At 52.0% G+C, this 569,545-nt stretch overlaps 9 protein-coding genes, 2 long non-coding RNA genes and 1 other non-coding gene across 50 annotated transcripts; 5 read left to right on the top strand and 7 right to left on the bottom strand.

Moving 5' to 3' along the window:
- Positions 1 to 45,716: 45,716 nt before the first annotated feature.
- LOC138415898 (uncharacterized) lies at positions 45,717 to 56,121 on the bottom strand. Its single transcript, XR_011247439.1, has 5 exons — positions 55,757 to 56,121; positions 53,763 to 53,899; positions 53,256 to 53,442; positions 47,836 to 48,019; positions 45,717 to 47,071 (listed from the first exon to the last, which is right to left on the bottom strand). It is a non-coding gene; the product is annotated as an uncharacterized lncRNA (long non-coding RNA).
- Positions 56,122 to 84,288: 28,167 nt separating this feature from the next.
- On the bottom strand, positions 84,289 to 232,174 carry NPHP4 (nephrocystin 4). Of its 3 annotated transcripts, none has more exons than XM_069544833.1 (31): positions 231,963 to 232,174; positions 230,970 to 231,026; positions 225,574 to 225,746; positions 216,675 to 216,827; positions 206,128 to 206,300; positions 204,983 to 205,047; positions 201,002 to 201,157; positions 190,437 to 190,573; positions 187,255 to 187,436; positions 186,471 to 186,597; positions 174,857 to 175,039; positions 162,384 to 162,522; positions 144,107 to 144,168; positions 142,176 to 142,286; positions 140,776 to 140,924; positions 140,428 to 140,619; positions 139,804 to 139,991; positions 112,549 to 112,709; positions 110,061 to 110,241; positions 104,123 to 104,248; positions 99,399 to 99,610; positions 95,662 to 95,888; positions 95,280 to 95,466; positions 94,364 to 94,447; positions 88,936 to 89,092; positions 88,330 to 88,415; positions 87,720 to 87,805; positions 86,543 to 86,714; positions 85,777 to 85,956; positions 85,377 to 85,520; positions 84,289 to 84,843 (listed from the first exon to the last, which is right to left on the bottom strand). In XM_069544833.1, exons 3-31 carry the CDS (start codon positions 225,706 to 225,708, stop codon positions 84,703 to 84,705), a joined length of 4,296 nt encoding a protein of 1,431 aa, XP_069400934.1. In that variant the 5' UTR covers positions 225,709 to 225,746; positions 230,970 to 231,026; positions 231,963 to 232,174; the 3' UTR covers positions 84,289 to 84,702. The 3 variants fall into 3 exon arrangements, with proteins under 3 accessions (XP_069400934.1, XP_069400936.1, XP_069400935.1); XM_069544835.1 differs by having other exon boundaries at positions 99,399 to 99,607; XM_069544834.1 differs by lacking the exon at positions 231,963 to 232,174 and adding an exon at positions 231,212 to 231,671.
- On the top strand, positions 232,013 to 328,670 carry KCNAB2 (potassium voltage-gated channel subfamily A regulatory beta subunit 2). 19 transcript variants are annotated; one of them, XR_011247530.1, is made up of 17 exons: positions 259,477 to 259,629; positions 269,877 to 270,005; positions 271,268 to 271,309; positions 299,542 to 299,585; positions 300,407 to 300,444; positions 309,968 to 310,047; positions 312,607 to 312,651; positions 314,466 to 314,510; positions 315,297 to 315,340; positions 316,312 to 316,398; positions 320,269 to 320,354; positions 322,021 to 322,141; positions 322,350 to 322,444; positions 323,280 to 323,400; positions 323,722 to 323,810; positions 325,837 to 326,315; positions 328,567 to 328,670. XR_011247530.1 is itself a non-coding variant. In XM_069544838.1 (16 exons), exons 2-16 carry the CDS (start codon positions 269,929 to 269,931, stop codon positions 325,924 to 325,926), a joined length of 1,104 nt encoding a protein of 367 aa, XP_069400939.1. In that variant the 5' UTR covers positions 232,348 to 232,490; positions 269,877 to 269,928; the 3' UTR covers positions 325,927 to 328,670. The 19 variants fall into 19 exon arrangements, 7 of the variants coding, with proteins under 7 accessions (XP_069400943.1, XP_069400939.1, XP_069400944.1 ...); XR_011247529.1 differs by having other exon boundaries at positions 328,544 to 328,670; XR_011247528.1 differs by having other exon boundaries at positions 325,837 to 326,342; positions 328,544 to 328,670.
- A 519-nt stretch (positions 328,671 to 329,189) lies between these two features.
- CHD5 (chromodomain helicase DNA binding protein 5) lies at positions 329,190 to 396,809 on the bottom strand. Its single transcript, XM_069544845.1, has 42 exons — positions 396,373 to 396,809; positions 386,179 to 386,306; positions 378,213 to 378,392; positions 375,453 to 375,571; positions 374,645 to 374,883; positions 372,985 to 373,109; positions 371,671 to 371,794; positions 370,437 to 370,603; positions 370,037 to 370,258; positions 368,832 to 369,038; positions 368,395 to 368,606; positions 365,293 to 365,424; positions 365,099 to 365,207; positions 363,655 to 363,846; positions 363,367 to 363,567; positions 359,842 to 359,979; positions 359,632 to 359,753; positions 358,670 to 358,843; positions 358,150 to 358,291; positions 356,634 to 356,765; positions 353,820 to 353,937; positions 352,368 to 352,492; positions 351,067 to 351,298; positions 350,771 to 350,881; positions 350,322 to 350,494; positions 349,678 to 349,852; positions 349,167 to 349,259; positions 348,870 to 348,958; positions 348,415 to 348,548; positions 347,853 to 347,997; positions 347,333 to 347,492; positions 345,094 to 345,173; positions 344,713 to 344,845; positions 339,250 to 339,339; positions 338,512 to 338,649; positions 338,158 to 338,266; positions 336,237 to 336,369; positions 335,611 to 335,806; positions 333,871 to 334,034; positions 333,637 to 333,751; positions 333,483 to 333,536; positions 329,190 to 332,714 (listed from the first exon to the last, which is right to left on the bottom strand). The coding sequence occupies exons 1-41, from the start codon at positions 396,449 to 396,451 to the stop codon at positions 333,529 to 333,531; spliced, it is 5,865 nt and encodes a 1,954-aa protein (XP_069400946.1). The 5' UTR covers positions 396,452 to 396,809; the 3' UTR covers positions 329,190 to 332,714; positions 333,483 to 333,528.
- A 4,626-nt stretch (positions 396,810 to 401,435) lies between these two features.
- On the bottom strand, positions 401,436 to 408,747 carry RPL22 (ribosomal protein L22). Its single transcript, XM_069544832.1, has 4 exons — positions 408,538 to 408,747; positions 406,700 to 406,804; positions 404,411 to 404,535; positions 401,436 to 401,633 (listed from the first exon to the last, which is right to left on the bottom strand). Exons 1-4 carry the CDS (start codon positions 408,547 to 408,549, stop codon positions 401,489 to 401,491), a joined length of 387 nt encoding a protein of 128 aa, XP_069400933.1. The 5' UTR covers positions 408,550 to 408,747; the 3' UTR covers positions 401,436 to 401,488.
- A 7,632-nt stretch (positions 408,748 to 416,379) lies between these two features.
- Positions 416,380 to 432,546, top strand: RNF207 (ring finger protein 207). 17 transcript variants are annotated; one of them, XM_069544824.1, is made up of 18 exons: positions 416,380 to 417,039; positions 417,149 to 417,339; positions 418,198 to 418,330; positions 419,439 to 419,583; positions 419,672 to 419,753; positions 419,824 to 419,899; positions 419,980 to 420,105; positions 420,501 to 420,547; positions 420,806 to 420,878; positions 420,945 to 421,013; positions 421,537 to 421,605; positions 421,752 to 421,849; positions 422,537 to 422,723; positions 422,881 to 423,066; positions 423,392 to 423,443; positions 423,871 to 423,988; positions 428,599 to 428,679; positions 431,628 to 432,546. In XM_069544824.1, exons 2-18 carry the CDS (start codon positions 417,149 to 417,151, stop codon positions 431,668 to 431,670), a joined length of 1,776 nt encoding a protein of 591 aa, XP_069400925.1. In that variant the 5' UTR covers positions 416,380 to 417,039; the 3' UTR covers positions 431,671 to 432,546. The 17 variants fall into 17 exon arrangements, 13 of the variants coding, with proteins under 13 accessions (XP_069400925.1, XP_069400921.1, XP_069400927.1 ...); XM_069544820.1 differs by lacking the exon at positions 431,628 to 432,546 and adding an exon at positions 429,539 to 430,290; XM_069544826.1 differs by lacking the exon at positions 420,806 to 420,878 and having other exon boundaries at positions 420,977 to 421,013.
- ICMT (isoprenylcysteine carboxyl methyltransferase) lies at positions 430,974 to 440,685 on the bottom strand. Its single transcript, XM_069544831.1, has 5 exons — positions 440,350 to 440,685; positions 439,433 to 439,521; positions 438,395 to 438,564; positions 437,418 to 437,635; positions 430,974 to 434,298 (listed from the first exon to the last, which is right to left on the bottom strand). The coding sequence occupies exons 1-5, from the start codon at positions 440,542 to 440,544 to the stop codon at positions 434,116 to 434,118; spliced, it is 855 nt and encodes a 284-aa protein (XP_069400932.1). The 5' UTR covers positions 440,545 to 440,685; the 3' UTR covers positions 430,974 to 434,115.
- Positions 440,686 to 447,782: 7,097 nt separating this feature from the next.
- HES3 (hes family bHLH transcription factor 3) lies at positions 447,783 to 449,133 on the top strand. The gene is made up of 4 exons (XM_069544379.1): positions 447,783 to 447,842; positions 447,939 to 448,034; positions 448,139 to 448,220; positions 448,649 to 449,133. The coding sequence occupies exons 1-4, from the start codon at positions 447,783 to 447,785 to the stop codon at positions 449,020 to 449,022; spliced, it is 612 nt and encodes a 203-aa protein (XP_069400480.1). The 3' UTR covers positions 449,023 to 449,133.
- Positions 449,134 to 450,930: 1,797 nt separating this feature from the next.
- Positions 450,931 to 462,457, bottom strand: GPR153 (G protein-coupled receptor 153). The gene is made up of 6 exons (XM_069544814.1): positions 462,221 to 462,457; positions 457,665 to 458,131; positions 456,927 to 457,356; positions 454,799 to 454,991; positions 454,031 to 454,218; positions 450,931 to 453,565 (listed from the first exon to the last, which is right to left on the bottom strand). The coding sequence occupies exons 2-6, from the start codon at positions 458,018 to 458,020 to the stop codon at positions 452,900 to 452,902; spliced, it is 1,833 nt and encodes a 610-aa protein (XP_069400915.1). The 5' UTR covers positions 458,021 to 458,131; positions 462,221 to 462,457; the 3' UTR covers positions 450,931 to 452,899.
- A 2,995-nt stretch (positions 462,458 to 465,452) lies between these two features.
- On the bottom strand, positions 465,453 to 568,620 carry ACOT7 (acyl-CoA thioesterase 7). 3 transcript variants are annotated; one of them, XM_069544815.1, is made up of 9 exons: positions 567,323 to 568,620; positions 522,649 to 522,766; positions 514,963 to 515,119; positions 510,382 to 510,473; positions 505,768 to 505,882; positions 499,037 to 499,123; positions 487,681 to 487,797; positions 477,994 to 478,178; positions 465,453 to 465,839 (listed from the first exon to the last, which is right to left on the bottom strand). In XM_069544815.1, the coding sequence occupies exons 1-9, from the start codon at positions 567,661 to 567,663 to the stop codon at positions 465,741 to 465,743; spliced, it is 1,311 nt and encodes a 436-aa protein (XP_069400916.1). In that variant the 5' UTR covers positions 567,664 to 568,620; the 3' UTR covers positions 465,453 to 465,740. The 3 variants fall into 3 exon arrangements, with proteins under 3 accessions (XP_069400916.1, XP_069400917.1, XP_069400918.1); XM_069544816.1 differs by lacking the exon at positions 567,323 to 568,620 and adding an exon at positions 555,238 to 555,859; XM_069544817.1 differs by lacking the exon at positions 567,323 to 568,620 and adding an exon at positions 533,779 to 533,875.
- On the top strand, positions 555,549 to 559,201 carry LOC138416092 (uncharacterized). Its single transcript, XR_011247522.1, has 3 exons — positions 555,549 to 555,885; positions 557,526 to 557,593; positions 557,680 to 559,201. It is a non-coding gene; the product is annotated as an uncharacterized lncRNA (long non-coding RNA).
- TRNAE-UUC (transfer RNA glutamic acid (anticodon UUC)) lies at positions 557,324 to 557,396 on the top strand. Its single transcript has one exon. It is a non-coding gene; the product is annotated as a tRNA-Glu (tRNA).
- Positions 568,621 to 569,545: the final 925 nt, after the last annotated feature.

Below are 569,545 nucleotides of genomic sequence, written 5' to 3'. Positions count from 1 at the left end.
TGCTTTCTTCCATAAGGGTGGTATCATCTGCATATCTGAGGTTATTGCTATCTCTCTCAGCTATCTTGATTCCAGCTTGTGCTTCTTCCAGCCCAGCGTTTCTCATGATGTACTCTGCATAGAAGTTAAATAAGCAGGGTGACAATATACAGCCTTGACATATTCCTTTTCCAATTTGGAACCAATGTGTTGTTCCATGCCCAGTTCTAACTGTTGCTTCTTAACCTGCATACAGATTTCTCAGGAGGCAGGTCAGGTGGTCTGGTATTCCCATCTCTTGAAGAATTTTCCACAGTTTGCTGTGATTCACAGAGTCAAAGGCTTTATTGTAGTCAATAAAGCAGAAGTAGATATTTTTCTGGAACTCTCTTGCTTTTTCTATGATCCAGTGGATGTTGGCAATTTGATCTCTGGTTCCTCTGCCTTTTCTAAATTCAGTTTTTATCACATAAATTGATTGCTGTTGTTGTTCAGTCACTAAGTTGAGTCCAACTCCATGGTTGCAAAGAATGGACTGCAGTACATCAGGCTCCTTTGTCCTCCACTATCTCCTAGAGTTTCCTCAAACATATGTTCAATGAGTCAGTGATGCTATCTAACCAACTCATCCTCTGCTGCCCCATTTATGACATTGTTGGACTGCAAAGAGATCAAACCAGCCAATCTTAAAGGAAATCAACCCTGAAAATTCTTTGGAAGGACTGATGCTGAAGCTGAAGCTCCAATACTTTGTCCACCTGCTGTGAAGAGCCAACTCATTGGAAAAGACCCTGATGCTGGGAAAGATTGAAGGTAATAGAAGAATAGGGTGGCAGAGGATGAGATGGTTAGTATCATCACTGACTCAATGGACATGAGTTTGAGCAAACTTTCGGAGATTGTGGAGGACAAAGGAGCCTGGCATGCTACAGTCCATGGGGTCACAAAGAGTCAGACATGATTTAGCAATTGAACAACAACAAAAACAAATTATTATTATTGCCAAGTGATAGGCAGTAGACTAAACTTTTACCATGAATCATCATCTCCTTTAGTCCTCCCAACCACTCTCTAAGGCTGAAAGCATTTATCCATTGTACAGATGAAGACCAGAGACTCTAAAGGTCAGGTGATTTGACCATGATTCCACCATCAGCAGTCAGCCGACTAGACTCCAAACATAGGCCACTGGACTCAAGGGTGACTTGACTTAATCCCAATCCTACCGTCAAGGGTCGAAAGCTCAAATCCCAGAGTACACCATGTAAAAGACTGACCAAAAATTAGATGGCAGACAGACATGTGGGCTTAGCATTGCAGATGCTATAAGGAGTGGTAGTAACTGTGGCAAACCACGGGTGTGTCCAGGTGAAGGGGCAGCTGCTTCCCAAGTCCAGGAGATCAGGACCATGGGGGAATAGAGGCTAAGTGTGGCCAGACCGTCCTGGTTTTCAAATGAAATATAGACTTCAGTTTGATTTTTAAATGTTGGCAAATTATTTAATATTTTTTAAACACAGGATGACCCAAAATGTATATATTGTTTAAAACTCTCTAAGGGCCAGATTTTACATGCAGTCTCCAGGCCTGGGGTCCCTGCATCTGTAGGGCCCTCATCTCTCCACAGGCTCACACAAGGGGCACTCAGTTCCAGTCCCCTGACCTCCCCTAGCACTCTGTCCTTTCAGCCAGCCCAGTTTGTCCTCGTAAGAAGAAGCAGGCCTGAGCTGCATGTCTGGGTTGGACCACAGGGCACAGCTTGGTTGTGCGCCCCAAATCACCCTCCCCCAAGCTGCCTGCCAAAGTAGCACCAGTTTCTGACTCCCCTTCCCCAAACCTGGCCCACCCTCATGGACCACAGAGCCAACCAGGGCAGGCAGGGTGGCAGCGATCTCTCCAGGGTAGGAGCTTGAGGGAGCAGTTCTTCCACTCCAGAACCTTGGGTCCTGCTCAGTGTCAACTGGATAGATGGCAGCTCGAAGTTCTGGAAATATTCCAGGGACTCATAGAGAAGCGGTCTCTACTGAGGCCCTAAGCTCCTATGTTTTGATTCCTGGCTCATGCCGGGGCTTCCTCTGGTCTCTCACGGGTCCAGCTGTGTCTCATGCATCAAGGTACCTCCTGGCCCCCAGGGCTGGACACTGTGTCTGGTGGAGAAACAAAGGAGCAGGAGGAAACACAGCGAGACAAAAGGAACAGGAGGACCAGAGGCAAAGTGGGGCTGCATGTGCAGGATGGAGGGGTACACGGCCCCAGACCCTCCCTGTGCAGCCTGCAGGCCCCCGCTGGAGCCCTTGGCTCACCAGCCCCGGGCGGGGAACACAATGGCCTCTAGCGAAAGCACAGCCTGGGATGCATCAGGGTCATTTCCCCAGGGCGACTTTGAGTCTAGTCCAGAAAAGATGGCCCTCTCCAAAGACCTAGGACCCGCCATCCCATCTACCAAGCCCACCCTCAGTGGCAAACCACAGTTTTGTGTTCCTAAACCAGCTTGGATTTCCAAACCCACTTCCTGAGTGCATTTATTTAGGTCAATCACAAAATAATCTCCGTGAAGTTAGTGATCTCAGGTGGCCTTGGCCTGCAGCAGCTTGAAGCGGGGCTTCAGTTCCCAGCCAGAGACTGAGGTCAGGCAGTGAGAGCACCAAATCCAAGCCACAGGAGCAGGAGTCAGTGACAAGACCCTGGCTCTTTCACTTAGCAGAAAAGAATTCCCACAGAGACGGGAAGTGGTGAAACAAGTAAAGCATTTATTAGGAGGAAAAAGGGTACCATACATATGGACAGACATACAAATAGGCTCAGAGAGCCCCACCCTCATGGTGGTTTAAACCACTTTTAAGGGGCGTTTCTTCTGGGTTTCCTTTTGCCAGTCATATTCCTTTGCCTGGTTCTGAGTCTGCATTTGGGACTTCCCAGATGGCACTAGTGATAAAGAACCCACCTGCCAGTGCAAAAGATGCAGGATACACTGGTATGATGGCTGGGTCAGGAAGACCCCCCTGGAGAAGGAAATGGCAACCCACTCCAGTATTCTTGCCTGGAGAATCCCATGGACAGAGGAACCTGGTGGGCTACAGTCCATGGGGTCGCAGAGAGTCGGGTATGACTGAGCAACTGAGCGCACACACACACAAGAGTCCATATTTGGTTTATCTTGGGCTCCTTCCGTGTGTGCGCTCTCATCTCTTAGCCAAGATGGATTCTGGCAAGGAGGCCTATGGGTAGTTGTATCTCTAGTAAGAGATGCTCCCTAGTAAGTAAGGTGCTGCTCCCTCTCTTTTGACCTCTAAGGAGTCTTTCTTTGTGTCTGTAGACAGGGAAGTCCTCTTAACTTGGAGAATGAGGAACATTTGGTCTCTTATCTCTCATCTGGGCAGGTCTGCCCTCCTCCATCATCCTGCTCTTAAGCAATTTCTGTCCACAGGGGAGAAACTGTTCAGCCAGGGGCCCATCTATCGCCTGCCTCACTAGGAAGGAAACCACGCCCGAGAGACCGGCTGGTGAACACCAGTTCTCTGTGTCCCAGAACAGAAGCAGAGAGGGGTCAGACCCCCATGTCCTCTCTTTATAGAATTTAATGCTGGAATCGATGACACTCATGTGGAAAAGCCCAGAGGCCTCGTGAAGCCCAGCCCCTCTCCCCCCACAACACACTTTGCAGAGGCACAGGCCCAGGGAGGGAAGGACTCTGCCAAGGTGGCACAGAGGCACACCACAGAGTGCCCCAGGGCCAGTCACCCTGAGTCCTGGGCCACAGAGAAGATGGGCTGGTCTCTGCCTCTGGGGTTGCACAGAAGAAGCCTGCTACTCTCCCAAAGAAAGCAGACTGGACTCCCAGAGATCATCCACAGGGCAGCCTGTCCCCTGCCCATCAGATCCGACAGACACACTGCGTCATATCAAAGCCCATGAGAACACTTTGAACATTTCATACTTTGAATCTCCCTTTGACTCTAAAGCCAGGCCCGCAAAATACCTTTGCAGAAAAATAACCTCGATTTGTCATGGCACATTTTAACACATTTGTATGGTCCCTTGATCCCGCCTGGGCTGACAATAGCTCCCCGGTTTCACTTTAAATAAGAGCATTCACACGCAGACAAGAAGAATGGGGGGTAAAATGGGCAATTACTTTAAAAAAAAATTTCACAAATGCAAAGACAATTCGCTCCGCTGAGAACGGAGCCCGGCCGCCATGTGACAGATTCATAACCAGGCGGCTCTAACAGCAGATGACAGGCCCCCAACCTCCGAGGGAGAGAAGAGAATGAGGGTGAGGCGTCTGTGGAGCGGGAAATGGGATTCGAGGCCCTTAATTTGCAGGTCACTGGTTTTAATTTATCCCCAACGCCCTGTCACTAGGAGTTCCTACGTCTGGCCGCTGGGGAAGAGCAGGCATGCCTGGGTGTTGACGGGCTGTGGGAGTCTGCGGGAGCTGATCCAGGAAGCTGCTGGTGGGAAAGCTTGGCTGCAGGAGTTCAGGCCCCTGGGGCCACTGGTTGGAGCTGGAAGTCTGTCTACAGCTAGGAAGGGGAGGGCAGGTCCCCCTTCACTTCCGTTAGACCTCTACTGCCTCTATTCTAAAATCAGTGAGGTCCAGACTGGCCCAGAATCCCAGGACCCTTCACCACCCCCCAGTTACTTCACAAGGAAAGTAACTGCCTTCAGGCCTCATGTGCAGAATGTGGACTCTCCCAGTGACCCTGGGAGGTGGACCCATCTCTGCTCCCATTTCTCAGAGCTCAGACAGGGCCAAGGTTTGCCCCGAAAAGGGGCAAGAGCCAGCCCTCAAACCCAGGTGAACCCAGCTCCAAAACCAGTGTGGTCACTGGCTCAGGCCACCTCCCACCTTCCCAGCCTGTGCATTCAGGTAAGTGGATGCATTTCAACACACAGTGGGAGGGTGTTCAGCCTTCAGAAGGAAGGAGATTCGGGAACCTTCTACCAGGGTGAACCTTGAGGACATTATGCTAAGTGAACTAAAGTGAAAGTGAAGTCACTTAGCTGGGCCCAACTCTGCGATCCCATGGACTGTAGCCTACCAGGCTCCTCAATCCATAGAATTTTCCAGGCAAGAGTACTGGAATGGGTTGCCATTTCCTTCTCCAGGGAATCTTCCCAACTCTGGGATGCAACCCGGGTCTCCCACATTGCAGGCAGATGCTTTACCATCTGAGCCAGGGAAGCCCCAATGAACTAAACCAGACCCAAAAAGTCAGATAACAGTATGATTCCACCGATGTGAGGTCCCCAGGGGAGTCAAATTCACAGAGACAGAAAGTAGAAGGGACGGTGCCAGGAGGCAGGGAGTAGACGTTTAATGGGGACAGTGTTTCAGTTGGAGAAGATGAAAAAGTCCTGGAGACCAACAGTGGTAATGATTGCATAACAATGTGAATATGCTTAACGCCACAGAACTGCATCTCGAAAATGGTTAAAATGGTAAATTTTACATCACGTCTTTTTTTGATTGGCGTGTAATTGCTTTGCAACGTTGTGTTGCCTTCTGCTATGCAACAAAGTGAATCAGCTATACGTATACATATAACCTCTCTCTCTCGGATCTCTTTCCCACCCCCTCCCCCATCCCACCCCCATCCCTCTAGGTCATCAGAGATCACCAAGCTGAGTTCCCTGTGCTATATGGCACCTTCCCACTAGTTATCTATTTTATATATTTCAGTGCTACACTCCCAGTTTGTCCCACCCTCCCCTTCCCATATTATGTCTACACGTTTGCTCTCTGCATCTTCATCTCTATTACTGCCCTACTGAGAAGTTCATCTGTACGATTTTTCTAGATCACACACATGTATGTGAATACTCACTGGAAGGACTGATGCTGAAGCTGAAGCTCCAATACTTTGGCCTCCTGATGCAAAGAGTCAGCTCACCGGAAAAGACCCTGATGCTGGGAAAGATTGAGGGCAGGAGGCGAAAGGGGCAACAGAGGATGAGATGGTTGGTTGGCATCACCATCTCAATGGACATGAGTTCAGGAAACTCTGGGAGATGGTGAAGCACAGGGAAGCCTGGCGTGCTGCAGTCCATCGAATTGGACACAACTGAGGGACTGAACAACAAAAGCAGCAATATGATGTTTATTTTTCTCTTTCTGATTTATTTCATTCTATATGACAGACTGTATGTCCATCACATCTCTAAAAAGGAGCCAATTTCATTGCCTTTTATGGCTGAGTAATATGCCATTGTATATATGCACCACACCCTCTTTATTCATTCATCTGTCTCTGGACACTTAGACTGCCTCCATGTCCTCGCTACTATAAACAGTGCTGGAATGAACATTGGTTACATGTGCCTTTTTGCATTATGGCTTTCTCGGGGTATATGCCCAGGAGCGGGATTGCTAGGTCAGATGGTAGTTCTATTTTTAGTTTTTAAGGAACCTCCATAGTGTTCTCCAGAGTGCCTGGTTGCATCCATTTTACCACTGACTTGGTCTGTTCCAGCCACTGTAACAAAATACCAAAGACTGGGTCACATGTAAAAAATATGCTTTGATTTCTCAAGGTTCTCAAGGCAGGAAGTCCAAGAGCAGGGCGCCAGCATGGCTAGGTTTTAGTGAAGGCTTGCTTTAGGCTGCAGATGGCCAGCCACTCATGTCCTCACACGTGGGGAGGGTGGAGCAGAGTTCCTTGTGTTAGTCACTCACTGTGTCCAATTCTTTGCGACCCCATGGACAGCAGCCTGCCAGGCTCCTCTGCCCATGGAATTTTCCAGGTAAGAATACTGCAGTGGGTAGCCATTGCCTTTTCCAGGGGATCTTCCCAACCCAGGAATAGAACCCGGGTCTCTTGTATTGCAGGCAGATTTTTTACCATCTGAGCCACGAGGAAGCACCAGGAGAGCTCCTTGGGATCACTTTAACTAGGGCACTAATTCCAGTCTTGAGGGCTCCGTCCTCATGACCTAATCACCTTCCAGGGGCCTCACCTCCCAACACCATCACCCTGGGAGGTTGAGATTTCAGTAGGAGATTTTGGGGACACAAACATGCAGCCCGCAGCAGACACAGAAAGAAGATGCTTTGAGGAGCCTGATGTGTTCCCTGCACTGCTTCCCTTCCACTCAGTCTCACTAAAGAGTCATTTCATAAGCAGGGTGCTCTGCTGGGCATGAGGGCTGGAGATGAAATATGGTTTCTGCTCCAGAGAGACCAGAGGCCCAGTGAGGGGAGAAAGGCTGGAAAACTCACAGCCCCTCACTGTGCCCACAGGTATGAGGCTCCAGGCAGGGACACCAGGCTGGGAGCCTGGCCAGTGTCCAGGAAGAGCCATGAGGGCCATGGGGCAACCTCCACCAGGGAATGGTCCGCTCAGATCTTCCGCTGCGCATAAACAGTGCAGCACTCAAACATGAACGCTTTCTCGCCCTTCATCCCAGAGCCCTCCAAGGCCACGTGCAGAAGCTGAAGGCCTTCTGACACACCCCTGCCCACCAGGTACCCTGTTTCCATTCGGGTCTCCATCGGAGTGAACCTGCGCTCTTAGCATGTGAAGAATGTGATGTTTACTCATCACCTCCCCGGCCATTCTTCATGCTCCATCTACAGGGATGGGTCGGAGAGATGGATGCGGCCAGCGCTTCTCGCTTGCAGCACCAGACAGAGCCGGAACGTCAACCCAAGTCTCGCTTCGAACCTCGCTTCAAACGTCATCCATCTGGAATTTATTCAATCTTGACAATGTCTGTTTGAGGTCTTTTGTCATTTTCCATGCCCAGGCTTATTTTTTACTTTGGCAACTTGTCGAACGAGCTTTCCATGGAACTATCGTTTCATGTAAATAGAAGTCCCTCGGTCTGGCTGTGATGGAGCGCGCCTAATAGAACTGCTCATGGTGTATAAAGATTCCGTATCTGATTGTTGACAGCTTTCATCTTTAAAGAACCCATGCCGGGAGGCCAGCCGCACTGCTCAGCAGTGTCGCCAGATAGGCACCCTGGATCACACGGCTGGTGCTTCTCCAGGCAGTCAGGACGAAGGTAAGGCTGATTCCCGTGCCGAGAACCCGGTGCCCCAGCAAGGAGGTTCTTACCTTTAAGACGCTTTCGCGTGAGTACGCCTTTGATGAACCTGATCCAAGGCGACCCACTGAAGTTGATCCCAGGATGGCCTGGGCCATCAGGGAATCACTGAGCATTACACACAGCTCTGAATATCTCTGTTAACCAGTTGGTGCTGCAGGGCTGCAGACTCTGGAAGTCTTCAGATAGAGGTGGGACACAGCAGCAGGCAGTCCAGACCATAGTAGTTGGTGAGCTGACCGTGACGACTCTTTGATCATCAGCTCAATGTGTTGGACAGTCAGCCATGACTAAGCAATCTCCCAAACACTGTCCTATGGATACGGCTGCCCACAAGGCAGATATCCCCTCTCTGGGAAGTGCCCCTGGTCTATAAGATGGCCCCTGGCAACTCATATATTCCACATGATCCCACCCCTGATGGCAGCTCAGGAGCACACATCTGACCCAACTCGAGCTGGTTGGATGGCCCCTACTAGGATGGTTGGGGTGGAGCTGAGTGAAGAAATCGACTGTCCAAGCAGCTAGGGGGTAACCCACAAGCTCAAGGGCCAGGGCAGCCACAAAGATGGAGGAGAACCCTGGGCCATGTGGTCAGGGAAGAACAAAGAGGAGAAGCAGAAGGGGAAGGAGAGGCAGAAGCTGCCAGTCCTGCCAGGCTGAGGTTGTTCTATGTCCCTCCCTGTGTTCCCAGGGACGTGCCCTGGGCTGGAGCAGTGGTGTTCCTGTCTGAGCTCTGTCATGCAGGCATCATTTCCATGGGGTCAGGAAGGTGAACCATCAAGGCAGGGTTGGTCCAAACAGAGGAAATGGCAGGTGAGCCCAATTCTCAATTTCAGTATGGAAAACATGTGAGTTTCAAACCTGCTTTGTGTAAAAATCAAATTTTTGCTTAATCATGAGTGGTAATAATGTTGATTTATGGAAAAACATCTTATTTGAGGCAATAAGTAGCCAACTTTGCCAGCGCATGAAGAGTCAAAGAGAACCTGAATTCGCGAATTCATGAATGAGTCTCCTGGAATGACATTACTGGGTGTTTGATCTTTGGTTCCCTCTGAACATGTCAAAAGTCTTTGATGATATCGGATCTGTACATGAGAGGAAGAGGGAACGGAACAGCCCAGAAGAACCCAGAGCTAAGACTCAGGACATGGGTTCATCCTTTAAGAATAAAACATAAACTAAAAGAGAAGAAGAAGGCTATGAGGGAAGAGATTAATTGCAACCTAAACTAAGAATCCTACCAAAAATAAACAGATAGATAGACAGATGGATAGATACATAGATATAGATGGATGGATGGAAGGATGGTTAGATAAAGATGTGTGCAAGCTCAGTCAGTCGTGTCTGACTCTTTGCAACCCTATAGACTGTAGCCCACCAGGCTCCTCTGTTCAAAGAATTTTCCAGGCAAGAATACTGGAGTGGGTTTCCGTTTTCATCTCCAGGGGATCTTCCTGACCCAGAGGTCAAACCTGCATCTCCTGAATCTCCTGCATTGGCAGGCAGGTTCTTTCCCACTGAGCCACCTAAGATGCCCAATAGATATAGAGATAAACATAAATGAATGGATGGATAGATAGATCCCAAGCTGGCTTCAACCACTTCTATGTTCTATCTACTGCTGCATGACTAGTTAATACAAACATTACCAGTTTACAGTAATGCACATTTCTTACCTCTCAGTATCCATGCGCTGGGATTCTGAGCACAGAAAAGCCAGATCCTCTACTCAGGGTCTCAGAGGCTAAAATCAAAGTGTTGGCTAGCTGTCTTCTCATCTGGAGCCCAAAGTCCTCTTCTGACCCCATTCAGGGTGTCGGCAGAGCCCAGTTCTAGCACTTGTAGGGCTGAGGTTAGTTCCCTCAGTCTTAGCCCCTGCAGGCCACCCCCAGGTTTGAGCCACCTGGCCTGATCACACATGGCAGCACTCTTCTTCAAGGCCAGAAGGAGACTGACTTCTGGAAGGTCTGGTCTCACTCAAGAACTCATCTGATTAGGCCAGGCCCATGAACTGCATGCTCAACTGCTCAGTCGTGTCCAACTCTTTGTGACCCCATGAACTGTACCCTGCCAGGCTCCTCTGCCCATGGATTTCTCTAGGCGAGAATACTGGAGTGGGTTGCCATTTCTTATTTCAGGGGATCTTCCTGACCCAGGGATCGAATGTGCATCTCCTGCATTGGCAGGTGGATTCTTTACCACTGGGCCACCTGGGAAGCCCTTTGTCATGTTAAGTGACTTAATCACTGACACTTTAGTTCAGTTCAGTTCAGTCACTCAGTAGTGTCCGACTCTGTGCAGCCCCATGAACTGCAGCACACCAGGCTTCCCTGTCCATCACCAACTTCCGGAGCTTGCTCAAACTCATGTCCATCGAGTCAGTGATGCCATCCAACCATCTCAGCCTTTATCATCCCCTTCTCCTCCTGCCTTCAATCTTGCCCAGCATCAGGGTCTTTTCCAATGAGTTCTTCAAATGAGGTGGCCAAAGTATTGGAGATTCAGCTTCAGCATCAGTCCTTCCAATGAATATTCAGGACAGATTTCCTTTAGGATTGATTGTCTGTATCTCCTTGCAGTCCAAGGGACTCTCAAGAGTCTTCTCCAACACCACAGTTCAAAAGCATCAATTCTTCAACCCTCAGTTTTCTTTATGGTCCAACATCCATACATGAATACTATAAAAAACATAACTTTGACTAAACAGACCTTGTTGGCAAAGGAATATCTCTGCTTTTTAATATGCTGTCTAGGTTGGTCATAGCTTTTCTTCCAAGGAGCAAATGTCTTTTAATTTCATGGCTGCAATCACAGTCTGCAGTGATTTTGGAGTCCAGGAAAATAAAAGTCTGTAATAGGTAAATATAATAGGTAGCTAGCTCAATCACTTAGCTATACACCTGAAACTAACATGACATTCTAAATCAAATACATACTTCAATTTTTTAAAATAAAATACTGTATTGTACATTTGAGTCTCACTAAAAGAAAAGATTGTAATGTTCTCACCACAAAAAAGAAATGGTAACTGTGTGACAGGATAGTAGTGTTAGCTAAGGCTATCAGTGGTGACCATTTTGCACCATATGCTGCTGCTGCTAAGTCGCTTCAATCGTGTCCAACTCTGTGCGACCCCATAGACAGCAGCCCACCAGGCTCCCCCGTCCCTGGGATTCTCTAGGCAAGAACACTGGAGTGGGTTGCTATTCCCTTCTCCAATGTATGAAAGTGAAAGTGAAGTCACTCAGTTGTGTCCAACTCTTAGCGACCCCATGTACTGCAGCCTACCAGGCTCCTTCGTCCATGGGATTTTCCAGGCAAGAGTATCGGAGTGGGGTTTTGCAACATATAAGTGTGTCAAATCACCAGATTGTGCACCTTAACCTTGCACAATGTTCTACGTCAACTATGTCTCAATAAACCTGGGAAATAATGGACCTCAGCCACTCTGCCATGTGGATGAACTTGAGAACAGAACTTTTGGCTCAAAGGACAAGAGCTGAGTGTCCTGAGAAGCTCAAATCCTGTCTCTGCCAGAAATGAGGGGGGAGCCTTCTGTGCTGGTTCTCCAAACTACTATCCTGGGGGGGGGGGGTCTTCGTAATGCATTATTATGAACCACAAATTATTGTTTGAAAGAAAATGAGTTGTGTTGAAAGAACCTCAGTCAGTAGGGCTTGGAATGCTTCCTGAGGTCACCTTATAAAATCATTCTGCCGGGAGGCAAAGGAATCACACAGGGTGGTCTACACCCCTGGGGCACTCACATTGCAATGCAGGTGTTGGATTGTCTTTCAACAATCCCCTTAGAGAACAAAAGTCCACGATGACCACTCAGAGATCACACAACAGCACTTACAAGACAAAGTGAAAAGAAATGAATCATCTGTGTTAGAAAAATACGTACATGTGGCCTAGAATACAACTTTCAGCATCGGACACAGGTTCAAGGAGTCCTGTAATCTTCTCTTCCTCATCCCCGACTTAACAGTTCAGTCCAAAAGCCCTTAGTCAGGGCCCAGACAGGCAGCTTCAGGGGATGGGGCACGTAGTGGTGGAGGGTGGGGTGGTAGGGGCCGAGGCCACGTAGCAGAGCATGCCAGCTATGAACAGGAATGAGAGGGGAGGTTGGCCCATGGAACGGGTGCACCTGGGAATTGCCCTGATAACAACCTGCTGTGGGGTGTTGGAGCCCCTGCAGGGTGAGGATAGAATAGGGGTTTGGAGCAGCCAGTGTAGGGTTCTGGCACCCAAGCAAAGCAGGGGAAGGGTGGTAGTACAGGAGCTGAGGAGAGACAGTGGTAATAGAAGGAAGATTGGTTACAAACCAGTTCTAGCCTGCAGGGTTGGCTGAATAAATTATAGTCCCTCCATACCACAGGATATTATGTAGTCATTAAAGCCGACATTGTAGAAAAACATTTAATGACATGAAAAGATGCTCATGAAATATTGAGGGGGATAAAGCAAGTTGAAAAAACTATACGTGATGCTCCTAATGATGTCTATTGCGACTCCCTGCTGCTGTGTAAGAATCCAGCCAAACACGTCGTGTCCTATGGTTCTGCTCCTGGATTCTGTGGGCTCAGCACAGCCAGGGGGCATAGAGGGTGGGCTCCTCTCTACTCCTGGGCACAGCAGACCCTGGCTGAGATGGTGCACACAGCTCAGGAGGAACTGGAGGATACTTCCAACACGGTGTCTTGACTCACATGCCCAGCACCTGGGCTGGGGTGCCTGAAGGACAGGGCAGCCAGGACGGTCAAGCAGAGCGCCTACGGTGGACTTCCCAGCATGGCAGCTCAGGGCTCCTAGGGCCCGTGTTCTGCTGAACTAGGGACACAGAGCATGGCCTTTTATGGCCTAACCCAGAAGTCATAGGGTCACGTCCACCTTACTCTATTGGTGGAGCTGGTCACAAAGACCCTCCAAGATGAGGGCACTGACCCCACTTCTCACTGGGAGGAGAGGCCAAGCATTGGCAGCCATGGTTAAAAACCACCATATCCTTCCTCAAAATAAGCAGAATGGCCCCTGATGTCAACCACTGATTTCTAAGAGTGGTGAGATCCTAGGTGAGGTTTTCCTTCCTTATGCTTCTCTGTGTTTTTTAAATATTCTACAGTGATGATGGACTACTCATTAAATAGGAAAAAAGAGATAAAATGTACCCCAAGGGCATTCCTTCCCACAGGCTACTCACCACCGTTTGCACCTCCTGGATGCACAGGTGTCCTCTTCCTGCGGGTCTGCTGGGCCCCTGCACCCCTGGAGGAGCCCTTGTTGGGGGAGGGAGAAGGCCTCTCTCTCCTGCAGTATTCCAGGGACAGCCTCCATGTCTCCTGAGGATCGTGGATGAAGACACAAACAGAACAGAGTTTAAGTCAGAGAACAAGGTACCTCAGACGAGTGGTAAGAAGCCTCCATAAAGAGGAACAAAATCATGCCATCTGCAGAGATGTGGATGGACTGATGCCTTTGAACTGTGGTGTTGAAGAAGACTGTTGAGAGTCCCTTGGACTACAAGGAGATCAAACCAGTCCATCCTAAAGGAAATCAGTCCTGAATAATCATTGGAAGTACTGATGTTGAAGCTGAAGCTCTAGTACTTTGGCCACCTGATGCGAAGAAGTGACTCACTGGAAAAGACCCTGATGCTGGGAAAGATTGAAGGCAGGAGGAGAAGGGGATGACAGAGGCTGAGGTGGTTGGATGGCATCACTGACTCGAAGGACACGAGTTTGAGCAAGCTCTGGGAGATAGTCAAGGATAGGGAAGCTTGGCGTGCTGCAGTCCATGGGGTCACAAAGAGTTGGACACGACTGAGCGGCTAAACTGAACTGAGATGCTGGCAGGAAAGCCAGGAAGGTTGCTGCTTTCTCCTGTTTCTGCAGACACTGGGTTCGCTTGAGAAAGCTGAAGGTTTGATGGCACAGGCTCATCCTCCTGCAGCCTCCAACAGGTGGCACCTGGCTTACTTGCTCCAGTTCCCTGGGCCCCCAAGGGAATTCCCAGGTGGTGTTAGTGGTTTAAAAAAAAAAAAATCTGCCTGCCAATGCAGGATACAAAAGAGATAAGGCTCCGTTCCTAGGTCAGGAAGATTCCCTAGAGGAGAAAATGGCAATCCACTCCAGTACTCTGGCCTGGAGAATTCCATGGACAGAGGAGCCTGGTGGGTTACAGCCCATGGGGTTGCAAAGGGTCGGACATGACTGAGCACACACACACACACACACACACACACACACACGCTTGGGCCTCTAAAGTGCCATGTAGGCACTCACACCTGGCCGTCACTCAGCCAAGAGATGGGTAAAGACTCCAGAAACAGCGGCTTTGCAATCCCAGACTCTCAGCAATGGAAGGGTCCTCAGAAGGACCCCCACCACTTTTAGGAAAACAGCATGCCTGGCAGGTGCTCATCACATCCCACCTGAATATCTCTGTGAGTGGGGAGCCCACCCCAATGACAGCTGTCATGAGAGCAATTTTCCCATCTAAAGATAAACATACCTCCAGGTGGGTCAGATCAGGCCATTCTTTTGGCTGAGGTCCCCAGAGCATCCTTCTACTCCCAGAACATAGCCTGTGGGACTCTCTGAGATGAACAAGGCTTGGCTCCCACAGGACTGCCTAACTCTCCAGCCTCAGTTTGTTCCATCAGTGTGTGAACACCGTCTCCCAGCTTCTTAGATACACCTCTCTGCCTCTTCCCCAGCTCCCCCTTTCCCAAACACCCTCAACAATGACTCTGTATCCTGCTTCTGGTCACCCTTTCCCTGACCCATAATCAATCCTTCCCATTCTTTATTTTCTTCCATTTCGTAGCCCTTAGCATAATGTGGAATTTCTATACTTGATTACTTTCTGGGGTATCTTTCTTCTCTATTAAGTTGTCAGCTCCTGCAGGGCAGGGGCTGGCTTACTTTGTTTCCTGTTAAAAACGTGGCAGCTGGAAAAGAGGGGGCTGTTCTAATAATCAGTGTAACAGGTGCTTAATAAACAAGTGGAGAATGGATGGATAATGGATGAAAGATGGATGGATGGATGGATGGAAGACAGAGGGATAGATGAATGATGGATGGATGAAAGGAAGGTGGATGGATGTAAAGAAGGAAGATGGACAGATGGAAAATGGATGGAAGGAAGGAAGATGGATGGATGGGCTGTTACTTTTTAATTCACACTCCCATTTAGTGGATACAGACAGACATCACTTTATTGGGCTTTGCTTTATTGCACTTCAAAGATACTGCATTTTTCACAAAGGGAAGATTCGTGGTGATCCTGCATTGATGAAGTCTATCAGCACCATTTTTACAACAGCATTTTCTCACCTCATGTCTCTGTGTCACACTTTGGTGGTACTCATAATAGTTCACAATTTTTCATTATTATTATATTTTTATGATGATCCATGATTAGTGATCTTTGATGTTACTGCTACCAGTCACTGAATGCACAGATGATGGATAGCAGTTTTTAGCGATGGAGTGCTTTTTAATTAAAGCATGTACATTTTGCAGACATAATGCTATTGCACACTTAGTAGACTACAGTGGACTGTGATCATAACTTTTACATGCACTGGGGAAACTGACTGACTCGTTGCATTGTGACACCCGCTTCACTGCCGGGGTCTGGAACTGGGTCTGCAGTATCTCCAAGGTGTGCATGTGTGTCTGTCTTCCAGAGACAAAATTCTAATCCTGTTGATGGGAAAGATGGAAACAGTGACAGATTTTAATTTCTTGGGCTCCAAAATCACTGTGGAAGGGGACTGCCGCTGCTGCTGCTAAGTCGCTTCAGTGATGTCCGACTCTGTGCGACCCCATCGACTCCCCCGTCCCTGGGATTCTCCAGGCAAGAACACTGGAGTGGGTTGCCATTTCCTTCTCCAATGCACGCAAGTGAAAAGTGAAAGTGAAGTTGCTCAGTCGTGTCCGACTCTTAGCAACTACAGCCATGAAATTAAGACGTTTGCTCCTTGGAAGAAAAGTTAAGACAAAAGTAGACAGCATATTAAAAAAGCACAGACATTACTTCACTGACAAAGTCCATACACTCAAAGCTATGGTTTTTCCAGTAGTCACCTATGGATATGAGAGCTGGAGTGGTGAGTGCTGAAGAACTGATGCTTTTGAACTGTAGTATTGAAGAAGACTCTTGACAGTCCCTTGGACAGCAAGGAGATCAAACCAGTCAATCAATCCTAAAGGAAATCAACTCTGAATATTCATTGGAAGAACTGATTCTGAAGCTGAAGCTCCAATACTTTGACCACCTGATGGGAAGAACCAGTCTTGATGCTGGGAAAGACTGAGAGCAAGAGAAAAGGAGTAACCGAGGATGAGATGGTTGGATGCCATCACAGACTCAATGGACATGAGTTTGAGCAAACTCCAGGAGACAGTGAAGGACAGGGAATCCTGATGTACTGCCTGGGGTTGCAAAGAGTCAGGCACGACTCTGACTGAACCACGATACTGATGGGAATTATTAATACATGAATGCGGTTGGCCTTGCTCAGGACCGCATTTCAAGTATTGGAAGATTCCCAGGTACCAAACTATGAGTTCCTACTTAGTTACGGTAACTTTTGCCTCCTCTGATCATCACTGTTGTCCTGTCCCCTCAGTCCCCTCTTCAGGCCACTGTGCCGGGCTGCCGTCTTTCCCTGACTGTTGTCCCTAAAAATAGGAATCTCCTCTAAATCTGGCTTATCCACTATCTATGGAGAAAGATACGGTTTTTTATTTTCAATTTGTCACAAACCTGTACTTTTGTGAAATATGGTAAAAATGAACAAAAAAAATGAAATGAGGGAAAGACACAAAATAAGAGCCCCCAATTTTTTATTAGATTCAACAGACATAAAATTACTCTGAAAATTGCTACACAGACTCTAAACAGTTACTCTGAATGTCTGTGCTTATCTTGTCCAAACCGACAACAAGTGAGGGACTGCCTTGGAGCAGCTGTGTGGATTCTGAGATGAGAGAGCAGGTGTGGGGCCGGCTGTCTGTGGCCCCAGCGTGAGGCAGGGAGTTCAGTTCAGTCGCTCAGTCGTGTCTGACTCTTTGCAACCCCATGAATCTCAGCATGCCAGGCCTCCCTGTCCATCACCATCTCCTGGAGTTCACTCAGACTCACATCCATCGAGTCCGTGATACCATCCAGCCATCTCATCCTCAGTCGTCCCCTTCTGCTCCTGCCTCCAATCCCTCCCAGCATCAGAGTCTTTTCCAATGAGTCAACTCTTCGCATGAGGTGGCCAAAGTACTGGAGCTTCAGCTTCAGCATCATTCCCTCCAAAGAAATCCCACAGGCAATGCCCCATCTGCTTCTCCTGAGCCCAGAGAGCCTGCCTGACCTAGACAGCCCACCTGCCCCTAGGCTGGCCCAGCCTGACCTAGACAGCCCACCTGCCCCTAGGCTGGCCCAGCTCCTTCCTCTCGCCGAGGGCCAGAATCCAGGCAAAATACCTGCCTTCAGCAAGCTGGTATTCAATGTGGGAGAGGGAGAAAAGAGTTAATAACCAGATACAGGGGTGTTGATGCTGAAAGTTGGACTCTGTGCACCGATGCCAGACTGAACCTCAGAGACAAGAGTTTTGGGTGAAGCGGAAAAGAATGGCCTTATTGCTCTGCCAGGCAAAGGGGGCCACAGATGGTTCCTGCCCAGAAAACCTCTGTCCCCACCCAGGGGAGTTTGGCACAGAGTTTTATAGCAACAGTTCAAGGGCAAGGTTGCTGAAAAGGACCAGGGTGCGTGCAGGGCCTGCACTCCTTTAATCTGGCCCCAGGTGGTCTCCTGATGGGCTTCTGTGGTTTTTGAGGTTATCAAACTGTGACTTTCTCTCTGGAATGAAGAGTGCTTCATCAAGTAGTTAACATCTTCCATTTGATGGGAGTTTAGTTCTGCAGAACTCTCAAAGATACTGCTGTGTGCATCCCTTGAGGGGAGCCAGGACCTGCCCCAAGGCTGCACTATTCTTCCTTGACTGCTCCTCCCTTGTCTCTGCATCCTCTCCCTTCCCTGACTGGCAAATGCTTGAATCTGCCCTTTGGAACCCAGGGAAGGTCACGGAGACTGAAGTCTACTTCCTACAAACAAGAAATGGGGGACATAGAAGGGCTTCTGTGCCCAGGAGCCCCACAGGGTCCTGCTTGGTTTCAGAGTCGGGTGGTGTATGTGAGAGGGCAGGACCACAGGAAGGTGATCAGGAAGGGCTGATGGAGATCACAGTGACCTGAATGCAAGCAGGAGGGTGCCATGCCCACTCCAAACAGAGCATCCCAGGCAGTGGGAAGAGCAGATGCAGAGGATTGGGATGAGTGTTCCAGAAACACATCTTCCAGGAAGAGAAAGGAGGATGGGCGGATGGAGGGAGGCCAAGCACTGCCAGTTCACCGTAGCTGAAACCCTTTGGCCTTGAACCTAAGGGTGAGAAGCAACCACACCTTGCCCTTCAGTCCCAGGTGGAGCTGTATGGGGTTAAGGCTGGCAGTCTCTCTCTCTCTCTCTCTCTCTCTCTCTCTCTCTCTCTCTCTCTCTCTCTTTCTCTCTCTCTCTTTCTGATGGCTTCTGCATGTGTTACCTTGAACTTGATGCTGACTACAACAGCCTGTGTGTGGCCAATCAAACATACATCGCACATCTGCTTTAATTATTAAAGAGAAGGGCGCACTTACCAGAAGTAAGGAGTGTCTATGTTAAAAATAAAGATTTAATGCCACTTTCTCAGACAACAATGCTGGTTACTCATTTGATGGTCAGACTCCCTTCCCAGGTGCCAAGGCCACACTGATGACCCGGGTACGTGGGGATCTGGTTTTCTGAAACCAGAAGGAAGGTCTCCCTGACTTGATGTTCTCTGTTCTGACAAGACAGAAATCTATGCTGAAAACTCTGCTTCTCCAGAGCGGATCCTCAGAGTAACCTGAGAGACTGGCTTCTGGGCTATAGTCCTCAGTTTGTCTCAGGTAAACTCAGTCCTATTATTATTGGTTGTTTATTGATGATTTTCATCAATAGCAGGAACAAGTCAGATCTCTATACCCCATAGAGGGCAGCTTCATGTGTCCCCACTTCAGTTTTATTGTTGGCACACCCAACACGAGAGTGTAGAGCAGGTATTAAAGCAAGGAAATATCTTTCTTTTAAGGAGAATATAAGGAGATAAGGAGAGCAACAAGTTGTCTTTCTCGGTGCCAGCCACCAGGAGCAGAGGGAAAGCTTCCAGAAGTTTTACTGGGGTTTATGCTTTGGAAATGGACCACTGAGGGTTTTGAAGGGCTTCCCTGGTGGCTCAGCTATAATGAGGGAGACCTGTAATGCAGGAAACCTGGGTTCCATCCCTGGGTTGGAAAGATCCTCTGGAGAAGGGAACGGCTACCCACTCCAGTATTCTGGCCTGGAGAGTTCCATAGATTGTATAGTCCATGGGATTACAAAGAGTTGGACATGATTGAGCGACTTTCACTTCACACTCACTGAGGCTTTTGTATCACACTCAGGAGGCCAGGGCCCCATGCAGCATCTGAAAGAGAAAGAAATAAGAAAAGAACCGTAATAGCCTCCACTAATAAAAAACAATGCCTCCCAGAGTTACTTCAGAGAAGATGAGGAATTGGAGGGCATTTAGCCCTTACAGAGTGAAGTGTTCTGTTAAATTACTAAAAGGAGAGATTCCGGTTCCTTTGAACCTGAAAGATATAGTAATCACTGAACCAGAACGCTCAGCAGGAGATGTTTTATGGGACCTAATTAAAGTCAAGAGGGAGGAGCAAGTCATGAGAATTCGGTAAGAGGATCCATCACAGGGCTTGGTGAACAGAGCTTGGGGACAGCCACCAAGGTGGTCTCCAGGGATGGATGTGACCTACCTATATAGAAGCCAAAATGGTAAGGACCAGAGCTGGGGCTGCTCCCAGTCCCAGAACGAGGCCAGGCTCTGAAGTGGTGAGTGTGCATGAGTGTCCCCTCCAGAGTTCTGCTTGAGGGCAGGTCATTTGTTCACACACAAGGATCCACAGAGACACGTGCACACACACACATGCACACACAGACACACGCACACAAACACATTCATAATACACACATGTGCAGGAGTATGTGCATGTCCATGACTTCCCTGGTGTCTCAGCTGGTAAAGAACTCACCTGCCAATGCAGGAGATGCAAGAGACACAGGTTCGATTCCTGGGTCAGGAAGATCCCCTGGAGAAGGAAATGGCAACCCACTCCAGTATTCTTGCCTGGAGAACCCCACAATGGGGTTGCAAAGAGTAAGATACATCTTAGCAACTAAATAAGAACAACAAATGTGCATATTCACAAGTGCACACACATATACACATGTACATAAACAGTCAACCAAAGCCCCATGTGAGCCCAGCACTGTGGCTCTCGTCGTCGCAGTCCAGTCTTCCTCACTCACCTAAGTGGTCCACGCCCACCGTGAACCCACCACCTTGTTGGAAAATCAAGACCACACGTGTCCAACTGGGACACACAGAAGAACCCAGAATCCCATTTCGTCCTTCAAGAGAAAAAGTCAGTTTCCTACAGTCAAGAGTATAAATGCCATATGCATAACTGAATCACTCTGCTATGCCCTTGAAACTAACACAACACTGTAAATTGACTATCCTTCGGTAAAAAGTTTAAAGGGAAAAGAAAAGCCTGGGATTTTTCTTTAATGGAGAAATGTGATTTAACAAAGGGAAGGTGTCGGCTTGAAGCACCACCAGAGTCGGGGCCCTTGGCAGGCAGTTGGTGCAGTCGGCTCATCTGATCGACTTCCATCCAACTTAGTGGGAGACAGTGTGAGGTGAAGAGGAGGGGGACATGGGGGACTTGGGGAGCTCTCCTTTGAGCAGAGAGGGGCCAACTCCTGCTCTGTGCTCCTCAGCCAGAGGGAGACCCCCACCCACCACTCCCGGAGAGCTCCCGTTCGGCAGCCCTGACCCCCATCAGAGAGAGTCCCGTGCCTGCCATCTCCAGGGAGATTCCAGAGTTCTGCTCTAAGGTCTCCACCTGCGACTGCTTCAGCCCCCCACCCCCAACCCCCATCCCCACCCCCAGGAAAGGTTCAAAGCTCTACTAGGCAATCAGCAGTCTCCGTCCAAAGCAATCAGGCACGCTGACAGCTCTCTTAGAAAAATGGGAGGAACGTGAGGTGAGCAAGGACATCATTTGGCTGTTTCTCCCCCCGAGGCATTTGTATTCCCATGGCATTTGGGCTGCGATTTCACCCAGCACTTTTGCTCCCATCCGTTTTGTTTCACTGGCAGCTGCCAGCAGGGTGATGGAGTGGAGAGTGCCCAGAGCCAGGTGCCATGGCCAGCCCCCGCCCACCTCTGTGGCCTCTGACAGACCCTTAACCTTATCAGCCTGCAAATAAGCAACATCAGGTTGGAGGCTTTGGACTTGTCATAGGAGATGCTCAGCAACCAGAGGCCTCTCCCAAGGCTGCCGCCAAGACCCCTAGGGGAAGAGGGATTGGGGAAGTGGGGAGCCTGGGTGCCAAGGAAGGGGGTGAACCCCCCAAGAGCACACCTTGAACCTGCTGCTTTCTCCTTGTTCTGAAACCCAGCGTGGACCTCCCTGACCACCACTGCCCTTGCTGAAGCCCTGGGGGCACATCCAGGCTCATGGAGGGGAAAGGACGAGTGGGGAGCCAAAGAGCTATGGCGTTTCCTCTACATGGGTGGGGCAGAGGTCCCAACACTCCGCCAGGGACCCCAGGCCCCATAGGGGCTGACTCAGCACAAGCAAAGGCAGGCTCAGTCCCACAAGTCCTGGAAAGTGATGAGTGGGGAAAAGAGCCTCTAATAGTTCAATAACTCAGACATCGTCCTGGCAGAGCCACCTGGAGACCAGGGCAGGGACCCTGGGGACCATGCTGGTGAGATCTGTGACCCCGCTGCAGGGTCTCAGAGACAACAAGAAGGCAGTGCCTAGAGAGCAGGGATCCAGCTGACTGGAGGGGCATCTCAGGCCAGGAAGGTGCAGGGAGAACCAACTTGGAAGGTCAACTAACAGGGGTCCACTTCCTGATAGCTGCCGCTAATTAGGACCTGACTAGGGGAGGCAGTTGCCCCAGGCTCTGCCCCTGGTCACAGGTTTACCTGCCCACCTGAGCATCAGCCGGGATCTCAGCTCCGACCAGAAAGCTCAGCCTCTCCCAGCAGATGGATGTCTGTGTCATATCAGCAGGATGATGCGGGGGAGGCTGGAAAGGCCTTCCCTGATGACAAGTGAGGAAAACCCAAAAAAAGGCCTTCAGAAAGCTGGGTGGGAGCACCGATGACCAGGGTGAGATGGAAGCCGGGGACAGAAAGGCCCCCCAGGCTTGGCCTTGTCCGGAGAAACACAGTCCTGGGAGAAACTTGAGGAACCAGAGTGGAGTCAGAAGGGACCCCACATCCCTTGCTGAGGGCACAACAGGTAGCTGTGGGTGGACAGGGAGCCAGGGCATCTCAGGGGGCTCTGCCAAGCCCTGCCCCGAGCTCTGTTTCTAACTACCCAGAGCCAGGACTAGGTACAACGCCCTGGTTCCCCAGAGCCTTGGAGACATGGATCTCTCTGCCAACGCCTGGGACCTGCCAAGCCATGTGGTGGGAAAGACCAGCTGTGGCTCTGCGTGACGTGGCCAGCAGCAGCTGGAAGTCCCTGACTGCATCCCTTCAAATCATGGGTGATCCTGATTTCCCAAGTCCTGACCACAGACACCCAACTTCTTGAGGGGTCCTGACAACTCTCAGAGTCATGCCCTTGAGCTCAGGACCTGAAGAACCAGGCAGAGGGCATTGCCCCCGACAGGTGGCTGCAGTCTCTCCGTGTGTCTCACCACTGATGGCAGACACAGGCTACGCTGCCAGTGCACGCCAGGGAAGAGCCCTGCTGTGCTGTTGAGAGGAATCAGACACACTCGACCACAGGTTCATTTATATGAAATACCCAGAATCAGTAAATCCACACAATCAGAAAGCTGCTTAGTAGTTGACACGAGTTGGGGTGAGGTGGGAGAGGGTAAGGGGAGACTGCTAAATGCTACAAGGTTTCCTTTAGGGATGATGAACTGCTTTGGAACTGGCTATGGTCGCATAACATTGTGAATGTATCAAACAGCACATAAGTATTTGCTTTGAAGTGGTTAATTATATGTTATGGCAATTTTACTTCAGTGGGAAAGTGGAGGACAAAGAGAGAAGGAAGGAAGAGAGAGAGAGAAAGAAAAATGAAGGGAGAAAGGAAGAAGAGAGAGAGACAGGGAGAAAAGAGGGATGGAAGATCAAAGTGGGTGTGATAAACGCTCAACAGGAGACACCAGAAAGACAGGTATAAACCCAGACAGCCCCAGAAACAGGATTGCATAGTCACATGCCTAAGGACCTCGTCACCTGAGGACAGGTGGCTCGGGCAGCCAAATTTCCCCAGAGATACAAGCATGTGCTAGTCAAGTCCCGAGCCCCCAGCCAGCAGCCCAGTTGGGAAGGGCACCTGAGGCTGGCTCACAGTGGGCTGGGTGCCATGGGGCACCCCTTCCCAGACCTAGATGAGAACATCCGGTGACTGGCCTGCCTGCGCTCTGACCTCAACTGCAGCCTCTCTGCTGACAGTGTGTTTCACCACAGATTTGACCTCAGTTAGAAATGAACCCTTCTATAATGCTTAGAAACACACCTGCACAGGGCTCAAGGTCCCCTCTGCCGTCTCCGGAGTGCAGTGGAAAGAGATCTGAGCTACGAAAGTGAAGCCCAGCTCCCCGTCCTGACCCCTCTCCAGGCAAGAGCCTGATTTTGGAAAGATCCTCCCAGTCACAAGAAACGACAGTGGCTCTAGGAGTCCCTGGAGTCCTCCCTCGGGCACCCCCTCCCAGAGCATCAACCCAGAAGCAACTCCAAGAGACGCTGGAACAAGGGGCCGCTGGTCCTTCTATACACGCGAGGATGTGCTGATGCTGAAATCAAGTTTCAAGAAACAATTACAGCCTGTGCTGGACAGAAAGCATAACACGATGGAACCCTTTAAAAATGGAAGATGTTGCTGCACCAAGGGAATTACAAACCAGCGGAGACTGATTAGTGAGGGGCGCCAGAGGGACTGTGATTATTCTGGGAACCTGGTGGAGTGTACAGACACCATCAGTGAGGCCCACATGCTAGCTACACCGTTATTTGAAAAGATCCCTCCCCACCCAAGGGAAGAGGAATAAACCCAACTCTGTTCTCCTCGGCGTTTTGGCCACCTCCCTGTACACTAAAACTCTGGAGGAAATATATTCCTGGTATTTAGACCAGGCAAGTCCATGGGAGAGGGTAGTAGGTTCAAAGGTGACCCCTCAAAAGATATGTCCAATTTTGAAGCTCTCAGAACCTGTGAGTGTTAATTTGGGGGGGGGGGGGGGAGGTGGCGGAAAAGGTCTTTGTAAATGTGATCTGAAGTAAGGATCTCCATGTGAGGTCATCCTGGATTCTCCAGGTAGACTCTGAATCTGATGACAAGTGTTCTTATAAGAGACACGAGGAGGAAAGCAGGTCATCTGAATACTGAGGCAAAGATCCACAAGTTGCTCATGGGACTCTGCTCAGTGTTATGCGGCATCCTGGATGGGAGGGGCTTGGGCGAGAATGGATACATGTATATGTATGGCTGAGTTCCTTCGCTGTTCACCTGAAACTATCATATTGTTAATCAGCTATGGTGGTGGTGGTTTAGTTGCTAAGTCATGTCCACCTCTTGTGACCCCATGGACTGTAGCCCGCCAAGCTCCTCTGTCCATGGGATTCTCAAGGCAAGAATACTGGAGTGTTTGCCATTTTCTTCTCCAGGGGATCTTCCCAACCCCAGGATAGAACCCGTGTCTCCGCATTGCAGGCAGATTCTTTACTGACAGAGCCACCAGGGAAGCCCTAATCTGCTATCAGTTCAGTTCAGTTGCTCAGTCGTGTCCGACTTTTTGTGACCCCGTGGACTGCAGCACGCCAGGCTTCCATCTTCATCACCAACTCCTGGAGCTTGCTTAAACTCCTATCCGTCAAGTGGATGATGCCATCCAACCATCTCATCCTCTGTCGTCCCCTTCTCCTCCTGCCTCCAATCTTTCCCAGCATCAGGATCTTTTCCAATGAATCAGTTCTTCACATCAGGGGGCCAAGGTATTGGAGCTTCAGCTTCAGCATCATTTCTTCCAAAGAATATTCAGGACTTTAGGACTTCCTTTAGTATTGACTGGTTTGATCTCCTTGCTGTCCAAGGGACTCTCGACTCTTCTCCAAAAGCACAGTTCAAAAGCATCAATTCTTTGACATTTGCTTTCTTTATAGTCCAACTCTCACATCCATACATGACTACTGGATAAACCATAGCTTTGAGTAGACTGACCTTTGTTGGCAAAGTAATGTCTCTGCTTTTTAATATACTGTCTAGGTTTGTCATAACTTTTCTTCCAAGGAGCAAGCGTCTTTTAATCTCATGGCTGCAGTCACCATCTGCAGTGATTTTAGAGCCAAAAAATAAAAAATAGTCTCTGTTTCCATTGTTCCCCCATCTATTTGCCATGAAGTGATGGCCCTAATAGAAAATGAAAAGTTTAAAACATAAAGGATCCATGTGATGCTGCCATGAGGCTGACAGGCAGTCACCAGAGGCTGGATGAGGCAGGATGGACCCACCTCCACAGAGCCTCCAGAGAGACCACAGCCCTGCTGACACCTTGATACAGGACATCTGCCTCCAGAGCTGTGGCAGAATCAACTTCCTCTTATTTGTGGTCATTTGCTATAATGGCCACAGGAAACTACTGCCTGGAGCCTAACCCCGTGAGCCTGACTCTCCCAAGGTCTGTGCCTGGCCTTCACCTGCTCAGGTACCCCTGTGGCTCTCCGTCAGCCCCACCATAAAGGTCAAATTCCTTCGAGGTGTCCAAGAATGTCTGTGGTCAGTCCCCACATGCCACTGTGGGCGAGTCAGCCCAGCCCAGCTTCAAGCAGCCTCAATGCACCCTGATAAGCTGGGCTGCCAGAAACAGGGCACAGACTAGGTCCTTTATGGGATGTACCTGGATTTTTTTAAAATATTCATTTATTTATTTGGCTGTGCCAGGTCTTAATTGCTACATGGGGAATCTAATTCCATGCCCATGGTTGGAACCTGGGCCCCCCACACTGGGAAAGCAGACTCCCAGCCACTGGACCACCAGGAAGGTCAAGACCCTGAGTCCACAGAGCATGTCTTACTTTAACCAGCCGTGGGTCCAGGTCCTCCACTAGCCTTTCCGGGCACCATGTCTGGATGGTCCAGAGCCAAGGGACAGAGGTGCCAGTTAATGGCAGGCTCACAGCCAGTCTTAGCAGATCTCAGAATCACCCCACTAGGACAAAGCTATCAGGGATGCAGGAACACTGTCCACCTCGGCTACCCATGGGTGGCGCTGCTTGGTCCCACGGAAGCTAGGACCCCGCTGACAGAATCTTGCCTGGGTGAGCAGTGGGTGAGCCCAGCTTCCTGCCAGAGCCTTCTGGCACTCCTCCACAGAATAGCTGAGGCCCCAGCCCATTACTGATGGGTACAAATAGACGACCACTCCTGAGACCCTTTCTTTTCCTGGCTGGGCTTCGAGTCCTAGTGGCCAGAAGACTCAGGACTATTCCCTCAGGTAAGTGAGGCCATGGCTGTGGCCTGTCGCAGGTGGGCTCCCTGATGGACTCTCATTTTACTCAGGGAGTGGTCAGAAAGAAAAGAAAAAGACCTGGGAAGGCAGTGGCTTAGTACTGCTAGTGTTCAGGACACTGAGGAAATGACAGTCCCCAAGCACTCAGCCAGGCCCTTCCACCTGCTCAGTGCAAGAGAGCAGTGCGGCGTGGCCCTGGACAGCTCAGACTTTGCTTTGAATCCTGGTTTAGCCTCCTCCTGGCTGTGTGGCCCTAAGTAAGTTACCTACCCTCTCTATGCCTAGTTTCATCTGTAAGTTGAAAGTGATAATAATAATATCTGTCTCACAGGGTTGTTGTGGAGGTATGTCAGCATTTATAAAATTAGGAAGAAAGAAACTTTATGAGTCATGGCCATCCCACCTATCAACTCATAGAATTGTCCTGAGGAAAAACAAAAAGCTATACGGTGGTTATTTGGCACAATCCCTGGAACACAGCCCACAGTGAAGAGTAGCTACAATCTGTCATCATCGCCACCATCAGCGTTTCCTTCTCACTTTTCCTGTGCTGGGGACTCCCCAGTGTCTCTCCCATGGACTTCCCAGGGCTGGAGGGAAGGCAACAAGTTAAATCATACCTCATAAATGCATTGTTTTTTTTATTGTTTCTGATCCCAAAGGAAGCTGAGTTGCGTTTCTTTTAACCCCCTAACAAGGTTTTCGATATTTACCCTTCGGTCGTCAGCTCCATTACCGAGACGTCTCACACCTTCCTTAGCTCAGGAGTCACTACCTCACGGTCTTTTTGATTTGGGGGCCCGTCTATTCCTCAGAATGCAGGCAGATTCCCCAGAGCCCACCCGGCCTGAACCAAGACTCCCAGAAAAAAAAAAAAAACCCACAGTATGGGTTGAGCCTCTGACCTCTGAGCACTCAGCCATCCTCCATCCCCCAACCACAGCGAACTCACACACACACACACGCCTTCACGCTCTCTCTTGCCTGCCACAACAAAATGCCACCCAAGTCTCTGGCCCTTCCCAGTGAATCACTCTCATCAGTGACAGCATTTGAGCATCAGCTTGCATCACATGATGTATCTGAAAATGTCAAGCCCATTGGGTCAGACAGGAACAGTTTAAGAAAAGCTGAGAGGGTCTCTAGAAGACTCCACTCTCTGCTGGAGCCTCAAGTGAGCAGAGAGAGATGACTTCCCTCCTCAGATGGAGGTCACTGCTTATCAAAATGCTAAACACCTGAGCCTCCCCACCCCAGCAAGCACTGACTCAGAGCAAAATAATAATAATAATAATAATAATAATAATAATAATAATAATAATAATGAGAGGGTCAGGAGTCAGGGACTTCCAGAGTCTTTGCCACAATTCGGGAGTATAGTATAGTTCTATGATCCACAGAAGTCCTCCCTTCTTTCTATCTACCCATCCATTCATTTTCCCCTCTGTCCATCCATCCGTCTGTTTATCCAGCCGTCCTTCCACTCATTCTTCCCTCTGTCCATTCTTTGGTTCTCTCAGACGTGATTCTTGGGACTTTCCTGGTGGTTCAGTGGCTGAGACTCCACTCTCCCAATTCCGGGAGCCCAGTTTCAATTCCTGGTCAGGGAACTAGGTCCCACATGCCACACCTGGGACCCAGAGCAGCCAAATAAATAGATATTAAAAAAAACAAAAGAAGTGATTTTTCCCCCCAAGGGTTTTGCATAGACTAGAACCTTCCACAGTATCCTGGTCCTTGTAGGAGATTCACACAAATGTGTCATCCTGTTCTGTGTATCAACACTTCGGAGCTCCAGCTACAAATTATTCCAGAGGGCATTTTTAAACAGCAGTAAAAATATAAGACTAGACCCTGCAGGGGTTGTTTTGCAGAAAGCACGACTTTTTAAGCACATCTCAGCAATAAAATAATTGTTTGGAATACTCCCACTTTGTTTCTGTTTGACCCAGTTTTTACAAGGTTATCACAGCATTTGGATAAGCCAGATCTCCCTGGGGGAAGAGTATGAGGCAAATGCTATCGTCTGCGCAGAAACCTCATCCTGTTACCAGGAGGGGATGCTGCAGACCTTGGCTCACTGAGACTCCTTGTCCCTCATTGCAGAACCTCCATCACAGCATCTCATTCTTTCAAATGGGACCATTTCACCAGGATCCACATGGCTCCCGCCTACCCTCATCTTGCCAGAGCAGTTGATTGAACAGTTCTAGGTAGTGGAGAGTTTGAATATACCAAGTGAGAATTTCACCCCCACCCCACTTCCAGGAATACAGAAATAATGTTAGCAAATTAGAAAGAGAAGTATCAGATGTTGCTCTATGTATTTTTTTTAATTATAAAACTAGGCAACCAAACTTTTGTATATCTTTTAACAAAAAATCAGCATAGGATCCTCCAGGTTGCCTCTTTAAGTTTTGGCCAGTTGGGACTTTGAAGGAGGAATATCAAAAACACAGACATTGATGCTACCCCATTCCAGAAGTCCCCATGGAGAAAAGAGTGGTCAAAGTTTAGAGACCAGAATTACAGAAACAAGCTCCAAACTACCTTCATTTTCCATGAGCTACACCTTCTCCCAAACTTAACAAAATAAGCTGGGCTAGATATTTTGACTACCTTCATCTCTCTTTCTGCAATTTGGATCAACTTCAAGAGCCTTTCAGAATTGATTTGATGTAGTGCTGCTCTGTTTCATTATTGATTTCAGTTCCAGTGTAAAACAAGAAGTTTATGTCCACATTTAGAACATAAATGCTACCATGCTGTCTAAATATTATACCTCACTGCCAGACTGCATCAATGAAAGCGTAAACATACTTTTAATTGACCTTCAGGCACTTTCTGGAAACATAATTCATAGAGATGCCAGGATGGGAACCTCCTTTCAATACTGAATGGCTACGCAAACACTTGCAAAGCCATTCCTCTTCATTAAAAAGCAAAGACACATGGAATCTTCCTTGACAAGAGCCACCTCCACCTGTTCACTCCACAAAAACTGAAGGGACAATGAGCATGTGATGTATCCTCCAATGTGAAGGACATGGTGGCTGGTCTTCAGCCACCTAAAAAGCATGTTGCTTTTGCTTTTTCTCACCTCTGGTAACAAACAGTGCTTTTAAGGAGTCAAGGGCAAGCATGTCCAGTACCATGGACAGGGCACTGAACTCCCCACCCCCACCCCCACCACCCACCACCCACCCACGGAGTTTCCCAAAGGAAAAGGGTGCTTTGTCTCGCTTTTTAATTTCTCAGATTTTATTATGTTTTGGCCGTGCTGGGTCTTCGTTGCTGCATACAGGCTTTCTCTTGCTGCAGTGAGTGGGCCTACCCCCTAGTTACAGTGCATGGGCTCCTTATTGTAGCGGCTTCTCTTGTGGAGCACAGTGTCTGTGGTACTCAGGCTTCAGTAGCGGTGGCGCAAAAGCTTAGTTGTCCTGTGGCATGTGGGATCTTCCTGGACCAGGGATCAACCCCCTTGTCCCCTGCACTGGCAGAAAGATTCTTAACCACTGTACCACCAGGGAAGTCTGTAAAAACAAAAATTTTAGCCTTCTACATGTTTATTTTCTTCTGAGGAGGAGAGGAAGAAGAGGGGGTGAGTTAACTCTGAATTAGATTTTTTTTCACATTCTATACTTTAAACTGGAAGTCAATAAACATTTTTCTTTTTTCAAATTTATTTTATTAACGTATGGTTGATTTATAATGTTGTGTTTGTTTCTGCTATAAAGAGATTCAGTTATATATATATATTCTTTTTCATATTCGTTTCCATTATGGTTTATCACAGGATATTGAATATAATCCCCCGTGCTATACTGTAGGGTCTTGCTGTTCGTGTATGTTACATAGTTTGTATCTACTACTTGCTAAACCCCCCAGTTGATCCCCCACCACCACCCTCCCCCTTGGCAACCACAAGTCTATTCTCTGCGTCTGTGAGTCTGTTTCTGAAAAAACATTTTCTCAAAGAATCAGCTGCAAATATGTTGGCTTTGCAAACCTTAAGATCTCTGTCAAAAGCACTCAACCCCCAGGGCTTCCCTTGTTGTCCATTGGTTAAGATGCCATGCTTCTACTGCAGGGGCCTAGGTTCAATCCCTGGTTAAGGAACTACAATCCCCACAGGCTATGGGGGGAAAAAAAACCTACTCAACTCCCATGTTGTAATCTGAAAGCAACCAAGGACAATATGCAAATGAATGGCCAAGGCTGTGTTTCAATAAAACTTTATTTTTCTAATTTATTTATTTTTTAATGGAAAGATAATTGCTTTACAGAATTTTGTTGTTTTCTGTCAAACAACACAAATCAGCCATAGGTACGCATATATCCCTTCCCTTTTGAATCTCCCTCCCATCTCCCTCCCCATCCCACCCCTCCAGGTTGATACAGAGACCCTGTTTGAGTTTCCTGAGTTTACTGTTGGCTATCTATTTTGCATATGGTAATGTAAGTTTCCATATTACTCTCTCCATACATCTCACCCTCTCCTCCCCTCTCCCCATGTCCAAAAACCTATTCTCTATGTCTGTTTCTCCATTCAGTTCAGTTCAGTTCAGTTGCACAGTTGTGTCCGACTCTTCCCGACCCCATGGACTGCAGCACACCAGGCTTCCCTCTTCCTCACCAACTCCCAGAGCTTACTCAAACTCATGTCCATTGAGTTGGTGATGCCATCCAAACATCTCATCCTCTGTTGTCCCCTACTCTTCCTGCCTTCAACCTTTCCCAGCACCAGTCTTTTCCAGTGAGTCAGTTCTTCACATCAGGTGGCCAAAGTATCAAAGTTTCAGCTTCAGCATCAGTCCTTCCAATGAATATTCAGGACTGATTTTGACTGGTTGGATCCCCTTGCAGTCCAAGGGACTCTCAAGACTCTTCTTCAAAACCACAGTTCAAAAGCATCAATTCTTCAGTGCTCAGTTTTCTTTATAGTCCAACTCTCACATCCATACATGACTACTGGAAAAACCATAGCTTTGACTAGATGGACCTTTGTCAGCAAAGTAATGTCTCTGCTTTTCAATATGCTGTCTAGGTAGGTCATAGCATGACTACTGGAAAAACCATAGCTTTGACTAGATGGACCTTTGTTGTCAAAGTAACGTCTCTGCTTTTCAGTATGCTCTCTAGGTTGGTCATAGCCTTTCTTCCAAGGAGCAAGCATATTTTAATTTCATGGCTGCAGTCACCATCTGCAGTGATTTTGGAGCTTCAAAAAATAAAGTCTGTCACTGTTTCCATTGTTTCCCCATCTATTTTCCATGAAGTAATGGGACTGGATGCCATGATCTTAGTTTTCTAAATGTTGAGTTTTAAGCCTACTTTTTCACTCTCCTCTTTCACTTTTATCAAGAAACTCTTTAGTTCTCCACTGCTGCCCTGAAAATAAATTCTTCAGTACCATTTTTCTAGATTCCATATATATGTGTTAGTATATGATACTTAGCTTTCTCTGTCTGACTTACTTCACTCTGTATAATAGAATCTAGGTTCATCCACCTCATTAGAACTGACTCAAATGTGTTCCTTTTTATGGCTGAGTAATATTCCATTGTGTATATGGACCACAATTTATCCATTCATCTGTCGATGGACATCTAGGTTGCTTCTATGTTCTAGCTATTGTAACTAGTGCTGCAGTGAGCAATGGGATACATGTGTCTTTTTCAATTTTTGTTTCCTCAAGGTATATGCCTAGGAGTGGGTTTGCTGAGTCATATGGTGATTTTATTCTTAGTTTTTAAGGAACCTCCATACTGTCTTCCATAGTGGCTGTATTGATTTTCATTCCCACCAACAGTGCAAGAGGGTTCCCTTTTCTCCACACCCTCTCCAGCATTTATCATTTGTAGACGTTTTGATGATGGCCATTCTGACTGGTGGGAGGTGATATCTCATTGTAGTTTTGATTTGCATTTCTCTAATAATGAGTGATGTTGAGCATCTATTCATGTGTTTGTTAGCCATCTGTATGTCTTCTTTGGGATGGGAAGTCAAGCGGGCCTTAGGAAGCATCACTATGAGCAAAGCTAGTGGAGGTAAGCTATTTCAAATCCTAAAAGATGATGCTGTGAAAGTGCTGCACTCAATATGCCAGCAAACTTGGAAAACGCAACAGTGGCCACAGGATTGGAAAATGTCAGTTTTCATTCCAATCCCAAAGAAAGGCAATGCCAAAGAATGTTCAAAATACAGCACAATTACACTCATCTCACATGCTAGCAAAGTAATGCTCACAGTTCTCCAAGCGAAGCTTCAACAGTACGTGACCCATGAACTTCCAGATGTACAAGCCGGATTTAGAAAAGACAGAGGAATCAGAGATCAAATTGCCAATATCCACTGGATCATCGAAAAAGCAAGAGAATTCAAAAAAAAATCTACTTCTGCTTCATTGACTACACCAAAGCCTTTGACTGTGTGGATCACAGCAAACTGCGGAAAATTCTTCAAGAGATTGGAATACAGACCACCTGACCTGCCTCCTGAGAAATCTGTATGCAGGTCAAGAAGCAATAGTTAGAACTGTACACAGAACAACAGATTGTTTCCAAATCGGGAAAGGAGTATGTCAATGCTGTATATTGTCACCTTGATTATTTAACTTATAGGCAGAGTACATCATGAAAAATGTTGGGCTGGATGAAGCACAAGCTGGAATCAAGACTGCTGGGAGAAATACCAATAACCTCATACATGCAGATGACACCACCCTTAATGGCAGAAAGTGAAGAAGAACCAAAGAGCCTCTTGATGAAAGTGAGAGAGGAGAGTGAAAAAGTTGGCTTAAAACTCAACATTCAGAAAACTAAGATTATGGCATCCAGTCCCATCACTTCATGAAAAATAGGTGGAGAAACAATGGAAACAGTGACAGACTTTATTTTTTGAGGCTCCAAAATCACTGCAGATGGTGACTACAGCCATGAAATTAAAAGACACTTGCTCCTTAGAAGAAAAGCTATGACCAACCTAGACAGCATATTAAAAAGCAGAGACATTACTTTGCCAACAAAGGTCCATCTAGTCGAAGCTATGGTTTTTCCAGCAGTCATGTATGGCTGTGAAAGTTGGGCTATAAAGAAAGCTGAGCCCCGAAGAATTGATGCTTTTGAACTATGGTGTTGGAGAAGACTCTGAAAAGTTTCTTGGACTGCAAGGGGATCCAATCAGTCGATCCTAAAGGAAATCAGTCCTGAATGTTCATTGGAAGGACTTACAGGGAAGCTGAAAATTCAATATTTTGGCCACCTGATGCGAAGAACTGACTCATTGGAAAAGATCCTGATGCTGGGAAAGGTTGAAAGTGGGAGGAGAAGGAAATGACAGAGGATGAGATGGTTGGATGGCATCACTGACTCGATGGACATGAGTTTGAGCAAGCTCCAGGAGTTGGTGATGGACAGGGAAGCCTGGCGTGCTGCAGTCCATGGCGTCGCAAAGAGTCAGACACAACTGAGTGACTGAACCGAGCAGATGTCTTCTTTGGAGAAATGTCTGTTTACATCTTTTTCCCACCTTTTGATTGGGTTTGTTTTTCTGGTATTGAGTTGTATGAGCTGCTTCTATATTTTAGAAATTAATCCTTTGTCAGTTGTTTCATTAAAACTTTAATTTAAAAACAGGCAGATCTGGTCTGTTGGACTATAGTTCACTAAAGCCTGCTTCAGGTTAGTAGTAAAAGTCCTAAGAAATGGATACGGGCATCAAGCAGATGAGGATGCTAGGGTGTCTCTGATTTTAGAAGAACCATGACTGTGTAGCCAGGTCATGACTGCCCAAGGGATTTTCCGGTAGTTCCGTTTTGTATCCCCTGATACTCAACAAAGACCTAATGGTTTTCATTTTGTTTTGATTCAGTTTATCATGCATTTTGACCTCCTTAAGGTTTTCCTCACAACCTTGAAAGTGAGAAGAAAGAACTGAGGAAGAAAAATCTGAGATGCCAGTGAGCATCTTTCTAAAACTCATTCCTCTACCCCTGACCCAGGTCGTCTTCCTGGAGCCAGAGTGAGACCCCTGGAGAAAGGAGAGTCAATATTTAGGCTGCCGATCTCTCTCTAGCATCCTGGTAACAGCAGCAGTGACAGCCCCCACACACACACAACTTGCCTCTGAAATGCCACAGATCTAAACAGAAGGTTGGTAAGGAAAAAGCTGGTTCTTTGGGGGTTTTGTTTTGTTTTGTTTTGTTTTAAAAAGAAATCTTTTTATTTTGTATTGGAGTATAACCAGTTAACAATGTTGTGACAGATTCAGGTGAAGGGACTCAGCCATACGCATACATGTATCCATTCTCCCACAGACTCCCCTCCCATGCACGCTGCCGCGTAACATCGAGTAGAGCCCCATGTGCTATACAGTAGGTCTTTGTTGGTTATCTGTTTTGAATAGAGTAGTGTGTACATGACCATCCAAAACTCCCTTACTATACCTTCCCCACATCCTTCCTCCCCCACCCCTGGTAACCATAGGTTTATCCTCTTTGTCTGTGAGCAAGTCTCTTCCTGCTTTGTAAGTTCATTTGTATCATTTCCTTTTAGTTTGAGGGATGTCATGTGATATTTCTTCTTCTTTGTCTGACTTAGGGAAACTGGTTCTTTAGAGAACAGGAGTAGGGAGCAAAAAGGGAAAGAACAAGCAGAACTGGGCTGAAAAGCTCCTTCAGGAGGGCTTTATTTGGTTGTTGATCTGAATACTTCTCTCATAATTAAATACTTTAGCAGCTAATTGGCTTCAGCAATTAAAAAAAAAGACTAGATTCAATTTCCACTCCCTTAAAATGCAATTTAGACAATTTATGAAAAGCAACCAAATATACTGCAGAGATGAATAGACTTTTTCTTGCCATAACCTTCCTTAAAAGCACTTGGAGAGGTAAAAATATTCTAAATCAAAAGGAACACCATACTCAATAAAATGGAAATTGCCATAATTAGTTTAGTGGCTCCCTTATTATCATCAGGGACAAATAAAGAGGTCTGCCTCTACCCGTTAGGGTTCTTCCTGGATGAATCCACTTAGCAAGGTCACTTATGAAATAAGGAAGGATAAAGCTGCTAGAGAAATGTTCAGAACCTGCATTGAACTTCCTGCTATTCAGAAAATGCACAGCCTTCGCAAGAAGCACAATCCTTGAGGAGAATGAGGCTGCAAATAACAGTCTCCAGTTGGAGTGAAGAGAAGTGGCGACTGGTGTCTGAGGAATGAAGAGCAAAGCTGAGGCGGAAGATTCTAGAAGAGGGATAAGGATGTAACCGAGCAGGTGCCTACGGGGACCTTCCTAGGACACAAACCCCCACCATGTTCTCCATATGCCTCTTGTTTGTAGAAAAACTTGAGCCTCCTATGCCTTCCCTGAATCCCAAAGAATAAATTACATCAGAGATGTGAGAAAATGTAGAAAGAAAGGAAAGCAGGCAAACAAGACAATAGAATAAGTTTAGACACTAAACAAAGCCAAGGACCTTTAGTCTCTCCCCAAGCACTTTAGATAATATCCTGAACCGTGTCCTTTGATCTGTTTTGCAGATCCTGAAACCTCCACCAAGAGGAAGAAGTTAACCGCATACAGAACACAAACATGAAGACCCCCGACGGGTTGGAACCAGAAGGCTGATGATACTTCACTACCAACCAGTCAGAAGAATGTCCATGAACTGATCACACACCCCACAACACATCTCTCTCACTCTCTCTCACTCTGACTTTAAAAACCCCTTCCCTGGAAGCCACTGGGGAGTTTGGGTCTTTTAAACACTACCTAGATTCCTTGCTTGGTGCCTGCAGCAAATGCTGCGCTTCCCATCACCACAGCCTGTTATCAGTAGATTGGCTTTTTGTGCTCCAGCGAGTGGACCCAAGTTTGGTTGTTAACAAGGAGTACAACTGAAAATCTGTCAATAGGCGAGACAGAGGCATCAGGGGAGCCGGTGAGGGGTGAGGGGCCGTCCCTTAGGAATTCCCATATGTCAGTGAAAATAAACAGGCATGCACAGAGTACATCATGGTATCAAGACACAGACACAAATGTAGACACACATCATACATGCATACAGCCACATACACACGCACTCATGGGCAGAGGCACAATCACATAGGCACAGCAGAGACGAGTGCATGCAAACACACACTGGTGCACAGACGCACATGCACACACAAATATCAGCACACACCTCACACAGTCACAACACATGCGTACACACAGACACATCCACCCACAGACACACAGACACAAAATAGGTCGAAACACACATTCAAATACACACACCTATGTGCACTTACACACCAACACAAAGTACCTATTACACTCCTCTGAAGACGAGTATGAATTTGCTTCCAGGCCAGGTCTGGCCTCAAGATCATCTCTCAAGGTGATTAAGGAACTTAGCATAAAAAAGAAGCAGACAACTTTACCCACATCTTGGTAAGCATTTAGCTCTGAAGATGAGGAATTACTTGGGAATCACCAACACACAGCACATGGCCTGGCACATTGGCGGTGGTCAGCATATGCTGCACAAAGTACAGATTATCTAGAGTTTAATCTGGGGTTTCTGGCTCCTGACTCCCTCCCTGCCCTTCCTGTGCAAATAGTGTGTGGGGGCCCTTCCAAGCTGGCCACCCCTCCCAACACAGAGACTCTGCAGGCAGCGTCAGCATCGCTCCGCTGAGCAGGCATCTGATTTTGCATCTTCATTCTGAAGAAGTAGGCAAAGGGAGTGGCTGAGAGCGTGGTCCCCCTGCCTTTGACTCTCAGCTCCACGCATCCCAGCTCTGCAGCCTCAGGAAGGTTGCTCAGGCTCTCTGTGGCCCCGTCCCCTTGTTAGTGATGTGAGAAATTGGATTTTAGGTGAAATGTCTAAGGGGAAGACTCTCCCTCTTAAGGGAAGATCTTCCCCCAAAACCTGCTCTACCTCAGCCCTCTCTGTCCCAGCCAACGTCAACTTCATCCTTCCATGGGAGTGCTCTTTCTCCTGGACCTAATATTCAATCTGTCTGCCAATCCGGCTGACCCTACTCTGCAAGGCAGCTTCAGAATTCAGGTCTTCCCCCATCTCCACCCAACCCTCCCTCACTTGGACCCCTGTAGCAGCCTCCAACCTGGTCTCCCAGCTTCTGTCCTGGCCTCTCTGTGGTGAATTCCTGACTCATCCACCAGAGGGATAATTTACAACACCAGTCCAGTGGTTATGAATCCAAGGTTCCACTACAGGGTCACTAGTTTGGCCCCTGGTTGGAGAACTAAGATCCCATATGTTGTGCAGGGTGGCCAATTTTTTTTTTAATTTTTAATTAAAAAATAAAAATAAGAAAGAACAAGCCAAAGGTCCAACATCTCCCCCACAAGAACCTCTTTCTCTATTCTCAAGAAGCTTAGTTCTTGTTGTTGGAGTTTTTTCCCCATTTCAGGGACTTGCCTAAGGCACTCAATAAAGAGCAGAACAAGAAGTCAAATCCAGACCGTGTGCTCCATCATTGAAGCTGCTGGAAGAAGTTCAAGGAGTTGTTTGTGGGCATGCTCTGTAAGTTCCCCAGGGCCACAGTGCGGGGAGGGGGCAGGTTGTTAAAAGTACACCTTATTTTGAATCTCAACAAGGTTGACTTGATAAGTAAGTACGGTTCCAAATGGGAGCAAAATCAAAGGCGAGGATCCAAAATCAGTTAAAAGCATTGGTAGGAACACTTAAATAAATCATTCACCCATTCGTTTCCCTCCATTTTTCATACCTGCCAGAGCCACAAGATGCATCGTTTAAAAATTCATTCTAAGGTCAAAGAAGAAGAAAAATCTAAATTCAGGGAATATGAGAGCCCTTTGTTTTACTATATGTATGAATTTTTTCTGCATGGATTTTTTTTTTTAATGAAAATGAGCTGTGTGACCCAGGGGGTGGGTGCTGTGGGAGGGGAGTCCTGGACTCCAAAGGGTAATCAGAGACGAGGGGGATACCTCTGCCCTGAAGCCAGTATTGGGTGGGGGAGGTAGGCTAGGGGCTCACTCACCCTCTAGGAAGGACCACCTCTCTCATGATACATGACAACAGTGCTCAGGACGAAGCCTCTTCACGGCAAGGCGCCCCTCCTCACTGCGTCTCTCCCGCCTTGATTTAAAATGATATTTTTATTACCCTAGACCCACAGAGAGTCTGTCAAGTCTCCATCATAAACTCTCTTCTAATCGACACCCTCCATTTAAAGGTCCTGTGACCTTCTGCCAGTCACTTAACCTCTCTGGGCGCCATTTATCTCCCTGGCTCACTGTCAAGGCTGCCTGCAGAATCCAGTGGGAACAGGAAGAGGGATCCTCGCCCCCCACCTCAGTCATCTTCAACCTTCCTCGCAGGCTGGCTAACCCCCTTTCCTCCACCATCTCCTTCTAGAAACCAGTTTCAGCCTTTCATCTGCTTTCCTGTGATGGCTCTTCTCTGCAGTTTTCCCAGGCTTCACACACACACACACACACACGCCCATGCTCACATCTATACATGGTCCACCCTCACTCTGTCACACACCCACTTTCATACACATGCTCACTGTTGCTGTTCCCTCGCTCAGTACTGTCTAACTCTTTGTGACCCCTTGGATGGCAGCACACCAGGCTTCCCTGTCCTTCACCATCTCCTGGAGTTTGCTCCAACTCATGTCCATTGAGTCAGTGATGCCATCCAACCATCTCATCCTCTGTTGTCCCCTTCTCCTCCTGCCTTCAATCTTACCAGCATCAGGGTCTTTTCCAGTGAGTTGGCTCTTCGCATCAGCTGGCTAAAGTATTGGAGCTTCAGCATCAATCCTTCCAATGACTATTCAGGGTTGATTTCCTTTAGGATTGACTGGTTTAATCTCCTTGCTGTCCAAGGGACTCTCAAGAGTCTTCTCCAGCACCACAGTTTGAAGGAATCAATTCCTTGGCACTCAGCCTTTTTTATTGTCCAGCTCTCACATCCATACATGATATGGGGGAAAACCATAGCTTTGACTATATGGACTTTTGTAGGCAAAGTAATGTCTCTGCTTTTTAACACACTATCTAGGTTTGTCAAGGCTTTTCTTCCAAGGAGCAAGCGACTTTTAATTTCATGGCTGCACTGTCCACAGTGATTTTGAAGCCCAAGAAAATAAAGGCTCATATAATTCCTATATGCTCACACATACTCCATATACACACTCACGATTATCATGTGCCATACTCACACACCATATGAACTCACTCCTGTACTCAGTCACTCCCATACTCACTCACGTACTCACATACACTCACACTCATACACACCATGTACTGGCACACACTCACAACATGTTCACCTTACCCATTCATACATATTCACACACACAGACACTCTCACACCTCTACACACTGCCACACGCATCCACTCACACACTCTTAAGGTGCAGAGGTTTGTGCAGAACCTTGCCCCTTTCCCTCCAAGACTTGAAGCACTTGCCAGCACCAGCCAAACAGAAAGATTCACCCCCACCAACATGTCCACCAGATGCTTCTACCGGAAAAGAATCTGAAGAGTTGACGCCCCCTTTCTGATTGCACCATGTTTGCAAAGAACTCCCTCTCTCTTGTTAGTAGACTGATCAGAAGATAAAGAAGGTGGGCTCTTGCCCATCATGGTTGAGGGCAGTTAGGAATCTAGAGAATTGTAGCCTCAGCATGTCCATCCTGGTAAAAAAGAAAGAAAGAAAGAATCCATCTCCCTCCCAGCCACTGACCCCATAAATCCTCATTAGAGTGTCTGGGACCAGGTGGTCAGCCTCTGCTAATGGCCTCCAACACGGTCAATGGACAACTGCACAGCTAGCCTGAGGGCTCAGTAACTGCCCTTGGCCATTTCAGAACCATTACCACTCTCCCCAAAGCAAGTCTGCCTTCTCGGGCTGCAGGTGCACTCTGGAATCCTCCCAAGTTGGAAATCTCTCATAAGCGGAGCAGAAGGAAGGCGTCTGTCAGAGCTCTGACACACTGAGGCAATTTCTAGATGCGTTTGTCCTCTCCCAGCTTTGCAAAGTTCAATGCCCATTCCAATAAGGAAGGAGCCTCACGAGAACCCTTTGACACCAGGGAATTCTAACTCTATTTGGCTCCACTGGATCAAAGGGAATAAGGAGCCAGTTTGGAGATTTAAGTTTGGGAAGTAAAATATTTTAAGTCAAGGCAACTTGAAAAGAGAAATCAATTGTGCACAACTATGAGAAGATACCTTACCCAATATAAGATACCCCCGAGGGATCTGAACAGACAAACCACATGTCTAAAAATGAGGTCACTCAACTGGAAATGCCCTCAGAAACCACTTTTAGATTGAGATGGTATTGTGTATCGATCAGATACTGAAGACCTGAAATTCTGCTTCATTGACTCCAAATGTGAAATAAGATGAAAAGGGGTCCAGGAAATAGAGGCTTTTAAAACAAGTTACAGTCATCACCGGGGAAAAATTAAATGTAAAACTGGCTGAGTGAGGGCTCAGATTTCAGAGTGAGCTTGCCACAAGGGGGCTTGTATGTTTTTCATCAATTGAGCTAATACGGGAACACTTTGGATCACCAAAACCAATACCATTACAACCGGCATTTTTCAGAACAATGTAGTCAAATGCCTCATCTTTTCTCTTGCCTCTGCGTGGACACCTGGTGGGTTGACCAATGGAACACACTATTCGCCCCTCCAAAATCCCTTTATGACCTGTTCAGATTGAACAGATAAATACACCTAGCATGATGGTAGGAAGATGAGCCTGGAATCAGACAGACCTACATTCAGGCTCCGTTCTCACTGCCTGAGTAAACCTTGCTGAGTCCTTGTTTTCTCAGCTGTAAAATGGAGATACTAATGCTGACTTTTCCTCAGACTGTCATGAAGATTAAATAAAATGATGTAAGGAAGCATTGACCCCAGCGCCTTACCTAGTAAGTGCTAAATAAATATTAATATTTGACTAAGACAGCACAGCTCACTGCATCTCAATCTTTATTAGCAATGATTATCAGAGATGGGTGTTTCCAGGTTACTAGGATTCTCTGGCTAAGTGGACATACAAGACAATTAACACCCAAAATCTTAGCATTCACATAATACTGGTTTACATCCCTCATCACATTGTCTAGAGTAGGCCAGATGGCCCCTTTGGGGCCTCCAAGTGGTGACTCAGAACCACAGGCTCCTTCTATCTTGTAAGAATGTCCTCTTGATACCTGGCCTCTGGGGCTGCCAAGAAGGAGAAGGGCAAGCAGGGACCACCATGGCCAGAATTGAAAGGATGCACACCATGGATACTCTCATCCCATTGGCAGGAACTGAGTCACATGACCCTGATCGAATGCAATGGAAGTTGGGAGATGCAGACTTCCTGTATGCACAGGAAATGGCATCCATGGTCCTCTAGGCAGGTCAGCCAGGGAGGATTAGCTGGAAAATTCTTTTTGTTCAACACTGTCATTTTACAGTTTTCTTTTTCTTGTTTTCTCTTCTTTTTCTTTTTAGTGTATTTAACTCTTCCTTTGGCTTTAGTAAGCAAAGTCTTCTGAATATAGTACAGACGTTTTTTGGTGAAGATAGGGTTATCATTCAAAAATCAATGGAAATAAACTTGTTATCAGCAAAAACTAGACATGATAGATAGGTATTAATAGATAGACATATCTATCTAAATATACATTTATATGTATATGAGAGAGACTAATGGATTTTGGAAACAAACTTTCTAAATATCAATGGAGATATACAAAATTTGTGAGTTTTGGGTCTATGAGTATTGACAACAATATAGTCTATGGAAAAAATTTTTATCAAAACTTTGGTAGAAACAGCTTATTTTCTAGACATACATTGATTCATTCAAATGATATTCTGCTTCAATCTAAATTTGACTTAGAGATTTCATTTAGAAATCAGTCTTATCAGGAATTCATTTCAGTTTTCAGAAAGCCAACCAGGAGATCAGGTGGCCACAGAGAAGTAGCCTTTTTAATGTATTTAACTCTTCCTTTGGCTTTAGTAAGCAAAGTCTTACTAAAGGCTTATTTACAGGCTAGCACACCTGGTCAGGTACCAAAACATATGTGCAACTGGTTAGAACACAACTTTCTGAATCCCATCCCTAGTGACTGGATTTGGAGCCAAGACAGCTGAATATTTTTTCAGTATTTTGCGAGTTTTTTTGTACATTTATTATTTTTATTGAAGTTAATTGATTAATAATATTATATAAGTTATTGTGTACAACATAGGGATTCACAGTTTTTATAGATTATACTCCATTTAAACTGATTGTAAAATATTGGTTATATTCCTTGTCCAATGTATTCTTGTAGCTTATTTCTTTTATATATAATAGTTAACCTCTGTATCCCCTACCTTTATCTTGCTGTTCCCTCTCCCCACTGGTAACCATTAGTTTATATCTGTGAGTCTGCAAGATAACAGAACATTAATACATTCTACCAGTGTTGATAGGGCTCAACAATGCTTGAGAATCCACCAGTGTTGTAGGAAGAAATAAGCGTTTGGGAATGAGAAAGTCCTGGGTTTTGATCTAGGCTCTAAATCTGACAAAATGTGCTCCTTTGATGGAGGTACTTAAATGTCCCAAACCTCAGTTTCTCCGTCCCTAAAATAGAGGTGACACCTCCCTATGGGTTATTGAATTAACCAGACAGCAAAAGCAAAGCCCTAAGATCAGAGTCTGGCACAGCAGGAGAGTGATCACTAGTGACTTCTTGAGAATGATCTCCCCACATTGCAAATGTCTTCTGTGGATCAACTTTCTAGCCTGGAAAACAAGAACTGTAAGGATGAAAAAGTTCCCAAATGTGCATGGTGAACAGGAAAGGGAGAGAGAGACATGGAAGGCTGCAACTTCATCTCTAAATGCCTGGGGAGAATCTGCATGAACCATTCCCAAGAAAGCCAATGAGGTGGAGCTGAGAAAGGAGTGTCTTCAAAGACACGCCTCTCCCTAGACAGCCCGATGGATAGAAAAAAGCAGCTCCCAGACAAGCTAAAACTAAGCCACTCCAAGTGGTGCAGGGGGTCCGAGGACAGTGGGTGGGGAGGAGAAGAGGGAGAAAACAGAAGTTTAGGAGATGCTCTCCTCCTTGCTATTTGTTGGTTCTGGGGAAAGTTCGCCTATGTGTGGGCATCAAAGGCCCGGGGTGTGGGGAGGGGAGCCCTGCCTCAGCTTGGTAGAATCTATCTTTTAACATCTCTCTCTAACCCATCTACTCTTCCTTCTTAAGGAGAGAGTGGGGAGAGAAGAGGATGGGGACAAGGAGGAGGAGGCTGCAAAGGAAAGAAAAACCAAGCCAAAGCAAAAGCTTCTCTTGGGTAAAAGCCAGTATTTGCTACAATTAAAAGCATTGTTTTATCTTCTCTCTTTACAGTCACCTGTTATTTTGGAGACGTGAATTCTGGTCTTTAATGTTGGATAATGATACACATGCTAAATACAATACATGTATTTAGCTCAAAAAATCAAATCCATTTAAAGAATAGTCATGGTAATTTGGTATAAGCAGTAAGAGACAAAGCCAAAACTATGGACAAGGTAAGAAATGACTGGGGTCCTGGCTGGGCTGCCCCACCCCACCACCACCTCCATCACCACCCCCATCACCCTGGGGATGAGGAGAGCAGGTCTGATTAGAAAAGTGAAAGTGAAAGTCGCTCAGTTGTGTCTGACTCTTTGTGACCCCATGGACTATACAGTCCATGGAATTCTCCAGGCCAGAATGCTGGAATGGGTAGCCTTTCCCTTCTGCAGGGGATCTTCCCAACCCAGGGGTTGAACCCAGGTCTCCCACATTGCAGGTGGATTCTTTACCAGCTGAACCACAAGGGAAGCCCAAGAATACTGGAGTGGGTAGCTTATCCCTTCTCCAGCAGATCTTCCCAGCTCAGGAATCGAACCGGGGTCTCCTGCATTGCAGGTGGATTCTTGACCAACTGAGCTATGGTCTGATTAGTCCAAAGCCCAATCACCTGTAGCACTTCCTTTGCCTAAATGCCTTGTACCTCCAGATATAAATATTTCTCTAAGCATGAACCTCAGCTTTCTCTTCCATGTGCTACATGTGTGCTAAGTCGCTTCAGCTGTGTCCAACTCTTTGTGATCCCATGGACTGTAACCCACCAGGCTCCTCTGTCCAAGGAACTCTCCAGACAAGAATACTAGAATGGGTTGCCATTTCCTCCTCCAGGGGATCTTTCCAAACCAGGGATCTAACCTGCGTCTCTTAAGTCTCCTGCATTGGCAGGCAGGTTATTTGCCACTAGCATCAGATGTGGCCTTTCATCCCACCCAGGTGAGAAGGTCTGGGACAAAGGTTTAGGGAGTGGGGGAGAAGATGGACCTGTGTGCACTGTCAGACCAGCTGGCCACAGACCTGCCAGGAAACTGTCCCAGAGCTGCGGTTGGTAATAAAGCATCACTCTGCTTCCCCTGTCCTCCCCCAAGCATCTCCCTTAGGGCTTTACAGGGAGGAGAAGGCCAGACTGAAGCAGAAGGAGGGGATCTGGACTCCCTAAACAACATATTAATCCTAACAGCTGCTGCTCCCCATCACTGACACAGGGCAGTCATCCCTGAGTTAGATACATGTGTGTGTCTCAGTTAAAGGGTGTCCAAATTCTCCAAAACATGTTCAGGCAGCCTTGGGGTGCCATAAACAGTTGTGCTTGGTTAGGAAATTGACCAAGAAAGAAGAGATTTGAACACACCTTCATCATCTGCCAAGATTTTCTTTCACCAGCAGAGTGATCAGAACCAGCAGTTCTGACATCCTTTTCCCCTCTCCATTATGACTAGGGATTCATCAGAACCAGAGGGTACTCACTCTGCCCAGGGGTGACCTTCACAAGACACACACCCACACAGAAGTATTCTTCCCAATAGCTTCTCCCTTTTCTCCCAGGTGAGAGCAGACTCAGAAACCCCAAGGCAGGGGCTCCTTTGAAAGGCAGCAAAATCACCCAGTCATTTTCTATTTTTTTTTTCCTCTATGTCTTTATGATGGGTAGGAACTTCACATATGCACATTAGTAATAAAAATGTCAATCCTAAAGGAAATCAACCCTGAATATTCACTGGAAGGACTGATACTGAAGCTGAAGCTGAATCTTCAATACTTTAGCCACCTAATGTAAAGAGCCGACTCATTGTAAAAGACACTGATGCTGGGAAAGACTGGAGACAAAAGGAGAAGGGGAGGGGAGGGGATGGGCTGGTTGAATGGCAACACTGACTCAATGGACATGAGTTTTGAGCAAAATAGTGAAGGACAGGGAAACCTGGCTTGCTGCAGTCCATGGGGCTGAAAAAATCAGACATGACTGAGTAACTGAACAATAACCACAACAATAAAAATGTATCCCAAACTTGGGGAAAGGAAAGAGGATGGCCTCTGGCTCTGCCGGTATCCAGCTAGAGAATTTTCTAAGTCTGCCTGAGCATCAGACTCTCTGGGGAATGTAGCTTTGTTTCCCAAAGGATGTGCAATGACTTGAGAGCCCAGATGTTCTGCAGCCATGGAAGGTTAAGGGTTTTAACCTGTAGAAACTGGCAAGGAGTAACGGTTTTATGGCCCAGTAGAGAAGATGACCCAAAAGGTTATGCTTTTACTTCCCTCCCAGTCTATTAACTGATTTTGCATCTAACTTAGCAAATTTGTTTCAGCTTGCCTCTCCCAGCTGACTTATAAACCCCTGCTCTGGCTATACTCCTCAAATCAGCTGCTTTTAACTTCCTGCTGGTTCATTAATTTATTCATTACTGAATTAAATTAAGCTTTAACATGGTCTCACCATCTATTTGTAAAAGAATTCTGTTTCAAACAGCAAACAATTGATATGGACCATTACTTGTAGGACAGGTAGAATAATAATAATCAAAATTCAACATTTATTAAATGCATATTCTTTACCAGGCAATGTGCTAGAGGCTTTAAAAGTATTATCTACTTTAGTCCTCATAAAAGCCCTACACTGTGTGCCATGCTATTGTTGTTGTTGTTGTTGTTTAGGGGCTAAGTCATCTTACACTCTTGCAATTCCATGAACTGTAGCCAGCCAGGCTCCTCTCTCCGTGAGATCTCCTAGGCAAGAATACTTACATGGGTTTCCATTTCCTTCTCCAGAGGATCTTCCTGACCCAAGGATCAAACCTGTGTCTTCTGCATTGGCAGGCGGGTTCTTTACCACTAAGCCGCCGGAGAAGTCTTTGTGTCATATGATTTTGCCAATTTAATAGATGATACACAGAAAGGAAGTAATTTGCCCAAAGTCACACCTCCAAGGAGACAGACTGGGATTCAAAACCAGGCAGTGTGGGTTTCTCTGCAAAAAAGTAAATAAATGAAAAGACACTTATCATAACACAAGTAATGCAATCCCTATCCCATGAGCTTTTTGCAAACTTAAACACAGAAGTTTGCCATGTGCCAGAGGGACTCTAAGTGGCCAAGAATGAGCAGCCACTGAGATGCTTGAGCCCGTCTCAACCTGACTGATGTCTCAGATCCATTCCAGAGGCCAGCCTTCCCCCGACTCTGTAATCCATGCCACCTTAGTAAAGTGCAATATCCAGGGCTTTCCCGGGTGCGTGGGTTTGGGGTACTGGTTCTTTCCATCTGTTTCTGCCATCTTCCTGGAACTGGAAGGGCTAAAACTGCATTTCCCAGAAGGCCTTGTAGCTTGAGTTCAGTGTCAGGTGCAGATTCCCCCAGTCAGGTGCACTTCTGTGAAGCTCACCTTCAGAACTGAGCTGTGTGTTGGGTGGGCTGGCCTGCTTCTAAGGGCAGCTTCCTGACCTTCACCTGCTGGCTGGTCCAATTCTGTGATGTCGCTTTAAAAGTTTTTCCTGGAAACCCAGACTTGATCCCATAAGCCACTTAATACCCTTTAATGAATCAGTTTCCACTACACTAACTGGAATAGATCTTTTTTCTTCCACTGAGACCTAAGCCTCACAGAGATCGGTACTGGGAGTAAAATCTGGGATTGGTTATCTGATCTGACTACATACAGCTAAAGAACATACCAGCATTCAATGATAAAATGGTGGGGAGAGGGCTCCAGGGTGGACAGAGAGAAGCAATTACCCTGGGATCTCAGAGTAGCAGCACCGATGTCCCAGAGGCCAGGAGCCACAGGGACCCCCATGGGCAGCACAGTCAGAATGCTTATCAGAATGACTCAGCTCATAAGATTCTTTGATAGAGGTCAGTTGATCATGGGGCCCCTTCGGCTGAAATAGGTGGGCAGCCTGTTATGGTCCTTCTTGACCTGTGTAACCAAAAAAATAAAATTCTCTGGGCCTGGTGAACAAAGACTGATAAGGGACCACAATAGACAACCCCCTCATCTAGTTCCCAGAGTTGGCTTGCAAACCCTGAGCCCTTTGAATGAAGAGGAGGCCAGGTTCTGCTGGGGATTGGTGCTGGGCCACCACCTGTAATTCTGAGTAATGCTCAAAATTCTCCAAGGCAGGCTTCAACAGTACATGAACTGAGAACTTCCAGATGTTCAAGCTGGATTTAGAAAAGGCAGTGGAACCAGAGATCAAATTTCCTATATCCATTGGATCGTTGCAAAAGCAGGAGAGTTCCAGAAAAACATTTACTTCTGCTTCATTGACTATGTCAAAGCCTTTGTGTGGATCACAACAAACTGTGGAAAATTCTTCAAGCAATTGGAATACCAGACCACCTGACCTGCTTCCTGAGAAACCTGAATGCAGGTCAAGAAGCAACAGTTAGAACTGGACATGGAACAGACTGGTTCCAAATCTGGAAAGGAGTACATCAAGATTATATACTGTCACCCTGCTTATTTAACTTATATGCACAGTACATCATGAGAGATGCCAGGTTGGGTAAAGCACAAGCTGAAATCAAGATTCCTGGGAGAAATATCAATAACTTCAGATATGCAGATGACACCACCCTTATCAGTTTAGTTCAGTTCAGTCGCTCAGTCATGTCTGACTCTTTGTGACCCCATGAATTGCAGCATGCCATGCCTCCCTATCCATCACCAACTCCCGGAGTTCACTCAGACTCACGTCCATCGAGTCAGTGATGCCATCCAGCCATCTCATCCTCTGTCATCCCCTTCTCTTCCTGCCCCCAATCCCTCCTAGCATCAAAGTCTTTTCCAATGAGTCAACTCTTCGCATGAGGTGGCCAAAGTACTGGAGTTTCAGCTTTAGCATCATTCCTTCCAAAGAAATCCCAGGGCTGATCTCCTTTAGAATGGGCTGGTTGGATCTCCTTGCAGTCCAAGGGACTCTCAAGAGTCTTCTCCAACACCACAGTTCAAAAGCATCAATTCTTTGGCGCTCAGCCTTCTTCACAGTCCAGCTCTCACATCCATCCATGACTACTGGAAAAACCATAGCCTTGACTAGACGGACCTTAGTCGGCAAAGTAATGTCTCTGCTTTTGAAAATGTTATCTAGGTTGGTCATAACTTTCCTTCCAAGGAGTGTCTTTTAATTTCATGGCTGCAGTCACCATCTGCAGTGATTTTGGAGCCCAAAAAAATAAAGTCTGACACTATTTCCACTGTTTCCCCATCCATTTCCCATGAAGTGATGGGACCAGATGCCATGATCTTCGTTTTCTGAATGTTGAGCTTTAAGCCAACTTTTTCACTCTCCTCTTTCACTTTCATCAAGAGGCTTTTTAGCTCCTCTTCACTTTCTGCCATAAGGGTGGTGTCATCTGCATATCTGAGGTTATTGACATTTCTCCCAGCAATCTTGATTCCAGCTTGTGTTTCTTCCAGTCCAGCGTTTCTCATGATGTACTCTGCATATAAGGTAAATAAGCAGGGTGACAATATACAGCCTTGACGTACTCCTTTTCCTCTTTGGAACCAGTCGGTTGTTCCATGTCCAGTTCCAACTGTTGCTTCCTGACCTGCATACAGATTTCTCAAGAGGCAGGTCAGGTGGTCTGGTATTCACCACCCTTATGGCAGACAGCAAAGAACTGAAGAGCCTCTTGATGAAAGTGAAAGAGGAGAGTGAAAAAGTTGCCTTAAAACTCAACATTCAGAAAACTAAGATCATGGCATCTGGTCCCATCACTTCATGGAAAATAGATGGGGAAACAGTGGAAACAGTGACAGACTTTATTTGGGACTCCAAAATCACTGCAGATGATGACTGTAGCCATGAAATTAAAAGACTCTTGCTCCTTGGAAGAAAAGTTATGACCAACCTAGACAGCTTATTAAAAAGCAGAGACATTACTTTGCCAACAAAGGTCTATCTAGTCAAGGCTATGGTTTTTCCAGTAGTCATGTATGGATGTGAGAGTTAGACTATAAAGAAAGTTGAGCACCAAAGAATTGGTGCTTTTGAACTGTGTTGTTGGAGAAGACCTTTGAGAGTCCCTTGGACTGCAAGGAGATCCAACCAGTCCATCCTAAAGGAAATCAGTCCTGAATATTCATTGGAAGGACTGGTGCTGAAGCTGAAACTCCAATACTTTGGCCACCTGATGCGAAGAACTGACTCATTTGAAAAAGACCCTGCTGCTGGGAAAGATTAAAGGCAGGAGGAGAAGGGGATAACAGAGGGTGAGATGGTTGGATGTCATCACCAACTCAATGGACATGAGTTTGAGTAAACTCCAGGAGCTGGTGATGGACAGGGAGGCCTGGTGTGCCACGGTCCATGGGGTTGCAAAGAGTTGGACACGACTGAGCAACTGAACTGAAACTAAAACTACCTGTATCAGCTAGCCCTTGCTGTGTAACAAACTGCTCCAAAACCTAGTGACTTGAACATTCATTGTCACTCATGGGTCTTCACATCAACTGGGAAGTTCTGCTTGACTAATCAGGCTCCACTCAGCCTGGCTGGCCTCTCCCATGGTCTGGAGCCTCAGAGGGGCTGGCTCATCTCTGCCCCACGTGGTTTCACATCCTCCATTGAGCTAGCATGGGTTTGCCCATATTGAGAGAGTCAATTCCTAGGTAGGTTGATAAGAAGTCCAGGGTTCCCGAGGAGGAGGAGGAGGAGGAGGAGGAGGAGAAGGAGGAGGAGAAGGAGGAGGAGGAGGAGGAGAAAGGGATCTAGGGCTCTCAAGAAGAAAAGGACAAATGTTCTTTTCTACATTGCTTTGTCTTAGCCAATATAACAATGTATCTTGCTCGAGGACAAAGTGAAGTAAAGTAAGGTCGCTCAGTCGTGCCCGACTCTTTGAGACCCCATGGACAGTAGCCTGCACCACGCTTCTCCGTCCATGGGATTTTCAAGGCAAGAGTACTGGAGTGGGTTGCTGTTTCCTTCTCCAGGAAATCTTCCCGACCCAGGGATCGAACCCAGGTCTCCTACATTGTAGACAAACTCTTTACCATCTGAGCTAAATAAGAAGCTTCTGACTAATCCTATCATCTTAAAATGTATATTATGAGAGTGGGTCTGGTGAGATCTTTCTATTGTTCATCCTAATCTTGTTAACTTCAGATGTATGTTGTGGAAGTGGGTCTGAAAAAAAGTATATAAGGCCTTGATAAGACTAGATAGGGGGGCATTCTCTATCCTTCTTCTGATGTCTTATCAGAAGCTTTCTCTGTCCCTTTTCTTAGTTCAGTTCAGTTCAGTTCAGTCGCTCAGTCATGTCTGACTCTTTGCGACCCCATGAATCGCAGCACGCCAGGCCTCCCTATCCATCACCAACTCCCGGAGTTCACTCAGACTCATGTCCATTGAGTCAGTGATGCCATCCAGCCATCTCATCCTTGGTCGTCCCCTTCTTCTACTGCCCCTAATCCCTCCCAGCATCAGAGTCTTTTCCAATGAGTCAACTCTTCGTATGAGGTGGCCAAAGTACTGGAGTTTCAGCTTTAGCATCATTCCTTCCAAAGAAATCCCAGGGCTGATCTCCTTCAGAATGGGCTGGTTGGATCTCCTTGCAGTCCTAGGGACTCTCAAGAGTCTTCTCCAACACCACAGTTCAAAAGCATCAAACTCTGCTACACAAAACCTCTTGAGTGATCAAGCCTTGTCCCTGGTCCTGAAGCTAAATCTTTGGAGATCATGAATCTGACATCGTTCACCATAGCTATCAGTATGGAGGAGCAGAGTCCCAAGAGAAAGAATGGAGGCAAGCAAAACCTTCAGAAGCCTTGGTTTGGAACTAATAAATGTCATCTAAACACTTCATTCTTTTCATCAAAGCAAGTCACAAGGACATCCAGATTCAGGGGAAAATATACTCCATCTCTTGGTGGGAGGAGCTGCAGCCACATAACAAAGGGGTGTGGACACAAGAATTAATATCCAGTTTTGCCAACAACCTGCCTCAACACTTGGGCTTCCCTGATGGCTCAGTGAGTAAAAAATCTGCCTGCAATGCAGTAGACACAGAAGACACTGGTTCTATCCTGGGGTCCAGAAGATCCCCTGGAGGAGGAAATGGCAACCCACTCCCAGTATTCTTGCCTGGAAAATCCTGTGGATAGAGGAGCCTGGCTGGCTACAGCCCATGGGGCCACAAAAAGTTGGACACAGTTGAGCAACTAAACAACCTCCCAAAACACCGAATGTGTTGCTGTCAGCCTTCCTCCCAGCCTTCCCCAAAGGGACTGCAGACACTGCCCAGTGTACTGCCCACAGGGGGACAGAACACCCAAACCTCTGAGGGTTGTTGGACTTTGTCTTTGAGCTGATGCTAATCCCTGAAATCTTCCATCCACTGTGGCCTCAGTCAGAGGTCAGATCAGGCTGCAGTGTGAGCCTGGATCTTCACACAGTGAAGCCAGTAGGTTATTTCTGTACTTCCCAAATATATGGTTGGAAGACACAAGCTTTTACCTGGCACAATCCTGCGCTAGCCCCAGCCTGTGAGTTAGAGTTATTATGGTGGGAGGGGCAAGGAGAAATCTCCACCCTTTCCTATCAAAATAGGAAATGAAAGCACCCATGCCTCCCTGGGAGAGATTCAGCTGTTGGGTCCCATCAAAACTCAAGAGTCTTCCTACATCCCCTACTGGACCTGCTGGACCCACACAGAAGATGTGCAAGTCCTGGCTTGTGACTAGGCATCTTCACAGAGCTCCTCAGCTGGTGACTTTATCAGAGTCGCTGCCCCAGATGTGGTTTCCTGGCTGGAACACCTGACACTCGGCTATTGATGTGTCTGGTGCTTTCCTCCTCTGAACCTTGACAAAGGCGGCCATGCCATCCCACTGTCGTACACAGAGCAACGTCAGCTCTCTGTTTTAGAATCCTAATTTCATGGCTGGATGCCTTCATCTCCCCGACATCCCACAGGACACCATGCTGGTCCACTACACTGATGACCCTGAGGGGAGAGGATCTTGGAGGAAAAACTCTTGGGCAGACACTCTGAAACCTTGCTAACACTCAGGTGAGCCAGAAGGGAGGAGACCAACCTCTGGAGAATTCAGGTTGTGTTAGGTTATCCCCTCCAAAGGTAGGGGGAGAGGGGAAAGATTGCCACACCTTCCAATTCATCAGTGAAAAAAGAGCACAAGGTGCCCATACCTTGAGCAAAGAGACTTCCATTCCCCCCTCTCTGAGTGGGGCCCAGAGCAGCAGGAGGCTGGTTGGCTGGTCTTGGCTGAAGCACAAGCAGCTTTGCCTCTTGGCACTTACGGTCCTTAAGATCCAGCAGGGCTCCAAGTGTGGGCGACAGATGGGAGACTGTGTGGAGAATCAGAGCGCCCGGTTCCTAGGGTTTGAATCAAAGTCACAGCCTCTGCATCGAGCAGCCATTCCCTTTGGAGACACAGTTCATCAGTTGCTCTCAGACCTAATGAACACTGTACTTCTAGTCCCGGATCCATAAGGAACACCAAGGGACCCTACATGACTGGAGGGGACCCGGTCCTCCAGGCCACATCCTGGGCCAAGCCAAGTGGCAGCCCTCACCTAAGGCACATACAAGAGAGCAGGGCAAGCAGGCCCTGGAAACACATGAAATTGTACCAGGGAGTGACTCACGCTCCATTCACCTCCTTCAGTATCTCCACCACCTCTCCCTCCACTCACCTCCATTGTTCCAGGGGTCTCCCTGTAACTGGCTGACTGAGGAACAAAGAACTCAAGCATGGCTTGCAGGCTCTGTGTGAATCTCCCCAGCATCATCCATGAGCAGATGCCACCACACCACAGCTCCACCCTGAGGTCTAGTGGAAAAGAGAAAACCTTCCCAGAGGTGGGAACCCCAGCAACACAGCGATTTTCCAGTGGGTCCTGGTAGGAGTGATGAGAGGAGGTCTGCCCAGTGAACATGAGGACTGCCGGTAGGTTTGGCCATGTGGTCAAGGCCCGTGAAGAACTAGGTTGGAGGAGTTGTGGGTAGGGGGGCAGCCTCTCAAAATGACTCAGAGTGATAGGCTGTCTGGTCACCATAGCAGAGGAGGCCCTCGTAGCAGATGGGCAAGCTGATCCACTGTGAACCTCTTTCCCCAGTCATCCTGTACCTGCTCAGTGGGCTCATGGAGGCAGGGTTGGAGATTCCAGCAGGAGCTAAGTGCCCTGCTCTCCCCTCCCCAAGGTAGCTCCACCCTCCCAGGAGCAGCAGACATAGCAACCTAGCCTCACAGGAGCACACACCCCAGGAGAGTCAGGTCCTTTGTATCAATGGTGGATAGACCAGTTGGCCCCATTGGAACAGGCATTTACCCAAAATACAAGTTTGCTTTCTCTGCCACTCTATGGATTGGTGACTGCCTTCCACCACATCTCACACAGGATTGTTCCTGGCAATCCCAGGAACAGACGGAGAAGGAAGCCAGTGGTGTGACACATGGAATCCACTGCTCCTTCCCTGCATCCATCACCCAGAAGCACTTGGCACTCAAGAAGAGTGGAGCGTGGTAGAAGATCCTAGAAAGACTTAGTTATAGGTGGAAGCCAATGATGTGTGAGGCTGCCGGCTGTCTTAGCCAATGCAGAGCATACTCTGAACGAGCAAACCTCACATGATGCCCTTCCTCCCATAGGCAGGACATCTGGGTTAGCCAGACAAAGGAGGTGTGCACTCAGTGACTCATTGCAAATAGGTTACATTCTAGCTTCCCTTTTCCAAATCCTTCGACTCTGCTGTTTTAGGGATCTAGTGCCCAAAAGAAGACATACCCAGAGGACCCATCAGTGGAGATAACAAAGTGAAAGTACCACCTGGCATGTGGGGCTAATTGTGCCACTGGATCCACAGAGAACAATTTGGCTGCATTAATTAATCCTGAATATCAGGGGCAAATAGGGCAGCTTCCCTCAACAGGGGCAGAGTGACTATTCTGGTTCCCACATGATTTCAGGGACTGCTTCCTGTTATTGCAGCACCTTGGGATGGAGGTGATGGAGTTTACAGTAACCCTATACAAGTAGGACCACAAAGAGCCCAGACCCCGTGTGAATCCTTCAGGTTAAGAACCCAACTCCTCTGAGATGCTGAGGACAAAGAACATGGAATAAGCATTAGGAAAAAGTTATGAACATCATCGATGTGGCCCCTGGGCTGGTTGCATAAACAAGGCATGTGTCCTGGATTTCCTTTTTCCCCTGCCTTTGCCCTACTCCTGTGAACCAGTGTGTCGTAGGTAGCTGATTTTAGCTTTGGGTGATGGCTGGGGTCTGGTCTCTCCTTTCCCGACTGAGGACAGTTGCAGTTTTATGAGGGATGTTTAGGGGTAGAAGCTTGGGAAGCAGTAGCGATCAGGGATAGTGACTTCAAAGGGTGGTCTGCAAGGGCCTGTGCACTGGCCTGCTGGTGTCTGCTCCCACCTCCTTCTAAAGACCACCCGGTTCTGCAGAGGCTGAAAGGTAAAACTACAGCTCTCAGGAGCCCTTGCAGCCCAGTCTCCAGGCGCAGTATCTACCATCAGTGGGAAGCAACCCTGCAAGGAGGGACCAACTTCCTGATGAGAACTAAAATACTGCTGCCGTATCAGTAAACCAAGGATGCTGCAGCCATCAAGCCCTCACGTTGCAGCCACCCAGATGGTGGGCCCTGTGGGGACTCGATATGGAAACAATACCTGCCATCTAGCAGTCAACCGCTGTAGCCCCACTCCCACCAGGGGTGCAGCCAGAGGAGACTTGAGCAAGCACAAGACGTAGGCCCCGTGCAGCTGAGATGCACACGAAGGGAAGGGCTTCAATAAGCCCAGACTCTTGCACCTTCCTGTACATGTGCTGTGCTTAGTCGCTCAGTCGTGTCCAACTCTTGTGACCTCACGGACTGTAGCCCACCAGGCTCCTCTGTCCATTGGGATTCTCCAGGCAAGAAAACTAGAGTGTGTTGCCATGCCCTTCTCCAGGGGGATCTTCCCAACGCAGGGATCGAACCCAGGTCCCCTTCATTGCAGGCAGGTTCTTTACCATCTGAGCCACCAGGAAAGCCCTGTACATAGAGAAGTGCAGAATTCCTTAACTTGAGATACCTAGTTTTCTTTTTTTTAATATTTATTTATTTTGGCTGCACTAGGTCTCGGTTACAGCATGTGAACTCTGAGTTGCGGCCTATGGAATCTAGTTCCTTTATCATGGATTGAACCCCCTCCACGGGGAACGCAGAGTCTTAGCCACTGGACCAACAGGGAAGTCCCTGGTTTTCTTTTATGAATGGTAATCTTTTGATGTTCCACTACCTAGTCTTTGTTGTAAAAATTCCTATATATCCTGGCTCCCTACCTCTCTTGCCCCTTCAGAACAGTTTTCTCAGCATTATCTAAGGAAACAGGCTTGAAGTCCTCAGAAGGTCCTCGGAAAGCCCACCAAATAAAACGTACAAAGCAAATCGAGGGATCTGCCCCCACTCTCACCCCTGCCCCACCCAGTCCTCATTGTACAGAGTCATTGTCACCTCCTCTGGCCCTGACTAGAGAGTCAACAAGGCTGGGCAGGAGCCCAGGTCCCAGGGAACGGATGGAAGGAATATACTAGCGCTCATGGTCCATGACAGAAGCTATTCTGACATCCTTGGGAACACAGAGAGCCTAGGGGCCCTTCTTCAGATGAGATTTTCTTCAGACCAGGGATCTTGGCTACATTAAGGACTTTCTCAGTTAGGTGGAAACACAATCCAGACTTTTTCAACCAACCCAGGGGACATTCTTGGCTCGAGTTAGTGACAGTCACAGGATATGCTAAGATGACTCCAACAGGATCATCAGGACTCAGTTTCTCTCTGCGTCCTTTGGCTCTGCTCTCCTCCTGCTGGCTTCATTCCCAGCAGGCTGACTCCTAGAGACTGTCCTTGATGCTGTGAGCCTATGCTCCCCCAGCTTCAAGATCAGAACAGCGTTTTCTCTTTTCAAACAATTCTAGCAAAAGTCCCAGGGCTGAAGCTTCTCGAATCAGCTTGCTTGAGTCAGCCTGGGTTGAGCATCCAGTTCCTTTGGGGAAACTGAAGGAAAACCCTCAGTGGCTAGATCTGGGTGCCGTTCTTACTCCCAGAACAAGGTCATGAGGCAGGCAGGAGGTGTCCAGACCATGTGACCCAGAAGTGCTAAATAGCTTCAGTTGTGTCCAACTCTTTGTGATCCTATGGACTATAACCTGCCAGGCTCCTCTGTCCCAGGGATTCTCCAAGCAAGGATACTGGAGTGGGTTGCTGTGTCCTCCTCCAGGGGATTCCCGACCCAGGGATCGAAACTGCATCTCTTACATCTCCTGCACTGGCAGGCAGGTTCTTTACCACTACTGCCACCTGGGAAGCCCCAGATGAAGGCATAATCCCCAGTTAAAGGAAAACAGAAGAAGGAGAATAGATGCCAGACCAGCACAAAGACAGCCATGCCCCTCACTAGCTGCGTTGGACCAGCGCTCCTTCAGTTGCTGGAAACCAGATCATCAGGTTCTAGGAAACAGGGGCAGAGCAATGAGGGCAGGACAGGAACCCCAAAGAACAAGCCAGGCTGGAGGCCAACTGAAGTGGGACTGGCGCTCTGTGGCATATACAGCCAAGCTCGACTCCATGCCAAGTCCCAGCCCTTTGATCAGCTGTATGGAAAACACTCCATTTTTTTTTACAAAACCTGAAAACTCTACAGTGTTCAGCTGCTTGAAATGAACACTGCAGAGCCCACTCAGCTGTTAAAATGGCATTAAATAAAAGCTGCAGATGGGCTCCTGGTTCCCCAGCAGGAAGAAGAAAGCACCTTATCCTTCCAGGACAAGATGCCTGTCCTGACCTGCTAGGAGGTGGGCCTCCATCTCTCCCTCTCTTCCAAGAGTGGGTGTGGGTGAGCATGTAGCCACACCCTCGCTCTCATCCAACCCATCCTCTTCAATAGACTCCCTTCATCATAAAAGCTGGGCTTCCCTGGTGGCTCAGACAGTATAGAATCTGCCTGCAGTGCAGGAGAATGGAGTTCGATTCCGGAGTCAGGAAGATCCCCTAGAGAGAGGGATCTACTCCAGTATTCTTGCCTGGAGAATTTCAGGGACAGAGGAGCCTGGCGGGCTACAGTCCACGGGGCACTAATAGTCAGACGTGACTGAGCCACCATCTCCAAGTTACATCACCTTTTGTTAATCACAGAGAACTTTTGTGCCATGCGAAGCTCAGAGAAATCCTATAGAGAGTGGCAGTGGCAGTGGTGGTGGCATGGCGTGGTTAGGGGTAGGTGCCAGGGGTGGGGTGGGTGTCAGAGTGCTGGTGATGGCACTGATGACGGTAATGGGGTGGCAGTGATACAGCGGCCATGGTGGGCAATGATGGTGGTGATGTTGGTGGTGGAGGTATCAGCTGGGAGGACACGTGATCATGCTGATCCCGGTGTTATGCCCACCCTGCTGACTGTGACTTGAGACACTTCAAGCTCAAAATGTCTTATTCGGGAGAGATGAAAAGATTTTTAGAGACTGCCCTAGCAATCCAATGGTTAAGACTTCACCTTCCAGTGCAGGGGGTATGGGTTTAATCCCTGGTCGGGGACCTAGGGATCCTGGGTACCTCACAGTCAGAAAAAAAAAAAAAAGACATGAACAGAGGCAATGCTGTGGCAGTTCAATAAAGACTTTGAAAGGATGGTCCACATCAAAAAATAAATACTGTAAAAAAAGAACAGATTTTTATTATCCCTACTTCAGCTCAGCCAGCAAATACCCAGGTGGGACTACTTCAGGGGTGTTTAAACCACTTAGGAGCAAGTGTTATTCTGGCCATGCACTTTACAGGCTTCCTGAATGACTGACACATGCAGAACCAGTTGTTTTTGTCCTTCTGGGAACTTACCCTGGGAACCAAGCCACCATGCCGTGAGGAAACCCTAGGCCTCTGTTTCTGTTTCCACGACTGGAGGAGACATAAACAGAGCAGAGTTTTAACCTGATCTTCCTGTATATCAGGAGCTCCTTGAATGTCTGGAAGTGTTTGGAAAAATGGGTCTAAGTATGTTTCTGGGACAGGAGTCCATGTGCATTGGCTATCTGCTGTTTTTGTTGTTGAGTCTCTAAGTCGTGTCTGACTTTTTTGCAACTTCATAGACTGTAGCCCATCAGGCTCCTCTGTCCATGGGATTTCCTAGGTAAGTATACTGGAATGGGTTACCATTTCCTTCTCCAGGGGATCTTCCCAACTCTGGGGTCAAACCACATCTCCTACATTGGCCAGCAGATTCTTTACCACTGAGCCACCAGAGAAGCTTGTATTAGTTATCTATTGCATCGTCTCAGCTTAACAGCCAAAAACATTCATTCTCTCACAGTTTCTGTGGGTCGAGAATCAGAGGGTGGCTTACCTGGGTGGTTCTGGCTCAGAATCTCTCATGAGGTCAAGTGGTCAGCTGGAGAGGCAGACTCTGAAGGCTTTCCCGGGGCTGAGGACACTTCCAAGGTGGTTCGCTTACCTGGCTGTTAGCAGGAGGCCTCCAGTCCTAACTGACTTTTGGCCAGTGAGACATAGTTTTGCACCACAGGGACTTCTCCATAGGACTGCTTGAGCATCTTCCCAGCATGGCAGCTGGCCTCTCCCAGAGCAAGGGATCCAAGAGAGAACAGGGCAGGGCCTTCTCTGGTGGTCCAAGGCTAACACCCTGGGCTCCCACTGCAAGGGGCCCAGGTTCAATCTCCAGTCAGGGAACTAGGTCTCATACAGTTGCTGCAACTAAAGATCTCACATGCCACAATGAAAGAGCAAAGATCCTTCCTGCCTCACCCAAGACCTGGTACAGCCAAATAAATCAATAAATTTTAAAAAGGGAGAGAGAGCAGGGCAGAAGTCAGAATGACTTTTGTGACCTAACCTCAGAAACCACACTCTCACTTCGACAATATCCCATTATCTACACAAGATGGCTCTAGTCGGTGTGAGAGGAGAACACACAGGGCAAGAATATTGGGAGGTCCACATGGAGGCTGGCTACCAGAGCTTTCATCATTCTCAAAGACGTCCTGACCCCCAAAAAGGTTAAGCATCTCTGAGTTCTTCAAATCTTCAGTGCAGGCATCTGTTACTACTACTGACTGCTCCCTCTGCTTTCCTGGAAACCAACAGGGAAAATGATACGGCCAGAAATAGAAGAGTCCATCTCCTCCTGATCTGTCCTGTCTCTGGTAGGTGAATGAAAACAGAGTGGAAGAGGGATAGGAAAATGTTGCCCCTTGTTTTCCACCTCTCCTACCAGCCCCATCACTGCCCCCGGAACAAGCCATCCACACACTTTCCACTGAGCCAGCTTGTCCCAGAGGAACTTCATGGTCCTCTGTCCCATCAGAACATCTCTGCTTTTTCAGAACATGAAGTTTCAAAGCACAGATATGCAGGTGTCTGTCTGAAACACTCGGAGCAGCAGTCCCTGAGAGGAAAGGGACAGGCTCCATGGTGACAAGCATAATTTGGAGGCTGATATGTCTGAATTCTGACATCGGCTCCAGAATGTGATGGCTGTGCCTGGGGTCAGTGCCTCAGCCTCCATGAGCCACCATGCCTGTCCTCACAGGACTGTTGAGGATCGTTTTAATAAGAACAATGAACTGTCGCTATGTGTCCAGGCCTGTAATAAGTACTTGACACTTACCTCCTCTGGTCCATGGCATCAGCCCCAATTTATAAGAGGGTAAAGTGAAGAGAGTTGGGTTCTGCTTTAGGTCAAGTTTCCAAATAGCAGAGCCAGAAATGAAACCAGGGAAGGCTGATTCCAGAACCTGAGTCTTTAACCACCAAATGAGTCCTTAGGCTGGAATGAAGATAGTGGTGGTGGTGGTGACGATGGTGGTGGTGGTGATGCTGATGCTGATAATATGTTGATTATGATGGCGATGATACTGATGGTGGTGATGGTGATAATGACGGTGAGGGTGATGATGCCGTTTATGATGATGGTGATGATGCTAGTGATGATGGTAGTGGTGAAGATGGTAATGATAATAACCACGGTGATGATGCTGTTACTGCTGTTGCTGATATTTGCGATCATGATCACGGTGATGGTGATGACAATGCCAGTGAGGGTGATGATGCCGATGATGGTGAGGATGTTAATCATGGTGATGAGACAGGGAAAGAGACAAGGTCCCAGGGACAGGGAGGGGCTCTTAGGCCAAAGTGACAAGGAAGAGTTAGGGGACACAGAAAGCAGAAGGCCTACAAGGGCAACTCAACAAGGAGAACAAAAGCCTGAACCCAGGGCTGAAAGGAATCTCTCCCGACACCAGAATGGAAAGGAACGGAATCTCGTCCAATTCTTCCATTTTCCAGATGATCAGACCGAGGCCTAGAAAGAAAACTCATTGGTCCGAGGTCACTGTCCTGCATCCATACACAGCCCCAAGCCCCACCTCCCACCTCCTAGTGAGGAGTCAAGCAACTCAGTCTCAGAGCCCTGGGCAGGAAGGAGACCCTCTCCACAATAAGCTGAGTGCCAAGATGGTACTGGGCTCCTGGAGGACTTCCATTTGTATCAGCTGAATTCCTTCAACTTAGGAAAAGTTCCCATGTAGGTCAGAGGTCTGGAAGAATGTCAGGCATGTGGCCAACAGAGCACCCAGTCCTGCTTCTAAGAAAGGCTGACAGGTCCCTGGGGTTCCGGGAAGGCCCAGGCAGGAGGCAGGCCAGGACAGGGTTTTTCCTGCCAACTGCAGGTACTGTCTCAGGGAGGGGCAAGTTGTGGGGCCAGCCCAACAGTCAGACCCCAGCCACTGAGCCTGGCTGCTCTCCCAACCATAAGCAAATCCCTTGTAGAAGACCTCCCCAATTACAAAGGCTGCCAGGAAGCCAGCAGAAGCAGGGCCCCAAGTCTGAAGAGAAAATGCTCTGGCCCTGTGAGCCTGGAGGCTGGGGGTGGACAGAGCAGAAGCTGTGGGTTCCCTCAGCCAGACCTGCTCCATCCCACTGCTCACTGTCCAGGCACCATCCTCGCTGCCACTGAGGAAGGCTGGGGACCTCGACAAGACTCAGCAGTGGACTCAGGCCAGGAAACCCTCTGGGGGAAAAGGGAGAGGGCTGGCTGCCCGCAGGGCTCCCCTCCCTCCATCCCTTCCTCCCTGGCCCCCTCAGGCTAGCAGAGCTGAGTGCTGCAGTGCCTGACGTGAACCAACAGCACCACCATCAGCTGCCAGCTGGGAAATCCGCCCTCTGGCTCCACGGAGCCCCGCACTTTGTAACAGGGGCTCAGTGGCAACCCACTCCAGTACTCTTGCCTAGAAAATCCCATGGACAGAGGAGCCTGGTAGGCTACAGTCCATGGGGTCACAAAGAGTTGGACATGACTGAGCGACTTCACTTCAGCAGCTACAAGTCAGCTCTGCCTCGGGAAGCACAGACCTGAGAGAGAGAGAGCCTTCCAGACTGGCTCTCAAGGCCAAGAGGAAGCCTAACAACCATGCCCGTCCTTCCCAGCTTAGGTGGGAGCAGCGATGGTGAGGCTGAGGGCAACAAGGTCAACGTGGGCCCAGCAGAGAATCTGGGTGGACAGACCCAGCCTGAGCAATAACAGTGAAAAGAATTAGGAACTCTGCCTGTCGGCTCCGGGGCCAGCCTGGGTCCACACGCAGAGGGCAGGCTTCACTGGGGCATCTGGGTATCTCCTCATGGTGACTTTTGTCCACCCCTCTCCTTGGTTATAAATCCCCACTTGTTCATGCTGTATTGAGTTGTTTAGTCACTCAGTCATGCCTGACTCTGCAACCCCATGGATTGTAGCCCTCCAGACTCCTGTGTCCATGGGATTTCCCAGGCAAGAATACTGGAGTGAGTTTCTATTTCCTTCTCCAATCTCTCTCCTACTGCCAAACACACTGCAGGTCCATACACCTATCCCACGCCCCGCCGCTCTTGAATGAAGTCTGTCTTACCATTCTTGAACAAAAATCATCAGATAACTGTTTTTAACAAAATCTTTAGGAAGAAAGAATGTGTGAAGGCATGCCAAACCAAAAGTTTGCTTGGAAAGTCCTGAGTTCAGAAACAACTGTCTGCCCCTCCTACCCACCCCCTCAGAAGTTCACTTTCTCCCAATCAGCCCGGCCCTGAGTACCTCTCCGCATGGGCATCAGACAGCAGCAGCTTGGCAGGGCTGGGGCTGAGGGTGCAGAGGAAGGGGTAGGGCTGTGCCAACGCTGGGAGCGTACGGTAGCCACTGGCTCTGTGGGGAGAGGCTCTCTGGTCAGCCATGTCCTCTATGACAGGGGACGCCTTCAGACCTCACTCAGTGGACAAAGGGAGCAGACAGCCGCTCTGACAGCACGGCTTCCAAAAGGAGCAGAGCACTCCTGGAAAGGACGGGTCCCAGAGCTGGCAAACGCACAGTGGACCCCTGCTACAGCAGCCAACACCTGGCCACCTGCAGGTACAAAGGCCTCAGAATGGCCCAACTGTGATCCCCACCGGGGCACAGAGACCCTTTGCTCCATGTCTTCTCGGAAACCCAGTGGGCCCACCGCCTGGAGTCTGCAGTGGAACGGCTGGCTGGTGTGATGCAGGAGAGTGCAGAGAAGGACAGCGGGGGACGTCAGCCCTCCAGGAATCACCTGATGTCTGGAAGATGCCACTCAAAGAGACAGAAGCGGAAGTCCTGACAAAGAGGAGCCAGGAGGGTTTCCACGGTGACAGAGCTCCCCAGAGAGGAAAACAGATGCACAGCCACAGAAAGGCAGCCTGCAGGTCGCGCTGCTCTGGGTCCCCTGACTGTGTCCCAGACACTCGGCTCCCTCTCTAGCCAGGGCTGCCTCCAGGCTGCGGGAGCCCCTGAGGCTGTCTGTCCTCCTTCAAAGATGCTGGCAAACCCTCGCCCCCTTGGTGCCCTGAGCCCAACCACCGCTCAGGCTCCCAGGCCACCGCTGGGAGAGTCAAGTGGCCTGAGTCTCAGGGAACTGGGAGCCCCAGGTCTGAACCCAACAGGGTCTGGTCCTCCTCTTTTCCTGCAGTGCTCTCTTTTTCTCCTGGCTTGTAGTGGCCTTCTTCTCCCCCTCCACTTTGAAGACAGTGTTGAGTCAGGCTATGGCCATAATAAGGAAATGAGAAGCAGGACCAAGAAAAGAAAGGGCCAGGCATTACTGAGAAATGCAAATAAAATATATAATGAGATAGCACCTCACACCTTTCATAATGGCCATGATTTAAAAAATCTACAAACAAATGCTGGAAACGGTATGGAGAAAAGGGAACCCTTTTGCACTGTTAGTGGGAATGTAAATTGATACAGCCACTATGGAGAACCGTGTGTGTGTGTGTGTGTGTGTGTGTGTGTGTGTGTGTGTTAGGAGATTCCTTTACAAACTGGGAATAAAACTACCATATGATCCAATAATCCCACTACTGGGCATATACCCTGAGAAAAAAATAATTGAAAAAGACACATGTATCCCAATATTCACTGCAGCAGTATTGACAATAGGTAGGACAAGGAAGCAATGTTGATATCCATCGACAGATGAATGGATAAAAAAGCTGTGGTACATATATACAATGAAATATTACTCAGCCATAAAAAGGGGCACATTTGAGTCAGTTCTAATGAGGTGGGTGAACCTAGAGTCTATTATACAGAGTGAAGTAAGTCAGAAAGAGAAAAACATTTATCATATATGAACGCATATATTTGAAATCTAGAGATATGGCACTGATGAATCTGTTTGCAGTGCAGCATTGGAGACGCAGACGTAGAGAATGGACTTCCGGACACAGGGCCCGGGGGAAGGAGAGGGTGGGATGAATGGAGAGAGTAGCTGGGAACATATGCGCTACTGTATGTAAAACAGACAGCCAGTGAGAGTTAGCTCTATGACCCAGGGAACTCAAACCGGGACTCTGTGACAACCTAGAGGGGTGGGATGGGGTGGGAAGTGGGAGGGAGGTACAAGAGGGAGGGACTATATATATACCTATGGCTGATTCATGTTGATGGATGGCAGAAACTAACACAATATTGTAAAGCAATTATCCTCCAATTAAAAATAAATAAACTAAGGGGGGAAAAAAGCCGTGGGGCTGGTAATTGCCCTGACCCTTAGGTCCCTGAGTCTCACCCAGCGTGGGGCTCCTCCCTGCTCTGAATAGTCATCCCCACTGACACCTGGGCTCCTCCAATCAGCTCCAACACCCACTTCCTGGAGCTTATTCCAGCCTCAGCATGCCCTGTGCTTTCTGCTCTCCAGTTCTTCCCAAAACTGCAAAAACAAAAAGCAAAGCCTGGTCCTGCTGTGGGGTCCAGAGCTCGCCCTCTGGTTTGCACAAACCCTCTGAGGCTCTGGAGGCCCCAGTGTGTCATGAGGCCCCACTGGTTAAGCCCCATTTCCTGAAGGGCCTGCCCCACCCACTCTTCCACTGCTCAGTAGGGAACCTCCGCCCACCTACCTCCCCTTCCTCGGGGCAGCGGCGAGGACAGTCCTGAAGTCCTGACGGTGCAGTATTACCCAGCCCGTCACTACTGTGACTTCCTCAGGTACCGCTTTTGCAATCAGGTTTCAAGCTCACACCCCCACTGAGAGCTTGGCATGGGGAAAGCGAGGCTGCTCCTTGGGCTTTGTTTGATGTCTCATTTCCGGCCCCCCCAGACTGCGTCTGTTTGGGGCCCAGGAAGCTGAGTCTGGCTCATACCTGCCCAGCACCAGGGCTAAAGCACACAGAACATCAACCTATTTCCTGAATTTGGGGTGGGCTGCTCTGTTCACACACACATACATACACACACACACTCCTCCCCACCAGCATCAGAAGACCCTCCCTCAGGCTTTATCTACATTGGTACCAACTGGACACAGTATGGGGAAGGAGTAAAAACTGTGCTGGGGCAGCATAGCCAGGAAGCATCTCTGCTACAGTGCAGCCTGCCACGCTGGAGCAGGATGCCCTGACCCCTGGCCCAGCCTCACCTCAGACTCCACCTCCCTCCTCCCTGCCAGCATCTCCCAGGAGCTGCTGCCAAAACCACTGGGCACAGCTTAGGTCAGGGCGCCCCCCCTATCATGGGTGGAGGTACCCACCAGCCCTCCAAGAAGTGAGGATGCTATATTCTTGGAAAGTGTATTAGTAGCTCAGCCGTTTCCGACTCTTTGCAATCCCATGGACAGTAGACACCAGGTCTCTCTGTTCTTCACTATCTCCCAGAATTTGCTCAAACTCATGTCCATTGAGTCGAGGCTCATCCTCTATCATGCCCTTCTCCTCCTGCCCTCAACCTTTCCCAGCATCAAGCTCTTTTCCAATGAGTTGGCTCTTCGCATCAGGTGACCAAAGTATTGGAACTTCAGCATCAGTCCTTCCAATGAATACTCAGGGTTAACTTCCTTTTGGATTGACTGGTTTGATCTCACTGCTGTCCAAGGGACTCTCAAGAGTCTTCTCCAGCACCACAGTTTGAAATCATCAATTCTTCAGTGCTTAGCCATCTTTATGGTCCAATTCTCACATCCATACATGGCTACTGGAGAAACACACAAAATCCAAAGATTACCAGTTCAGGAGGTAGAAATTCTCCCCCAAGAATGAACCACAGGGAGCCCATCAGCGGCCAACCCTTGGCATTTGCCTTATTTCTGAGCTTAATCATCAGCTTCCAAAAAGCAAAGTAGTAGAGCAGAGATCAGGAAGGAGACGTCACTCCATCCTAAGTGGTCTCACAAGAAGGGGGCTGGGGAGCAGAGGAGGAGGCAAAAGGGGTTTATAATTTCCATGGGCTGAGCTTGTCTTAGAGCAATGAAAATATTATAAAAACTCTCTTCAGAGGCAAGCACAGTACTTTATTAAGTCTGAGCTGCTAATGTGCTTCAGTGCACCATCCAGCCCTTTGTGGCCAGTTTGGGCACAGCTAGGAGGACCTAAATCAGGGATTCCAAGTGCTGGGCAGAGACCCTGGGGATGGACAGCCCTCGGGCACTCTAGCTTGAGGCACCAGCCAACTCTCCTCTCCCGCCCACTCTGGGTAAAAGGGAGGGGGAATATTCTAGCTGTGAATTCATTTGATCGTCACCAGAATCCAATTTTCCTCCTGATGTGGAGGAAATCGTAGGAGAATAATAAGATAGACAAGCAGCAAGCAGGGAGTGATATGAGCACATTATTGGGGACAACTTCATCAGGCAGCTTAAGCAGAATGTAGATCACACTGCCTCCTGCCAAGCCGGCAACAATGGGAGACCCCACCTTCCCCCATCAAGCTGCCTGGGCCCCAGATCCCGCAGGTGCTGTGGGTCCCTGGGTCCAGTCTGGGCCCAGGGAGGCGGGGACGCTCTAGGACTCCACGATCACTTCCTGACAACCTCTTCTCTGAATTTCACTCTGGTGCCATGGCCAGAGGGAGCCCAACCAGGACCCTTTTGGACAGTTCAGAGCCCAAAGCTCTAAGGGCAAGTGTTTGATGCATTTTGCTGCAGAGGTAGTGAGGACAGATTAATGGACTTGCGAGGGTCCTGAGAGCAGGGCAGGATGGCCCCTTGCAGGAACAGGGGAGCCTCCTGTGCAGAGGGGCAACACTAGACATCGGGGTCACAGGATGACCCCTCTGGCAGGAAGTGGGGGCTGAGATGCTTGAGCGCAGAGTGGGGCTTCCTGCCCAGACAGCACCCTGCTTGGTGACCAGGCCAGGGAGGAGGCGGGAGGTGACCAACCACAGGCAGCAACTACTAGGGCAAAGCTGGTCCTCCCAACACATTAATTCATTCCTTCTCTCCCTACAGGTCACAGCATGTGGGGACCCAGGAGGAGCCCCTGCCTTGGGTGGGATTCAGGGCCGGGAGCTGGACCAATGCTCGGCACCTTGGGGCAGAAGCAGGCCGCCGGGAATGCTCTGTCTGACCAGCTGTTCGGATTCTGCCGAGAGCTCCTGGGTGCCAGGATCCACTGGGAGGTGGGACTGTGAGGGGAAGATGTCCTTCGTGAGGGAGTTGCCTGTCTTCCATCCCGTACACAAAGATTCATGGCTGGCAGTGGCGTAAATCCAGCCCCCATGCCATTGCTCATTAACTGGCATATGTATTTATGGAAAAAAGGCCCCTCTAATTAAAACTGTCACATTAGGGCTTTATGTATCTCACCCAGGCTGAATGCTGAGAGGGCCTTCACTGCCTGTGGAGCTGGCCTTGTTGTTCATAGGAAGCAGAAGGGTGCGGGGACTGGCAATCCTCCTGTCCCAACGGGTAACAAGTCCCCAGTGCCTGGACTCCAGGGGCAGCCCAGTACCGAGAGAAGCTGCTTTCTCCCACTGCACCCTTGAGCCCCTCCCTGCTTTCTGCAGCAAGGGGCACGCTGCCCCATGGCCCCTAGGCCTCCAGCTCCCTGGGTGCCACCCCTCCTGGCCCAGGACATGCCAGCTTCCCACCACATGGCCAAGCTAAATGGCGAGCCCTCAGGGGTGGGAAGGACCCCAAGGTTTCCTCCCCATGGGGTCCCTAGGGCCTCACCCATTTGTCCCCACAACTCTTGGGTGGAAATGTTAGCTCACCCTGGCCCTGCCTGGGTCACCCTCTCCTGCCCACCACCACACATTCTCAGCATAAGCTTCCTCCTCCAGGGATACTCCAGTCTACTCCAGCCCTGCTCAGATTCCCATTGCCCCGTGCTCACTGCGAGCATCTCAGCTCCACATCAGGAGCGAATTTCACCCACTGCTACTGAGCAGCATGGAACAGGGGCGTGTTTGCCTCCCTTTCCTCAGCCCTAGTCAGAGAGCACTCTCAGGATCACTGGAAGCTTCCCTGGAGCAACGCCAGCAGAAACCAACATTGCAGACCACATCGTCCCCACCAAAGTCTCCCCCTGTGGCAAGAGTTCACAAAGCCCAGCTCCATCAGCAGCCCCATACAGCTGCATCTTCCAAGAGTTCCTTCCCTACTTACCTGGCAGTTGCTTGACAGAGCATGAAGCAGAGCCACGAGTGTGACTTCAGAATCATGAGCAAAAAAGAAATGTTGCTGTTGTAAGCCACTGAGTTTGGGGGATGTTTGTTTTGCAGCATTGTTTTAGCATGAAGCTGCCTAATACACCCCTCTTCTTCCCACCATCTCTGAACCAGCTGAGACAAAGGAGTCATCAGGCTGATGGAAACAAATGTCAGGTTTCTACTGAGGAAGGTGAGTTCAAGGCAATGGCTTAGGTGAGGGCAACGCCAGCTTCCTGACACTCCCCAGACATGAGAAGAATCATCAGCCTGTCCCAGGTAGAGACATGCCAACCAAAGCACAAGCTCACAGCAGGCTGGCAAGTCCCCGAGACAGAGGGCGATGGGGACAAGCTGAGCTGCCCAGACCCAGGGCTCCTCCCAAAGTCTCCAGTCAAGGGTTCTCAACACTCTCCTGGGGAGCCCCCTCCCCAGAAGAGAAGGAAACAGGGCCAACTGCATTGTTTGCAGGGCCCCCAGCAAAAAGTCCTAGAGGAGAAAATGACAACCCACTCCAGTATTATTGCCTGGAACATCCCACGGACAGAGGAGTCTGACAGGTTACAGTCTATGGGGTCGCAAAGATTCAGGCGCAACTGAGCACGCACTCCTGCCTGCAGCAAAATGAAAACATGGGGCCCCTTTTAGAAAAGTGTTAAGAATTTCAAGACAGCAATGGCAGGGCATTAACCAAGTATGGAGCCCTCCTGAGCACAGGCCCCCAGGTGACTGCCTGTCACACTACCATGAGACCTTCCCAAGTGAAGGTGTCTCCACCACCGCCACCACCATCACGCACCCAGCCTGGGCTGGATGGCGGCTGGTTGACTTTCTCCCTGCATAGAGGGGCTTCAGAACCATAGGCACTCAGAGGCCAAGATCTGGGTGATAGTTCAGTCTTTCCAACCTGGGTTTCAATCCCTGGACTTGAAAAAGATGGGCCTGTTCCTGTCTCCTTGGGCCGGGGACATATCCTCAAAGGATGGGGCCTGGAAGTCACCCAACTCCCAGACAGTTAACGTTTCCTGCAGATGTTGGGGACCTTGTTCAGCACCTCCCCCTATCTGAAAAGAGTCACAGGGCAGTGCTCAGAGGGCAGCACTCCACTCCCCAGGCACCTTCTCCCAACTCCAGCCCCACACACTGGAGAAAGTTAATCAGAATCCCATTCAGTACACCCGGAAGTCTCCTGCGGGCTGATCCCTGAACAAAGCCAGCCTCCCTCATCCAAGGTGAAAAACCCAAAGACCCAGGGGGACAAATCTTTGCCAGGTTCCCAGCATCACGGTTCTGGGCATGTTCCACTTCCTCCACTGTTCTGCATGGAATATCTTAGTTACACTGTGAGTGAGCACCTGGAAATCACAGTTCCCAATCACATATCATCTGCACGTGACTCCAGAGCTGTCCATCTAACTCTGATCCATATGTCTCATGCAAACCTAATTGTCTCTGCAGCTTTAGACAGTGACGCGTATCCACCCTCAGACACGTCTGGCTCATGGTAGCTGAGGAAAGTCCAGGCCTCATCCATAATCCTTAAGAAATATTATTATCCTAGGAAAATTATTCAGTTAATCTACTTTAATAACCCTGTGTAGGGCCCTTGATATACTGTAGTCTTTACAGGATTCATTTCAAAATATTACCTGTCACTTTCCAACCAACTGAAGCAACAGGGAGGTGCCCAGCGTGGTCTCTGAGAGGGGTGCCCATTCGTCAGCTTAATATGCCATAAAGAGCAGTGACATTGCTCCCCTCAGGGCATAAATCTCCCTGAGTCTCGGCAGGGCTTTAAGGAAGCAGAAAGGAAGAGCAGTGAGAGGCTCCTGCCAACATCCAAGGCCCTTCCTTGCCCAAGGAGGGCACTGATGAGTGTCTGTGCCTGAGGCCCACCTCACCTCTCCCAGAAGACCAGGGCCAGCTCTGCCCAACACCCAGAGAAGCCGGGGCCAGCCTCCATCAGCCTGCTGGCCTCGGGTTCTGTAATTAAGGAGTGGTGACCTGGCTGTGGGCTTCCCAGGTGGCTCAGTGCCAAAGAATCCACCTGCTAAGCAGAAGATGCAAGTTCAATCCCTGGTTGGGAAGATCCTCTGGAGAAGGAAACAGCAACCCACCCTAGTGTTCTTGCCTGGAGAAGCCCGTGGACAGAGGAGCCTGGTGGGCTACAGTTCTTGGCTCGCAGAGTTGGACATGACTGAGCAATTGAGCACAAATGCTGGACCTGGCTGCATAGACAAAGAGATGTATCTGGGGTGGAAGGACAGCAGCTGGCCCATCAGCAGTCTCTGGGACACAGCTGTTAAATGAAGGAAGGAACCAACCAGCCATCTGACACAGCCTCCATGAAGGGCCACAGGTACGCACTTGCTGGCCTTCAGGGTCGGGTGCCCAGGGAGACTGGCAGGTGCTGAGACCATGTTCCATTATCTACACATCCCATCATGCTTACACTCACCTCCGTCTCTCCCCGGAGGCCCCAGCCTATAGCACCTACAGCCTGCAGCACCGAGGACCAGCTGTCACAGCTGCAGCCTAAGCCCGTGGGGTCTGGGAGAGGTCCTGGGGGCAGCTTCTAACTGCCGTCTAGCCCTGTGCTCCCTCAGGGCGCCAATCTCAGATCTCTTCCAGGCCGTGCTGCTTCCAGAAATAAATCGTTTCCAGCAGTGTCTGTTTCCAAATCCTCATTGATTTTTGTCTCTGTTTTCCCAGCTTCCTGTCACAACGGGGTATTCCGGGTGATGGATCAGAACTCACCCTGCACTAAGAGCCTCTTCAAAGTCATTCGAAGCAGTACCCGGGCCCGGGGCTCCCGACAGCTTTGGGGAGGGTTTAGGAGAGGGGGTAGGGTGGAGGCCTCTCCCCTTACTCCCCCAGGCAAAGGCACCATACGTGGGTCCCGTGAGATGGGCTGCAGGGTCCACCTGACTCAGATCCAAGTACCCCCTCTCGCATGACCTTGGACAAGCCACCCAACCTCAGGGCCTCAGAAGCCTCACCTGCCAGTCCCAGGGGCCCAGGACCAAACACGACACAGCAGGCTGTGGTCCAGGGTGGCCTGGCCACTCATGGCATCAAGGACCACACTCTCCACTCTTCTGTTCAGGCTGTGGCCTCTGCATCCCCAGCCCCCAGGAGGGAAGAGGAGTCGGCATCCTGTCCTAGGGGTACATGTCCCCCTCTTCCTGCTTGGAACAGCCCTGCCCACCCAGGCTCTCTCTCCTGCCGGGCAGGACTCCAAACACCTGACATGGGATCTCAATCCTACAGCACCCACAAGGCTGCAGTGCTGTTTTCCCATCTTACAGGGAAGGAAGTCGAGGCTCAGAGAGGTGAAGAGCTTGCTGACGTCACCCAGCTGGTGAGTGACAGGCAGTGAGGGGCAGAGATCAGCTTAGAAGAAGGCCATGCCACTTACATCATGAAGTGCTCATCCAGGCTGGTGGACAAGAAGGCTGAGGCTTGGAATGTTTGGCCAGTTGCCTGGGTGGGAGGTGAGAGGAGCAGGGGCCAGGGTCTCCCTCCTGGCTCCATCCTGGACCTTCCAAGCTGCTTCTCTGATGCCAGGAAGCCTGCTGTGCACGCTAGCCATGGGGATAGAAGGGGCAGTGGAGAGCAGGTGCCGCCCAGACTCGAGCAAGCGGGCCTGAGCAGCTTCCCTGAGACCTGACTCACAATTCTGTCCTGACTCTAGAGAGAGAGGGCAGTCAGGACCCCCACAGACCCTGTCTGGGTACCCCAGACACAAGTCCAGAGAGTGGCAATTACAGAGGCTTGGAGCTACTGGGAGGGAGTAAGGGGCTTCGAGCTGGCACCACCTGTCCCTAAGACCTCTAGTGAGTGTTGAAGAAGACAGTGGAGGCCCAGCATCTCCTCCTGTTCAGGAAATGACCAAGAAGAGCAGACAGCACAAGAGGAGGTGCCCAGCAAGGCGTGCAGGGTGCAAGTTGTGGGGAGACTGGCCCGTCAGCTCCCTTCTGGGCCCCAGAGCCCAGCTCTGCAGAGACGCAGTGACCAGAGTTGTCCCCAGAGGATGGGGCAGCGGCCAGGCCGATTGGAGCCCTGAGGCCAGGTGGACAGAGCCTCTAGGCCCCAGTTTTCCACTTCTGATTCCCAAGGCATCTTGTCTTGTAGCTAAGAGCTCAGCCACCAGTCCAGCACCTCACAGCCTGCCTCAAACCAGAAAGAGACTCCAACATGGCAGGTTGTGGGGGTGAGGGTGAGGGTACTGTGGCTTGGGGGTGCCAAGACAGAGACAGACTAGGGGAGAGACATCACGCTAGGGAGGGAGAGAGAGACACACAGCATGCGAGGCCCTTGCAGAGAGGAGCAGAGTGGTGGGGCAGATGAGGGAGCATAAGAGAGGAGACAGGTGCCCAGGAGGATGGGGTGGGCTGGGCACCTTTGACAAGGATGCCCCTGCAAGTCCAGGCCTCTCAGTTCATGACCAATTGGGACAGTGAGTGGAGAGGCCAGGGCTGGGGTGGTGCTCAGGTTGAGTTTGAGTTAAACGCAAGACCCTGGTTAGAAGCGTCAAGCCCCCCCCTTAGCGCAGCAGCCTCAAGGAAAGTTGTGAGATGGTGTTTGAGTCCCTCAGTTCTGCTCTTTGAGGATCATTTGGTACATGAACGCCAAAGATGGGGGTGGGAGGAAGCGCTACAAAGGAAATCAAACAGAAGCAGCTTCCCAAGTGAGCACGTTCGTCACAAGAGATGACAGCCAGAAACTGAGAGGCTTTGTCCCAACTCGCTTCGGAGAAACACCAGCTGAGTGTCTGCTACCAGCCTGGCCCTGGGGGCCAGCCAGCAGCACCTTGAAGATGGACCAGAGCCTCCTCACTACCTGGAGTTGAGATTCACCTGCCCTCTCAAGCTCCATCTCCAGTCTAATTGTTCAGTGTACTTAAAAAGGAGTTGAGCCGTGGAAACAGCCAGGTGTGGAGTCCAGCCCCAAGGCCACAGAAGCGGAGCACAGAACCGAGGTCACCTCTGAGGCTGACTGTGCCCCTCGGCAGTGGTTGCCAAAAGCCCCCTGATTATCGCCCTATAGTGCCCTAACCAATCACCTAATGCCAACCTTCCAGCAGGAATATTCTTTGTCTCAAGGCTATAAAAGTTGGCTACTAACCCACTAAAAGCCTCAGGTCTCCCTTGAGCCAGCCCACTGTTCTAACAGTGTCTGGTTGATTCTCCCTGGCCTGTTAGGAGGTCGGCCCACTGCACTCTCAGTGCCCTGATTATCTCTGCTCCTTGTTCTTAATAAACTCACTCCCTTCTGAAATGCTCTGTGTCTGGAAGATCTTTTCCAACTCACATTCAGACTGCCACAACACCAGGCTCCATGACCAGCTGGCCCCGACTCGCCCAGCAAGCCATCCGGGCAGCAGCACGCGCACTCCACACCCAGCTCCAGGCTGTTGGCACCTTCCAGCCCCTTGGCAGTCTGGAGGGACGTCCCTGCTGTTATCCGGCGGGAGGAAGGGGTTTAGCCCCAGCTCTGCCTCTGGAGCATCGGGTCTGGCACCACTGGTGCCGGGACCTGCAGGCTGAGCTCTGGGATCTTCCCGCACCCTTGACCGGTCAGTCTCCTGACCCTCCTGCATCCCAGCTGTAAGTTCAGAAGGAAACATGGAGATGCTGGCAGGCCTGGCGGACCCTCTGTCCATCCCCGTTCAGTCACTGCTGGCAGCCTGCTGCAGACACCCTCAGGTCACCATCCAGTCTGCTCAAGGCTGATCAGACCTTCAGGAGCAGCTGGGTGTGGATGAAGTTGGAAGGGGAGTGACCCGGCCTTGTCATTCTCGATGGCCCATCACTGGACATTTTCTCCTGCAGCCCAGGTGAGCCCGCTGACCACAGTGGAAGCACCCTGATGTCTCTCCCTCCGAGGACCCCTTCCCTTCCTCTGCTGGACACACCAGCTCCCTCCAGTCTGAGAGCTGCGAGGCCCCACTGCACAGGAATGAGTCCCAGGAGCACTGGAGGGCTCGAGTTGTTGTTCAGTCACTAAGTCATGTCCAGCTCTTTGCAACCCCATGAACTGCAGCATGTCAGGCTTCCCCTTCACTGTCTCCCAGAGTTTGCTCAAACTCACGTCCGTTGAGTTGATGATGCCATCCAACCATTTCATGCTCCGTTGTCCCCTTCTCCTGTCCTTACTCTTTTCCAGCATCAGGGTCTTTTCCAATGAGTTCCACCAGGTGGCCAAAGTATTGGAGCTTCAGCTTCAGCATCAGTCCTTCCAGTGAATATTCAGGGTTGATTTCCTTTAGGATTGACTGGTTTGATCACATTGCTGTTCAGGGGACTCTCAAGAGTCTTCTGTAACATCACAGTTCAAAAGTACCACTTCTTAGGCACTCAACCTTCTTTATGGTCCAACTCTCACATCTGTACATAAGTACTGGAGGCTTGAGACCAGCCTGCAAAACAGTTTTGATGCAAATACACAGCCATTGGGATTCAGGAACCCAGAACTTCTCTTCACAGATTTATCAATACTTTGTATTTCCTTCCTGAAAAGGCCCCAAGGTCTGGGCTACAAGACTCAGGAACCCTATTTCTCAGAACCCATCTTGGCTTGTTGAGTGGGGCCATCAGATTCCCCTGAGACCAGTGCCCCTTGAGATATTAGAGACCTTCGTTTTGTTCATGGCGTGAGCGGCAAACTGAGCGCAGCTAGTGCTTCAGGAGGATTAACCCCACTGGCGACACACAGCTGGACCAGTAGATCCAGCAACATTCCTGAGGAGCCAGGGTTAAAAATATAAGGGTGCTTCCTGGTGAAGTTAGTCATAGTGGGGCTGTGCCTGGGGCCATGAGCCCCATTACTGTGAGAAATGGTCAAACAGGATTCATAAAGATACATGTGAACTTTAACAGAGCAATCTTGTGGAAAAGTACAACCTCCCCTCACCCCACCCATCATCACTAAAGGACAAAATCCAGACTCTTTGATTCCAAAACCCTGCCGAGAAGCAGTTTCCAGAGAGACTTCCCTGGAACCCAGGTTCTGCAGGGTGTTCCTCAGACAGGGCACTGTGGTTGCATAAGTTCATGTGGTGATAACACATTGACAGCATCTTCTTTAAAAACAAGGCCAAAACAAAGATAGTCCTATGGAGCATTTTACTAGAAAGCCTGGCCCAGTACATTAGAACGAGCAAGAAAAATAAAGAAGAGATAAGAACTGGACTATAAGGAAAGCTGAGCACCAAAGATTTGATGCTTTTGAACTGTGGTGTTGGAAGAGACTCTTGAGAGTCCCTTGGACTGCAAGGAGATCAAACCAGTCGATCCTAAAGGCAATCAGTCCTGAATATTCTTTGGAAGGACTGATGCTGAAACTGAAACTCCAATACTTTGGCCACCTGATTGCAAACAACTGACTCCTTGGGAAAGACCCTGATGTTGGGAAAGATTGAAGGCAAGAGGGGAAGGGGACAACAGAGGATGAGATGGTTGGATGGCATCACTGACTCGGACATGAGTTTGAGTAAGCTCCAGGTGTTGGTGACAGACAGGGAATCTTGGCATGCTGCAGTTCGTGGGGTCACAAAGAGTCAGACATGACTGAGTGACTGAACTGAACTGAAGGACTAGACAAGGAAGAAGAAGGCTGTCGGGATCACGGATGATGTGAGTATTCACACGGCCATCCTAATACACCCCTACAGCCAAAGAATTACAATTAATAAGCTAGTTTAGCCATGTTGCCAGTTATAGAACAAACACAAATGGCAACTGTGTTCTTGAGACCAGCCTAGAGTTTTAAAAGGAAAATTTTTTTAAAGATACCATTTCATTATATAGTGGTTTCAAAAGTATTCACTGTAGTAGTATTCTTTAAACCATATTTAAGTTGGAAATACTCTTCTGAATGTGTATTTTAAAACAAGAACTTTAAATGTGTATGGTAAGACATTAGCAAGAAGTATTAATAAATATGTAAGACTCAGCAAGATCTGTATGCTATATTTTGAAAAGATTGCTAGGAGACAGAATTAAATGAGCAAATAGAATGTTATCCCATGTGGATGTAAAACTACATATATTTATGCACAAAATGCATAAAAATTTCCCAGAAGGATCCAAAAGAAATGGTAGTTTCCTCTGGGAAGTGTTACTGGAAGCTGTGGTTGGAGGAGAGAATATTCAAATTTTTATTTTATACTCTTCAGTATTGTTTGAATATTTTTACAAAGTGCATGTATAACTTTAAAAATAAAAAGATGTTTTCACAGTGTGAGGTCTTAGAATCTCATGCTTGGACTTATTTCTTTACTAGGGTCCTACAATTGATTCTAATTAAGGAAAACATTAAGTAACATTTTCCAATTAGCTCACAAACCATTTTCAGCCTGTGGTAGAATGCACGTTTGTTCTTCACTGGGGACATTGCTATTATTAAAAGCTTATAAAAAGAACAAAATAAATAAAAAGATGTTTCAATTTTTAGGGGACCTAGTAAATTCAATAGTAGGATCAGCCGTACAGAGCATTCACGGGAGAGCATAAAAGTACAAGAAAATGTTTTTGATTACAGCATTTTATTGGAGGAAAATTGGGAACATCTCAAGTCCCATCACAGGGGAATAGCTTGAAAGACGGACCTCTGTGTGAGCAGAAGATCTGGCAGCAAACAGGAGCCACCTCAAACAAGCAGGGTTTGGGAACCATCTACAGAGAAGCAGCAGGCTTGCAAACTGCCCATACAGCAGCCAGAGGCAGTGTTGAAAGAGGTTGGGCCAGGATATGGGTGTGGGGGTGACAGGCATGGTCATGCTGTTTAGAATCATGGAACAAGAGGCAGCCACCAGGACAGATACCACGAGGACAGGCAGCAGCCAAAGGCTGGGCTGAGGAGGGGGCAGAGGCTGGCGGAACATGCCTCCTTGACTTCAGGAAACCAGATGGGGGAACCCTGGTGTGGCCAAGCAGTCAGAGAAAAGAGGACAGAGTGGCTGTGGACACGGCTTCTTAGGGGCCACAGGTAAGCTTGAAAGTGAGGTGTCTGTGGAACAGAAGAGAGAATAGTGGAGTGGGTTGGGGAAGGGAGAGAGGCTTTAGACACTGGCTGTAGGCAACACTGGCAAGATTTTCTGTGCAGAGGAACAGAGAAGGTGGTAGCCAGAGAGGAGAACAGGCAAAGAAATGGCTTTTCTTGTCAAGATGGGTGATGGAGAATGACTGTGTGCAGAATGTTCCAGAAGAGACAGAAGGACAGGAGTGAGGCCCTCTGGAGTTAGAGGGGTGGGATTCGGGCCCCCATGGGGGCCAAGACACCTGGCCCTTGGTTGGGGAAGGGGAGGCACAGGCCAGGTCACAGATCATAGTGGGACCACAGGAAGGTTCTGGTTTGCTGGCTTCTCTTTTTCTCCATGAAGAACAAGGCCAGGTTAGCAGCTGACTCTGAGGGTGGGAGCTGGGAGGTTTGAGAAGAAAGGAGCAGGGGTGGGCCGCTCACTCAGGATCCTGGAGAAAGGATGGACCAGGAAGGCACGGTAGGCCCATGTGCCTGTGGCCCATTTGAGAGTTGGGGCCACACATACAAGGAGAAACCCAGCACGTGGCCGAGCCTGCCTCCCTGTTCTGCTGCCAGGGGCAGACAGAGGGGCACTCTGCCCAGCGGTTGTAATGACCAGTGATCTCAGGGCTTCAGGGTGTGGTGGCAATGATGGGAAAAGGCAGTGAAAACAAGAGGCAAGAGAAGGGGCTGAGATGCAGAGGCAGGGGTGGAATGAGCATGAGGGCGGCAGCCAGAGGTCAGTGTCATGAGCTGAACTGTGTCTTCCAAGTTCATCTGCTGAGGTCCTAACCCCCAGGACCTCAGAGTGCGACTGTACTTGGAGACGGGGTCTTAAAGGTGGTTAACTAAAATGAGGCCCTAAGAGTGAGTCCTAATCAAATAGGATTCCTGTCTTTATAAGGAGAGATAATCACACTATAGATAAATACAAAACAGACCATAGGAAGACCTAGGGAGAAGACAGCCAGGCACAAGACAAGGAGAGACCTCAGGAGAAACCAGGCAGCCAGCGCCTTGATCTTGGTCTTCCAGCCTCCAGGACTAATAGAGAACTGATTTTATGTGGTATGTGTTAGGACAGGTGACTAACCAGATGGGAGGAAGCAGTGACTGGGGCCACGCAGGCTAGTGAATTGTGAGGTCAAGGTGTGAGATGGTCATCCCCTGCCCTCACGACCTCCTAGAAAAACCACAAGCCCTGTCGAGCACTGTGCACCTCAGAGAGATATGGATGATGACATCTACACACACAAATCCACATTCACTTTCTTTGGCCTGGATGTGTGCAAGGCCTGCAATCAGTGTGAAGGACACAGCTCCCAGGGTGGGTACTGCACTCCGTGCTCTCTGGTGGGATGGCAGTGGTGTTTGGGACAGTCCCGAGGCTACCACACTGGACCTGTATGGCCCTGAGCTCCTCCTCTGCATGAACTCCAGATCCTCACAAGATCCGAACTGATAGGAGCTCCTAGACCCTTCCCAGGGCCCCACCTCGCAAAGGAGACCAAGTGGCCTCCAGCCTGCCTGGCCACAGCCCAGGCAGGATTCAGGCCCACCTGGATCCAAGTCCTGCCCACACCCACTGCACAGTCAAGGTCAACGGAGAGGGTGGACAGAGCCAAGAGAGAGTTCTGGGCCTGCAGCTTCCGCAGGATTTCCACCCGTCTCCTGCACTGAAGGATGGAAGCAGGGAGGCCAGGGAGCAGGTGTGCTGGTGTCACTCCTGCCAGCTATGGGGCCTTGGGCTGGAGGCTGTGAGAAGCAGAAGGGCAGCGGGAGGAGGCGTGCCCTGACGGAGGATCTGGAAGGACAGTCTTGCCTGCAGCCCGGGGCCCTTGCCCAGCCTTGGTGACCCCAGCGCTTCCCCCTGACCTGGCGTCCCAGCTGAGCCTCAGACCAACCTTCTGCACACTCAACTTTTGGACTCAGGGAGGCTGTTCTGACTGTTCTCTTCCCTGCAATGTCCTTAGAGCCCCCGTTTTAGTGACTTTGTCTCCTGGAGAAGAGCTCATCACTTTGGTGTGAGGTTATTTCAAGGTTGAATTCTTGCAATGAAATTTATCCTTAGACCTTGATTCACAGATCAGTTCAGGATGCTGACAACAGAGATGACAGACACGCAAGGCTGACGCTGCTTCTCCGAGCAGCCCCACTGCTGCAGGAAGCCACCTGCCAGGGGGTCGGGATGGGGGTGGTCACCCTGTCAGTGAGTCACTCCTTAGATTTACACTGGGCCCTCCCTCCCAGGGACTAGAAATCCATGATTCACTGGTCACATGGACACTTAAGACCCCTGGGGCTGCCATCACAAATGGCCACAAACTTGGCGGCTTCATACAACACAAGTGTATCTTCCCACAGCTCTGGAGGCAGAAGTCCAAATTCCAGGTGCGGACGGACTGGTTGCTTCTGGCGGCTCTGAGGAAGAAGGACAGCTCCTGTCCTATGTCCTGGTGACCCCAGGAATCCTTTGTGGTCCTGGGCCACCATCACTCTGATCTCTGCCTCCACCATCTCATGACCTTCTCTGTGTGTCCTTTTCTGTTTCTTAGAAGGACACTTACTGGATTTAGGGACCACCCAAACCCAGCATGGGCTCCCCTGGTGGCTCAGACGGTAAAGAACCAACCTGCAATGCAGGAAACACTGGATCAGGAAGATCCTCTGGAGAAGGAAATGGCAACCCACTCCAGTATTCTTGCCCGGAGGACCCCATGGATAGAGGAGCCTGGCAGGCTACAGTCCATGGGGTCGCAAGAGTCAGACATGACTGAGAGACTACACACACAAATCCAATATGACTCCATCTCAGTCCTTACTTTAAAGGCATCTGTAAAGACCCTGTTCCCAAATAAGGTCACCTTTTGAGGTTTCTGGGTGGACATGAATTTTGTAGGGACACTATTCACCTCACTGCAGGTGGGGTGACTTCCTCACATCACTCTGTGACTTGCACTTGACTCTCAGGTCCCCCCTAACAGCCTTGGAGGGGCGAGGAGTGGTGTGGTGACACTGGTGGCGTGCGGCTGGCTGTCCCCAGGCGGGCACCCCTGACACAGAGAGCAGGCGCCTTTGTCCCTGCTCCCGTGACAGCTCAGACCTGGCTCTGCTGTGGGAGCAGGGGAGCCACAAAAGACCATGTGTCATTGCCAGCAGACGTGTCCTCATGACAAGGTTTCTGCTACATGTGGCATCCCACCCCCTCCACCAGCAGGAAGGGCCTCCGAACTCTCTCTCCCCCAGACTCAACAGCCACATCCCACACAGGTCCAGGGAGACCCCACAGTGCTCAGGTCACACCAGACAGGCCCACTTGAATGCTTCTTCTTGAATGCTCCTCTCCTGCTTATTCTTTGCAAAGGTCTCAGCACACATCTCTGAAAATAAAACTAAAACTGCTGCAACCCAGATCAGGGGTCAGAGTTGCACGCACCCCAACCCTCTCCAACCAGGAGGAGAAAAGGCTGATGAGGAAACAGAATGGCTGTTTTCCCCAACCTCATCGTACCTGAGGCAACAATTTTAAAAGGCACCTTAATTTATTTCTAAAAAGAGACAAACATAGCATTAAATCATTATCAGATGTGAGCACAGCAAAGCCGCTAATCTGGCTTTTATTTGACTCCATTTAGTTAAAAGTAGCTTTCTGCCGGGGTAGGAGGAGGACAGGCAGGAAAGAAGAAATAAAATAATACTACTAAAAAATGCCCTTGATGGAAATGATAAGGTTCCCTTTGAAAGATGGTGCGTCTCTGTGCGTGGGGAGAAGGCAGCAGCTCCCAGCCCTTCAGAGATCCGGGAGGCGGCTGGGCCCGGCTTTCTTATGTAAATCACCCACCACCACGCTGCCAGCAGTGCCAGCTGGCCCTGGGACTGACTACTAGGAAGACAGAAGCCAGACGGATACACTAGTCCACATCTCGGGAGCCGGTGCAGAACACCTGGAGATCATAGAGGAAGGAAGAAGTCCCGTCTTTCGCAACCCAGCGTGCACAGTGTACCTGACTCGGGGTTTGGGACCCAGCAGAAGAGCCCCAAGATGGCGGATCACAGCCATGGGTTTTATTTGAAGTTGAAAATTTATCACAAAACAAATCTCGGTTCTTTGTGAGAAAAAGGAAAGAGAAAGAAAGAACCAGAAAAAGAAAATGCGCAGAATGGCATAAAGTTTCCTTTTTAAATTTTTTTAAATTTTGACTCTGCTGGGTCTTTGTTGCTGTGCGTGGGCTTTCTCTAGTTTTGGCGAGCGGCTCTCTTGTTGAGGAGCATGAGCTCTAGAGGACACAAGCTCAGTGGCTGTGGTACACCGGCTTAGTCGCCCTGAAGCATCTGGGATCTTCCTGGACCAGGGATTGAATCTGTGTCCCCTGCATTGGCAGACGAATTCTTAACCACTGGATCACCAGGGAAGTCCCAGCATAAATTCTTGACAAGCTCAAGCCCCACCCTGTGCTCTATCCTCACTCCCCGGAGGGGCTTCAAATCCTCATCTGTGCCCAAGAGAGGGCTCTGTGTGCCAGAGTGACTGAAGACCACAGTCCCCAGGGGAGGAGGTTTGGCATGAGAAGAAAGGCAGAGGAAAGCTCCTCAGCGTGTAGAGAACCTGCTTTTCAGACTTAAAAAAGCATGGACCACCTTCCCACCCCAGCTGAGCCCAGCTTCACCAGCCCCAGCCTTCATGGCACCGAGGCCATGGTCACTGGAAGAAGGCAGGCCACTAATTCAGCCCCCAGTCCTGGTCCTGAGGCAGAGTGGCTGTCCTCCCCAGCCCCGTCACCCGTATTCAGCCAAGCACCAGCTCGCCCCATGAGCCTGAGACCCTCCCAGCCCCGGCACCTCTGCTGGCTTCCTTCTCACCCACCCTCCTCTGAAGCAACTACTTTCTTTCTACCCCCTCCCTGCCCTACTCCTGCTTTTCCTCTGATGGACTCTATCACTGCCCGATCATCGATGCTATAGCCTAGTGGTGTCTAAGCACCACCAGGAGGTCAACTCCTGACCTGCGGCAGGGATGGGGGGGTCATCTCAGGGCACCACAATGTCCTAACTCATGCACGAGCTGGCCAGGAGTGCCCACAATCCAGGTCAGATGGATGAATGAATGAAGTAACGAGGGAGTGACGATAGACAGCCAGCACCCCTGGCTGATGGTCTCTCTCCTGCCAAGGCCCCTCGCTGCTTCCTCGAGTGCTCAACCTCCCCTGGCTCCTGCAAACCTGCAGCCTGAGGGCCCCCCAGGCACACCAAGGAGGAGCACCCTCCCCCCTACTTCCAGTCAGGGCAGGACTGCCACCAGTCTCTCCACACGGCTTGCTGGGACAGTGGCCTGAGCTACACAAGGGCCTGTAGGGCTCCCTTCCCAGTCTCTGTTTAATAGACTAGACGTGAGGTAGGGAAGCAGCTGGGCCACCATTTTGCATGGATGGAACGAGCTCCTGGAGGCTCTGCTTCTAGGAAAAGAGCAGCCCCTTGACTTTCCAGTTCTTAGAAGCATCTGGAAATGGGAGGAGATGAAAGCGAAGGATCCTATGCCCCCCGACCCCCTGCAAAGGTGCACCCCCTCCCCACTTCCTCCTCCTCCACCTCTTTGGCCCCCAGGATAGAAAGCAACTAGGCTCCAGACCACCTTCCTTCCTGAAATGCACTCCTCGCCAGGGCCTGGTCCCTGGTGACGAGGCCTGGGCCTGGACTGGCCTGTGTGGACGAGCAGAGATCCTGCCATGCGTGCAACGGGCATGCAAAACACAGGGGCTTCCCGTGAAAGGACATCTTGGAGAATCTAAGCAACAGACAGGGACGCCCTTTGTTGGGTTTTCACACTGTAAACTCAGTTCTTTTGTTTACACAAGCACTGGGATGGAGGTGGGCAGAATAATGTCCACCAACCCAGGCTGACCTGATCCCTGGAAGGTGATCTCGTGAGGTCAAAAGGATGGAGTTAAGGATCTTGAGATAGAATGGTTGTCCTGGACTCTCCAGGTTAAGTCCAGGGTCATCACAAGGCCCCATGAGGAAACAGGCAGACGAGAATCAGAGCAGAGGCAGAGGTCAGCGCTGCCCTCCCTTCAGGTCAGGGCCAAGCAGACTCTCCCAGAGGCCATAAGCCATGGGCCACCTGACTGCCCTTGGCCACATCAACCTACAGGGAAAACCAAGCTTACTCTGTGGACAGAAAACCTCTGACGAAGGTGAAAACAGCAGAAAACACAAAAACTGCCAAAAGAGAAAATGTGTAAAAGTTTCATATTTTTGTAGTTTTTTTAAAAGATATGAAATAATACCAGTATAAAAAAATATTACATACCAAACAATACAGTGTTTGTATAAAACTCAGTAAAAAAAAGCATAATTTTATCATTTAAAATAATTCATAAAATACATTTTGCTGAGAGCAAACCCTAACGTCATAGACACTGACGACGCCCGTGTGCCACAGAGAGAAACTGGCCTGGGTTCACTGGGGCGCTCGCATCTGCCATGGGACTGCTATGCAGTCGGTACTGGCAGCAGCCTGACGGGACGGGACAGGACCATCATGCACGGTCAGGGCGCGGGGACCCCGCGATCCTTGGCTGAGTTCACGGAGCAGAGTCCGGGGACAGGAGCAGCCCCTGAGAATGGCGGGACAGCCCCTTCCTCTACTGGTAGATGACCTTCACGCAAAAGGTCTCCTCGTTTTTGTCTTCATGGTCGTTGATGTAAATCAGGATCTCCTCCTCCCCAGCTCTCTGACGGGACGCAAACCGCAGGCCGATGGTATAGGTCTCGCCTCCCCCGACCTGGAAAGAAATGTTGCCATACTCGTGTCCACCCAGCCAGCTCCACAGGCAAACACACACACACACCCCAGGCTAGCAGCTTCCACCCAGGCAAACACACACACACACACACACACACACACCCCACCCCACCCCCAGGCTGGCAGGCTTCAGAAAACACATGTACGTTTGGAACCCAATCTCCCATGTTACTGTCAAGCCCTCTCCCCCACAGCCGCTCTTCCCAAGTCCCCGGGAGACACGTCACTAAGCCCCCTCCCCTGACTGACAGACTCTGATCCACTCTGAGCTGCTGCTCACTTTCCCTAAAATAGCCACAGTAGATCAAGGCCTCACTTGCCAGAGAATCTGGATGAAACTGCTGTGAAACTGCCGGGGAGGTGGGGGCCTAGGTGTGGGGTCAGAGGCCCAGGCAGTGTTCAGCGGGGGTGCCCCTGGGGACTGCAGGCATCTCACTGGAGCACAGACTGTTTTCCCCAGGACTTCCTGGAGCCCCCCAACCCTGCAGGGTCCCACCCCTGAGCAGCCCGCACCTGGAAGGCATCCTCCTTGAACTGCAGCAGGTGGGGGTGGTCACTGTGCAGGCGGTAGGCCCTCCGCGAGGGGTAGGGGTTGGTGTAGGTGATGCGCTTGTTGGCGCCCCTCCCGCCCCCCGCGGGCAGCTTGATCTCGAAGGCCTGCGGGGAGGGCAGGAGTTGGCACCCGGCTGCTTCTCCGGCAGCTTCCCAAGCCTGCCCTGCGCTCGGGGCCCTAGACGCTGGATGGCTCCATAAATACAGCAGACAAGCCCCCCAAGGTCCTGGCCTAGGAGGCTCACAGTTCAGAAACCAACACCCCCCAGACCCCCAGCCACTGGGCAGGCCGGGTTAGGGGACCAGGTGACAATCAGGGGACATCCCACCCAGCCACGTGGCCCCGCATCCCACATCAGACCTTGGAGATGAGAGGCGGCCGGCAGGAGAGACACAGGAGCCATGAGGCCACTAGCTGGTGAGCGTCCACGTCGACCAGGTGGAGGTGCGTGAAGCGGCTGCCCGGCCTGCGGGCCCTGACGCTCACATGCAAGTCCTGAACCCCATGAGGGGGCAGCACAAACACACCTCTGGGGTCCGTCTTCCAGGGGACAGAGAAGGGGGTCAGGAGGTGAGGGCTTCATCCCAGGGAGCCCAACGGTTCAGGGGTGACCACCTGTGCTGGGCGGGAAGCCCTCCAGTCTGCATGAAGTCAACCTTGCCACTGGCACCAGTACCAGCAGGGCACAGTCCATGTCCCCATCTTTGGGGTTGAGTCCCCTCCCCCACAGCAGGAACCCCTAAGTGCTGGAGCAGCCTCGGCAGAGAAGAGCTGAACCAGCCCAGCCTCGGGCAAGGCATCCACATCATCCCATCACCGAGATGTACAATCACGGCCACACTGACTCCAGAGTCACAGTTAATTCTTCCCATGATATACAATATATACTCCCATAAATATCGTAGTATATACTCCCAGAAATTCTACAAGTTGCTGGTGGGGTCTGTAAATAAGTCAGTCATCCCACGAAGGCACATCTGGCAAAGGCAATGTGAACTAAGGCTCTGTTGACCTTCAGGAATCCCCTGAGCTGCAGCACCATTCCCACCCCCTCCCTGGGTGGGCAAGGAAGGGAGGGCGCAGGGGACCTCCTTGAGACCCCACAGCCCCCACCCAAAGGCCATACCGTCAGCTCCTGGGGGTGTGAGCTGAAAGCCTGCACCCTCCTCACTGTCTGCGTCCCCCGGAGGACGAGAGCCAGGCGGGTCCTCTGGCCGGCGATACAGGAGACATCCACTCGCTGCAGCGAGTGCAGGTGGACCTGCCAGGTCTGGACAGGCGTTGCCAACCAGCGGTCTCTGTGGGCAGAAGCCATTCATGGTCCGCGAGGACACTACACTGACTGCGGGAGGGGAGCCCCAGGAGGCTGAGAAGGCGGCCAAGAGGGCAGGCGGGGCCCAGGGGCTGTCACCCCCACTGCCCCCTTCCCTCCGAGGCCGAGGCGCTCAGGCAGGGCTGTGGCCTCTACGTGGCCTTGACCCTGAACAGAGACCTCAAATGTGTGGCAACGTGGACTTTGGCACACTTGCACCTGGGTCAGCAGAACCCCAAACCAGGCCTAGTGCAAACCCCATGGACAGCACGGCACGGACCAGGATGTGGACTCGGAGGTCACATGGGCTTGAGCCCGGGCTCTGCAACAGCCGCCTGGTGCCAGGGACACTGACTCTTGGTGGTAAACGGGCCTCAGGGACGCCTGCCCACAAGCCATCACGAGGACAACATTCTTTAGCCACCACATGGCACCTGCAAACCAGGCACTGACCCTCGGCTGGGGTGGGCACTCAGTGCAAGTGACATCCCCCAGCCCTCCCCATTCCCAGACAGGCTGCAGCAAACCCTCCAGCTTGCCTGTACTGGTTTTAAAGGCTCTCAAGGCCTGGGAGATATGACTCACAGGGAGAGGGAAAGGGACTGAGGTCATTTCACCAGGTCCTTGGGCATCACAGGAAACGACACCACCTTCCATCTCCCTGGGGGGCGGGGTAGGCAGGGCCGCAGCCTGCACCCCTCAGACTTGGCAGTGGCCACGGGAACAAGGCTGTCTGGCCATGCTGGCACGTGCTGCGGCAGAAGTGGCCTCCTGCCTGGGTCTGAAGCATCCCACCAGCTGGTAATGCCAGCTGAGCAGAAGCTCCTTGCAAGACCTCAGCCAGTCTCAGCCCACGTGGCCAAACACCTGACAGCCTCCTCACCACAAGTGTAGAAGCCAGAGCACTGGCGACTTCCAGGGCCACCAGCGGTCCCCAGCCTGCCTCCTCACCAACCCCCACCCTCCACACCACCACGGCCCACACGCTCACACGTAGATGGTGACAAAGAAGTCCTTGACCTCTGGGCTAGGGCCACTGGCCACCTTCAGGAACACGTCACGGGGCTCCCCGGGGCCCTGTCGACAGGGGGGCACATCATAGCAACACTGGGCTCCAACCCTAGCCCCCCAAGGCAGGTGTGAATCAGGCCGCCTCCCCCAACACGTTTTTAATTTTCTGTACTCGTCAGAATTCATTATTTTTGTCACTGCAAAAGAGAAAAATCCTTAACTTCTTGATTTCATATTGAGTTTAATAATTATATTCTGCAGGAGATTTTATCCCATTTCCTAACCAGTCATAACATAATTATGGCCGTTATCCTTGCACAATGGCAATTAATAAGTGCCTTAATTACCACTCACTTTATTCTGTTTGCCTCATGCATTTTTTTTTAATTTAAATTCAGATAATCAAGGAACTGATCTGCTAGCAGGAAAAATGAAAACTCATTCATATAACTCTCATGAGGATGTCAAAATAGCCCTTTAGCAGCTTAGAAACAAGCCACTTCAGTGAAAACCTAAAATGAAGAAGCTGCAAGACATCCGGGATGCAAATGGTAGGCAAGGCCTGGAGAGGGCAGGGCCACAGAACTTACCACATTCTGTGTCTCACAAATGATGTTCGGGTCACTACATCGAACGTGGAGAGGAGGGTCCTCACTGGTCGTCCCTACAGGGGCACCTGGAGGGGGGAATATGAAAGCAAATGTGTTTTCCCAAAAGCCAAGGGCCCCATAGGTGCTTAACGAAACCCACTAGGGGACATAGCTGTCTGCGTGAACACCAGCGCTTTTTTCTCACCCAAGGGAGTAACCACAGGAAGTGGGGCAGGCGGGGCGGGTGGGTACCATGGAGCCAGGAGCCAGATACAAAGGCTCAGTTCTGTTCTGAAGGCACCAGGGAGAAGTGAATCAGCAGGTGAATCCCCAGGCCCAACACAGAGGACAGCACAGAGCCTGACACCCGAGGCTGGAGAACTTCCCCGGGCTGTGGATTTCAGGATGGAATCCGAGGGCCACAGGCGCCCTGCCACTGAAGAGGACGTGAGAAGGTCACCGTGTCAAACGGTCAGGCAGGAGGCTGCGCTGGGTTGTTTAAGAGCATCCCGGGTTGATGGAAGAAGAATACTTGTCACCCTCGGGAGATGCCTTTTCCACCTGCTGAACCTGCCCCAGGCCGGCTGTGGGGAGAGCGGGACCTGCCTGGAAGCATGTGCCAGGGCGGCAGGCGGATGGCCTTCTTCAGGAAGGTGAGCTCTGGGTGATAAAAGCGGAAGACCTGGTCCACCACGTGGGGCTGCAGCTCCGCCGTCAGGCAGAGCACCGCCAGGGGCTTGCCGCTGCCCGCACGGAACAGGACCTGCCAGAGAGCAGAGGGCGGGCGGCGCAGGGTCAGGACCTGCACACAGGGTCTCGGGCAGCTGCTTGCACGGCACCTCTCTGGACAGACAGGGTGGGGGTCCCCGTAGTGTCTGCTTACCCCTAGGAGGTGGGAAGGGCAGGCAGAGTCAGACACACAGGGTCTGCAGTCATGGGTGCCCACCCGAGGGGACCGGCCCAGCACAGGGACCACACACGGCTGCCACTCCTGCCACTTCCTGGAGGGAAGGGAAGTGCTCAGAAGGCCAGTGAGATAGGTCTGCAGCCCGGAGTCCCCCTCCAATGCTCCCACTGCCTCCATGTGCTGGGAAGTCATTCTAGAAGATCTAGACACAAACCCCACCAGGCCCTCACGGGCAGGAGCACAGCATGTCCCCCAGAAGGTAAAAGGGGGCTGTGCCTAAACCCAAATGGCTACAGATACAAACTTTCTGTGTTTAAAAAAATCATTATTCACTGAAAAAAAAAAAAGTGTCCAAGAGAGGTTCTAACTGGGGAGATGATGGAGCCAGTGTCTTTATTCCAGGACTCGGCCAGCCCAGCAAGCTCTCAGGAGCCAGGATGGAGAGCACCACACGGTCAATCCCGAAGCTGGACAACCTTCCCACATCGGCGCAAAGCTCAGGCCCCCAGACAGACCTTCCACGTGGAAAGGTTGCTCTTCCACTTTGGGTATTATTATGAAATCTTTTAGACGTGTAACTGGACACATGATAACTGGACAGCCGCCCATGAGGCCACGTGGGTGTGAGACAGGCACAAGCTGCACACTGCCCGCCCTCTGGGCCCCCAGCACACGGCCGCCCTCTCCAGGGAGCCCCTCCTGAACGCATGGTCACTACCCCTTGTTTGTCTTCACCGTTCCCTCCGGGTCTTTAAGTGACTCCATGTTGGCTCTACCTTTTCGGAGGGTCACCTGAAAGCCACTGCCCCCTGCATCTGTCTCCAGGTCTGTCTCCATGCCTTGTGTGTGCTCACCGGCTTCATGATCCACTGGGAGGGGAGCCCCACCACTGTACCCACATTCCTGGCAGCTGCGCCCTGACACTCCTGCTGGAATTTCACTGCTATTCTGGGACTTTTAGCTCTACAGTGACCAACTGTTTATTTAGAGCAAGGAAATGCTCAGAGGGATCAGCAGCAAGGGCACCCCAGTCATAATGAGCACACCCAGCACCAGACCTTAGTTTCTAAACACCATTCTCCACTAACAGGAACCTTAGATAAATGGCTGATCCAGACACGGAGCAGAAAGTCTAAGATGACTCAGGACGGAACAGCTCATGTGCCGGGCACTAAGGAAGAGATCCAGCAATGGCAGGGACCTGTCAAAAGGACACAGGGGCCAGCTCAAAGCAGAAGCCCCTGGTGGCTGAGCAGTATAATAGAGAAAGACAGTGACAAATGACCACCTGCTGAACGAACCAAGAATTCATGCTCCAAAATGGTGACAAAGAAACTACAGGAATGAGTGGAGGGAGGCAAAGCTCTGCCTAGTCACTTAGAATGTAGAAGGGATGATCGAATCTGAAAGTCACCGATAGCCAACCATCACGCAAGAAGCATCAGTGAAGAATTATCTTACAAAGAATGTCTATATGTGTAAAACTGAGGCACTTGCTATACAGCAGAGATTGACACAACACTGTAAGTCGACTATACTTCAATTAAAAAAAAAAAGAATCATCCGTGGATATGAAAACCAGCAGCCAAGCTGCATGAGGAGCAAGATATTGACATAGTCTGAGTCTCTCCTGACAAAACACTATAGTTCTAATTATCATCTATAAAATACTTGTGAATTAATTTTACATTGAAGGAGCCTGGCAGACACCATCTTAACCAAGTAAGAGAGTTAAATCAACATCACTGGAAATAGAACAAATCACCATTGTGTCCCTCCTGATCAGAGGCTCTGAGAAGAACACAGCATACCATCTGCGCTCGTCCAGCCTGGATGCACAGCCTGAACCCACTGACTCGCGAACACCAGACAAACCAGACTGAGGGCAGGTGGAAGAACTGGCCTTTGTGCATCCAAAGTAATGAGGTTGTGGAAGGCGAGGAAAACTGGCTGGGACCACCTGATGCACCATGGGACCCAGGGGGAGTGAGGGGTCCCGGGTTGGGATATTTAGTAAAATGCAATCCAGGTCTACAATGAAATTGTATCAGTGTCAATTTTCTGATTTTCCAAGGCTGAGCACCGAAGAATTGATGCTTTTGAATTGTGGAGAAGACTCTTGAGAATTCCTTGGACAACAAGGAGATCAAACCAGTCAATCCAAAGGAAATCAACCCCGAATATTCACTGGAAGGACTGACACTGAAGCTAAAGCTCCAATATTTTGGCCACCTGATGCAAAAAGCCAATTCACTGAAAAAGACTGTGATACTGGGAAAGACTGAAGGCAAAAGGAGAAGGGGGCAGCGGAGGATAAGATGATTAGACAGCATCACCCGCTCAGTGGACACGAGTTTGAGCAAACTCCAGGAGACAATCAAGGACAAGAGAGACTCGCATGCTGCAGTCCACAGGGTTGCGAAGCGCTGGACAGGGCTTAGTGACTGAACAACAACTGGCTGTGGAGTAGAGTATCCTCATTTTCAGGACCTGTGAGTTCTACGTTTCAAGGAGCAGCCGGGCATTTGCCCATAACTTATTCTCAAAGTGCTCAGGAAAAAACATATGTATATGGATAAACAGCTAGCAATCTGAGTAAATAATACATGGCAATTCTTTGCACTATTCTTATAACTGTTCTCTAAGTTTGAGATTATTTCAAAATTTTAAAAAGGCACAAAAAAAAAAATAAATTTTTTTTAAAAAGGCACAGGAGCTAACTTGAAAGGGATGGCCATGGCCAGAAAGAGGACAGTTTAGTGGCCACTGCCTGCTGCACAGCAGAGATAAAACCACGAGTTCATAAGGAGACTCCCCCAAAACGGACCATCTTTGAAGGTTGCTAGGGCACAACTCGGAGAAGGCAATGGCACCCCACTCCAGTACTCTTGCCTGGAAAATCCCATGGATGGAGGAGCCTGGTAGGCTGCAGTCTATGGGGTTGCAAAGAGTTGGACACGACTGAGCGACTTCACTTTCACTTTTCACATTCATGCATTGGAGAAGGAAATGGCAACCCACTCCAGTGTTCTTGCCTGGAGAATCCCAGGGACGGGGGAGCCTGGTGGGCTGCTGTCTATGGGGTCGCACAGAGTCAGTCAGACATGACTGAAGCGACTTAGCAGCAACAGGGCACAACTCATTATTTTAAAAATTGATAAGCAAAGGGAAAGAATCCAACATTTACCCCGACCTTCTGGTATAAGATATATTTTAGGGTAACCAAACTGCTGACGGGGGAAGCTCTTATTTATAGAAGAATCACAAGCAGTAAGGACAGGAACAATGAGAGAAGTGGAGTCTCACCATTTTCCACCTGATGGAATAATGGGTGTGGACAGTGGGCCTGTAGTGGACACATTAGCCCCAGGAACAGCCAGCCGCCTCGGCCTCTGCACATGAGGCCACAGTCAGCCCAGCGAGGCTGGCCCATGGCGGCCGGCCCACGCCCAGTGACTCCAGGGACAGAGCGCCGAGGACAGTGGGCCCCGGCTTCCACAGACCAACCGCAAAAGGATGAGCGAGCACGGACGGGACAACGGGCCATCCTGAGGATCTGCTGCTAATTTGGGGGCAGTGATGATGGCACAAAGTCAGCTTAAAAAATTAGTCCTTATCAGTTTAGAGATACATACAGAAGTAATTATGAGTAAACTCGTAAGGTGTCTGGGATTTGTTTTAAAACTCCAAATTCACTAAGGAAAAATTAGCCTCTCAGATTTCATTTATAGCCCTAACTAAGAAGTTGACACATTCCTTAGACAAAGGCAAAGCTGTGGCTCCGTGTTTAAATAAAATACAGCAAACTTTCCCAGGTCACAGGTCATGGGCACAGGACTGCCCTCCAACAGGGAGACTCAGGGATACAAGGCTGCCAGGTTCTCAGTCTTGGAAATCTGTTCTCGGGGTAAGGGGTGGGGCAAAAGTGTTCTTGTTTTTACTTTCATTTACTTTCAAAAGGCATCTTTTTTTGGAAAGCCACTCAGTCATGTCCAACTCTTTGTGACCCCATGGAATTTTCCAGGCCAGAATACTGGAAAGCATAGTCTTTCCCTTCTCCAGGGGATCCCCTCAACCCAGGGATTGAACCCAGGTCTCCAACATTGCAGGTGGATTCTTTACCAGCTGAGCCACAAGGGAAGCCCAAGAAGCCTATCCCTTCTCCGGGGGATCTTCCCGACCCAGGAATCAAATTGGGCTCTCCTGCATTGCAGGTGGATTCTTTACCAACTGAGCTATCAGGGAAGCCCTTCAAAAGGGCCTGGAGAAATCCATGGACTATACAGTCCCTGGGCTCGCAAAGAGTCGTACACAACTGAGTGACTTTCAAAAGGCATTAGTCTACCAAAAAAAGAAAACAAAAACAAATTTCTATCAAACAACAGTTTCCCAGATAACTAATAAGGACCTATTGTATAGCACAGGGAACTCAATACTCTATAATGACCTATATGGGAAAAGAATCTGAAAAGAGTGGATATATGTAGATGTCTAACTGATCACTTTGCTGTCCATCTGAAACTAACACAACATTGTAAATCAACTATACTCCAATAAAATTAAAAAAGAACACAACAGGGACCCAGGCTCCCCTAAGGACATCCTATATCAGCAGGTAGGTGATTGAGAAGTGTACCCTGCAAAAAGCCGTCCCCAGAGATGACAACAGGCGAGTCCTACTTCCCAGAAGTAACACACGGATACACACACAGCACTTTGATTCTACACAATACAGGATGCTCTGTCAGGGTCAGAAGGCCCGTCTGACCCTGAGCATGGGGGCTACGCGCTGCCAGCTACAGCAGACACTGGGGCTGGGTGCTGGCTTCCCACTAAGCAATTCTCCAGGGAGGTGTTTCCATCCTAGACCCCTGCCCAGAGGCCACACCAGCATCCGGCTGAAGCTCCCACTGCCCTGTTAGGACACGTAATGTCCACCTCCATGGGCCCTGCTCCACCCCGACCCTAGACCTCTCCCCTCTAGGAGGTGCAGAGAAGGGCACGGGGGCCTGAGAAACAAACCACAGAACCCATGACACCTTTCACCCTCCACTCAGAGGACCCCTGGCCGGCACCACCAGACCTCAGACCATCCAGACGGGAGGCCTACTGTCCTCTGCCCCTTACCTTGGCATGTTTGGTGGGCATCGTGCTGGACTTACAGGGTGATCCAGCATCCATGTCCTTCTCTGATCTCAGCTCAGCAGAGGCCTGCAAGAGGAACCGTGAGCCCCCAGGGTCATGAGACAGAGGCCCAGGGTGACAGGTACTTCTTCCCACCTGTAGGACCTTCTACTTGTAGGAACGGTTGCCACCCTGAGTCCATGGCCTCAGAGGCCCCTTTACTCTCACAGTGACCTCACCCTTGGCAGCTGCTGTTATTAACCAACCCCCATGCCCCAAAGAGGAAGCAGGGCATGCTGAGAGCTGTAAGGGGGATCAGAGCCCATAACCCAGCTCTGCTCAAAGCCAGAGGCCTGACACCTTCACTACAGTCCGGACAACCTCTTGCCCCAAAAGTGCATCCAAAGAGCCTGCACTGAAAACTGTGAGCCCCTCACGCCTGTCTCAGTGGTGAGCACTCCCTTGCAGAGCCGACCTCACGGGGTCAGGATGGAACACGCCCACTGTACCCAGCCCATCACAGTATGCACTCTGCTCCCACCCTGACAAGAAACCCCCAGGTGTCTGCAGTTCGTGTCAAGGAGCAAGCAGCAGTGAGCAGAGAGCAGAAAACCCTAGGAAGTTTCAACCCGTTGGCTCCTCTGAGATTTAAGAAAGGCTCTTCTATCAAATTAGTAAAGAGGATGAAGAGGAGGCGGTCCAGCTTTCCTGAGTGCTGAGTGCCCTGTCAGGGCCGCTGGAATCACAGCGCAGGTGCTGGGTATGGGTGGGTGGGGGTGGGCGCAGGTGAGACAGCGACAGCCAAGGGCTAACCGTCTCACCACATGGGACGAGGCCCCCACCTCCCACACGACTTGGCAAGTAGGCTTTCCCAGGTGCCCGGCCAGCCCCTTTGCACAAGAAGACTGGCCTTCCTCACCTGTGCCGAGGCCCATGGGCCCACAGAGAAAGTCTGGAACTTGAAGGGGATGTGGGCAGTCTCCCGAGGTCTCAGGAAGAGTTGGGGGGGCAGGCTGCCCCGCAGGTGGAACATGTCCTCCTCCAGCGGCGTGTGCAAGTCAGCCACGTCCTTGAAGTACCGCCACTCCTGACCATCCAGGATGAGACTGGAGGGAGGGGAGACAGCGCTGGGCACAATGTCCTTCCGGTCAGTCCCAGTGGTGGGGGGATGGGTTGGTAGGGGTAGATGCCCCCGCCCACTCAGACCCGGCAGCCAGGACCCTCAAGGGCAACACCAGCTCAGCTTTCAGTTTGAGCTGAGCGTAAAGGCTGGGAGCCTCACAGGGCACCGGCAATCCCACCTGAGCTCGGGGTTGTCTATCTCGATGGTCACCGTGTGCTGCGCGTTGTGGGGGTTCCTCAGGGCGAATTCGAAGAACTCGGCAGCGCCCAGCGTGGCGTGGATGGTGTGCTGCGTGGTTATGGCCGTGCTCAGCGCGCTGGCAATGCTCTCTGCCTTCGTGCGCTCACGGTAGGCAGCAATGACCTGCAGGTCTCGGGCGTGCTGGGCATGGAGGCTCTGCTGGGCCTGCAGACACAGGGGCCAAGGGGGCCATGGTCCCAAGGCTCAACGCGGCTCGAGGGCTGTTTTCTGGCCACCTCCCCTTCTCCACCCCAAATGCCAGACTCCTTTGGAATCGACACCGCCCCCTTCTTGGACTCGGGGGTCAGGTGGGACTGGCCACCTCCAGCCCCAGGGGACAGAGAATGGGGCTGCCTGCCTGCAGCAGCCCTGGTTCCCTCTGCCCACAGGTGATGTACCCACGGGAGGTGAGGTCTGCCCACACGCCCCCTGAGACCACCACCACCCACCTGGGCGCAGTGAGAAACTAAAAGCAGAAGTCGCCAATGAAAGAGGAGAGAATCGCCCCGAAACTAAGACATGAGACCGGCTCCCCGGCCAGGTCTGCAGCAGTGGCAGCAGGGGCCCTGTCGGCAAGCGGAGTCGCCAGGGGGGGCTGCGGCCAGGCCTGACTGACCGCCAGCTGGGTCACGGTCCAGACCCAGGCACGCTGCCTTCGTCCACCTCCTTCTTCAAATGCTTCATATTTCCATGGGTTTGGCCACCCCAGGTGTGTTAGAGGCTGGAGGTGGGCTTATTTTTCTTGGGCACCTTGTAGTGAAGAGTAAGGCCCATCAGACCTCAAGGCCAGGACCTGGGGAAACACCATGTGCTGGGGAGGCCGCGAGGGGCTCCAAACACCGAGAAGCCCGGACAGCTGAATGCCTTCAGACTCTGACGCAGAAGGCAAGGACCAAATTTGACTTCTGACTTAAATTAGTTTGGATATCGACTTCCCCATAGCCAACACTCTGGCCTTTCCCCAGAAGGAGATTGAAGCTGAGCCTTGTTTCTCCCAGGGGATTTGAAAAGAGGAAGGGTAGTAGTGTTGATACTTGAGACCTCCCTACATGGGCATTTTATGACCAGAGCTTCTCTATGCAATGGAACTTCTGCCAGGCTGGGCTGGATACCACAGCCAGACCTAATTCAGGGTGAGAAACAAACAGAGCTGGGCTTTTCAACCTGGACTTGAGATAGAGTGGAGGGGACACAGCCTGTACTGCCCACCAGTTAGAGGCCCCAGGATGAGGGCTCTGGGGGACAGGCCCTGTGAAGATGGGCACAGGGCTGCCCCATCTTCAGACTGACCACCCAGATGAGCACAGCGACAGCCACTCCTCAGTTCACTGCAGGCCAGGTGGGTAAAGCCACAGACAGAGGCAGTTTGGCCCAGGGCATAACGTGCCCACACTGCACCAGGCCAGGGGGAAAGGCTGGAAAGGATGGACCCGCCTGAAGGGTCTGGCCCCACCTGCAGCTGCCTGGCACCACCCAGACTGTTAACCCAGCTCAGTCTTGTAACACACACGAGCCAGTCCTCTAGTATCACCTTTATAACCGGAGAAGTGAAGAGTGAAAGTGTTAGTCACTCAGTCGTGTCCAAATTTTTGCGACCCCATGGACTGTAGCCCACGGGCTCCTCTGTCCACGGAATTCTCCAGGCAAGAATATTGGAGTAGATCCCTCTCTCTAGGGTGCCATTTCCTTCTCCAGGGGATATTCCTGATCCAGGGATTGAGCCTGGGTCTCCTATGCTGCAGGCAGATTGTTTACCATCTGAGTCATCAGGTATGCCGAGAGCCATCAGTAAAACAGAGGTGATGTCTTGGTCTTTTTCTGCCATAGTTCTGTCTTATTTCTTAATTCAGAACCCACGCAGGCAAAGGTGATGACATATATCGGACCCCTCTGACTCCCAGAGGCAGCAGTTGGTACTGCAGCCCCAAGACTGGTCCAGGGGTGGGCACATCACCCACCAGCGCAGGGACACTCATGGACCAAGTGCTGGCATTTCTGGAAAGTAAAGCCCTCTCTTCCGTGGCACTTGGAGTGGTCTGACAACACAGAACATGGGACTAGTGCCACCAATTTGCTAGTGTGAGGGGCAATCCTGAGGCGCCAGGGGAGGCGGTGACCAACAGCAGTCACTAGGGCAGCCGCTGACCTGGGCACTGGGCACAGGGTAAGCCGAGTGCCCCTCACATGGAAGCTGTGGCTGCCCCAGGGCCCACAGAGGTTCTGACTCTGCACTCCTGGCCCCAGGCCAACCACCTCCCCCCAGAAGCCAGAGACCCTCAGCCTTGAGTCTGATCATCAGGGAAAGAAAGCTGCACCCCTAGCTGTCTCCTGACTGTCCTCACATGACCCCCAGCTCCTGGGGTCCATGGAACCACACAGTTCCATGAGCTACACATGTGCAGGGTCAGCCAGGACACGGTGCCTGCTGACTCTTCCCAAGGACCCAGTGACTTCACAGAACTTCCATCTCTGCTTCAAAGATGGGAATCTTTCCAGAAAGCTCTGGAAGGGAGAGAGACTACCGTATATTTGATAAATCAGGTTACTTTCACCTCAAAATTCTCCAGGGCTATGAACCCAGGAAATCATCACAATTTAGAGGAAAATTTTCTTGTATTTGGAAATCCAGTTACTTCTAAATGTACTGCTGTATTCAAAACAAAGGTTCTGAGCTGTTGATTTTCTCTATCAGAACATATCAAATAAGAGGAAACCAGCCAAATCAATCGTAATAGTGATGTTGGTAACAACAGCACTGGCAGTTGTTGGGCAGAGGACCTGCTGTGCGTGTGGCCAGCCACCCAGAGGTCGGGACCCCTGGCATCCCCAGGGAGCAGCTGATCGGCCCTCAGAGGCCACACAGGAGGCAATGGATGGAGTGGCCTGTGGCCCGGAAGGAGGCCTGTCCCCAGCCCAGCCCTGGGACAGCCTCCCCTCGAGGCATCCTCACAGCCATAGCTCTGCTTCACGGCAGCAAGACGCTACCGCGCTCAGCTCCCATGGTCTACTGGCTGTCTGGGCCCCACCCGGCCATGTCCCCTCTCACATCCCCTCCTGCTGCGCTCCACGCCCTTTCTCCCCCCACCAACTCAGGCCGGTTCCTTGCCCACCTGTGGGCACCAAGTGAGGGCCAAGCACGGAAACTCTGTGTCCAACAGGCCATGGGCACAGGCCTGGTTGGAGAAGGTTGCCATCCGTTCAGACACCCATCTGCCTTGATGTAGAGGCCCCTAGGACTTCTGTGGGCTCCTCATCCCATAAACTCATAAAGTACAACCATCTTCTGTTTCTTAGCTGCAAAATACTACAAGGTCTTACTTAGATTTTTGTCCAAAGTGGGAATTCTGATCATCACAGTTGCTCTGATACCTGTGATATAAAGTCCTCATGACTTTGCTCCCCAAACCTGGGGAACCCTCAGAATACCTCTTGGAGCTGTTTTAAAAGTTTAGGCTCCAAGGATCCTACCCCGCACCAGCAATTTACTGGAATGGAGCCCAGGAATTGGTTTTTATTCAAAGCACCGCCATAATTCTGGCTTGAAAACCTCCCCTGATGGCTGAGAAGTCGAGTCTCTCATGTTCTGTAACGAGGACACAGAAGGGACAGGGTGGCTCCTGCAATGTTCCAGTGAACCCTCCCACTCCTGCTCGGGGACCCAGGACCCAGCCTCACCAGCGCACCCCGCCCGTGGCGGCCCGGCTCCGATCCACACTCCTGCAGTCGCACAGCCCTCATGCGCTCCAGCTTGCGCCTGCGGACAGCATCCCCCTCTTGACCGATGCCCTGGGGCCCCCGGGCCCCCGGTCTCGGGGGTGTGAAGAGCAGGGCGGCCAGTTCGCTGTCCACATCGGCCAGCTTCTGGGCTTGGACCACATTTTTCACTGCTGGAAGGTTCAAAGAGAGGCTCAGAGGTTAAAGGGCAGAGTTTACGCTCTCTAAACAGCCAGGGCTCCATGCCTACCAGAGCACATCACCCAGCGAGGGAGCCCAGAAAGCCCCCAGCTTCTCATGAACCCTGGGGTACTGACACAGGTAGAAATGGTGCATCCTGCCCTGCTCAGCATCCTTCCCTTCTCCAGCCTCTCACATAGAGGGGATTTGGTCTCGGTCCCAGGACGCAAACGTATGAATCCCCCGCTAGGTGATCGTCTAGGGAAAAGCTCAGTGTTGCAGAGGCTCACGCCCTCAGGATGCCCCAGGGCCTGAGACACCCCTCACCCAGGCCCGTGACCCTGCTCACCCCCAGCCCCTCCAGCGAGCAACCTCAACACACAGCACCACTCTGAACTCAGGCACACAGTCCCGGCAGGTCCTCAAACTCACCTGGGTGGGGGTGTCACAAGCCCTAAGTTCAGATCAGGAATCGGGAGCTCTGATGAGTCCTGTCCCTCAGCCTGAGGCCCCTGGATGGCCAGGGTGGGTGAAGACTGGACCACCCTGGCTTGCATCCCAAGCCCACTGCTCTGCACCTACTTCCTCTGACTGGTGGGGCCCCCCAAGCACCGTCTCCCCTGGGGGTTCTACTGGAACCCTGGACCCAAAGGAAAGTGGTGCAGCTGACAAACAGAAGCTGCACAGGCAGGCCAGGCCCCAGCAGGCAGGAGCACTGCACTGCCTTCCTCCCATCCGTGGTGCTCCTGTGACATGTGCACGAGCCACGTCACAAGCTGACACAGACTCCTGAGCAATCACGAAACCAGGCACAGGTGAGCGGGTGGGAGGGAGCCCCCGACCTGGAGCTGGGTACTTCCTCCAGGCACCCCCAGAACCACAGGATGTAACCCCAAGCCTGAACTCCGCTGGCCGGGCACCCACTCCCCGTCCTCGTGTGTCTCCACCTCCTGCTGCAGTGCTCCACATCCCCCCTCAACAGAGACAAGCGCTGTTTCCAGGTTCTGGGTGCCATGAGATGGTGCAGATGTCTCACACTGTCACTCCAAAAGAGCACGTGACCGTGTCTGGGGTCCAGCTCCACGGCGATGGGAGCTTCCATCTGGATCAGGCTCAAGAAGCCCAAGGCCCGCAGTCCCACAAGGAGGGGCAAGAGTGGAAGACAAGCAAGGCTGGGGGTGATCGACCAGCTAGTGTGTTCAGACTGCATCATCTTGACAAATGACTTTCCCGGTTCCAATGAAACCAGAAATGAAATTCCAGCGTGACCATGCGGGACCACACTGCTGTGCTGAAGTCAGGAAGCGCCTTGTAGAGCTCGGCACAACTTCCTGCCTCCAGAACTTTGCTGGAGGGTGGAGACACAGCTTCTGGTGGAGCATCCCTACCCTCTGGTTTTGATCAAAATAGGGATCGGAAGACGAATGACCCTAGAGGCTCTCAGTCCCTCAACAAATCCTCACTGTTGTAACTCCCCGCACTGCCCTGAGGAACCCCTGACCTGCCAGGCCCTTGCCATGGGTTTTACAAACCCACTCCCACCTTTTTTGGCTTCATACTGCTCATGCAAAAAGGCAAAATGGTTGTCTGAGGAGGCCTTACAAATAGCTGAGAAAAGAAGAGAAGAGAAAGGCAAAGGAGAAAAGGAGAGATATACCCATCTGAATACAGAGTCCCAAACAACAGCAAGGAGAGATAAGAAAGCCTTCCTCAGTGATCAATGCAAAGAACTAGAGGAAAACAGTAGAATGGGAAAGACTAGGGATCTCCTCAAGAAAATTAAAGATACCAAGGGAACATTTCATGCAAAAATGGGCTCAATAAAGGACAGAAACAGGATGCACCTAACAGAAACTGAAGATATTAAGAAAGGTGGCAAGAATACACAGAACTATACAAAAAAGGTCTTCATGACCCAGATAACCAGGATGGTGTGATCACTCGCCTAGAGCCAGACATCATGGAATGCGAAGTCAAGTGGACCTTAGAAAGCATCACTATGAACAAAGCTAGTGGAGGTGATAGAATTCCAATTGAGCTATTTAAAATCCTAAAAGATGATGCTGTGAAAGTGATGCACTCAATATGCAAGCAAATTTGGGAAACTCAGCAGTGGCCACAAGACTGGAAAAGGTCGGTTTTCATCCCAATCCCAAAGAAAGGCAATGCCAAAGAATGTTCAAACTACCGCACAATTGCACTCATCTCACAGGCTAGCAAACTAATGCTCAAAATTCTCCAAGCGAGGCTTCAACAGTTTGTGAACTGTGAACTTCCTGATGTTCAAGCTGGATTTAGAAAAGGCAGAGGAACCAGAGATCAAACTGCCAGCATCTGCTGGATCAGCGAAAAAGCAAGAGAATTCCAGAAAAACATCTACTTCTGCTTTATTGACTACACCAAAGCCTTTGACTGCGTGGATCACAACGAACTGCAGAAAACTTTTAAAGAGATGAGAATACCAGACCACCTGATCCACCTCCTGAAATGTGTATGCAGGTCAAGAAGCAACAGTTAGAACCAGACATGGAACAACAGACTGGTTCCAAAGTACGAAAGGAGTACATCAAGGCTGTATATTGTCACCCTGCTTATTTAACTTCTATGTAGAGTACATCATGTGAAATGCCAGGCTGGATAAAGCACAAGCTGGAATAAAAACTGCCAAGAGAAATATCAATAACCTCAGATATGCAAATACCACCACCCTTATGGCAGAAAGTGAAGAGGAACTGAAAAGCCTCTTGATGAAAGTGAAAGAGGAGAGTGAAAAAAATTGCCTTAATACTCAACATTCAGAAAACTAAGATCATGGCATCTGGTCCCACCACTTCATGACAAATAGATGGGGAGACAATGGAAACAGTGAGAGACTATTTTCTTGGGCTCCAAAATCACTGCATATGGTGACTGCAGCCATGAAATTAAAAGACGCTTGCTCCTTGGAAGAATAGCTATGACCAACCTAGACAGCATATTAAAAAGCAGAGACATTACTTTGCCAACAAAGGTCCATCTAGTCAAAGCTATGATTTTTCCAGTAGTCATATACCGATGTGAGAGTTGGGCCATAAAGAAGGCTGAGGGCCAAAGAATTGATGCTTTTGAACTATGGTGTTGGAGAAGACTCTTGAGAGTCCCTTGGACTTCAAGGACATCCAACCAGCCAATCCTAAAGGAAATCAGTCCTGAATATTCACTGAAAGAGCTGATGCTGAAGCTAAAACTCCAATACTTCGGCCACCTGATGCAAAGAACTGACTCAATGGAAAATACTCTGATGCTGGGAAAGATTGAAGGCAGGACAAGGGGACAACAGAGGATGAGATGGTAGGATGGCATAACCGACTCGATGGACTTGAGTTTGTGCAAGCTCCGGGAGCTGATGATAGACAGGGAGGCCTGACCTGCTGGAATCCATGGGGTCCTGAAGAGTTGGACTTGACTGAGTGACTGAACTGAACTGAACTCCCACTGGTTCCCAGAGATGGGGACTTCCTGCTCCATCAGCCAGCTCTCCATCCATCCTCTGGGTGGGCAGAGAGACCAACTAGGGGTAGAGAAGCACTAGACCCAAAGCAAGGAATCCAGACTCTTGTCCCAGTTCACAACCCTAACCACGTCACTGGCCAAATCACCTGACCTCTCTGCCTCAGCTTCTCTGACATTGAAATGAGTTGCCTGATTCATGCAGTGTGGACCCCCTAGAGCAACTGAATGTACACAGGCCCCTCTCCTGGGAAGAACGAGGAGGACCCACAAAGTTTGGGCTGAAGTTCCAGGAGACTTGTGGGATTCTGGAGGCCTCCTTCTCCTGAGCCCCTCAGCTCTGACTTCCCACCTGGGGCACAGATTCAAGGCCAGCAACATCAAGGGCCATCAACACAAGAAGCTCATGGTGGTTTTGGATTCACATGAGATGACCCACAACATTTGGGGGGTGCTTTTCTAAGGACACCTTGCACTTTTCATTCCAAGGACAGTATTTGACATTTAGGTCTGTGGGCCATTTGACAGAAAATCTTCCCAGTTATGCAAGATTTTCAGTAAGCCCAGGTCTTTATCGCCCAAGTTTTCCTAACTGGTTTGTTCTTCTCCTTCTGACATGAGGAGTTTCTAACTAGTTTTAAAAATCAGTCTCTGTTTATCCTGACCTTTCTCCCTTTCCTCTTCCCCAACAAAGCAGCAGCTGCCTAAAAACAAACATCACTCACAGGACTATGAACTCCGAAGAATAACAGTGGCTTCCACCATCTGGAAAGGGCAGGGTGGATGGGCATGGTGACTCAACATGGCCTGCAGGTCACTGAGCCAGACACTGAGCCACAAGTCCACCCCCAAATTCAGGACAGCGGGCACCACACAGCCTCACACGTGTTTACCTGCACACGCATTCACACACACACACACAGAGCCTCCCTTCCCTCACTCCATCCCACCCCCTGGCCCATCACACAAAGCACAACCCTCCCCTCCCACCCACGTTCCTTGCCCTCTCCACTCACATCTGGGGCCCCCAGGTGTCAGGAGGCTGCCTCCCATGAAGTTGCTGACTCCATCATTTGAGATGACCCTCGACCTGGAAGGTGGCAGGGAACTGGGACTCCTCACTCTCTGTTCACACAAGTGACCTGTATGAAAACACCCCCAACACACACCACCCCGCACAGGACATTAATATCAGAAAAGAGTCTGATAACACACATACACCCCTGATAAGGAGATCTGGCTTCAAATACCCACTGACCCACCAACATCCCCACATTCCACTCTTGGCCTGAATTTGTTTTGCAACAGCGATGGTGGGTGGCCAGCAGAGGCCTGTTTTCCCTGCTCTCCAGGTCCACGCCTCCTCTCCTTCCCTGAGCAGCCATCTGCTCTCCAGAGAGGAGCTGGGGCTCAGGACCCTCGAGGCAGGTCCCCGAAAGCCCAGCCTCGTGCTCTGGGATGGTCACAGACTCTGTCGTCAGCCCTCGAGTGTCACGCTGCTGCAGGAAGGCCTTTGCACCCTTCTGCAAACATCTGTGCCCAAAAACTCCTGGCGGGGAGGAGTCTCCATGTGGTACCCCGCCCCCGGGGAGAGAGGAGACCCACACAGGGCCCCTGGGGGAGGGGTGAAGGAGCCTCAATAGACGGCCCTTGGATGAGAGAGAAGCCTCCATGCAGGGCCACCAGAGTAGAGAGGAGCCCCCACACAGGGCCCCTGGGGGTAGAGGAGAGGAGACTCCATGCGGGGTCTCCATGCGGGGCCTGGGGGCTGTTTGCTGACAGAGCTCTGGAGGGGACAAAGTGGCTTCAAGGGACAGCGTGTCCCAAGGCCCAGCCCTACTTCCCTCCAGCTGAACCGGGGCAGGCTTCACTATTTCCAGTGTCGTCTGGTCCCAGGGATGACAAGTGTTTGCCACAGACATGCTTCGCCTGGGTAGATGGGCCCTGTCCTTGGGACCACCACCTCTCTGCGTGGACCTGACACCCCTCGGGGTGAGGCAGACAGAGCTCAGCTGTCAGATCTGGAAACAACCACCAAACACAAGACACGCTACTCATCTCTCTGATTCCAGCTGGGAGCTGAACACCGGCAGTCTGGGGTGTCCGGCGGTCTTTCTGGGAGGGGTTAGAAGGGGACTGGATGGGACCCAGGGGAGGGGGTGATGCTCTTGCTCAGCTCAGCAGCCCCCTTCAGCCCCACCTCTGCAAGTCTACATGCTGCCAGGAGGCTGCTGTTCACGGCAAGCCCAGGGCCCGAGCATCAGCACGCCCACCCACCTGCAGGTGTCAGCTCATCCTCTCAGGGACAAAGGTGGGGTGTATGTCTCCAGCAACCTGACGGGAACTCTCTCTGGGCTGTTCTCAGCCAAGGCTGGAAAGAGGGTAGCCATCCTTCCAAGGGAGGTCAAGGTCCCTGCACTGCTCCAGAGGGGGGCCGCCACCCTCAACCCCAAGGAACAGCAGCAGACCCTGGAACTATAGCTGGAGACCCCAAACACGTCAGTGCGACAGCAGACCATCCCCCCAAAAGATGAATGAGGACAAAGGCCTGCTGTGGGCACGGGAAAGGCCAGATTCAGAAATGAAAAACCAAGGGACCTCCCTGGTGGCTAAGGCGCCAAGCTCCATGACGGAGGGCACAGCATCCAATTCCTGTCTCCTGCATTGGCAGATGGGTTCTTTACCACTAGCGCCACCTGAAAAGCCCTTGTTTAGAAAGGGATAGTAATCTTGAGAAACTGGATTTACATTTGCACACCTGCTCCAGGACCACATGGGGTGAAGGTGCCACGTCTCATCAGGGCACAACCAGTGCCCTGGAATGATCAGTGGGCTTCCTGATCACCTTCATGCCATGTGGCAGGGCCAAAAATTAAAATGACAAACAGAAATCACCTCTGGTCAATCAAGGAGCAATTCACGCGACAAGGTTTAAAGGCTGGTGATGCAGTGAGAGAGCCCTGCTCTCGGCGAGCTTTCATTCTGGTCCTCTTGAGCATTTTCTGGGAATCTCGGCTCCCCGAGGCCTTCCTGCCTCCCCTCTTGTGACGGGAGCTGCCTCCATCACCTACCCAGCCACCACACACTCAGATGCAGTCCTGGCAAACGGGAGGTTCTGCTTCTTCCACATCCTCCCGGGGAATCGGCCGCACGGGCAGGTGTGGGAGCCCATGGTCCAGAGCCCCTGGGGGCAGCGGCAGCCCCACAGCGTCCGCGGTCAGAACTGTTCTGTTGTTGCTCCGGAAACCACCAGGAAGCCGCCCTATGTTCACTCTCATCCCCTGCAGCTGCCCCCACACCCTTCCCAGGGGTCTTCCATCTTCCGCTGCAAACTGAAGCCGCTGAGCATTGTTCTCGTCTCCATGGGACCTATTTTTGACCTGACAGCAGCTACCATCCTAGGATCATGAACCTCCTCCCTGAGAAAGAAACCTGGTATCGACCCCTCCTAACTCAGAGGAGCTCTCACACCTGAGGTCGGCTTCATCCCCTGACGTCCAAGATGACAGAATTCTGAGGCCAGACAAGCTCTCAGACTGGCCAGTGTAGCAATTACTTCCTGAGTCCTCCCACGGCTGTGCTGGGTCAAGGGCAAACATTATAAGGGAGAACCAGCAGTGTCCTTGAGGGCGCACTGCCGTGGCTTTCTCCACCACCTTAATCCTGCAGCAAGTGGGTCCCTGGGTCGTGGGCACGGAAGCCTGTGGTCCACCCGGATCCAGCTGAAAGGAGGCAGGCATGTTGTGAGCCTGATAATAGCTCCACTGAGACCCACAGAAACCCAGGGAACTGCAGCAAAGCCCAAATCTGCTCCACTAGCTCGTGGGGGCAGGGGACAGTGTCCTTGGAGCTCCGGCTCTCAGGAGGACCGACCATCACCACAGCGTGAGACCCAACAGCACAGTGGTTACCTACCCCACAGACGAGGGCCGTCCTGGGCTTCCTGATCACTTCCTCCCACTGTATTTCTATTTGGAGCGTCGGTTTGTTTAGAAACATGCTCTCGTGCTGGTGCTAAGTCACTTCCGTTGTATCCAGCTCTTTGCGACCCTATGGACTGCAACTCTCCAGGCTCCTCTGTTCACGGGCTCTCCAGGCAGGAATACTGGAGAGGATGGCCATGCCTCTCTGCAGGGGATCTTCCCAACCCAGGGACTGAACCTGTCTCTTATGTCTCCTGCATTGGCAGATGGGTTCTTTACCACTAGCACCACCTGAAAAGCCCTTGTTTAGAAAGGGATAGTAATCTTGAGAAACTGGATTTACATTTGCACACCTGCTCCAGGACCACATGGGGTGAAGGTGCCACGTCTCATCAGGGCACAATCTGCGACCTGAAATTGCTGAGGTTTTTGTCCCCTTCCATGAGACAGGAAGTTACAGCTGGCGACCAACACATGGCTATGGAGCAGTGTGTGCTAGTCTCTCAGTCGAGTCTGACTCTGCAACCCCATGGACTGTAGCCCGCCAGGCTGCTCTGTCCATGGGATTTCCCAGGCAAGAATACTGGAGTGGGTAGCATTTTCTGGGAATCTCGGCTCCCGGAGGCCTTCCTGCCTCCCCTCTTGTGACAGGAGCTGCCTCCATCACCTACCCAGCCACCACACACTCAGATGCAGTCCTGGCAAACTACATCTGATGCCAAGACACCCTCAAATCTGCAGGGCTCCCAAAGCAGCTGGGCAGCCGCCCTGCCTTCCCCTATGCAGAGTGATCACACTGTTTGACCCCAAACCCAGGTCATCCATCAAAGTCCACAGCAGCCGGTGCTCCCATAACCCTGAGTGATGTCAGGAGCTGCGTTAGGCATTACTGACACCCGAGAGCACCAGTACTTGACTGTGCAGCCAGGGGTCAGGGCAGCCCCTGGTCCCTCAGGAGGCCTTAGATACAGTGGTCACACGCACAAGCAGGATCCCAGGATAAAAAATTCTGAGATCTCTAAATGATGAAAAGGAAGTGTTGGTCTGCTCAGTGTGTCCTTTTATGGCCCCATGGATGTAGCCCGCCAGGCTCCTCTGTCCATGGCATTCTCCAGGCAAGCATAAGGGAGTGTGCAGCCATTCCCTTCTCCACGGGATCTTCCCAACCCAGGGATCAAACCCAGGTCTCCTGCATTGGCAGGCAGATTCTTTACTGTCTGAGCCACAAGGGTAAAGCAGCAGAAGCTCCTGGCATGAAAGGAGTGTCAAAAAGCTCGTCTGCGCCGAGAAGCCACAGAGCACAAGGACGACCCTCTGCCACAGAAAGATTCCCAGGGAACCCGGGCGTCATGCCTCGATCCGCAGCCTCACACTTGAACCCGGCTGTGAACACAAGAGGCCCGGGTGCCGTCTAGGTGGCTGCTGGTCCCACCTCTGTCCCCTCGAAAGGCCCACACTGCCATTACCGCCTCTGCCGGCCCGTGCCTGCTGCTCGGCTCAGAACAACCAGTTTTATAAAGAAATAAAAGCCATGACACTTTTATTTTTCTTTTTTCAAAAAACCACAGACTGTACAGAGGAAAGCACGGTGAGGCTGCTTCGTACAAGTGGGCTGCGTGCAGCTTCAGCGCTTTGTTATCCATCCCTGCTCGGCGACAGTGCAGCCTCCCAGGCTGGCTGTCTCAGGCTCCTTCCCACCGCCTTATCTCTGTCTTGCAGGCAAAGTATGAAAATGACAATTTAAGATAACATATAATGGAGCTAATCTTTCTTCCAAAGATAAGATTTTAAAACCTGGAGTCACTGCATATTTGTGGGCTGGTGAATTAAATATAAAAATAGCCAACACAATCTCAGAGGCAGAAGGAGGCTTCTAGCAACTCCCCTATGTCGTGGGCGCTTTTGAATAATGTCTGCTCCTCACACGCGGCTCATTTATTTCTCTAGGACCTAATTGAGTTTTGCTGTTTCCATATTGTCTGTTTTCCAGGCTGCCTTGGATCCGACAGCTGTAAACAAGCAAGCAGAGCCTCAGACCTGGCTTAATGAGCTCTGCGCTGGCTCCGGCTGCTCGGCTCCGGCTCTCTGCACGTGTCGGTGAGGCCCATGGGGCTGCAGGCTCTGAGATCAGGCTGGGCTGTGAGGAATGGAAAATTCCACAAGAAAGCGACCGAGAGGTTGCAGTCCAGAAGCCTCAATGGCTTGGCGGTGTCCTGCTTTCAGTCCTCCCACGGTCCCCTGGAGGGAATGGAGTGGGCTGGTCACTAGCCCCATGGGGCTCATGCTGCCCTCTGCTCTGAGGCGGGCACAGGCAGGCCTGCCAGGCCTAACGTCCCCTGTCCCATCAGGGGCTTAGTGGAGACCTGAGAATGTCCAGGCAGGACCATGCCAGGGCCAGAGAGGGCTTTCCTCGGTGCCTCTGCCAAGCAGCTATTGGGATACCATCTGACATGAGGTCAAGGTGCTCGACTCTGAAGGAGAGCATCCCTGTGCTCCTCTGTCCCTCTGTCTCTGCTCCTCTGTCCTTCTGCTCCTCTCCCCAAGCTGTGCGTGTGGAGCTTAGGAACAGTTCTCTTGTCTCTCCCCGACGATGAGGCAGTGCTATGAGCTGACCGAGCTCTCTCCTGAAGCCGGGCATCTTATGTGAAGATCATCATGGAGATGCCCCATGCACAGTACCAGAAACAGAACCTGGGCAAGACCAAGACAGCAAACAATCCCAAACCCCAACCAGATATCTGGAACGCCAAACAAACAGTGCCAGGGAAGGCTCAGTGGTAGAGGACAGAGGCTCTGGGATCGTGGCAGGCACTCAGTGGACAAGGCTAGACTCATTGGTCAAGGACAGACATTCAGTGACCGATGACAGACATTCGGTGGTCAAGGACAGACTCAGTGGTCAAGCTAATGAGAGCTGAATTCCTACCAAGAGCTGCTGCCCATGTGACCACTATCCTGAGGGGGCTCACGCCCCAAATGGGAAGCAGAGTGGCTACCCGGGAACAACAGTCAAGCTGCTAGGGACTCTTACCCACGTTGGCCAAGGTCAAGTGCAGCTGGCCCTTCACCACTGTGTGGATGTTGATGGGTTTGACGCAGCCAAATCTGGTCATGTCTCCACTCACCACCATGGCGTCCTGCTCGTATTCAGTTGCCACAACCTCCAGCTCGTGAGAGACCTGCACGGCCGGCCGCCCCTGGCGGAGGAGGTGCTGCAGAGGAGAAGGCATGGGTCAGAGGGCAGCTGAGGCAGAGGCCATCTGCTCTGAAAACCCGAGTCCTCGATGTTAAAGACTGATGTCAGGTCTTTAACAAAGTACATCCCGGTCCACCCACTGAGTAAACGTGAGCAGGCCTGGCAGCCCCTCATACAGCCCTCTCTGCAGGGGAAGTCGGGAAGTGCATGACAAGGGGAGCCCCGAGGAGTCTCCACTGGGCCTTCACTCAGGGAAGGCAGGAGGCATGCCAGGCCTGGGCCGGGAGCGCTCTAGAGTGGCTGAAAGATGAGCAGCGGGTCTAAGAAGGGACCACAAGGCAGACAGAGCCAGGTCAGGAAGGTCTCCAGGCCAGACCCAGGCTCACAGCCAGGCCAGGCAGACCCAGGAAGTACCGGGATGTTCTGGAGCCCACTCTTCTCTGCTAATCAACTTTAACCCCTCAGTCCTCAGCCTGAGCCCAAGGGCAGTGGGACCAGTAGGGAGGGAGGGCTGGGCCCTTCCTCCTGCAAGGCCTGGAAAAGGTGACCAGGCCTCTAGACTTCACATAGCAACAGAAGCGTGGGTCCACGTTAAGTTCCCGCTTCTGGAATTCTGGCCCTGTCCCCCCAGCATCCATCCTCTGTCCGTCTCTGGGGTGGACACACTCAGACAAGATCCCTCCTTAGCAGGTCTGGGGGCTTCCAGCTGTGTAGATCCTGCTTGCTCAGCAGTGCTTGTCCACCTGATGCCAACCAACACAGGCATGGTTCAGGAGTCTCGGTGGCTGGATGGGGTGAAGACCCCTCCAGAGGGACACTGGTCAAGGCAAGAGGTGACACTCAGCTGCCCAGGGAGCAAGGATGGCAATAAAAACAGGGTATTGCTTCTCACCTCAGAAACTGCAGATACTTTTTAAAAAGCTAATAACCATAAAGGGTAGGACGGTAGTAGCTCAGTCCTCTCCAGCCGTGGACCCCACCCAGTGCTCTGCACACACTGCCCCCAGCTCCTTCTACTGCCCTAGGGGTGTCACCCACTCAGGGATGGGCCCTGAGACCCGCGGGTGGGGGCAGTTGCAGCCGGGCCAGCTGAAAGAGGGAAGAAGGGAGGGAGGAGCAGATGGCTCCCTGAGGATGGAGAGCACAGGGTCAGAGCCACTGCAAGGGGACATGCAATGCAAGTAGCAGAGCCAGGAGCTCCTCGGGGGGCAGGGCACTGAGGAGCGAGGCGGCGATGGGAGCGGCCCTGCAGGTCTCAGCGACCAGCCATGCAAGGCTCAGGCAGGGTAACCTAGGGGGCTGCAGCTGGAATCCAGAAGGCAAACAGCTGTGGGGCTTCCCTGGTGTCCAGCAGTTAAGAATCCACCTTGCAAGGCAGGACCCATGGGTTCAATCCCTGGTCCAGGAACTAAGATCCCATATGCGGCGGGGCAACTAAGTCTGAGCACCACAACAAGTGATCCGAGCACCACAACCACTGAGCACAGATGACACAACTACTGAGCCTGAGCAGCACAACCAGAGGGACCCCACGCCAAAGCGAAAGATCCCGCATGCCGGAACTCAGACCCGAGCCAGGCGAATAAATAGATAAACAATTTTAAACAAACAGGGGATGAAGGAAAGGTGGATGAAGGACAGAGAGATTCCAGAGCTGTAGGGATGGCCCTGTATCCTCTTCCGCTCCACCCCAGGGTGGAGGGTTGGGGGGCAAGCTCTCAGGACAGCACGTGGGCCAGTGGATGTGACCCAGGGCCTGGTCTAGAGGCTGCTGTGTGACCCCATGCTGACCCTCTGGGGTCCTGGTCACATGACAGGGAAGGTTCGGGGAGAAGCCCCAGGGAAGAAAATTGAATTAATGCGTAGATTTCAGTTTTAGCCTATGAGGAGAATAGAAAGCACAGTTAGAAAAAGGATGAGATTCTGATTCTCGTGATTCATGGAACTGAGAATAGGCATCAGGAAATACTTCCCCAGCCCATCACTCACTCATCGCGCCCATCGTCCTGAGGGCGCCCCCCGACGCGCGGGCCCAGCCCCTGGAGAAGAAGGCCGACCCCTCGCTGCTCTCAGGGAACTGCTGTGCTCACCGTCAAGGGAGCAGAGCCAACATTACCTGCTCGACTGAGGATCTGATGACTGGGCGGATGTAAGCTAGCATGATCGAGTTTAGGTTCTGTAAACATCGCTTCCTTGGGAGAAGGCAAGGACTCGGCAGTGTTTGAATTTGTGAACCAAGAAGCCAGGCCAATGCCCAGCACTGGACAATGACCAACACCGCCAGGTGAAAGACCTTGCAGGAGAAACTGTGGGAAAAACCTACCTTCAACTGAACGGCAGCAGATCCAACAAGAAGCAGGGAGTCCCCATCCCAGACATCGATCTGCAGGGTCTGCATGGCCAGGTAGCGGGTGAACCAGCGCTGCTCCCCGGGTCTCAGGAACCCGGGGTCCACCAGGTACTTCCGCTGAAAGCCCGGAGAGCCTGTGCAAAGAGGCCCCAAACAGGCCCAACAGTAACTGAAATCATTTATCATCTTTATATACTTTGAGGACTTTCTGCTCTGGGCATGATGAAAAATTTTCACTTCTAGCAGAGTCATAGCTTAATAAATATATTAATCAAAACATTATAAAATGCTCAAATTAATGACAGGAAGAGTGGTGTTCAGAAGACTATATTTCTTTCCAATATATGCAATAAGTTATTCCTCAAATAAGACAGATGTGTTTCACCAAGTCCTGGTGAAACAGTCAATGCTGAACAAGGACAGATGCCCTGATGGGGCCAGGCAGGGAGTATGAAACCTGACACATAGGATTTAGGGAGAAATGCCATCTACTTCTATTCAAACTGGGACATTCAGGGACTTCCCTGGCGGTCCAGTGCCTAAGACATCACCTTCCAAAACAGGCAGATTTGATCCCTGGTCGGAAGCTAAGACCCCATATGCCTCAGGGCCAAAAAGCCAAAACATAAAACAGAAGCAATACTGTAACAAACTCAAAATTTTAAAACATGGTCCACATCAAAATATCTTTAAAAAAAAAAAACTAGGATATTCACCAGAGACAGAAGATGTCATATACAGGTAGAGAGATGGATAGATATACAATGGAATATTCAGTTCAGTTCACCTCAGTCATGTCCAACTCTTTGCGACCCCATGAATCACAGCATGCCAGGCTGCCCTGTCCATCACCAACTCCGGGAGTTCACTCAGACTCACGTCCATCAAGTAGGTGATGCCATCCAGGCATCTCATCCTCTGTCGTCCCCTTCTCCTCCTGCCCCCAATCCCTCCCAGCATCAGAGTCTTTTCCAATGAGTCAACTCTTCGCATGAGGTGGCCAGAGTACTGGAGTTTCAGCTTTAGCATCATTCCTTCCAAAGAACACCCAGGACTGATCTCCTTTAGGATGGACTGGTTGGATCTCCTTGCAGTCCAAGGGACTCTCAAGAGTCTTCTCCAACACCACAGTTCAAAAGCATCAATTCTTCGGCGCTCAGCTTTCTTCACAGTCCAACTCTCACATCCATACATGACCACTGGAAAAACCATAGCCTTGACTAGACGGACCTTTGTTGGCAAGGAGGGGCGGTGGTGAGGATACCCCTCGTCCAAGGTAAGAAGCAGTGGCTGCGCTTTGCTAGAGCAGCCATGAAGAAATACCCCACGTCCAAGGTAAGAGAAACCCAAGTAAGACGGTAGGTGTTGCGAGAGGGCATCAGAGGGCAGACACGCTGAAACCATAATCACAGAAAACTAGTCAGTCTAATCACATGAACCACAGCCTGGTCTAACTCAATGAAACTAGGCCATGCTGTGTGGGGCCACCCAAGATAGGCGGGTCATGGTGGAGAGGTCTGACAGAATGTGGTCCACTGGAGAAGGGAATGGCAAACCACTTCAGTATTCTTGCCTTGAGAACCCCATGAAGAGTATGAAAAGGCAAAATGATAGGATACTGAAAGAGGAACTCCCCAAGTTGTTAGGTGCCCAATATGCTACTGGAGATCAGTGGAGAAATAACTCCAGAAAGAATGAAGGGATGGAGCCAAAGCAAAAACAATACCCAGTTGTGGGTATGACTGGTAATAGAAGCAAGGTCCGATACTGTAAAGAGCAATATTGCATAGGAACCTGGACTGTTAGGTCCATGAATCAAGGCAAATGGGAAGTGGTCAAACAGGAGATGGCAAGAGTGAGCATCAACATTCTAGGAATCAGCGAACTAAAATGGACTGGAATGGGTGAATTTAACTCATATGACCATTATATCTACTACTGCGGGGAGGAATCCCTTAGAACAAGTGGAGTAGCCATCATCGTCAAAAAAAGAGTCCGAAATGCAGTATTTGGATGCAATCTCAAAAACGACAGAATGATCTCTGTCCGTTTCCAAGGCAAACCATTCAGTACCACAGTAATCCAAGTCTATGCCCCAACCAGTAACACTGAAGAAGCTGAAGTTGAACGGTTCTATGAAGAGCTACAAGACCTTTTAGAACTAACACCCAAAAGAGATGTCCTTTTCATTATGCTGCTGCTGCTGCTGCTCAGTCGCTTCAGTCGTGACTGGAATGCAAAAGTAGAAGTCAAGAAACACCTGGAGTAACAGGCCAATTTGGCCTTGGAATGCGGAATGAAGCAGGGCAAAGGCTAATGGAGTTTTGCCAAGAGAACGCACTGGTCATAGTAAACACCCTCTTCCAACAACACAAGAGAAGTCTCTACACATGGACATCACCAGATGGTCAACACCGAAATCAGATTGATTACATTCTTTGCAGCCAAAGATGGAGAAGCTCTATACAGTCAGCAAAAATAAGACCGGGAGCTGACTGTGGCTCAGATCATGAACTCCTTAGTGCCAAATTCAGACAATGGAATATTAATTGATTATTAAAAGGAATCAAAGAATGCCATTTGCAGCAACATGGATGGACCCAGAGATGATCACATTAAGCAAAGTAAGTCAGAAAGACAAATACCATATAATATTCATACGCAGAATCTAAAACAGGACACAAGTGAACCCAGCTACAAGACAGAAATAGACGCACAGACATAGAGAACAGACTCATGATTGCCCAGGGGCAGAGGAGGCAGAGGAGGGAAGGACCGGGAGGGGGGGACCAGCAGATGCAAACTATTACATATAGGGTGGTAACTAACAAGGTCCTACTGTATAACACAGGGAGCTATATCCAATATCCTGTGATAAACTGTAGTGGAAAAGACTATGAAAAACTATATATATATATATAACTGAATAACTATGCTATACAGCAGAAACTAGCATCGCACTGTAAACCAACTATACTTCAATAAGATTTTTTAAAAACTGGGATATTCACACACAGGCATGTGCAGAGCTTAAACTGAAACAGAGCTTAGCACACGGTGCTGAGCCCACCCCAAGTCAGCACCCAACCCAACACACTCAGTCCTCCAGGAGCCCAGGCCTCTCTGGGGTCCCGCTGGTGTCAGGCTTATCAATATGAGACAGGAACTGGACTGCGGCTCCTGCCTTCACCTTTTCAAAGTGGCGCCATCACTAATCCTCGATTAACAAAAACGTCATCGAAATCACCATTAGTTAAAGAGCAGGAAGAGCAAAATGGGGGTGAGAGAGTCAATTCCCAGGCAGGTTGATAAGATGCCCAGGATCCCCAAGGAGGAGAGAGGGGTCTGTGGCTGCTGAGAAGGAGATAGGGGTCTGGAATTCTCAAGGAGGAGGAAAGGACAAACGTCTTTTTTCTCTACCTTTCTTAGTCACATAAAGTGTTTTTTTCTTTAAGCCCAGAGCTGATGATTACACAACAAACAACTCAGCTTAAACTCTGTACTAAGGGCTTTCCTCACAGTCGGTAAATCATCTGCCTGCAATGCAGGAGACCTGGGTTCGATTCCTGGGTCGGGAAGATCCCCAGAGAAGGAAATGGCAACCCATTCCAGTATTCTTGCCTGGAGAATCCCATGGACAGAGAAGCCTGGCGGGCTACAGTCCACGGGGACCCAAGAGTTGGCCACAACTTAGCAACTAAACCACCACCACCAAGGATTATATAACAACAATGAATCCTGCTTGAGGACAGTTTCTCCTTCTTGAAAACCTTCTGACTAATCCTGTTCTCTTAAAATGTTATTATGAGAGTGGGCCTGGTAAGATCTTTTTATTGTTAGTTCTGATCCTGTCAGCTTAAAATGTAAATTGTGAGAGTGGGTCTATTAAGAGCTTTACAACCTTGAGACATTCTTTTGATTTACTGTAATAGCCAATTTAAAAAGTATATAGCTCCCTTCCTAAGACTAGTGAGGGGGGCATCCTCCATCCCTCTTCTGATGTCTATGTCAGACACTTTCTCTGTCCCTTTTTCACTTTAATAAAACTCTACTACACAAAAGCTCTTGGGTGATCATGCCTGGTCCCTGGTCCCAAAGCTAAATCTTCTTTTTCGGAGATCACAAATCTGACATTGTTCACTCGTAAGCTATCAGGGGAAACATACTGAATACAGCAGTTCTTCCCTTTCCATTAACCATATAGCAGCATTTTAAAAGCAGTCCATATAATCAAAGCTATGGTTTTTCCAGTAGTCATGCATAACGTGAGGAATCGGACCATAAAGAAGGCTGAGCACCAAAGAATTGATGCTTTCAAATTATGGTGTTGGAGAAGACTCTTGAGAGTCCCTTGGACAGCAATGAGATTAAACCAATTCAAAAGGAAATCAAATCTTAATATTCATTGGAAGGACTGTTACTGAAGCTGAAGTTCCAATACTTTGGGCACCTGATGCAAAAAGCCGACTCATTGGAAAAGACCTTGATGCCGAGAAAGATTGAGGGCAAGAAAAGAAGGGGGAGGCAGAGGATGAGATGGTTAGATATCACCAACTCAATGGACATGAATTTGAGCAAACTCTAGGAGATAGTGAAGGACTGGGGAGGCTTGGTGGGCTGCAGTCCCGCCAAGGGGTCACAAAGAGTCAGACATGACTCAGTGACTGCACAACAACAAAACCTGGGGAGGAAGGCAGATGTTCACTCAGCAGCCTGAGCTTCCCGGGCAGGCTTAGACCCTCACCCCCTGCAGCTGCCTCGGCCCGTGGGCACCCACATAGCGCCCCCTCCACTCTCCTCAAGGCCAGGGCAGTGGGAACAGTGAAGCAGGTCAGGACAGCACCCACCGGGGGCGGAGGGGGAACAGGGCTGGTCCTGATGGGCCCGGGGACACAAAGAAAGGTCCAGACATGTGGTCCTGGCTCCAGCTAGAAGCACTGCCCACCCCCCCCCCCACCCCCCAGCCCGGGTAGTGCTGAGCAGGACAGTGCATCGAGCAGCAGGACAGAGGCCAAGGGAGAGGTTGGGAATGATGTCATACATGGCAGGCCAGGCCCCAGTGTCCCATCTCCAGTGACCGGAGCAACTCACAAGGCCAGTGGAGGTCAAGGACCCTGCTGCCCTGCCCCAGCCCCACCAGCCAGCTCCAAGAGCTAAGCAGCCTGAGCATCGGGTCAGTCTCATGACACCCACCCTGAGGCTGCTCATCCAGGTGCCCTGGGGACTAGAAAGAGGACCAGGCAATGTGGAAGGTCAAGTTCACAGCACCGGGTAGCACCCACCTGCTGGGCCCCCTGGGCTGCAGAGAAGTAGTATAAGAAGCACTGACCCCTATACTGGTCAGACTGCTAGCTCCAGGACACAAACTGTGTGGGCTGACCTCCCAAATGACACCAGACACCCTTCCCCGGGGGCCTTCCACACTCACCTCCAACACCCCCAGCCCCACTGACCCTTCACCTAGACTTGCACTTGTGCCTGAATGCAGCCCATCCCAGATGGACCCTGCATCCTCTTCCTCAGCCAGATCCTCCTTGCATCAACCCAAGCTGCCACCAGGCACCATATCCTCCCAACACCCCAGCTGGGCTCCATCATCACCACATCCCTTCGGCAGGCAAGTCTTCTCAACACAACCATGAATTCACATGCAGTACATGCCCAGGGCCCTGTGTGGGGTCATGTGGGGGGACAGGATGGACAGGCCCCTGCCTTGATGGGGCTCATGGTCTCAGGTGACACACCAAGCCCAGAGCTGACAGTGTGCTGAGTGTCACACATAGAAGGCATCCTTATCTGGGGGCAGCCCAAGGCCCCCTTGTGCTGGACATTCCCAACTCCTCCTCACGGTAGGCTTGGACCCCTTCACTCCTGTTCAGTTCAGACAACTGGCTCCTTGGTGGCCTTTCCTGAGTCCCAAGCTCCCTGTAGTACATCCCATGGCAGTGCCAAAGCACCCATTAAAGAGCCCTGCATCATCTCCATCCCACTCAAAAGTCTGCAGAGAAACTGACCACTGACTCCCAGGGGCAGTGGCACTTCAGGCTCCCAGGCTTAGCTCCCTCACCCTGTCACAAACACCACGCCCCAGCCCAGGTAGGATCCTTGCTGCACCTTCAAGACTTTATATCCCAAGAACCAAAGAATTATAGTAAATGAATTAAGCAACAAATAACAATAGAGAACACCTCCAAAACAGTAGAAAGAAGGTAATATAAAGATAAATGCAAACTTTAATTGATTAGGAAATAAGAAAAATAGAAAAACCTGTTTGAGGTACACTTACGTGTCTTCAGAAGACAGGGAAGCCAAAATAAGTGGATGGAAAGACATCCCCGTTCCTGGGGAAGGTCAGCTCCCATCCTGTGAGGGCAGATATCCCCACCATTCATCTGTGAATGCTCCAGAACTCCAGTGAGGAGTCCAACAAGTTTACCTGGGAAACCAAACCAGCAAGAATGTCCAGGAGAACCACACAAGGAATAACAACGTAACGCCTCTGATAAACAGTGTGACCTTCATACCTAGACATTCTAACAGTCTGGTAAATTACGGCTCACAGGCCAATCCCCCATGAGCTAAGAATGGCTTTTACAGGACTTTACTGATGGTCCAATAGTAAAGACTCCGCCTGCCAATGCAGGGGACACGGATTCAATCCCTGGTCCACAAAGATTTCACATGCTAAAGGGCAATGAAGCTCAGGAGCCACAACTACTGCAGCCCAAGCACCCTAGAGCCTGTGCTCCTCAACAAGAGAAGCCACCGCAGTGAGAAGCCTGCATACCACAGCAAAGAGGAGTGCCTGCTCACTGCAACTAGAGAAAGCCCACGTGCAGCTACAAAGACCCAACACAGCCAACAGTAAATAAGAAATAAAGAAGAATGGCTTTTTTTTAAGTGTTGAGGGAAACAAAGAAGAAAATGATTACACAGAGATCATATGTAAAGCCAGAAAGTCTAAAATATTTTGTTCTGGCCCTTAAAATAGTTTGCCAACCTCTGGGCTAACGGAACAAGCAAGAAAATCCCAAATGACACTGAATCATTTTTTAAAAAAAGGTATATGATAAGTGTGGCTCTCAAGTTACTGGGGGAAAAGACAAACCTTTTAATAAATAGTGCCGGGTCAATCGGAAAGACATTTGGGAAGAGATAAAGCCGATCCAAATCTGCCATCACACAGCAGGATAAACTGCACAGAGATCAGAAATCTACATGTGAGAAATGAAACCTACACGTCCCAAAAGAAAGCATGCACAAATCTCTTACAAAGGAGAGAAAGCCCTTGCATCTATGACTCAGGACTCTAGAAGCAACAAAATACTGACGCATTAGACTACAAGAAAGAAACACCTTTACATGGCAAAACCCACCCTAAGCAAAGCAAAAAGACGAACAACAAAGTAGAAATCATACTGGCGATTTACATCACAGGCAACAGGCTAGACCTCCTAACAGAGTTCCCGAAATAGGACAAAAGAAATGAAAAATCTGATAGAAAAATGTAATGGAAATGTGCTGCTATTGACAAAAGACATTCAACTCCATTCATCTCACATCAATGAGATTATAAAAATCCTGAAGTGTAGCAACCTGGGACTTCCCTGGGGGGTCCATGGCTAAGACTCTGGGCTCCTAATGCAGGGGGCCCGGGTTCGGTCACTGGCAGGGGAACCAGATTCCACAGGCTACAACTAAGAGTCCACACGACACAGCTAAAGATCCCGCTGGCTGAGACAAAGACTAGCAATCCTGGGTGCTGCAGCTGAGACCTGATGCAGACGAAGAAACAAATACTCACATTTAAAAGTGTAGCAACCCATTCTGTGGGGGAGGCTAACAGAGGAGAGGTTCAATCCTACCCACTGCCAGCAATCTGCCCCAAAACACACCTTCAAACACAGAAAACCCCAGAAACACAGAGCTGCTCATTGCCTCGTTGTCTCTCTGGAAAGACCCAAACCTCCATCAGTGGGATGATGGTTGAATAAACCACAGGATGTGCACCCAACACAGGACAATGTAGCTGTAAAAACAACGCAGGTGGTTTCACAGGGAGTAGAACTCGGGAGAATGGAAAGTTAACTTTCCATGCTGAACGCATGTATTTCATCTGCTACTTTTTGAAGACGAAAAAAGGAAAAATAAAAATATAAATACTTGCTTAAGCCATAAACTAGAAGCCAGGTTGCCTCCAGGAGGCTGAGCAGGTGGGGACCATCTAAGGGGATGATGATGGGAGGGAGCTTTGACTGTATATTCAACTATGGTTTTATGTTTTGAGCCATGTAAATATTCCAACAGATTAAAACAAAAAAGAAAGAAAGCTGGGAACTCCTCAGCCATCTCGTTGTCAGGACACGGTGCTTTCACAGCCATGGCATGGGTTCAATCCCTGATCAGGGAACTAAGAGCCTCAAATCACATGCCACAGCCAAAAACCAAAGAAAGGAAGGAAAGAAAGCAAACACAAAACTGAAAACAAACCGAAACAGGCAAATCTGCTTGAACATCGAATTGGGAACAGCACGCGCTTTTGGCTGCACTAACTCACTCTGCACCCTGTGGGACACAGCCCAGGACCACAGAACTTTCATCAGCCATATATTGTTTGTAGTCACATTAAGAGGAAAGAGATACAAATAAAATATTTTAAGGAAAAACCTCTAAATTTGAATTAGAAATGTCAAAGTGAAGTCATGTTTTAATATATGCCTCAACTCTGCCCAAGGAAAGGCCTAGAAGCAGTTGAGATCCAGACCAAAACATCTGGGTCATGGCCTCTATCTAGCAAGCATTTACAGTGTGGGTGCCAGGCTCCCAGGAGAAACAGGAGACCCAGGGAACAGGAGACTTTTGCTCCAAAAAGCGAGGACCCAGCCAAGTCCAACCAGTGTGTGTCAACAGACCCAGGCCAACCAGAAGGGCTACCACTGGCCAAATGGGGAGAAATTAGGGCATCAAAAACTAGCAATAAGGAATAAACAAACACCTGAGAGATCTGAGTGCTACCCCAAAGACAAAACAAAGGGCCAGACATATAAAACCTCAGCTGTTACTACTGGAGTAACTGTTTCAGTAAGTTGTAACTCTGAAAATTAGAAATTAAAGGGAAAGTATTAAACATTTGTTCTGTCGTTTTTGGAGGATATAGATGTAGTTCACCATTGGTTGGCGAAAGAAAGTCTCTCTTTATAGAAGAATGTTAGCTAATATAGGGAAACCAAATGCTAGCATTAGAAGAATTACCATTTCAAAAGTGAAAGTGTTAGTCGCTTGGTCTCGTCCAACACTTTGCAACCCCATGGACTGCAGCCCACCAGGCTCCTCTGTCCATAGGATTCTCCAGGCAAGAATACTGGAGTGGGTAGCCATTCCTTTCTCCAGGGGATCTTCCTGACCCAGGGATCAAACCCAGGTCTCCTGCATTGCAGGCAGATTCTTTACCATCTGAGCCACCAGGTAAGCCCTTTGGAAAGTTTCATTAAATAGCTGATTCAGGCAAAGCACAGCCAAGGATGTTAGTACAGTCAGAAAAGAGGCTGTAGGGATCAAATATTCACAAGGAACCAAAGAACAGCCCCCAAGAATCTTCTAAGCGCAAATGAAAGCGCCTCCCTCTTCCTACTGGAGACATCTGGGAGGGTGCCCCAAGGAAGTGCTCACATGAGCACCCCCACAATGAGACAGACTGAGCTTGGTGCCTTCGATGGGATGCACGTGCAGCACGAGCCGTCAACCATGACGTGTTCACACCAAATCCAAAGAGGGACGGAGCCTTCAGCCCTCGCCCAGCCAGCGGACAAGACCTGCTGGGGACAAAGCAGGTCGACAGCTAGGTGCGGAAACAAGCAGACACACACAGAACACGGAACAGTCTACAAATCGCTTGGTCTCTTCAAAAAGGCACCGTCATCAAAGAATGCAGGGGACAAGCCTCGACGCAGAGACTAAAGAGATGATTGCAAATAATACCTGGACCTGGACTGGATGTTGGGCTTCCCTGGTGGCTCAGCTGGTAAAGAATCCGCCTGCCATGCGGGAGACCTGGGTTCAATCCCTGAGTTGGGAAGATCTCTTGGAGAAGGGAAAGGCTACACACTCCAGTATTCCAGTCTGGAGAATTCCATGGACTGTATAGCCACGGGGTCACAAAGAATCAGACACGACTAAGTGACTTTCACTTTACTTCGCTGAACTGGATGTCAGAACAAAAAATAGCTATAATGGACTTAAGTGGGGAAATGGGAAATTTTGATTATGAAATTCTTATCATCTTAAGATAGAACTGTGTGCACAGAAAAGGGCATCCTTACTTTTAAGTAATGCAGATCACTGTATTTATTTAAAGGTAGTGTCATCATGCCTGTACTTTACTTTCAACTGATTTGGTGTGGCGAGGGAGAGGGAATGAACACATAGATAAAGCAGGCATTCCCAATCACACGAATGCAACTTCTGTAAGTGGGGACACAAGATTAGGACTCTCGAAGGAAACACAGAAAAGAATGCAGGAAATGGTGGAAAGGGGTCAAAGGGTTCTCACTTTCAGCAATGAAGAGGAGAGCAAGGTGGTGCTAGAGGGTCCAGTCCCGGACACTGGTCTGGTGGGAGATGCCCTTGGCCATGACAACCCAGGGATAGGAAGATGAACTTGAGTTCTTTAGGACAGAGGATGCTCTTGGCTGACCCGGACTCCAGCCCTCACACTAAGGAAAATCCCACTGGATGCAAATCCCACCGAGAGAAGCAGGTTAGAGAGACAACAGCCTGGACAAGGAAGCAAGGGGAGTAACAAGGAAAGACAGTCCCATGCATGTGGTGCAGAAGGACGAGGGCCAACACAGGCAGACAAAATGGCCAAGGACTCAGGGGAAGCTTCCTGAAAGGGGAGGGGATGGTAGTAAGAGAGGAAACTCCAGAGGCACACCCCACTCGTGAAGAAAAAGAAGAAACAAAAAGAAATTCTTCTCACAATGTAGAACAATGGATAGTTTGGCAGAGGCAGCCACCAGGCCCACGGGCCCCAGGTTCAACAAGCTGTGATTCCTACTCTAGGACCTCATGAGCCTGCTGAGAGCTGCCCACTAAAGACCATGTCATGGACTCTAGAGACCAGGACACAGACCTTGAGAGGAAGCGGTGCCCTCCATGAGAACCAGCGGTTGGGGCTGCCAAGACTGAAAACATCCAGTCTTTGCCCAGAGACAACATCTCGAATGCTGCTTTCCATAAGTGGGTCCAGCCACCAAGAAATAGCAGTTGTGTGGCGAAGCTGAGACCAAGGCTTTGTCCCTCTGCCCTCATTCACCCCTGAGTCTCTGCTTTCGTCTTTGGCAAAACCAAACTTTGGATCCTGGGAACATCATTTTGCTTAAGACAGCTATTCAAAGTTGAGGAATAACTCACTTTTCAAGCTTGGTGGGTACGGATTCCCTGCTTTTTAAAACCTTTTATGTCCTATTAACTCTCTGGAATCTTTATGAAGGTCACAAACCTCCACCCCCACCTCACGGGATACACAAAATCAATTCCAGATGGATTCTAGATGTGAATATATAAAAAGGTTTCAAGAAGACAACACAGAGTGTATCTTCAAAACTTTGTGTAGACAGACTCATTTTGGAGTGCAGCTTAGGTGTGCTGTCTGCTCAGTCATGTCCCCATGGACTTATGACTCTTATGACCCCGTGGACTGTAGCATGCCAGGCTTCTCTGTCCATGGACTTTTCCAGGCAAGAATATTGACGTGGGTTGCCATTTTCTTCTCCAGAGGATCTTTCCGGCCCAGGGATTGAACCGATAACTCTTGTGTTTCCTGCATTGACAGGTAAGATTCTTTGCCACTACCACCACCTGGGAAGCCCGCAACTTAAGAAATCTATACATTAAGAAAAAGACTGATAAACTGAACTTAATGGAAAACTACTGTTAACCAAAAGACACCATTAACAGAATCAAAGGCAAGGCACAGAGAGGGAGGAGCTATTTGTAACATCTCAAGAAGGACTGGTACCAGGATATACACATAACACCTACAAACTGAAAAACAGACAGCACAATGAAAAGTGGGCAAAGCACTTCAAAAGACGATCAGCCTAAGGCGATGGTGTGTGGAAGGTCATCGGTCATCCGGGAGGCTGTACACAGGGAGATGCCGGCACCCACCAGGACCGTGAAAGAGACAAACAGAACCTCACACACTCCACAACTGGAAGGACACAGATGGTTCAGACATGGCATCTACTCCAGTGGGTGTGTAAGCTGCTTGGGGAATCCACCAAAGCTAGACCTGTGCTGCCAGAGACCCAATGACTTCAGTCCCAGGCACAGAACAACGCGGATGCACCAAAAGAATGATCTCCAGTACTGGCCAGTACTGGAGAGGGCGTGGAGAAAGGGGGACCCTCATCTACTATTGCTGGGAAGGTAACTTGGTACAGCTACTATGAAAGCTCTGTGGAGGTTCCTCAAAAAACTTAAAAATAGAATTACCATATGAACCAGCAGTCCCACTCTTGGGTATTTAACCAAAGAAAATAAAAAAAGAACACTAACTCAAAAATATTCCGCAGCCTCATGTTCACTGTAGCATTATTTACAATAGCCAAGATGTGGAAGAAACCTGAGTGTCCATCTGTGGATGAACAGATAAAGAAAATGTGGTGCGGGGACTTCCCTGGTGGTGCAGTGGCTGAGAATCCACCTTCCAGTGCAGGGGCCGTGGATTCGAGCCCTGGTCAGGGAGCTGAGATCTCACATGCCGCAGGGCCCTAAGCCCGTGCGACACAACTACTGAGCTGATGGGCCCTGCAGCCCACATCACGACTGGGGAGCACCCTGTGCATCGCAATGAAGACCCTGTGTGTCGTAACTAAGACCCAGAGCAGCCAAATAAAAAAATAAATGCCTCAAAAGAAAGAAAACATGTTATGTATACCTGTGAAATATTATTCAGCCATTAAAAAAGAAGGCAATCTTGTCATTTGCAACAATGTGGATGGATCAGGGGGTTCCCAGGTGGTGCTAGTGGTAAAGAATCCCCCTGCCAACGCAGGAGATGCAAGAGATGTGGGTTTGAGACATATGCCATATGATCTCACTTATATGTGAAATCTTAAAAAAAAAATCAGGCTTGTTAAATACAGAGAACAGACTGGTAGTTGTAAGAGGTCGGGGGCGGGGGGGTGGGCAGGGAGGAGTGGGTAGGTGAAATGGGTAAAGGGGTTAAAAGGTACAAACTTCCAGGTATAAAATAAGTAACTCATGGGGATGCAATGGACATCATGGCGACTATAGTTAATAACACCATATTGTGCATTTGAAAGTTGCTGAGAGAGTATATCGTAAAAGTTCTCACACAAGGATTAAAAGAATTTTAAGATTCATATGTTTGATGATGGATGTTACCTAGACTTGTGCTGGTCACTTCACAATTTTTACAAATGTTCACTGTAGTAGTATTCAAAAGAGCCAAAACCTGGAAATGATTCAACAGACTGTGAACAACAGAATGGGTAAGCCCTGTGGAATATTCCAATGATGTGTTTCTATACAGCCAAGACCACAGATAAGCTACCACTATATACAGCAACATGCATGAATCTCAGACATGAGGCTGAGTGAAAGAAGTTAGATTCCAAGGGTACATACAATATGCTCCTCTTTAAGTTCAAACAACTGATAAAACTGATCTAGAATGATAGAACAGCAGCTACCCTTGTTGTTGTTCAGTTGCTAAGTCATGTCTGGCTCTCTGCGACCCCATGGACTGCAGCATGCCAGGCTCTTCTGTCCTGCACTGTCTCCTGGAGGTTGCTCAGATTCATGTCCATTGAGTCAGTATTGCCATTCAACCATCTCATCCTCTGCCAACCCCTTCTCCTTTGGCCTTCCATCTTTCCTACTATTAGAGTCTTTTCCAATGAATCGGCTCTTCACATCAGGTGACCAAAGTATTGGAACTTCAGCGTTAAGTCCTTCCAATGACTATTCAAGGTTGATTTCCTTTAGGATTGACTGGTTTGATCTCCTTGCAGTCCAAGGGACTCTCAAGAGTCTCCTCCAGCATCACAATTCAAAAGCATCAATTATTCAGTGCTTCAGCTACAGTTCAGTTCAGTTCAGTCACCCAGTTGTGCCCGGCTCTTCGCGACCCCATTAAGTGCAACATGCCAGGCTTCCCTGTCCATCACCAACTCCTGGAGCTTACTCAAACTCATGTCCATCAAGTTGGTGATGCCATACAACCATCTCGTCCTCTATCATCCCCTTCTCCTCCCACCTTCAATCTTTCCCAGCATCAGGGACTTTTCCAATGAGTCACTTCTTCGCATCACGTAGCCAAAGTATTGGAGTTTCAGCTTCAGCATCAGTCCTTCCAATGAATATTCAGGACTGATTTCCTTTAGGATGGACTGGTTTGATCTCCTTGCAGACAAAGGGACTCTCAAGAGTCTTCTCCAACAACCCAGTTCAAAAGCATCAATTCTTCAGCATTCAGCCTTCTTGATGGTACAACTCTCACATCCATACATGATTACTGGAAAAATCATAGCTTTAACTAGATGGAACTTTCTTGGCAAGATAATGTCTCTGCTTTATAATATGCTGTCTAGGTTGGTCATAGCTTTTCTTCCAAGGAGCAAGTGTCTTTTAATTTCATGGCTGCAGTCACCATCTGCAGTGATTTTGGAGCCCAAAAAAATAATGTCTGTCACTGTTCCCACTGTTTCCCCATCTATTTCCCATGAAGTGATGGGACCAGATGCCATGATCTTCGTTTTCTGAATGTTGAGTTTTAAGCCAGTTTTTTCACTCTCCTCTTTCACCTTCATCAAGAAGCTCTTCAGTTCCTCTTCACTTTCTGCCATAAGGGTGGTGTCATCTGCATATCTGAGGCTATTTCTCCCAGCAATCTTGATTCCAGCTTGTGCTTCATCGAGCCCTGCATTTCGCATGATGTGCTCTGCATATAAGTTAAATAAGCAGGGTGACAATATACCACCTTGATGTACTCCTTTCCCAATTTGGAACCAGTCTATTGTTCTGTGGCTGGTCCTAGCTGTTGCTTCTTGACCTGCATACAGATTTCTCAGAAGGGAGGTAAGGTGGTCTGGTATTCCTGTCTCTTGAAGAATTTTCCACAGTTTGTTGTGATACACACAGTCAAAGGCTTTGGCGTAGTTAATAAAGCAGATGTTTTTTCTGAAATTCTCTTGCTTTTTCACTGATCCAACAGATACTGGCAGTTTGATCTCTGGTTCCTCTGCCTTTTCTAAACTCAGCTTGAACATCTGGAAGTTCACAGTTCACGAACTGTTGAAGCCCCACTTGGAGAATTTTGAGCATACTTTACTAGCGTGTGAGATGAGTGTTAATTGTGCCATACTTTGAACATTCTTTAGCATTGCCTTTCTTTGGGATTGGAATGAAAACTGACCTTTTCCAGTCCTGTGGCCACTGCTGAGTTATAAAAATTTGCTGGCATATTGAGTGCAGCACTTTCACACCATCATGTTTTAGGATATGAAATAGCTCAACTGAAAATCCATCACCTCTACTAGCTTTGTTCGTACTGATGCTTCCTAAGACCCACTTGACTTTGCATTCCAAAATGTCTGGCTCTAGGTGAGTGCTCACACCATCATGGTTATCTGGGTCATGAAGATCTTTTTTGTATAGTTCTTCTGTGTATTCTTGCCACCTCTTCCTAATATCTTCTGCTTCTGTTAGGTCCATCCCATTTCTGTCCTTTATGTGCCCATCTTTGCATGATGTTCCCTTGGTATCTCTAATTCTCTTGAAGAGAGCTCTAGTCTTTCCCATTCTGTTGTTTTCCTCTATTTCTTTGCATTGATCACTGAGGAAGGCTTTCTTATCTCTCCTTGCTGTTCTTTGGAACTCTGCATTCAAATGGGTATATCTTTCCTTTTCTCCTTTGTCTTTCTCTTCTCATCTTTTCTCAGCTATTTGTAAGGCCTCCTCAGACAACCATATTGCCTTTTTGCATTTCTTTTTCTTAGGAATGGTCTTGATCACTGCCTCTTGTACAATGTAAAGAACTTCTGTCCATAGTTCTTCAGGCACTCAGTCTATCAGATCTACTCCCTTAAGTCTATTTCTCACTTCCACTGTATAATCATAAGGGATTTTATTTAGGTCATATCTGAAGGGTCTAGTGGTTTTCCCTACTTTCTTCAATTTAAGTCTTAATTTGGCAATAAGCAGTTCATGTTCTGGTTCACAGTCAGCTCCCAGTCTTGTTTTTTGCTGATTGTATAGAGTTTCTCCATCTTTGGCTGCAAAGAATATGATCAATCTGATTTCGTTATTGACCATCTGGTGATGTCCATGTGTAAAGTTGTCTCTTGTGTTGTTGGAACAGGGTGTTTACTATGACCAGTGCATTCTCTTGGCAAAACTGTTAGCCTTTGACCTGCTTCGTTTTGTACTCCAAGGCCAAATTTCCCTGTTACTTCAGGTATCTCTTGACTTCCTACCTGGAGAAGGAAATGGCAAACCACTTCAGTATTCTAGCCTTGAGAACCCCATGAACAGTGTGAAAAGACAAAAACATAGGACACTGAAAGATGAACTTCCCAGGTTGGTAGGTGCCCAATATGCTACTGGAGATTAGTGGAGAAATAACTCCAGAAAGAATGAGGAGACGGAGAAAAAGCAAAAACAACATCCACCTGTGGATGTGACTGGTGATGGAAGTAAAGTCTGATGCTGTAAAGAGCAATACTGCATATGAACCTGGAATGTTAGATTCATGAATCAAGGCAAATTGGAAGTGGTCAAACAAAAGATGGCAAGAGTGAACATCGACATTTTAGGAATCAGTGAACTAAAATAGACAGGAATGGGTGAATTTAACTCAGATGACCATTATATCTACTACTGTGGGCAAGAATTCCTTAGAAGAAATGGAATAGCCATCATAGTCAACAAGAGTCCAAAATGCAATACTCAGATGCAATCTCAAAAACGACCAAATGATCTCTGTTTGTTTCCAAGGCAAACCATGCAATATCACAGTAATTCAAGTCTATGCCCCAACCAGTAATGCTGAAGAAGCTGAAGTTAAATGGTTTTATGAAGACCTACAAGACCTTCTGGAGCTAACACCCAAAAAAGATGCCCTTTTCATTATAGGGGACTGGAATGCAAAAGTAGGAAAGAACTCTTAAGACACGACAAATAAGAAAATAAACAACCCAAAATAAAAATGGGCTAAAGATCTAAACAGATATCTCACCAAAGAAGATATACAGATAGCAAGTAAGTAGATGGAAAGACACATTACAACAGCCATCATGCGGGAATCATAATTAAAATAATGAGCTACCCTACGTGGGCTTCCCGGGTGGCTCAGTGGTAAAGAATCCACATGTCGATGCAGGAGACCAGGGTTCAATCCCTGGGTCGGGAAGATCCCCTGGAGGAGGAAATAGCAACCCACTCCAGTACTCTTGTCCGGAGAATTCCACAGAAAGAAGAGTCTGGTGAGGTCACAAAGAGTGGGACACAACTGAGCAACTAAACAACAACCACAACCATGACAGACCTGCTTGGACAGCCCAAACACAGGATACCAATGACGTCAAATGTCGGCAAGGATGTGAAGCACCAGGAGCTCTCACTCACTGCTGATGAGAATGCAACAAGGTGCAGCTACATGGAAGACAGCTGAGCAGTTTCTCTCAAAACTTAACCTACTTTTAATATGTGCGTGTGTTACTTGCTCAGTTGTGTCCAACTCTTTGTGACCCCACAGATCATAGCCCATCAGGCTCCTCTGTCCATGGAACTTCCCAGGCAAGAATACTGGAAAGGGTAGCCATTCCCTTCTCCAGGGTTATCTTCCCAACCCAGGGATCAAACCCAGGTCTCCCACATTGCAGGCAGATTCTTTAATGTCTGAGCCACAAGGGAAGCCCATATGATGCATCAGTTGGGCTCCAAGGTATTTACCCAAATGAGATGAAAATGGTTGTCCACACAAAATCCTGAACAAAAATGTTTACTGCCAGGAGCCAGCGTGAGGAACGCCGCCTGTGGCAAAGGTCATGAGGGAGGAGGCTCAGCATACGCAAAGGCGGGATCGAGCCTCAGAAGACCCCCTGTTCCCAAGCATCTACCCCCAAGAACCAGAGTCTGCCTGCTTTACTGTGTTATGCTTTCCACCTACTCTTCTGACATTAACAGGGAGCTGTCCCCCAACCACCTTTTTCTGGAAAAAGTTAATTTAGAGCTTTTAGATAATAAGTCTCCTGGACATAATAAGAGTGTTTCAATCAAAAAACCCCTCTGATGGCTTTCTAGCCTGCCTGTAGGACTCTTAACAGCTGTGCATGTGATTGTTTGCGGCCTCCCGACCGACCGCAAGACGCACAGGAAGCTTAAAACTTCCTAGGAATGTAGGGGCTTCCGAGGAGTCAAAATCGTTAGAATAGGACTGATTAAGGGTTTCATTTGTTGAGCCAATACTTGCTGCCAAGTTTTCATATCTTTTATTTGTAGATATAGTTGGTATATAGAAAAAACAGGCAGTAGCCCTGGTATTAGCAACATTAGATCTTTAAGTACTTTCTTTGTTATAACCCACTGCACCTTTGTTCTACAGGAATGTAACTGTATTTAGTACTTTGAGGGTGATGCAGATTAAAGAAAAAACACTTCAATAGAAAAAGAGTTTCCTGGTTGATAAACATTTATCTAGGAAGAGAGCCATAAAAATGTTAACACGCCTCTTGGCCAGAAGATAATGTAAACCACCTGAGACCTTTTGTATATGGGAAGGTATGCAAGAGGAAAGCCTGGTCTCAACAGGGGGTCAGGACTGCTGCCCCTGCATAACTCTGCATATTCCATTATTTCTTTATGTACAACTTGGGGTATATAAGCTGCTTTCAAAAATAAAGTTGTGAGTCTGGCACTGATGCTTGGCTCCCCCATGTTGTTCTTTTCTCCCTTTTCTGGCTGAATTCCTATCTGAAGTGTGGAGGCTCACCGTGTCTACTTATTTGCCCTGGCTTCTAAGACCCACACGAGAGAGAGTCCAAGGCGGGGCACCCTCCACTATTCAAGTGGGCGCCGGTGGCCTATGTATATGGTGCAAGTTCCTTGTCTTGGAACTTTATTGGTTTTCCACATAAACCAAGTTATTCAGCCTCTTTTCTCCACTAATTTTCCTACTACACTATTCTTTCCTAATATCTCTTTATATTTCTAAATAAACAAGTTTTTCCTTGCTGATGCCGTCTCTGCTTCAAATTCCCTGGATCCACCAGGGCTGGACCCCGGCAGTTTACAGTAAGTCACCCACATATGAACCTTCAAGTTGCAAACTTTCAAAGATGCGGCTGTGCTTCCATCTGTTTCAGGCATGAGTGAGAGCACAGCTTGCCCTCTGTCTCCTACTGCTGATGCTCCCTCAGCTCTGCTGTCTCCCGCCTCCCCGCCTCCACCAGTCAGTAACTCTTCTTGACTGCTCACTCGATCCCAGCCCGTGTACCAGCTGTTGTGCGGTACTATTGTACTGTATTGTAGATTTTAAATGTCTTCTTGATTTTTTATGTTTGTTGTTTCTGTATTGTGTGAAAAGTATTATAAACCTGTTATGGTAGAGTAGTGTACAGCTGATTGTATTGGTTGGGTATCTAGGATAATTCTGTTGGACTTAAAAGGTGGTCTCAGAATGGAACTTGTTTGTATTTTGTATGTAGGGGATTTGCTGTATAGCAATTTTGTCATAATTGCTAAAAATTGGAAGCAACCAAGACATCTTTCAGTAGATGAATGGATAAGTAAACTGAGGTACATCCAGACCACAGAGTATTATTCAGTGCTGAAAATAAATGAGCTATCAAGCCACAAAAAGACATGGAAGAATCTTAAATGTGTATTACTTAGCAAAAGAAGCCATCTGAAAAAGTATATGCTATATAGTTTCATCTGTATGATATCCTAGAAAAGGCACAACTATGGAGACAGTAAAGGGATCAGGAGCAGACAGGGTGGAGCACCCGGGACGTTTCAGGCAGTGAAATTACCCTGGTTGATATGGTAACAGCAGATACATACATTTGTCAAAATCCATAGAAGGTACAACACCAACAGTAAACCTTAAGGTAAACTATGAGCTTTGGCTAGCAACAGTGTATCAATATTAGTTCATCAACTATAACAAAGGGGTACCACATAAATGTAAGATGTTACTAATGGGGGAGCCTCTCGGGCAGGCTCAGGATCATTTCATGGCAATAGATAGGGAAACAATGGAAACTGTGACAGACTTATTTTGGTCTGTCAAAATCACTGCAGATGGTGACTGCAGCCATGAAATTAAAAGACGCTTGCTCCTTGGAAGAAAAACTATGACCAACCTAGACAGTGTGTTAAAAAGCAGAGACACTACAAAAGCTGACAAAGGTCCATCTAGTCAAAGCCATGGGTTTTCCAGTAGTCATATATAGATGTGAGAGATGGACCATAAAGAAAGCTGAGCGCCGAAAAAACAATGCTCTGAACCGTGGTGTTGGAGAAGACTGATGAGAGTCCCTCGGACTGCAAGGAGATGAAACCAGTCAGTCCTAAAGGAAATCAGTCCTGAATATTCATTGGAAGGACTGATGCTGAAGCTGAAATTTCAATACTTTGGCCACCTGAAGTGAAGAACTGACTCATTGGAAAAGACCTCGATACTGGGAAAGATTGAAGCCAAGAGAAGGGGAAGACAGGATGATATGGTTCGATGGCATCATCAACTCGATGGACATGAGTTAGAGCAAGCTTTGGAGTTAGCCTGGCATGGTTGCAGTCCATGGGGTTGCAAAGAGTCAGACACAACTGAGCAACTGAACTAAACTGAACTGACGGGGACAGGAAGTATATGGGGACTCCTGACTATCTGCTCACTTTCTCTATAAATCTAAAACTGCTCTGACAAATAAAATCTATCAATTTTATAAAATCCATAGAACAGTGTACTTTGTTGCAGGCATGCTATATTAGGTTGGCCAAAAAGCGTCATAGCTTTTTTCCATAACATCTGGTGGAAAAAGTCTGAACAAACTCTTGGACCAACCCAATATTTCAACAACAAAAGAAAACAAGTCTTAAGTGAGGGCCATGAAAGTGCCAGTGCTCAACCAGCACAACTTCTGGAGCCTTGAGGGGCATCCACAGAGGACCCCTGAGTTCAAGCTGCTGAAGGAAGAAGCCCAGACCTGCCCAGTCAGAGGCATCTTTCGCCGAGACTCAGCTGTATAAGAAATTGTAAAGCCTTTCTGGACTTTAAGATTAATTTTAGACTTTGAATTTTAATTCACCCTGACAAGAAAAATTTGATTTTGGAGTTTAATTTCTTTGGACTTCCACTTGCAGGGAAATTTAATTTGGGGACTAATTTCTCTCTGGGCAATTCCTAATGGAAAGGGGTTTATAGTCAAATCAGGAGCACCTCTAAGTGACTGGCTTTTTTTTATTGAATTATCTTCAGGCTATCGTTTAACCTCACAGCAGAATCTCTGATGAGCTAAACTGGATCAAGGGACTGGATAGAACTTAGAATGGGAAATAGGGAATGAATTCTCAGCAACGGGTGCAGAGGAGCCTTGAAATCTATGCATTATTCTGGTCCAATTCAAAGCCTTCTGAGGACATAAGCTATATAACCTATCCACCACTGGTCCTGAAGGACAGGCAAAGGAAAGATGGTTGGTTTGGGAGAAGTGGTCCCAGGGAGGCTGGGAAACCTCCCCCATGATGACTAGTCCCACAAGGAAGGCCACACCCCCACTGACCATACCCTCAACCGTTAAGCTCAAGGGGTAGAGAGAATGAAACGCAAGAAGGTTGCAGGAGCCCATCCTCTCCCAGCCCCACCTCTCCACAAAGGGGCCTCCTGTGCCCACCCTCTGCCCAGCACACACCCCTCCCCAGAGAAAAATTAGCTCACAGGCTAATGGGTTTGGCAGAAAGAACAGGGCCTGAGCTGCTCACCCTTTCCCCTGACTACTCTTTTCAGATTTATCCACAGGAAGAGAGGATGCTGTGGTCTACAGGCAACGGGGGCAGCAGCTCTGCCCCAAGGATCAAGGCTGACAGCGGCTGCCAGCCTGACCTCTCCCTGCCACTCACCTGATGGGGGGTCAGCAAGCCTGGCTTTCAGACTAGTGCCACCCCACACCTGCTCTGACACTCCCCACTGATGCTGACCTTGGAGAAGGGAGCAGAGCACCACCTGTGTACCCATGAGCCCTAGCGCCTAACAATCTGGCCGACCCTTCGCACTACTTCTTTGTTTTCCAACCATTTATACTCATTTTTAAATTTCTTTCCTTCTTTTATTTAGTTTATTCTATTTTTCTTTTTTTTTTTTTCACCAAACTTCCTGAGCTGAACAATTCAGTTCAGTCCACTCAGTCTTGTCTGACTCTTTGCACCCATGGACTACAGCACGCCAGGCTTCCCTGTCCATCACCAACTTCTGGAGCTTGCTTAGACTCATGGCATCGAGTCAGTGATGCCATCCAACCATCTCATCCTCTGTCATCCCCTTCTCCTCCCACCTTCAATCTTTCCCAGCATCAGAATCTTTTCAAATGTGTCACTTCTTCAAATCAGGTGGCCAAAGTATTCGAGTTTCAGCTTCAGCATCAGTCCTTCCAAAAATATTCAGGACTGATTTCCTTTAGGACTGACTGGTTTGGACTCCTTTCAGTCCAAGGAACTCCAAACATCGATTCTTTGGTGCTCAGCTTTCTTTATGGTCCAACTGTCACATCCATACATGACTACTGGAAAAACCATAGCCTTGACTATACAGATCTTGTTGGCAAAATAATGTCTCTGCTTTGTAATATGCTGTCTAGGTTGGTCATAGCTTTTCTTCCAAGGAGCAAGCATCTTTTAATTTCATGGCTGCAGTCACCATCTGCAGTGATTTTGGAGCTCAAGAAAATAAAGTTTCTGACTGTTTCCATTGTTTCCCCATCTATTTGCATGAAGTGATGGGACCAGATGACATGATCTTAGTCTTTTGAATGTTAAGTTTTAAGCCAGCTTTTTCACTGTCCTCTTTCACTTTCATCAAGAGACGTTTTCGTTCTTCTTCACCTTCTGCCATAAGGGTGGTGTCATCTGTGTATCTGAGGTTATTGATATTTCTCCCAGCAATCTTAATTCCAGTTTGTGCTTCATCGAGCTCTGCATTTCGCATGATGTACTCTGCATAGAAGTTAAATAAGCAGGGTGACAATATACTGCCTTGATGTACTCCTTTCCCAATTTAGAACCAGTCTGTTGTTCCATGTCCAGTTCTAACTGTTGCTTCTTGACCTGCATACAGATTACTCAAGAGGCAAGTCAGGTGGTCTGGTATTCCCATCTCTTGAAGAATTTTCCACAGTTCGTTGTGATCCACACAGTCAAAGGCTTTGGTATAATCAATAAAGCAGAAATAGATGTTTTTCTGGAATTCTCTTGCTTTTTCAATGATCCAGCAGATGTTGGCAATTTGATCTCTGGTTCCTCTGCCTTTTCTAAATCCAGTTTGAACATCTGAAAGTTTACAATTCATGTACTACTGAAGTCTCTCACTTGGAGAATTTTCAGCATTACTTTACTAGCGTGTGAGATGAGTGCAATTGTGCGGTAGTTTGAACACTCTCTGGCATTGCCTTTCTTTGGGATTGGGATGAAAACGGACCTTTTCCAGTCCTGCAGCCACTGCTGAGTTTTCCAAATTTGCTGGCATATTGAGTGCAGTACTTTCACAGCACCATCCTTTAGGATTTTAAATAGCTCAACTGGAATTCCATCACCTCCACTAGCTTTGTTCATAGTGATGCTTCCTAAGGACCAGTTGACTTCGCATTCCAGGATGTCTGGCTCTAGGTGAGTGATCACACCATCGTGATTATCTGGGTCATGAAGATCTTTTTTGTACAGTTCTTCTGTGTATTCTTGCCACCTCTTCTTAATATCTTCTGCTTCTGTTAGGTCCATCCCATTTCTGTCCTTTATGTGCCCATCTTTGCATAAAATGTTCCCTTGGTATCTTTAATTTTCTTGAAGAGATCTCTAGTCTTTCCCATTCTATTGCTTTCCTCTATTTCTTTGCACTGATCATTGAGGAAGGCTTTCTTATCTCTCCTTGCTGTTCTTTGGAACTCTGCATTCAGATGGGTTATCTTTCCTTTTCTCCTTTTCCTTTCTCTTCTCTTCTTTTCTCAGCTATTTGTAAGGTCTCTTCAGACAACCATTTTGCCCTTCTGCATTTCTTTTTCTTGGGGATGATCTTGATCACTGCCTCCTGTACAATGTCACAAACCTCAGTCCATAGTTCATCAGGCACTCTATCAGATCTAATCCCTTGAATCTATTTCTCACTTCCACTGTATAATTGTAAGGGATTTGATTTAGGTCATACCCAAATGGTCTAGTGATTTTCCCTACTTTCTTCAATTTAAGTCTGAATTTGGCAATAAGATCTTTCTTTATTTAGAAAGATGGTCTTATATGAAAACTGATTATTCACTGATATGTGTATACATCTTAGGTCACCAAGCAGGTATTGCCATACACCTAATCTCATTTTACAGCATTCTTTGACTGTCATACCTCAAGGTCAGAAATCATTCATGGCCTTTCCCCCAGAAGGTTCAGTGCTCTGTGGTGACCTAAGTGGGAAGGAAATCCAAAAAGAGGAGATATGTGTATATGTATGGCTGATTCACTTTGCTGTACTGTAGAAACTAACAACATTGCAAAGCAACGCTGCTGCTGCTGCTGCTGCTGCTAAGTCGCTTCAGTCGTGTCTGACTCTGTGCGACCCCATAGACGGCAGCCCCCCTGGCTCCACCGTCCCTGGGATTCTCCAGGCAAGAACACTGGAGTGGGTTGCCATTTCCTTCTCCAATGCATGAAAGTGAAAAGTGAAAGTGAAGTCGCTCAGTCATGTCCGACTCTTTGCGACCCCATGGACTGCAGCCTACCAGGCTCCTCCGTCCATGGGATTCTCCAGGCAAGAGTACTGGAGTGGGGTGCCATCACCTTTTCTGAAAGCAATGCTACTCCATTAAAAATTAATTTTTAAGAAAGATACTTTCTTCATTCCCAATATAAGCATTTAAAGCTGCAAATTTCCCTGTAACTACCATTTTACTTATTAGTTTTGATGTACAATATCATTTTTCCATTCAGTTTTAAACAGTCATCTCTATATTGATTTCTTTATTGACCTATGGGAACATTAGAAGTATATTTTAAAATTCAACAATCCAGCAGTTTGGAGCCTTCTGGGGGAAAGGTAATGAATGATGATTTCTGACCTTGAGGTATGACAGTCAAAGAGTGCTGTAAAATTAGATTACGTATATGACAATACCTGCTTGGTGACCTAAGATACATACATATATCTATGAATAATCAGTTTGTACAAGTTTTAAAGTATACCTGAAAATAATGTATGTTCTCTAAATTGGTTGTACAGGTTTTATAATACCACCTTTCTAAACTGTATAATATCATCATTAATTTTTTCTGCTTTATCTATCAATTCACTGAGAGAAATGTATCAAAATCTATGATTATAGGTCTGTCAGCTTCTCCCTATAAAGTCCATTAACTAGTCCTTCATATTTGGAGGTTGTGTCTGTTGGAAGTTCACAGACTGAGAGTCATTTTTCCTAGTGAATTACTCTCGATTATTATTTAATAGGTTTCTTGATTCCCAGCAATGCATTTGCCTTGTCACTTTTGTCTGATGTTAATATTGTTAAGCTACTTTCATTTAACATTTTAACACACCTTTCTCTACCTGTTACTTTCTACTCAAGAGGCAGTGGTTGTTCAGACCTCAGCTCTGTCCCTTATGAGCCATGTGACTGGCCAAAGACAACAACATATTTGGTATATTCCAATCCACTGCAGTGTAAATCCATTAGTTTATAATGATATGAGAAAAAAAAAAAAGCCATTGGAGCCATCTTTGAAGGATACTGGTAACTGTCTGGTTACTTTGAAAATCAGCAAATACAGGGGGAAACATGCACTATTTTGGCTTCCTTATATGAATTGCACCTCTAGATAACCAAATAGTTGATGAGGAGAAGTTTCTTTTTAAGGAAGCATTCTGGCTGATAAATGAAGAAGTATTCCAGAAGTAGTATAAGAAGTAACCAGGTGTCAGCAGAGATGGGGACACACCACCAGTGACAAAGACTCTTTGCCCCATACGAAGAGAATGCATCTGCCCTTGCAGCTAGATCTCATTCCAATTTACAGGAGAAACAGGGACGAGAGGAACACTGCAGAAGCCACCACTGAGCCTTGAAACCAAAGTGCAGGCTCTGGGAGGCTCTAGGGGGCCAGCAACTCTATGACTTCAACCAATAAACTAAAATGAAAAAGCAGGGATGGGAAGGTGATGACAACTACAGGTAGAAAGAGACTCGAGAGGCACACCTTCCCAACATATGGACCTCAGGTCTTGATTTGAACAAACTACTAAAAATTTTTATGAAGTTATTGGGGAAGTCTTAACATTGGCTAGATATTTGCTAATATTAAATCATCATTCTTTTTTTGAGTGGGGTAATATTATTGAGTTTCTGTTTCTCAAAAAACAAAAAGACTCTAGGGACTTCCCAGGTGGTCCAGTGTCTAAGACTCCGTGCTCCCAATGCAGAGGGCCCGGGTTCAATCCCTGGTCAGGGGACTAGGTCCTGCAAGCCACAACTAAGAGTTTGCATTGCTCAACTAAAGATCCCACATGCTGCAGAGGAGCCTGGCAGGCTACAGTCCCTAGGACTGCAAAGAGTTGGACATGACTGAAGAGACTTAGCACGCATGCTGCAATGAAGATCAAAGATCCAGCATGCTTCAACTAAATAATAAAATTTTTTAAATGGTTAAAGCTAAAAGGCTTTTTTTAAAAGACTCTACTTTTTTAGATACACATAAGAGAACATCTAGAGATGAAATTATATGTCTAGGCTATGGTTCAGATAGCCCTGGTTTGGGGAGGGGTCTGGGTGGGATGTCATTGACAATCGTCAGAGCTAATTGGCAGGAGCACTGATTATTCATTATACTAGTCACTCAAATTCTGTACCTGTTTGAAGTTTTTCATTTTTCAGCATGTTTTAAATAATAAAACTCACAGACAGAGCTCAGCACTGAGTTCTCTGTATGCCGGATACCCAGGCTCACCAGCATCAAAGGAGCCATCCTTCTGGATCTGGGCGAGGATGTGCGACAGGGAGGCAGAGCTGGTCCTCCCCGCATCGGCCAGCTCCACGAGCTGCAGCCGTGGTGTGGTCTCGGGCGGGAAGCGGTAGAACTGGAACGTGAAGTACACAGTCTGAGGCCATGGTGCTGCCTGCTCATCCTGAGGCACCCTGGATCCAACAACACCCTGAGTCAACCAGGCATCCCAGCAGAGAACTGGGCTTTCATCACAAGCTTGCGGGGAGACTGCCTCCTCCACCCCCACAGCAGCCACACCGTAATGTCTGGGAACCCTCTGAGAAGTCCCCTTTCAGGCGTGATGGACAGCCCTGCCCTCGGGGCTACACCAGCACCCGAGGACCAGGCAACACGCTGCCCATGTTGTGACTAAGGACCATAGGCGACCGGGTAAAGCAGAGTTTATAGCATTTGGAAATGGCTGGGGGTGGGTCCCAGCCAGACTGAAACAAAGACACAGAGCATTCCGTAATCGCTAAGACTTGATCATAGGTTTCTGCCGGGTCAGAACCACATGGAAGCTTTCCCTCAATGCAAGAAATGCAAAAGCCAGGTAAAGAGTAACAGACAAAATAATCAAGAATTTACCTGCTAAAGGCAAGAAACTGCAGCACTATCTCATTGCCTTGTAGACAGTCCGATTCTTCCTTCTGAGGGCTGAACTTCACGGGGTCTGTAGGGCTCACAGCTTCAGCTGGTTGCTTGTTGGCGTCCAGAATCTCGGGAAAGCCAGCAGACTGCAGCAGTGCCAGAGAGGCCCGTGACAGCTTCCCTCCAGAGCTGGAATGGATGGCCCCCTGAGCCAGCCTCCATGAGAAGGCCAACCGAGGGGCAGGACCCGGACAGTCACCTCTCTGGGAAAGCCTGCTATTCAGGGAGTCACAGGGTCTTGATGCACAATGCTTGCCTGGGGTCCCTCCCAGACCTGCTCCTCACCTCCTGGTCTGGGTTCCTGCAATGATCGGGGCATGCACGGGTGTGAAAGGCAGTTCCTGCAAGTGGTCAGCAGCGGACGTTCCCAGGGCTAAGGCTGTCTGGCTCAGGTCAGCCTCCAGGTGAGAGATCCTGCCCTCCAAGGGGAACTCCTGCCAAATACAGTGGGGCCCCAGGTGAGGCCAACAAGAAGCCCCACCCGTAACCAAGGAAGCTGGACGTGGGGCTCATGGATGAACTGCCCCTGGCACATGGCAAATGAAAACACAGGAGGCTCAGCTGCACTGCAATCTCAGGTAAGTGGTGAATACATTTAGTATAAGCATGTCCTGGGCAATATCTGGGACATACACTAAAAAGTGATTGTTTATGTGAAATTCTAATTCACCTGGGCATCCTGTATTTTATGAGTTGAAAAGCAACAAGGAAGGAACCACTGATTTTATGAACAGGTCAGTAGCCTGGGAGATGCCTGATGCCTGAGAAGGCAAATTAACATTAAAACCATGTCCATGGAACAGGAAGATGAAACTGTCTCCAGCAATGCAAGGGAGCCTGTGGGACAGAGCCCTCACATGTACAGACGCTCCCTGTCCCGTCAGCCAGTGCTCTAGGCACCCACCTGCCACCTCCCACTTCTGTCTAAGTGAAGACCTTATTGGGGTCCAGGATACTCTCTCTAGAGCTGGCTTCCCCAGCTTCTCATTTCATTCAGAAGGAGCCCCAAGTGACTTGGTCGCCAGTAACAGAAGAGATGTAAGATCTTCCTGACTACGTGAGCCCAGGGATATTTTGGAATAAGGCATTTCAGCATGAGGATTTTCAGGTAAGTAATCAACTACAGCCGCTTTTCTTCGACAGACTTCCAGGGCAAGACTGAAGTTAGCAGGTGAACCAGGAAACTCTGTGTGGGTCCCCTAAGGCCAGTGGAAGCAAACAGGCCTATTTGGGCCCATTAGCTCCACTGGAATCCGGGGTGGTGAGCTTCACAGACTCCTCTGGCCTCAGACAGGGAGCCAAGCATCCTGGAGGGGGAGCTGGCAGCTTGGATCAGCCTCTAGTTACATCTCCAAGGAAACTTTTCTTTTTCTCTTGTGTTCAGAGGTCTAAGGGCGCTTTGTCTCCTCAGGTAGAACAAAGCCAGGAATCAAGCCCTGTGGCAGGACCACCTCCCAAACCAAACCCTTGGTCACCAAGACAGATGGTGGAAGATATCTAGAACCTGGAAAGGAGGAAATGTCCAGCCCCCATCCCTACGCCTGCTTCACAGGGACCCCATGAAGGTCTCGGCCACCTCGCCAAGGGCAAGGGCAGCCGGCCAAGACAGAGACTTCAACCGAGTTGGGAGTCTGGAGACATTCTCAGGAAGAAGGCAGGACAGGAGGAAGGGGCGGGCTACTTACCCCTGGGACCAGAGAGGGCACAGGGCTCCCAGGTGGCTGTGATGAGGGTTTGGCCGAGTGGTGGCGCAGAGCCGGGGATGGTGGGGAAGCCGCCAGCTGGGAAAGCGACAGCTGAAGGGAAGAAAGTTTGGGTGAGACAACAAAGGGCACCCCAGTAACTTCACAGAGCCCCTCCCGCCCTCCCAGCACTGACCCTCTGGGGGAAGGAGGACTCTAGTTGTGGCCCCAGGAGGCAGCAAGGTCTGGGATCTCCTGGTCACCAGCTGCTCTGGACCAGGCACTGAGTCTAACTGCTTCTACTCTCATCACCAAGAGCTGCAATTAGGTGATCTCTCCCACACTGCAATATGTGAATAAAAATAGCATTAATAAGGAAAAGCAAGTGGAAGGGAAGCCGGGTTCTCTCCACTCAGGCTGCAGGTCTGGTCTCTGAACTTATTTGGGTTGCACCCCCATTCCCGGGCTGAACTCCTCCATGACCCCTTCTGACTGTAACCACCTATGTTCCTACGACATGAACCTGCCCGTTATGGGATGACCCTGATGGCAACTGATGTGGGCCCTGGAATCCCTGCTCCACTTCACTGCCACATGATGTGGGCAAGTCACCTAACTCACTTGGTTAAGCTAAATCACAGGGCTGCTGTGGGAAAGGACTTGGCATGTACCCGACATGGGGTCAGCCTTCCACAGATGGTACACATATGCAGGGACTGAACGTCAATGTGAAAAGCTGATGTGGGGTGGTGAAGGGCCCTGACCGTACTGAAGACCCATCTCTCAAATCCTGTTTATAATGCAGTACATGTTACAAATGGGACATCTGTCATCAGCAGTGACCATCAGCCCAGGGGTGGTGGTGGCGGTGGCGTGGCGGGTGGTGCTGGTACAGAAAGGACCCAGCACATGAAGAGGTGTTGAGGAAATGGATGGGGAACCCGGGGGACCTGGGCAGCATCTTGGGGTAGAGAGGAATGTAGGGTCAGCTCAGCTCCCCTGGACCCCAGCAGCTATCCTGAGCCTCTCCAGCCTCTGGGGGTGGGCGGTGCTGTTCTGTGGCCCTCCAGCACTCAGAGGCACCATGCCAAACACTGCAGGGGATATGGGGACAGGCCAGCAGGGGCCGGGAGGCTGCCCTGAATGTGTCTTCAGGCAAATGCAACATCCACTCTGATCCAGTTTCCCTGCTGCATGGTGCTCATTAAAGCCCTGTCCTGGGCCAGCCTCAGATACTGAACAATTTGACTTTTCTAGAAAGTCAATGTCCAGGATGGTGCTGGCAGACAAGGTCATCAGGAAGACAAACCAGCTCTGATCTCATTCAAACCACGTGGCCAGAGCCAGCCCAGAGCTATGGGCAGACCCATAGCCAGCTCAGGATCCCTGAAGGGTGGCTGCACACTCCCAGACCAGAGGAGGTCTCTGATGGGCCTGCAGGTCAAGGTCCTGTCCCCACCAGCACCAGCTGCTCAGAGTCCCTGCCCGGTTGCTGCCCAGGGACGCCGCAGCCCAGCCAGCACCCTCTCCTAGTAGAGAGGTCAAGAGGGCGCACCCCAGGGTCTCAAAAGAAAAACCAAGGCTGACCAGTCCTGAAAGATCATTAGCCACCTAACATAATTGCCAGGGAGAACACATTCTGAGTGTGGAAACAGGCCTTCAACGGCAACAGGACGATGGTTAACAACCACCGGAGCCACTGCCCCGACAGCCAGCTCTGGGACCCGCTGCAGAGACAGGCGGGGGTGGTTGAGGACACCCTGGTTGCCATCCCTGCGGGCCCATCCCCTCGGGCTCACCAGGATCCTTCCCACCCACACACGTAAACAGGACATCAAGTGTTCTTAAAGACACCAAGAGGACTTTGCTGCACCCAGAACCTTTAAATACGTGATTTTGGAATTCTGAAGCAGACCTCTCAGGAATGGACTTACCCCTGGTCCCACGGGTGAGTCCTGGGGAGCGGTGAGCCCCTGGGATGGTGATGCTGGTGGGCCTGCGAGGAAGCACAGGGGGACAGGGAAGGGACACCAAGAGCCCAGCTCAGTCAGGCCTGGTGCGCATCTCCCCCGACCCCACCCAAGCAGTAACCAGTGCTACAGCCGGGCAGCGGCCACCACACAGTCTCGCTTGGTGGGCAGACCAGCACGTGCTTCTGGGGTCACTGCCTGCAGGATGGAACCCGAGCTCACTCCCCACTTCCATAGCCTCCTTCTGCTCCTGTGGGCACGCTGCCTGTGCTCAGGGAGATGCGAGGCTCTCGGAAGGCTCACCCTGCCTTTCATCCTCTCACACACCCCTGCTTTCAGGGGGCTGGGCTCTGACGTCTGTCCAGACTGGGACTTCCCCAGCTGGGGCCCACTGGCTGTTTAGTTAAATAAGAAACTTCTACGCAGCCGCACACACACGGCAAATGCCACGGGTGGGGGCTCTGCTCTCGCATCGCTCACGGCCCATCCAAGTCTCACTCACTCTAGGGGTGAGAGTGTGGGCATGTTAGTACCAGGAAGAAGCCAGGCCAGTCCTCCTCAGGGTCCCCAGAGCGAGGGCGACCCTGGGTGATGCCAGGCTGTTCCCCACAGTGCCCAAGACGCCAACCTGTGCAGGGAACAGCCATCCCCACGGCGCCATCTCCACCCGCAGAGCTCGGTCCACACGCGGAGGTCCAGGGCAGGGCCGGGCAGGGTTTGCCTGCGCTGCTTCCACCCCCATCCCGGGCCCCGCACCCCAGCCCAGAAGCCCAGGCATCGCTCGAGTCCCAGAAACCCCCAGCCTCTCGGCACTGAGCTCCTGTGTCTGGGGCCACCATCACCTCGCCATCATCCCGCTCACATCATGTTTCTCCCACCTTCACCTGCCAGCGCCACCACCTCCAGCCCACCTGACCCAGGCCCACACTGACAGGGTCCTTCTCACCCACCCGAAGGCCCAGGTGTGACCGGACACCTGTCTCAAGTGACCTGCCCGGTTCCCCTGAGGACCACACCTGCCTCTCGCACCACAGTCCCCTTCACGGGGACCTGACTCTGGCCACCGCATGGGGACACCACCCCCTCTTGAACTTCAGGACATCCTGAGAAATCACGGCCCTCCCCTAGGTAACTAGCTCTGCTCCAGGCACCCCTACGTGGCCCTGAGGACCCAAGTTTAGCCCTTCCTCCCTCCCCTGTGGTCTCTGCTGCCCACATCCCTGCACAAGAAACCATCAGAATGGCTCACATGCTTCTGAAAATGGAAGCCCTGAAACAAAAGCCGGTCCATCCATGTGTGGAGCCTGGAAGCAATTAAAAAGCAGGAGGTCATCGGGTGCGTTGTGATGTGGGACTTGCCGTGACAACTGCTTTGCCAGGCACACTGGGCAGCTCAGGGCCCCACAGTCTCAGGAAGGGCTGAGTCAGCGATTTCACACCACCCGCACCAGTCACAAATGGGTCGGTCACGCCGTGCAGGAGACAGAGAACCTCAAGCTTGCAGCTGCAGCCACTGTGCCCGTCTGAAGATGAATTTCCTGACAACCGATTACTTCCCAGTCAGCCTCCACTCACTGAAAAGTGCTGTGGACAGAAGCTAAGGTGTCTGGTCCTCTCTCAGTTCAGCTTCTAGAAGCCCAAACGCCCTACACCTGACTAAAAAGGCCACGAAGGGGCTTGCAACCTGCCCCGAACCTGGGCTGTCCACGTCCCATCGGGTCACACCACTGCACTGCGCGCTTCTCTGCACTGGGCCTGGGGGGCAGTGTGTAGACTATGCAGGTCAGAAGCCCACTCATACTCCAGGGCGATGGGGACTACTTTTCAGTTCAGCCCTTCTCGTGAGTCAAGTGAGTGGGCAAGCTTCACAGAGAGACAGAGAGTAAGTGCACAGACACGTGAGTGCTCAGGTACTGGGCCTGGCAACATCCTCCAGGCTAGAGCAGGCAGAGGCCTCACCTCTGTCTTCCTTGGAAAGGCTGGGGTGGGGGAGTCCCCATGCATTACTACCAGCCAGGAGCCAGCCCTGTGTGAGAGGCAGCATTAAAGCCTTTTGCCCCATGTTACAAGCTGCCTTCCAGAGAACACTTGTGCGTGAACACAGATGTGTATTTGGCTGGGGGTGGTGGGGAGGGTGCTGGGGAAAGGAGAATCAGCTGGCAGGGCCTGACGAAGGGGGGTTGTGGAGGAAAACGCTACCCTGCAGACAGACCTACTTGTGCTTAACCTAAGGGAGAGGCGGTTGTTGCATCCGTGGCAGCTGAGGGCCAGGTCCTGGACCAGGAGGGTGGGGGTCTGGGGATGTTCCAGGATGGGGCCAAACAGCTGGCTCCAAGGGTAAGGGGATGGAAGGGGTCATCACAGCCAAAGACACAATCACCATGATTCAAATAAAAATTCTGAAAAATAGCTTTCCCCATCAGACCTTGAAAACAAAGGATTAGTGAGTGTCATGGTACCTAGGACACTAAGAATTTACAAGGCAGACCCATTTGAAAGGCCTTTATTCCTAATTATTTGGCCTTTGAAAGCCATTCTCTTAAGACTTTGATCACAGAAATGGAGGAAGTGAGTAAAGTCTAGGAAGACATAATAGGATGCTGCTTGATGCAGCAGGCATGGGTCTCTGTGCTGAAGGAATCCAGACCTCACGAGGCCGAGAACTGGAAGTGCCCCACCTATTTAATCAGGCCCTAGAGTGGTGAGGAGTGCCAGACGTGCCCAGAGCCCTAGACTAAGCCACCTTCAAGGCCCAGGCTCAGAAGCCTGGGCTCTGAGCTGCTCACTGATGGCCTCCTGCAGAACGCACCCTCAGAGAGCCAGCCCTGACTTCCATCCCCTGGGTGACATCTTTTGCTGTCCCCACCGCTGCCTCATCTTAGGATGACACGTACCAGGGCACAGAGAGGATGCTCCCGAGGTTGTCACCAGCACAAAAGTCAAGAATCTAACTCCTTATTACTCTGGGAAACACCATGATTACATATTATCAATGACCCCTTCTGCTTTTATATCTATTAAGCAAATGCACCAAAATTCCGACACCACCAGAACATTCAAAAGCAAAATGTGGGTTAGAGAGATGCCGAGTTCCAAAAACTGGAGACAGAGGGCCCTCTAGTGGCACCCTCTCGTGCAGGGTGATGAATGGACCTTTGCTCCCTGGTAATTTTGCAGAAAGAATAAAAAGGACAATTCATAACAGGAAGCCAAAGCACCTCACTTAAAGTGACAGCCGCATATCATTAAGATTTCCAGAGGAACCATATAAGTTGGTAAAATATTGAAGCAGGAGAAGTTTCCATCATCAGTTAAACACCAGCAGATATTTGTGTCTCCTGTATTAGGTCTTGGGAGGCAGTGTTTTCAAATGCTTGGAACCTGGGGTGAAGGCGATCACATTAATGTGACATGAATGTGGCAATAAATCCAAATTAAATAAACCAAATGTCCCATCCGTGCAGATCTGCTGGTCCCCGAATGAGAGCTGAAAAGCAGAAGACGCTTCCACAGAGCACCTGCACCAGAGCTCGATTCCTGAGCTCCCAGCAGCACAAGCATCCCCTCCTGTGTGCTGAGAACATGGCAATAAATCTCTGGGGAAAGAACTAAGGGGTGTGCACCCAACACCTCTGAATCCCAGAAAGTCACGCTGCGACTCAGTGAGCCCCACACACGGGAGTAACACACTCGGCCCATCGGCCAGAAAGAGGCTCAGATCATCTTAAGCCCATAGCTAGCTGCCTTGTGGGGAAGCCCTTCCTGGGGGGTGGGGAGGTGTCCGCTGCCGCTTGAACTGCCACAGCGCTCACCATGCCTGCTCTGTGGCCAGCAGACCCTCTGCAGGTCGAGGTGGTGAGTGTCCAAAGGACAGGCCAGTTCCCACGGTCAGGAGCTCTATTCAATTGAAGATGGGGAAATGCAGGAAAACCTGGTTACAGCTGGAAGGCAACCTTGTGGTAGAGGCAGCTGAGCTCAGGGAAAGACACGGGACATGAAACTAGGCCCTCGATCCATCGGGTGGCCACCTGAATTCACCCTCTCTTTGAGAGCAGGACCAAGAGATGGTTTCCCTTTGGGGATCACCCTCCCAGCCCTTAATCCTGGGGTCAGCGGGGCTGGAAGTCTGAGCCATCCCAACAGAATGTGTGACCCAGAACAGATGGCCCCTGCCCACATCCCAGTCATTCAGGGTAAAGACAAGGGATGCAGCCAAGTGGGGGACTCCATCTCCCGACTTTGACCGGACAACTGGACAACAGAAGTTCTTCATGCTGGGATTCCTAAGCCCAGGGATGACAGAGAAGCTCCCAGAGCCACCCTGTAAGGAAACCCTACCAGGAAGGAAGCCAACAGGGATGGGGTGCAGGAGACAGACAGACACACCAAGTCTTCACCACATCACTTAAGTGCCAGGATATAGCCAAGACTCACACGCTCAACAGCCATCTTTTCCTATACTGTATGTATATCCCATTGGTTCTGTTTCTCTAGAGAACCCTGACTAAATGCTCATTTTACCCACCTTGTTGCTGTTGTTCAATCACTAAGTCGTGTCCGACTTTTTATGACCCCATGGTGTGCAACATCCCAGGCTTCCCTATCCTTCACTACTTCCTGGAGTTTGCCCAAATTGGCCCACTGGTCAAATTTGACCCACAATGTGTGCTTATAAATAGTTTTATTAGAACACAAGCATGCTTGTTCATTGACACACCCTCAACGGCTTTCACCAGCAGAGATGAGTAGCCACGACAGAGGTCATCTGGCCTACAAAGCTTAAAATATTTCTTATCTGGCCTTAAAGTCTGCTGACCTCTGCCAGAGATGGAGCTCAAATATGGAAAGAGAAACATAAATCCTGAACATAAGTTAATCAAATCAGGACAGGCCTAACTGTCAAGCTGCCCGCCCACCATTCTCTACCTTATTCTCTAAGAGGAACAGTAGCCCGCCAGGCTCCTCTTCCAAGGAATTCTCCTGCCAAGAATACTGGAGGGGGTAGCCAGCCCGACTCCAGGGTATCTTCCCGACGTAAGGATCAAACCCAGATCTCCAGTATTGCAGGAGGATTCTTTACCATCTGAGTCATCAGGGAAGCCCCTTTATTTTTAGACCAGTTTCATATTCACAGCAACTGTGAGCAGAAGGGACAGAGAATTCCCGCGTATTCCCTGCCCCACAGACACACAGCTTCCTCCACTATCAACACCCCACACCAGAGTGGGACAGCATTCTTTTTGCTGGTCTTTGTTTGTTTATTGTCTCTTTTTATTTTTATTTATTTTTTTAATTTTTATTTTTACTTTATTTTACTTTACAATACTGTATTGGTTTTGCCATACATTGACATGAATCCACCACGGGTGTACATGCGTTCCCAAACATGAACCCCCCTCCCATCTCCCTCCCCATAACATCTCTCTGGGTCATCCCCATGCACCAGCCCCAAGCATGCTGTATCCTACATCGGACATAGACTGGCGATTCAATTCTTACATGATAGTATACATGTTACAATGCCATTCTCCCAAATCATCCCACCCTCTCCCTCTCCCTCAGAGTCCAAAAGTCTGCTATACACATCTGTGTCTTTTTTGCTGTCTTGCATACAGGGTCATCACTGCCATCTTTCTAAATTCCATATATATGTGTTAGTATACTGTATTGGTGTTTTTCTTTCTGGCTTACTTCACTCTGTATAATCGGCTCCAGTTTCATCCATCTCATCAGAACTGATTCAAATGTATTCTTTTTAACAGCTGAGTAATACTCCATTGTGTATATGTACCACAGCTTTCTTATCCATTCATCTGCTGATGGACATCTAGGTTGTTTCCATGTCCTGGCTATTTTAAACAGTACTGCGATGAACATTGGGGTACATGTGTCTCTTTCAATTCTGGTTTCCTCAGTGTGTATGCCCAGCAGTGGGAATAAGGAAGTTCTATTTGCAATTTTTTAAGGAATCTCCACACTGTTCTCCATAGTGGCTGTACTAGTTTGCATTCCCACCAACAGTGTAGGAGGGTTCCCTTTTCTCCACACCCTCTCCAGCATTTATTGCTTACAGATTTTTGGATCGCAGCCATTCTGACTGGTGTGAAGTGGTACCTCACTGTGATTTTGATTCGCATTTCTCTAATAATGAGTGATGTTGAGCATCTTTTCATGTGTTTGTTAGCCATCCGTATGTCTTCTTTGGAGAAATGTCTATTTAGTTCTTTGGCCCATTTTTTGATTGGGTCGTTTATTTTTCTGGAATTGAGCTGCATAAGTTGCTTGTATATTTTTGAGATCAGTTGTTTGTCAGTTGCTTCATTTGCTATTATTTTCTCCCATTCAGAAGGCTGTCTTTTCACCTTGCTTATATTTTCCTTTGTTGTGCAGAAGCTTTTAATTTTAATTAGATCCCATTTGTTTATTTTTGCTTTTATTTCCAGAATTCTGGGGGGTGGATCATAGGGGATCCTGCTGTGATTTATGTCAGAGAGTGTTTTGCCTATGTTCTCCTCTAGGAGTTTTATAGTTTCTGGTCTTACATTTAGATCTTTAATCCATTTTGAGTTTATTTTAAATGTGACCTCTGTGAGGACAGGAGCCTGGAAGTTTACCTGGACATTACGGACTCTCAGTAGGGTTTTCTGAATGGATGGGGTACGGGGGTCAGTGGTGAGCAAACCTATGTGAATGAACACTCCTTCACTTTCTCTCAAAGTGGTTAATAAGAAATGCTGGGAGCAGGGCCAACACCGAGCTCTGCAGCCGGGCAGGAATCCACTTCCCTGGATGGCAGCACAGGCACAGGTGTGCACCCATCAAGGACTCTGGAGTCAACAGTGCAGTTCAGTTCAGTTCAGTTGCTCAGTCATGTCCGACTCTTTGCGACCCCATGAATCACAGCATACCAGGCCTCCCTGTCCATCACCAACTCCTGGAGTTCACTCAGACTCACGTCCATCGAATCCATGATGCCTCCAGCCATCTCATCCTTGGTCGTCCCGTTCTCCTCCTGCCCCCAATCTCTCCCAGCATCAGAGTCTTTTCCAATGAGTCAACTCTTCACATGAGGTGGCCAAATTTACTGGAGCTTCAGCTTTAGCATCATTCCTTTCAATGAACACCCAGGACTGATCTCCTTTAGGATGGACTGGTTGGATCTCCTTGCAGTCCATGGGACTCTCAAGAGTCTTCTCCAACACCACAGTTCAAAAGCATCAATTCTTCGGCGCTCAACTTCCTTCCCAGTCCAACTCTCACATTCATACATGACCACTGGAAAAACCAGAGCTTTGACTAGACGGACCTTTGTTGGCAAAGTAATGTCTCTGCTTTTGAATATGCTATCTCTATCTAGGTTGGTCATAACTTTTCTTCCAAGGAGTAAGCATCTTTTAATTTCATGGCTGCAATCACCATCTGCCGTAATTTTGGAGCCCCCAAAGATAAAGTCTGACACTGTTTCCACTGTTTCCCCATCTATTTCCCATGAAGTGATGGGACCAGATGCCATGATCTTCGTTTTCTGAATGTTGAGCTTTAAGCCAATTTTTTCACTCTCCTCTTTCACTTTCATCGAGAGGCTTTTTAGTTCCTCTTCACTTTCTGCCATAAGGGTGGTGTCATCTGTGTATCTGAGGTTATTGATATTTCTCCCGGCAATCTTGATTCCAGCTTGTGCTTCTTCCAAACCAGCGTTTCTCATGATGTACTCTGCCTATAAGTTAAATAAGCAGGGTGACAATTTACAGCCTTGACATACTCCTTTTCCTCTTTGGAACCAGTCTGTTGTTCCATGTCCAGTTCTAACTGTTGCTTCCTGACCTGCATATAGCTTTCTCAAGAGGCAGGTCAGATGGTCTGGTATTCCCATCCCTTTCAGAATTTTCCACAGTTTATTGTGATCCACACAGTCAAAGGCTTTGGCATAGTCAAGAAAGCAGAAATAGATGTTTTTCTGGAACTCTCTTGCTTTTTCCATGATCCAGCAGATGTTGGCAATTTGATCTCTGGTTCCTCTGCCTTTTCTAAAACCAGCTTGAACATCTGGAAGTTCATGGTTCACGTATTGCTGAAGCCTGGCTTGGAGAATTTTGAGCATTACTTTACTAGCATGTGAGGTGAGTGCAACTGTGTGGTAGTTTAAGCATTCTTTGGCATTGTCTTTCTTTGGGATTGGAATGAAAACTGACCTTTTCCAGTCCTGTGGCCACTGCTGAGTTTTTCAAATTTGCTGGCATATTGAGTGCAGCATTTTCACAGCATCATCCTTCAGGATTTGAAATAGCTCAACTGGAATTCCATCACCTCCACTAGCTTTGTTCATAGTGATGCTTTGTAAGCCCCACTTGACTTCACATTCCATGATGTCTGGCTCTAGGTGAGTGATCACACCATCATGATTATCTGGGTCATGAAGATCTTTTTTGTACAGTTCTTCTGTGTATTCTTGCCACCTCTCCTTAATATCTTCTGCTTCTGTTAGGTCCATACCATTTCTGTCCTTTATCGAGCCCATCTTTGCATGAAATGTTCCCTTGGTATCCCTAATTTTCTTGAAGAGATCTCTAGTCTTTCCCATTCTGTTGTTTTCCTCTATTTCTTTGCATTGATCGCTGATGAAGGCTTTCTTATCTTTCCTTACTCTTCTTTGGAAGTCTGCATTCAGATGTTTATATTTTTCCTTTTCTCCTTTGCTTTTCACTTCTCTTCTTTTCACAGCTATTTGTAAGGCCTCCTTAGACAGCCATTTTGCTTTTTCCATTTCTTTTCCATGGGGATGGTCTTGATCCCTATCTCCTGTACAATGTCACAAACCTCAGTCCATAGTTCATCAGGCACTCTATCAGATCTAGTCCCTTAAATCTATTTCTCACTTCCACTGTATAATCATAAGGAATTTGATTTAGGTCATACCTAAATGGTCTAGTGGTTTTCCCTACTTTCTTCAATTTAAGTCTGAATTTGGCAATAAGCAGTTCATGATCTGAGCCACAGTCAGCTCCTGGTCTTGTTTTTGCTGACTGTATAGAGCTTCTCCACCTTTGGCTGCAAAGAATATAATCAATCTGATTTCGGTGTGGAGTCAACAGTAAGTCTGCACAAATGTTGTGTTTGCTCCCGATCTGGTGGTTGCCTTGTTTCCACTGAGATTTGGGATCTGTATTTACTTGGGCCAGTGGTTGAGAGAGGTTATGAACATGTGGCCACTGCCCACCGATGCTGCCAGCTGGGAGGATGACAAGATCAGTGTGGCTGACAGCCAGTATGAACCATGTGCCCCGTTTCCAGGCAGTCCTAAGCACCTTGACTGATCTTCACTCATCTGACCCTCTCTACAATTCCTGACAGCCTCTTCCCATTTTTCTTTCCAGTTGTTTATCTCCTCCTTGTTGACCTTTCCATCATCGTTCTTCTTTCTAATCTTCTCATTCCTTCAATTAATTTTTAATGGTTTTACTTACTGCAAATATCTTTCAGTCTGAGGAACTGCTTTTTAACTTTGTTTATGGAATCTTCTCTCTTAGAAAATTTTCTTTATATGTTAACATAATCACATTTCTCAATCTTCTCTTTTTGGTTTACACTTTATCTCGTTTAAGGAAGCCTTCCCAACTCCAGGGTCATAAAAACATTCTCCAATTTCTTCCTAAGACTCCTCAAGTGTTCTTTTTCATCGAAATAGTCCTTTCATCCATCTACTTTATAACTCAGGACACTGAGGGACAGACACATGAAGCCACCGGCCTAGCATCATCCAGCTGGCAAGTCTGAATTGTCTTCAAAGCCACTTGCACGCCACTATGTGTCCACTTCCTTGCAGAAACCACCACACTTTCAGAACTCAGAACACCGGTGTGAAGGTTCAGACATAACAATATGCAGAGACCTATCTCAGTATCGTGGCTGCTGTGCAGCACCCACTGTCCAAAGAGACCAGCTCACTCCTTCATCCCCTGACCAGGGCACAGGCGGGTCGTTCCTGCACTGCAGCCATGAGACATGGAGGCCTTTGTGAGCACCCTCATCCAGGCCCCGGGCCACAGGACTAGCTCCTCTCTGCAACAGGCGCCTAGAAATGGCAGTCCTCTGCTGTCAGGCACTAACTGTATGCGTGCACGTGTGTGTGCTCAGTCACTCAGGTGTGTCCGGCTCTTTGCAACCCCATGGACTGTAGCCCACCAGGTTTCTGTCCATGGGATTTCCCAGGCAAATACTGGAGTGGGTTGCCGTTTTATCCTCCAGGGGATCTTCCCAACCCAGGGTACTAACTAAACACTACAAAATTGCTCTTCAAAGTGGTCCAGATACTTCAAAGTGGTCCTTCTCGGTGTGGTGGAAGGTCCTCTTTTCCCAAATTCTCAACCTCATGCTGTCATTCAGCCAGCTCTTTCCAACACAAGGGAAATGAAATGAGTTCTCATTTTCATTTGCATTTCTCTGATTACTAGTGAAATTGAGCATTTTTTCATACATTTTGGTTATTCTGGTTTCTCCTCTGTGAACTCCTTTTTCATATCCTTTGACCATTTTTCTGTCTTGTCTTTTATTATTCCTTATTGATTTGGGACAGCTCTTTTTATCATTTTTGTTCTCTCTAAACTTCTAATTAAAATTTCTAAAGTTCGGTCTTGTAACCCGTCCAGAATTTATGGTTTGTTATTCTTGTTGTTCAGTCGCCAAGTCGTGTCTGACTCTTTGCAACCCCAGAGACTGCAGTATTGCAGCTTTCGCTGTCTTTCACCATCTCCCAGAGTTTATTCAAATTCATGTCCATTGAGCTGGTGATGCTATCCAAACATCTCATCCTCTGCCACCCCCTTCTTCTCCTGCCTTCAATCTTTCCCAGCATCAGGGTCTGACCTACTTGCAGTCTGAGGTATGATTTGTATACAATATGAAATTGGGATCTGATTTTCTACTTTCCACAAGGACAGCCAGTACAATGCTGTTAATTGACTGGTGTGCGCTTACTCCCATGGTGGGCGGCATAATAGCAAGCCCCCAACACAAAGTGTCCACATTCTAATTACCAGAACCATGACTATGTTGTATTAACACTGCCAAGGGAACCAAGGTTGCAGATGAAACTAAGGTTGCTTATCAGCTGACCTTGAGATGCAGAGACTGCCCTGGATGGTAGGGGAGGGGATGGGGGTGCAGTAGGCAATGCAACTATGACAGTCCTGATGACTGAAAGGGAAGCCGGAGGGAGAATCAAAGAGAGATTTAAAACGTAACTCTGGGACTTCCCTGGCATTCCAGTGGCTAAGACTTTGAGCTCCCAGTGCAGGGGGCACCAGTTTGATCCCTGGTCAGGCAACTAGATCTAGCATGCCACATGGCCAAAAATAAATAAACTAAATTAAATGTAACTCTGCTGCCTCTGAAGATGGAAGCAGGGGCCAAAGGTACAGCTAGTCCCTGGGAGCTGGAAAAGGCAGGGAGACAGATTCTCCTCCAGAGTGTACAGCAGGAACACAGCCCCAAGACCTGGATTTCAGACTATGAGACCTCTGGACTTCTGATCTTCAGAAATGTGGGGTAGTAAGTTCATGCTATTTTAAGCAACCAAGCTTATAGTAATTTGTTATAATAATTAAAGGAAAGCAATATGCTCTTTATCTATAATTTGTCATATATCACACTTTTTATCTTGTCCCGTTATCCACTGCTCTGTATCTGTAGCAGTGTCACACTGTTCTAGTTACTATAATTTTACGCTAAGTCTGCAAGTGAAGAAAGGGGAAGCCTCTCTTCTTCACAGTTGCCTTGGCCATTCTTGAATGGACTTCCCTGGTGGCTCAGGGGTAAAGAATCTGCCTGCAATGCAGAGACCCGGGTTCGATCCCTGGGTTGGGAAGATCCCCTGGAGAAGGGAAAGGCTACCCCCTCCAGTATTCTTGCCTGGAGAATCGCCATGGACAGAGGAGCCTGGTGGGCTACAGTCCACAGGGTCGCAAAGAGTTGGACACAACTGAGTGACTAAGCATACATACACACACACGCACACATTCTTGAATATGTAATTCTTTAATTTAAAAAGAAAAGAGTACATCTTAAGAGAAAATAAATGCAGTGCACAGCAGAGATGCTTTCTAGGGAGAGGGTGTGAGCCAAAACTCAAAATCATGAAGCAATGATTAGTGAATCACAAGCAGCACAAAGCAGCAAGGAAAAGCTTCAAAACCGCTGGACTTATCACCCCTGGGGTGGAGGATTTCAACAGCCTGGAAACTGTCAACAGCAGGCAAAAACTTTACTTCTGCCCAAATTCATTCCCCTGACTGAAACAAAAATTATTTAACTAACAAAATACACATGACAACGGTTTTAATGACATTGGAATTCAAGCAAGAAACGGTCCTAAGGAATTGGAAACAAAGAAGTAAGCCCTCCGATGGTCCCAAAATAAACATGTTGAGTGATTTTGCAGATTGCAGTGCAGGAAAGGGGAACGCAGAGCACAGTGGACCCTGATCGGAAGGCCGGGCTAAGAGTTCAAGGAGACCAAAGAAACTGAAGCTTGCAGGGCTGAGCACAAACAGGAGAGGGGTGCAGAGAGGGAGCTCCCGCCTCTTACAGAGGGTCCTTCTAGGATTCAGCAGGTCACTGACTGTGAAACTACCTAAGGATGGGGAAAGAATCACCCCCAAAATTAGAGGGACCAGTATCCTGTGCTCACATGGGGCCAGAAAGAAGCCATTCTCACAGACTGGTGAACTTCATAATTCAAGGACATCAGGCAAAGTACTGAAGGAGGTCTTCTCACTTAGTGAGGAGTAATTAGCTCTAGACTAAATGCCTATGGGGTCCCATCTCACAACTCTTAAAGGCCTAAATGACAACCCTAAATGACAAAATAATTTCCAAAGTTCGGAAGTGTTTACTAGCTACCTGGACTTCCCTGCATGTCCAGTGGTTAAGACTCCAAGTTTCCACTGCAGAGGGAACTAAGAGCCCACATGCCATGGGGTGTGGCAAAAATATATATATATATTTGTCAACTATAAAAATATTTAGCAACCACAAGGAGAAAACTCACAATATCTGGAATCCAATCAAAAGTTATTGACCATAGAGAAGCCGGAAGATACAACCCAAATCAGGACAAAAATCAATCAATCAAAACTAACGCACAACTGACCAAGATTTTAGAATTGGCAAACAAGGATATTAAAGTAGTGACAAACTTTGTAATGTTCTATCCAGATTCTGGTACCTTGAAACTAAACCTAGTTAAAATGAGAATTACTATATGGGTCATTTCACATGATAAAATGCTGGAATTTTAATTTTAATTGTTGCACAGGTCTAAGTTCATCTACCTCTGCTACCTTAGGAGAGGAACAAAAAAGCATAAGTTTGTCAGTAGTTATACCTGTATTTCACTTCTGGAGATGAAAACGACGATATCTGTGAGGAGAATGCACTGGGTGGGATTCGTGGCTGATCAGATGCTGCAGAAGAAAAGACGAGTGAACCTGAAGATGCAGCAATACAAAGTATCTAGGCCTGGAGCACAGAGAGAAAAGACCACAGGTAAAGCCGAGCAGAAGCTCAGCAGGGTGGGACTTCCCACAGCTTTGCCACCTGATAAAGCCATGACCGGGAGCCTCAAGGGAGAAGAGAGAGGAAGACAGAGAAAATAATCGAAGAAGGAATGATCAAAATTGTCCCAACTTTGATTTAAAAAGAAAAGAACAGAGATCAAGAAGTTCCATGAACACCCCCAAAACTAGTTAAAGGACCATTTTGGGAAACAAAGGTAGCAGCACACTAGGAGAGTTGGACTGTGAAGAAGGCTGAGCGCCAAAGAATTGATGCTTTTGAACTGTGGTGTTGGAGAAGACTCTTGAGAGTCCCATGGACTGCAAGGAGATCCAACCAGTCCATTCTGAAGGAGATCAGCCCTGGGATTTCTTTGGAAGGAATGATGCTAAAGCTGAAACTCCAGTACTTTGGCCACCTCATGCGAAGAGTTGACTCATTGGAAAAGACTTTGATGCTGGGAGGGACTGGGGGCAGGAGAAGAAGGGGATGACCGAGGATGAGATGGCTGGATGGCATCACTGACTCGATGGACGCGAGTCTGAGTGAACTCCGGGAGATGGTGATGGACAGGGAGGCCTGGCGTGCTGCGATTCATGGGGTCGCAGAGTCGGACACGACTGAGCGACTGAACTGAACTGAACTGAAGGGACTTCTCTGGAAGTCCATGCTCCCAAGGAAAGGGCCGAGGTTCGATCCCTGGTCAAGGAACTAGATGCTGCATGCTGCAACTAAGGCCCAGTGTTGCCAAATAAATAAATAAAAATAAATATTTTAAATAATAATAAATAAATCTCCTCCAAGCCCCGCATGAAAACAGACAGGGCAGCTGGGAAAGCAAACACAGAGCCCACAGGCCATGCTGACAGCCAGTCAGGCTGGAGAAGGCAACAGGGTCATCCTGTCCTGGCTGACGGTTAATTCAATTAGAAGGCCTTCACACAAGCTGCCTGTTTCCAGTGTCATAACTACACCAAAGTTCAACACGTGGAAATTCCTTTCCAGAAAAAGTACTTATTATTTTTCCGTTAACGATAGCTGTAGAGGTTTCTTCTCTAAGAAAATGATCTCTTCAGGTATTTCTAAGGACCAAAGTAAACTATATTTATCACTTTGAACTGCATTTATTACATTTCACTACTGTCCTTTTGGGCTTCCCAAGTGGCGTTAGTGGTAAAGAACCTTCCTGCCAAAACAGGAGATGTAACAGATTTGTGTTCGATCCTCAGGTCAGGAAAGTCCCCTGGAGGAGGGCATGGAAACCCACTCCAGTATTCTTGCCTGGAGAATCCCATGGACAGAGGAACCTGGTGGACTATAGTCCATAGGGTCACAAAAAGTTGGACACAACTGAAGCGACTTAGCATGCACAGCACGCATTATCCTTTTGAATAGCTTAATTAAAAACCAGAATAATCATGTTTATATCAAATCAGGAAATGCACATATTTTATAATTTAGGATACTATCTTTCTTTCATACTGACATTTCTTAGAGGTTGGCATTTGTTTTATTTTTAAAATGTATTCTGAATATGTCAAAGAAAGGAAGATACTAGAGTTAAAGAAGGGAATGGGTTTGACCTTTTGGTATTTTTTAACTATGTATTCTGTACTTTCAATGCATTTAACTTTATCCAATAAAACTGTAAACTCATTCTAAACTAACTCTGGTAGAAAACACATGCCTGCCACCCACCATTCCAGGGGATTCTGGCAGATATTCCAGCAACTTCTCAAGTACAAGCAGTGCTATACATTTCAGTACCACTTATGTGTGTGTGTGTGTGTGTGTGTGTGTGTGTGTGTGTGTTAGTCGCTCAGTCGTGTCGGACTCTTTGCAACTCCACGGACTATAGCCCACCAGGCTCCTCTGTCCATAGGATTCTCCAGGCAAGAATACTGGAGTGGGTTGTCATTCCCTTCTCCAGAGGATCTTCCTAACCCAAGGATAGAATCCAGGTTTCTGGCACTGCAGGCAGATTATTTACCACTGAGTCACCTGGGAAGCCCATCACTTACATAAGATGTAATTATACCTGAGAACATTCTGATAAGCACAAAAAACTGGAAAGAAAAAACAATTAAAAACAACAAATGCACTGCCTTTTTGAGGAAAAAGGAAAATGCTTAATAATACAGTTTGTCCCGAAGTAATAAACTATCAAGTTTTGGTATCTGAGTATTTTTAAACGTCTCAGAAAATCCTGGAGGACCATGAAGATGAAGGCCAACACACTGAGTCCCAGGACAGAGACACAACTGTGCTGCTGCCACCTACTGTGAGGTTAAAGTCAATGAGACCAGTTGCGAAAAACCAGAATCTCAACTGATAAAAAGTCACTCCCAAACAACAGACTCACTGGCGCCTTTGCACAGCATTCAGGACCTGCTGCCCGAGAGACACTGGCCAGCCCTCCCTAGATACCCAGCAGCATCCATCAGCGGAAAGCCATCTGGATGGAGGACGGATGGACACGCAGCTCCCCTCTAGGGCTTCCACATTTCCTCATCTCCTACCTTTCTGACTTTCTAACAGCCTAGCTGCCCATGATTGAGAATGTTCCTTCAGCCAGGGAGATCCTTAGAAGCCAAGAGCTCAGTGCTCTTTCAACCCTCATGCTAACCTCCCTCTCTTCTCACCACAGGTGGGATTCCCCACCAGGATGCTGGCTTCCTGTCCCTGGGGATAAACTAAGAGGCCCTGAACATAAGGTACCAGCCTCAGCAGAAGGAGCTGGTGCAGCCAACATGAAGCTGACAGTGGCAGTCACACACATGGGGACAGGGATGTTGCCATCCATGGAGGAGCATTACTTCCTCCATCATCGACGGCCCTCCATCCCTTGTTTAAAGCCACATTCTGAAGTTGTAGCCTCCCCACTCCCAGATTGCACACCAAGGAAATAAAAACCACTTTTTAAAACAACAAGGGGCATACACACTGAGGAAACCAGAATTGAAAGAGACACATGTACCCCAATGTTCATCGCAGCACTGTTTATAATAGCCAGGACATGGAAACAACCTAGATGTCCATCAGCAGATGAATGGATAAGAAAGCTGTGGTACATATACACAATGGAGTATTACTCAGCCGTCAAAAAGAATTCATTTGAATCAGTTCTGATGAGATGGATGAAACTGGAGCCGATTATACAGAGTGAAATAAGCCAGAAAGAAAAACACCAATACAGTATACTAACACATATATATGGAATTTAGAAAGATGGCAATGACAACCCTGTATGCAAGACAGCAAAAAAGACACAGATGTGTATAACAGACTTTTGGACTCAGAGGGAGAGGGAGAGGGTGGGATGATTTGGGAGAATGGCATTGTAACATGTATACTATCATGTAAGAATCAAATTGCCAGTCATGTCTGACGCAGGATACAGCATGCTTGGGGCTGGTGCATGGGGATGACCCAGAGAGATGTTATGGGGAGGGAGATGGGAGGGGGGGTTCATGTTTGGGAACGCATGTAAGAATTAAAGATTTTAAAATTAAAAAAATAAATAAATTTTTAAAAAAACTAAAAAAAAAAACCTAACTAAAAAAAAATAAAAAATAAAAACAACAAACTCAAGGCTACATGAACAGTGCAACATAAAGCTGGCAGAAAAGCTATGACAAACCTAGTGAAGGGGAAAGTGTTAGTTGCTCAGTCATGTCCAACTCTTTTCGACCCTGTGGACTATAGCCTGCCAGCTCCTCTGTCCATGGAATTCTCCAGGCAAGAATACTGGAGTGGGTAGCCATTCCCTTCTCTAGGGGGATCTTCCCAACCCAGGGATTGAAGCCGGGTCTCCCACATTGCAGGCAGATTCTTTACCATCTGAGCCATCAGAGAAGCCTAGACACCATATTAAAAAGGAGACATCACTTTGACGACAAAGGTCCATCTAGTCAAAGCTATGGTTTTTCCAGTAGTCATATACAGATGCAACAGCTGTACCACAAAGAAGGCTGAGCACCAAAGAATTGATGCTTTCAAACTGTGGTGCTGGAGAAGACCCTTGAGAGTCCCTTGGACTACAAGGAGATCAAACCAGTCAATCCTAAAGGAAATCAACCCTGAATATTCATTGGAAGGACTGATGCTAAGGCTGAAGCTCCAATCCTTTGGCCACCTGATGTAAAGAGCTGACTCACTGGAAAAGACCCTGATCCTGGGAAAGATTGAAGGCAGGAGGAAAAGGAGGTGGCAGAGGATGAGATGGTTAGATAGCCTCACCAACTCAATGGACATGAATCTGAGCAAACTCTGGAAGACAGTGAAGGACAGAGGAGTCTGGCGTGCTATAGTCCATGGAGCTGCGTACTGTCTTAGTGGCTGATATGACTTAGCAACTGAACGACAGCCATAAAGCTGGCAGTCCGTGGCTGTCTGCCAGCCTTTGATGATTGAGCCCTGAGTCTGCAGGACACCCACAAGAGATGCCCCTTTAAGTGTCACCAACAGACCTTTCAAAGCCTTCAGTCGGGGAGCTAACTCATGGCTAAAGCACCAAGTGTTGGGCCAGGCTTTATCACTGTCCAATTCTATACCTCTGTAGTCAGCAAAAACTCAATCAACTGATTCCAGTTAAAGCAATTTACAGCAAGTATCTGATAAACGTCATTTACCTGGGCACACATGGAGCTGTGCCATGAGCGTGAAGACTCAGCTCTCAGCACACACTTACTTGAAGGGGACGTGGGTGGCTTCCTAAAAGACCGCCGCTCTGCCTTGGGGCCGCTTGCACTCCCTGTGGGTATGTCTGGGTGTTCTTCAGGGCTCAGCAAGTACTGGAACTGGACCGTCCCTGACTCCACCTGCTTCACCTATGATGGACCACAACGAGAGAAGTGATGGCTATGCTCCCTCCATCAGCACTGTGTGGTCAGAATAATCCAACCAGGAACATCCGCCCAGTCTTAAAACAATCCGTGTGGATTACCCTCAGTCAAGCGGAAATCAGCAACACTGCTCCAGGTTGAATGCATTCTTACTTAACCTGTGTTATGCTGACTTTTCCTATTTTGAGTTTAAACACACATAACCACCACCAGCACCAGGTACAGAGCAGCCTCACCACCTAAAACGCTCTCCCATCCTGCGCATACCCACATCCAACAATCACTGAACTGCCCTCCACCCCTATCTTCGGTCCCACAAATGGGGTCTCATGCTACAGAACCCTTGAGACTGGCTTCTTTCACTCCCTGGTAGGAGAATGAGACTCATCTGTGCAGCAGTGTGTAAGCACAGCCATTCTTTTTCATTACCAAGCAGTCTTCTATCGTACCATGTGCCTCAGCGTACTTATCCATTCACCCACTTAGAACATATGGGCTGTTTCCAGCTTCAGTGGTTATAAATAGAGCTGCTGGGAACACTGGTGTACATATTTCTGCATGGACATAAGTGTTCATTTCTCCATGTTTCATTTCTCTGAGAGTAGGATTGCTGGGTCATATGGTGCATGTATATTACACGTTATAGGAAACTGCTAATCTGTGACTTACTTCTGAACTCTGTATTCCGTTCCATTAGTCTATGTGCCAATGCTTTTACCAACAGCACTTTATTTTGATTACCATAGCTTTAATGAAAGTGTTGAAATTGTGTAGCATGAATCCTCCAACTTAACTGTTCTTTTCAAAATTGTTTTGACCCTTCTAATTCCTTTGCTTTTCTATATAAAGTTGTGAATCAGGGACTTCCCTGGTGGTCCAGTGGTTAAGAATCCACCTGACGATGCGGAGGACATGGGTTCGATCATCCCTGGTCCAGGAAGATCCCACATGCCAACGGGCACCTAAGTCCACGCACCACAACTGCTGAGCCTGCACCCTGAAGCTATAAAGTAGCTCCTGCTCACCACAACTAGAGAAGGCCCGCGTGCAGCAACAAAGACCCAGTGCAGCCAAAAATTAATTAAAGCTTAGAATCAGCTTGTCTCTATTAAAAAATCATGTAAGGATTTTGATTGAAATTTTATTAGACCTATAGATCAATTTGGGAAGAATTTGTATCTTTATCATGTGAGTCTTCCAATCCATTAAGAAGACCCTCCATTATATTTAGGTCTTCTTTGATTCACCTAAGAGTAATCAATGAGAATAATGACAGGCAGCAAAAGGAATGTTTCGGCACACAGATCCTGTACATATTTTGTTAGATTTATTTCATTGAGGTGGGGGTGCTTTGTAAATAATACTGCTTTTTAGATTTTGCTTCCAAATTGTATATATTTTGTTAGTATAAAGAAATGTGACTGATTTTCCATTTGACCTCCTGCTGTATACTACAATCTCCCTAAACCTACTGTTTATTCTGAGAGTTTCTGATAAATCCTTCAAGATTTCCTACACAGAAAATCATACTGTTTGCACATAAAAAGATTTTTGTTCCTTCCTTTCCAATCTGTATGGTTTTTTTTTGTTGTTGTTGTTTTATCCCTCTATTGTACCGGCTAGAACTTCCCACACAATGTCAAATAAGATGCTGAATACTATGAGTGGGCATTCTTCACTTGTTCCTGACCTAAGTAAGAGGGAAGTGAAGTGAAGTGAATTCGCTCAGTCGTGTCCGACTCTTTGCAACCCCATGGACTGTAGCCCACCAGGCTTCTCCCTCCATGGGATTCTCCAGGCAAGAGTACTGGAGTGGGTTGCCATTTCCTTCTCCAGGGGATCTTCCCGACCCAGGGATTGAACACGGGTCTCCTGCATTCCAGGCAGACGCTTTAAGTAAGAGGGAAAGCATTCAATTTTTCACCATTAAGCATGATACTAGCTAAAGAATTTTTGTAGATACTCTTGATCAAGCTGAGGAAGTTCATCATTATTCCTGTTTGCTCAGTTTTTGTCATAAATGGATGCTGAATTTTGTCAAATGCTTTGCCTGCATCTGTTCTTATTATTCACACGGTTTTCCTTCTTTAGGCTGTTAGAGTGAACTACGTTTTCCAATAGAAATAGCCTTGCATCCCTGGGATAAGCCAGGGTGTATTATTGGTCATGGTGTATTCTTCTATACTGTTGGATGGACTTCCCTGGTGGCTCAGATGGTAAAGCATCTGCCTATGATGTGGGAGACCTGGGTTCAATCCCTGTGTCGGGAAGATCTCCTGGAGAAAGAAATGGCAACCCACTCCAGTATTCTTGCCTGGAAAATCCCATGGATGGAGGAGCCTGGTAGGCTACAGTCCATGGGGTGGCAAAGAGTCAGACACAACTGAGCGACTTCACTGTTGGATTCAATTTACTAATATTTTGTTGAGCATTTTGCATCTGAGTTCATGAGGAATATGCACTCATGATTTTCTTTTCATATACTGTCTTTTTCTGGTTTTGATATCAGGATAATGAAGGTCTTGTTATATAAATTTGGAATTGTTCTCACCTATCTTATTTTCAAGAAGAGAATCTATACAATTGGTATTGTTTTTCCTTTAAATGTTCAGTACAATTTATAGTGAATGAAAGTGAAAGCCACTCAGTAGTGTCCAACTCTTTTCGACCCCATGGACTACGGCTTGCCAGGCTCCTCTGTCCATGGAATTCTCCAAGCAAGAATACTGGAGCGGGTTGCCATGCCCTTTTCCAGATCTTCACAACCCAGGGATTGAACCCAGGTCTCCCACGTTTCAGGTAGATTCCTTACCGTCTGAACCACCAGGAAGCCCTCTATATTATATATTATAGTGCACAGGCTGGGATATTTATCAAAAAAAATTTAATGATGAATTCATTATTTATAAAATTATAGGACTACTCAAGTTATAGACTTCATCCTGGGTAAGTTTTGATGGTTTGTTGTTTAAGACAAACTGGTTTATTTCATCTAAATTTTCAAATTTATAGTATTTCCCCTAACATCCTTCCCATACCTGTGTGGTCTGTAGTGGTTATCCTTTCTTCCGGGCCTATTATTAGTCATTTATGTTCTCTCTTTACTTGTTAGAGGCTTGTCAAAGAGTCAGTTTTTTATTCACTGGCTTTCTCTAGTTTTTCCTCTATTGTTTTCCTGTTTTCGGTTATATTGGTTTCCGCACTTATATTTATTATTGATTTTTCTTTTACTTGCCTTAGGTTTATTTTCTGCTTCTTTTTCTAGTTTCTAAAAGTGGATGATCAGATTATTGATTTGAGACCTTCTTCTGTTCTTATATAAGTACTTAATGCTATAAATTCCCTGTAAATACACTTGAGCTGCAACCTACAAATTTTGATATGTCGTATTTTCACTTTTGTTCAGTTCAAAGTATCTTTTATATTTTCTTAAGGCTTCCTCTCTGACTTATGGATTATTTAGAAATGCATTAATGTTTAAGTGTTTATAGCTTTTTATGCTATCTTTGTTATTGGCTTCTAGTTTAATTCCATTGTGACCACAGAAAATACCTCGTGTAATTTAAATTCTTTTAAAATTACTAAAATTTGTTTTCTGATCCAGGCTATGGTCTTTCTTGGTAAATGTTCCATGTGCACTTGAAGAGAATATATCCTGCCATTGTTGGGTGGACTGTTCTATGAAGGTCATTTAGATCCAGATGCTTCATAATATTGCTCAGTTCTATATACTGGCGATTTTCTATCAGTGTGCTTATAGTTTAATCTAAGAGGAGTGCTGAAATCTCCAAATGCAACTGTGAATTTGTCTATTTCTTCTTTCCATTCTATTAGCTCTTTGCATTTTGAACCTCTGTGTTAGATACATACACTTTTGGGATTATATGTCTTTGTGGTGAATTGACTCTTTTATCACAGGTGACATCCCCCTTAATTCCTGGAAATTTCCTTTGCTCTGAAGTCTACTTTGCCTGGTATTAATATAGCTACTCAAGTTTTCTTTTGATTCATGTTTGCACACAATATTTTTCCATCCTTTTGCTTTTGAAGTGAGTTCTTGACAGACAGCACATAGTTGGACCTTGAGATTTTCACGTCACCTGAAAATTTCTGTCCTGAAGTTGGTGCGTTCAGACTATTTACACTTCATGTAATTATTGGTGGGTCTGGGTTCAGGACTGTCATTTTATTATGATTTGTTCCTTCTGTTTCTCATTCCTGTTTCCCTTTCCTGCCTTATTTTGAATTATTCCATTTTATCTATCTACTGGGTTTCTTACTATCTCTTGGTAGCTTATTTTTAGTGACTGCTCTAGGGTTTACAATGCAAATAATTTTTTTCACAATCTACTCAAAAATCTATATTTTATCACTTCAAGTGGAATGTAGAAACTTTATCACCTTACAGGTCTCTTTATAGTCCCCTTTATAGCTATCTTACCTATTATACCTACATACCTTAAAAACCCTAACAGACACGGTTATGATTTCAGCCATCAAACCCATTTTAAAGAACTCAAAAGAAGGAGAATAGTGTATTCCATCCATCATTTTTGTTGCTCTTTCTTCATTCCTGATGTACCAAGTTTCCATCTGGTATAATTTCTCTTCTGTCTGAAGAAATTCCTTTAGCAGTTCTCTTAGAGCATCTCTACCTGCCAATGAATTCTCTCAGTTTTAGTTCATCTGAGGATGTCTTTATTTCACCTTCATTCCTGCAGGACGGTTGCTGGAATAGAATTCTGAGTTCTGGGGTCTTTCTGTTAGTGCTTTTAACATGTTGTTCCATTTCCTTCTGCCTCCGTGGTTCCTGCAAGGAACCCACAATATTCAAACTGTTGTTTCTCTATAAATGCATCATTTTTCTACTGCTGTCTTCAAGACTTTGTCTTTTTCAGCAGCTTGATTGTGATGTGTCCGAGTGTGGATTTCTTTGCATTTATCTCTGGGTTTTGGACCTCTTCGATCTGTAAGCTTAAGTCTTTTGCCAAATCTGAGGAGTTTTCAGCCATCATTTCTTCAGACATTTTTTTCTGCACTGCACTCTTTCCCTCCTACTGGGACTCCGATGACATGGGTGTTAGCCTTTGTGGTCCTGCCCCACAGGTCCCTGAGGCTTCATCCACTCTCCTCCAATCAACGTTCTGTGGTTCAAGTTGAATAAATTCCAGATTCATCTTCAAATTCATTGATCCTTCTGTCATACTCATTCTGCTATTGAGTTCACCCAGTGAGTACTTTATTTTGGCAATTTTATTTTTCAGTTCTAAACTCTCCATTTGCTTCTTCTTTATCTACCTCTTTGCTGCGACTTTCTATCTTTCCCTTTGCTTCAAAAGTGTTCACTCTATTTATTGGATTTTTTTATAATGCCTGTTTTAAAGGCTTTGTCTGATAATTCCAACATTTGTGTCATCTCAGTATAACTGCTTGTTGAATGTCTTTCCCCTGCAAGTTGAGGTTTTCCTGCTTCTTTGTCATTAAGTATACACTGTATCATGGACATTCTGAATATCACTTTATAAGATTCTCTTTTAAATATCACATCATAAGAATCTCTTTTAAAGTTTATGGAGAATGTTGATATTTTTGCTGGGTCAGAAATCAACCCAGCTGGATTCAAGCCCCAGTTTCCAAGCAGCCTCCTGTGGTTGGTGGTTTCAACATCAGTCACATCCTCAAAGCCTGGGCAGGGCTCCTCAGTCCTCTCCTAGCCATGACGCATACAGGGGCAACTCTGTCCACAGTCCAGTTCTCAAAGTCTGCCATACGTTGTTAGGGTCAGATTCAGGCACATGAAGCTGGGGGTAAACTTAGCATTTCTTAAACAACTTTACAGGGGACTTTCCAAGATCCTCCCTCTCCAGATTCCCCTTGTTGTTGTTGTTGTTCAGTCATTAAGTCATGTTCAACTCTTTGCAACCCCATGGACTGCAGCACACCAGGCTTCCCCCTATTTCACTATCTCCCAGAGTCTGCTCAAATTCCTGTCCATTGAGTTGGTGGTGCTATCTAACCATCTCATCCTATGCCACTCCCTTCTCCTTTTGTCCTCAATGTTTCCCAGCATCAGGGTCTTCTCCAATGAGTTGGCTCTTCACATCAGGTGGCCAAAGTATTAGAGCTTCAGCTTCAGCATCAGTCCTTCCAATGAACATTCAAGTTGATTTCCTTTGGGATTGACTGGTTTGATCTCTTTGCAGTCCAAGGGACTCCAGATCCCACTAGTTCTTTTCAATTCTCAAGGGTTCCCCTTCCAATCCTCTGGTAAGACCCCACTGGGCTGCAAGCCTCTGGCAACAGTACCTGAATGCAAGGTCATGCAGTGCAAGGAAGTGGGAAGAGGGCAGAGTGTGGTTGCATTTTCAGTGCAAGAGTGTATAAAAGAGCTTATGTTCTCATCTATCATTATTATAAGTCAGTATATAATTTCTAAAATTGATAAACTAAGAAGTAGCAGTACAAACATATTATTTATAAAACAAGGTAAATACCAAATGTCACACCTAAGAATTTAAACTGGCTACCTCTGGAGATATTAACTTTTTTAAAGACAACTATTTGCTTGAGGGAAGAATACAGGAGCTGTTTAAGAAGGAAAACATAAACATAATATACTATTTACCTTCACAGTAAATAACACTGAAATAATCTTAATAACATAAACCCCAAAATTTACTTAGTAAAAAAATTATGGGATGTTTATAATATGTATCTTTTTTTTTAATTAATATCTGTCAGTCCTGCTCAACTGTAAATTCCACAGGATTAGAGAGTTTTCCTAGAGTAGATACAGGTGCTCAGTAAAAATTCACTGACTGAATGAATAAGAAACAGAATTGACTGGTGCCCAGGCAGAGACCAGGCTTACCTAGGAGTCCACCCTTCTGATGTGGTAATGCACTGCTACACGAGATGAGAAACAGGAAGACGCAAAACAGCGCCTTTAGAAAGCAGGAGAATGAATAGAGTTTGTGATCAGTGGCAGTTTATTATTTTAGTTAATAATATCTGTTTACAGCAGTGGTCTTCAACTGGGGGCAATTCTGCCAGCAGAAGAACACATTCAGCCATGTCTATGAACATCTGGGCTCTCTACACATGGAGATCACCAGATGGTCAACACCAAAATCAGATTGATTATATTCTTTGCAGCCAAAGGTGGAGAAGCTCTATACAGTCAGCAAAAACAAGACTGGGAGCTGACTTCGGCTCAGATGATGAACTCCTTATTGCCAAATTCAGACTTAAATTGAATAAAGTAGGGAAAACCACTAGACCATTTAGGTATGACCTAAATCAAATCCCTTATGATTATACAGTGGAAGTGAGAAATAGATTTAAGGGCCTAGATCTGATAGATAGAGTGCCTGATGAACTATGAACTGAGGTTCGTGACATTGTACAGGAGACAAGAATCAAAACCATCCCCATGGAAAAGAAATGCAAAAAAGCAAAATGGCTGTCTCAGGAGGCCTTACAAATAGCTGTGAAAAGAAGAGAGGCGAAAAGCAAAGGAGAAAAGGAAAGATATAAGCATCTGAATGCAGAGTTCCAAAGAATAGCAAGAAGAGATAAGAAAGCCTTCTTCAGCAATCAATGCAAAGAAATAGAGGAAAACAACAGAATGGGAAAGACTAGAGATCTCTTCAAGAAAATTAGAGACACCAAGGGAACATTTCATGCAAAGATGGGCTCGATAAAGGACAGAAATGGTATGGACCTCACAGAAGCAGAAGATATTAAGGAGAGGTGGCAAGAATACACAGAAGAACTGTACAAAAAAGATCTTCATGACCCAGATAATCACGATGGTGTGATCACTCACCTAGAGCCAGACATCATGGAACGTGAAGTCAAGTGGGCCTTGCAAAGCATCACTACGAACAAAGCTAGTGGAGGTGATGGAATTCCAGTTGAGCTATTTCAAATCCTGAAGGATGATGCTGTGAAAATGCTGCACTCAATATGCCAGCAAATTTGGAAAACTCAGCAGTGGCCACAGGACTAGAAAAGGTCAGTTTTCATTCCAATCCCAAAGAAAGACAATGCCAAAGAATGCTCAAACGACCACACAATTGCACTCACCTCACACACTAGTAAAGTAATACTCAAAATTCTCCAAGCCAGGCTTCAGCAATATGTGAACCGTGAACTTCCAGATGTTCAAGCTGGTTTTAGAAAAGGCAGAGGAACCAGAGATCAAATTGCCAACATCCGCTGGATCATCAAAAAAGCAAGAGAGTTCCAGAAAAACATCTATTTCTGCTTTCTTGACTATGCCAAAGCCTTTGACTGTGTGGATCACAATAAACTGTGGAAAATTCTGAAAGAGATGGGAATATCACCTGACCTGCCTCTTGAGAAATCTGTATGCAGGTCAGGAAGCAACAGTTAGAACTGGACATGGAACAACAGACTGGTTCCAAATAGGAAAAGGAGTACATCAAGGCTGTATATTGTCACCCTGCTTATTTAACTTATATGCAGAGTACATCATGAGAAACGCTGGGCTGGAAGAAGCACAAGCTGGAATCAAGATTGCCGGGAGAAATATCAATAACCTCAGATATGCAGATGACACCACCCTTATGGCAGAAAGTGAAGAGGAACTAAAAAGCCTCTTGATGAAAGTGAAAGAGGAGAGTGAAAAAGTTGGCTTAAAGCTCAACATTCAGAAAACGAAGATCATGGCATCTGGTCCCATCACTTCATGGGAAATAGATGGGGAAACAGTGGAAACAGTGTCAGACTTTATTTTTTGGGGCTCCAAAATTACAGCAGATGGTGACTGCAGCCATGAAATTAAAAGATGCTTACTCCTTGGAAGAAAAGTTATGACCAACCTAGATAGCATATTCAAAAGCAGAGACATTACTTTGCCAACAAAGTTCTGTCTAGTCAAGGCTATGGTTTTTCCAGTGGTCATGTATGGATGCCAGAGTTGGACTGTGAAGAAAGCTGAGTGCCGAAGAATTGATGCTTTTGAACTGTGGTGTTAAGAAGGCTCTTGAGAGTCCCTTGGACTGCAAGGAGATCCAACCAGTCCATTCTAAAGATCAGTCCTGGGTGTTCATTGGAAGGAATGATGCTAAAGCTGAAACTCCAGTACTTTGGCCACCTCATGCGAAGAGTTGACTCATGGGAAAAGACTCTGAGCTGGGAGAGATTGGGGGCAGGAGGAAAAGCAGATGACAGAGGATGAGATGGCCGGATGGCATCACGGATTCAATGGACATGAGTTTGAGTGATCTCCAGGAGTTGGTGATGGACAGGGAGGCCTGGCGTGCTGCAATTCACCAGGCCGCAAAGAGTTGGACACGACTGAGCATCTGAACTGAACTGAACTGGGGTGGGGGTGCACTACTGCCTCTAGTGGGTGGAGGCCAGCAATGCAGTTGGACATCCTCCAGGGCAGTGCCTGGGACAGATCCACAGCAAAGAACAGTCTGGCCCCAAATGCTGACAGTGCTGAGTGGAGAAACCCTGATTAGAAGTGATATTCCTCATGGAAGGTGATGGTATTTGATACATTTGTGACCTTGAGATAGTCCAACCTTCACAACACTTATGTTCCAATATAGTTTACACACTTAAAAAGCAAAGGAAATGTAGTGGACATGAGAAGGCTAAAAGTAAACAGAATAAGGATTTATTCACATAGGTACATACACAGCAAAAGAGAATGAGAATATGGCAGTAGCTTCAGGATTTCTAATGGCAAGTTTATAATAAGGGCTGAAACCAGACCATGTGGGAATGCAGCAAAATGTAGTCCTATAATGAGGGACATTCCTTATAATAAGAGAAGCTGCATGATCAGCTGCTCGCTGATTCAGGTCCCCAAGGCATAATCCACATCATAAATAATAACAGTGAATATGATGCTTGTCACTGGAGTCAGCACACGAATGACATACCGAAATAACAGGTATGGTCCTTTACCCAGGAAAAATGAGCCAATTGAGTCCTAGAAGGCTCCCATTTGATCTACTGAGACAGGACAGGCGTATTTCAGGAATGTCAGCAGAAGAATAAAACACACACCCAGGCAGAAACCCTGCCATGACCCATTAGTGTCAGAAGGACCCAGACGTCAGCCAGAGCAGGGATGTCACCCAGCATCTGTGTCCCGGGGTCCCTGCTCCCCACCCTGCAGGACTGCCAACAGGCCAGGGGAGCCCACGGGGTGAGACCCACACACAAACATGCTTCCACGGGCCCTGCCCCACTTCTGTTTACTTTCTACAGTGGGGATCAGAGAAAGTTTCATTTCAAAATGGATTTATATAAGTTCTGCTGTGGTCACTCCCCTCTGGACACAGCTAGAGAGAGTCGAGGTTGAGTGAGCATAAGTGATGAGCCACAAAGACCAGCCAGGGGGAAGCCAAGTGCCCAGCTCCCACTCCAGCCTTGTGCACACGAGACTCAGCCTCCAGTGTGCAAACATTTCAAGAGGGCTTGTTTATAAGGGAACCCTCCTCTACTGCTGGTGGGAATGAAAGCTGATGGAGCCACTGTGGAAAATAGTACAGAGGTGCCTCAGACAGCTGAAAACAGAATTACTATATGATCCAGCACTTCCACTCCTGGGCAAACATATGGAGAAAACTGTAATTCAAAAAGATACATGTATCCCTATGTTCATAGCAGCACTATTCACAATAGCCCGGACACAGAAACCTAAATGTCCAGCCACAGAGGTGTGGATAAAGACGACGAGGCACATATACACAGCGGAACAGTACTCAGGCTTGAAAAAGAATGAAATAACGCCATCTGCTACCCCATGGCTGCAACTAGAGATGATCATACTAAGTGAAGGAAGCCAGAAAGAGTAAGACTAATGCCATATGATATCGCTTATACATGGAATCCAAACTATGACACAAATGAGCTTGTCTATGAAACAGAATCACAAAACAGAGAACAGACTTGTGATTGGTGGGGGATGGGCGGAGGAAAGGACTGGGAATTTAGGGTTAGCAGATGCGACTGATACATATAAAATGGATAAACAAGGTCCTACTGAGTAGCACAGGGAACTATATTCAGTGCTGCTGCTGTTGCTAAGTCACTTCAGTCATGTTCGACTCTGTGCCACCCCATAGACGGCAGCCCACCAGGCTCCCTGGGATTCTCCCGGCAAGAACACTGGAGTGGGTTGCCATTTCCTTCTCCAATGCATGAAAGTGAAAAGTGAAAGCGAAGTTGCTCAGCCATGTCTGACTCCTAGCGATCCCATGGACTGCAGCCTACCAGGCTCCTCCAGCCATGGGATTTTCCAGGCAAGAGTACTGGAGTGGGTTGCCATTGCCTTCTCCTACTATATTCAATATTCTGTGATAAACCATAGTGGAAAAGAATGTGCAAAACAATGTATATATATGTGTAACCAAGTCACTTTTCTGTATGGCAGTAATTAATACAACATTGTAATTAAACTATATTTCAATAAAAAATAATTTTTTAAAAAAAGAGGGCATTTTAAAAAGCACAGAAGTGGATCTCGTGGCGCTCTGTGTAAAAATAAGAGGCACAGGCCACCTTGAGAAATGGATACATAAGCAGGGGGACAATAAGACCCCAGAAAAAACACCACCTTCAGGGAGCTCAAAGTGAAAGTGAAGTAGCTCAGTCATGTCCAACTCTTTGCGACCCGTGGACTGTAGCCCACCAGGCTCCTCTGTCCATGGGATTCTCTGGGCAAGAATACTGGAATGGATTGCCATTTCCTTCTCCAGGGGATCTTCCTGACCCAGGGATCGAACCCAGGTCTCCAGCATTGCAGGCAGACGCTTTAACCTCTGAGCCACCAGGGAAGCCCACAAAACTGATTATAATTCAGCAGTCACACTTATATTTTTTCTTTTTTTAATTTTTTTTCTTTATCTTGCCATCATTTTTTAGTCATTTTTTTAAATTTGTTTTTAGTCAAAGATAACTGCTTTACAATACTGTGTTGTTTTCTGCCATACATACAATCAGCTATAGGTATACATATGTCCCCTCTCTCTTGAACCCCTTCTCCCACCTCCCATTCCATCCCACCCCTCTAGGTTGTCACAGAGCACCAGGTTTGAGCTCCCTGTGTCCTACAGCAAATTGCCACTGGCTACCTATTTTGCATATGGTAATATGTGTTTCTGATTATGACTCAGCAATCATACTTATTTTTTTAAGGGCATTTCTGTGACCTGAAAAAATACTGCTCGTGAAACATCGACAAACGTTATTTGTCAGCTCTGCTGTTGAAAATGCATGAACTTGCTAGAAGCATGTAGAAAGCAATCACACTTACGGGGTCTCTAACATTTACCTCTTCGGAGCTCATGCTGGCTGGGGGTACCTTATAGACCAGACAGTGCGAAGGGTTGGACTGGATGCCACCCTGGAGAGGTAACATCACCCGCCCGGAGCCGGCTTCCAGCGAGGGGTTCCAGACAGCCCAGCGAACCATGTGCATACATGCCAGGCTGGACAAGGAGGTGAGTGAAGCTGCCTAGAATGGAAGCAAAGCATATGGGTCATAGGTTGTCACCAAACCCACATGGGTGGGGGAATCAACAGTGCTTTCCCGGGAAAATCTCGCCACAGGGCAGCTCAGCAAGGCAGGGGGTCATCACGAAAAGAAGGCCCACCACAGAGGAGGATGTGGCACCACATCGGGGGCTCAGAGTGGGCAGGGAAGCCAGCCTCTGATTCTGAGACCCTCCCCACCCCCGCCCCAGTGTAACCAGGACCCTCCTGAAGACCGACACTGCCTTTACGATTCCTCCTCTTTCGTAAGATCTTTATACAGGTTTCCTTTTCTTCCTTTTTAGGAATATAGTTTCTTTACAATGTCTTGTTAATTTCTGCTGTACAACAAAGTGAACCAGCCACATGTATACATGTATCCCTTCCCTCTAGAGCCTCCCTCCCCTCGCCCCATCCCACACCTCGAGATCATCACAGAGCTCACACTGGGCTGAGCTCCCTGTGCTCTACAGCAAGTCCCCACCAGCTGTGCATTTCACACATAGTGGCGTCTCTACGTCAATGCCACTCTCCCGGTTTGCCCCAGCCTCCCTCTCCCAGCCCGTGTCCACAGGACCACTCTCTAGTCTGTGTCTCTATTTCTGCTTTGCAAATAGGTTCATCTGAACCCTTTTTCTAGATTCCACATATATGCATTAATATACAATATTTGTTTTTCTTTCTGACTTACTGCACTCTGTATGACAGACTCTAGGTCCATCCACGTCTCTACAAATGACCTAATTTCATTCCTTTTACTGACTGAGTAATATTCCATTGTATACATGTACCACATCTTCTGCAGGTTTTCAAACACTCTGCACTTCAACATCCACCCAGATCCATGAATAAAACACCAGGAATGGCACTTCGTGTTAGTAATGAGACACCTCATAAAATAATGAAGAATATACATGCACGTTCCATTTAGGGTTTTAGCACACACTTTCTCCAGCCAAGTTTCAGCTCTTCATTGTATGTTCTATGTATGTAACTTATATCTAACTAGGAAATTACCCAGGCCAAATGTTTCATGCTGTACCTTCTTTCACTGTCTCTATCACTGGCAAGATGAAAGGGAGGACAATGCTAGGACGCCCCTCCCCAGAATCAGCCTCCACCTTCAGACAAAGCCATTTTCACAAATATGGTTTCAAGGCTTGAGTCAGTGGTATTTTAAAGAAACCACTTTCATCCATTATTCAAAAGGAAACAAGAATAAAGTGGAACTCGGAGTGGGTCCTGGTCAGGTCCTGACCTTCCTGCTCAGCTGGGCAACAAGACTCATGATCTACCCACTTACGGCAGCTCCAGAGACACTGGCTCATTCCCTGGCAGAAGACATATCAGTATCCCCAGGAAGGCCATTTCCCGACCAGAAGCCACTGGGCACATGACAACAGCGGGTAAGATGGGAGCCCGGGAACAGCGCTTTCCACCCCAAGAGCCCAGTAGCATCAACCAAAGTCAGACTGAGAGCCCAGACTCGGGGCAGCAGCCACACCCACCTCCACCCCAGATTCCCAGCCTCCCTGGGGATGTCGGGGAGAAGCCACCTGAAGGCAGCAGGTGTGAAATGGAACATGGTCGTGAGAAGGCTGGGGCCTGGACCTGGGACCTGAGACCCTTGGCTGCAGCGCTTGCATCTGGACACACCTCTCCTCCAGCAACGAAATGCAAAGAAACTACAAGGGACTAAAAAACAGCTAAATGCCTGCGCAGTTGGAGCCAATTATAGACAAGATACAAAAAGACCAAAAACCCAACTGCCACTTGCAAAACGCCAGGAGCAAAAACAGGGTACTACTCACGCCCCTTGCACACACCACCACCAAGGGGTGAGCAAACCACCTAAGCCACTCCTCCAGCCTGACCCCTAGACCTGCTCTGATCCTCACCCCATAAAATGAACCAGCTCACCCAGTCCTTGGGGAACAAGCAAGAGAAATTGTTGCTTGTTCTCACTCCCCTGCAACCAGCCAAAACCACAATAAAGCTTTGCCTGGATTTCCTGTCTGGTCTCTGATCAATTTCTATTGATCAGGGAAGGCCAAGAACCCTGATCAATACCAAACTCAGCGTCTTCCTCCCGAACTCAGCATCTTCCTCACACCCATGGGCACTGGAGACCAAAGGACTGGACGGTTCCTTACCAACAGCCCTCCATCCCTCTTGACCACCAACCACATGAGCTAACCCAGCAGCCCTCCAACTCAGGCCGTGGTCACAGGGAAGCAGACAGCCTGTAAGGAGGGGGTCTCAGACTCTCAAAAGGAGTGGAAGCCAAGACTTGTCTGCAATGGTCCCCAGGAAAGGGGAGGGTCCCCAAGGAAAGGCGATGCCAATGGGAATCCTTTGACCTGAGTTGTGTCTGGGACCACGGAGCCCGGGAAGGCTCTAGCAGTGTGCCCTGGGCTCCCAACAGACCCTGGATGATTGACTGGACACAAGTGAGTCGTGTGTCACTGTCACAGCCAGGACTTGAGTGCACTCAGGTTCAAGGCAGATCGCACATACACACACAAGGACTCTGGCTGGAATCCAACACAGATGAATTGACGGTCAACTGCGTGAGACCTCAGCAGAGGGTATGTGCACACAATACGGAACAGGAAGCGCTGGGACTTCCCTGGCGGTTCAGAGGTTGAAAGTCCACACTTCCACTGCCAGGGGTGTGAGTTCGATCCCTGGTTGGGGAACTAAGCAGTGGGGCGGAGAGAACAGGAAGTTCAAGTTTCATCCAAGTCGGTCTTTCCAGACTGCTCCAGATGACAGCCCATCCCATCACATCCTTTGTATCCATGTGGGGAACATCCAGAATCAGTGTCTGCCTGTGAATTAACCTCTCTTTCCTGAGGCCCCCTTGTAACTGGACCTCAAACCACCCACTTCAGCCTCTTCTGATTCTTTACTGGAGCCAAACTCATTTCAGACCATGGGTTAGGATTCTGCCGTGTTCTGCATAGTCACAGGGCCGAGCAGGGGTTTGGGTCAATTCAATGAGCAAAAACCCACATCCTGGAAACACAAGCCAAGAACCAACCAAGTAAGAATCCTAAGCGTGGGTCTGTGTGCCGAACTTCCAGTGTCAAATATGCACTTCTGGTGTCTGTCAAATATACAGAGGGCCCCTGCCCTTCCTATCCCTCAGCCGGGTGACAGAATAAAACGGCCCTGAGCAACCACAGTGTTATCAGCAAAAAGCTGCTAAAAAAATCCACTGCTTTTTAAAAAATAAACAATACGGGCTTCCCTGGTGGTCTAGTGGCTAAGATGCCACGCTACCAACGTAGGGGGGCCCAGGTTCAATCCCTCGTCAGGGACCTAGATCCCACCTGCCACAACTAACGTCCTGCAGGCTGCAAAGAAAACAGATAACCCCATGTACTGCAACTTAGAACTGGTGCAGCCAAATAGATAAATAAAGGAGAAAAAGTTTAACAGCCGAATTAAGGAATACCATCACAATATATTAAAAATAAAAATATTAAATGTATTCCCGAAACTGGCCAGAGGAAAAATCTATAAGGACTCAGTGATACCTATACTACTTTTGTAAATAGCCATCTCCCCCAAATTCATAAGTTTACTACAGGATCAAAGTTAAAATAAAACTCATGCCCCCGGTTTCATGCTATTTGTGCCAGTCCCTTCTGGCTTAACCTCTCAAAAGCAGCAACCGATCCCCAGCTTCCTAGTTTCATGCTTTCTGTTGATTTTCTTGTCCTTGGTCTATACAGTGTTTCTCTGTGTGAAGCAGATGTCAGATAAACAAATAGCCACTTACCACACTTTGTTTCAACATCTCTAACAAGAAGGGAGAGTCAGTGAGTTATGGCTCACTCTGTCAGTGAGACAACGGCTTGGTGGCAATCCACTGACCCTTTATTAGTCTGTACTCTCTCCCAACAGGCCAAGGTGATGCCTGAAAACGAGACCCTCCCTAAGCCCACACTCCCAACTCCCACCCCCAGCTCAAGGACAAGGCCAGGTGCAGCCAAGCAGGTGGGCAGGGCAAGAGTGGTATTTCATCCGTCAACGTGACAAACCTCCTCCTGTCTGTGAATCTAGTGGGTGAGATCAGATCTGTCACTTTAAAGTATCTCATTCTGTCAAAGTGGGTTTGATTTCATGCAAATTATAAACACACACACACACACACACACATTGAATTGTTCCCATTCACATTTTCAGTTACAGTAGAAGACAACACACAAAAGGCCAAAGGAATACACTTGGATCACCAGTCAGGTTTGCCATGGAACAGAAGTGCATGCTGACATTCACCAGGCATGGGGCACACAGAACACGGACATTTGACCCCTGGAGATGCTGCAACTCAAGGTCCCCAAAACAGACTGAACGGTGGCTCCCAAAAGGCATGTCCGCTCCCCAACCCCTGGACTCTGTGACTGTGACCTTATTCAGAGAAAAGGTCCACGCAGAGGTAACTGAGTACCATGAGATGATGAGACCTAATGATCCAGGGAGGCCCTAAACCCAGTAACAGGTGTTTGTACAAGAGCAGGACAGAGAGAGACCTGAGACAGAAAAACAGAGGGAGACGCACAGATGGAAGGTCATGTGAAGACAGAAGCAGGGGCTGGAGCGATGCAGTCGAAGCCCAGGAATGAAACCTAGGAGAGGCAGGAAGGATGGTCCCTGGAGCCTTTGGAGGGAGCAAGCCCCTCCCGACGCCTCGATTTTGGCCAAATGGAATCAATTCTGGATCCAGGACTGTGAGAGAATAGATGTCTGCTATTTTAAGCCATGTCGTTCGGGGCAGTCTGTTCCGGCCACACCAGGAGACTGAGGGAGGGGCTCCTCTTGGCCTCTGTCCCCAAACCAGGTCAGAACTCCCCTCGAGGCAGGTAAACATTTCTGGATGTTTCACAAGGTTGACTTTTGTCTAGATCTTCAGCGAGAACTTTCTCCTCCTGGCGGGGCCTCGTGTCACCTGCTGAGCCCCCTCCATGCCAGCTCTGGGTACCACAGTCCAAAGCCCAGAAACACATTGCAGAGGTGATGGGGCACCCATGGGTGGGGGTTCCCCTGGCCTAAGGCCACCTCCAGAGACAGAATTGACCCCTCTCAATGCGGGCGGCCACACCAGGGCCCCTGGTGAACACAAACAAGAAAAGCAAACTGCGATGTCAGAAGGTGTCCAAACATCCCCAACAGCAGGCCCATTGCAGGATGGGAGGCGGGGGATAAGAGAGCTGAAAGACAGAGAGAGATTTAGGAACCTTGGGACAGATAGAGGAGCTGGGCAGAAGGCAGCCCAGCCCAGGTGGGCACAGGCCCCTTCTGAGGTGTCCACCACATGCCCACGTGACCCTCCGCACAGCTCACAAATGCCAACCACAGAGGGGTTGCAGCCGCCCACAGAGGGTGGGCCCAGGCCTGACCCCAGCAGCACAGACCAAGATGCTTCCAGCCACATGGAAGCCAGGCTGGCCCACATGGGCAGCTGGCAACTCTGGAGTCTCAGGGCTGGGCCACAGGCAACACCTAAGGTTAAGGTGACTGTTTCCATGTCCTCCTTATGGCACCCTGGGTGCCTGACCACTGAGAACTTCACAAGGCCTGAAAGCCTGAAACCCATCCAAGGGGCAGAGTTAGAAAAGAAACGGGCACTTAGGACCAGGGTCTCTGTCCTCCTTCCTGCCAAGGAGCACAAGGCCCCCAGGACCACCAGGCAAAGAGAAGGCTCACTGACCACATACCATCAGCCCAAAGTCATTCCTTCCAGAAATGGATTGATTATATGCCAAAACCTTTTTCAAACTAGACACATAGTGAACTCAGCAGCTGCTGCAGAATAATTTCCTCCCCACACATCCAGGCTGGAAAAGGAAACCTAAGGACGTGTAATTAGAGTCGTTTAATCTGCTCGTATACGACACAGTATACGCAGAGTCACTTAAAAGCACAGTAATCACTTGGCAGGCAATATTTTCATTTCCTTCTATGGAGTACAGTAATTACTTTTAAACATACACATGTGCAATGAAAAACAATGGGGTATGGTTTTAAGGAAGTTCTACAACCTAGAATTACTCTGCATGCTGGCTAAAGGACTCATAACACTCTGGTCCTCTTTGGAAAAAAGAGTATCAACTCAACAAACCTTGAAAGGAGTAACAGGGAAACCATCATGAGTTGGGCTGGGAGTGGTGAGGTAGACAGGTGGGCAACCTCTTGCCCTTCAGAGTCTGCAGCCCAGAGACCAGCATGTGGCTACCCCAGGGCCTTTGCATTTGCTTCTCCAGAGAACCCGTGCCTGGGTCTGCTTCCCTCCCCATATCTCCCACTGGGTCCTACAGAGCCAGTGACAATGGGGCTCAGGCTTGGCAACCTGGCATCCCTTCCCATGGGCATGGCCCCTCTACTCCACAGAGCTGTGACCTCAGTGCAGGGAACTCCACAGCCTGGGATGTAAGTGTAGCGGCTACCCCTGGGAATGAAAGCCAGTCCTAGTTTTTCTATGAAGGGCTCCTAGGGGTCTCAGGAGAAGGCCTGCACTGGGGGAAGAATTGAAGCTGCCCACAGCCTACAGCACTCCACCCCTAGAGCACCAAGAAATTCTGAGCACAGTGAGAGGGGAATGGACAACACAGAAACACTCAGGGCAGGCGTGGGGGACACAGAGGAGAGGGTTGAGGGGAGCAGCCCCGAGGTCAGCCAGGCAGAGGCTGTGCAGAGCACACAAGACCTGAAAGAAGTGGGCCACCTGGACTTAAGGCCAAAAGACAGCTTTATCACTGGGGCCAACTCGAAAAAGGACATGGGATCACTCTGCTTATTTCTTACAACTGCATGTGAATCTATAATGACGTCAAAATAAAGTGTAATTTAAAACACAGTGACGGGGACTTCCCCCATGGTCCAGTGGCTAAGACTCTGCACTCCCAGCACAAGGAGGCCCAGGTTCCATCCCTGGTCAGGGAACTAGGTCCCACATGTCACAGCTAAAAATCCCACATTTGCAACTAGGACTTGGTATAGTCAAATAAATGAATATTTAAAAAAATAAAAAACAGTACTGTTTAATGACTGTACACAAAAAGAAAACCCGTGGTATTAAGTTAGAATACATGGGAGAGAAAATTCCACTTAAAACAGCAGCACAAAAATTAAACATCTGTGAATAAACTTAGTAAGAGCTATTCAAGCTGTTTAAAATCTACACTGTTAACCCATTTGGGGGCTTCCCAGGCCACACTAATGATAAAGAATCTGCCTGCCAATGCACGAGACACAGGTTTGACCCCTGGGTTGGGAAGATCCCCTAGAGAAGGGAAAGGCTACCCACTCCAGTATTCGTGCCTGGGAAATCCTATGGACAGAGGAGCCTGGCAGGCTATAGTCCATGGGGCTGCAAAGAGTAAGACACAACTGGGCACAAACAATCCTATATTAAAGTCACCCCCAAAAGACACAAAAACAGAAGTGGACAAGCAGAAAGACTTCCCTTCTTCCCAGTTATGACATCACAACTTCCACAACATGTCGATTCTAAAAAATTCCAAAAAACATCAGTAAACTCTCTTTATGGAGCTGGACCTGTTGATACTGAGGTTCTCTGGGGAAAGCAAATGTGGGCAGAGCTACAGGAGCCGTGAAGGGGAGGGGCTGCAGGTTGCCACACCAGCGAGTGACCCAGCAGCCGCAGGGCCCCCACCACCACACTATACTCCCAGCACAGAACAGACAGAGCGGCCCCAGGCAGAGCAGTGGTCTAGGAGCAGGGGAGTGTGTGTGTGCTCAGTCCCTCAGTTGTGCCCGACTCTTTGCGACCCTACGGACTGTAGCCCGCCAGGCTCCTCTGTCCATGAGATTTTCCAGGCAAGAGTAATGGAGTGGGCAGCCATTTCCTCCTCCAAGTGTAAACAGAGATCTCATGTATGACTGAGAGAAGCTAAAATCACTGGGCACAAAGGACTTATAATAAGTAGCATCAACTTACTTGATGCTACAACTGGACAGCCACTGTACAAAGATGAAATTAGACCTATTCCTCACACCACAAAGGCGACCTAAACATAAAAATGGAAACCGCCTCTACTAGGAGAACACATGGATGAATTCTTCTACAGGAGCAGGGAAAGGCTTTTTCATTATGACTCAAAACCCAGATGCAAGAGAAGAAGAGACCAATACATTTAACTACATCAAAACATGTTTTAGCATTTACATGATGTCATGGACTGAATGTCTGTGTTCCCCACAAAATCATACTGATGCTGAAGCTGAAGCTCCAGTACTTTGGCCACCTGATGCAAAGAGCTGACTCATTGGAAAAGACCCTGATGCTGGGAAAGGCTGATAGTGATAGTGAAGTCACTCACCCGTCGTGTCCGACTCTTTGCGACCCCATGAACTGTAGCCTACCAGGTTCTTCCACCCATAGGATTTTCCAGGCAAGAGTACTGGAGTGGGTTGCCATTTCCCTCTCCAAGGGATCTTCCTGACCCAGGGATCAAACCCGGGTCTCCCGCATTATAGGCAGATGCTTTACCGTCTGAGCCACCAGGGAAAGACTGAAGGCAAGAGTAAAAAAGGGCAGCAGAGAGTGGGATGGTTGGATGGCATCACCGATTTAATGGACATGAATCTGAGCAAACTTCGGGAGATAAGTGAAGGACAGAACAGCCTGGCGTGCTGCTGCAGTCCAGGGGGTCACCGAGTCAGACACGACTTATCAACTGAACAACAACACTGCTTTTGTTGACACTTGGAATGTCCACAGAGCTTTTTAAAATGAAAGAAAACGGAAAAAGGGATTTGCAGGCTGAATGCACCCGAAAACACACTCCATTATGGACTCTGAGGAGAAGCAGGAGCAAGCCGGCAGCGACCCGCCCCTCCAAGGCCGAGCCCTGACCTTGCCCAAGCCCCTGTGACCACGTTCCCTCTGGGGACACGCCTGGGGGAGGGAACGAGAGCCCAGGCCAGCAGCAGCAGGGCTGTCTTCTCCGCTACATCTAAGTTTGCTCTAAGTTTGGTCGTGACGGGAATGCCTGAGTCAGCGATCACCACTGGAATGCTAACCCCGTACTCGCTGCTTCACGCAGCAAGTAATTTGTGCAGAAAATCATTTCAGACGCCAGAACATTTCCTCTCCAGATTACACTGAAGAAAGTACACTTGATGACAGTAAAATGGAATCCAATATTCCATGTTAAGATAAACCTCCACATCAAAAAGAATTGATGAGCTATTACAAGCCACGTTCTAAGAGCTCCACGATGCAACAACACGTGGCAGACCCACCTGCCAGCCAGTGAGCATTTCAATGAAGAGTTAAAAAATAATAATAATCAAGTGTCAGGTAAGTCATATCAGTTTCAGCACGTGGACTTTATAATAGCAAGTGGATCATAATTAATATTCTCGAGGGGACACGATCTACATGTAAATGAGTGGCGAGCGACATGGAGCCCCCCAATGGAGGCACCAGGCCTGCTGCTCCTCCAGGGGTTCCGTCTGCATCAGCCCCAGCCCATGCGAAAGACAGCAGGGGTACCCTGCCCCTCCCCAGGGTGGGGAAGTCCCTGAAGCCCCTACCTCCTGCTGTAGTCCCACCCAAAGACCATTCTGCCCACCCCATGCAGACAAGCTTATCTGCACAGAATTGCATTTTGGCTGAAACTTCTGGAAACAAAGAAAGAAAAGCAGAGCTGGAAACAACAGCTTTGTGAGAACAACAGAGATCACTCGTCCGGCTGCCCTCAGAACACCTGCCTCTGGGTCAGCTCACCTGATACACAACAAGGAACAGACATCAGAGGGGACCAGGAACTAATATGGCAGCTGTGCCGACACCCCATTCTCCTTCCAAAGGCCCCCCAGAATCACCCTCTGTCCCCTGTCTTTCCATCAGCTGCGCAGTGACGCAGGCAGACTGACCACCACAGAAGGCATCTTGTGGCCTTTTTTTATTCTTAATTTGCTTGTTAAATGATCTTTTCTTTTTCAGCAGGGCTATCACACATTTCCCTGGTGGCTCACATGGTAAAGAATCTGCCTGCAATGCAGGACAGCCGAGTTCAATCCCTGGGTCAAGGAGATACCCTGGAGAAGGGAACGGCTACCCACTCCAGTATTCTTGCCTGGAGAATCCCAAGGACAGAGGAGCCTTATGGGCTGCAGTCCATGGCGTCGCAAAAAGTTGGACACAACTGAGCGACTAACACTACTACCACTACCATATGACCCTGCAATCCCACTCTTGGGCATATACCCGGAGAAAAACTTAGTCCAAAAGGACATACACACACACCAGTGTTCTTTGAGGGACTATTTACGATAGCCAAGACAAGGAAGCAGCATAAATGTCCACTGACGGAGGAATGGATAAAGAAGATGTGGTGCACATATACAACGGAATACTACTCAGCCATAAAAAGAATGAAATAATACCACTAGTAGCCACATGGATGGACCTAGAGATGGTCACACCAGAGTGAAAAGTAAGTTAGAGAAGGGGAAGATATGACATCCCCTATATGTGGAATCTAAAAAGAAATGATACAAATGAGCTTAATTACAAAACAGTCAGACTCACAGGCTTAGAGGATGAACTTACGGTTGCCAGAGGGGAAGAATGGAGGAAAGAGTTAGGGAGTTTGGGATCGACATGTCCACACTGCTATATTTAAAATGGAAAGCCAACAAGGACCTACTGGATAGCACAGGGAACTTTGCTCAGTGTCACGTGGCAGCCTGGATGGAGGGGAGTTTGGGGGAGAATGGATACATGTATGTGTACGGTTGAGTCCCTTCAATGTCCAACTGGAACTATCACAACATTGTTAATCAACTGTACTCCAATATCAAAGTTTGAAAAAAATTTTTAAATAAATAAATAATGATATTTGCTTCTTCAAACAAAAACCTGAATCTTAAGAATAGCATGGTTTGGATTTTCCCAAAAATCTGTATCAGTGATGTAAATGATGTCTCTTTGTTACCTTTTCTCCAACTGAATCCTATAAATTCTTGCTCTTGGTTCTGAGACAGGCACATACAAGGTCCACTCAAAGGAAATATCCATCTCTTGTGCAGATTCAAGCTTTACTACCCTTCATATCATTTGAAAAATGTACTAAAATGGCCTCATTTTTCAAAATAATTATTGATTTAATAATTAGAATTAATGCTATCGTGAAGCCTGCTGCCTTCTGAACTATTCACACCATCTGCCAGCAGAACATACTGTTTCCATAAAGAAGGAAATGATCAGAACAGAGCTATCACCAGAAAGAAGTGATTTCTAGTCATGTTCCATGCTTGTTATCCACACCGTTAATAATAATTATACTGCTTTTAACCAAAAGAATATTAATGGTGACTATGCTTATCCTCCATGCATGGAGCCCATCGCTAGGTGGGAACCCAGTGGTTCTTACGTTGCCATCCGCCCCCGAGGGGTTGTTAAACACGTACTCCAGCTGGAAGACAATGGCGAACGCAGGGTGACGGACCATCTCAGGGAGTCGGAGCCGGCTTCTCAGGACCAGAGCCTGGTTTCCAGAGCTGGGCGGATCACATAGAGAAGGGGTGAGTCAGGCGGTGGCTCCCGCTGCCCAGCACCCAGCACCCCTCATCAGCTCGGGCCCTGGGGCCCCTGGTGTTGCTGCTGCATGGGTCCCCCTGAGCAGTGTCCCTGTGCTCTTCTGGGCGTTTGGCCAGAAGGTAATGTCCCAAACCAGAGCGTTTTTCAGGTGCCGCAATCAACACTTAGCCAAACTGCCAGCACTGGGGATGGGAGGACAGAGGGTCTCTGCCGGCTTCTACCCAGCCTCACGTGTGGCACCCCTGGGGGATGTCTCTGATGGTGATCTGAGGAGCCCGGGCTGAACCTAGCAGCAGAACTTCCTGCCCTCTGGTTCCCCGTCACGTGAGGGTCACAGGACACTTCTGGAGGGAAGCATGTGAGGGCTCCACAGCTGGAAGCATCTGTAACACTAACCCCAAAACCATCAAGGCAGAAAAACAAGATCTTTCCGACCACAGGATGCTGAGGTCTGCTGTGGACCAGATGATGGAGCAGGAGGAAACAGCAGCACCGGGGAAGAACTCAGGTGGGAGAGTGCATCCCTCATGATGGCCTTTCACTTTGATCCCTGGTTGGGTGCCCACCCCTAATGCCCAACTCCACAGAGGGCTGGACCTGGGGCCCAGGGGAGATACCTGGCCTTGGAAGAGGAGCCAACCTTCCGGCTGAAGCTGGCAGAGCGTGTCAAGGCCACCTCCAGCTCGGGCACCAGCACAAGGACCTGTGGCCGCTGCACAAAGCCCAACCCATTGTGCACGCCCACACACAGACGCCGCTCCAGGATCTCCAGGGTGCCGACATCCAGCGGGCTGCCAGCCTAGGAACAGCAAAGAATGAGGCCGGCGCAGAGCAGGGGCAGGAGCTCACCAGAAAAGCCCCCAGCGGAGAGGTCGACAGGGAGACAAAGCTAGAGGTGTCAGACATTCCAGACCAGATAGAGCTTAGTGAAAATATGATAGAGTGTTAGCCACTCAGTCATGTCCAACTCTTCACAATCCCATGGACTGCAGCCCGGCAGGCTCCTCTGTCCATGGGATTTCCCAGGCAAGAATACTGAAGTGGGTTGCCATTCCTTTCTCCAGGGGATCTTCCCAATCCAGGGATCAAACCTGGGTCACCTGCATTGCAGGTGGATTCTTTGCCATCTGAGCCACCAGGGAAGCCCGCCCAAGGAGCTTAGTTAAGTACCATCCGATCAGGGTGGGTTGGCCTTAGGACACTTTCTTGGTCCTTTGGGGGTTCCTCAAATAGCATCACCTCATAGAGGAATCGCCCCCTAGATTCTCAAATCAGCTAATTCTCACTTTCCAAGGCTGAGCTATGATTCTCAAGATGCAGCAAACTAGCAACAAGGTGACCCGGCTCCTCCAACAGAATCTGGAGCTCTGGGGTGTAGGGGCCCCCAAAGTCAAGGGCAGGCAATGATGCAACGACGGAGGTGCCTAGAGGCTGAACACAGAGAGTGTCAACACCTCTGTCCTCCCCCGACTCAGACACCTGAGACTTGGGGTGGATGGGGGCAGCAGTAATCATAATCCAATAAAAATGGAATCTGCCCCAAAGTGATCTCTGGATATTAAAGTGTTTCATCTTAACAAAAAAATGTACAGGCATGCTAACAAATGGGCAAGGATATTCTTCCAGGCTATTATTGTTTATTAAATTATGTGATTGGTGCAAAATGATCCCTGAATTTTTGAGTTTTCTTCATTGCTCATTAATCTTGCTGAACTGACCCAAATACAGCCCATTAGACTTTGAGTAATGAGAATAAAACAGGGACAGAAACAGTATCTTCTGACTGAATGGGAACAAAAATACAAAGAGAGTAGAAATATGTAATAAAGTGATCTTCATGGAAACATATAAAATTCAACAATGATACCCTTAAACATCTCAGTAGTCATAGACAATCTACTCTGAGCAACAGGAAAACAGCAGGAACTACACCAAGAAAATGTTTGCCGTTGTTTCAACTCTCTGCTTTGCATTTCTGTTTCTTGTGGGACTATGTTACATGGAGCTACAGTTTCAAGAATGGGTTGTTGTTCAGTCGCTAAGTCATGTCTGACTCTTTGTGACCCCGTGGACTACAGCATTCCAGGCTTCCCTGCCCTTCACCATCTCCTGGCATTTGCTTAAACTCATGTCCATTGAGTTGGTGATGCCATCGAACCATCTCATCTTCTGTAGCCCTCTTCTTCTCCTGCCTTCAATCTTTCCCAGCATCAGGGTCTTTTCCAATGAATCGGCTCTTCACATCAGGTGGCCAAAATATTGGAGTAGAATGGGTAGAGAGCAGAAAAAAAAAAAGAGCCCATCTTTTAAAAAATTCCACCTTATTCATGCATGAACACATATTTGTGTGTGCATGCAATTAATCATTTGCAAGCTTCATAATTTGCTAACTTCAGGATGGGTGCCAGGTGACTGAACCATTCATCCTCACAAATAACAACTCAATGGACATGAATCTGAGCAAACTCCAGGAGGTGCTGAGGACAGGGGAGCCTAGCATGCTGCAGTCCATGGGGTCGCAGAGTCAGACACAACTTAGTGACTAAACAACACGCCAACTGTTGGGGCACATCAGGTGCAGTGTTGTGCAGTGTCCTCCTGGTGCAAATACTCCAGACAGGGACTGCGAGTCCCCCAGTTAACAGGCAAGGGTACCAGGTCCTCTCCATGGCCAAGCACCCAGAGAAACAAAGCAGGGTGATGCCCCAGAGAGCTCTCTGGGCAGTGGGATGGGGGCGCTGCCCGCAGCTCTGGCAGGGCGCCTGGGCAGGACAGCAGATCGAAAACTGAAGCCTGAGAGGGATTGTGCCAAGGATCTAGATAAGGAATACATGGGAGAGTGGGCCATGTGTACATGGGCCCATGTAGGGACAAGATGTCACGCAGGCAGGCAGACCTGGGCAGTGCCCAGGGGAAGTGCCCTTCTGGGGAAGTGCCCCTCCCAGAAAACCACTTCAGTGAGCCAAAGTGGTTGCAATTTATAGTCATCTCCTTGGAAATATCCTCATGTACTCTGAAAATGTCCCTTGTAAATGTAGACTAGTTTACAGGTTTCCCTAAGCTCATCTGTTGATTTAACTTACTTTTAAATGAGGACTGATTAAGATACATTAGGTCTTCCCTGGTGGCTCAGACAGTAGAGTCCACCTGCAATGCAGGAGACCCAGGTTCAGCCCCTGAGTTGGGAAGATCCCCTGGAGGAGGGCATGGCAATCGACTCCAATATTCTGGCCTGAAGAATCCCATAGAAAGAGGAGCCTGGCGGGCTACAGTCCATGGGATTGCATGGAGTTGTACAGGACTGAGCAACTAGCACACACATAAGATACATTAATGTGTGTGTGTGTGTGTGTGTGTGTGTGTGTTAGTCGCTCAGTTGCGTCCGACTCTTTGTGACTCTATGGACTGTAGCCTGCCAGGCTCCTCTGTCCATGGGATTTTCCAGGCAAGAATATTAGAGTGGGTTGCCATTTCCTACTCCAGGGGATCTTCCTGACCCAGGGATCAAACTCGTGTCTTCTGCATGGGCAGGTTAATTCTTTACCACTGCACCACGAGGGAAGCCCCTAAGATATGTCAAAGTGAATGTTGATTAATGTCTCAGCTTAATAGCACCCTCTCAGCAGTGAAGTTAAGACAATGGGCTAGTGCCCCTCTTTAGGCACAAAGAGACACGAAGACAGAAACAGGGGCATCACTGCGATCGCCCACAGCGGGGGCTCAGGAGGCCAGCATCTCCCAGTCTGCCTGGTGTTCCCTCCCCACTGTTCAGACTAAATTCCCCAACCCTGGACTGTACCTCCCGGAAGCAATCGCTGATAACGAGTTCCAGAAGCTCTTCCTCAAACTTCTCCAGCGAGGGATACAGCGTGAAGAACAGATCATCCAGGTAGCACGTCACAGGCTTCTGCAGGCGGGGCTTCCGGAGGGCATCTCCTGGACACGAGAGGCTCAGATGGATGACCCGTTGAAACACAACCACCGGAGGGCCCTTTCGCCCACAGGGCTTCAGGCCAAGGGCTGAGCACCAAGAAGAAGGCGTGGGCATCGCTCAGACGGACTCAGAGCCGGAGGCCCTGTCAGCCCAAGCCCAGATGCTAAACAGATCAAATGAGTGCAAATTTTATTTGGTCCAAATTCCTCCCCAAACGTCCTCCAGGAACAAATTTCCTAACTCAGCTATCGAGGGCACACAGGCTGCCAGAGGCAGGGTGACATCTGTTCCCTTCCCCACGGCTTCCTGTCCAGCGAGAGCACAGCCAACTGTGTCATTTCTCATTTCCTTATGCTTACTCTCAACTATGGGCTTCCTCAGTGGCTCAGGAATAAAGAATCCACCTGGAATGCAGGAGAAGCAAGAGACGTGAATTCGATCCCTGGGTAAGAAAGATCCGCTTCAAGGAGGAAATGGCAACCCGCTCCAATATTCTTCCCTGGGAAATCCCATGGACAGAGGAGCCTGGTAGGCTACAGTCCATGAGGTCCCAAGAGTCAGAAACGACTGAGCAACTCAGCGACAGAAACGACACCCAGAAATATGTGGAAACACTCAGACACACGTGTGAGCATGGCGCAGCAATAAGCAGAAACAAAGGCTGGGCTGGGAATATGAGAGGGAAGTCCCATCCCTATCGAGAAGCACCCAGACCGTGAGCTCCATGAGGGTGAGGACAGAAAGGGAGGGAGGCCTGTGGCATCCAGCCCAGCGCCCACGCCGAGAAGGTGAGTGGAAACCCAGCCTCGAGAGGGGAGCATCACCCCTGTTTGGACAGGCTTCTCCACGGGCCCTGGAACAAAGGCCACCACAGTAAGAAGAAGGCAAAGCCAGCCCCCACAAACACACTCCCAGGGGGCGTCTGCCCCTTTACATCCCCCTCTGTGCCATCTCTCTGGTTCTGGTCTTCTCTGTCTCTTCCTAAACTTTTATGACTATTTAAATATTGAGGTACAAAGTCTTAGATTTTAAAAGCCCAATTCCAAAGCTTAAAAAAAACAATTGATGTGAGACGCAGTGCTGATGAAACTATGCCGGAAAGAACACTATCTTACTGGAAGGTTATCAGTCAGTGCAGCTGAGAGGCAGCTGTCTCTGTAACATAGAGTGCATCAAGAGCCTTAAAAATATACCTATGCATAGCCAACAAGGACCTACTGTAGGGCACAGGGAAGTCTGCTCAGTGCCATGTGGCACCCCGAATGGGACGGGGTGTGGGAGAGAACAGATACGTGTATGCATGTGGCTGAGTCCCTTCACTGTTCACTGAAACTGCCACAGCATGGCTAATCGGCTATATCTCAAGACAAATTAAAAAGCTTAACGTTTGAAAAAGAAATCCATATCCACCTTCTGCCCCAGCAATGCCACTTTTGAATCTATTTAGCAAAATAATCAAGAGTTAAGAGTTCAGTCACTCAGTCGTGTCTGACTCTAAATAATCAAAGATGGAAGCAAAGTTTTATTTGCAAGAATACTCATTAGAACATTATTTATAACAGACAAAAGTAAGAAACCACCAGATGTTCAAGAATACAAGAATGTTAATCTCTTGCTCATCCATATAAAATGAGAAAAAAATCATATTGTCAGAGATTATTTAAAAGGAAATTTAAAAAAACAAAAACAAAAAAAGAAAGAAGGAAATAAAAACAAACAGAAAAGAATATTCAATAATCAAAAAATAATCATGACATTGTAGGTGAAAAGAACAATATATAACAACATATAAAACTGCATATTATTAGTCCATTTGATGACAAGATTACTTAAAATATATGCATTTTGAGACATTACTTTGCCGACAAAGGTCCAAAAGCTATGGTTTTTTCAGTAGTCATGTATGGATGTAAGAGTTGGACCATAAAGAAAGCTGAGCGCCACAGAATTGATGCATTTGAACTATGGTATCGGAGAAGACTCTTGAGAGTCCTCTGGACTGCAAGGAGATCAAACCAGGAAATCAGTCCAGAATATTCACTGGAAGGACTGATGCTGAAGCTGAAGCTACAATACTTTGACCACTTGATGCGATGAACTTACTCACTGAAAAAGACCTTGACGCTGGGAAAGACTGAAGACAGAAGGAAAAGGGGATGACAGGATAAGATGGTTGTATGGCATCACCGACAGAAGGGGATGACAGAGGATGAGATGGTTGGCTGGCATCACAGACTCGATGAACATGAGTTTGAGCAAGGTCTGGGAGTTGGTGTCTGACAGGGAAGCCTGACGTGCTATAGTCCATGGGGTCACAAGGAGTCAGATACAACTGAGTGACTGAACTGAACTGATACATTTGCATGTATGCACATATATCTTTTTTCTTGGAGCAGTACTCTGTTCTTGTTTTTTTTTTTAACTGAAGCATAATTGATTTTCAGTGTTTCCAGAGTAATTCACTGTGATTCAACACATATTATCTGAGTCACAGCAAAGTGATTCAGATATATATATATATTTGCAGATTCTTTTCCATTATACATCATCACAAGATATTGAATGGTTTCCTAGGCTGTACAGTAGGTCCTTGTTGTTTATCTATTTTATATATAGTAGTGTATATTTTTTAATCCCAAATTCCCAATTTATCCCTCCCCCAGCTTTCCCCTCTGCTAACCATAAGTCTGTTTTCTATGTCTGTGAGTCTATTTCTGTTTTATAAACAAGTTCATTTGTATCATTTTTTTAGATTTCACATATAAGGAAAGTCATATGACATTTGTCTTTCTCTGTTCTACTTCACTGAGTGTGATCATCTCTAGGTTCATCCATGTTGCTGCCAATGGCATTATTTCATCCTTTTTGTGGCTGAGTAATATCCCATTGTATTTTTTTATACCATATCCTCTTTATCCATTCATCTGTTGATGGACATTTAGGTTGCTTCCATGTCTTGGCTATTGTAAATAGTGCTGCAGTGAACACTGGGGTGATATATCCTTTCCAACTAGAGTTTTCATCTTTTCCAGATATACACCCAGGAGTGGGATTGCCAGATCATGTAGCAACTCTATTTTTAGTTTTCTGAGGAACCTCCATACTGTTTTCCACAGTGGCTGCATTAATTTACATTCTCACCAACAGTATAAGAGGGCTCCCTTTTTCCCGTATCTTCTCCAGCATTTATCATTTGTACTTTTTTGACGGTGGCCTATACATGTATGTCTAAAGACAGTAATCACATATTACTTTATTTCCCTCTTTATGGTTTTTTATACCTTTCCCATCACAAATACACACTAAGGTTTAATACTTCTGAGAAAGTTTATGTACTCCTTTCATCATATTTTTAAGTGTTTAAAGCAGGTCAGTTGATGAATCAGACCCAATTTAAAAGTACAGGTATCCTTATCCACAGTAGACAAAAGGTGGAAACAAGCCAATGCCCATCAAGAAGTGAAAGAAAGACAGACAAACTGTGGTCCATCCACACAGCACAGTATCATTCTTCCCTGGTGGCTCAGAAGTTCAGTCCAAGTTCACCCCAAGTTCAGTCCCTGGGGTGGGAAGATCTCCTGGAGAAGGGAATGACAGCCCACGGCAGTATTCTTGCCTGGGGAATCCCATGGACAGAGGAGGCTGGCGGGCCACAGGCCACAGGGTTCCAGAGAGTTGGACATGACTGAGCGACTCACACTTTCACTTTCACTTTCAAAGAGGAAGGAGATTCTGACACATGTTACAACATGGGTGAAACTTGATGACGTTACGCTGAGTGACATGAGCAGTCACAAAAAGACAAGTACTGCATAATTCCATTTATATGAGGTGCTGAAAGTCATCAAATTCCAAGACAGAATGTAGACTGGGGGCTGCCAGGGGCTGGGCGGGGGTGGGGAGTTACTGTGTCTGCAAAGTCTAGATCTGCAAGATGAGTGTGTTCTGGAGACGCGGGGTTGCTCAACGATGTGAATGTGCTTAACGCTCCTGAACTACGTGCTGAAAAATAGTTAGAAAAGCATATTTTATGACATGTGTATTCAACCATGATGTTAAAAGACATGCAGAAATATACAAAGTGCAGCCTTTCATAAAATGGTCAAGCAAGTCTCTGAAGCACATCCTGAGCTGGGAGCCTCAGTCAGAGACAGAAGGCGAGAGGGAGGGCCCAGAGGGGAGGTGGGCATGGGAGACGGACCCCTCTCCCAGCAACAGGCAGGAACTCAAGGTGCCTCCACCCATAGGAAGCACATGAATCATCCATGCAGGATTTCAGGGAACACAGCAGAAAACCGCCAGGCAGCGGGTCCCTCTGGGAGCTGAGGGGAGGGAGGGGGTGATGCTGGCAAGACCCAGAGCAGCAGGAGGTGAGGGTGCAGAGAGCGAGCAGAGGGAAGGGGGGACACATAAAGGATGCCTGTCACCCCCTTATTTTTGCAGACTGCATATTATTCACATTCTGCAAGTTAATTCATGTGTCTACATCATAGGGCAGGACACATTCCCCTCAGTGATTTCAGCATTTTTAACACACAACCGCTGTCTTCTTCTGTGACCTTGATCCACAGGACCCTGTTGCTGCCACGTGCTCACTGCTTTAGAGCCCAGACAATTCATTTGCTGGTTACCAAACAATCCCTCGGCTCTTGATCACAATTAAACTCTTGCCCAAAAGATGTGTTCAGGGTCAAGTGGCCCAGGGCTCCATGGGCAGTCACAGGAGGGGGAGAGGCTCCAGGTAAGGCGGCCACAACCCCCACCCCAGAGGGAGATGGCAGTGACCGCCGAGCTCCCTGTGCTCCTGTGAGATCCCCCCACCTTCCCCTGACACCACACTTGGAGCCGCCCCACGCTCTCGGCCTTGACACCAGCGAGACCATATTATCCTGCCTCCCACCTGGGCTTCCATCACTCAGTCCAGGGAGCCAGAACCCCCGGACACACCCCAACCTTTGGGGCAGAGAGCATCCTGGGGGCACCCACTGAGTCCACGGAAGGAGGACACACAGACTACAACTGGCACCCTCTCCCTAACAATCCATGCCAAGCAGCAAAATCACCCAACCCCAAAGATACTCCCCAGCATGTTACCAGTTCATGTCCCCCAGTGCCAAGTCTTGTTTCCATGGAAGCATGAATGGGAAACAAGTGCCCTTCCCTGAGGGCTGCTCCCTCAAAGGGTCTGCGCAGCCCCCAAGCCAGAGGTCACTCAAGCACTGGGACAGTGAGAAGAGCCACCAGCCAGCACTCCCCTCCCCGCCATCTTCAGGTGCGATGGAAACAGAAGGAAACCCAGAGCTGACCCATTGCCTTTCCCAGTGCAAGGGGCCCAGTTCTGAGCCTGGCTTGGCCAGAGACCTGTTCTGCAAACTTCCAGAAGCCACGACCAAAGAAAGAACAGCTCTGAGGGGCCCTCTGACATGAGACAGATCAGAGCTCCCAGGCACCCTGTGGCAATCACAGGGAGCTGTGACAAAGGAGCCACCCCAACTCAACTCAAGACAGAACGTTCCAGACCAAGAAGCAGCCACTCACTCTTGCCAGGCACACCCCATGTGGCCGAGGCAGGGCTTTACTGACCCATTTCACTTGATCCCCATACAAACCTCTCCTGGCAGGTCCTCACAATGCCCCCATTTTACAGAGGAGACTGGCCATGGCAGAGGCTCGGAGTGGTCACGTGGGGCCAGAGTGGAGCCTGCCCACCACCTCGGGCCTTGGAGCACTTCCCCAGCATGCCAGCACCACCCATGGGCACAGCTTCACCTCCTGACACTGTCATTCCCTCCTTCAACCAGCGCCAGCAGCCAGCACAGACACAAGGGGCCTCGGCAGAGCTGACCCCCAGCAGGGGGACTGTTGACCCCCGTGCACTATAAATGAGTGAGGTTTTCAGTCATCCATTGCCACATCTTTGGGTGGAGAGGCAACTCCCAACAGCAGCCCTGCTCCTACTTCTCAATGATGCCTTTTCTCCTGAGACTCTCCCGAACACAGGGCAGAGAAAACTGGACGGTGAGAACCCCTGCCTAGAGACATCCTTCAAGGACGCGCTTGGTAACACGCCCCCACCCGAGGACCTCAGGCTCCCAGGGACGTAGCTCCCCTGCAGAGGGTGTTTCATTCACCAGAACACACCTCCCAAGACAGAGAGAATGTGGCAACAACAGCAATAGAATGTAAACGAAATTTAGGAACAATTTAGGCAGGAATGTAAGTGAACTTGAGCTAGCCACAATTGCTCTAGATGGCACGTGTACTCAGCATGTCAGACTCTGCAACCCCGTGGACTGTAGCCCTCCAGGTTCCTCTGTCCATGGGATTTCCCAGGCAAGAATACTGGAGTGGGTTGCCATTTCCTCTTCCAGGGGAATCTTCCCAACCCAGGGACCAAACCTCCATCTCCCACATCTTCCGATTGGCAGGCAGGTTCTTTACCACTGGGCCACCTGAGAAGCCCCAGGTTTGCTCTGAAACACCTTCTATGGCCTGTGAGGACCGCAGTTGGACTTGAGGCTGGCCCTCATCCAGGAAGGATGCACTGACTTTGTACTGTGTGAGCACAGGGCTGCACCCTCAGCCCCAGCACAGGGCCTGCTGCCCACAGGATCTACTCTACAAACACGTGTTGAGTAATCAGTGAATCAATTAGTATATAAAAGGTATACACCAACCTTCTAGCAGCAGTTATCTCTGGGGAGTGAGGTTGGAAGGGAAAACTTTTAGTTTTATGAATTTATTGGATAAAGATTAACTGTCATTTTAACTGTCCTCAGCAAGGGGTCAGAACTGAAGCTGTGGCACACTGGCCCCTGACCCACAGCAGCCTCAGGGAGCATGGCCCTGTCCCTGGCCACTCCCTCACCGCGGGGGATTGAAGTCACTATCCGGGAATTTAGAAGACACATAGCCCGACTCCGGAGGGTGGGCAGTCAACTGGGCCGGGGAAGCCTGGTGGGAGAACCCCATCAGTACACAAGGTGCTCAGGCCTGGGGTGCAGGGCCCCTCCCGGGACCCATATGTTGTTTGTGAAAGTGCAGCATCAGCAGTTTGGGGCTGGGGAAGCACCTCAGTAGGTGGAGGGCCAGCCCGAGGACACACTAGCCAAGAGGGGCCACCACATGGCAAGCCTGCAGGTCAGTTCTCGGGAAAGCTCTGCCTAGCTCAGTTTAATAGATGAGGAAGCAGGGCTGGGTCAGTGAGCTGGCAGGTCAGCCCGGGGACAGCCCCACACCAGCAGAGTTGGCATGCCGATGCTTGAGATACAGGAGGGAGGGAGGATGGGTTCCTGGGGAGCAGAGGGCAGTGAGCAGGCCAAGCAAGAGAGGAGAGATGACTGACAGCACGAGGGCCAGCAGGGCAGCGGGCAGCAGTGAGCCCCTGCACTGACTGCCCAGCACAGCGCCCTGGGCACCACCTCACCACCCCTGCCAGCCAAACCTCCTGCAGCTACCACACTTAAGAAAACCACATGCGACCCTGCAATGACCTCCATCCACATTTCAACTGAAAACAACCCACTCCTAGCACTGACATATATCTGCTACCATGTGTAAAATAAACAGATAGTGGGAAGCTGCTGCGTAACACAGGGAGCCCAGTCTGGTGCTCTGTGGCAACGGAGAGGGGTGGGATGGAGTCGGAGGGAGGCTCAAGAGGCAGGAGATATGCATACACTTATGGCTGACTTACAATGTTATATGGTAGAAACTAATACAACATTGTAAAGCAATTATCCTCCAATTAAAATTGTAAAAAAATAAAACAGAGTAAAAGCAGCTCACTTCTCCACATTGCGGTATTTTACAAATGAACAACCAGCTGAGTCCCATCACGACAGCAAAATAAAACCAAGCCCTCAGCAAGTTAGACAAGTGATTCCTACCACTGAGGCCAGCACCAGCCCCTGCCTGGGCCCTTCAGAGCCGTAAAACACCATCCAGCAAAACAATTCTCTCAAGAGTGAGTCACACAAGCCCATGAGACCCTGGGCGGAATGTGTAACAGAAACAATGACCGCTGTCAGAAAGCGGGCTGGGAGGCTGCGCATGGGGCTGAGCAAGAGGGTCTCTGCTCCCAGGTGGTCTGGGGACTGGAGGGGAGGCTGCCCTGGTCCCCTCTCCCTCAGAGGAGTGAGCACAGCTCCTGACCACTGAAAGCAGCTCCCGCCCACCTGCTAGAGTGCATTCTGGCCATTTGTTTCTAAACAACAACATAAATTGCTCTTCATTTTTGCCATTTTACAGACACCACCTGCATCCCTCAAAGGCCTCAGTGCCCACCACTCCACATCAGAGGCAAACCAGAGGCCAAGGGGGCTCAGCTCGTCCAAAAACGCAGACTCAGGGTCAGGAACTGGACTCGAGCTCCTTGAATCCAGAACTCTTCTCCATGACGCAGCCCTTCACCCTTCCAGCCTGACCTGAGATGCTGAGAACAAACACGGGGCCGGTCTGGACCCCTGAGCTTCTCCTGCACCTCCCAGGAGGGACACAGAAGCACGTCTGCGCTCCACTTCTGTATCTTCACGTTTTAGCTGCAGTTCTACTGACCCCCGCTGGTGATGGATGCACATCAGGCCCCGAGAACATTCTGCTTAAACACCCAGAATTCCAGGTCAGAAAGACTCATCCGCTGACTTCCTGCAGGTCCACACCTGGGCACCTAATACCTGCGCGATCCCGGCGGGGTGGTGACAGCTCCTCCCTGACCAGCAGGCAGGTAGGCAGGGCTGGGGCAGGGCTTAGAGCCAGATGCAGGTGTCACATTCTCCAGCAGCATGACCAGGAGGTGCTCTCTCCAGCCTGTAACTCTTACTACTCCTCCCTCTGGGGTAAACAAGGGCGCATCACAGGGGGCAACATGGCTGCTTATGGGGGGCTGCAGGGAGGGGGTTAGGGCTCGGTGACCCAGGACAGATCCAAACCTGGAGCCCCCCTCCACACACACACACACACACACACACACACACACACACACGAACATGCTCCTGTTCATGGTTAATTGGTCATTTCTCATGTATCAGCGTCTCCTCTCTGAGACGCTGGAGAAACAATGAGCTCAGGATGGACCACTGTGCACCCATCCCAGGAGTTAGTGACCTCAGATGACAAGGTCTGCAGCCCAGCCTAGACCCCAGCACCCAGGCCACATGCATGGACATCGTTGCTGAGACACACACTCCTTCCTGGAGCTGAGCCTCCTCTTTGGGTCCTGGGTGTTTCTGTTCTGGGCCAAACACTCAGCACCTCCCAGCTCTCCTCCCCGCCGCTCACACCCAAAGCCACATCCTAACTCTCCTGGATGGAGCAGGGAGCCAGCTCCCAGAGAACAGAGGCTCCAGGAGCACCAGGTGGGAAAGGCTGCTGTAATCCCTTCTCCTAGATTCTTCCAGAGAGCCAGAAAAAAGAGCCCCCAGAAGTGCCCGGAAGGAGCAGGAGGCCAAGAAGGTGTGGCCCATCAGTAGAACCTAAATGCAGATCAACCCCCAAAGGGATTCATGGTTGTGAAGGGCTGACCTTTATCCACCAGGAGAATCAACTCCTAAATCACACCAAGACACAGCCCTGAGCCTGTCCCATGGATTTCAGCTCCAAAGTAATCAAGCAGCTTCACTCGCAAGTCGAAAGGTGGACCAGCCCAATGTCAGTGGACAGGTAAATGGATAAACAAAAGGTGGCCCTTCCATACGATGGGATACTATTCAGCCTTAATAAGCAGAGAAATCTTGACACACACAACAACACAGATGAACCTGGAAGACATTATGCCAAGTGAAATAAACCAGTCACGGAAGGACCAGTCTTCCTGCAGGATTCCACTTCTGTGAGGTCTCTAAAGGAGTCAGTTCATAGGGACAGAGAGCAGAATGGTGGGGGGCAGAGGCTAGAAGGGCGGGCAGAGGGGGCAGAGAGATGGGGAATTGGTATTTAATGAGACAGTTTCAGTTGGGGAAGATGAAAAGGCTCTGGAGATGGATGGGGAGATGGCTGCACAACGATGCGAGTGGACTTAATGCCACTGAGCTGCACACTTAAAAATGGCTAAAATAGTAAGTTTTACGTTATACCTATTTTACCACAATTAAGAAGTTATAATAACCAAGCCACTGATATGGCGGTCCAGCACGGGTGGGATCCAGCAACAGTGCTTTTCCTGGTCATGGTCCTAAAGACAGTCTTATGAGACCATTTCCCAAGCAGAGAAGGCAGAGAGGACCCAAGGGATGCGAGCTGTGTTCAGGAACGGAATGCCAGTGAGACGACACAGCCACCCTCCTCCTCCCCACTCCCACCTTCTTCTCCCCCACCACCACCAGGCTGTTAGCCAGAGGGACCCAACCAGCGCTCACCCCAGGCAGCCCAGTTCCTGCAAGATCTGACCTAACAGAGACTCATCAAGTGACGAGAATCAGAAGAGTCCTCACCTGATTCTCCGTGAGCTGGAAGGAGGCCAGGTATCTGCTGCAGACCGGACACCAGCAGGTTCTCAGGAAGAAGGTGGAACACGGGTTCCAGGAGCGGGTGTGGCCTCAGTGTGTACTGCAGGCTGCAGTTCTCAATGAGGGTCATGTGCTTGTTCTCTGGGGGAGAAAACACCTCCTGTAACAGCTGAAACCAACACACCTTCAGTCACACCGGCCAATAAGCTGAGCATCTTGGGTAAGAGCCAGACAAACAGGAAAAGTATTTTTCTAGGGAGAGAGGGGAATTTCTGTTTCTTCAGCCAAGAGCAAAAAAAAATCAACCCTTAATACCTCTCTTTGGTAACACTGCAATGAAAGAGACACTTGTTTATGATCTGACATAATAGAATCTCTCGACTCACCTCTTCCCCCAAGCAGTGTAGTCAGGTATGGCTTGCTCCCATGATCAGAGAGACCATGGAGGGCGCTCTGACAAGAATATCTCTTCTTCAGTCTCAGCCTCACATTCATTGAGCCGCACAAAGCAGCAGGACTAGGTGCTGGGCAGCCAGCAACCTCTAAGACAGTCCTGTCCTCAAAGAGGACACAAGCCTGCAGTGACTAAGATACAAGCCCACTGACACCTGTAACACATGGTAGAATGGGATCCGAACCCCAAGGAAGGTTTGGATAACATGCTGGGGAAGTGGGAAGAAGGAGAGCATCCTCAGAAAGGAACTGTTGGGAACAGCTCAGAGTTCTCAGGGAGGTAGAGGGAAGGTGTCAGCAGAAACTGGGCACAGGACCACAGGGCCTGGGGTTAAGGGGGATACAGACATGCCCCCAACACATGGCCACCAAATGGTGCATCTTGCTACTGCTTGACTTCCTCCACTGACAGGGGACTCACCACCTCCTGAGAAGCACTAAGTGTTCTCATAAGAACTAAATGTGCATTCATTACAAATAAAACTGTATTATTGAAAATCGTATTTTTAATATCTGACCACTCCACACATAGGATCTGCTTACTGTAAGAAGTTAAATGCCCTAAAAGGCACTATGCTACATGGCTGGCTGGAGAGCACATTGGTACAACCTCCATGGAGGGCAAACAGGAGAAATAATACAAAACTGCACATGGAAGGGCCCCCAGACCAGCAATCCCACTTCCAGGAATTTACCCTACAGATTCACGTGCACATTCACAAAAGGCCAGATGTTCACTGTACCTTCAACCCTCTGCTCCTACAGAACAGCTCCAAGTGTCTGTTTGGCAGGGGGCAGTTCAATCACAAACAGCAATTCAACTAAATGCCACCCAGTGGTAAAAAGAGTGAGCATGCTTCCTAGTGCTGATATGAAACACCCTCCAAGATACACAGTTAAGGGGAAAAACAAAGGTCTGGAACGACGTGACGGGGGCAAAAACAAGACCACGGGCATGCACATTTGCGTGTGTGTTATCAGAAGACCGGGAAGGACCCACAAGACCCCAGAGAAGAAATCACCTGTGGTGTAGGCGAGGAGCTGAGCACAGGAGTGAGGAGACCTCATCTGAACCTTCTCACACTGTTTCATAGTTTGAATTCTGGATTATGGGAATGCATCACCCAGTCAAGAAAAATACCCCACATTTTCGGAAATGCACCCTGACAGGATAAGCTGTCAGTTTGTGGCTGTCCCTCCTCAGGCCCCTCACACATCCATAGCCCCCATACCCTCCACCAGAACCATGGTCCTAGAATGGACCTGGGTGGGGTGGTGGGGGGAGGGCGGTGCTTGCTGATAACAGTTGCTGAGTCTAAGGATACTTCCAGAGAGAAAATGCTGGCAAATCAATGATTAAATTCAATTGGGAAATAACCTAAAAGGATTTCCCTGGTGGCTCAGACAGTAAAGAATCTGCCTGCAATGTGGGAAACACTGGTTTGATCCCTGGGTCGAGAAGAAACCCTGGAGAAGGGGATGAATATCCATTCCAGTACATCAAGGCTCTATATTGTCACCCTGCTTATTTAACTTATATGCAAAGTATATCATGAGAAATGCACGGCTGGACAAAGGACAAGCTGGAATCAAGATTGCCGAGAGAAATACCAATAACCTCAGATATGCAGATGACACCACCCTTAAGGCAGAAAGCGAAGTAGAACTAAAGAGACTCTTGATGAAAGTTAAACAGGAGAGTGAAAAATCTGGCTTAAAACTCAACATTCAAAAAACTAAGATCATGGCATCTGGTCCCATCACTTCATGGCAAATAGATGGGGAAACAATGGAAACAGTGACAGACTTTATTTTCTAGGGTTCCAAAATCATTGCAGATGGTGAGTGCAGCCATGAAATTAAAAGATGCTTGCTCCTTGGAAGAAAAGCTAAGACCAATCTAGACAGCTTATTAAAAAGCAGAGACATTACTTTACCAACAAAGGTCCATCTAGTCAAAGCTATGGCTTTTCCAGCATTCATGTATGGATGTGAGAGTTGGACTATAAAGAAAGCTAAGCACCGAAGAATTGATGCTTTTGAACTGTGGTGATGGAGAAGACTCTTGAGAGTCCCTTGGACTGCAAGGAGATCAAACCAGTCCATCCTAAAGGAGATCAGTCCTGGGTATTCATTGGAAGGACTGATACTGAAGCTGAAACTCCAATACTTTGGCCACCAGACGCAAAGAACTGACTCATTGCAAAAGACCCTGATGCTGGGAAAGATTGACGGTGGGAGGAGAAGGGGATGACAGAGGAGGAGATAGTTGGATAGCATCACTGACTCAATGGACATGAGTTTGAGCAAGCTCCAGGAGTTAGTGTTGACAGGGAAGTCTGGTGTGCTGCAGTCCATGGGTTGCAAAGAGTCAGACATGACTGAGCAACTGAATTGAACTTAACTGACCCACTCCAGTATTCTAGCCCGGAGAATTCCATGGACAGAGGAGCCTGGCGGGCTACAGTCCATTGGGTCACAAAGTCAGACACGACTGAGCAACGAACACTAAAAGCCAGTCTTTATCATTAAAGCTAAGTTTTTGACTAACTGTTCCTCTATCATGAGATTTTCACCAAATTCAGGGAGCGGAAGTAGGCTCAGGGTTTCACACAGGCTGGAAGGCAGACACCAAGTTCCCACCATGGAATCCAGACAACAATTCGCAGACATAAAGTCACCCCCACACTCGCCCCAAACAGATCCACCTCCACTGTTAGAACTCTGTTCACATCCCCCAGGTCAGAAAAGAGCCCCACACCAGGCCCCCGAAGCGACCTGTCAGCCCATCCCCCTGCTTCACCGGGCACCCCTCCATCCGCCCTCTACTCAGCCAGCAGCCAGGGGGTGCCTCCCATCTCTCCCAGGGGCACTCCGGCTGCTCGGTGGGAGAAGCCACAGAGGCAGGCAAGAAGCCCACTCTGCCCTAAGGTGGCCACTCAGCACTGAGTCCACACAGAGTAGGTGCTCCTGCAGGATGTCCCTGTCATTGGCACCACTGGACACCTTGCTGTGCTGGAGACGACCCATGCACTTTCTAGTCAGAGGCTTCTGGGGACAGCCCGTGACCGTGAAAGATAGCAACTACTCCCGCGGGGGCAAAGCTGCCACCCAGAGGCCGGGGGGCCAGCAGCCCTCCCTCCAGGTGGGCCCCACGGGGTCATCCTCACAAAGCTGTGTGCTCCCTTCAGGCTCATGTGTCTCAGGTCATTAAATTTTCTTTTTTTTTTTTTTTTTACCCTTTGGCTGCACCGCTTGGCATGCAGAATCCCAGTTCCCCAATCAGGGATGGAACCTTCAGCTGCTGCAGTGGGAGCAGAGAGTCCCAACTGCTGGGCCACCAGGGAAGCCCCCGGGTCTTTAAATTATGTCAGACTCCAAGCCCACGTTACACGTTCCCCAGATCTATAGCTAGATCTATAGATCTAGAGCTAAGCTGGTGACGCTCTAATACTCAGGGAAGTGACATGATGAGCAGGTGCTGTGGAGGCCTGGCCAGGCCGCATCTCTTACGTTCTACGGGGTCCTGAAGGAGCGGGTGGAGGAGGGCTCGCGGGCTCCCATGATACAGTCTCAGCCTGCAAAACAAGACGCGTGAGCCGCACATCAGCACCTTGCATTCAGTCACAGGACCCCAGCTATGCTTCTCAAAAGGAAAGGCTGTGGGGACCCCCACTTCACCCTTCTGGGAGCTTCCACTACCCTCCGGAGGGAACAGAGACACCTGAGCACAGCATTGGCTCCGTGAGCCCACAGCGCTGGCGGGCAAGTTCGTCCAGAGTACCCACTGCATGGTCCGAACACAGCCTGAGCAAGGGCACTGGGAACAATGCCTGGGGAGCAGCTTGTGCCTGAAAACGTCCCAAGATTTGAAACAACATTTGAGGGGCTTCTACGGCTGTGTGTCTGGAGTGGTGGTTCCCAACCAGGAAGGATTTTGCCCCGTCAGGACAACTGGTAAAGTTTGGAGATGTTTTCGGCTGTCACAGCTGGGCAGGGAGGAGGCTACTGGCATTTTGTGGGCTATAAGACTGTACATTGTTCAGGATGGCCCCGTAACAAAGGCACACCTAGCCCAAAGTATCCATGGAGCCAGGGTGGATAAGCCCCCATTTACAGTGACAACACAAACCCCACCACAGCTAAAATGACCACACACCGTCTCACCCATCTGGGCACATTCAGGTCCTAACATAACAGAGCCTGGCACATAACGGACCCCCAGCCAGTGTTTGCTGAGTGAGCCCCTACTGCTCCCTGGGCACTTGTCTGGGAAGAACCTACTGCTTACACTCTGGACCCTTAGGAGGTGGACACTGCTGTCCATCAGGCACAGATGATGAATTCAGAGTCAAGAGTTTAAACACATGGCCCCAGACCCCACAGGAGTAAGGATGGAGCAGGACTCAGCCCGTATCCTCCTTACATCAGATCCCACTCCACTAGCCAAAGCCTGTACTGCTCCCACCTGGAGAAGGATGGCTGGGCTTACACAGCAACAGCAAACACGGTTACAAACTGAAGCAAAAATATCCCCAGGAGACTGTGATAAACACACAGAAGCTGACAAATTCAGAGCTTCCTTACTGTGGACAAGCAGTTAATTCACCACAGAAAGATGCTGGGAACCCCAGCAACTGAGAAAACGAGGCAGATACCGTTTGTCCTGCAAAGTGGAAGTTGGAGATTCCGACTTGTGGCTGAAGATCCGAAGAATTCCAAACCCACAGGACAGAGTCTGGAGGGTCCCATCTCGTCTCCTGCCTTCAACGACCACCTCCACCACGGCCACAACATGAGGGTGGTTCAAGGATGTGTGAAAATACAAGGGCTGCCAAAGAGAAGCGGACAGAGTGAATGCTCTTGACCTGCAAGAAGGAAGCTCAGGGACGCAGGCGGGCTCCCTCTTCGCCCTCCACCATTCTCATGTCGATGCTGCAAACACACCGTGTGGGGAACAGCATCCCTTCCAGGCACCAGAGAAGAGAAGTGGCCAGGAAGGGACCCCCTGAGAGACAGACATCGGGGTCACAGCTCCTGCTTCCAGGACACCCAGCATCTGGTTGCAAGACTACTTGCTTCTCCTGTGGGAGTTTTTCATCCACAAAAGATGCCAAAAGACATCAGAGCCTCTGGAGAGGAAAGGGGTTGGGGCAGCCATGCACCCCACCCCTATCACCTGCCAGGACCATGAGCCCAAAGATATAAGTAGCCCGTGGCACCCATGCATCCAGTGAACTGCCCACCACACCCACACGTCCACTGAGCTGCCCACATTGCCCACACATCCGCAGAGCCCTTTCATGCAACGCCCAAACTTCAATCACAGCTCACCAACAGACTCTAATCCCTGCTTCCTGTGGAAATACCATGAGGCTGCATCTGAATGAATTCTGTTTTAACTAAGCAATATCCTGGGATTTCTTCAGGATTTCGTTCTGTCATCCCCAGTCCAGAATGAGATGGTTGGACAGCATCACTGACTCAACGGACATGAGTTTGAGCAAACTCTGAGAGATAGTGAAGGACAGGGGAGCCTGGTGTGCTGCAGTCCACAGGGTTGCAGACAGTCAGACATGATGACTTAGCGACTGAACAACAACAAAATATCTTTGTTTATAACAAATATAGCCTTGACAATATTTAAGACAAGGTTTGGTGAGGCGGGGGTCCAAGCCAAGCAGAGGATACTCAAATTGCCACTAAAAGGTTTCCCACTTGTAGCTTCTCCATGGGATGGGGAGTGAGAAAGACGACATAGATGGGTCAAACCCAGCTCCCGTCGCACAGAAGAGTCAAATCCAGCTCCCGTCGCTGAGATGCATGTGGCCACATGGGAACAGAAACACCTTCCTTCTGCCACTGTTTCCAATCTCCTGAAATCCAATGCAGTCACTTTCATCTAAAACTAACAAATGTCGTAGACACAGATAATAGAAATGGAGGTACTAACTGGGTTTGAGAATCTTCAGGGAACAAGCGACCCAAGAGCCCAGGTCAGTACTGAACTGAGGCTCTGTATTCGCGGGGTCCCTGGAATCCAGTGTCCTTGTTGGGGCAAAGCCCAGGTGGTAGGGTCACCAACTGAGCTCAAAGACCACCCCCCAACACAGGGCCGGGCCAGGCCGGGCTGTGGCAATGTGATTTAAACTTGGAATAATCCCCCATTAACGAGTCATTACCACGGTGTCACCAAGAAAACGTTTACTGTAATCACAGACTGTCAGCCCAGCATAACAGAGAGACACATTAAAACATCAGCCAAGAGATATAAATCGTTATTCTATTATCTTTTATTGCAAAATGATGAAATAATGACCACTTACAGCTGACAGGTGGTTGGACCAAGAGAGAATTATGCTTCCGTTTCCAAGACTTGAATACTGTTTTAAAAAGCCCCACCGCAAAGTCAAGTTTGTCATTATCTCACCTCCCACATTTACACATGTGCATATCAGTTTTATGGACACTACCCACTTTTCTTCTTGGCAGTGAAACAAACATTGTCAGCTGTGATGCAGAGCAGCCATAATCCTTCAGCTCAGAGGTCACCTTGAAATCCTTTGCCCGGAGGCGGTAGGACCAGCTGCTTTGGGCATGTCCCAGGTACCAATCTGGCTTCCCTGGTGGCTCAACTCGTAAAGAATCTGCCTGCAGTGCAGGAGACCTAGGTTTGATCCCTGGGTTGGGAAGATCCTCTGGAGAAGGGAACGGCAACCCCCTCCAGTATTGTGGCCTAGAGAATTCCATGGACTGTACAGTCATCCTTGGGGACTCAAAGAGTTGGACACGACTGAGTGACTTTCACTTTCACTTACCAATTCATGGCTGTTGCCTCTCCCTCTCCTTTACCACTGCAAAAACTTATTCTGAGACCAAACTAACCACAGAGCCCCACTCTGGTCTGTCTCAGAGACTCCACTTTCACCAGCAGGGTCGGCCTTGGAAGCTCAGCGTTTTACAAGGCAACACAAGGGCTGAGTGCCTCATCCCCTCACTACTGATGCTTTTCCAAACATGATTCACTGCCTCTCTAATGAGTGCGCCGCACATACTAAAGAATTTCCAGGCACTTCTCTGGTGATCCAGTGGTTAAGACTTCACTTTCCAATGCAAGGGGCAAGGGTTCGATTCCTGGTCGGAAGGCTGAGATCCCATGTGTCTCTCGGCCAAACAAAACAAAACACAAAACAGTAACTCTGTATTCGAGACAGCAAGAGACAGATGTATAGAACAGTCTTTTGGACTCTGTGGGAGAGGGAGAGGGGGGGATGATTTGGAAGAATGGCATTGAAACATGTGTAATATCATATATGAAACAAATCGCCAGTCCAGATTCAATGCATGATACTGGATGCTTGGGGCTGGTGCATTGGGACGACACAGAGGGATGGTACGAGGAGGGAGGAGGGAGGGGGGTTCAGGATGGGGAACACGTGTATACCTGAGGCAGATTCATGTTGATGTATGGCTAAACCACTACAATATTGTAAAGTAATTAACCTCCAATTAAAATAAATAAATTTATATTTTAAAAAAAGAATCAATATTGGAACAAATCCAATAAAGACTTTTAAAAAAACAGTCCACATCAAAAAAAAAAAAAAAAAAAAGAATTTCTAAGGAACCTAGAAACACAATCTAGCCTCAAGAAGTTCAAAGGTAAAGATTAATTTGTTGCTGTTGTTCAGTCGCTAAATCATGTCCAACTCTTTGTGACCCCATAGACTGTAGCACGCCAGGCTTCCCTGTCCTTCACTATCTCCCAGACTTTGCTCAAACTCATGTCCACTGAGTCCATGATGCCACCCAACCATCTCATCCTCTGTCACCCCTTTCTTCTTCTGCCCTCAGTCTTTCCCAGCATCAGGGGTTTCTCCCATGAGTCGGCTCTTCACATCAGGTGGACAGAGTATTGGAACTTCAGCTTCAGCATCAGTCCTTCCAATGAATATTCAGGGCTGATTTCCCTTAGGATTGACTGGTTTGATCCCCTTGAAGTCCAAGGGACTTCTCAAGAGTCAGCTTAGGCAAGTAGAAAATGCATACCCTGCCCAGGGAAGACCAGCTCGAAAGTTCTATACAAGCAAAAGCCCTGGGGATGAACCACCCAACTCTGTGGCTTCAGCCCTTCAGGCACCCAGCCAGGGATCCCCAGAGGAGCCAAGTCACCTAGAACCCAGGCCCCCTACCCCCACCCCACCCCTGTGCGCTTGGTCAAACATCCCAAGCACAATCAAGCAATTCTGCAAACAAGCCCTCCAGGAACTTCCCTGGTGGTCCAGTGGTAAAGAATCCTCCCTCCAATTCAGGGGACACGCATCCGATCCCTGGTCAGAGGACTGAGAACCCAGTTCCACGTGCCATAGAGCAACTAAGTCCACACACTGCAACTACTGAGCCTATGCACCACATCGAAAGACCCCGCCCGATGCAGGTGAGACCGACGCAGCCAAGTAAATAAATATTTTAAAAAACCAAGCCCTCCAGGGTCAGGACGCCTGGCGGCGGCCATGCAGGATACCTGGAGATGCATCAGCTGCCGCTGCAGGATTAAAAGTTGAAGTCAAGCCCGTCCAATTACCGAGAGAGAAGCCGTGGGACACAGAAGAGTGGGCCTCTGGCCCCTCCATGCCACAGCTCACTCATCCGCCCCTGACAAGGTGCCCCCCTGACAGGATAAACTGGTTAATAAATCATAGAAATGCTCCTGTCTTAATGCCTTCATCTTCAAAAACGCCGACATTTTCCCTTGGGGCTGAGGGTCCATTTTTCACACACGTGACAGAATCGAAATTGGGCTTCAGAGGCTTAGCCCGCGGCTGCACAGCCACTCAACCTGCCCTAAGTGACACACACTCTTCCGTCCCAGGCTGAGGACAAGGTTGGGGAGAGAGGCACAGAAATTAAACTAGTACCTTCCAAACAATTTTGTTTTCCCCTTCTTTGACCTCACCACGCGGCCTGCAGGATTTCAGTTCCCCAACCAGGGATCAAACCTGTGGATACATGGTGTCCTAATCACTGGACCACCAGGGAAGCCCCACCAAACAATTTTCTTTAGTAAACCTTTAGTAGGGTAGCTTCAGGAAGGTAAATACACCACATATCCGTCTGCAGCCTCTATCAGCTCAGCCTTCCACTGGAGGCTCAGAACAGTTTGCTGCACACGACCGACCACAAGACTGACCACTCCAAGCACAGTGAATCCACTGAGCAAAACTCTCCTCCAGGAGATGCCAAATCTCTAATTCCAGTCAGAAGTTTTCACTCATCTGGGGTGGGGCCCAGCATTATTCGCAGGAAAAGAACACAGCCCTGGAGACAGTGTCCCTCACCCAATACCACACCAAGAGAATTATCTGGCTCAAAGTGTCTGTGGAGCCAAGGTTGACAAGCTCCCATCTACAGTGACAACGCAAATCCCACCATGGCTAAAATGACCACACACCGTCTTGCCCATCTGGGCATGTCCAGGTCCTAACATAACCTGGCACAGAGCAGACCCCAAGCCAGTGTTTGCTGAGTGAGCCCCTACTGCTCCCTGGGCACTTGTCTGGGAAGAACCTACTGCTTACACTCCGGACCCTTAAGAGGTGGACACTGCTGTCCATCAGGCACAGATGATGAATTCAGAGTCAAGAGTTTAAACAACTGGGCCCAGACCCCACAGGAGTATGTATGGAGCAGGACTCAGCCCATATCTTCCTTGCGTCAGATCCCACCCCCCTGGCCAAAGCCAGTCCCACTCCCGCCTGGAGAAGGGTGGCTGGGCTTATTCAGAAACAGCACACCCAGTTACAACCTGAAGCAGAAACAGCCCCAGGAGACTGTGATGAACACACAGAAGCTGACAAATTCGAAGCTTTCTACTGTCCCCACATGTATGTCTATGTGCTCAGACGCTCAGTCGTGACCAACTCTCTGCAACCCCATGGACTGTAGCCCACCAGGATCCTCTGTCCATGGGATTCTCCTGGCAAGAATACTGGCGTGGGGTGCCATGCCCTCCTCCAGGGGATCTCCCAGACCCAGGGATCGAACCTTCAGCTCTTAAGTCTCGTGTAATGGCAGGCAGATTCTTTACCACTAGCACCACCTGGGAAGCCCACATGGTAGACAGTTCAATCACCAAACAACTAAATCCCTATCCCTATCTCTCATCATGGAGAGATATCATTTCTCCTTCTATTCATCCACTCACTTCTACACCTGCCCCCATTTCTGGCTCAGGGAGGGTCCCCAGGAGTTGTTTCTGTTGAGCCAGACAGGAAAGAAATCCTCCTAAGTGATACGGACCAGGCGCTCTCGGCAGAGACGGTGCCTGGAGCCATGCTGGATTCCTGCTTTGCAAATGGTTTACATCAGGAGCAGCTCCTGGAACATGAGAGTGGGTAAGGAGGGGGGAGGGCATGTCCAGGAACCTGGCAGTTAACCAAGTCACTGGGCAGAGCCTCCTGGAGTTTCACTTGGATACACTGACATTACAGCATCTATTTGGTTTTTAATTTTATTGAAGTAGAGTTGATTTACAGATGTTGTGTTAATATCTGCTGTATAGCACAGTGATTCAGTTATACACACATTGTTGCTGTTGTTCAGTCACTAAGTCATGTTGGACTCTCTGCGACCCCATGGACTGCAGCAGACCAGGCTCCTCTGTCCTTCACCATCTCTTGGAGTCTGCTCAAACTCATGTCCATTGAGTCAATGATGCCATTCAACCATCTCATCTTCTGTTGCCCTCTTCTCCTGCCCTCAATCTTTCCCAGCATCAGGGTCTTTTCCAATGAGTCGGCTCTTTGCATCAGATGGTATATTCTTTTTTTTATATTCTTTTCCATGATGGTTTATCACATGATAGTGAACATATCAACAGTTTCCTATGCTATAAATATAAACCAGTTTACATCTGCTAACCCCAAACTCCCAATCCTTCCCTCCCCCAGCCCCCCACATCCCTCGGCAACCACAAGTCTGCTCTCTATGTCTGAGTCTGTTTCTGTTTCATAGACACGATCACTTGTGCCATATTTTAGGTGCCACATGTAAGTGATATCATACGGCATTTGTCTTTCTCTTTCTGACTTACTTCATTCAGTATGATCATCTCTACATTCATTCACGTTGTGGCAAATGGCATTGTTCCATTCTTTCTTATGGACAGCCTCCACTTTTAAAGGAGAGTCACCTCCCTCTCTGAGGTTAAGAATTCACCTGCAGTGCAGCGGACATAAGAAGGGATAGGCTACCCACTCCAGTGTTTTGGGGCTTCCCTGGTGGCTCAGCTGGTAAAGAATCCGCCTGCAATGCAGGAGACCTGGGTTTGATCTCTGAGTAGGGTAGATCTCCTGGAGGAGGGCACGGCAACCCACTCCAGTATTCTTGCCTGGAGAATCCCATGGACAGAGGAGCCTGGAGGGCTGCAGTTCATGGGATCACAAAGAGCTGGACACGACTGAGCACGAGCACACACTTCCCTCTCATTACTCTGACAAACAAGAACATTCAGGAGCCCGTTTCTCCCGGCCTTGGCGATGGGAAGAGGGAGCAGACCAGTTCCCTGTGTCCCAGGAGGCCAGGGAGCCACCTGAGGCTCCAGCCACACCTGGGGCTGAGACAGTCCCTGGAGGTATCATCCCCTGATCTGGGTTCTGGCTGCCTGTGAAGAACCACTAGGATTCCTACCCAGTGGCTTGAGTAAAATAAATAAAGGAGGAAAAATGAGCCTGTCACTGCAGGCTGAGCGTGGTTAGTTAAGGAAAGAATTTAAGGGAGAATTATGACCATCTCAGAAAGTAAGTGCAGGAACTGCATGGTGCTTTGGCCTCTCAGATTATTTTTTAAAGATATCTTTTGAGAGGCTGAAAGAATGATCGACCGTCTCAGTGCAAGTGAAGGGTGATTCCTGTCCACCGAGGGCAGCATCGAAGGAGAACACAGAGTTCTGAGCTCAGAGCTGAGAGGCCTGGAGCTGGTGGCCCTGTAGTCCGCCAGGCAGAGCAGGGAGGCTGGGACGAGAGGGGCATAAGGAATTCATCACTCCCGGAAAGAAACACCCGGCTTGGCTCAAGGCAGCACTCCTTTCGTCCGTGGTCTTTCCTACAGGACATTGTTTGCAAAGTAATAAAATAGCATCTTCTTTCAGGGCTGTGTATTACAAGGACAACTCAATCAAAACCCAGAGCCCACGTGGTTGATTCATGAGTCTACACAGAGGCCAGATGACCACATCAATTTCCAGATGGGCCCTTGCTACTGGCCGCTGGTAACCTCCATCACATCACCCCTGAGCCACAACCAATGGGTAGAACCAGAAAAGCCCAGGCAATTAGTAAAATCAGAAAAAGATCTTCACCAACTTTCAGAATCACCTCTAAAAAGGGCAAATTGTGTTTCTCTCTATTCCCATAGGTGTGTACACAGAGCTTTGCTCAGATGACACAACCCCATAACCAGACCCTCCGCGTATCCAGGCCACCCCGGGAACGCTCCACATTTCATGTGCACATGTACATCCATGTATGCACACACACACACGGCAAAGGAGATTCTCTGTAGTTCACTAAATTCTGAACGTCAAGGACGAGAGGACAGTGCTGGTGGGGAGGATGCTGCGAAGCGGCCCATCAGGATGGACCATTCCTGGGGCAGCACTGGCCTCTGCTGCCCACCTGGGGCATAGCACCTGAACACAGCTCTGGCTGAGCAATTCTGGGGCCTTGGCATCCCCTCCCAACCAAAACTGCTCTGTTCCTCAGGACCAGCCTCGCTGAGATCAGTAACTGAAGGGTGCAGATTCTTCTGAAAATGTTAGACTGTGATCCTCCCTAACACATGGCCCTGGTCCCCACGCCCCGCTGAGCAGAGCCCAAATGACTGAGCAGCACTCAGCTCCCACAGATCAGACCAGACAAGAAATGAGCTGAAAGGGCCTCGAGCCACAGCTCCCAGGATGGGGCGACACCTGAGAACCCTCTCGGGCATGGATGCTGAGCCCTTGATAAGCCCAGAAGGTGGAGCAGCAGCTCTGAAGGCCACTTCTTACAACGCACCTTCTACTCTGCAGGGCTCTCAGCCACTGAGCTGGTCGGGGAGACGGCAGGCCCTCCACATGTGGCCTGTCTTGGCAGTGACCGCGGCTACAAGGAAAGCCATGGGGAAGGTCACAGGAGGAGGGTTCATCTTGGGACCCCAGTGGTGGCAGAATGCTCCTCCGCTGATCTCAGGGGATCACCATCCCCTCGACACAGCAGCACTTCCAACAGAGCCTGCAGGGCCCCTCCAACGCCAGGGTTAAAACAAGGCTTGAGGACAATCACTGCGGTCAAGGGGTCTGTCACTCACGGCCTCTGACCTGCCAACTGCTCTTCAAGACAGATACTGGCCTCCAGAGGTAAACGGTGGGTCTGAAACCTCCCCAAGGAGCTGGGAGCCAACCATCCTGCGGTGACTCCCCAGGAGGGGGCACAGTCACCGTAGTGTCTGTCACCACGCCAGGCTCTCCAGGGCATGACTGTCCACTCAAGAAAGAGAATCCAAACAGCCCAGCCCTAGAAGACGGCACCACAGCCAGGCTCCCAGCAACACTGGGGCCACCACACTCCTGCCAGGCCTCGACAACCCCCAACCGCTCGCCCCAAGACAGAGGCGCAAAGGTGACTCAGTACAGGAGCTGGGACAGCACCCTAAACAGCCACCCACAGTCACATGCGGCTTACAACACACAGCCTCTCTCTCGATTCAGACACCAGAATAAGGGGTTCAGCATGGGCCGTCTGATGGCCAGAACACACCAGTCATGGTCCTGGTCCCCAGGACGCACGTCCCCAGGGCCATATCTAATTTTCCTGAACCTTTGGGCGCAGCATCCCCCTCTCCTGCATGTTCAGTAAGGACCAGTAACATCAGTCCACGCTGCACACAGCATCCTGACTGCGGGTGACAGCCAAGTGCAGAGAAGCCTGGCGGCTTCATGACTGGGCAGGACCATCCCCCACAAAGAGGGCGGCTCGCTTGGTTGGGTTACATACGGAGACCTTCCCCAGGATGGCTGTGGCCACCGCCACCACCTCCGTTACTCACTGTACCGTCACCTACTGGGCTTCCCTGACGCTGTGCAGAGAAGGACAAAATCAACGCAACACCGGCCCTCCAATACTGTTCCCTGCAGGACCCACTGCGTTCAGGCGCAGCTTGAAGGAGCATCTGGGAAGAAGACCGCTGGGACACCTCCAGCTCTTGAGGAAAACCCCGTTGTCTCCAGAAGGCTCCTCCCAGCTAGCTACCCACCAGGCCTACCCTTGGCCCCCCTCCCACTCCTCCCTGGGACACAGCTTCTGCCACTCCACTTATCCTGGGCTGGTTGCCTCCATCCCATAGGCTCAGCTCCCAGAGGCCTTCCTTCACCACCTGCTTATGTCTCCCCTTCTTCCCCAGGGCAGTGGCTGTCAGTTTCCTCTGACATACCTACCATACCTACACTCTGACAACTCACCATACCTACACTTGCTGCCACCTGCCTGGGTGTGTCACCCCAGCAGGCTGTAAGTTGTCCAGGGTGAGAACCACACCCATCCCATCCACCCAGCACCATCGCCTGGGCACCCGGCCCCATGGTGGGCAGACAGCAGTCACTGGAAGAGACGCTTGTGGATTTGGTGCAGCTGAACGAGAATGGGACACCCTATCTGCAGGGCAGCCAGACACAGGGGTGCTGCATGGGCAAGACCATGTCACCAACCGATGCCAAGGCAACCACCTAGTTTGCAGACAGAGGCGGGGGCTCCGGGCCCTCCCACCTTCTACTTGGGCAAGGCACCTCACTTCTAAGTCTCAATTTGCTCATCTTAAAAAAAAATTCTAAACTAAAAAGAAAGAAAAAGAAAGGGGAAGTGAACGAGGAGGAAAACTGAGGAAATATGATGAGATCAATAATTTCCTAACTTTGCTGCCAAAGCTGGAAGTTTCCATGAAGGCGACGAGACCCACACATATGCTGCCCCCCCCACACCCACCCCCTGCCACCATCCACTCAGGGCACGTGGCTGCCATACAAGCATCTGTCTGGAAGCAAATGCTGGCTGCCAGGACGAACTTTGTGAGAGCTCGGCCTGCTGCTCGGGGCATTCCTGGAGTCTGGGGTGCACTAGCGGCACCCCCAGGTCTGTGTGGAACCTGCATGCCTGCTAGCCACTGTACTCACCTCATTGAAGGTGATCCTGGCTGGCTGCCCGCTGAGCGGCTCTGCAGGCCTCGACGAGCTCTTCCACGTCCTCCCGAAGAAGTACCGATAGGTGACATCGAAGAGAGACACGCGCAGGTGGCAGCCCACCTCTGACAGCAGCTCCAGCACCCCCTAGGAGACAGAGGGATGGCCCTGAAGGATCCTCAAGGTTGAGAGCCTCCCCACAGATGCTCATGGACCATTTGGGGGAAACTGGGCCACTCAGCATCCATCCCCTGGTTTAGGTATCAGGCCCTTCCTTCCAAGGGACTACCTCTCTCCACCGCCCTCCCTTGGCCAGTCAGAGGCTGGAACCAGCAAGCCGCACAAGAAGCCAACGCTGTGGGGACAGACACCTATGACACCACGTGGAACCAAGGAAAAACAAGCTCAGGTGACACCACATGAGATCCCGGATCAAGCCACACCTGAAGCTTATGCTAACGATAGGTTTGTCTTTAAGTGAGGTTAACAAATTATCTCTCCTTGGGCTATTTCACTTGAGTTTTTTTTTTAGGTGGGGGGAGTGCTTGGGGAGGAGTTATTTGTTTTACCATTGACAGCCAAATCATTCCCAATATAACCACAAACTCTAAATCCTCAGCCTGTCAGAATTATTTGGGTGGGTTGGGGTCACGGTATAAATAAAAGAAAAGCCGATCTTTGAGAACCGCAGATACAGACAAGGCACCAGAGACTACTAGACCTGCCCTGTGCCCAGTGGTACCACCTACAGAGGGTTCTGCCTGGGTCTTCAGTGCTGTTACCACCGGCACACCTGGCAAGGGGGCAGCTCTTACTGTCGACCTGGCACCAGGAATTCTGCTTTCCTTTCATGCAATCATTTAGTAAATGTTATCTAAGCATCTATTTTGTGTGTCCACTCTGTGCCAGACACTGTTCTAGGCACCGGAAACGCAAAAGGGAACAAAACACACAAAACCTGCGTCCCTGGGGCTCATGTGAAGACAATGAAAATGGGAGCAGGGGAAGATAGGTGGGTCAGCTCTTAGAAGAAGACGGCCAGGGAAGGGGCTCTGAAAGATGACATCTAAACTGAGAACTAAGGAGGCAGGGTGGGGTGGACGGGAACCAGGAGTGGACCCTTGGAGAATAAACCAGGCAAAAGGAAGCTCTGGGTGAAGAGAGCGGGTGCTCAGGAAAATCATCCTGACTACATGTATCTTTTTCGTTGTTGTTAGTCGCTAAAGCATATCCGACTCTTTTACGACCCTATGGACCGTAGCCCACCAGGCTCCTCTGTCCACAGGGTTTCCCAGGCAAGAACACTGGAGTGTGCTCGGATTCCCGACCCAGGAATCTTCCCACATCTCCTGTTGGGAAGCCATGTATGTTATTTTTGTTGTTTTTCAGTTGCTAAGTCATGTCCGACTCTTTGTGACCCCAGGGACTGCAGCACGCCAGGCTCCCCTGTCCTTCACTATCCCCCAGAGTTTGCTCAAACTCATGTCCATGTATGTGTATTTACACTAACTAATTGCTCTCACTTTCTGGGTCCTTAATGTTCCTAGTGCTCTGGCATCTGGGGCCTTCCTAATGGGAAGAGACTGTCCTGCCCAGGGCCAGCTATTTCCCAGTGATAGTAAACGACCTGCTTTCCAGTCCACACCCCACTTGCCCTCATCTGGCTCACACTCCAGGAGACAATATCTTCCCACCCCAACAATCCCAGAACCAGACCCAGGCAACCAGTCCCTCCACCCCAGAGGCCAATGAACTAACTCAAACTAGCCAGTCCCAAGTGTGTGCAGCTGCTTACCCGGCCTTGCCCATCCCTTCCCACAAAAACCATGATACAGGCTTTTGCCCCAGGTCTCCTCTCACCCCGCTGCCTCCCCACCAACTCAATTGCTTCCTGGTGGGACCCTTCAGGGATGTGCATCCCCTCCCCTGGGGAGCCCAAAGGAAGAAACAATCTTTTCAGTGGCAATCATCCCCTGCTTTGCTGTCCCCACCACACCTGAATAAAAACAGCCACAGTGTGTTTCAAGAGCACCCAGTGACTTCCCTGGTGGTCCAGTGGTTAAGACTCTGAGCTTCCAAGGCTGAGGGAACTGGATCGATCCCTGGTCAGGGAACTAACAGCACACAGTGGCTGAATTAAAAAAAAAAAAAAATTTAATAAAACAATGGGATTGCGTTTAATCGGAGAAGGGGCAGGAGCCACCCTCGCAGGCCACTTCTACTCCAAACAGGATGATGGGTCAGGGAAACAGCCTGAGAGGCAGTGATACCACCTGATTCGGGATTTCACGGAAATCAGTCCAATGTGAGGTGAAGTGTGTGTTAACTAAATCGGGGGTGGGATCCTTTCGCAGTTTATGTGGATGTCAGATCATCACGCTGGGCACTCCAAGTGTCCTACAGCTTCATCAGTTATACCTCAATAAAGGAGAAAGAAAACCACTCCAGCTCCACGTGGGGATCAGAACCCCGGGGGAGGACGTGAGGAGTTGGGGTGAGGAGAGCGCACATTCAGGGTGTCAGTGAAGGAACTGCTGAGGGCCCTGGAGACAGCAGGGTGTGGAATATGAGGGAAAGAGAAACAGGGGGCACCGGCTGGTGGCCGCCTGCCCGCCCAGCCTCCTGGGTCCGGCAGGTGAGTCCCAGCAGCTGGCAGGGGGTGGTGTCGTGTGTGGAGGTGGGGAGTGTGCCAACAGGTCTGGGGGAATCTTGAGCCCAGACCCTCATCCCTCCCCCCAGCACTGCTCCTCACCCCACTCCCCACCCCCCCAGAGCCCCTTTACTGCACTCGCCCCCTCATTCCCACGAGGCCCTGACCAGGAAGGCATCCCTGACCCCCGCCATCCAGACCCTCATCCTCTGACCCTGTTTTATATCAGTATCTCCCATGTTTCTAAGTCGTCTGTTTATATGGTGGTGGTCGGTCTCAGCTCTAGGGGCGGGGAGGGATGAGAGCCTGGAATATTCTCCTCCTGCTGTATCCTCAGGACTAGGGACCAAATCACGCAAGGGGGTGGGGGTGGGGGGGCTCAGTGTGCACACCTCCCGGGGGCCTGGGCCTCCCCTCGCTGCAGGCACCACCCAGGGCACCACCGTCAGTCCCTCTGGCCCCCTCACCACGCTCTCAGGGAGGTGACCAGCAGCCAGGACCAGGGAACTCCCAGATTACCTGGGAGCTGGGTCTTCTCCCAGCCTCCACACCCCGACCACCCCCTCCACCTCTCTGAGACTTTGTACTCAACTCTACTCGGGTAGGTTTCTAGCTGTCTCCTCATACCGGACAGAGAGCTCTGTGAAGACAGAGTTGGGGGTGGGGGATCACCCTCGTGTCCCCTGCACAGCTCCAAACACACAGTAAATACCAAGTGAAATAGCCATTCCAAAGGAAAGAATTAGGTTAGCCCAAAAGTTTGCTTGGGTTTTTCTGTAATTATCTTATGGGAAAACTTGAATGAACTTTTGGGCCAACCCAGTAATCAACATTTATGGTAAAATGAAACTAAACCACAAAGGTAAATAAAAAGTAAGAAAAACATACCAAAATGACTAAGTGATTTGAGTTCAAAATTAGTACATAATATTTTTAGCCAACACCTTTTACAGAGAAGTTTGCTTTCATCTAAAGCTGAAAGTCCAGTACTTTGGCCACCTCATGTGAAGAGTTGACTCACTGGAAAAGACTGTGATGCTGGGAGGGGTTGGGGGCAGGAGGAGAAGGGGACGACAGAGGATGAGATGGCTGGATGGCATCACCGACTCGATGGACATGAGTTTGAGTGAACTCCGGGAGTTGGTGATGGACAGGGAGGCCTGGCGTGCTGCAATTCATGGGGTCGCAAAGAGTCGGACACGACTGAGCGACTGAACTGAACTGAACTGAAAGCTATCAATTCTCAAAATATCTGAAACTGTACAAATCTGTAAGATCATCTTAACTGAACTTTTGACTTTTTCCCTACTCAATCTTTTAATCTTGGCTGATTTTTGTGTGTAAAACCAACTTTGCATTCCTGTGATAAACCCCACCATGATGTCTGACCTTCTGTATACACTGCTGGATCTGATGTCCTAATATACTAAGGAATTTTGCGTTAACATTCATAAGAGATGGCAATCTGTACTTTTCTTTTCATGTCCTTGTCCAGTTTGGGTATCAAGGTTATGATGGTCTCAAAACAAACACCTGAGAACAATTCCCTCCTACTCTATTTTCTGAGTGTTGGTCTACAATTGGTATTATTTCTTTCTTTAATATTTTATTAAATTCAACAGTGAAGTCATTTAAGTTTGGAAATGTTTTAATTATGAATTGAGTTTCTTTAATAAATATGGGGATATTTAAGTGGGAATCTGCTGTATGACTCAAGGAACTCAAACCCAGAGGGGTGGGATGGGGTGGGAGGTGGGAGGGAGGCTCAAAAGGGAGGGGACATATGTATACTATGGCTGATCTACGCTGATGTATGGCAGAAACCAACACAATATTGTAATTATCCTTCAATTAAAAATAAATTAAGAAAAAAATGAACAAAGAAAAAATATATAGGGCTATCTAGATTTTCTATTTATTCTGGTGTCACTTTTGGTAAATTGTGCTTTTCAAGAACTTATCCAGTTCATCTAAGTTATTTTTATTGGCACAAAAGTTACTCATAATGTCCCTTGATTATCTTTTTAATGTCTGTAGGATATGTGGTGATGCCCCTTCTTCCGCTCCTAATATTGATAATCTGTATCTCTTCTCTCCTCTCATGATCAGTCTTGCCATGAGTTTATCAATATAATTAATCTTTTCAAAGAACCAACTTCTAGCTTTACTGATTTTCTTATTATTTGTCCTTTATTGATTTCTGCCCATATATGTCCTATTTCCTTCTTTTCTTTTCTTTGGTTTTAATTTATTGCTTTTGTCTATATTTTTAAGGAGAATGCAGAGATTGTTGATTTTACACAGGCAGACCTCAGAGACAGAGGGTTCAGTCCCAGACCACTGCAATAAAGCAAATATCTTAATAAAGTGAGTCACATGGATTTTTTGTTTCCCAGTGCATATAAAATTATGTTTATACTATACTGTAATCTCTTAAGTGTACAGTAGCATTATGTCTAAGAAAACAATGTACCTACTTTAATTTTAAAACAATTTATTGCTAAAAAATACCAACTATCATCTGAGCCTTCAGTGAGTCATCAAAGATCATTGATGACAGGTCACCATAACACAGATAATAATAATGAAAAAGCCTGAAATATTGGAAGATTACCAAAATGTGACAGAGAAATAAAATAAGCAAATGCTGAGAAAATGGCACTGATGGACTTTCTCCATGCAGAGTTGTCAAAAACCTTCAATTTGTGGGGGGAAAAAAATACAATATCTACAAAGCACAATAAAACGAGGTATGCCTGCATTTTTCTTCTTTTCTAATGTAGTTATATAAAGTTGTAAGTTTCCCTCAGAGGACTGCATTAACTACATCCCACAAATCTTGATATATTCTTATACCAGTTAGTTCCAATTACTTTCTAATCTCTCTCTGAATTCTTTGACCCAAGGGTTACTAGTGAGCAGAGTGTTGTTTAATTTTCTACTATTTGGGGATTTTCTGGTTATCTTATTGTTATTGATTTTTTAATTTAATAACATATTGGTCAGTGAACATATTCTTCACAATTTCAATCCTTTTAAATTTATTGGGATTTATTTTCATGATACCAAGCATATTATCTATCTCTGTAAATGTTCCACAGGCACTTGAGAAGGTATATTTTATTTGTTGGGTGTAGTGTTTTCACGATGACAGTTCAGTTAAGGTGGTTGGTGGTGTTCAGATCTTTCACACCCTAATGATGTTGGTTTTTGGTTTTTTTCCACAGGGGGGTGGCAGGAGTCTATCTGCTCTATCACTTATTGAGAGAGTCAAAAGCTTCCAACCATAAAGGTGAATCTAAGTGCAGCTCCCTTTGTTTCTACAAACTTCGCTTCACGGATTTGAAAGCTGTGCTACTGGGTGCTGGGCACAAACGAGATCTAATAGCAGGCCAGTCAGTCTTTAAAATGCTGGCTTACAGGTCTGGCCCTTGGCTGGAGTTTGCAGTCTGGGGACACAGACTTCACCACCACCCTAATGGATTGGAATGGCTTATTAGTACTAAACTTATACGAAGTGATTTATGCTGATCACTTGCTTTCCTTCTGGAACTCTGGATTCCTACTACGTGTTAGGCAGAGTGTGTCTACATGACCAGTTCCCAAAAAAGCCCTGAGGTTTTTTTACAACCTGTTGGCACTGAGTCTCTGACAAGCTTCCTTAGTTGGCAGGATGTCACAGGTATTGTCCCAACTCGTTGCTGGAGTATGTCTTGTGGGAATCCCATGGCAGAGGACCCTGAGAATTCATACCCATTGCCTCCCGTATGCCTTTCCCTTGGCTGATCTTACTCTATTTTTTCACCAAACCAAATCTTTCCTTTGAAGATGACTATGTGCTGAGTCACGTCAAGTCCTCCTAGTCAATCACCAAACCCGGGGGTGACTTTGGGGGCTCCCATCACAGGTACATGCACATTTAGGGCTGTCGCATCTTCCTGTCACTGTCAGTATGAGAGGTTCCTTTATTTCTGGTGATATGCTTCACCTTGAACTCTACTTTGTCTGAAATTAGTACAGCCACAAAGCTTTCTAATGTTTCGAGTTTACATGGGTATCTTTTTTTCCATTCTTTTCCTTTCATACATATGGTTTGAAGACATATATTTAATGTCTTCATGTTTAAACCGTGATTTTTTTATAAACAACTTGTAAGTGGGTTTTAAATGTTAGCTTTTAATGTATGACTCTATTCTACAGACAGGCTTCCCTGGTGGCTCAGAGGTTAAAGCATCTGTGTGGAATGTGGGAGACCCGGGTTCGATCCCTGGGTCAGGAAGATCCCCTGGAGAAGGAAATAGCAACCCACTCCAGTACTCTTGCCTGGAGAATCCCATGCAGGGAGGAGCCTGGCAGGCTACATTCCATGGGGTTGCAAAGAGTCGGACACGACTGAGCGACTTCACTTTCATTTTCTATTCTACAGACAGTGTACATTTTTAAAAATTATTTCAATGACATTATTCCATTATCATAATGTCTATAAAAGCAAACACCTGGAGTCAGAACAAGTGGTCATTTTAAGGAAGGACCTAATGAAAGGATGACAGGTCATTCATATAGGAAAAGCTATGCTGTCTTAAGGAAGAATAAGAAATTCTTCATGAAATGACATGAACAGTCTATAACATATATGGGGGGACAGTGTTTTTGTTTATTTTGTTTTTCAAAGAGTCTAATTTTGATCCTTTCTTTCCCAGAAATCCCTGAATGGAAACCCAATTATGTGACTTTCATGAAAGTATTGACTTTATCTTTGGGAAGGAAGTAAAAACGATCCACATTTACCAATGTATAATACATACTGTTAAGAATATTTTTTAAGATATAGAATATAGCAATAAGCTACCATTCATGCCCCCCAAAAAAGAGAAATATACAAGTATACTTATTTGTTGTGGTTGCTTAGAAAGTCTGAAAGGTTGTACAGAAAAGAGGTTAATACCGGCTATATCCAGGATGAGACAGCCATAGGACAACACACTTACCTTGTGTGCCCCCTTGAATTTTGAACTATGGGAATTACCTTTTCAAAAACAAGTTAAAATGCATTAATAAAGTAAAATAGGAAAATAAAAGGAATCTCCTTTGTAAAATTCCTAGGCAAGAGGCAGCTGCTGTCTACTAGCTCGTGAGCCCCTGGAGGCAGAGCTGCTGGAGCTGGTCTCCCTAGCTTGGAGTCCCAGCTGGCCGGCTGAGGCTGTGTTACTCTAGGCATCGACTGCAAGTCACTCGTGTTGCTTCCTCTTCTGTAAAACAGGGGTAACAATGCTACCTCCTTCGTAGGGCTGTTGTGAGGATGAAGTGAACCAATACAAGAAAAGCGCTAAGAAGTAAAGTTGTTGGGGATGTCCCTGGAAGTCCAGTGGTTAAGCCTCTGCGCTTCCAATGCAGGGGGCATGGGTTCGATCCCTGGCTGGGGAATTGGGATCCTACATGGCATGCAGTGTGGCCAAAAAATAAAACAAGTAGAGCTGTAAGAGCAGTAATCACTGCAATATCTACACGGTAGCAAGCACATAGCAGGCGCTCAGTCACAGGGTTTGAAGTGATGATGGAGGATGTGAGCGATTTAACAATAGTAGGTTATTCTCAGACCTAGTGTTCAGACAACTCTGAATGCAAGGAGAATTGCTCTGCCAGCTGCAGAGGAAGAAGATACGGTCTTGCCAAGCCAAACCCCGCAAGCCACATGCTCACAGTGGCAGGACTGGATCCTTCCTGTGCATCCCCCCAGGACCCTGGGCCTCCCCAGGACACTAAAATCACATGGGTGTTCTGTGGAGGCACATAAACACCAGCTTTTCTGGCAGGTTCCCTGGCAGCTGAGGGCAGAGATGGACATAGGGCCCCAGAGTGAGGGCCTGAGTGTGCAAAGGCGGTGGTGCCTCCACCTCACATTTCCCAGGATGCCCAGAGCTCCACCCCTGCAGTTCTAACCCCTAGGCCGTGTTGAGCCCTTGCAAACAACCTGGCCAGGAAATAACTCAGGAAATCGAATTACCCGGGTTTTTGGATTGCTCCACTGTAGGCAGCAAGAAGCCTTGAGTCAGGGTCAAAAGTGCTGACCAAGTCGCTGAATCACATACCCTCTTTGCTGATGGGCCACTTTGCCTCCAAATGCTGCCACCGCCCAGGGTGATGGACGCAGTGAAAGACTCAGATAAACACGTGAAAATCGATACTGTCTCAGCTCAGTGCGGTGAAAGCAAGCATTTGACATTAAAGAGTCAGTTTCTTTACCTGCTTAATTAGCGGGCCATCGAGCCACTTCAGGACACACTGAAACGCTGTCGATTCCTTCAGAGGCTGGCGTGTTCTCTGTGGGTGCGGAGGGACCAGCAGGTTTTGGTCAAAGATCCTGTGCCAGTCGTGCATTCTGCTGGTCTCTGGGTCCCTGGGGCCTCTGGGATTACCTGCACCATTGGTGTTCAAATAAATAAGAGTTGTGAGGGCCCAGGGCTTAGAGAACCTCCACTAATACCAGGGGAACCACCACCCCTGAGACCCACACTCTGTGACCTCCCCAACCCCCACTGCAGCCAAGGACTGGCATCCATGAGCCTTGCCCTGGCCAATCAGAGCATGCCTACCCCAGCCTCAGTGACTGGTTTAGGGACGGCCACGTGCTCTGTCCAGCTGCAGAGGTGGAGCCCTGCACAAGAGCACCAGGCCTTGGGAACTGAGGCTCTTAGAGGGGCCTGGGGGGGGATGACCCACTCAGAGCCAATAAGATGTGAGCTTAGAGCTTCTGTTGGTTCTGTTGTAAGAACACTCTCCTCTGGGGCCTTTGGAGCAGAGAGGCCATCAGCTAGGAGCTGCCAAGGCGGACACCATAGGAGGGGCCGCCTTGAGACACATACTAAAAGGCAGGCAGCATGGGAACAAGGCCAGCGGTCCAGATGTCACCACGAGAGCCCTCGCTCAAGGGGACCCTGGAGTCTGGCACGCAGGACAGCCAAGCCACAGACAGTCCTGCTGGTGGAGCCAGGTGGGGACAGACTGAGTGTTCAGGGTGTCTTGGCAACCTGGCTCAATCAAGATTTTATCTGCCTTCCGGCAGACGAGGATCTGAACCTTCTCGAGACTGTCTTCAGCTGAAACAGAATCTTAAGCCCTTGGCCTTGATAAGAGGCCAAATTCTCCTAAAATGGCCAGCAAGGAGAAAGGGCAATGGGTTTGGTCTTCTAAGACAGCAGGTCTCTAAATGCAGTTCACAAAGCCCCAAGGTTCCCAGAGGTGGTCAAGGCTCCAGAGGCTCAGAGCTATTTTCATAACCTCCAGATGCCACCTGAGTCTTTCACTGGGTTGGCATTGTGCTGATAGTGCCAAGGCAATGGTGGGTGAAGCTACTAGGGCCTCATCACCTCCCAAGACAACGGCAACCAAAGCCCACCAGCCACCCTGCGCTCTTCGCCCTTCACAGCACAGAGTCCAGCAGCTTCACTTAATAAGGTCCCTGGGGAGGCTGTGCAAACTATGGATTTTATTACATCTTGACTTGACCCTTGAGGATGCATGCTTTTAGTATTCTGTGATGAAAGGGGGTAAACCACAAAAAGCATCTCTGCTGCCAAATGAAGGGCCAGGGTCACCCCGAGGTAAGCCAGGTGTGATCGCTGGGCTGTGAGTTAAACTGCCTCCTTCCTGCACTCAGCAACACCATTCTTACTAAAAGAACAGCTCAGAGACAAACAATGGTGATTCAGAACTGGGCACTTCAAACACAGTCTGAACAAAATGAACCTGTCATTTCAAGGTAAACTCATAAAAACTGAGCTTTTGGGCAAAATTCAGAATTGGGAAAATCTGTGCCCTCCACTGTGAGCCTGACAGCTTCATAACCCTTGAAGACTTTCCTGACAAGATAGGTAGCGCTGGTAACAAAAAGTGAGCTTTTGAAATTGTGTGAGTAGATGTGTCAATATTTGGAAGATCTGCCTAACTCAGAAGCAGCTATTGTCCGAGAGAACAGCACAATGATGTAAAATCCTGCATGGGGGAATGATCCACCCAAAGTGGGATGCAAACCAGAGGATTTAATGTAACAGTGTGAAAGTTTTCAGACAGGGTGTCAAACTCTGCTCACAAGAAACCCTTAAGGAACGATCGCTTGTGGGTTTGGGTACAGCACAGAAGCAGAATATCCACAGTCCTCTAAGGACTCCCCCCGCCCATCTACATCTCCTTCAAATCCTTCAAGCAAAATGACTCAACACAACAGACTCAACAGAGAAGCTGTACCAGTGAAGCAGTGCCCACTGGGATTCACAATCATGCAAAACAAAGCAAAAACTCCAAAAAGGGTCTTCCCTGGTAGTCCAGTAGCTAAGACTCTGTGTGCCTAATGCTGGGGGTACAGGTTCGATCCCTGGTAAGGGAACTAGATCCCACATGCTGCAATTAAAGATCCTGCATGCTGCAACTACGACCCAGCACAGCCAAATAAATATATATTTCAAAAACAAACAAACACACAAAACAACCCCACTCTTCTTGCTAATGTTTTTGTTTCAGAAAACATGGCTGGCTTTCATTAAAAATATATATCTTTATATTAACATGTAACAGGTCTGCTGCTACTGCTAAGTCGCTTCAGTCGTGTCCAACTCTGTGCAGCCCCACAGACGGCAGCCCAAAAGGCTCCGCCGTCTCTGGGATTCTCCAGGCAAGAACACTGGAGTGGGTTGCCATTTCCTTCTGCAATGCATGAAAGTGAAAAGTGAAAGTGAAGTCGCTCAGTCATGTCTGACTCCTAGCAACCCCATCGACAGCAGCCCACCAGGCTCCTCCATCCATGGGATTTTCCAGGCAAGAGTACTAGGTCTACTGTTTTTAAATGAATTAATAACACTGTCAACATTTCTCTACAATAAATGTTGGTAGGCATCACTCACATTTTAGGAAGTTATTTGGAGTCCTCAATCATTTTTTAAAGCAGAAAGCAGTGTGACACTAAAAAGCTGGAGAAAGGTTGCTCTAAAGGGACCCGAAATGCAGGGTTTCAGGCAGCCGGCCCACCTTCCACACTCACAGGCTATGCTGAGAATGCAGGGGGGCTCTGGAGGTATGAATGTGACTGGCCCCCCTGAGATGCTCTCCCACACCAGGCGGGCCTCAGCGTGGGGTCCGGCCCCCATTGGAACACCACCCTGACCCTGCATACATCTCCTTGGGCCTCCAGATCCAGACTGTTACTGTATGAACAGTAAGGCACACACGCCGGTTTATGTAGGGTTTTTTCCTCTGTGGGTTATGTTTGTCTGCTCAATACCACTTGTTTTGTGGAACTACCCTCCCCAGTTCTGGCCTGAGGGCTTCGGGGCTGGTCTCAGAGATGACATACACTGTGTGTGTCTTCACTGGGACCCCAGCCATGGTGCCCTCTGGACAGGCTGTCTCCCAGAGCCAGCTTCTGCACCCAGCAGGCTTCTGTGCCTTTGGTCAGAGCACGTATCAGCTGTCCTGTGCTGACCTGCTCCCTGGCCCACTGCTTGCAGAAGGAAACCTACTCTCCTGGGGCCTTGATACCACACTTACCATCAGAGCTCAATCAATTCAGCCCTGAAACTGAAGTTTCAATAAACTTGTCTCTCCAGTTTTTTCTCTTTTTCAGGGAAATGTTTCATCATTGACATTAGTTATAAAATTGAGAGGTTTATTCCTGCAAAGAGAGGGCCTTCACAGACTGGGGGTAACTCTACAGCAAAGCCTTTTCTGCCTCAGAAGCACATGTAGGGAAACACCCTCCGGAAGGAGCCCCCAGTGGCGGTGTTTCCTGGCTCCAGGACAGTGCCCCCTTTGTAGGTGGCTCCCTTGCCCCAGACCCCTAATCTAGTACATCCCACTTCCCTGGGTGATGAGCGGACCCAATACCACATTTGGCAGGACCGGTTGCGATGACAGGATGGCACTGCAGAAGACTCACTGGGAAAAAAGGCAGATCTCCCAAGATCAAAGCTCTGAGCCAGACAGGTGGAGGCAGGTGGTGGAGATGGAGCGACTACTGGAGTGGGTGATGGAGGAAGAGGTGACTCCTGAGACACAGCCTCCTGGGAGTAGGAGCCTGGACAGTCCCAGGGGCTCCATTACACACAGAGCTCTTCCCCTCCCGCCCGCCTCCCCCCGACCCAGTGCCCCAAACTCCTGTACACTCCATCCTGCCCTTGCTTCAGTTCCTCCCATTCAGCACGCCCTCTATCCCCCTTGACAGGCACACGCACCCCTAGATGAGTCTTCCTCTGGTGCCACCTCCCCAGGAAAGCAGCTCCACCCATACACACCCACTCACACGGGACCCTATCACAGAAGAGTCACCCAGCTTCCCCAGGCTACATGGTCACCGTCGTCCTGCAGGATTGGGCTCCATGAGGTCAGGACTAGGTCCTCAGTGTAAACCTTTCTAATGATTAAATAAATCATTCAGTTATGCTGGAGAGCAATGAAGAAAGCTGTGGAGGAAGGCAGAGGGGCCTTTGGGGCCAGATGAACCATAAAGAGAAAACTAGGAGGGTCCCATGCTTTGAGCCCAACAAAAGGGTACAAGGGGCTCTCCAGAGGAAGGGGGAAGAAAAGGCACCAACTTTTACTGAGTCCTTATCATGAGCCAGGCACTCACATTTTCATATTTCCTATTCCAATAACTCGAAGATAAGTACCACTACTGTCCCCTTCTTACAGATGTGAAAAGTGAGATCTGAGGTTAAACAGCCAGCCTGAAACCTTACAGCCAGTTGTACAAACATCAAAGACATTATAACCTATGCCGGCCCCTCTGCCACCAAGGCTAGGAGAAGCTCTCAAGGGCAAAGTAGGAGCAAAGAGGTCGAGGAGCCTGGGCTGATCCTTGCTCTCCTCTCTGACTTCTGCAAAGTCTCTTGCCCTCCCAGCATCTGTCTCCCACCTACAAAAGGAGAGGGCCTCTGAAGCTCCCTGGAAGTCTTTGCTTCTGCAGACCTATGTGATCAACAAATATTCACCAAGCACCTGTTCTGTCCCAGTACAGTGAAGCAGACTGTCAAATACCCTGACTTCAAGACTCTAAATATCCAGTGGGACAAAGACTAGGGGGCAAGCCTGAGCAGCACACAGAAGACAGGCCTAACCCAGTATCCTTTTCTGGCAAGGGGGTGGGGGTGGGATGGAAAAGAGGAGGGACCCAGGCACTGAAGAGATCAGCTGGGCTGAGGTCTCATCAGCAGTGGTTCACCAAGGAAAGAGAGGGACAGGAGCCACAAGGAACTTTCCAGGCACAAGGAAGCTTCCCTCCCAGATGCAAAGAGATCTGGCCTGCCTGAATGCAGAAAGCTCAGGAGCTTTTTTGAGAGTAGACACCAAGTGCATGTGTGTGTGTGTTCAGTAGTGTCCAACTCTTTGTGACCCCACGGACTATAGCCCACCAGGCTCCTCTGCCCATGAGATTTCCCAGGCAAGGATACTGAGTGGGTTGCCATTTCCGACTTCAGGGAATCTACCCAACCCTGGGGTCAAACCCGCATCTCCTGCATTGGCAGGCAGATTCTTTACCAACTGCACCACTTGGGAAGCAACCCCCCATCCTTTATTTTCAAGAGTAAGCAGAAGTCTAATTAAGCCCTGCCTGGAATTCCTCTTTCAAGGAGCATTATTTGAGTACCTACCCTGTGCCAGGCCCTGGAGAACACTGCAGACAACCTCCTTGCCCTCGAGGAATGTATCTGAAGGGAGGCAGAAACACAGGATACAAGTTAGCACACAAAAGAGGTGGTTGTGACCTATGAAAATCACAGAGGAGAGGAGGGTGCAGGGAGCTGTGATGGAGACCCGGCTTGGAACTGGCGGCTACGGCACAATCATCTAAAGTACACCTTTTCCAACTACAGAAGCTTGTAAGACTTCCCACCTGTGCTTCAGTCAAAATGACACAGTGCGACAGTGAAGGCAGGACCAGGGCTGCGAAGGCATCTGTCTTCTATAGAGACAGACATGGAAAGAAACATGCAAAGGTCTGAAGGCAGCAGGAGACCGAGCTCTGAGGGTCTCAAGAGCACAAGGACCCAGGTGGGGAGCTCGGAGGCGGTCAGAAGGTCGGCGTGCTGAACAGCTGAGGGGAAGGCGGGAGCAGCTCCAGGGTAGGCCTTAGGCAGGCAGGCCCATCGGAGCAGGGAATCCCGCGAGGGTCAGGAAGTCTCCAGATCTTCTCTGGGCAGCGGCGCTGGGTCGGGTCGGGAGGCAAAGCAGGGGTCCCCAGCAGGGGTCCGAACGGGAAAAGGGGAAGGCCAGTGCCACGGTCTCAGCAAAGCCCACGCGGTCGCCGGAAGCTGAAGCGCTGCCAGCGGGTGCGGAGTCTAGGGGCAAAGTGCAGAGGTTGAGCCCCAAGAAGCCCCCGATACCCTACAGGACCAGGCGGCCCGGGCCACACCAAAAGTCAAGGAGAGGGGGAGGAAAATGCGACCGAAGCGGGCACAGCCCCGCCCTCGCCGAGTTGCCGCGCCCCTCAGGCCCCGAGCCCCCAGAAGAATAAGACGGAACACCCCACACACACTCCGGGATCAAGGCTTCGGGCCGCTCGGTAGCCCCTGAGCCTCCGGACTGAGTCCAACCTCCCCCGCGGCGCCAGCCAACGTGGTTCCGCCCGTGGCTGGCAGCGTTACCTAGGAGACGGGCCTGCAGTAGCCGCCCCCGCCCCCGGACGTCGAGCCCCAGGCTTCTGAGGAAGTGCCTCTACGACGGATCCAGAGGCCCGGCGCTGGCCGGTGCCCACCAGAGCCGCAGACCCTGCAGGCCGAGGACCGGCCAAGGGGCGCCCGATCCGCTGCCACCAGCCAGAGGAGCCTTGGAAGGGGAAGAACTCGCTCTCAGTCATTCACGTCAGCAGGACGCAGGGACCAATCAGAGCCCAAGTCCAGGGTCTCCGCTCCAGCAGCGCCAGCCAATCGGCGCGGCGGCGGGCCCGTCCTAATTTGCATGGTCGGCGATCCCTCAGCCAATAAGAGTGTGACTGGCGTGAAGAACAACCAATGAGAATCTAGAAGAGGAGTGGCCCCGGGCGTCCCACGAGGTGAAGATGCTGCGGGCGGAACCTGGTGGAGCAAGCGGGATTCGGGGGCGCTAAAGTCGCAGGGGCAGGGCGGGAAGGAAGATCCGGAGCGGGATAGAGGATCCGGAGCTGGAGCCCCCAGGTGAGTGCAGGGGGAGACCCCAGCCGTCCGCGCGGTCCCCTGCAGTGCGCCGGGAGAGCGGCGGCTGGCACCGCGAGGCCCGCGCTGACTCTCCATCTCCTTGTCCCCAGCGCGTCCCCGCACCCGCCTCCATCCTCACCTCCTCTCCAGCCGGCTCACCTCCTTCTCCATCATATCCCTTCCCCCATTCCGCCGTCCTTTGCCTGCCCTGTCTGCCAGCCTGCCCGACCTTTTAGCTCCCATCCAGACCCCTGCCCCAACTTCATCCCTCCCCGACCCCTCCTTTTCCCGCAGCTTCGCCTCCCCCTCCCCCATCCCTCTTTCCATTCCCTCTCCCAGCCTCAGCGCACCCCCCATCGGAGCTCTCCTGGTCCTAGTCCTCCCCATCTCTCTCGCAAAGGCTCATCCTGCCTCTCCTTTCAGGTCCCTAGCCCCATCTTCCAACCCACTCTGCTCCCAATCCCTACGTTTCCCCATGGGCGCCCTCTCTCCACCTTGCCCTGCTCCCCAGGACCTTGACACTCCCCTCCTGCACCAGTTCATCTGGCTACCTACACACCTCAACCCACCGGGGTCCCTCCGCCCCTACCCCATCTTCAGCTGCTCTTCGCTCCCCACCTCCCCTACCTGCTGCTGCTCCCGCAGGACACAGGACACAGAGCCCCAGCTGCTGCACCGCGTCCTGCTGCAGTGGCTGTCCTGTACCTGCCCACCTTTCCACACTGCCACCCAGGCAGCCTACCCTGGCTCTGCTCCCCCTGGCATTTGTCCAGGGGCTTCTTTGGGGTCTACACTTTGTCTAGAGCAGCCTCAGGGGGTCTCCAGGTGAGAAGTCCCTTAGCACCCTGCCTTCCTCCCTGGCCATGATGTCCCTCCCCACCCCACCCCCACTTTCCTGCTCAGCTTACTTTGTGATTCAGCATTTTTGGGGTGGTAACTTTCTTTGCCTCCTGGCATGATAGGGACCTGGTTGTGGGCTGAAGGCAGGGGGTCTTGACCCTGAATTAGAGGAACAGTCCTGAGCTACCTAGTGGGGTCAGGGTTGGGGAATGGGAAACCCACCAGTGGGGGCAGTCCTTTCCTTTTTCACTTGTCTGCCCTGTGTTGAAATGCATCCAAGGGGAGATGACATAAGTAATAGCTCTTGGGGAAATGGGCTATTAGCATTTATGGAAATTAATACATCCATATCCGAGGCACAGGAACACCAAGTTCAGGCCACAGCTGTCCCACTGTCTGTCGTTTCAGGATTTCTTTCTCTGCAGCTTCTCCTCCCCCTCAAAAATGCCATCCGCCTTTCAATGCCAAGAGCAAGCCCCTGCTCTGCAAAACAGAACTGCATTCAGGCCCCACTTTGCAGGGTTCAGGGACTGTGGAGAGTTGTGTCTGCCTTCTTGATTGTTGCTTGGTGTGTGGATTTCCCTGCAGAGCCCAGGCTCGCATGTGGTTCCTGGGCTCCTGCCCCTGAGCTGTCATGACAGGGTGCCCAGAGTGCATTGGCTACCCAGGTTCTGTCCATGGGGCACACTCTCCAAGCCCATGCCCGGCCTCAATGACATTGAGGGTGTTCCAGCTGCAGTGCGTTCCTACCTCAAAAGCAGCCTGCTGGAGGCTCCCCTGCAAACCTGAGGTCCAGTTCCTTGTGCCTCATTCTGCTGCACCAGCTCCCAGACCATGTGGGGGCTGAGCCAGCGCACAGGGAGGAAGGGTCTTGAGCAGTGTGAAACCAGGTCTCATGCTCAGAACCCTTTTGGGTCTGGACAGGGATGAATGAGCATGAAAGCAACTGCACACAGGTATAACAAAGACACCATGTTTCTTGTCTACTGGGGGTCATGGGCATGGCACTGAGGGACACAGGGGTGAGCAAGCTCTGGGGTGGGGCAGATTAAGAAGCTTCACACCTTGGGGCTGGCTTGCTTTCCTTCTTCAGTGATCTTCTAAACCCCAGATGATTCAGGAGGAAGTGACTGGTACAAGTTTTGGTTTGGCACGTTCCAGTAAGGGAGGGGGCCTCCTCTCGACTTTCCTGTTTGTTGGTGCTGGGGCCATAGCAACTGGGCAGCTCCACACGTGGCAAAGGAAGGCCTCCTCCGCTTCTGGAACCCGGGGGAATGTGTGTGGTTTCCCAGGACTCCGGCTGGAAGGAGCATGTGTCTAGTCCTTGACCTCCACTTCTCCATGACCTTCACGTCACCAAAGATCCCAGAGCCGTTTCCTGAAGTCCCTGAATTACAGGCAGAACAGTGGCACTTCTGGCAGCATTTGAGGAAGACTCTCTCTGACTGTCTTCAGGGCCAGGGACGCCCCCCTCCATCCCCTCCCAGCAGCTAGGGGTCCCACCACATAGAGGTGAGCATGCTAGAGCTGCAAGGGGATTGGGCATCTTCCACTTGGGAAGCGTCAGCAGAAGCCCAAAGGCAGAGACTTCTCCAAGGTCACTCAGCGGTGTCAGACCCTGTGCCTCCTGCCAGTCTGAGCCAGGAATTTCTTTCTGCCCACTGGAGGAAACCAACACCCCACGGATGTGCCAACCAGTGGCCCTTCGGGAGGCAGTTGTGAGGTCATGCTGACGCATGTGGGGAAATAGCACCATGGGTGCTTCTGAGTCAGTGGGGCTGTTGGGAGTCAGTGGGGCTGTTGGAAGTCAGAGGTGCCACCAACTGTAGAGAACCCTCAGCCACAGCATCCTGCCTTGCCTGGCAGTGCCCCAGAGCCAGGGCCCTGTCATCCCTAAGATGTCATCAAAGAGATGGCAAGGGACTGGGTCACTGGGTGAGATAAAAGCTAAGAAGGGACACTGTGCTTTGATCTTGCTTCGCTGCGGGTCCTTGTAAATAACCGTAAACCCACTCCCTGTGAGGGAGGCCGATTGGTATGGATGGGAACTAGGCACAGAGAGGTGGCGAGACAGACCCAGCCTCCTGATCATGAGGAACCTGGTTTCTCTTCCCACTACACCAGCCCCCTGCCTGTCCCACCAGGCTCTAGCCCATCCACAAGTGCCAGAAATCCTTACCCCCCATAGATGCGTCTCCTCCAATGTGCAGGAGGGTCAGGTTCAACCCCCACTCCGGTATGTGGAGGCTGCCTTTCTCATGACCAGGAAGCCTAGCACACTTAGCCTCCTAGCCTCTGCATGTCCCCCCTTTCTTTGGGGTGACTCTAAGGGGATGTGGTCCTTGGTTCAGCTAGTGCAGAGGAGAAAAGGGGATAGGGCCTCCCCCAGAGGGCACAAAAGGGGCCAGTTGGGGACATCACTAGACTGGTCATCCCATCACTGCTGGGGTGAACTTAAGCCTTTCCATCCAGCCTGGCCTTGGCAGGAATGTGAGTCTCCTCCCCAGGTGGAGGTGAGCAGCTCCTGGGTCTTCATACCTTTGGCCACATCCCGCGAGCCTAAGACGGAGCCAGCCTTCCTCTCTCTGTACAAGGGATGCACTGCAGGCCCGGCCACCCCCACTCAGAGTGTGCACTGCGCCCACAGGCTTTCTAACTCATCAGCTGGAAAATGGAGTCTCAGGAGGTCCCCCCCTGCTCCACCAAGTGACCAGGTGGTTAGCTCTGGAGACCGGGGGCATCTGGGGTTGTATGTGTCCCTTGCCACAACACCTGTTCACCCGCATCTCTGGCTCCCTTGCAGGCAGCCCATCTTCCCTCTCACTCCAACACACAGGCGCTTGCAGAACTGATTGTCTTGGTGACACATTGGGAAAAGGGGGAAAGCAGAAATGGGCTGGGAATGTCTCCCGTGCTGCAGACCCACTTGGGGGCCTTTTCCCCACCAAGATCTTGAGCCGTATTAGGGGGTTTTCCTGCACCTGACTTGATCATGGATCTTGAGCCCAACTGCTGAGTCGCTGAGATCCATCATCCAACTCAACGGATGAAAGCCAAGTGCATGTTTCTCCTTCTCAGATCCCCACGCCGGTTCAAAGCAAACCAGCAAACTTCATTTTCAGGCTAGTTTCTCCAGTAAGCGAGCAACTTCTGGGGTCCCGTAGATACAGGATCTGGTTCACAAGCACAGCAGTCCTGGCCTGTGGCTCCCGGGGAAGAACTAGCTGTCTGAGTGTTCAGCTCTCTCTCCCAGCTGCTCTACCCTGTGCTTGCATCTCCCTTTTTCGGGCTTGGTGAAATGATACAAGTAGAGGCGTAAGAACAGTCCCTGGCATAGGGCAAGAACCTCCTCAGCTTCCCAGCCTCTGCATCATCACAGTCTGAGCACAAGCCTTCACCCTACCTGGAGCCCAGGTGGCTCCCGGGAAGGCTCAATCTGAGTGACTCAGGTCGCCCTCGGAGTCATTTCAGGAGCCCAAATGGGGCTCCTCAGAGGGGCTGTATGCTCCTGGAGAGGAACCTGGGAGAGCCCAGCTGGTGGCTCTCGTGGAGGGAGGAGGGCTTTACCTATCTGTGCAGATCATAGCCTCCCTGTGAGTGGAGGGACACGCCCCACCCTGTCCTCCCTACCCCAGGCCTCCTGGAGGACACCCGCCTGCCCACCTGTGCAGTGGCCTGTAGGGACCAGGGGACTGCAGGCCCAGCCCCCAGCTCACCCACCCTCCGCACCACAGCATGTTTTCATCTTCCATCTCTCAGCAGCTTTACGATCTCTCAGAGCGAACATCCCTGATGTCCACAAGCTGTCAAATGCAGCCCAGGACAGAAGGAGCTAGAATTCTGGCTGGGAACACTGCATTCCCTAGCTCCCTGTGATGGTAGGGGCTCCCTCAAAACAGTGCCCTTCCTGCCCCTTCTGGACGAAGGCAACTCAGAAATAACTCAAACAAGGAAATTCTGATGAATTCACAAATTAAAAAGTAAATTAGAATTAAACATTGTTTAAAACCTGTAATACCGCCAATGGGGAAAGGCCTTTGTGGCAGACATTTGAAGGGCCAAGAGTGAGCAAGACCCACCTCACCTCCACCTCTAGGGGCCAGGAGCCAGGAAGGGGAGGCAGTAACCGCAAACCAGGAGCCATCAGAGATGCCTCTGCTGAGAGAGGAGAGATGGGGGCAGATGGGGTTGACCCTTGACCCACACCTTGAAAGGCAGGGTTGTGACAGCAAAACTTGGAAAGGACTGTCTGGGAGGGGACCCTGTCTGGGCAAGTGCCTGAAGGGAGGACAGTGGGGGCGGAGTGCGTTGGACAGTGGCCGAGATCCAGGGGAAGCACAGGTGCCTGTGGGAGCTGTTGGCAGGGGGGCGGGGGCAGGAACTGGGGTCTGAGAGAGCAGCCATCAGATGAATGGGGGCTTTGGAGCTGGCAGTGACATGTCCAGGCCAGGATGAAGGAGGCAGATGTGTCTATGATGTGTGGTGAGGACCAGATGTGGTGGTGGGGGAGACCGCGTGTCTTCTTAAGGGGAGACTGTTGTCTGTATTGGGTGCTTCTGTAGACCCAGCATCTCGCACAGAGCGGGACCCCATAGATATGTCTGGAGCCGATGAAAAGAATGAAAAGATAGAAGGGCAGCAGAGCACGGCCTCTGTGGAGCTGGGCGGCAGTGGGATGTGGGAGGTGAGAGGAGCCTGGGACCCCAGGCTTTCATCCCTGGATGTCGTCGGCCTGCACCCTGCTGACCCTGCCTCGCTGGGTCCAAGTTATGTGCCTCGGCCTTCAGTTTGGCTGTGGGCATTGAAATGGGAGCCCTGGGTTCAAATGGGGTTCAAGCCCAACATGATCGCTAGCACCCACCTGTCACAGCCCAGGCAATGGACCAGGTCACCCTGCAGGTGGGGACAAGAGTGAAGGGGGTCAGAATAAAGAGCCCAGAGAGTGGTCCTGAGTGCAGGATTCGAGAGAAAAGATGAAGATCAGGACAGGAGGAGACCCTGGGTTACCCTGGAGCCCAGGAGGAAATGGAGACGGGGCAGGAGAAGGTGTCCATTGCATCAGGGGGGCCCCATGCTGCTGGGGCCAGCCTCTACCAGAAGTGGAGGTGATGGCGCTCCCCACCCCCACAACAGGTACATGTGCCACCCTATTTGCCCTGTTCTATATCGACTCCAGTTTAAGGAGCTGACATTGTCCCTCTTTTACTGGTGCAGAAATAGGCCCTAAAAACTGAGGTGCTTGTCCTCAAGTCACAGAGCGTGAACAGGGAGGAGTCAGGATCTGAATCGGCTGTTGGGGGCCAATTCCCGCCCTCCTGGCCTTTGCACTCTGCTGCCTAACTGCATGCTAAGTCACTTCAATCGTATCCAACTCTTTGCAATCCCATGGACTGTAGCCCGCCAGGCTCCTCTGTCCATGGGATTCTCCAGGCAAGAACACTGGAGTGGGTTGCCATGCCCTCCTCCAGGGGGTCTTCCCAACCCATGGGTGGAACCCACGTCTCTTACATCTCCTGTATTGGCAGGCAGGCTCTTTACCACTAACGCCACCGGGGAAGCCCAGGCTCCTGAGAAATCTGACCATGATAGAAGGAAGGACGGTGAGAGAGGCAAGCAGGTCAGTGGGAAGAAAAGTCACTTTTCTGGTGAACTGGGTCCGTCAGCCACATCCTCAGTCTGTTCATTCATAAAAGATGGTTCTATGGTGGGTGATTCTGTGTCCTGCCCTAGTAGGGACATTTCTGGGGATGCCTGTGAACTGCAGGGCTGGGGCTCATCCTTGCAGTCTCACTGATGCGTGTGACATGACTGCAGAGAAGGGAGCCCCTCTGGTGGCCCCAGAGGGACCAGGAGGTCCTGAGCCCTGAGACACACATTGGGATCACAGGGGGAGAATGAAAACAGCCCCCTCGAGTCCTGGTGGGGTTCAGTGGCCACTGGCCTGGGGTTGAGAGGCAGCACTTTGAGAAACACTCAAAGTTTGCAGCAGACTTTCCCATCTCCACTTTGTAAAGTGGCGCCCAAGGACACATACCTTGACCATTGGAAATTCTGGTGAGCAGGGCTTCCTGGGGCTCCTTCAGTGCTCTGGAACTTGGGAAGCCCTCACTCAACTGGGCCACCTGCTATGCTTTTGTCAGCTTCGAATCCCAAATCCAGCTTTATTCCTGCTGTGGGTGGGGAGTTGCTGATGTCAGCCATGCCCCAGTCCCCCTGGAACAACACTTGGCCAGGAGGCTGACTCTCTCACTTGTCCTGAGTGACAGAAGCAGGCGCTCTACTCAGGAGCGGGCCTGTCCCTCGGGACTGAACCTGTGGCATCCCCTCCCCTTCTCATGAGGCCAGCCCCCCCACACACACCTCTGCTCAGCAGCTCCCTCACCCCCCAGGGAGTGTTGCCTTTGCCTCTCACTGAGGAGAAGGTGTTTTTGTCATCCAGTCCAGGAGGCCTGGAGCCATCTCTGCCCCCTGCTACTGCCAAGGTCACAGAATGCCCAGAATCCCCAGAAAAGGGATCATTGCAAATCCCAACAAAATGCCACCCCCTTCCGCAGGGACACAGAGCTCTGACCCTCCTGTGTCCCGGCCGGAGACACAACAAGGGCTCCCGGGAGGCTGTCATGCTTCCTCCTCAGCCCAAAGGCTGAAGGTTGGGTTAGGAAAGACCACTGGTGGCCCCTGGAGCAGTTCCTGTAGGGTACACGTGGACCACGTCCTAAACAAAGGGCCTGTTCAGATGAGACCCATCCACTACCCTGGGCCTGACGTCACAACATGAGGGACTCTCGTTGCTCGTAGAAGCAACCCTGCTCCTGATCCTCACTTGTGCTCCACCCCTTCCTTCACTGACCCAAGAAACAAGGGCACAGACAGGGCCACTGACCTCAGGAACCACAGTCAGTGGGGGAGGAGGTGTGGGCTCCAACCCATGGAGGTGCCATTCAGGCCACAGCAGAAGTGACTGCAGGCCCAGTGGGCATAACACGACAGGTGCATCCACGTGGTTGGGAAGCGAGGAGGCGAGCCTGGAGCTGCTGTGGTTCTCACTGAAGACAGAGAAAGGACAAGGTGGCTTTCTGGGCAGGGAGAGCCACACACGAAGGTGCAGAGATGGCTGGCGGTTGCAGCGGTGGTGTGGGGGGCTGGGAGGAGTCCTCATGTGAGGGACGCGGGGTTAGTTAAGGAAAGATCTTGGCGGCTGCTCATCTGTTTTGGCAGGGGCCACACCAAGCAGCATGTGGGATCTTAGTTCCCCAACCAGGGATTGAGCCCACACCCTCTGCATTGGAAGCGCAGAGTCTTAACCACTGGACCAGGGAAGTCCTAGGCGCTGCTCATCTTTATTTTTTGTTGTTGTTCAGTCTCTCAGTCGTGTTTCACTCTTTGCGACCCCATGGACTGCAGCACACCAGGCTTCCCAGTCCTTCACTGTCTCCCAGAGTTTGCTCAAACTTGTGTCCATTGAGTCAGTGATACCATCCAAACATCTCATCCTCTGTCGTCCCCTTCTCCTCCCCTCAATCTTTCCCAGCATCAGGGTTTTTCCCAATTAGCCAGCTCTGCATCAGGTGGCCAAAGTGTTGGAGTTTCAGTTTCAGCATCAGTCCTTCCAATGAATATTCAGGGTTGATTTTCTTTCAGATTGACTGGTTTGATCTCCTTGCTCTCCAAGGGACTCTCAAGAGTCTTCTCCAGCACCAAGCATCAGTTCTTCAGCACTCAGCCTTCTTTGTCGTCCAGCTCTCACATCTGTACATAACTACTGGAAAAACTGTAACTTTGACTATATGGACCTTTGTCAGCAAAATGATGTCCCTGCTTTCTGATATTTATTTATTTAGCTGTGGTGGGTCTTAGTTGCAGCATGTGGGACCTTTGATCTTTATTGTGGCATATGCAGAATCCTGACAGCATCCTTTGTTGCATTGCCCAGACTCTCTAGCTGTGGCTCGGGCTGTGCAGTGCATAGCCTTAGTAGTTGTGGTGCTTGGGCTTAGTTGCTCCATGACATGTGGGATCTTAGTTCCCTGACCAGGGATGGAACCCATGTCCCCTGCATTGCATGGTGGAGTCTTAACCATAGGACCACCAGGGAAGTCTAAGAGGCTACTCATCTTTAGAGGAAAAATGGCCCTGGCCAGGACACTGGCGGAGAAGGCAATGGTACCCCACTCCAGTACTCTTGCCTGGAAAATTCCATAGACGGAGGAGCCTGGTGGGCTGCAGTCCATGGGATCGTGAAGATTCGGACATGACTGAGCGACTTCACTTTCACTTTTCACTTTCATGCATTGCAAAAGGAAATGGCAACCCACTCCAGTGTTCTTGCCTAGAGAATCCCAGGGATGGCAGAGCCTGGTGGGCTGCCATCTATGGGGTCGCACAGAGTCGGACACGACTGAAACAACTTAGCAGCAGCAGCAGCAGGACACGGGAGGGTGTAAACAAGGAGGCATCTCTGCGCCTAAGACTCAGAGCACCTGTGTCCCTGCAGAAAGGGGGTGCTGTTTTGTTGGGATTTGCAATGGCTTTTCAGGCATCCCGTGACCTTGGAAAGAGCAAAAGAACATATGAGGCTCCTCTGTGGGTCTGAGCTGGGTCATGAATCCAGAATGGGGGAAAGGGAGCTGACAGGTCCCTGGAGGCCCCCACCCTGTCCCCTGTCCATAGTTCCCTTGGGAGCCCTGAGCTGCTCAGCTAACATGATCGCCACAGCGCTCCCACAAACACACACACACACACACAAAGCCTGTGTATCAGGCTGGGCCCTCATTCCCTTCCTCACCCAGGGCTGGAAGGTTCTGGCAAAGCCCACTGGGGTACTGCTGGGAGGGATATGGAGGAGAGGGTTTCTCCCCACCTTCCTATAGCCTGGTAACCATGGTAACAATGGGGAACTGCTGGAGGCTTCCAGCCACCTGCTGGGCTGTATGGATGCCAAGGGCCAGGCAGGGACCCATGGTACAGGCGTGTGGGCCCCGAGCAGCAGCCTTTGTGAGCAGCAGGAGAGGGGGTGGCAGGTGCAGCCCCAGTCACCCAGGCCTCTGCAAGCAAAGGGCCCTGGGTCAGGGCCTGAGGGCAACAGGGCAGGGGATACTTCCCCAGTCCCTTGAGGGGATGAGATGGCACTTGCTCCCAGGTTCATGCAGAGCCCCTGGTCTCTAAAGCAGCCCTGAGCCAGCAGGCATATAAACTGTTATAGGGTCTATTTAATTTATTATTGAGTGGGTGGGCTGAGCTCAAGTAGCCAGCAGTCCTCAAGAAAGTCCCTTTGGGCTCTTTACTCTTTAACACCATGTGGTCCAGTCACTCGTTTTAGGGAGAGAGGAACTGGGTTTCATGGAGGAATGAGACTTGTTGGTGGCATGGGGCCCCCAAGCAACTCTCTGACCGCCAACTGGTGTCCACTCCCTGAGCCCCCTGCCAGCATCCCATAAGTCTCTCTGAGCTACCAGTGTCCAGTCCCTCCTAGAGCATGTGCCCCCTAAAGATAGGTCATGTCTGTCCAGTCACCTCTGTACCCCCAGCTCAGCCCTGGGGCAGGCGCATGGCAGAAGCAGGTGCTTGGCAATGATCAGAAATGATGGACCCTCCCAGAAGGCAGAACAGGGTAGGCTGGTGGCTGCCACCTCACTCAGGAATATCAGAAATGTGAAACCCCTGGGCAGAAACCAAGTGCCAGAGCATCCCCGGAACCACCTCCATTCATCAGAGCACTTCTGGGGAGCACCTGCATCCCCCAACCCAGTCCCTTCCCTTCTTTCATTAACCAGACAGCCCGTGCCTGGTCCTCCAGGGAGACACTCACTGCTCTGTTCATGTGGGTGAATATGGGCTTCCCAGGTGGCACTCGTGGTGAAGAGCCCACCTGCCAATAAGGAGACATAAGAGACTCAGATTCGATCCCTGGGTCAGGAAGATCCCCTGAAGGAGGAAATAACCACCCACTCCACTGTTCTTGCCTGGAGAATCCCATGGACAGGTGAGCCTAGTGGGCTACAGTCCATGGGGTCGCAGAGTCAGACACAACTGAGTGACTTAGCATCAGCACATGGGTGAATATTGCTGGTGGGGTAGGACCTCCAGGGCCGTCACCCTCCCTGTAAGCCCAGGGAAATCTCGCCTGACCCAGGCTGATTTCCTCGACTTCCACAAGACCTTGGTCCTTCGAGCCACTGCATCGCAAGTGTCCAAGGCCCACCCTCACAACCCATTGCCTCACTGTGTTGACGTCGCCAGGGCTTGGAGCTGCGGAGAGGTGATGCCACAGTCCTGAGCACCCTCCACCCCTCTGTTTCTTGTGAGACTTCACTCCAGGAATGAAGTCCTAGTGCCCTCCCACCTCCCCTTCTGTCCACTCATCCGCCCCAGGAGCCTCCGGAGTCCCTGCTTGGAGGAGCTGACTTGCAATGCACTGGCCACCTGGTGAGCTTTGAGTCCTTGAGCTGAAGCCATAGGACCAGGCCTGGGCTACCTGGAAGCAGGCACAGGCCGTTCCCACTGTGGGTTCCCTTATTCCATCTCCCTCAGGCAGACCGCTCCATTGGTGGATCGTCTGCAAAGTATCATATCCCGGGGCACAAGCCTGCCGCACCTTGAACAACAGGCAGTGCCCCTGGGAAGGCAAAGCAGCCGTGGCCTCTGGGACCTGGCAGCCAGCCAGAGGTGGCAGTCAGCAGGGATACACCCCTGCAGCTGAGGGTGAGACAAAGCCAGGTGTCAGAGTCTGTGTGCTGAGGCAGCTGTGGTCCAGGGATGGGCATCACAGGCTAATGGCCACAGGCTCCCAGCCACCTGGCATCTGGACAGATGAGCCATGTCCTGTAGCCCGGCCGCCTCCGCAAACAGACCACATGCTCAGTGGCCAGCAGCCACATTCATGTGTTTATAGCAGAGCCACTTAATCATGTGGAGATAATTCCTTCAAACTGCAGAAACCATCCCAGGGCATCCAGATTGAGTGGTCCTAGGTGGCAGACAGAGAAGGCTATGTCCCACGGACAGGTTTCCAGGGAAGCTGGTGGTCTCCAGGAGGGAGGCTAGATGACCGAAAGCCTTTGCCCTGCTGCAGAAAGGAGGCAGGCACTTCATATGATGCTGGAAAAGAATGCTGATGGTGGTGGGGATGATGCTGCTGGTGGGGATGATGGTGGAGATGGTGGTGACGAGGATGCCGATCATGTTGCTGATGACAGCAGTGATGATGACCATGGTGATGGTGCTGGTGGGGACGGTCACGATGGGATCGGTGGTGAAGGTAGTGAAGACGGTGGTGGTGATGAGGATGCCGATCATGTTGGTGATGACAGCAGTGATGATGACCATGATGTTGGGGGAGAGGAGAGCTAGGGCGATGACTTTCCTGTCATTATTTGTATCAGCAGCTGCCCTTGGTCCGGGATTTGCTTTGTCAGGCTCTTGCTTAAACCCACAAGCATTTACTCTTAATCCTCCAGCCACTCCAGAAGTTGGTGCTTCATGAGTGAGAGCGAGTTTCATGCTTAATCTCAGGTCTCACAGCCACCAGAGGACTCTGGGCCTCAGATAACCTCCCTCCTGGCCTCGCCCCTGGGCCATAGTGGCTAGGATGCCTGGTAAGGGGAAAGCACAAGAAGGCCCAGCCCAGCTGCCAGCTCGGTGCTGGCAGAGCCCCATGTGGGACTCCCCGTGCTACCCCTAGAGTCTGTCTTCCCCTGCCCCATACACACAAACACCCCACCAGAAGGGGGTCACTGAGTCAGCAGTGATCAGCTGGGAGGTGGGACCCCCTCCCATGTCCTGGATGCTTTCCCCTCCCACCTGCAGAATCGTGGGGCTCTCTACTTCCCTGACTCACATCACTGCCTGAGCACCTTTCCAACAGGGAGTCATCACTGTAAGAAACTGACTCACATCCCATCATTTTTCCATAATTCACTTAAACATGATCTCCTTAGTGGGTTAGTGATTTTTCACCCTTCCCAATAGTGCCATTATGAGCACTGGTGTGCATCTAAGTTTATTTCCTCTTGAATGGTTGTTGTTGTTCATGCCAGTTGTCAGTCATGTCCGACTCTGCAACCCCATGGACTGCAGCACTCCAGGCTTCTCTGTCCTTCACCATCTCCTGGAGTTTGCTCAAATCAATGTCCACTGGGTCAGTGATGCCATCAAAGCATCTCATCCTCTATTGCCCACTTTTCCTCCTGCCCTTGATCTTTCCCAGCATCAGGGTCTTTTCCAGTGAGTTGTCTCCTCTCATCAGGTGGTCGAAGTATTGAAGCTTCAGCTTCAGCATCAGTCCTTCCAATGAATATTCAGGGTTGAGTTTCTTTAGGATTGACTGGTTTGATGTCCTTGCTGCCCAAGAGACTGTCAGGAGTCTTCTCCAGCACGACTATTCGAAGGCATCAATTTTTTGAGGCTCAGCCTTTATGGTCCAACTCTCACATCCATACACGACTATGGAAAAACCATAGCTTTGACTAGACGGACCTTGAATGTTTAGGTTATGTTTATATAAGTAGGATTTCTGGATCCCAAGCTCTGGGCCTCTATTACCTGATTACTTTCCAAGAAAATTGTGCTGCACACCCCCAAAGCAGCAACGCCTCACTGGAGTAGCTTCCTCACAGCTTCACCTGCAATGAGTATTTTTATTTAAAAATGCATTTTTTTTTCCTGTTCATTACCAGATTGCAAAGGCACAGTGCCTGATGGCTTCCTTTTGCATCCCTTTTAATTCAACAGAGCCTTTAATGGATGAGGTGGAGTAAAGCTGGCTTTCAAATTGCTAGTGTAGTGCTGCATGGGCAAGATATTAATCTTTCATGCTTCTGTCATGTGGTCCCAGCAGCGTAATCCTCTTTGAAATCATTTGTTATTTATTCTTACAGTCCCCTGAGAGCGGGGAGAGCCCCAGGAGCCTATTCACTAACGCAGGGAGAGCTGCAGAAATTTGCCTGCAGACAGCCCCTCCCCTCAGGGTGTGGAACTGAACCAGGGCTGGAGACACAGGCCCCCAGAAGAGGGTCACAATCCCCAGAGAGAGCACCCTCTGCCTACAACCTGCTAAGGTTGGGAGTTGCCAAGGGTGGCTGGTGAGTCTGCTTCCCAGGGCTGCTGGAGAAAATGACCACAAGTGGAGGAGTTCAAAATGGCCATGTTTATTCGCTGGCCGCTCTGAAGGCTGGAAGTCTAAAATCAAGGTGTCTGCGGGGCTGGTTCCCTGTGGAGGCTCTGAGTCTGCTCCAGACCTTTCTCGACATCTGGTGTCACTGGCCATCCTTGGCCCTCCTTGCTTTGGTAGATGCATCACCCCAAAGCCTGCCTCCGTCCCATGCCTCCTTTTCTGCATCTGTGTCTTCTCCTCTTGTAAGGAAACCTGTCAGTGGATTTAGGGTCCACCCCAAGTGGTGTTAATGGTAAGAATCTGTCTGCAATGCAGGAGATGCAGGAGACGTGGGTTCGATCCCTCGGTCAGGAAGGTCCCCTGGAGGAAGGCATGGCAACCTAATCCAGTAATCTTGCCTGGGAAATCCCATGGGCAGGGGAGCCTGACAGACTACAGTCCATGGGGTCACAAAGAGTGAGACACAACTGAGTGATAACACACAGGTCAATCCAGGATGTGCCTGCACATGCTCAGTAGCTCAGTCATGTTCGACTCTTTGTGACCCCAAGGACTGTAGCCCACCAGCCTCTTCTGTCCATGGGATTTCCCAGGCAAGACTGCTGAAGTGGGTTGCCATTTCTTCCTCCAGGGATCTTCCTGACTCAGAGATTGAAATCCAAGTCTCCTGGCAGATTCTTTACCACTGAGCCACTTGGGAAGCCCCAGTCCAAGATAACATGCCTTAATTATATGTGCAGTGACCTTTTTGCTGCAGAAGGGCATATTCACCCATACCAGGGATCAGGACTTGACATGTCTTTTGATGGGCAGGTCGGGAAGATCTGCTGGAGAAGGGATAGTCTACCCACTCCAGTATTCTTGGGCTTCCCTGGTGGCTCAGCTGATAAAGAATCCACCTGCAATGCAGGAGGCCTGGGTTCGATCCCTGGGTTGGGAAGATCCCCTGGAGAAGGGAAAGGCTAACCACTCCAGTATTCTGGCCTGGAGAATTCCATGGACTGTATAGTCCATGGGGTCACAAAGAGTCGGACACAACTGAGCAACTTTCACTTCACTTCATTTCTTTGATGGGCAGGGACACGGTTTGAGCCACCACAGCAGGTTTCTGCCACTAATTCCCACCACCGCCCCCAGAACAAACCCCCTCTGTGGCTTTCTTTCTGGTCTTCTGATTCTTCGTCATTGAGAGGGACAGCACATCAGGTGTTACTGTCTACAGGGCAAGAGTGGAAGGGTGGCAGGTGGACCTGGGGTTGAGCTGGGTTGAGTTGGATCACCCTGCTGAAGAGCCAGCAGTTGCATCCAGAGCTGGGGCCCACAGTGAGGAATGGGATCCAGTATGGAGTCACCCTGCCTACCGCTGCCAGTGTACTTAGAGGGCGGAGTCCCCTCCTGGCCTCAGAGCAGTGGGCAAGCAGCCTGGGGAGGCCTCACAGTGCTCACCTGTGGGTGACAGGGTGAGCAGGTGAGACAGGACAGCGTGTTCCATCAAGGGCAGATGGGAGGCGCTCCGAGAGGCCCCCTTCTCAGGATGTGAGCCTGTGCCTCCCCAGGGAGGGGCAAGTTTATGCTACAGCGTTTAGAGGTCCCAGATCCATTAGACACTGGCGAGCAGCCTTTTTCTCAGCCTCTCTATTCCCTCTACAAAAGGCACCAAGGTCTGTCCCCGAGTGTCTCCTAAGGGTCACTGTTAAAATCCACCTGAATTCCAGGGGTCCAGCACCGCCGTGTGTGTGATCATGCGAAGTTCCGGGGATCAGCCACAGATAGTCAGCCTCATGCTGTGCCAGGCACTGTGCCAAGTACAGGGGAGGGGCTAGCTGGACGCAGTGGCCAGAGGTCCCTGAGCAGCACTGGCCAGAAGTAGGCGGCCCCCATCCCCACAGCCCACCACCAGCCCCTCAGTGTTACCACCATGGGTGAGGTGAGAACACCCACCACTCCCCAAGGCCTCCCGGGCCCCAAGTTATCCAGAGCCCTAGAGAGAAAGAGACTCCAGCATGCCTGGGGGAGGGGACTGGGGACTGTGTGTCCAGGGACTGCTTGGTGGCACAAGAGGGCGCCAATGCATCCACTTAGACTGGAGAGACCAGCTTTGAGACTGCCTGTCTGGGGGACACCAGCATGCCAGCCTCTCCATTCTGCTGCCATCCTGGGGGTAAGCAGTTAAAAAACCCACCCCTCTCCTCAGACCAGGGAAGCAGCTTGGAGCTGCTTCATCCATCCCCCTGCCCCCTGCCGAGAGCTGGGACCGCCTCTGCTCTCTCCGGTCTGTCTGCTGAGTCAGGCTTTGAATCACTGCAGGAATCGCAGCCCTGATCACTGGCAGCAGGAGGTGGGGGAGGGGGGGTCCTTCCTCTCTATCCCCAACTCTGTGTTTTCCTCCCACTTTGACTCAGCTGGAAAGACCCCAGTCCACTGTGATAGGAGATGAGACGTTTCTCTGTCCCTTCTATTCAAGATGCCTCTTGAAGAGTGGGGAAAACCAGGTTCACTGTCAGTCTGACCACTTTGGGGGGAGGGGATGCGTGTGCCTGGACCTCCTGCCCCCCCCCCCCCCCCGCCACCGCCGCAGCCCTTGGGCTCATTAATTATCCCTCTCAGAGGTGGATGCAGAGCTTCTGTCTCTGACTCCCCAGCCGGGTACTCGCAGCACTGCAGCCTCAGCCAACCAACTGGAGATGTGCACCGTGCTGGCCACAGGGTGCTCTGGGCTCAGTTCTGCCCTTGGGTGCTGCCTGGAGTGCTCTGAGATTGCACAGCCATCCCCCAGAGAGCTGGTGAGTGGCAGGGGCAGGGGCAGTCCTGCTTCACCCAGATCCTCTCACCAGCACCAGTGGGGAGGGAACCCGGGAGGTAGGCCATTTAGACCCGCAGTTCGTTTTCTCTTTGGGATGAAGGGCAGGACTTGGGTTTCACAAGGAAAGGCCCTCCAGGCAGTCAGCTGAGTCCCTGTTCTGCAGCAGGAAGCCCTATGCCCCTCATGGTGGCCAGCACAGGGGACAGAGCTCTCTTGTCCCACTGTTCTTTATGTTTAAGACCCTCGCCCCCTGAAGCACAACCTTCTGACACCAGAATGGGGGAGAGATGCTCTCATCATGAAAAGAGAGCAAGGGTGGGGGAATGTTGGGGACACAGCTCTGCCCCCCAGCACACCCCCACTCAGATTTCACAATGTGTGGGACCCCCCGACCCCAAGCCTCCTCCAAGGGGCTGCTTCATGTTGGGCTGCCTGGTGGGGAGATGCCTGTTGACTTGATCGTGGCCTGGCTTCCCAGAGGGAGCAGCCTCTCCTCCATCGCTCTGGGAACATCCACTGAGGCAGGAGAGAGGAGAACAAACACACCCCTGGGTGCACTTCATCCCAGGGGAGGTGGGAACGGGCCCAGCCCTTCTGCCTCCCCCCAGAGGTATGGGGCACACTCTCTGAGGCTGTGTTTGCAGTGTTCTCTGGCTGGATGTCTGGGTCACCCAGGTGGCTCCCAGGACCTTGTGGCCATCACCGCCTACCTGGTGGAGACCTGAGTGCTTTGTCTTCACCGGCCCTGTGGAGCATCTGCTTTTCAGAGCAGCAGGAGGCTGCTGGGGCTGGCCTGGGACATTGACCATGAGGTTGCAGGTCCTTCCACATGTGGAGCTCGGTGCCACCTTCCTGGACTGGCCAGGGAGGAGCATGCAGGCAATGGGAGGAAAGGGCTTCCCTGGCATTTCATGGGGTATGTGAACGGACAGCAGACCTTGGGCTGCTGGCTGATAGATAGAGTGGGCCCGGTGTGTGTCTGTGTGTGTATGCACACATGTACTTGTGTCTGTACACACACACACAGCTTCAGAGGCACATCCCCCACCGAGACCTTCATTATAGCACCTCCCCAGGGCTGGCCTGGAGCGCTCCGTCCTGCTGCGGTTCTGGTCTCTCCCTAGACTGTCTGAATAAACTTCCTATAATGGGAGGAACTCTGATACACTTTCACAAAGGGGGATTTTAAATTAGTTCTTAAAAAAAGAGAAAGAACTGCATGCTGGCCCAGAATTCACTTTGCCCTGTGCAGTCCATGCACCTCCTCCTGGGATTTCCGGAGATGAGATTCTGAGGCCACAGGTTCGGAAAGCACTGTCTCTCCTGCACTCTGGTCCCCTGTCTCTCTATCTCTGTCTGTCTGTCTCTGTCTTTGGCAAGTATTTCCACACTCCAGCCACCAGCCTTTCACCTGCTGCTATGAGTCATATGTGCACACAGCCAGATCTGTTTCTGAGTTTGCATTTCTCCTTTAGCTGGTTAAACTTTCTTCTTAAATAAGCTTATTTTGAAATGAAACTCGCTGTTCCTACAATCAAGGGAAAGCCAACATTACTTGTCATAATTTAGAGATCACTAGAAAAATAAGTAGATAAATTTTAGATTCAAGAACTATATGAAGTGTGACCAGAACACACAGACTTTGAAAAACCCCTGTCTTGAGGATCTCATAGGGATTGTTTTCTGGGAACTAGGGGACTGCTGCCTGCCCCTCCCCCTCCAATCATCCCCATTCCCCTGGTCACAGGTGGAATACCTGGTCCAAGGTTATTCATGTTCCAAGGGCAAGTTAACGAGTCCTTCCTCATCCCTGCTCAGGTGAATAAAAGGGGTGGGAAAGCCTGAGGTGAGGGGTGGTGGCAGGTAGTACATTGTATTCCCCAGTTGGATTTAGGCAAGAGAGGGAGATTTTATTGGGGATGAGGGTGCCCAGGGGCTGGGCTGGTATTCAAATGTCAAAGATTTAGACCAGAAAACTGTAGGGAGCATTATTCTCCAGGAATCATTTGAGAGTCTGGAAAAAATGGCAGGAGGTGGCCTTCAGACTGTTGGCTTTGGAGCCGAGTAGATCTGCCTCAGCTCTTTGCTTCTTGGAGCATCAAAGAGGGTCATTTAGAAGCTGTGAATGACAGAGGCGTTAGAGATGAAAAGTGTCAATTCCTCTCCACTGTTGGTTAACCACTGTCGTGTAATAGTGTGGGGTGACCCGTGCAGGCTGGAGAAGCAGCCGTGGCATTGGACCCCAAGGCTGGTGACATTGCCAGCAGGTGATGTTGCTCCCCCAGGGGGAGTGGCAGGAACAAGGGTTGGAGCTGCCATAGGTACAGGAGCATCAGGGAATGGGACTCTGGTGACAGGTGGACAACCCGAGGCTGGCAGTGAAGATGGGCAAGAGAGGGAATGTTCCAGAGGCAGCCATGTGGATGGAGCCCACAGGCAGCCAAGGTCCTAAACCTGGGCCTCGGGTCAGAGGGGTGGGATGAGGTGCAGCTATGGGCTCATGGACATGGAGGTGAGAACTTAAGCTCAGAGCGTTGTTCAGCAGCGGGGATTCCAAAGTAGCAGTGCTTGGAGGAAGTGGAGGCAGCCTGGGGTGAAGGTGGAGGGTGTGATAGAGGTGGAAGTTGTAGAGGTGCTAGAGGTGGTGGAGGTGGAAGTGATGAAGATGAAAGTGGTGGAGGTGATGGACATGAAGGTGGTGGAGGTGATGAAGGTGAAGGTTGTGGAGGTGGTGAGAGGTGATGGACATGAAGGTGGTGGAGGTGATGAAGGTGAAGGTTGTGGAGGTGGTGAGAGGTGATGGACATGAAGGTGGTGGAGGTGATGAAGGTGAAGGTCGTGGAGGTGGTGAGAGGTGATGGACATGAAGGTGGTGGAGGTAGTGGAGATGGAGGTGGTGGAACTGATGGAAGTGAAGATGGTGAAGGTCATGGAATTGGTGGAGATGATGAAGGTGGAGATGGTAGAGATGGTGTGTGAGTGTATATACATGTTCACACATGCATATACATGTGCTCTATGTCCATGCATGCATGCCTGCCTCTGTACGTGCGTCATGAACCAAGGATCACTCTAGACAGGAACTCCAGACCTGATAGAGACTGTAAAGTCCAGTGATGACCTGCAATCCCAACCTGGGCCTGTGTGGGCTGCACTCTCCCACCGTGAAACCCCTTGGAGGAGGTGCTGAGGTTATAGGAAGAAGGATCACATGATCATGCTGAGTGGGCATGACCTGCCTGCACATGTTCAGCACCACCATGTCCCAGGACAAAGGATTCCCCAAGGAATGAGACTGACCCAGTGGCTGCCCTCTGGGCTCACCATCTGGTTGGGGGACAGCCAGGTGGTGTCTCCACAGGTTAGGGTACAAGCTCCTCAGGAAATGCACATGCTGACATGATGGACGGGCCCCTGGAGAGGTGACATCTGAGTGGGGACACACAGTAAGAGTGTCCTGGGCAGAGGGGTGGCACCTGCCAAGGCTCAGTGGCAGAAGAGAGGGGAGGAGGACCCTGCCCCCACATGGGTGTTCCATGCACTCGGACTGGACGCAGCCACCACCAGTCTCCAGAACACCCCCAAGCCGCTGCACCCCACCACATTCCCCCATCTCAGGAGCTGGCGGCTCTTCTGCAGAAACCTGAGGGTCACCCTGCACCCCCACCTTCCTCTAAGGCCCCACATCCACCCAAGAGCTGTCCCTTTGGTCTCCACCTCCCGACTCCACCAGTCACCTGGCCACCGCAGCCTGGGCCTCACCAACTCCCACCTGGATCATCACTGGTCTCCTAATGAGACCTCCCACCTGACCCTGCCCTTTGTCCCCCCGCACCCTGTCCACTCTCACCCTGGAAAGCACGCTGTCTCACCCTTGTAGGGAGGAGGTGTTTGGCTGTTCCTCTCTGCTGGGGGGCAGCTCAAGGCTGTGGTTCAGAGGAGGGACTCCTGGGGCTGTTGGGGGTCCATGGCCAGACTGACTTAACCGCCCTGAGCCTCAGTTTCCCAGCCATCACCAGTGATGGGTAATAAGCCTCACAGGGTGTGGGGTGAAGGCTAAGTGAGTGAGTGCACATGGAAGCCTTTATCCTGGCTCCTCGATTCTCTGCACTCGGTCCCCAGCAGCTTGGACTGATCTTCACCCAGGGATGAAGTCAAGGATGCTGCTCAGGTGCACGTCTGGTACCTTCTCCATCCACACCCCTCAGAGGACACTCAGGTGTCCTGGACCCCAAGCTATCCGAAGCCCAGTGTCAATGCAGGATGCTGAAGGCCCAGCCCTTCCCCAGGACCGGACGGGTTACTGTGTCGAGGACAGAGACACAAGGCTGCAGGCCAGAGCTCGAGGGCAGGCAGCCCCACCTCCGACAGCACCTTCCAGGTGCCATGTTGAGGCATCACAAGCAGGATTTTAGAATTCTACACTTATTTCATCTCAGTGCAGGAGTGGGAATGAGAACATACAGTCTGTGTGAGCAACCCAAATCAAAAATAAATGAGGCAAGAAGAGGAACCAAAAATAGTCAGCATCAGAGGCAGCAGCCTGCAACAGTGGCCAGCTGTCCCCGGCGAGTGGTTGGGAGGGCAGCTTTATGTGTATTACTAGGAACAGATTAATCAGGCCTGCTGTCCAATGATAAATCAAAATTACTAGCAAAGTAAAAGAGGTTAATGAGGACTCAGGGGGCACAGTGCCTCTGTGCCTTCTCCCCTCCTCTCCAGCACCCCACTAGGCAGTGGGGTCACAGGCTTGGCCAGCAGGCAGCATGAAAGTCACCTATAAGTGAGGGGGCCCCCTTCCTGACCAGAATGTCCCCACAAAAGGACAGAGCAGAGCTGCAGTGCCATGGATCTTGTAAGGATCCACACTTCCATCTTTTTTTGGTGGATGTCACCTCTTTTAATAGTTGTTCAGTCGCTCAGTCATGTCCGATTCTTTGTGACCCCATGGACTGCAGCACACCAGGCCTCCCTGTCCATCACCAACTCCTGGAGTTGACTCAAACTCATGTCCATTGAGTTGGTGATGCCATCCAACTATCTCATTGTCTGTCATCCCCTTCTCCTCCTGTCCTCAATCTTTCCCAGCAACAGGGTCTTTTCTAATGAGTCAGCTGTAGGGATCAGGTGGCCACAGTATTGGAGCTTCAGCTTCAGCCTCAGTCCTTAGAGATAAAAGTTCTGCGAACTATGACTGGAGGGCCAGATCCAGCCCACCACCTGTTTTTTGTTTTGTTTTGTTTTTAATTTTTTCTGATGTGGGCCATTTTCAAGGTCTACTGAATTTGATACAATATTGCTTCTGATTTATGTTTTTTGGGAGCATTTTGGCCCAGAGGCATGTGGGATCTTAGCTCCCAAACCAGGGATCAAACCCACATCCCCTCCATTGGAAGGTGAGGTCTTAACTACTGGACCGCCAGGAAAAGTCCCTGTTTTTGTAAGTAAAGGTTTAGTAGTTTTTTGTTTGCTTTTTCCTTTCTTGGCCATGCCTCTTGGCAAACGGGATCTTATTTCCCCAACCAGGGGTTGAATCCATGTCCCCTGCAGTGGAAGCTCAGAGTCTTAACCAATGGCCTGCCGGGGAAATCCCTATAAATAAAGTTTTATTGACATACAGCCACACCCTCCCCTTCACAAACTGTCTCTGGCTGCTTTCACAGGGCAGAGACTCACAAAGCCCAAAATATCGCCCTGGCCCCTCGCTGCACAGGCTTTGGTCCCCACCACAGATGTCTTTCATCAGATGCTCCAGCATCCAGAGAGGTATCCAATCCATCAAAAGACATCTCCCAACAATGGGGGTTTGTTTGGTGGTGTTTCAGTTTGCTGCTGTTGGTTAGGGCTTTGAAAATGTTGTTTAAGTCAAAAAAGATTCTGCAGTAATTTACTTTCTCTCATGCAAGGAACATCTTTGAGGCAGACACGTTTGAGTCACATGATTAACCTCAGACCCTGAAGATTAACAGCCACAGGAAAGCCCTGGGCCCAACCTGCTAGCCACCCTCCCTGCTGTGTTCCCCGAACATCTGGGGGGGGAGCAGGTGGGCCCCCACAGGGCAAGGCAGAGCAGGCCCTCTTGGGGGTCCTCTTTCCTATGATATCCTTGGGGCCCACCCCCTACCCCCGACTCCAGGAGTCACACACAGTCCTTTCAAACCTTGAGCCTTGCAACACGTCCACTACTTGGGAAGGAAAGGACCCTTTAGACAGACTGTAGTGCCCAGTCATCATTCTGAGTAGGCGTTTTCTCATGGCCTGTGTGGAGCACTTGGAGTTTGCATAACACGTCACCAGGAAGGTATCTCCCAGGAAGAGAAGAAAAACCACAAGGAGCTTTTCAACTGTGAAGGTTTGCATTTCTGTGACGCCTCCAAGAGACCCCTCACTCCTGGCATGCCCTCGGTGGGGACTACAGGATGGAGAGTTAGTGTGCACCAGTGATGAATCCCCCGAACCATGACCTGGGGCCCCTCCAGGCACCAGCGTCGACAAATACACCTCCTGCATTTGCCCCTCTCCCCAAGAGAGGTTTTGAACAGAGCTGGGCAAAACACTACACATTACACCGCCTTTGAGATGACTCTGCTTCTGGGTATCAGTTATTAAACTGGATTAGCGTCCAATCCCTGGAGAGGAGGTTGCGATCTCATATGCTAAAAACTCAACAGAATCCCAGAGTTGGCTTGAAAACCACCAAGCCACCCAAGCTCACCTAACCGCACGAGATGAACAGGGACCAAGAGCTCCCATGGGGGCCTGGCTGAGCGCTTTCTGCGGTGACCTCACTCAACTGAAGCACCACATGAAGAGAGGTACTGCCCGAGACGTGGACCCAGGAAACAGGTGTGTGCTTACAGTGATGGGGGTGAAGTCCTGCTGGGGGCGGGGGGGGGGCGGGTCTGTGCCTCCAAAGGGTGTGTGTGAAGGTTGCCCAAAGCCCCTTTGCTCAAGGAGGGAGGTGTGGCCTCGGTAACTCCTAAAACAGGGCTCTTCAAACCTTTTCTACAGAGGACCAGAAAGTAAGCATTTTAGCCTTTCAGTCTGTGCAGCCTCTGTCCCAGCTTCTCAGCTCTGCCACGTGATGTGAGAGCAGTCATAGCTGATACATGAATTAGTGTTCTGGCCTGAATGTCTGTGTCCCCCAAAATTCATATGAAGGAATGAAGTGCTCAGTCGCTCAGTCATATCTGACTTTTTCCGACCCTATGAACTGCAGCTGCCAGGCTCCTCTGTCCATCAGTTCATCCAGGCAAGAATACTAGAGTGGTTGCCATTTCCTCCTCCAGGAGATCTTCCCAACCCAGTGATCGTACCTGTGTCTCCTGCAGTGGCAGTGAATTCTTTACCACTAGCCCCACTTGGGGATGTTAAAGCCCTAATTCCCAATGGGATGCTCTTTGGAGCTGAGATCTTTGGTAGATGGCTCAGTCAGTAAAGAATCTACCAGCAACACAGGAGACCTGAGTTCAATCCCTGGGTTGGGAAGATCCCCTGGAGGAGGGCATGGCTACCCACTCCAGTATTCCATGGACAGAGGAGCCTGGCAGGCTACAGTCCATGGGGTCACAGAATTGGACATAACTGAACAACTGACACTGGGTTTAGATGAGGTCCTGAGGGTGGGGTCCCATGTTTAGTGCCTTTATAAGAAGAGACCGCAGCAAGCTTGTTCTTGGCCTCTGAGGACACAGGGAGAAGGCGGCCATCCTCAAGGTCGGAGGAGAGTCCTCAGCAAACACTGAATATGCCCACACCTGGAACTGGGACTTCCAGGCTCCAGAACTTGGAGGAAGAAATGTCTGCTGTTGACAGCCCCCCCACCACCACATGTGGCATTTGTTATGGCAGCTGAATGTGCATGGCTCTGCACCAATGAAAGTTTATTCATGGACACTGAGATTTGAATTTTATATAATGTTCATGTCCCATGAAATATTCTCCTCTTGTTTTTCTTCCAACCACTTAAAACACGTGAGAACTATTCTTAGCTCAGAAGCTGGAGAGTGGAAGTGGACGTCATGGGTGGAAGTTACAAGGATGGAGATTTCAACTCCTCATTTGAAAAAAAAAAAAAAAAGGACCTTTTTCATCATTTCAGTTGTCCCCAGAGGACTAATCTGCTTAGAGTTCCCCACAGGTGGAGGGATGTGTGGCTCAGCAACATGGGGGGTTTGCAGAGGAACTTGTGTGTCTCCAGAGCCCTGGACTGACTCTGTCCTTCTCAACCTTGGGAGCAAACAGTACACGTGAACCCAGTTCTCCCGCTACACTTGGGGGATATGCCTGCCACCCAGGGTCCTGACCCAAAGAAACCTGAATCTCCATGGACAGATCTATTCAGTGCTTGCTCCTTAAGTTGTGAACACAGCTGGAACCCCTGTGAGGCCTGCCCTTAACAGGAGCATACTTGAGACACTCTCAAGACCCGCCTGGCACGCCACCTTGGTCTGTGGTCAGACTAGGGGCACAGAACAAGATGATTTGCTGCAGGTTACCCCATGCAGGCTGCCTCCTGCCCCCTGCCCCAGCTTGAGACACCCTGCACCCTGCATCACTCCTTGTGCTGAAAATGGAGGCAGAGGACTTCCCTGTGGTCCATGGATAAGACTCCATGTGCTCCTGACGCAGGGGGCACAGGCTAGATCCCAGGGAGCTAAGATCCCACATGCCACAAGGCACGGCCAAAAAGAAAAAACAGAGGCAGAACTCAGGAGGCAGCCTCCTCATGAGGAAGAAAAATTCCAGAAGATTCCCTTGCCACAAGGAAAGCAACATTTCCTGGAACCTCAACCAGGATTCTGCTGATAGACTGTGTCGCAGCCTCACCAGCTGGAAGATGACTCAGGAGGTGAGGCCCGTAGGTGGCCAATGGACCACTCAGCAACTCTGTCATGTTTATTGATCCAGCTCAAATCTATGGCTCAAACACGTCCACAGAGAAGCCCCTGAGACCAAATGAAGTATCCTGAACTTTGAAGCCCAGCGTTGAGCGGTCGCCTGCCCTCCCACTTCCAAAGGAATGTCTTGAAGAAGCGTTGGCAGATGCTTGCAGAAAAATGGTTTACTCTCAGGGGCCGTGAAAGAAGCTGCAGTTTGAGGCCTGACTCACTGTGGCTTCTCTGGTGGCTCAGACGGTAAAGAATCCACCTGCAATGCGGGAGACTTGGGTTTGATTCCTGAGTCGGGAAGATCCCCTGGAGAAGGGAGTAGCTACCCACTCCAGTATTCTTGCCTGGAGAATCCCATGGACAGAGGAGCCTGGCAGGCTATGGTAGCCTTGAGTAGCATTTAATATTCATGGGCCTAGAGTCCTGACTGTAAAGGCATCCCCACCTTTGAGGGTTAAAGGCAGCAAGGGCTGTGTGTGACTGGGGATACTCAGCCAGGGGGCTCTCCTCCCAAACCCCTCCCCAGGGCTTCTCTTTTTTTCTCTTTGCTCTCCCTCCCCACTCCTCTCCCTCCTGTTCTCCCCCCAACCCCCACCCCCACCCCCGCCAGGCTGTTTACTTCTCACTTCTCTTTCCCCTTTGTTTTCCATCACCCCTTGTGTGTCTTCATCCTGCCGGGACTGCAGCAGCCTCAGAGCCATGTGCCCACCCCTGAGGCAGAGGGGGGCCCACCTGGGAGGTGCGGGGGGAGAATCCGTGGTTGGCCGGGTGATGGGCCGTGTCTGGGGCTGCAGGTGCAGCACAGCACAGATGGAACATTCCATCCACACCCTCCCTCTGGCTCTCCCCTCCCCGCCCCCCCAGGAAGGGGCATCCCCCTCACCTGTCCTCCCAGGCTGCCCCACCTTCACATCACCTTCAGGCACCTGCTGTGTCCTGGCACAGTGCTGGGACCAGGACTGGGATGCGAGTGAGAGGCAGATTCCTGCACAGATTCACTGTCCCCCCGGGGGGGTGTCCTAGCAGTACCTGACTCAGAGCGCAACTCTGGAATCAGCCCAGTCCTGGGTTTGTATCCCAGCCATAGGCCTGACCTCTGACCCTCAGGGTCATCATCCATGCAGCAGTAACACCCCCACCCAGGGCTCTGGGGACAATCAAATGAAGAGGCGAGGGTAGAAGGTGTGTAGCCCAGCCCTGGCACAAAGCTGGCGCCAGTAAGCAGGAACTCTTTTTAACAGCCCCAGAGCTAGCTTCGTGGCTGCCTGGCGTATATCTGTCCCCACCCCCTGGCAGAGACGGGCCCCCCGGGCTGTCTGGGGCCCTCCTCAGGACACGCCTGGGACTAGAAGCCACACCCTGTCTCGCCAGGCATCCTCCGCATTGTCGCTCACGCCACCAGCTTCCTGGTTGGCCCATGGTCCCGCCGTGTTCACCTTCCACCTCGTACACACCAAGATGTTCTTGTCTCCGGCCATTCTGACCCGAGAGCAGGTACTCGGGACGTTGTGGGGACTCTGCTTCCCAGGATGGGGTCTGTGCTTGAGGGGACAGCACCCCAGCTCGCTCTGCAGGGTTGGGGTGCTCCCTTGACTGCCAGGGTTCCTCGGCCCAGCTGCTCCCTGGGCCCTGGGCCCCCACAGGACTGGCTGAAGCCAGGGTGGGAGCTGCCCCTGTGGACTCCCTGCTAGACCCAGGCGGAGCCCACGTGGCCAGCTGTCACAGCAGCTGCAGGTGCCCCCCCTACCCACCCTGGAGAGACTGGCAAGCTTCCTCTGACCCAGTGACTGCTGGGCGGCGGGCGGGCTGGCGGGGCGCGGCGTGTGGCTCACAGTGGAGGTGTCTGACACAGCTCTGCCTCCCGGGTGGCTGGCTTCTGCTCTCATCGCCCAGTCAAGTTGCTGCCGGAGATCAAGGGCGCAGCGGGGCCTCCTCCGTGGGGCCTGGGGGGTGAGGGGGCAGCTGCTGAGCAGCCCCAGCAGCTCCTGGAGAGGAGCCTACCGGTCTGCTGTCTCCAGAAACCCCCCTGACCACCACCCCAGACCTGGGTTCCCATCTCTGAGTAGAGAGTAGTTTTACAGTCAGAAGGAGGGGGGTCCTGCCTTAAAAATGATGAAAGGGGCCCCATCCCTCCCCTCTCCTGGTGGGCAGAGTTCAGGGCAAGAGGGGGTGGCAGGAGGATCCCTCGGATCCCTTCCCCACCCTTCAGTTCTGTCCTGGCAGAGCACCCGTGGTCACCACGTGGAGGGAGCACAAGGCAAGCTCCCTGGTGCCTAAGGCGCCTCCTCCAGGCCCGGAAAAGCGCAGTCTCTTGGTACCTCCCTCCCCAACCTCGCTCTTCTCTCCACTCTGGGCCCCAGCAGGATATCGGTGCAGGCTGTGGTCACTGTGGGAGGCCAGGGTGGCAGGTGGGAAGGAGACCCTGAGCTTCCTGGGCTGGGACAGGAAGGCTCTGATGGTCGCTGAATAAATGACCGTGGGGAGGCCTTGGCCTGGGCTCTCGGGCAAGGTTATGGAGATTCCAGAGCATGTGTGGGGTTTTGTTTCCTGCGTCTTGCCCTGACCCACTGCAGCTCACATGGTCTGTAGAGTGCCAAGGCCCCTCTTCCCAGGATCAAGTGACCACACCCTTCCGCCTGTGGTCACCAGGATCTGGATGGTGCTGGGGAAGCCATGGCCAAGAGATGAGCTCCCCTACCCCATGAGCCAAGCCTCCATCCCCTCCCAGGGTGTCCCCAAGACTGGGGGCCTTTGGCTGCTGACCCCCAACCCGCCATCACTACCTGCAGCTGGGACGTACCCAGGAACCACAGTGAGGCTTCACCTCAAGTGGAAAGCACCCAGCCAGCAGGTGCATGAGCAGTGGGTGTGGACCTGGGTGGTCTGCACTAGGGGAAAGGCCTGTCATCGTTGCTTTGGGAGAGGTGGGTTTGGGGACCGTAATCTTTTTTATCATGACGCTAATTATATATGAGCAGGAACTCTCCCTGAAACAGTCCAGCCCTGGCTCTATGCTGACTGACCTGTTTGTAATCAGGGAACAGGCATCTGAAGGTTGCTCTGAAAAGATGAAAACTTTTAGTCTGTGATCTTGATAAGGAATTATTAATGGGGCACTGATCAGACATGTGAGCAGACACCATCAGGCAGTCTTACCCCTGGGCTCCATGACAGGTCCAGATTTCTCCACTGTTGTCTGACCACACGTGGTCCATGCTATAAAGTGTTGGGTTGGTGGGGGGCAGTCACTATGCCACCCGTCCCCCTGGCTCAGGCCTCTGGAGCTGAGAGGAGAGACCGAGGTTCTCATTGGCAAACAGCAGAGCATCCTGGCTGCGACCCCCAGCCCCTAAAAAGATTGCACCGTTCTCCCCACGAACATCTGACTCAGCAAGATCTGGATGGTGCTCTTTGGGAGTGGTGGTGTTGACCTCAGGTCCCTTCTAGCAACCAGGCCCCTCTGCTTGTCCCCCACGATGACTCCATGAGCACAATGGACACCTCAAGTGCACACAGATTCGGTAGTTCTCACCCTTTGCTGCCCATCTTGCTCGTAGGGGAGGAGTTGTCTCCCATCTTGGGGCTCCTAGCTTCTGGGAGAGAGAGGAAGCAGAGTTACACAAGCACCCTTCCGGATCTTTGTGGTTTCAAGCAGTTACACCTCTTCCTGTCTCTTCTTGAGGCGCCCTGTGGCCATCGTGGCTCCCGCAGGCTCTGGGCCTGTAAAGGATGGTGGTTTTGTGCTGTGTCACAGTCGGAGCTATACCTCAGGGCTTTGATAGGAAGGATTTCCAGGGTTCGAGAAGCAGCATGCAAAATGATATCAGTTTGAGAAGCAGGAACTTGAGTCCTAACCCTGAGGCCTGAGCTTCTGGGGAGATCACCCAACGCCCATCACACCCAGGCACCATGAGCTTCTCCTTGGTCCCCCAGTGAGTACTTCACAGAGCATCTTCCATGTACCTGATGCTGCTGGGACAATCAGTGAGCACAGGAAGTGATGCCCCCTACCCTGTTGGAGCCAACATCCCTGTGGTCTCAGGGGAAATGTTGCTGTTGTTCAGTCACTCAGTCATGTTGGACTCTACAGCCCCATGGACTGCAGCATACCAGGCTCCTCTGTCCTTCACCATCTCCCAGAGTTTGCTCAGATTCATGTCCATTGAGTCAGCGATGCCATCCAACCATCTCATCCTCTGTCACTCTCTTCTCTTCCTGCCCTCAATCTTTGCCAGCATCAGGGTCTTTTCCAGTGAGTCAGGTCTTCATATCAGGTGTTCAGAGTATTGGAGCTTCAGCTTCAGCATCAGTCCTTCCAATGAATATTCGGGTTGATTTCCTTTAGGATTGACTGGTTTAATCTCCTTGCTGTCCAAGGGTCTCTCAAGAGTCTTCTCCAGCACCACAATTTGAAAGCATCAATTCTTTAGCGCTCAGCCTTCTTGAGCCTTGGGATCACAGCCTTGTCATGGTGAAGGGACTTGCATAGCTCAATGAAGCTATGAGTCTTGCCGTGCCACCCAAGACAGACAGGTCTTAGTGAGGAATTCCAACAAAACGTGGTCCACTGGAGGAGGGAATGGCAAACCACTCCAGTATTCTTGCCGCAGGAACCCTATGAACAGCATGGAAAGGCACGGAAAATGAGGACTGAGTAAGAGCAAGAAAGAGTCCATCACTGGTGTCTCCATGGTGAACCACCGAGATGGCCTCAAGGGGCCCCACCTTCTGGTCCTCACACCCTCTGTCATATTTGGGTTGGGCTTTATGACCCATAGACACATCTCCTGAGTCTCAGTCAGGTAAGACACAGCAGCTGCTCTCTCTCCATCCCTTGCCCTGGGGGAAGCCACCTGCTTTTGCGTGAGAGATCCAGGGAGTACAAGATTCATCCTGTACACAGCTTCATTCAGGAGATGTCTAAGAAGAGGCGCCTTCAAGGGAATTCCCCAACCGTCCAATGGTTAGGACTCTGACCTCTCACTGCTGAGGGCCAGTGTCCAGTCCCAGACCAGGGAATTAAGATCCCGTAAGCTGCATGGTGAGGCAAGAAAATAGAAGAGGAGCCTTCAGATGAGACTGTGGCCCCAGCTGACATCCTGCATGCAGCCTCAGGAGAAACCCTGAGCCAGAACCACCCAGTCAAGTCAGTCCCAGACTCCTGATTCCAAAGCTGTGTGAGAAACGTTTGTTGTTGTAAGCCACTAATCCTTGTTATGTGGCAATAGGTAACTGATACCATGTTATCATTCTTAAGACCTCAGTGAACTAGGGCCCAGCCTTCTGGACCCTCTGAGCTTCCAGGATGGTCCAGAATGAGGGTGCAGCCCCAGATGGCCCCGCATCATGACACTGAGTCACAGCTGCACATGGTCTCTTCAGTAAGCAATGAGACTTTTTCTGGAAAAGTGAAAAAGATGAGAAGACTTCTGAGAACAAGGGAGAGAGGCAGCAAAGGAGTTGTAGTGAGTCTGAGGACCCTGAAAAGTGATTTTTCTGGAAGGCAGGACCGCTGCGCGGGAGCAGGCTGCCTCTAGGATGGACACACCTGTGGAAGAACCACCTCAGCTGCCATTGGCTCAGAGCGCAAATGTTCAGGCAGGAGCTATGATCTCAGACTTTCCCAGCCCTGGGCAGCACTTTCCCTCAGCCAGGCTGGTCACAGGCAGATCCCAGCCCCCGGGCCCCTCACTGCTTTCCCCACCTGGGAACACATCAGCTCCTCCCCGACTCCTCTTACCATCCCATCTCACAGATGGAGAAACTGACACTTGGGAAGGCCAAGAGATTTGCCCAAGGCCAGATACCAATAACGGAGAAGGCAAAGGCACCCCCCTCCAGCACTCTTGCCTGGAAAATCCCATGGACGGAGGAGTCTGGTAGGCTGCAGTCCATGGCGTCACAAAGAGTTGGACAGACCGAGCGACTTCGCTTTCACTTGTCACTTTCATGCATTGGAGAAGGAAATGGCAACCCACTCCAGTGTTCTTGCCTGGAGAATCCCAGGGACGGGGGAGCCTGGTGGGCTGCCGTCTATGGGGTCGCACAGAGTCGGACACGACTGAAATGACTTAGCAGCAGCAGCAGCAGCAGCAGATACTAATAAAGGGCAGTTACAGCTCAAACCGAGGGGCAGATTTGAACCCCAAGTGGGCCTCGACTCCCTCCCCAACACCTGGAATGGTCTCCCAGAGTCATTCAGAATGGAGCCGGGTCACCCACCCAGCCCTAAAAGAAGGTGGAAGCGTGAATAGGCTCCTGCAGGATTCTTTCTTAATACTAATTTTTATTTATTTACTTATTTGACTGCACCAGGTCTTAGTTACAGCATGTGGAATCTAGTTCCCTGACCAGGGATGGAACCCAGACCACCTGCCTTGGGAACACAATCTTACCCACTAAACCACCACTAAATCCCTCCAGCAAGATTTCGATTTAGAAACAGTTACCCTCTCCAGAAAGGCTTCCCAGGTGGTGCTAGTGGTAAAGAACACACCTGTCAGTGCAGGAGACATAAGAGACGTGGGTTCAGTCCCCGGGTCGGGAAGATCCCCTGGAGGAGGGCATCCCAACCCACTCCAGTATTCTTGCCTGGAGGATCCCATGGACAGAGGAGCCTGGCAGGCTACCATACATGGGATCAGAAAGAGTCAGACACGACTGAAGTGACTTAGCATGCTTGCACCCTCTCCAAAGCTCAAAGGGCTAACTTCACATCACGAAATCTAACTTAAATGAAGGTCCCCATCACCCAAGTTTTGGGCTCCAGAGTCTACAGTAGAGAGAGAGCCTGACCTCCTTTTCCAGTAACTGGAAGTAGCTCCCGGTCACCCAGTGGAGTTATAATTTAGTGTAAAAAGAATGACCCAGAACATGCTGCCAGCAGTGCTAAAGTTAAAAGTCCACTCCTTCTGGATAACAGTCCTCGTGGCAGGTCAGTGTATTCCTGGTTCTGCCAGCTCCACATCACAGGGCAGCTGGCGATGCCCAGCTAAGGTCAGGTGGCTCTTGCATGGGAGCCTGGCCTCTTTGGACCAGAGGTGGTGGGAGTTGTCTTGGGCAGGTTCGTCCATGACAATTGCAGAGGCTCCAGTACAAGTCTCCTATGGCTGAGGCTAGAGATGGCACCTCGTCATTCTGCTCATTCTCCACTGGTCTGAGCGTTTGTGTGTGTGTGTGCGCGCACGCGTGCATGTTTGGGGGAAGTGGCAGAGTCACTCAGCAGAAGACCTGTTTATGGGAGGAGTGAGGCTTGGAGACCGATGACTCAGTCTCCTAGACCCTCATTCCCTCCTATGCAAATCAGATGCCAGCTCATCAACCAGAACATCTGAGAAACCAGAGCAGGTGGTCCACCAAGCAGACTCAATCAGAAAGCATCTCTCGACTCACTGGCTTGGTCTGAACGTTACGGTTTCTTGGCTTCACTGTGAATTATTTTTCTTCTCTCGCATGGATGCACTGAATTCTTCCCTCTCGTGCAAGTAGCTCTTATCAAGTCTGAGAAGTCAGATTCCATCTTCAATGCTGAGGGTGAAGGATCAGAGAAAGAGAGAGAGGAAGCCACTTCCAGCTCTGAATTGGACACCCTCAGGGACATCAGCCCCCAGAATAATATAGTCATTTATTCTGAGCTGCAACAGAGAAATTGAGGGTCTTATAGGCCAGCCACCCATTTTGCAGATGAGAAAACTGAGGCTTGAAGAGAGAGCTCATGTGTCCTAGTTGAGGGTGCCTCACCGTGGTCTGATGTGCCCCTGAACTTTTTGCCCAGTTCATCCCAGTTCATTCTGGGTCTTTCCCTCTGTGGGTGTCAGTGCACGTGTCTGTGTTTAAAATCATGTCATGGGTCCACTTGCCCAGAATACTGTCAGCCCAAGTCTCAGGGCCCATCCCGCCGCTCTGGGGCCCTCAGTCAAGTCCCTGCAAGAGTCTGACCGTCAGGGCCTGCCTGGGTTTGCAGCTTTGATGACAGCCTGAGACCCGCAGGAGTCCGTGTTTGTTTCCTTCCCATTTAAACTCGGCCTCCAGCCCTCTCACGTCTGCGCTTGGAGCCTTAACCGGTTGCATAGCGGCCTTTCTCGGAAAACTGAAGTGGGGAAAACACTTCCAGTGAGAGATTGCAGGGGAACTGGATTGTCACGCAGCCTCAGAGAGGCCTCCTTGTGGTTCCCGGGTAATTATGAAGGAAGGAGTGCACCGCGCCGGGTGGAAGCCGTCTTAACCAAGTGACAGAAGCTGGCTTGCCCGTCATGGGCAAACACACGTGCGTCCTGTTTAGATGTGCCAGAAGGACACACCTCGCCAAAAAGGTTTAGCGAGATCTAATTATCAGGCTGCAGTCACAAATGCAAACCATGGGGCCGTCTGCAGGACTCACGGCCTGAGCTTTGCAAAAACCTCAATACCATGAAAAGCAAAAATGAAAACAGCGATGGGGGTGGGAGTGGTGCTGGATCAGGAGGGAAATAACCGAGGCCATTTGTGAACCTTGAGTGGATTCTGGAATTTTTTAAGCTATAGAAGATATTTTGGAATCATTGGGAAATTTTTAATCTCCATTTTATTTATTTCTTCTTTGATCTTTATTCCTCCCTTCTGCTGACTTCAGATTTTGTTTGTTCTTTTTCTAATTCTTTTATTAGGTGGTAGATTAGGTTGTTTATATGAGATTTTTCTTCTTTTTTGAAGAATGAAGAACATTTTAATATAGGCTATATATCAGATTGTTGTTGTTGCTAAGTCGTGTCCTACTCTTTGCAACCCCATGGATTGCAGCCCACCAAGCTCCACCATCCATGGGATTTTTCCAGCCAAGAATACTGAAGTGGGTTGTCCTTTCCTTCTCCAGGGGATCTTCCCAACCCAAGGATTGAACCCACGTCTCCTGCATTGACAGACGGATTCTTTTCCACTAAGCCACCTATATGGGGTGGTATTGAGTTAATTGCCTTAGCCATGATCCTGGTATTGGGTTATATAAGACTATTCTTATTCTCAGAAGATGCTTGCTGCAGTGCTGAGGGGTGACGTGCATGAGATCACAACTATCAAATGGTGCAGGAAAAAAGTGTGTGTGAGAAGAGGGGAGAAGACGTGAGGAAGGGGGAGGGGAGACAGTGCGCGCACACGGGGCAGATGTGGACCGTGGGTAAGTAGGATGAAGGGCAGTAGGTGTTTGCTGCTGTTCTGAGCTTTTACAATTTTTCTGATGTTTGCAAGTTTTCAAAATAATAAGTTGTAGAGAAGACTGTCCACACTTGGAGTCTCCTGACCCTCTAGGTTCCCTGTCATCACTCAGCTCAGCCTGCAAAGGGTAAGAGCTGGGACTGACTCAGCATCTCTCCTCTTGGGCTCAGAGCATATCTTCTCTTTGCTCCCGTGAGAAAGTATGAACAGGCCTTGTGAGCACTCCATGCTGTGTCTCCAGGTGTAAACCAGCTAGTTTGTTCAAGGTCACACGTAGATCCAGTCGGTGTGCAGGAGACCAGAGGGACCCAGCCTTCAGACTCGCAGCCTGGACCCCAAGCCACACCCTCTCAGCTGCCCCTCCCGACCCTCTTGAGCCTGGTGTGTTGTTCCACAGCTTCTGAATAATCCCGGGGAGTGGGGGCATGCCTGCTTGCCTGCCTCAGAGGTGCGGGAGCCCAGCGGAGCCTGGGAGTCACAGCATCCCCACTAGGACGTCATGTCCTCGGGGATTGGCTGCCTGGCAGATGCAGTGGCTCCTGATTGGATGGTGGCAGCTGCAGAGCAAGGATGTGGGCTCTGGGCACGTTGGCTGTGCCCCTGAACTGTGTCCTGAATGCTAAGCAGGGGCCTTGGGGAAACCTCACCAATCCTTTTCCCTCTCTGGGGCGGCCAAGGTGCTGACCTCCCCAGGAGGAATGAGACAAGCACGGATCATGACTTGTGGTTCTTTTCCTCATAAGTGGGCATCAGAGCATGACCAGGCCCTGGCTGTGGGCTCAGAAGCTCGCTTCTGACCCTGAGGGAGCTGACCTTCCAGAGTCCGGGCTAGGCGCTTAGAGCGCCTCCCTAAGTGACCAATGCCACCTGTAGCTGCCGTGATCACCCCTACTGGACAGAGCGGGCATTGCAACCCCAGAGAAGACTGCCCTGTCGCCTGCTCCTCAGGCCCCAGTCCCTAGCCCTCCCCCTACCCAAGATGTGCCAGGCACAGCTGTAAACCCAGCAGACAAAAACTCCCTGCATCCATGGAGCTGACATATTGGGGTCATAAATGAGACAGCAAGTGAAATATAAGATGTGCTAGAAGGTGACAGGTGCCAAGGAAGGGTTAAGATAGTGTCCAAAGAAGGGGCTTCCCAGGTGGCTCAGTGGTAAAGAATCTGCCTGCCAATGCAGGAGACTCCACAGATGCAGGTTCAATCCCTGGGTTGGGAAGATCCCCTGGAGAAGGAAATGGCAACCCATTCCAGTATTCTTGCCTGGAAAATTCCATAGACGGAGGAGCCTGGTGGGCTACAGTCCATGGGGTTGCAAAGAGTTGGGACAATACTGAGCAACTGAGCATGCATGCACACACATCCAGAGATGACTCCATGACAATGTGACCTCTGTATCAGGAGGTGAAGGTCAGGGTCCCTCAGGTGGGTCTGGGGTCAGAGAGCTTGGGCAGAAGAGAGACCAGGTGTGGACACCCTGAGGTTGGAGTGTCTGTGGGGCTCACAGGACCCTATGGAGCCCATATTATCTGTGGCAGTAAGCAAAGAGGCAGGAGGCGGGGTGGGATGTCAGAGAGGTCATGGCTCAGGCGGAGGCCACTGTTGAGACCGAGGCTTTCACTCTGGATAGAAGGGGAAACCACTGGAAGGACTGAGCAGAGTAGCATGATCGCTCCCCTCCCCCCTCAGTGGGCTGGGGTCAGGGAAAGTGCATGCATGCCATGCAAGCTAAGTCACTTCAGTCATGTCTGACTCTTTGCAACCCCATGGACTGTAACTTGCCAGACTCCTCTGTCCATGGGATTTCCCAGGCAAGAATACTGGAGTGGGTAGCCATTTCCTCCTCCAGGGGATCTTCCCTACCCAGGGATCGAACTCCAATCTCTTGCACCTCCTGCATTGGCAGGCAAATTCTTTACCACTAGTGCCACCTGGTAAGCCCCAGGGAAAGTGAATTACCCAATAGGATCCTGGGTGACCGCAGTGTTACCGCCTGGCCTGAGGAAGACAGCCCAGACCCCAAGTCCACAGATTGGCTCTGGTCCTCCCATCTCTACAGAGTTTGGGCAATGGAGAAGGGCTCCCAGAACCTCAGGAAAGCAGTCAGGGAGGGGTAGGCTGGGAGCATGGAGGGATGGAGTGGAGTCTTCACCAGCACTGAATCGGACCTCAGGCTCATCTGAGCCCCCGTGGGTTTGTCTGTCTGTCTGTCTGATGCGTACATGCGTGCTCAGTCGCTCAATCATGTCTGACCCTTTGCAACCCCATAGACTGTAGCCCGCCAGGCTCCTCAGTGCATGGAAATCTCCAGGCACGAATACTGAAGGGGTAGCCATTGTCTTCTCCAGGGGATCTTCCCAGCCCAGGGATCGAACTTGTGTCTCCTGCATTGGCAGGTGGATTCTTTACTGCTGAGCCAACAGGGAAGCCCTGTCTATCTGACAAAGGACATACAGATGCCCAACGAACCAGGCTTCAGGATCACAGAGCATCTTGACCGTACCTGACTGGTCTTTTTTAACCAGCTCCTCTCTTTCTCTGCTCTCCCTTCAGAACCTCGCCTCCGTGAAGAAGGGAGCACGTCAGGGCAAGTGAGGCCGGCTCCATGTATCCGGAATCAACCACAGGCTCCCCAGCTCGGCTCTCCCTGCGGCAGACGGGCTCCCCCGGCATGATCTACAGGTGACCCCCCTGCATCATCCCCCAAGCCCTCCCAAGATCAGTCCTGCCTCTGAGGAGGGGTCCCCAAGCCAGCCACCTCCCCATGACCTAGAGGGAAGGGACTAAGTGAGCACACAGGGCTGTAAGTTGCACGCAAGCCAACCGTTTCTCCATGGACTATAGCCCACCAGGCTCCTCTGTCCATGGGATTTTCCAGGTAAAAAATACTGGAGTAGGTTGCCATTCCTTCTCCAGAGGATCTTACAGACCCAGGGATCAAACCTGGGTCTCCTGCATTGTAAGCAGATTCTTTACCATCTGAGCCACAGGGAAGCCTTTAAGACCAAAATGGGAAGAAAAAAATGAGAGGTTTGACCAGGTGGGATAGAGCCAGGATTAGACTCCTGCCTTGTCTCTGACTCTTCTGAAATATTCCATGGGAGGTAACAGAGGCCCTTCCTGGATTCTGTTTCTCTTTTACATGTTATGACTCCTGCGGTGCCACCAGCTTCCCCGACACCCTGAATGAGGCTCAAAGCCTTATAGCCAGTGTGGAGCCTGTGGACAGTGGGGGCGTCCAGGTGCTCACTGGGCCCATGAGAACTTCTCCTGGAAAGCCCATTTCCAGATCCAGTTCTGGGTCTTTCCATTTGGAAAATAGCCCAGGCTGAACCACAGGGAGGCTGTGGGGAAGGTGTGGGGTGGAGCAGCTGGCTCTGTGGTCAGAGCACAGACCCTGATGGCATTGCTGTCACGGAAGACTGGGGTGCGAGTGGAACCCTGGGGCTCATCAGTCCTTCAGCCGCTGGATCTTCAGGTCACTGTCAGGGCCTGAGCTAGAATGAGTGTCTGCAAAAACCATGGGGAACAGGGGCATCCCTCCTTCATCGAGATCCTCAAAAGAATCCCATAGTCTCCTGCAGACTTGCCAGCAGGTGGGTGTGGGCATTTCCTGGTTTGAGTGTTTTCAATCGTTGTTATGATTCGTGAAAACCCAACGACTCCCCCAGAGGTTAGCCTCTAGGCTTCACTTCCCCGCCGGGCGTGAGAACCAGACCAGGCAGAGACCCCCGTGTCCAAATAAACGGGCCTCTGCTTCCCTGTGCCACTGGGTGGCGCTGCGGCCGAGCGCTCGGTACCCAAGCAGAGGGGGGCGGGGCCGGGGTTTCGGGGCGTCGGTGATGCTTCCCGGGCTGGCACCTCCCTGTGCGTGGCTGATGACAACTGTGGCTTCTCTCTCTTCTCTCCCTGTCTCCTTCTCTCCCCTCCATTGCTGTCCGCAGTACTCGGTATGGGAGCCCCAAAAGACAGCTCCAGTTTTACAGGTAACGAGCTTCTCCGTTTTCCCTAAAACCGGCAGCAAGCACGGGAGCGGGTGGGAGGATCCCGCCATCCGGGCCGGGGGCACTGGCGATTTCTCCGCATGTGAAAATCCTCCCCCATGAGATTCAGGCTCTGGTCCTCTCTCGGTGTTGCGACGGCATCATGATGAAACCGTGCAGCCGGGCTCGTCGTGTGGGTTCATCTGGAACTTGCTTTGATTTGAGCTGGGCACTCGCCAGATCTCTCTTAAAACGTCGCTCCTCCGGCGGCAGATTGCGTCCTTTCCTGTGATCCCAGCTTGTGCTCTTGGCTGGTCAAAGTGAAAGACATGCCCCCAGCCCCTCATTCTCCCCTTGTCCTTGGATCTGAGCTGATTTGCAGCCTACAGAGCTCCCTGCGGTGTGTGGCTCCGACGGGACCTGGGTCAGGGTGGGGATGGATGTGCTGGCTTCTTTCTGATTATTTCCCTGTTGGAAGTCAGCACACCCGTGTCCCCAGAGGGAGAGGCTGTCAGCAGATGGGACAGGCTTGCAGTCCAGCCTGAGGCACCTGCCATCAGCAGAATCCTCCAGGACGGGTCCCTGCCTCCCTCTGTGCAGCCTCTTCCTGACCTCTAGGGTAGGGCATGCGCCACGAACACACATGCTCTTGAAAATCTCTAGCTCTGGGAATTTACTTCGACATTTTCCTCCATGGCAAACACTTCAGGCTTATGGAACTCACAGGGCAGAGCCGCCAGCTTTGGGACTGGACACTCAGCGGGCAGGGCTCTGTCTGTGGTGCATCGTGGCCTCCAGGCCTGAGAGGTCTCTGTCCAGAGCCAGCTCCCTGGGGTGTGCACCCCAGCGGTGACAGAGCCGTGGCGTCTTATTGCCGATGCTCCAGGGGCCCTGCTCAGGCAGTGGGTGTGGGGGTTGGCGCCAGACTTCCCTGTGATTCTTCCTTCATGCAGTCTTCTTCGTCCTGTGTCTCAACACGACTGTGGGTCTGAGTTCTCAAGTTCATTTTCCCCACTGCTTTGGTGCCTCCCATGAGGTCTTTCCCCTTACAGAGAGCTCTGAAGAGAGGTCCAAATCTGATTCTGCTGGAGGTTTGGCTAGATAAGGTCTTGCTCGAAATAGTTAGGGCTGAACTTATTAGGTTTGCAAATGCTCTTACTGGATACAAGTGTTTATCATCATATACACATGTCTGTGTATGTGTGTTGTATGTGTGTATGTATTTGTATGTGTGTACATGTGTTGTGTGTGTGGGTATGTGGGTATGCATGTGTGTATGTGTGTATATTGTGTGTGTATTTGTATGTGTGTACATGTGTTGTGTGTGAGGATATGTGGGTATGCGTGTGTGTGTGCATTGTGTGTGTATGTGTGTGTTTGTATGTGTGTACATGTGTTGTGTGTGGGTATGTGGGTATGCGTGTGTGTATATGTATATATTGTGTATGTGTGTGTGTGCATGTATGTATGACATAATATGCCAGAATGAATGTGTGCCATCTGTCCAGAAGGATTCAACCAGTGAAACCAGACATGCACTTAAGCTGCATCCTCAGATGCTGTTCTGAGGCCTGCCTCACTCCCGGAAGGAAAGGAGTAAGGTGAGACGAGAGCAGGCCAGGCCGGCAGCTGAAAGGGCCCATAGGAAGTTCCCAGTGAGTCAAATGGAAATGAAAGGGTGCCGCACGCCCCTTGCTAACCCCAGAACCCCCCGGATCCACCCTTTTGTCCACCCTCTGGGAACCCCTCTGGGTGAGCATCCGATCCCTGTGAGGGCTTCTTGCTCCGAGGAGGGCCTCTGTGGGGGAATTGAATCCCCGGATCTGAAGACACCCCCCACCCCACTCCCTGCTCAGCCTCTCCACATTCAATGCCACAGGCTCTGGCCATCCTGCCCTTTGAGGCTCCAGTGTGGTCACTTCACACAGACACTCAGGCATCTCTTGCGGGGCCTCTGGTGATGACCTTAATGGGGTGGGATCATTCAGCGTACTGGGTGCCACTCCCAGTGGGGTATCCTCATCACCCAGCTCTGACATGGCTGGTGGATGGTTATTTAAGTCAGCCAGAAGGGTGGCACCCCTCCTTCAACAGGGCAAAATGTCCCAAGGCCCTGCCCTCCAGCAACTTACAGACAGGTAAAAGAGGGAAGACCGTGTACCTGTCAGCTCGTACACAGGAGGCTGCATAACAAACTACCCCCAAGACTCAGGGGCTTATGTGTCTGTGGGTTGACTGAAGTCAGTTCATCTAGGCTGGGCTCAGCTGGATTGGTCTCTGGGCTTCAGGCTGAAGGCAAGTTTCACCCTCTCTCCATCATGCCTAACCAGGGGCCATCCCAGGTCTCTTCTTGTGGCAGAAGTGCCGGAGGAAAAATGTGTCTGAAGGCCAATGGTTTGAACAGGCACAGTCACTTCTGCTCATTCTCTGGGTCAAAGCAAGCTCATGACCAAGCCCAATGTCAAGGGGAAAGCCCAGGGGAGAACCACATCACATAATACACAGAAGGGGAAAAGGATGGGCCACAGTAGTGCAATCCTGTTGTTCCTGATGTTGTTCCGTCGCTAAGTGGTGTTCGACTCTTTGAGACCCCATGGACTGCAGCATACCAGGCTTTTCTGTCCTCCACTATCTCCCAGAGTTTACTCAAACTCATGCCCATTGACTCAGTGATGCTGTCAAACCATCTCATCCTCTGTGCTGTGCTGTGCTTAGTCGCTCAGTCGTGTCCGACTCTTTGGGACCCCATGGGCTGTAGCCCACCAGGCTCCTCTGTCCGTGGGGACTCTCCAGGCAAGAATACTGCAGTGGGTTGCCATGCCCTCCTCCAGAGGATCTTCCCGACTCAGGGATTGAACCCAGGTCTCCCGCATTACAGGTGGATTATTTACCATCTGAGCCACCAGGGGAGCCCAAGAATACTGGAGTGGGTAGCCCATCCATTCATTCTCCAGGGGATCTTCCTGATCCAGGAATCGAACCGGGGTCTCCTGCACTGCAGGCAGATTCTTTACCAGCTAAGCTACCAGGGAAGCGCTCTCATCCTCTGCTGCCCTTTTTATGACATCGTGGCACTGCAAGGAGATCAAACCAGTCAATCCTAAAGAAAATCAGCCCTGAATATTCATTAGAAGGACTGATGCTGACTACAATCTACCCCAAACCTAAATCACTCTAATAGCATCTAGGAGGTAAACGGGTCTTGAGAGAGTCCAGAGAGCTGTTGGAGTGAGTGGTTAGCTGGCTGAGAATCAGGGAAGGCATCATAGAGCCGGTGAGCTGGACCTTATTCAGGCTAGACAGAACTCAACACAGACACCAGGAAGAGCATTCCAGTAGAGGGGACAGTCAGCACAGCTCAGAGAGGTGCCCAGAGAATAGGAAGTGGCAGTCACATCATCTGGGCCTTCAGGTACAGGACAGGAAAGAGAGTGACCAGAGGCCAGGCTAGGGAGGCAGATGGGGATCTGAGGATGGAGGGCCAAGAATGCCAAGCAGAGGAGCCTGACTGCCTTTGGTGGGCACTGAGGAGACATCGATGGTGTTAGAGCAGGACAGGGAGCAGGGCTCTGCTGCAGGGAGGAAGCCTAGGAGCAGGGAATGAGATGGGGGGAATGGGAAGGCTAGATGTGGGAGCCAGGAGAGGTGAAGGAGGGCTGAACCACTGGGGCCATGGGAGGATGGAGTGGAGGTTAAGAGGAGCCAGGTCCACAGGGCTTGGTGTCCAAGGGGCAGGCGTGGAGAAGGACAGTGTGATGCGAGGGCAGTGGTGCCCAGGGGAAGGAGATGGGGCCTCATTCCAAGCAGGTCAGGCTCATGATCAGCACCCAGTAGCGAGGCCACAGTGGCCACTTCCAGCCTGGGGATGACATGTGACACAGAGGCCATGGAACTGACCGTGGGCTTCGGCCTTTAAGAACCATCCCAGGGGCTTCCCTGGTGATTAAGCCAGCGGTTAAGACTCTGCGCTTCCACTGCAGGGAGTATGGGTTCAGTCCCTGGTCAGGGAACTAAGATCCCATAAGCTGCATGGTACGACCAAACAAACAAAAATCTAAAGAAAAGAGAGAAGGTCCATCACGAAGGCCTTTCCAGGTCATCCCCCACTACCAGTCACCTCCACTTCCATGCCGTCCCCCAGCCTCACGTTTCTTTCCACTCCAGATCTGGGGCTGTGCTCCCCCCACTCCTTGGAGCCACCCTCGTTAGCAGCGTGTTATGAGGCAATCAGCTCAGCCTCTGTCCAGAATCCCATGCCACTGGCACGATCTATCAGCTGGAAGATAGTGTCACGCTGAGTCTCTTGGGGGCAGGGGTCCCAGGATGACATGAAGGGCCCCTGTGGTCAAGAGCCCAGAACAGGGACTCAGCATAGATCACCCCCAGGCTCAGCCACAAAGCGTCTTCCAAACCCCAGCTCAGGACAGTGAGGAAGGGTCTCCATGTGGTGTCTACACAGCGAACTGCAGAAACCTTCTGTCCATATATAGGTCCTGGCAGCATAGGACATACAATCTGGGGTGCATCCCAGCAGAAGGAGGCAGGGCATCCATCTGTGCATGCTGAAGGCGTGTCTCGCCAGGCCCCCACCCATTCTCTGTGGGTGGTGGTCTTATGCTGTGGGCCCCTGGGCTCCCCAGCTTGCAGACATTTAAGAACGTGGTGGGAAGAAAGCCAACCAGCCTGGATCCCTTCCTCAAAGACCAGAAAGCCCAGCCTGCACCTCCTCCCAGCGTCCAGTGTCTCCAGGCAGGGGGGCATGCACCCAAGGGAACAGCAGGACCCCAGCCGGTCCCCCCTCCCAGCCGGGACGCAGGAGGCTGCCTTGCCAGGCTGCACTACGGAACTGCACTTCCCGGGCTTTTAGGGGAAGAGGCGCGCTCGTGAATAATTCAGCCTCTCTCGGTGAGATGCAGACGCCCTAATAGGACTAATGGACTCACTGCCTCCAAACCCGGCCCTTGTGGGACCTCTCATTCACCGACTGCTTCTGACGTCCTGCAGTGACACTCCCTAATGAAAGAGCTGCCGCACCAGCTCCGCAGACGCCTGGTGAGCCCTAGTAAATCAGACTGTGTCCCTTTTAACCAGCAGACGCCAGCGAGGCAGGTGAGTGGTCCCTTCAGCTCAGGAGGCAAGTGGCAGCCGCCTCCTTGGTTGGGGGGGGGAGATGCTGCTGGGGCACAAGCACCCCGGGAGTGGACAGCATTTGGGGGTGCCTTTTTGGCTGATCTGAAATGAGACCCTCTATATATTTTCAAAGTGGGAAACCTCAAAAAGAAAGTTAGTCCTAGGTAACCACAGGAAGAAGGAGGGTGGGCGTTCTGCTGCTTGAGCTTGCTTGCCTCCCGGCCCTGCCTCTCTGCCCATCCGGGGGACCTGAGCTCCAGTTGATACCCCGTCGGGTTCCCCATTAAGACCGAGCATTTTCGAGTTTCCCCAAGAATAACGACAGCAGAAAGCTGGGTGCTGTCTGAAAGGTCTGTTTGGAAGCACAGGCCTGAGAGAGCTGGGGGCTGCTTCTCTGGGCCTTGGCTTACTGATGGTTCTCGAGCAAAACTGGTTTTGTTTTTCCCCTGATGCGATGCCCTGCATTTTCAAGCCGTGCCCCGGAATGATGCCCCTGCCTCCATGCGCGCCCGCTTTGGGAATTCTGGCCAGTTTCTCTGGTGTCCAGACACATGTTGCCGTTTCAAAGAGACTTTCCGGGTTCCTTCTGGATCCCACATCTCAGGCTTTGGTGGCTCCCAGTAAACTGATTTCAGTTCAGGAATCCCAGGTGGAAGGCTGCTCAGCAAAGTTGCAATTCCCATGGCTTAATGAGGTTAATGTCTTCTTTCCATTTTTCTATGTCATGCGGTCCATTCATGAGCATTCCCAGGTCCCTGTCCACAGGAATAGATTTGCAAAAGGCAGGCCCCAGTGCAGGGGGTACCCTGTAGAGTCTGTAATTAGCAATGGTTGTTGTTGCTGCTGCTAAGTCGCTTCAGTCGTGTCCGACTCTGTGCGACCCCATAGACACCAGCCCACTAGGCCCCTCTGTCTCTGGGATTCTCCAGGCAAGAATACTGGAGTGGGTTGCCATTTCCTTCTCCAATGCATGAAAGTGAAAAGCGAAAGTGAAGTCGCTCAGTCGTGCCCTTCTCTTAGCAACCCCATGGACTGCAGCCTACCAGGCTCCTCCGTCCATGGGATTTTCCAGGCAAGAGTACTGGAGTGGGGTGCCATTGCCTTCTCCAGCAGTGGTTGTTAAGGAAAGCTAATTCTTCCTGAGGTGAGTAGGCAGGGTGGCAAAGAGGAGGAGCGAGAGGTTGGGGTCACTGAGCAGTCAGGCAGCCGAAGAAGGAGCTCCAATAAGGGGAGTCTTCCTGGGACCCCTCATCCAAGCACCCAGCCCTGCTCACCTGTGGAGGAGCCAGCTTATTTCCCTGTCCTCTCCCTCTGGGTAGCACTGTTACTGCCAGAGTCCCTCTGTGTCTTGCCTCCCTCAAGGCCCTTAGGGTGAAGAAGGTGTCCCAGCTTCGTACTCGCTGTGCTCTGCCCGCGGGACACCCCCAGGGCACAGGCCCCCTTGTGAGCACTGCGGCCTTGCCCTCCACCCCAGGCCAGGGGCCACCATGCCCACCCACAGCCCGCATCTCCTCCCACGAGTCCCCTGACTCAAGCCCGCCCTGTGCCGTGGGGACCTTTTCACCCAGCGGCAGGCTCTGGGCTCCCTCTGTGTGGTTGGTGGCCCTGCCCCACCCACGGGCCCCTCCCAAGGCCACTATAACACAAGATAGGAAAGATGACCGACAGGGGAGAGCCCAGTCCCCACAGAGATAGTTGTTGTTCAGTCTGTAAGTCATATCTGACTCTGCAACCCCATGAACTGCAGCACGCCAGGTTTCCCTGTCCTTCGCTATCTCCCGGACATGCTTCCCAGGTGGCGCTAGTGGTAAAGAACCCCACTGCTAATACAGGAGACCTGAGAGACGTGGGTTCAATCCCTGGGTCAGGAAGATTCCCTGGAGGAGAGCATGGCAACTCACTCCAGTACTCTTGCCTGGAGAAGCTCATGGACAGAGGAGCCTGGTGGGCTACAGTCCATGGGGCCCCAAAGAGTCAGACATGACTGAGAGCAATTTAGTATGCATGAGAACCCTACAGAGGGGCTCCCTCCAATTCCTGGCGACACCCACTACGTTTGTCTCATTAGGAATGTGTGACTCTGCAAGACCAGGGGCAATGGGTAGAGTTTACATTTCGTCCTGTACGGCCCCTAGAATCACTCAGGCCTGTGGTCAGGCTCCTGCCTGCTGGGCCGTCTCCCCTCCACCCTGTCTTGTGTATTTTTGTGCCCACACCACTTATCATGACTGGTACCATGTTCCACGTCTCATGGTTGGCAGCCACCTCCCACACACAGCACTCTCCCACCTCAAGGCCAGCCCCTGTCCAGTTGTCCAGGATGGTTCCGTTTTACCCACAGCAGCCCACACAATAGGCCTCTGCCCGTCCCATTTCACAGATGTGGAGACTGAGTCTCAGAGTGGTCCAGGTACCTGCCTGGGTCACACCAAGCAGGTGACACACAGGGCTGCCCCTACCCATAACCGGGCCACTCAACCACACAGTTACTGCAACCCTGAGGCTGTGGCTAGATTTCTGGAGCCAGACCAGGATGGCTTGTTGTGGGTAATGTCTTGAAAGCTAATGGCTATTGATCTCAGCCTGGCTGGGCTGGGCTGGGAACGTGTGTGTCTGAGTTTAATCCTGTTTTTTGGGAGGTGCCCCTGCAACTGCTCCCCACCCAGCTGGTCTCTCTGAATACAGACCCCCACAGGAGCCAGGAGTGGTCTGCTTTTGCCCCATGCAGGCCATGAGCCACAGGCTGCACAGCTGCCTCTGAAGCAGCTGCTTGACGGGTTGTGGGCAGTGTGCATATGGAGGGGAGGAGAGAGTTGGTGCTGCCTACTCTAAGGGCTTCCACGGTGCCATTTCCTGGGCCAACCCCCCCACCCCGAGCCTGGGGCCCCTCTGTTGCCAGCAATGTGATTCTCCGGAAAAGTGGGGATTTTTGTGTTGGGGTGTGCCTGCCTGCAGAAGCACCCATCAGAGACTTTAGTCTAAACCCTGTGGGAATCCAGAGGTTCCTTTGCAGCCCCCTCCCCGTGGGTCTGAACCATGGTAATGCAAGTCCTGGCCAGGAGAAGGCAGCCTATAGAGAGCTTGGCCTGATCAGGGGCCAGCCCAGCCCCTCCCTGTCAGCACAGCCAGGGAAATGCCCAGTTATTGCTCCAGGTGCTGAGCGCACAGGCACAGCAGTGAAAGTGGACAGAAGAGTCCCTTTCTTCTTGGACCTGACTCTCAGGAGGATCAGCTCAACAAGCAAGGTGATGGAGATACCTGTGGTCTGTCCAGTAATGACACCTGCCATGGAGAAAGGCATGTGAAGTGTCAGGCAGGGATGGGGAGCTCACACGAGGAAGGACCAGCCCAGGTGGCTCCAGCACCATCTCCACCCTCAGGGACTGTGCAGCTGCCTCAGCCCCCAGGACAGCCCCCAGCCCTTCCCAGGATAACGGAGCTTGTTCTCCCTTGGGGCACAGGTGGGGACAGAGCTGGTCCCTCCACCTCCCAGGCTGGCCCAGCTGACCCAGCTGAAAAGATGAATCTCACCTGACTCAGTGATGGTGACAATACTGGGGCCACCGTGCAGGCATCCAGGCCAGGGTGGAGGTCCATGGTCAGGTGTGGGGGGAGAAGGGAGTCCCTGGACTGTAGCACAGCCCCTGCCCCCTGCGACCGTGTCCGTGTTGCCCAGGCAAAGCCCCTGTAGGATGTTGAGGCACAGCCATGGTGAAGCCCTCCAACTGACCCGTTCACATGTGTGTGTACATTGACACACGGCAGCGTTCTGTGCACACACGTGTTCCCCTCGCCTAGTCTTTCTTGACTCTGCCTCCTGGGGCTCATTGCCTATCAGTTCATGCAGAGACACCTCACTCCTGAACGCTGCACAGAAATGTGATGGACCATCAGGTACATGGCGAGTTTCCCTATTGATGGACACTTACGTTTTTAGTTTCTGAGTATAATCATCCCTTCAGGTGATGATTTAGTAATGGGTTTTAACATTTAAGTTTGCAATTTACCAACTTTTTCCCTCCCCCTGCCCCCGCCTCACTGCCTCCTTAAATGCATCCGCTCAGTGTTTTCTGTTGCAAAAACTAAACTGTGACATAATTCATTTGCGCATGGAGCCCAAAGAACTGCACTGGTGCAATGGCACTTTCTACAAGCAGAGAATGCCGGTGTGGATAGCATTGCCTTCTTCACCAGTCTGTGAACGAGTAGGGCCTTCCCCGGGGGTGCGACACTCCTGGCAAAATCACACGAGAGTTTGCTTCAGCGACAGGTGTGCTTACGCTGCTTCCGGGTCGGCCCTGTAGCTGGTTTTACCCAGGAACAACTCCTGGGGGCGCCGTGAAGTCCTCCGCCCTGGTGGAGGGGCCGGGCTTTCTGCATGCTCCTGCCCTGTTCTCATCCGGAGCGCTCTTTTGACATTGCCCACCTAGAACGCAGCTTCGCCCGGGCTTGTCTCGTGGATGCAGGGGACAAAGGGGGTGGCTCAGCCAGAGTTCCCTGCCAGCGCAGTTTTGAGGACCAAGAACCTCATGTCAGGAGATGCTCATATCCTGGGGCCAGGCCCTGTCCCCCGGCGCCAGGACCCCTGGGTGGCCGCTCTAGCTGGATGATGTGGCTCTGCCACCGTCCCTGCCCCCGGGGCCAGCGTCCAGCCCGGGAAACCCTGGTCAGGGGGAGGCTCTCTAACCCATCACCACTGGGCGTTTACCATCTGGACAGCGGCGGCTCCCGGGCCGGGTGGGACCATGTTGTCCATGACGTACAGCGAGAGCCTGAGGAGCGTGAGCAGCAGGTGTCACTCGGACTGGGCCCTGCACCCCGTCCGCCAGACCGACACGCTGGAGCTGCAGCGGCTGCGGGAGGTGCGGGCGGCCGCCCAGGCCAGGAACATGGAGAGCTTCCTGCGCATGCACGGCCTCTCCCTGGACGGCTGCACCGCCCGGCGCACTGGCATGAAGTACCGGTAAGGGGCGGGGCAGGGCGCTGGGCGGGGGCAGGAGGTCCCCTGGCCGAGGCGAGGGCTGCGGCGAGAGGGGTGCAGCCCAGGAAACGGGGTAACCATTTTGTTGTCAACCGGGGTAAATTCTTGGGGTTTTAAGAACGCTGACCTTAAGACTTCCCTTGGCGGTTCAGTGGTTAGGTCTCTGAGCTTCCACTACAGGGGTCATGGGTTTGATCCCTGGTCAGGGAACTGAAACCCCACATGCTGCGTGGCAGGCCAAAAGCAAAAGCAGAATGCTGACTGCGTAGGAATGTGTAACAGAGGGAAAACGAGGGTCTGTGTGGTCCTCTGCTCCAGAGATAAACACTGCAGTGTTTGGTATCTCCTCCGTGGGGAGATGGTGATTTTTTGAAAAAACTGCAGCAGAGTACACTTACTATGTCATCCCTCCTGCTGTCTCACTGGGATGTACACGAATTGCTCCCCAAGTGGCTCAGTGGTAAAGAATCCGCCAACCCATGCAAGAGTCGCAGGAGATGCAAGTTTGATCCCCAGGTCAGAAAGATCCCCTGGAGGAGGGAATGACACCAACTCCAGTATTCTTGCCTGGAGAATCCCATGGACAGAGGAGCCTGGCGGGCTACAGTGCGTGGGGTCTCAAAGAGCCAGGCACGGCTTAGCAACTGAGCACGAAACACTAATTAGGGGAAAGTCCTCGATTCATCATCTTACCCACAAATCCATGGTGGCATCAGAACATGCGAGGTCCTAGGGACCAAGATGTGCTTGGGTTGGCCTGTCCTTTCCATGGGAAGTGTCTTTCAACAGGTGGCCTCTGAACTGGTTGCTGCGACTATGCTTTAAGCTGTGATTAGCAAAGGCTGTGGTTTAGGTGTCCCTGGTTGTCGGATGATGGGCTTGTAGGGCTCAATTCCATTGGAACCTCAGAAGGACACTCTGTTTAGCTCGCTTGTCATTGGAATCGGTGACAGTGCACTGACCCTCCCCCTTTCTTCTCTGAAAGCCTCGGAAAGTGGCCAGAGAGCCCCAGAGCAGGCAGCTGAGTCTATAAATGACAAATATTCCGCTTTATTCCTGTGCCTTCCAGGGACAAGCCCTGGCCAGAGCCAGTCACCCAGAAGAAGCCCCCTCCCCACTTCTGTTCAGTCTGTGTTCAGTTGCCAGATTTAGCAAATAAAAATACAGAAAGTGAAAGCGAAGTCACTCAGTCGTGTCCGACTCTTCGCAACCCCATGGACTGTAGCCTACCAGGCTCCTCCATCCATGGGATTCTCCAAGCAAGAATACTGGAGTGGGTTGCCATTTCCTTCTCCAGAATACAGAGCACCCAGTTAAATCTGAATTTCAAACAAATAACAAGTTTATGCCATAATCAGGACATACTTATACCAGAAGTTATTTGTTGTTTATCTCAAGTCCAGATTTAAGTGAATGTCCTATATTTGATTTGGTTTCCACCTACCACAGGCCCCAGGGGTTATCTGGCTGTTCTCTGGAGAGTGGAACAGAGACCAGCCCTGTTGCTGAAACGTTTTCTCCTGCGGACAAGTGTTTGGGTCTTCAGGGGTCATTGCATGAGCACATGGTTGTCATTTAAAGATATAAAGCACTTCTGCCCTGAGTCCATTAGGTGGCAGAATTCTTAAGGCTTTGCATTCTAAAAATCCAGATATAACAGGACAAAGGGTCAGCGAGACTGGCCCTAAGGACCTCCTGATTCTGTTGGAGATTTCTCAAGAGGGAGATGAGGGTCTGAATTTTCTTCTTCTTTTTTTTGAGGGGAGGGGCTATCCGTTGATGTTGTTGCTGTTCAGTCACTAAGTCATGTCCGACTCTGCAGCCCTATGGACTGTGTCACACCAGGCTCCTCTGTCCACGGGATTCTCCAGGCAAGAATACTGGAGTGGGTTGCCATTCCCTTCTCCAGGGGATCTTCCCGACCCAGGGGTCAAACCTTCATTTCCTGCATTGTCAGGGGGATTCTTTACCACTGGGCCACCTGGAAAGCCCAAGTCATTGATTGTTGCTGTTCAGCTGTTTCAGTTGTTGTTCAGTTGCTAAGTCATGTCTGACTCTTTGTGACCCCATGGACTGCAGCACGCCAGGCCTCCATATCCCTCACTATCTCCCAGAGTCTGCCCAAGTTCATGTCCATTGAATCAGTGATGCCTTCCAACCATCTCATCCTCTGTCACCCTCTTCTCCTACCCTCAGTCTTTCTTTCCCAGCCTCAGGGTCTTTTCCAGTGAGTCAGATCTTCACATCAGGTGGCCAGATTATTGGAATTTCAGCATCCTTTAATTAATTCAGAAATATTTATTGAGGACCTACTTGACTCCAGGCAACAGACTTGCAGACATTGCATAATCAGGACAGACAGGGTCCCTCCTCACCCTCTTGGATGTTCCATCCTGGTTGGGGGTGGGGGCGGTGACAGAGAAAAAGCAGGTAAATGCCCAAGAGAGTCAGGGAGGCCAGGGACAGCTTAGACCCCAAGCATCTGAAAGGAGGACCACTGGAAGTGGTGGGGAAGAACCTTCCAGTTCAAGGGGATAGGGGAACATTTGAGAAGAGAAGCCCTGGGGCAGAGTGAGGAAGACAAGAGCAGTAGCGGGGAGGCCAAGGGAAGAGGCCAGGGGGTTGTCCTCCTCCTGGGAGACCCCAGCTCCCTCAAGTATAGATACGATTTATAGAAGGGTGCCCTGGGGTGAATTATGTCCCTCCAAATTGCATCCATCCGGATTCCTAGAGGCTACTTGGAAATAGGGTCGTACAGACGTAATTAGATGAGCTTACACTGGAGTTGGGTGGGCCCTAAATCCACTGCCTGGTGTCCTAATAAGAGGCCCAGTGAAGCTGCACAGGGAAGAGGCTTTGTAATGGCGGAGGCAGAAATTAGAGTGATGTGGCCACAAGCCAAGGACTGTGGTCACCAGAAGCTGGCCAAGGCCAGGACAGACCCTCCCCTGGAGCCTACAGAGAGAGTCCTGCCCTGCCCACACCCAGATTTCAGCGTTCTGGCCCCCATTGATGTGATAGAACCACGTTCCGTTGCTCAAAGTCCCCCAGTTCGATGAACTCTCTTGCAACAGCCCTAGGACCCGAACACAGCTTGGGGTTGTAGATACTGGGAAAATGTCCTATTTGCCTGACACTCCAAGGAAAAGGTCTGTGTCGCATCTGAAGCTTGATGGACTAACCGTGGGGCTGAAACACCCTGGGAACCTTGCTTCCCAAGCAAGGGTTGACAAGAAAACTGCTTGAGGCTTTAGCATCTGAGGTGGTCGCACTGTGGGGCCCTTTCTTCATCTGGTGGATTTCATATGGCTGCACCTGGGAATTTCAGTTAACTGGGAAGAGAGCCTCCGGAACCATGGCTACCAGTTATGAAAGATCCCAGATAAATGCCCTTCCAAGGTTAATGCTTCTGGCAGCAGCTGGGCTGGGACTCTGTTAAACCTGGTCTTAAATATTAATATAAAAAAGATAACGCCTCCAGATAAGTGCTGCCTGGTGGAGCAAGGCAAACACCATGCCACCAGCCCAACGCATTATCAGTTGAACTGAGCCTACAGCTGGGAAAAGATTTCTTGTTAACTTCACCCATTTTTTTTTAAACTGTCCTCAACTCTTGCTGTTTAAAAAAAAAAAAAAAAAACAAGGCACTGAATTTTAAAATCTCCACAGTCCCTGTGTCAGCTCCCCCTTCCCACGTCCACCTGGCTGCATGATGGAGGGTCCAGATGTGTGGCCTGAGACAGAGCAGCAGCTGTGGTCACGGGCCCACATGGTGCCAGGTGGACACCGGACCTGGTTCAAGGATGCTCCTCTTCTGCCACACACGGCCCTGGAAAGGAACCCAAACTCCCCACTGGATCCCGCACACGCTGCCTCTGATTTTGGCTTGTACTCCTTTTCCTCCCACTCGGGGTGCGCCTGCCTTTCATCCATATCTCAGAGGAGCTCACTGCATCCCGCAGTCCTTGCACATCCTCAGTGTCCCCCAGAGGGTGCATCCTCCAGGTTTTCACAGGGCTGGCTCCCTCCCATCAGCGCAACTTCGGCCTCAAAGAGACTTTCCCCACCACCTGGTCTAAACAGATGCCCAGTGAGTCGCCCTCAAGCCCACTATCCTCTCACCTTGTTTTTGCGCATCTGCATCCTGCTAACAGCATGACCTTTGTCTGTTCTCAGCTCCTAGAGCAGTCCAAACCTCTATAAGTACTGGCTGGATGGTGTTTCCCAGTCTTGGTCTTAACCCACTTTCCAGAACATTCTCTTTCTGGAAATGTCTCTTTCCTGCTGCTTCCTCGGCAGCAGGACTGGAAGCTGTGTCTGAGACTCTCTGATATGGCCTGGAGGGCAGGGAGCCCTGGGCAACGAGCCTTGGCCATGAGCTTCTGGCAGGGTACAGGGTCCTGCCTGCCTGCAATTTTTGACTCTAGAGTGTGGCCTCTCACCACTGGCCTCTTACAGGAATCACAGACAGTATTTGATTTGTGGTCAAGCTCATCAAATAGACTTGCTCATTTATTCACAGCGGTCACTTCAAGCTGGGCCAGTCAGGAAAGACTTCCTTGAAAAATCTGGGAAGCCAGTGTGTCTTAAAGGATGGGTAGGAAGAAGGAAGAGGGGCAGGAGAAAAGACAGGTGAGGGTTGGTGAGAGGACCAGTCTGGGATGATGGGTGGGGCAGGTCTACCTTGAGCCGGTTCTCTACCAGTGTTCTGGGGTTGCCCTAACACAGCACACACGCAGAAGCTCAGAACAGCAGCTTCTTATTCTCTCATGATCTGGAGCCGAAAAGTCCAAAAGCCAGGGGTCAGCAGGGCCACACTCCCTCTGAAGGCTCTCGGGAAAGATCCAACCTTGGCTTTTCAAGTAATTTTAATTGGAGAATAGTTGCTTCACAATGTTGTGTTAGTTTCAGGTTTACAGCAAAGTACGTCAGTTGTACACACACATATCCAGTCTCTTTTAGATCCTTTCCCCATATAGGTCATTACAGAGTACTGAGTAGCTTCCCTATGCTGTCTAATAGGTCCTTATTAATTACCTATTTTTGTATATAGTCATGTGTATATGTCAATCCCAATCTCCCAGTTGGGAGCGGAAACAGTGGCAGATTTTATTTTCACAAAATCACTGCGAATGGTGACTGCAGCCATGAAATTAAAAGACATTTGCTCTTTGGAAGAAAAGTTGTGACAAACCTAGACAGCATATTAAAAAGCAGAGACATTACTTTGCCAACAAAGGTCCATATAGTCAAAGCTATGGTTTTTCCAGTAGTCATGTCTGGATGTGAGAGTTGGACGATAAAGAAAGCTGAGCGCCAAAGAATTGATGTGATGCTTTCGAATTGTGATGCTGGAGAAGACTCTTGAAAGTCCCCTGGACTGCAAGGAGATCAAACCAGTCAATCCTAAATGAAATCAACCCTGAATATTCATTGGAAGAACTGATGCTGAAGGCAAAGCGCCAATACTTTGGCCACCTGATGAGAAGAGCCAACTCATTGGAAAAGGCCCTGATGCTTGGAAAGATTGAAGTCAGGAGAAGAGGGTGACAAAGGATGAAATGGTTGTGTGATGTCACTGACTCAATGGACATGAGTTTGAGCAAATTCTGGGAGATAGTGAGAAGCCTGGTGTGCTGCAGTCCATGGGGTCACAAAGAGTCAGGCACGACTTAGCAACTGAACAATAGCCCTTCCCCTTTGGCAACCATAAGCTTGCTTTCTGTAATATGTCTGTGCTTCCTTGATTTTGTCTATAGACACATCACTCCAATCTCTGCCTCTGTCTTCACATGACTGTTTTCCCTCTGTGTGTCTCTGTCAGTCTCCAAGTCCTCCTCTCCTTATAAATACAGCAATCATTGAATTTAGGGCTCACCCCAATCACCTCCTCTTTATGTGATGACATCTACAAAGATCCTTTTTCTGAAGATGGTCACATTCATGGGTGCTAGGAGTTAGGACATGGACATGTCCCTTTGGGGGACGTGTTTCAACCCACACTGAGTCACCAGGGCTGACCCAACTCCCAAGCCTGCAGGAATGTCACTGAGTGTCCTGGGGGGAACCCAGCTCTGGACAAGTCATGCGGTCTCCCCCAGTCTCAGTGTCCCCATCTGGAAAGCAGAGACTGTATATAGTCACTTCCTCATAGAATTGTCCTGAGGACTAAATAAGGTAGTGATGGAAACCAAAGCTCCACGCTTGGCCTCCTGGTGAGAGAGAAACTCTCTGGGAATAGATACCATGGGTGCCAACAGAAGCACCTGGAGAAGCAGCTTGTGTTCTGTGTGGCCATCAAGCAGATGGAAAGGTCACTCTGGAAGAGCTGCTGTGCCACGATCCAGGGGTCTCCCCAGCCCCCTGGGGCAGGTTGAGGTTGGATCCCAGGCACCACACCAGAAGCTCCTGTTGCAAGAAGCTCTCTTTGGTAGCATTCTATAGACATGGCAGGGCTTTTACTCAGGGTGGCTTCCCCTCTGATTCATCAAGGCAGGAAACAGCTGCTTTAACAACAGCAGGTACTGGAGAGGCAGAAAAACCCCAAATCTGCTGTGGCTCAAAACCATCCACACTCAATGTTTCTGCGCCAAGCCCTTGTCTGGGACTCACTTCACCAACACACATTTGAAAGGAGAGACCCTTTGGGGTGACATTTAACTGTGGCAAGTTCAGGTTGAGGTCTTACGCTTTTGGTTTTCCACTCTTGTCTTTTCTTGTGATTTTCTAAGTACTTTAAGAGTTTGTGACCTCTGTGTGAAGCACGTGGAAAGTTCCAACTGCGCAAACCCACCTGCCCAACTCCCACTCAGCAGTTCTCTGCTAGACCCGCCACATTTGTCCTGGGTTCCCCAAGCTGGTTCTGAGGTCAGACGCCCATTCCCATCGTCCCCACAATGCATTACAGAGGGATGAGCGGGGACTGGGGGCCCTACACTGGGCCAGGTGTCCCACTGTCCCCACAACATGTTACAGAGGGTTGAGCGGAGACTGGGGACTCTGCACCGGGCCAGGTTCAAGAGTCCTGGGAGAGTGCCTCCTGTGTGGCCCCCAGGCCTCTGGTATCACTGGGGAGGCTGAGGTCTGACACCCAGAGGAAGGAAGGTTTATTGGTGCTTGAGAAGCAGGGGAGACTGCTTCACACAGCATGTACTATCTCAGCTGATGCCAGGGGATGACAGGGAGTTCAAAGGCAGAGAAACAGGAAGGGCACTCCCATAGGGAGCAGCAAGAGTGAAGGCCCAGAGTCTTTTGAAAGCATTGACATTTTTTTTCAGCAACAGTTATATTGAGATATAATTCACATACCATATACACATTTGTTATCCTGTCACTCATTCATGTCCAACTCTTACAATTTAATGGTTTTAGTATATTCATATAATTGTGCAAAAATCATCCATTTTAGAACATTTTTGTCACCCCAATAAGGAAATCCCATACCCACATTAGCTGTGGTTCCCTAATTCTCCACTCCCCTCACCCCCTAGAGTCACTAGTCTGCTTTCTGACCCTATGGATTTGCCTATTCTGAACATTTATTTTATTTATTTGGGCTGCACTGGGTCTTCAGTGCTTTGTGCGGGCTCTCTCTAGTTGTGGCGAGCGGGGGCTGCTCTCTAGTTGTGGAGCGCGGTTTTCTCACTGTGGTGGCTTCTCTCACGGCCGAGCAGAGCTCGGGCTCTAGGCACATGGGACTGACTCAGCAGTTAACTGTGCAGGCTCAGTAGTTGTGGCACACAGGCCTAGCTGCTCCGAGGCAGGTGGGATCTTCCCGGACCAGGGGTCAAACTCGTATGCCCTGCATTGGCAAGCAGATTCCCAACCATGGCACCACCAGGGAAGTCCCCTGAACATTTCATATGAATGGAATCAAATCACACAGTACATGGCCTTAAAGAACCCACCTGCCAATGCAGGAGACCTAAGAGACACAGGTTCGATCCCTGGGTGGGGAAGATTCCCTGGAGGAGGAAATTGCAACCCACTCCAGTATTCCTGTCTGGAGAATGCCATGGACAGGGGAGCCTGGTGGGCTACTGTCCATAGGGTCTCAAAGAGTCAGACACGACTGAAGCGACTTAGCATGCACATGACTCGTTTCCTTCTCTTAGCATGACGGTTTCCAGGATCATCCCTGTTGGGACGTGTGTCATTACTTCATCCTTTGTGTGGCTGAATAACATTCTACTGTGTGGCTATAGACTACATTTTGTTTATTCGTTATTTTATCTGTTGTTAGACATTTGGATTGCTACAACTTTGGGGCTGTGATGAGTAATACTGCTGTGGACATTTGTGTTCAAGTTTCGGTGTGGGCGTTATGTTTTCAGTTCTCTGGGCACGTACCTAGGAGTGGAATTGCTGGATTGGGAGGTGAGATGGGTGACCTTTTACACACTGTAGTGACTAAGTCTTTGTGACTCTCACTTAAAGCTCAGAGCATACCATCTGGTTAAGAGCAACCTGAGGAATTCATAGTGAGATGCCGTCCCTTGTGGGATCCAATGATTTGCCAGTGCACAGAGAACCGAGTGAGGTGGAATGAAGTAGGGGATCTCCATACCCTCCAGGCCAGTGCATAGCACCATTCAAATCTCTTGATAAAAACACAGCTTCCCAGGACTGCCCTGGCGGTCCAGTGGTTAAGACTTCACCTTCCAATGCAGGAGGTGCAGGTTTGATCCCTGGTCAGGGAGCTAAGATCCCACATGCCTCAGGACCAAAAAATCAAAGCATATAATGGAAGCAATATTGTAACAAATTCGATAAAAACTTTAAAAATAGTCCACTTCAGAAAAAGAAATGCATTTTCCCAGGCCCAGCCCCAGAGCTGCTGATTCCGTAGGTGTGGTTGGGGCCCAGGAATCTGCATTTGTAACAAGCTCCTCTAGCATCCTGCTCAGGTGTTGAGCATCCCTGCGGTGGACTATAAGCTCCATGAGCCTGGGGAGGAGCCAGAGGCAGGGTCTTTGACACCTGCAGCCTCTTCAGCAGGGGTGTGAGCTTCCTGAGTGCCAGGGTCTATTGTCTTCAAGTGCAGGGCCCAGTTGGTGGAAAGCCCAGCTGGTAGAGGGGCCAGCACTGCACCTGCCCTTCCTCCTTCCCATCGCCCATCACCAAAGGGGCTCAGGGACCCACACCAGGCAGGTGGAACTTTCACAGGCGGGTGGAAGAGGAAGGCAGCGCTGCCCTGTGGATCCTGAGGGGCCCCTAGTGCCCTCCACAGGTGGCATCTGTGACCTGCCAGGGCCCCTTGGCAAAGGTACCAGCTCTGCCCTCCCTCTCTCCCCAGGACCAGTTCCCCCCCTGGGGAGCGGTTCCTGCTGCCAAGTCAGGCCATGGGGAGGACAAACAGGATGCACTTATCAGTGGGAGTAGGGAGAGTCTCTCACAAGGGCCTCTCCTAACTCCATGGCCAGAAAGCCCTTCCTCTCTGCTGAGGGATAGTGGGAGTGATTCCTGAGGACCGGACCCCAGTGTGAGCACTTTTGTTATCTGAACACCTTGGTGCCCTGCGCTGGACACAAGATCACTGAGGCTTGGAGAGGGAGTTGCTTGCCCCTGGCTGCCCAGCTCAGGAGCAGGGAGGCTGGAACTGGATGGAGCAAGGTTTTATTATTAACTTCTGAAAAAGGCAGGGCCAGATCTGAAAGCAAGTGCAGCCATCCTCTGTAAACATCTTGGGGTGGCTTCTTCTCTGAGTTGTGTCAGAGCACAGGATAGATAGCCAGAAGGCGTGCAAGGTTCCTGCAGAGCCAGGTCCTGAGAGACAGAGCGGTCCTCGGGCCAGCCACCTCATTCTGTCAATGGAAGCTCAGAAGCTCAGAGACAGCAGGACACTCGCCTGGGATCAAACAGCAAATTAGCAGCAGAGCCTGATCACCTGCCTCCCATCTACCCTGTCCTTCTCAGTCACAGGGCAGAAAGGGACCTAAAAGTCAGCTGTGGCAAGGGCCACCCTGCAGGGTGAGAATGGCATGCTTGGGGTCAGCAAGCAAAGCCAGCCCTTCCTGCCAATGGGGGCGTCTCTTTGGGTTTCAGGGAACCCCTTAACCTTGCTCCAGAAGAGCTTGTTCCCATCTTCATCCTGATCCCCTTAATGTGGAAAAGGAGGCTGGGTAAAGCAGAGGATCTTCATTCATCCCTTCACTCATCCATTCATCCATCCATCCTTCCATCCATTCATTCATTCCTTAGCTCATTCAGTCATTCACTCAAAGTGTTTATTGAGCATCAGCTGCAAGCTAAGTACTGTGCAGAGTGCTGGAGCATCTCAGGTCTCTGAGACCGCAGGGTTCTTTCCTCACTTCACCTGGGTCATTACCAGCCAGAAAGAGTGGTGCTCTCTCCTCCAGATCTCTGGTGATTTGACTTCCTGTGCCAAAACCTGATGGCAGCCTTGTTTTCTTGGGTGAGAACCGCCACAGGACAGAGCTGGCCAGGCCGACTGCCTGCACGCTCAGCCGTCCACCCGGCTGCAGTGCCTGCCTCGTCCAGACCCGGCTGAGCGGCTGTCAGACTGGAGCACTGGTGCCGGCCTCCCGGGGATCGACCAGGGCAGTCGGGCGGCTTGTGCATCCGCTTCATTAATAATGAATCGCCAGACGCCTCCCGCACCTCCCGCGCCTCTCGCCAGTCACCTCGTTGACTTGGTGGGAGTCTCAATAGCCACGGTGCGCAGAGCCAGGCTCCCTCTGAGAGACCCGGGGAAGCCTGGAGAAGCAGCTGCTCCCCGAACCCCCAGGCTGCCACCCTGATGGGAGGCACGCTCCCTCCTCCTCCTGCTGTCAGAGGCCGGCAGTGTCGCTCATTGGTCGCGAGTTACTGGCAGCCCAGCCCTGCTGGACACAGCTGGGCTGGGGGCTCAGGCAGGCAGAGCCAGACCAGGGTGGGGCAGAGGATGGACCCGCAGAGAAGGGAGAGAAAATGGCATCGCCCCCCTCCCCTGGATTTCTGAGTTCTATCTGATCAGATCTTTTCTAGCACATTTGTGGAAATTTGACTCCCTTCTGTCTGAGACCACACGGGCTTTTTCTACATCATTGCCTTTGGAAAGCTTCACTCCTGGCAGCTCCTTCGGCTTCTGGGGTAAAGTCTTGTCCCAGGCGGAGCGGGGCTTCCAGGGGCAGATGACCTTGGACCCCAGAAGAAGAGGGGACGTGGTCAGGAGCTGAGTGCCGGCGACATGCAGGTGTCCTTCGTGTGCTCGGAGCACGGCCTCAAGGGCCGGGGCCCCGAGGAGCGGCTGGGCCGGCCGGCAGCCGGCAGCCCCAGCCTGGGCACCCGAGGCCGCTTCCGTGCAGTGGCCGTGGTGGCCCGGAGTCTGGGACAGCTGTCGGTGCAGAGCCTCCCGAGCGCGGGCGATGCCAGCGTGAAGCAGCCCGGGATGAAGTCTAGGTATGCAGGGAGCGGGGCTGTGCGGGGCAGAGGTGCCCGCCCCACGGCATCCGTGGGGGGTTGGGGGGTGGTGCTTGGCAGATGTGGGAGAAAAATAAAATCGAAGTCAGGGTCAGGCCCCAATCTCCTCCCGATCATTGGTGGGGGATGATGATGCCTCTTCTCTCCTTCTGCCTGTTTGTTTCCCTTCCTGGGGGCGGGGGTGGGGTTTGTCACTAGAGCTGAGCCCCCCGTGTCGGATGCTGTGTGATACTTCCTCTTCCTGGCAGCCCCAGGGCAATGACCACAGGTGCCCTGCCCTCCCCCAGGGCACACAGGCCTCAGGAATGCCCCCTGAGTGGTCTGATGTCTTTGCAGCTAAGCCACCTTGACAAACCTCAGTTTAAGAGTCAGCAATATAGGGTGAACCACGTGATAGAGTTAACCTTCCCCTACTCCTTGACCTGACCCGAACCCCAGACCCAGGTTCCTCTACAGCAGGATTCAGGCTCTGCAGGGCACAGGCAGCAGCTAGAGTTCTCTGCTAAGGGCTCAGGCTTGGCTTCTGTGTGTCCCTCTGCTTGGGCCCAGCCCCCCACGTGCTCTGGGTGCACTCGCCCTGACTCTGTACGTAGAGAGCATGCAAAGGGCCAGTGTCGGGGAGGGGAGGCGGCCCTTCCTGACATTCCTTGCATCCCCCCTTGCCCTACCCAGGGTCTTGCTCAGATGCCCAATGGGATGTACCCAGGTGCAAAAGGAGGGCGGGGTCTGAACCCTGGACCCCTGGGTCACCTGGCTAGAGATCTGGCCATCCTTTAATTGTTTTATTAATTTTTATTGAAGGATAGTTGCTTTGCAAAGCTGTCTTAGTTTCTTCTGTTTACAGCAAAGTGAATCAAGTTTATACATACATATGTCCCCTCCTTTTTGGATTTCCTTCCCATTTAGGTCACCGCAGCACCTTAAATAGAGTTCTCTGTGCTATACGTTCGGGTCTCATTAGTTATCTACTTTATACATAGTATCAGTAGTGTATATATGTCAATCCCAATCTCTACCCCCTTTCTCCCTTGATACCCATACGTTTGTTCTCCACATCTGTGTCTCTATTTCTGCTTCGCAAATAACAATGGAATATTATTCGGCTATAAAAACAAATGAAATTGGGTCATTTGTAGAGACGTGGATGGACCTAGAGAGTGTCACACAGAGTGAAGTGAGTCAGGAAGCCCAAAACAATCTTGTATTAGTGCATGTGGAACCTGGCCTTTCTTACTCACGAGTTTTCTGCGCTTAGAGCCTTGAGCACTTTGAGAATGATGTTCCAGGGGAAGGGTAGTTCTTACCACAAACCATCTTCATGAACCAGAAAAGCTAAGTTAGGTCCCTGGTTCCCAACTCTACTCTCTGGGACTCAAATCACACGGGCCACCAACCTGAGAAAAAGCTGCAGAAGAATCTGGTTGTATTTGAGGAGAATGGGTTTCTAGCTGGTATTGGTTGGTACCAACTCGAAACGTATTAAAGAAAGGATCCTAAGAAATGAGCTGTGTGGCTTAAACCTCTAGCTTAAACCTTAGACCGATGCCCAGAAGATGGACCTCATGTGAAGGACCCGTGGCGTAAGTCCCAGGCCTCCTCGAGACGAATTCTGGGATAGCAAGGGCTTTTGCATCTCCATCTGTGACCCTCCTGCCCTGGATCTTTGGGGACATTTGACATGCTTTCATGGGTCTCTGGGGCACAGAGCTTTTGTTCCCGTCCTCTCAATTCAGTAAGGACAATCCAGAGCAGAATTCTTTTCTAGAAACTCTGGTGGTTTATCTCTTGTTAAGTGAGAACCGAAAACTAAGAGTAAACCGAATCTATTTTTTAGTTTAGATACATGTTACCTGCCGAGACTTTAAGTCAACCCTAAGATCAAAAGTGTGAGACCATTTCTAAAAGTATGAAGGACAATGTACCCAGGAAATGTGGCTTTTGACAGGATTTGCCTGCCAAGGTCTTAAGATCCACTGAAGACTGGACATCAAAGAGCCTGAATGCTTAAGATTGCCGTATGCACTTCTGTGTGTACATCCGTGTGTGTGTGTGTGCACCTATGTGTGCATCTGTTTATGTGCATCTGTGTGTGTGGATCTTTGTGTGTGTGCACTTGTGGGTACATCTGTGTAAGTGCATCTGTGTATGTGCACCACTGTGTGTGGATCTGTGTGTACATTGGTGTATGTGCATATATGTGTGCATCTGTGTGTGTGCACCTGTGTGTATCAATCTGTGTGTGTGCATCTGTGTGTGTGGATCTCTGTATATCTGCAGCTGTGTATGCATCTCTGTGTGTGTGCACCAGTGTGTGTGTACCTGTGTGTATGGGTATCTATGTGTGTGCGTGCCTGTGTGTGTGTGTGTGTGTGACATGCTGGAGGCACTGAAGGCGAGACAGGCAGCATAGGAAGGTGCTCGCTGGGCCAGAGGGTTCAGAATCTGAGACCCCAGCCCCAGCTTTCACCCTGGGGGACCCCACCTGTCCTTACAGGTGGCAGGGCCTGGGGAGCTTGCCTTGGCAGTAAGAGGGAGAAGGTGGGCTCATTTCCCTGTAGGTGTGTAGTCTCAGAGCTGAAATGGAAGTCAGAACCCAAACCACCAGACACCTCGGCTAAGTATGGGGTCCCTGCCTGACCAGGATCACAGCCAGGGTACATGCAGGTGAGAGCTACAGGGGGCCTGATCCAGGACCACCCTCTACTGACCACCTCCTTAAGGAGCTGGCCCTTCACAGTGGCACTGAGGGTGATATGGCCTGTACCACCAGGGTGCCACAATCTTGCCAAAGGGCCCTTTTGGCACTGAGCAATAGAGGTGCTTAGTGTGGAGGAGGGGAGATACCAAGACCTGTGAGTAAAAAGAGGGTCCTGCATTGGATCCTGAGGGTCTGGCCCCAAGGTCTGGGCTTCTCAGCCCCACGTTACACCAACAAGCACCCCCAGGACCTGTGGCTGCCAGATGCAATCTGATGGCAAAGGCCTGGTAGCCCAGGTCCTTCGTAGGGAGCTTGGAGTCTGGGGGCGGGCAGAGCTGTAAACAGATAATGCTCCACAGGGTGACAGCCGACAGGAAACCCCAGCATCCCTGTCCATCAAACCATTTCCAAGGCCAAGTTGCTTTCCATCACCTGACCACATTTTTGTCCTCCGCCCAGATGGCTGAAGTGAAAGGCCCTGAACAGCTATTTTTAAAGGATGTGTAATTGCCTAGAAGTGAAATGCAGTGTTTAAGGGTGCGGCCCATCGGGGTGGGGGTCGCGGGTGCTGCATGATAAACATCAGTTTTCCTCCAGCAAAGGTTAAATCCCTGAGTCCTCATTAGCCATTTTTCCAGACCACAGGAGGGACAGGAGACAAATTAATAAAGACTAACGTTATCGGGGTTTAGGGATTTAGCCAACTATTTTATCACTGTGGCAAGTTTTAATTAGGGGAAGGAAACCTGTAGGAAATGATTTCCCCATGTAGAAAGTTTTGAGTGGCAGCGTGTCTCCAGCCCAGGTCCACACGAGGCTATGCTCTGTTAGGCTGCCCCCACCCCCACCAAGCTGCCGTATTTATAAAGCTTCCAGCCCAGAGATACCCTGTCCTTTCTCATTCCTCCTCTGGAGGCCTGGCAGCGGATGGCAGAACTAATACCATCATTTTAACAGGGAAACAACTTGAGCGGGGTAATTGCAGCATGGTGCGGTGTCCTAGTTTTGCTAAATTATTCCTGTGGGCGGTGGGTGGAGCCACAGCTGCATCACCGAGCACCCTACATCTGTCCGAGGAAACTCGGAGCCCCTTCTGATGGGCAAGGGCAGTCGCCTCTCTTCAACCACAGACACAGGTGGGTTCAGCCTGCTGTCCTGTGTCCTCACCTGTCTGCTGCTAAAGCCGCACAGCCCCTGAACAAGCTAGTTGCACACTGATGAAGGGCAGTTGCAGGAGGACAGGCCGAAAACTTCACCTTCTGCAGAGCCTGGCCGGGAAATTGCTCCTCCACCATCATGCCTGGGGGTGGTTTTAGAGAGGCGGGGGGCTCAGTCTCCCTCCCAGCACCTGGATTTATCCAGACCAGGTACCCAAGTCTTCAAACACCCAGGCATCACAAACAAGGTTCTAAAGGTTTTCATGACTGTGCTCATTTCCAGGGGAGGGGCTTCTCAAAGGAGTTTATGACCCAAAATGGTTAAAACCACTGATTAGAACTTTTAGTCCCTGATGCTTTGTTATCAGACCTAAGCCGTGTTCTAATTTCTCACCACAAGTATTTTCTCACTTGTGTGAGATAAACTAGCTAACCTACTAAAAAGAACTGGCCTGATGCAGGGTCTATAAGTGATGTCATTGTGCTTTTCTTTCTTTAATTCCCTTTTAATTCCTATTTCTTTATACATAACAAAACACAACTTCACTTTCTACATCAATTCAAGCATGATTTAAACTATATTAAAAAACGTTTAAAGAATGTGTTCAACTCATCAGCTCTTGAATTTCATACATACTGTATTTCAGATCTCTCCTAAGTCTAAAGCTAAATCAAGAATATTCCAAGGATTTTTTCCCTGTTTTTGGAGATATAATTGACCCATAAGGTTGTATAAGTTTAAGTTACAATGTGATGATCTGATACATTTACCTGTTGTGACGTGATCGCCACCATCGGTTTAATTAATGTCTGTCACCTCAGGGAGTTATGAATCGCGCCTCTTTCTAGGGTCATAAACCAAGTGGCTCTGGGTTGGAATTGCGCAAGCAATGCTGAGGGCATTAGTAGATTATTTCATTGATTTATAGGGGGAAAAAAGGGTATGGGGGAAACTTGAGTTCCCTTTTTAACATAGTAACATTTAAAGCCTATTTGACTTATACATTGTTTCTCGAATAAGGAAAAGGCTGCGTCCACCCCAACCCCCACCCCCTCCCTACCCCAGTTCTGTGCTCTCTTGAAAAAGAGACTCCTGCAGAGTCAGTGTTCTGTGTCCCTTTGCCCAGGCGCACGTTATCCCATTTCATCCTCACAGCAACCCCCTGAGAGAGGCAGCATCGCAAGCCCATTCTGTAGATGAGCTCACTGAGGCTTCAGGTGGTTACATGATACACCCAGGGGCAGGCATACAGCCAGGAAGGTCCAAGCAGGGTTTGACTTACAGCTTCTGAGGCTCTACCTGTAGCCACTGCCGATCCACTCCCCTCTCTGGAAAAGAAAACAGCTGCTATTATGTCCTCATTTAGGAAAACTACCAGCATATCCTGTAGGAACAGTGGGCCAGTGGCTGGGCTGATTTTAATGGAAATGTAACGAGAAAGCTGGGCAATTTAGAACTACTTAAATTTGGTGACAAACTGTTATCAAACTGCTTGTGAGTTTATTCTATCCACCCCTGATCAACAACCAGCTGTGATGTGGGCAGGGTCCAGGGATCTTGTAACCGGGGAAACTGAGGCTGCAGAAGGTCAGAGAGGGGAGGGTCAGGCTAGCCCCATACCTTCTTCCCAGGGGGCCACCCACGTGGGGTAGAAAAACAGGACATAGCACCCACTGAAGTTAGAAATACCCAAGGGCCCTGGGAAAGGAGGCTGGGGTCCACCCTGTGCATCTCTCACAGCTCTCTCACTTCCCACCCTTGGGGTATCACAGCTCGGGCTGGTCCCAGGACTGGGATGTCTCAGGAGGGAGGTGGACTCACACCCTGCCACTTGTCAACCTCACCATCTGGTGACTTCCAAAAAGGGCTCAAGTTGGGGCCACCACTGGGGTGGGGAGCGTGTTCTCAAAGTCTGGGTGGAATCCAACTTTCTCCCCAGGGTGCTCTTCTGTAAAACAGAATATCAGAAAAAGGGGATTTCCTGCCACACTGAGCTTTTGGGGAATCAGTGACAGGGCCACCCTGCCCGCTGCTATCTGGCAGGCTCCAGCGCAGCCAGCCTTGGCAGGAGGGACAGGCCAGGCTGGACAGGAAGCCCAGGCCTCAGCAGGGTGCTGCTGCCCTCCGTGACCCCCTGAGGGCATTAATGACAGCCTGCAGCTGGTCCCCATGGACCTGGGACAGGCCCCACCTGGCAGGTGCTAAGTAGGCCTGTGGTGGGGCCCCGGGCAGTCCACGCAGCTGTGGCCACTAATCCTGACCAGGACATGTGCCGCCAGGGGTCAGTCTAGCTCTCACCCTCCTCTGTGGCTCTGGCTGGGGGTCAGGCCTGCTGTGGGCATGGGCACCCTTCAGTGGAGCTCTCATCTCCCCCCATTCCTCCTGCAGAGAGACAGGGCCGGGGGCCACATGGCCCAAGGGATGTGGGACTAACTTGTCCTGTACTCCACGAAGAGGGGAAGTGAAGATACACAAAACACAGACGTGACACTAAAGAAATGCAAAGAGAAGCTTCTCATGAGAGCGGGGCCACAAGGCCTGAACCAGTCTTATTTCAGCCCATGAAACAACTCTGGGCCCATTCTGTGTTTTCTCCCCACGGTGGCTTCCGGGGCCCTGCAGTGGTCACAGCATGGCCTGGCCCAGCAATATGGCCGTGCCCTGGCATGCAGAGTGGGGGACAGTTGGCCCCTTACCCCAGGGTGGGTGAGCAGCAAGCTTCTCTCCAAAGGACCCCTGGCCTTCAGAGCCTTAAATGACACGCATGGGGGGTTTGGGAGACTGGGCAATGGAAACAATGGGTCCTGCCCTGAGCTGCTGAGAACTCATACCACGTTTGTCTTCCAGGAACCTGGGCAAGTCGGGCCTGCGGGTCTCCTGCCTGGGGCTCGGTGAGTATGGAGGCCTCTTGGTGCCATGGTGCCCACGGAAGCAGGGGTGGTGGGAAGGCTGAAGGGGTCACCTCCAGGGGTGAGGGGAGAGAGCTACATCTGGAGCCAGGATTGGGGAGAAGGAGAGGCTTGATTGCCATGGCAACCAGGAGGCCATGGTACAGGGGCCTGGGACAGGGAGGGGACAGAGATGCAGCCTTTGTGAACACCAGGGCCTCTGCACACACAGCCTCATCCCAGCAGCAGAGAACCAAGAAAGCCCCCTGTCCCTGAAGCCAGCACCTTCTTTCCTTACATAACAGGGTTCCTCATGAAGAGCAGTTGGATTTTGCCTTTTTTCCTTTTGCCAGATATGATCTCTGTTCCGAGAACATGCTGTCTCTCTACCTCACAGTGCACACGTACACCCACACACACACACGCACATATATACACATACACACCACCCAGCAAGCATGAGGACATGGCTGTCAGACCAGTGCATCTTCAAAGAGACAGCCCTGGCCCCACTGCCCACAGGGTGTCCCCAGAATAGGAGTTGCAGTGGCAAGAGCCCCAACAAACCCGTCACAGCCCGCCAGCCAGCTGCCTGCTCTGGGCGCTTACTGTCCCCTTGGTTCCTTGGCCCCAAGAGTCAGAGACTTGCCCCAAAGGCCAGATGTCTACACGTGCCCAGCACACGCTCTCACAGAGCAGCAAGGTGCCCCATGGCTGCCTTCTCCCCCAACTGCTGTGTCCTGCTACCTGAGATCTAAGCACCCTTGGGAGAACTAGCATCCCTGGGGGCATTCTCTGACTTCAGCCTGTGTTTCTCCTTCCAGGAACATGGGTGACCTTCGGAGGCCAGATCACTGATGAGGTGAGATGGGGCTCTCTCGTTCCCCCAGGCCCTGGGGAGGGCCACCAGCGCCCTGAGCACATGGTAAAGTCTTCCAAATGTACCAGGTGGCCTGCGCTCAGGGCGGCCTCCATGGCTCCCTCCTTCTGTTTCTCCAGGGTGCCCTGGGGGACAGCAGAAAGGGTGAGCCAGGCAGTGGTGCCAACACCTAGCAGCTGGGTGCCTTGAGGCTTCAGCAGATCCTTTAAAGTCCCAGAAACTCAGGTTTCTTATCTATGTGACACCCGCCCCACAGTTAGGGGAATTCAAGAGAGCTCACTTTCCGAATCATCAAGCCCTAAGCAATCTCTGCTGCTGCTACAGAGGATGCCCACATGGCCTTGAAACTTCAGTAAATGTCTGTCAAAAGCATTTAGAATGCAGATTGCGGGACTTCCCTGGTGGTCCAATGGCTAAGACTCCCTGTTCCCAATGCAGAGGGCCTGGGTTTGATCCCTGGTCAGAAAACTAGACCCCACACACCACAACTAAAGATCCTGCATGCTGCCACAAAGATCAAAGGTCCTGCCTGCTGTAACTAAGACCCAGCACAGCCAAATTTTAAAAAATTAGAATGTAGATTCACAAATTTGCCGCGAACTGAAGACCAAGCAGATGAATGTTTGACTGAGCTGCTAACTGCGCACGTCCCAGAGCCAGCGTCCGTGGCCCCCACTGCCGCGGGATGGACCTGCTGGGGCTTCTCTCCCCACCCTGGGATGCAGCCTGGCCAGTGCCTGTCCTGAAGAGGATGATGATTCCCAGGCTGGTATGCACTTCTGGGCAAGAAGTGAGTATCTTGGAAGTGAGAACAGCGGTATTTCCTCAGAGAGCTCAGAACCTCTGCATGAGATGCTGTCTGCCTTCACGTCCGCCCTGCTTACTGTTGGGAAGGTTGCGTTTAAAAAATGAATGGGCACTCAGTCATGTCCAACTCTCTGAGACCCCATAGACTGTAGCCCACCACTCTCCTCTGTCCATGGAATTCTCCAGGCAGGAATACTGGAGTGGGTTGCCAGGCCCTCCTCCAGGGGATCTTCCCAACCCAGGGATCGAACCCATGTCTCTGGCGTCTCCTGCATTGTCAGGCGGGTTTTTTACCACTGTGCCACCTGGGAAGCCCTTAAAAATATAAATTAGTTCATTTGAGACCTTCAGCTATGATTGCTCAGTTACTTTTCGAAGGGAAAGCTTGGCTTCTGTCACCATCTAGATCATTTCATTTGCATTCTGGTTCCTTCTGACCGTGGCTATTACAGAACTGTTGATATTCGCCCCTGCTCTGAGGTTCTAGGTCTGAGCTATCTCAGGGTAAAGTTGGCAGTTTTTAAGGTCCAGGCAATTGTTTCACTTCAGCCACCAGATTGGTTCCAAGTACTTAGAAGGTCGGAGCCCTGGAGTCCACATGCTTTGCTCCAAATAAATTGAGTCTGATTCTCCTGCTTCCCTTTCGATGCGGAAGAATTCTGCCAAGGATGTGGCTTCATTTCCGAATGGCATTATTCGCTACACTGTGTGTGATGTCCTTGTGGGAAAGATACAAAGAAGTGGTCGGATGGTAACCATCCAATTAGGTGACTTTTTCAGCAACAGATCCATCGCAGCCAAAGAGTATTGATTAATGATCCGACGACAACCACAGCTGGCTCCGGCCTCCCCCGTGTCCCCATCAGGGACATAGTGACATGTATGAAGACATTGGAAGCCATTTGCAAATGACACAAAGCTGGAAGGACGATGGATACAACAGATGACAGATTCAGGGTTCTAAAAGGCCCTGACAGGTGAAAATGATTGAACAAAAGAGCAAGCAGAATTTTTGTATTAAGTTCTACAGTTAGTGTCCCAAAAAATCAATCCATCAAGACTAAGGGCCCATTTTGCTACGGTTCAGATGAAGAATGCCTGGATTTTGTTCTTTAGCTGACTGCCTGGTCTGAGCCAGCGGGGTCAGTGCCGCAAGGAGGCAAAGCAAAGACCATCTGGGCTGCAGAGAAACACATGTGCGGCCCCAGGCCCACTGAGCACTCCAGCTGGGTGACCCCACCTGGAACACTGTGTCCCTTAGTACGTTCATGTCCAAAGGAAGGCATTCAGCATGCTGTGGAATTCAGAAACAGAGTTCTGTTTTTAGAGTTACTTCCTGTGTACAAGACACTGTGCCCAGATGCCAGGGAGACCCAGAAATGAGAAATCAGTGGATTTACTGTGGCAGAGGGGTGTTTCCTGGCTGAACTTGGAAAATATCAGTAAGTGATGGCCCCAGGGCCAAAGCTGGTCCACAGCCTGTATTCTTTTTATTTTTTTTTCCTTTCTTCTTAAATATATGAAACATAAAATTTGCCATTTTAATCACTTTTCTTGTAGTTAAAATAAGCGTAATGTAAAATGTGCTCTGTTAACCATTTTTGAAGTATACAGTTATCTTGAAGTAAACAGGTATTAAGTACATTAACTTTGCCGCGCAACAATCACCATGTTCTATTTCCAGCATTTTTCATCACCCCAAACAGAAACTCTGTACCCAGTAAGCCAAAAGCCCCCAGTCCCTGGTCACCTCTCATCCACTCTTTACCTCTATGGTTTCCACAGTCATTTTTGTAAATAAAGTTTTTTCAGCAGGCAGCCACGTCAGTTCATTTACATATCATCTGTGTCTGCTTTCAGGCTATGAGGGCAGAGTGGAATAGTTGCCGCAGAGACCATCTGGTCTGAAAAGCCTGAAATATTTACCCTCAGCCTCTTTACAGAAAAGGATTGCTGTCAGCCATCCTTTGGGGTCACAGCAGCATCTGCAAATATCTGTGGGTTGTTGTCCCAGGGAAGAGGACTTCCATGGGTCAGGCAGGGAGGCAGGAAGCACTCGGTGTTAGTAGACCTCACATCACATGGCAAAGTGCCAGAGCTGCCCTGGACAGAATCAGGTTTCCAAACTCTAGTTCAGTGCCCTTTCTGTGATCTCACACAGCTGCTCAGGTAGAAAATGCCCCCTCGGGCCCGTGTCCCAGGCAGCCTGGGCAATAAAAATTTAACACAAATAGTGGCTGAGAACTTCATATTTATTATGGCTCTCAATCCTCCATCAACTCAGAGAGGTGGGTGCTGTTATCCCTGAAGAAGCAGAACCTCCAGACTGAGCAGGTGCCCGAGGTCACACCTGGAGAGCGATGCAAGGGGACCCCACCTGGGCTCCTTGCCTCAGAACCGGCAGCCCCTCCCAGATCTGGGGCAGGACGCTGTCCCCTAGTAGGGGTGACAGGGAGGTGGCCCACGTGTCTTCCAGAGTTCCTTCTGCCTCCAGCCTCTGAGACTCTGACATTGGAAATAACTGAAAAGTCTCAAAACAGAAACTCCATTACACAAAGCAGGATGCACCCACGGAGAGAAAGTCTTTAGAAGCCACACTTTGATGACTGACGTGGAGACAGGACCATGATGGAACAGCACAGAAGACAGCAGAGACAGCTGTCTGTATGCCACAGTTGCAGTGTTGCAGGGAAAAACCATATGATGCTGTTCAGTCGCTAAGTCATGTCTGACTCTTTGCAATCCCATGGACTGCACACACCAGGCTTCCCTGTCGTTCACCATCTGCTAGAGTTTGCTCAAACTCATGTCCATTGAGTCAGTGATGCCATCCAATCATCTCATCCTCTATCGCCCCCTTCTCCTCCTGCCCTCAATCTTTCCCAGCATCGCGGTCTTTTCCAAGAGTTGGCTCTTCCCATCAGGTGGCCAAAGTATCGGAGCTTCAGCTTCAGCATCAGTCCTTCCAGTGAATATTCAGGGTTGATTTCCTTTAAGATTGGCTGGTTTAATCTCCTTGCAATCCAAGGGACTCTGAAGAGTCTTCTCCAATACCACTGGAAAGCATTTACTTAGAAAAATCTGGAAAAGAAATTACAGCAAAATCATAGCAGACCAAAAATCAGCCCTGAAAATTCCCAGATTCCCCCATTCTCTTTCTGTTCACAGTCACCCAAGCACTGTCCTGGGTGTAATTAGGATTATCTTCAGATCTTTCTTTCTTCCTCTGTCAGCTCATGCTGTCTGAGCACCTGCCAAGGGCCAGGTCCCTGCCCTTGGGCTGCTCTCTGTCTGGAGAATGGGACAGATCACAGATCCTAAGCATATCCTTAAAAAAAAAAAAAAAACTGAATAATCAGAGTAATCTGTTTTTTAATTTTATTTATTCATAGATTTGTTTTGGCTGTGCTGGCTCTTTGTTGCTGTGCACGCGGGCTCCTCATGGCGGTGGTTTTTCTTGCTGTGGAGCATGGGCTCTAGAGTGTGCAGACTTCAGTAGTTGCAGCGTGTGGTCTCAGCAGTGGCAGCTCCCAGGCTGTATAGCACAGGCTTAGGTGCTCCGCAGCATGCGGTGTCTTCCCGGATCAGGGATCGAACCCTTGTCAGGGATCGAAGCCGTGTCTCCTGCACTGGCAGTTGGATTCCTTACCACTGAGCCCCCAGGGAAACCTCATGAGCATATCTTAGTCCCGATAAGAATATGTTAAATGAATTTCCTGTGGCTGCTGTAAGAAATTAACCACTAACCGCATGGTTTAGAACAATAGACATTTATTCTCTCATGGTTTTGGAGGCCAAAATCCAAAATTGGTATCACTAGGCTGAAATTAAGGTCAGCAGGGCCACGCTTCCAATGGAGGCTTCAGGGGAAAATCCTTCCTGACTCTTGCAGTCTCCGGGGGCTGCCTGCAGTCCTCGGCTTGTGGCCACACCACCCCAGCCTCTGCCTCTGTGGTCACATCCTCTTCTCCTGTCTGTGTCAAGTCTCCTGCAACCTCCCTTTTATGAAGACACTCGTGGTGGCATTTAGGACTCACATAGCTCATTCCAGTGCCTCCCAGGTAGCGCAGTGGTTAAAATTCACCTGCCAATGCAGGAGATGCAAGAGACTTGAGTTCAATCCCTGGGTCAGGAAGATCCCCTGGAGAAGGAAGGGAATGGCAACACACTCCAGTATTCTTGCCTGGAGAATCCCATGGACAGAGGAGCCTGGTGGTCTACAGTCCATGGGGTCGCAAAGAGTCAGACATGACTGAGTGACAGACACAACTGAGCGACTAAGCACGCATAACTCATTCGGGAGAATCTCCCTTAATTTAATCACACCTGTAAATGTAACACGAATGTTACCTAAGGTGACATTCACAGATTCTGGGACCTGATATCTTTGGGAGCCATTATTTAGCCGACTACAGAGAACAGGAAAACAGAGAAAGGAGGACTGGGAGGCAGACATGAGAGAGTAAGCCACTTGATGACCCAGAGCATTCCAGCCCAGGGGACAGAGAGGAAGAAAGGAGGTGAAACAGGAGGAGGAGGAAGGGAGGGCTCCTGGAGAAGGCAATTGTTTTGGAAATGTTGTTACACTTGAGCCCCAGGAGGGAGGAGAGGAGCCAGGCTACTCTGGTGGGGGGCGGGGATCCAGAAAACTCCCCCACCAAGGAGCCTTCCTACTCTGATGACAGCAGCTGACTGATGGGGGTAGCTTTGACCTGCTCAGCCTCTGAAACCTTTGGGACTTGCTGCCAATATTTGAAACAGATTTTACACCCTCTCCCCAATATCAACACCCTCAGATAGGTAGATGACACCACCTTCCTGGCAGAAAGCAAAGAGGAACCAAAGAGCCGCTAGATGAAGGTGAAAGAGGAAAGTTAAAAAGCTGGCTTAAAACTCAACATTCAGAAAACTAAAATCATGGCATCTGGTCTCATCACTTCATGGCAAATAGATGGAGAAACAATGGAAACAGTGGCAGATTTTCTTCCCTTGGACTCCAAAATCACTGTGGACCATGACTGCAGCCATGAAATTCAAAGACGCTTGCTCCTTGAAAGAAAAGCTATGACAAACCTAGACAGAGTATTAAAAAGCAGAGACATCACTTTGCCGACAAAGGTCCGTATTGTCAAAGCTATGGTTTTTCCAGTAGTCATGTACGGATGTGAAAGTTGGACCATAAAGAGGGCTAAGTGCCGAAGAATCGATACTTTCAAATGCTGGTGTTGGAGAAGACTCTTGAGAGTCTCTTGGACAGCAAAGAGTTCAAACCAGTCAATCCTAAAAGAAATCAACCCTGAATATACATTGGAAGGACTGGGGCTGAAGCTGAACCCCCAGTACTTTGGCTATCTGATACGAAGAACTGACTCATTGGAAATGACCCAGATTCTGGGAAAGATTGAGGGAAGGAGGAGAAGGGGACAACAGAGGATGAGATGGTTGGATGGCATCACCGACTCAATGCACATGAGTTTGAGCAAACTCCAGGAGATAGTGAAAGATTGGGACGACAAAGAGTCTAACATGACTTGGCAACTGAACACAACCCCAATATCCTGGATTTCTGGCTTCTCTTGAAAAATAAAGGGATTTGGTCACACCAGTCACCTGCCCATAGGCAGTGATTGAGCCTCCCTTCACCTCACTGATACCCACTGAGCACCAGCCTCTCTCTCCATACCTTCCTGGCCAGTGGGGCTTCTGCATTTGGTGTTATGAGAAGCTCCTAGAAACCACAACTGGCTGACTTTCTGTCCTACAGTTTTTGAGGGCTAAATGTGATTAGCCAAAAAAATTCATTCAGGTTTTTCCATAGGATCCAGGGACTTCCCTGGTGGTCCAGTGGTTAAGACTCCATGCGGCCAATGCAAGGCGCATGGGTTTGATCCCTGGTCGGGGAACTAAGATCCCATATGCTGTACAGCATGGCCAAGAACAAAATTTATTTTTAAAAGATCTTATGGAAAAACTCAAATGAACTTTTTGGCCCACCCAGTATTACTCACTGTACCCTGGGCTGGCCTGAGAGGGAAGATTGGCGCTCTGAGTTGAGCTTTGAGAAATGGCTAGTGGAGGAGTTTGGATCCATGACCCCCGCTCAGAAGGATGCCTGCTCTGTCCAGAAAGCCAGAGAGTTCTCCACTGCATCTTGGAGGGAGCTATCAATTGCAGGCAGATTTCCTCGGCTCCTTGCCTGGAGAAGCACAAGCCAAGGCCAGAGAGTTAACTGAGGAGGACAGTTTCTCCATCTGCAAACAATCACTTCACCCGCTGCAGTTGCTGGGAAGAATTCGAGGGATTTGACCTCACAGAAACATTCTAGCTGTAGTTTGCTTCCGGTCCCATCACTTCATGGCAAATAGATGGGGAAACAGTGTAAACAGTTAACAGGCTTTATTTTCTTGGGTTCCAAAATCACTGCAGATGATGACTGCAGCCATGAAATTAAAAGACGCTTGCACCTTGAAGTAAAAGCTATGACCAGCCTAGACAGCATATTAAAAATCAGAGACATTAATTTGCTGACAAAGGTCGGTCTCATCAAATGAAAGCCACTCAGTCATGTCCGACTCTTTGCAACCCCATGTTTTGTACAGTCCATGGAATTCTCCAGGCCAGAATATTGGAGTGGATAGCTGTTTCCTTCACCAGGGGATCTTCCCAACCCAGGGATCTAACCCAGGTCTCCTGCATTGCAGGCAGATTCTTTACCAGCTGAGCTGTCAGGGAAATCCAAGAATACTGAAGTGGGTAGCCTATCCCTTCTCCAGTGCATCTTCCTGACCCAGGAATTGAACCAGGGTCTCCCACATTGCAGGAGGATTCTTTACCAGCTGAGCTACCAGGGCTATGATTTTTCCAGTAGTCATGGTCATGTATGGATGTGAGAGTTGGACCATAAAGAAAGCTGAGCACTGGAGAACTGATGCTTTTGAGCTGTGGTGTTGGAGAAGACTCTTGAGAGTCCCTTGGACTACAAAAAGATCAAACCAGTCAATCCTAAAGGAAATCAACCCTGAATATTCATTGGAAGGACTGATGCTGAAGCTGAAGCTCCAGTACTTTGGCCACATGATACAAAGAACTGACTCTTTAGGAAAGACCCTGATGCTGGGAAAGATTGAAGGTGGGAGGAGAAGGGGACAACAGAGGATGAGATGGTTGGATGGCATCACTGACTCAGTGGACATGAGTTCAAGCAAGCTCCGGGAATTGGTGATGCCAGGTAAGCCTGGCATGCTGTAGTCCATGGGGTCATAAAGAGTCAGATATGACTGAGCAACTGAACTGAGTTGATCCTGCCAAGTTTTATCATGCCCCTGTTGTGGTCTGTGTTCATTTCCCAGGACAGTCGGAACAAAGTCCCACAAACTGGGTGGTGTAAAACAACGGAAATTTCTTCACAGTTCTGGAGGCCAGAAGTCCAAAGTCAAGGTGTCCGCAGGGCCACACTGCCTCCAAGGCTATGAAGGAATTCCATTCCTGTCCCCCAGACCTGCTGGAGGTTGCCATTCTTGGCATTCCTTGAACTGTAGACCCTTTACCCTAACCTCTGCCTCCATCTTCACATGGCCTCTTCCCTGTGTGTCTGCATCTATTCATATAAAGACACCACTCATATTGGATGTAGGACTCACCGTAATGCAGTGTGACCTCATCTGAACTGATTACATGTGCAAAAACCCCGCAGGCAAACAAAGTCACATTCTGAGAGTCTATGTGGATTTGAATTTGGGGGACAGGATTCAACTCAGTACAGGTGCTAAGCCCTGTGATGACCCAACAGGCAGGGTCCCTGCGCACTAGAAATTCACAACCCATGGGATTTCCCTGGTGGTCCAGTAGTTAAGACTCCACACTTCCACTGCAAAGAGCACGGGTTCAATTCCTGGTCAAGGAACTGAGATCTCACTTGTCGTGTGCTTGCCAAGTTGTTTCAGGCATGTCCAGCTCTTTGCAACGCTATGGACTGCAGCCCGCCAGGCTCCTCTGTCCATGGGATTCTCCAAGCAAGAATACTGGAGTAGGTTGGCATGCCCTCCTCCAGGGGACCTTCCCTACCCAGGAATCGAACCTGCATCTCTATGTCTCCTGCATAGGCAGATGGTTTCTTTACCGCTAGTGCCACCTGGGAGGCCTGCTGCTGCTGCTGCTAAGTTGCTTCAGTCATGTCCGACTCTGTGCGACCCCACAAACAGCAGCCCACCAGGCTCCCCCGTCCCTGGGATTCTCCAGGCAAGAACATTGGAGTGGGTTGCCATTTCCTTCTCCAATGCATGAAAGTGAAAAGTGAAAGTGAAGTCGCTCAGTCGTGTCCAACTCTCAGTGACCCCATAGACTGCAGCCTACCAGGATCCTCCGCCCATGAGATTTTCCAGGCAAGAGTACTGGAGTGGGTTGCCATTGCCTTCTCTGTGGGAAGCCTACTAGTGCAGCTGAAAAAAAGAAAAAGAAATTCACAGTCCAGAGGCTGTTTCTTCATGCATCCTGGCTTCTGTCTTCTCTATGGGTCTGTGGCTGAGCTGCTTCCACATTCGCCCTGCGGCAGGAGAGGACGTAGTAACACAGGGACAGGGCCTGGGCACTCAGAGGACCTCCCCAGACCCCAGGGTTGAGCTCTGAGCCTCCAGGCCCCACTCCGCCTGGGTTGGCAAGACAGTGCTGCCTGTGAGTAACCCAGAGTTTCTCATTTCAGATGGCAGAGCAGCTAATGACCTTGGCCTACGACAATGGCATCAACCTCTTCGATACCGCAGAAGTCTACGCGGCGGGCAAGTACGTTCCTTTTCTCATGGGAAAAAGTGGTGCAGGCCAACCATGGCTTCCTGGGGAAGAGCTGGAGCTTCTGTTGCTCCCAGGCTCTCGTTCGTTCCCAAGACGGTTTGCACCTCCCACTCCCCGTGTGCTCTTCCAAACTCTAAATGGCTGGAGGAGGTGTGGTTTTAATGGGGTCAGAATCACAGAGCACTCAGTGACTTGCCAAACTCACGTGTGTTCAAGCAGCGATCTGACCGCAGCCCCTCTGGTGCCCAAGATGCCACGCTGGGCGAGAGCATGATTAAGCTGTAGTTCCGGCTCTCCTGCTGCGCCCGCAACCTGCAGCCAGCCCCGCATGCCTGGCACTCTCACATCTTAATGGTGCAATTAGGGCTGCAGGGAACGCAGGGCCCCTCAGGAACCAGGGAGAGCGGGGTCTGCTGAGCCGAGCCCAGCGCTGTAGGAAGCGCTTTCCATCTTGGCAATGAACTTTCCTACTCAATTATGTAAAAGCGCTCTTCAGCCAAGGCCGCTGGCTTCAGTTTTAAAGACTGGCCTGTAATCAAATCATCCACTCTCCTGCGCTGGGTTTCCAAAAGTCAGCTTTTGTTTGTGAAATCATTTGTTGGCTAGCTCTCCGTCCTCCCTCTGGCCCCCTGCTGCCTAGGGTGAGCCAAGTTCCCATCAGCTGAGCCACTCAGCCTGGCCCACCGTGTGCCATGGCCTCGGGGCCAGCACCTGTCTCCTGGGCTCCGGGTTGTTACCTGCAGCCCAGGATAGAGTCCAGAGGACCAAGAATCAGGACCCCAGCTCGGCCTTTGCTCATGTCCTAGCCCAGGGGCCGAGGGTCTCACGTCCCCAAGGGCCTCTGCTGGGACCCCCTTCCTGAGTCTCCTCCAGTCCCTATCAGTGGCCCTCTGTCCCCTGTTGCCGCCACCCCCCAATCTCTCTGCACTGGCAACTGCTTTCGATCAGAGTGAAATGCTTTCCAGACAGATGAGCTAAGCCGAAGGGTCAGAGTGGAAAAGCCAGATGCAGATGCCAAGCCCAGAGGCATCCCCCATCCCAAGCACCCCAGCTTGTTCCCTGGCCCTGCGCCTGCCTTGGCTTTGCTGCCCACGAGAGCGTGCGAGCGACAGCTCCCCACAGCCTCCCCCAGCTCCAGATGGCCCTGTGTCCAAGTCCCGCACACCCCCTTTCATGGCAGCCACACTCCTCGAGGCATTGCCTTCACTCCCCTCAGCCTGACTGGACACCCAGGGTGGCATTGCAGGCCAGCACACTGAGTCCCTCTTCTAACCAGGGTGCCAAGCGCCCATCTTACTGAGTCCCCCTGTTTCTCATGCTCTGGGTACTTCCCAGAGAGCTGCAGGATTTCTGCACCCTCGCTGGACAGAGGCCAGCCTTACCAAATTCACGGCCAGCAGAATTCAAAGCTGAAAGCAACAGGCTTCAGTTGTCACTGCCTACAGCTCCTATAGCCCCAGGACCGCTGCCTGCTCCCCATCTCCTTCCTTCTTTCCTAATCTTTTGTCCCATCAAGGAGAGACCCAGGAATGAAAGGAAAGAGTCTCGGGGCTGAGTGACTTTCTGTGCATCTTGACCATAAATGAAGAGCCTTCAGAATGGATGCTAAACAGCTTGCAAATTAGAGCCCATGATTTCTGAGTGGATGACTCAGGCACTGTTATAATTGGAATGGAGCACTGGGTATAGATCATTCTCCGTCTGTTGTTTTTTGCTCAGAAACATTTTGCCACGAGCAGAAAGTTCTTCAAAGTTAATCCAGTGCTGCAGTGCCAAATATGGCTGGAATGGTCAGCGCATGACCCTGGCTGACACGAATTTGGTGCAGGGCCCGGAGTGACACCAAGCAGACCAGACAGCGGTCAGCATGGCATCCATCTCTCTATTGTTAAAAAAGCAAGAAACAAGAGGGACACACACACCCACACTCAGTGCACACACTCATGGACACACGCCCACACTCAACACACTCACATTCGTGGACACACACACCCACACTTGTGGACACACCCACACTTGTGGATGCACACAAACACACTCGTGGACACGCACACACACTCATGGACACACACAAACATGAACACACTCCGCTGGAAAGTCAGCCCTGAGTACTTGTTGATTGTCTCTGCAAACAGAGAATGTGCTTGGTGAATAATCTATTTAAAAAAAAAAAAAAAAACACACTTGTCTGGAAACCGCCCGTGTAACGTTGCCAAGCGTCTTCCCCGGTGAATTTCTGAGGGGCCAGGGAAGCGGCGCTGCTGGTCTTTCCAAGCAGGACGTCGCTCCTCCCTCCTCTGTGGGAGCTGGAGCCGCTGTGCTGGGACAGTGGCACACAGCCGTGGCCACCTCCACGGGGAGCGGCCCCCGCTGCTCCCAGGTGCTCTCCTCGCTCTGGAATGAGCAGCCTGGGCCAAGGCAGACATTAGCAGCCCTGGGCAGCGTGGTGTTTTCACCCAGGGGACCCTGTGGCTGATGAGCAAGGTGGGGTGCGGCTTGGGGTTTCTGTTGCCCAGTAATGAAGTCCCCACGTCTCGGTCTTTTCTGCAGAGCTGAAGTGGTGTTAGGAAACATCATCAAGAAGAAGGGATGGAGGTAATTAATTCCACTGCTCACATGCTCCAGCTCCAGGGCACATACTTGCACACATGCACAAGGAGAAGGTTGGAGAAGGCTGCAGGAAGGGAAGAGGCCTGCTCTGGGGCCCCGGGATGGGTGGGCAGGCTTGGATCCCATGGCTGTTTCTTCCTGTTTGCTGACAGAGTGCCCACTGTTTGGCCTCATGGCCCTGTGCAGCCAACCTGGCTTTCTAAGACCTGGTAGTCCCAGAATTGTTCTTGCTGGGATGAGGAGAATGTCCCAGAATAGAGGCAGTCCCTGTGCTTCCTGCAAAGGGAGCCAGCGTTCACAGTATGGGTGGCCACCCCCAGGGAGCCAGGGCCTGAGCCCAGGGGTCAGGAGCCTCCATCTGGCTTGACGCAGAGTTTCCCGCCCACCTGGGATCAGGCCAGGCTGAGCACTTGACTGCACTTTGGGGTCGCTTGTGACCTGTGTGTCTTCATTTTCAGCAAAGTCAGAGCAGTTAGAGGCTCCCCTACCTCCACCAAACCCCCCATTCCCTCCCCTGGTGCACACACTCAGTCTCCCCCATCCCCTCCCTTGGTGCACACACTCAGGTGTCCCCCACGCCCTCCCCTGGTGCACACACTCAGAGTCTCCCCCAGCGCCCTTCCCTGGTACACACACTCAAGTGTCCCCTATCCCATCCCCTGGTGCACACACTCAGGTGCCCCCCACGCCCTCCCCTGGTGCGCACACTCAGAGTCTCCACCAGCCCCTGGGGCCTGGATGACTGACACCCTCCTCTTGACCCAACCCAGGTTGTTTCTTCATGGCTCTAACTGATCCCCAAATAAATACCTGCTCACTCTGTAAGTAAAAGAAACTGCAGGTGTGCGTGAGCCCCGATGGTGTCAGGTAAACACACGAGGAGATGCCCACCAGGTCATCCCACCTGCCCGAAGGTGATACTGGCAGCAGCCAGAGCCCCTGGCTTCGAGGAGCTGTTTCCTGAGCAGTAAACCACCCGCCTCCACCCTCATGGGAAGAAAGCACAACCACAGGGGCATTGCCCCCCTATCCCTTGGGAATGGTCAAGGTCAAATGTGGACAGGAGGAGCCATCATCACCCCACCCACCTGTCCCTCCAAGACAAAGTCACAGATGTCAGCATTGCCTCTTGTGGATTTGTGGCGGGAGACATGAATCCATTCCTTTCCCCCAGGCTTTCAGCCACCCAAGTCTGAGCTCCCAGGAGCGTCACCTGCCTGTCTCTCGGATCAGTCCCACCCCAGCCTTTCCCCCAACCTGGTGGCACCCAGGATGCTCCCCAAGGCTGTCCCACACAGCTTTTCTGAAATGCTGCCTCAGCTAGTAGAAAACAGCCATACCGGGTGGTCCCTTATTTCACTCCATCCTCACCAGAGCCCTCCAACCCCCGGCCAGTCCTGACACTTGACCTCCTCCAAGTCCCCACAGAGCGGCAGCCTTCTGTTCCCTGGACCACATCCCCCGCTCCCAAATGTGCCCCCTCCTCTAGGCTCCAGGCTCCAGTCACACTGGACTCCATCTCCACCTGGGCCCTCACTGTCCAGCCCTAGTTCCACGTTAGTTAGTTGTATCCACATAGTTAATTATGTCTGTAGGTTTTCTCCTGGCTCGATCCAGGGCCCTGGGCTAGGAACACCCCAAACATTGAGTGACAGAGAAGCACCCTGTTTCACACCCTGTGCCCCCAGGTGAGAGGGTTTAGGACTCCTGGGTAAGGGCTGAAGACAGTGGGGAGGGTTGGGGAGGGAAGACCCCAAGGGGTCACACCCAGGAACAGCCCTCTTTCTCTTGTTCCACAGACGATCCAGCCTTGTCATCACCACCAAGATCTTCTGGGGAGGAAAGTAGGTACAGCCACAAGCGACCCCCTGGTGGGGGGCCAGGTCTGCAGAGACCCCTGTGGGTGGGCAGGGGGCAGTCATCCTGGACGAATGGAGGCTGCCTGGGGTCCATCCTGGACACGCCAGCCTCAGCACCTGGGCAGCACGCTTTCCTGTCTCCTGGGGCAGGAAGCAGGGGACAGGGTGGTGTGTGTGTGGCCACCTTCCCTGGCTCGTGCCATTCCTGTTGAGGGACCCCAAGTTCCAGAAAAGCAGCTTTGGCTGAGTTGCCTTGTGCTCAATTCTTGCTTCCCTTTTATTTTTACTTTTGTGGTTTTGTTTGTTTGTGATTACCAAGGTAACATCCTAAAAATTCTGATAAAAGCAGAAAATTCCTGAACTGTCCTGTTCGCTCCACTTACCCTGGGCCACAGACCACCCTTGCTGTCTTCCGGGAATCTGGTCCCATAGCTTCTCCGAGACTGGACAAAATGGGCTTCATAGGAATTAGAAATATGATTCATTTTAAGCTTTGAAAAATCCAAGTCAGAGAGAGGGCAAATTGAAAAGCAGACACCCCCAACCCCACTGAGCCCCACCACACCCAGGGCAGCTGGGGTAGAGGGCAGCCTGGCTCTGCCACAGCTTCTCCACACAAGCAGATCCTCATAGCCTTGTGGTTTTATCCCCAAAGTGGAATCAGACTACAAGTGGCACGCACTGACCTACTTTTTTCACCTAACATTGCATCATAAACATTTTCCCCGAAAACCGCTTGAAACATTGCACACACTGTCGCCTGTTTTTCAGAGCCGAGACGGAGAGGGGCCTTTCCAGGAAGCACATAATAGAAGGTGAGGACGGGGCAGGCCTTCGGATGCCCCCAAACCCTTGGCATTCTGCTGTGGATGCAAAAGTGAAGAAACCACTGTGCCCCAGCCCCATCCATGCTACAGGCCTGGAGCTCTAGGGACAGCCCGAACCCTGGTCCCCCCAGGCTCACACGGGGTGGTCCCTCTGGGTCACGAGAGAGGGGCAGGGGTATGAGTGGGTGGGGCTCACGTGACCCTGGGAAGATACAGACAGGCCTGGGTTTCGACCCAGGCTGGGCCCTGTGCCCACTGGGCGACCTTGAGCAAGGGACATTATTTCCCCAGGCATCTGTGGCAGCATCTGTTATACACAGGGGAATAACGCCCACCTCTGGGGTTACAGGAATCTGGAAGGAGGTCCTGCGTGTTGGACTCAGCCTGGGGCTCTGCACATAGGAGTCCTGCATGGGGGTGGGAGTGGGCTGGAATGCCTTGCATGTCCCAGTTGTTATTGTCCCAGTGCCTTTTTGCCCATGTTCATTTTGTCAAAGTAATACAGTCACTCCATTAAAAATACAGTGATTAGGAGGCCTTGCTGCCTGCCCTGCCCTGGCCTGGCGCCCGGCCCTGCACTCCAGCTCTGCAGCTCCGTTCTGAGCTGCTGCCAGTGCTCATCGGGCCCCACTGGCCTTCCACACCGTGGACGATCCACTCCATGTTGGGTGGCCTAGCTCCTCCCAGGTCCCTCCCAGGCTGCTCTGGGGGGGGGTCCCCTCCATTCAGTCACAGGACATGGCCTGTGGACGCCACCCCCTCTTTTTGGGGTGTGCCACCTCTTCTCTCATGGCTGTTTGCAATCTCAATGGCCTGTGCCCACACGTGTGCCCTGCTGTCCGCAGCTCCCGGGGCCAGGTGCCTTGTCCCTTTCATCTCTTGCTCACGGGTGAGGGCCCAGGAATGTCTGTGAAGATTGTAACATACCCCTTCCCACCCCCTACTCCTCCCCCACCCAGGTCTGAAAGCTTCCCTGGAGCGGCTGCAATTGGAGTATGTGGATGTGGTATTTGCCAACCGCCCGGACCCCAACACACCCATGGAAGGTATGTTCTCCTTCGAAGCACTTGGCCAGACATCATGGTTCCAAAAAGGGCAGAAGGTTCTGAACCTGAGGCTCTGATGGCACCATCCCAGGGCCCGCTGGACACCCAAGCCTAGTGGGGTGGCAGGTGGGGCCTACCCAGTGTGGGGAACTCAGCCTTTGATCATTCCCTCAGGTGCCCTCAGCACCTCCGAGCTGAGTCCCATCCTTGCTCCAGGTCCCCGCCCCATCCTGGGCTTGAACGCATGCTGTGTTAGCTAAAGTCATGATCCCATGACTCCTTGCTGCATTCTTTTCAATTCTTTCAGTCACCATCCCCATTCTATTGGGAGGTTTTAGGGGCCTTTTGCTCTGGGAAATAAACCATTACTTAGAGGAGGAAAAGAAACGTGCAGTGCTTTGAAAAGCAGTTTTGGTTTCTCGGACGCTCATTTATTCTTTGACTCCTGTAGTCTCAGCCCCTCCTATCTCCTCCAACTCTCTGCTTTGGGCATCTTCTCATTTGTGCTTCGCTGCTTCAGGGTCTTGGAAAATTCAGTTACATTCAAGTTACTTTTTCTTCATTTGTTTGTATATATACCATGCACCCATGCATGTGTATATATATGTGTGTGTGTGTGTGTATGTGTTATCCAAACCAGTAGTCTGCAAAAAGTGATTTGAGCCTGCGTCCCCATGCCCTTTGTCAGACTGCGCCCCTCAGCATTCCCACAGCTGTGAACTCTGGTCTCTTTCGATCTTTCTTTTATCACCAGGGGATCCATTTAGTTCCTCCAAGTCAAGGACTTTCATCATAGAAGGTACACAGTACCCTCGGCCTGACCACTGACCTCTGTGTCTGAGTTGCATTTTATGAGACAGTGTTTTTATTTACACAACTCTCTTCCCACCCCCATGATAAAACTTCTCCATAAAATGCACAAAGGAGAAATAAGTGCCTTATGGGAACATCTTGCAAGTGAAGAAAAGCAAAGCAGAGCAGACCCCCGCCACCCCCCCATCCCCCCATGCTGTCACCTCTTTCCTCCGTCCTCCCTCCCATGCATGCACGCCCCCTCCTCGCCCCGCCTTGCATCGCCATGATCCATGACCCAAGGGGGCTTCCTCTTGATTTGGGGATGCTGCGATCAGTGCCTGACACCGTGACCCCGGATGGTCTGGGAGAGGGCTGGGGAGACTGGGTTTCCACAGGAGTGAACACATCGGGGACCCCAGAGCATTGGCCCCCAGCAGGCTGTATCTTCTCCATAGTCTACTTTGCTAAGCCCCCACCTCAATCAAAAGCAAAAGGACCAGCCACCAGCTGCCCCATTTCCACCCTGGGCAGGCTGGGCCACCTGTCACTCTCACCCCATGCTATGTGGTCAGAGCTCGCCATTTAAATTCGATCATTTTTCTCTTGAAGAATTCCTACATGAGCTGGGGAAACTCTGAGACCTGGGGCAGCCTCTGGCCAGGTGGTGGTCTCTGCCCTGCCCTAAACTAAAGGACCCTGGGTGCCCCCACACCAAGGGCGGACCTTGGTCTCCCTGGAAGCTGGGCTGCATTCCACGATGGAAGGGCTCCTGCCTGCCAGCTGGCACTGCCACCCGACCCCTCCCATGTATTATTTGTGACACAGCGGGAGATGCCCTAGGTTTTGGCAGCAGCTGGAAGGATTTGGTCCTCCCGCTTTTATTCAACAGCATTAAATATTGAGGTAGACAGTCATCCCTAATTGTCCCTGTTTCTGGTGTCATGACACCCAGCTTAGGCAGAAGCACAAGGGCGATGCTCCTGTGCACGGGCTCCATGCCCAGCGTGCCAAGGCCCTGGACCCTCAAGGTACCCAGCAGCGTTTGCCCAGGACCCCTTCCCTCCCAGGCCAGCCGCAGGCTCACACACCACCCTGGCCCCCAGGCTCCCGCTGGACCCTCCTCTCTGCATGGAAGGGAGAGAGCTGTGCTCGAGGAAGCCAGGCTGGCAAATGGGATATCGTCTGCTTCCCCCACTCCAGCATGTGGGCCTGAGCCTTGGCTGAAGACTCGGGTGGTCACGCTGCATGGTCACAGGTCCCCCCAAGGCTGTTTCTAAAGAATCCGATGAGGATGGCCGGGCTGGCAGCCTGGGTGCAGGGCTCAAATGTGGGCAGGTGCCTTCCTGGGACCCTCAACCTTACAACCAAGTGCTGCTCTTCATGTCGAATAGTGTTGACCATTAAAGTGGTGGCCTGCTCATAGCCCACAGGTATGGGGCTTCCCTGCCAGACTCCCTCCCTGGGATGGGTGGAGAGGAACCCAGTCCCCGACCTTGGAAGGAAGGAGAGGGCAGGACTTGGCGTACAGACCTGGAAGCTGAGGTATAATTTTTCAGGGGTCCTGGCGAGGCCACCAAGACCACCACTCCAGAAGTCCCAGCTACATTAGTTTTCTACTGAAAAAGGGGACCTTGGCAAAAGGCACTCAGGGACTGAGAATGGGCGAAAGAGACACCCCAAAAGAGAGGTACCACTCTGCCAGAGACTGTCCCTGTGGCCTGGGGCCTTCCAAGTTGGAGCTCAGAAAGGACCTGTATCATCCTGTCTTCCTTCCTTCCATCCGTGCCGTCTTGAGGGGCCTCTGCTTCCCGACATCAGTGGCCACTTCAGGAGAGGTGGGATTTTCAAGGAGCAGTGTCTGTTTTGGGAAACATTCATTCTTCAGCTGAACTTCTAGGGCTGCCCTGGGCAGTCTTACATGCAAGCACTGTGTGGGATCTGAGAAAAGCCTGATGGGGTAGCCTGCCACCCTTAGCAAAGCTGAGAGACATCTGAAATTTTAAAATTTGAAGCCAAGTTCAGTTGTAAGGACCACAGTATCCCCCTGAGGTTGAAGCAGCCTAGGGGCGACTGTGGCAGATTTTTATTTCTCAGAAAAACTTCTTTTGAACCGAAGAAAAAATCTGTCACAGTGGAGATGGGGAGAGGGTCCCTTGCTGGATACTGACTGGTTTGAGAATCCGGGGCATGGTCCGGAGGGGGCTTTCCATGTTTACTGCTGGCTCTCTTGGACATGAGAGGAATTCCGCCCTACTGCCCCACCATCTGGGGCCAGCCAGGGCCCGTACCCTGACCTTTGTTGGGACAGACACTGTTATTACCTATACATTCAGTTCTCCAGATCCCAATGACAGTCTGGAGTAGCCCCAATAGGTGGCTCAGACAGTAAAGAATCTGCCTGCAATGCAGGAGACCCAGTTTCAATCCCTGAGCTGGGAAGATCCCCTGGAGAACGGAATGGCAACATACTCCAGTATTCTTGCCTGGAGAATCCCGTGGATGGAGGGGCTTGGCAGGCTACAGTGAATAGAGTCACAAAGCATTGGACGTGACTGAGCGACTAACGCTTTCAGAATACTAGAGAAGGCAAAAGATGAGCTTATTTCCTGTTGCCGCCTGTCAATCTGATCATAACCTTAATCTGTTTATCTGGTTCTTCCTGAGCAATAAGGGTCCCCAAATCTTTCCCAAACTAGAGAATGCCCCCCATTCTAGAGTCTAGAGTCACATTCTTTGACCTCACTTTTCCTTCATCCCTCTAATCTGCCATAGAAACATCTCAATCCATCCATAACCCATATTTTCAAACATTCCATAAGGCCTGTAACTATCTGGGGACACTGTTTTCAAGATCAGCTTCTTGGACAGCAGCTCACTTTTTTCTGTCATCCCAGAAAACCCCGGCCACCCACACCTCTGGAGCCAAGAAGCACACTGCTTACAAGCTGTCCTGGCAGCATCCTCTCCCTGCTCCTGGCCTTTTTTTTTTTTTTTTTTTTTGCAGAATGTCCCCAGGCGGGGCCCTGTGCCCTTGGCCATCCCCCCAACCTGTGGTTTCCCCTTCTCTCGTGACAGAGACTGTGCGTGCCATGACTCACGTCATTAACCAGGGGATGGCCATGTACTGGGGCACATCGCGCTGGAGCTCCATGGAGATCATGGTAATGTGACCTCTTGGTGTGTGTGCGTCCAAGGGCTGGGCTCCCGGCCCCGCTCCATGGGTGACAACCCTGGGGCTCTGGCAGGTTCGGTGCTGTTGGTCCCTAACGCATAGACTGCTGGGTACTAAGGGGAGGGACAGTATGGTGACTTGTGGCAGTAACGTCTGCAGACTTTGCAGACAGGGCTCTGGGCTTGAATCCCAGCACTGTGTGGCCCTGGACCGATGGCTTCGGCTCTCTGAGCCTCATTTTCCCCACCTGTAGAACAAGACTGCTAGGACGACCTACTGTCATGAGGCTATGTGAGGATTATCTGAAAAATCAGAGGTGAAGCTCTTAGCAGCGATCCTGGAGCTCAGCCAGTGCCCAGCAGTGGTAGCTCCCGCAGAGTTCCAGGTGCCATTGGATTTGAGGGCTTCGTGTGGACTGACTCCCATTCATCCTCACAGCCTATGAGGCAAGCGCTGCTGGCACCCTGCTTCTCAGATGTGGCCACTGAGACACAGAGAGCTGAAGTAACACACCCAGGCTCACGCCAAATGATGGCTTCCCCAGGCCGTGCAGCGCAGAGCCTGAGCTTCCATCTTGTAATCCATGAGGTTTCTCCCTCACCTGCACTTTCAGGAGGGCATCCCCTTCCTTGTTTCCCTCCACAGGAGCCATCAGAAGCTGAGGGTGAAAGACGTGTTATAATATTCCTGGGGTATCCCAGGATGGTTGGCAGAACAGCTCCCCAGAGGCAGACAGCTGGTTGGTGGGGGAAGGGCAGAGGCCTGGGGACTGCATCTGCTCAGACTAGCTCTCAGGCTGACTCCCTTACCCTCAGCTCCAGGCCTCCTCCCCATCCCAGCCCTTCCCATGCCCCACCTCCCAGAATTTCCCCCATCTTGGCATGCCTCAGAGGGCGGTTTCTCCTCTAGTGAGTACCAAATTTCTGGTTCATTAAAAAAAAAAAATTAAGCAGGATCTTCAACTTGAATACAACTCGAGAATCCTGTGGTATCAATCAGCCTTTGGCATCTGTGACTTTCATATCATTTGGCATTTTTCTGAAGCTGCCTGGACGCAGCGCAGAACTCACTGAGGTGCCAGGATCTCATCCCCACTTTACAGATGTGAAAGCTGAGTCTCAAGCTAAAGGGGACAGGGCCTCTCAGGCTGACAGACGGGCTTCCCCAGGAGCTCATGCCCATCCAGTCTGCAGAGTCCTAGAAACGCGCTGATGCCAGCCACTCCCCCGTCCTGACCTAGTGTTTCCTGCCCCTGCTGTCATTCCGGGTCCAGGCCCTAGACTGACAGTAATGATAAAATCAGTAACAAGCAGGTACTGTCCTGAGGACGGGCAACGCATGACAGATGGGGAAGCTGAGTCACAGAGGGGTGAGCCCCTTGCCCAAGGGCACCCACCAGTAAGTGCCAGAACCTAAGCCTCACTACAGTCATGCTTTCCCCCCAAATGCCTTTGTCCTTGGGGTTCCACAGCCCACCCCGTGTTAGCTCATGGAGGGGGAGCCTAACAGTCTTCCAAGGAAGCTGAGAGGAGCGGGCAGGGGGCAGTTGGGCCAGCCAGCTTCCTGGAGATGCCTTTGTGCCTTCTCCCTGCTGCTCAAGAGGGCCCCCAGATCGCTGGCCCGCAGGAACCATCGGTGCCTCTTTGCTTCCACAGGAGGCCTACTCCGTGGCCCGGCAGTTCAACCTGATCCCGCCCATCTGCGAGCAGGCGGAGTACCACATGTTCCAGCGGGAGAAGGTAGAGGTGCAGCTGCCGGAGCTCTTCCACAAGATAGGTAGGTTCCCCGCCCCTCCCAGCCCTGTCCCAATCTTATCCCCAGATTCCCCCTCTCCCTCCCCAGCCCCTCCCGCTTCCGCCCCGGCCCCGCCCCTCTCACGCCCTGCTGCTCGGCCTTCACCGCTCTCTTCTGCCACGCCCCTTTCCCGTCTCCCTGCTCCTTCTCCCGGCCCTGGGCTTGACCTCTCCCTGCTCTCCTCTACCAGGAGTGGGCGCCATGACCTGGTCCCCTCTGGCCTGCGGCATCGTTTCCGGAAAGTACGACAGTGGCATCCCGCCCTACTCTAGAGCCTCTTTGAAGGTGAAGCGGCGGCGGGGGCCTGGGGGAGGGGATAGGCAGGGACAGGCATTTTGGAGGGATGGAGCCTTTGGGTGGACACCTTGGTGCTGGACACTTTCCCTGGGCCACTTGGAACCCCCGCTGGCCTGACCCCATGTCTAGAAAGGTTGACCATCTGTGGGACATCCGCCAGCTGAAGAAGCCCCTCACTCCCCCGCCCCCATGCCCTCGCTCCAAGTTCAACACTCACAACCCAGGGAACTACGTGTTTCCGTTTTAGGTGCCTCCTCCCTTATAGACACGCCTACACTCTTTCTGGCCCATCACTGGGTGGAGGGCTGCGTAATTTCTTCAGTATCCCTCAGAGGTGCCCCTGGGACAAGTGAACACCCAACACATACACCTCAGAGGGGGGACTCAGAGGGTCCCAGACTGAAGGGTTTGGGGGACAAGGAGCAGGCAGAGAAAGGCCTGACCAGGCCAGGACAGAGCAAACACTGGAGCCCCCCAGCCCTAGGGATCAGGATGGCCTGCCTCCCCCATTTCTCCCCAAACCACAGAAGCCTCCCAGAGGGTTCCCTGACCTTGCTGTGGGCACACCTCCTGGGCCACCCAGCCTCCCAGAAGAAGGGAAGGTCGGTTTGTCCACCTCCTTGTCCAAGCTCATGGGCCCAGTGTCAGCTTCCCGCAGCCTTCAAATGCAGTGGTTCCCATCCTTCCACCTGCCTGGGTCTGGACCACAGCATCAGGGTCGGGGTGCCGCCCTGGCACAGATCGTCATTTGTGTCATGCATGCAGTGGCCCAGGTGACCTGCCCTCACGCATGGGCTGTGCTCTCCCCACATCCCACAACCAGGGCTACCAGTGGCTGAAGGACAAGATCCTGAGTGAGGAGGGCCGGCGCCAGCAGGCCAAGCTGAAGGAACTGCAGGCCATTGCCGAGCGCCTGGGCTGCACACTCCCCCAGCTGGCCATCGGTAAGAGGGCTGGGGCGCAGGGGGGGACCAGGAGTCCCTGAGTGCCTGGGCCACCCCCTTTCATCAGCCAGCCATGGGTAATAGGCTCCCATATTCATGGGGAGGGGATGAGGGGGTCCCTGAGCACTTGGGCCATCTCTCCACTGGGGGCAGCTGGTGCCAGCACTGCTGAGCCCCTGGCTTGTCAGGGCCCTCCTGGGATACCCTCAGTCCTATGCCCGAGAGGCTGGGTCTCTGGGCCCCATCATGGGTAGGGTAGAACCAGGGAGGGCCCTGGGTGGGGGTGCCTTCCTCACCTCTGCTCTTGCTGCCCACCCCCAGCCTGGTGCCTGAGGAACGAAGGGGTCAGCTCCGTGCTCCTGGGTGCTTCCAGCGCAGACCAGCTGATGGAGAACATTGGAGCAATACAGGTGAGTGGCACCTGCCAGCCTTGCGGGCCCTGGAGTTCAGGGTCTCAGCCAGGCATCTGTCCAGCACGTACTTATTGAGCACCTACTACATACCAGGCACTGTTCAAGGCACCTGGGCTACAGCAGTGAACCAATAAAAGCCTTGCTCTTGAAGGGCTGGCTTTTTATCTGGATTAAAAAAAAAATAGAAAATGCAAGGAGTAAGATTAGGATGTGTGTCGGAGGGTGATAAGCACTCTGGAAAAGGAAACCTAGAGCAAGGTCAGGGATATCCAGTAGGGGCATGGAAGGGGGGAGCCATGGACCCAAGTTAAAGGGGGCTACAGGGTAGCCTTGTTGATAGAGTGACTTGTGAGCAAAGGCTTGAAGGATGAGGAGTGGGCGGTGCAAATACAATCCAGGCTGACGCGAAGGTGCAAGGTAGGCAGAAGCCCAGGACAGCAGTAAGGCCAGAGGCCCAGAGCAGAAGGGCAGGGAAAGGTCCCCCGGGCACCGCATGCCCTCTAAGGACTTCAGCAATGGTTGAGTGAGATGGGCGCAGAGGAGGAGCAGTCTGACTTAGATTTTAAAAGGCTGCCTCTCACTCTCTGGCTGATGAGTGGAGGAAAGAGTTGAGGAACAGAAAGGGGAGCAGGGAGATCGCTGGGAACTGACAACTATCTGGGGGTGAGGGATGGCCTTGGTACAGATGGACAGCTGGTTGGGTCCTGGATTTCTGGAAGGTAGACCGACAGGACTGGCTGAAGACTAGATGTAAGGGTGTGGGACAGTGCGCCAGATCCTGGGGACAAACCATTGGGTTTGTGACCTGGAAGGGGGGTTGTTGCTGTCAGGAGGGCTGGAAAAAGCAGTTTGGGGGTGTGGATTATCAGATGTTATGGTCCTGAAATCTGCATCTTATGCCACCACCGTCCATCCATTCAAGGGACAGAGCTGCCCAAACCTGGAATACAGAAGCAGCAAGGCCCCCTCTGCTCCACAAGCTGCATGCAATGAGGGTGGGACAGGCCAGGGCCAGCGGACAGCTGGAAGAATGTCTCCCTGTTACCGAAGTGAGGTTTGACTGCTCATCATTCAAGAATCCAATACTGAGAGATAAGTGTTGGGTAAAAGGAAAGACATATTTATTGAGGAAGCCAGCAGTCCCGGGGAGAAGGTGGACTCCTGTCCCCAAACAGATTTCCCCTTGTTAATCAGGGAGCAAGAGATTTCAAAGGGGAGTTTCAGGGGTACACAGGTTGAGGAGTGGCTACAAGCAGAACAGCAGTCAGCTCCAACAGTCATCTTGAAATTGATCATACGATCATCTGATCAGGGTCATCTTTTTTTTTAATTGGAGGTTAATTGCTTTTCAATATTGTTAGTTTCTGCCATACATCAACATGAATTGATCAGGGTCATCTTGTTTTAAGCACAATTAATCTTTAGTTCTGTCCATGGGATTCTCCAGGCAAGAATACTGGAGTGGGTAGCCATTTCCTTCTCCAGGGGATCTTCCTGATCCCCTGACCCACAGTCCATGGGATCGCAAAGAGTTGAACATGACTGAGCGACTCACACACACATACACACCATCTTCAGTTCTAGGGTCAGTTTGTTCCCATTTCCCTGAGGCTGGTTCTCAGAATTGTGCATGATGGAGCAGTTCATGTCATGGCTAGAGTCTGGTAATGATGTTGTTAACTTCTTCCACGTGATGGGAGTTTCAGTATCAACAGAATAGCTCAAAATACATGGTTCAAAATACAGTCTACAGCCCTTGAGGAGGAACTAAAAGGTCCCTGACTTTGCTTAATGGCTACACTATTATTATTTTGTCTTGTTTCACTGCTTTTCTTTGTTTTTGCATTTTCTCACTTCTCCAGTTGAATTTATTCTTTGGTTAAAGTCTTTCTACAGACAAGAGGCAGGAATGGAGGACATGGGAGGGGTGGGGTCTGTACCAGGAAGGCCCCATAAGGTCCTGCTCCATTACACATCACCTCGTCTGCAGGTTGATTCTGACTAGCTCCCATCTTTCACACAGGTCCTTCCAAAACTGTCGTCTTCCATCATCCACGAGATCGATAGTATTTTGGGCAACAAACCCTACAGCAAAAAGGACTACAGATCCTAAGAAGCCCCCACCCATTTGCCTGGACAGTTTCATCTCCCTCCTAGCCTCTCTGTTTGCTCGCTTAAGCTATTTTGAAGCCAAGAGTGTGGTTTGCATCAAAAACAAAACAACGTACCAACATGTCATCAGGAGAAGATCTCAAAAGTCGCTGCCACGCAGCACCTGCTGCTTCACAGGACTAACGTCACATTCATGCCAGAGGGTTGGCATCAGTTCAAAGGCATTCGAGCCGTCCCGCCCAAGCCTGCGCCTCTGCTCATCTTCCACCAAGAAACGACATTTCTCCCAGCTACGCCCCATCTCAGAAACTCAAGTCCAGGCCGAGCTGAGACCCACTGGGGCCTGGGAGCAGGCAGAGCTGGCCTCTCCTCTGCCAAGAAGCCCGCCTGGTACTGGGGAGGGGAAGAGGAAGCCAGGTCTGGCTCTTCCTGTGGCCCCTAGGCTGGGCCCTGGTTGGGGTGGGCCTCCTACTGGGGTCTCCCTCATCCCCCCTCTTGCCAAGGGCTCCAGGTACTGTCATTGGGCCTGACATCAGATTCTCCTACACCCCCTTCTCCACACCACCTGCCCCACTGGGTCTCCAAGGGGCCTTCCGAGCTGTCCTCTGACCCCCACCCCTACCCTTGCTGGCAGAGGCAAGGATCCAAGGGGGTTCGATTGCTCCAGGGGGGACCCACAGGAAGTCAGGGGTCTGACTTCAAGCTCATCGCTCCACTGACTTCCTCCTCGTACACAACTGATGAGCCCCAGTGCCCAGACTCCAGCCCAGGTCCCTCCCCACCTGGTGCCCAGTCCATTGCCCCTTTGTCCTTGCCCTGGAAGGCCCCAAGGTCATGCTTGCTTAGCTGGACTGTGGCTGCTGACCACACATGGGGTGGCCAGCCTCTGCTCTGCCCAGGGTGGTGGCCTTGGGGTCTGCAGAGAGGACATTCTGGGACCCTTCAGTGAGGGAAGGTCCCTGGGGTGTTTTGTGCTTCATGCCCAGGGCCTGGGCAGCAACCCCCACAGTCCAGGAGAAGACCCCCGTAGCCTCTCCCTGGAGCAGTGTCCCCAGCAAGGGCTCAGACCAGGTCGGGTGGGGTGGTCAGAGCTTGTTGCCAGGGCAGCTAGGCAGCAGTTCTTCCCCCAGGACACCCTCACACAGCCTCTGAAGAGGGAGGGATGTCTGGGGTTCATCATTCCTTTCCACACCCCACACCCCAGCCTAGAACAGGCTGGGGACAGGGACAGAAGGCAGGACCTTCAGAAGGGTCAGCCCCTTGACAGCCAAGCCTGGGGCTACAGGGATAGAGGAGGGGAGGGGCCCTCAGCCAGAAGGCCCAGCCCCCATGGTCCTGAGCGGCACCCCAGCTTTTTCTGGCTGTGCAGGGGACCCGAGCCAGGCTCTGTGAATGCACTGGCCCTCTGTGTATGGGTCTGGGTGACTCCTACCCTGGGCACCTGCTACATTCTCACACTCACCCCTGGGCAGACATGGACCTCCCTGCCATTATTCCAAAAGGCCTACTGTGCAGTCCTGGCAGAGCTGAGGCCTAGGAAACTGACTTTAGAAAAGCCACAAGGTGGGGAGAGAACAACTTCCTCCACTGCAAACCTTTGTGCTGACCCTGGAGTCTAGAACCTTCTCCCTCCTGTAGACTATGCCCCTGGGGGTCTTCTTCACCAAGTCTCCTACAAGTTTCACCCTAATGAGCTTGAGGAGGGGACAAACCTGTCCCAACAGAGTCGCCACCATCACATGGGTGGGGGGCCTAGCTCTGAGGACAAGATGCTATAGTCCACCAGGTAGAGCCCAAGTGTCCCAACAGCTGGCCATGCTCAGGAGCCAGGTCACCTGCCCCTCCCTGGACAGTGGCTGGGCCCCCTCCACAGTGCTGCCACCCTGCCCACCCATCAGTGGAAGAGGGACCTGGGCTTGCAGTTAGGCCCACGTTTGGGCCTGCCGCCCCCACCCCATGAGCTTTACATCTGGGAAGGACAAGCCCAGTGGGAGACATCGGCTCTCAGGGCCACGCTCTTCCAAGGCCGAGATGCCCAGCACCAAGTCCCAAGCCTGTTCCAGGCCCGGGGGTGCTGTCTGCAGCCTAGTTCTGCATCAGCCCCCTGCAAGTGGGGTGGAAGGATGGGGCTCCACTTCCTGAGGAAGGGTCCCCCGACTTAGTGGGAGGTGGCTGGAGTGAGGAAGGGATGGAGTGGGGCTCAAGGGCAGGGAGAGCCTGGAGACGAAGAACTTGGCCAAGGCAAGCCCTGGAGGGGAAGCCTGGGCTTTGGCATGGGTTTGAGGCCAGCCATCCTCACCCTACCCTGTTGAGGAGAAGCCCCCCATGGTCCCCAGCCACCTGCCAGCCAGCCTCTCACCCTCCCCTGGAAGCAGAGTTTGCCCCCAGGGGTCCACCTTGGGAGTTCCCCACCAGGGAAGAAGGCCCAGTCTGCGTGGGAGCCGGACCAGTCTTCCTTGCTGAGGACACATGCAGCCCCTACCATTTTTCATCCCAAATCTACAGCAAGTTTGAGGTCCCAAGAACGACAGAGGGGTTTACCCTGTCTCCTATTCTCTCTGGCAGTGTAAATAATGTGCTGTTTCTCTCCTTTTTTTTTAATGACTGTGGCTCCTCAGCTAACTGCATCACCCCCCCACAGGCAGACATCGTACGCCTCGCGCTTCCAATGACACTCAGCGGAGACACGGCGCCGTATTTATGGAATGACAAAATAAAACCCAAGCCCATCAGGGTCTGCTCCTCTCCACTCCTCTCCTTTGCAGGATATTCAGGGTCAGGGCTGGGTCGAGGGCAGTGGGAGGAGGTATCTTTAAAGGCCAGCAGCCCAAATCCTGAGCCTGGAGCCAAGGGGAGGTTGGGAGACATGGGCCCTTGGGGGAGAAGACTGGGGACCAAGAACCCAAATCTGTCCCAGGTGATTGGGGGTGGGAATGCCCTGCCTGCCCCCCTCACCAACACCGTCTCTCTTGCCATCACAGGTTGGTGGCAGGCTGCTGGGCCCCCAGGGACAGAGAGGCCAGGGTCCAGGGAGGCCCTCTGGGGGGCTCAGTGTTCCTGAGTAATGCGATTTCAGGGTGCAGGGGGAGGGGCCAGCACCACCCCTGAACACCCCTTCTCGGGTGCCCCCCATCCCAGCAAGCCCCCCAGCTTCATGGGGCCGTGTCTTCTCAGGTGGGAGGTAGCTTCAGGTGACAACCCCTCCCCCCAACAAACTTCCCCACCCCCATCCTAGATCAGTGAGAAGCTAGGAGAACACTCTGATTCAATCCTTTCCCAGAGGATTTATTAAAACACGGAAAACCAAGACATACACACAGAGTACAAAGTGAAGGGGACAGTGTCGGGTACAGTCCTTGTCAAGCCTCCCACACGTCCTCCCGAGGACCGGATAGGTCACCACGCACAGGGGCTCAGCCTCCAGCTCCAGCTCCTGGCTGGGACCCACCCCCTCGACTCACCCCAGCGCCCAGCCCCTTCACCAGCCTGGGCTTATGCTGGGGAAGGGGCAGGCGCTTCTCAGCAGGGCCAGATGCCGGCCTGGGTGGGGTTCTGCTCCCTCATCCCCCCACGCACTGATGCCTGAGGAGGGGGCCAGTGCAGGTGGGACCCTCCCCCTCATGCTCAGGCCCAGAGGAGCATAGGAGGCTCGGACTCCCACCTCGGTATCAGGGGTTCAGGACACACACACACCCAACAGGCCCTTTCTGGGTTATCGCACCTAAAAAAATACTTTGTTTAAAAAAAATCTGAAAACTAAGAAAAAAATCCCAAAACACAAGCCAATGACTTTGGGCTGATGCACCACAACCTGTAAACTTCCAGAAATATAAAATCGGGGGGGGGGGGGGGGGCGGCTTCCTCAACAGAGACGGGTCATCAGCAGAGGACAGCTGCAGGTGCAAAGTGGGGACACTGGGTTGTGGCCAGGCCAAAACCTCAGCCCCCGCCTCCCACCCAAGCTCCTTCCTGCCACCCCACTCTGGAGGTTCCCAAGCCCACCCTCTACACGACCCCCTCAGGCCCTCAACATCCCTGGGACCCAGTAACTGGGAGCAAAGGCTGCAGGTGTCCATAGGGTGAGACTCGGTCAGCCCCCAACCTGGGCAAGGGATCCCCCAGAGGACCCTGGGAAGGGACCCCTAACCAGCAGGAGGGCAGGTGCCTGCACCAGTCATGAATACCAGCAGGATGGGCCCACGGTCATCACTTGCAGAAAACAAAGGAGCTTCTGAAGGCGGCTTGCAGGGAGGGTCTCCAAGCACAGGGGGAGTCTCAGGTTGTGTTTCCGTGGTGGGCGTGTGCGAGGGGACCCCCAGACATAGTCCAACCCAAACTCCCGTGGTCACCAGGGAGCCCAGGAGGCAATGCTCTCCGAGACTCTGCCCAAAGATGGTTCAACAGAAAGCCTACTCAGCACTGGTCTAAATAATAAAGTGGCTGGGGACAAAAATGGGGCTGGCACTTTGGGGCTTCCGCTTGCACAACAACTCCCATTGTGCCAACAGCTAAAACAAAACCAGCCTGAAGATGTCCAAGAGCGCGGATGCCCCGCTCCCCACAATCCACTACAACTCTGGGAGGGAAATAACTGATAAACCAAGAAAAAACATTCTCTAGATCCTTTTTCCTCTCCAAAACCAGAAACCCACTCCCCAGCCGACTGCAGTCGCCCTCCCAGGCCTCCCAGGTGCTGGTCTTGGAGAGCTGAGCCCTTCCTGGACCAGGCAGTGCAGGTGGCTGGGCCGATCCCTGGTGCCTGGTCCAGCTGGTAGCGGAAAAGGGCAGAGGCCTAGGGAAGAGACGGAGGGAGGGCGGGAGGCAAGGGCTGGTGGAGAAAGGACCACCCACTCTTGGAGTTGGGCAGTGGGGACGCAGACCCCTGTCCTCCACCAGGTGCCCCCTGACACTCAGGACCTGTCCACCGTGTTCCCCACAAGCCCAGCCGCAGGACTGACCACCTGCCTGGGAGGACACAGTGACGGGGCCCTGGGTGGGGGGTTTGCGGCGGTCACCCAGCCCATGGCCTGAGCCAGAGCCTTTGCAAGGAACATACAGGCCCACGTGGCACTGGAAAAACCAGTGGGCAGGAGTGACCCAACCCTTCCTGGAGGGCGAGGTCACCTGCTGCCACACATGTCCTGCCACACGTACACCCGTGTACCACTTTTAGGCCACCTCCCATTCCTCCACCAACGCCAGGGTCAGTCAGCCTGGAGATAAACAGGGCCTTCAGGTCCGGTCCTCTAGGGGTTCGGGGAGAGCCATATATAGATGAGGGCTCTGGGAGGGTTAGCCAATGGCCCCATGTCCCCAAGACACCCCCAAATCCTGGCCCTAGTCCTGGCCAGGGAGCTGAACAGAGCCCTCCCATGGTGCCCCCCCACCAGGCCCACCCTGTCTCTCACTTGGACAGGATTCTGCACCAGGGCTCCACTCCAAGAAGGTCAAGGCTCCCTGGTCAAGGCTCAGAAATCCCTTCCAGGCTGAGGCTGGGCCAGAGGGAACATCAGACACGGACAGACCCAGGTCCTGGCCCATCCCTCTGCTCCTCTGAACTGGAGCCGTCAGAGGGCACCACCAGCTGGGTGGAAGGCGATCGGGATTCCAGCAGGCCGCTCCTGGCAGCAAACAGGGCAGGAGGCTGGGGACACTCCAGTTGGGAAGACTGGAGAGGCCAGTGGATCCAGTCCCCTGTCTCCAAGCTCTCCCCAGACCTTTGAAGAACACAGTGAGGGCTGTCACAGGCCTGCCCCAGGGGGCAAGTGCTAGGATCAAGGCCTCTCCAGGGACAGGGGAGGGATAAGTCCAGGCTCCAGGCGGCTGGCCTGGTTTCTCCATGGCAGCCACCAGAAGACAACATGGGGAGTGGGTATGAAGGGCCTCCTAGGGCACAGGGCAGGACCAGGGGCTCCGGGGCCACTCTCAGCACTGCTGGGACAGCATCCACACCCGGGGAGGGAGAGTAAGCCCCTTCCTGCAGCTGCCTGAGACCAAGGCCCCAGCAGCCCCCAGGCTGACACCTGCCGTCTCTTCTCTCTGGAGAGCACATACCATGACCTGCCACACAGGGCAGGGGCCACAGACGCTCCACGGGTGACGACAGAGTCCAGGGGGCCCGTGAGACAGGCTGGGCCAGGGTCAGATACGTGCCGACGGAGCCCTCTCCCCCACGGAGAGAACACATTACCTGTGGTCTCCAGCCTTGCAGGATGCAGCCTGGCCTGGCCTGGATGCCAGCCAGGTCTCTACCTGCAGGCCAGGCGGCTCCCCAGTTCTGACCCACCTGGCACTGGGGGCCCCGCTGGGCCAGGGTCAGAGTACGGGCAGTCACACGGTGCAGACAGGACGGGGGAGAGGGGCACACAGAGCGCATCCAGGGCGGGCACCGCGTCCTCCTCAACCGGGCCAAGTCCAAGGCGGCGGCTGGGCTCCCGGGAGCTTCCCTCGGGTCCAGAGCCCATCCACAGAGAGAGGCCTAAGTGCTGCAGGTCAGACTCCTCCACACGTCACTCAACTTTTATCATGACAAATTTGTTCAAGTCTTCAATAGGAAAGTGCAAAAAGATGTACAAAGAAATGAAATCTCTTCTAGGAAGTCATCCTGGCAGAGCCGGCCAAGGTGGTATGGGGGACACTGGGATTAAGAGCAGATGGCACTTCTGGCTGGGTCTTGTCCCCAGTGATGGCATGACTCAGTTTCCCCTTCTGTCCTCGGGTGGCCTGGCTCTAGAAAGGTGGCAGCTTTTCTCTCCTGTGGGGGTCAGGCAGGGGGCCCGGCAGGTGTGGCTGCAAGAGGTGGGTCATGGGTCACAGAGCTGGGTGCTCACGTCCCCATTGGGGGTTCACCAACACCCTGGAGCCACCACTGCCATCTGTCACAGCCAACTACAACCAGAGGGGCTCCTAGCCCAAACCTCCCACACCTGGAGTATAGGAAGCGGGGACCCCAGGGAGGGCCCGTCTGGAAACCACCCCCACCCCAGGGCCTCTACCCTGAAGCAGTGGTTCTACCAGGACAGACAGCTTAGCAGGGGCTGCCCACCAGGTGGAGGAGGCCAGAGTGGACTGGTGGCTTCTCATAAATAAAACCATCTCCCAGCCAGTGACACTGACTCACACACACCCTGAGCCACCCTCCTGGTCCTGGGCACAAGGTGGGGTGGCCAAGGAATGGGGAGTTATGGTGGCACCCACCAGCCAGCAGGAAAGTGCAGGCAGAAAAGGGTTCCAGGCTGGAGGCAATGGTCCCTGACACTACCACGGACATGCACGCACCCTGCATATGTGCACACAGACACACCCGTGTACACAATGGAGCATCCCCACGTGTACCTGCCCATGTCCCACCTTCCAGCCTCCCAGGGGAGTGTCTGGAAGCCTGGAAAGACACACCGGCCCCAAGATGGTCCCCAGAGGGGAAGGGCAAGACCCCTTAAGCCCCAAGAGGCAGCAGAGGACCCCAGACTCAGGGCTGCGGATAAGCGCAGGGAGCAGACACTGACTGATGCAGCCATGGAGGGGAGAGGGACCACGGAGCCCCTGAAGAGGCCTCACCTCCGCTGGAAAGGAGCGCTGCACCAGAGCGAGGTCTCGGGGCCGGCTAGATATCTGTGCAGAGAGAGGGAAGCTAGGCTCGCTGGGGCGGCGAACGCGGGCGGGGCCCGCGGGCGCCCCTGCACATGCCGCCAGGGAGCAGACGGGCACCTACCGGTCACATAGGGCCCCAGGGGCATCTGGTTGTAGTTGACAATCCCTCCCGGTCCAGGGCCCCGGAAGTTGGGCCCAAAGTTGTTGTTGTACATCTGGGAGGAGCCGAAAGCGCCCTGGAGGCAAGGACTCAGGTTTAAAGGTCCAAGTCCCGCACCGGCCTGAGCCCCGCCCCAGGGCGCCCAGGACGTGCGTGCGTGGGGGGCTGGGGCCCAGGGCGCGCGCAGAGCCTGACCTGCTGGATGGTGGGGTCGCCGGCTCGGTTGGTCAGGCGGCTCAGGATGCTGCGCTCCGACATCTGGAGGCGGGCGGCCACCGGGGGGATGCGGGACAGCATGGAGGGGAGGCGCGTCACGTCCGCCTTCATGTCACTCAGCAGCTCCTCCAGCTGGTTCAGGACTGGGGAGGGAGGCAGGGAGGGCAAGGAGCTGGGACGAGGACGCCCAGGCCGGTGCTTAATAACAAGGCTGTGTTACCGTGTGACTTGCACGCCACGCAGCGGACGCCAGGGGGCGCCCCCAACTCAGCCCTCTCAGCCAACACATTAGAGACCTGCCCTCTGGACGAGTCCGGTTTTCCAAACAGCTTCTCCAGGGGCCCCGAGGGCTGCAGAGATGAGAGCCGGGAGCTCTGACCCAACACTGGGCTTCCCTCCGGGCCCTCGGCCAGCCTCCTGGCGCCCAGGGAGGTCTGCAGCCCTGGCCAAGCCCAGGAGCAGAGCCGCCTGGAGAAACTTCTCCCAAACAGCCAGGGCCACAGAGTCCAGGGCCCTCGCGGTGAGCTTGGCTCACTCTCCCCCTAACCAGCCTGGGCACTTTCTCAGGCTTAGGACGACGAGGGTCAAAGGTCTGAATCCCAGGAGACCTTGGGCAATTACTTCATCTCCCTAAGCATCAATGTCCCCAACTTTAAAATGAGATAAGAAACCTCACCACTTAAAAATATTACAAAGAGTAAAGGGACAATGTGTTTAAAGATACTGACAAAAATTGGGAGACTGGGGTTGACATATATCAGTACTATATATAAAATAAGGATTTCCCTGGTGGTCCAGTGGTTAAGAATCCACCTTGCAAGGCAAGGGATGTGGGTTCAATCCTTGATCAGGTAGCTAAGACCCCACATGCCAAAGAGCAACTAAGCTTTCCCACCACAACTCTGAGGCCACACACCACAACCAGAGTCCATAACAAAGATCCCGCATGCCGCAACTAAGACCTGACACAGCCAAATAAATATTCAAAAAAAAAATAGATAACCAATAAGGACCTCCTATACAGCACAGGGAACTCTGCTCAATACTCTGTAATGACCTTTAAGGAAAAGAATCTAAGAGTTGTTCAGTCGTTCAGTTGTGTCTGACTCTTTGTGACCTCATGGATTACAGCATGCTCAAGCTCCCCTGTCCTTCAATATCTCCCAGAGTTTGCTCAGTCTCATGTTCATTGAGTAGATGATGCCATCTAATTATCTCATCCTCTGTCACCCCCTTCACCTCCTGCCCTCAATCTTTCCCAGCATCAGGATTTTTTCCAATGAGTCGGATCTATATGTATAACTGATTCACTTTGCTGTACAGCAGAAAGTAACAAAACATAATAAATCAATTATATGTCAATAAAAACTAAAAAACTTTAAAGGGTCCTTATCTCTTTCACTAAAATAAGTTAAAAAATAGAAATAAAGCATATTGTCTGGGCTCAATAAACAAGCCTGTACAACTTAATATTCTGCTATATCACCTACCCCCCCACCCAGGGCCTACACAGCGCTGACCTTCAGAAAAAAGCCAGAAAAGCAAGGCCCTCACTTTTCCGGCAGGTAAGAGCAGAGGCTGGGTGACAGTCTGTCCCATCTGGCTTGGAGGCTGTGCCCTTGGGGCTGAGGTCCCAAGCCCCACACCCCCACCTACTGCCAAGGAGCCACTGGGCAGACGCAAGCTGTGGGCCCATCTCCAGGGGACGGGCTCACTCACCCTTGTGCAGAACAGCATTGGCAGGCTTGTTTCCCGCGAGAGACTCCTTGGACAGGTGCTGGTGGCTCTCGGCAAGGCACTCCACCTCGGCCAGGCGGGCGTTGAGGGCCATGGCGGGATGGTTGGGGTCCTGGGTCATGTTGAGGTATGCGGCCCTCCGGAGCTGTTCCTCAATGACCAGCGCCTGCTCCAGCAGCTGGTGGGGGTGCAGTGAGGGGGGGTGAGGGTGAGGGGAGGGACTGAGTGCTGGCCTGGTTGCCTCCCCAACAGCACCCACTCCCACCGGCCAGGGCTCTGAAAGAAAGGAAGGAAGGAAGACAGCCCCTCTCCACCCAGTTGTTGTCCATTCTCTTGGCCACCCCTCAGAGCCCTCCTCAAGCTGGATCCCCTGCACCCATTACCCAGAGCAGGGACGCTCGCCTAGTGGGGTCTGGCTTCAGAGCAAGGAGCCAGCACCCGTTGGTTGACTGACTCAACAATTCCCTTTCATGGATGGTCTGGCCCACACCCGGATATTCGGGCAGGGTATAAGAAATGCTTGCTCATTTCTTTGCCCCAGGCCTTCTCATAACCCATCCTCTTGCGGCCCCCTAACCTTCAACCTCTGGCCCCTGCCAAGGACTGACCTTGAACCTGCGGGCCAGGAACTTGTTCTTCATCTCCAGGTAGTTGCCCTTGTGGATCTCAGACTTGAAGGGCTCATTGAGGATCATGTATCTCGGGTCGTTCTGGATGTCCTGCCAGCGGGCATAGCCATGCCTAGGTGGGGGCCGTTAAGGGCAAACCTGGCCACAGGGTGGAGGGAGGGAATGGCGGGGAACCAGCCCAGGGTTTGGCATCTTGGCTCTCCGCTTTCCAGACAGGCATTAACCTTGGCTGCAAGAGGATCATGTGGGTGACAGTGACCTGACAATCAGCGGACACCGACAGGGGCCCCCAGGGGCCCAGGCAGGGCCTGAGGCTTCACCAGATGAACTTCTTCATCCCCCAAATCCAGAGGGTGGAGACAGCTGAGTCCTAACCCCCAGCACCTGTGCTGTGACCCTAGCTGGAAACATGGCATTTGCAAATTAATCAAATCAATTAATTAAATTAAGAAAGGGTCATCCTGGGCTGGAGTGGGCACCAATCCAGTGACTGAGGTCCTCAAAAGAGGAGGAAATTTGGACACAAAGAGATACCCAGGGAAGAAGCCCTGTGACAACAGAGGCAGAGATGAATGATGCAGCTGTGAGCCAAGGAGCACCAAGGAGCCAGGGGCAGGCAAGGAAGGGGCCTCCCCTGGAGCCAGAGGGAACAAAGAAACACCACGAAGTTTTCTTGCCAAGGGCCCACAGCTAGAGAGGGGCCGAGTCAGGCTCTGAACCCAGGCAAGCTGGCTCCAAGCATCTTTTTTTGTTTTTTAACTCTGTGTGTGTTATTTATTTATTTAGTTGCACTGGGTCTTGGTTGCAGCATGTGGGATCTGGTTCCCTGACCAGGGATTGAACTCCCATCCCCTGAACTGGGAGCACAAAATCTTAAGTCACTGAACCACCAGTAAAGTTCCAGCTCCAAGCAATGTAACCTCAGTAAACTGTGGCCTGCAGGCCAAATCCAGCCCACAGCCTGGTTTTGTAAATAAAGTTTTATTGGAACGTGGCCATGCTTGTTGGTTTACGTATTGTAGTTACTTTTGCTACCCTGGCAGAGTGGAGGAGTCCTCTGTGAAGTTCGAAATGTCCACTCCCGGGTCCCTCCCAGGAAAGATCTGCTGACTCCTGACCTACAACTTTCCACCTCTCATTATAATGCCTAGTCTCACTCGAGACTGTCATCAACGCCAGCTTTGCTGGGGGGCTCTCCCCAGGTAGTTGTGTGTCCCTCTCCTTGTCTCTGGAAGGTCTGCACTCAAATATCACCTTCTCTGACCTCACATTAATCACAACCCCCACCCCCAAAGCTCCCTTTGCTTCATCCCCACCTTTTCATGTTCACTGTGTCCCACACTTTGCTAATTTATATTTTTCACTGTCTACCCCTAGTTGGATATGAGCTCTGGCTAGACAGAGATTTGGGGCTATTTCATTCATGGCTGCATACTCCATGCTTGGCACATGGTAGATCATCAGTAAAGATGGAACTGAAGAATGAACAAATGAATAAAAGCCCTCCTAAATGGTGAAGCACCCTTCAGGTGTCATCACTGAGAGGAGGTAAGGTCTGGATCAGGTAGGAATTAGGAGCATTCATTGTAGAGTCAGATGGAAGGGCTGTGTGTCCCTGAGCAAGTCGCTTGGCCTCTCTGAACACCCACTGCCTCCTCCATATAATGGGGATCAGAGTAGCAACCCTTTGGGAAGGCTGCTGTGAAGATGGAGTGAGTATTGAGTATAAAGGGACAAGCTACCTTTATGATCGCAGTCACTATCATCACCACCACCACCAGGAAGGGGTCCTTGGTATCTGGTCAGGAGCACCAGCCCACCACCACCAGCCCCACACCCCTCCCTGAAACCCACAGAGGGACACACCGGAGCCCTGACCCGCTGGTGTGGCCAAGGATACGTGACGATGCCCGCCAGCAGCCAGTAGTCGTGGCGCCGGTGCCAGATGTCGTAGATTTTCCCCGAGGACACAGCGGCACGCTCCTCATTCTGCCACAGTGTGTGCAGCTCTGGGAAGCCACCCGAGGGAAGCAGGATGAGGTGCCCCCGTCCCGCATAGGGGTGGGCCTGGGTAAGCCTCTCCCTCACCACCCCCATCCCGAGCACTTCAGTGTTCCAGTGCTACTCGGAAAGGTTATACCATGGACTTTGTCAACCATTCACACATTAGTATCAAACAACCATCCGCCCAGACTCCTGGGACCCACGGTCAGGAAGCCTGTAGCTCTCAAGCCCATGGCCTCACCCCCGATACCTGTGAATCCCCCATCTGCAATGTTGAACATAAACTTGAACTTCCCGATCTTGTCCTCCTTCTTCCCCTCTTCATCTTCCTCTTTGTCACCATTTTGCTGGGTCTCAACAGGCTCCTTCTCCTCAGCTTTGGTGTCATCTGGGGGAGGACAGACCCACGCTCACTCGTGTACCCCAAAGACAGTGCCCAGGAAAGGGCTTACTCCACCCAGCACTGGAGACTCCGAGGCAAGCGGGAAACACACCTCCCCACCCGCAAGGGACTCACTGCCCCCAAGGGTTTTAATCAGCAGGGCCCTCTCTCTGTCCTGAGCAGGGAGGGCTGCTCTGGGTCTGGGTGCCCCTCCACCACCAAGTCAGGACCACCTGGGAAAATGGGGCGGGGCGGGGGGGGACTGTGAAAATGTAGCTTATGTTGAAGCACGGCAATGCTGCCTCAGGGCTCTGATCTGGGGGTAACTATTCCAGAACATTCCAACACTTAGAAGGACACAGGCTGCCAGCCGAACCCCAAAGCTCCAGGCCAAACTCTGTAACCAGCTCTCCTTCCTCCTACTGGTGGCCGGGGCCACAGGAGATAGGAGGTAGAGGGTCTGTCCCCTGAGGGCCGGCAAGTCCAGGCCTCGCATGCAGCAGCTCTAATCAGGGCCTGGGGCCAAGGGGAGGCTCAGGAGGCTCCTCGTGGCTCCTTCAAGAGACCAAGGGAACATGGGACAGAGCAAAGTCCAGAGCCCCCGACCTGGCCTGAAGTCGCTGCTGTCGCCCCTGCTGTGAATCAAGCTCAGTTCCAGCTTGTCCAGAACCTTCTCCTTCTCAGGAAGCACTTCTTCTGCAAGATAAAGGGTATTCAGAGAGCGGGGAGGGGTCCAGAGGGCAGCGGGGACTCTGGCCTGGTGGCTTCCCAACAGTGTTGTAGCCACTCACAGAATCCACTCTAGCATCTTACTCAGAAGTCCAACAGGCAGCATCTGGGAGGATCCACTGGGGAGGCAGGTGGGGACAGGGCCTCATTCCACCCACCCATCTCAGCAGCAGTCTCTCCCAAACTTCTCTCAAGGCACAGTCCCCAGATCCTCTCTACTGTAGAGACGACCAGACGACTCAAAGTTCTGGCAACACATCAGGCCTTCATCAACACAAAGCACCTCTTACAGACACCCAGAAATGTCAGGCAAAACCTATCACATTACAAAAAAAACACATAAGTGCACTCACACAACTAAAGGAAATTATCAGGTGCCATAAATGAAGACGGAACTTCCTGGGTGGCTCAGAAGGTAAAGAATCTACCTGCAATGCAGGAGACCCAGGTTCAATCCCTGGGTTGGGAAGATCCCCTGGAGGAGGAAAAGGCAACCCACTCCAGTATTCTTACTAGAGAATTCCATGGACAGAGGAGCCTGGCGGACTACAGTCCATAGGGTTGCAGAGAGTCAGGCACGACTGAGCGACTAACACTTTCACTTTCTATAAATGAAGGGAAACTAAAAGCTCAAGAAGCATGCACTGGGGTCCTGGGTTGGGGGTGAGTGGACACCAGAAAGAGGCCTGCGGGACTCCAGCTGTATCTCAGCACTGAACAGGAAGGGCGAGGCCGCAAACATGCAGAGAACTGGAATTAAATCAAGAAACTGACACTCTTCAACCACTATGCCTCTGCAAAGGAGGAAAAGTGTCATCCACCAGCTTATGGCCAAGCTGTGAAAGAATGGCTCCCATGTGGAGTCCAGGGTCAGAAAGTCTCCAGTGAGGAGCCAAACCCAACACACAGGTGTGCAGGCTGTGGAATCTGAATTGTGCCATAAGACTGGCCCCACACCAGCCAGGCCACTAGTCAGGCCACGAGGCCCCAGAGTTCTGGAAACAGAAAGGGGGACATTCCTGCTACCCAAGTGACATGGGTTCTCAAGGATAAAACAATCCCTGATGAAGACGCACCTGAATGAACTCGGAAAACAATACCCAGACTTCCCTGGTGGTACAGTAGATAAGAATCCACCTGGCAATGCAGGAGACACAGGTTTGATCCCTGGTCTGGGAAGAATCCACACGCTGCAGAGCAACTAAAGCCCATGGGCCACAACTACTGAACCCATGTTCTAGAGCCTGCAAGCCACAACTACTAGAACCTTGGAGCCCTAGAGCCTGTACTCTGCAGCAAGGGAAGCCAGTGCAATGGGAAACCCACACACCACAATGAAGAGAACCCCCCACTTGCTACAAGAAACGCCATGTGCAGCAACAAAGACCCAGTGCAACCATAAAATAAGTAAATAAGAATTGTTTTTTTTTTAAAAAAAAAAAAAAGAAAACAATATCCATCAGCCAGACAGAGAAGGAAGAGAATACATAGGAAAAGACAAGTCAAAAAAAAGGAAGTAGAAAAAGCTAGATTAAAAACTCTAGAAATGAAATACACAATCGCTAGTATGTTAGACGTTTTACTGCATCTTTTTTAAGTGTCCTCCCAGACTTCCTGGCCTTGGAGTACAAGCCTTGTACATAATCCTTAGAACTGTGAACGTGATGGATTCTACTTTCCTGAGCAAGTCATGTGACAAGGTACAGGTGATCTTAAAAGACAGAGATTATCCAGGTGGGCATGACCTCATCACACCAGCCCCTTAAAAGCAGGGTTTTCTCTGAATGGTCACAGAAAAGGACATCAGAGATCTGAAGCATGGTGGGGATTGGTGTACCACTGTTGGCTTGAAGACAGAAAGTGCCCCATGGCAAGAAACACAGGCAGTTTCTAGATGCTGAGAATGGCCCCCCGCTGAGAGCCAGCATGGGAAAAAGGCTTCAGTCCTCCAACCCCAAGGAGCTGAAGTTAGCCAACAAGAATTACCCAGAAGTAGATTTTCCCCCAAGCCTCCAGATGAGAACTCAGTGCAGTCAATGCCTTGACTTCGATCTTGCAAGTCCCTTGGCAGAGAATCCAGTCACACCGCCACAGACTTTTGACCCATGCAACCATGAGCTAACACATGGGTGTTATTTCATGCTGCTAAATTTGTAATAATTCACTGCGCAACCATAGAAAATAGTACAAATAGGTTAAAAACAGCTGTATGAAGAAAGTAAGAACTGAAGCTAGATCTGAGGGTGATTCAAAAAGCCTTGCAGAGAAACAAATCTTGTACCTGCTTCTCCTCTTTGTTGAATTTGGAGCCTGTTGTTAAACAAGAGCTACTTGTGTCAATTGCTGATCACCTGGGTCCCCCAGTAGGATACAAATTCTATGCGAAGGCTTTGGCTTTGGTTCACTGTCTGTATCCCCAGTGCCTGGGACAGCTCCCAACACACAGTGGGTGTTCAAAACATATTTGTTGGATAATGAAAGAATAAATGAGTAAAAGGAATTCCAGAAGAAAATAAACATAATGGGAGGAAAGATAACACTCAAGGAGGGAATGACTGAGAATTTGCCCATAATCAATAGAAGACACAATACTCAACTTTAAGAATCACAGCCAGGATTTATCACAAGCAGGAGAAATAAAATTTTCATTGCAGTGAAACTGTACAAGACCAAAGACTAAGAGAAGGTCTTAAAAATGGTCTTACCATGTTAGGAAAGATAGGAAAGGCAAGTTTCCTACAAAGGAGCAGCAATTACCCTGAGAGCAACCTTCTCAGCACAATGTAAGTCAAAATACAAAAGAAATAACATCTTCAAAGTGCTGAGGGAAAACTCCTAACCCACCTTGAATTTTGCTAACTATTATTCAACAAAAATACAATAAGATATAAGGGAAAAATAACATACAATGAGAGAAATTTGCGTCCACAGAAATTTGTTGAAAGCACCACTGAAGGGTATATTTTGGGAAGAAGGACATTGAACAAAGCAACAATGAACATACTAGAAAACACAAAATTGTTAAGAGGGTGGGAAGATCTAAATAAGGATTATAGTTTAGAAATAAGTAATAGCACATGGGAGATAAGAGGGAGTGGGTCAGAGCTAAAGTTGCCTACAGTCCTTATAATATTCAGGAGGCAACATATTAAAAATTTAAGAGTACAAAATAGAAGTGACTGCAAACTTTCCAAAGGAGTTGAGAAGAAAGGGGGGAATAGAAATTCTGATCAATCCAAAAGATGCTAGGAGAAAAAGAAAAAAGAAAAGGCAAGGGTGATATAAAGCACAAATTAAGAACAGAAATTCATCCAGATACCTAGCTATTACAATAAATCTAAAGAGAGTAAATTGCTGACTAAAACGTAGAGATTCTGTGATTAGATTTAAAACAAGTCCCACTATATATTATTTACAAAAGGTATACCTAAAACTCAATTATACAAATAAAAGTTAAGAAATATAAGAAAATACCTGCAAATCTCGTATCTGATATGGAACATGTATTATAAAGAATGCTTATAACTCAAAACAAAAGATAAATAACCCAGCTGAAAAATGGACAATGGATCTGAAAAGATATATCTCCAACAAAGATAGAAAAATGGCCCATGACATTTGAAAAGATACTCAATATCTTTACACACAAGGGAAATACAAATCAAAACCACTTGAGCTATGACTTTTCACCCACTAGGATGGCTAAAATCCAAAAGAGAGATAATAACAAGTGTTGACAAAGATATGGGGAAATGAACCCTATGCACTATGGGTGGGAATGTAGCGTGGTGGAGTCACTGCAGCAAGCAATCTGGCAGGTCCTCCAAACAGGCGAATTACCAAGCGATCCAGCAATTCCACTCCTAGGTATACACCCAGGAGGACTGAAGCCTATCCACACAAATACCTATACATGGATGTTCACAGCAGCATTATTCATAATAGCCAAAAGGCAGCAATAACCCCAAAACCCATCAACTGATGAATGGAAAAATAAAACGTGGTGTATCCACAGGGTAGAATATATTCAACAAAAAGGAATGAAGTTCCAATACATGCTACAACACAAATGAGCCTTGAAAACATTACGCTCAGTGAAAGAAAACGAGAGCATTAGTTGCTCAATCATGTCCAACTCTTTGCAACCCTGTAGACAGTAGCCCGCCAGGCTCCTCTGTCCATGGGATTCTCCAGGCAAGAACACTGGAGTGGGTAGCCATTCCCTTCTCCAGGGGATCTTTCCCGACCCAGGGACCAAACCTGGGTCTCCTGCATGGCAGACAGATTCTTTACCACCTAAGCCACCAGGAAAGCCCAAAAGTAAGCTCAATCCATTTAAGCCTAAATAAACCTTAAAGCAAAAAGAATCAAGAGGAATAAGAAGGTTATTACATAATAAATAAAACATTTCACCAGAAAACTGGAAAAAACCTGAACCAATATGCACCTAACAACCCAATCCCAAACTAAAACAAAATCTGGCTTTAGGAGAACAGAGACTAACCCGCAATCACAGAGATTTTAACATAAGCCTCTCAGACTTGACTGATCAAAGCAAACCAAAAATGAGTAAGGATATAAAAAATCTGAACAATGCAACGATCTAATGCAGCGGTCCCCAGTCTTTTTGGCACCAGAGACCAGTTTCATGCAAGACAAGTTTTTCCACGGACCTGGGGGATGATTCAAGAGCACTACATTTACTGTTCACTTTATTTCTATTATTATTATATAGGCTCCATCTCAGATCATGAGGCATTAGATCCTGGAGTTTGGGGACCCCTAATCTAGTGCACATATTTAGAACCTTACACCCAGCAATAAAAGAATAGATATTCTTTTCAAGTACACATGAGCATTTACAAAATCTGACCACATGAAGCAAGAAAAGGTTTCAACAATATCATACAGACTCATGTGTTCAGACCACAATGTGATTGATTCAGAACTTACTAACAGGGATTTCCCTGGAGATCCAGTGACTAAGATTCCATGCTCCCAATGCAGGGGCCCTAGGTTCAATCCCTGGTCAGAGAACAGATCCTATATACCACAACTTAGAGCTCGCATGCCTCAACTAAATATCCCACAAGCTGCAACTAAGACCTGGTGTAGCCAAATTAATAATATTTATGTTTTTTTAAAAAAAATTACCAATAAGATATAGCCCAATAACCTCCAAAGTGTACAGTAGGAAAAGTTATAGCCCACATGCAGAGAACTGAGCCCCTGGCTCTCGCCTCATCCTGGGCCCTACGGCACTAGGACACAGCAGTGCATGGCCCCCCATCTAGCCAGGGAGAGACAGGCCTGACACTCCATCAGGGCGGAAGCCCACACCTTTCGGCAGCTGCTCCGGGGAGGGCTGGGCCTTCTCCATCTCCTCCAGTCGCTCCTCTCGGGCCCTCTCCTTGCCATCAGAGCTCTCCTGCTTGTCCTCTCCCTCCACTCTGTCCAGGGCAGTTGGCAGGGCCTAGGGAGGAGAGACTCGGGAGCTACAGGGCCTGGACCTCAATAGGAGCCAGGGAAGGGGCCCTGGGCTTAGAACCCACTCTCTGGTTCCCCGTGCTTGCTCTCAACTATGCTCCAGTCCTAGAGGCTCAAACTTGGAGCCAGGAGGGAGGCCTGGCTTACAGCTGCCAAGGGCAAAACCTGAGAAGGTCCCTGGACCCAGCCCCCACCCAACACCCACAGGGGCCCAGACACTGGCATCTTCTCTACCTGGATTTCTTGGGGCTTCTTTGGCTTCTGCACCCCTACCTCCTTCTCATCCATGTAGCCTAGTGGGGCTTCCATTTTGTCTGAAAGAACAAGGGAGAAGGGTGAGACAGGTGGGCTGGGGTGGGAGGAGGGAGAAGGGCAGGAAACGGGGAGTCAGAGAGGATCCTGGGCCAGGCACCTGCAGAAGGACAGGTGAACCAGGAGAGCCAAAGATCCTGGGACAGGCCTGCAATGTGGGGGACCCTGGGCCCAGTGAGGTCAAAGCCAGGGGCCAGTAGGACAGAAATACAAGCTGCAGGGGCCTCTCGTCTGGAAGCAGTAGGTGAGGTGGGTGGAGGCCCCACTGAGAGCCAGCATAGCCCAGCTGTGGTCCTGGCTTTCAGGCTGGCTGTCTGGCCACCTGCCTCTTCCATGCTGAGTCACTGCAAAAAGCGAGTGACCCACGTGCTCTGAGGAGCCCTGGGAGGTGATCACTACCCAACTTCACATCACAGATGAGAAAACAGAGCTCATGGGCTAAGGGACCGGCCCACGAGCACAGGGCCAGGAAGAAAACTAGGCACCTCCAGAGGGCACCTGTGCCCAGGAGCAGGATGTCCTCAGAGGCACTGAGCCTCTCGGGGACTCGCCTGTCACCTAGGACAGGCAGGATGCCCCAGGCCTTTACCCAGATAAACACACAGATCATCAAAAAGACACTCAGAGACAAAAAACCCATTAAGGAAAGACAAAGGATGTGAAATGACGCTTCTCCAAAGAAGATGCACAAAAAGCTCAGAAGCACATGAAACGATTCTCAACATCTTCAGCCACCAGAGATGGAAATCAAAACCACCAGGCTTCCCCGGTGGCTCAGTGGTAAAGAATCTGCCTGCCAATGCAGGAGACGTGGGTTCGATCCCTGGTCTGGGAAGATGCCACATGCCTCGGAGCAGCTCAGCCTGTGTGCCACAACTACTGAGCCTGTGCTCTAGCGCCCAGGAGCTGCAACTACTGAGTCTATGTGATGCAACTACTGACGCCTGAGAACCCGTGCTCCACAACAAGAGAAGCCACTGCAGTGAGAAGCCTGCACGCTGCAATAGAGAAGAACCCAAGCAGCAACGAAGACCCAGCACAGCCAAAAATAAGTAAGTAAAACAGCACAATGAGACTCCCCCTTCACACTCACTAAGATGGCTATAAGCCAAAAGTTAGATAAGTGCTGGCCGGGAGGTGGAGAAATTGGAACCTCATACACGGCTGGTAGAATGTAAAATGGTGTAGTCACTGTGAAAAAGTCTGGCAGTTCCTCAAAATGTTATACCAGCAATGACCCAGCTGCTAACCCAGCGATTCTATTCCTATCTATACACCCAAGAGAAATGAAAACACCTATTTCCAATTGAACACGAAAGTTCAAAGCAATGTTACTCACCACATTATTCACAATAGCCAAAGGTAGAACCAACCCCAAATCCATCACCTGATGAATAGATACACAAAATGTGGTGGATCCAAACAATGGAATCAAATATTATTCAGCTACAAAAAGGAATGAAGTCCTGACACCCTAAAACCTGGATGAATCTGGAATACACTGCATGCTAGTGAAAGCTGGGCGCAAAAGGCCACACAGTGCATTTCATTTACATGAAATGCCCACAACAGGCAAACCCATAGAGACAGAGAGATCAGTGGTTGCCAGGGAAAGACGTGAGGAGAAGGAATGGGGTGTCACTACTAATGAGTATGTGTTTCTTTGGGGGTTAATGAAAACATCCTGGAATCAGAGGCAATGGTTGCACAATCCCATAGATATGCTAGAAACAACTGGCTAATACACTTTTAAAGGCTTTTGGCTTCCCAGGTGGCATTAGTGGCAAAGAATCTGCCTGCCCATGCAGGAGACACAAGAGACGCAGGTTCAATCCCTGGGTTGGGAAGATCCCCTGAAGAAGGAAATGGCAACCCACTCCAGTATTCTTGCCTAAAGAATCCCATGGACAGAGGAGCCTGGCAGGCTACAGTTCACAGGGTCGCAAACAGACACGACTGAAGTGACTTAGCACACACGCAAAGACTGAATATTGTGGTGTATGAATCACATCTCAAAGCCGTCATTAAAAAGAAAATCTCTTAGGGAAGTGATACTTCTTCAGCTAGAAGCTTTGTGGGGGTGGGATGTGAGGAGGACGTGGGGTCTTCTGGCACTCCTGCCATGACCTGGGTGCCCACACTTCCTCATTGGAGTCCAGACCTGGCAGGCCCAGAGGGCCAGGCAGGAGGTGGGCAGGGCTGGCGGGCACTGGTGTGTTGGGATCCGAGGAGATGACTTCACCCGGCTTCTTGCCCTCGGGCCCCTCGGGGATCAGATCCGGGGTGCTGTACTTCCCGTTGACGTGCTCAAATTCCTGAACCTGGGCAGGTGGGAGCGAGGCAGGAGGGAGGTGGTCACAGCTCAGATGTGAGGGCCTTAGGGTGGCTGGCAGGACTGGGGGTATCCCTGGCTTGGGGTGGCTGCTGACTCCACCCAAGGCTGACCGCAGACCCCCATGCCAGGCCCTACCCCCACCCATCCCCACCTGTCATCCTGGCCTCCAGTCCCCTCCCCACCACCGCCCACTTCCCCACCCAGAGATGCATTCTGGGTCCATCCCTCTAAGCTAACTCAGACCCTGGACAGCCAGGCGCTTGCTCTCTGCCCACTGACCCACCCTGGGGCACACCCAGGCCATGGGCGACCACCAGGAAAAGCCCAGTAAAGGCTACTCACCCACCTTCTTCCTAACTAGTGACATGACCCCGATGCGCGTGAGCACGTGCTGCCTGGAGAGGCCCTCGCGGGGCACGCCGTCCGCAAAGGTCTCCGCGCCGTCAGCCCCCGGCTCACACAGGTGCCGCATGAAGAGGGACACATAGGCTCTGGGGTGGGGGGGACTGGGGCTCAGGGAGTGGGGGGCCGGCAGGACCCCAGGGGACCTCCTGGCTGGAATCATCACCCATCACCTGCCTCCCAACCAGGCCTGCTGGGTCAAGCCCCAGGGAAGAACAGAGGGGGCCCTGGGCAAGGGACCCTCCTGGGACAGCCCTTCCCCTGGAGAACCCAGATCCTCTGTGCTTCTGTTAACACCAGCTGCCCTGGCAGAGGTGACAAGTCACACTCTCTGCACAGGAACCCTGCCCAGGCCTGGACTTCAGCTACCAGACATCAGACAGCAGTGAGTTCTCTGGCCAGCACCAGCCTGGCAGTAACACCGCCCACTGTGCTGGCCCGTCCAGAGGAGCCTGCCCACTACAGGCAGGCGGCCACACCCTGGGCCACCACCTCGGCCCCTTTACCTAAACTCCTTCTCGCTCTTCCCACGAAGGTCCCGCACCAGCCAGTGGGAGTTGAAGGCATCCTGGGGGGGCATGCCCCAGCGCATGATGGCGTTCAAAAAGGCCTTCCGCTGGCGGGCGTTGAAGCCTAGCACCTGGGCAGGGGGGCAGCAGGGTTGGGGAGCAAGGAATTCAGAGTTGAAGAGAAAGACACAGGGAGGGGAGGAGATGGGGGAGCAGGCGGGGAGACGGGGGCGGGGGGGCCTTCACCTGGGGCAGGACCCAAAGGGCACAGCCCAGACCAAGGGTCTGTCCCCGCCCCCAACCTCCACTTGGCATGCGACCCAGTGTAATCCCAGCCCTCCTGTCCCTCCTCCACATCCCGGGGTGGCAGCAGGGGTAAGCTCTCTGCTCTGAAAGATGAGATAAACTCCGGGAAAGAGAAGTGGGAAAGCGGGGGTGCAGGCGGGCCCCACCTCAATGTTGCCGCCGACCCGGGCAAGAAGAGGGGGCAGAGGCTTGTCCCTGTCGCTCTTCAGCTGCCTCCTGGATTGTCGCCGTCCACCTGGGGGAGCAGCCCCGCCACAAGCCCTCAGCGGGGCCCGAGATGTCCTGACCCACCCTATCCCCCAAAATGCCCCAGACAGCATGACCCTTCAGGGCCTACTCCAAAGGACAGATCCTGGTCCCGATACCCCCGGGACCCCCAACCTGATCATCAGCTCCCCGACACACAGCCTGGCCCCAGCCCGGAGTCACCAGCCCTGACTCACTCTGCCCTTCCGGCCTTTCCTCAAAGTCCTCGTCCTCATCCTCAGAGCCAATGGAATATTCAGACTGGTTGTCTGAGAGCTCGTCCTGCCACTCTGTCGGGGGGTCAGGAAGAGGGGCACAGAGTGGGCTGTTCAAGCAGAAGCCCGCCGGAGCCCCTCACACCCAGCCCAGTAACAGTGGTGATGAAAACAGCCACCATGTGCTTCCTATGAGCTCCCTTAACAACCTCACACTACATTCTCAGGCCTTATACCATCAATGGCCCTATTTAATAGGTAGAGAAACTGAGGCTTGACTAAGACCACTAGCAGTGAAGTCACTGAGTCACTACCCATCTCGTTCCCCCCAAAACCCAACACCCCACACCAGCTACCAGCCTCACTTCTCCAAGAAGCCTTCCAACCGTCTCCTGGCTCAGCCACTCCACAGGGCTCCCACTCTCCCGCCCCGGGAATTCCTGCCACAAGGATGTCCTCCCCGCCAGCAGGACCCTGCCCACCAGACACGCACCCTGGTCCTCCTGGGTGGCGTCGTTGTAGTTGACCTGCTTGCGGATGCGCTTGCCCTTGCCCAGGTTGCGGGCCAGGTCCTCCTGCTGCTGCTCGTAGTGGTGCCGCAGCAGCTTCTCCCAGTAGTCGGGGTCCACGTTCTCCTCCTGCTTGATGATCTCCCGTTCCACCTCCTCCTGGGGGCGCGGGACCGCGGAAGCCGTGAGGGCGGGACCAGCGGGCATCTCCGCCCCCGCGGAGGCCTCACTGCCTCTACCACGGCTCAAGGGGAACTGGAAAGCCTGCCTACTCCAGGCAGCCCTCCCTGATCACCCCAGCCCCAGCTGGCCTTCCTCTTCCTGCTCCTGTCTCAGTAATTCACTCATCCATTCATTCATGCCACAAGCATGCCCTGGCCTTGTGCCAGGCACTGAGATACAGAATTGAATAAGCGCCACCCCTGCCCTCCGGGGGCCCCCAGTTTCAAAAGGAAAAGTGGCACTTAGAATAATTAGCACCCACGCTCTGCGCGTAGGGCCGTGGAAGTTGAGAGGTAAGCAGAGCCACTCAGGAGAGACCCAGGAGCCAGAGTTTCTTAAATGGATCAGTCTTAAAGCGGTGAGGGCGGGGCCGCGAGGGGCGGGGCCGCAAAGGGGCGGGGCTTACCACGCCATCCTCCTCGCGCACCACATACTGCGCCACCTTGAAGGAGCTCAGGTATTCATTCATGTTCTGGAGCTCCGTGTCGTCCGTGGCATCCTGGTTCCGGTCCAGCAGCTTGGAGATGGCCGCATCGTCATAGTGGATCACACTGCTATCCTCCACGTCCTTGTTGTCACCTGGAGGCAGCCAGGATGCAGAGTGAGGGGACCCCCCCCCCAACCAGAGCAGGTTCCAAACAATGATGCTTCCCAGTTCCCGCCAGGGGCTGCAGCTGGACAGTAAGTGACCATAGAGAGGAACCTGTATTGTCACAGCCCCTCAGCCCCTCCATATAAGGTCCACAGGCACCCAAGGGGAGCAGGCAAGGGAACCTGACAAAATGGGTTTGGGGGCCCACTTCCTTCCAGGAACAGCTGTCCAGGGTACAGGGGCTGGGCTGGGAGGGCCCCTACCTGGCGGAGTGCTGCCATGCTTTTTCTTGGCGCTGGCGGCCAAGGCTCCCCCTTTGGAGGACTGGACATCAGGGATGGGCGTGGCGGGTCTCTGGCCCTGAGACATCATACCTGTAGGACATGGGGATGGGGAGCTGCAGGGCTGGGGGTAGTACCAGAGATGCCACCCTGGCCCTGCCCATCCTGGCCAGGAGTGGGGAGCAGAAGAAGAAGGGACTGGGCACTGGGGGTGCCCTGGGAGAGGGGTGTCTCAAGCAGGGCCACCCCCCACCATGCCAAGCACCCAGGACACCCACCCTCCACGTCATCCTTGAAGAGCTCCTCTGTGCCAAACTTGAGGATGTCATCCAGCTCCTGCTTGGTCATGGAGCCAGACTTGGAGCCCAGGCCAGGTCGCACCACCAGGTGGGTGAGCATCATCTTGCGCTTGGCCACCTGCGTGATGCGCTCCTCCACCGAGGCCCGCGTCACAAAGCGGTAGATCATCACCTTCTTGTTCTGCCCAATGCGGTGGGCGCGGCTGAAGGCCTGGGGGCAACCTGTAGCTTAGCACCCATGGTTCAACAGAGGACTGGGGCCCCAGGGCCAGGCACCAGGGGGCAGGGTCGGGGGGGGGAGGCATGCGAATGAGCTCATGAGCACCCTCTGCATGGAATGGGCTGTGTGACTGCCCATGGAGATGGATGTGCACCAGGGCACCTGCACTCCCGACCTGACTGTGTGTGGTCTAGTGCGGGCCTGGGTGCCTGTGCAGGGGTAACTCAGTGTGATCGCAAGTGTGCAGGGGTAGGTGTGAGGGGCAGTGTGGCCAATGCACTCTATGTAGTGAAGCCACACAGGGCGCTGATGGCACTCATGCCAAGATGGGGGCTGCACCTCCCTGAGAGTGACCACTAGTGGGGCTGTGAGCCCACCTGTTGGAGAGGTACAGCTACCCTGCAAGGACAGGTGGGACATGAGGACAGGCTTGAGGCTCTGTGCATCAGGCATCCACATGACTTGGCCCAATGTAATAAGGTCTGTGTATGCAACTCACACAGGTGCACAAGCGTGTGCATGAGACATGAGTTTGTATGTGTGCCCTAAAAGTATAATGCGTGTATGTCCTGTCCCAAGAAGGGTGGGCAGGAGACAGCAGTGTGTCTCTGCTCCTGTACCCCCTAACCTTCCCACCCTTCCTCACCAGCTCCAGTGCCCCCTCCTCCACTAATGCCTCTTCCTCCCCCCCACCTCCACAGGCCCTGTCCCCTCTATTTTCCTGTTGTTCCCAAACTGGCCCCCTCTGGGTCCCAGGACCCCTCATCCTGACTCCCTCCATGGCCTTCATCCTAAGAGTGATGGGACAGAACAGGGGTCATGTTCACACAGACTGCTGCATGTTCTTGGACACGTCCCTTGCCCTCCCTGGGCTGTTTCCTCTTCTGTATAATGGTGGGGGGCTCACCTTCCAGGTAGCCCTTGGGGCTGGGACTCTACAAGGTGGATCCAGGCGGAGGTAAAGCCCTGAGACAGTCTGGGGGTGGGGGAGAGGGAATGCCCACAAAGCCAGGGGCAGCAAGGGACCCTCTGAGAGGGTTCTGGTGTTGGGGCCACACACCTGGATGTCATTGTGCGGGTTCCAGTCTGAGTCGTAGATGATGACCGTGTCTGCTGTGGCCAGGTTGATCCCCAGGCCACCTGCCCGGGTCGAAAGGAGGAAGCAGAACTGCTGGGCTCCAGGGGCTGAGGAAGAGAGGCAGGTGCCCAGAAGGGTGAGTAAGGGGCATACTCAGAGGGGTGAGATGGGAGACAAGGGTGTGGCAGACAGGAGGGCACAGGGGAGACCACAGGGAGGGGGCAGGAACTGTGACCCCATCTCAGGCCACAACGGCTTCAGCTGTGCTTGGGGGGAAGCCAGAAGAGGCCTGGGGCCCCTGGGCATGGAGCAGAGACAGGGCAGCCCACCTGAGCCCCACATAGCCCACAGCTGTGCTCTGAGCCCTGACCCAACAGGAAGAAGATAAAACAAGAATAAACTGATTTTCAAAGCCCAGAGGGGCAAAGGAGAAACTACAAAAAGCCAGCAAAGACCAGCAGAGCCCCTGAAGGTCAGGCCCCTGGGAGGTCAGCAGAGCTCATCCTTCATGCCCTCCCAGCTACCACCACATGGGATGCCATCAGAGTGACCACTGAACACTCAGGGTCACAGCTCCAGGGCACGGGCCAGCCCTCTGGTCAGTCCCCACTGCCCCAAGACAGCTGGGTCTCAGGCCCATCCGGGCCCTTCATTAAGTGACCTGGGACTGACCATGGCACCTGCTTGAGCTGCACACAGGTCCCCGATCCACCTGATGCTTCCCACTGCCATGTGCAATGGGACCACATGTACATCCTGAAACCATACTTGCCTTACCTCTGACATGAGTGGGCAATAGGAATCGCTGCTTTGGGTTTGGGGGCCACAGGGCCCCAGACCTGCTCTGAGGGTGGAAGGCAGGAAGCAGCCACAAAATCACTTCATCTCTTCCTGAAAACCTCCCACTAACGAGGTGCTGGACCATGTCTCCAGATATTCCCTTCACTCCAGAGCCAGCTCCCAGCCTCCCAGATCACCAGGGAGACAGTTTGAGCTGGGGTGGCCCTGCCCTTTCCTCTGTCCTTCCCCTAGGGCAGTGCTGCTCAGCTCTGTCCCTCCTTGCAGCAGCCTGTGTTGCAGGGACAGGCCCCGTCCAGCCCTGCTCATAACTGCAGTTTTAGCTGGTGTCAGTATCAGAAGCCCAGGGGTGCTGGCCAGACCCTCCGCACCAGCTTCATTTAGTAACAGAGGAATTTTCCTCCCCTTCTGCCCTCCTCCTAATTTCTCAGTTCTAAACACCCAAGCAGGCCCCTGGAAAGTTCCATGGGATGAATTCTTTTTACCAGCTACTAGGACCTAAGGACAGGTCTGCTTTCTCCAGCTGTTTGAGGAGTAGCTAACCTGACCATAAATTGGCTGGTCTGGCTAAGATCCTAGTCTGGGAGGAGAGACAGATAGGGGTCCCCATCAAGAGCCCTGGGTAAGGTTGGGTACCATTGAATCTGTCAATTGCTTCTTGCCGAAGGCCCCCCGTGATGCCACCGTCAATCCGCTCATACTTGTAGCCCTCATACTCCAGGAAGTCCTCCAGGAGGTCCAGCATCTTGGTCATCTGCAGGGGACATGGTATTCCTGAGGGGCTGCCACAGAAGAGGGACCCCCATAGGGGCCATGGGCAGAGACCTCATTGACAGTTGAGGAGAGACAGAGCAACCTACTGAGTGGGAGACAGGTGGGACCCAGGCAGGCCTGACTTGGGACCATCCTCTGAAGAAAAATGCAGTTTCCAAGCTCAACCCCCAGAGCCACCGCATCCCCCACACCAGCCCCACAGCCTTCTGCCTAAGACACAGCTCAGAGCATGTGCCACCCTGCTGTCACCCTTCAGGATAGAGTCCCAAATCCTCATCTTGGCATTCTAGGCTTGCCAAATTGGTGCCAGTCCATTGGGCCTTCATATCCCAATGCTTCCTCTGTATCCCACAACCATCCCAGATTACCTGGACTTTCTTCCCACCCTCTTACTGCCTAGGGGACTCAAAGAGCACCTCCTCTGTGATATCTTCCCTGATTTCACTCCTCCCTATGAGAAGAAAAAGGCAGGCCCTTCTCAGCTCCCATAATCCTCCATAATCAATCCTGAGAGACAGTTTAGCTAGACATTAAATTATCAGTTGCAATTTTCCCATAATGTAATGAAAATATTGCCATTTTCTTTTGCCACTTCTATTGCTGATATAAAATCTGAGGACAGTCTAATTGTCATTCCTCTGTAGGTACAAGATCTGAAAAGTGCAGCATTTTTCCTACAATGTGCCTAGGGCTTCCTTTCATATTTATATTTTTATTTTTACTTCTTGGTACTCCAGAGTGTGCTTCAGACCTGAGCCCCCATGTCTTTCTCTAGGTCTACAGACTCTCATTAAATCTGACTTCTTTACCATTTTCTCTAGCTCTTTTTCTTCAACTCCTATTATAGATACATATGAATAGTTAGTTACTAGAGCCTCTCAAGGTGTTTTCCGTGCAATGTCTCATATTTATCTTTGTCTTTATGTGCTGCATTCTGGGAAAATTCCTCAACGCCAGGTTCCCATTCATCAGTGTTCTCTTCAACAGTGTTGAGAGTTTATCTAATCTATTGAAATGTTCTGTTTCCATTTTAAGCAGATCCTTTCCCTGATTAGGGGCTTTCCTGGTGGCTCAGTGGTAAAGAACCTGCCTGCCAATGCAGGAGAAGCAGGCTTCATCCCTGGGTAAGGAAGATCCCCTGGAGAAGGGAATGGCTACCCACTCCAGTATTCTTGCCCGGAGAATTCCATGGATAGAGGAGCCTAGTAGACTATAGTCCATGGGGTCGCAAAACGTTGGACAAAACTGAGCAGCTAACACTTTTTCTAGCTAGTTGTTCTTATTTCATTTCTTGCTGCTCGTGCTTATTTATTTTATTGGAGTTGCTTTTGTTTTGGTGGGAGTTTTTGCCCATGCCACGCTGTTTGTGGTATCTTAGTACTCCGACCAGGGACTGAACCCAGGAACTCGGCACTGAAGGTGAGGAGTTATAACCACTAGACCGCCAGGGAATTCCCCCTGCAGGCTCATTCTGGATGTCAGGGCCCCGTCTCTGTCACTTTCTCTCTGTGCACACTTCTAGAAGTTGTGCAGTTTTCTCTACTTGGTCCCTCAAGACCTCAGTTCAGAATCATGTCTTATGTTAGCAGGGGGCTGGAGGATTCTGGGGGCTTCCCTGGTAGCTCAGCTGGTAAAGAATCCACCTGCAATGCAGGAGACCTGGGTTCGATCCCTGGGTTGGGAAGATCCTCTGGAGGAGGGCATGGCAACTCACTCCAGTACTCTTACCTGGAAAATCCCATGGACAGAGGAGCCTGGAAGGCTACAGTCCATGGGGTCGCAAAGAGCTGGACATGACTGAGTGACTAAACAGAACACCGGAGATTCTGGATCCAGTGTCCAGGCCAGCCTACAGTCACAGGCTTGATCTGCTTTTCCCAGATCCCTCGGCCTGCTGCAGGCCCCTGGTGGGATCAGGGGCTACAGGCAAGAGCAGCTGTCACCAGCAGACTTTTACCCAGAGTACACAGAGGAGCCACATCTTAGTCTCTGGTTTGAGCAATGGACCTGGCTCAGTCCCACCATCAGGCAGCATTTTTCACACCAGGCTTGAGGAGCATCAATGACTCCTGTTACAGACATGTGTCTACCTCCATCTCGCACTCTGGACTGTAAGTGTTTTGAGAACAAGAGCTGGACCCCTGTTCACAGAGCCTGACACACGACAAGTGCAAAAGGACAAAGGAACAAGTGCACTGATGAACAAATCTCTGAGGCTAGACAGCCCTGCCTCTGACCACCTCAAACATGATGCTGCAAGGACAACTTCAGGATCAAGCTTTAGAGAGGACTTCCCCCAGCTAACCCAACACAGGGCTCCTTGTGAACCAACCCAAGGGGCCCCACCTTGGGTTGGTTCATGAGAAGTGGGGCTGCAGGGATGAAGGGTGAGGGCTGTTGTCCCAGCCTGGACAGAAGCTCCAGCAGGAGCAGGCCAGAGGGTCAAGTAGTGGGGAGGACACTGGTCCCTATGGCCAATGTGCCCTAAGTGCCTTGAACTTGGAACCCAGCCAGCTCTCCTTGGTTGCATCATGCCAAGGCCTGGAGGAGTGACTTTTGACACACAACCCACATGGAGATAGCATCAGGCCCTGAGGGCTGCAGGCAGCGTGCGCCCTCAGCTAGCGTGGGCTACGAGAGGTGGAGAAGGCAGTCAGCCACCTGCAGGCGGCTCACCTGGGAGAAGATGAGCACACGGTGCCCTTCATCCCGCAGTTTCTTGAGCATCTTCTGTAGCAGCATGAGCTTCCCTGAAGACTTGACCAGAGAGCTGCCATCATAGGAGCCATTGGGCAGGACGGGGGCCTCCTGCAGACACAGCACAAGGTGGGATCTTGTGAGGGCCCCCCTCTTCTCTCTGGCTCTCCACCAAAGAAGTCTGGGAGGCAGCAGGAGCCAGGAGAGATGAGGGTCCAGCAATGAACTGAGCACCAAGCCCAAGCCCAGGTCAGGCCAGCCTCTGCAGGAACATACGAGCAGGCCACACAGATGCTCCCTGCACTGTGTCCCCAGGCAGGGCTCAAACTCGCCAGCCCTGGCCTCTGTCTCCCGCTGCTGGCACTCCACCAAGACCACAGACATAGGTGGACGGATGGATGACAGTCTTGAGGCAAGCTGGCCTTCCCGACAAGGTTCTGGCCTGGCCTCTGCAGTCCTGCAAGGCACATCCAGGGAAGGCCAACCCAGCCTCCCAGCTGGAAAGACCCTCAGCTCAAAGGCTCTGCTGGGCCAGAGTGGTGAGAGCAGCCTGGGGTTGCCTGAGTCTGCATCACCCACAGCAGAGCCGCCATGCTTAACTCAGCATTGCTCTTCCTGTTTGGGGGTGGAGTGGGGGTGCGGGGAGGTATAAACTGTGTAGGATTTAAATTAGAACCAGAACAGCTGTGAGGGTGATGAGTACTGATGTCCCAGGCTCTCCATGTGGGCACCGAACACAGACTTTCTCATCTGGTCCTCACTCTTTCGAGAGATGCTGTCATTGTTCTCATTTTATAGAGGATAAACCCAGGGCTCCAAGAGGACCACTGACGGTCCTGAGACCACAAGGCTGGGGCCAGGTGTCTAACTGGGACTCTGGTGTCTCACCTAGGACTGCACATCACAATCACCACCCAGGCCTGCCTCCCTGACTCCCTCGGTGACTGAGTGCAGCCAAGTCATCCCTCGGATCCCTGGCCTGGGGTCCCTGAGGCTGTAAGGAACTCTTACATAAAATGTCACCTATCACTTTATGGTCACACATAGGGGCCCAGGAAAGGAGAGGGCCTGCCCGAGCACTGGACAGAGGTAGCTTTACAGAAACTTCTGGCACAGTGGGGACCTGTATCACCTCCCAGTCTTCATACTCGGGGAGAATTGGAGGCTGAAGGCTTGAGCACCTGTCCCAGCAGCCAGGGGCACCATGGCAGCCATGATCACTTGCCATGAGGGCTGCAGAAAACCCCCCACAGCAGCCACATGCATGTGCCATGATCTCAGGCCCCTGACACGGCAGCCTCAGGCACTCACTGTGGTGGTCACGGGCCCCTATCATGGTGACCAGAGGGGACCTACCAAGGTGGCCACAGGGACCTACCACAACAGCCACAGGGGACCTCCCACAGAGGCAGCCATGGGGGACCTCCCACAGCAGACACGGGGACCTCCCACTGCGGCCACGGGGGACCTCCCACAGTGGCCATGGAGGACCTACCACAGCAGCCACAGGGAAGAGGTAGGGGTGGTTGCAGCACTTCTTCAGGTCCATCATGATGTTAAGCAGTGACACCTGGTTCCCACCCCCCTTGGAGTTCAGCGCCTCGAAGTTCCGTGTGAGGATGAACTTGTAGTACTTCCTGTCACAGAGCAAGGAAGAAAGGCAGTCTGCATGTACCTGGCCATGCCAGCCTCTGAGAGGACACTCTGGTCTGCAGGGAGGCTGGGGCCTGGCAGCCAAGCACAGTTGCAGAGAGACCAAGGGGAGCCCCAGGAAGTGAAGCCACAGGCCTGGCATCACCCAGCAAGTTACTGGGGGACAGGACAAAGTTGGCAGCCCCAACCCTGATCAGTGAAATCTGAGAAGAGACCACAAGAAGGAAGCTTGTACAAAAGTTGAGTGGAGGCAAGGGCAAGGCCAAAGGCCATTCCACCCATCCCAGGCAGTGGCCCAGGAAGGCCCACTCAGGCCCTTCTGGGAGAAGACAGGCCCAGGGGACTCAGAGCAGGCTGCTCACTTCTGCATCTGGCTCAGCTCCACGCGGACAATCAGCTCAGTCTTCGCCGGCATGTTCTTGAACACATCAGCCTTGAGCCGCCTCAGCATGTGCGGCCCCAGCAGGTCGTGCAGCTTCTTGATCTGGTCTTCCTTGGAGATGTCAGCAAACTCCTCCAGGAAGCCCTCCAGGTTGCTGCAAGGAAAAAATGCAATGATAGCCTGGAGGAAGCCAAAGCCCTCTGTAGAGGGAGCCAGGACTGGGGTAGGGAGAAGGCCAACCAGCCCCCTGCCACCTGCCAGAGGGTCAGAAGGCAGGCCAGCTGGCTGGTGGGCCAGGGAGCACAGGCCTTGCCCTTGGTGTCCTTCCAGTCTCCATCTAAGCCTAGGTCACCCCCACACATTGCAGCTGTCTCAGCCACGTAGGCTATCTTCCTGTCCTCAAAGCTGTCCTGGACGTGCAGTCTCTAGGACTCTTACCCATATTACAGAGAAGGAAACTGAGGCTGGTGGGTGCCCGTGATTATACAGTCCAGCCTGCCCTTGAATCTATATCTCCTGATTCCAAAATCAGCATTTTTCACCCTGAATCCCCTTTCCAAGCAGGAACATGGGGGTAGGTAAGCAAGGAGGCTCCATCTTCATCCCCATTTCCACCATCACCCCCAGCCTTCTGCCTCCCAACACTGTCACTGATGTGATCATTCAGGTCTTTGTGGAGGGAAAGGGATAATCTGGGGCATGGGGGAGGGACAGGCACCAAGGAGGATCCCCAAGGTCTTCTGGGGTAAAGCCGATACAAAACCACAGGCTGAGCAGCAGCGGGTGTTCCCTAAGCGCTCAGCGTGTCAGTGCTCTGCTAACACTCCCATTTTACTGATGGGAAAACTGAGGCCCAGGGAGCAGCCCCAGAGCCAGACAGCCACTGATGCCCCTTCCTTGGCTGCCCTCACTCCACCTCCCCAGCCAGCCCCCCTGACTCACTTGAACCTCTCTGGAGTCAGGAAGTTGAGGAGGTGGAACAGTTCTTCCAGGTTGTTCTGAAGGGGGGTCCCTGTCAGCAGCAGCTTATAATCGATCTTGTAGCTGTTCAAGACCCTAAAGAACTTAGAGGGGAACAGGGGGCCCGTCAGGGGGCACAGGGTGGCCAGCCCACCCAGACGGCTCCAGGGGCCAGTGCTCAGCACCTCCTACCTTGGACTGGTTGTTCTTGAGCCGGTGGGCCTCATCCACCACGAGGCAGGCCCACTCGATAGAGCCCAGGATGGCCTGGTCGATGGTGATGAGCTCATAGGAGGTGAGAAGGACGTGGAATTTGATCTGCACTTCTTTCTGGAGGGAAAGGGAGTGTTTGGGAGGAGAGTTGGGAGGGCCAGTGGATCAAGGTCTCCAGAGACAAAGGAGCCAAAAGGAGTATGGACAGGACCCCCAGAGAGCTTAGGGAGCCTAGAGACCGAGAGGAAGTCACAGGCCACCAAGTCAAGGGGGTCAGCTGAGGCCCAGAGCACTGTCCCCAAGAGAGGGGGGCAGAGATCAGAGGGGCAGAAGGGAGCCTGTAGGCAGTTTGCACTCATCCCTGCCAAGCAGGAGACAGGGGTTTGATCCCTAAGTTGGGAAGATCCCCTGGAGAAGGAAATGGCAACCCACTCCAGTATTCTTGCCTGGGAAATCCCATGGACAGAGGAGCCTGGTGGGCTACAGTCTATGGGTTCGAAAAAGAGTTGGACATGACTTAGCAACAACTGCAACAATTGTTATTTTGAGCTAGACCTTGATCGAGTTAACCTCCCCAAGCCTCTGTCTCCTCACCTGTAAAAAGGGAGCAATACTGTGTTTGGGAAGAATGCCACAAGAATTAAAAGAGCTAAGTATGTGCCTCAAAAAGTTACACGTTCTATCTTCCTTTTCCTGCGTTGTCAGGTGGGTTCTTTACCACTAGTGCCACCTTGGGAAGCCCATGGAGAACAGTATGGAGGTTCCTTTAAAAACTAAATCAGAGCTACCATATGATTCAGCAATCCCACTCCTGGCGATGTATTAGGAGAAAATCAAAATTCGAACAGGTACATGTACCCCAGTGTTCACTGTAGCACTATTTACAATAGCCAAGACATGGAATAAACCTACGTTTCCATCAGCAGAGGAATGGATAAAGATGATGTTGTCCATATATACAATGGAATATTATTACTCAGCCATAAAAAAAAAGAACAAAATAATGCCATTTTCAGCAACATGGATGGACCTAGAGATTGTCATATTGAGAGAAGTAAGGCAAAGATAACTTATATGTGGAATTTTTTTAAATTGCATAAACTTTTTTTTACAAAAGAGAAACAGAGTCACAGATGTAAAAAACAAACCCGTTTCCAGCGGGGAAACAAGGGAGGGATAAATTGAGAGATTGGATTTGACATAGATACACACTACATATTAGATAGATCATAAATAAGAACATACTATATAGCACAGGGAACTCTACTCAATACTTTGTAATGATCTATATGAAAAAAGAATCTAAAAAAGAGGGGATATATGTGTATGTATAGCTGATTCACATAACTATATGCCTGAAACTAACATAACATTGTAAATCAACCATACTCCAATAAAAGTTTGAAAAACAGAAGCAAACAAAATTACACATAGAATTACTGTACCATCCTGCAATTCCACTTCTGGGTATAGACCCAGAAGAAGTGAAAGCAGGAACTTGAATGAATATTTTTGCACATCCATGTTCCTAGCATTATTCACAAGCACCTAAAGGTGGAAACACCCAGTGTCCCTGGGCTGAGTGGTCCATTCATACACATACAGTGGAATGTTATCCAGTCTTGAAAAGAAACCCTGACACACGCCACAATGTGCTGAGTGAAATGAGCCAGACACAAAGGACAGATGCGGCAGGATTCCACTTACACGAGGCACCAAGAATAATCAAAGCCAGAGACCAAAAGGACGAGGCTGCCAGGGGCTGGGGGCAGTCAGTGCCTAACAGGGACAGGGTTTCAGTTTTGCAAGATGAAATAGTGCTCAGGAGATGATGGAGTGATGGCTGCAGAGAAGTGTGAATGTAGTTGGTGTCCCTGAACTGTACTTGGAAAAATGGTGAAGGTGATAAATTTTATGTTATGTGTATTTTACCACAATTTTGTTAAAAGACAGTAAGTTAAACAACTGAATCAGCAGAGCATCCAGCCCATCGCATGAGCCCAGTGTGAGCTCAGAGAGAAGTTGTTTCTGGAACCACTGAGCTTATCACCCTCATTAAACAAATGGGTATCGAGAATCCCCTGCCAGTCCAGTGATTAAGGGCCTCCCGAGTGGCTCAGACAGTAAAGAATCTGCCCGTGATGCAGGAGACCCAGGTTTGACCCCTGGGTCAGAAAGATTCCTTGGAAAAGGGAATGGCTACCCATTCCAATATTCTTGCCTGGAGGATCCCATGGAGAGAGGAGCCTGGCAGGCTATAGTCCATGAGGTCACAAAAGATTGGACACAACTGAGCAACTAATACTTTCCCTTTCACTTTCCAGTGGTTAGGACTCTGCTTTCACTGCTGTGGCCGGGTCAGGGAACTAAGATCCTGCAAGCCTCGCAGCGCAGCCAAATAAAAGTTACTGGGCATCTCCCAGGGCCACAGTTGTTCCTAGAGGATGGAGAAAGCCGAGGTGAGAACCCTTGGGGAGGTTGGGGATGGTCCGCCAGCCCCCAGCACTGCAGCTAGAGTGAGTGCCATGGCTGCCCAAGGGCCCCCATGTGCCAGGCGCAAGAAGCACTGAGTGCTCCGTGTCCTCGCTTCTCAGAGTGCAGCCTGAGGACCAGAAGTGTGCACACCATCTGGGACTTCGTCAGAAATGCGGAATCTTGGGACTTCCCTGGTGGTCCAGTGGTTAAGATCCTGAGCTTCCATGGCAGGGGGCATAGGTTCCATCCCTGGTTGGGGAACTAAGATCCCACATGCAACGCAGCATGACCAAAAACAAATTTAAAAAAAGAGAGAGAACTTCCCTGGTGGCTCAGTGGTAAAGAATCCTCCTACCAATGCAGGAAACACGGGTTTGATCCCTGATCTGGGAAGATCCCACAGAGCAGCTGACCCTGTGCACCACAGCTACTGAGTCCGAGCACCCTAGAGTTCTGCAACAGGAGAAGCCACCGCAACGAGAAGCCCACGCATCACAACTAGAGAGCAGCCCCTGATTGCCACAGCTAGAGAAAAGCTGGCACAGCAACAAAGATCCAGTGCCACCAAAAATAAATAATAAATACACTAAAATCAAATTTAAAAAAGAAGAGCAGACACAGACACACACAGGGGAGACAGCCACATGACAACAGAGGCAGACACCGAAGAGATGGAGCTGCAAAGCGAGGACGGCCAAAGAAGAGCCGCCAGGTGCTCGAGGAGACGCGGAAGGGTCCACCCTGCTGCCGAGGGAGCAGGGCCCTGCCCGTAGCTGGGTCTCAGACTCCTGGCCTCCAGAACAGTGACAGGGTGAGTGTTATTCTCAGCCCCACTCCCCCCTGTGCTACTGCAGCCCCAGGACACGGATACAAGGAAATCCTGCCTTAAAAGCAACTCTTTGCCAGCCGCTGCCTCTGCTGGAGCCCAAGAGGAGAGACCTCAGATAGACTGCAGAACCCCTGTGTACCCCCACCCCAGGGCAGACTGGGCTCCTGTGCAGAGTCCTTCCCGGGGGTAGGGATGCTCACCTTCATCCGGAACACCTTCTTCCCACTCCGAATGGCATTGTCCTCAAAGGAAAACTCGTTCTCCCTGATCACGGAGCGGCTCTCCTTGTCCCCCGTGTAGGTGACCACGTAGAAGTCAGGGGCCCACATCTCGAACTCACGTTCCCAGTTGATGATGGTGGACAGGGGCGCACTGACCAGGTAGGGCCCTTTGGAGTGCCCCTGGGGAGGGAGACAGATGCGCTGAGGCTGCCCAGCCACAGCCCACACCGGCCACCCCTCCCCGGCCACCCTGCTCAACCCTCGAACCTCCTTGTACAGGGAATAGAGGAAGACGATGGTCTGCACAGTCTTGCCCAGACCCATCTCGTCGGCCAGGATGGTGTCAGTGCCCTGGGCCCAGGAGAAGCGCAGCCAGTTAAGGCCCTCCAGCTGGTACGGGTGCAGCGTGCCGCCCGTGGAGTCGATGTACCATGGCTGTTTGTCAAACTTGACCGTGGGCTGCAAAAAAAGCAGAGGTTCAGACGTACCCTGGATCCTGGGCCACCAAGGTCCACCAATAGGCCTTCACAGGCATGATTCTTTATGCCTGGAATACTCTTTCCACTCCTCTTGTCCCTGCTAACTTATTCATCCTTCAGGCCTCAGATGGAATGCCTCTGCCTCCAGGAAGTCTTCCCTAACTCCAGGCTTGGCTTAGGTGTTCCCACCATGCTCTCCCAGGGTGGCCCCATACATCTATCAGGGCAGTTTCCCAATTGTTGCATTCTCTGATTTTGAGCCCAGCTTGTGGTCACCATACTGGTCCTATTCGGACACAGCAGGCACTGAGTCAATACCCATTTGATGCTTGCCCAGTGTGCCTGATCCTGAACATCACCCTCTTTGTGTCTTTTAGTCCACAGATCAAGGCCATCATCCCCATGAAGTCCCCCTGATGTATCAGACCCACTGTGCCTTACCCTGCATCTCAGACCCAAGCCAAATCCCCATTTCTGTTTGGACCTTCCATGAGCCCCTGGAAGATGAGCACTTCGTGGAACAGTGGGGTAGGGCCTTGCCCCCCAAGGCCAGGTACTAGCAAACATCCCAGAGAGGTTTGCTAAAGGAATAAAAGCCAACCTTCCACTCCCCAGTAGGCTCAAAGCTCCCAGTTAAGTCCTGGGTCTCCTCCCCCTGAACTGATAAGAATGGTGTGTAATTAGCAAATCAGCTGCTGTACTCCTGAAGTGAGGGGAACTTTTTGATTTAAAGACTTGGAATTACAGAGACGTCTCTGGTGATCCAGTGGTTAAGACCACGATTCCATTGCAGGAAGCACAGGTTTGATTGCTAATTGGAGAACTTAAGACCCCACGTGCCACACAGTACAGCCAAATAAATAAATAAATAAATATTTGGAATTCACTCATCTAAAAGAACACAAGTTCATAAACTCTTCTGAGAAGAGATTATCTCCTTGATGCACCAATACCCAACCCATTCTTCAAATTGCTCTGTCCCCTGGAAGCTGCCGCTCTACAGGACGATGGGGACCAGGACCCCAGGGAGTGAGCCTCCCCTGCGGGGAAGGCTGGGTCCCATCGTCCCTGTCCCACCAGGTACCTGGCAGGAGTGGGCTGAGCCGCAGCGCCCCCTCCTGCATGGGCACGGCTCCAGGAGCACAGACCCAGGGCAGAGTTCTCCAGAGACCATGCCCTCCTCCGACGCCCAGCCTGGTGGCAACCCCACCCTGTGACCCCTTCCCACTCACATCCACAATGGGTGTGTCCGGGGGCTTCTCCTGTTTGTCATCCTTCAGCTTCTTGCCCTTCTTGACCAGCCTCTTGGGCAGCCTGGCGTCCTCTCCCAGCATCAGCTCCCTGGGAAAGAGGGCGGGATGAGAGAGCAGAGCTCAGGCCATTGGGAAGGCGGAAGGCTCCACCCAGGGGCCCCAGCGTGGCGCACCTGTGGCCCCAGTAGGCCTGCTTCAGGCTGTCGTAGTAGGGGATGTCAATTTCGTCAATCTCCCAGGTGCACTGGTCGTAGGGCAGGTCTTTCCACTTGATTAGGTAATGTACGTCCCCCTTTTTATCGAAGCTGCAACACGGTAAACAGATGGAGGAGGGCGGGTCATCCAGGCACCATGGAGGGCACCTCACAGGATGCAAAGCCTCTCCCCCTCACGGGTCTCCTGGGAGCCCCGGCCAGGAGGGCGGCACCACGCAGGGACTCCCAAGGGCCACACAGCTAGTGGGAAGGAGGTAGGAGGGCACGGGGTGAGTGGCAAAGCAGAGGGATATCTGGGTCCCCCAGGCTAGCAGAGGAGCAAATCCAGTGTCCTCTCCATCCTCTGTGGCTGTGAGTGCCATTCTGTCATGAGGAGTCCTCCAGAATTCTCGACTGCTGAGTCAGATGGTTCTCCCCTGACCAAAGACGTTTGTTTTTTGCTTAAGAAGTCCCAAGGAGGAACTTCCCTGGTGGTCTAATGGTTGAGAATCCGCCTACCAGTGCAGGGGACGTGGGTTCCTTCCCTGATCTGAGAAGATTTCATATGCCATGGGGCAACTAAGCCTGTGTGCTGCAACTGCTGAGCCCATGCACCCTAGAGCTCATGCCCTGAAACAAAAGAATCCAGCACCATGAGAAGCCAGCACACCCAAACCAGACAGTAGCTCCCACCCACCGCAACTAGAGAAAGCCCAAGCACAGCAACAAAGACCCAGTGCACCCAAAATATTAAGCTTTTTCAAAAAACTCCCAAGTTATAGGGAGTTCAGGATAGATGTGTACAAATCGCTATATTTAAAATAGATAGCCAACAAGGACCTACTGTACAGTACATGGAACTCTGCTCAGTGTTATGTGGCAGCCTGGATGGGAGGGGAGTTTGGGGAGAATGGATACATGTCTGTGTACGGTTGAGTCTCTAAGATGTTCACCTGAAACTGTCACAACATTGTTAACTGGCTCTACCCCCAGTACAAAATAAAAAGTTTGAAAAGGAAAAAAGAACTCCCAAAGACTGGAGGGGTAACCATCCCAGTCCGGGGCCCATCCCCACAAAGTAGAGAAGGATATGATTCCTCCAGTGGGTTGTCCTCTCCCAAAGACCCCCGGGGACCCAGGGACCTGATGGCCCAGCCAGAGAGGGTGCGCCAGAGAAGCCTATCACACATTGCAGCTTGAATACAGCTCCTAAGGACCTCCCACCCAACACAAGCGCACTGAGCAACAGAGCCGGCAGCACTGCAGGGTGAGGGCGCCACGGCTCCCAAGATGGCAGTGGCTAGGCCTGGGGACCACACACAGAGGTACCAATCCCCAGTCACCACGGAACCAATGGATTTTTTTCTTTAACAAATGAGTGGTTGTTACTCAGACTCCATTCAGGTAATATATTTGGAGGAAATTCACCTGCCCCACTTTGGAGGCAGGGAGAAAAATTGGCATTTATGTTTTGAACATGCAATTTAACAAAGGTAAAAAATTGTAGATCAGTTCAGCGGTGGAGGGGCCTCAAGTCACTGTCAGTGAGGGCAGGGGATGGGAGGAGGAGGCATTTCATAATCAAGGGGGTGGCTTTTTCAAATTCTCCCACACTCCCCACCACTGCTTCTTGATGGCCCTGTTATCAGGCACTGGCATCCTCCTTGAGCCCCGACAGCAGCCTGTGGGGTTGGTACTCTCACATCCCATTTCCCATCAGAAACACAGAGGCTCAGGGGACTTCCCTGGTTGTCCAGGTGCTAAGACTCCACACTCCCAAGACTTCTAGTTCCCCAACCAGGGGGGCCAGGTTTGATCCCTGGTTGGGGAACTAGGTCACACACGCTGCAAGTAAGATTGCACATGCCACAACTAAAGACCCAGCACACTCAAATCAATAAATAAAAAAGAAACACAGAGGCTCAGAGCCCAGAAAATTGGGAGCCAGGGTTGGGATCCGAGTGGAAGACTCAGGTTCCGAAGCTCTGCTCTACCCAGCTCCTGCTTTCAGGACACATGTGGTCTGTTGGACCCCAAGTTGCTCTGAGACAGAGCCTCCATGGACCCTACCCTGTGCCCACCTGTCAGCCACCACTGGTTCTCAGGCACCTGAGCTCAAGAATCAGCAAGAGCTCCCACTGCCCACCAAACCAAAGCCAAACTCTTGGAAGGCCTTCTGCCTTGGTCCTTTGGTCTGGTCTCTGCAGCCTCTGACCACTGTTACCTAGGGAATTTTGGATTGCTCCATGAAGGGCTATCGAGGGCACTGGAACTTGGAATAGTGGCCAAGAAAGCAAGTCCTGCCATCAGGGAAGAACTGGGTTCCAATCCCAGCACCCCTGCCTGTTGGCTGTGTGGGTTTGGGCAAGTGACTTAACCTTGATGGTGTCCACAAACACAAAGGCAGAGGTAAAAGGCCTACCTCTTGGGTAGATGGCACTCAGTGGTGATAGCTATGTTATAAAGAGGAGCAAACGTGTACCCACACCCACAGCTCAGGCCCACTGTGGTCCCCCGGACCCTCCCGCAGGTATCAAACACTCACTTCAGCAGAGGCCTAGGAGCACAAGGGTCCCAGCCCCCCAAGTGTCCCATCTGCAAGTTTCACAGGCCATTCATCAAGCTGCCCTTTCATACATATGACTTAGGAACTGTTCTACCATGAGGGTAACGTGCATGTGAGTGAGTGAGTGAGTGAAGTCGCTCAGTCGTGTCCGACTCTTTGCAACCCCATGGACTGTAGCCTACCAAGCTCCTCTGTCCATGGGATTTTCCAGGCAATAGCACTGGAGTGGATTGCCATTTCCTTCTCCAGGGGATCTTCCCGACCCAGGGATCGAACCCGGGTCTCCCGCATTGTAGACAGACGCTTTACCGTCTGAGCCACATATGCAAGTGTAAACATGGGTGCATACGTGTACCTATGTGCATGAAAACCCCTCCAGCTGGGTGGTCAAATCGCCCGCAGTGGGTGTCCTCAGCCTCCCCTCCTGCCCTCACCACACCCGTATGTGGTCCTGTGCCCATTTAACAGACTGAAGGGCCCGCGTGTACAGCACAGCTCATGTGCCGGGCACACACCTGTGGTTCAGGATGCGGTGGATCATCATCCACTCGGGCTTGATGCCGTAGCGGTAGAAGCGCTCCTCCATCTTGGCATAGAGAGGGTCCTTGTTCTTCCTCTTCTCGCTCTTGCCGTCCTCGTCGCCAGAGCCATAGTCAAAGGGTGGCGGCTCATCCATGTCGTTCTTTCTTTGGTAGTTGCGATACATCACTGTGTGGTAGAGCTCCAGCTGCTTGCGGAGGGGACAGAGGTTAAGGAAGGCAGATGGCCATGACCCCCAGTGTCCCCCAACCCAGCTCCTCCCCTATCCCCCCAGCCCCCAGCCTGAGTTCCAGGCAGGACAATCCTCACCTTCTTCCTCCCCCTCGCCAGCACCCAACAATGTCTCTCACTTAGGGAGCTGGCCAGAGCACCTCATGTCCTAAGCACAGCCGTACCTGCCCAGGTACCTCACCTGGAGCTCCTTCACCCAGGAGCAGTGCCAATAGGAGAGCCCAGCCCACTTGACGAAGAACTCTCTCTCTGGGATGCCCTCCAGGGGCTTGGGCGGGGGTACACCAGGGTCCACATCAGGCCCCGGCAGCCCCACCATGAAGGGGGCTGGGGGCTCTGTCCACCGCCAGTGCAGGATCCGCTGGACTTTGCCCTTCAGTGGGGGACACTGTGGACAGAGGAAGGTCCCCAAGTTCAGGGCTTAGCTTCAGGCCCCCACCCCGAGGCTCCCTCCAACAGGCTGCTCTGCTCCCCAAGTCAGACAGCACCACAGTGACTCCAAGACACCACCCTGTCCTCAGGAGTCTGCCCACGCCGTGCGGGCAGATGAGGCAATGTGTGTCTACACACACACACATGCACACACATACACGCACACACACAACAGAAGCCCAGATGCACATGGGGTGACCAAGGGCTGGCGCAGCCCACAGGGTGGGGTATCCAGCACTGGGGGTGGGCTGGGTACATCTCAGAGCATGGACACCTTCAAACACCTATAGCGACTGGAGGGGTGCTCTCCTCTCCCTGCTGAAACCAAGGTTCCAGCCCAAGAGACCTTGTGTGACCTTGGGCAAGTCACTTTATCTCCCTGAGCCTCAGTTTTCTCATCTAAAAATGAAAATAACAAAGGCCTGGTACTTGAAAACTCAGTAAGCATTAGAGAGACGCCCAGTAAACAGTGGCTGTTTATGGGCAGTGGCAGGTTTATGACCACCTCTCTTTTCATAGCTGTTTCCAGCGAGTCTAAAGGGACTTGAGAAGCGGCGCAGGCTTAGGTGAGGCGATGGGCGGGACTCGAGGCGACTGGAGAGGGCTTGGAACTGAGCAGATGGACAATGGGGCGGGGCCAGAACGGGGAGACGCCTTGTGGGCGGGACCTGGGCGGGCGGGGGCGGGTCGAGGCCTTGGCAGGCTGGGATCTCAGAGCTCGTGGGAGGCCAGCGGAGGCGGAGCCTTGGTGGCCAGGGTCTGCTGGGGCGGGGCCTAGGTGGGTGGGGGCTGGAGGAGGCAGGAGCGGCCTGGGCGTAGGCCGTGGTGGGCGTAGCCTGGATTGGTGGAGGCGGGGCCTTGATGGGTGGGACCTTTGTGAGCGGGGCCTTGCCGCAGGAGGGACCTAGACTTGTCGGGGGCGGGGCGTTCGGCGCGGGCCGGCGTAACACTCACAGTACAGCGCGGGCAGAGCCATTCACCGTTTGGGATCTCGGGCAGCGGCGGGTTGAGGCAGTGCAGGTGGTAGGAAGAGGGGCAGGCGTCGCAGCAGAGCAGCTCGCCGCCGTCCTTGCACACGCGGCAGAACTCCATGTGGTCGTCCTCCTCCTCCTCGCAGCCGCCCTCGTCCTCGTCGTCGTCGTCGTCCTTCGGCTCCCACTGGATCCCTTCCTTCTCCTGGAGTTGGGGGAGGGAATCCAGGTGGAGGCACCCTGGGCCAGGACGCCCCTCCACCGTGGTGCAGCTCCCTCCCTCACACTCGCAACCGCCCCATGTTCTGCCCGGAGAAGACCATGCAGGGGTCTGGAAGACCAGGACTGACAACCCCCACCCCCTGCGTCTGCCAAGGGCTTACACAGTGGGGACAGCTCCACTTGCCCTCAGGAGCTTTCTCCAGCTCGGGGTCCAGACAGACGAGGTGGTAGGCCCTCGGGCAGGTGTCACACAGAATGATCTCCCCACCCTGCTGGCACACCTCACAGTAGTCCTGGTGGTCCGTCTCATAGCCATCGCCATCATCGACTGGGAAGGGGGCAGAGGCAGTCATGGAGGGCTGTGTCCCCACTCCCCATGCACAACCAATCTCCACCACAGGCTGTCCTGGCACATACTAGGCACTCAACAGATGGATGAATGGATGGCGATGGACAGACAGGGTGAACAGAATGATTGAAGAGTAAAGAGGGAAAATTCCTGGGGATCCAGTGGTTAGGACTCTGCACTTTCACTGACTAGGGCTCTCGTTCAGTCCCTAATCAGGGAACTAAGAACAAGCCATTGTGCAGGACTCCCCTGATAGCCTGCAGTGCAGGAGACCCAAGTTCGATTCCTGGGTCAGGAAGATCAGCTGGAGAAGGGATAAGGTACCCACTCCAGTATTCTTGGGCTTCCCTGGTGGCTCAGCTGGTAAAGAATTCACCCGCAATGCAGGAGACCTGGGTTCGATCCCTGGGTTGGGAAGATCCCACAGAGAAGGAAAAGGCTACCCACTCCAGTATTCTGGCCTGGAGAATTCCATGGACTGTATAGTCCATGGGGTCGCAGAGTTGGACACAACTAAGTGACTTTCACTATGACTATGTGCAGCCAGAAAGAAAAGAAAAAACGTAAATGGGTGAAGAGATGGATTGAAGACAAGTAAAAGGACAGGACGACGGGAGGGAGGAAGGAAGAATGGAAGCAGAAAGGTATGTGGATGGACAGAAAGATGAACGGCTGGATGGAAAAAGGGGAGGGAGGAAGGACCAAGATATGGAAAGGGGGGGGTGGGAAGGCTGGGGGTGGGGGGATAGATGAGTAGAGAGTGGATGACTGAATAAGTGGACGGTGTATGTGGTTGAGACAATTCCTTCTCTTGTGCCCCTCTGCCATGCAAATGCCCTGGGGTGACTCACATTATGGGTCCCTAATAGATGTGGACCCACTGAGACAAGACCCCCCTCTCCTAAACACATAGGTGAGGGTGGTTGAGGAAACACAGGGGACCTGCCTGGCCTGGCTGAGGCCTGAGGATGCCCTTCCCTGCTCCCCAAAGGGGGCTCTGCACCCCACATCCATGTGATGCCCACAGGAACCCTACAAAGTCTTACTTCTCTTCTTCTTGCGCCTCCTCTTACTCTTCTTCCCCAGGGCAGCAGAGCACTCAGAGCGCATGGAGGAGCTGTGGATGCTGGCGCTGTCGAAGTCCGACTCCTCTCGCTCATCCTCCTCGCTCTGCAGGGGCAGGGGAGGGCCCTGTGAGCCCAGAGCTGGCCCAAGGGGCTCGTTTCAAGGCTTCTCAGGTCTGGGCAGAGGGTAGGGTGTGGCAGGGTACCATGGAAGCTCCAGATACAGGGTATTGTCTGCAGTTCATCTCATCTTGCCACCCAGCTAGAACATCCCCTAGCACTCTGGTCCAGGCTGATGGCCTGCCACCCTCCCCAGGCCCTGCTCTCCAGCCCTCATAACTCTCCCAGGCCCTGCCCTCTACCCTGCCAAAGTCCAACACATCCCTCAAGGGGAAGCCCTAGGGACGCCTCCCCCAAGGAGCCTTCCCAGATTTCTCCCTAATGAGACCCGCTGCACAGCCTGTGTACCAGGTCTGGCCTATTCCATTTGCATGTCATTGGCTCTCTCCTAGTACATGCCCCCAAACCCTTCCAGACTGTGAGCAGTTCCAGAGCGGGCTGCACCAAAGTGGAGCAGAGGGCCGAGCACCTTAGTCTCGGCTCAAAAGCTAAGCTGAATGGGGACACCTGCTGCTCCATGCTCCCCTCCAAAGCAGCTACACTTGAAACCTGTCACTTGCCTCTTCCAAAGGACAAAGAGATGGCTTCCATCCCTGCCCCTCTGCAGGGCTGAGAGGTGGAGGGAAGTAGGTAACCTATGGGAGCAGGAGGTAGGGATGAATGCCCCCTACCCCCGGAGAAAGAGGGCTCGAAGGCTCAGACACGGACTTGGGGTCATTCTGAACCGAGTGCCAGAGCTGCCCTTGAAGGGCTGGAGCCCTGCCTGCCCCCACATGCAGGCCTCCTTCCTGGGCCCACTCTCCTAGCAGACCTGGGCATCCAGGCCCCACCAGGACTCTCCCGCCTGCTGCCCAGATAGAGAGGCAGCTGGGGCCAAGGGAGCTGGGACTGAGACTCCAGCTCAGCAGGGTGGGCAGGAGAAAGAGCTGGAGGCATGGACCACCCAGAGGCCACACTCCAGGGACCCTTGGAAGGATCCAGGCTGACCCCCTCACCAGTCAGGTGGGGACACAAGCCCAGCAGACAGGCATGTAGTGTAGGAAGAGAGAGTGGGGAAGGGGAACAGGACCTGCCCCCTGCCTGGTACAGGAGAATGAACTGACAGCCTGCTTTTCAGTCATCCAGTCTTTGCATGGTGTGCACTCCAGACACTCTCACGCTCACACTCGCACTCACCGAGGACCCCTTCTTCCTCTTGCTGCCGACCCCTCCGAAGCGGAACTTGAGCCCAGTCACCTTTCTCCCTTTGCCCTTCTTCTTCGCATCCTTGGAGCCTTTGATCTTCTTCCTCACTCCAGGCCCTGAAAAGCAACACGGCTCGCTCACTTACCACCATGCTTTCACTCAGCCTCACAGCACCCTGGTAAAGAAAGGATCATTTCTGCTGTCACCTCTTTTCCAACGAGAAAACAGGTTCAGAGAGGTGACATCTTTGCTTAAAGCTGCACAGCAAGTAGCAGGGGAGGCCAGAGCATAATCCCGGTCCGGTCTCAGTCCTAGCCACTGCACTGCCATCTCGGAAACAGCCCTGTCTCATCCCTCTCCCCAGAAAGGAGCTGTCCCCAGTAAAGCCACAGACACCCAAGGGCCACCAGGGCCACCAAGGGCACACCCACCTACCTGTAGTCCATACCTGGGCCCTGGAGGGTTGGGCTAGAGCAAGGAGCCCTTCCCCCAGCAGCCAGCCTCCAGGTTGCCTACTATACCCCAACACTGGCACCACGCAAGACCTCCCCCACCTCTGTGGCCAGTAGAGGTGAGGCTGTGTTTTTATGGAGCTGGCCACAGGACAGTTATCCACCTGGGGAGTAATGACCCGCCTCCAGCAGCCTTTCCCACCAGGCTGAGCAGGGAAGGTGGGGGCCTGGAGGCAGATGGCCTCACCCGAGGCCCTCCTCTATCCACATCCACACAGAGAGATGGGGCTGGCAGCCCGGCTGTAACCTCAGTGGCGCCATGGAAAATCTATTTCAATTTTTCAGGCTTTGAATAGGCAGCTCAGGGAATCGATAACTCAGCAGCTGGAGCCCAAGAGGAAATGAGAAAGAAGGCTGGCTGGGCGGCTGGCGAGGGAGTTGAGCGGGAGCAGGTGCTGAAGACTGCATCACTTGCCCACCAGGGTCCCTGCGGGACCTGGCAAAGGAATGCGTTGTCCCAGAGACCAGAGCTGCTTGGGGCAGAAACAAGAGGTCCCCACAGTCTCCTCCGCCCTCCATCAAAACCCAGGTCACTGCACCAGGAAGGTGAGCTGCAGGTGAGCCCACCATTCAGAGTCTGGGGGAGATCAACGGCCCTACCCCCACGGGGGCCAGAAGCCCTCCACTCAGGGCAGAGAAGCCCCTCCCCGAGAACTTCAAGTCACAGAGAGTGCCTCTGCTGTCCCCACCCAGACACCACCGCGGAGTCCGATTTTGTATCTGGATCTCCTTCTGGGTCTCCCTGGGAGGCCGGCCCTGACCACACCCATGCCCACCCGGCCCAGGCACTCACAAGAGGGATCAATGGGTCATTTTAGGACCCCTTCTCCTGGGAATGGTGCAGCCTCAAACACAAGAGCCCCTCAACTCCCAGCAGCCTGGGCCGCCGCAGTCCCCTCCTCCATACCTAGGAAACCTCCCAAAACTCTGAGCCCACTGTCCCCTCCACTTGTCCACCAGCCCCAGAAGGGAGGCAGGACAGATGCTACCACATAGGTGAGAAAGGGCGTGTGGATCCAAGGTCCACCAAGGCACTAGGTCCTGAGTAAAGACCGGCCCAGCTGTCCCAGCTGCCCCAAGCTATAGGGTCTGGGGGGCCTCAGACAGCAGCACTGGGTGCCACCCACCCACAGCCATACCCTTGCCCTCTTTGGTCTTGGCCTTGCGGATGGGCACAGGCTGGGGTGCCTGCTGGGGGCTGATAGCCAGGGGAGGCGCGATGGTGACCGTCTCCACAGCCGCAGCCACTGCTGCTGCAGCCGCTGCCGCCGAGCTGCCCTTGAAGGGGTTGTTGGCACTGAATTCCCGCCACTTGGCACCCAGGACAGTCATCATCTTTGACATGGGGATCTTCGGGTTCTTCTTGGCGATGAGCGGTCTGCACAGGGGTGGGGGGAGGCAGAGGGTGAGGGCAGCCCAATGGAGGGGACAAGACCCCCATGTGACTCCTGCAGGGCCCACCCATCTTCTCCCACATTTGGAATATGTGGCAAACTGGGAAAAGTGGGCTGAATGGAGGGCCAAGGAAGAGGATCAAGCCAGAGAGAGCCGTCCACCCTCAACACCCCTGACTTCCTATTTACAGGGCTGGTCACCTTCTAATTGGGTTTCCAGACCCAGTAAGACTGAAGACCCAGAGGCAGGGGCCTCCAGCAGGACCCTAGGGGTCCAGTTCCATTTCTTCTAGAGCTGAGAGTGGCCACGGGGGTTTAAGACCTCGGGACTGATTGGGGCCATGGTTCCTGGGGGCAGGACCAGCAAGGGAGGGCAGGACCATCTGTGGAAGTGAAAGGTCCTGTCCCTCCTGCCAGCTCTGCCCAGGGTCAATGTCAGCCCGACACTCCCCCCACCCCAGGAGCCCAGGACCCTATCCCTCTGGCTCCCCACTTGGTTCCCCCAAAAAGGCCATCTCCGTGGGTGCCCAGCCATGGTGGCCCCGAGGCCCACCTGAGGAACTGGCTGAAGGCTTTGTAGTTGGTCAGCGTGTGGTAGTCAGCCTCGGAGAACAGGTAGTCCACATCATCCAGGCCCCACTCGGCCATGAGCTGCCCCGAGGACTTAGGCTCCTACAGACACAGGGGCCAGAGATGGAATCAAAGGTGGGGGTACTTCTAACCTGCACCCCCATCCCTGGGGCCCCACCCAGGAGGCCTGGGAAAAGCCGGGGTGATCATGTCTGCAACGTGCAACTTAACAAGAGCAGTTCACACCCCAAACTGAAAATATCCTAGAGCACTCCAGGCTGCCAGTCCCTTGAGCAGTAGGAATGGCTCAGATGCCAGCTTATGAGGGGGTGCAGGACCATGTATCTGGGGGGAAGCCATGTGCATGCCCAGGGCAGGAATAAGTACAGGACTCGCTCTCTCTGCCCCAGGCTGTCACCTTGGGGTGATACAGTCACACTTGGACCTCATGAAAGGACAGGCTGCTGCTGGGTTCTGGGGCCAGGAAGGTGTGCCCTGGCCAGAGCAGAGCATGGAGCAGTGGTCCAGCTGGGGGCAGAGCCCAGAGAGGGGCCCTCAGCAACTGCTTCACATTGGGAGCAGAGGCACAGGGAGGTATGTGAGTTCCCAAGGGCACAGAGATGGCCAGCCCGGGCATCAGGTCACCAAGCAGACCCGGGATGGCTAAGATGGGGGACAGCGGGTAGTGCTGACTACGAGATTAGAACCTGCCAATCAGACTCAAGTACCAATCCTGGTTCTGCCACATAGTGTCAGTGAGAAGTGAACAAGCTAACTTCACCTCTCTGTGCCTCAGCTTCCCCATCTGTAAAATGGCGGTAAAAGCACCTACCTCATGGGAGGGAAGGAGTTAGCAGAGGTCCTTGGAACAGTGCTCTCACTCAGATTCCCCAACTTGTTCTAGGCAGCCCAGCCCCGCCCACCAATCCATTCCACCAATCAGCACACACCACTCCCAGGCTGCATCTTTGGTCCAGGTGGGCATGTGACTTAACCAGTCCAGGCAAGGGCAGCCCTAGGTCTCCTATAAGGAAAACTAGGAGACAGGCCAGCTTCCCCTCCTGCTGGATGGGACACTGGGAGTCCAAGAAACCCTGAGCTGCTGTTACACTCATTCTCAGCCCTGAGGATGCCTGGCCTGAACCCAGAGCTGACCCCGCAAAGGCAAAGAAACAGGATCACACCATCGGGTCCCCCAAACTGGAGTCCCCTTACCTCGCAGCTCTTGGGGCTGCTGAGGGCTGTCTGCTCCAGCAAGAGAAGGCCATCCAGGACACACAGTCTCCCTCAGCCCCAAGGGACCCGCTTCCTGGCCTGCAGATCTCTGTGATGGTTCAGAGATCCTCCCATGTGGGACCTCCTCCCTGGGCCGACCTGCCCCTGACACACAGTCATTCCTGGGGGCACATCAGGCCTCTGCTCCCACCAGGAAGCAGAGCAACAAGTGAGCAAGCAATGGCATCGCTCCAGGATCACCCTGAATCGCTCCCATAAGTTCATCTTCCAAAGCTGTCAGCCTCTCAGCTGTTATCAGTTACAGATGACTCACAACACGCCAGCCAGCTAATGAGCTCCCCCCTGGGTGTCAGGGCACCACGGGCACTTCCCAACTTCAGTGGCTGACAGTCACCACCTCTGCCTCACCCATCAGCCACTGTACTAATATTTACAGAGCGCTAATCTGCAGATCCGCAGCCAGCCCAAACGGAACCTCGGGGAGAGATGGACGGAAGCAGGAGACGCCCGGGTGTGCTGCTGTCACCTACCCCTGCCCACCTTACCCTCAGTCCTCCCCCGCTCCATGGAGTGGCCTTGAGATTTCTGGAGCCTTGGCTCAGTCACATTGCTCCCCACATTCATGTTCACGAGGAAGAGGCTTCTGCCCCTGGGGAGAGCTGTAGGCCCATCGCTACAGCTGCCCTGGCACACTCTCCTAGACACCCATGCGGGCAGAATTTCAGAACACGTGCTAAGTAAATCCCCCTTCTACAGTAAGCAGAGCTGTCCAGCTGCTGCTGCTTTTTTTTCTTTCTTTCTCTTTTTAAATTTTTGGTTGTACCATGTTCAGTCCCTGAGTCAGGAAGATCCCCTGGGGAAGGGCATGGCAATCCAGTCCAGTATTCTTTCATGCAGAATCATACAGACAGAGGAGCCTGGTGTCCTACGGTCCCTAGGGTCGCGGAGAGTTGGACATGACTGAGCATGCACACGCAATATATGGGATCTTAGTTCCCCAACTAGGGATGGAGCCCATACCCCCTGCATTCCAAGTGCAGAGTCTTAGCCACTGGACCACCAGGGAAGTCCCGCAGCTGCTGCTTCTTGGCAAAAGCTCCATTTGTTCTATTTTCCCAAACTGTTCCGAGTGAGAGGCTCCTGACACCAAACTTGAGTTCAGACCATCACTCCCCTCGGAAACAGCTCTGCGCTAGGCCAGGCAAAACAACGGACATCAGCAAAAGGCTGCCTGACTTCCTCCCTCAACTCCTAATGGTCATCCCATTGTTATTTCTGATGTGTCTGGAAGACTTGTAGATACAGTATTTCTCACAAACTCGTGTCCAACTTTTCCACATGTGCACATGGATACACTCACACCCCCAGACCCATCTGCCCCTACACCCACTGGTGGAAAAGGAGGCTCTTCACACAGGGGCTCTGGGGTCAGAAGGCAGAGAGCTGGCAGCAGGGGCTCAGCCCCCCTCCTGAGTACCCCCCACCCCCAGCCAGGCCTCAGTGTTACCTTGAGGCACCCATCTTCATTGTCATCCTCCTCATCATCTTTCTTTTTCCGTTTAGCTTTTTTCTCCTTCTTGTCCTTGAGTTTTTTCTTCTTCTTTTTATTCGGGGAGTAGTCACTGCCTTCACTCTCCGACTTCTCTTCCAGATCCTCTTCATTTTCCGACAGCTCGTCATTGCTCCCCTGGAAGAGAAAGGGGATGCTGAGAACAAACAAGGGCCCCCAGTCCTAGGCAGCAGTCCTGCCCTGCAAGTGGCCTCCTGGAAGAGTCAGTCGGCCCATGCTTTCTGGATCAGTCTCAGCCACCAGATCACCAAAGCTCCAATCACCTGGAACCAGTATAGGGCAAGGGTCTCATCCTCGACATGACAAACGGTGCCGTGCAGGTGAGTGAAGGTATCGTGTGAAGCCAGGCTTCACCCTCACAATGCACAAGCGCACGGCAGCTGTTTGGACGGCCCCAGAGTGAGGTCCAGGCTCTGCCTCAGGTTTCTGTGGACTCAGATTGTAACACAAGTGTCAGGGATGACACTTGGACACACAGAGGATGTGATGCCCAGAGCCAAAAAAACAAAATGCAGGCTAGGCTGGAGAAGGGCCCCTGGCTTCTGCCCCGGACCCCACCTCCGCACCACTCTGCTTATCTTTGCATCCTATGGAGCTGTTTGTGTCAAGTGAAACCTGTGGTTAACATACAGCGCACGTGCTCAGTGCTCAGTCACTTCAGTCGTGTCCAACTCTTTGCGACCCTATGGATCGTAGCCCACCAGGCTCCTCTGTCCATGGGATTCTCCAGGCAAGAATACTGGACTGGTTTGCCATGCCCTTCTCCAGGGGAACTTCCTGACCTGGGGATCGAACCTACATCTGTGTCTCCTGCAAATGGATTCTTTACCCACTGAGCCGCCAGGGAAGTCATCCCAGTCTTATCTGCATGTGGGCTCTCCAGAAGCTGCTAAGGCATAAGCCCACCTTCCCCACGGCCCTCATCCTGGCTGCTTCATCTCAATATGAGACAAGGTAATTTAGGCAGCTCTTAAGCTTGGCTTCCTTGATTTAGTTTCCCATCTGTACAGGCAGAAAATGGCCCATATATATGGAGATAAGGGTGTTTACAGACAGAGCATCCCCTATTAGAAAGTCACTGTCCCTCTGAGAAAGCTGTGTATTTAGGGTTTTGAAGATGCAAGTGGGCTGAGGAGGCCCCTTCAAGCCAGGGCCTGCAGGAGAGGCTGGACACAGATGCTCCAAGGAAGATGATGTTTGGCATTGTCATGCTGGTGGTTTACTCTCTCTTCAAGGTGAGCAAAGAGAGGCACAGTAGAGATGAAGAGAGAACTAGGGAGATGAAGGATGTGAGAAGAAGGAAAGGAGAATGAGGGAAGGAAGCAAAAGAGGAAATGGAGAGGGAGGAGGAAAGAGGGGACGAGAGAGAGGAGGGAAGGTGGGGGAGGGAAGGAGCATGTGGAAGAGGAGCCGAGCAGACAGAGGGCAGTAAGGACAGTGGGTCTGTCTGTCCAAGCCAACTGCTGCCCTGTCCAGCCATGTTTACAGTCTGAGCATCTCTTTCCAGGAGGGAGGTTCTCCCTGAGGTACATCTGGGAAAGGACCCACCTATGGGGTTCCTGCACTTCCTGATGCTTCTGCTTGCTCAGCTCACTCTCTGCCTAGGCCGGCTCCCTGCTTCCAAACCTTTTATGCTCATTAAGCTGCTGAGTCAGTGTGCTGGCTGGTGGCTGACAGGCAGCAGGGCCTGGGCCTTTCCAGAACTCAAGTGTTTCCCAGAATATTGACTCGGTTGGCCACACTAGGCCCCAGGGGCAGTGAACCAGTCCTGGCAGCTTCCAGAGCCTACCCAGGACAGGACAGCCTCACACGCAATCCTGTTCTCAGCGCTCATAGCCACAGCTCCCAGCTCTGCCTCTGTCTGGGGAGGCAGAGGTCACACAGTGATGTCCATTCCCTCTGAGGGTGTAGAGTTCGGCCAGCTTGGAAAGAGCACCCTTCGGAAGACCTGAGAGACAGGGCCTACACCCCAGCGAAGGTAAGGATGGGAAGAGGCAGCCACCACCAGCTTCAGCACCGCGGACAGGGCTGTGGGGCCTGACAAGGGAGGGGCTTGGGGCTGGCTCTCACCCACCCACAGACCAGATCAGGGATGAGACAGGTGGACCCACGACAGGTTCTGGGGCTCCCTTGAGAGGCTTCAGGACAGAAGCTGTCTCTGAGCTAAGAAATCCTTGCTAACCAGGAAACTGGGCAAGTCACTGCAACACCCTGACCTCAGTCTCCTCATCTATGAAATGGGGATGCTGTAAATGGCAGTAAGAGGAACAAAGGAGGTCCTGTGAGAGAGAGCTTTAAATATTTTGAAATAGGGGAGACTCAAGTACCCACAATGCCCCCAGTTCTGCTTGGAAGTCGAAGATGCGACCAGGACCACAAGCTGGAGGACTCAACCAGCTTCATCTCCCTCGTTTCTGCAAATCCAGACTGGATTAAAGTCAAGTGCATGGACAACGCCTGCAGCTGGACAACAATTACAGTGTAGCTGAGGCTTCCCTGGTGGCTTAACAGTAAAGAATTTGCCTGCCAACGCAGGAGATACAGGAGACATGCATTCAATCCCTGGGTCAGGAAGAGGCAACCCTTCCTTCAACTCTTCAACTGGAGGAGGAAATGGCAACCCATTCCAGTATTCTTCCTTGGAGAATCCCCATGGACAAAGGAGCCCGGTGAGCTACAGTCCACGGCGTCACAGAGAGTCAGACACGACTGAGCACACATGTGCGTGCACACACACACACACACACACACACAGAGGCAACAAGAAGGGGCTGTTATGGCTGCATCTGTGGGGTTTTTCCTGAACATCTGCTGGGAGCCGGATCCCAGGCTACCACATCCCAAGTGCAGGAGCAGTGAGAGGTGGCCGGCGCAGTTCTGAAGGCAGGGCCCAGATGGAGCTAGAGGGAGGAAGAGGCAGGGAAGGCCCCTCCGGCAGACACTCTGTGTGTGCACAGTGCAGGAGGCGCAGGCCTGGCAGAGGGCCCCAAGCTGGGCACTGCCAGGAGGGTTGGTCCAGCAGCCACTCTGGATCTAAGTGGGGGAGCAGGAGGGCAAAGTTCCTTCTAGAGGAATGAGCTGGAGTTACACTGGGCATGTCAGTGGCCCCAATCACCCACTAGGGTGACAACGATGGCAGCCTCCTATTTCACAGAATGGGGAGACCTTTCATCACCCTGTCTACCTGCATTGAGGAAAGCTGGCCGGAAAGAAGAGGTGATTCCCCAATTTTCCAACTCCCCATCCATTCCCTAATCTCCTCTGTGCCCTTCCTTCTCCCCCCACCAAAATGAGGCTCACCTTGCCTGGTCCACCCCTATCTGTACCCCAATCTCATCCAAGCCCTCTTGCTCACACAGCCAGGGGCAGGGGGCTTGGTGGCTGGTGGGATGCAGGACAGGTCTTTGGGAATGAGTTTCCTGCTGGTGCAATAATTCTGTACCCACAGCACCTCTCTGCATCCATCAAGACCAGGGCCTCCTTTCTCTGTGCTTTGTTTTTCCAAAATCTTCCCTTGCAGACAAAGGAGCAAAAGGAAGGGCAGCACATGGTTCTGAAAACAACTGGAAGAGGGGTCACCTATCAGCAGGACCTGGAGGGATGCAGAGCAGCCAGTGGCCAGAAGGGCAGGAAGGACCAAATACTAGGAGGAGACCAGCCATACGGCATCTTGAAACTTTTGGGGGTGGTGCAGGCCAAGCCACATTCACAAGGGAGGTACAGGCACAGGACAAAATCCCTGAAAAAATTCCCTAAAGCAACCTCAGCCCCAAGCCACACCTAGGCTCTGAACATCAGGACTCATCAGGCTGTGACCTTGGCGCTGTCCTCTGGGCTGCAGCTGCCCAGGCGTGACTACAGGGGACACCCCTGATGGTTGAAGAACTCAAGCAAACTTGGAGTCCCGACAGAATCCATGTGCAAAGCTGCCTTAGATGCTACTCCCAAGTTGGGCATGTGAGGACTTGGGGGTAGGCAGGAGGGGTCTCTGCCCTGAGCCTCAGGCCCACAGAAGGCACAGTAAGCCACCAATGCAGGCCCTGGGGATCCCTAGCAGGCAGCCAGTGTCCACCCTTCCCCCCTGCAGCTCTGCAGATGTCGTTCCATCCAGGCCTTCCATCTCCCTCTCCCTTCCTTCTATGCCTGAGCTTGGCACACACCACATCTCTTAAAAAGGAGGCATTTCAACTCAAAAGGAGGGACTCGGAGAGTTGGTCATTCTCAAATTGAGGTCCTTCAAGATTGAGAGGGAAAAAGAAAGAATGAAATATGAGCCTTCCCATTCACGAGTGTTATAAACAGTTATAATTTAGCACTGAATAATTGGTTGCTATGGTAACCGCTGCAGTACAGGTTGAAATCATCTCTCCCTCCTGCGCTGGGTCTGACAAGGAGCTTCATCTACATATGCTCAGGTTCCGCCGAAGCCCGGTTATTTTATGTAAATCAGAATTCACGACTCCCTGCCTGTCCCCCCACCCAGCCCCCGCCAAAAGCCTGCTGCTGCATGGGTTCCACCACCCGGGGGGGCCCTCTGCTCCCTCCACCCATGGTCTTGGGTTGAGGCCACCTGGATGGAGATGAAAAGGAGCAAAGGGGTGACATTCCCCCACCCACATCATGAGAACTGCAGGCGGGTGGAGGAGCGGGCAGTGGGCACATGGCGGCCAAGATCCCTCTCTCCAGAGGCAGCGTGTTTAGATCTCAGAAATCTGACAGCTGCCAAGTCAGGCTCTCAGCGGTGCGGTGGGGGTGGGGGGCGGGGGGCAGCAATGGTCTGAGGGCCACATTGGGGGCCTGCCTGGCACTGCCCAGCTCCTGCAGCCCTCCAGTTTCCCCTGGCCTCCATCCCCTCCGAGATCTGGAATTGCATCTCGGTGCAGAGGAGAGAGGGTGAGGAAGTGAGAGGAGGGAGGAGAGGATGAGGGAGAGGGCAGGAGGATGATGAGGTGGGCGGGGAAGAAACGCAGAGGAGGGAAGAGGAGGCCAGGGAAGAGGTAGCGAGAGACGAGTCCCTCACAGAGGCCAAGTTCCAGCCACAGGAGTGAGAGCTGGGCTCAGAGACAAAAGCAAAACCCTGTGTCCAGGTAGGGCCGGAGAAAGGAGATGAGAGACCTGGGTGATCAGGGTGATCCCAGCACGAGGATGGCAGGCACCAGCCCTCCTGTCCTCAGAAGCCACCAGCCCCTCTCCCCTGGCCGCAGGCCCCTCACCCAGCCCCCGCCTCACCACCGCCAAGACTCTGCCCACATCCTGCCTCCTTCCTGACCAGGGCCTCGGGGAGGGGCCTGCTGTACCGGTATCCAGGAAGGCCAGAGAAAGCTCACCCCCACCTGGAGCCGGGAAGGGAGGCCACAGGCCCCTGGGGCTCCCCTCATGGGCCTTCATCACCATTTGGGAACCGGGCAGAGACCCAGCCTGAGGCCTGAGACCAGCCCACGCTGGCCCAGCCTCCCTCCCTGTCCCAGGAAAGAAGCTGAAAGAGAGAAATCACTGAGGACCTGGAGAAGGAGGTGCCTGTGCTCAGCCCCAGGACCCAGAATCCCCCTCCACCCGCATCCAGGGAGACCCGAGTCTGGGGAGTGAGCCCAGTGGCCGCAGCAGATCCAGATTTCACAGCTCAACCAGGAAGTCAACCCCTGGATCCCAGGGCCCCACCAGCCCCACACCATCTATTCTCTACTCGCAACAAGGACAGACCTGCAGGCCAGGGTGGGGAGAGGAGCTGCACAGGTCCCCCATTGCAGGGGGCCCAGTCCATTACATCTCCCTGAGGGGGAGCCTCCAGGCAGGGGTCCCCCTCTTCCTCTCTCCTGCCTCCACTTCCCCTCCTGGATAATGGGGACAGGACGCTTCAGCTCACAAACCTTCCCACACGCAGCCCTGGGTTTAGGGGTGGGGTGTCCTGGGAGGGGACAGACCTGTCTATCTGGGAGCACAGGATGCCAGGAGTGGGCAGTGCATTCAAAACTGAGGTGCAACAGTGATGAAGAGCAGAGTGTTGGACAGGGGTGGCGCTGGGCCCGGCAGAGACTCAGGCCCCTCCAGGGGCAGAAAGGGCAGTTTATATGCTCCTGAGGAGACAAACAGCCTGCCAAGGCCGCAGAGGGCAGGGAGAGCCTAGGCCAGGAGCCTGGACAGGGCAGCTGTCCTATGGGGGCCCCCCAGAAGCGAGGGCAACAGCTCAACGGGCAGTCCTGGGGAGGATGCTGACCCCAAGCTCTGGGCACAGCACAGACAGGATGCACCTGTAAGGCTCCAGCTGGAGGAGGCGGGGCTGACCCCTCCCTGCCCCAGTCCCTGAGCTCCTGACAGGCCAGCCCCGGCTGACCACCACGAGAACCCAGGGGCACGGTCCAGGGCAGGCCCCGTCCTGCAGACACTTGTAGGGTAACATTCTGGATGTCCCCAAGGCTACTGGCCTTCCCCATGGCACTGGTCACATGAAGGCTCCCTCCCGGCCCACATCTGATTTGCCCCCCAACAAGGGGCTGGGGGCAAAATGATGACCACCCCCCCTTACTGCAGACACAGAAGTGAGGCTCAGACAGGTGCAGACAGTGGCCTGGGAAGATCTGGGGAAGAATCCCACCCAGCATGGCCTGCCCGCCATCACAGGCCCTTTGTCTTCAGGCGTCTCCTCCTCCCCACTCCCTGCAGCATCTTCAAGGACCCTCCAGAGCGAAGTCATAACACTCCCCCACCTGCACAAAGCCTTGCAAGGGACAAGCCAAAGGCCCACGGTGGCCTTTGAGGCACATCAGAGAGTTCCAGCAGGCTCCACACACACAAGCACATTGCTACTCTGCCCCCAGGGTCACCAAGCCCATTAACACCTCCCCCACAGCCTCCCCTGTGAGGCTGGACCAGAAGGGTCTCCTCTGGACAGGGGAGGTGAGAAAGCCAAAGAATCGACAGCGCTTCCCCATCAAAAACCCCACAGGCCAGGGGAGGACCAGGCTGGGGGGACAGGCTGCTGGACGTCCCTTGGGCCAGATCTCAGCCATGTCACCATGACCCTGGGCAAGTTCATCTCTTGAGCCTCCTCTGTAAAGCAAGGTGCACACCACCCCCTCCCTGTAAGACTACCCAGAGGATGGGGTGACTCCAAGGAGCGGTGGCTGCTCCCACGTGGTGGGAGACAGGAGCCCCCACGTTGCCCTAGGATCATCCCCTCTTAGTGCAAGGGGCTGTAAGCTACAAGTCGGCCCCAGGTTGCACCTCTGCCAGGAGGTGATGATCATCTGACCCCGATTCCCAAGGTTGATGTTGAGGATAAAGTGATTCTGTGTGGAGTGTTCTGGAAATGTGCACTCAGATTACTCGGAGGAGACCCATCCCATACTCAGGTCTCCTTATTCTTCTCCGACTTTGACCATGTTCATCAGGACCCCAAGTCACAACAGGTTGGATGCAGCAAACCCAAGGGACAGATGCCTGCCAGCGGTGGCAGAAGGTGCTGCCCAGGGCACCGAGGAAGTGGACACGGAGGCAGTGGACACAGGTGCAAGCAAGAAAAAGGGCCCTTCAGTGAAGAGGTGCAAGCGCCGGGGACCCCGTGTTGTCACGGCCCAGGACAGCCACCAAGGGGGAAAGAATAAACACCCCAGAACACTCTAATTAAGAAGATAGCACACTTGGGAACTCCCTGGCGGGCCAGTGGTTAGGACTCTGCGCTTTCACTGCCGAGGGCCAGGGTTCAATCCCTGGTTGGGGAACGACATGAGATCTGTCTCGGGCAGGTGTCGGTGGGCACTGCTCACAGCAGATGCCCATTTTGGTGTTCTCACACAAGTTCGGTTCTCAGGACACACCCTCCCTCTCTGGAAGGTCCTGGGAGTCCAGGTCTTTCTCAGGCCCAGGAGGAGCAGCCAAGCCCCGCAAGATCCCCGGCCCTGCTCACCTCTTTCTTCTTCCTCTTCCCTTTGGACCTGTTCTCCTTGAGCTTCTTGGACTTTTTCTTCTTGGGGAGGCTCACGGGCTCCTCCGGGAAAAAGTCATCGAAGCCTTCAAGGCCACCATCTTCTTCTTCTGGAGGAATAAGAAGGGGGAGGGAGTGACTCTGTTGCCTTTAGGGAGATTCACCCAGGAACAGAGCGAGAGGCGGGGCCGCTGGACAGCAACCTCCTCTGCTATCCAACTGTCCCAGGCCAGGGCCACCCACCCCTCCCTGCTCCCACTTAAAGCCCACCCCGTCTCCCTCCATCTAGTTCCCCTGCCCCAACCCCTCAGAGTCATCCCCAGCCCCTCGGGCCACGTCACACCACTCTACTTCTCTGGGCCTTTCCTCCTGTCATCTGTAAAATCAGACAATAACCATCTTCCTTGCTACAACAGTGCTCCGGAAACTGAAACAAAAACGACTAACTTTGGTAACTAACAAGCCGGGCTCCTCGGGAAGAAAGCAGTTCCACAGAGTCAGAAAGCCATCTCCAGCTGGCACAGGGAGGGTCAGGGCCTACCTCTGCCCTCCAGAGGCCTACAGCAGGGCCAGGAGACAGCTCATGAGTGCAGGTAACATCACCCTAGGTGATGCCAGGTGCGCTGTGGGGCAAGTGCCTGGGAGTTTGGAGGAGAGACCAGCGGTGCAGATGCCAGGACTCCCTTTAATAGGGACTTGAAGGCCATGCTGCCCCGCCACCCGGCCTAGTCCCCAACTGCACCCACGCAGGCCCATCCCCGTCACGTGGACCCGGACACGCACAGCGGGGAGCCAAACACACTCCACTGGGTGCTCCAGACAGCGTGACAGTCCCCAGAGAGAGGTGCGTTTTCTAGAAACCGCCTGCCTTTCCTGAATTCCTAGCACTTTCCTCCAGCCGAAAGTCCAGGTGAGCAGACAAGTATGTCACGTGGGCATCTCTGTGCTTCTCGCCACCCCCCAAAGGGAGCCTGTGGCCGGGGTCTAACCCCCACCCAGGACGTCAGGGGGATAAAGAGTATGACCCCTGAGTTCTGTGGGGGTGGGGAATGGGAGGGTCCTCTTGGGGGCAAATGGCAGCAAGACAACACAGGAAGAACAAACACCCAGAGACATCCCTGCTGGTGCAGTGGATAAGACTTTGAGCTCCCAATGCAGGAGGCCCAGGTTCAACCCCTAGTCAGAGAACTGGATCCCACATGCCACAACTAGGAGTTCACATTCCTCAACTTAAGATCCCATGTGCTAAGTCACATCGGTCATGTCCAAATCTTTGCGACCCCATAGACTGTAGCCCACCAAGCTCCTCTGTCCATGGGCTTCTCTAGGAAAGAATACTGGAGTGGGTTGCCATGCCCTTTTCCAGGGGATCTTCCTGACCCAGGGATCAAACCCTCATCTCTTATGTCCCCCGCATTGGCAGGCGAGTTCTTTATCACTAGCGCCACCTGGGAAACCCAAAGATTCCCCCATGCTGCAGCAAAGATCCAAGATCCCACATACTGCAATTATGATACAGTGCAACCAAATAAAGAATTTTTTAAGTATATAAAATGCTATTTAAAAAAAAAAAAACACCTAGAGGAGAGCTATATCTGTCCTTCTGGGATGAAGGAAGATTCCAGAATGAGCCAGTAGAACCTCCAAAGGGTCCACACCAAAGGGGCTTCAAGAAAGCCAGTCCCCCACACCATGACCCCCACCCCCACCCTCATGGCCCATGTGCACAGGCGGGGGCACAGAGAGAAGCACCAGGGGGTGGGGACAGGACAGGGAGTCTCACTTAGCCTCAGGCTGGCCTCTGAGAGGGACCCCACTGTGAGACTGACATTCTGGGAGACTCTGAGGAAGGCAAGACATGCCAGGGCCACCCAGGGGACTTTCCTCTGGGAAATGGACTGAGTGTCCTCGATGAATCAAGTTTAAATAACAGGGCCCCACCAGGACACCTTTTAGAGCAAAACATCCTGGCTGCTGAATGCGTCAGACCCACAGATGTTTGGACACACATCTGCACCTTGGACACCTCCAACATCCCCCCCATCCTCCACAGGGGTCTACTCCAGGGCCTGGGGGCTTCCCAGGTGGCACTGGTGGTAAAGAAAACAATGCAGGAGACATAACAGATGTGGGTTCGATCTCTGGGTTCAGGAAGATCCCCTGGAGGAGGGCATGGCAACCCATTCCAGTATTCTTGCCTGGAGAATCCCATGGACAGAGGAGCCTGGTGGCTACAGTCCAGAGAATCACAAAGAGTCGGGCATGACTGAAGCGACTTAGCACACAGGCAGGGGCCTGAGACACCTGACCCCCACAGTCACCAGTGGGGAGGGGGAAGGTACCCCTCGTCACACTCTGGATATAGCTAGAGGGCGCTGGTGACTCTGGCGGCCCAGTGAATGCCCCTCCCACCCCTACGCCCTGGAGGGCCATCTCCCACTCATTCTACTCCCTCCCTGGGGAAGGTAGGGGCTGCACCACTGACTGGGCACCACTCTGCACCAGGTTCTCCTCCAGGGTAGCCAGGGGCCTATGGCCTGACCGCCCCCACCCCACATCTTGCACAGCAGAGGTCGGTCCACTGGAGCAGGCGGCAGGGCACGCCCGAGTTCCAGTCCCTCCCCATCCTGCCAGGTGAACACAGACATGGAGAGAGCCAACTCCAGGCAGGTGAGGGAGCTGCCACGGAAGAAGGAGTGACCTGACAGTGGGCTGAGTGCTGGCCATCCCCAGGAGGCCAGCTCAGGGGTCCTGACCAGCAGAGGGGGGGGCAGTGCCAAGGACCCTGTGGAAGGCACAGCTGCTGTGGCTGGCACAACGGCCAGGCAGTGAGGGTGGGCCCAAAGCTGGGATTCACGTGGGCAGGCTTTGAGAGGAGCCGGGCAGAGGAGGCAGGAGCCAACCCCATCTTGTCCCCTGGACCCTGATGTGGGAGGGGCAAGGATTCTCGTGCCAGTTGGAAAGGTGCATGGGCACTCCCAGAGCCATTCAAGAGTGGAGGGCTCTGGGGAACAACGACAAGGCTGGCTGGGAGCCAGGCTGGGGATCCGATGCCCATCCACGCCTGCCCACTCCCCCACCCACCTCCACCTCCCCTGGAGCTGCAAAGAGACCGCCTGGGCAGAGCCACCCCCGCACCCTGGCAATGCCCAGCACAGTTATGTAACAGGCTCAGCTGATGCAATCAGGAGGGGGCCTCTCCCTCCTGCCTCCAGCCTCCTCCCCACATCCCCCATCCCCTCAACAGGGCAATCCCCCAGACTGGGGAGGCCAGCCCAGCACACAGTCACAGACTGACCAGCCAGCAGGCACAGACAAGGGGATGTGCAGGTGGCTGCAGGAGATTCAAGAAGAAAGCGGGGATCGCCCATGGGCGGTGCCCCATCCTGCCTGGGAACTGGGTAGGGGCACCTCGAGCCTTAAGAGGATAAGGCCTCAGGCCCTCTGCCCCTGGACAGACCCCTCCCTCCATTTTCAGGAGACCTCACAGCCCAGGGCCATCTGCCTGGTTAAATCCCTCCTCTGGGAAAGTTCCAGACTGGCACACGATGAAGAGGACCCCATGCTGCCCACCCGCATTGTCTTCTCCCGCACGGCTTCTGGTAGCCCTGAGGACCCCCAGGGCTGACCTTCTGTGACAGTGCTCCCACAAACCCCCATAATTTCCGCCCAGCCCTGCCCCCTCCTCCGTCTTCTGAGTTTCCAGAACCAGACCTGAGGAGTCATATCCAAGCAACCCTCCCTGGTGCCCCTCCCAGAGCCCAGCCCTGCATCCCCTCTCCAGGGCATCCAGCCAGTGCTAACATGGGAGCCCGCAGGCCCTGGGGTGAGGGCACCGAGGAGAAGCAGCCTCAGGACTCCTCATCCTGCCGGCTCCCAGCTCCGCTCAGCTCCCAGCTCCGCCTGGCTGCCCCACACAGCCCTTCCAGGCTGCCTGGCAGTGTCCTCCTGCACCAACCTGCCCCTCCAGGGCCCCAGGCTCCATGGATCCCAGACGGGCTATAATTAGGACCCATTTGCCCTGTTCTGTCTCCCAGGCCTGGGGAGGGGGCAGGGGAGGCTGCTTCAGAAACAAGACAGGGGGACAGGCGGGGGACCCTGAACACAGGTGCCTTCTGTGGCTTTTCCCCGAGTTTAGCCCCAGCCCCTCACCAACTCCCTGCACACATGGGCTTAGCCCTGAGGGAGCCCAAGGCTGCTCAACAGGCTGCAGCCCAGGCAAGGGGCATGGACCCTTCCCAGAGAAACACCTTACAATAAACAGCGGATCTACCTACCGCCTGCACCAGGCTCAAAGCAGGTAGCGTATGTTTGTTTCTAGGACTTCATCTACTCCACACAGCAACCCAGGGAGACAGTATTACCCTCATTTGCAGATGAGGAAATAGGCTCCAAGGATCTCATCACTTGCCCACTTCTCAGTCTCACAGCCGGCAGGTGGCAGAGCCAGGATAGAACTCTGGTTGGTGGTCCCCACACCTGCCCCTCCCTCCAGGTGTAGGACCCCCCCAGAACTCAGCCCTTCCCTGCACTTACTTAACAGGCATTTAAACAGCATTGCCCCTGTGCCACGCGTGGATGTGCCCTAGGGACGCTGAGGTGACTCAGGCTGGCCCCTGGTCTGGAAGGTCATCTGGGCTCCCTCGGAGTGGGGGTGGTCTGGGCTAGTCCACCCCAAGTCCCCATGCTCTGCCCATCCCCTGCCCCCGTCCTCTGGGGAGGGGTAGCAGCAGAGCCCAGAGGGGCCTGGGAAAGAGGGCAGCCCCCCCAGGCAACTTAGCAAACACAAGGTGATCAGAGCAGAAGAAAAACATGATTGTGAAAGGAAGTTAGGTCATCTGATTCCGGCAGCTGATGGATCTGGGGAGGCGGAGCCAGGAGCCAGATCAAGAGCTCCATCACAGAGGTCCAGAAGAGTGAGCAAATGTCAGTGATGGGGACCCAGCTCAACGTCCACCCTCCCCTCCAGAGCCTGGGGAGAGGGGCTCCTTCCGTTCCCCCAGGCAGGAAACAAGACCACCTGGTGACCAGGAGGAGGGACAGGGGAGCACAGGCTTCAAACCACCGCCCCTGCCTGGTGGGGTGGCCCCCAGTCCCTTCTCCCCTGAGCTCATATCTTCATCCTTATAATGGGCCGAGTCCTGGGAATTCCCTGGTGGTCCAGTGGTTAGGATTCCACACTTCCACTGCCAAAGGCATGGGTGTGATCCCTGGTTGGGCAACTAATCCTCCAAGCTGAGTGATGTGGCCAAAAATAAATAAATAAAAATTATAAAACAAATGGGCCAAGCACTGCCCTTCTCACAGGATGAGGAACTAGAAACTGAGATGCAACTGATGTGCTTGGCAATGGCAGGTGGGGCCCAGGGCCTCAGGGAGGTTAGGATGGCAGGAACTGAAGGACTTGGGGGTTCAGGCATCGCTGGGCCAGGGATTCTCAGGACTACTCTAGGGCCGAACAAGGAGGGGCCACCAAGACTAAGATCCCCATCAGTCCTTGGAGTGCCCCCACACCATGGACCTCCACAGATAATGGCAGGGGCAGGAGGGGGGGCAGTACTTCTGCCCAGGAGAGGATTAATAATTTATTTATGACATTTAACAAAACCCAGACATCACCTCATTGGCGTCTCATCAAAGAGTCAGTCCTGAGCACCACAGGCAGGCAGCAGGAGCGGGGAACAGGGCAGGCTTTTACCCTAAGGGACTGGGGCCCAGAAAGAGTGAGGAGGGAGGAGGGTGAGGGCCCAGAGCACTGCCAGGGAGGAGGAAAGAGAGGCAGGAGGGAGGGGATGGGGAGAGAGCCCTGGAGGGCCAGGGACACAAGAGGGAAAGAGAGGGACAGCCAGACAGAGAGGAGCAAAGACTCAGGGAAGACAGACTCAGAAAACAGACAAAGGGACAAACAAGAGAACAAAGTGAGAAGACAAACAGGGAGAGGGGAATAAGGACAGAGCCAAAGGCAGAAAGTCTCCAAGTTCGACCTGCAAAACCCCCAGAAGGTCAGACACTATATAGTATGTTCAGTACTTGGCTCAGAGAAGGCATGCAAGAAATCTGTCTTGGGTGGGTGAGTGGATGGATGGACAGATAGATGAACAGATGAATGGACCAATGGATGGATGGATGGACTGGACAGATAAATAAATGGATGGGTGGATAGATGGATGGATAGATGGATTCAGTTCAGTTCAGTCACTCAGTCATGTCCAATTCTTTGTGACCCCATGGACTGCAGCACACCAGGAGGATGGATGGATGGATGAATAGATAAATGGATGGATGGAGACTGGGTTGGATGGATGGATAGATGATGAGTGGGTACGATGGCTAGCCAGTGGGCAGTGGGTGTATATGGTCAGTTGGTTAGTTTTGTGGTTGGATGGGTAGATGTTCAGAGGGTACGTACATGGGTGGTTGGATGAACAAGGGGGTGGGTGATTGAATGAACTGATGAAATAATAGATCAATTGGGAATGAGGGGAGTCCCTCACAGGCCAACCCACTGGGCAAAGTGTGCTGATCACTGTGCCCCCCTCCTCTCAGCAAAACGTATTAAATATGACCAGGCTCTCACCATTTCCCCAGTGGCGGGGGAATGAGTTAAGAAAATATAGACCTTTGGGAAACATGGTGCTCTCTCCCTCTTGGTCCCTCTGCCCACAGAAGCCTAGATGGGGCCCAGTCCTGTGGGTCCACAGGCCAGTCAAGTGCCAGAGTGGTCCCACTACCTGGCCAGGAGAGAAGCTGGGCTCACCAGCTCTAGGAAATCCAGCCCCCCGACTGTGTGGGATGGAAGGGTTGGGCCTACCAGGCGGGTACTTCTGAGGAAAAGGCCTGGAGTGCCAAGCCCTCTTCTCCTTCCTGCCTACCTCCCTCCAGCCCCTCAAGCCCAGGCTCCCTGCCCCCAGCTTACCAGATGAGGGGGCATGTCTCGGAAGCATTTCCTTGGGGAAGGCAGGCCAACTGCCCCCCTTGGATGGTGCTATAAGCCATACTTTACGGGCACCTATCATGTGCTGGGCACTGTGACCTACATGTTCCACGTGCACCATCTCACCAGTCCTCATAATAACCCCTCTATGAGGTAGCTGGTGTCACAGTCCCATTCCACAATTGGGGACACTGAGGCAGAGGGACCAGGTGTCCTGCCCAGGGTCAGGCCGTGAACAAGCAGCAGGGGCAGAGCCACTGACTCTCTCGAGCCCTCTCGTGGACCAGCCCTCTGAATCCCCAAGAAACCTGGCAGCCAGGGTCCCCGCGCCCAAGAAGCAGGCACCCTGCCCTCCTCCTTCTCCAAGCCCCCCTCCTCCCTCCTCCTCACCCACTGGCCTCAAAGCCAGAGAGCTGGCCTGGGCAAATCTAGGTGGCAAGAACACTGCTGAGGAGGGTGGGAGACAGGCGGAGTGAGGAAAGCAGATGTGACAAGTACTGAGCCCACCACAGCAGATTGAAAACTTGGAGTGACAGCTCCCAGTACACCAGCTCCTCCACCAGCAAACTGCCACATGCAGGACCCACCCCTGAGGGCCAGGGTCACCAGCTCAGGTTGAGGGTTGCAGAGAGGCTGCAGCGGAGGACAGGGGCCTGGGCGGCCAGCTCTCCAGGAGAGACACGAGGCCTAGGCTGAGGCTGTCATCATATCCAGAGCTCAGGGTGACCCAGGGACCCCCCCCCAGCCCTCAGACCCCAAGACTGTGCCCCTCTCTCCAGCACCCACAGTGCCAGGCCCAGTAGGTGGTCACAGGGTCAACCTCAAGGGGGGAAGCCCACTGATACAAGTCAGCTGATGAAAATATTCCAGGGAAATACTGTCAAGAAAATGAAGCATTAAAATGGGCCTGGGAATGAGAGAGGTGGGCCTACACTCAGCCAGGAGCTGGAGACCTGAGTAGCAGGAAGGATGTGGTCGTGAGCTGGGGAATATTGGGTCTGGCAGAGGTCACGGTCAATGTTCAGAGCAGGATGGAGCCTGGGGAGTTCCAGAAGAATCTAGAAGGCTAATACGTGAGCAAGAAAGTGGGAAGTGACAATGGGGGTGGAGTAGAACAGGGGTTTTGCAATCGGTTCACACCAGTGGGCTGGGGTCTGCTTTGTGTTTACAGAGGTGACCCTGGCTGCTGAGTGGAGTGTGGTTAGTGAGGACTGGTTAGGAGGCTTGGCAGCCCCCAGGTAGAGGGGACAGTGGCTGGGACCAGGGACACAGAGAAGGGCTAGGAGCTCAGAAAGGCTCAGGACACGCTCTGAAGGTGTCTCCCTGGTGTCAAGCATCTGGTCTTGTGGAAGGCAGGGTAGTCTCTGTTTGGCAGGGCTTTGAGGGGCTTCCTAGAGACCCTGGGGCCAACCCTACCCCCCACACCTGCCTGGAGCAATGGATGCAAGCAGGAGGGAGACAAGGTGGCGGGCAGGTGACTCTGGCTGAGGCCCAAGCCCTCTGGCCCTAAAGGAGTGAGCTGGGTGCCCATCGGCCTGAGGGCTCTTCCCTGGCCTTCTCCTCTCCCCACTCTCGGAGCCCTGACACAACCAGAGAGATTCAAAGTGTATAGGACAGGGAAACAGAGGACCCCATCAGGGGGTTGATGAAGTCCTGGAAATAAACCTATTCAGGTACTCTCAGCTGTCCACTGCCCCCATCAATCAGTGCCAAAAAGGGCCACGCCCTGAGTGCCATGCCCCGAGGAAGCCAGTAACCAGCTTTCCCTAAGCTAGCTTCCTGGGTGAAAAACAGCCCTGGGTTTCAGTGCCTGTGCTGGGCCTCTGTGTTCCCTTCCAGGAAATGGGCCTAATTCCCTGGACCCCAGGATGTAAGAGTCAACTTTGTCCAAGCATCTCCACCCATGTGGGGCCATCTCACCCCCAATCCCCTCACCCCAGCAGGCCCTTTGCAAACTTGGCCAAACTATCTGAGCAGGGTGAGGCCCCAGTCACCATGTTAAAGGAAGCAAACAAGTGGGAAAGGGTGAGGAGGCCCCCCCCAGTGGGCGTGGCCACCTGATGGGAATCCCCTCTAGGAAGAGACAGAACTGCCACCTGGATCCTCCCCTTCTCACCTCCTGCACGCAGGAGTTGAGGTGCCAATGTGCAGAATACTCTCGCCCCTGGAGAAAGGGCTCCAGGGGCCAAACATCACACTCAAGGGCTAGGGAGGGCTCCCGCAGTTCCCACAAGTTTCCTGGGAGGCCAGAAGGGCCGTGACTTGGTGTGGGGACGCTGAGATGTGACAGAGTCCTCTGGAAGGGAACGAAGACGGCCGGTCCACAGTGTGAGGCCCTGCCCAGCTGTGCCGTGAGGGGAACATCCCAAACACACGGTGAGCAGTTAAGTAAGGAATGGTCCTGCAAGGTTGCCCCTGACGCACAAACCCTGTTTTCTACTGAATTCTGGAGAGGGATGGCAAAGGCTGGGGCGGTGGCCCTGGGAGTCAGGCCCGGAGCCAAAGCAGGGTGGGCTGGGAACGCCAATAGGCGGGCGACCGCGGGCTGGAGACGCCGGCCGGCGCTAGGGCGCGCCAGGACGACGCCGGCGGCCCGGGCAAAGTGCTGGGGAGCGGCGGTCGCGGCACCCGGCGGCCGGGAACCGGGAGCGGAGTCCGAGCCCGGGCACCTCAGCCTGGAGCCTTCGTGGGCCCGGAGGGAAGTCGCCCCTGCCCTGGCGCTCGCCCGGTCCCCTAGTCCGTCCCGTCCTCCTCCCGCTCCGGGCCCCACCCAGCCCACCCAGGAACCGAGATAGGCCAGGTCCCGGTATCTGGTCCCGCCAGCGCCCGCCGGTCCCCGCGAGGGCAAGGGTGCGCGGCGCGGAGCGAGAGCGCGGGGTTCGCGGCTCCAGCAGCCGAGCGCGATTCCCGCCCCCTTCAAGGGCACGCGGGCTGACCCCCGCGGCTCCGAGCCCCCTCCCCGCTTCGGGCGCCCGGCGCAGGCCCCCGGCGGTCCTCCGCCCGCGCCGTGGCCAGGGTGGCCCCGATAGCACCCGCCCTTGGCGGCCCGCGCGCCGCACCCCGGCGCTCGCCCAGCCCCGCGCCCTTGGCCGCGCGGCGCCAGCAGGGCGGGAGCGCAGCCCGCAGCCCGGCGCCCCCTCCCGCGCGCCGCCAGCGCCGCCCGCGAGGTCCAGCCCCCGGGCCCAGCCGGTCCCCGCGCCCCCCGCCGCCCCGGCCCGGAGCGCAGCCGGCGCCCCGCTCACCTGACATCTCGTCCTCGTTCTCCATCTCGTCCGCGAACAGCCGCGGCAGCTCCTCCTCGGTGCCCAGCGGGCCCCGCATGCCCGGCACGGGGGGGAGGGGAGGTGGGCGCCCCCCCTCCCGCCGGGCGCGGTGCCAGCCTTAACCCGTGCGCTGCCGGACGGGCGCGCGCGGCGGGCGAGGCGGCCTCGGCGAGAAGATGGCGGCCGCCTGCCCCCCCACCCCCCCAAACCTCCACCCCCCCGTCTCGACCCCCTTCTTCTCGGCCGCCTTCGCCCAGATCCCCGCAAAGCCCAGGCTGCTCCGCCCACCGCGCCCCGAAGCCCGAGTCCCGCAGCCGGCCGAGGTGGCGGCGGCAGAGCCGGCGGCACGGCGGCACGGCGGGGGGGAGGCACACATGCCCGGATTGTGACGTCCAGTCTGGTTGCTGTGGCAACCCCATCCCATCGTTCCGGCAGCGCGACTAGTTAACAGCAGAGAACAAGTTGGGGGGACTAGTCCGGAGCCTCCTGGTGCGGGGTGGGGGACCCGGCACTCCGGCAGGGGGAGCCGTCGAGGCGCCCGCGCGCCTGGGGACCCGACGGCCAAGCGGGCAGCTGGGACTCGGGCGGGCCGGGCCCAGTGGAGGGAAGGGCCGGCCCGCGCGTACCCGCGGCCGCCCGGGATGGGTCCCCAAGCGCTCAGGGGCAAGGTCCTTGGAGCAGCGGGCAGCGAGCTTCCTCACTGCTCACACGCGCCCAGCCCCTGGTCGCCTCGCACCGAACCAAACACGCTTCTATAACCCCCTTTCCAAAGAACATTCGAAGGAAACAGCGTTCCGCACTTGGGGAAAGGCCGCTCTGGAGACAGCGGGTCTGATTCCCCCAGGAAAATCTGCAGGCTGGCTCCTCCCTCACTCCACCGCACCCGGCTCCCACCGCCCACGTATCCCCTCCCAAAACGCCCCTCCTGGCCGGTCCGCTTTAAATATATCCAGCCCCTCGGGGGTGAGGTGGAACCGCGTTCTCTGTGCCCAAAACTCCCGCTCAGAAGCGACACCTGTCGCGGAGTGGGAAGGAACCGCGCCACCAGTCCTCGGTTGTTAAAGGTGAAGATGGAGGCCAAAGCCCTCGGGAGCAAGACTGGAATTTTAAATAAGCGCTGCCAGTCTCGGCTGCAGCGAGTCTTAATGCTACTCTAAGAACGCAAAAGTTTCAGCGAAGGACAGGCTGGCCAGCTTTCTAATCCTGGAAGAACCCGGAACCCTCACCTCACTGCCTGGGGCCAGGCATCTCTGGAGGAACCCACTGGAGACCCAGTGGCGCCAGGGACCCACAGGAACCATCTGACTCGGGAAGCCCAAAGCAGCTATGAGACGGTCTCCTCTCTGGCATCCACCTCTCTGGTCTTGGCTGAACACCTGCTTCCTCCAGGTGGACAGACACCAGTACCCATGCCACACTGGCATCACCAGGCAGGCTCACCCTTCCTGGGGCTTTGAGGAGCCCCAGTGCAAGACCTCCTGAGGAGGTGGCCTGAAGATGATAGATGACACAAGCAAGGCTGGAAAGATGTGTCCCACATTTATCCTCTCCCTTCCCATCTAATGGATTTCCAGTAAGCCTCAAGCCAAAGCTCCTCTTCATTAATTCCTGGGCAAGGACAGGTCTGTCCAGCCTGCTGGACAAAGTGCAGGGAGCTGGGAATACCATCTCCTGAACTGCTTTTAAACCACATTAGGAGAGATGTTGAATCCACCCTGGGCAGGCACCTTGCCAGGGTCAAGGGACAGGCAGGGAGGAGGCGGGCTAAGAAAGCAAGGGCCCCTCCTGGTCTCCTGAAGCTGTATTTCACCTCCTGGGCACCTAGCTGAGGGAGCCTCAATCACAGATGCCTCAGCAGGCCTGCATTTTCCCCAGCAAGGCTGCCTTCCTCTTCCCAGACCTCCTGTCTTCCTGAAAATTAACCATCCAGGAGAAAACCCTAAACTGCCCACCCTTGCAGCAGCAGCTGCCCCCAGCCCTTCCCAGATGGAGGAATTAGGTCAGGGCACCTCCACAGGTCCCCTGTCCCACTGTAGAGAAGCTGGGACCTACAGTATTTCCCATCACCAGAAAGCCCCTCACCACACAGGAACCATTAACTGTGGCTCCAGTTCCCAAGATGACGTTCAGAAAGTCAGATATCTTTCAACCAAGAAGAGTTCTAGCTGCTTAATTTGGCAAATCAGAGTTGAGATGTTCGTCAGTCATCATCCTCCACCATAACTAGAGCAGCCCTTTCTGTTACTTGAGAAAAACCTGCACAGCAAAGAAGATCCAGCGCAACCAAAAAAAAAGACTATACTGGCTCTGTCCAAGGTTACCAAGCAAATGCCATGGTACTGCCAAATCTGATTGTCTTGTCAGGGACCCACCTCCTGGGGGTGTGCCCCCTCACAGGAAAGGGTCAGCACAGGACCCTACGTACAGCCTTGAAAAGTCTGGGGGCAAGTCAGAAGACGGGCCAGGCAGCAAAAGGGAGACAAAAGCAGACTGCCAAAGCCAGTTTCCAGGCTCCCCTGAGCCTATCAGTGGCTGGAGGACCATTATCAACTTACGGGAGTGCTGCTCACCTTCCAAGAAACCAAGTGAGCCCTAAAAGTGCTGAGGTCTAAATGCCCCATTAATTTTGACCAATTGTCTTAAATAAGTATTTGACATGATCAAACTGTCCCACTTTCTCCATGCCTGTGACACGTTTCTGAACACCACAGTGCTAGGCACCACTGATTAGCTGGAACTCATCTGTTTTAACACAAGTCTCCTCCTGAAATGCTGCAAGGATGACATGACTCAGAAAAGCACACCTTCACCACTGAAGGAGTCACGGGGTGGGGAGGGGGTGGTGGTCCACAGGGGCCTTTGAAAGGAAAACAAAGTTAAACCTTTAGTTAACAGCTGGTATTGATCAAGCCAAGGGTGAAGTAGAGTTGGAGTCAGCTGAGAACAAGACTGTACCAAGTTCCTACTTCACTACCTGCACGAACTTAAATCTCAGCTTCAAACTCTCCATGACCTAATCTTTCCCTGCGCCTTGATCAGGCAGGTGAGTCACGAGGCAAGACAGGTCAAAAGCAAATTGGTCTAAAATGTGGCCCAGGCCCAGCTGGTATAATGGGTGCCAAGTAATTCAAGTTCACATCACATCCATCAGAAAAAGTCATGTGTTTGCCAAGGTATTTCTCTAGCTCTGGGTCTGAAGAAATTCTACATGGAGAGTTTGGTTATAGTACTCTCCAGAACCTGAGGCACAGCAAAGTAAGGTAAAGAAAGAGGGAAGAAAATATACGTTCTTATCAAACTTAATGAAGTTCAAGGTCATTGCTGGTACAGCAGGACAACCAATTTTTTTGTTGCTAAACAGATTGACATGCAGTCCTTAAAAAAAAAATCCTTGCACAATAATAGCAGCCATGTGTTAGCCACTTTAGTATGTGATCAGAAGTCAAAATACGAGTTAAAAAAGGCACAGAAAACCCAATCAGTTTCAATTTTATTACAAATTTTAAATCCTGGGAATAGTTTAAAAGAAAAAGCTTATATACTAATTTCAGCCCAGGGATAACTTTTTACAATGAAACTAAGGTTACTATAATGGAACATCAGTGCAACAAACAAGTACAATTTGCAAACCCAAGTCACAACCTTGTTAACAAAATTAATAATCATAGTAAGGGACAGTACCAAAGAGCTTCAGTTAAATTTGAAAGAAACCTTGCTTTCTCTAGAACAGAAACATGCAAATAATTCTGCTTCAAGAAATTTGCATAGAAAGAAAATGGTACTTTACCACAAATGAAACTGCAAAACCTCAATGTTAAATTCAACTCGAGAAGCACCAAATGTTAAACATTTCTAGCTATGCAACTAGCAAGAACGTAAGCATTGCAGGTGTGGAAATGAACCGTAGGCAAGCTCTGGAAAACCATGAATTTGTTTTATCATCTTAAGACAATCCACTTTCCTGCAGAATGGTTTAGATTTAAGGAGGGCACCTTAAGGTATCAGGTCCTCTTCTCCCTCTTGATTCTATCGGCAAGTCACATCTTTACAATCTTGTTAATGACCTCGGATCTCTAGCCTCTACACACAGGGAAACAGAAGGCATTGTGGGAATGGTATCGTGGGAACACTGCCTTCAATTTAGTCTGTAGAATGACATTAAGTCTAGCTGTGGCCTGAACGGCGAACTGCGTGAAGTAACTATTCCCTGGGCATCTGGACACTTCTCTTCAGCCTGAGTTGACTCCCAGCCCCTCCCCTTCACACCCAACCCCAAGCAGACTCCAGAGCTCTGGGCATTGAAGAATTCCAATCCCAACCCATGTCTCTATCCCACAGATCCTCTCCCTCTTCTGGAATCTCCACTGCGCCTCATCTCCAGCTCCCCCTGCTGGGGTCAGAATGACAGTTCGCTGCAAAGACTTGCAGAAACAATTATTTTACAAATTCCTATAGTGTAGATCTTTCCTTAATCCAACACCTGGGACTTTTAAAAGAGCCACTCCCCAGACCCTTTCCTGAGGTGAAGCAGAATACAAGGCAACACTGAAGGGCCACATTTTATTTCCATGGGAAGAAAAAGGGTTAGCATACAAAGCAACCATGAGTAATTTGTGATCTCAAAATGAAGACAGAATCACAAAACTGCCCCAGAACCCTGCATTTTTTCAACACTGCCACTTTCCCAAAAGAAGAGAACCTCGAAAGCAAGCCCCTGGTTCTGCCTACAGTGAATCGGGAGTTGCCACATTTGTATTCCTCAGTCTTTGAGAGGTACCAAATGGAACTGACTCACCCTTTTTGTGTAAAATAGTAACTAACTCACCCCCAATGCCCACGCCCTCCTCCACCTGCTCAGTGGCACACAAGTCAGTTCCCTCGAAGGAACCTTAGCTCTGTTTTGCTATTTCTACCATAAGAACTGAAATCTTTAAGCAGAAAAAAAGTTTAATAACAAGTGAGAGGCAGCCCAAGTGAAGCCCTTTTACTATGATTTCCAATTTTGTTCAGTCCACACTGCAGAGATACAAGGAAAACCACCATTTCAGTTGATAAATTTTATTTAAGAACTTATACAAATATTCCAGATTGAGTTTTAATCCTCATCTTCCTCCTCTTCTTCATCTTGATTAATCTGGAAGTAACGCAATTCGTAACTTTCTTTGCTGTTAGCGACTACGCGTAACCAATCTCGTAGATTATTCTTCTTCAAGTATTTTTTGGTAAGATATTTCAAATACCTGCAGAGAAAGAATACTTGAGAATTCCACTAGACACAAGACCTTCTTATATTCTGAAACACTGTAACTTTTATGAAACCTGTGCATTCAAAGTCACTACAGTTCAAGGTATTTTCCCATGGTTTAAAATAATGGCAGTTGGGAAATACACACAGTCACTGTTCTAATGAGAAGAAACATCATCCACATTTCTAATTAACCTGGCCATAAAAATGAGAACAGATTAAGATGTGACCACTGCCCATGAAACAAGAGCCATCACCTATAAAATGGTTTGTAGTGACCACTGGGGAAAGAGATCAAGGTGGTCACTTGGAAGCTAAGCACACAATCTTAATATCTTTTAAATGAGAAACTGCTGGGTTCCTAACAAGCTCCAAGTACTGCGCCTCATTGACTAAAACCTCCTTTTGAGGTTGCTGGTTCCTGGAAACGCAGCTCAGGGCCGTCACATTCTCACTCCCACTTTGAGATGCCCATCTCCCAACCCCCTCCCCCGCAACTGCCCTGACTCGAGCTGTACACTTAAGCACCTGGCCTCCTTAGTCCACTCGCCCAGTGGCCACCTGAGCCTGTGTGAGCTAAGCCTCAACCCCAAACACTGCTGTCAGGAAACCATTCACCTAAAGGCAACAAAGGCTCTTGTGCTGAAAACAAGGCGCACAGTCCTGCTCTCTCATCCATCTGCTTATGAGGCCCTGGGGTTTATCTATTCTGGCATCTTCCCAGAACCTAAAGAGGGAATAGAAGGTTCAGCAAACCCATCACTGGGCAAGTTAGTCTTTCTAGACCTCAGTGTCACCCTCTATAAAACAGATCTCAAGATACTCACCATCTCTTCAGACTGGTACAAGGACTAAATGAGATGCACTGGCAAACTCTGGCATTTTAGATGGACCAAGTGTTAACAAACCGAGAAACCCGACACCTCCAGGAAACAAACACTGTTCCACTGTGTTACTCACGTCAACCAAGCAATCTTCACAAAGATGTGAAGATCTCAGTTCAATTCTACCCACTTTTCCCTATATAAAAATAAAACAATTTGGTCGTTTCACCTACAAAGTATTCTTTTATTTCCATTTACTATTTCTATTATATTATATCCAGGTAAAGTGGATTAATTCAAAAGTTTAGGTGGCTTGAGTGTTTTTATAATAGAATACGGGAGGGAAGCTAGGTTAAAACACAGAGGTTCAGAGATAAGCGAGAAATGTTCCACTGGTCCCTGATGGCCCAGTGGTTAAGACTCCAAGCTTCCACTGCAGGGGGCACGCATTTGATCCCTGGTCAAGAACTAGATCCCGGGTCAAGAACTGGATCCCACTTGGTGCGGCCAAAAGAACGTTCTAGATTAGGAGCCCCTTGAATGTTTCAAGAAAACATAGTTCTAACAGATCAGGTTCTTTTCCTTCCCTACTTGGCAAACGAGAGAAAGTCTGTGAAACTGAAGTGACACGTGTTAGGAGACATTCTCACACTAGGTTAGGAGATTTGGAAACAGACCACAGGACTGCAGGCTCTTCCCTGCAAGCTCAGCAGAGGCTGGTGGGGCAGGTGTTAAGTACACCTTGGAAGCCCTTCAGTTATCCTGTCTCTCATGCCATCTAACTGCCTTCTGCACACATAAAATAATACAGCCAGGCAGAAGGGGAGTAGTTCAGGGACTTCTCTGGCAGGCCAGTGGTTAGAACTCCATGCTTCCACTGCTGGGGGCCTGGGTTCAATTTCTGATCAGGGACTAAGATTCCACAAGTCACACAGCCAGGAAAAAAAGGAGTAATTCACTTAGCTTTAAAGTCATCTCTCTTTAATTTAAATTTTTTTTTTAACACCAAAAACATTTCGTATCAGGATAGTCAATTAACAATGTTGTGATAGTTTCAGATGAATAGTAAAGGGACCCAGCCATTTGCTGATTGATTTAGTTAAAAACATAAGCAAAGGGGAATTCCTTGGTGGTCCAGTGGTTAGGACACAGCACTTTCACTGCCAAGGCTAAGGGTTCATTCTGTGGTCTGGCAACTAAGATCCTGCCAACCACGTGGTATGGACAAAAAAAATAAATAAATGGGCCTACAGGAATTAAATGAGGTGGCTTCAGTCTAAACTGAGACTTCTGATCCCTCATCTAATTCTGGTAGCATTTACAGGAAAAAAAAGCCTAGTGTTGCTGCAGTCCACAGGGTCGAAAAGACTGGGATACAACTTAGCAACTGAACAAAAGAAAAAAGAACAATTAAAATAAAAATGAAAGCTCTTCAAAGTGATCTAGAGGCAAAGGAAGGCTCACTTTTAAGAATACAGTCTAAGCAAGTCTGAGCATCTTTACTGCTGGAAATCCTTTAGCCCAAAGGTCCCCAAACCCCAGGCCGTGAGACTTGTCTGGTCCGAAGCCTGATAGGAAGCAGGCCACAGAGCAAGATGTGAGCAGCAGGCCAGACAGCGAAGCTCCCCATGGCTTGTATTACTGCCAGAACCTTCCCCTCGCCATGGAAAAACTGTCTTCCGGAAAACTGTCCCTGGTGCCAAGAAGGTTGAGGACCACTGCTTTAGGCTGCGGAAAACTAAACTGCAGAAAACTACCAAGAGGTGAATACTTTTAACTACCACAGTAACATTCGTTCATTCACCACCCCTCACACTGGACACTGCTCCAGAAGTTAACAGAGGCAACCACAAAGCAAATGACTCTGCAGGGAGCAACCTTCCTGGCCAGGGTGGGTGGGAACCTTAGCTGAGGACATGGACAAGTAACGCCTCTCCTTCCCATATACCTTTTGGAAAAGGGAACCTCGGAAGTTACAGTAATCTTGCTCTTGCTTCTTTCGATTGTTACAACACCGCCACCCAGGTTGCCAGCTTTTCCATTCACCTTGATCCTCTCCTGAAGAAACTGCTCCTGTAGAAATCATCAAATGGACCAGTTAGTGAGGAGACTAGTTCACTCACATCACCAGCAAAACACTTTTCGATTTAATTTCTCTTCTTCTGGTAAAGAATTCATCTACAATGCGGGAGACCTGGGTTCAATCCCGGGGTTGGGAAGATCCCCTGGAGAAGGGAAAGGCTACCCACTCCAGTATTCTGGCCTAGAAAATTCCATGGACTGTATAGTCCGTGGGGTCGCAAAAAGCTGGACATGACTGAACCACTTTCACCCACTACTTATTTTTAATTTTTTGGCCACGCCACATGGCATGTGGGATCTTAGTTCTCTGACCAGGGATCGAACCCACAATCCCTGCATTGGAAGCATAGAGCACTAATCACTGGACCATCCCAAAAGTCCCAAAATACTTTTTTATACTCCTATCTCTAAGCATATAGCTGGTTATATGTTCAGTCTCTGACTCTTGCTTGGGTCAAGGGTAAAGAGTAGACAGGAAACCTAGGCCCAAACTTACAACTGTAGATATAGGCAACCAAAATGGCAAGCAGCCTCTGAACCTAAGACATGTAAAGCACTGTCCTCGGTGTGATCAGAGAAAATAAATCTTCAACCAAGCAGAAGAACAAAAACATACAGCAACCAGAGCAATTACATATCTGCTGAGGGGCCACGTGCACCAGCACTGAACAGCAGGAGGGACACTGGCCCAGAAGCCCAGAGATGGGACTCTAGGAAAATCCCAGAGGAAGCCTGGGCTGGTCATTCACCTCTTGGACCAAAAAGGAGGACTTTTATGGTTTTCTTGATATTTAATGGCAAGAAGGCCCTTCAGCTCCCATCCCTACAGTCCTCTATTTAAAAACTCCAATCTGGGGACTTTCCTGCTGGTATTAGGACTCTGAGCTTCCATTATAGGGAACATGGACTCAATCCCTGGTCAGGGAACTAAGATCCCAAATGCTGCACAACACAGCCAAAAAAAAAAAACCACCAATATACAATATGTTAACTGTCTACAGGAGGTGTGATGAGGTCAGAAATCTTGACTTTCGTGTCTTAAGACTCATAAACAACTCCTGTTTTCTATCCAAAGGAGGCACCTAAAAGGAAGACAGTCATATACACATATTGAGAGACAGTGGAGGGAATAATGACAGAACAGGGCCATCAGACACAATGTGGAAGAAGCTACAAGTTAGGAGGGACAAGAAGCCCCGGAGAAAAGCGAGAAGACAGAAGGAACATGGAGCCAGGGAGGGACCTCCTGCAGGCCAGGCCAGGGCCACAGCAGGCATCTACAAGAGGGCAGTCAACTACAGGCTACCCAGACACCACACTCTGTAAGTCGTGGCCACAGGCGAAGCTGCTAATTTTTTAATTTGAAAATTATTCTTGTTGTAATGATATTAATCTTGGCAATAGTTGACCTCTGGAGACTGAAGAGAAAATATCAACTCAGGGCTCTGCACAACAGTATGTCTGAACTCCCCCAAGCTCTGCTTGGCTATGGAGAGTAAAAGTGTAAAATGCCAAAACCAAGTTGCAGATTCCAAAATGCGGCAGTTGGGTTCATTCTTCTAGATTTGGGTGAAATAGAGAAGTATTGGGGGATGGGGCCAACATGAGGGCAAAAATATCAGTACAGAGCAAGGTCTGTAAAAAACCAAGCCACAACTACAAATCAGCAAGCAGGATATTTTCACACGAATACTGAAGCTCTGATGCTTAATACAACAGAAAGCTCAAGGAGATGCTGTCCTCTGTCCAAGGCCCCAGAACCAAGCATCAGGCCCAGGGCACAGGCAGCCCCTGGGCCCAAAATGTCAGTGTCAGGGCCAAGCTTACACCTAAACACACCTAAGTGCAGAGGAGATGCTGGATCCAAGGAAGTTCACCTGATAAATTTTAAGTAAACTCTTTTTGGAAACCGAAGAAGAAAATGAGGCCCTCTGGCAGTGACTTGCTCCAGTGCATCTCCTTTACTCTTCACCACCGTCACATCCCTGAGAAAGCAAGGCTTAGAACCAGAACCAGACAGAGATCCAGAGTCGAACCCAACAGCAAGAACTGCAGAGCAGCCTGAGCCTGCAAACAAACAGGCTCCAGTATGTCTTCTCAGCAATATCCAAAAGGGTTCGCTACTGTCCAGGGTGGCATCAGGGGGGTAACTTACAAAATTGGCGGCATCCATGATTCCATCTTCTACAGGGTGGGTACAGTCCAGAGTGAATTTTAGGACTTGCTTCTTTTTTTTGCCCCCCTTCGCCACAAGCTTTTTCTAAGAAAAGGATACAAATGAGAGAGATAAACGCATAACCAGTCAAAAACAAAAAAAATTAACAGAAGTGGAAAGACCAGAGTTGTAAAAGTACACACAAATGCAAAAACCATGGGATTCTGTTCCCTGCAAGGGCGCCAAGGATGGAGGATGGATAATACTCAAGATGCTGCTCTGGGGTCATGCCCTCTAGAAGAGGAAACTCATTACAGCACTCTTTTCCCACTTACACTTTCCAGCATCCCTAGTTTCCAGGGGAATAATGGAAGGTCTGTTAGCTTAAGAACTACAATAAAAGAAACATTTCCTTTTATTCACTCTAAAATTTCCAAAATAAAGTAATACTCACTTGTTTTCTTCCAGGATTAAGGCACAGGCATGAAAATGCCTTGCATACCTAAAACAGTTTTAATCTGAATTGAATACATGCCCTAACTTTTCCGACTCAGGGGCAATCCAGTTGATCTGTTTTTTCCCTTCATCGTGTCTCATCTACTTTCTCAGGACAGTGACCAGAACCACACGTCCTAGCAGCCCATCTAACCCCAAATGGAACAAGGGTTTACCTAAAGGTTCTAATTACAAGACTGTTGACAATTTCTGGTCTTTTGACTGATTTAATCTCTGAATGTGCACTTTCAAACCACCAGTTTAGCTACAAGGTTCCAGCTCCTTCACTCTCACAAAGATCCTTATATAAATATTCTCCCTCTACAAATTCCAACTCCAATTAAAAAAAAAAAAGCACCTGGACAACATACTTACCTGTAGTTGCAAGAACACATTTCACATCCTTTCCTGTCTCAAAGAGCTTCACCTAAAACTTGTATTAACTGGATGAATTTTTCAAACACTTAGGCTTCGACAAAAGTCACTCCTTCCTAACATGTCTTCCTAGTAACAATCAAAGGGGCTGCCGGCAGGATATGGGCTCCATACCCACCACAGGATGGTTTTAAATCAAAAACATACAAACGCCTAAAAGCATTAAAGGCCCACCCAGGCAGAAAGCTAGAGATGAGCCCAAACTGTTAATAAAGGTGTCCCAACAAAGAAGGGTAGGGAAACTTTCTCCAAGTAACCTGGGAGGAGACCATCTGCAGCCAGTGACATGAGGGCGGCCACACGGCCCAGACTCTGCCTGGCCGACACAGAATCCAACTGGGCCCTCGCCGGACACCAGAAAGGATCTGCAGAGCTGCGCCCTGAAGATCTAACTTCCTCCGGAGACGCGAAAGGGTCCTCTAACCCAGGCCTCCTCGTGAAATCTGGCCAGCGAGGCCTCCGTTCGTGGACCCTGCCACTGATCCCGAGTCCCGGAATAGGCTTTCCGGTTGCGCACAGTCCGGGAGAGTGGCAGGTCCCCTCCTTCCCCTCCCTCCGCCCAGGTAACCGGGCCCAGGCCTCGGCTGCCTTACGCCGGCTCCAAGGATCGCTGACCAGCCTAGGCTGCAATCTCAGTCCCCCAGCTCCCTGCTGACCACAGGCAGGAGCCCAAGCCCGATCGGCGGCTTCCGAAAGCCCCAGATCTCCCCCTCGAGCCTCGGGCCGCGGCCTCCTCCGCCCACAACGTGCGGGGATCGGCGGCCACACTGGCTCACTCCGGCCGGCCTGCTAGCCAGGCCCCGGTAGGACGATGCTGAGCGCCGTCCGCCAAGAGCCAGGTAGGGGCCGAGCTGGTGAAGCCCACGTGCCTCCCCCAGAGCCGAGGCCTCACGCGGAGCCATACTAACCACAGGCGCCATGGCGGCAGCGGAGGCAGAAAGGGAGGTGAGCGAACTACGCAGACGCAAAGAGGCCGCAGCGCGCAGAGCACGCAGGGGTCAGGCCGTACTAATCTCTCCGCCACGCCCCTCGGTAGCCACTGTCTCGCCCCGTTCTGTACTCTCGGGGAGCGATTGTTTTTACCTGAATGCAAAAACCCATCGTCCCACGCCCCTCCCACCTAGTATTGTAGGGGGAGGGAGGAAGCCGAGTAGCCTGTCCCACTGCGAAGGATCGGAGGGGGGAGCCTGACTAGACAAGCCCGAAGAGTATTTTAAATAAAGGGGTTCGCTCTACTTTTGACAGTCTTTAAAAAAATGAATAAAGAGATTCAATAAACCATCAATAACTAGGTAGTGGGATGGGAATCGAACCCACTAACTTGGGGAGGTGAGGCCTAATTTGGGGTCCCAATGTCCGAGAGCACTTGGCTTCTTCCTACCCAAAGTCCCAGTCAGGAAGCGGGTGCGCAGGGGCTGCCTCCCGTTGCTAGCCCGTTAGGCTGCAGTCAGTTACACTCTCCACCACCTCAGGCTCAAGCAGCCCATCCTCGGATCATCCTCTTTCCAGCTCATCTCTTCTGGTGCGTACTAAGCCGCTTCAGTCGTGTCCGACTCTCTGAGACCCCTATGGACTCTAGCCCGACAGGCTCCTCTGTCCGAGGGATTCTCCAGGCAAGAATACTGAAGTGGGCCCACCCAGGGATCGAATCTGAATCTCTTAGGTCTCCTGCAGTGGCAGGCAGGTTCTTTATCACTAGCGCCATCTGGAAAGTCGTTCATCCCTTCTAGTTTCCCCGCTTCAAAAATTCGTCTGCCAGCGCTCCCCATACTGACATACAGACAGGAATCATCTGGGAATCTCATTCCAGATTCCAATTCAGTGGGGCTCATTGGCCTGAGATTCTGCGCTTCATGAGAGCTCCCAGGATATACTGCTGCTGCTACTAGTCCACGGACCAAAGTTGAGTGGCAAGGGGTCTTCATCCCCAGACCTACCGTTCCACTCACTGGACTACTTTCAGTCCCTCATGTCCTTGCTGTTAGGGGAAACACTGAGTGGAACCGCCCACTTTAGCCAGGCACCATAGTAATTATTTGCATGATATATTTTATGAGATGACATCCTGGTAAAAACAAAACTAACAAGCCACCACCAACCAGAATAATTTCGGGTAAGTCAAAAGGAGACACCACGTATCCTACCAACCTCCCAGAATCCTCCTTGCTTGAATCCATCTTGGCTGAGTGATGCTTGTGCCACCAGGAAGGACCCTCAATCAGAGTGATTGAGATCTGAGTGTTTCAATCAGTAACAACCCAAAAACTAGTCCCATCACCATAAAACCCAAGACTGCAAGCCATGTGGCAGAGCAGTCCTCCTGGGTTCCCTTACTCTGCTGCTCTCTGCCCGGGCACCCCTTCCCAATAAAGTCTCTTGCGTTGTCAGCACATGTGTCTCCTCAGACAATTCATTTCTCAGTGATAGAGAAGACCACTCTCTGGCCCTGGAAGGAGTCTCGCTTCCTGCAACATTACCAGTTCCAGTCCAGGGTCCTGCATTATAATCACTCACTTGCACACACCCTCCAGTCCCTGCATCCACCTGCCATACAGTCACCTATCGGAAGCCCAAGCCTAGCTTACAGTGGTGTTAGGATACTCTCCATGCTGAGTACTCTAGGTGTACCTTCAGTCCTACTCTGCCAGTTGACCAAGCTCCAGACCCACTTTGCTATTCTTTTTTTTAATGAAATGTATTTATTTGTATTTGGCTGTGCTGGATCTTCTTTGCAGGCTTTTTTCTCTAGTTTCAGGGAGTGGGAGCTATTCTCTAATTGGGGTGTGCAGGCTTCTTATTGTGGTGGCTTCTCTTGCAGTGGAGCAGAGGCTCTAGGGCACATGGGCTGCAGTAGTTGCAACACATGGACTCGGTAGGTTTGACTCTTGGATTCTAGAGCACAAGCTCAGGAGTTGCGGTACACAGGCTTAGTTGCTCCTCAGCATATGGAATCTGTCCTGATTAGGAGTTGAACCCTGCATTGGCAGGTGGTTTCTTTACCACTGAGACACCAAGAAAGCCCCCACGCTGCTATTGCTGACTGCAAACCACATTTCTGCTTTGCCAACTGGCTCTGGTCAGGTTCTTTCAACAGGGGCCTAGAGGGAAACTGCTGGCTGGAGGAAAAAGGAGAGACTTGTCTTGGTTTACTTCCTGCTTGTTCCTGTCCTGTTGGTGTCACCTCCTCCTGCTGCTTCATCCTGGTAGCAGCAGTTGGAAATTCCAGAAACCTCAGTTGAATCCAGTTGCAGTTATTCCAACACTTGTAGAACCAGCCTCCTTGTCTTCTCCCCAACACCAGCTGAGAAGTGCCCCCTTCTCAGATATCAGCTTCCTGAGCCCGCTCCTTCAAGTGTCTACATGCTAATAGGATCATCCTAGGAGTGCCAGTTGGAGAAGGCAATGGCACCCCACTCCAGTCCTCTTGCCTGGAAAATCCCATGGACGGGGGAGCCTGGTAGGCTGCAGTCCATGGGGTCGCGAACAGTCAGACATGACTGAGCGACTTCACTGTCACTTTTCACTTTCATGCATTGGAGAAGGAAATGGCAACCCACTCCAGTGTTCTTGCCTGGAGAATCCCCGGGACGGGGAAGCCTGGTGGGCTGCCGTCTATGGGGTCACAACAGAGTCAGACACGACTGAAGTGACTTAGCAGCAGCAGCAGCAGCAGGAGTGCCAGTTACTTCCTGCAGTTTAGATAGAGTTCTTATTTCACCCCTCAAGTTACCTAGTTCACAAACCTTTGTACCTGATTAACAATCCTTAGTGTGCTTTTTCCTGAGTGACCTGACCCCTCTCTTAACTTAGCAAGCCTTGGGGCTGCCTGCCAGTCCTCTAAGTAATTTTTTTCATACCTCTGGTCAGAATGTCAGCTCCTCACCCCAAAACATCCCTCTCAACTGATGACCTCCATTGCTCTCTTTTTGAAAACACAGAAGCAATCCAAAAAGAATTTTCAGGTACACCCACCTACACACCTACCCATCCAGCAACATCTTTACCCTACTCTGCCTTCCCTCCTGTTACTATGGAAGAAGGGTCATAAGACCCCCATCTGAGGTCAACCCCGGCACTAGGGCACTCACCTGGCATACTTCCACCTACTTGAGGACACTACTCCAATAGCCCTTACCCCAACCCCTACCCCATGAAATCATCAATGTATCCTTTCTTCTGGATTTTTTCCCATCAGCACTTATCCATTCTTTAAAATCTCCCATCTTAGGACTTCCCTGGTGGTTCTGTGGTTAAGAATCTACCTTCCAATGCCGGGGGCGGGGGTGGCGCGCAGGTTTGATTCCTGGTTGGGGAACTAAGATCTCACAATGCCTCGGGGCAACTAAGCCCACATGCTGCAACTACTGAGTCTGTACCACAACCTGAGAGAAGCCGGCACACTTCTCTCAGCTGAAGGAACAAAGTTCCTCCTGCTGCAACTAAGACGCCAAGAGTTGCATCCAACTCTTTGCAACCCCATGGACTATACAGTCCATGGAATTCTCCAGGCCACAATACTGGAGTGGGTAGCCTTTCCTTTCTCCAGGGGTCTTCCCAACCCAGGGATCGAACCCAGGTCTCCCTCATTACAGGAGGATTCTTTACCAACTGAGTTATCAGGGAAACCCAAGACCCAGTGCAGCCAAAAATAAATAAATATTTTTTTAAAGTTGACTGCTAATCTTATACAAATATTATAATAAAAAAAACAAAACCTCCCATCTTAAAACAGAAAAAGCAGTCTCTCAACCCACAACATTTCCTGTCACATACCACCCCTTTCGTCTCCTGTCTGCTGTGTACTGAATGTTTGTGTCCTTCCAAATTCATAAGTGAGACCCTAGTCCCCAAAGTGATGGTATTTGGAGGCAAGTCCTCTGGGAAGTAATTAAATTTATAAGCGATCATGAGAGTGGGGCTTCATGATGGGACTGGCAAAGAAGACACCTGAGATCTGTCTTGCCATGCCAGCCACAGAGAGAAGAGAGCCGACAACAAGCCAGGAAGAGTGGCTGCACCAGGAGCCCCATCTGTCTACACCTGATCTCAGGCTTCCAGGCCTCACAACTATGAGAAATTTCTGATAAACCAGAAATTTTGGTATTTTTGTTATGGCCAATTTCCTTGGAAGTTTCCTTTGTGCACTGTCACTTTCTCTCCTCCCATTTCCTTTTGAACCCACTTAGGGCGGGGCAGGAGGGGAGGGAGGCTTTTCACATAGACACCCCCACCAGCCACCAGGACAGCTCTCATCAAGGTCACTGATGATGTCCTCCTGTTAAGAACTGGGGTTAGGTCCTGGTCTTCCTGCTTCTATTAGCATCTGATACCAGAGGTCACTCGTCCTTGGTGACCCTTCTTCCCTGGGTCCCCAGGACCTCAATCTCTCCTGGTTCTCCTTCCACCTCTGGCCACTCCTCCATCTCCTTGCTGCTCCCTCTCCTCCTCCCTGGACTTGAAGGTCTACAGGAAACAAAGCCCCTCTTGTCTTTATCTACACTTGACCTTTGCCATGCTCCAAACACGTCTTTTTTCTTTTTTTTTTTTTTGGCCATGCCACAGGGCATGCAGGATCTTAGTTCCCTGACCAGGGATCAAACCTGCATCCCCTGCAGTGGAAGTGCACAGTCTTAACCACTGTTCCACCAGGGAAGTCCAGACACATAACCTTAAATATGACTCCCCAAGTCTATATGTACAGCATCCAGCATGGACTCCTCTCTAGTCTAGAAGGTCAAGATGACCACCTTCACCCCAAAGATGCAACCCTCAACTCTACATGCCCTTGCCCCCACTCTCCATTCTCAGCCTCACCCCAATCCTGTATCCCTTCCTCTCCACCCACATTGGTCTTCCTTTCCTTCCTTCACATTTATTCCAACTTCTGGGACCTTGTACTTGCCATTGGCTCAGCTTTGAACTCTTCCTGGCTTTTCTTGTGTCTCATTTCTTCTCATCCTCCAGGAGCTCTGCCCATCCATGGTTATCTAGTGTGTCTTCAGCTCCACCTCCTCCCAGCTGCCCTCCATCACACCATCCCGATTCTTAACTTCAGAGTATTTAAGAGTCTTCAGAGTCTGTCCTTGTTGTATTTGTTGATTTGTGTATTGGTGAACCTGGTTTGTCCATTTCTATGTATAGGGCCCATGGTGGATGCTCAGTAAATATTGATACTACTCAAATAGTAAGGCTGTAAGGTGGTCAGAATTGGTGACTCAGATGGTGAAGAATCTGCTTGCAATGCAGAAGATCCCCTGGAGAAGGGAATGGCTACCCACTCCAGTATTCTTTCCCATAGAATTCCATGGACAGAGAGGAGCCTGACTGGCTCTAGCCATAGGGTTGCAGTCAGGACACAACTAAGCAACTGACACTTTCACTTTTTAAAAAATGGTCAGGATTAGTTGAGATAATACAAGTAAAAGAACTTTGAATAGTACCTTGACCTGTAAACACTGGCCACCGTTACTATGACTTGGAGCACAGGGGCTAGAGAGGACTGTTCTAGCATTAACTTAGGCAGGTTGATAGGGAGTCCAAGGCTCCTTTAAGGAGGAAGTGAACATTCTTGTTCCAGTTCTTTTGCCTTAGTCACATAGGCTGCACAAGCAATAATGTGTCTTGCTCATGCTTTCCTTAAGCCTTGTGTAACAATGTATCTTGCCTGAGAGCTGGCTTTTCTTTAGATCTGGAGCTAATCATACAGAGCAGTAATACATCTTACTCATGGGTATGTTTTACTTAGGCTCTATGTTAATGATTATAATTGTAACAAATCTTGCCTGGGAACCTGTTTCTCAGCAACACTGTATCTCTCCCAGACGCATGTTGCCTGGAACCCATTCTCCCTGGCTAATCTTGTGTCAAATAGGAAAAGGAGTAGTCAAGGCTGTATATTGTCACCCTGCTTATTTAACTTATATACAGAGTACATCATGAGAAACACTGGACTGGAAGAAACACAAGCTGGAATCAAAATTGCCGGGAGAAATATCGATAACCTCAGATATGCAGATGACACCACCCTTATGGCAGAAAGTGAAGAGGCGCTAAAAAGCCTCTTGATGAAAGTGAAAGAGGAGAGCGAAAAAGTTGGCTTAAAGCTCAACATTCAGAAAACGAAGATCATGGCATCTGGTCCCATCACTTCTTGGGAAATAGATGGGGAAACAGTAGAAACAGTGTCAGACTTTATTTTGGGGGGCTCCAGAATCACTGCAGATGGTGACTGCAGCCATGAAATTAAAAGACGCTTACTCCTTGGAAGAAAAGTTATGACCAACCTAGACAGCATATTCAAAAGCAGAGACATTACCTTGCCGACTAAGGTCCGTCTAGTCAAGGCTATGGTTTTTCCTGTGGTCATGTATGGATGTGAGAGTTGAACTGTGAAGACGGCTGAGCCCTGAAGAATTGATGCTTTTGAACTGTGGTGTTGGAGAAGACTCTTGAGAGTCCCTTGGACTGCAAGGAGATCAAACCAGTCCATTCTGAAGGAGATCAGCCCTTGGATTTCTTTGGAAGGAATGATGCTAAAGCTGAAACTCCAGTACTTTGGCTACCTCATGCAAAGAGTTGACTCATTGGAAAGACTGATGCTGGGAGGGATTGGGGGCAGGAGGAGGAGGGGACAACGAAGGATGAGATGGCTGGATGGCATCACGGACTCGATGGATGTGAGTCTGAGTGAACTCCGGGAGATGGTGATGGACAGGGAGGCCTGGTATGCTGCGATTCATGGGGTCGCAAAGAGTTGGACACGACTGAGCGACTGAACTGAACTGAACTGAATCTTGTGTCAAAGTTATCTCAGGATATATGGCTTGGGAAAGGGTCTGGTAAAACTTTCAGTCTTGAGGTATTCTTTTTATCTATTTTCAGCAGCCAGCTCAAAAGTGTATAATGCCCTGCTCAATCTAGCAAAGTGGGTACTCTTCCTACCCTCTTCTGATCAGAAGCTTTCTCAGTCCTTTCATTTCATTAAAATATTTGCTGCACAAAGCTCTGAGTGACTGAGACTGCATCTTTGGTTCTGGAATGAAACCTCCTTCAGAGACCACAAACTCGACACCTACCACCATAAGCTATCAACCCTGAAAAGAATAGGTATTTCCTGCCTAAAATTCACTTCCTTTCTTCTCCCTTGCAAACTTCTACTCATCCTTCAAAACCCAGCTAGAATATTATCTCCTAGTTTTTTCTAACTGATTAGTAAGATTTAATTGAGCACTTTCCATGGGTCAGGCTGTGGCTTGACCCTGGTTTCCGGGACGGGGTCGGGGGTGGGGTGGGGCGGTGGCGGGAGCAGAGACGGGGCTGCTCTCCAGGAGCTCAGGATGGCATGTGCAGAGAAAGCAGGCGATTTGGAGAAAATCACCCTGCGTGAAACAAGTATACGGCAGCCCAAGAAAGGCAGAAGGACCCAGGTGGAAAGGCTCAGCGAGTCCTCTCTCGCTCTCTCCCTCCCGAACCTACCTCTTCGTGGGGCACTCCGCTGCTGATGGGGCTGGGGTCTTAATTATTTGGAGGCTTGGGACGTGCATTTCACTTCATTGAAATCTGCCCTGATCACCGGGAGGTCCCCCTTTCTAACCCACCCCGAGGCTCTGAGAGGTCGGACGGGGGCCCCCAACCTGCCAAACGCAGCCCTGGCCTGCCAAGCCCTCTCACGTGCCTCCCAAGCCAATGGGTGGGAGGGGCGGCTGCTGCTCTCGGGCGCCCTCAACTGGCCGTTGAGGTAATAGGACCGCGCAGGCAAACTCCTGTCCCGGCCAAGTCCGACCCGACACAGCCAGCCTGGCCGGGGGGCCATACACCCCTGAGGAGCCCGCAGCCAGGGCCCTCGGGCTCCGCTCTGTGCGGCGCTCCGGCGACTCCGGGCTCGGGGCTCTGTCATCCCGGGCCGGATCCAGTCCAAGTTTCGAACCCTAGCCCCACGGGGTCGTTTCCAGCCGCGCGTTCCCGCCACACTCCTCCTCCGGGCGGAGGGTACAGTGGCCGTGGCCGTGGCTGTGACCGGGGCCCTGGGTCAGAGCGGTGGGGGAGCGCGGAGTTCATTCGGTGCAGGCCCTCGCGGCGAGGCAGCAGCCGCCGACCTGGGAAAGGTGGACCGGAGCACCGGGGGGCGGAAGGGGTGCCGCCTGCGGGTCATCCAGAGGACACCGGCAGAATTCCTGAGGTGGGAGTAAGGGGAGGTTAGGTGGGGGGTAAAGAGGGAGGCCGGGCTTTGGGTAGGATGCACTGACCTTCCAGGGGCCGCCTCGGAGAAGTGGGAGGACCCACAGGGTCTGGCCTCTCTGCGCGCCTCCTGCCCATCCTCCCCGCCCCGGCGCGCTAGCCCCCAGCCCTGAACCCTAGCTGCTCCCCCGCTCCACGATCTCTGGACGCCGCGAAGGGTCCGGGCCGGACAGGTAAGGGGGACCGGCGCAGGGGACGGGGGGCTGCGGATGCCGTCGCGGGCACGGTGAGAGCCCTCCCCAACCAAGGGCGTTCCACCGCCCTCCTGCGCTGTCCCTGAAGATGTCCGGAGCTATCTTCACGCCTCTGGAGGGCCCAGGCGCCCTGGACGGGACAAGCGGCCACCCCCTCGTGTGCCCGCTGTGCCACGCGCAGTATGAGCGCCCCTGCCTGCTGGACTGTTTTCACGAGTTCTGCGCCGGTTGCCTGCGTGGCCGCGCTACTGATGGCCGCCTCGCCTGCCCTCTGTGCCAGTGAGTGCCTGGAAACCTCGGAGGAGGGGAGGCTGGCTCCCTCTGGGAAGGGATCTGGGTGCTGGGAGGCCAAGACTCTTCAGGAAGAAGGCTGGGAGAGACTGCACCCAGCTGGTGCCTCTCTGCCAGAGATCGTGAAGGCTCCTGCCCATTTTACAGATCAGGGTAACTGAGACCTGGGATTATAACCCAAGGCCTCTCAAGATAAATCGGGGGGCAAGGGCAGGCTAGAGTGCCTGTGCTGTGGAATTGGATGCTGCTGGAGTAGGTGATCTCAGCTCAGCGTCGGGACACTCTCAATGACTCGCTTAGGGGTCCTTAAGTCTCAGGTCAAAGTAGCAAGTTACATTGGCTCAAGCTACCTGTGCATCTGTGCTCAGCTGGTCTGAGCCTTTGTGACCCCATGGACTGTAGCCCACCAGGCTCCTCCTCTGTCCATGGGATTCTCCAGGCAAGAATACTAGAGTGGGTTGCCATTTCTAGGGGATTTTCCTGACTCAGGGATTGAACCCAAGCCTCCTTTGTCCCCTGCATTGCAAGTGGATTCTTTAACCGCTGGGCTACCAGGGAAGCTCAGGATACCTGGGGTGGCCCTGAATTTGCCTAATGCAGTGAGAGGGGCTTGAAGGGAGGCTTCTGCCTTTGACACCCTGAGTCACCAACCCCCTCCCAGGATCCCTCCAGGGCTGGGAAGGGACCAGTTGGAGTACGCACTGGCTGAAATATTTATAGATGTCAGGCCTGCAGGCACCCCACCTCCCACCCTATTTTTAGTTCCGCCTGGAATGTACACAGTAGGAAGTGGGTAGGGAGCCTTGGGGAAGGGGCATCTGGAGCTAGGCCGAAGCTTCTCCACAGGCACCAGACGGTGGTGAAGGGCCCCAGCGGGCTCCCTCCAGTGGATCGGCTGTTGCAGTTCCTGGTGGACAGCTCAGGGGATGGCACCGAGGTGGTGCGCTGTGCCAACTGCGACCTGGAGTGCGGCAAGCAGGCAGGGGCACCTGGGGTGCAGTGGGGAGCGGAGGGTGCCAGGCTGCACTGTCCTGATGCCATATCCTCAGAGAATCACCCAACAGCGGGCTCTCCAGCCCCTTTCTAAGGCACCTCCTATCCAGAACAGAGGCCCCATTTTACTGGTATGGAGACTGAAGTCCGAAACAACTCACTTGAACCAACAGTCTGCTAGGTGCAGGGGTTAAAGCCACTTGGATTTGGGGGTAGTTTACTGGCCCCCAACTCAGGGCAGAGTTGTGATATGGAACAGGAAGAGCAATCCAGTGCACAGACCTGGAGTCCCTCCAGGGTCCACTGCTACCTGGGTAGCCGCAAGCCGCTATCTGCAGCCAGAGAGGACAGGGGATGTGAGCACACTGTGTTTTGGGGGAGAGGTCATCCTGAAGGACCTGGGAGCAGAGGCCAGGTTTGGGCTGGACTGAGAAGTGCACAGGGGACTCTCTCCAGACTGTGGAACCTGGTCTGAGGAATCCCAGGAGGATGTCTGTACAGGAGCAAAAGGTCAGGGTGTGCTGGCAAGTTCTAGAATATATGCTACCCAGAAGTATGGAGATGAGCAGTAGGTGAGGGGCCGGAGGTACGGAGAGCTTGAGGAGGAAATGGCCTTGAATGCCAAAGAAGTTGGGGGTCTGTGTTTTCATATCCATTCCTGGGATCGATGCCTTGGACTCTCAGCCACAGGGAAGGGCACCTGCACACCTTCACCCCTTTCCCCTCCCAGTCAAGTCCCAACTTCAAATGGCTGGGGTGAACACAGCCATGTGGCTCCTATTGAGGGTGCCAAGAGGGGCTTGACAGGTCTTGCCCACGGGCACACATACGTTTCTGTTGTAGGTTAAATGTTTTGCAAATACAGTATCTGCCCTCCCCACAACCCTGGGGAACCCCCTCCTCAAGCCTGTTCTGGGTACCTCCCCCTCACCTACTCTCTGAACCTCTATATTCTCGTCTGTAAACTGGGGATACAGAGCGCTGCGCGTCGGGTTTACATGAAAGGGTTGCCGGAGGCCCTGCGCCTGCCCTGCCGGAGACGAAAACACAGGCTTCCAGTTCACCGGCGGGCTGAGCCCAAGCTCTGTCCGCAGGACGCGGAGACCACGTACTTCTGCAACACGTGTGGGCAGCCGCTGTGCGCGCGCTGCCGAGACGAGACGCACCGGGCACGCATGTTCGCGCGCCACGACATCGTGGCCTTGGGCCAGCGCAGCCGCGACGTGCTCCAGAAGTGCAGTGAGTGCGGCGTGCGGGGACGGGGCCGGCGCCAGGCGGGGATGGGGGCGGGCGCTGGCCGGCGCCCTCACCGCCGCCCCCGCCGCAGCGCTGCACTCCGAGCCCTATGTCCTGTTCTCCACCGACAAGAAGTCGCTGCTGTGCATCCGCTGCTTCCGGGACATGCAGGGGTGGGTAGAGGGCGCAGGAGGTGGGCTGGCGAGCGTCCCGGAGCGGGGCTTACGCGCGGGGTCCCTGCAGGGAGAGCCGCGTCCACTGCGTGGACCTCGAGTCAGCTTACGTCCAGGGCTGCGAGCGGCTGCAGCAGGCGGTGCTGGTGAGCGCGGGCTGCTGGGCGCCCCGGGGCCGGGGCTGGGAACGCGCGCCCCCAGGAGGCTGAGGCTGCCCTGTCCCCAGGAGGTGAAGGCCCTGCAGACCGCCACTCGAGAAGCCATCGAGCTGCTGCAGGCGATGGTGGAGGAGGTGCGACGCAGCGCGGCGGAGGAGGAGGCCGCCATCCAGGCCCTCTTCAGCAGCATGCAGGTGAGGGGTAGGGGGACTAAACAGCTACAGCCCAGAATCCTTATCAGCATGACCTGACTGGGGCCCAGGCCTGCCCCAGCCCTCCTAGAGATTCCAGTGTAGCAAGCACTAAACTACTTTCAGGAGTTAATCTCAGTAGCCCGGAAAATTCAGAGGAGGAGCAAGGGCCCGCCCTAGGCTGGGGTCTGTGATGTGATGTGGTCAGGGAAGACTTCCTGTAGGAGGTGACATTGAAGATGAGGCTGATGGTGCTCCCAGGCGGGGGTAGCAGAGCTTGTGGGCTGGAGAGAGAGCCAGCCTAAGCAGCTGTGTGGCTGGGGCCCAGGAGCCTGGGAGAGTGCTGGGAAGGAGCAGGGCCAAGTCTGCTCAGTCAGTTAGTGGACCGTTCTTCCCAGGACAAATTGTCAGAGAGGAAAGCGCTGCTGCTGCAGGCCGTGCAGAGGTGAGTGGTGGCAGGTCTCCACCCTCTGCCCCTTGACCTCCAGACACCAGCTGGAGCCTAGGCCAGCCCCATCCCACCTAAGAGCAAGACATCCAGGTGTCCACCCCATGGGGGGAAGGCAGGGTGGCTCAGGGAAGGGGAGACAGGGAAGGATGCATAAAGTGGGTGGGGAGATGAAACCACCCAGTTCTGAGGCTCCACCCAGGTGGGGGTGGGCAGCCCTCCTCTTGGAGATGAGGCTGCCTGCCCCTCCCCCAGCCAGTATGAAGAGAAGGACAAGGCCTTCAAGGAGCAGCTCTCCCATTTGGCCACTCTGCTGCCCACCCTGCAGGTAAGGAGAGCTGCGGGCATGGGGCTGGACACCCCGCCCAGGCACTGAGCAGTGTCCCTCTTGCAGGTTCACCTGGTCATCTGCTCTTCCTTCCTCAGCTTGGCCAACAAGGCCGAGTTCCTGGACCTGGGCTACGTGAGTGCCCCCAGCTCCTGGGTCCCCCCTCCCCAGCAGGAACCCAATGTGCACATCTGAGACCCCTACTTCAGGGCTGGGCAGCCTGTTCCCTGGAGGCTGGCTACCTCCTCCACATTGTCATCTACAAACTACTTGGGGGCCAGCGGAGCCCTTTTAAGAGGACAGCAGGGAATTCCCTGGTGGTCTCCAGTGGTTAGGATTCTGCAAGGTTCAGTCCCGGGCGGGGGAACTAAGATCCCCCAAAGCCACCAGTGCAGCCAATAAATAAATAAGAGGACAAGCAGAGCCTGGAGGGAGCATAAACCTCCTCCCCCAAAATGCAGAGTCTACTGAAGTCCAGACACCCCAACTTTTCCTGTCGATTTGGGGTGGGGGAGGTTGGGGTGGACATCCGGCCAATCCCAGGGAGGATCTGAAGGCAAGTAACCATCCTAAAGGCAGACTCGCCCTCCGGACCCCTCCCCTCAGTGTCACCCCAGCCACCTGAAAGCCCTCCCCTTTCCCCCTCCCCCGGCCGCAGGAGCTGATGGAGAGATTGCAGGGCATCGTCACGCGGCCACATCGCCTGCGGCCGGCACAGAGCAGCAAGGTGCGGGGGCGCGGGGTGGGCCGGGGGTGGAGGCAAGGGCGAGGACGCAAAGTGGGCAGGGGAGACCGCGGCATGGGGTGGGCCGCGGGCGGGGGCGCGGGCCCGCAGGGGAGGGACCTACCTCACGACCTCATCCTGCCATCCAGATCGCCAGCGACCACCGCGCCGAGTTCGCGCGCTGCCTGGAGCCGCTACTGCTGCTGGGGCCACGCCGCGCGGCGGGTGCTGGGGGTGGCACTAGCACGTGAGCCGCGAGGGCGCCGGACCGGGAACGGGGAGGCGGGCACAAGATTTCCGCTGGGGTGGGGGCAGACTTTCTCAGCTCACCAAGCTCCCACGCGGGAGCCTGCCCAGCCTGAAAGCAGCCATCCTGGTCGGAAGCCCACGTAGACTGGGCTTGGAGCCGCGTCAGGGGTAAACAGGAGGACTCAGGGGCTGCCCCCAACCGCAGTTGTGCACCTGGATTGGGGTGTCTAAGCCCTGAAAGGAAGGGTAGCTTAGAGTGGGGTCTCGGTCACCAGAAGCCACAGGGGGTCTGACTTCTGGGAATGGGGGTCAGTCTAAAGAGCTGGATATCCCTAGGAGTTAGGAGAAATGCCTAAGCTGGGGTTGTCTGCCAAGGGTCCCAGGGCCCCAGGCATAGGAGACTGGGTATCAGGCCAAATTTGCAAGGTCCCGCGTGTGTGCATGAACTTACGGTGTGCTGGGGACCAGCCCTGAGGACATCCTGATGGACTCTTCTGCATGCTGGCATAACTCTCAACTTTTAAAAATACCCTGCTGATGTCATTGGTCTTGGGTGGACAAAGCCTGGCATCAGGTTTATTGAGGGCCCCTGCGTGGTTCTGGTGTGCCACCTGGGGTGAGAGGCTGGGGTAAGGGAGGACCCTCTGGACCCCCACAGCCACATCCACACGAGTTCTCTCCCCAGGCTCGCAGGGGGCTCAGGCCCCAAGGTGCTGAGGGGGCGCGGCTGCCCTTCCCCGGTAGGGAAGATGTTGGGGTCGCCGGTCCAAAAGCCCACACTGCACCGGTCCATCAGTACCAAGGTGCTGCTGGCGGAGGGCAACGACTCACCCTTCACGGAGCACTGCCGCCACTATGAGGACTCCTACCGGGTGAGGGGGCGGGGATTGGCCAGCGAGGAACGGGCCAAAGTGCTGTGGCCAAACCTCATCCGGCCACCAGGGCTGCCAGGTGCACCTCCACCGAGGCCCCGCAGTGCACCCAGCCTGCAGGGCACACAGGCATACACTGGTCTCTCCCCTCCCCCAGCGCCTGCAGGCAGAGATGCAGAACCTGAAGGACCAGGTACAGGAGCTGCACCGGGACCTCACCAAGCACCATTCGCTCATCAAAGCTGAGATCATGGGCGACATCTTACACAAGGCCCTGCAGGTGGACGCCCAGATCGCCTCGGAGTATGCTTCCGTGGAGGGCCTGAGAGCAGTCTTCCAGGAGGTAGCCCCTCCCAAGGCACCTCTCTCCCCTGCAGCCCCACCTGTCAGCATGTCGGTCTGCTACCCCCAGACAGGAAGTGGCGGGGCCGGGGGTGGGGGGGTGGGGGGTGGGGGTGGGGGTGGGGTGGGGGGATGGGGTGGGGTGGGGGGACTCGGCCTGGGGCCCCAGGAGGCCCTCACAGGCTCTGGAACCTGGGTCTCTGCTGCCTGGAACCCAGGAACTGCCTGGGAGCACCCTGTGGTTCTGAGCAGCTAGAGGACAGAAATGGCCCCGATGGAACTTCCAACTCGGCCATGTGCAATATCCAACTTACTTTCTCTTTCAGATTTGGGAGGACTCCTACCAGCGGGTGGCTAACGAACAGGAGATATATGAAGGTCCCGGGCAGCTGCTACTGAGTGCTCCCCTCCACATGCTTTCAGGGGCAGGAAGCCAGTTACCCGATAACCAGATTCAAACTCCCAAGCTCTTATTTATTTGGCTGTGCCGGGTCTTAGTTGTGGTATGGAGGATCTAGTTCCCTTACCAGGGATCTAACCCAAATCCTCTGCATTGGGAGTGTGGAGTCTTAGCCACTGGACCACCAGGAAGTCCCCCACTTAGTTCTTGACTCACAGCTGCTAAGTGACCCCCCAAAAATATATCTGAGGTCAGAATTCAGTAAGTAGGATGACTTTAGGAATCTTACCTCATGCTTTAATTAGAGGTAATCACTCAAATAGTTGGGATATTTACATGGATCGAGGCTGGAGAGTGAGGATCTGAAGCCAACAAGACCTAATGCTCTGGCCTGGGCCCCCACAGCCCAGCTCCATGACCTTCTCCAGCTGAAGCAGGAGAATGCCTACCTGACCACCATCACCAAGCAAATCACGCCCTACATCCGCTCCATTGCCAAGGTGAAGGAGCGACTGGAGCCCAGGTGAGGCTGGAGGTATTCTGAGGGAACCAAGATACTTCAGGATGTGGATAGAGAAAGTGCCACACCATTGGGAGAGTTCCTGTCAGGGAAGTGGGCCAGGTCATGATCTGGGCAGGTCAGGTGCTGGACCTCGGCTAAAACACAGAATGAGTGGGCTGCTCTGAGTTTCTGCTTCTAGGCACACATCACCCACATCTTTACACTTTGGGGGTGAAATGACGATCTTCAGCTGATCCAGGCAGCAGGACACAGAGGAGAGAGAACTTCCCCAGCCCATGGTTAAACCAAGTCTAGACAATGACCTGTACCAGACTCTCAGCACCATCCTTGGGCACAGGGAGTGTTACTGGGGCAGAGGGTTTCTTGGTGGCAAGTCCTCAATGTGCCTGCCTCTTAAGTCACAAGCCCCATGGTGGTTGCCCTGTAGCACTGGTACACAGTGGTCAGCCTGGATTCTCCTTCTACCACCCTCCAGGGGACTCCATTCGCCTTGTTCCAAAGTGAGATCTCCTGACTCCAATATGCCACGTGCCTTCGTTCATGATTTGGTGGCTCCAGTACTGTTGCCTAGAAAATTCCATGGATGGAGGAGCCTGGTGGGCTACAGTCCATGGGGTTGCAAAGAGTCAGACACGACTGAGCGACTTCACTTCACTTTCACTTTCTATCCTCCAAACAGCATCTTGAGAAGATAGGACAAACATGTTTTGAACAGCATAAGTCTGCTGTATCTTTCTTTTTATCTTTTGGTCATACTGTGAGACATGTGGGATCTTATTCCCAATCAGGGATTGAACACTTGTCCTCTGCATTGGAACGCTGGAGTCTTAACCACTAGACCTTCAGGGAAGTTCCTATAGTATCTTTATTCTGCCTTCGTGCTTGACTGACTGATAGTTTTGCTGGGTATTGAATTCTAAATGGAAATTCTAGATTGGGAATTATCTCCTTTAAAGGCAATGCTCTATTGTCTTCTAGCTTCCAAGGTTGTCTTTGAGAAGTTTGAAAGCATTTTGATTCCTAATCCTTGTAATGTGACCTACTTATTCTCTTTAGAAGCTTGTGGAATCTTCTCTGTTCCCAGTGTTATAAAATTTCACATTGGTGCAGGTCTAGCTATAGTCCATGGGGTTGCAAAGAATAGGACATGACTTAGCAAGTAAACAATAGCAAACGTTCTATCCATTGGATACCAGTTGGTCCTTTCAATCTGGAAATATGTGTCCTTGTCTGGGCATGTTTCTTTTTGAACTGGTTAATTGATTTTCTCCACTTTCTGAAATTCTTATTGAATACTGGCCTTCTGTGGCTGGTCCTCTGATTTACCTTCCCTTTTCAGTCCTTTCTTTTCCATCTCTTCATTAATCTGCCATACTTTCTGGGCGATTTCTTCTTTTATCTTCCAGCTTGTCTATTTAGTTCATTTTTGAAGAAAATTTCCAAGAGCTCTTTTATTTTAAACAATATATTTATTTGGCTGCACTGGGTCTTAGTTCCAGCACGTGGGATCTTAGATCTTCATTACTGCATTGTGATCTTTAGCTGTGGCACTTGAGCTCTTAGCTGTGGCATGTGGGGTCTAGTTCCCAGACCAGGGATTGAACCCATGCTCCCCACATTGAGAGCACAGAGACCACTGGACCACCAGGGTGGTCCCCAAGAGCTCTTTTAAATGTTATAAATTGGCTTTCACTTCCAAAGAGGTGTTTTTGGTACTTTGACTGCTCTAGTTACATAGCATTCTGTTGTTTCATGGACACGATAGAGCTGATAGACTTTTTTGCTTTTTTTTTTTTTTAAGTTTCCTTCTCCATGAAGGCTGTTTTCTCCAAGTTACTTTTCGTTTCGGTTTCTACCTTTCATGATAAAGGCTTTGGTCAGATGTCAGGAAATCTTTGATTGCCTCTTCATGTTAGGAATGAGGTGGGGGAGAGCAGGCTCAAGCTCTGAGCACGTGGGTCATGTGAGGCATCTGGGTAAGTGGGGTTTTTTGTTTTGCCTTTTTTTTTTCTTTCTACTTTTAGCTGTTCTGGGTCTTCGTGGCTGCTCAGGCTTTTCTCTGGTGGCAGAGAGCAAGGGCTGCCCTCTAGTTGCCACGAGCAGTCTTCTCATTGAGGAGGCGTCCATTGTTGTGGCGCATGGGCTCAGTAGTTTCAGCTCCTGGACTCTAGAACATAAGCTCAGTAGCTGTGGAGCACAGGCTTAATTGCTCTGCACCATGTGGAATCTTCCCAGACCAGGAATCGAACCCGTGTCTCCTGCATTGGCAGGAGGATTCTTTACCACTGAGCGACCAAGGAAGCCCTATGATTCATTTTTTTTAATGCCCCAATGTCAGTTTTAGATCTTTGCCCAGTTTCCTTCCTGGAAGGTCACCATGTGGATCATTTGTCTGCACACCTAATTTTCTGGTTTTTAGTAGTTCTCATCTGTGTGTCATACCCTCCCAGGGACTAACCTTTCCGAATTCAGGGTTGGGGGGTTGCAGCTGTTCAGAGGTAGGGATCTTAACCTTCACTGTCCTATTTCAGTCCCAACCCCTGAGCTGCAGAAGCAATGGGACTGCCTGTTCCTGGGGCCCTGGGGATTCTGTGGTGGGGACTGGTGGGACTGCAGCTTCTCAGGTCTGCTGAATTAGTGGACACTTGTCTACTGCTCTCCAGCTTCCAGATGTTGCTGTTATTCTTTCCTGCTGTCAAGCTGGAGAGGATTTCCCCCCTCATTGTTTTGGTCCCTTTACTAGTTTTAGTGAGTTTTGGGAAGGAGGGAAATTAAGAGTGTGTGTGTACAATTGCTGTATTCATCCAGAACTGCCAAGCCACTTTTTATTTTTTAACTTTATTACTTTTAAAAATATTTATTTACATATTTATTTTTGGCTGTGCTGCTCTTCATTGCTGTGTAAGAGCTTTCTCTAGTTGCGGTGAGCAGGGGCTACTTTCTAGTTGCAGTGCTTGGGCTTCTCATTGAGTTGGCTTCTCTTGTTGTGGAGCACGGGCTCTAAGAGCATGGTTCTTCAAGGTTCTTCATTAGTCGTGGCCCATGGGCTGAGTTGCCCTGTGGCATGTGGGATCTTCCCAGATCAGGGATCGAACTAGTGTCCCCTGCATTGCAAGGCAGATTCTTAATCATTGAACCATGAGGGAAGCCCCAAGCCACCTTTTAAGTGACCACTTTAACAAGTCACACTGAGTGGTTGCACTCATCATAATTTTTGCAGTTTTTAAAAAATATTCACTTATTTAGCTGCCCTGGGTCTTAGTTGTGGCATGTGGGACCTTCATTGCCACATAAGTCTTAATTGCAGCATGTGGGATCTAGTTCCCAGACCAGGGATCCAACTCAGACTTCCTGCATTGGGAATGAGGAGTCTTAGCCACTGGACCGCCAGGAAAGTCCTCCTCTTGTAGAGTCTTGATCAAATTCCTGTCCACCCAGGACTAATGACAGTGTCCTCCTAGACAGTGCAGTTTACTCCAGATACTGTGTGATTCCATTTATAGAACCTCAAAACCAAGCAGAACTGACCTCTGGTGTTACATACAGTCAGGATGGACGTAATCCTGGGGCCCTCTGAGTGGAGGTGACATCGTGGTGTCACAGACCCCACTTGTTCACACTGTGTGCCCATTCTAAGCCACGCTTTTTCTGTGGGCATCCTTTCCCTTCCATGTGCCCTGCTTTGGTGAGCAGTTGGCTGCCAGTAGTGTGCTCCTGCCCACCTGTAAGGGGCAATATCCTGGCAGTCACACCTCTGTAGGGAAGCGGCATCTGTGGTTGGTGTCAGTGAATAGAAAGGAGCTCAGGCTGGAGCCCAGTTCCTGGGGGTTTGGGGTGAGCAGGGAGGCTGCCCCTCCCCCTCTTCATGGACCACTTTGCAGGTTGGTCTAGAGTTGCCCTCTGCCTCCTCCCCTCCCAGTGCTGGGAACCCCCTTCAACCCCACCCCCTGGATATGCTCTTGCTCCATCATCAGCGACCTTCCAGCTACATCCTTTGACCTTGGAGCAACTATCATGAGCCTAGACTGTCGCCTTCATCTTGCTCTTCTCTTGCTTCTGAGACACCCCACCGTCAGTGTGGCCTGGGGCCTGAGAGTCCTTTTGGGACCCTCCTGCCCACCTCTGTCCTCATCAGCCCCTCCCCACACCTGTCACAATGGCCTTTTGGTTCTGCAAAGAAGCTGGACTGGCTCCACTTCCCCACCTCCGCCTGGAATGTTGTTGCTTCAGCTTGTTCCAGGGACCGTGTCACCCAGGCCTCAGCTTGAGCATCAACAGAGAGGCCTTCCCGAACCCTCCTATTGAAAGCAGGTCTTGCTCACAGTCACTCCCCCGATTCAGACCTGCGGTGCCCCACCTTGGCATGTCTCCCTGACCAGAACAGGGCTCCCAGGAACACAGGGCCCAGCCTCTCTCGTCCACTGTTATGGCCTTGGCCCCCCGTAGACATCTGAAGCCCAAAGCCCGAGGAGGGCCCTGAGGGTGTGCTCAGGTTAGGGTTTGTGCCGTGAACCTGAGCACACGCACCGGGCCGGCTCCGCACCAGGCTGGCTCCGCACCAGGCTGGCTCTGCTGCATCCAGACCCCGGGAACTGCTTTCTGTCTTGCAGGTTTCAGGTCCCTGTGGATGAACCATCAGACGATCCACAAAACATGCATGATGATGGCGTGAATGCTGAGGCCCCCGCCAGGTAAGGCGGGTCTTTCAACCTGAGCAGGCCGAATGATTTAATCTCAGAGACAAACACAGATGATAAAGGCAGACTTTGGGTTTTCTTTTGGTCCCTGCTTGACACTGACCAGCTCTACACCCTCGGCTGGGCCTCCGTGTATAAATTCTGGGGTTGCAGAGGTTCTTAATCTGGGTGGTGCCTTCAAACCAGTGACCTCGTAGGTGACAGATGTGACTTGGATGGACATGACCGGAGTTTTGTAACCACAGATGGCCATGGCTGCCAGCTTCCTTCCCCACACACCTCTGAGCACCCTGGCTCTTACGCCATGTGACTCAAGGAAAAGTGACTGAGGGTTATTTCTTCCTTCATTGGAGCCACAGTGTTTGCCAACATACTTGCCAGAGGGAGAAAAGAATGTGCAGTAACAGAGCGACACTGTCAGAAACAGATCTTCTCATGTTTCACTGGAGTTGTAGAAAATCAGAGCTAAGAGGGCCTGTGGGTGGGGAGAGGTCAGCTGTGTCCAAAGCCACCGTGGGGTTGGTGACAGAGCAGAAAGCAGCCCCAACCACTCCAGGCACCATTTGGAGTGCCTGGAGTGGTTGCTTCAAGGGAGGGTCGATTCAAACAGCAGGGTCACAAACCTCTGAAATGGTCTGAACTGTGGACATTTTTGCAGCTACAAGTCTTAGAAGCGAGATGAGTCCTTTAGGAGATGACGTGGTGTGGTTCTGGTTCTGCTGTGGTCACCCCCTGGTGCCCTTTGGGAAGGCTTGCTGTTCTAAAAGCCTCTGGCTGGGTGGATTTTAGCGCTGGGACACCAAGGAGATGGGGACAGGAGCGGAGAGGGGGGTCACGCCTAGTGTTTCTTTAGGAGCGATCCAGTAAGTGTTGCAGAGAAGAAGGAGAAGAACTCAGAGCTGAGAAACAGCCGAGCTCTGGGCGGCCTTGCAGAGGAGCCTCCACTGAAAAACAAAGATGCGCCCAGACCCAGATCAAAAAACGGGGGTGATGCCCCCACCTGGAGGGAGCACCCAGCTTAGCCTGGGACCAGTTCCAGGGTCAAGCACTTTGCAACAAGCCAATCAAGGCCAGGAGAGTGAAGAAAAGACAGTTCTCATTTTCTTTGTTTAATTTGTAATCATTTATCATCAATAAAACCCAGACACTCCGGCAGGTCCCTATTTCAGGTTCTCTGGCTTAGGCTAGACTTCTCGTGGTTCAGAGTCCTGACCCTTATCACAGTGGCTCCAGGAGGCATCCCAGTTCACCCTGCACCTCCCTGTATACTGGGCTGTGAACTCCTGCCAGGGTGCACCCTCTGAATTTCATGAACGAGCCTCTTGGACTAACCCACTGGGCAGCACCTACTCTGCCTCAGAGAAAGCCTATTCCTTCTGAACCACGGCCCCGCTGTTAGCTGGAAAGTTCTACCCCATCATGATCCTAGTGCTGACTCAGCCAAGGGGAAAAACCTTTGCTCCAGCTTTTCTCACTGTGGGGCCTGGGCTGAGCTCATAAAGCGAAGAAAGAGCACCTCCGAACCCCTGTACCCACGACTGTCCCCACCTGCTGTCACTCTCCTGTGTGTACCTCTGATGACGTTAAAGCACAGTTCACCCGCAACTTTGCTCCGGCGGTTTTTCATTCTTACCCAGTAGCCTTTTCGTCAAGTGTAACTTAAACAGAACACTTAAACATGAAAATTAACCTGCAAGACCCTGATGTTGGGAAAGATAAGGACAGGAGAAGGGGGCAACAGAGGATGAGGTTGTTGGATGGCATCACTGACTCAATAAACATGAGTTTGAATAAGCTCCAGGAGATAGTGAAGGACAGATAAGCCTGGCGTGCTGCAGTCCACAGGGTCACAGAATCCGACACAACTAAGCAACTGAACAACGACCTGCATGACCTAACACTCAAAGTTCTGGCGGCAAAATGATGCCAAGAGTCACATCTTAAACAAATACCAGCTTGATTTAATGATTCAGGTGGCTTTCATGTGCCAGGTGGGCCTGCAGGTCAATACACTGGTCCACTGGTCACATCAGCACCCAAGGTCTGCATACCTGCTGTGTGCAGGTCCCATCCCAAAGCATCACAGACCTCCACGGTGGTGGGGGAGGGGCGGACCACTACAGTGGTGGGGGGGTATGGACAGGAGGAACACACCCCTTAAAGGGAGGAACTCAGAACAGAACCAAGGAGGCAGATACGTCTGGCTTTATGCTCTAGGTTCTGGATGTTTCTTAACTGGAAGTAACAAGACCTTAAGAGTTTCTGAATCCCACACAGTCACACTGTTGTTCATAGCGAAATCAAGTACAGTTTTATTTAAGAATTGGAAATCATCAGTATCTGTGAAAGAAAATCCAATATTTAAATAAACATTTCTGCATGTAAAAAGAAGAGCAATTACTCTGTAAGGTTACTCTCCTAGCTTAGCTATGGGACAGACCCACAGGAGTGAGCCCAGGAGGGCAGACTGACAGCAAGTCTCCCCACCACCACCGCCCCCACAGCCAGACAGGCTGGGGGTGGCCTGGCCTTGCTAAGTCGCTACAGAAGCAAAACGCAGAGCGGAGAGAGAGCACAACTATCTAAGGCAGTTAAGAAAGTGCAGAGAAGGGCCAGCGAGTCACCATTCCCATCATGGAGGGGCTGCTACCAAAAGGAGACGCTACTATTAACGCAACCCCTGGGTTCAAGGACATTTCCCCATCATGATAACCAACCAGAGTTAGAAAGTTAAAGGGATTAAGAGAGTTTACTTTTTAGGTGTACAAAACGGCCCATGACCATGAAAAGGTGGGGTATGCTGCCTTCTGTCAGGTTCGCCCCACAACTTCTTTTCCATAAACCAGCATTCTTGGCCCCAGCCTGCAAACTCCCATAAAGTATTTTGTTTTACACTGCTTCAAAACAACTTTGTTCTATGCGGTGCCTCTCTTCCATTTCAGAGTCTCCGCTTTGAAACCTGCGATGGAAAAAGAAGTCTCCTGACAATTTCTTAATTGGAGGGAACTGGCGATGTGGCCCTTACCCAAAGAAAAGCTTTCGGGAATACCCGAAAAGCCTGTACCTCATTAACCTGATTCTCCTCCCTGCACACTGGCACTGCTAAATTTACGAAGTTAAAAATAACCTGAAGATCTCAGTGCTAGATGAACATCGATCGCTTGCCAAAGCCTGTCCCAAAGCAGTTCATCTCTGATCCCTAAGTAATTGCTAATTTCCGCCCTGGGGGACAAAGCAGGGCAGAACATCTTGTCAAGCCCGGGTGGGCGGTGTGACAGCATCTCTCCCTGGGACCCCAGGGCTGGCCTCCTGAGCCCCCGGCCTGGCAGGCAGGCAGAGGAGGGACAGACCATCAGAAGCCAGCGCCTTCAGTCTTACGGTCCATAAAGCCAGGCATTATTAGCGGCTCTCTGTGTGCTAGACAGCCTCACGGCCCTCAGTGTTGAGGAAAGCTGGCTCCTACCTGGCTAGCACAGCAACAACTTTGCCTCGGAGAGTGGGGGCCACTGCCAAAGCTGTAGCCACACCCACCTCCATCCTGCAGTCCTACTAAGTGGGTTGACTTTGCTGAGTGTGGCGTGGGGGACAAGTTTAGGACTGATTCAATCCCCACACACACTAAGTGCATTTGACATCCCACCGGGCAGCATTCCCGCCAGAGGAACCTACCGCCTTGAGGCTGCCACCTGGGCTATCGGCGGGCAAGACCTCAGGAGGCCGAGACTGGAGCTGGTCGGGTCCTCCCTCCAGCAAGTGTCACACCTCTTGCCGATGAACCCGTACACCTCTTTGGTATATAAAATCATGAAAACACTAATTCGGCCAGGAAATCTAGAAATAAATAGCATTTTGAGTTGGTAAGATGCTTTTTTGAACACACATTTCCGGTATCTGGTACAGTGAATCCAATGTCCAGTTGTGTGTACCTCACACAGTACTGGTTTTGTCATCTCTCTCACCAAAGTGTTAAAAACATTTGACATCGTTCTTCTAAGTCTTCACAACACCCCTGTGAGGTAGGTGGTATGGACCCATTCTACAGATGGGGAGGTCTAGGCACGGAAAGGTTTAGTGACTCCTTGAAAGCCAGGTGGTGTGGTGTAGCAGTGCTCCAGCCAGGTGCTGATGCTGCCTTCGATCCACGCTCCAAGGGCGCCACCGCAGGGCTTCATGGACAGAAGTCACACTGAGACCAAGTTCCTCTCTCTAATCCAGAATTCAACAAGCGCCTCAGAGCTCATATGTCTGACTCGTAAAGCCAACCACTCTCCCCAAACTTGAAAAACAAAAGTAGTGACTAAATCTCAGCTCTATTTTTCTCATGAGTCGACTTGCTGGAATTTTATAGCTGCTTATGCTCAAACCCCTTTGGAAGACAATCTGAAATGGCATTAGGGATGATGGAAGTTTGAGAACAGACCATAGGAATCAATGGTTAATACATTTAAGTCAAAACACAAAAATATAAGCTATGGTAAAATAAGAATAACCCCCAAATAAACGGAGAGCAGTATTTCTCAACGTTTAACAATGCCTTGCACAGAGCAGGTGTCCAGGAAGCGTTTCCTGGATAAAGGGTGAATGGCACATCTCTGACATGCCTGTCACTGGTAGCGCCAGGCCCTTCTGGAAGGAGAGCAGGCGCCGGGACCCTAGGAAAGCCACAGGGGCCCACGGTCTCCCTGGCGCGGAAAGCCTTGGTAACCTGAAGCCTCAGCCAGGTCATTGGGGGCATCAATGCTGCCTTTCTGCCGAATAAAGGGTGAGGCTCATACACTGTGTTAAGTCTACTTTGAGTTTATACTGCTATTTTTAAAAAATAGGTAAGTCAATAGGATGAGATATGTGAGGAACCAAAGGAAGCGTCTTAAACTGTAGAGAAGCTCACGCATGTAAGGACAGAAATAAGGAGGTTAAAGCTGTGCTGTCTGTGTTTTTCGGTTAAAGTGAGGATTCTGAACATGTTTCTAACACAAATAAGCCCGTGCGCCCCTTCCTGTGGCAGGCGCCTCACTCATGTGAGGGGGGAGGTCACCTCTCTCCCCAGGGGTCTTGGTTATAACTCAACACCCCCGGCCTCGTGGAGGGCTGAAATGTGGCCTAGGCACTCCCCAGGCACGTCTGGGGGGTGCTGCTGGGTATTGCTGTTATTTGCTTCTTGTCCACCTTTAATCTATATCCTACCTTGATTCAGCCCAAAAGCAGGCTGCTCCAGGGTGGTGGGGAGTAGGGGAGTTGGGGGGGGGGGGTTCCTTTGGTCCTAAGGCCTTCTGACCATTTGATTTTGAGTGATATTCCGGAAGAGTAATTGATGACATAGAAAATGATTAAGAAAATCCATTCTGTAGAGTGGTCGACAGGAGGCAGTTCTGTCCCCAGGCTTCGAGGAGCGGGAGGGCCCCCAGCCTGGCCTGGGCCACCCTGGGCCTGTCATAGCTCCACCTTGACCCCTTTTATGAAAGGCAGGCCTGTGGGCACCCGCTTCTTATACTCCAGGTACTCCTCTCCGAAAAAGTGGATCAGCGAGATTTCTTCCTCCTCTGTCCGGTCGCGGAAGAACCGCCACACTGTCAGAGCATAGCTCACCCCGCAGATGGGGTTACACAGCATCACCTGATGGAGGGAACACAGCGTTAGTGGGCCAGGGTCAGTGCGACTCCACACCGTGAGCCGGAAGGGCGTCAGCCGCTCTCCAACACCCACAGAGGACTTCCTGTCAAGGGCCCCAAGAGACTCTCGAGATATGTGACTAGGGTCTTGGAGACCCTGAGCCCGGGGCTAGAGCACCATGACCTGAAATCACACCATCACTTTCATAACAGAACTGAACACTCATTGCTGTAGCTTTGGCTGGTCTGCTTTTCTCTTGTTCCTCTTACCTGACAGGTACCTAAAAATTATAAGGGTGACCCCACGTGTGAATTCCCACTGTAAGCACCACTGCCTTCCTGCATGGCTCCCAGTGTGTCCACTTCCTGCCCCGGCCCAACCCGTGGGGACCGGCTCCGTTCCACCCCACAGCTCCCTGGTCCTCTGCCCCCAGCCCAGCCTCCCCATGCACACTGTACACTGTCCTCCCTCGAAACACTCCCCCTGCTCAGAAAGCACTGTGCCCTCAATCGTGCCTCCTCAGCACAGCTTTCAAAGTCCAGAGAAGGAGCTTCTTGGCCCACTTCTGTGCAGCTCAGGAAGCCTTCTGACCTCCCCTCCCCAACCCTGCCCGGGATGTGTTTCCGCCAGTGGGTGACCAGACCTCACTTCTTATTCTCACCACTGTTTACTGAGTGTCTCCTGTGTTCCCAGCACAGGCCAAGCCCTTTACCACCGACCAGTAAGCCATTCAACCCCCAGAGCAAGCCACTGAGGTGGTGCTGCCACCCTACTTAAGGGAGGCCAAGGAGTAGACGTCAGAGTTGGGACCCACCCGGCCGGCAGGCGCATGAGGCCTCTCAGCAGACCCTACAGCGGGTCTTCCCACTCTTAGGCCACAGCCCGCCATGGAGCTGAAATCAATCCCCTCCATCAGAAACAGCACCACAAACACTAACAAGCTGGAACACAGCGTGTTTTGTACACAAGCAGGGTAAGGGCTGTTTCAGAAAAGATTTATTCTGTATTCACACACACCTGTGTGCTGGGTCACAGTGTAAACAGATCTACAGTTAAAGAGGTGTGAAAACCTCTTGAGGGACTTCCCTGGTGGTCCACTAGTTAAGAATCCGCTTTCCAATGCAGTGGGTTCGATCCCAATAGGAAACTAAGACCTCACATGCCACCGCAACTGCTGAGCCCACAACTAGTGGTCAGTGTGCACTGCAACGGAGATTCCCCAGGACACAGCAAAGAGCCAGATGCCACACCTGAGAGCCAGCGCGTGCGTGCTCAGTCGCCCAGTCCTGTCCAACTCTGCGACTCCATGGACTGCGGCCCGCCAGGCTCCTCGGTCCATGGGAATTCCCAGGCAAGAATACTGGAGTGGGTTGCCATTTCCTTCTCCAGGGAATCTTCCCAACTCCGGGATCGAATCTGGGTTTCCTGTGCTGCAGGCAGACTCTTTACTGACCAAGCCACCAGGGAAGACTCAACGCAGCCAGATAAATTTAAAAAGGAAAACAAAACCTTGAGTCCTAGAGCACTCAGGCTTACTAGTCAGCATTTATGGCAAACTACATGGTTCCTCTGCAATCAGTCTGTATCCAGAGAATGTGATTGTTAACACAGGAAGCTGCAGAAATGCACATTTTTAAATGAATGCCGCACAAGAAGCTGCCCCTTGTATACCACTGAGGGTCACCAGAGGGTCCCCAGGTACCAGCCTGCAATGGGATGCCTGGGGCCCAGACTGGATATTCCCAAAGAGGTGATGAATCTTCTAAGCTCTACCCACATACTCTGGCCAAGTCCTTCTAGGTCTAAGAGAACAGATTCAAGAGACAACTGTCCAGCCACAAGGCTCAGTCTGCAGCCTAAGACCCAGCAAACCTCCATCACTCACATTAAACCTGACACACGACTCTGGGCTCACTAACGTGCTGTGTGTGTGTTGTGCTGTGTGCTAAGTCACTTTAGTCCTGTCCGACTCTTTTTGACCCTATGGACTGTAGCCCGCCAGGCTTCTCTGTCCATGGGGATTCTCCAGGCAAGAACATTGGAGGGGATAGCCATGCCCTCCTCCAGGGATCTTCCACACCTAGGGATCGAACCTGTATCTCTTATGTCTCCTGCATTGGCAAGGCAGGTTCTTTACCACTTGCGCCATCAGGGCTCATTAATAGCAGCTTCTAATGAAAATCAGCTAAGTTGCCCCTTGAGTGGCAGAGGGCTCTCCCCACATCCACATCTCTGTCCTCACCCCACTGGGTGAGGCTCCAAATCTAAGTTAAAGAAGTAGAAAAGGGGTACGAAAGATGGGGCAACTGCACCCAGAATCGCCGAGAGTTTACAAGTTTGGGACACCGGGTTTAAGCATACAGCAACAATTGCTAAAGACTAAATCAGTTCTTTTGACTTTTATTCAAATATCACTTGAAACACAGCAGGGAATGTGTGTACCTATATAAAAAGAACCAGGACTTCCCTGGTGGCCCAGTGGTTAAGAATCTGCCTGCCGACATAGATAGGGTTCTATCCCTGGTCTGGGAAGACTCCACATGCCTCAAGCAACTAAGCCCATGCACCACAACTACTGTGCTCTAGAGCAGACAGCTACACAAGAGAAGCCACCTCCATGAGAAGCCCAAGCACCACAAGGAAGGGCAGCCCCTGCTCCCTGCAGCTAGAGAAAGCCCACGAGCAGCAAAGGATATCCAGAGCAGCCAAAAACAAATAAATTCATAAAAATTAAAAATAAAAAAAGGACCAACAGGTAATTCTCTGGTGGTCCAGTGATTAGGACTCTGCTTTTATTGTCTAGGGCCCAGGTTCGACCCTGGTCAAGAAACCCCTGGTTCCACAAGCCATGTGACACCACCAATAAACAAATAAATAAACACAACATTTTAAAAAGAAAAGGTGGGAGAGAACCAACAACTTTGTAAATACACTGAAATCCACTGAATTGAACACTCTGAAATGGTGAATTTCACAGTATTTGAATTATTTGTAAATACACTGAAATCCACTGAATCGTACACCCTGAAATGGTGAATTTCACGGTATTTGAATTATCTGTCGATTTAAGGTATTATTTTTAAAAACTTTAAAGGGGACTGGTATTGATTCTGACACCATACCTGGGTTCCAATACTCCAGTAAAACCACCCGACGTAGGACGGATGCCGGAACCAAGCATATACTCCGCTGGTCACCAGAGTATGGGTTTCCGACTTTTCATTCTGCACCACGTGGTTGAAATTGGAACCAGCTGTAAACATTGCCGCTTTCCTCAGACACTCTCCAAACACCACCATCAGCAGCCCCGTGGCACTGATCCAGGTGATCTGCTTCAGTTCTGCAGGACAGAGATGGTGACAAAGGGGGAGTGAAGACCCTGGACCACTGAGCTCTCCCTCTGCAGGCTTAAAATTAACCTATTTCCAAAGACTGGGACACTAGAAAACATGCTGGGGGTGGGGGATCAGCACCGGTCATCACACTGAAGCTTAATGACAAGCAAAACACAGCCCCCAAAACTGTGCTGTTCATCCATTTACTCTGAAGCACCAACAGTCCAGTTAGAGCATCGAGGCAAAGAGCTGATGGGCTCCCATCCTTCCTCTGGGGACTAGAGCAGCTAAGTGAAGCAAAGAAGGCTCAGCATTTCCCACCTTGGCCCTCTACTGAATCTGAGGAACTACATATATGTTATTTAACTTGTTGCACAAAGTTCAATGTCAGAGTAGCTACCAGATGCAGTGGTTTTTGCTAGTAAACATTTTCATATGAAATTTCTCAAGTCGCAGAAAACGAACAGATCCAGACCCCCGATTATAAAACTGGGGTTACAGCTATCAGAAGCTGGAACTTCATGTTAGATGGTGCAAACTATGTCTCACAGGGCTTAAAGTGAAAGGTCAACATGTCCCCCATTCAAATCCAGAGGTGGAATTCACAGGCGAAGCTCACCCTTTATAAAGAGCTTAGTGAGGATAGAGATCTGGGGAAAATCACTCGGAGAGATTAGACCTGGGAGGTGAAGCCAGGCCACTGTCCTCAGGCCCCCGCGGAGGCCACCCATCTCCCCTGGAGAGGGAGAGCAGGGCACACTGACCTGGCCAGAAGATATTCTCAAGTGTGAACTCTATCCAAGAAGAAAGAGCTGCGACTGTGTACTCCAGACTGTGATTCAGGAGAAAGGAATCCAAGGACAGGCTCTTGGGGTTATTGACTGCTGTGACTAAATATTCAGAATAGTGGAACAATGACAGGGAGCACATATACCTATTTAAAAACAAAAAGAACATAAGGTAAGTTGAGGCAAGAGAATTAAGCTGGCCATAAGTCCAAGCGCTGGTTTGTTCTGAACTGTCCCTGAACTCTCTGATGATATTCTGTTGTCACCTGAGAGTGGATATCAGGCACAGGCACCCACATTACTCCCGAGGTTTGCAGAAAGTGGGGTTGTAAAGGGACTACGTCTTTGAGCATCACAGGAGGAGGGGGAAAAAAAAGAAAAACATAGGTTAGGAAGGCATTATGGGCCTTCTGCCTTTAAAAAAAAAATGACATTACGCACAGTAAAACATGAAAGAGGAGAAGTATCAAAATAAAGCAGTGATGTATGTCGAATACAAAAATCCAAAAAACTGAAATAATTCCAGCAAAGGAGGATTAGATGGCTCAGAGTACTGACAATAGGAGATAAAGCTTTTTACCTGGAAGCCACTGGTTCATATCCAGGTCAGGGACTAGAAGGCTCAAGGGACTGAAATCATAGTGTAGGGAAAATCCTACACAGGCCGTGGGGGAAGCATTAGATGTGACCTAATAGAAATTAGAGACGGAAAAGGCCTGTGAAGACGAGCCAGAGCCTTGCCCCTTCCTGTCACTGAGGACCAAGACCCTCTTTCTGGGAAGGGCTGGTCACATTACTGAAGGTGCAGTGGATGAGAACATCTATAGGGAGGATGCCTCGAGAGACCTGCTTCTACCTTAGAGGTCCGGGATGCAGGAATCTAGGAAGCTAGAGGCCTCAATCCCTCAGAACCCTCACTAGCCTTCAGCCAGCCAGGGACGCGGGACCATCACTACTGACCCCCTGATCCACCCACCCCTGACTCACAACTATGGTTCCCAAAGCACTTCTTACCAGCCAAAGTGATTCCAGGAAGACTGGCTAAAACTTAGCAGCACTCCACAGCCAAACACAAAGCCAAGGAAACAGGCTCGGATGGCTATCTGAAACGGACCCAAAAGAGGCTCAGTCACCTGGCTGTTCAGAGCATATGTCTTATTTCCTGGTCTAAGCAGACCACCACCAAGTCCATTGAGTCGACTTGCTCAGAGGTTAAAGGGATGAAGCAGGGCTGCCTGGACTCAAATCCAAAATTCACCTCTGTGGCCTTAGGCTAGTTACTTAACCTCTCTGGACCTGGGCTTCTCCATCTACACATGGGGATGACCACTGTACCTACCTTTAAGGACTGCTGTGAGAATGACCCATGTAAAGTACTTAAGAGGAAGTGCTATAGAAGTTTTTAGCTGCCATTACGATTAGGATTGTTGTTATTCAGGGCTGTGGGAAAACAGCGTAAACCTAGCGTATTGGCCGGATTCTCCCAAATCCACGCAGCGAATCCGGTCGGGACAGCCGGGACTCCGCGCCCAGCCCCTTCCACGTTACTGCGGGGGCCTCTGACCTCAGACTTGACAGTAGGTAGGTAGTTCTCCACACCTCAAATTACATAAAGGAACTCGTGGGCCCGCTCATTCCCACCCCACGCGCTCATCTGCCGCAGCTGCTGAACCGCGCCAACTGCAATTTTCCACCCACTCCGCCGGGCGAAGGGGGCCCGCACCCCACGCCCCCCAGGACTGGCGGGGAGGACGCCCTCCCGCAGCCTGAACTCGCAGCTGCTTAAGAACACGGCCGGGGGAGGCAGCCCCTCTCGTGGGCCGCGCTGTCGGCCGACCTGGACCTCGACCCCGGGGTGGGTACAGTGCCCATTCGCGACGCCCAGCCCGCCCGGCCCCCATCCCCGCCCCGGCCCTCCGTCCGGCCCGCACCTGGTAGCGCGGCGGCCGGTAGAGCAGCAGCAGCAATGCGTTGAGCCCGGCCACGTACAGCGCCAGCCCGGTGCGGCCCTGCAGGCCGGCGCGCGTGAGCAGCGGCAGCGCGAGCACCGAGGCGCCCAGCAGGAAAGTGGCGAGGCTGAGGCGCGCCTCGGAGCCCGGCGGAGCCCGCGCCGCGCAGCCTGCCATGGCGCAGGGAGGCAGACAGGCCGGCGGCTGCGCCGGCTGTAGCCCTGGGAAACCTGCCCGCCGCGCCTGCGCACTGCGCCGCCGACGCCGGCCGCGAAGAGGAGCCGCCAGGACCTGCACGCTGCCGGCAAGCTCTCGCGATACCGCCGCGCCGCGCGGCTGGGGCCTGAATTTGGCGGGAGCGCCCCGCCCCGCGGCCCCGCCCCACTGTGCCCCCAACAGGGACCGCCTGACCCAGGCGGAGCAGAGCGGGGCGCCGCAGGGAGCCTGGGTCCTGGGCGGAGAAGTCATCGCCGGTGTCTGCCAGGAGTCGGCCCCAAACTTCAGGATGTCCGTTGTCCGGAGAAATCACTTGAAATCTGTAGCTTCCCCGGCTGTGTGGTCCCCCTCGAAACCGACACTTGGGCGTGCAGGCGCGAGCCGGCGATCCGCCTCCATCCCACCCTGCCCAGCCGGCCCCACAAGGTCCGCGCTGGGACCGCCTTGCCCTCGGCAGGGTCTCCCAGCGCCCCGCTGGGGGCCCTTGCTGCAGGGACACTGCCCTTGCGGCATTCACGGAATAGGATGACCTCCCACTTCACTTCGTGTCGGGGGAGAATGTTGGCCAACGGTGGAAATCCTCAGGACGTTATTTTATAGGACAGAATGAAAAACTTTCCAGTGTGATCCTGACTTCACTTGGGAAAAACAAAAGTATACGGATGAACCTGGAAAAATGATTGGAATAGAAGCCAAAATTATTTTACAGCAGTAATCTTCTGGTGGTAGGGGAACTCTGAGAGACTATAGCTATCTTTTTTATATGGTTTCTGTATTTCCCATATGGCCCAAATCAATATATATTATTTTATAATTAGAAATTGCTCTTTTTTTGGACTTTCCTCACTGGCAGTCCACACTTCCAATGCAGGGGGCCAATGTGCCATCCCTGGTCAGGGAACTAAGATCCCGCATGCCAAGTCACAGCAAAAAAAAAGAAAGAAAAATTGTTCCTTTTTGAAATGGTAAATGCCTCCACTTCCCGTGATGGATGGATGGATGATGGAGGAGAAAGGCAAGTAAGCAAATGACAGAATAAATTACTGTGGGATGAGAGTGAGGCAGGAATCAAGTGAGGATAGAGCAGCAATGAGAGGGACCCCAGGGAGAGACCCATGGGAGAGGTAGGAGGCTGCCTGGGAGAGTTGGTACTGGCAGCCTGCAGCTGGAAATGAGAGCAAGGACAGCTACAGGAGAGAGGGAGGGAGGGAGGGTATAGAGCCTGCAAACACAGAGGCAGGAGGAAGCCAGCCTGAAGCAGGATAGGGGACAGGCCCCAGGGGAGGCTGGAACCCATAGCAGTGGGTCAGAGAGTGATATGCCCAGCCCAACTAGTGGTCAGCCCAGCCTGCATCTGAGGCTCTGGCCACCCTACCCTTCTCTGTCTTTATGGGACCTGGCAGGAGGCCTCGTGTCTGGACAGCTGGGTTCAGGGGAGGATGGAGAGCCTGGCTCAGCAGCTTTGTAACCTTGGGCAAGTCACCTCGATGAGCCTCAACTTTCTGTGAAATGGGGATCCTGACTCCAATCTCCTGTTGATGATCTGTAAGCCCAGTATCTATCTAAAAGGTGCTCAGAAGACATTTTCTAAACTCAGTACATGGGGACTGAAAGACTTAATGTTTTAAAAATCTAATGTCACCCAGTTGCTGTGTCACGTGGGACGGAAGCCTGGGCCTTTTCTGGGAGCTGAGAGCAGGGACTCCTGCCACTGCCCCCAGTTTCTACCAGTTCCCCCACTCAAGACCTCTCCAGCATCGCCAGGACACCTCACGGCCACTAGAGGGCGCTTATTGCATCTTCACTCCTGGGAGTGAGTTTGGTCCTAAGGTAGAGGGCTGCTCCCAGGAAGCTCCCTTTCTAGCCAGTGGCATCAGCTTTCCATGCCGACTAGTGGATCTGATTTGCCCCAGGGACAGTTCCTGTTCTGGGGGAGGGGCACAAAATAACATGTAATCCAGACTGGAGGGCTTGAGCAACTGTCTCTTCTCTGTCCATCAGTTCCCCTTGGACCATAGGTCTCCATCAGTCTCATCGTGGAGAAGGCAGAAAGAATGGGGAGATCATCCCCTCCCAGATGGGGCCAGGCTAGGGATGCAGGGGAATTTTTAGAAGTCACTAGAGTCCGTGGAGAAGGAAATGGCAACCCACTCCACTATTCTTGTCTTGAGAATTCCAGGGACAGAGGAGCCTGGTGGGCTACAGTCCATAGGATCCCAAAGAGTCACACACGACTGACACTGCTAGAGTTCTGAATCTGTCAGGACCCAGGGTTCACAGGGGAGTGATGGAAGGTAAAGGCAAGTAATCAAATGTATGCATGCACTGACATAGACCCAGAGAAACAGAGTCACATGGAGATACACACAGGCACACAGAGGAAGAGTAACTCACACAGATACAGACAGAAACTCAAAACACAGAGATCTGATCAAACAGGTTTTGCCACCAGAGAGGAAAGGGAGCTGATCAGACAAGTCCATTCACCACCCAGCTCTCCAAGTGTCCCTCCAGTTTGTCATCCCCCGGGATAAAGGAGCAGCACACGTACAATAATAAAAGAAAATAAAGAAAAACTGCTCGGCCTGAAGATGCCTTACTTGTTTTTGTTTTTTTTTCCCCCACCTCTAAATAAGCATTTGAATGTGTTTTGTTCTAGGAGCTGTAAGGCATGCACAAAGGGACCCCTTTCTCATGCAGGAAGGTCTTTCTCTGGGGCCTCCCCTCCCCACTCCACCCCTAGCCAGCCACCCACCCTTCAGCTGAGGTGGCTTTCCATCCTGGGCCCAACAAGAGTTTTAAAGAGCCCTAAGACTTTAAAAAAGCCTAGTGACTTTTCCAAGTTAAATTGCAGGCTAAGATGAAATTAGGCTCCCTTTTTTCAAACAGGGTTGCTTTATTAAGTACGAGGAATTGTAGCAAGGGGGGATGCTCCACAGCAAGTAGGAGATGGGGGCAAGGATGGGTGCTAACCGGGCACCTTCACCTACACCAGCTTCCCAGGGTGAAAAGCTGACTCCTGTCCAAGCGTGACACCGAGTCGGAAACAGCTCAGGAACTCTGCCTCTCCCTCCTTCCTGTTGGTGGGTCTCCAGTCAGGCGGTCAGACATTGTCAGAGAGGTCTCCTGGGACTCCTTGTCACTCACAGGCCCTCTGCCCCATCCACTTTTCACATGGAGGCCAGGAGGGGCCTGTCCAGTGTGGCTGCAGCTCACTCTAACCCTCCAAAAGTTTTTTTTTTCCTTTCCCTTCCTCTGGCCTCTCCCTGCTCCAGGCATGAAAGCCCCCTCCCCACAGTCTGATAAATGACTCGTAATTTATGAGCACCTCAGTCCAAAGTGCATAAGTCATATGGGCACAAAGGGGCCGGGTAAATATTTAAAGATTAGAGCCAGCTGGGGAGAAGCACAAAGGCCTGGGACAATGAGGGTCTTCGGGAATTCACTCTCTCCGCATCGGGCCAGCCGGGTTCAGTGCTGATGCACTCACCGGAGTCCCAGGCTTTGTGCCCCAGAGGGCCCTCCGCTGCCCGGCTATTCGGAGTCCTAACCCTGCTAAAGAGAGTTAAACAATTGCAGCCTCTCCAACCCCATCTGGAGACAATTGGCTGAGTCATTTTGGTGCTTTTGCTGTGTCTCAATAGTTAATTACATGGAGCCATCACTTCATTCCATTTTGAAATGCATTGCGGGAGGGGGAGGGGTACGCACTTTTCTCCCTCCAGTCACCACACCAGGGGCAGCCTCCGCAGCACCACCAGTTAGGGTAGCTTTACATGCCTAGGGACTGCAGGAAGGAAGGGGTTCCCACCCAGGGCCCTCGAGAGGCTGCATCGTTCTGTGATGTTCTTTCTTTTGCCAAAGTCGTACAACCAAATGGAAGAAGGGAGGACAAAGGCACAGGTCACTTGTGGCCTTAAATTCCCCAGCCTGAGGAAGCAACTGGCATTGAGTAGCCCTGGAAGCCCCCCAACACTCCCCTGGGCTATAGACGAAATTTTTCCTGAATGAGCAACTTAGGCCTGTGTCCTCTGCCCCACTCCACAATCTCCGCAGCGCTCTGCCTGGACTTGTGCTCTTTTCCAAGCCCCCTGGGAACCCCAGAGGCTAAAGATGGAAAAGGAGTCAGTGGCCTACATCCCGGCTTGCATAAATCCGGTTTCTAAGTTGGTCTATGCCCTTGCCGGCAGCCCGAGGCCGCTTCGTTCTGCTTGCTCTCAGGGAACGAAGTGACGAAGTGAACCCACTGCCTCTCCCTCTACCTGGAAAAAAACGCCTCCCCCGCCTCTGCGCGCCCTCGAAGCCTGGCCTGCCCGAGGGTGTCTAGGATGCCCAGACACAAAACTTGCAAACACACCTGCGGGTCCCTAGCCTGGGTCTCCGAGCAGCATCTCAGTGGAGACGCCTGTCTTTCCCAGTGACCTTGCCAAATGCAAAAAGCTGCCTTTAACTTAGTGGGGGAGCCTGCTGCCAGAAGACAGAGCCTGAATTAGGGGTAAAGTGTGGCTAGGGTAAGGCTGGCTGAAAACACTCTAAAGACGGGGTGGGGGGGGGGGCGGGGGGTGTTAGGGAGGAAGGTAAGATAGAATTTGCACAGAGATCGCCTTTCAGTCTTGAGTCCTGCGCGATCCTCAACCAGCTTAGGGCAAGCAAGGAGTCAAGGATGGTGGCAAGGAAGCCGCGTGAGGACCGGGTCAAGCCCAGAAAATGAGGGAGGCGAGCGAGTCTAGGTGGGAAGATGCCGGCCTGAGGACCTCCTGAGGGGGAGGGGACGCAGCGGGCAGTGCTGGGGTAGGGGTGGGGAATGAAGGTGAGGGTAGGGGGCAGCGGAGGTGGAGGCCCGTTAAGCCTGCGAGGGCGGAGCTTGACCACTCGAATTCTGCCTGGGCCGCCCCGCCCGGCCGGCTTTGCCTCCCGCAGCCAGAGCAGAACATTGCGAATTAGCGCATTTTGCGGTCAATTTTCCACTGCTTAAGAAACACTAAGCCACCCACGTGAGCGGCCCCACCCAGCGCGGCCAGGATCTTAAGGCACGGGCTCTAGAGGAGTGTTTGGCTCTAGGAACTGCGGATGCCTGGGTGCAGGCGGGGGCGTCTCGTGGGCCCCTTTATTGCGGCCCTAACTCTGGAGAGGGGACGGGCCCGGTTCCCCCGCTGCGGGCCGGGATTGCTGCTCCGAGGGCCATTGGTTTGCTGAAAGGCGCGGGCGGCGGTTTATGGAGAGAGCTCGTAATTAGAGGACAAATTGCCCGGCTGCCCGCGCTCCTCGAGAGCGGGGCGGGGGTGAGGGGACCGCCGGAGCGAGGCGCGCGCCCACCTCGGTGCAGGGAGCGGGGGTGAGGGAGACCGCCGGAGCGAGGCGCGCGCCCTCCTGTGTGCAGATGTGCCGCAGCTGGAAGCCCGCGCGCAGCGGGGCGCCAGGGGTTCGGTCCCGAGGAGGCGGGCGCGGGGGCGGCTTTGTGGGGCCAGCACAATGCCCTTAACACTCGGCTGCCTCCTTTGTGCCCAGCCGCGCCTCCCGTCCCGAGGCGCCTTTGTATCGCGCCGCCACCCCTCCGCCCACCCCCCACCCCCGCCCGAGCGAGGGCGCGGAAGCCGCTCGGGCCTGGCCGGCCCCGGCGCTTCAAAGCTGCCCGGCGCGTGCCAGCGCCCACAGTTCAGCCGCGGCCCCGCGGACCGCCCGGGGCCTGGCCCGGTCCCGATCTGAACTAAGGGCCCTGCGGCCGGGGAGGAAGAACACTTTGGAGCCACTGTCACCAAGCTTCTGACTGAAAGGAGGGAGGGGCGCGATTCTCCACGCTGTTTGGCGCCTAGGAACGCTGCTGCCGGGCAGGGCCAGTCAATACCCCAAGCAGGGGTGGATATCAGAGAGGATGCCGCGGCTCTAGGGAGCTGGGGGCCCACCAAGGACCCAGCAATTTCCCCTCCCCCGCACTGCAAAGGCCAGGTTGTAAAGTCATCGGCAGCAGGGCTCCTGTGCTGAACTTTCAGGTCCTTGTGACTTCCCCATCGCCCTCATAAGCAGCAGTAGGGGGCTGCATGTTCATGAACTGAGGCCAAGAGAACTCAGTCAAGGGAGATGTGTAGGTTTGAACCCAGGGACTCCCCCGAATGGACAATTCCCGTCCCTCTGCAGCTAATGTAGTCCAGTTCCTGAAGCCCGAGCAGGGACTGCCCAGGAATCTTGCTGGAGCGCCTAGCCGCTGCTGGCACAGGGCCTCCTCCTCTGAGCTCCTTGAGTCTTCAGCCTGAATAATGAAGAAGGCGTTGGCATCTTGGGCCTCCAGTTATGCGCTCCCTGGAGGCTCAGTGGTCTTCCCCACCCCCACCTCCCACTTGTTGGGACCTTGAGAAGGCTAAGGGGCAGGGGTGGGGGGAATAAATTCCCAGGCCTTTCCTGTAAGGGAACACAGACTGAATCATCCAGCCTGAAGACTCAGGACTGGAGGTAGGAGAAGCTATTCTGACTGCCCTGGCCTGAGGCTGCCTGCAGCTTGCCCCTCCCTAGCTTGAGGAGAGTGGTTTAGGTCCTAATGGGGCCAGAGGGCCCCTGAGCCCAGTCTGCACCCCAGCACAGTACCTCTCCCAGTCCCGAGGTCCCAGCGAAGAGGCTGGCTGTGGCCCCGAGGGTGGGCTGCACGCTTTAATAGGACACATGTTGCTGCGTGGCCCCCGCGGGCCGGGCTTTCAGTGGCCACAGGCAGAAAATCGCTGTATTGTCCCAACATTAGGGAGACTAATGCAGCGTTGCCAGTGGCCAGAGCGTGAAGCCGGCAGAAAGGCCTCACTGGCAGGCGCTCCCAGCTTCTGTATCTTCATCAGGCCAGAGGAGGCCCAGTGCTCAGTCACCATCATTAGCAGGGCCTGCAGCCAGCTGGGCTCATGGACCTCCCCTAGTGGGCTTGTTGGTGAGGCCCAGAAACTAGGGAGACTGGGACGGTACAGGGTTTGGAGAGCATGGGCATGGGAAGGAACCTCAGACTCAGGAAGAGGTGAGGATGAGAGGGATAAACAAAAGACTGGAGGTGAGGCCTGGGCTAAGAGGAGAAAACAGGCAGAGAGAAGTGAGGAACTTGCCTGTTTGTCCCCCTCTCACTCCTCCCCCTCGGGCTTCCACTCGTCCAGGAGCGCCTCATTGACATGTAAACGAGGGTTCCCTATAAAGGTGGTGCTGCCTCCAGAGGGCTCCGCTAGGACAACATGGGCACACAGCCCGAGACCCAGGGCAGCTCTGGCAGCCCCACTGGCAACTTCCGCAAGGTCTGGGGTTCTGAGGGTTGCAGGGGTGAGGGGTAGGACAGAAGGCCCTGAGAGGACCAAGGCTCTGCAGGTCATGTAACTACTGCTCACCCACAGGTCTCCAAGCCATTGATGGAGAAGAAGCGAAGAGCACGCATTAATGTGTCACTGGAGCAGCTCAAATCATTGCTAGAGAAACACTACTCGCACCAGGTGAGACGGGGGACACGGTGAAGGTATGGGGGGTGATATAATCCCTGGCCTCATTTGCTTGAACCCAGGCTGCGGTCCTAAGAGCCCTTTCCATGGATCCGCAGATTCGGAAACGCAAGTTGGAGAAGGCGGACATACTGGAGCTGAGTGTCAAGTACATGAAAAGCCTTCAGAACTCGGTGCAAGGTAGAGGGAGGACCTGGGAGGGTAGGGCAAGGGGCTAGAGAGGGAGGCTTGTAGGGTCAGAGCCATGGATTCTACAAGGCCAGATAAAGGAGAGATGAACAGAAAAGAACCGCTCAGGGCAGCTGAGGGAGGAGGTATTGCTGTAAGTGAGGAGGCAGCAAAAGCCTGGCTGGCTGCAGACTTGTAATCCGAGTGAGTGGAGGTCTGGACCCATGGGAAGGGGGTGAGTTTCGGCCTCCCCGCCCTCCCCCTCCATAATCGTCCCTCTCTCCTCTCGCTCCTCTTCCTTTCCTCCTCTCCCTCCTCTTTCCTCCCTCCACACTTCTCCCCTCCCTTTCTCTCTCCTCTCTACATCTCTCTTTTCCTCCTCCACCTCCCTTATTCTCCCCTCCTTTCCACATTTCTCTCGTCCGCTGCCCTCCTCCTAGGGCTCTGGCCGGTCCCCAGCGGAGCTGAGTACCCGTCCGGCTTCCGCGGCTGTCTACCCGGCGTTAGCCAGCTTCTGCGGCGCGGAGAGGAGGGCGGCGCCGGCCTGCACGGCCCGCTGGTGCACGAGCGCGGGGGCGGCAGCACCATGGACAGCGCCAGTCCCGGCCCCGAGGCGCCCGCGCGGCGCGGCCCCTGCGCGCCCCCAGTTTGGGCCCCTGCTCCTGCCCCCGGCGGATCGCGGTCCCCGCCACCCCGGCGCCTCCTCTCTGGCGGCCTCCCCGGCGCCTCCACCAGCATCCCGGCGCCGCAATCGACTTCTCACCGCTTCGCGGAGAGCCCGGGGCCGGGGCTGCGCTTGTGGCGACCCTGGTGAGGCTAGATGCGGCCTCGGACTCAACGGGACCCTCGTCTGGCCTGAGGACGCAGAGACTGTTTTGAACGGTCGGGACCCCAGTAGTCGGTTCTGGTCCCAGGACGGGGTGACCGGGAGGGGGCCGCGTCTCTGCTAACTCGGGGAAATACACGAAGCTATGAATGGACCAGGTTCTGAGTGTCTAGGCATAACCCCATTCTCTCCCCAGTCCTAGCTACTCAGGCTGGACCCGCTTTCTGCTCCTTCCACTCTCTAGTGGGGCTGGGAGGGGGTGTCCCGGGCTGCGCCCCTTTCCCAGGGCCCTTGACAGGCCGCCCGCCCTCTCCCCCGCCCCACGGCCGCGCGGCGGTGGGAAGGTCGCCATCCGCAACGGCCCAGAGCGGACCCCTCGCAGCGAGGAGAATCGCTGCCCCGCCCCGGCCCATTCAGCGGGCCGGGGACGCCCGGTTCCCACCGGCACAAAGCGCACCAGGCCCCGCCCCGCTAGCGAGGGGCCCCCAGCCCACCCCCACCCTAGACCCACTCGGCTTCCACGGATTCCCACCCCCTCCGCACGAGGCGCGGCCCACCCGCTGGCGCGCGCTCCTAAGTCAGTTCTCTCAAAAGCCCCTTCCTTAGAGGCCCCGCCCGGTGAGGTGCTCAGCCTACCGCCACCACCACCCGAAGCCCTCCTCCGTGAGGCCCCTGGTAGGGACCCCGCGCACCGTCCTGCAAACTGGAGATATGCTAGGGCAGACTCCGGCTCCTCCCAGGGTATAGTTCACTAATCCCCACTGGGAAAAGACCTTGGCCTCCCAGAGTCTCGGCCTCGGACCGTTGCCTCCAGGGAGCCCACCATCCTTGACAATCCTCGGAGCGCTGTGCGACGGTTAACGCGTTCGAAAATGAAGTCATTGCTATGCCGGGACTCTAGCCCGGGAGTCCCGGCCCTCGAAGAGCGGGCCGGACGCGTGGAGAACAGGGATCCTGCGCTGAGATCAGGAGGAGATTGCGGCACCTCCTCCCACCATCTGGAAATTCAGAATAGACAGTGCGAACCTGTGGAATGGGTATAAAGAGGCCATGAAGGTTCTAATTTCTCCCATGATGAAACTGGGTGAATCTGTTTGAAGTACAAACATCAACCTTGTATAAAACATTTCTTTTGGGATTGCCCGTGTCTTGCCCTGTGCTAAACCCGTTCTGGTCAGACCACGGAGAGAGGCGGCCCGGCTGCCCAACCTGACCCAGCCGGCTCTCTGGAGCCGGGGCTGGGGTCCCGCAGTGGTGGTCCTGGGGCGGCCTCTTGGGTCTCCGCTTTGGGGCACTAATCCTGAGGGCCACCAGGTGGCGCCCTTACACCGCGGACCCAGGGGCGCGTCCTCCAAATCCCAGCCCGGGTTGGTGGGCGGGTCAACAGGCACAATGAGTCCGCCTCCCCAGGCACGCCTCCAATCGCAGTGCCCCTGGCTTTCCCGGTGGCGCAGATAGTAAAGAATCCGCCTGCGAAGCCGGAAACCCGAATTCGATCCCTGGCTCGGGAAGATCCCCTAGCTAATGGAATGGCAACCCACTCTTAATATTCTTGCCTGGACAGACCATGGGGTAGCAAAGAGTCGGACATGACTGAGCAACTAACACTTTCTCGCCCTCAGAACCAGCCTCACTGGGGTTAGGGGTCCCTGAAGCCATCCCTAGGCAGGCGCAGCCACCTGCACTCACAGGGCTTTGGAGCCCACCAGGCCGCTGCTCCTGGCCCGACTCACCTGCAGGATTTGCACAGAGGAAAAAGTCAAGTCCGACCCAAAGGAAGGGCGCACTGAAGGAGGAATTCAGGACCCAGAGGGAGAGACGTTTAGGGGCAGCTGGCCAGCAGTGCTGTTAGATTCTAGGGAGGGGTTTCCATGAAACTGGCCTGGGATTGCCTGGTGCAAATTATATAGGAAGTTTTTATTGGAGTCTGTACAGAAGAGAAATGCTCAGTTGTCAAAAAAACTACAAACGGATCCCTGGCTCTGGACTGGGTGGTGGTATGAAGACAGAACTCCCTCCCCGGTGAACCCAGGGTCAAGCTGCTCAAGGCAGCAAACAGGCCTGGAAGCTAGACAAAGTGAGAGAGGGGAGCCCCAGGTCCTGGTGGCCTCCACTTGGGGCTCTCCCTCCTCTTTAATTTTGTAAAATCCAGGCCTGGAGGGACTTGAGGGGATCACGCCACCCTGCAAGTATTGCCGTTGGATATGAAATACACAGAGTGAAAACTCAAGGTGGACAAATCAGCCAGCCTGATGGGGGGTTGGGAGGGACAGTGGCTAACTGGTGACCTCTGCCCCAACATGACATGTCAACCTTTAAAGGCACAGCAGCGTTGGCGAGGCAGGCCTCCCATGGCTGAGGCTTGACTGGAACATTCTGATTTACTCACCTGTGGCCAGCTCCTCCCCCCAAGTTACCCCACAGCCAGAGAATGAAGGGGCCTCTGAAGCTGAGACAGAGCTGTGTAGTCCTCCCCAGGTCCCTCTGGCGCTGGGACACTGTCTGAAGGGTGAGGAAGCCGGATCGGCCCCCAGAGGGGCAGAGACAGTGCTGCAATTCCAGATTGCAGAGCAGGAGAGAAGAGGGCGTAGGCCAGCTCCTCGCAGGCCCCTGGAATCCACTCCAGACCTACACAGGTAGGGGCCACTGCATGGAGGCAGGGGATGGGATGGGACTGCCTTTGCATACACCCCAGCCCCTACAACCCAAGGTCCACGGGTATTCCTGGGCCTCTTCTTAGACTGAGCCTAGGGTCATCCTCCATGCAAAACCCAGCAGACACTCCCTGGGGGTCCGTGGCCAAGCCCAGGTCTGCAAGAGGTGTGCCTAGCATGGATAGCAAGAGAGTCCTGACTCCTGGTGGAGGAAGATTCACCATGGACCAGACCTTACACCCAGAACCTGGGAGGACTCTAAGCCAAGATCCCTTTCTGGCCAGACATGCACAGGTTGGGGATGGGCACCGGGATAAGGAAGTCCACTCCTGCTTTGCTTCAGTTCTCTCCACCATGTACCCCACAACCTTCACGGCGGCGGTCCCAGAGGTGGCTGATGTGGTGGGAACAGACAATGAAGGCAGAGTGATGAGGGAAGGGATGCTGATAGGGATCAAAGTGAGCATGGTGCACTGGTGATGGTACAAGTGTTGTGCTTGAGCTTGGCTGGGGAGAGTGCCCAAGGGGGCCAGGGACACTAAGCGGGGGCAGCCTCAGGCTTGGGGGCCACACCAGGCCACTGAAGACTGACCCCCACAGAGGACCCTGGAGGATCCTATGCTGCTTTCCCTCCCTGTCCACTCCGTGGCCAGGGTACACAGACCAGGAGACCTGTCCAAACAGTCCTGAGAGTTAACATGGTCACCTGCTCATCACAGATGGGGAAAGCGAGGCAGAACAGGTCAGCAGGGAGACCTGCTCAGGGAACTTGGTTTGGGCTCCGAAGACCCCTGTGCTTAGAGACCCTCTGTACCCCACCCCCTGAGGTGTGACAATTACAGTGCAGAGTGGAAAGCCAGATGGAGTCTGGTGGCTCCTGCACGGCTGGGCTTTGTTCTGTCTGGTGGTGTCCCTCTCTGGGCAACCCACCACCACCATCACCCTAGCCCAGTTGCTTGTGTGTGGAGCCCACCTTTTCCCAGGCCCCAGCCTTACTCTGCCCCTGAGGTGCCCTGCCCAGAGGCTGGTCCGTACCCAGGGTGGTTGTTCAGGGCAGGCGTCATCCCTCCAGGCAATGGTCGCCCCGTGAAGGCTGGCACATGTCCGGACAGCATGCCGCAAGCCCAGCCCGGGCTAGGGTGGCATCTTTGGTGCTTTGGCCCCGTAAGCGGCCCGGCCCGCCTGGTGACTTGGGGAGGCGCCAGCGGGTCCTAGGAAGCAGAACCCAGTGAGTCTGAGTGCAGTGTGACGTAGCCTGACGACTCCGAGGGCGAGCTCAAGAAGCTGCTGGTGCTGCCCGCGCCCGCCGCGCGCAGACCCCCGGGCTCGCCCCACGATGCGCTCAGGCCGGTCCGCAGGGTCCCGGGATGCGTGTGTGCGGCCGGGAGCGGCCCGGGGCTCCTCTGCGCGCCGCCGCCAGGGGGCGCCACGTCCCCACCGGGCTGGGCGCGGTCGTGGGCAGGGGCGCAGGCGGGGAAGGACCCTGGCGGGCCGGGCTGGCGTCGTAGGGCCTGCGGCTCTCGCTCGAAGGCGGTCAGCGCGAAGGCGTCCGGCAGCAGCGAGGCCGAGGCGCAGCGGACGCCGGGCCCGGGGCGGTGGCGCGGGCTGCTTGGGGGCGAGCCAGGGGCGCGGCGCAGGCCGTCATCCAAAGCCGGGGGCCTCAGAGACAGCAGGCTCTCGGCCGAGCGACGTCGCGGGCGGAAGGGGGGCGCGTCCTCTGCGAAGGCCAGCAGGCTGCCGCGACGCCGGTCGGGCCCGCCTGGCATCACCAGGGCGGCTAGGTCCTCGCCGGAGCCCCAGCGTGGCAGGAACGTGGGCAGCGGGACGGCAGCCCACACGTCTGCGTCGTCGTGAGAGAAGCGTCGCGTAGGCGGGACCTGTGAGGACCGCGGGGTTAACTCCCGCTACGCTCCTGGAAAATGGGGACCTAGCCTCCCCTCACCGGGCAGGGTGGCCTGGAGTCAGGGGTCACCAGGCCAGGGGCCCCTGGTTTGAAGCTGTGCAATTTGGGGCAACTGACCATCTCTCCAAATCTCAGTGTTGTCATCTGTAGCTTGGGTCAACTGGGAAGAAGTCCCCTTGAGTAGGGTGCTAAGCCCCAAGGGAATAACATAGGTGCCAGGTTGAGCACCCTCCTAGCGCACAAGGGAACTGGGGCACAGGGGCTGGGGTGCCCCCCATGGGCTCTGTGACCTGGGGCCAGCCCATCTTGGGAGGTGAAAGGCAACCCTGGGAGACAGGGCAGACACAAGATTGGCCCCTACTCAGACAGGAAAGGCTTTGGAGAGGTCAGGGTATCCCCCACATGCATATTGCGCATCTCCAGCCCTGCCCGTCTCTACCTGCAGGTACTGCATCTTGTCTTCCTGCAAGGGCCGCAGAGGGTAGAACTGGGGCAGGCCCCCCTCCTCCAGGGCAGAGAGCTCATACTTGGCCATCCTCTCCAGGGCCACAAAGTCGCCCCCATAGCTGTAATCCAGGGAGCGCTCCAGCACTAGGTCTGGGGGGACACCACGTTCCAGGCTGGTATCTGCAGGGCAGGGCAGAAGTTTAGGGCCATGGAAACTTGGGGGACTTCAGGAATGAACCCCAGGGACCCCCAGAGACACACGCAGGGCTGGTGGGCCAGTTAGCAGAAAAGGAGGAAGGTGGGGTGCTCCATTCAAATCCTGACTCTGCCCCCTTTCAGTTGAGGGGCTGGAAAAGTCACAGACCCTGAGCCAGCTTCCTTTATGGGGACGGGAACTAAATAGACACAAGGAGTTGACACTGGCTGGAAGGTGGCAGGGGCTCAGCCCAGGGTCACACTGTTACTGCTGGGGAGAGACAGGACTGGGTCCTCAGGAGCCCCTGGGGGCAGCTCACCAGGACCCCTAAAGTCAGAGACTCCAGGAAATTCAGGCTGTAGTCCACAGCCAATCTGTTAACCGGAACATCTGATTAACTGAAACCCTGATAGAGGGGCAAGCCAGACAGGAGAATGCTCCATGGGACACTGGGTCCCTTAGGGGTTCGAGCACTTCTGAGGTAAATCAGTGGATTTGAAACCTGTCTTCCCACTGACCCCACTGATCTCCCCCAGGCGCTGCTCTCCACAGGGCCATCCTCACCATCATCCGAATCCTCATCGTTGGCCATGAGGGCCACACACTTCTCCCAGACAGCCTTGAGATCAGCGCGGTAGCGGTCACAAGCCCAGAGGAAGACGGGCAGCAGCAGGGCCTGGGTCACCGAGCACCACAGCACACACAATGCCATCCAGGGTGCCGAGGCGTCTGCCCGTAGGCTGCTGAAGCTCACCACCTGTGGGCACAGGGGTCGGCCTGGCACCCGGCAGGACCCCCATCACCCCGCTTCCCCTCCCAGCCTCAGTTCTCCCATATGCAGGGCAGGTCTGACTGCCCACCTACCAGAGAAGGAGGCAGAGGAGGTGACAGAACTCTGGGCTCTTGGGCAGGAAAGGGCCAGAGTGTGAAGGGAGAAGTCCATGCCCGCCCACCGACAGCTGCTCGCTGCCAAGATGGACGGTCACCAGACTGCGTGCACCGGGAAGCAGTGGGTACGGCCTCCCTCATTTCATCCGTGACCGCCCGAGGATGGGGAGCCAGGATTACCAACCCATTTTTGAGAGCCAGGTCTCCAATCTCCCGGTTCAGGGCCTTTCTACCATCCTCCCTGCTCCCTGGCTCGTGATCTCCTTGGCCCTGCCTCTACTCTGGAAGTCGACCTCAGACCCAAGTGGGGAATCAAAGCAGTTTCTGAGGATCAGAGGGTCTAATTTGGTGGCTTTTGGGTCATGGCCCAGGGGCCCCTCATTCCTCTGCTCCCAGGGGAGTTCACTCCTCCACTTGGAATGACACTGAACTGTTCCCCTTTCAGAGCTGAAGTGGGCATGATGCAGACATACATTTCTTCCATGCGAGCTGTGTGACCTTCAGAATGATGCCAAACCTCTCCGGGGCCCAGTTTCTTCATCTGTGAAATGGGCCGAGAACATCTTGAGGCAAAGTTTCCAGACATTGCACCAGGCCTGCAGCATCATGTGGGTTCCGTAAACAGTACTCCCATCTATCCCCTGCTGAAGAGAAGCTGGGGGGCCCTCCTCCCACGGCTATTCCCATCTGGCTCTGCAATTTCACACATGTGCCTTCCCTCTACAAGCAAAGGGCCCCACTGCACACAGGAGGTCTCCACCCAAGGGGTAACAGACCCATTAAGGGTGGGGCTACACCCTGCCTATGAAGCTGCCACCCCACCTGTCACCTGCTGAGGCTGGGGTTCTGCAGTGATGTCCTGCTCAGCTGCTAGGATGAAGCCTCTCTTGGGTCCTTGCCCCTCCACCAGTCCCTGTCCAGCTCTAGACCCTCCAGGGGCTGGGCTGGAACCTTATGGGTGGGAGGGCTTGGCTACTGAGTCCAGACATCATTCTTGGGCTAGGCCTGGGGCACAGCCTCATAGACAGGAGCCCAGGCAGCCTTCATGGGCCTTGGACCCTACTTGGCAGTGTCTTCAGACCAGCCCTCACCTTGATCTTCCTCAGCTGCTGGTGCGTGCATGCTAAGTTGCTTCAGTTGTGTCCAACTCTTTGTGACCCCATGGACCGTAACCCGCCAGGCTCCTGTGTCCATGGGGTTCTCTAGGCAAGAATACTGGAGCAGGTTGAAATGCCCTTCTCCAGGGGATCTTTTCGATCCAGGCATCAAACCCACATCTCTTATGTCTCCCACACTGGCAGGCGGGTTCTTTACCACTAGTGCCACCTGAAAGCTTATTCGGCTGCTGGGATCAAGTCCACCTTTCCAGCACACATTTAAGGCCTGCCCTGCCTCCCAATTCAGGACCAAAGCCAATTCTGCTACACCACATCCCCCCTCTGTCCACCCTGAGACCTGGGTCCAAGAGGAAGCCTGTGACCCCACCTTCCATAGCCTCTGTATCAAGTGGACCTCACCCAGATCAGGGGTGGACTGTCTCCTGCAGTGTGATGAAAGACCCTGGTCTCTGCAGCCACCTGACGTGGGCTCAGTTCCCACCATGGCTGCCCTGACTATATATTGGTCACTTGACCTCTCTGAACTTTGGTTTCCTAACTTATAAAGTAGGGGTGATGATGCTGCCTCCTGAAAGGATCAGTGTGAGGAAGATTCAACCGCTAATGCCTGGAGCACACCCAGCCCTAGTCTGTCCCAGAGCCCATGTCCCCCCGCCAGGCTCCTACCACCTGCCAGGCTCACCCACCAGCACGGGGAAGCCCATGAGGCAGTCGTAGATGACCACGATGGTGGCCACCAGGCCAGTGATCTGCAGCGAGGTCCTGGCAGGCTCAGAGCCGTCGATGGAGGAGCGGCGCTTGCCCTGCGCGTCCTCCACCACGATAGTGGGCACAGTGAAGGCGCGGCGGTCCGCCCGGCGCCCCACCTGCACCGCCAGTGTCTGGAAGAGGGCAATGGCCGTGCAGACCACACCCATGGCCACACTGCCGCCCACCAGCAGCAGGAAGCAGACACCGAAGCCCAGGCCGATCTCAGCCACGATGAAGCGGCAGCCGTGGGTGTAGAAGCGCTCACTCGTGTCGTGCCAGCCGACGGCAGGCAGGGCCGACAGGATGAAGGACACCATCCAGATGCCCATGACTGTGTGGACTGCCTGCTTCTTGGCGTTGCTCAGCCTGGCACAGGGCAGGGACAAGACAGAGAGGGACCTGGCATCACTTACAGGGTCTCTCCCCAAGCCCTGAGGGTCCTCGACTGCCCTGGTCCCCAAGTACATTGTCACACGTCCCTTTCCCCAAGCACTTCTGTACTGGGTGCCTGCACACCCACACACACCTACATGCACGCACCCCTGTAGCCCTCAGTGCGACACATGCAGCACCTCGCATGGGGCCCTGTCCCCACACTGAGGCCGCTGTGTGCTCAGGCACACGTCCCTGCCTAGGATGTTTGTGTGCACACAGGTACCCGCCCAAGAACTCACCGGTAGTTGACAGGCCAGCGGACCATCCACATGCGGTGGTAGGAGAGGGAGGTGACGGAGAAGCAGGTGGCCAGGGTGAGGGTGTAGAAGGTGGACACGAAGACCTTGCAGAGGCCCTCGTTCCACTCGTAGTCGGGACGCTGGCGCCGCAGCTGCACCACAGCATAGGTGGCGATGGGCACGGCCATGTTGAGCATGTGGGTAGCCGCCAGCGTGCACAGCAGGAACTCTAGGGGCTTCCACTTCTTCTGCTTGGCCCCCACGCTGAGGATGCCCCAGGCATTGGCCAGCAGCGAGAGGCCTCCACATGCCAGCCAGCCCACCGCACTGCCAGGCAGCCGCCTCTCATCACTCATGGTGCAGACGGGAGCTGGCCGGCGGCTGGGACATCCTCCTCAAGCTGGGCCTCAGCTTAGCGCAACAGTCCTCACATGTGCCGACCCAGGGACACCAGGCACCACGAGCATCTGCAGGGGGAGGGAGCAGGGGCAACACAGGGCACTCAGTGACTCTCCCTTGGCTGCATCAGCAGAGCTCTTGGGGCTCCTGGGAGTGGGAGACAGAGGGGTCCCCTGATGCTCCGTTATCTATCCGGTCCTGGCTTGGGTGGGGCTGCTTTGCCTTCCTCTCTCCTCTCTGAAGCCTCCTGGCTCCTGGGGGGTGTATACAGTGGTGCTCAGTCAATGAACATCCCCTCACTTCCATCTACTCCTGGTCAAGGTGCGGCATCTAGGCTTGCTTCCAGGCTGCGTGCATCCTCAGGGAAGCTGCCAAGCCAGGCCCAGGTGGGCCCTGTGCCACAGGCATTTCTGGTATTGTCCCAGGACCAGCCCTCTCATCTTCACACTTCCCAGATCCACACGCAGCCCACATGACACTGCCCCAGTGCACGATGGGGGCCCTCAGCTTCATCCGTCCCACTTCATTTGGCCAATGAGGACAGGCCTGGAGGATGAGCCCCCTGAATCTGTGAGGAAAGGGTGATCTGGGAACCAGTTTCCTGCCCACTCTGGGAAAGCATGGCCTGCTTTTCCTGGGTCAGCCCCCAGCAGGCCTTCCATGGCCGGGCACACCTGGAAGGACCTGGCAGAACCCCAGGCTGGGAGTCCCATCAAGCTCCAGCACACTAGCTGTGTGGCCCCACAAAACCTCACTCATGTCCTTGGAAATGAGGATGACGATGCTTCCTCCAGGGGGCAGCTGGGTGCACAGATGCCTCATCTCTAAAGCCCAGGGCAGGCCAGGTCACAAACACAGTGGGTGCTCCGGACACCTTGAGTAACATGGGACTATAGCTGGTCAGGGACCAGAACTTGGCCCCAAGGACAGCCTGTGGGTAGGAACCAGGGACACAGGACTCAGGCAGGAGGCACGTGTTGGGAGCTCCTCCATCCTACCAGAGAGCAAAACGGTGATCCCCCCCTTCCGGCCTGGCATCTCCCTGCACAGAACAGTGGCCAGTCCTCCGATATGAGGCCCCCATAGCAGGCCACTCTGGCCACAGCCCGGAGCAGGCAGTGTGGGGAGAAGCACAGTGCTAAGTGCAGGCCTCCTGTGTACTGCCTGCACTGGGGCCTTCTCACTCTCTAGCCTGTTTAATCTCAGTGGCTGCAATTCTCTTGTCCCCAACAGGGAAGATCCCCTGGAGAAGGGAATGGCTACCCACTCCAGTATTCTTGCCTGGAGAATCCCATGGGCAGAGGAACCTGGCGGGCTACAGTCCATAGGGTCATAGAGAGTTGGACATGACTGAGGGACTAACACTTTCAACACTTATGGGTACCACTGAACCAGACACAGCCCCATGATCTCCCAGGGACTGTTCCCAGCTTGGTGTGGACAGGCCATTGCAGGCCCCTAGTGCTCAGGACAGGGGAAACAACAATTCCTGGCCCACTGCTGGGCACCCCTGCTTGTGCTGTACAGAGTGTGGCCTTGACCCCGGTGGACACCAAAGGATCTCTGAGTCCTATGAGTCTCATTCATTTCTGTGCCCTTGCTACGGGCATGCCTGGGCCCCTGACCCAGATGAGAGTCTATTCCGGACCACACCAGTGCCCACTAATGGCCTTGAGGGGGGCTGGGGGACTTCTGGAGCCAGACAACTTCCTTCCCAAACATTAGGCTTCTACTTATACACCTGCTGTCCATTCCTCACCCCAGACCCAGCACGGGAAGAGAGGTGGCCCCACTAGACCCTCCAGCAGTTGTTCAGGTGTCCAGCAAGCCTCCCTGACCTCAGCATACAGATGCCATTGATGTGGGGTAAAGAGCTGTTAAGACTCCAACTCCAGCTCCCCAGCCAGTTACATGATTTAGCTGGGTGTCAGGTTTCTCATCTATAACTGGACATGAGGGTATCTGTCCGGAGAAGCATGTGGGTAGCCAGGAAGTTACGCCACAGAAAGTGCTTAGAATGGAGCTAGGCACACAGAAAGTGCTCAATAAATGCTTGCTGTGTAGATGTGTGTACTAAAGGCCTCCTGCTCTCTGAGCTATGGCATCTCTTAAGGTCCAAGACATTGAGCTCAGAGGTGTATTTGAGCCTCAGACCTGCAGGCAGACATGAGGTAACCCCAACCGAAACCTGGGACAATCCAGCTGTGGGGGTAATGAGGCCCCAGGGCTACCCTAATGGGTACCTTCATGGGGTATGGCAGCCTACTCTCAGTCCAGAATGGGCATAGTACACATGCTGCTGTGGGTCAGAGGTTTATGTTATCAAACAGAAAACCGGGTTCACCATGCACCTGGTGGGCTGACGTCTATTTCTACTTGCTTTGGGCTTCTGTGGCTATCAAACTGGGAGGCACTTCCTCAGGTGCCCAAGCAGGCTTTCTGACTCCTGGGACCCTGGGCCCAGCCCAGCTCACGCTGCCCACCTGTTGACTACTGGTGCAGAATGGTGGGGAAGATGCCACGGGCTGCCACTAGCACCACCGTTCATGGTGCCAGTTCTTCTGAGTCGCCTAACAGTGTCTCACTTCAGGGAAGGGTCCCAGGTGTGTGGGCAGGAGAATGTGCCCTACAGGGGACATTCATCCTTCAAGCAGGCACCCTCCTCTCAATTCACACACCCAGTGATCTTGTCTGAAGGACTTCTATCACCCCTGGTAGTCCAGTGGCTAAGACTCTGAGTTTCAAATGCAGGGGTCCCCAATCCCTGCAGGTCAGGGAACTAGATCTGTAACTAAGACCCAGTACAGCCAAACAAACAAATAAATGTACTTTTTTTTTTTCAAAGATGGTTAAGCAGAGGTAAAACCATTTGCCCAAGTTCTTATGTGCCTGAGCCAGGATCCAAACTCTGTCTGACATCAAAACCCTGACTTCTTAAACATTAAAATGCTTGGATACTTGGCTTTTTTTTGTTACTTGAGCTAAGGTTGTCTTTCTGAGCCTCTGACCCAGGCAAGATGGGTCCTACTATCCCGGCAATACAGACAGGAACAGTGAGGCTCAGAATCCAGGGCAACACTGGGGAGGAAGCATGGACTCTGTGGACTCCTGAGGTGGTTGGTGGTCCTAGGATGGGGAAGGAATATCTCCGGGATGGGCTGGGGAGTGGAAGCTCGGTCTCCAAATGCAGAGTGAGAGGCAGCTGGCTCTGCAGAAACCAGGAGACCCTCTTCCTCCAGATTGGTGACACCTTCTGCTCATTCACAGGGAGCAGGGGACACAGGGCCAGACCCCAACCGCATCACACTCAGTCTCCGCAGCATTCCAGGACCGGACTTCTCCCTCCCTTGCATCCCTGAGCCGCTCCCTGATGTCCCCTCCCCTTAGGACATCGCTGGGCAGGCTGCAGGTGTGGCGGACCTGGGACCCACCGGACTCCCTCCGCAGGGTCTGCGGGCGGGGCCCCGATGTGACGTCACGGCCGCGGGCCAATGAGGCCGCATGGCCCCAGGGCTCTATTGCGCAACAAAGAGAACCCAGAACTTGAAAGGATTCCCGGGCTCGGCTGCCGCCCCCAGGCTGCTCTCCTCCCGCGCTGCTGCCCATCGGTCCCGCAGGGCCCCGCTCGGCCGCCGCCCAGGGCGGAGCTCTCGGCGAGGAGCCTTCACATCTCCAACACGCCCCCCGCCCGCCACGCCCGCACCCCCACCGCCGCGGTCCCCGCTCCTCTGTCCTCCGATACCCCGCCCGACCTGGCGCTCGGTCCGGCCCCAGCGGGGCCCCCGGCGCTGCCTAGCCCCGAGGGCGCGTCCGAGCGGCGGCCGGGAGCCGAACGCCGACGGACTGCGGTCCTGGACGCCCCCCGAGCTTCGCTGGACAGGGTGGGCCCGGGACCCTCAGATCGGCCATCCCCGCCCCCTGCAGGCAAGTCCCCCAGGGCGGCGCTTCCAGGCCCAGAGGAAACAGCCGACCCCGGGGAAGTTACCCAGAAGGTCCCCAAGTTGGGTGGGGGGCGGGGTGCGCAGACCTAAGCGGAGCCCGCAAGCCATCGGACAGGCCCTGTGACCGACCGACCGCGGACAGCCCCTCCCCGGCCGAAATCCCCTCGCCTGGGGTCGCCTGCCCGACCGCCTCCGGGCCAGGGCGGCGGCGCTTACCCTGCATTCGGGTGCCCGAGGCTCCAGTTCGCTGCTCCCGCCTCCGGCTCCGGCTGCGGCTCCCGCGCCCCCTGGCCTAGCGCGGGCCGCCGGGGGCCGCGAGGGTGGCCGGCAGCGGGGCGCCCCGCGGTCCGGGGCATCCTGGCGGCGGCCGCCCGTGGCCGGCGCGTTCCGCTCAACTCGACCCCGCCGCCCCTCCCTCTCTCCCCTGGCGCCGCCGCCACCGCGGCAGCGCTCGAATCCCGCCGCTCGGCTGGCTGCGCCCGGGCGGCCGGGGGCGGGGGGCGGAGCAGGGCGCATGCCTCTGCGGGCGCCTCCGCACCGCCCCTCGGACCGCCCCGCCCCCGCCTCTCGAAGGCGCTGCCCGCTGAGTCTGTCCGTCTGTCCGCGCGTCTCTGGGTCCTCAGTCTCGCACTGGCGGGGGCGCGCCCTCCGCATGCGCGCCTCCCGGCCGAAGCCCCCTAGGGAGAGCGGCGCCTCCCGCGAAGCATGGGCAAGCTTGGCTTCTTGCTGTCGTCTTGGGTCTGTTCACACTCTGGACGCAGGACACGGCCTGCAAACAGCCTGGGGGCCTGGGGCAGGAATGGACAGTGGGAACCTAGGGCCGGGAGTAGAGGGCTCAGGGATGCCTTCTCAAAGAAAGCCTTGTCTAAGGTGAACTATAGGGACGGGGCATGGAGAGTACTTGTGGGGACCTGAGGACTAACTGACTCCAGAAATTAGGAAGTTGTTCATGCGGGGAGTCCGGGCAGGAAGAAGTGAGTTTGGGTCAGCTAAGGATTCAGACGTAGCTTCAGCCCAGCGCGGGGTTGGGGGCGGGGGTGGCGGGGAGGGGGGTCCACCATGGGAATAAGGGATCTTGTGAAGGGCTGCCAGTGGTTACCTCTCCTCCCATGGGCTCAGAAATGTTCTCTGTGAAGCTGAGACCAGGCCACTGAGCTGGGAGGAGGCGGGATGGGCGAGTCGGAGTCCCTGGCCCTCTCCTCCCACCATCAGGAGCTCGCCCTACACTTAGCTAGCTGGGGCAGAGGCTGTCACTGCTAGGCTAGGTGGGGAAACCCAGTAGTCGCTTCGATGGGGTCTCTGGAGACCCAAGTCACAAGAGAGTGGCCGCTGGCATCTTGGCATCCTGGCTTCCCCTCCAGCCAGAGGACGCTGCCTGCCTCTTCTAGGAAGCCAGTGACCACATGCATCCTGGACAAAAGCCCTCCAGAGTCACTCCTGGGCCTCAAGGCATTGTCCTGCCACACATCTGAGAGGCATCCATGAGCGGGAAGCCCTTGGCCCAGAGGAAGGTAGGCATCTGCCCAGGACCAGAGTCAACCAAACGCAGTGACTGCTGGCTGCACTACCCCATAGCCTGGCTCCTGTACCCGCCTACACCAGCTCCACACCTGGAGACAGCTGGAGAGTGAGGAGCAGCTTTTAGGGGACCCAGAGGGAGCCATAGGGTCAGTCTTGTGAGACACATTAAAGCTGTCTGAATAGCACAGTTTCACAATGAAATGGAGTTGGTGAGTGCGAGTCCTGGGCCATGTGCTCCCTGTGTGTGGCTTCTGGGTGATCAGGGCTCCTATGAGCTCTCCGTGGACAGGCCAGCTCTCTGCCCATGTGGTCCTGGTTGTAAACAGACCAGCAGCAGCAGGAGGCTGACGCAGGGTAGCTGGTAGTCAAGTGTGGCATTTCTAAGGCTATCCAGCCATCCAGAGCCTTGGGCCTGGCTGCTGCCCAGCTGGCAGAGGGCAGCATGCCCCATGCCTGTGGCCCCAAGTGAACCTCCACAGCTCACCACGGCTACGTGGACTAGTACCCCTGCCCCAGCTGGCTCTGGGGGCACATGGGAGATGAGCTTCCCAGGGCTGCCTTGAAGAACCCCAGGACTGGGGTACTTGGGGCCTGACATGGCTGACTATGGTTTCTCAGGGCAGGGTTTGGCTGGCCTGCACAGGACGGTCTTGCTTGCCCTGCCAGGCAGGCCGCTTCCTCCTCCCTCCCTGCCTTGGGCACCCAGGAAGCTGGCATGGGAGGGTGTGTGTGGAGCTGGGGAGGCTGAGGCAGCCTCCCAGGGGCTGGGTTGCTGTGGCCTCTTGTGGGTGTTCCCTCCTGATGCTCCCAGGCAGGAAACAAATCCGTCAGCCGGGACTGGGGCCGAGACGGATTCTGAAGGTCTTGGCGGGCGTTTCTGCACATCTGGAGCTGTGTTCTCTCTCCTGGGCCCAAGGGAGCCCGGTGTGAGGCTGCGCCGTTGATGGCCAGTCTCATTTCCAGGCTTCGGGGATGAGCCTGGGTCAGGATCATTCTCACAGGCAGCGATGACTGTGCTGTTGGAGGGGACTTTCTCAGCTGTGGGTGAGGACCTGGCCCCTGCAGTGGCCTCAGCCTCTTACCTGCCCTGAGGCTGCTGGACCAGACATGTGCGCACGCGCACACACACAGCTTCCTCCCTCACACATGCACATGTGTGCAGAGACAGGGATACCGATGCAAGTGCATCATGCACACAGGCTGACACACTGCCCCTCAGACCCCCACGCCACAAGCCTTTCCAGTAACCCCACCTGCCCAAGTGGCTGGGGGTTTTTCCTCAGGCACAGAGGCCCTGGCACTAGCTGAGGAGGCCCCCCTCCGGCAGAACCCCTGCCTCTTGCTCTGAGGTATCCGAGCTGCCTCTGGTGAGGAGAGGCCAGGCCCAGGGCAGGGCAATTGTGGTCAGTCTGGCTGAGTTTGGCTCTTTTTTACAATATTTGTCTGTACTGGGTTTTACTTGCAACACGAGGGATCTTCAGTCTTCATTGTGGCATCTGAGATCTAGTTCCCTGACCAGGGATTGAACCCCAGCCCTCTGTATTTGGGAGCGTCTTAGCCACTGAACCACCAGGGAAGTCCCTGAGTTTGGCTGTTTCTGACAAACTTTGAGTCCTCACAAGTGCCCCAGTTCCCATTGAAGGCACTGGATAGGCCTCAGAGCCTGGAACCAAGGCCCCTTGGCTACGGTGGGAGGTGGGACGGGAGGGAGGGGTGATCTCTTTGACCAGCAAGTCATCAGGCAAACACAAGTGGGCGCTAGGGCAGGTCCAGGTCCAGGCACCCAGAGGAGTGGGGCGGGGCGGAGGGGCGGCAGGAGGGTGGCCCCCAGGAAGTTAAGGGAGCCCACTAGGCCCCTGGGTGGCCCCCAGATCCTACACCCAGGGAGAGTGCAACCCCCCAAGACAAATTACCACGCAGACCAAGGTCCAGCCAAACAGTAGCTTTATTAGTGAAGCTGAACTCTACATACGGTACAGTGTGTGCCCAGGTCACCCCAGGGTTTCCAGGGACTGTGCGGGCACTGGGACAATACTGTGTAGCGTTTACACTGGGGTGATATAAATAAAGCTTTGGTGTAGAGGTTTTCGGGAGAGGTTAACACTGCAAAACGAACACTTCACACAACTCCAGTTGTCAACACGAACTGGGTTTCTGGCCGGGGGGTAACTTCTAATGATGCGGCGCTGGGGCCTGTTCCAGGCCGGAGGGGCGTCTAGGCCTGAGTCTCCGCCTGGCCCTGCCGCTTCGCCTTCATCTGCAGGTACCGCCCTTTGCCTTCCTCGAAGCGCTTCTTCTCATCCTCAGTCTCGGGCTGTGGACACACAGAGGAGCAGGCAGGTTAGAGAACCAGTGAGTGTGGGCACCACCCCCGGAGGGTGCAGAGAAGCCGGGCCAGGCCCCATCTTCCTGCAGCCCGTGGGGCGGAGACCCCACATTACTCTCCACAGCAGGCGGAATCTGAGCCCAGGGTCTTCTTGAGAATGAACTTCAGCTGGAAATGCAGTTGATGATGAACTTGGGAGAGGGGCCAAAGGGGGGCCCTGTGTTTGCACTCCCAGGAAATGCCAGCTACTCTTGGTCTCTGCCCCAAAGGGAAGTGGGGACAAACACCATGCTGGCTGCGTGGCCTTAAGAAGGCCACTTTATTCACTGGCCACTTTATCAGGAGTGAGTGACCGCTTTGTGGGCAGTCACCCCTGGCCAGCACCGAGGCCTGGGAAGTGGCACCTGGTGTCCACCTCACCTCTTCTCTGTACAGTCTAAGAAGCCAGGTCCTCAAGGGATCAGAGACTTGGCCAAAGGCCATGTTTTGCCCAGAACCATCCTGGCTCATGCCTGAGGACCAGTATGACGGTGAATGGACCCCCTTTCATTCTTGATGGTGGCCTGACCTAGCCACTAAGTGCCGTGGCCCCGGACAGAGGTCACGGCAGCAGCACCAGCTGGTCACTTCCAAGACCCCATCTGTCTCACCGCAGAGTTCTTTCTCACTGCCCAGGGGTCAGGGATTCAGGCTTGAGCTCTGCTAATTCCTCTGGACAACACTGCCTTGCGACACTCTAAGGGTGTCTGAAAGCCAAAGAAATGGGGCAGGTGCCCTTCATCTACAATGACACCAAGCCCCAGCAGCTATTTTTAGGCCCAAGGGTTTTACAGGCAAATGGTATATTGACAAAAGAGAGAACAATCAGCCAGAGGACGGAATGTCAGGTTATACCCAACACTCCCTCCCTTTCAGCCTTCTCAGAAACTGTTCTCTTAAATGTCACCAGGTGTGAACTATCAGCACCTCACGGCTTGGAGCCATCAGAACATCCGGGCATCTGAAGCACTAGGTTGTGCTTCTTAGAGTGGTTCTAGTCCCTGTTTGAAGACTCTCAGGGCACACGTGGAAAACGCTGACTTTTCCAAGATACTTTATTGAAGGCTGGCTCTGGTTTCATCTCTGGCTGACTTTAAAAAAAATGAAACTTGAGGCTATGCAATTTGACCTAAAACATCCCAGGAAAATGGAATGTTCTATCTCCATTTCAGCAGGAAGTTCTAAGTGGGGGGAGGAGGCACGAGACATCCTTGGGGCCCCAAGTACTCCAGCCCCTGATGAAGGCACCCCATGAAGACAAGGCCACATCCTGCTGAGCCCAGCCCAAGGCTCCCTCGTACATCCAAGTAAAAGGTGCGAGATCAGGGGCTTCTCAAATGCGCGTGTACGAGTCACTGAGGATCTTGTAAGCGCAGATTCTATGCGTCTGCAGTGGGTCCAGGGGCTGGGACCTGTTTCTAACACATGTTAGGCGATGCAAGGCAGCCAGCCCATGGAGCACTGTGGGTAGAAGGACCCTGGTCCCTCTCCATGTTCTAAATGAAAATAGAAGTCATGTCTGACTCTTTGTGACTCTATGGACTGTAGCCTGCCAGGCTCCTCTGTCCGAGGGATTCTCCAGGCAAGAATACTGGAGAGGGTTGCCATGCCCTCCTCCTAAGGATCTTCCTGACCCAGGGATCAAACTCAGGTCTCCGTCATTGCAAGCACAGCCAAAGTGACCAAGAATGCAAGGTCAAGGCCACCATGCTAAGACAGTGGGGACTTTTTCCTCTCCTGCCTCTGTATGGGACTTGCCTGGCATGGTTGAGACCTGTGGCTCCCATCCATGACACATAAAAATCCACTGGATTGTACACTTACACAGGCAACCACACAGCACATAATCATATCTCACAACCACCACAGAGGTGTGAGTGAGTGTCGTCCTAGTTTACAGAAAGTCAAAGGGAAGGTTCAGCGTCGTGGGCCCCTACCCAAATCCGGGCATGCGAGGGAGGCAGCAGGGCAGAGGCGATGCTCACGGAACTAAATCCAGCCTGGATGCACACGCTCCCATGAGCACGCCGGACACGCGAGGGAGGCAGCAGAGCAGAGGTGATGCTCACGGAACTAAATCTGGCCTGGATGCACACACTCCCATGAGCACGCCGAGCATCCTCCACGGGACCCTGCCTCGGAGCTGGCCGAATGGCTGACCTCACAGCAGGAGAGAGGTGGACGGTGCTGCACTAGGAAGGTGACAGTGGCCTGGACCAAAGCCCAAGTGGAGCAGAGTGAGATGGTCTCAAGGGCCAGGTGTAGTGAGGGTTCCTGGGAAGGCATGAGGTCACCCCCCAGCTCATGAGAGTCTGTGTAACCACCCAGGAGGCGTCCAGGGTCATCACACCCACGTGGGCAGAGGCTGAGTGACCTGCCCAAGCAACAGCCTGTAAGAGGCAGAACCATAGTCTGAGCTGCTGCTGTCCCCCAGGCCAGCTTGTGCTGACAGGCTCTCAGGGGTGGGGCTGCTGGTGGGCATCAGGGCCCATGGTGGCCCTACAGCATCACCCTGGTGAACATTCAGAATGAATCTGGAGCCCACCTGAGTCTGCAAGGGCCCAGCCTTCTGCACCCAGGAGGGGACAGGCCAGGGGCAGGGGCACATTCCCCTTCCAGCCTTGGCACCAGTGCCTCCCAGAGGAGGCAAAAAGGAGATGGACGCTGCGCCTTCCCTTCCCACCAGGTCCCAACGCACCCTCAAGGGTGAGGGGGGCTCACGTGGCCCTGATGTGCGGCTGTGATGAGCCCGGCCCTCCATCAGGTTCCCCCAAATGACTGCTGCTACCCCACCCCCAGAAGTCTCTAGACATGTGCACTGAAGCTTCTGGACGATTCTCTCAGTGCACGACCCCAGGAGGGCAGAAGCCCAGATGCAGGTATAAGACCTGGTCAATTCCAGTGTCCGCCCAGCAGGGAGTGGGGAGGAGCCAGCGCCCAGTGCCCGGCAACCAGCCCCAAGGTTGCTGTGCCGAGCAAGTCCCTGACGTTCAATATTGCGCAGCTAATTCATCAGCCAGGATCTGCCCTCCGACAGACCTCCTGCCGCCTGATGATGGATGTGCGGGCAGCGGGCCGGCTGTAGAGTGCAGCCAAACCTTGTTCAGCCTGGGAACAAGGAGCTGGCGAAGGCTCACCCCTCACCTCATCTCCGGGGACGGCAGCCTTTGTGGGGAGCTCTGAGTTCTGTGGATTTGGTGCTGCCACCCCACATGCTGATGGCCCTTTCCTGCCCACCTGCCCCAGGAGGTGTTATAAAGACACCTCAGGCCTGAGGAGAGGCATGTGGGGGAAGAACAGAGCCAGGGGTGAGCAACCCTGCTCACCTCTCTGATGAAGGTGGAGGCAGGGTCCTACCCGGCCGGCTGCTGGCCCTCAGCCTCCCCAGGGCTGCGAGCTCAGATAAACAGCTCTCCCAGCCAAGTGACTAAGAGGGGCCACCACTTCCCTGCTGGGCGCGGAGCTGGCAGAACTAGACAGATGGCTCCCTGCACGCGGCCCCACCCACGGCCCAGCTGCCACTGCCTCCTCGCAGCCGTCTCCCTCCATCCGGCAAAGTAAATAAATACATAAGTTGTTGGCTGTTGCTGTTTTTAATGGGGGGTTGGAGGTGATGGGGAGAAGGACAAAGCTCCTCCGTAGGAATCGTACTTCCTCTCAAGTGCCTAAAGCTGTTGGCAGGAGCTACCGACCCCTGCAGGCTGCCCATCCCCCAGCCTGGCGGGGAGGGTTTCCTGTGCATTTGAAAAAGGACAGGTGACAGCAAAGGAGCTCACTGGCAGCTCAGGGTGCGGTGACCCCTGTTTACCTGCCTGGTGGAAGAGACAGTGTGCACCAAAGGCTCTGGACGCTTCTCTCGGTGCTGGATAGACACTGGAATTGACCAGGTCTGGTACCTGCACCTGGGCCTCTGCTCTCCTCAGAGAGGTGCCAAGGACCATGGGGTCACCGGGACCTGCCATGTTGCCAGGCGGCCTCCAAGATGCTCCCGGGGCCAGCTACGAACCAGAGGTCTCCAGGAGGTGACATGGTGAAGGGTCTCCTGCAGGGCCAGTGGAGGCCACTCTCCACGCACAGCAGTTATACTGTGTGTGTGCACGTGTGTGCTTGCCAGCACACTCATGAACTCCTGTCATCATGAACAGCCTCAAAGACGAAGTGTATTCCTGTTTGCCAACGCAGAGCCAATGCCCTGGGAGGAGGGCAGTTGGCCCTGGGGCTCAACTTAAGGCAGCTGGATCTTTGGAAGGTCATACTCAGGCCCAGGGACACGGGTGGGGGTGGGGTCCTAGGGCCTGGGCCCCCTGTGCTGGGGGCGCCCCGCTGGCTCCTGCCTGCTGGCTCCGGGCCTCCCTTGTTCATCTTTCCCTCCTCCAGCCAGCACTGTCTCCCGGGCTCCTTTCCACTGGTGGGGAAGCCTGTGGCTTTCAGAGCCTAACAGTGCAAACCAAATGTTTTCCATTTTGCATTCTCTGTGCTTCAAGAACACACATTTGGAACTTGGCAGAGAGGATGAGTGACTAAGTTCCACTCTCAGTAAAATCAAGAGCTTGTCCTTTTTGTAATTAATGAATGTCTGGTGCGAAGAGGGTTTCCAGTGGTGAGAGAACAACTTCCTGTGAGCCTGAGGGACGAAGACCTTCTTAATTAGGAAGCCACGCAGCACAGCCTCTCCGGCCTTCATAACAGGAGCGGGATCTTGGGACAATCACGCAGGCAATTAAGATATTGTCTGATGACTGGGGTCACTCGGGGTGGTGTGGCCAGGGGCACTGGCGAGCTGCCCACAGGCGGCTGCGTCCTCCAGCTGGGCCCACAGACCCTGACCTGGGGCGGGGATGGGCTGGGCACCGGGAAGCCGCAGTCTGCGGTCTGGTGTCTGGTTCCCAGGGGCCGCAGGCTGGACTGTGCAGCTACTGCACCGGGCTCAGCACCGCAGCCCCCAGCACATGGCATCACAGCCTCCAATGACACAGCCAATGTGGAGTCGTAAACACCCTCACCCGGGGTTCTCCTCACCCTATAGCACTGGCTCTGCTCCTCAAATAACTGCCCTCCTGTGTGACCATGAAATTCACCTGCAGAAGGGTCAACAGGTGGCCAGAAGACACAGGGAACCAGGTGCTGCCAGGCAGAAGGCAGGAGGGTGTCACCCCCCACAGGAGAGGGGACTCGGGACCCGTTCGCAGTGCTGGCCCCAGGGCCGGGTGTGCTGACACACCGACCCCACTGCACTGCCTTTTGCCAAGCCCTTCCCACGGGCTGGGCCCAGGCCAGGAGCTGTGCTCTCACTGCTAGCCTTTGCCCTGCGTGCACTCTGTGCCAGCATCTTTCCCGCCGTCTGTCTGAGGCCACACGGCGACCGGAACACAGTGGGGTCCCGGAAGCATCTGCTGAGTGAATGAACAAGCAAACCAACGAAGATCAAAGCAAGAAAGTCTGAATTCCAAACCGACGTGACTCTGTGTTAAAGATCAGAACCGACTCAATGGACATGAGTTTGAGCAAACTCCGGGAGATGGTGAAGGACAGGGAAGCCTGGAGTGCTGCAGTCCATGGAGTCGCAGAGAGTCGGACACGACTGAGCAACTGAACAACGACGATTGAGAACTGAGGATTCTGCTCAGAGGACACATTCAGGCATCCTCCACGTTGAGCAATTCCAGAAGGTTCAGACCACCGAGGGGCTCGATAGGGGCCTGCACGGGTGACAGGAGGCACAAGTGGGGTGTCCAGTACACCTGGGGATGGACAATGCCCCTGATGAAGCATCTCCTCTCCTGCGGGCAGGGCTGGCATGCTATTCTCTGATTCTGTATGCACCTACCAGTGAGTGGGGAGGCCCTTCTACACCCTTCCTACCCCTGGGGGGTTGCAGGGTCTTTTCATCCTTGTATTTCTGAGCACCCAGGAAGGGGCCACCTTGGCCAAGGGGTTCAAGGTCTGCTCCACGTTGACTTCACGTCAAAATCATGTCTCATCGCTGTCACTGTGGTCTGGGTGGGTGCGGATAACCCACCCCAACACCTAGTGAGGAGGTGGGTCAGCACTGTGTGAACTCAGTGCTTAGCTCCTGCTGTGGGCCCAAAGCACACCCCAGGCTGGTGTGCTGGAGACCAGCCTGTCCTGGAGACCTGTCCTGGAGACAAGGAACAGCTTCACGGGCACCCAGGCCTTGGGAGCCGGTCCTCAGGAAACCTGTATGGTGACTGGCCCTGGATGGGGCCCTGAGGTTTGGCGGTGATGGAAGGAGGAAGCACCTCCAGCTGAGAAAGTGCAGAGCTCACATTTCACTGCTTCTTGGTGGAGCCCTGCCAGCTATGAGCCAGCCCCTCCAAGAGAGGGAAGGCTGGTGGCCTCCTCAATTGCCTCCCTGCCTCCTATTTTCATTCCGATTTGTCACTTCAGTGCTGGTGACGGAGGCTCCCGGGTCCAGGCCCTGTCTTCCACCTGTCAGCAGTTCCTGGTGGACCAGGAGATGACAGTCTACAAGCAGCGGCCAAAAGCCCCGCACCACAGGTTGCTCTGAGGTTTGGGTTCTCTGGGAGCCAAGCAAAGTGGCTTTGAAAAGACCCTGCTCTGTGACCCCAATGTGGCATGGCCATGCTGCTCAGCTCACTGGGGAAAACAAATGACCCACGAAGCAGTTGTGAATGCTCATGTCCAAAACTGGCATCATGTGGCTGCCCTGGCACATGGTCCAGGTGGCTCCCTCGGCGAGGGGAGACCTCCCGCAATGCGGGTCTCCCAGGACCTCAGGGTCTGCAGCACCCAGGACTGAACCAGAGAACGGAAACCAGCCTTGCCCCCGCTTTAACACAGGGTCCACTAGTTCTCACGTTTGGGGGGACTAAAGTCCTCCCACTCCCAGGTTGAAAAGTCACCCCTGGCAGGTGCTAGGACCAGTGTGGAAGTGGGTCCCAGGGAGCCACCCCTCTAACTCTGCCCTTCACCCCGACCCTCGAAATCAGAGGGCATGGCTGCAGGGAGGCCTTCAGAGGGAGCTGGCTGGCTCCACGGGCCACACTCGCCTTTAACAATCAGCCTGAAAGTGCCGGCATCTGCTGGCGTGGTGCAGCGGGCCCTCCCAGCATAAAATATTCATCAAGAAAAACTCCCACAGCCACGCTGCCTTCCGTGTCAGCCAGGCCCTGGGGACGGGAGCTAAAAATAGACTGGAGGAGAAGTGCTGACAATGGGGGTGGGGAGGGCTGAGCCCCCACGCGCCACACGTGGGCTCAGAGACAGACAACGCAGTGTTGGTGGTTCCCCAGTGAGCGCTGCAGAGGCCAGGCTGGAGGCTAGGGACTCTGTCCACCCTCCCCCACCAGAGGCTATTTTTATCCACATCAGTGGCCCCAGGACACCTCAGTGAAGAATCAAAGACCATCTTTAATTAGCAAGGATAGCCTGGGTCTACATGCAGCCGGCTGACAAGAAGCAGCTATCACCAGCACTGGCCCTGAAAACCTGGGAATTCAGTCCCCGTCCCATCCCCTTCATCAAGCAGCTGACTTCCTCTCGCCTGCCCACCCCCATCCCAGGTTCCTGGGTTTTTGGAAAGGGCGCAGGCAGCCCCCCAGGTACAGAGATGGGCCCAGCCCCAGAAGGCCAGGGGCTCCTCCACAAAGGGTTCCATGACCACAAGCAGCTCTCCATGGAGACTGGACCCTGGGGGAGGCACTCTTCCCAGACTGCTGCTGGCACTGGTCTTCCCAGCAGGCTGAATTCTGGGGTACAGGCAGGGCAGAAGGGGCGCCGTAGTGCCTTCAATTGAGCTGAAAGCAGCCTCTGGGCGGGCACGCCACAGAACCACCAACAGCCGGGCTGCAGACCTTGCCACGATACCCTGTCCACCTGCATCTACAACAGAAGGAGCTTTTCAAAATGAGGATGGTGGATATCCTCAGATGTCCTTGGTCTCAGGGCCATCTGGGGGGCCCTGCAGGCCCCACTCCTTCAGCCAACAGCAGAGGAAAGGGCCGGAAGGGAGGTCCTGGGCCAGGCCTGCCCTCCAGCAACTGGGGGGGGGGGCCAACAGGTGGTAGCTGCCCCTCCTCTCCTGTGACCAGCCCATCCCCAGCCCTCTCAGTTCCTGGTTCCTTTTGAGCTCCCCCTTCCACCAACTCCAGGTTCTTTCCAGGCAACAGAAGTCACTGGGTGATGGGGGGAGGAGTAATAAGGCTTTATCCAGAGAGGGGAGGGAAGATCATTGAAGGAGGAATTATCTGGGAAACTATGGCAAGAGCTGACATCATGATGACTGGAGGGAAGTGTCCTGGCAGAGGAACAGCCAGTGCAAAGGCCCTGAGGCAGGACTGGGTTGGGGATTTGAGGAACAATGGCAGCCGACTTGGCCGGACTTGTCCGTGCCCAGGGCACCAAAGAGCCGCTGAACCGTCGAGGTGGGAGAGGCAGCGAATGTGATTCTGTTCTAACATTTGCTCGGACACAGTGCAGTCAGGGAGGTGGTAGCAGGAACAGGGCAGGTATGCGGCTTGGAGCTGAGCGGGGGGAGAGAGAAGCCAGGCTGAACACACCAGGAAGAGCAGGGTTTTGGGGGGAGGTGGCTGGGAATGTTATGTTTGAGATACCTGCTGAGACCCTGTGGAGGAAACAGAGGCGGCCTGGGGCCTAGGCCCACCCCCAACCGAGGGCAGGGTGCAGGTGGGCTCTCTCAGAGCCCAGGTGACGTGGCCATGGGGTGGCTGTCTGGACACTGCAGAGTCCCTCACAGTTGAGTCGTGCCAAAGCCAGGGAGAGGCCAGTGAGATTAAAGACAGAGAGCGTCCTTGGATGGGGCCGCCCTGCTGGAGCCTGGAGGCGAGGGAGGTGGGAGGACGGAGGTCAAGGCCTCGCTTGTGCGTGGTGCAAATTCAGTAAACAGGATGGAGATGCTGGGGGCGGCCAGGCTGACAGGTGTCCCCAAGGGGCCCTGCGGCAACATGGACAGAGACGGGACAAGGGTCTACAGAGAACAAGGGTGAGCCTGCACTTGGGGTCGAGAGGGTCAAGGCTGGAGGTCAGGCCTGTGGGCAGAGGTAGGGGACACAGATTATCAACCAAGGGGCCAGGCGGGGTGGCAGCCATCCTGCTGTACCATCAGGGTGGCGTGCACGTGAGGTGAGCACCCCATCTTTGGGCTCAGGAAAGCCCATCAAGAATGCTGGGGGGTGGTGGGGGGGAGGCAAGGCTTTCCCAGGGAACCCACCATGACCAATGCAAGGTGGGGGGTGCTGTGGCTGAGGAGCTGGGAGGGAGAGGCTGAGGCTGATGGACCCCTACCCCTGCCCCCCCACAGGCCTGGTCCCTGGGCAGCAGGGCCAGGGCTATATATGAGGGGAGGTATCAGTCCAAAGCCCACCTGAGGACGGCACCCTCCCTGGCCACCCCTTCCTTCCTTCAATACGGTGGAGCCCCCATCTTTCGAAGCCAGGTTCACCAGCCCTCCTCTCTGCAGCCTCCCCCACCCCCCACCCTGCTTCATCAGAGCCCCAGGAGGGGCCGTGGGGGATGGGGAGGGACAGGAGAGGGCCCAGTGGGCAGCCAAGGCTCCTCTGGCCACATCAGGGGCCTTCATGAGGCCGGATGGCTCCTCCGCGGGCCTGTGAGGCCCCAGAGAGGAGGAGCGGGGTGGGGGAGTCACATTAGCATCTCCGAGAGAGGGGACTCAGCTGCCACCAAGAAGCACCCCCCCACGCAGGCCAGGCAGCCATCCTCAGCCAGAGAAGAAGCACGCAGGACCTCATGCAGTCCCATGAGGAAGTGAGCCTCAGCGCCATATGTTTACTGTGACAGAGGCCTCGGTACATGCTCTTCTCCAGGAGGTGGGGATCTGCGTGGGGCACAGACGCGGCGGGGGTGGTGGCAGCCCTGGTAGGCGCTTCTGGAAGCAGGGCTCAGACTGGCAGGGGGCCCGAGTCGCTTGCCAGCCACTTCCACAAAAGCGCCAGGCGCTGGAGACCCCAATATACCCCCACCCCTGCCCAGGCTTCTGTGCTCAGCACAGCCCAGCCCAACCTCAGCTGGGGATTCTGGCTTCCTCCCGGCCCCCTAGTGGCAGACCCAGGGCCTGACTCAAGACCAACCAGGAGCAGCCTGAACAGAGAGGACTTGTCCACACCCAGGCTACCACGGCCAGCTGTGTGAACGTCCACAAGTGAGTCAGCCTTGCTGGGCTGAGGGGTTCCTCACCAGTGCAACAGGGTCACGCGCAGGGGAGCCTGGCCCCCAGGGCCGGGCTGAGCGTGGCTGAGAGAAGCAGCAGAGGACTCAGAGCTCCAGGCAGGGCACTTAACCGGCAGGCATCACTAAGGAATGTGTGAGAGTAGAAAGCTCTCATTGGCCTCAGGGGACATCCAGATGCGCCATTCATTCCTTCATTTGCTCATTCCTTCCTTCCTCATTCATTCAATACACAATCACTGAGTGCTCCCAGCCAGGCTTCCTCACCACTCACCCCCCACCCCCAATCCTGGCCGCCTCTGCTCCCTAACTCCTGGGCTCTTCCATGGCTAGCTCATGCCAAGTTGCTAGCTTTTGAGCTCCTGGGACCTCCCAACACGGCCCTTACCCACTGGCTTTTCTGAGGGCTCCTGCTCACCCCCTGGGCACCACTTCACAGCCCTCAGGTGGAAGCTGCCAGCCCAGCACACACCCTGCTCCTCTGAGCACCCACACTGCCTGTCTCTCACTTCAGGCCTTGCACACAGCAGGATTCACGCACTTTCCAGAGAGCACCCCCCAAGTACTGAGACTTGCAGGCCCAGTGACCCCTGGGGAACACACATGTTCTAGTCTTCGTGAGGCTCAGACAAGTGGGGGCGGGACAATTGGCAAGTGACCAGCATCACTAAATCAGGGGGCTGGTGCTTTGGAGCAGGGCAAGGCAGGGACAAGGCCAGACCACGATGGGGATGCTGGATGGGGGTCAGTGAGGCTCCTCCAAGGAGGCAACACTGGGCTCACCCTGGGGGGTGAGGACTGACCCCTGAAGGTGGCCTGGAACCTCTGTGGGGGCAGCAGGGCTCCAGGTGAGGCAGCAGCAGGCGGGGGTGGAGTGGGTGGCAGGGGCAGCGTGCACCGACCCTCAAGGCATGAACCTTAGGAGCATGGGTTTTATTCTAAATGAACCAGAATCCTGAAGTTTCAGCAGGGACGTGACGAGATCTGCACAGCTGAGGACAAATCACCCCTGTGCTGGAGAACAGACTGTGCGTGTATGCGTGTGTGTATACGTGTGTGAGCGTGTAAAGGAGGGAAGGACCAGGAGGAGGTGCTGTCAGTGATCCCAGACAGGAGCAGGGTGGTGCCCCAGGACCAGGCAGGGCTGGGCATGAGGGAGGGGGAGCCTCAGAAGACTCCTGTGATTGTGGCCTTAAGCACTGGGGGCCTGCAGGTGCCAAGAGCTGAGATGGGGGTTGGGGGGGCACTGAGGGGGATGGCAAGAGGGAGGGAAATCCTTACATGCTCAGCGAATCCAACCTTCTCTTTTCCAAATTAAGAAAATGCTCGTGACCCTCACCCCCAGCAGCCCCAACAGCAGCCTCTTGGCTTGTAGAACCCAGGACAGTCCCAAGGGAACCCTGCTGGGGGCTGAGGCCCTCTAGGATCTGTGCCTGGACTAGAGACCCAGGGTCTGCTTGTGGTGGTAGCTGCCCGCCTGCGCCCAGGCTGGGAAAGGCCATGAGGCCCAGCCTCAAGGTGCGGGGTCTGGTTTGGCCCCATCGTGCAGGACTCAGGCCAGGGGCTCCTTGAGAGCTCACCCCGGGACGGTCCTCTCCCCTGACCCCGCTCCAGCAATCAAACACAGCATCAAGACCCCCAGGGCAGCACGCTCATCCCTCGGCAAGGAACTTGTAAGGGGCACCACCTCTCACACTGTCTGCCCAGCCCCTCCCCCGCGCCCCCAGGGATGGGCTCTCACGTGTGTCCTGCACCTCAGCCAAGGTGGCTGGCCCCTCAGGAGTGGAGGGGGGCCCAGCGGCCCAGAACAGACTCTTGTGACTCGGTTTCTCCTGGAAGCCCAGTAAGTGCGTAGCAGGCTGGCTCAGCATGGGGGTCAGTCACTCCCAAGGACAAATGGGCCAGAGGGGTCACTCACCACGAGCTGGGGCACAGGCAGAGACTTGCCCTCCGGGCTCAGGGACACGTAGGTGAAGAAGGCACTGGCGGCCCGGTAGCGCTTCACAAAGTTGTTCACCACGGGGTCGGCATCCACCAAGACCTCAATCTCCATGGACTTATTGCTGGTAAAGGTCATGCGCCCGGAGATGGTGATGACACAGCCTGCGGAGCAGAGTGGGTCAGGGCGGCCAGATCAGGGCGGGTAGGGAGGACGCTGCAGACGCCCGTGAGACAGCGCAGACCACAGTCCTCACCGTAGGATGTCACAGCGACAGCACATGGGAGCCCCTGAGTGTTCACCTTCTGCTCAGCAAGCGGGCCTCCTTCACTTACGGAAACATTCAGAGCTGAAGGGATCCCGGTGGCCACCCAGGCAAGGGTCTCTACCCTCAGTGTGGCAGCGTCTGGGGAAGGGTGCTGGCCCCTCGCCTGCTCTCAGGTCCCTTGGCAGGTTAAGGCTGAATCTGTGCTGACCACGGTCTGGCCTTACTTGTGCCCCTGGAGCTGCATGGCTGCTCTACGGGCCACTGAAGAACCTTCCTCCACCCTCCCCAGTCCCTCCCGGCTGGCTGTAACATTCCGGATGCTGGTCTGACAGCAGGGTTGCATGTATGGTCAGGCCAAGCCTTCACGCTGACCACAGTCCTAAGTCCCCTGGAGCCACCGTCTGCACTCCAGCCCATGTCTCCTTCCTACCTTCTGTCTAGGTGGGGCTGCGTCTATCTTGTCATGCTTTCCTCCCCGCCAGTCTTGCCCATAGGACCAGCACTCTCCCCTGAGCCAAAGATCTGCCCTCCAAAGACACCAGCGCAGCCCTCTCTGTGGTCAGAGTCCCTGTGTGCCCCCACCTCCCAACTCCAGCAGTTTCCATCACAGGCGGTCACACGTTTTCATGATACTGTCCTGGGGGGTGGGTGGGGGGTCCCCTGCTCTCGCCCCGCCCCCACCCAACCTCTCTGCACTCCCCACACCCTTGGGTCCTGAACACCTACCCTAGAGCGTCTCTCCCGGTCACGGGCTCCCTGCAACCTCTGACCTTGGTCTTCCCTTCCCTTGGCTTAATCTTACGGAGCCCAGTTTTTGGCCTATAAACAGACTCCAGCTGCCCCTCGGGGTAACTACGGGCTGGCATGAAACAAGCCAGGTGCTGAGGCTTCTGCCTGGTGGTGGCAGGCAGGTAGTGCACTTATTACCACCACTGATGGTGCTTTGCACCCCAGGGCAGCACTGATGCTTAGGGCTTTCCTCTGACACGTGCCCAGGACCACCACCCCAAGGGAGCCTACTTCTGGGCCAGGCTCAAGGAAATTCCTGTCTAGGTCAGACCAGCTCTGGCTGCAGTGACCTTCTAACACCCGAGAACCCCAACATCCCAGCTCCACAAAGACAGCCCCACAAGACATGTTTAGAGACTAGGAGGACAGATAAGTCGGGGCAGCGGGTGATGGTTAGGGGTCAGCATGTGGGCAATCAGAAGCGGGAGCAGTTATTCGTGTTATAAAGTACAGATGCTCTGTGCCACACTCACCCCATATTCACAGGGAGTGCTCCGTGTCACACATGGCCACTTCTGGGGGAAAGGAAGGCCAAAGAGTCAGCAACGGGCAACAGCCCTGGGAACAGCCCCAACATGGCCCCCATGGGCCGTCTCTAGGGGAGTAGGAAGGGGAGGTGGGCGTCCCTGAGGATTTCCCGGCATCCCTACCCATCCCCGTCAGCCTACCCCAGTGCCGGCCAGCACCCTCTCACCCATGACCAGACAAAGGGCTTGTGGGGGCCACGTGCTGAGATGTAGGGTCAAGCCCCTTCCTCAAGAGGAAACTCATCAGAGCTCCCAGCCAAGGGGCAGGGATGCAGGGGCAATGAATGCAGGGCCTTTCAACAACCATTTGTTTAAAGAACAAATGAGAACACACTCATGCCTTATCTCCTGTGTAAGCCCTCCACCAACCACATGGCTGATCATTTTGTGTAGAAATGTGAAGAAATTTCTCATCAAAACTGACTTCAGAAAACAAAGCCGGCTGATGACGTACATGAGACCCGAGGGGACATGGTCCTGAGAGCCACTCACGGCAGGAGACACAATGACGGCCTCCTACAAGTCGGGAAAGCTTTAGCACAGCCCCAACACCAGCCTCCACCCCTCAGAGACGGCAACACTCCTACCTCACGAGCCTCAGGCTGCCCCACACGGAGGTGCTTAAAAACGGGAAGCCAGACTCGGTAATTGAGGGGCAGGGACTGGATTTGAAACAGACAAGGAGAGACCCCAGTGCAGCCAAGGGCCACCATTCCCTGACCCTTGGCTGGGAAAGTACACCCCAGACAACCCTGCGGTCTGCGGTCAGTCACAGGGGATGGGGTCAGTCACACCCCAGGGCACCTCTGGCCACATCCATGGCTTGTCAGCTCCCAGGAGCCAGGAAGGCTCCCGCCAGCTGCTGCCATGTCACTGGCTCCCCCCAGGACTTGAGAGCATGGAGTGGTCAGTCCACAGAAGTGGGGGTCAAAGCAATGCACCCAGCTTTGTGGAAACAGACACGCCCACTCCACAGACCACCCCCCACGCTGCCACCCCCCATCCACCCTCTGCACGGGCATCTCTTTCTGGAACAGAGCTCTTCTCCTTCCAGGTTTCCGGCTCCAGGCACCTGCAGGTCTGCTAGGCTCCCTCACAGCCTGGAGGCTCCATGAGAGTGGGCGCCCCTTATCCCTGAACCAACATGTGGCCCTGTGTGGACAGTGGCCATGGCAGACTCCAGCTGGATGGGCCCCTCCTGCAGATGCTTCACCTCAGCTACCACGGTGGCCGCTCTGCCCAAGCAGCCCGGCAAGGCCATGCTCCCTCCCTCCTCCCTGGGACCAGGGGCAGGGGTGCTACCTCCGGGGGGGGGGCTGGGCCAGTCTCAACCTCAGCCTGGGACAGTGGGGACCTGTCTGGGTAGGGCACAACCCCAGTCTGAGTCCAGCTGGGCTCCTGTTTGCTTTGTCTCAGAAACTGCAAGGGCAGGTGTGACCTGCCACATGCTCAAGGGTGCCCCATGGTGGGCAGCGAGACACATGTGGCCCTGGCAGAGTGGTCCGAAGGGCGGGGACTGTCCCACCAGATCACACACCCAAACCCACCTGGATGACAACATGTTTAAGGTTGGTGAAACACACTCAAAGGGAAAAACAGCATCTCCCGCGGGCGCTAGATACCACGTGCCACTTTGCATGGGGTGGGATCCCCGGAAGTGAGGCCAGGAGGGACCACCCAGTTCTCCTCCGAGTCACAGAAGCAGGGACAGATTAGCCCTGATACAGCCAGACCATCCCCACAAGGGGCAGGCTTTCCAGGTCCGGAGCCACCCAAGAGGCCCGCCAATTCCCCAGGCTACAATGCTCTGGGGAGGAGCCCTGGGGCCCACAGGAGCTGGGAGTCCCCAGCCCTAGGTTTGAACTTGGGCAGGGGGCAAGCCTAGAGCCTGCTGTGCCTCGATTTCCTCGTCTGCAAATGGCTGTCTCTCTGGTAGGTCACTCCTGCATAGTACGCGCGAGTAGACAGAAGCTCAGGACTGACTGTCACGTCTTGGGGTCTGAGTGTCCTTCTCACACAGCCCTTAGGGTGGGGGAGGTGTCTGGAACCCCAGGGGAGAGAGTGCCCACGGAACGCCCTGTGGTGTCTCGAGGGCATGAGAAGAGTCCTTCCAACAAGGTAATAATAATAAGTGACATTTAAAACAAATCGCTTCCTTCCTCTCTTTCTGCAGCAGGCACATTTGCATCAGGCAAGAAGCTGCTTCTGATGCTGTCACAATGAATCAAATGGGCAAGTGCACCGGGCAGGGAGCTCCAGCTCTTCAGCGGTGAAGACACGGACGAACCCCTGTCCTTCCATCTGGGTCCCAGGACACGGGCAGTTGTCCTGGATCTGAGGCTGAGGAGTGACTCCATTCAAGGCTGGACCCACGGGGGCATCCCTGGCATAGGAGCCTGTCTGAGAGATGGGGACTCAGCTGTGCTCTCAGGGACCCTAGATCCAGTGCAAACACTCCGTGATGAGCCAGGAAGCTCACTGCCTCCACCCATCATCGCTAATCTCCAAACCTCAGAGAGGCCCATGCCCACTGCTGGGAGGCTGGCCACAGAGGGGGAGCACTTCCTATCATACAAGGGTTGAGACACCCCTTGCTCTCCTGGGGTTTCTGCCAGTGTCCTATCCCCAGGGCTCACAGGGTGAGATTAGGGTGGTGTAAAAGGCAGAGCTCAGAAGTGGGCTAGAGCCTTACTGGCCTCTCTGTGTCAGCTGGAATTTAACACAAAGGGACCTCACAGGTGGGATGAGGTTACAGATCTTGAGGTGAACACTCAGCCTGCATCACCCAGGTGGGCCCAAGGTCATCACAGCGGTCCTTGCGAGAGGACGAGGGAGCCGTGACCACAGACGCAGGGTCAGGGAGATGCTGGGCTGTGGCTATAAGGATGGACGACAGGCCACAAGCCAGAGAGTACAGGCACCTCTAGAAGCCGGGAAAGGAAGGAAGCAGATTCTCTCCTGGAGCCTCTGGGAGGATCGTGGGCCTGTTGACCAGGGAGTAGCACTTTCATTACTGACACTGAATCACGGCCCCATGTGGCTAGTGACCGTTGTGGGGATGGTGCTGGGGGGCTCGTGCGGGTAAACCTGACGTAAGCAGATCATAGAGCTGCTGGAAGCAGAGACTGAACTGTGTGCCTCTAACTGTCTGAATTCAGCAGGAAGAGGGGTCCCTGGGCCGAGACTATGAGGGGACACAGACAGAGCCAGGCCTTCCTTGGGGCCAGACGCCAATGACTGCAGAACCCTCAGTCCTGTTTCAGTCTGGAGTCTCACATACATGTGAGGGGGGAACCATCACTCTGGCAGTCCAGTGTGCTCACGGTGCTGGTGCTGCACTTGATCAGCACTGGCGCCAAGGTTGATGGCCCTGGGCCCTGGCAGAGGATACTGTTCAGGCCCGGAGGGTGGTGGGAGGGCACCAGGCATGAGTTCGAGAGCTCCGACCTTGGAGCTGACTGTCTTCGCCAGGTTCCACCACGGACCTGCCCTTCGGCCAAAGGCAGTTTCCTTAATCCCTTGACAAGCAGTTTCCAGATTAGAAAACGGGATAAACAGGGCTCCAGTCTCATCAGGGAGGACAATCGTACCCCTCCAAGTGAGGGGTAATTGTGTAAAGCATTCAGCACCATGCCTGGCACTCGAAAGTGAGCAATGGGCACCGGAGTTAAATAGAAGGGGTGCCTGCAGCGAGCCGAGCCATAGGTCACAGCCGATCCTTTTCTAAATCACGGTGAGGCTGCCTCGAGTGGCCACCCAGGAGGGCCGCCAGCTCCCCCTGCACACGGTGTCTCTTTCAGGGCAGGTTTCAGACAGGGATTTGGAAAAGAAAGCAGAATACTAAAACATCGCTCTTCCCAAGACTACACTGCCAAGTACTGCAAACATTGAGAAGAGCTCAGCACCTAAGCTCCAAGGAGCTGGGGCAGCAAGTGTGCTTACGACAAGCGTCTTCTAGAGACTTCGCTTCCCACCCTGATAGTCTGGAAGGGATCACTTCTCCACAAGAGAAGTAAAGGTCACCTACCCAAGGCCTCCAAAACCACTAGAACAAAAGCAACTATTTTCCCCTTTTCACTTTTCTTAGCATTTTAGCATCTCAACAACAACAAACAAGAAAGTCAGAAATGGAGCAAGTAAAAGGAAGCTCGGGTCTTTGGGCTTTACCAGCTTGCCCCGACTAACGCTGGCAGCCCTGTTATCAGGCGGGTGGTTGAGGTCCCCTGTGCCCTCCCCCAGCACTGACCTCACCTCAGTACCACTTTCTGAGGGGTCTCAGGTATGTGACACTGGACTCCCCCAAGTCCCAACTCGTGGACAAAGTGGTCCTCCTCCATCTCAACGGCCTGGGTCGAGTTTGATTCTCTGCACGACCACTAAGACCCCCGAACCCGCTGACCACAGTGGGAAGGGGGACAAACCCTGAAGGACTTTCAGTGCCCGCTGGTGGAGGGGCTGGGCTGAACCTGGTGGGGTCACCAGGAGGACAGGTCACCAGTGTTAAAGACCATGAATGTGGGCTTGTGGAGGGGTTGATGAGGGTATAAGGGGTGGGCCCTCCATGGTCCAGGCAGTAGTGATGGCATGCTCCAAGAATCTGGTTGGTAACAGCAAACCTGCCACAATCCTATGAGAGAGCACTGTCCCCACTATCAGAAGTGCGGGTGCCACCGAGCCCCTTCTCAGTACACACCCATTGGGGCTGAAATTCAAAGTCGTCCTCTGACCTTCTTTCGGACGATGTTTTCATGCCACAAAGCTACACGCATGGCTTCCTGACAGACACCCCTGCTGCAACTGACCGCTGAGGCCACAGCCAGGCTGGGTTTTGCTGACAGCACACCAACACCCATCCTCTGAGGAAGCAGCCTCCCCAGAGGCTGGACAGAAACAGAGCAGAGCAGTTGCTGCCTGAGATCTGAGAAGCTGGTCAACCCAAAGGCCTGGCCTCCTCTCCATTCCAGCTGTTGTTCTAATGAAATATGCTGAAACAGGGGAGTCAGAGAAAGTCACACCCCCTCTGCTAAGACCCCACCTATGGTCATCAGAATAATGGCCCCCAAAGGCACACCTGGCCTCCATAACGAGGAGGGGACACACTGCTGACTCCTGGAGCCCCCAGGCTGTGATCACTGCTGTGCCGCCCGGGGAACACTCACACGCCCTCTCGCTGCCCTGCATTCCTGCCAGCAGAACTGGACACAGCCATGCAGCTCTCCCCTCCGCGGTGGCATCGGCTCCTGCCCTCTCGGCCAAGACCAAGGACCGGAAGCAGCTCACAGTCCGCGCCCCAAGAGCCCCAAGGGCTCACAGCCATCTCAGCAGATTTGCATCAGAAAATCAAAGCGGAACCATGGGGAATGTCAACACCACCCCTTCACCAAGTGTCTCACACTCTTCTGATGCCCGGCACCAGGAACCCTGAGCCCACAGGGTCATCCAGGCACGGCCGGCCTCGCCCTGCACATCCCCAGAAAGCAGCGGACAGTGAGAAAGGATGAGGTGCCGGGGAGCGACAGTTCCCCCAGGGCCTCTGCTCCTCCATGTCGAATACGACATGTGACAACTGTCTGAAGCGGCCGGGACTGAGACCTCATCGGCAGTGACCGGCCAGGCTCCTCCTCCTCGAGCCACAGCGAGAGGGGAGTGAAGCAGACAGCTTCACACGGGGACATTCCTCGGGAAAAACGACAAATAAGGTGTGACACTGTCGAATGGCCCCGGGGACACTGCACTGAAACGGGCCAGACTCCGTAACTGTGACTTCAGTTTGGCCCACATTCCTTTATACACAAACAAGATGTGATCCGAGAAAAGAGAAACATTCTCTCTGCTCCCTGGGGCTCCCCAGGCCGGGAGGCCCAGCTCCGGGGCCCCAGGCTGCACAGGCTCAAGGCCAAGGCTCTGATACTGCGAGGAGTTATGTGGGGGTGTGGGGTGCAGAGAGCTCAATGTCATGAGGGGCAGCCCACAGCCCAGCCCTCACTCTCACCCCATCCACAGTGGGATGTTCCACCAGAAAAGCACGACTTGTGAAAATGAAGATCCCTTTCACTGTGTTTTGGGTTTTTTTTTGGCCACGCCCTGAGGAATGTGGGATCTCAGTTCCCCGAGGAGGGAGTGAACCTGTGCCCCTGCAGTGGAAGCACAGTCTTAACCGCTGGACCACCAGGGAAGTCCCCTTTTCTCCATGTTTTGAAATAAGACTAACTTTTCAGAAACAAAGTCTTTTTTGCACCCACATTGCCCTGACATCTCCCAGGTTTCAATGCATCCCCAGCAAAAGTGCTCTCCTCCAGCCAGGGTTCACAGTGTTCCCTCAAAATGAACCAACTGAGCATCTCCTCGCCCAACGAGCATCTCCTTGACCTCCCCGACCTCCTTGTTGAAAGGTGATTCTGGTCACAAGAGCGATGGAGGGTGAAGAGCCAGGGGTGAGGAGTGGGGGCTCCCTGTTTCTAACAAAGGCAGACTTCACCCTCTGGGGCCTTCCCCTCAGCGGTGAAGCACCGCTGACCTGAAGCATCAGGTCAGCTGATAGGCTGACCTGGAGGAACTGGCCGCCTCTGGAGGACACCGCTTGGCTTCTCAGCTGGCAGTTCTCAGAGGGCACTGGGGATGCACCGAACGAGCATGGTGTCCACTGTGGGTTCTGACATCGTGTTTAACAGGGACGCTGGGATCACAGTGATTTATCCAGGGAGCAGTCAGTTCCAGAAAAGGAGGGGCCAGGACTCGTGGCTGGAGAGGACCCTTCCTCTCCCAAACGTTCATAGCACCCCATATACAGCACCAAGGCCCTGGGAGGACCTGCCAAGATGGATAAGACCCATTCATTTGGGGCAAATTCTAAAAGGACTGTGGTCTGCATCTGAGGCAAACACCTACTAGTTGGGAAGGGGTTCTGAAAGCGGGGAGCCACAGACCACCCCTTCCCTACCCTAATGTACCCACCACCCCAGGTCAGCGTGGGTCAGATGACGTGCTCTCGACCAGGCCGGGAGGGGAGGCGCCTACAGCTCCGCTTCAGGCTGCTCTGTCCCCAGCAGGCAGCACTTATTGCCAAGCATCTCTGCAGGTGCGTGTGTGCAGCTGGGCTAGACCCCAGCTGGAGGGGGCCTCGGAGGCCTGGACCACTGGTACTGCTCCCCAAGGCCAGGAGCAAGGAGTCAGCCTCCGCCTTCTCTCTGTCCCTCTCACCGCCTGGACCCCTGATCCCAGAGTGAAGGAAAGGCTGCTCTCCAGGGGCACACAGCCTCATCTCAGAAGACACAACGGACTGAGGGGACAGTCACTGTATGTCTTCAGACGAGCACGGAACCATTTCCGTGTGGGGCTGGGACTGGATCTCTGCTGGGAAAGCCACTAGCTTTGTGCTGGGTGGTGCAGATGGGCTGAGGGCTGGGGGCTTCCTGCTCTGACCCAGCCACTGCTGACGACACAGGAGATCCATCTTCCCTCCCCAAGAGGTTACACGCCACCACTGTGCAGTGGCAGCAACTGTGCACATGGGGTCTTCACAGGGCTGTGTGTCTCGGGCCCCTCAAGAGGGTAAGTTTATGCCACTCTTTAGCAGGAAAGAGTGACAAGGGTTAGTCGCTAAGTCTTGTTCGACTCTGCAATCCCATGGATTAAAGCCCGCCAGGATCCTCTGTCTGTGAAGTTCTTCAGGCAAGAATACTGGCGTGGGTTGCCATGTCCTTCTCCAGGGGAACTTTCCCATACCAGGGATCGAACTGGCATCTCCTGCATTGCAGGCAGATTCTTTACTGTCTGAGCCACCAAGGACGCCCCTTAATGAGATGGTTAGATAGCATCACCAACTCAATGGACATGAATTTGAGCAAACTCCAGGAGACAGTGAATGACAGGGAAGCCTGGAGTGCGGTAGTGCATGGGGTCATAAAGAGTCAGACACAACTTAGAGGCTGAACAACATCATAGCGGGATAAAGGCCTCTGGCTTCTATTTCTCTGGCAAATGGGCAGAGACCGGGGCCCACGGGAGCAAGGGTGAACCGAAAGCAAACTGTGCACAGACCCAAGGAGCCAAGGCCCCTCTCTGTCGGCGGAGTTCTGTTACCTTTTCGGATCTTGTCATGGAAGTTAATGGCATCCACGGAAGCCGTGACTATGTTGGTCTTGCAGTGGCGTGCAGCCACGATCCCAGCCACCTCGTCCATGAGCTTCATGGTGACCCCTGCAGAGGAGGGCAGGCAGCAGGTTAGATATGAGGGAGAGGAGCCCACTGCCCATCCTGGAAACAGGTCATGGGAAATGATGCGCCTGCTTCCACCAGTAGGGCTGAAGCCGACTGAGGCTCAGGCTGAAAACCTGGCTACCTGGGAGCTTTGGAAGATCCTCAGCTGAGGGACTAGGCCACTGACAAAGTGATGACCCTGCTCCTAATCTCTACAGGTGTCCGATCCTGCCAGGAAAGCTTCATCACGCCCTCCTCTGGGGTGGCCGCCATCAAAAAGCCAGATGACAAGAGCTGGAGGGAAGGTGGAGAATCATAACCCTCTACATGGCTGGTGGGGATGGAAATCATGCAGCCGCTTTGGAAACAGCTGGGAGGTTCTCAAAAGGCTGGACACAGAGCTGGCACATGACCCAGCAATTCCACTCTTAGGTGTGCACCCAAGAGAAAGAAAAACAGCCATTCACACAAAAACTTGTAAGTACATCTCATGAGGGCCTTCCTTACTCATAATACACCAGAGCAGAGAAACACAGAAGTGTGTCAACAGCTAAAATGACAAAGAAAACGTGGCATATCTGCACAGTGGAATATTGTTGTTGTTTAGTCGCTAAGTCGGGTCCAACTCTTTTGCGACACCGTGAACAACAGGTTCTTCCTCTGTCCATGGGATTTCACAGGCAAGAATACTGGAGCGGGTTGCCATTTCCTTCTCCAGTGCAGCTTCCCAGACCAGAGATGGAACTCAAGTCTTCTGCACTGTCAGGCGGATTCTTTACCACTGTGCCATGTGGGAAGCCCCACAATGGAATATTACTTAGTGATAAAAAGAAACAAAGTACTGACAACAGGCTACAACATGGATGAAACGTGACATTATTCTGAGTAAAAGAAGTCAAATACAAAAGACCATGTATTAGAGAATTCCATTTATATGAAATATCCAGATTATGAAAGTCCATAGAGACAGAAAGCAGATTAAAGGTTGTCTGGGGACAGGGAATTCATGAGAAGTGGGGACTGGCTTCTAGTGTGGGTAGGAGGTCTCTCCTTGGGGTGATGCAAGTGTTCTACGATTGCTTGTGGTGATGGCTGTGTGACGCTGTGAATACACTACAGAAAAATCAATGACCTGTAACGGGTAAGTTGTATGGTACATGCATTACGTCTCAATAAAGCTGTTATGTAAGAAAACAAGGAAGATCACACCAGGCAATCCTAAAGGAGATCAACCCTGAATATTCATTGGAAGGGCTGATGCTGAAGCTGAAGCTCCAATACTTTGTCCACCTGATGTGAAGAGCTGACTTATTGGAAAAGACCCATATGCCAGGAAAGATTGAAGGCAGGAGGAGAAGGGGGTGACAGAGAATGAGATGGTTGGATGGCATCACCGACTCAATGGACATGAGTTTGAGCAAGCTCCGGGAGATGGTGAAGAACAGGGAAGCCTCAAGTGCTGCAGTCCATGGGTCAGAGTCAGACACGACTTAGAGAATGAACAACAACAATATGCTTTTTCCCTGTGACTAAGACAAGACTGTGGAAAAGAGAATTCAAGGTCATGATGAGAGATGGGGGTGACATTAGTGTGTGCAAGGTAGGGGGTCCTGCACCCAGAGCTCCCAGGTTACCTGGTGGTATCACCAGGAGAAGGGAGACTTGGAGGTTGGACAAAAAGAATTTATGTTGGAATTAATGCTTAGAACATAGAAAGTACCTAAAATTAATCCCTTACTTGTTCATCCTGAAAAGCAGAAGCTGTTAAGAGCAGGCTATATGGCACAAGTAACAATTAGCTCCTTCAACCAGCGTTTTGCCCCATTTATCCAAAACATGGGTAGAGGTTCCACAAGAGATTTCACTGTTACTAAAAATACTACAGGATCTAGTGTGTGTGGCCGGGATGGGCCCCAAGCCCAGGGCACATGAGCTGAGTCGGAGGGGGGCAACGTTAGCAGCTGGCTGAGCTCCTGATACCAGAACCTCCACCAGCCCAGACCACGGCATCACGTGACCTGGAAGCTGGCACACAGTGGGGACACGCCTTGTCGTCCCCATGTCCTGACCAATTCCGAACCTGACACGCAGAACTCAGAGAGGACTGCCAACTGAGTGATCAAGGACCAAAGGAACTCTGATTGACCCACGGAGGCAGCTCTGACAGTGAGTCCCCGGGCCCACACCTGTGTAACAACCACAGTCAGCCCAGGTGAGGCCAGGGACAGTGTACTCATCCACAGAAAGCCAGGTGAGCTGCTCAGGGGCGTGTTTGATAATAAACTCCACACTCGAAACTAGTGTACTGTCTCCCAAGCCCCCTGCCCATCCCAGCAGCCGGCACACAAACCTGAGCTGGGAGACCTGGGAGAGAACTGGGACTGCCCGCAGCCCTGACAAGAAACAATGGTGTTTACAGCACCGACCCCTGGACTGAGCCCACGGCCTCCTGCTGCCCACATCAGGAGCAGGCATGACCTCACCATGCACGTCTACTGTCAGATGATGTCCCAATTTGGGGTTTATCCCGGGTCCTGGGACAATGACACACAGGCAGCTGGTGACCAGGAAGAGGAGGAACCCCAGCCCCGAGGTCTGGGACGGGAGGGACGGGAGGTCTGCTCCACATGGCCCCCACTTGGACCATCCCCATCCACCTCCGTTACCTCTGCCTCCCGGGACCACGGTGGGGTCATCGAGAAGTGACAGCAGGTAAATTTTAGCATTCAGGACACAGAGAAACTTTTGGGGAAGAACCTGGACGTGTGCAGAGCTCAGTGTATGGCCTTACACAGGCAGGACTCCCAGCCCCCGCAGTGTGTGTGTGGGAAGTGCAAGGTCAGAGCTGGAAGCAGAAACCTGTGCCCATGGCTCCCACAGCCCCGAGGTCTGTTCTCATAAATGCGATGGAGAAGCGTGAAGCATAACTGGGCCCTCTGGGGTCCTGTGTGCAAAGTGGACTCTGGGGGCTACTCAGAGAGAAAGGCATCGATCTCATAAAACGGAGATTACAGGTACCTCGGGGATATTGCAAGCTCGGTTCCAGACCCTTGCAACAAAGGGAATTTAGAAACAGCTGGGTCAAACAAACTTTTTGGTTCCCCAGTGCATATAAAAGCTATGTTTCTACTGCACTGTGGTCAATATTGAGTGTGCAATAGAATTATGTCTAAAAAAGCAATGTACACATCTTAATTGAGAAGAATCTACTGCTAAAAGATCAGTCGGGTCCTTCATCATCTCTTTGTGACAACAATGTCAGAGATCACTGATCATGGATCCCCGTCACAAACATGATAATGACCAAGTCTGAAATACTGGGAGAATTACCAAAATGCGACACAGAGTCATGCAGGGAGCAGATGCTGTTGCAAAAATGGCACCAACGGACTTGCTCCATGCAGAGCTGCCACGAGCCTTCAATTTGTTTAAAAAAAAAACTTCGAAGTGCAATCAAGTGAAACTCAGTAAAAGGAGGTCTGCCTATTTAATAATAAACACTGAGTACGAGCTGTCTTCCTTCTGGGTAAGCCCTGGGCCAGTCGCTGCGTGGGTCTGGTCTGAGATATTCTTGTTCTCCCTGCTAAGAGAAAACGCCCTTGCAGAAATAAGATGATAAAACCCACATGATCTCACTCCTTTATAAAATTTGCAAAGAAGGATTGTCACCACAAAATGCCCTTATCAATGACTGCAGACAAGACATATTACAATCACTGTGTCCACTGAGAAAAGTAAGGTTTGTTTAAAAACAAAAACAGGGAATTCCCTGGTGGTCCAGGGGTAAGACTCCGAGCTCCCAAGGCAGGGGACCCAGGTTTGATCCCTGGGCAGGGAACCACATGCTGCAGCTACGATGTAACACAGACAAATTAATCAGAAACCCAGTAGCCTGGTTTGTAACTGTCTTTCCTCCCACCGCTGTCCTGTCAGGGGAAGCCACCATCTCCCCTCTACTTTTTTTTTAATACTTCAATTAAAAATATCAAGCATCTGAGTTTTCTCAAAACTGCCTCTTTCTAAGTTCCTGCTGAAAAACTTCACCAACCGCTTCCCAGTTAGGTATAACAGGTGCCGCTGACGATGGGAGGAGGACTTGGCAAGTTACAGTCTGTTGTGAGCTGTCCTGATTGCCCGAGATGCGTCATTTAAAAGATGAAAACAAAACTATAGGATCGGCTGGCCTTCAGTTCTGCGTTCATTTCGGGAATTATGGGATGGGAAAAAAAGAAGACCTGCTTGGCCACTATCATACAAATAAACATCAGGTACCAGAGATATTTCTGAATCTAATACTAACTGCTTACAGGTTGTTTTTTCCTTTTCCTTTTTTAAAAAAAGTATTGACAACACGTTGACTAGCTTAAAAATAGAGGCTTAATTTTCTCTTCCTGGACCCACTGGGCTGACTGGGTCATGGCTGCTGCAAACCCAAAGCAGCCATTAGCGGCTCTCAGCTCGGTGCCACTGCCTCTGCCCGCACTGTGGGTGGCAATTTGCAATGCCCCCATTTCTATATTTAATCCTGGCTGACAGAGTGTGGGTGCCGGCCTCCTATATTAAGAAAACGATAGTAAGTTCATCTTATTTTAACTAGCCCACCCTTTGGAAATTATAAGGGGAGTTATTTTAAGAGCCAGATGAGCGACAGCCTCCTGAGACTGTCTGGCTTCTCCCTGCCAGGTTTCTTTACTTTTTATTTATTTTTAAAATTAATCAATTTATTTTTTTGGCCACACTGCAACGTTTGCACGATCTTAGTTCCTCAGCCAGGGATTGAAGCGGTACCCCTCACAGTGGAAACCCAGAATCCTAACCACTGGACAACCAGGGAAGTCCTCCCCACCCTCCCCTGCCCCACCCTCCCCACTGCCAATTTCAAATACACCTGCAGGTCTCTGACACCAAGGACAAAGGAGTATTAACGAAGGCAGCTAATAAAGATTATATTTGGGGGTTAATGCACAGTGTAGTGAAGACGACTCATTTCTAATAACAAAGGGGGCATCCGCCTCCCACTTACCCCGAGCATTGCAGACCCGGGGCCAGGGAGAAGGGCTGCCTGGTCATGAGGCCAGGTCTCACTGGTCACATTCTGTGTCAGGGAGCTGGAGAAGGTCAGTCAAGTGCTCACTGCTGCTTGAGAATCAATGCCTTCCCTGTTCTAATCAGGCAACAGGAGAAGGAGGGCAGGCAGATTCCTGTTCCAAACTCCATGGAGAGCAGGGAACGGGGGCAGTGGTTATACACAAGCCCCCCTCCCCAAGGGAGGTGGCCACCTTGCCGAAGTTCACACAAGATCCAGAATCATTCCCATGGCTGCCAGCTTCCTCTTGCGTATCTGGGCTGTGGTCTCAAGATGAGGACCAACAGTGGAGAATTCACATTCCTGATGTGGAACAGGAAGGACATTGACAGGGGTGTGCCACCAATGATCACAGCCAGTGAGAAAGCAAAAGCTGGTAACAGGTGACCAAAACCAAAAGTCCACTCGCAAAGAAGGACACACTCAAGCCATACGGCTGACCAAGTTTCTCAAGCTAGATGCTCTGCATTTTGGTAAGAGGGGGGACTGGAGCCATCCCGTGTCCAAGGCATGGGAGCAGCCTGCAGGCAGGTGTGGGCAGGAGGAAAGCTGTCATGGGTGGGCGTCGCTGCATCCTCTGACCAGCGAGCAGGAGCCTCCTGGCCAGCCTAGGAGAAGCTGGTTCACAGCAGCTGGGGCATCAGGGTTGTGACCAGACCCCAGCTCCCACCCTGTCATCTGATGAACAGGGAGCCTTAGCAGTAGAGGATGGTGTTTTCAGAAACAGAGATTCTTAGAAAGTGAGAACCAGAAGGCAGGAGGCTGTCGCCAAGGCAATCGTCAGCCGCATGACAGAGTATCAGGGGCCCAAAGCGGCTTTCGCCCCCTCAGCTCTTGACCCTAGGAGACCAGAATTCCTCAAAAGGAGGAAACATGCCTTCTTTCCTCCTTGCTTCCTCCCCGGCCATGGATCTGATGCCCTGTCCATCACGAGGGAGGAGCTCCGATGAAACGAGGTCATGGAACTGAGAGGAGCATCCAGGCTGCATCCTGTACTCTTCAGTGAAATCTAGTCTCCACTCCACCTCGCACAGGACGCCTTTTCACAGCCACCTAGCAACACTCAGTGGATGCTGCCTACGCAGGAGCCTCCCCCACGGACCCCATACCTCGTCTCCCAGGCTTCCTTCACCTGGGCCCCTCTCTGCGGTGCATCCCACCTCCCCAGGGCTGGCGAGGCGGGTCTACATGGCAGGAAAGTGGGCTCGGCAAGCAGGCAGGTTGTGGTATGGGCTCTTACACAGGGTGGACAGGAAAGGCCTATTCTCTTATTCCAGAGACCTGAAGACAAAGACAGGCCTCCAGACAGCTGTCAATGGGGCCTGAGTAGGCCCAGCTCAATGTGCCTTCCACTTCAAGTAGACCGGTCAGGGAACTCGAACCAGATGTGAGGCCATTTCCAAGGGAACATGCAGACCCAGAGCTGACAGCAGAAGCGGCGAGAACTCAGACTCTGATGTTTGAAGCTGGAGCCCAAAGGACTGGCTGACGGGCAAGACAGAGAGCTTTTGAGACAGGCTGAGTCACAGAGGCCACAGGAATCTTGGCTTCACAACCAGAAGGATGGTCTGGCTGCCACCTGGGTAAGGAGGAACCCAGGACTTGTGTCTGACACTCCATGCCAACCGTCCCAGGCCTCAAGTGGCAGCTGGAGTCAGGGGAGGGCTAGGGGCTATACGGCTGGAGCCACCGGCCTAAGCTGGGATGGGGCCTGGGTCTCCGAAGCCAGCAGGAAAGGAAGACAGGCAGGAAGGTGGGACAGCACAGGGACTACAGGTGTGGCGGTGGCAGAGGAAGCAGGGGAGGGCGACCCTGGACCTTGAGCAGGGGAAGCTGGATGAACCATGAGGGACATACCAGCCCACCAGCTTTGGCAGGAGGCTCCAGGGACCGGGCCAGAGGGATGGAGAGTAGACGCTCCAAGGTGCGGAGCAGGAAATGCCAGCGCCTGCTGGGTCAGGTAGATGGGGGGAGGGTTCCCTGCAGGAGCCAGCCACAACAGGGGCAATGAAGCACAGGGCGGAGCCTGTCTTTCGAGTGGGCCCAACCCACGTGCTGGAGTTAACCGCCCGTGATTCTAACAGAGAAAAGCTGCTGATCACTCAGGACACAGCCACCTGGTGCTGTCAACTCAAACCATCTTTCCAAAAGATGTCTTCTATTCACTCAGGATGTTCACTGAGTTCCTTCTCCAAAAGCACTGTGGGAGAGAGGCCAGGCAAGGTAGGAAGATAGGATGCCAGGAGGCAAGTGCCTGAGAAAACCACACTCAGCATGGGAGGCAGGAAGCGGGGAAGGTTTGGGGGAGGAAGGACACAGGTATGTGTATGGCTGGGCTGCTCTGCTGTTCACCTGAGACTGTCACAGTATTGTTAATTAGCTATATCCAATATAAACTGCATTAAAAAGAGAGGAGGCATGGAGGTCACGGCGGCTGAAGCAGCAAGGCTGTGTCCGCATGCCGGGGAGGAGTTCAGGACGCTCCAGGAAGACATGGGTGTGGGGCTGGGCGGGTGAATGGGGGTAGGTGGGAAGGCCAGGCTGGACATCAAGGCAGGAGAACAACAGGCACGTCAAGGGGAAGGGAGTCAGAGGTGAGCGCACGGAGCCGAGAGCCACAGGGCAGCAGGGCCCAGGCTGAGGGCCCCCACCTCCAGGGTCTTCCCTCTCTGATCTGCCCCCATGGCCCGACAGGTCTTAGAAAAGCCCAGCGGTCTCGGCTTCCTTTCACGTTGGGCCAGTTGTGGTGGCAACGCTCCTCTTGGGCTGGGAGAGCCATGTGGAAAACAGTCAACAAAGGGGCCAGGCAAGATAAGTCCCCAGGAGAGAAATCACAGCAAAGGACATTCAGGAACCAACACGGGAGAAGGAGCGAGACCTTTAAGAAGATGAATCAGAGACAAAGGCACAAAACCACCCCTGCTTTTCATCCAATGTGAAAAAGTCATGTGTTATGATGGAGTTAAATCTGCAAAGCAAAACAAGGAAAAGCAGCTTTTCTATTTCAGGCAAGCTTTTCTATAATAATTATTATTATTCATTTTGTATGCTGCTACCTTCCTGAATTTTTAATTATTTGAGTTATTTTTATCACCGAATCTCCTGGGCTCTCCAGGTATGTTACTGTGCCATCGCAAAACTAGAGAGAATTGCTTCTTTTCTACCAGTTCTTGTGACTTTGCTTTCTTTCCTGTTTTACTGTGGTGCCTAAAATCTCTGAAACAATGTTAACCTGCCTGACTCCTGACCTCAGGGGAAGATCCTCCAGGCTCCCCTCTGAATAAGATCCCCCATTAAGTCTTGGGGAAGTAAAATCAATTCCTACCCCAAGTGTTCTTATCAAGGATGGGGGTTTGGGTGAGTTTATAAAAAGGTCTTGAGTGTTACAAGAACCTAAACACCCCACAGACAGCTGCCAGGTCACCCCTTTCAGCCAACCACAGGGAAGGGAGAGCAGAGGGGGAACAGCCTCTCCTGGACCGAGATCCCAAAACTTCCAAGGGGAGGACTCAGAAGGAAGAAGCCCAAAGCCTGGCTGCCGCTGCTGCACAGAGGCCCTGAAAGTCAGCACCAGGAGAAGCAGTCAGGCTGCTTTCCCTCGCAGCAAATAAGTGTCCTCCGCACCCTCCAGTTCACTCCCCACATCTTTTCTATTCCCTCAATTGGTTATCAGAGGCCCCGTCCCTACAGCCCCTGGCCGACGGGAGTCCTGGACCCCATCAGTGACCTCCAGCCCTCCCCACTACATCTCATACCAGCTCGCCGCTGCCCAGGGCTATACTGTGTGTTTCCTAAGTGGCAGGGCAGGAGCCAGTCCTCAAGACGAAGACTACTCAATGTGTGCAAACCAAAGAAAATAGGGCAGGAGAGAAGTTTCTCTAAGACACATGTGCAGCACGGAATTACTGAAAAAGTGAAATTAGCAGCCATCTCACTTCGCTGTTTTCTCCTGTGATTGGCATCCACAGAATTACGTATAGTTTATGGAAGACTTTCATTTAAATGACTTAGACTCCATCCTTGGTGAAGGCATTCTCTCCATAGAAAATACAGTAAGACCACTGTGCTCAGTGTTTTCTGGATGATGATTATTTTGTTCCTTCACTCCTGGTGAGTTATGAGGCATCAGAAGAGAAGACTAGGTTTGGTAAAATTATGAAGCATCATTTGTAAATCGTGAGCACAAAATCCCTACTAAAATAGGCACTAAATATCATAAAGCCATTGTAAACACTTCTTTAACATGTATTTTTTAAAATGACTGTTTTAAATGCAGCCACACAGGCTCCATAAATGAGAACAAAATGCCATATATTTCTAGAAGATTCCAAAAATTCCCTTGCTGCCTGCATTTCATGAATGCCTCAAGCATGTGAGGAAAGACCGGACTGAAGATTATAAACTTATTGCCAAGGAGACAGTGATGGTAGAAATACCATATTCAGTAAACTTCCAAAAGTTTACTGAATGAAAATCAGCAAAAATTCTGGACGAAATAAGCAAAAATTCTAGCACAGTGTTCAGGTAGAACAGAGCTCTATAAGGCTTCCCCGATGGTTCAGTGGTAAAGAATCTGCCTACAATGCAGAAGCCTAAAGAGATGTGGGTTCGATCCTTGGGTTGGGATGATCCCCTGGAGAAGGGAATGGCTACCCACTCCAGTATTCTTGCCAGGAGAATCCCATGGACAGAGGAGCCTGGCGGGCTACAGTCCGTGGGGTTGCAAAAGAGTTGCATGCGACGGAGCGCACTATAAACTACGAGTCTCAAAGAGTTCTCAGCAGTTCCAGAAGCCTGGCCGTTGGATACAGGGCTAGTGAAGAACAGAAAGCTGCTGAGGCCACGGCGCCTCTCTAAGTTGAAAGACACCCCGACTGTCACAACACTCATGGGCCTAGAACGTACCCTTTGCTTGAAGTACAGCTTCCCTTAGGTAGGACTAAGTTCATCAGATCTAAGGGCACTGTGGCCAGCACTTAGTTCAAAGAGGAAAATTATTGAAATTGGAAAAAGAAATACACAAAAAGAGGATTAGTTAAAAAAAAAAAAACAAATGTGAAAAACATATCTCAAATCAAGGCCCATTCCCTGATTCCGACAGGCCCAGGGCCTATCACCCCAAGCTTTCCAACCCGAGCCTGACCTGTGTCTCTTGTTTCCGGAACAAGCTTCTGCAAAGCATCTCTCTGATTCTATGTGAAACCCCAGAGCCTACACAAAGAGTTAAGACTGAGCCCTGCTCCGGAGGCATCCCCTGGTAGAAGTATCAATGTAGTCCTGCTTGGAGTGACACTATTGGAATGGGGTTTTGAAGGATGAGTAGGAGTTTTCACAGTAGAGAAGAAAGGAAAGCTTGGCATTCAAGGCAATTGGAAATGAACAGTGCAAATGGACAGCATGTGCAAGTGCCCATCACACCTGGGGGATGAGGAATTACTTGTATGCCAAAAGGAGTAGTGCCCAGACTCCCAGCACCCACACAACATCTGCTAACTGCCATACTGCTTTCCGACTTTTCCCCTTATGTTTTTTCTTTACATCAACCTTTTTTTTTTTAAGTTTACTTTAATGTCATCTGAGATAATTATCTCCATTAAACTCTGGATTATGACGTACCATTTATATTTTCCTTAAATCACAGAGAAGATAATCACACACCGTTAAAGTAGAAAGCATCCCTCTGTGAGGCTGGAGCTAAGTCCTCTTTTGTGCCAGCCATAATCCCCAAGCTGGGAGCTCCAAGGCCTGTGCTGTCTGAGGTGGAATCTGATTAATGGAAGAAACACAGGCAAACACCAGAGGCAAGACCCTTCCCTCTCGGTGGGTCACACTGTCTCTGTCTGGTGACCTCACCGTTCCCCCTAAGGCCCTGCCCTGACCCACAGGCAGTCATCAGACCTCCTGTGGCCAGAAGCTCCCAGGGTTGCATGTGACCCTCCGTTAGGACAGTTACCCGCCTGACTTTCATTTACCAGTTTGAAAAACAGGCGTTGACAGTATTTTGGTAATTTATTATGCAACTTCTTAAAAGTTGAAAATCATACTTCATTAAACACAAGAGCCTAAATTGGGTCAGATGGCAGCATGGCCTCCTGGGGGGATTAACGAGGAACCAGTGAGTGGGAAGGGCCAGCGAGGATCATTTGTCCTTACCTCCGTGCACGAAGCCATGCAGGGTGCAGTCGGAAGGCCCCACCAGGTGGATCAAGCTGGACTGGCTGTAGCTGACCGTGTTCGGCTCTGGAACCATGAAGGAGAGAGTTTAGGTCACGAGACTGATCGGTTTCCACAGCTGAAGGGCTCTGCAGTGCGACACTGTCCTGATGTTCACATGGACATTGCCACCACCCTGGGTGGGGTTTCTCTAAGGAACACTGGTCTCAAAACGCTCCAGTCCGTGGGGGGAAGGCTTGAGGATTAATTAGCCACTTGGATAGTGGGTTGTGACATCATTTCCCTGGGGACACCAGTGTCCCCAGTGAGGCCTTGCCCTGTCCCATGGGCAGCCACTGACCACCTCTGGGCTATAAGCCCCCACGATCGGTGTGGCCATCTGTTAGGACACAGTCACCAATCCGACTTTCAGGCCCCATTCTGTAAACATTTAAGCAATTTATTACACAGCCTCTAGAAAGTTGCAACTTTGTCAAACACAATAATAGGTAAGGACTCCGGACCAGACAGAGACACCGAAGGTGTGGGACCCCAGACCCCACCCTGGACTCCGGCTGGCCCGCGGTGCCAACCTGGCCCAAGAGACGCAGCGCCGGAAGGGGTGCTGGCTTTTCCTCCTGTGTTCCCCGTGCATCTTCCCAGAGCACCAGCCACCACCCCTCACCCATGAGGCATGGCTGTTGCTGAAAATCTCTAAGAGGCTACACTTAAAAGAAAAAAAAGATGAAATAAAGCCTCATCTCCAGAAAGTGACACCACCCCTCAAAACACTGACTCTTCTGACAGGTGTGAGTAATTCAACAAAGGGGCTTCTAGGCAGACCCCCTGCCGTGACTGCTTCCGCCTTCCCAGACCCTTCTGGGAAGGATGGCTGACGCCCATCTGTTTCCTACCCAGACAGCTGGTGCTCAGAGAGGGTGGCCCCTTCCTGCCCCAGCAAGAGGGAGCTGCCGAGGAAGCCAGCCTGCTGGGCCCCTGAATGGCTGAGACAACCTGCAGTTGAAGAAAGGTCCTTCCCGTGTTTGGATGTAGACAGAAAAACCTCTGCAGGAAGTAACAGTGCTCAGGACCCAGGTCGGGTCACCTAGCGTCAACAGTTGCTTCTGAGACTCTGCCTGGTGCTCCTCCACGTGGGATCCCAGGAGGTGTGGTTGTCTGCGGGGGTCTTGAAGCAGGAAGATCTGTGTTCCTGTGAGCTGGGGTTTTGAGGACTGACTTCCAAACTCAAGATATTTGCTATTTGTTCTCAAGCCTCCCAGCTTAGAGAGATTTAGACTCAAGTTTCAAGCTCGTATGTGAAGTGCCATCTGTTCCAAGAGGGCCCTGCGGGAGGGACTCGACCATGTTGACGTGCTCTTGGCTGGGAGGGCCCTCGGCTGCGGCGGAGGCCATGAAGCGGCTCCAGCTCAGGAGGTGGGGAGGGCGCGGGGCTCTCATTGTTATCCGTGGTCAGCTTCTGTCTCTGGGGGTTCTGGCGACTGGCCTGCTCCCCCTGCCTGCTCTCCGGGCTCCCTGTGTGACCAGCAGAGGCCGGAGCCAGCTGCCATGGGAGGTCCTGGCGCCAGCCTCGGGTGGACCCTCCACCTGGGACGTGTCTGAAGCCACAGCCTGTCGCAGTGTCGGAGCTGGTGGAGAATGCCCTGCCAAGAGGCCAGCTCTGAGGACTCTATCCTCTAGCCCACCCACCTGGATGAGGACCCCTAGGGAGCAACAGCACAAGGACTCCATCTAAAACCAGACAACAGACAGCACGCATAGCTCCACGGCTCAGGGAGCGAGCTCCAGGGCCCCCAGAGTCCCTGGGGACTGTGGTCAGCGCAGACGACCCCCGGGAGGAGACGCTTCCTCTCCCAGCTGCCTCCCAGGCCCGGGGTCGTCCAGAACAGTCCCGATCATCGGGGAACCAAGCTGGGTCTCAAGGAATCATCGCTGGACACACTACACTGGATGAGAAGGGAGGCCCTGAGAAGGCGTCCAGGACGCTGCCCTGCCCCATTCCTAATTTCATTCCAAGTGGAGAAGAGCACCCAAAACCCTCTTTCTGCTCAGGAGATCATGGCCCCCACTGGTCAGGTGCACCCTTGGCCACGCCTACTGTGGCCTGGGGTGACTGGGTGGAGGGGCACAGCCTGAGGGCCACAGAGGATACCAGCTAAGTCCCTCTGCCAGCACAGCCATCACAGAAACACTCCAGGGCAGCACTAGCACCCTACGACACCCCCAGTCTTCAAGGACTGTCTCCCTTGGGCCTCTCTCTGCAAAGAACAAAAAGGCACCGAGAACCACGCAGTACCCTGTGGCGCTTTCTTTGCTTTGTGTGCTGCTCATAAAAAACATCAAAGCAGCTATTTTACAGCATGAATGGAAATGAAAAGCCTCAAATTTGGCCCGCTCTCAGAACTGCTCTGACCGGTTAAGAGGTCTGCGGGTGGACAATGACAAAAGATTTTTTTTTTAATTTCAAACAATGGAAATAGTACACAAAAATCTTTGTCAACTATCTACTTATTCAAATGACAAGCCATTTGAAATAACTATAACCACCGAGTCAAAGAGATGCCCCCCACCCCCGTGTTCTGTAGTAATGTTTAAAATATCAATTAATCCCTGTCTACTAATTCAGTGTTATTGGAACTCGCACTGATGTGCTTTTAACAAATGAAAACACCAAACTTCTTACAGGAAAGAAAAATGCACACACATCCTCAAGTGCTCCTTCCCTGGGCCATGAGCTCTAACTCTGGGGGCTCAGGGGGCTCCAGAGGCTGGGACTGTGCCAGGGGGGTCCACAGTCACCTCCTGTCCCTGTTCATCCTCAGTGGCTCTTCCCCTGTTCTTTATGCCCTGTCTCTTAGGGGAACCAGAGAAAAATGTGAGACGGTCTTTCCAAAGCTTGAGGGCAAGGCACAGACATACAGGGGTCATCCGTGATTGTGACCAGTGCTGCCCTAACAAACAGACGTGGGGCTGGACAGGATGGTGGTTGCTGTCCTTGAGGGTGGCGTGCACACACGGGGCCAGGAGGGAGAACACGGCAGGCCTGTCTCCTCGCCTGCTTCCCACCTGGACCACACTTCTCAGCCTCCACAGGAGAGTGAGCAGAAGTGTCCCGACCCAGGGCCAACCCACCGAGCCCCTGACAGAGAGCCTCCCTGCTCCTTCCCCTCTCGAGGTGCCAGGAGCTACCTGACACAGAGGCAGAGCTATGAGGCCAAGGTCCCCACCTCCTGGAGGAGATCCCCCGGATTAGGACTTTACAGGGAATAAACCTCTAGTGTTAGGAACTAGGATTTTAGAGTGTAAGCAGCTACCATGGCCTTGACCAGTGCGCCTCATCTTTGAACCTGCAATTTCAGAATGCTGTCTGGAAACTGAGTGGTCCCCAGGGCAGCCAGAGATAAGCACAGACCGCCCCCCCCCCCACCACCCGCTTCAAGCCCACAGCAGGAACCTGAGGTGCAGACAGACTAAGCCCCAGCGGAGCAGAGCTGGAGTCCAAGCCCAGAGGTTCCTTCTTCTGCTCCCTCTTCCTCCCCAGGACAAGTGCTGCTGGGAGCTGGGGTGACAGGGCCTGGCAGGGCCCCAGGGAGAAGGCTCTCCCATCCAGGGCCAGCCCCCAGCAGGCAAGCACCAAGCACTCTTGTGGGTGGCTCAGAGTAGATTGGCCAGCAGGGGTAGTCAGGTACTGGCTGAGCTCAGGGAGGCAGGCGCCAGGCCCAGCCCAAGAATGAGGGGATGGTCTGACTCATCAACACCCCAGCTGTTGAACTTCCCTGGTAGTTCAGTGGATAAGAATCCGCCTGCCAATGCAGGGGACATGGGTTCGATCCCTGGTCCGGGAAGATTCCAAATGCCACAGAACAACTAAGCCCAAGAGCCATAACTACTGAGCCTGCGTGTGGCAACTACTGAGCCTAGGCACCCTATAGTCCGTGCTCCACAAGAGAAGCCCTGCGGTGAGGAGCCCGAGCACCGCGAGGAAGAGCAGCCCCTGCTCCCTTCAACTACAGAAAGCCCATGCACAGCAACAAAGACCCAGCACAACCAAAAAACGAGCAGATAAAAAAAGACCACAGCTGTCCTAGCAATGGGCACACTGGGGACAGTGGAGATCAGACTTCAAGGTGAATACTGCTTCAAACCCAAAGGCCAGGGGAAAGGCAGAGATAATTTCGTCATAATCCCGAGAGCCCCCAGAATGGACGGTGGGCTATAGGACCAGACAGTCCCTACACAGTTAAGGCTGGACAATTAATGGTCATGAACTGAAGAGTTCAAGGTAACTATTTTGTCTTGTCAGATGGAGGAAACACAGTAAGAAAAACTGGGCTTCTAAAAAACTCCCAGACTCTCTGAAAAGACACCTGAAAGATGAACTTGGACCCTCGCAGGGGTTGCTAGGCAACAGCCAGAGAGATGAAATCTGATTCTGACTGCCAAAGTAACGGAGAGCTGCAGATCCAGGGGGACTTGTGGGTGGTGGGGTGGCAAGTCCAAGGTCAAGCCTGCCTCCTCAAGGTGGGGTGGGGGTCCTCCCACAGGGAGGGGCACAAGTATTAGGAGACCCCAGTGCCAAGTGCACAAGGCAGTGCTCAAAAATCCTGCAAAGAATGGATATGTGACTTCTTTAAGAAGTGGTTAAAAGTCAGTCCCTATTGCCGAGAAAGATGCATTTTTATTAGGGCCAGAAGAGGCAAAACTAAAGAGCTTATAAAAATCTATCACAAAAGCTTGAGATTCAGAATGCCATCTTACAGTAATATCACTGGAGAGTAAGAGATCCTAAAAAATACTAAGTATCAGATTTACAATCAGAGGAAGGCAAACAGAAAATAATCTCACGAGTGAAAGAATTTAAACTGATTGAAAACCCTGAGTAATTTTAGTTTCTCAGACAATCAGTTAAAGGAGTAAGCCAGGATTAACCCCATGGCCCTCAAAGCCCGAGACTGCCTTCAGCCCCAGCTTCTGTCCCAGTACTGGCCAGCAATCGCCCCAGGACAGGTGGATTCAGCCCTCAGAGGCCAGCCATCACCTCTTTCCAGCCCCTCTCTTTGCTGCTTTCGAGCTGACACTGCTGCTCCTCTTCTGTCTCTGACAAGGACACTGGTCACTGGATTTGGGGCATCTCAAGATTCTTACCTTGATTCCATGTGCAGAGCCTCCCCCTGCCCCACACGAATCAGGGTGCAATCACAGGGCCCAGGGACTTGGTGCGATCTGTGTCCTGAGGGGAGGGAGTTGCCATTCAACCTGCTCCAGCCTCTCTCCCAGGAACTCCCCCAACACCAAGTCCTTGTCCTTCTTTAGATATCGCAACTCCCCCATGTCCCTCTGTGCCTTTCCTGACCTGCCTGCTCACCCGCCCTCCTGAAAGCAGAGCCTGGGACTGAGGTCGCTGACCGCCTGCAGCACATGCCCAGGGCCTGGACACACTGGAGTCATCACGAGAGCCTCAGTCTCTCCAGCCCTGGCCCTGGAGCTCACTGCGCTCATTAGCAGGGGAGGGGCAGAGCCCAGGGCTCATGGAGCAGCGGCATCGAACGAGGAAGGGGTGACCTGGGGCCGGTCCTCAGATAGGAGGCAAGGGCCGGATCAGGAGCCACACCACCCGCACGCAGGGCCCGTGAGGTGCTGCTCTGGGATCCAGCATGGAACACGGACACTCATCCTGGGAGCCCAGCCAACACGGAGAGGAGAGGACACACAGCCCACACTCCATGCAGGAAGATGTGATCAGGTGTGCGCAGAGGAGGGTGACGCGCAACACCAGGCTAAGGCCCCAAGGCCCAGCCCTGAATCTGTTCCATCAGGGACTCGGGGGACAGCCTCCCTTACCTATTGGGACTGTGGACAGAGGTTTTGTCATGGCTGCAGCCCTCTAGGCACCAGGAGGAAGCAGCCGTGAGGAACCGGGCCTGGCAGAGTTCTCCGCGCCCCAAGCTGTCTGGGCGCTCAGAGTCCGTCTACTGAACCCACGTCTGGGCAGTGGGCCCGGGAAGAACAAAGTGGGAAATGCTGCTGCCATTCTGTGGGGTTTTTTGGCTGTGTTGGGTCTTCATTGCTTTCTGCGTCTGCTTTTCTCCAGCTGCGGTGTGCACGCTTCTCATTACAGTGGCTTCTCTTGTTGTGGAGCACAGGCTGTAGGTGCATGGGCTCAGCAGTTGCGGTGCACAGACTCTAGGGTGCTCAGGGGGTTTCAGTAGTTGTGACTCCTGGGCTTTAGAGAACAGGCTCAATAGTTATGGCTCACAGGCTTTTAGTTGCTCCGCGGTATGTGGGATCTTCTCAGATCAGGGATGGAACCTGTGTCCCCTGCATTGGCAGGCGGATTCCTATTCATTGCGTCACCAAGGAAGTCAGCCATTCTGTCTTTTTTATGAGCTGGAAATCCCATCAAAAATGCACTCCAGGTAAACTAGAGGGACAAACTCTTCGTGGCCAGGTGTGCATCCCTCTGGCCAGGCAGCGGGGCCCCTCCCCTACGGGGGCCTCCCGATCAGCACTCCATGGCAGCAGATACACCGAGGCCTTGAGGCTTGTCCCCCAGCCCCATAGTCAGCTGCGCCACTTGGACAGGGCTTGCGAGATGCAGGGTCAAAGGGATGGTGCCCCACAAGACAGCACCTGGGGACGCACTGGCCCCAGCAAGACAACGCTCATGAGCAGGCCTCGCTGCCTCGGCCCCCAGACTGCACCCCGGCTCCTACCTGGGTTCAGGACGGGCTGAACGATGTCCCCGTTGCGCCACTTGGTCTCCATGCGCTCCAGCTTCTGGGCCTCGTAGCGCTTGCGGCCCTCCTCCTCCTGCTCCTGGCGGGAGTACTGCGGGGCGGGGCAGGGTAGGAGAACGAGAGAGGGTCAGGCCTGGCCCCCAGGTCGCCTCTCATGTGCCCCTCCTTCCTGCAACTGGAACTATCCCTTCTTTCTCTGACATTATTTATATGCACGATATAAATAATGAAGACACAGAGGAGGGGGAAATACCACAGAGACCTCCCTGGACGAGAGAGTCTGGGTCAGATGTTTGAGTGATGTCCTCCCTGGAACTGCTTTTCTACCCGTGTGTATAAAAGGTTCTGCCGTGCTGTACGTGAAGCTCAAAAGTCACAGCCTTCCCTCCTCTCATGTATCACCCTGCCATAATTTATGTGATGGATCCATAATATCTGGACACTTAGTCTGCTCCCAGTTTTTCACCATTAAAGCATCACACTGATAATCTCAGCCACTTTCCATGTTATACATAGCTGCCCCAGTCCTTCCTAGACACAGAACTAGAGAGTCAAGGAGCCCCAGAAAGGCTGCCCTCAAGACCAGGAGAGAAGAGGGCAGGTCCCCATGTGCCCCAGACACTAGGCACCCTCACTCCGTTGACTCCCAGCCACTCAAGCAGGCTGCTGGTATATAAGGAGCACCCACCAAAGCTCTCCTGATGGATCATGGGTATTCTGATCCAAGAAGGTAAATATAAACATGAAAATAAAACGTGGCATAATGGAGAATGTTGCATCCTCTGGTGCCCATTGCCCTAGGGCCCAGTGCAGGCAACACCCTCTGTCCCGGGATCCATCGGGGAGGTCTGGGGTCCTCAGGGCGTCCCTGCTGACCCCTGCCTGGCCACTCTCCTGACGGGCTCTGACCTCTGCCCTTCCATCCATTCCACTTGCATCTCCCACTCAGCCCATGGAGAAGCAGCTGGGCTCGGGGCCCTGCGTGCTCCTCTCTGACCCTGCAATATCAGACCTTCTTTCAAAAGCTGGTTTTAAATATCTTGCTTTCCTTGCAAGTGGCTCAGCTGCAAAACCACCCAAATCTGAACACACTCAATGGCTTCATTACCATCATCTTGGGCTTGAGAGTCCGCCTCTAAAGGAGGCTTTGAAGGGAGTGGGGTGGTATGTCCAAAAGAAACAAAGTACGGTGGGTGTTGAGGGCGCCATGGAGCCCCAGCCTCTCCCTCCACAGACGATCCCTCACGGCCCACCACACAGGGCAAGGCCTCCAGGAGCAGAGACTGTGCTGTGCCTTTCTAGGAAAGCGGAAGGACAACTTAACATGTCCTCAAGAAATGCCTTTAAAGAGATTTTTTTAAAAAGAGCCAACCTCCCCGGGCTAATAAATCCTCGTGTCCAGTAGGGTCATGAGACCTCTGCACTCACATGGGGGCTGACAGGGGCCCTGGCTCTGACACCAGCCACGAGGACCAAGAAAAGGTAGCCTCTTCACAAACCAACGCCTCCTGCTGACTTAACATCTGGGGACACATCATGAGAGCATGCTCTCGATGGGCTGACACCCACTCATCCGCAGGGGCTCATCAGACTCAGCTGACTCGAAGCAGAAGACTGCCCAAACATGCCAGGCAACAGTCTGAGTGAGCCTTTTGACTCAAGCTCACATTGACACACCAATAAAAACCAGAGTCCACTCTCCAGTGCTCCCCCAGCCTCTCGGGGCCACAGCTGTCCCCAAGCCACCAGAGGTCTCTTGATTCATCACAGGGTCACCAAAGTCCCTGGTCCCTGGGGGACGAGGTGGAGCATAGTGACGAAGTCCTCGCTGAGCGACACCACAGGGGACAGCTGGGCTTCCCCAGGAAAAGGCACTGATGTGGTCGATCCACACACACACGTACGTGTGACAGCAGTGTGTGTGCACGTGTGCGATGTATGCTCTGTGAGATATCTATGTATATGTATGTGCAGGATGTATGTGGGATCAACATAACATACCTGCATGTGTGAGACACGTAAGATACACACACAGAGGCAGAGTGATGTATGTACTCAATAAATAACCACTATCAGTGCGGGGTCGGCCAGAGGAAGCTAGCAGGACCTAGGAAGCCTGACGGTCAAGTTCCCGGCACCTGAGTGTCTGTGCTCCTGGGAGTCAGAGCCGGGCTTTCCAGGACTCAGATGGGCTGTGCCCCGCAAAACAGCAGACCTATATGTTGAGTCAAGAGAAGGCTTGTTCGTGGGCCTAGCACATGCTGGGGGTGGGGGGGGGAGAAAACGCAAATAAATATTAGCAACGGCTGCAGCTGTAAGCCACACAGCTTCTCCCATCTGGAGCTCTCTCTGTACCCAGTGGAATGCTTCCAACACCCCCTGCAACATGGGCAGAGTTGATATTTATGTCTCATCAAACCCGGCTAAACAAAGGGAATGGGAAAGTGACTGGGGGCCCACGCCAGGATGTGGGAGGGAAAGCAGGGGATGAGGGGGGTGACATGCAGAGCTGCCCTGTCCCCGTGGGGAGGGGGATAGGAGCCAGCAGAGCCCAATGTTGCTGGCCCCTCCCCTGCTGGCTAAAAACCCACCAGCTCTCAGCACCGAGGCCCACCCCAATCCCTGCCTCCAGGAGCCAGAAGGAAGCAAAAGCTGATGTGCCTGACCCAGCAGCAACCCCTGAAGACGTATCACATGGCTACTGAAGCCAGAGATAAGCCCTGCTGGAGACTTCTAAAACTGTGTAGCATCTGAAAATTAAATCTAAAAGTTAAATAATGGCGTTTGAGTGTTTACATGAGATGTGGCTAATTTAACATCAAGTGCTTAGTGGGAAAGAGGAAAGCGAGGATAAGCACACTTGTACTTTCTAAAGAGACAGTCACTGAGCCTCAGACTCACACCTGCTTCTTGCGTCTTAAAACCCCTTAGTCAGTGCTGCTTGAAAATAACAAAATGGTCAGCAGCAGAGAGAGCAGCTCCCGGAAGAATGTGGTGGGTGGAGGGTGGGGGGTGGGTAGGTGGTGCAGACAGGGAGGGAGGGAGGGAGGGAGAGAGGGAGAGAGAGAGGTGGGCTGGACTGAAGGCCAGTGTTCTGGCTTCAACAGCAGCCTGTCAGAATTCCTGTCCACGTGGGACTTAGCATGTGACCTATCTGGGAACTAGGGTCTGTGCAGGAATAATTAGTTAAGACACGTGCACTTGTGTGCGCACACACACATACGGAAAGGCAGCCAGGTGACCGCACAGGCAGAGGCTGGAGGGATGCGACCACAGGTCAAGGAACGTCTGGAATGCCCGAACCAGACGACACGGGAAGGATCACCTCCGGCCCAGAGCCTCCAGCAGGAGCGCAGCCCAGCGGGCACTGGGATTCTGCACTTCTGGCCTCAGAACTGGGAGAATGAACTGCAGTTCGAGCCCCCAGGCTGTGTCACAGGGGTTCCCGGGAAACTCACACAGATGGGACATGTGGGAAGCTGGCCCCGAGCACCTGCCCGCTCCTCACATGTGAAGGGACAGGCAGCCCGGAGCTGCGGACACCACCACCCTGCCCTCCCAGTACCAGACCCAGGACCACCAACCAGATGCAGACCAAGGTCTGAGCACCCTTCCCGGTCCATGTGGAGAGAACGCCTGTCACCAGGAATGCTGTTCAAAAGTCTGGACTTAAGGGCAGCTGGAGCCCAGAAGCTGAGTGGCCCTCCCCCGACTCCCCAGGGCCTTGACCGGGCAGGCAGCGTGCTGGTCAGACATGAGCTATGGGCTGGGAGACCCCCACCCAGCAAGGTGACAGGGAGCAAGCCCCCACTGCCTCAGGCCTATGGGTGGTGAGGGGACACAACCGAGAGTGGAAGGGGCCTGTGGCAGGGGGGCGGGGAGGAGACTAGGGAGTGCTCCTCCGTGAGAGCGATACAGTCCCTAACTGCCTGGGTCCCCACTTTACTGTTTCTTCTATGGACATCTCAGCCACAGAAAAAAGCTCCCTGCAGGGGCAGACACAGCTAAGTCAGGCCCAGGCCTCTCTGAGAACAGCCCGCCCTTGCAGGGGTGAGAGCAGAGCACCGGGCCTCCAGGGAGAGCGGGTCACAGATGTCCTTGGAACATCCAGGGGTGACACAGGAGGAGGGGTGGGGCACTGTGAGGGGAGGAGTTAAACCCCTCTATCAGCTATCAGCCTCATTTCCCCCTCGGAATGCCTGCCCCCCGAGCCTGTCTGCAGTGGGGCACCTGGGCATGAACACGACGAAGTCTCTTCATGCATAGATGTGTCTGTCCAGAGAAAAACCCAAACGAGAGAAACCAAGGAAGGAAGTGGACACGGCGGGAGAGATAGCGGGGCTGAAACAGAGATGTCTCAGCCTGTCTCCCCAGGACTGTGGTCTCCCCTAGACTGGCCACCTGCACAGTTCTGTTGCCCATCTTGCCTCTGACCAGGGCCCTCCAAGGGGGGTCTGGTATCTGCAGGGCCCAGGCCAGCTGCTCTGGCCTTCTCTGTATGAAGGGACTCCCTCCCCCTATGCCTCTAAATCTCCTGAGACTTGGTCCCCCCTGCCCTCTGCCTGGGAAAAGTGGGCAGGGTCTCCTTACCACAACCGGAGGCACCTCCAGGACCTTGTCCACATTCTTCAGCGACAGGGGCACGTACCACAGGGTGGCCTTATTGGTCAGCTTTTTGGTACCTTCAAAGAAGAAAGACATGTGAGGAATGGCCTAGGAGGCGGCAGGGTGGCAGGCAGGGCCAACACCACCTCTGGCCCCCACCCCCAAGCCTCCTTCAGCCTCGAGGTGCAAGTGTGGGCACAGACTAGGGGGAAGCGCGGGCCCCAGCTGGGGAGCCCCTGCCCCAGTATGCTGCCCCACACTGAGGCTGCTGGGAAGATTTCAAATCTGGTCTAAGCTGGGGGGCCTGCCGGCTTTCTAGGACTTTCTAACTCAGAAGGCCCACATCTGGAGGGCGCCAACTCCAGGCAAGCCTCCAAGGAGCCTCCAGAGGGAGGGGGAGGGAAGGGCTAGGGTGGGGGGCGGGTGGGCAGATTGGCCTCGGCCTCCTCCCAGGGAAAAGCAGGACAAAGCCAGGCTGGGCCCCATCTCCACCGAGAGATCCCAGCTGACGGATCTCATGGTAGAAGGCCCCGCTGAGGAACTGGACATCACAACACACAGAACAGGAAAGTCCTCTGAAGGACCCATCCGCTGGATTAAAGGCCACTGAGAAGAGCTCTGGGTGGGCAGGAGGCAGCTCATGGATGTGAGGCTGAGGGTCATGGAGGTGGGGCCATGGGGCACAGCCAGAGTACAACCTGCCCCCCACCAGGCTCCCCTTCCCAGTAAGGGGCCCACACCAGGCACAGTTGGGGGCACTCAGCCTCACTCCAGATGCTCCCAAGTTGGGGCTGAGAGAGCGCTGTGGGCTGCTGGCTTCAGCTCTGGAGTGAAGGGCAAGAAACAGAACCCTCTCTGGGCACTGAGCCTGGCCTCAGGGCAGAGTGGGGCTCCCAGGGCAGAAGGGCTGCCCAGGCTGAATATCACGGGCCAAAAGAGCCCAGAGATCCCTGTGGGTCCACACCCCTCACTTGTGCAGGAGGAGACTGAAGCCCAGAGAAGTCAAGGGGCTTGCCTACGTTCATACAGAAGCTCGATGCCTCCCAGACCCCATAATTTCAGGAAAGTATTAATCTTTGCAAGGATGCCTATTAAAAGTTGCCTCTTTGACGTGGAAGGTTGCATGTAGCAGAGAACAGGAGAACTTCAGGACAGAGAGTAAGCAGAGTAGAGGAAGCAGCCTGGGGGCCTGGCCCTAAATGCCTCCTACCAGTACCTCTGACCTGCCCCCCCCAAGGCGATCATGGGGCCTCCGTTTACTCCCTTATACTAGACCAAAGGTCCAGGCCGAGCCCTGGCAGGTCGGTAAGAAAGAGGGCGAGGCCCACCAGGACGTTTCCACAGCACCACCAGGACCACAGGCAAACAACATGGAAAAATAACTTCACTGCTCTGTGATGGAGAGTGATTCTGACAACCTGCTCTGGGGAGTAAAGATTTCCTGTCCGACTCAGCTAGAGCCAGCCTGATGGCCCGTTTCCACGGAAACGCCGAGTGGCCCTCCTCCAAACCCAAACGAACACCATGGAGCAAATGAGGCAAAACACTCAAACTGTGCTTTCTCTATCATTCAATAAAGCCACCAAAAGACAACAGTAGCACTGAAAATATCTATTCTGAAATTATGAGGCTCCCAGCCATTTTCTGGAGCAACTTCGCAGCAATCACATCCCAGTGAACTTAATATTTTGACAGTTGCCGGAGATGAATGAGCAAAGGTTTGCTGGTTGTCTGCCTGGGCGCGTGCTCGCCCAGCTGCCTCCTGAAGGCGGCGCGGCCCCGAGTGAGGGGGACGCACAGAACGGGCCTCCAGGGGCTGTGAAATACAGAGACGGCACGCGAGCAGCCTCCTGGCTCAGCCTCATCGCCTGTTTGTCTGCCCAGCCTGGTCTCCCCACCTGGCCATGTTCAAAGCCCCTCCGGGCAGCCCTGTTCTGGACCAGGCAGCCACGCAGCCTGCCCTCACACCCCAGCGGACATGCAGGCAGAGACGCATCAAGGCAGGAAGACCTTGAGACACGGGGTCCCAGGGTAAGAGAGACTCACACAGACCCAAACATGGGAAGACGGAGAGAGGACGACAGAGATACAGACGTGGTGCCAAGACCCAGAGGAGGACCCGGATGTAAGATCAAGGTGGGAGGAGGGCGCCCGGACCTGCAGCAGGGGCTTGTGGGCAAGGCGACCAAGCTGTGGAGAGAAGATGCAGCCCCAGGGCTCCAAGCGTCCACATCCACCCTGTGATCCAGCTTCGGGTTTCTCCCTTGGCCTCGGCCCTCCCCCGGGTCAAAAAGCTGGGCAGTGCTGGCCGGCCCCTCCTCTACTAGGCCTCTGTCCCCCTCACATGCCCGCAGCCTGCCCGCTGTTCCGGGAGGCTGTGCTCTGCACAGCCGCTTCTATCCTTGGGGCAGCTTAGACTGTGTGCCCACCCTTCAGGGTCAGGGCAGCTGGGGACTCTGTATGTGTGTGTGTGTGTGTGTGTGTGTGTGTGTGCTGGGGACTGTGTGTGTGTGTGTGTGTGCTGGGGACTGTGTGTGCGTGTGTGTGTGTGTGTGTGTGCTGGGGACTGTATGTGTGCGTGTGTGTGTGTGGTGTGTGTGTGTGTGTGTGCGTGTGTGTGGTGTGGTGTGTGCTAGAGACTGTGTGTGTGCGTGTGTGTGTGTGTGTGCGTGTGTGTGTGGCGGGGTGGGGGGGGGCACATGGAGAGCATCCTGACCACAAAGCAGGGGGTTTTGTGTCGCTAGCACAGGCACTGGGTGAGCACTGCCCACTCCTGCCCACAGAGGGAGGGTCCTGCAAAGAAAGAAGAAAGCGAGCTGGAGCACTTCCTTCTAGACAGCGCCCCCTGCTGGCTTCCTCTCAGCACAGGAGCGACTCATCCACTCTCTCCTTCCCTCCTTCCCTCCTTCCTTCATCAGGGACTGAGTCCCTGTCCATCATGAGCCAACAGAAGCTGCAGGGGCAGGGGACGTGCCCACTCCCCTCAGACATCAGCAGTCCAGCGCGTCTCCTCAGCCTCCCTCTGCAGACACCCAGGCTGGTCACCAGGCAGTTGGCAGCATCACCCTGATTGTGACAACCAAGTGTGTCCCCTTGAGAACCACCTCTGGTGGGAGGAGCCAAGATCCCAGGATCCCTGCCACTCGGCAGAGGTGAGTTCCAGTCTGAAAGCCCAAGAGGCCCCCTGTCCCCTGCCTCTCGTCCCCACTCAATGTGATGCCATTCTGTTCACAGGCTTCCTCCCTGGCCGAAGCCTCTGATGTGCAGAAAGGGGGCCTAGATGACGGGAATCTGTAAAGCAGGCCCCTACTCTGTTTTGAGACACCAGAAAATTGTCATGAAAAAACCAGCACTGCTGAAAACACTATCGACTAAGTGTGAATTTCAAGAGAAGCCGGGAGTGCAGCCAGCCATTTCCTCCCTTGGGTCCTGAGCGGGGAGGCTCAACTCCCATCTCAGGCCAGGAGAGCAGGACTGGGTCACTGTGGTGGGGATGGGCATGGGGGAGGCAGGTGGGGGAGATGGGAGGGGCCTTCTCTGGGATGGTGGGCTGCTAGCCCATGTGGGAAGTCAGGACCAGAGGACTCCTTTCTGTGCCACAGCCTGAGACCAGCATCCAAGGTCTCTGATGCTGGAGCTGCCCCGAACACAGAGCTCAGGCCACAGATCAGAACATGGGGCACAAGCCAGCTGACCACTCCCCCGCCCCAGGTTCTGCCTCAGCTGCACCATTCACTATGCGGCGGCTGGGCCTGCTGTGGTCATCGGAATGTTCTAGATGGGTAACTGAGCGCCTGGCCTGTGTGGGGGAGAAGCCTGGAGCCCCATGAAGATCTCTGAGCATAGTACTCTGCAGGCAGCCATGGCTGAGGATGGGGTGTTAGAGGAGGGGCAAGGACCCAGGCAGCTCCCTCCCTCAGAGCCAGCAGGGCCTCTGTGGATGGGACACTGGGTGGGCTGGGATGAAGAGTGGGGCAGCAAGGGCACCAAGGGGGCTGCCTGCCTCATGAGCATCTCGGTTATAAAAAGCAGCGACTGAACGGGAGCCACACTCCCCTGTAGCGCCCAGTGGGGGTAGGAAAAAGGGTTTCCATGGTTACCACTCTGAGGAAGAGAATATTCAGATCAAACCCGAGTCAAAGGTTCACCCAGTGAGCACCAGCCTGAAGCCTGGCTTGCAGGGGCCCCCAGGGAGCAGAGCAAGGGCCAGGCCAGCGTGCTCCAAGGAGCAGTGAGGGGCCAGGGGGCGGGGGTGGGGCACTGGGTACACATTAGCAGGGCTGGAAGGCGGCTGGTGCCCTCCCAGCCCGCTGCCACCCCTCTGCCCAGCCCAGTTGGCTGCCAGCCCCTACCCCAGGAAGGCAGAGGGAGGGGGGCCGCACACCCGGCTCACTGCCTAACTAGGCCCGTGCCCCGTTTCCCATCTGCAGAGCGAGGACGCAGCTGTCACTGCCCACAGGTGGAGGTGGGAATGCAGGGAGCTCATCACAGACAGTGTCAGGATAAGCCAGGAGCCATGGCTGCTGCGCCTGCCCCAAGGCCACCATCACTGCAAGTGGGCGTTACCTGTGAGGATGTTCTCGGACATCACATGCACCTGCACCTCGACCGAGTGCTTGGAGGTGTAGGTGATCTCCGCGCTGACATGCGCCACCTCACCAATGCACATGGGCGACAGGAAGTCCGTGCGCTCCACCCGTGCCAGTGCAGCCACGCAGCGCTCCTGCAAAGACCAGAGGCGGGTAAGTCATCCCAAGGCCCCACCCTGGACATGGTCCCCTAAAACAACCCTTGGTTTTTCCCCACGGTTACAGTAAAGCAAGTCATGGGACTTCCCTGGCAGTCCAGGGGTCAGGACTCTGCGCTTCCACTGCAGAGGCATGGGTTCAATCCCCTGGTCAGGGAACTAAGACCTTACATGCTGGGTGGTATGACCAAAGAAACAAAAGTTTTTTTTAAATAAAGAATAAACTAGAGCAAGTTACTGTCAGCATGCACTCCTAAATGCAAAACCAGGAAATGAAGCACTGCCTGGGGGGCAACAGGGCAAAGCTGTTGATGCAGGTGATCCTGGGTGGTGGGGTTCCAAGCAACTTCTCTTTTCTGACTTCTGCAAAGGATACTTATTACTCGCAAAATGGAAAGTGAAAAAAGGCACACATACTCATTATGGAAAACTTGGGAAGTTCAGAAAAGTAGAGCAGGGAAAATTCACCCCTCCCATCGAGAGACAACCATGCCTTCTACTTTGGGATCTTTCTTTCCAGGCTTTTTGTCCCAAGAATACGGGTTTTACTGGTTCACTTGTCTGCCTGGCTCCTCATTTTGCGGTTTGAGGCATATAGTTGACACTCATAGTCATGCTTAATTGTCACTTATACTCACCTTTAGTTGTCATATATAATCTCACCTAGCTGTGTATATGCTAAATATCCACTTTCACAATCTGCTTTTTTCACTCAACAGGAAGAAAAATAACCTGCCTATGTTATGACAAGCTCTTAGCAATCACATCCCTTCTTAAAAAATGTTCTTTACCCTTTAGATACATAACCCATTTTCATAACTCAAAACTCAAAAGGAACAAGAAGGCTTACGTCCCCAGCCACGAGGGGAACCCTTGGGAGCTCATGCTTCATGAAAATGAGGGACTCACTTCCTCCTTCCTTTTCTTAACACTTTCTATGGCTGCCATTTCGCAATACTCAACTGCAAGGATATTTTTTAATGGCAAAACAGAGTATTCTTCTGTTAGATTTGGGTCAACCTCAATTGCTTCTTATTATGAATAACCCTGTGAGGAGCTTTCTTTTATCTAAATCATTTTTGGTCCTGTGGATGGTTTACTGGGTGGAAGCAAACAAATACCTTACCAAGTATTCCCACAGTGCTTCTCAATAGGGCAGAGTGCTCGCCAGGCTCCAGCACCTCTCCACACCAGCACTGAAAATCAGGTGTTTTTTCATTTTTTGGCCTCACCATGCAGTGTACAGTTTGTGGGATCTTAGTTCCTCAAGGCCCTTGGCGATAAAAACAAGGAGTCTTAGGACTTCCCTGGTGATCTTGTGGCTAAGACTCTGAGCTCCCAACACAGAGGGCCTGAGTTTGATCCCTGGTCAGGCAACTAGATTTCACATGTTGCAACTAAGAATTCACATACCACAGCTAAAGATGCTGCAGAACTAAGACCTTGTGCAGTCAAATATACATGTACACACATATGTATATACAAAAGAAAGCATGTTGCAGAGTTTTAACCACTGGATGCCAGAGGACTCCTGAAAACCAAGTTTTTGTAGGTTCAGTTTTTATTGAGGTAGTATTGGTTTATAGGGTTTCCCAGGTGGTAAAGTAGTAAAGAACCCACCTGCCAATGCAGGAGAAGCAAAAGACATGGGTTCAATCCCTGGGTCAGGAAGATCCCCTGGAGGACGTGGCAGTGAACTCCAGCACTCTGGCCTGCAGAATCCCATGGACAGAGGCACCTGACAGGCTGCAGTCCACAGGGTCACGAAGAGTCGGACATGACAGCGTGCACACACGCACTGATTTATAACATTGCATGAGTTTCACGTGTACAACGTTCTGTTTCTACTTCTGCACACCCTACAGCGAGCTCACCACCAAGAATACAGCTTCCATCCATCACTGAGCAATGATCCCTTCACCCACCTTGCTCCCGGCCCCCCTCTACTTTGCCCCTTCCTCTCTCTGTGAAAGTGGCTCAGTCGTGTCTGACTCTTTGCGACCCTATGGACTGTAGCCTACCAGGCTCTCTAGCAACCAGTTTTGTGTCCTCTGTATCTATATGCTTGTGTTTGGTTTGTTCATGTGTTTTTTGTTTCTTCTTTACATCTCACCTCTGGGTGAATCACAAGGTATCTGTCTTTCTCCATCTGACTTATTTCACTTATCTAACACCCTCCTGGTCAATCCATGTTGTTGCAAATGGCAAGATTCCATCTTTCTTTATGTATAACACTTCACAGTGTGCATATATATACACCACAACTTCTTTTTTTTTCTTGGTTGGGCTGTGCAGCTTGCAGGATCTTAGTTGCCCGACTAGGGATCAAACCCGGGCCCTCGGCAGTGAAACTGCAGTCTTAACCAGCGGACTACCACAGAATTCCCACAATTTCTTTACCTATTCATCCATCAGTGGACACTTAGGTTGTCTTACATCTCAGCTACTGCAAATAAGGCTGCCATGAACAAGGGGGTGCAAATACCACTTCCAATTAGTGTTTTTATTTTGTTTGGATAAATACTTCAAAGTGGAATAATCGGATCATATGCGCGTGCATGCCAAGTCACTTCAGTCGTGTCTGACTCTTTGAGAACCTGTGGACTGTAGCCCACCAAGCTCCTCTGTCCATGGGATTCTCCGGGCAAGGATGTTGGAGTAGCCATTCCCTTCTCCAGAGGATCTTCCTGACCCAGGGATCAAACCCACATCTCTTACATCTCCTGCACTGACAGACGCATTCTTTACCACTAGCACCATTGGGAAGCCCATCAGCTTTAACCTCTATGCTCTTTGCCACAGGGGCTGCACCAGTTTACATTCCTGCCAACAGTATGCAAGGGCCCCTTTATCTCCACATCTTCACCAAGACTTCCTATCTGTTGTCTTTTTGATGACAGCCATTCAGGCAGGCGTGAGCCGGCATCTCATGGTTCTGATCTGCATTTCCCTGACAATTACTGATGGTGAGCATGCATCTCTTCACACGCCTGCTGGCCATCTGCACATCTTCACTGGAAAAATGTCTATTCAGTTCCTCTGCCCATTTTTTAAATGGGTTGTTTATTTTTTGCTGTTGAGTTGTAATAGTTCTTCATATATCATGGAATCAGCTTCCTTTTCAATCCACATTAACCAAATGACACTAAAGATAGTCCTATGTTTGAACTTTACTGCCAATCACAACACCCAGCACTTTTACGACTTTCTATCAGAACCAAGAAACCAGCCGGCTCTTTGAGGACACTGGGCGTGCTAGCACAGGTACCCCTGGGCTGGTTGGGCACCTCCCGAGGGTCTGTGCATCCCGTGCCAGCTCCGGGCTTCACTTTGGCAGCTGGTCCTCACAGCACCCTCCTGCGGGGACTAGAGTCGTCAGGCTTGCAGGTGATAGTTCAAGCCCTGGTGTGTCTGCACCCTTCCCACTGGCCACCTGCCACCACCTACAGCAGCAAAGTACAGCTCTCCCACCTGTGTGAGAACTCATCTGACACCTGGCGAACAGGCCAATTCCCCAGCCCACCCCAAACCCACAGAACAAGTCTCTCGGGAGGGATGCCGGGGACCTCCATGTCTACCCCTTCCCAGGAGAGCCTCAGACAGGCAGGAGTCTGCTCCTATAAAGGTCCTGGAGTTAGGCCCCAGAGCGGCGATGCAGCAGGGGCTGTGCAGGCAAGCACAGCATGTGGGTTCACCCTCTGATTCAAGGGGGGCCTGTCCCTTCCACCCCTACCCCACCCCCCCTTACCCGCCCACAGTCACATCACCCCTGAGGCTGAAACAACCTGAGGGAATTGCCGGGCTTCCAGCCCTCAGTACATTTGTGGGGCTACAGCACCACTTGCTGGCACAAAGTGGGAAAGGCAAGTGCTGAGAGAGCCAGGCAAGAATGAGGGCACAGCCTGAGGGCCCCTTCTGGAATTCTCCAAGCTCTGCCTGCAAGAGGCTGCTATGAAGACCTACAAAATCTTCTAGAACTAACACCAAAAAGAGATGTCCTTTTCATTATAGGGGACTGGAATGTAAAAGTATGAAGACAAGAGATACCCAAAGTAACAGGCAAGTTTGGCCTTGGAGTACAAAATGAAGCAGGGCAAAGGCTAACAGAGTTTTGCCAAGAGAACACACTGGTCGGAGCAAACACCCTCTTCCAACAACACAAGAGACGACTCTACACTTGGACATCAACAGATGGTCAATACCAAAATCAGACCAATTATATTCTTTGTAGCTGAAGATAGAGACACTGTATACAGTCATCAAAAAAAAAAAAAAAGACTGGGAGCTGACTGTGGCTCAGATCATGACCTTCTTATTGCAAAATTCTACTTAACTGAAGAAAGTAGGGAAACCCACTAGACCATTCAGGATTGATCTAAATCAAATCCCTTACAATTATACAGTGGAAGTGACAAATAGATTCAAGGGATTAGATCTAATAGAGTACCTGAAGAACTATGGACAGAGGTTCATAAGAGGTTGTACAGGAGGTGGTGACCAAAACCATCCCCAAGAAAAAGAAATGCAAAAAGGCAGAATCGTTGTCTGAAGAGGCCTTACAAATAGCTGAGAAAAGAAGAGAAGCAAAAGACAAATGAAAAGGGAGAGATATATCCATGTGAATGCAGAGTTCCAAAGAATAGCAAGGAGAAATAAAAGAAGCCTTCTTTTGTGAACAATGCAAAGAAAGGGAGGAAAACAATAGAATGGGAAAGACCAGAGGTCTCCTCAAGAAAATTAGAGATACCAAGGGAAGATTTCACACAAGGATGGGCACAATAAAAGACAGAAACAGTGAGGACCTAACAGAAGCAGAAGAGATTAAGAAAAGGTGGCAAGAATACAAAGAACAGTACAAAAAAGGTCTTACTGACCCAGATAACCATGATGGTATGGTCACTTACCTAGAGCCAGATATCTTGGAGTATGAAGTCAAAACAGGCCTTATGAAACATTACTACAAACAAAGTTAGGGGAGATGATCAAATTCAAGCTGAGCTATTTCAAATCCTAAAAGATGATGCTGTGAAAGTGCTACACTCAATATGCCAACAGATTTGGAAAACTCAGCAGTGGCCACAGAACTGGAGAAGGTCAATATTCATCCCAATTCCAAAGAAGGACAATGCCTTAAAATATTCAGACTAATGCACAATTGCATTCATTTTATATGCTAGCAAGATAATGCTCAAAATCCTTCAAGCTAGGCTTCAACAGTACGTGAACTGCGAACTTCCAGGTGTATAAGCTGGATTTAGAAAAGGCAGAGGAACCAGAGATCAAATTGCCAACATCCACTGGATCACAGAAAAGCAACAGAGTTCCAGAAAAACATCTACTTCTTCTTCACTGACTATGCTAAAGCCTCTGACTGTATAGATCACAACAAACTTGGGAAAATTATTAAAGAGATGAGAATACCAGACCACCTCCTGAGAAACCCTGTATGCAGGTCAAGAAGTAACAGTTAAAACAGGACATGGAACAACAGACTGGTTCCAAATTGGGAAAGGAGTACATCAAGGCAGGTATTGTCACCCTGCGTATTTAACTTACATGCAGAGTACATCATGCAAAATGCCACACTGGATGAAGTACAGGCTGGAATCGAGACTGCCGGGAGAAATATCAATAACCTCAGATATGCAGATGACACCACCTCAATGACAGAAAGCCAAAGAGGATCTAAAGAGCCTCTTGATAAAGGTGAAAAAGGAGAGTAAAAAAGCTGACTTAAAACTCAACATTCGAAAGATGAAGATCATGGCATCCGGTCCCATCACTTCATGGCAAACAGATGGGGAAAAAGTGGAAATAATGACAGACTTTATTTTCTTGGGCTCCAAAAACACTGTGGACAGTAATTGCAGCCATGAAATTAAAAGTCGCTTGCTCCTTGGAGGAAAAGCTATGACAAACCTAGACAGCATATTAAAAAGCAGAGACATCACTTTGCTGACAAAGGTCCATCTAGTCAAAGTTATGGTTTTTCCAGTAGTCACATGTGAGTTGGACCATAAAGAAGGCTGTGCACCGAGGAACTGATGCTTTCGAACTGTGGTGCTGGAGAAGACTCTTGAGAATCCCTTGGACAGCAAGGAGATCAAACCAGTCAATTCTAAAGGAAATCAATCCTGAATATTCACCTGAAGGACTGATGTTGAAGCTGAAGCTCTAATACTCTGGCCACTTGATGCGAACAGCCAAGTCATTGGAAAAGACCCTGATGCTGGAAAAGACTGATGGCAGGAAAAGGGGCGACAGAGGATGTGCTGGTTGGATGGCATTATCAACTCAATGGACACGAGTTTGAGCAAGCTTCGGGAGATGGTGAAGGACGGGGAAGCTTGGTGTGGTGTGGTCCATGGGGTCGCAAAGAGTCGGACACAACAGAGTGACTGAACAACACACAGCCTCCCGAGCCCCTAGTGCCTTACTCCCAGTCCTGGGGCTTTTCCTTTTCTGCGTCCAGCCTCTCCTGCCAGCCCTGGCTTGGACCCTCAAAGTCTCTCTCAGGGGCTCGGCCCCTACCTCAGCCCCAGACCTTCAGGCCCAGGCCTGTCTTCCTCACAGCCACCAGAGGGCGCTCTCTGAATGTGACGGGTTAGCCCAGCTTCAAGGGCACTGAATTGATCTAAACTCTCAGCAGGCAGGAGAGCCCCTCCCTCACAGCAGGGTCCTACGCAACCCACCCCACTCCTCCCCATACTGAGGCCCCCAGGCCCACGTCCACCCCCCACACTTACCCCAGCCTGGTTCATTCTGCACGTACGTACCCTTACAGCGGTGCACACCCATGCACACATGCACACAGCCCATACGAGTGTGGAACTGGAGGACAGGGGCACGGTAGGTGGCTGGCCGAGGCCCACAGGATCCCGAGGGCAGGCTTCAGAGAATGTCAGGACCCCACAGGGCTGGGGGCCGGGCAGGACCTGGCAGGCTGCACGCCCAGCAGCTGCCCTGAAGCCCTGAGTCTCCAAGTCTGCCTCTGTCTGGGCAGCGGGCAGAGAGCAGCACCATGGCAGGAGGTGGTGCAGGCCTGCAGGCCCCGCAGCGCAGGAGCCACCAAGGGAAGAGCCCAGACTTGCCAGTGGACCCAGGGTGGGTCAAGCAGGGGACAGATCCGGGTGCAGGCAATGTGACACCCAGAATTAACTGCCGCCCACACAGGCTCTGAGAGGCTGGGGCCTCTCAGACTCAGGGAGCCACAACTCTCCCCACACGCAGGGAGAGGGGCTGAAAAGGTGTCTCTCAGCTTAGTTTCTGGGGGTCCCCAGCCTCCCTTCAATGAGCCCCAAACCAAGTGCCAATCCAAGAGGTCCCTGGTCCAAGGCCAGGGGTTCCAGAAGCCCCAAGGCTCAGGGAAGAGGGAGGGGCACGCTCCAGGCCCAGGCTCCACTCAGACTCCTGCCCTGACCCCACAGAGTACGACACGGGCGGAGGGGACTGCCTGGATCTCGCAGAGCCCTGGCCGGGCTGGCGGAGGGTCCCCAGACGCCTACCCCGTTCTGGCTGTTGCAGTGCCGGGTGCTGATGATGGCTCCTGCTTCCTCGATCATCTTCAGGACGGTCCCTCCGTGCACATTGCCGGCCACGTTGGCGTCATCCGGCCGCATGATCCTGGGGGGAGAAGAGAGAGGATGAGCCTCTGGCAGGATGTTACTCATGAACAGCAGTGACCCCAGGGAGAAGGCCCTCCAAAGGCCTGATGGCTCCCAGAGAAGGAAAAGGACCCCTGCTCACTGTGGGGTGCTGATCTGACGGCCAGACAAGGGGCTGCAGCGTCGTGTTTCCACCGGGGGGGAGGGCAGGGGGGACCTTCCTGCCCTAGGGTCCAGGCACCCAGCCTGCCAGAGGGAGAAGGCCCCTGCCCTGGCAAGAAGGGATGGCGAGGACCTTCTGCAAAGGCCATGACGGTGACATTGAGGCAGCCCGGCCGTGGGGTGCTCAGCACGCCTGCCCCTCCTGGCTCCCAGGACCCGCAGTGACCCACAGAGCTGAATGAGCAAGGACACAGCTATGACCCTTGGAGAAAGCACACATTCCCAGGACCACCGTCTCTGTCAGGAGTCCCAGAGGAGCTGGCCTCCTGTGGCCACGGATATTCTGAGAACTGCAAACAAATCACAGCATCCAGACCTTCGACAGCAAGACAAAACATGATTGCTGCCTGCCCCCAGGGCTCCAAGAGAGCGCCCGAGGGGTGGGCTCCCTGGAGTTGAGAGCTAGGAACTCCCCAAGGTCAGGAGGGACTGAAATCATCCCATTTCCCCCAGAGGAAAAGCCATGTCTTTGCAGAGGTCAGCAGCAGGGAAGCCCTGTGAAATCCCTGGAGTCCCAGAAAGCCAGCCTGGTGCTCCTACCTTGGACAACCCCATGGAGCTTGGCCCTCTCCCAGATACTAATCTGTCTGGCTGATGAACTCTGTCTCCCTAGCCTCAGGCCTGGAGGCGGGTACCAGGCACTGAGTGAGTGTGCAGTTTCCAGGTGCCCGGCATCACCTGGGCCCACCCACCCTGCTCCAGTCTGCTGGCCAGCGTGGCCCTAGAGGCTGGACCCCCAACTCTGGGCCATGGAGCTCCAGTGCCCTCCCGGTCTGGCTCCTTCCAGACTTGGAGGCTAAGCCAGGCAGCCTCAGAGATGGTTTCCGTCTCCCAGTCTTACTGGCTGGGTGACCTGAGCAAGCTGCCAAAACCCAGCCACCTCTACATTCTCATCAGTACAAGAGGAACAACAGCATCACTGCACTTGACTATGGGAAAGACTGAACCACGAGATGGCACAGATAAGGAGCCTGGCACACAGTCAGCAACATGAACACTCACCAGCACTGCTTCCTCCTTCCCTAAGCGCCAGCCAGAAGCCGCAGGAGGGCTGGAGCCTCCAGCATTCAGTCACTGATGCCATTTTCTGGGGAGATCAAAGGCTGTCTGGACCTGTTGCCCACCCCCAAAGTCACCCCTTCAGCCTAGGGGACACTCAGGACCCCTACTTCTCACCTGCATCACTGGCTCAAGGGCAGCAGCCACGGTCGCCCGGAGAGTGGCCCGGGGAACCCCCAGAGCACAGGAAAGGAGCCTCATTTGGCTTCTCAAATGCTTATTTTAAAAGATTTTTGAATCAACTCAAAATAGATTAAAACCTTGAACAGAAGACCCAAAGCCAGAAAACTCCTAGGAGAAGATGTAGGCTGTAGCAATGATTTTTTCGATTTGACATCAAAAACAAAGGTTAAAGAAGGAAAAAAATACATAAGTGAGACTACATCAAACTAAAAGACTCCTGCACAGCAAAGGAAGTCATCAGTCAAATGAAAAGATAACCTGTGGGATGTGAGAAAGTATCTGCAAATCATGTATCCAATAAAGCATTAATATCCAAAATACACAAAGAACTCATAAAATTCAAAAGCAAAACAATCCATTTAAAAAATGGGCAGAGGACTGGAATGGACATTTTCTCAAAAGAGACATACTGATGGTCAACAGGCCCGTGAAAAGACACTCAACATCGTTAACCATCTGCTGCCAAGTCACTCAGCTGTGTCCAGCTCTGTGCGACCCCATGGACTATAGCCCACTAGGCTCCTCTGACCAAGAGGAGAATACTGGAGAGGGCCTCCATATCCTTCTCCAGGGGATCCTGTCGACCCACAGATCAAACCCGTGTCTCTTATGTCCCCTGCATTCGCAGCCAGGTTCTTTACCACTAGTGCCACTTGGGAAGTCCCATTAACCATCAGGGGAACACAAACCAAAACCACAGTCAGATACCACCTCACATCTGTCAGAATGACTGTTATCAAAAAGAAAAGAAATGTGTGTTGGCAAGGATGTGGAGAAAAGAGAACCCTTGGGCACTGCTGATGGGAATGTAAATTGGTACAGCCCCTGTGGAAAACAGCATGGAGATGCCTCAAAAAATTCAGACTCCAACTACCATATGAACTAGCAATCCCACTTCTGGGTACTCATCAAAAGGAAACGAAATCACTATCTCAAAGAGATATCTACGGGACTTCCCTGGCAGTCCCGTGGTTAAGAATCTGCCTTTCAATGCATACCTGGGCTCAATCCCTGGTTGGGGAACTTAGACCCCACATGCCAAAGGGCAACTAAGCCCATGCGCCATAACTAGAGAGCCCTAGCACCAGAACAAGATGCCTGAGCACCGCAACAAAGGAACCAAGGCAGCCGGAAATGCATTATAAAGATGGTGTCTTCACCCCCACGCTCACCGTGGCATTATTTACAGTAGTCAAAACATGAAACAACCGACCTGCCCACTCACGGACGGATGAAGCAGATGAAGCAGATGTGGCATGTGTGATTACAGAGCCTCTTGACGAAGGTGAAAGAAGAGCGAAAAAGCTGGCTTAAAACTCAACATTCAAAAAACTGAAATCATGGCATCCAGTCCCATCATTTCATGGCAAATAGATGGGGGGAAATGGAGACAACACAGACTTTATTTTCTTGGGTTCTAAGATCACTGTAGATGGCGAAATTAAAACACGCTCGGTCCTTGGAAGAAAAGTTATGACAAACCTAGACAGCTTATTAAAAAGCAGAGACATTACTTTGCCAACAAATGTCTGTCTAGTCAAAGCTATGGTTTTTCTAGTAGTCATGTATGGATGTGAGAGCTGAACTATAAAGAAAGCTGAGCGCCAAAGAATTGATGCTTCTGAACTGTGGTGTTGGAAAAGACTCTTGAGAGTCCCTTGGACTGCAAGGAGATCCAACCAGTCCATCCTAAAGGAAATCAGTCCTGAATATTCATTGGAAGGACTGATGCTGAAGCTGAAGTTCCAATACTTTGGTCACCTGATGCAAAGAATTGACTCATTTGAAAAGACCCTGGTGCTGGGAAATATTGAAGGCGGGAGAAGGGAACGACAGAAGATGAGATGGTTGGATGGCATCACTAACTCCATGGACATGAGTGTGAGCAAACTCTGGGAGCTGGTGATGGACAGGGAGGCCTGGTGTGCTGCAGTCCATGGGGTCACAAAGAGTCGGACACAACTGAGCGACTGAACTGAACTGAAGGGTATGTTTTTCCTTAAACTGTGTACTAATGATTATATAACATCAATGTGTCTTGCTCGAGGACTTGTTTCTTCTTAACAGGAACCCATTCCTTCTGGCTAACCTTGTTAAGATGTATGTTGCGTGAGTGGGTCTTGTAAGACCTTTACAACCTTGAGGCATTCTTCGGATCTACTGTTAGTAACCAATTGATAAAGTATATAAAGTCTTGCTAAGACTAGTGGGGGGAGCACTCTTCTGCCCCCTTCTGGTGTCTGTGTCAGAAGATTTCTCTATCCCTTTTTACTTTAATAATACTTTTGCCACATGAAGCTCTTGAGTGACGGAAGCCGCGTCTATGGTCCCAAAGCGAAATTTTCTCCTTCAAAGATCATGAATCCGACACCATTCACCATAAGCTACCACTAGAAAAGGCAAAACTATGGAGACAATTTTAAAAAGTCCATGTTTGGACTTGCCAGTGGTTAAATTCATGCGCCAACGCAGGGGTGTGTGCTTAGTCACTCAGTAGTGTCCAACTCTTTGCGACCCCATGGGCTATAGCCCACCAGGCTTCTCTGTCCATGAGGATTCTCCAGGCAAAAGTGGGTTGCCATGCCCACCTCCAGGGGATCTTCCCAACTCAGGGACTGAACCCAGGTCTCCCACATTGCAGGCGGATTCTTTACCATCTGAGCCACTGGGGAAGCCCAAGAATACTGGAGTGCATAGCCATTCCCTTCTCCCTGGGATCCTCCTGACCCAGGAGTCAAACTGGGGTGTCCTGCATTACAGGTGGATTCTTTACCAGCTGAGCTACCAGGAAAGCCCCCAGTGCAGGGGAGGTGAGTTCGATCCCTGGCCTGGGAAGATTCCACATGCCATCAGGGCAAGTAAGCCCCTGTGCCACAACTACTGAAGCCTGAGAGCCCTAGAGCCTGTGCTCCACGACAAGAGAAGTCAGCGCAGTGAGAAGCCCGTGCACCGCAACTAGAGGAAGCCTCCCACAGATCTCCAAAGGACTGAAGACCCAGTGCAGCCAAAAAGAAAAAAGAAAAGGTCAGTGTTGGGATTTCCCTGGTGGTCCAGTGGCTAAGACTCCTGAGTTCCCAATGCAGGGGGCCTGAGTTCTATCCCACATGCCACAACTAAAAGATTCCACATGTTGTAACTAAGGCCTGGCAAATAAATAAATACTTAAAAAAAAAAAAAAACAAGGTCAGTGTTTGCCAGAGGTTGGGGTGGGGGTGGGATAAGAAGACAGAGCAGAGGATTTTTAGGGCAGTGAAAATACTCTGCATGATTCTGGAATGGTGGACATATCACTACCCATTTGTCCACAGCATGTACAACTACTAGAGTGAACCGCAACGTAAACTGCAGACTGCGGTACGACACAGAGTCGTCACTGTGGGTTCATCGGCTGCGACAGATGCACCTCTCTGCTGGGCTACTGATAAAGGCCGAGGCTGTGCATGCGGGGCAGAGGACATGCGGGAGCCTCTGAGCTTGACTCTCCGTTTTGCTGTGAAACTAAAGCTGCTCTGAGGACTTCCCTGGCGTCCACGGGTTCAGACTGCTTCCACTGTGGGGAACTAGGCTCCAGCAAAAACAAAAACTGCTCAAAAAGTAACCTCTAATAAAAAATGTTATAGAACATATTTTTAATGTTTTGAGTTTTAAAAATTCCCACTTATACTACTAAGCTCTTTTTTTTTGTTAAAGTTTAAGAGGCAGGCAATTCAAATAACAAAACAACCACAACAAAGTCTTTCCTTGGCATTTGTTTTCAACTTAGTAAAGACCTCTACCCACAGGCCCAAGGGCCAGGCAGGGGTCCAGACAGGGCAGGACTGAAACAATTCTACACCACGCAGATTTGCGTCTGGGGAGCCTGACTTATTTCTGCCTGTTTGTAAAGTGGGGCTGTGAACGCCTGGCTGGCTCAGGGCCAAGAAGAGCAAACAGAGGGCCCCAAGGCCAAGGAGGAAGTGCTCACATCCGGGAGGGCTTGAGGAGGGAGGGACCGGGGAGGAGGCACCTCCGACACGGGACAGAGCCTGGAGCCACCCTGCGACACTGGGGGTCCGGATGGACCCCACAGCACCAACATCCCACTAACTCCGGAGGGGCCCCAGGGTACTGAGCTCCAGGCCCACCCCCACCTCCTTGTCCTAGTCACCCCGGGTCCTGCCCAAGGACTGTCCTAGCGCCCCCAAGCCAGCTGGCACCCACACGGTGCAGATGCAAACCTTCCCCAGGGACCTGATCCTGCCTCTGCTCTGCAGTTGTGCAAACAAGGAGGGCCAGAGCCCAGGTCTGGCAGCCCCTCCCTGGGGCCCCAAATCAGATGCCTCTCCCAGGGCGTCACCATGATTCCATCCCAGCCTCCACCCCAACGCCAGGGCTATGGTTCCGCACCTGCCCACCCTCCCTCTGTCCCCTCCTTCCTCCAAAGAGCTCTGGAGCTGCTGGGCAGGGTCTTCCTCAACTCACTTCCCCCTGAATGCCCGCAATGCGTGTCACCTCCAGGCAGGCAGGAGTGGGAGCAACCAGGGCAGCCAGGGGAACGTGTGGCCCCTTGGTGGCACTCCCGCTTTCCCATTTTTAGCAAAGACACGGAGATGAAAAGTGTTTCACTTTCCTCTTTTCTATCAGAAAAGAAACAAAGACAGCCCAGTGGAGCATGCATGATGCCACACGGCACTGCCCACTGGTCTCTGGTCAGGGAGGTGAAGGGGCGGTACTGGGTGGTACTGGCCCTCACAGTTGGCCAGCTGCGTCCTTGCAGGGGTTCGAGTTGAGGATACCAAAGCTCTGAGTTTTCTAGAGAAGCCGGCAATCCAGAGTTTAATGTGAAATCTCTTGAAATTTGACTGGCAGCACCCAACTGAAATGGCCACCACACAGGCCAGCTCAGGAGGGCAGAGCAGGTGGTGGGCCTGACCCCATCCTGGAAGGACTCTGTGTGCCCCATTCTCTCTCCCACCTCTCTCTGCCCCTCTGCCCATGCCAACCTGCAACTCCCTCAATCCTTGAACCCCAGAAGCTCCAGGGAAAAGTAGACAGTTGGCCCAGGGAGCCCTTCCTGTGACCCCATCCCCCACGTCCTCTCAGCTGGCCAGTGGCAGGGACACTGCCTCTTGTGACCAGAGATCCTGCACCCCAAGATCCTCTCCACCATCTTCCTCTCTCCCTGCACTCCCAGCAGTGGCATCTGGAATGTTACCACCCTGTCACGCACCACCTCTCCCCCTCCATTCCAGCTACTCCTGCCCCAAACCACAGGATGAGTTGGCCAGGGCTGGGCCCACGGCTAACCAAAGCAAGCACTGCCTCCTCCCTGCTAACCTCTGAAGCAGACACTAAGCTAATGACAAGAGCAGGGAGGAAGCCACACACACCTGGGTCATAGAGTCACTTTCAGATGGTGCAACCACCCCCCACTGGGACATCAGGAAAACTTCAGAGGAAGTGACACTTGGGTCAAGTCCTGGAGAGGGAGCAGGTGAGCCAGGGACAGAGGGTGGGGCATGAGGGATGCTCCAAGGAGAGGTGGTATCTCAGAAGACCCCAGAGATGGGAGAGCTCAGCAGGTACAGAAACAGACAGTGGTCCCCCAAAGCTGGCCAGTGACCCCTGGGGGGAGAGAATGGGGGTGAAGGACGAGCTGGAGAATGGAGCCAGGAGCTTGTCACACAGGCCTGGGACTGAGACAGAGCCTGGACTTGTCCTAGGGGCAGGGTGGCCTTGGGAGACCCTGAGTCAGGGCTGGTGTGTGAGGAGTCACCCGGGGGCTGTGGATGGAGGGGCTTCTCTGCCTACGTCTTGCCTCCCAGCCCAAGCCCACCATTCACCCTGCTGCCCCAAGAGTCAGTCTTCTTAAGCAGGAGTCCACGGCCCTGCCAGACCCAGCGGGGCCCCTCCTATGGGAGAAAAATTCAACTCCCGGGACTTCCCTGCCGGTCCAGTGGTTGAGACTCCACGCTTCCACTGCAGGGGGCATGGATTCGATCCCTGATCAGGGAACTAAGATCCGGCATGGCACGTGGGGCAACCAGAAAAAAAAAAGATTCAACTCCCTAGCAAGGCCTCTGAAGCCCTCAGGGGTCTGGAACTTTCCTCGCCTAACTCCCACTGCCTCTTGGAGCTCTAGGCTGCACCTGCCCAGGCCAGTACTGCTGGCTGGGCCCACCTGGACCTTCCCTCCACCTCGCCTGCACCAGCCTGTCCCAGCAACATGCCACCTCTGCCCCATGAAGAAAGGCGACTCGTGGACAAATGGGGAGCCTAAGTAGACACCAAATTCTGGAGGGCAACCAGCTTTATCGTCATCCACCCAAACTCCAGATACATGGGCTGCTCTAAGCCAGACGTCCCACCAAGAGGAATTCACCTTACAGATGTTTCCACACATGACCAAACCAAGCGTGTTCAAGGTTACTCACTGAAAAGCTGTTTTATGTGCAAAAGCGGGCTGTGCCCTAATTCCGCCAATAAGGAGCTAGTTAGATTAAGTTACACCTACATGACAGGTAAGAGGGAGGAAGGGTCTCGGAGAAGCCTCGTTAGATGAGAAAAGGCTCAGAATGATGGGAGACGGGTTACCGTACCTGCAGGCCCGGTGGAGACCACCCTTGGGGGGAGGCCCGGGAAACCAGAAGCTTCCACGGCCCCTGAGAGGAGAACCAGCGATTGGAGGAAAGTCACAGTGACACCTCTGTGCCTTCTGAATTTAAAACCATGTCCAAGGACTTCCCTGGTGGTCCAGTTGATAAAACTCTGCTCCCAATGCGGGGAGCACGGGTTCTATCCTAGGTCGGGGAGCACAGATCCCGCAAGCCCCACGAAACCATGTCAACCATGTCAAATATTAATAAATCCACAGTCTTTAAAATGTACTCAAATGAAGTAAGCCAGAAAGAAAAACACCAATACAGTATACTAACACATATATATGGAATTTAGGAAGATGGCAATGACGACCCTGTATGCAAGACAGGAAAAAAGACACAGATGTGTATAACGGACTTTTGGACTCAGAGGGAGAGGGAGAGGGTGCGATGATTTGGGAGAATGGGAATTCTAACATGTATACTATCATGTAAGAATTGAATCGCCAGTTCATGTCTGACGTAGGGTGCAGCCTGCTTGGGGCTGGTGCATGGGGATGACCCAGAGAGATGTTGTGGGGAGGGAGGTGGGAGGGGGGGTCATGTTTGGGAACGCATGTAAGAATTAAAGATTTTAAAATTTAAAAAATTAAAAATAAAATAAAATATTTAAAATAAATAAATAAATAAATAAATAAATAAAAATAAAATAAAATGTACTCAAAGCACAGCTGAAACAAAGGTGCTGAGCAAAGCCTTCTCTGAACTCACCACAGCAAGGCTACCATCTCTGCTGGTTCCTATGGGCGGGAGAAAGGCAGGGGAACAGAGTGGGAGAGGCTGTTCCAGGAACGGACTGCAGGCAAGGGACAATGGGGAGGCCAGAGGAGCCACCCTGCTCCCCACACGTCTGTGTGTCCTGAGGGCAGGCCCTGTGCCTCTGCTCCTCCAGGTCCCCCGAGGCCAGGCCAGGCCCCACCCGACCCGGAGCCTCTGGACGGGGTTGAACTGTGTCCCCTGACACAATTCAGATCAGCTAAAGCCTGACCCTGGAACCTGTGACTGTGATCTGATTTGGAACCAAGGTGTTTGCAAATGTGGTCAAGTTAAGGTGAGGTTATTATCAGGGCTGTGTTCCCATAACTGGTATCCTTAGAGGAAGGTGGAGGTCTGGACACACGAGGGGAAAAGGCCATACGACACGGAGGCAGAGCCTGGAGTGACGCTGTGACAAGACACACAGGCACTGCCTGCAGCCTGGATGCTGGACAAGGAAAGAAAGGCCCTTTCCCCTAGAGCCTTCAGAGGGAGCATGGCCCTGCCGACCTGTGGTGTGGGGCTTGCGGCCTCCAGATGTGAAAGCATATGCATTTCTGTGTTTTAAGGCACCCAGGCGTGGTCATGTGTTACAATGACGCCAAGAAACCAAGACAGCATGTGGCCTGAGGCCCCTGCCCGAGTGACCTGAGCACTCCCCCAGAAGGCAGCAGGGAGCGGCCGGGCTGAGTCCCCACGGCCTGCAGCCAAGCTCAGGTCCTGCTCTCCAGTCCAGCCAGCCCAGGCCAGGCCCCCAGCAGCCTTGGTGGCAGCTCCACTGATGACTGCCCCCTGCCCACCCTACCCACAGCCCTCCAGCATGAGGCCAACATCTCCAACTCTGATAGGAAAATGTCAGTGCTAAAATGGAACACCTCCACGTGAGTTCCGGGGAACTGGGGGAGGCGGGGCAAGGGGGTTGTTTCCTTTACCCAACGGTGAAAGCAGAACTGCCTAAAGGAGAAGGTGGCAGTGCCAAGTCCAACCAATTTCCAGGACACGTGAAGTCCTCTGTGGGGTTTCCACCAGCACCCAAACACGGGCAGAACCACTGGGCTTGCTGCCAGGGTCCAGGCGGGTTTCCACAGGGCAGCCAGCTCTAAGCATGCCTCACGGCTTGTGCCAGAAGCTCCCCAGACCTGTCCCTTCTGAATGAGGTTCAACCCAGAGAAGCAAAAGCAGGTCAGGACAGTGACTTTGGGACAGAGTGCCACCCCTGCCTTGGAGCTACAGGTGGCAGTTGAAAAGGTGCCCGTGGCGGGGGCATCCATAAAGCAGGATCTGAACCGGAGTCTGAAGGCAAGCCAGGAAGGAGACTGGTGGGGCGGGGGCTGCCACTGCTGGTGAGAAAGGAGCTCCGGGCTCATCTGGGGGCACGCACCTGCCAGGAGGACCACATGGGTTGGGGGCACGTGGGCTGGTTCACACCTGGCAGCCTCCACCATGAGGCCCTGAAAGCCAGAGTCAGGCACATATGAACACCCCATCTTCCTACGTCAGGGGGACTCTGCCCAGCAGAAGGCTGTGTGGCACCGCTTGCCTTATCCAATTTGCTGGCTAAGAAGGTTCCAGCAAAGCTCCTTCAACCCCCAAAGACCCCAAAGGAGGCAAGGGGGGAGAAACAGCTGGGCCACCAAAGAGGCCCTGGGACCCTCCCAGGCCCCAAAGCAGGACAGGAGAATGAACCAGGGCAGGTGGCCCACCCAGCCCCACTGACCCCAAAAACCCAAAGCACCCTGAGCTGAGCAGACAGGAAGGTGAGCAGCGCCTGGCCCAACCACAGAAATCTGCTGGCAGGAGAAAGGGAAGCACCAGGCAGGCAAGAAGGCAAAGAGGAGCAAGTGCCCCAACTTGGGCGCTGGAGCTAGGTGGGTGAGTGCCAGGTGGGTGAGTGCCAGGCCTCACTGCCAACTCCCCCGGGCACCCATGATATGACCCTGCCAGGAGCCCATGTGGATACTCAAGAGGCCAGAGTCCCCGTCCCAGGTTCAGTTAACCACCTAACCTCCAACGTCAGCAAGACCTGGGCCAGGCCTGGGTACCCCTGGCTGCCTGAAGCCAGCCACAGCCAGCCCTGTTGCACATAGGGGCCGAGTCCCCCTACCACCTGACCCCGTCTGCCACAAGGGTGCCCACGTGGGGGAGGGGGATCCCAACAGCTGGTGGTTGGTACCTGCTCAGCTGGGAAGCCATGTGGGCTGGGACATCCCAGGTCCAGAGAGAAGCGACAGAGGCAGCTGCAGCTGACTCACCGGCCCTCTCCCACTGCAAGGACGGTCCCAACCCCTTGGCCTGGCGGGAAGCACCCTGGCTTCCTGGGCTGCCCAGTCTAACCAGGAAGGGGCCACTTCATCAGTCTAAGAAGCCTACCAAAAGCCAGTTGTCATAGAAACCTCATCTTGTATATAACAACAGTGGAGAAGGAAATCTTCTAGCCCTCCTGCTGCTGTTGCCCTGAGATCTAGAAGGCAGAGGTGCCCTCCTGAGTCAGCGCTGGGGACAAAGGCCAAGCCCCAGGCCTGGACCCAAAGCTTCCTGACACTCAGACAGAAGTGGGGTGGGGGGAGGCGGTCAAAAGCCAGAGTAAGTGAGACAGAGGGAGAGGTCTGAGCAGATGCAGAGCAGCTGGCATCTGAAACCTGTCCCCTAAGCCCACCCTGAGTGGTAGGGGCTGTTGAACCCCGGCAGGGAGGCAGATGGCTGATCAGCCCTCTCCTGGCCGACACCCTGCCCCCACCACACAGACCTTCCTCTCCACCGCTCAGGTGCACTGGCTTCTACTGTCTCCCCCCGCTGGGTCTGGGGGAAGAGGACCGGCTGGCAGAGATGCCCTGGTGCTGAGGCGAAGCAGCAGCCAGGGGAGAGGAGGCTGGACATGTCCTGAGTGTCACCCAGACCCAACACCATCCCTGCAGAGCCACGGCCACCCAGGCACCATGATGGGCGGCATAAATGAACGAACCCACCCAAGGGCGTACTTCCTAAAAACTGTCATCCTGGCTCAGCTCCCAGGCACCTGTTCGGCTAGCCTGCACAGACTTTGTGTTAAGAGGACAAGTCAGCCCCCGGCCCTGATGGGGCTTGGCAAAGGCAGCCTGCCACTTGGGCCCACAGAGACCCCCTGTCAGAGGCCAAGTGCCCTCGGTTCCTTCCCAGGGGCCTTCCTAATATGCAGATGGATTCTCACTAAAGGCACTAGTGGCCCCACCTTTATGCAAAAGAGAGAAGAACATTCCAGACTGATTAAGAACATCCCAGCCTGACCAGCACCACAGCCCCCGGTTCCACAGGGAGGCAGGCACCCAGCCCGGGAGGAAGTGGCAAGGCTACCCTCAGCTGGGCCATCAGGATGCCTGGAGCCTGGAGCTGGCAGGCAGGTGAGGGGCCCAGCCACCACACCACACCCACAACGTCTGCCTGGAGGGGAGTCAGGGCTGAGTCTGGGACGAAACGTCTCCCATGAGCCACCCCACCCATACAGCCTGACAGGTCCCGGCCAGGATGGCAGACCTCCCCCAGCCCCTTGGCCGCTACAACAGCACACCAAGATTTGCCCGCAGCCCCTGGGGACAGGTCCTGTCTGGCAGGGCCGGGCCAACCTGCTCACCGCCGGGTCCCACACTGGGCATGTGTGTCAGACGCTGAGCTGACCCCCGGGGGATGCAGAGTGGACAGAAGTCATCCCCACCCCACCCACCCAGGGCCCTGGTCCCCTCGCGTCAGCTGGGACCCCCTCCTCCGGCCCTCCCTGCTTCCCCTTCCCTGGGCCACAGGCCACTCAGGACGCGAACCACCTCAGAGGTTCTGGGCGCCCCAGACGCTCGGTCTGTTCTAGTCCCTCTCTCAACCTCAGGCTGGAAAGAAGGCCGCAATGCCCCAGATGCCCACTCCAGCCCTGGCCTCCAGAGCCACATGCTGAGACCTGCCAGTCCCACCTGCCCTGGTGCTCGGGCCAGGGTCCCCCAGACACCCCCCACCCCGGCTGCCCCACAGTTTCCCCATGGCTCCCAACTCACAGCCTGGCCTTCCCCCCGAGTCGGGCCTGGTCAGTGCACCTCCGGAAGGCTGAGAGGGGCACAGCTCGCCGGAGCAAGAGCATGGCGTCCACAGCCCCACAGTCCCTCCCGAAGCCACGACCAGATGGGGCTTAGAGAGGGCTCCCTGGCCTGCAGCGGTGCCCTTTGGACTCAGCTAGTCCCGCACAGGGGCATTGTTGCCTCCCTAAGCAACTGTGGCTTCCATCTCCACATGGCAGGCTGGGCAACCCCCTCCCCAGATAAAAGGCGGTGCCCAGAAGCCCATCCCAACACTCCAAATACTGCAGGTTCCCTGACCTTTTTTTGTTCAAATTTTTGTTTTTTATTTTTAAGTTTTTTGGTTGTGTCACCAGGTTTGCAGAATCTTAGTTCCCCAACCAGGGGTTGAACCTAGACCCTCGGCAGTGAAAGTGCTGTGTCCTAACCACTGGGCGGCCAAGGAACTCCCTCCTTGACTTTTGAAGCTCCTGTAAAATTTTAAGAAACTGGAGTAGAAAGAGATGTTGGAAGTTAGCCGGTTCAAGCCCCAACTTCTACCCGGGAGGAAGGGAGGAAGGGCGGCAGGCCGCCAATAGTCAGAACCAGAAGACACCAGGGGTACCGATCCGAGAAGGAAGGACAGGTTGGGGGAGGCAGCCTGCGGGGCTCTATGAAGGTCAACAACTGCCCTCCCCACCTCCCCTATACACCAACCAGGTGATGACTGTGACCCCACACCAACAAGAGAAGCAGGCACCGTTTGCCCCAACAGGTTCTAAGTTCATTTGGCTTAAAGATACAACAGTCCTCAATGGAACAAACAGAGAATCCTGATACCAACCTGTACCTGAAGAACTTTCTAAATGATACATCTACCAATGGCATGGGGAGGATTCACATGGCATGCGATGCCGAGCACAGGACCATAAAACATGGGAAAATGGACTGAAACCCACAACTGAGACAAGGCTATCTAGAGAAGTGCTTTTAGACAAACCACAGAAGTTAAGACTGAAATGAAGCGTTGTTGGAGGGAAGACATGTTTCACATTTGGAGAATGAGCCACTAAATGATATGCAGCGTCAACTACTTAAAACCTGGAGAGAGCTACAAGCTAAACCCAGTGGAACTTAGATTTTTTTTTCTTAATTAGAGAAAAACAGAATTCAGGGAGGGGAGAAAATCTGTAAGAAATGATGCAAAATTAACTGTCTAAAACCCCTCCCACAGCTCAGTCCTGTCAGGGAAGCTGGACCAGGCCTCCACCGCCACTGGACTCCAGCCATGAGCAGACCTTTCCACAAACAGAACCATCTGATGCCAGTCTAGCTATATGAGTGAACAATTTTGAAGCTGAAGAACCATAAGTTGCTATTTCCTTTCTATTAAATTAACCAAGAACCATTTAAAATGACAAAACCAGATGTCTGGAAAGGTTCATAGCAACATTATTCATAATAACTGAAAGGTGGAAACCCAGGTATCCATCATCGGATAAATAACAAATGGTCCATCAACACAATGGACCATTCAGTTCAGTTCAGTTCAGTCACTCAGTTGTGTCCAACTCTTTGCGACCCCATGAATCACAGCATGCCAGGCCTCCCTGTTCGTCACCAACTCCCTGAGTTCACTCAGACTCACATCCATTGAGTCAGTGATGCCATCCAGCCATCTCATCCTTGGTCGTCCCCTTCTCCTCCTGTCTCCAATCCCTCCCAGCATCAGAGTCTTTTCCAATGAGTCAACTCTTCACATGAGGTAGCCAAAGTACTGGAGTTTCAGCCTTAGCATCATTCCTTCCAAAGAAATCCCAGGGCTGATCTCCTTCAGAATGGACTGCTTGGATCTCCTTGCAGTCCAAGGGACTCTCAAGAGTCTTCTCCAACACCATAGTTCAAAAGCATCAATTCTTCGGCACTCAGCTTTCTTCACAGTCCAACTCTCACATCCATACATGACCACTGGAAAAACCATAGCTTTGACTAGACGGACCTTTGTTGGCAAAGTAATGGCTCTGCTTTTCAATATGCTATCTAGGTTGGTCATAACTGTTCTTCCAAGGAGTAAGCATCTTTTAATTTCATGGCTACAGTCACCATCTGCAGTGATTTTGGAGCCCAAAAAAATAAAGTCTGACACTGTTTCCACTGTTTCTCCATCTATTTGCCATGAAGTGATGGGACCAGATGCCATGATCTTCGTTTTCTGAACATTGAGCTTTAAGCCAATTTTTTCACTCTCCTCTTTCACTTTCATCAAGAGGCTTTTTAGTTCCTCTTCACTTTCTGCCGTAAGGGTGGTGTCATCTGCATATCTGAGGTTATTGATATTTCTCCCGGCAATCTTGATTCCAGCTTGTGCTTATTCCAGCCCAGCATTTCTCATGATGTACTCTGCATATAAGTTAAATAAGCAGGGTGACAATATACAGCCTTGACGTACTCCTTTTCCTATTTGGAACCAGTCTGTTGTTCCATGTCCAGTTCTAACTGTTGCTTCCCGACCTGCATACAGGTTTCTCAAGAGGCAAGTCAGGTGGTCTGGTATTCCCATCTCTTTCAGAATTTTCCACAGTTTATTGTGATCCACACAGTCAAAGACTTTGGCATAGTCAATAAAGCAGAAACAGATGTTTTTCTGGAACTCTCTTGCTTTTTCAATGATCTAGCAGATGCTGGCAATGGATCTCTGGTTCCTCTGCCTTTTTTAAAACCAGCTTGAACATCTGGAAGTTCACATGATTTGACCATAAAAAGGAATGCAGTACTGATACACACCGATAAAAGGAATGTTCATGGGTTGAGGTCTGGGGAAGTCATTCTGGCTTATACATGAGTTACCTTGAATTCGATGCTGACTAAAATAGCCTGTCTGTGGTCTAGCAGACAAACACTGTGCATCTGCTTTAATTACTAAAGGAAAGGGTGCACTGACCAGAAGTAAAGAGTGTTCATGTTCAAAATAAAGCCTAGCGATTTCCCTGGTGGTCCAGCGGCTAAGACTCTGAGCTCTCAATTCCAGGGGTCTGGGTTTGATCCCTGGTGGGGGAACTAGATGGCACATGCTACAACAAAGAGTTCCAGTGCCGCGGCTGAAGATGGAAGATCCCACTGGCTGCAGCTGAGACCCAGAGAAGTCAGATAAATAAAGAAAAAATAAGGGTTAAACACCTCCTCCCTGGGACGCCAATGCTCACTACTCCTTCAACAGTCAGACTCCCTTCCCAGGTGCCAAGGCCATACTGATGGGCTGGGTACGTGGGGATCTGGTTTTCTGAAACCGGAGGGAAGGTCTCCTTGACTTGATGTTCTCTGCACTGACAAGACAGAAAACTGTGCTGAAAATCCTGCTTCTCCGGAGCAGATCGTCAGAGCAAATCCTCTGGGCTACAATCCTCAGTTTGGCTCACATCAAACTTTTTCCTATTCCTGTTATACACTGTTTAATATCAGTTACTTGCCTCAACAACACAACGTGGATGAACTCTGAAAACACACTGAGTGAAAGAAGCCAGTCATGCATAAGAGCATTTTGTATATGAGTCCACTGATCTAGAACACCCAGAACAGGCAGATCCTAGAGACACACAGACAGTAGACTGGCAGTTGCCAGGGGCTGGGAAAGGGAGGTAGGGAGTGAAAACACCCACGAGGTTGTGTCTGGGGTGCAGTTTGTGGGGAAATAACCACTATGTCCTTCAGCTCTCAAGGTCATCTGGAAACTGAAGAAGGTGGAGAAGGCAGCATGCTTCCTTCCACCTGCCCCACACCTGCCCAGGGAGTAGGGGCTACACCCGAGTCGCCAAGGAGCAAGGCAGGAAGTGACAGACAAGGTCCTGGAGCTCAGAGAATCAACTGGCCCAACTGATGGTAGGCACCCAGGAGAGAAGGTGAGCAGAGAGCTGAATGGCTTTTCCTAGAACTGGAGGCCAGTTTCCTCCCACGGCTTCCCTGGTGCCTCAGATGGTAGAATCTGCCTGCAATGTGAGAGACCCGGGTTCGATCCCTCAGTTGGGAAGATCCCCTGGAGAAGGGAGTGGCAACCCACTCCAGTACTCTTACCTGGAAAACCCCGTGAACAGAGGAACCTGGAGGGCTACAGTCCACGAGGTCTCACAGAGTCAGAAACGACGGAGTGACTAACACTTTCACTTTCCTCCCACGGAAGCCCACCTCCAAGGGCAGAGAAAGCTGGGAGGGGCAGAGATATACTCTGGGGACATAAAGAACTCCTAACAGTGAGAAAACCAAAGCTGCAATTTTTTTAAATGGGAAAAGACCTGAGCAGACACATGGCTAAAGATACATAGGTGACAAACACAAATATGAAATGATGCTCGACACTGTTAGACATTAGGAAACTGCAGATAAACACCACCGTGAGATCCTCTCACACCTCAGCACGGCTAAAACTGAAAAGCCCGGCTGTACCAAGTGCTGGTAAGGCTGTGGAGAAACCGGGACTCCCAGGCGCTGCTGAAAACGAGCAGGAACAAACACGAAATGCACAACCACCTGGCGAGACAGTCTGGCAGTTTCTTAAACAGTTAAACCTACACCTACCATCCCATCCAATGTTGTCCCCTGAGTATGTCCCCTCAGAGGCCGGCACACCACTGCTCATGGCAGCGTTTCCTGTAACAGCCCACAGCTGGACACGACTCAAATGCCCATCCACAGATGAACGAACGGACAGACCAAGGTCCATCCACCCGTGCAAGGGAATGCTACTTGGCAATAAAAGGAATGAATGCTGGTCCTTACAGCAACGTGGGGGAATCTCAAAATGATCACACCAAGCGAAAGAGGACAGGGCAGACAGAAAAGAGCTCTGACTGCATGGCTCCACTTCTACAACACTCTCGATTCACTTCAGTTGCTCAGTCATGTCCAACTCTTTGCGACCGCATGGACTGCAGCACACTAGGCTTCCCTGTCCATCACCAACTTCCAGAGCTTGCTCAAACTCATGTCCATCAAGTCAGCGATGCCATCCCATCATCGCATCCTCTGTCATCGCTTCTCCTCCTGCCTTTAATCTTTCCCAGCATCAGCATCTTTTCAAATGAGTCAATTCTTCCTATCAGGTGGCCAAAGTTGGGCCATCAAAGTTCAACCAAAGTTGAACTTCAGCTTCAGCATTAGACCTTCCAATGACTATTCAGGACTGATTTCCTTTAGGATGGACTGGTTGAATCTCCTTGCTGTCCAAGGGACTCTCAAAAGTCTTCTCCAACACCACAGTTCAAAAGCATTAATTCTTCAGTGCTCAGCTTTCTTTATGGTCCAACTCTCACATCCATACATGACAACTGGAAAAACACAGCTTTGACTAGACAGACCTTTGTTGGCAAAGTAATGTCTCTGCTGCTATTTAATATGCTATGTAGGCTTGTCATACCTTTTCTTCCAAGGAGCAAGCGTCTCTTAATTTCATGGCTGCAATCACCATCGGCAGTGATTTTGGAGCCCCAAAATACAAAGTCTGTCACTGTTTCCATTGTTTCCCCATCTATTTGCCATGAAGTAATGGGATCGGAAGCCATGATCTTCGTTTTTTGAATGTTGAGTTTTAAGCCAGCTTTTTCACTCTCCTCTCTCACTTTCCTCTTTAACATTCTAGAAGATGCAAACTAATCTACAGGGACAGTGAGTCAGTGGCTGCCTAGGAAGGAGGGCGGGATTATCAGGAGATGAGGAGAAACTCTTAAAATGATGGCTGTGCTCATGACCTCGATTATGGTGATGATTTTCCAAGTGTTTACATATGCCCAAATGGATCAAGCCACTCACTTTAAATGTGTACAGTTACATAAATTATATGTCAATAATGAAATAAATAAATACCCCACCCACCCACCCCGACAGCTGCTGTGTGAAGAATCACGTGGTGGTGGCAAACACCTGGGGGTTCTTCTCAGTCACTGAATCTACGAGAGGTTACTGGCACTCAGTCCATTTCCAAGAGCGTCTCACCCACCAGCTTCAGGACCACAAGCAGGAAGGAGGCGGCCAGGCTGCCCGGACCTCCAGGTATGGCCTCACTAACAGCCCTACCAGGCCAGATTGCCAGGCACCACCAGGCAGCAATCACAGCCCTCTCAGCCCAAGGGATCCACAGTGGAGCCCTCAGGAGCAGCCCAGCAGGCCCTGAGGACTTCCCCAGAGTCAGGCAGAATATGGCCAGTGGTCCATACGGTGACACCCAGTCTCACTGTGGAAGGGGCTCCCAGACATCCTTGAGAATAGAGGAGGATGCCCTCCAAAGACACTGTCCTGGAGGTCTGGGGGGTGCAGAAGCTAGAGTAGACCATGAAGGGGCTGAGGACAGAACAAGGGCAACCATCTCAACCTCTAGAACCCCAGCCCTGCCCAATATCCTGGGCATCGAACAGCCCATCCTGCTGGACATCACCTGCAGACCACATCAGCAGATGGCCCCCCCAGAAAGCCAGTGTGGAAATTCCAAGGGCAAGCTGGCCCAGGAGACAGTCAGGGTTCAAGCCGTGGCTCTGCCACACCAGCCACTTGCCCCTAAGTCAGCCACTGCCCCTCTGGACTCTGTTTCCTCACCTGTAACCTGGAGGGTCCATGGAGAGCTGAGAGTTCCTCGAAGCTGTGACACTCTAAGAGGACTTCCAGGACCTAGGAGAAGCCAAGTACACTGGCTTCTGGCTCCTGGGCTGGCCAGAGGATACAACCAACAGAGGCACTGATAGCAGAACAGTGACAAGCCACCAACTGGGAGAAAATATTTATAAATCACGTGTCTGATAAAGGACTTGCATCCAATAACCAACAATCCAGCATGGAAATGAGCAGAAGATCTGAAGGGACGCTTCATAAACGAAGACACACAGATAGCAAATAAGCACATGAGAAAGATGCCTGTGTCACAGGTTACTAGGGAATCGCACACTCAAATGACAACAAGCTACACTCACACTCACCCTACCAGCCAAGATCCCGATGTGACAACGCCAGACACTGGCGAGGACACAGAGTGGCAGGAGCTCCCAGTAAACCCTGAAGGATACAACGTGGTGTGGGCACGGTAGAAGAGTGTAGAGACCTCCCACAAAACTAGGAATTCAATGCACTCTCTTCCATATTAACTATCTAATAACAAAAGTAAAAAGAAGGCTGAGCACCAAAGAACTGATACTTTCAAACTGTGGTGCTGGAGAACACTCTTGAGAGTCACTTGCATAGCAAGGAGATCACACCAGTCAGTCCTAAAGGAAATCAACCCTGAATATTCATTGGAAGAACTGATGCTGAAGCTGAAGCTCCAATATTTTGGCCACCTGATGCAAAGAGCTGACTCATTAGACAAGACCCTGATGCTTCGAAAGATCGAAGGTAGGAAAAAAAGGGAGTGACAGAGAATGAAATGGTTGGATAGCATTATCAACTCAACGAACATGAATATGAGCAAACTTCGGGAGATGGTGAAGGACAAGGAAGCCTAGTGTGCTGCAGTCCATGGGGTTGCAAAGAGTCTATTATGACTGAGCAACTGAATAACAACAGCAAAAAACTTAGTAGGTACATGGGAACAATTACAAGCAAAATCAAGTCCACAAATTATCACTGCTATGGCTGAGATAAGACTATCCCCTCTAGGAATTCCCTGGCAGTCCAGTAATTAGGACTCAGGTGGCTCAGATTGTAAAAATTCTGCCTGCCACGCAGGAGACCCAGGGTCTCCTGGGTCAGAAGATCCCCTGGAGAAGGGAATGGCAACCCACTTCAGTATTCTTGCCTGGAGAATTCCATGGACAGAGGAGCCTGGCGGGCTACAGTCCATGGCGGGCTAAACACAAAGAGTTGGACACAACTGACTAACTAAGACACTCACTTTTTCACTCTCACTGCCAAGGGCAAAGGTTCAATCCCCGGTCAGGGAACTAAGATCCCACAAATCAAGAGGTAAGACTGTTCCTACTACTTCTTAGATGACACAGGCCACTTAGACCAGCTCCTTACTGGGCTAAGAGCCCCTCTGTTATGACAAGATGGGACCAGCCTGTCATTACAGGAAGCACAGAATGACAATCAAATAGGATCCGGTCTCCTCAGACACCACAGGGCACCAAAAGCCATTCAGCTGTTAGAGTTCCAACATCTGCGCACCTGTCCCCCAGCTTCAGGGGTCAGTGTCCAGAGTGATGCCCAAGCAGCAACACTGTCATGGTGGTCAGTATGGCTCTTGAGCTGGACCATGAACATCCACATGCTGAAGGTCACCAGGACCAGAGGCACCAAGAAGCAAGTACAGGAGTTCTGAAGCTGGACCCCTGCCACTCCCCCAAACAAAATTATTTCCCCAGCCAAGAAAAAAAAAAGTCTGAGTGCCAAACACAAGCCTGAAGTTCTGGTCACCAATTATGACATGGGGATAGGGTTGGGGTGGGGGTGTTATGCCCACCACCAAGCAGTTCTCTGACCCCAGCTGGGTGTCTTACAAGTCAACTTGATTCTGACTCTCTGCCTGGATGCAGGTCAGAAACCAGTATGCAGGTCAAGAAACAACAGTTGGAATGGGACATGGAACAACGGAGTGGTTCCAAACTGTGAAATTAGTATGTCAAGGCTGCATACTGTCACTTGCTTATTTAACTTCTATGCAGAGTACAACATGTGATATGCCAGGCTAGATGAATCACAAGCTGGAATCAAGATTGCAGGAAGAAATAACAACCTCAGATATGCAGACGACACCACTCTAATGGCAGAAAACAAAGAGGAACTAAGAAGCCTCTTGATGAGGATGAAAGAGGAGAGTGAAAACGCTGACTTAAAACTCAACATTTAAAAAATGAAGATCATGCCATCTGATCCCATCACTTCATTGCCTATAGATGGGGAAACAATGGAAACAGTAGCAGATTTTCTTTTCTTGGGCTCCAAAATCACTGTGGACAGGGACTGCAGCCATGAAATTCAAAGACGCTTGGTCATTGGAAGAAAAGCTATGACAAACCTACATAGCATATTAAAAAGCAGAGATAACACTTTGCTGACAAAAGTCCGTCTAGTCAAAGTTATGGCTTTTCCAGTAGTCATGTATGGATGTGAGAGTTGAACAATAAAGAAAGCTGACCACCAAAGAATTGATGCTTTTGAACTGTGGTGTTGGAGAAGATTCTTGAGAGTCCTCTGGACTGCAAGGAGATCAAATCAGTCAATCCTAAAGAAAATCAACCCTGAATAGTCATTGGAAGGACTGATGCTGAAGCTGAAGCTCCAAAATTCTGGCCACCAGATGAGAAGAACTGACTCATTTGAAAAGACCCTGATGCTGGGAAAGATTGAGAGTAGGAGGAAAAGGGAGCAACAGAGGATGAGACGGTTGATGGCATCACTGACTCAATGGACATGAGTTTGAGCAAACTCCAGGAGATAGTGAAGGACAAGGGAGCCTAGCATGCTGCATTCCATGGGGTTGCAAAGAGTCGGACACAACTGAGCAACTGAAAAGCAACAACCTGGAGACAGCATCAGACCCCACCCGCCACCTTCCCAGACCAATCCCAAGTCCAGGCTGTCATTTGTGTTACTGACTGACCAGTTACAGAGTTTCCACCAAACTCCTTCTTGGGTTTGATTAATTTGCTGCAGAGGCTCACAGAGCTCAGGAGACCCATTCACTCATGAGATCACCATCTTACTACAAAGGACATTAAAGGATACATGAGTCATCAGCCAGATGAAGAGACAGGTAGGGCAGAAGCATGTGGGAGGCACAGAGCATCCACCTGCTCTCACGGTGTGACGAGATTTAGGACAAACCTGAATCTCTACAGGCTCTCCAGCCCAGCTCCCTGAACCCCATCCTTTTGGGCTTTTATGGGGACTTCACAACAAAAGCCTGATTGATCCCATCACTGGTCACTGATTCAATCACCGATTCACCCAGCAGCCCCTCTCCCCTCCCTGGAGGTCAGGGGGCTGGGATTAAAGTTCCAAGCCTATGATCACATGGCTAGCTTCCACCCTTAGGTACTTTCTGAAAGTCACCTCGTTAACATAAGCTCCGGTGTGGTTGAAAGGGGTTTGTTACCAATATTAAGACACCTTTATCACTCCCATCATTTAGGAAATGCCAAGGGTTTTAGACTCTGCCAGAAACAGGGATGTAGACCAATTATGTATTTCTTATTATAAATAACAATATCACAAAGCCACACCTGATTGAACACAGCACCAGAATAGCAAAGAAAGACAAACAAAAAAGTGTGGTGTTTACTACAATGGATGTTCCCCACCCCAGCTCATCCTGATCAGTTACAAGGCTAAGGTTTCCACCTGCTAAGTCCCCAGAAGGTAATGGAATATGTAGTTGGCTCCAGAACAGGCTGAAACCTGAAGCCTGGACTTTGAATAGGTGGAGAGGCATGGCCGGCCCATACCCGCCCCCCCCAACCCACCCCCACCGTCCAGTGGCCCAAATGTGTAAGGACAGGCCAGAACTGGTCGGGGGACCAGATCCCTACCCTCAGGTGTTCCCCAGCCCCCATTCCTGGGTGCCAGACAGGCACACACACCAGGAGCCCTTTGGGTACCCACCAAATTCTATAGGGGGAAAACAGGCTCCCCAGACCCCAGGGCAGTCTTACAAGCACTTGGTCAGCGAGCACAACAGCCTAGCCTTTGGGGCACCGGAAGTGTGCTTTTCTTTAGGCACCTGAGGTGCAGAGAAGCTCTCGGCCTTACGCTGAGTATGGGAGATGAATTACACCTGAGCCTTTTAATCCTAAAGGAACTCAGTCCTGAATACTCATTGGAAGGACTGATGCTGAAGCTGAAGTCCAATACTCTGGATACCTGATGCAAAGAACTGACTCATTGGAAAAGATCCTGATGCTGGGAAAGATTGAAGGCAGAGGAGAAGAGCGCGACAGAGGATAAGATGGTTGGATGGCATCATCGACTCAGCGGACGTGAACTTGGGCAAGCTCCAGGAGATGGTGATGGACAGGGAAGCCAGCTGTGCTGCAGTCCATGGGATTGCAAAGAGCCAGACATGACTTGGCAACTGAACAATAACAAGCCTTTTAATTCCACCCACTTATAAACCAAAAGTAAGCAATAGCCATTTCCAGAGCACCTGGCAGATTAGGGCTGTCTCCATCAACCAGTTCCACGCTTTAGCAGCATCTAGCCTAGTCAGGGCAGGTCAAGGCAGGCAATGAGGCATCCTGTGCCCATTGTGCTGACCTTGAATGGGAAATTCAAGGTCATTCCTGCCCTCAGTCTCCCCGTTGGTAAAGCAAGGGTGATTCCTACATTCCCTGGGGCTGAGAGCTAAGCAAGTAAGCACGTAGGGCGCAGGGAGCAGATGGGAACAAAGTGTCAGCTCAGGAAGTGGATGCTGCCTCCAGGGCACATGGCTGCAACCCCATAGCTGGTGGGATGCTCTGCTCCCAGCACAGCCAGGAGGAGGGACAGTTAGTCTCTGAAGGAAGTTCTCTCTCCTGGACACGTCCACTCCCAGTCTGACAGCTGCCTCCCATCTTTCGACTTCTCTGACACTCCACCACCTGCAGCTTCCCAACTCTCCAGGTTTCTTTTTTGGTTTGCTTGTTTTGTTTTTTCCATCTTTTTTCTTCTATTTTTTATTTTATTTTTAATTGGAGGAAAACTGCTTTACAATATTGTGTTAGTTTCTGCCATCCATCAACATGAATCAGCCATAGGTTATACATATGTCCCCTCCCTCGCACCTCCGACCCCACTGTACCCCTCTCAGGTTGTCACAGAACACCAGGATTGAATTCCCTGCATCACACAGCAAACTCCCACTGGCTAGCCATTTTAAATATGGTAATATACATGTTTCAGCGTCACTCTTTCAATTCATCCCACCCTCTCCTTCCCACACTGGGTCCACAAGTGTGTTCTCTGTGTCTGCATCTCCACTGCTGCCCTGCAAATAGGTTCATCAGTACCATCTTTCTAGGTTCCATATGTGTGTGTTAAGCCACAATATTTGTTTTTCTCTTTCTGACTTATTTCACCCTGGATAAAATGCTCTAGGTTCATCCACCTCATTAGAATTGACTAAATGTGTTCCTTTTTATGGCTGAGTAATATTCCACTGTATGTATGTACCACAGTTTCTTTATCTACTCACCTGCCAATGGACATTTAGGATGCTTCCATGTCCCAGCTACTATAAATAGCGCTGCAGTGAACTTTGGGGTATATGTGTCTTTTTCAATTACGGTATTCTCAGAGTTTATGTCCAGTAGTCAGATTGCTGGGTCATACAGTAGTTCTATTCCTAGTGTTTAAAGCACTCTCCACACAGTATTCCACAGTGACTGTATCAATTTACATTCCCACCAACAGTGCAAGAGGGTTCCCTTTTCTCCACACTCTCACCAGCATTTATTGTTTGTAGATTTTTTTGATGACGGCCATTATGACAGGTGTGAGGTGATATCTCACTGTAACTGCGATCTGCATTTCTCTAATAATGAGTGATGCTAAGCATCTTTTCATATGTTTATTAGCCACTTGCATGTCTTCTTTGGAGAAATGTTTTTTTTAGATCTCCTGCCCAATTTTTGATTGGGCTGTTGCTTTTTCTGGTATTGAGCTGTATGAACTGCTTGTATATTTTAGAGATTAATCCTTTGTCAGTGGTTTCATCTGCTATTATTTCCTCCCATTCTGAGGGTTGTCTTTTCACCTTCCAACTCTCAATGTTTGAAACATGGCTTAGATAGCCAGTCATGCCAGCTGGCCCCTGGCCTGCCACAAACCTGAACCTCTGTGCCCTGAGGGGTCAGATTCAGGGTACCAAGGGGGCTGGATTGTGTGGCCTGGGCCTGGGAAGGTCCCCAGCAGAGACCTGTCCCTTGGGAGGCCTGGAGAGCAAGAGCCAGCACCTGCCACGGACAGGCTGAAGTCACAGAACAACCCAGAGAAGGGGGAGAGGGGGACCTGGAGGAAGGGGTAGAAAAGTCAGTGGGGGCAGGGGTAGCGCTCAGGGAGGCAAGTGGGAACAGAGAGATACAGACCTCAGAAACCTCATACACAGATCACACATAGACTGTCCTCTTCTCAAGGAACTGATGTACGATAACGGGTACACCACGTCCCACAGGGCAGGCCCTGTATTGTGGCTCATGGATTTCTGGGTTCTGTCCTCAGGGTCAGGGATCAACGAACCTGGGAAAGAGTTCAAAGCAAGCTGGGAGAAGCTGGAAGAAGCCGCAGGCGAACAGTCAGGAGGTTTGTGGTTTCAGCGCACCACTAATCAGCCTGTGACCTTGACCAGTAACCTGGCCACTCAGCACCTATCTCTCAGTCTATGAAAAGGCATATCCACAGGCAGAAGAATTAAACTGGACCCTTACCTCACACCATCTCTGAGGAAGAACTGGAAAAAGGTCCAAGCCCTAATGTAAGAGCCAAAACCGTAAAACACTTCAGGGAAAAACACAGGGAAGCTCTGGGACTTGGGTTTGGCAGTGCCCTCTTAGAGAGGGCAACAGAAGCACAAGCAGCAGCAGCAGCAACAAAGAGAAACATCAGAACTGTAAAGCTTCTGTGCTGCAAGAGATAATAATCAAAAGTAAAAAGACAACCCACTGAATGGAAGGAAACCTCTGCAACCCATACACTTGAGAAGAGATCTGTATCTACAGTACAGAAGGAGGGACTTCCCTGCAGTCCAGTGTTTAGGACTGTGTGTTTTCACTGCCCAGGGCCCAGGTTCAGTTCCTGGTCAGGAAAGGAACTAAGACCCTGCCAGACAACGCAGCAGAGCCAAAAAAAAAAAAAACAAAACAGAAGGGACGCCTACAACTCAATAATAAAAACACAAGCCAACTGAAAAAATAGGCAACAGACCTGAACAGACAATTCCCCAAATGTACAAATGGCTGATAAGTGCATGAAAAAGTGTGTGTGCGTGCTCAGTCATGTCCAACTCTTTGCCACCCCATGGACTGTAGCCCGCCAGGCACCTCTGTCCATAGGATCTCCCGGGCAAGAATATCGGAGTGGGTTGCCATTCCCTTCTCCTGTGGATCTTCCGATCCAGGGATTAAACCCCGGTCTCCTGCGTTGGCAGACAGGTTCCTTACCACTGAGCCCAAGGGAGTATCACTAATCAGGGAGATCCCCACTGAAACCTCAGTGAACCACCACTTACAACCACCAGGGTGGCTACAGGGTAGCTACATATAGCAAGTATTGGTGAGGATGTGGAGCCCATGAGAGTGAGAAGGAGGCAGCTGCTTTGGAAAACATTCTGGTAGCACCTCCAAAGATTAAACAGAGCAACCCTTTGACCCAAGAATGGAACTGCTGAGCTGCTTTCACTCGTGCCACCTCTGACATCAGTTGGGGGGGCTGACCCTCACACCAGCCATTTCTCCAACTCTTGGCCGTTAGCCAGGCGCCTGCAATTGGGTTCATTCCTGACCCCTCCTAGGGCCTCCCCAAAGGCTCAGTGGTAAAGAATCTGCCTGCCGGTGCCGGAGACACAGGAGGTGTGAGCTCGACCCCTGGGTCAGGAAGATCCCCTGGAGGAGGGAATGGCAACCCACTCCAGTATTCTTGCCTGGGAAATCCCAAGGACAGAGGAGCCTGGTGGGCCACAGTCCATGGGGTCACAAAGAGTTAGGACACTACTGAGCACATGACCCCTCCTCAGGCTGGATGGTTCACTGGAGCACCTCACAAGACTCAGGACTTAGGGTTATGGTTTTTGTTGTTGTTCAGTTGCTAAGTCACATCCGACTCTTTGCAACTCCATGGACTGCAGCGCACCTGGCTCTTCTGTCCTCTACTGCCTCCTGGAGTTTGCTCAGATTCATGTCCATTGAGTCCATTCATGTCCATTGAGTCTATTCATGTCCATTAGATAGTGATGCTATATAACCATCTCATCCTCTGCTGTCCCCTTCTCCTTTTGCCTTCAATCTTTCCCAGCATCAGGAACTTTTCCAATGACTTGCCTCTTCACATCCGGTGGCCGAAGTACTGGAGCTTCAGCATCAGTCCTTCCAATGAATATTCAGGGTTGATTTCCTTTAGGATTGAATCTTCCTGCAACACCAGAGACCAGGGTTCCATCCCTGAGTCAGGAACATCCTCTGGAGAAGAGAAAGGCAACCCACTCCAGTTCTTGCCTGGACAATCCCATGCACAGAGAAGCCTGGCAGGCTACAGTCCACGGGATCGCAAAGAGTCAGATATGGCTCAGCGATTAACCCTATACTATGTTCCAGTAAAGGACAGAAATAGCATCAACCTAACAGAAGCAGAAGATATTAAGAAGATGTGCCAAGAATACACAGAACTGCACAAAAAGATCTTAATGACCCAGAGAGCCATGATGGTGTGATCACTCACCTAGAGGCAGACATCCTGGAATGCAAAGTCAGGTGGGCCTTCGGAAGCATCACTATGAACAAAGCTAGTGGAAGTGATGGAATTTCAGCTGAGCTATTTCAAATCCTAAAAGATGATGCTGTGATAGTGCTACACTCAATATGCCAGCAAATTTGGAAAACTCAGAGGTGGCCACAGGACTGGAAAAGGTGAGTCGTCATTCCAGTCCCAAAGAAAGGCAATGTCAAAGAATGTTCAAACTCCCCCACGATTGTACTCATCTCACAAGCTAGCAAATTAATGCTCAAAATTCTCCAAGCTAGGCTTCAACAGTACGTGAACCAAGAACTTCCAGATGTTCAAGCAGGATTTAGAAAAAGCAGAGGAACCAGAGGTCAAATTGCCAACAGCTGTTGGATCATAGAAAAAGCAAGAGAATTTCAGAAAAACATCTACTTCTGCTTCATTGACTACGCTAAAGCCTTTGACTGTGTGGATCACAACAAACTGTGGAAAATTCTTCAAGAGATGGGAATACCAGACCACCTGACCTGCCTCCTGAGAAATCTGTATGCAGGTCAAGAAGCAACAGTTAGAACGGGACACGGAACAATGGACTGGTTCAAACTTGGGAAAGGAGTACGTCAAGACTGTATATTGTCACCCTGCGTATTTAACTTATATGCAGAGTACATCATGCAAAATCCCATACTGGATGAAGTACAAGCTGGAATCAAGATTGCTGGGAGAAATATCAATGGTAACCTCAGATATGCAGATGACATCACCTTAATGACAGAAAGCCAAAGAGGATCTAAAGAGCCTATTGATAAAGGTGAAAAAGGAGAGTGAAAAAGCTGGCTTAAAATAACATTCAAAAAATGAAGATCATGGCATCCAGTCCCATCACTTCATGGCAAATAGATGGGGAAACAATGGAAACAGAGACAGACTTTACTTTCTTGAGCTCCAAAAATCACTGCAGATGGCGACTGCAGTCATGAAGTTAAAAGATGCCTGCTCCTTGGAAAAAGAGCTATGACAAACTTAGAGAGCATATTAAAAAGCAGAGACATTACTTTGCCAACAAAAGTCCATCTAGTCAAAGCTACGGTTTTTCCAGTAGTCATGTATGGGTGTGAGAGTTGGACCATAAAGAAAGCTGAGTGCCAAAGAATTGATGCTTTTGAACTGTTGTGTTGGAGAAGATTCTTAAGAGTCCCTTGGACTTGAGAGGGTAACAGGGAGGAAGGCCAGGGATCTCCAAATGGAGGAAATAGCCTGCAAGTGTCAGACATTTTCTCTCTCTTAAGCGGCAGGACTAAACAAACTAGCGATATTTTTTTCCTTCTCTATACAAATTTAAAAGGAGGTTTCTCTTAAAATTCTCTGTTGCCATGACACCTGGTTTCACCTGAAGTTAACAAATGCCTTTTTCTTATGGAAATGTTTATCTTAGGCTATGCTAATATACTATGCATTTACTCCAAATTCTGTCTTCAAGTCAGTTCTGCCTTTTGGCTCAGAACCTACTTGGTAAACCAGTATGTTATACTCCAATATTGTTCCTCTAATCTATGTAAATAACACTATTTGTATGGTGCTCTGCCCTTCTTCAAGATTCAAGTTAATCCTTTCATGGCCCAAGATGAACCATTTGGAGCCAAGATTATCCCAAAATACATCTTATGGGTGAGGGGCCTGGTGCCATTCTTAAGTTTTGAGACATTCCTTTCTTTCATTAACAGACTGCCGGTGACTATATAACATCCAGCTAAAGACTAGCAGGGGGGTACTCTTTCTGCCCCCTTCTGATGCCTATGTCAGAAGCTTTCTCTATCTCCTTTATACTTTAATAAAACTTTGTTACACAAAAGCTCTGAGCGATCAAGCCTCGTCTCTGGCCCCCGATTGAATTCTTCTCCTCCAGGGGCCAAGAATCCCGGCGTCGTAATTCAACAACAGCCTTTCAGACTGCAAGGAGAGCCAACCAGTCAATCCTAAAGGAAATGAGTCCTGAATATGCAGTGGAAGGACTGATGGCCAATACTTGGCCACCTGATGAAAAGAACTGACTCACTGGAAAAGACCCTGATGCTGGGAAAGATTGAAGGCAGGAAGCGGAGGGGATGACAGAGGATGAGATGGCTGAATGGCATCACCAACTCGATGGACACGAGTTTGAGTAAGCTCTGGAAGTTGGTGAAGGACAGGGAAACCTGGCATGCTGCAGTCCATGGGGTTGCAAAGAGTCAGACATGACTACACAACTGAATTGAACTGATATACTCTCTAGTGACTAATGTAACCTCCAAAGCCCTCTCCTCCAACCCCCAGGTCTTGGGTGGGGCTAAAAGTCCCACCCCTCCAATACTGCCACAGTCATTCCAAAGACCAGCTCCTTCCTAAAACTGTTATCTCTGGGCCACCAAGCACTAGTCATCTCCTTAGCATACAAAAGATGCTCTATCCAAGGTCTTCCAACATTTTCCCAAGGTTTTTAGGAACTTGCCAGGAGGATAAAAGACATTCCCATCCACCCTACGAAGAGAGTCATTTCCTAGGCAGGTTGATAAGAAGTCTAGGGGTCCCCAAGGAGAGAGGGGTCTGGAATTCTCAAGGAGAAAGAAAGGACAAACTTTTTCCCCTCTACATTCCTTAGGATTATGTAACAATAATGTATCCTGCTTGAGAACAGTCTCTGGAAAAAACCTTCTGGCTAATCCTGTTATCTTAAAATATAAGTTATGGGGAGTAAGTCTGCTGAGGTCTTTACAACCTCCAGGTATTCTTCTGCTTCATTGTAATGACTAATTGTAGAGTATCTTCTGATGCCTATGTCAGAAGCTTTCTCTATCTCCTTTATACTTTAATAAAACTTTATTATACAAAAGCTCCGAGCGATCAAGCCTCGTCTCTGGCCCCGGACTGAATTCTTCTCCTCCGGAGGCCAAGAATCCCAGCATCTTTTTGTGGTTCAGCAGCAACCTTTCACTACCACCCAGGGAATGTTAAGGGTTTTAGGAGCTCTGTGCCAAGACCTAGGAACAATAACCAAATACACATTTCTTATGATGCCACCCAAGAGAAATAAAAACATATGTCCACATAAAGGCCAAAAAGCTGGAGACGCTGATATGCATCAGCTGATGAATGGATAAACAAGGTGGTACAGTAAGGTAAGGTGAAGTCACTCAGTTGTGTCCGACTCTTTGCGACCCCATGGACTGTAGCCTACCAGGCTCTTCCATCCATGGGATTTTCCAGGCAAGAATACTGGAGTGGGTTGCCATTTCCTTCTCCAGGGGATCTTCTCGACCCAGGAATCGAACCCAGGTCTCCCACATTGTAGGCAAATGCTTTACCATCTGAGCCACCAGGGAAGCCTTAAACAGGGTGGCACATATCCATAAGTGGAGCATTATGAAGGAAGCACTGACACGTGTGACAGCACCGATGAACACTGAAGACATGGTGCTGAGTGACAGAAACCAGACACAAAGACCACATCACTTGGCTCCAGCGGCATGACATGTCGAGAACAAGGAGGTCTACAGAGAAGGAAAGTGGATTAGGGGGAATGGAGAGAAAAGGCTTTTCTCAAAGAGATCACAAAAATGTTCTAAATTGGTGGTGGTAATGACTGCCCAACTCTAGATGTTCAAAAAGCCACTGAACTGCATACTTCAATGGATGATGCGTCAATGGGATGCAAATTACAACTCAATAAAGCTGGTACAGAGAATCAGAATCCACCCACTGGAGGTTTATCCCAAGTTCACTACATTGCCAGAGGATGAGCCAATCACATGAGGACAGCTGCCCCCACCTCCCTCAACAAGTCCAAAAAAAAAAAAATCCCAGCTCAATGCGGGGAGGGTAGGGGCAAGGAGAGCAGACACCTGCAGCCCCCTGCTCTCTCAGCAGCCCCCTCTGGCAGCCTGAGCACAGGCAGACACCTGCCAACACAGCAGCCTGCTCCGATCTCAGGGTGCTCTGAGCTCCATGCTCATCCCACGCTCTCAAAGCCCACCTCCTCCAACAAAGCTGAGTGGGGTCCCTGTGGAAAAAGATGCCAAGTCTCCACTGAGGATGCATACACAGGGGGGCACGCTCAATCCCACAGAACACGCAGTTCACAACACCCAGCACCCACTGTCCACTCCAAACCATTACCAAGAAATCCTGAGTCACAAGGCCTGGGCTGGACACCAAAGGCCTAGCATGGCTCAGGGCACACAGTGTCCCTGTCATCCTACCTTGTAATGCCACCAAGTTTAGACAACAGAGCAGATCTGGTTCCAACAGCCCAGATGGAAGCCCAGCATCTCTGCCCGGGCCTCTTGGAGCTCCTGGGCCCCAGACACTCCTGGGCAGCGACTGGCCTCCTGGAGGCGGCCTGCCTGAGTAGCCCACAGAGGCAGAGAGCCCGGGTGAGCAGCCTCATCCTGCAGAGACCGGCCCAGACTGTTTACCCTGAGCCGGCACCGGGTTTAGCCACCTCCTCTCTGCCTTCAAGGGACCTCCCTGACGCTCAGGAATGCTGAGCGCCTACTCCTGGGATGGCCCCTCCTCCCAGCAGCTGGCAGCTGCCGTGGCTCTCACAGGCTGCAGGGCCCAAGATAGAAAGAATCTGTGACCCAGCATGAAGTCGCTGAGCCGGGGTCTCTGATGAGCAAACGAAGAATGAAGGTATCCACAGGACCACAATCGGTGCGCGGGACTGGAGGAAATGGGTGGGGCTGTAATCCACGCCCACCAAGGTTCCGTCTCCAGGACCATCAATCAGGCAGGCAGGCATGCAGGAGCAGCCCCTCGCCCCCGCCCGCTGGAAGGGCCTCCACACAGCAGGTGGACAGGAAGGCTGGGCAACTGCCAACTAGCGCAAGGGTCCAGAGACGGCTCAGGTGAGCAAGACGCCACCACCGCAGGGCGGAAGTTCGCGGTCGCCATGTGAGGCTCCAGCAGAGAGCCAAGGAAGACGCAGGTTCCCCACCCCGGGCTCCCAAGAAACAGAGGCAATAGGTCTGGAGCTGTGACTCCTTTTTACTTCTTTTTCTTTGGCTGTGCCGGGTCTTAGTTGTGACATGTGGGATCTTCCTGGACCAGGGATGGAACCCCTGTCCCCTGCATTGGCAGACGAATTCTTAACCTCTGGACCACCAGGAAAAGTCCCTCCTTCTTATTCTTTAATGTGGACAACATTAAGAGGCTTTCCTCAGTAGAGAGAAGGCAGTAGGTTCCAAGGTCCCCAGCTGCTGCTGCTGCTAAGTTACTTCAGTCGTGTCCGACTCTGTGTGACCCCATAGACGGTAGCCCACCAGGCTCTGCCATCCCTGGGATTCTCTAGGCAAGAACACTGGAGTGGGTTAGCAAACAGCTTCAAAAGGTGGGCTCTGGCTCCCCTCCAGCTTCCAGGTGTGACTGATGCAGGGAAGAAGCCTATTTTGACTCCACATTGCAACTGTTTCTTTGACTTGCTTTCCATTGCATTTGTTATTATAATCATACTTAATGGCATGCCTGGAAGACCCTGCCCCTCTGCTTGACAGTAAACTAAAGAGCCTTTGTTCAGCTCCTGGAGAGATAGTTTGTCCCAGACCAAACCAGTCGATCCTAAAGGAAATCGATCCTGAATATTCATTAGAAGGACTGATGCTGAAGCTGAAACTCCAATACTTTGGCCACCTGATGTGAAGAGCCAATGCTTTATAAAAGACCCTGATGCTAGGAAAGATTGAAGGCAGGAGAAGGGCAGGACAGAGAATGAGACAGTTGGATGGCATCATCAACTCAATGGACATGAGTTTGAGCAACTTTGAGAGTTGGTGATGGACAGGGAGGCCTGGCGTGCTACAGTCCATGGGGTCACAAAGAGTCAACACAACTGAAAGACTGAACAATAACAAGCTGTGAATAGAAGAGATTAACACACCCCTTCTAAGGCTGGCCATTCCCTTGGAGATGTTTTGCAAGACTGAAGACCCTTTCACTTTACTTCCCCACTGCACCTCCCTCTCTATTCTGCCTTTTGACTTTAGTTCCTCGTTGTTTCTTTCTCTCTGATGTATAAAAGAACCTGGCATCCAGACCCCAAGAAGATGGTTATTTTGAGGCACTAGCCTGCCATCTTCTCAGTCAGCTGGCTTTCCGAATAAAGTCATTTTCCTTGCCTCAGTACCTCATCTCTCGAATTCACTGGCCTGTTGTGTGATGAGCAGAGCGAGCTTGGACTTGGTAACAAGACTGAAAGAAACCTCAGAGGGCACAGGCTGGCATTCGTAAATATCTCAGCATTTCCTCCAAGAGATGAAGACTCTGTTTTAAAACCGGACCAACAGGAATTCCTTGGCAGTTCAATGGTTAGGACTTGGCACTTTCACTGCCAAGGCCCCAGGTTCAATCCCTGGTCAGGGAACTAAGATCCCACAAGCCATGCCCCAGGGCCAAAGAATAAAAATAAAAACAGACCCACAAAACAATTAGCCACCTAAAACATAATACAAATTCATTAATATAACTTTTTCTAATTGGCTTTACTCAACAGCTTGTGAATTGGACAGCATCCCATTTAGCAAGCAGAAAGGAGACCCTCTCGATAGCACTAAATATCAAGTAAGTGCTCAAGTTTCCTCAGCTACGTTCGCAACGTTCTGAAATCTGCAGTTGTTAACGCTTTTCTTTTTGACTGCACTTCACAGCATGCGGAACCTCACCACTGGACTGCCGGAGAATTCCCCTTTTTTTTCCCTTAAGGTGAGGTAATTGCATTGTAGTCATGGCTTTTTAAAAAATAATAATAACCTTTACTGAGGTACAATGTGTGTACTGTAAAATCACCTACAGTTCACTTTTGAAAAGTGTATACACTTGTTAGAGGAAGCACACTCTGAAACTGCCCACCCTGGCCAGGCAACTGCCGGGGGCCAGCGTGAGGAACTCCGCCCATGGCAAAGGTCATGAGGAAGGAAGCTTGGCATACGAAAAGGAGTGATCAAGCCTCAGGAAACCCCCTGTTCCCGAGCATCTACTCCCAAAACCAGAGTACTTTACGGGGGGCTCTCCCCCATAACCATTTCTCTCGGAGAAGGAGTTAACTTGCAGCTCCAAGTTAATAAAAATTCCTGGGCATGACAAGAGTGTTTCAACTTACGAACTCTGAAGGTTCTCTGGCCTGCCTGATCAGGCTCATCTGGCCGCATGTGATTGTTTACAGCCTCCCAACTGTGAGAGGCAAGGGATGTTTTAAAACTTTCTAAATACAGACTCTTTTGAGAAGTTAGAAGATCATTAGTATAGTATTAGTGGGTTGATTAGAAATTATATTGGTGAAGGGTTTTTTCATTTGTCGTGCCAATAATTACTGCTAATTCCCTGCCCTGGGTGTGACAAGGGTGTCTCAGGTCAAACCTCTCTGCTGACAGACTAGCTTGTGTGACAACCTCTCAACCATAAACAGCACAGAGAGTTTGGAGTATTAGCGTAGGGCTTTTTTCATTGATGAGTCAATGATTGCCATCAGGCCTCCATATCCTTAGGCACCTGGGAATATATTTCAATGTATCTGGAATATAGAAAAGGAAATATAGTAGTTTTTGATGTTAGCAATACTAGACTTTTTGAGTTAATGAATTTTCTTTTATTATAGACCACTGTACTTTGTTATAAATCACTGTGTCCTTGCTATGCAAAAATGTAACTTTATCACTATCTTAAGACTAAATAGATCTTAAGGGGAACATTGGTGAAGGGTTTTCATTTGTTGGGCTGATGTTTGCTGCTAAATCTCCATATTCCCTGCCCTTATAATGAATATAACTAGCATATAGGAGAAATAAGTATTAACCTTTAAGATTAATCATGTTAAACCTTAGGTTAAATAAATTCCTTTCTTGATTGTAACTCACTACACCCTCACCCTATAGGAATGCAACTTTATTTGGAGGGTGACGCCTGATTTAAGAAAAAATCACCCCTGGAAAAATAAGTTTTCTGGTTAACTGACTGGTATCAGAAAGGGCCATAAAATGTCAGCAGACCTCATGGCTAGAAGATGATGTAAAAACCCATAAGACCTTTGTATAATTTTATATGAAGCACCTAATGTGACAAGGGTCAGGTCTGCTGACCCCCGTGTGACTCTGTATTCATCCCTATGTATAACAAAAAGGTATATAAACAAACCTGAAAAATAAAGGAATCAGATCAGTTTCTGGAAAGACTGATTCCCCCGTATCGTTTCTTTCTTGCTCCCCGCTTTCCTGGCTGAATTCCCATCTGAAATGTGGGTACTCACCAAGCCTGCTAATTCTGCCTGGGCTTCTGAGATCAGACCGGGGAGGCCTCAGTGCCTCCTCTCCTTCGGGAAAACGGAAAGATGCCTGTGGCCTACGTAGGTGGTGATTGGTATTCCATGTAAACCAGTTATTTAGCCTCTTTTTCTCCACTAATTTTCCTACTACACTATCCGCTTCTAATCTCTCTATATATCTGTAATTAAATAAGTTTTTTCCAGGACGCTGATTCCGTCCCCACCTTCGAATTACCCTGGATCCACCGGGGCTGGACCCCAGCAGGCAACCCTAGTCATCATTTGTGTGAGTTATTCTACAACAGGAGGGCCTTGTAAGGAACACGGAACTAGTAAGTCACCACCAACTGGAAGAGATCAGGAAAGGTCAAAAGGAGACACCGCATGTCTGACCACCTCCCAGAATCCTTCTCTCTGGCATCCATCTTGCCTGAGCAACCTGTGTGCCACCAGGAGGGTTTGATTGGCCAAGGACACCCCAGAAACTAACCCCATCACCATGAAACCCAAGACTGCAAGTCACCGGGCAGAGCAGTCCTCCTGGGTTCCCTTACCCTACTTCTCTCCGCCCAGGCACCCCTTCCCAACAACATCTCTTGCTTTGTGTCAGCTCGTGTGTCTCCTCGGACAGTTCATTTCTGAGTGTTAGACAAGAGTCCTGTTCTCTGGCCCTAGCCTTAAGGGGTCCCCCTTCCCACCACACACCTGTGTAAGGGACCACAGCTGTGACAGAACATTTCCAGCACAGCACAAAGTGCCCTCCTGCCCCTCTGCACTTGGTTTCCCCCCAGCTCTGGCCCCTGGCACACAGGTCTGCTTTCTATCACTACAGTTCTGCCTTTTCTAGAATTTCTCATCAATAGAGTCAGATACTCAGTGTAGCTCTTTGAGTTTTGTGTGTGTGTGTGTGTATCAGTGATTCTTGCTGCTGTTGTCAAGTACTTTTCATTATCTCTTTATCAGACAATGAAGATGTGAGTTCTTTCCAGCTTTGGGTAGTTATGGAAAAAATTCACAGGGACTTCCCTGGTGGTCCAGGGGTTAAGACTCCGTATTTCCACTGCAGGGCGTGTGGGTTTGATCCCTGGTCTGGGAACTAGGGTCCCAAAGGCCTCATGGCATGGACAATGAAAAAACCAGAAATTCCTTAGTATCTTTAACTATCGAGGGACTAGCCAAGTTTCCCCCAAGTATCTCATAAACGCTCTAAAATCAGATTTTGTTGATTTTCTACTGAAATCATTTGTATGCAGGAAATCAGAATTTATAACAAGCTTCCTCTGTTGGTCAGATATAAGTAGCCCCTGAGTGCGTGACCATAGAGTTTACCCTCCTCCTCAGGACACCTCTGAGAGTTAAAGGAAATGGACCAGAAGGTACACAACACAGTCACCACCCCAGATTGGGACCCCCTCCCCAGAGAAAGCCCACCCACAGGGGAACGCAACTCCTGGCCTGGCTGAAACCAGGGAGCTGGTCAGTGGTGGTGCCAAGCCAAGGGTGAGGCCAGGTTGCCTGGCCAGGCTACAGGCAGAGGTGGGATGGTAGGTGAGCACAGCCTCACCCACCACAGGCTCCCTGGGCTGCAAAGGCTGCATCTTCACCCACAGCACCCACATCTCCACAGGAAGGAAGCCAGCACTGAGCATCGTTTTATGGAATGTTCCAAAACACTACCTTCAAGTGTGGTTTCTGTAACTCAGATTCTGTGTTTTCATTAACTCTGCTGTGAGCCCAAAGACAAAGCCCTGAAGAGAAAAAAATTTCAAACAGGCCTATTTCGAAAATATTATGAGTTCAGTTCTAGTAAAACGCATATCACAATAAAACAAGTCACAGGACTGTTTTGGTTTCCAGTGCATACAAAAGTTACACTATTAAATGTGCAATAGGATTATGCCTAAAAAAACAGTGTACACCCCTTAACTTAAAAAACATTTTATTTTATACCTATGGCATGGGGAATATAGCCAATATTTATAACTATAAATGACGTATGGATTTCCCAGCTGGTGTTAGTGGTAAAGAATCCACCTGCCAATGCAGGAGACGCAGGTTCCATCCCTGGGTCAGGAAGATCTCCTGGAGGAAGACATGGCAACACACTCAAGTATTCTTGCCTGGACAATTCCACAGATAGAGAAGCCTGCAGGCTACAGTCCATGGAGCCACAGAGAGTTGGACACGACTGAGCACTGACTACACTGCATAAATGGAGTACAACCTTTAAAAATCACATATCTATATCGTATATGCATGCATGCTAAGTCAGTCGTGTCTGACTCTTTGTGACACTATGAACTGTAGCTTGCCAAACTCCTCTGTCCTTGGGATTCTCCAGGCAAGAATTCCGGCGTGGGTTGCCATGCCTTCCTCCAGGGGATCTTCGCAAACCAGGGATCAAACCTGCGTCTCCTGCAGCTCCTATATTGCAGGTGGATTCCTTACTGCTGAGCCACCAGGAAAGCCCACCTATATTGTATACCTATACCTTGTATAATATTATACAGTAACTATGCTTCAATTAAAATTTTTTTAATTAAAAAGAATTTATCACCAAAAAATGCTAACCCTCAGGAATTCCCTGCTGGTCCACTGGTTAAGAATTTGCTTTGCAATGCAGGGGACATGGGTTTGATCCCTGATTGGGGAACTAAGATCTCACATGCCTTGGGGTAACTAAGCCTGTGGACCACAACTACTGAACCCATGCTCTAAAACAAGAGGCGCCCAGGCGCCGCAACAAAGAGCCCACATGCCGCAGCCAAGACACAACGCAGCCAAATAAATGAATAAATGTTTTTAAAAAATGCTAACGTGGCCAAAAAAATGAATAAATGTTTAAAAAATTGCTAACCATCATCTGACAATGCAAAGTGGCCACAAAACCTTCAATTTCCAACAACAACAAAAAAAATGCAGGACCTTCATACTGGAATTAAGTGAGACACAATAAGATGAGGTGTACCTGTACTAAAATTCAGGTCCATCCATTCATCTTTATTGGCATATCTACCAGCTGTACCTATCATCAATGCAATGGACATGAACTTGGACAAACTCTGGGAGATGGCGAGGGACAGAAAGGCCTGGCATGCTGCAATCCATGGGGGTCACAAAGAATCAGACACAATTAGGCAACTGAACACCACCACCAGCCGTATATTGTCACCCTGCTTATTTAACTTATATGCAGAGTACATTATGTGAAATGCCATGCTGGATGAATCACAAGCTGGAATCAAGATTGCCAGGAGAAATATCAACAACCTCAGATATGCAGATGACACCACTCTTATGGCAGAAAGTAAAGAGGAACTACAGAGCCTGTTGATGAAGGTGAAACAGGAGAGTGAAAAAGCTGGCTTAAAACTCAACCTTCAAAAAACGAAGATTGTGGTATCTGGTCCCGTCACTTCATGGCAAATAGATGGTGAAAAAGTAGAAACAGGGACAGATTTTCTTTTCTTGGGCTCCCAAATCAATGTGGATGGTGACTGCAGCCATGAAATTAAAAGGTGGCTGCTCCTTGGAAGAAAAGCTATGACAAACCTAGACAGCATATTAAAAAGCAGACAAGTCACTTTACAGACAAATGTAAAGATATAACTCTTCCAATAGTCACGTATGGATGTGAGTTGGACCATAAAGAAGGTCTAGCACAGAAGAACTGATGCTTTTAAACTGTGATGTTGGAAAAGACTTGAGAGTCCCTTAGACTGCAAGGAGATCAGACCAGTCAATCCTAAAGGAAATCAGTCCTGAATATTCACTGGAAGGACTGATCCTGAAGCTGAAGCTCCAATACTTTGGCCACCTGATGTGAAGAACTGACTCAATGGAAAAGACCCTGATGCTGGGAAAGACTGAAGGCAGGAGGAAAAGGGGGCAACAGAGGATGAGATGGTTGGATGGCATCACCAACTCAACGGACATGAATTTGAGCAAACTCCAGTAGATAGTGAAGGACTGGGAAGCCTGTCATGCTGCAGCATGCGGTCCCAAAGAGTCGGACACAACTTAGCTACTGAACAATGAACAACAACCTTCAAAACGCAATAAACTGAGATGCAATAAAATGAGGTGTAATTGTACTAAAATTCAGGTCCATTCCATTCATCTTTACTGGCATCAGGTGCTTTGCTAGGCATTCCTGGCACAAGAGAAAACAAAGCAGTCCCTGAGCTCAAGACACTTAGGAGCAGATTTACATGGAAAAGCAGGGCAAGCAGAAGAAAACCTTGTAGACTTGACACATCTACCTACAAAGGATTCCAGGTTAGCTGCCCGGGAGGCTGTCTGCCAAGGTCTCCCTCCACTGTCTCTGTTGCTGGAGAGCTAACTAGTCCCCACAAAGTTTCCCCAAGCTTCCCTTAGGAAACCTTGCCATCAGAGACCTACCAGGAATTCTGGTTTTTAAATTCCTCTCCTTACTACACTGTCCCGTAAGGTAGCCACCAGCCACAGGAAGCCAGCCTGTTTACACTTAAACAAATTTAAACGTGGGACTCCCCTGGTGGCTCAGTGGTAAAGAACCTGCCTGCCTGTGCAGAAGACAAGGGTTCAATCCTTGGGTTGGGTTCGATCCTTGGGTTGGGAAGATTCCCCTGGAGAAGGAAATGGCAACCCACTCCAGTATTCTTGACTGGGAAATCCCATGGACAGAGAAGCCTGGTGTGCTACAGTTCACAGAGTCGCAAGAGTCCGACACTACTTACTCACCAAACAACAGCAGCAACAAACAAATGCAATTAAACATTCATTCCTCCACATCCAACCACATCCCAGGCACTCAGTGGCCACTTGTGGCTAGTGCCCGGCACCCTGCAGACACAGAGCATCTCCATCACTCTCTAACAGCCTGGTGTGGGACATGACCTTCAACTTCATTTGGACCAACACCTAAGGGCTCCTACTAGGGGCCCATGCTGATGCCACAATTGAGCCTCACAACTAGATGTGAATGTGAACTTGAGCAGTAGACAAACCATGACAGTGGGGGACTTCCCTCATGTCCAGTGGCTAAGACTGTGCTTCCCCTGCAGGGAATGCAGGTTCAGTTCCTGGTCAGGGAAGTTCCACGAGCCATAAGGTGTGGCGGAAAAAAAAAAAAATAACACAATGGAACACCTGACAGGGAACAACCCACCAGCTGCCTTCACTCCCTTGGCTGTCTGGGTCCAAGGCCACCCTGGTCCAAGTCTGTAACCTCTGAGAGCCTCATTTTCCCCTATCTGTAAAATGACAGAGTTGGGCTGGGAGTTTCTAGGGGTCATTCCCATCTGACATTCTAGAACTCTGGATCAAACAAGGGAAAAAGCAATTTGTTAACAAGATATGAATTAGCATCACTAAGAATAAAACCAAAGAAAAAGGCTCTTCTGAGACTTTAAATGCTGTTGCAGAGCTTTCTTGTGGGGCTCAGTCATAACGAGGGTACATGGGACTTCCCTGGCAGTCCAGCTGTTAAGATGTGTCGCTTCCAATGCAGGGGGCACAGGTTTGATCCCTGGTTGCATCCAGAAAAGCAAAGAAGGAGGAGGCAGCACACCGCAGCGGATTGCTGTCCAAAGTTCAGGCTCTGAGGTAACCGGCTCCTTTTGTTTACAACTGCCCAGCACTGTGCCAAAGGCCTTATATTTCACAGTGACATCAGGCACAAGACAAGAATACTGACGTCTGAAGCCCACACCAGCAAGAGGCAGAACTGGGATGCCAACCAGGCCCTCAGCTTCCTGAGTCTGGGTCTCGCTTCTCAGACAAAAAGAGTTTCCATTTACTGACAAGGTGGAAGCCATTCTGCCAGGCCCTGGATAACACTTTGTTTAGCACCTGGAGCACACATGATAAAATGAGGGTCAAAAAGCTTGGCAGCTTCCAAGAGGCAGAGGCCATATTCACAGCTAGGCCTGGCACTGCCTTCCCCAGCCTTTAGAGCCCCTCTCCCTTCAACACCTCCTTCTGAACCAAGAGCATGGGACAACTCTTGTCTAGGATGGTGGGGGTTGTGGGATCCTCTCCCTGCTAGACTGTGAACTCCCTAAGCTGGGGACCCTCCCTAGGGGGATTTTACTCCTTGAAGGCAATCAGGGACACTTAATTAAATTCATGGCTGAGCTGCTCTAGGCCAGAAGGCTCCTCTTTCAACATGGGGTGTCTGCTCAGATGTCCTTAAAGGGCTCCACCCTGCTGCTACCTCCACTACAGTGTCCTGGGGTTTCTCTGGGCCAAGCCCTCGTGACCAGGGACCCCATCACAACCCCCTCCCACTCTCTTTGACAGTTGTGTTGGCCACCTGAGGCTCACCTCCACCAGGGATCACACCCTCGTGTCCCAAATCCAAAACAATGTGCCATTGTGAATACTGGAGAGGCAACCAGGTAAGCAGGCGTTATGAGCGAGAAGTATGGGCCCATGTGTAAGTGCCTAAGGCTGTTTATTAACTATATTAGAAGCTGGTTTTTTAAAAAGTACTATGTATAGATGGGCTATTCACCATCCTGATGAAGTATTAATAAAAGCCCAGCCTTCCATGAGTAGACTGAAATCAGTATCTGCTTTTGCAGAGAGCAGGTGGAAAACAGGTGGGTCTGGAGACAGGAGACCTATCAGGAGCTGCACCCTCTCCCTCCTCCTGTGGCTGGATGACCTTAAGAGTCTCCTGGGATCCCTGTCATCCACCCTCCCGGAAATGCCGGGCACACCAAACCAGACGCAAATAATGAACAAACCCTTTGCAAATGATGAGCTCCAAGGTCACCTGGCCATTATGAGGTAGAGACTGACCCCAAGGACCCGATTCCAGGCCTGTCTGTCTCTTACGATCAGTTACTTCGATTACCACCCCCCAAACCTGGAGTAGGCGGGGCCAGGACAGTCACACAGCCAATAACAAATCAATGGCACAAGGCTCTCTCAAAGATTTCCTCTCCCTAGAAAAGTCAAAACTGACCTTGAGGTCAGGACAGGACTCCGACTGAGTCAGAAGTAGGGCTGGGTTCAGGGGACCCCCACGGATCCAGCACGGCGAGCCTAGCCTTTGTCTCTTCCGAGATGTCAATATCCTCAGGAAATCAACTTGGCTTGAACCCAAAGTCAATGTGAATCTGAGGAGCCGAGCCCAAACAGGAAGGTGCTGTCACTGTCAGTGGTGCAGGAAGCACAGGCCCTGTGAGCCTGCAGGGCCTTCCAGACTCCTCGCCCTTCCTCAGCTCAGGCTATACCCGCTTCCGTTCTGTCCGAGTGAATGAAAGGTAACCTTGAGGTTACCCTGCTCCGGTCGGAAATGAGCCGGCTCGAGGTCTCCGGCATCCTCGGGCCCTCTACCCACAAGCACTGGTGGAGGAAGGCTGGGGTGGGCCCCTGACAAGCACCCTTTACCCCCATTCTGTAAGATGCTTCCGGGCTCAATGGACCATCCTCTGTTCTTAGCTCTGAGCTGTCAGAAGGGAAAGGTATTTCCTCTTTTTCCTGTTAACAGCCACCTCCTCCACACCAAAACCTGAGCAAGGTACTGCAAGGACTGCGTAACTGCAGCCCCTCGCCCACTCGGGCGCCTACTCCAGGGCTCAAAGGGTTCTGGCCGCCACCCAGCCGAGTGGGTTACCTGCGCCGCACATGTTCGGGGATCCGGATGGCTTTGCACCACCGCCCGGATAACGACCTCGAATAAGGGGTCTCAGTGGGACCTGGGGTGGGGCCCCTGCATGCTCAGGTACCCGGCGGGGCAGAGCTGGGCGGGGCGCGGGGTGCCGCGCTCCGACCCCCGCCCTGGGAAGGGCGCCGCGCCGCTTCCTTGCGCAAACGGCCTGCGTGACCGCGGCGCCGCCCAAGAGATGCGCTGGAGGCCGGCGCGGGGGCGCGCGGGGAGGCTGCTGGCTCTGTGGCATCTAAGGAGCATCCCGGCCGCGGCGGGCGGGGTCCGGAGGTGACTGGTTCGGCGGAGGCGGAGACTGGGTAGGGGAGGGCGTGGGGCCGGTGGGGGTCCGCCAGGCCCTCTGGCCGCCCGTCCGCCCGCCGCGCGCCCCTCTTACCGGCAGATCTGGATGGCAGACGGGGTCTCGGCGGCGGGGCCCGACATTGTGGCGGCGGCGGGCGGCTGAGGGAGCGCGCAGGTGTCTAGCAGGCCGGGCGCGGAATGAATGAGCCCGGGCGGCGCCATGGAGGGGGCGGGGGGAGGAGGAGCCATGGCGCCAGAGAGGCGGCGCCTGATCGCCAAAGGCGAATCGAACGCGGCCTCCCTCGAAGCTCCGCCCCGCATACCCGCCCTCGCCCCGCCCCTGGGCCAGCGTCCTCTCCCCCGGCGTCCGGTTCTGGCGGCGGCGGCGGGGCGCCGCTTCCAGAAGGTTCGGCGGCGGTTGGGCGGCGCCGGCATGGGACTGGGCGGCCGCGAGAGTGAGCCTCGGCCCGCGCCGAGCGTGTTCGTATGGGGATTTCCCCCGCCCGTGCCCGACAGTTCGTGAGCCTAGGGGCGCGCCCATCGCGCGGCGAGGCAGTACGCGGAGGCCTTGACTTCCGCGTGGGCTGAAAGGCCAGCGGGAGGCCGCGGCCGGCACGCGCCTTCTCAGATGAGCCCTGAGAGGAAATTTGGGGGGGGTTACCGTAAAGGAGCCTTCATGGCCGAGCCGGGAGGCACGTGAGTGCACCAACCCGGGAGCCCGGAACCATCAGGCTTCAGCGAGTGCTTCTGCTGCAGGGACACGCAGAAGCCGGGAACTGGGATCTGTCCACATCCTCCCGCTGGAAACCACCTCTGGGTCATTTCTGAAAGACTTGCCCAGAGAGCGGAGCCTTTGGTTAGCGATGCGTGTCCTGCAGAGAGAGGAGGCCTAAAGGTCTGTTATGTTGCACAACGCGTGCCCTGTAGTGCAATTCACGACCAAATCCACGCAAGAAATAGAGGAGAAGTGATCACTCTGCCTGCGGAATTTTGGAGAACTTTTTACTCCTTGTGAGACTTGACTTTCCGAGCTTTTTACCAGGAACACAAATTACTTCTGTAGTCAGGTTTTTAAAAATCAAAACCCACGGAAATCAACCTCTCCTATTTATTGTTGGTTGTTGATTGGCTAAGTCGTGTCCGACTCTCCTGCAACCCCATAGACTGTAGCCCTCTCACCTCCCCACCCCCATCAGGCTTATCTGTCCATGGGACTTCTCATGCAAGAATACTGAAGTGTGTTGCCCTTATTTTTCCTCCCCCCGTTTATACTAATTAAATCGCTGGAAGCATCTAAGGTCACCAAGCCTGTTTAACTTCTTCCAATATAGGTCCTGAAATAGATTTGTGATGGAACCCAGGAGCACTAGCAGGCTCTGCAGTGGTAGGCAAGGCAGATTCCTTATCTATAAAATGGTGTAATAATAGTCACCTTCCAGATCTGTGGGGAGATGAAATGAGTTCATCAGGGAAAGCAGGTGAAGAAGTTAGGGCCTTTCTTACTCTCTGTGCTCACCTTCCCTGCTCATTCCCACTCTCTAAACAGCCATTCTAGGACAGTCAGTACAAAGGGATGAGGATTTCCTGAAGCCCTGCCCTACATGTGTAGGTGGGCTCAGGACTGTGAGACTTGAAGATATTCTTTTCTTCAAAAAGCTCAAAATCTGATTGGGGGACAAAGCCAGGACACAAAAAACCTGACTCCTACCACCTGCTGAGGAAATTCCTAGACTGGGGACTGGGCTAAGTGGTTCAGGATTAAATAGCCAGGTCTCTCCCAGGGTGAGCCCCCCCCCCCCAAAAAAAAAAAACCTGGAGCAAAATCAGCACCTTTGGAAAAGGATGTGGCTACCCTTTGGCCCAAGACAGCATCTGTCAGCAGTTTGGTGTGATAGGGCCCCCCAGGCCAGAGGAAGCCAGGGAAGATAACAGCCAACCCACTGATTGTGTCCTGGATTCTGTAGGGAGAAAAACCATAGTCCGAGGTAATCCACTTGTGTGTGATTGCCAATGGTTTATGATGTTGCTCTGCTTTAAAGGAGAGCAGTGGGGGACCCAATCCCTTAGCAAAAATCATGAGATTTACACTGATCTCGAAGAGTCTGTCACCTCCCCATTTTAGGGTTTTTTTTTCCTACTTTCTTCTCAAGCTAGTGGGGCCATTTCCATCCCTCTCTTTCAGTAAAACTTCTCAAAAGAGCTGTTTATAAACACAGCCGCTCTCCTCTTCCCCCACTTCCGTTCTATTTGGAACCCACTCCACTCTAGCTTTTGTCTCTTCCTCTCAATTTATCAAGGTCACTAATTCCTTGCAAGT

The sequence above is a fragment of the Ovis canadensis genome, chromosome 12 (genome assembly GCF_042477335.2).
Source record: "Ovis canadensis isolate MfBH-ARS-UI-01 breed Bighorn chromosome 12, ARS-UI_OviCan_v2, whole genome shotgun sequence".
Lineage (NCBI taxonomy): Eukaryota > Metazoa > Chordata > Mammalia > Artiodactyla > Bovidae > Ovis > Ovis canadensis.
Note: the sequence above shows the minus strand (reverse complement) of the source record. Positions and strands in the feature narration are given on the sequence as shown.

What these genes read in the sequence shown, in the direction of transcription:
- NPHP4 (XM_069544833.1), bottom strand. Translation starts at nt 225,708, where the DNA reads ATGCACGACTGGCACAGGATCTTTGACCAAAACCTGCTGGTCCCTCCG. An exon ending in CCAGGATCACCTTCAATGAG is followed by an intron (nt 206,301 to 216,674) that starts GTGAGTACAGTG and finishes TCTCTTTGGCAG; the next exon opens with CCCTTGTATTTTCACACATC. An exon ending in GCCCATGGGCCTCGGCACAG is followed by an intron (nt 94,448 to 95,279) that starts GTGAGGAAGGCC and finishes TTCCTCTTGCAG; the next exon opens with GCCTCTGCTGAGCTGAGATC.
- KCNAB2 (XM_069544836.1), top strand. Translation starts at nt 292,606, where the DNA reads ATGCAGGTGTCCTTCGTGTGCTCGGAGCACGGCCTCAAGGGCCGGGGC. An exon ending in GAAGTCTACGCGGCGGGCAA is followed by an intron (nt 310,048 to 312,606) that starts GTACGTTCCTTT and finishes TCTTTTCTGCAG; the next exon opens with AGCTGAAGTGGTGTTAGGAA. An exon ending in ACTCTAGAGCCTCTTTGAAG is followed by an intron (nt 322,445 to 323,279) that starts GTGAAGCGGCGG and finishes TCCCACAACCAG; the next exon opens with GGCTACCAGTGGCTGAAGGA.
- CHD5 (XM_069544845.1), bottom strand. Translation starts at nt 396,451, where the DNA reads ATGCGGGGCCCGCTGGGCACCGAGGAGGAGCTGCCGCGGCTGTTCGCG. An exon ending in ACCCGCACAATGACATCCAG is followed by an intron (nt 351,299 to 352,367) that starts GTGTGTGGCCCC and finishes GGTTGCCCCCAG; the next exon opens with GCCTTCAGCCGCGCCCACCG. An exon ending in TGGCCCTCTGGGCCTGCCAG is followed by an intron (nt 345,174 to 347,332) that starts GTCTGGACTCCA and finishes TTGTTCTTTCAG; the next exon opens with ACAAAATGGAAGCCCCACTA.
- RPL22 (XM_069544832.1), bottom strand. An exon ending in TCATGGATGCCGCCAATTTT is followed by an intron (nt 404,536 to 406,699) that starts GTAAGTTACCCC and finishes TGATTTCTACAG; the next exon opens with GAGCAGTTTCTTCAGGAGAG. An exon ending in GAGGTTCCCTTTTCCAAAAG is followed by an intron (nt 401,634 to 404,410) that starts GTATATGGGAAG and finishes CTTTCTCTGCAG; the next exon opens with GTATTTGAAATATCTTACCA.
- RNF207 (XM_069544818.1), top strand. Translation starts at nt 417,149, where the DNA reads ATGTCCGGAGCTATCTTCACGCCTCTGGAGGGCCCAGGCGCCCTGGAC. An exon ending in CTCGCCTGCCCTCTGTGCCA is followed by an intron (nt 417,340 to 418,197) that starts GTGAGTGCCTGG and finishes GCTTCTCCACAG; the next exon opens with GCACCAGACGGTGGTGAAGG. An exon ending in GGCCGGCACAGAGCAGCAAG is followed by an intron (nt 421,606 to 421,751) that starts GTGCGGGGGCGC and finishes CCTGCCATCCAG; the next exon opens with ATCGCCAGCGACCACCGCGC.
- ICMT (XM_069544831.1), bottom strand. Translation starts at nt 440,544, where the DNA reads ATGGCAGGCTGCGCGGCGCGGGCTCCGCCGGGCTCCGAGGCGCGCCTC. An exon ending in TCCTGGAATCACTTTGGCTG is followed by an intron (nt 438,565 to 439,432) that starts GTAAGAAGTGCT and finishes GTTTTTAAATAG; the next exon opens with GTATATGTGCTCCCTGTCAT. An exon ending in ACTGGAGTATTGGAACCCAG is followed by an intron (nt 434,299 to 437,417) that starts GTATGGTGTCAG and finishes TCCCTCCATCAG; the next exon opens with GTGATGCTGTGTAACCCCAT.
- HES3 (XM_069544379.1), top strand. Translation starts at nt 447,783, where the DNA reads ATGGGCACACAGCCCGAGACCCAGGGCAGCTCTGGCAGCCCCACTGGC. An exon ending in CCACTGGCAACTTCCGCAAG is followed by an intron (nt 447,843 to 447,938) that starts GTCTGGGGTTCT and finishes GCTCACCCACAG; the next exon opens with GTCTCCAAGCCATTGATGGA. An exon ending in AGAAACACTACTCGCACCAG is followed by an intron (nt 448,035 to 448,138) that starts GTGAGACGGGGG and finishes ATGGATCCGCAG; the next exon opens with ATTCGGAAACGCAAGTTGGA.
- GPR153 (XM_069544814.1), bottom strand. Translation starts at nt 458,020, where the DNA reads ATGAGTGATGAGAGGCGGCTGCCTGGCAGTGCGGTGGGCTGGCTGGCA. An exon ending in CGCTGGCCTGTCAACTACCG is followed by an intron (nt 457,357 to 457,664) that starts GTGAGTTCTTGG and finishes GCCCTGTGCCAG; the next exon opens with GCTGAGCAACGCCAAGAAGC. An exon ending in CGATGAGGATTCGGATGATG is followed by an intron (nt 454,219 to 454,798) that starts GTGAGGATGGCC and finishes CCTGCCCTGCAG; the next exon opens with ATACCAGCCTGGAACGTGGT.
- ACOT7 (XM_069544815.1), bottom strand. Translation starts at nt 567,663, where the DNA reads ATGCCGGCGCCGCCCAACCGCCGCCGAACCTTCTGGAAGCGGCGCCCC. An exon ending in GTCCGAGAACATCCTCACAG is followed by an intron (nt 510,474 to 514,962) that starts GTAACGCCCACT and finishes TCTTCTTTGAAG; the next exon opens with GTACCAAAAAGCTGACCAAT. An exon ending in CCATGACAAGATCCGAAAAG is followed by an intron (nt 478,179 to 487,680) that starts GTAACAGAACTC and finishes TCTGCTCCGCAG; the next exon opens with GCTGTGTCATCACCATCTCC.